Source organism: Dermochelys coriacea, chromosome 11 (genome assembly GCF_009764565.3).
Source record: "Dermochelys coriacea isolate rDerCor1 chromosome 11, rDerCor1.pri.v4, whole genome shotgun sequence".
In the NCBI taxonomy this organism is placed as follows: domain Eukaryota; kingdom Metazoa; phylum Chordata; order Testudines; family Dermochelyidae; genus Dermochelys; species Dermochelys coriacea.
The window spans coordinates 45557885-45981736 of NC_050078.2; the positions used below are offsets into that span (position 1 = coordinate 45557885).

Sequence of the window (423852 nt, forward strand, 5' to 3'; positions counted from 1 at the left end):
TACCCTCAGAAGTTCCCTGCATTTGGGAGACAGACAGATGTGTCCATAATGGGTTTGGTTTTTGTTGGTTTGGTTTGGTTTGGTGTTTTTTGGGGGTGTGTGGGGTGTGTCAGGGGAAGATTCCCACCATTGGTGTTGCCAGCGCAGTTCCAGTTGATAGCAATGGTGGAAGTACACATGTAGGCAAGGTTTCCATGGCCCCTGGTTTTTAAGAACTATATTTTGTAACCCTGCTCAGAACATTTGTAAATGTTATTTTGTTTAAAAGAGCAGCAGCTGCAGTAGTAGCTTTGTTTACATTAGGGTTCCCACCATTGCTTCCAATGGTGGAACTGCACTGATGGTAGCAAACTTTACATAAAACCTCCCTAGGATACATAGACAAGGGGTGTGTGTGTGCACGTTCACGCTAGTATGACAGGAAAGATCAGAAATAATTATGGAAAGGTCCCACTGTTTGCAAAAAAAAAAAAAAAAAAAATGTACCAGATATCTTAGAAATTTGTTGTCTCATAAAGCTACAGTATAAATCCATTTTCTTTATCTATGAATGGCCACTAAAGAAAATAGATTAAATTCAGTTTGTCTTATTTTCTCATCTTGCTGTTGAACTAGTAGTGCTGAAAAAATAATATTAAGTGTTTTCCTGTTGTCTGTCATGAAATAGTGTCACAGCTGTGCAATACTTGGATTAATTCCCTTGTGCATATATTATAACACTGGTGAAATAGTGGTGATCAGGGAAATAGTTGCTGCTGATTTATTCGTTCACCTTTTTTTGTATGTTTATGTAGCATAAAGTAATTTCACCTACTGCTTTGCTGAGCCTGGTCACTGTGCTACTTTTCCCCTACTCTGGATCAGACAGGAGACATAGATGTGTTTATGGATGGAATTAGCTTTACTGCCACCACCTGATATGGAAAACGGAATGCGTGGGATTTCTGCTGGTGTCAGCTGTGAAGGCTCATCAGTCTTTCATGGCTTGGTAGTAGCCTCCATATATGGGTGCATGTGTGAGTGAAGAAGGGCTTTAGTCTCTTTACAAAAGGTATGAAGTTATTAATCTCTTTGTCTCTGGGTTTCCACTCCTCCTCCTCTTCCCTTGCAGAGACACTTTAAAACCACTCACTGCGTTTGTTTGGCAACCACAATGAACACTCTTGGGTGTCCACCCAAAGGGAGAATGCTTTCTGAGTTTGTTTGAAAACAACTTTGATTCCAATCAGTCTTAGAGTGCCTCAGAGGCAAAAATAATTTAAAGCAAAGTTTAACATAGCCTGGCTACAATGATGCCAAGTCCCCTGATGCCAAGTCCCCTGGGGGCAGGAGATGAAGTAGAGGGACGTGCTTTTAAGACACATGTGCATTCATCTGAAAATGCAGGGGCTCTGCAAAAGTTCATTCAGTCTTTAAAAATGTTCATGTTTCAAAAATAATCACTGTATCTGTGGAAGGATAGTTCTGGAGTATGTGCGGGGCAGCACAGAGGAGCAGGAGTGAAGAGAGATTCATTAACTGACACAAAATTTTCTCCACTTTCAACTGGCTCTTTACAAAAACTTTTCCTTCACCCATCACTGTGTTTCCAGGGCTCGCCTTGTTTCCTATTGATCCAGACAGGTGCAGAAACTCTGTGATCTGCTAATACATCCGATGAAGTGAGCTGTAGCTCACGAAAGCTTATGCTCAAATAAATTTGTTAGTCTCTAAGGTGCCACAAGTACTCCTTTTCTTTTTGTGAATACAGACTAACACGGCTACTACTCTGAAACCTGCTAATACCCTGTAATTTGTGGCATGGAAGATTGTGAATCTTCTGTAGTTAATATTATTCCTAGGTGAGTAGTTTCACTAAATTATTCAGACCAGACTGGCTACTTAACTGAAAAGTAATATAAATTGTCAGAGGTTTTGGCACCTGGTAGATTCACTGTGAAGTAATTCCAGAAAGGTGTCTAATGCCTTAAGAACAACTGTGTTCAGTTCTGTTTGTATACGTGGGCATTTTAGTATACAAATGTCAATATGTGCCATATCTTAAATATGCTCTATGGATAGTGAATTCTGGGAAGCTTTTTTACAGAAAAGCATGTAGCTAACTTGTCCTAATGAAGGTTTTAATTATACTTGAGAATGTCTATTGTGCCACTTCAAAACAGGAATTGTGCCTTTTTAATGAATGTTGTACACAGGCATGTTACATTTGTAAGAATACAGGCATTTCAGTAAATTCAAGCAAATGACCTATTTAATGCTGTTTGATTTTTTTTTTAATTATGTACTGTATTGTAAGGGATCAACTTACAAAACGAACACATCTCTTACTCTTTAAAACAGAGAACGAAAAGCAGGTTTCAATAGACGTTAGCCCTAATATAATGTATATCTTCCTGTGTATTTCACCAAGCTGCAGAACTACTTTATGTAATCATCCTTAAAAGGACAATTTTGATATGAAATGTAGTGAGTTTCAAAAAAGGGAGTTAAAGGCAGTTGTGAGTGCTTCATCTGCCTCTGTGCCTCTGACAGTTTTTGAGGTTTTATGATCATATCCTCCTGTTTTTAAAAATGTTTGGGCTTCCATTTAGTCTGTGACAGACCCAATCAAAAACCAGGAGAAACTGACTAAAAAGTGGAGACCGTGAAACTGACTTTACACAGTGCTATCAATCTCATATTAAGTGGGGAAAAAGAGGATATTTTTCTTTAATCTTTTATTATAATTAATGGAGGTATTACTTACAGCAGTAGATGAACAAGTTTCATCCAGAATGTGATTAAGTTAACAGTGTTCCTTTGTTTTCCATTGATCATTTCCAGCATGAAAAACTAGATAGAGGAGTAGGTAAAATCATCTCCGGATGATGTACTTTTATTATAGGGGGAACTCTTTATTCTTTTTACAATAATAATAAAAAAGACATGAAACAGGATTTAGCCAATTGTGTATTTGCAATGTGGGCAAAGAGTGGTTTCATTCTCCCAGATAAGGAAATAGAGGAAGTCCTAATGTGCAATCTGAACTATGTGGTATTCTGTCTGATCATTAAGGCTACAATTTAGTCATGGGTATTTTTAGTAAAAGTCATGGACAGGTCATGGGCAATAAACAAAAATTCATGGCCCTTGACCTGTCCATGACTTATACTAAAAATACCTGTGACTAAATCTTGGAGGGGAGGTGCCTGGGGCTAGCAGCACCAGCTGCTGGGGATCATGGCTGCTCCAGTCGGCCGCCCAGGGACTGCTGCCGGGACCAGCGGACCGTGGCTGCTCCAGCCAGCTGCCAGGGATGGCTGAGTGGGGCATGGACTGCGGATGCTCCAGGGGCTGCCCAAGCAGTGGCTGGTGTGGCTGTCGGGGGGGCCGCTCCAGCAGCGGTTGGTGTTGTCGTCTCTGGGGCCATCTGAACCAGATTACGCACATGCTCAACTTTATACATTGAAATCAATGGGACTACTCACAGTGTTTAGTTAAGCATGTACGTAAGTCTGTTCAGGATTGGGCCTTACATTTTTTCAGTAAATATTGTTCTTCAAAATGTAGGGACACAACATTGACATTGCTAACAGTTCAAAATAAGGTAATCATAAGCTTCACAATACTTCATTTTTAATCCTCATGCACTGAAAAAAGTAACCCCTTGCATGTGTCTTCTCTTGTGCCACCTTTGATATAGCTAAAACCTTGAGCCTGCGGTTTGTTTTGTGCAGCTGGATCTCTGGCCCTGTTGGGAGCCCTATTGACTTCAGTGAGATTCCATGGCAGTGGATGTATTTACCTGCATGAGTCAGCTTTCAGGTTTGGGACCTAAAGTGGATATTTACTCTCCAGTTGTGCAAACAGCTATGTGCGCTTTATTTTATACACATAAGTAGTCTCATTGAAGTCAAAGGATCTACTCAGATGTATGAAGTGCAGCAGGGGTTACTCTTTGCAGTATCAGACTCTTGTGCTGTCCTCTCACCTTTGATGCTGTGTTGCATTTATGAAAATCACTCTGGAACTCGCGATGCTTTAGGAAACATTTAACTTTCTCTCACTGTAAATTTCAATTAAGAAAGAATTTTCTTTTGGAGGAAGTTTTTGGAAAATTAGATAAATTATTGACTTTATCAGTTCAGATCTCACCTTTCCAAGCCTGACTATAAAACCATGTACAATCCCTATTTCTACCCTCACCAACTTTTCCCGAGGACCCCACTACCTCAGAGTGGTTACTAGTGCTGCATGGCGGTGAAACAAGGAGACTCCGCTTAGCATTTTCCAATAATATTTTTGAGTTGCTAACATGGGGGTGGCTTATTTCAAATCTCATTGAGAGGCATGTTCCTCACTTCAGTCAAGGAACACCTTATAAACTAGAGAAAGTGCCTGCCCTCTCTTCTTTTAGACTCTAGCATATATAGTTGCTTTTGCGGTATATACGGCTCTTTCTGGCTGACTTCAAAGACTGAAGCCAGGGAAAGAGCTGTAAGAGACAACAGACCCTAAAGTAAGGGGGTGGTGTAAGTTCTCTGCCTTACGCTCGTGGAGTATATCTATGTTGGGGGTTGGCACTGGTATAGCTACCTGGTGTAGGCATGCTGGTGCAAAAATCCCTTATGCAGACCCTGTTAGGCTCTCCACATCTGCTGCAATAAATAACAGAAGCTCACAAAGTCCTAGAGGTTCAATAAGTTACCTGGACTGCAAAAGAAACCTCTGTTGTTCAATTTCCTCTGGAGGTCAGGAGGGGGATTCTATAACTGAGGGCATTTAAGTCTGAAATGAAGAATTTCAAAGTGGTGAGGTATATAGTATGCCCTGTATCCTTATCATCAGACCCATCTGAAGAGAGGTCTTACACCTTTTGTTAGGAAATGAAAGTGAACTTGGCTGTTCTGTAGTTTACATTGTGCTCTAAAATGTAACAAAAGGTACCATCTACTTCCTTCAGGCTGAGCCTGATTTACCTGCATATTCTGTTAGAAAACACAGATGTAAGTTCTAATTTTTTGAGGAAACATGATGCTCTTTTACCTGTTGCAATGTAATTGGATAATGCATGTATAGATGACTTGTTTAGCCTGCCAATGAATGTTGCTAATGCCTTACCACACAAAAAAAGGTGTATTTTTTGTTTTTATTTTTCCTCAGAGGCAAATCCAAACAATGCTAGATTTGGGAAACTGTTTACTGAAAAGCATTTTCTGATAGATCTCTGAAGAAGTGCAATTGTATAATTATTATTGTTCAGTGCATTCAGTTCATTGTCTCTTCATCACTCTGTACACTGCTGCTATTAGTGCTTGTTCTAATAAATCTCAATGTACACTGTTTAAGCTGCTGTAACCTCTGTGGTTTGATTTGTTAGTTCAAGATCGTTTGAGTATAATTCATAAAACCAAAAATCCTACATATATCTTTACACAGTTGTGTGAATTTATTGCTGAATGCTGGCGTGCAGTTTGGAGGATACAGTGTACAGATGGTTATACACCAGATTAAAAAATAATTCATATTTAGAGTTACGGAGTTGTGACAGGCATAACAGTCCTTTTGCCAGGAGCACTCTCCTTGATGACTTCCGAGTCTGTGCTAATTTTTCCCACTGCATAATAACTTTCATATAGGAAAACTATTCCCAGCATGCCTTTCTGAGGCTTGCACTTTAAATCTGGCAGAGTCAAACAACTGCAGCCTAAAGTAACTGATTTCACAATTGGCAATTGCTGGCTATATCTTTTTGTTACAGTTGATAAGTACCTGTTTGTGTCCGTTTCCCTCCCCCCACCCCATTGTCTTTTTTATGAATAAGGGGATTCTCAGAACATGGGTCTCAGGTTTTATGGGAGGGTGTAGGAAAGTTGGCATAAAAACATATTAGCTTTTGGCTTAGTTCTGCAGAGTAATCAAATGTACAGAATGGAATTGACCCATTACACTTAATTTTGGAATTGCACAATCCTTACAAATTGATCTAATTTTTAATAATGTAATTAAAACTGAGTCATAGTTTATAGAAAACAAAGAATTTGTTCCAGAGGAGGATTTAAGATATTTGAGCATTTCTTGGCATTGTGAAATGTACAGGAGTTCAAACAGGTTCCTGGCATGCTGCCCAGATGGAAACACCAGAGAATGACAGTTGCTTTTCCCAAGCTTGGCAATGCTGTTGCTATGCTGCAGAGCACATATCTAAAATCATCCAAATATATGCCTCATGCTTGTTTGTGTACGGAGATCTGTTCTCTGTTAAATCAATTACTTCACTGGAGTTACTCAAGATGTACAGTGGTTTAGCTGAGATCCCGGAATCTGGGCCTGAACATCTTATAGCAAAATGTATCCCGACTCAGTGACCACTATTCAGCAAAAATGTGCGTAAGCTAAGTGTAAAAAGTCACCTGTCATGTAGATTTAATTGACTGGACTTGGGGACGAGATTAGGGCAAGGAAGGACCTTGAAGCACTGCCATTAAACTGTTTCTGTGCTCTTGTAACATGATACCTAATTCAGCATGAGGACTACTTCTTACCTAACCATGTATGTTAATTTTATTTTTTAAATGTAAGGATGGCGCCTCCTTTAACCACAAACATAGGCACTGTGCTGCAATGAAGCAAGACAGGGCAGGGAAAGAATCGCAGGTTTTCATCCCGAGCCATCTGCAGTAGCTGCCCACGGGAAGCTGTTGGATGTTATAACACTGATTGCATACTTGCGATGTGTTCTGGTACACAGGAATTTTTGGATTGTTTGGGAGAGTAACCCAACACACCCAGACAAGGATTTGTACCTTAGATCCCTGTTACTGTTGTAATGTTTATTTAGTTTTGTAAACTTTAAAAGTAGCCATCATAGTCATATAGTATATGTTTAACCACTCTCAGTACTGTGCTCCTGCAAAAATATTTATCTATAGCTTTATTTTCCTTCAAAGCGATTACACAGTATTTTTCACACTCCATTAGCTAAACGTTGTCAAACTCCTAGAACCTTTGAATCTCTTAGCAATGCTAGGTCACTGGGATGCCATGCTTAACTCTTCAACAAATCTTATTCCCCAATTTCTTATTTATGGTACCAGCTCTTTATTAACAGTTCCCAGTTCCTTATTCAAAGGCCAAAATTATTTTAAAATACATCAATATAAGATTTTTTTAATTTCATCAAATTAATAGATTGAATGTGATAAACATGTAAATTATTAATTATTAATTAAATAATCAAATAAGGAGCTGGGGTTTGATTGACTGTATGTGACAAAATAAATTTTGGGTCACCCTAAGTGACATGGCCCCACAATCATCAGACTGTTCTGAGGGAGCTGGGACATACCACTCACTGACCCGAAGCTTCGTTCATGTGCAGTGTGCTGCCAGATACCACACCGCATCCCAATTTCATATTGTACTTTGAGTTTGAAGAAGGAGGTGGACCCAATAAGTTTTGGGTCACCCCAACTGATACATCTCTGCAACCGATGGACTGTTCTGAAGGAGCTGACACATGCCATTAACCGACTCAAAGCCTTGTACTTGAGCAGCATACTGCCATCCGTTACGCTCCCACCACTTTTCCATGCTGTACATAGAATTTGAATAAGGAGCTGGGATTTGATATGACTGTACATGACAAAATTAGTCTTGGGTCACCTCAAGTGACATATCCCCATAACTGCTAACTGTTCAGAAGGAGCTGGGACATGCCACTCACTGACCCAAAGTTTTGCTCTAGAGCAATATGCTGCCACATGTCATACACCTATCCTATTTCCATATTGTACATTGGGCTTGAATAAGGAACGGTTCAGACTAAATGTGTCTTTGGTCACCCTAAGTGAACGTCCCCAGGACCTCAGATTTTTCTGAGGAGCCAGGACATGCCAGTCGTTGATCCAAAGCTTTGTTCCTGCTCAATATACTCTGAGATATGACACCCCATCCCACTTCTATATTGTACATATTGCTTGAATTAGGAGCTAGGATTTGACAAAATGTAAGTGACAAAATGTTTCTGGTCACCCCAGGTGATACATCCCTGTGACTGTCAGGTTGTTCTGAAGGAGCTCCAATAAGTCACTCCCTGACCCAAAGCTTAGTTCCTGTGAAATATGCTGCCAAATATCACATTCCCACCACACTTCTGAATTGTACATGGAGTTTGATTAAGGAGCTGGGGTTTGACTGGCTGATAAAATATATATTGGGTCCCCCCAAGTGATATGTCCCTTGTCATTTTGTCATGAAGAGCTGAGGATATTCCACTCCCAGAGGTGAACCCATCTCTAGAGGAATGGAACAAAGTTACAGGAGCCATAACTGATGGGTGTCCTTGCGGTTTCAAACAAGCAGCAGCCAGGGAGGATTCTTTAACCATTCTAAGGAAGCAAACAGTCATAATTAGGGACTCCATATTAAGATGAATGAACAGAGAAGGGACACAAGGACAATAGGATAGTGTGCTGTCTTCGTGAAGTGAAGATATGAGATGTAACGGCAGGATTGGCAACTCTCCACTGATAGTGACACACATTGGAACCAATGATACAGCATCATGTGAAATACATATAGAAGACCTCAGGCTCCTTTGAACACAATGGAAAAAAAGGAAAATCCAAGCAATCTTCCCTGAACCTTACTGGCCCAATGAGCAGCAGAAGACTGAAAATATTGGAGGTGAACTGTTAGCTCTACAGCTCTTGAAGATTCTGTTTTTGTGGAACACTGGGCCACATTCCAGTGGGAGAGGGAGCTGTACAAATGGGATGGTCTGTATCTCACAAGTAAGGGAACAACCTTCTCAGTTGGAGACTAGCTGTAGCAGTTGAGAGGGCATTAAACTACCAGCATTAGGAAGGGTGTTAAGGAGGCAAATTTGCTACCAAACTCAAAATGTCATGAGTACTAATTGAACGGATGTGGCAAAAAAACACAAAAAGAAGACATTTTTCAGTTGCTTCTATACCAATGCTAGGAGTCTGAATAACAAATAAGAGGAATTAGAAATTCTCATTGCTAAAGATTGTTTTTATATAATTGCCATTGCTGAAACAACATGGGACAATTCACATGACTGGTTACAAACTGTTTAGGAAGAACAATGTGTGTAAAAGGTGTGAGAGTGGTGGCTCTCTACCTTAGACACCATTATCTGTTTTAGAGTTAATGATAACTCAGACCTACAGGAACTTGAATGCATATGGATCAATGTGCTAACAATGCCCAGGATGGGGTCTGGTGGGAGTTGTGATATTTGGCAGCATATTGCATGGGAACAAAGCTTTTGATCTGGGAGTGACTTATTACAGCACTTTCAGAACAGTCTGATGGACACAGGGGTGACCAGAGGCACATTTTCTCATGTCCAGACAGGCAAAACTCAGTTCCGTATGCAGTCACCATTTACAAAAAAGGAAATGAGATGGGGACATTACATTTGGCAGCATAGTGTGCAGGAAGGAAGCTTTGGGTTGGTGAATACCATGTCCTGGCTCCTTCAGAACAGTCGAGTGGCACGTTCCAGCTCCTCGCAGAATAGTCACAGAGATGGCCATTTTGGGCAATCTTAAACTTACTTTGTCTTGTACAGCCAGTCAAATCCCAGTTCCTAATTCAAGTGCTACATACAATATGAAAGTGGGGTAGGGTGTCATATCTCACAGTATATTGTGCTGGAACTAAGCTTCTGGTCAGTGAGTGGCATGGACCACTCAGAACAGTTTGACGGTCACAATCCAAGACACATTTTGTCATATGCAGTGAGTCAAAACCCAGTTTTTTATTCAAACTCTATGTATAATGTAGAAAATGGTGGCGGCATAACGGGTGGTAACATGCTGCTCAGGAACAAAGCTTCAGGTTGGTGAATGGTTTGTGTCAGCTTCTTCAGAACTATCCATCAGTTGTTGGGACAAGTCAGTTGGGGTGACCCAAAACTTATTTTGTCATGTATAGCCAGTGAAAGTCTACTGCCTTATTCAAACTCTATGTACAATATGGAAGTGGAGTGGAGGTGTGAATATGGCAGCATATTCTACAACAATAAAGTTTTGGGTCAGCCACTTATATGTCCCAGCTCCTTCAGAACAGTCTGTCACATTTTGTCTTGTGCCGTCAGTCAAAACCTAGCTTTACAAAATAGAAGTAGAGTAGGGGTGCAATATTTGGTGGCATATTGCACAGAAACGAAGCTACGGGTTGGGCAAGTGGCACATTCCAGCTCCTCGCAGAATAGTTTGATCACTAGGACGTATCAAATGGGATGACCCAAAACTTATTTGGTCACATACAGTCAGTTAAATCTTAGCTCCTTATTTATTTAATTAGTAAATAATCATTAACATTTTTATCACATTCAATCAAATTAAGTGGATGAAATTTAAAAAAAATTATCTTACATTGATTGATGTATTTTTAAATTATTTTTTGGCCTTTCAATAAGGAACTGGGAACCATGAAAAAGGAGCTGGCGCCACAAATAAGAAACTGGTAATAAGGAACCAACTTCAGCCTCGTAACTCTTCAGAAGTATTTATCCACAGTGGCTGCCATTGTATAACTGGCAGAAGACAGACTAAGCAACTGGATCCAAGCTCTAATCTTTGATTTCAAGGTAATTTGCTTGAAAGAGTGTACTTTTGGAGTTTGCATCAGGTATGTGGTTGCAGCTTTATTTCTGCCACAGATTGTGCCTTTTTTAATTCCTAACGTGCAGATTCTGTGTACACCTATTCTAAATTAAACTTTTAAATCTTGGTCAGTGAAGAAGTACCCATATATATCAGTATTGCAAAGACACTACACAAAGCATTAAGAATTACTTTTGGGTAACTGAAATGCCAGCTGCATGAGTTGTTTAGTATAATTTACAAGAACAGACTTGAACAAGATTTGTTGTGATAACACGTACAAAATTAAGTAGTATCTTTGTCTCAAGCACTTCCTTGATCTTAGTTACTGCATAATAAACTGGAGTTGCACCACCATTAGTAACAAGTATCTTTTTGACCTATTCCTACAATATGAGTCAGTTTATAAATTGAGATATTTGTCAGTATAATTGCCTGTGTCTCCAAACTGTAAAAAACTTCTGGCCAAGATGTTTGGGTATTCTGAGGTTAATGGAAACTGAGCATAAACATCACCCAAAAATTCTTTGGAAAAACTACAGTCTAGCGGGGAAGTATCACATGGTTTATATTTTGAACTGAATGTGGACAGTATGTTTTACTCAAAGTCTACTAAAAACCTCACATTTTTGGTCTTCAAAAATAATCTTTAATTTATACTGTGCTTTCTATCTCTGAATGCTTTAAAATGTTGATTACATAGTATTTATAGAATGCACTATGTGTAGTAGCAATTAACAGACAAGAAGACAAGTCCCATATCCTGAGTGTTGTGCGTTCATATAAAGGGTAGATTTATACAGTATTTATAATGGATTAATGGATGTTATAAGCATGTTACAGAAATGAATAATGTGTTATAGATAACTTCTGCAGATGATCTTAAAACTACCATAGCTGTTAATTAGCCTTAGTTATAAGCAATCGTTTGGACTAGTAAAACATCTATTAATTTATTAACCTGTTTTACACTAATTATAAATTATTCCTGAATATAAAGTGACCATGTTGCGTATAGGTATTGTGACGGGGCAAGGTCAGATGGCTATGGAAAAGTAGTGGGAGATAGATATATTAGTTCTAGGCTAAACAAATCCCTGGTACCAGGATAAGTGAAATGGCAGCTGCTCCAGGTCAATTAAGACACCTGGGGCCAATTAAGAACTTTCCAGAAGGCAGGGAGAAGGCTAGGTTGATGAGGACACCTGAAGCCAATCAGGGGCTGGCTGAAACTAGTTAAAAGCCTCCCAGTCAATCAGGTGGGTGTGCATGTCAGGAGCTGTGGGAGGAAGTTGTGCTGTTGGAGAGGCTGAGTAGTACACACCATATCGGGCACAAGGAAGGAGGCCCTGAGGTAAGGGTGAAGTGGAGCCTGAGGAAGTGAGGGCTGCTGTGGGGGAAGTAGCCCAGGGAATTGTAAATGTTATGTTTCTAAAAGGTCAGCTACCATAGCTGATACTATTAGGGTCCCTGGGCTGGAGCCCGGAGTAGAGGGTGGGCCCAGGCTCCCCCCACCTCTTTGCCCCCTGATTAATCACTGAGACTGGGAGACAACAGAGACTGTGCAAGGATGGATAACTTCTCCTCACCTCCCTCGCTGGCTTATGATGAAAATGGCTCAGTAGACTGTGACCCTTGTCTCTAGAGAGAGAAGGGTTACGTGGAGGGTCACAGTGAGCCTCCGAGGCTAGCGAAATCCGCCAGGAAATGCGGGACCCATGGAGGCAAGGACAGAGCTTTGTCACAGTATGTAATCACTCCTCAGCTATTCATAGGTGTGCACTTCTGGGGTGGAAGGCAGCAGCTCTTTAGCAGAACAGCAAAACTATTTAGAACAGAAAGTGATGCCTATCCTATCTGACTGAAACTACAGAGGCAATTTTAAATAGGTCAAATGTAGTTATCCAAGTAGAACTTGGTTAGGACACTGGCATTAACATCTCTATTCTTACAAAAATTGTGATGAACCTTCAATGACCACTAGATATTAGGACATCTGGTTACATCTCATCCAAAAATCTGCACACTCAGTGCATCCCATGCACTGGTTCAGTACTTTCTGATAGGCAGGAGTGTTACTATGGGTATAGCACCACAGCTTTCTAAAGCGGTTTCCCTTCCAGTTGCAGATCAAGTCAAACCATATTATGTTACCAAAATCTGAAGAACTTGCAGTCCAAGGTACTATGATGTAGACAACACTGCAGGCACTTTTTCTGCTTCTTCAGGCCGGAATGTTACACAGTTAGTTGGTAGAGTCACTAATTCACAGCTGTATCTCATCTTCTTCTGAGATCTTAATAATGGTCATAGCATCAATCACTTGTTCCAAGTGTACAAATAAAACTGTGATTACCAAGACACACTAGAAACCATAACTCTTCAGTATGAATATCATGGATTTGTCTACAAAGCTATTGCCTATTCTAAATTAGAAAAATCCATAATCTCAAAGGTGGGGACAAGACCTAAAATAGGTTGGAAATCAAGTTACAAATGGAGATACCTTTGATCAGAAGGAACAAAATAACTTAAAACTACACTATACAATTAAAACAGACAAACTTAGACTACTAACCTAATTCAGCAAAAGAAAAAAAAATCAGAACTGGAGTTAATTCTAATGAGTGATCAGAGTGAGTGTGCACCATGAGATATGAGGAATACCCAGGACCTCCCACTCCTGAGGAGTACTATAGTATCCCCGGTTGCTACAAATACAGAGGCCCTATTGAAAGATAAGTATTAATAAGTTGCACCTCCAGTTTCCTTCAGAACTGATAAAATGCCTAAATTCCACTGCTTCACCAGTTTTATTGTGTGGGATTTTAACACCAATACAAGAGAGAAAAACCTTTTTAAAAATAGGATTATTATAATAAAGCCACAAGTATTGGCAGGAGGATTCAAGTGCCTGAAAATATTTTATTTTTTTTAATTTATCGTATCAGGTTCATGAGTATCCCTGTAAGTCTTTCCTAAAATAGTCAATAGAGGAGAGGCTGGCATCAATGACAGAGGTCATGTAGAACAAGGACACACTTCACTCTTCATCTCTGGCATTTAAGTGGAACAGGTCTTGAAATAAGCTGCAAACCACAGACAACAAAATGATCCAGGTAGAATCACCAATATTATATTCTGTGGTTGGAACGTGCATCAGTGCCCTTACGTTCCCTGTGCCTAAGTGGAAGAAGCCATGAAACTATGTAATGGGAAAAAAAGGTTTGAACTCTAATGTAGTTATATTAGGTTCTGAATTAGCTCTTTGGATTTCCTACCACAGGAAGGTGGACATCTGATCTCAAAAGTTTTAGTCTGTGGGAGCAACTGGGAATTCAGAACAAAGATGCTCATTGGCCCAGGTCCTCAAAGGCATTTTGGTGCCTAACTCCCACTGCAATTACTGGAAGTTAAGAGCTTAATACCTTTGAGATCTGGGTCACAAGCTATTTGCACTAGGGCTGTCAATTAATTGTGATTAATTGCAGTTTTAATTGCACTGTTAAACAGTAGAATACCAATTGAAATGTATTAAATGTTTTTGGATCTTTTTCTACATTTTTAAATATATTGATTTCAATTACAACACAGAATACACAGTGTATAGTGCTCTCTTTATATTATTATTTTTATACAAATATTTGCACTGTAAAAATGATAAACAAAATAAATAGTATTTTTCAGTTCACCTCATCCAAGTACTGTAGTGCAATCTCTTTATAGTGAATGTGCAATTTACAAATGTAGATTTTTTTGTTACATAACTGGACTCAAAAACAAAGCAATGTAAAACTTTAGCGCCCACACGTCCACTCAGTCCTACTTCTTGTTCAGCCACGCTAAGAGAAACAAGTTTGTTTACATTTATGGGAGATAATGCTGCCTGATTCTTATTTACAACGTCACCTGGAAGTGAGAACAGATATTCGCATGGCAATTTTGTAGCCAGCATTGCAAGGTATTTATGTGCCAGATATGCTAAACACTTGTATGCCCCTTCATGCTTTGGCCACCATTCCAGAGGACATTCTTCCATGATGATGATGCTTGTTAAAAAAATGTGTTAATTATATTAGTGACTGAACTCCTTGGGGGAGAATTGTACGTCTCCTGCTCTGTTTTACCCGTATTCTGCCATATATTTCATGTTATAGCAGTCTTGGATTATGACCCAGCACATGTTGTTCATTTTAAGAACACTTTCACTGCAGATCTGACAAAACGCAAAGAAGGTATCAATGTGAGATTTCTAAAGATAGCTACAGCACTCAAACCAAGTTTTAAGAATCTGAAATGCGTTCCAAAATCTGAGAAGGACGAGGTGTGAAGCATGGTTTCAATAGTCTTAAAAGAGCAACACTCGGATGCAGAAACTACAGAACCCGAACCAACAAAAAAGAAAATCAACTTTCTGCTGGTGGCATCTGACTCACATGATGAAAAAGAACATGTGTCAGTCTGCACAGCTTTGGATTGTTATCAAGAAGAACCCGTCACCAGCATGGACGCATGTCTTCTGGAATGGTGGTTGAAGCATGAAGGTACATATAAATCTTTAGCGTGTCTGGCACATAAATATCTTGCGATGTTGGCTACAACAGTGCCACGTGAACACCTGTTCTTACTTTCAGGTGACATTGTAAACAAGAAGCGGGCAGCATTATCTCCTGCAAATTTAAACAAACTTGTTTGTTTAAGTGATTGGCTGAACAAGAAGTAGGACTGAGTGGACTTGTAGGCTCTAAGGTTTTACATTGTTTGTTTTTGTTTTTGAATGCAGTTTTTTTTGTACATAATTCCATGTTTGTAAGTTCAACTTTCATGATAGAGATTGCACTACAGTGCTTTATTAGGTGAACTGAAAAATACTATTTCTTGTTTTTTACAGTGCAAATATTTGTAATAAAAAATAAATACAAAGTGAGCACACTGTATATTTTGTATTCTGTGTTGTAATTGAATTCAATACTTGAAGATGTAGAAAACATCCAAACATGTTTAAATAAATGGTATTCTATTATTAACAGTGTGATTAATTGTGTAATTAATCATTACTTTTTTATTGCACAATTACAATTTTTTTTATCTCTTGACATCCCTAATTTGAACACATAAATGGCTTATTCCTTACACGGCTATGGATATATCTAGAACTCTGCACCCTTATATATAGATTTCTATTTACTGTAAATCCCATACTGCAAATAGTTGTATCTAATTTTCAAAACTGTAACTTTTCAGACCTGTGTTTTCAAATATGACAACACAATCTTAATTGAGATGTCACGTTTGACTTTTTGAGGTTTCTAGCTGCTAAAAAATATTTTAGTATCGTTTGACAGAGTGAATTGTCACATGGAGGGAACAAAACCTGGTAGCTATAGGTGGTCCAGCTGGATCCAATCAACCATAATCCTCTCAGAGGCTGCTGGGAATGGGAGGGCTCTGTGTCTTATACAAGGTAGACCCAGCTAGAGCGGGAGCATGTGTATATTTTTTGCTTCCTGAAGGATAGCTTTATTAAAGCTGGATGTGTGGAGCCTGATAAGTAGCCCAGGAAGGTTAGAGCAGAGCCTTGGAGCAGAGTGGAAGAGAGTACTGAAGAATGACAGACCCTTGGAAAGGAAGGTACTGTACCAAGAAAAGTTTGGGTACAGTCTGGGCCTGCCTCCCTTTAAAGACTTGAATGTTGGGGGAAAAGGTCTTAATTGCACTTGAGAAACATGGAACATGCAGCACTTTTGGAATCTGGGACCAGAAGTAAACCAAGTGTTAAACTCTGGTAAAAATAAGTACCAATACACCTGTGTTTTAGGTACTACTACATTCTCTGGCTTCCTTCCCTCTCCTATCCCTTCCCCCTCCTCCCCATTTCTGTGATAGTCAAGTCACCCTAGGCCAGCAGCCAATAATCTAATGATAGGTAGCTAAATGCTTAGTTGTAACAATCTGTAAATGATTTAGTTCTTTAGTGTAGATGGGCCTTTACTGTCCTGACCTTAATCTGATGGAAACAATTTTGCTTTATAATTTTTTTAAGCATATACAGGAGGCATCAGGAATTTAAATAAAAGCAAGCAATTTGTTTCTACCCTCTCCCTTGCGGTGGTGCTACTGTCTGTCTTACTGATAAATACTGTGTAGCCAGTGCCCTCATCTGGCCATTCAAGATACTGCATACTAAATTAAGACAGGTTTCAGAGTAGCAGCCTTGTTAGTATTTGCAAAAAGAAAAGGAGTACTTGTGGCACCTTAGAGACTAACAAATTTATTTGAGCATAAGCTTTCGTGAGCTACAGCTCACTTCATCGGATGCATGTTATGCTCAAATAAATTTGTTAGTCTCTAAGGTGCCACAAGTACTCCTTTTTTTAAAATGAAGACTATTGAGAAAAATGACTCGGGCCATTTCACACAATTTTGCCAGTGCCAGATCTATTAATGTAATCTCTTATCATTTTAAAAACTTATACTAGGAAGCACCTCAAGCGATAGTATTTTCAGTTCTGTGTGGATGCCCTCTGAATAGAAAGGCTGGTCTTTGTGGGAGTGCATATAAAATTGCCACCAGAATACTCTCTCATTGGTCTCCTGTTTTTTTTTCTTTTTCTTTTCAATGTCAATGATCTGGCTGGAGGAGGTAAGTATGGAAGAAGTAGAGGGGAACTAATGGTGTAGCTTATTTTCCCTCCCCACCAATCCAATAGATAGCCCTATTCCACAGCTGAGAGACATGGAAGGAGGGGTGGGAGGTGACTGGGCTCTGCCAGATAACCTACATCCAGAAGCCAAAGAGCCAACCAAGCAATTAACTTGCATAGACTCCTCCATACTATGCAACCTCCCTCCCCTGAAATAATTATAATAAAGCTGTAGCTTTTAATATATGGATTGCTGTGTAGCAGTCATGTTGTAACACAGAACATCTTGGTACGAGACTTACCCTCTTCTGCCTTATTATTATTATATGAGATGTTAAGCAAATGCAGGATCACAATCTGTTCTGAGACCCATGCAATACATAACAGCAAAGATGTTAGAAAAGCTCTAACAAAGTCTTCTTTCCTTGCTTTATAAGCCTAAAAAGAAGTGTATTGTATCAGCATGCATTAATTTCCAGCCAGAGTACCTGAAATAAGTGTATATATTTTTCCAATGAAATCTTTCAACCAAATTAGATTGCTGACTATTTGCTTCAATTAAAAACCAGTTTATTCATAAACAGGAAAATGTTTTAAAAATGAGGCTAAAATACAAGGCATATATTCTCTCCTTGTACTGAATAGCTGCATTCTGATTGCCTATCACTCTATTGTTACAGCTGGTTAAGTCTGCATTTATTGGTGTAACAAATGTATTCCCCAAATACAGGACTGTTAACATGTATCCCTAGTGCAGCCAACTTTCTATTGGCACAAAACTGAACACCCTAGCCCCTTGCCCGCACACTACATTCCCCCTCCCTCAGTGGCTCACTCTCCCCCACCCTCACTTTCACTGGGCTGGGGCAGGGAGTTGGGGTGTGGGAGAGGGTAAGGGCTCTAACTGGGGGGGTGGACTCTGGGGTGGGGCCAGAAATGAGGTGTGCAGGAGGGGCTCTGGGCTGGGGGAGGGGGTGCGGGCTGTGGCTGGGGATGAGGGGTTTGGGATGCGGGGGGGGGCTCCAGGCTGGAGCCGAGGGATTTGGAATAGGGCTGCAGGTTGGGGGGTGGGTGGGATGAGGGCTCTGGGCTGGGGCTGAGGGGTTTGGGGTGCAGGAGGGGGCCTGGGTTTGGGGGGGGCTTGGGTTTGAGACGTGGGCTTGCCTCCAGCGGCTTGTGGTCAGTGGCACAGCGGGGTGGGGGGCTAAAGCAGGCTTCCTGCCTATTCTGGGGCACTGTACTGCGCCCTGGAAGTGGGCAGCAGGTCCAGCTCCTAGGTGGAGGGGGGGCAGGAGTCTCCGTAGCACATGCTGCTCTCGCCCAGAGGCACTACCCCCCAGCTCCCATGCAGAGCCAGTGCTCAGGGCAGGGTCAGCGCACGGAGCCCCATGCCCCCCCGCCTAGAAGCTGGATCTGCTGGATGCTTCTGGGGCACAGCGCAGTGTCACCTGGCCACCCTATGTATCCAACTTCTTGGAATGTGTGACTGAACTAGTAAAATAAGATGAGAAATACCAGTTACAGGAGTTAACCTTAATTTATTAAAGAACAGCTAATGACATTTATAGATATCTTTATTAAAAAAGGGCAGTAATGTTTCTGTAGCCATTACATTGCTTTCAAGTGCCAATCTCAGATAATGGGTTTAAAAGGCCACCATTCACTCAATGAAGTAAAAATAAAATGGGAACTTTAATAAAACACCATGCCCATCTTTTAAAGCATATAATCAGATACATTTCCATTGGGTTATAAATAGCAACAGAATATGCTCTTCAAAGGCCTGCCCTTGCAAGGAACAGACAAGCCCCAATGCCCATTGAAAACTATGGTGTTTGGGGGTACTCATCACACTGTAGGACTGGTCTTCCTATCGCTACCATCTTTGATGTCTGTGTTCTCTAACTCTGGTATCAAATTTATAATTCTCCCTACAGGTTTCCCATAAGGGAGCGTTTATGCTTCAGTAAGTATGCAAGCAGTAATTTAATGTCCTCGCTGCTTTACAATACTGAGAGCTAAATAGTGTAAACCAATCCAAAATGAAAACTGTATGATAACTGACTCATTTCAAAGTAATGAATAATTAAAATTGTGTTTGTGGAGTGACTTAAAAATAGCCCAAAATAAATTTGAACTACATACATGAGAACATCCAACTTTGGAAATATCTTTTAAGTTAAATCTTTAGCAGAAGATTTTTTCTATTTCAAGTTTATTTTCTTCCAGCCATGATCTTTAAATACTGTAATGCATTGTGAGCAGCATCGTTGTGAGCATTGCCCCAAGAAATCCCAGTACCATGGCAAACTGTGACTGGATTGGTTGAGAGTTCAGCAAGACATTGGTACTGTCCATTCACACTCAGCTCCTCTGAAATCATATAAGCAAAAAATGATTAGCTCAACATTGTATAACTTATTGCACAACTTCCCTTATTTCCCCCAAATTTTTCCAAGTGACATGTATTAAAATCACTTATACAACCACACTGACCTTTAGTCACTCATTACACTGAATTAATTTCCAAAACACTTATCGATGGAAAGTTTATGAAGGATAGGACAGAATGTTGACTATACCCCTGAATGATCCATTCACCTTTCTGTTCCTGCTGTGCAGCATGTATAGTTATTTTGCTAGTAACGTTGGAAAGAATTATTGGAAATATTAACTGTGTAGGTGTCAAATATTTTGCAAAAGTCTAACTTTTAGAATAGCAGCTGTGCTAGATGCTTGTAAATTAGTTACTAGATTTCACTAAAATGTGAGCTAAGATTTTAATCAATCTTACCCTGCATTATCAAAGCTAACACTTTGGTACCATCATAATTTCTTATTAATCAGGACATCTCTATTTGGAGGTTAAGAACAGTATGTACATTGCCAAGTGTCTGTCTAGTCCCAACTGCATATATGTTTTTCACCTTAATAATGCAATAAAAAATGAGTAGTATTAGATACCATACAAGATTGTATCTGCTTTTCCTAGTTACAAGGCTGTGTCACAATTCAAGTGGTGGTAACACAAGGAAGGAAGGAAGAACATGAGATTTAAAAAGAGAAATAACAACCAGAATAACAGAATGGAAGGGAAAACTTACAATTCCAGCTAGATTGACCAAACTTCTGAAATCATAGTAAGTGGGGATGTGAAAGTCTTTGGCTCTTACATTCATAGCCATATATAGGGCTCAGTGTTTGTCGCGGAAGTCACAGATTCCGCTATCTCCATGACTTCTGCGGGGGCTAGTGTAGCTGACCCTGGGGCCCCCCAAACATGTGGCTCCAGAGCCAGCTGGTCAGGTGGCCATGGGGAAAGCTACCCCGGTCACTGCTAGAGTCACCCCGCAGCCAGACGCTGCAGCACTGGCCACTGCTCTGGCAGCCCCGGGCAGCTAACCCTGGGGACTGCTTGAGCAGTGGCTGGTGCAGCTGGCCCCAGGAACCGCCTGAGCAGTGGTCCCTGGGTGGCTGGTGCAGCCGCTGCTGGCAGTCCTTGGGCAGCTGGAATAGCTGCTTCCCTGGGCGGCCCCCAGCAGCGGAGCCCGGGCTGCCGGTGCAGCCACTACCAGAGGCAGTGCCCAGGCAGCTGGTGCAGTCACTCCTGGCAGCCCAGCAGCTGGTGCCATGCCTGCCCTCCCCCACGCCTCAGAAGCAGCCCCTCCAGATGTTCCCCTGCCCCAGCAGTAGTCCTGGCACCCCCCAGCAGTGACTCACTTAAGATTTAGTCACAGGTATTTTTAGTAAAATTCATGGACAGGTCACTGGCAATACACAAATTCATGGGCCCATGACCTGTCCATGAATTTTATTAAAAATACCTGTGACTAAATCATAGCTTTCGCTATAAATAATGGCAAAATGCCTCTGTAGTTATAGTAATTTAGGTTCCAATCACTCATGTGGGCAAACCATGATTTCAGTAGAGCTGCATGTGAATTATATATGAATTGCAGGATCAGAGTCTTAGGGCAAAGTTTTCCTTTATGCTGTATCAGAGCTCCCATTTAACATCACTGCATGTTTTGCTTAAGTGTGGCTCAGAGAGGAGGAATATATCATTCATGTATTACAATATTAACATACCTATATTCAAATATGTTATAACAAAACCTTGTTCTTCTGCAACTTCTCCAAGTAGTTGGACATATTCTATATTAGGAATACTGAGTGGACTTCTCTTCAGTAAGGTAATTTTTTCTTCTGATGAGTCCCTTAAGACATCCCATGTACATCCTAAATTATTTCCCTGAAAACATTTGAAGAGGGTTTAGATTTGTGTTTATATATTAATGCTGTTCAGCAACAAAAAAAAAAGCATGCAATATTCACTTTAATCTACAAAAACACAGAAAATACAAACTTCCACACAGCACATTTTAGATAGTGTGTCAGTGATTCCAAGCTTTTTTGTTCAACTGCCCCAATGATGGAATGGTGCCTGGCTGCCTGCTATCCTATTCCTTATGCTATGTTTTGGCCTAATTACAACTGTCTTTCTTTCTGCCTGTGTTCTCCATGTCTCCCATTCTTTATTTTTAATTTTTTCCCCTATATTTGCTCCTCTTCTCCCAACAAGCACACTTGGTGCCTTTTCCCTTTTTTCAGCCAACCTCAACTCTCCACTCCCTGTAAACTGGTCTGACCCTGTGTTCTATGCCTCTTGCATGGCTGCTTCCTCCACAGTGCCTGTTACAAGAAAGCGTGCAGAAAATACCATTGAACGAAGTGATGTGTATTGCTGCTTGGGGAAAGCAAAGCATATGCAGCTGCCAGCAGCGGCTGCCTGATGGCATCCTTGATGTCCTAGATATGCCATGCAAATTTAGTGTGAACAAACCTAGTATATCCCAGAAGGTACACTTTAATAGGCCACCATGTCTTGTCTTTTTATTATGTTTCCCAATCACTTCGTTGGGCAAATACTTACATTTCACCAGCATGCACTGTCAGTCTCAAGGTATTATAATTTTATTGTAGTAAGCAAACAGATTCAAAAACTTTAATCACTTATTTTACTTTTTGCACTTTATTTCCGCTCTCCCACTTTTTCAGATCCCTTCTCCAAGAACTCCCTTATGTTACTGGTCAAATAAAAATTATCCCTATTTGATATCCTTTTTCATAATGTCAAATGAGGGTATCTACCTATAACATAGCTCTTTTTCTTCTTCCCAAAATAGCAGGATGGGTTATTTGAAGCCAATTAATACGGGTAGCACAGAGAAAAATCCTACTTTTAATGGTGGCTGTCCTTATATAGTCTCTTCCACCAATGTCCTATTAATAATCTGATGCAAATTTGGATGATAGCCCAGAGCTTTTGGGTCCATCTAGAAATAGGAACATGGCATAAAACTTTGTGATTAATGAAAGTGTCTGATGATATTTTGTTAGTTTTGTCAATGTTTGAATTGTCTGACAGGATTTATGGCACTTATGCTGCTCTGCCCATTACTTACTAAGGAAATATTGATGCTATCTGGAGGAAACCTGTGGAATTTGGCAAGTAATTTTTCAGCAGCATTTCGCTTTGCTAGTTTCTTAGATGTCCCAGTCCCTGCATAAAGAAACAAAACCAAAGAGTATTAACAAGAGAAAAATGCATGGAGGTAGACTTAGTGGCTCAGAAGACTGATAATTCATCTGTAGGTTACTGTTTCAAATTTATCATAAACAGTAAGAAATAAGTTGTTACTATCTGACTGCTGTTTGAAGGCTTATGTGAAATAAACTGACTTCAATCCTGTTGCTAGTGGACTAGCATTGGGAGCACATTGCTGCAACACTGAGTTCCTGAATTACTACAGCTTGTTGATTATCCAATCTGTAGATAAGCAGAATTTGGTCTTTAGATGTGTTTGGGTTCCACAAATAGATTCACTATTATAAAACATTTTAAATAATATCTTGACCCAAACACTCTTGTAGCTTACTCTTACTCACATTTTCCTCTTTTGAAAGAATTGTAATACAACTGAAACATACTTAGTTAAGAGAACTGAAGCCTTCTATTAGTACTCAGAACAGGTAGAAGATTGAAATTGTACAAGTTTTCATTGTTTTTCCAGAATAACTCAGTTCTAAACTGAAAGGATCACCTCTTGTAGTGAAAGAACACTTCAGTCTATAAGTCCAGTTAATCCTGGGACACTCTCCTAAGACTGCCAATATTGGTGCTAGTTAATAATTGCAATGGTAATGGTTTTCTGATGGAGGATACCTGTTCACTAAAAACTACACTAAAATCAACTCACTTCATGTAGACCACCAAAGAGACATCAGATAGCAACATTTTCATCATTAGCCACCTGTTTAGGGGGTAAATGGGTGACCCAAATCATTGAGCAATCCACCTGACTTGAATTCAATCTGCAAGTCTCCCTGTAAATGCAATGTTGTTAACCACTGATGGTTACAGGTATTCAGGTTCCTAGAGAATTTGTCTGATCTAGTCTTATGAAGTACACTAAGGAAACAGGGTTTAGAATGTATTTATAATAATTTAAAGAGCAGGATTCTCCCGTAGACTCCAGTAAAAGAAAGTAAACCTCCAATTTCTCAGCTGTAAGATAACACATTAAGCATTTAAAAACTTAGGGCCAAATACAGTTATTTGCCTCTATCATTACTACTGAGCTTCAAAGCTGGAGGTTAATACCTGTTCTGAGGAGGAAGATTCAGTGTCTTGCACTAAGTATTTCAAACTGCTTCCTCTCCTCACCAACCCCTTCCCATAACTTCTCAAAGCCTAAATTCTATATCAGAATGTCACTAAACACAACCAGGGAATCCTCCCCTCCACCAAAAATTCCAAAACGATCTCATTTGGGGATGGGTTATTCACAGCTAACCAAATGCTGGTCACTAGGTTGGAAAGGCTGGTCAAGAATAACTTTACAGTTACAAATATAGAACTTGCTCAAGAGTTTACAAGGGGGTTAAGTACCAATGCAAAATTTTTGCAGGTTCTCCAACATACATAATGCATGAATGTCATTCAGCAAATACTTGTTGAAATAGAACTACTATGTATTTGCACAGTATGTTGCTAACTTCAAATGGAATATTTTACTTCAGTAAACTGGGAGGTATCATTCAACAATTTCTATTGCATTGAGAAATGTTTTAGATGCAACATTTAAATAGCTTGATTTAAAGTCTTATGTACAAACACTATTTAGGATATCAGTGCAATGTATTCGTGCAATCTCTTGCCAATTTTGAGATAAAAGGACAGAACTGTCATGCAGAATATCACTTATCCTAATATTTAAAAGCACTGCAAGTCTGTATTTTAAAATTTAACACCATAACTTCCAGCATTGTCAAGTTAAATAATGGAACACTTTTAAAAATGATCTTTTCCTTAATGTTAGAGAACTGAAAATGTATCCTCACTGTCCAAAGGTTAATAGCAAATATTTTAAGAGTGCCAATGATGCATTTTGTATGTCATGAATTTGCTTTAAAAAAGAACCAATAGGTACAATATTAAGATTTTTAAATGGGGGAGGAGGGGAGGGCAACGCTCACAATTCATTAGGGACTGCTATGGAAACTGACCACATTGTAAATTTGCTACATTTTGTGTTGATTTAAAAAAAAATATATATATATATATACCAGTTTCTACAAATGTTTCTATTCTGCAAGTCATTGTAAACTCTCGCTTGTGAGGAGGCCCCGACTCATGTGCAAGTGAATATTCAGGAAGTCTCCATCCCTTCTGAACAGCCAGTTCCTAGAGAAACAGAAGTTAGATCTGACTAATAAAAAAAAGATTCTGCTTTGTTCTGTCTCTAAACATCCCTTTCAAACAGCTACCATCTCGGCTTAGCAAAACTCATCAGTCCATTTTTCAAACACATTTACCACCATAACACTGAAAATACTTCAGTAATAGCTTGAAGAGCACAATATATTGATGTGGGAAAACACAAGGATATAAGTTACCTAAAAGGACACTTTTACCAGAAGTCAAAGTACTGTGTCCACATATCTATTCAGGGGACACCATCATAGGGCCTAATCACATCAGCCACACTGTCAGAGGCTTGTTCACCTGCACATCTACCAATGTGATATGTGCCAGCAATGCCCCTCTGCCATGTACATTGGTCAGACTGGACAGTCTCTACATAAAAGAATAAATGGACACAAATCAGACATTAAGAATTATAACATTAAAAAACCAGTTGGAGAACACTTCAATCTCTTTGGTCACTCGATTACAGACCTAAAAGTTGCAATTCTTCAACAAAAAAACTTCAAAAACAGACTCCAGCGAGAGACTGCTGAATTGGAATTCATTTGCAAACTGGATACAATTAACTTTAAGCTTGAATAGAAACTGGGAGTGGATGGGTCATTATACAAAGTAAAACTATTTCCCCTTGTTTCTTTCCACCCCCACTGTTCCTCAGACGTTCTTGTCAACTGCTGGAAATATCCCACCTTGATTATCACTACAAAAGGTTCCCCCCCCCGCTCTCCTGCTGGTAATAGCTCACCTTAAGTGATCACTCTTGTTACAGTGTGTATGGTAACACCCATTGTTTCATGTTCTCTATGTGTATAAATCTCCCCACTGTATTTTCCACTGAATGCATCTGATGAAGTGAGCTATAGCTCACGAAAGCTTATGCTCAAATTTGTTAGTCTCTAAGGTGCCACAAGTACTCCTTTTCTTTTTGCGAATACAGACTAACACGGCTGCTACTCTGAAACGTGTTCTGTTCTGGTATTTGCCAATACTAGCAGCACATGTAAAAAAAACCCCCCAAAACACTAGTAACACTAGTAAGTTACATTTTAAAGTTACATTTGTAGGGTGTCTGATCCTCAGCACTCATGCTTCCAGGATTTAGAGTGCCATGTAAGAGAGATGGACCTGGTCCTGTTCAGAAAAGTTAAAAACCAGCTCGAATCTCAGCTGTTTAGTCAAACTTGAAACTTTAAGCCTTGAATAAGTGCCAATTCCTCCTTTAATCATTCTGAGCTATTAAATTCAATTTATTTTTATTTCATATTTTTAATATGATTATCCAAATTATAGTACTGATTTGGCAAGGCCAGCCTGCTTAAAATAGAGAATCAATTAACAAAACTAGTGACAATGAACATATCACATCATGCAATACAGTACCAATAGCATTAAAATAAAAACATAGCTGCAGAGTAATAGTAGAAAAAAACACAATCCTATTCATGCGGTCAGTGAGTTTTTCTTTTTGACCTGGTAGTAAGACATGCCTTTCAACTAAAGTTTCTATGTTATATCTCTTGAAGAACAGAATGGTACATAAACTGAATATTTTTAAGCAGATGAAAGGGCTGTGAGTGTGTGTGAGAGAAAAACAACTTGACTACGTTTATTTGTCTTTAAAAATGTTTCATATGAAAATGCCAAACAAAGCAGACATGAAATAGTATTTAAATGGGCAGATTTCTGTACATAACATTCTGTTCCCCTTCTTCCATAAACACTCCAAATTTCAGAAATACAGAACACTTTAAATTCATTAGAACACATTAAAAATAATCCTCTAAATATGTTGTCTATGGGTCTCCTATTTCAACCAGCTTTGTGAACATTTTAAAGAAAATCTTATTGTACAGGAAGCCAAATTTTCATGTCTAAATCTGTTCACACCATGTTTTTATTTTGACAGTATTATGTGGATTTAAGCATACTTATAATAGTAAAGTTAGTTACATACACATTTCATATTCTCACTATAGCTGGCTCTCTACATGCTTTCCCACAGTGAACAAATTTAGTGGTTGCTCTTTTCTGACCTGTACTACTTGCTCTGGGCTGTCTATGCTGCTTTCTGTAACTACAAAAAAAAAAAAAAAAAAACAAAAAAAAAAAAAAAAAAAAACTTCAAAAAGAAGCTAGCTGCTAGTTTAGTGTCTAAGAACCAGAATACATTTTAAATTCAGGCTTATCCAATATTCATTGCTTGTAAGGAACACTTTTATACACATACCTGAACTATATAGCATGATGGTCTTAAAATGCAAAAAGGTTACATCTTACCTGTAATGTACCTATAGGATTGGTCTGATTTTGTGGTTGCTTTGGAGAATCTGGAACTATGGAGTCTGGCACTGAAAGACTAAAATAGTTTAACTTTTTTTTTTTTTAAACTGACAATTTTAAGTTAAAACTGCTTAAGAGGGATATAAATTAGGCACTAATCCATTAATAACCTATCTCACCCAATCCTCTAAACACTATTGCATATACTTAATTTTACACGTAAGCAGTACCACTGAAATCTTCGCATGATTAGTGTCCAAGGCTAAATCTCTATCTTCTCAGGTGTGGAAAATACTATATCGTAATTATTTGAGATTTAAAATTTTAAAGTCAGATACACCTGCTATTAATGTGTCCCCTGGCAACTTGTGGATATTTATTTTAAACATGTCTTTTTCTTTCCTCCATGGCTGTGTGTGTCGGAGCGGGGAGGGGAGGGGAACCACAGAAACAATGGATTGACCAGTTATACAGAGAAAATAGTAAAAACTGAATATATATGAGGTGCCTTTTATTATTATTATTATGCTATAATCATGTACTTTTTTTTGTTAAAGAATGTTTTTGATGTAAAAGCCACCTGGATAAGTGCTTCAAATTATACAGTACACTATCTTGCAACAGAAATAGCACCTGAAAAAATACATTAGCCCCATTTCATCTTAGACAGTTTCACTAGGAAAAGAATGAAATACAAGAATCCAGATTACAGAAAAGGTAACATTAGAAAGTTTGAGAGAGAGTCAGTTATTAGACTTAAATTAGAAAAGACTTTCCTCCAAAAAGAAAATGAAGTCTTCCAACTGCTGAATTGACAGTATTTATTTATTTTTTGGTCTTCAGAGCTTCTTTGAATGCCATAATTAGAACAGCAATGAAATTTGCAGTACAGTGCAGTACAATACAGCAACACCTAACTCACCCAATACTTGGATTTCCTTTCAAAACATTCAAGGCAGCTTCTGCAGCTCTGTGTTTTGCAATCTTCTTGCTATGGCCTTCACCTGTATTAAAATAGACAATCTGATATCCCTAAAGCATGAGAGGCTGAGGGAATCTAGGGTGGGTTATACAGTATCAGAGGGAGACATGAGGGTGAGGGGAGAAAAAGAGCAGAATTCTATATAACCAAAATAGAACACTCCTCCGGAATCTGGAATTGAACCCAGAAGTCCTGAGTTTCTGTATCCCTCGGTTGTCAGCAAATAGCCCTGAAACCCTCGGCATGGTGTTTCTCATCGCCCCCTAGTGGTAGTCCAGAGGATAACAGCATATTATTACATCAGTTGCTACATTACCTCAGGTTTCAGAGTAGCAGCTGTATTCGCAAAAAGAAAAGGAGTACTTGTGGCACCTTAGAGACTAACAAATTTATTTGAGCATAAGCTTTCGTGCATCGGATGCATCCGATGAAGTGAGCTGTAGCTCACAAAAGCTTATGCTCTAATTTGTTAGTCTCTAAGGTGCCACAAGTACTCCTTTTCTTTTTGCATTACCTCAAGTACTGTAGTCTGAACCCTCCTGATGAACTATGTGAAGACTATATGGTTCTATGTTACAGAACATCTTAAGTCTTTAAAAAAACCACCTAGTCTATGACCTTCCAAGAAATTACACTTAAACTTTAAGATTGCAAAGTCAAGTATTCGGAAGTCAGGAAACACCAGGATTAAGGTACTTTGTGCATCCTTAATTCAGTGATCATATACATATCCCCCCCCCCCCCCCCGCACAGAAACCCTGCCTCATTCAGTGCACTGCATGGATCTGCTTGGGGGATGAATCAGGACTGTGTAATAATGGAGGCTGTTTGTAGCAGAAGCTGGAAAGTGCATACCTATTGTGATTGCTGGGAGATGGCGGCCCTAAGCCTGCCCTCAGTTAAAGGCCCTGCCTCTTATCCGGGAGAAACTAGTGAATCTGGGCCCCAAGTGTATACTGGGGACAACAAATGAAAAAACAGGGATAGGAGTGAAGATCAAAGGGTGAAAATCCAGGAACTGGAAGGGGACACTGAGCAGAGAACCCCAGATAGTGCCCACTGCTCCTCAAAGGCATCTAAGGAGTCAGAGGACATTGCCCAGAGCAGTGGCTCTCAACCTTTCCAGACTACTGTACCCCTTTCAGGAATTTGATTTGTCTTGCATACCCCAACTTTCACCTCACTTAAACACTACTTGCTTACAAAAATCATACATAAAAATACACAAGTGTCACAGCACACTAGTACTGAAAAATTGCTAGTGCTTTTTATGTAGCCTGTTGTAAAACTAGGCAAATATCTAGATGAGTTGATGTACCCCCTGGAAGGCCTCTGTGTACCCCTAGTTTAGAACCACCAGCCCAGAGGAACTCTGCTTGAAGACATGACTTCACAAGGGACTGGAAATAGTCTCCACAGTTGCAGAGCCCTGTCCAGCTTCTTCCTCCTGGTATGATGGATGGCAGTCTTGCCAGTACCAGGAAGTTCATAAAGAGGTTTTGCAACTTTGTGGGGCAATGGATGGGGTGTGCAAGGATCAGGAAGTGTGGGGACAAGTGCAGCCAGAACCTCTGTAACAGAGGAGAGGTGCTGCAATCTGACATGCTATATGTAGATGTGTGCCAGGATCTCCCTATCACTGCAGACAGGACATGTGTCTGGGGAGTTCATGAACTGCACCATCTACACACCCATGCTTATGGCTTCATGGAGGAGCCACCAACTGATATCCCTGGTGGGCCATGGACCAGAATGGAGTATAGGCTGGACCACTAGGTTACCTCCTCTCCTCAGGTGGCAGCCAGTCCCACCACTTACTGTCGGGGAGGTAGGGTAGGGGTAGACATGAGGGCAATGAAATGGATAGTATGAAGCACAAGTACATACAGATATTTCATTGGTGTGGTTTGGAGGTGATACAGCTGAATGTCATTCAGCCAGCTCAGGTTGGGTGGGAGGCTCATGGGGCAAGGGTCTGATGTCTAATTCTGGAGGGCCAGAGGTGAGCAGTGGTTGGGGAGCACCTACCTACAGGATCCACTCCAGGAAAGAGAGAAGTGGAAGTTAAGGCTGCCCTCACCTCCTGGAGCATATGATGGAGGACACACAGAGTAGGCAATCCCTGGCTGTCTGAGCACAATGGGGTCCACTCAGTCCCTCTGATGATAGTCCAGGAGGTCTCTCATTCTGGTGCCACCAACCTCTTGGAAATTGTGCAGTGAATGAGGCAGGGGACTGCAAGAAGAGAGGAGATGATCTTCTGGTTATTCATGTTGAATGTCATCCCAGATAACTAGATTCTATTCCTGCCTCTGCCACACTATTCCTTCAGGTTGCTGGGCAAATCACTTAAACTAACATTTTCCAAAGGGAGCCACTAACTGTATGTTCCTCATTTTTGAGAGCCCAAACTGAGACTCCTGGGGCCAGATCTGCAGAAGTGCTGAGCACTCACAAATGAAGTCAGTAAGGACTGTGCTTTGAATATACAAAGTGTCAAAAATGCCTAGTACTCTGAAATATCAGGTCTTAGGCATCTCAAGTTGAGCATCTGAAATTAGTGGACACTCTTGAAATCTTGACCTTAAAACTTTTTGTGCCTCAGTTCTGCCATGTGTGAAAAGAGGATAATATGACCACCTAATTTCATATGAGTGTTCTGAAGATCAATTTATTGTCTGAGAAGCATTCAGTTACCATGGCAAAAGCATGATGTAAACACCCAAGAAGAAACTAACAACTTCTTATTTGGTGCATGGTTTAAATGGTATGTATTTAAGAGCTGGGGTCAAGTATTGACGAGGATACAGATAAATAATGAATAACTATGCTTTCACTGAAGTAGAGATCATATGGAAAGATATAATAGAGCATGTAATTTTCATAATGGCTGTGTACAAGGGGGCCAAATCAAAGATGCACAAGCATCTTTAAATGCATAATTAATTCTGGAATTTCCTTGGCTTTTGAGTGCTTGACATTACAACCATAATATTCTTTTAACGTAACTTTTTTGCACATAATAAATCTTTATGTAGTGTACTATCATGAAGTCAATAGATGTAGTTTAATCCAAACAGATTAATTTAAAATTTATAGTTTTTTGTGGTTAGGTTTTTCAGAATCCTCAAACTAGCATGCAGCTATTGGAGCATTTCCTATCAGCCTGTGAACAAGGTAATATTTATCTTTGCCTTTTTACTGAACTTTCTGAAAATATCAAATCAGAATTAACAGCCTAAAACTGCACTGTTTTAATATTTTAATGTTTTAACATATGAAACTCAAAGTTTAAAAGCTTGCAAGGTAGATAAAAATCATTGCTTTTTCAAAAAAAAAATTGGATTTTTTATTTAAATCATATTTTTTTGATAAAATGTTTTTTTCCTCAAAAACCTATCTAAAGATTAGATCCATTATAGCCCAAAGATATCTCAGCATGGAATATGGATTATAAATTCTAATTCTATAGTATGAGACAATATATTCATGTAATGTTTAAGAAAAGTTTTGTAAATGAGTTCCAGTAGTTCATGGATTAGGGACCCAATCTTATGGGGTTCCAGGGGCTTCTGTATAGATTATTTTGGGTATTCTTTCTATCTACCCAATGGGACTCAGTGCTCAGTCTAAAAGATGCCATCAGAGATGCTTAGTTTTGCAGTTGTCAAATTGTGGATTTGTGTCTCAAGAGATAAAATGCTTAACAGCAAAAATGTTTTTAAATAAATAAAATATAGAGGTGAGAAATAACAGCCCTCAACCCTATTGTCCCTCTGCAAATTTGTGTACACAGAGTCAATCCCTTATGTCTCTCTAAAAGTGAAAAGTTTCAAAAAGTTCAATGAATAGAAGATTGTTGGCGGCGGAATACATCTGGACAAAGAGAAGAAGTCTGGAGATAAATGCAAGAAGGGAGGGACAGAGCCATTGGCCATTATCTTTGAAAACTCATGGTGATCGGAGGAAGTCCCGGACAACTGGAAAAAGGCTAAGGCCTGTCAGCCTCACCTCAGTCCCTGGAAAAATCATGGAGCAGGTCCTCAAGGAATCAATTCTGAAGCACTTAGAGGAGAGGAAAGTGATCAGGAACAGTCAGCATGGATTCACCAAGGGCAAGTCATACCTGACTAACCTAATTGCCTTCTATGACAAGATAACTGGCTCTGTGGATGAGAGGAAAGCAGTGGACGTGTTGTTCCTTGACTTTAGCAAAGCTTTTGACATGGTCTCCCACGGTATTCTTGCCAGTAATTAAAGAAGTATGGGCTGGATGAATGGACTATCAGGTGGATAGAAAGTTGGCTAGATTGTCGGGCTCAACGGGTAGTGATCAATGGCTCCATGTCTAGTTGGCAGCCGGTATCAAGTGGAGAGCCCCAAGGGTCGGTTCTCGGGCCAGTTTTGTCCAATATCTTCATAAATGATCTGGAGGATGGTGTGGATTGCACCCTCACCAAGTTTGCAGATGACACTAAATTGGGAGGAGTGGTAGATACGCTGGAGGGTAGGGATAGGATACAGAGGGACTTAGACAAATTAGAGGATTGGGCCAAAAGAAATCGGATGAGGTTCAACAAGGACAAGTGCAGAGTCCTGCACTTAGGATGGAAGAATCCCATGCACTGCTACAGACTTGGGACCGAATGGCTAGGCAGCAGTTCTGCAGAAAAGGACCTAGGGGTTACAGTGGATGAGAAGCTGGATATGAGTCAACAGTGTGCTATTGTTGCCAAGAAGGCCAATGGCATTTTGGGATGTATTAGTAGGGGCATTGCCAGCAGATCGAGGGACGTGATCGTTCCCCTCTATTCGACATTGGTGAGGCCTCATCTGGAGTACTGTCCAGTTTTGCGCCCCACACTAAAAGAAGGATGTGGAAAAATATGGAAAGCGTCCAGTGGAGGGCAACAAAAATGATTAGGGGACTTATGAAGAGAGGCTGAGGGAACTAGGATTGTTTAGTCTGCGGAACAGAAGAATGAGGGGGGATTTGATAGCTGCTTTCAACTACCTGAAAGGGGGTTCCAAAGAGGATGGATCTAGACTGTTCTCAGTGGTAGCAGATGACAGAATGAGGAGTAATGGTCTCAAGTTGCAGTGGGGGAGGTTTAGGTTGGATATTAGGAAAATCTTTTTCACTAGGAGGGTGGTGAAACACTGGAATGCGTTCCCTAGGTAGGTGGTGGAATCTCCTTCCTTAGAAGTTTTTAAGGTCAGGCTTGACAAAGGCCTGGCTGGGATGATTTAGTTGGGGATTGGTCCTGCTTTGAGCAGGGGTTTGGACTAGATGACCTCCTGAGGTCCCTTCCAACCCTGATATTCTATGACAGGCAGTAGAAACGAAAGTGAAACTGTTTGAGCAGCATATTCCAGAAGTCTTGAGATCTTTCTCAGTGAAGCCTTCATTGATTTGAGATCTAGCATACTATTCTCTCACTAGAAGGGAAAACCTATAATGGCAGCAGACTGTAAAAGAGACCCAGTTTGGGGGATATTTTAATGAATTCCTCTACCTGTGGGTAAGACAGGCATGCGTGCAAAATGCAAACAGAGCAACAAATAAATGCACTGTCTGGTTGCCAGAATGAAACATCCTCAGAGGAAGCTGCGTTGAAGATGATGAAAGGAACATGTCTGAACATGCAGGATCTTCAGGTTGGTAAACTTTTTTATATTTCATGCTTTTTTCTTAAGGACTGCCAAAAATATAGTTGTTACTCCATGATACTATCATTTTAGATGCAGTTGTGATGAAAAATAAATAGCTGAAATAGATCTTCCTTTTAGAATTTCACCTTTAAAGTAGTACTGAGTGTCAGTGAATGCAATGAGTAATACTAAATGAGCAGTATGGGAATAATAATTAAATAACTGCATTGACTTATTTTGTTTAGGCAAATCCATCCTCAACATACAGGATTCTGAAGACTATCCACCTTCAAGATCACCATCATTTTCTGTAGTTTCAGAGTTATCTGCCAATGATAGTGTTTCAGTCACATCATGTATGTCACATAGCCACAGCATATCACCTGTAGCAAAAAGAAAAAACAACAACCCTTCATCATCCAGAAACAACCATAGATAAGTTTGTGATAAGACCCAGCAGATTACAAAAAGAGGTAACTGATGAAAAAAATTGCTTGGTTTGTTTATGCAACAAACTCTCCTTTCCCACACTTCATTAACCTGGTTCAGTCATACCACTCAACAGAGCAGATGTCACTGGCAAATTGCTGGATAAAGTGTATGAAAGAGAAATTGAGCAGTGTGAAAAAAGGTCTAGAGGGTGAAATTGTTAACCTGAGTCTTGATGGGTGGAGCAATGTCCACGATGATCCTGTTGTATGTGCTTGTGTGACAACAGAAGAAGGGAATGTCTTCCTCACAGAAACAATTGATACATCAGGAAATGCACGCACACAGAAGAATACTTACAAGAAATAACAGTAAAAGCTATAACAAACTGTGGGGAAAAAAATCCAAATGTCTAGTATGCAGCTTGGTCACAGACAATGCTGCAAATGTATCCAAAATGAGAAGAAATTATTTAGAAGAGAGTTCCAAGCTAATAACATATGGCTGCAGTGCTCATTTGATGCATCTCATTTATTTCAGTGTTCCAGAAATAAAGGCTAATGTTGTTGAAATTGCAAAATACTTCCGTAACAACCACTTTGCAGCAGCTGCTCTGAAAGAAGTGGGAGGAACCAAGCTAACTCTCCCACAAGACATGTGACGGAACTCAGTAGTGGACTGTTATGAGCACTATATCCAGAACTGGCCTAATCTGATGACACTTTGTGAACAAAATTGTGAAAAAAATAGATGACACTGTCACAGCCAAAGTTCTCAACACTGGGCTTAAGAGAAATGTTGAACACATGAGAGAGAAGGAACTGAGTGAGATCTTAAAGAGAGAAATATGCAATGACAGAGTTAAATTACAAGCATTAAAAAAATGAATGGGACAAGCACTATCTCCAGCTCATTTTCTTGCATATATGCTCAATACTTGGTACCAGGGTCAAATTTTAACTGCTGAAGAAGAGGAGTTGGCAATGAATGGACATCCAGCAATCATCTCTCCATAATGTCAGCTATAATAAACTTCATAGCTAAGGGTGAACCATTCAAGAAATATGTTTGCTGATGATGTTTTAAAGAAAGTCACACCAGTGAACTGGTGGAAGTCACTTAAGCACTTGGATTCAGAGACTGTTGAAGTGATAATCTCACTTTTAACAAAAGTAGCTTCTTCTGCCGTTGTAGAAAGACTATTTTCTTCTTTTGGACTAATTCATTCCAAACTGAAAAACGGTTTGGGACCTGAAAAAGCAGGAAAGTTTTTTGTTTTGTTTTGTGTTTTTTTTCCTTTTCCAGATTATGAACAAACAGGAAAATGAAGGTGAAGACAACCGAGTTAGCTGCAGAACCAATATTTTAAGTTTCTCATGTTGACCTGGCTGACATAGTCTATTTAATTTTTTTTAAATATTTCATTCAACTATTTTAGTTAAAAAATTTTAACAAAAACAAACCTGATTTTAAAAATCTTGAATGTTTAACTAAATTAAAAAATTCATATGCTTGTTTTGTTAAAATATTATGTTTGCTGTTGAATACATAACGTTGTTGTTTTAGTTAAATAAAACAACTTAAATGTCTGTCTGGTTATGTTCTCCTCCTAATACAGCATGGCAAGAAAATCCTCCAAATATTAATGATTAACCTTTTGAATTGGAGATAGTTGACCTCCCTGTGTCTTATCTTTGGTAAATGAAATAACCAAACAATCATTCATTTTCTGATATAGCTGTAAAACTAATCTGAAAAGTTTTCAAAATCAATCACTTTAAAAATGTATAGGGTGTACCTTCTAAAAATGAAACATCTATCTCTGAGTTGTGAAGAATATTTTATTAAGGTTATAACAACCAACAAGAATGCACTTTTATGTAGAAATCCATGATTAAATCGAGACTTCCTGAATAGTGATTTAAATCAAATCCACCCTGAAAGCTTGCCTTTTAGGCAAAGCTGTTAAAGTTTAGCAAGTACTGGAAGGAGCAAAAGCAAAGCATATTAACCAATTAAATAAATGAAATGGTCAAATCATAGAATTTTTTTTTGTATTTTTCTAATGAAAAACACATTGTAATACTTAAATTTTTTTTTCCTGAAACCACTGCCAACCACCATACCAAAGTGTAGTAACATTACAGACCTGTGCCCGTTATTTCACCTACTGTGACTTTAAAGGTGAAACTTGGAAGATGTACTTGTCCTTCAGCCTTCTCAAAGTTGTACTCAGGAGTGATACCAGCCTTCGTGCCATATTCATGTAACAACTGAATTGGTGTTTTCCCTGGTTTGGCAACAATCATTTCCTCCAAGCTACAAAGAAAAGAAGAAAATTTCCCGATGAATAATTTACAAAAGAAAATAATTTAGAAGGGAAAACTGTATTTAGAGCTGGTCAAAAAAAATCTGAATCCTATGATTTTTTTTTTCACTAAACTTTGAGGAAATAATTTTAATACTTGGCTCTTGTGGCACTTTTCATCCATAGATCTCAAAGCACTTTACAAAAAAGGACAAGCATTGTTACATTGGGATGGGGAGACCGAGTTATAGGGAAGCAAAGTACTTGTCCAAGGTCCTATGGTAGACCAGGATAGAACCCAAGTCTACTGAGTCCCAATGCAGCACCCTATTCTTTAGGCCAATATTATCTCCCAAATTTCCATTTTTTTAAAACCAGCTCTAGCTACTGTAAAAGGATAAAATTATATATTAAAAAGACCCCTACCTCCCACTAAAACTCAAATCTGATTGGGGCAAAAATAGTTTAACGAATTCTCAGTTTGGTGGGCCTTGTATCCATTCATATATGGGAAGTTTGTTTTGCAGTATAGGAGGAAACAAGAACTGAGATGCAGGTAGGGGGAAAAGTTATCCAGAGGTCTGAGCTTAAACTTGTTTCAGAATGCGCAGTAAGAGGCTCTAGGGATGGGCACTTGAGAACTAGAACAGCAAGAAAGGAAGAGTATTTTAGCTGCAGCAGAGAAAGGGAAAAGACTGCAGTGGTTCTGAAACCCTTTTCACACAGAAAGCCCTCTGCGTGCGACCCCTTATACTTAACGCTATTTTAAAGTGATATATGTATGTTTGTTAATATCACTTTTCACAGCAGACTTACTAGCGCAGACTTCACAGTGAACTTGCTAGCTAGCTGGGAGGCTGTGAAAAGTGATATTAATAAACATATAAATATCAGTTTTCACAGCAGACTTGCTAGCTAGCTGGGAGGCATATATTTGCGACCCCACATAACAACCTTGCAACCCCCTGAGGGGTCATGACCCCCAGTTTGAGAACTTTTGTGATTAGAGGAAAAACAGGTAGCTCAGACAGCCACAACGTGATCAAGCTAAGCTAAACTAAGGTATGTCTGTATTTAGCATTTGGGAAAGAGACAGAAAAGTTAATTTACAAGCTGTTGTGGAGGAAAAAGCAACAGGATTTGGCAAAAATTTTGTCTAAGGTAGAGGGGACAGCGTTAGAGGGATATGTTGAAAACAAAAAACCCTGCAGTTTCTCAGATTTACAAGACTTGCTATCTTAGTAACCAATAGGACTACAAGTATTTAAAACCAAGCACATGTATGAAGTTTTTGCATCAGGAGAACCTACATGATTTGCAAACTATTCAGAACTATCAGCTCTACATTGTAAAGCAAATTTAGTGCTCAAAGAGTACCTGATGGACAAATCAGGACACTAGTAACAGCACTATTATAGTATGAGTAGCGACAGTGCAAAATTCTCTACTAAGTGCCATCCTATGTACCTCAGCTCTCTTCTAAAGAGGCTGCCTAAAATGAGAAGCACACACAGACTCCTTGATGATTCAATATGCTGAAATTGCCAACAAGAATGGCATTTTGTCAACAAGAAACCAGATAGACTCCAATTAGTTTACATAGGTCTGTGAATGAATTTTGGTTGCTACTGAATTGCAGTGGATTCGAATCACTGACCACCTTGTGAAAGGCTCTTATTACCTCTGTTTCAAGACGTTTCTCATCGTCCATTCAAGTTATGAAACATCGAATTGATCTCACTAAGTGATGAAAGAAAAATTATTTTATGCTGAAAGCCTGCACTGACAATTGGAAGTGGTTTTCAGCTCTGCTGGAAGCTGCATGCTATGAAACCAGAATATAGATTAGATAACAAACACTTCAAATGCACGATCATTCTTAAACACAGCAATAAAGAAAAAGTTATATAATGTGATAGAAAACAATTTTTGTAGCAGATTTTTGTATGCAACTGTTCTATTGGCTGATAGGAATAGGGGAAACAAAATATTTGCAAAGTAATATTATATTACAAGTAATTAACACTTTCTTCTGATCACCAAGACAACTGGGAGTGGCTTCAGTTACAACATGGACAAGTGGTTGGATACGAAAGCACTTACTAATTCTCCACAGGAAAAAAACAATCATTGTTGAGGAGGATCTGAAGGTGACCATTCCATAGTGGGTGAAAGCTCAATCTATCTCAAACTCACCAGGTTCAAAAATTAACAGTATCTGAATAGCTCAGGGGTGGCCAATGTGTGGCTCCAGAGCCACATGCGACTCTTCAGAAGATAATATGTGGCTCCTGCTAGGAGCCAACTCTGCGGAAAAAATGGTGGGTGTTCAGGTGTACCAAAGGATAAATACCCCAACATCAGAGGTGCAGCTCTAAAATTAATCTCGATGTTTATCTCAACCTATCTTTGTGAGTCTGTTTTCTTGATGCTCAAACATGTGAAATCCAAGCACTGATCTGTTTTGACAGACAGCCACTTAAGAGAACTCCTATGTGTGAGCACAACTTCATACAAACCAAACTTCAAGGGAATTGTTTCAGAGTAGCAGCCGTGTTAGTCTGTATTCGCAAAAAGAAAAGGAGTACTTGTGGCACCTTAGAGATGAACAAATTTATTTGAGCATAAGCTTTTGTTAGCTACAGCTCACTTCATCGGATGCATTTGGTGGAAAAAACAGAGGGGAGATTGATATACACACAGAGAGAACATGAAACAATGGGTTTATCATACACACTGTAAGGAGAGTGATCACTTAAGATGAGCCATCACCAGCAGCGGGGGGGGGGGGGGGGGGGGGGGGGAGGAAAACCTTTCATGGTGACAAGCAAGGTAGGCTATTTCCAGCAGTTAACAAGAACAACTGAGGAACAGTGGGGGGGTGGGGTGGGGTGGGGGGGGAGAAATAACATGGGGAAAATAGTTTTACTTTGTGTAATGACTCATCCATTCCCAGTCTCTATTCAAGCCTAAGTTAATTGTATCCAGTTTGCAAATTAATTCCAATTCAGCAGTCTCTCCTTGGAATCTGTTTTTTGAAGTTTTTTTTTGTTGAAGGAGGATTGCCAGAAGTCCCACTAAGTAAAAGATTAAGTTATCATTAACTATACATTATAAATGTATCATAAATATACATTATGAACTTATATAATGATGTGTGTGTTTATACACACATACAATTGTTACATATTACTGTAGTTCTTTGGCAATGTACATTGGTAAATACTGGCTCCTTCTCAGGCTCAGGTTGGCCACCTCTGCGAAGCTTTTCTCCAACAAAAGCCTAGCTATTTCAGGAACTGGTGTTTTAGGCCAGGACTACTCACATGCCTAAAATCAAACATGTGCGTTTGTAGGATCATAGTACACAAACATTGTCCTTGTCAGGCTTGGAAAGTGGACTAGACTTCTTTTTCCCCCCTCCCTATATTATTTATTTATTTTGCTACACCACGAGGATGACAGAACATTATGCTGTTGGAAGTATCATGAAACAACGTGCCCTGGCACTGTTTGGAAGATGGGCTGTTGGACACCTAAATGCTTCTAAGAATCGGGAGCTTTCTTGCGGGGGTGGGGGGTGGGGGGGGCGATTACTGTCTCTCCACCTATAAGTCCACCACTTCTGGTTTGAACTGGACAGGGTCCATGAAGGCACTGGGCCTTGTTTAGCAGCTGTCACATTCGTCCATGAAGGCGGCTCCTTTTCAGGGATGCGGAGTCCTGCTTACAGCCGCGAACGGCGTTAACTTTACGCTGACATGCCGGAGAGGGATCGTCAACAGGGAGCTGAGTGTAGCGGCTACTGAGCCTGCCTCTAACGGCATCCCTCGACCTCCGAGGGTAAGGGACTGAGCCTTAGGGGCTGGCGGGCCGGCCGAGCGCGGGCCGGCGCAGCATCTACCCTGGCAGCCCCCCCGGGGGGGGGGGCCGAGGGGCTAAACTCAGGCCGAGGCTGCGCTGAGAGCAGGCGGGGGTAAAGGCCCCGCGCCGAAACCCGGCCGCAGGGCGGGCCGCTCTGTGGGGGCGGCCGGGCTCACGCTGGGCAATCCGCCGGCGGAGGGGAGCGGCCCGCCTAAGGCTGCGGCCTCCGGCAGGGACCAGCGTGTTCCCCGCGGCGAGGCGAGGCGACGGGCTGGGGCCGGGGCAGGGGCACGAGCCCGGCCGGTCCCACCCCCGCAGGCAGCGGTTGGCCGCGGCCGCTCGCGCACCTGTGGGGAGCGGGGAGAGGTGGCCCTAGTTACCCACAATGCCCCACTGGGCGCTGACCTGCGGGCCTCGTCCTCCGCCTCCGGGCTCTGCTGGGTCGCGGCCGGGAAGCTCTCCTGAGACATGGCCGGGCCGCCGGCCTCCTCCGCCTCCCCGCGAAGCGCGTCCCCCTAGTCGGCGTGTTGGGAGGGCGGGGACGCGCTGGCAGGGCGGGGCGGTGCTACCTGCCTTTCCTGCCGGGCAGAGCCCCCGCTTTCTGCCGCTGCGGTGCCCGGCACCGCGCCGGAGGACGACAGTCCTTCCTGCCCTCCCGCTCCGCGGAGTGCACGCGATGGGGCCGGCCCTCGCGGAGCGCACCCTGTGTGGCCTGGCCCGGCCCGGCCCGGCCCGGCCCGTGGTGCACAAACCCTTCCCTCTCCCCGCAGAAATCCCGGAGGGGAGAGTAATGCCCCCCCCCCGCAGTCCCCTACACACCCATGGGGCAGAGAGGGAAGCCCTACGTTCCCCCTCCCTCAAGCCTAACGTAGGCCCTTTCCCACTCATATATATGAACACGCTGAAAGCCTAGCAAAATCCCCTGTGCCCCTCTCTGATGTTACCCTGGGGCTGCTAATTTTGGTTGGATGTATTCCTGGGGACTTCATCACATGACACCTTTCATTCTTGGGGACTCCAGGCTAATCCTGGAGAGTTGGCAACCATAATTTACCCCTACATGCTATTGTAGTCATCTTTATCCAAAGAATACCTTGTAAGATATCACTTGGAAATTCATAACGTCCTGGTGAAATATGTCTGGCAACATTCTATGGGAAGTTCTAAGATTCCCCCATGTGGTTGTTATTAATTCAGGTTCCAAACCCCACCATCCTGCCTATACAGATATTGGCAGTGATGAGCTGCCAAAATCTTAACAACCAGTTCCCTCTTCACCCCACAAGGGGGTCGTGTGTCCCCCAGAACTCCTGCCCCTTCCAACCCCCTGCCCCATCTAGCCCTGTCCCCTGACCGCCGCTGGAACCGGGCAGGAGGGTCTCGTGGGCCACCGTAGTGGGTGCCCACCCCACCCCGCCCTGTCCCTAAGAGCCAGAGGGACCTGCCGGGGGGAGAGGTGAGGAGTCCCGGCAGGACTTACCTGGGGCGGCTCCCGGGAGGCATCCGGCAGGTCCCTTCGGCTGCTAGGGGTGGGGTAGCAAAGCTAGAGGGGGAGCAACTGACTCCATGGGTGCTCCAGGGCTGGAGCACCCACAGGAAAAATTTGGTGGGTGCATAGCACCAACCAGCAGCTCCCCGCTCGGCCTCAGCTCACCTCATCCCCACCTCTGCCTCCTCTCCTGAACGCACCGCCCCGCTCTGCTTCTCCACCCCCCACCCCCAGTTTCCCGCAAATCAGCTGTTTGCGCAGGGAGCAGGAGAGGGCTGAGAAGCAGGCAGCGGCTCCGTGCTCAGGCCCAGGGAGGCGGAGGCGAGCTGGGGCGGGGAGAGGTTCCCCTGCGCCCCCCCCACTTGGTTACCTGATGTGGCGTGGGCAGCCCGCCTCGTGCCCCCAGCCTCAACTCACCTCCACTCCGCCTCCGCGGACCTGAGCGTGAAGCCACTGCCTGCTTCTCAGCTCTCCCAGGCTTCCAGCGCGAACAGCTGATTTGCGGGAAGCGCTGGGGGAGGGGCGTTCGGGGCGGAGGCGGAGTGGAGGTGAGCTGGGGGTGGGGCGGGGAGCTGCCGGGGGGTGTTGTACACCCCCCAAATTTTCCCCATGGGTGCTCCAGCCCCGGAGCACCCATGGAGTCGGCGCCTAATGTGCCACTTTTGGCCGGTTGTTAAATTTAAAGCCCATTTGAGGGACAACCAGTTCTAAAAGGGCTTCTAAATTTAAAAACCGGCTCCAGCTCACCACTGGATACTGGCAAATAGGTCTGTCCTAAACAATGGACTGTGTGCTTGCTTTAATTTGCATTTAAGCAGTGAACAGAGTCATCAGGCAGGAAGGGAAGATGAAGTTCAAACAGGTGAAAAAACCATCAGGGAATATCTTTCCAGGTAAACTCTTTATCTCCTGGGTCTCAGCTGGAAATATGTTTCAAGAGGGGAACTGAAATTATTAAAAGGAGGGTCAAACACCTGAAGACACCCCTCTCTGTCTCTTTCCCTGCCATTTGCATTCACTGCACCTGAAGAAACAAAGGTTTCAGAGTAGCAGCCATGTTAGTCTGTATTCGCAAAAGGAAAAGGAGTACTTGTGGCACCTTAGAGACTAACACATTTATTAGAGCATAAGCTTTCGTGAGCTACAGCTCACTTCATCGGAGTGAGCTGTAGCTCACGAAAGCTTATGCTCTAATAAATTTGTTAGTCTCTAAGGTGCCACAAGTACTGCTTTTCTTTTTGAGGAAACAAAGACGCAGTTATTGGATACTCTAGGACAGGTGTCCTGCCCTAAAGAGTTTGGTCAGTGTAAGACTCCTGAACGCGTGTGATGAGAACTTTTTGCTTTGAATCTAATGTAGTTTGTTAAGTTAGGCACTAGTGAGCATTTTACCTTTATTTTTCTTGTAACCATTTTTTACTTTTATGGCTCATTAGCTTTTAAGTGAGTACAAGTATTTCTTTGTTGTCACGAAAGCTTATGCTCTAATACATTTGTTAGTCTCTAAGGTGCCACAAGTACTCCTTTTCTTTTTGCAAATAAACTTTTTGTATCTAATCCAGTGTGCTCAAGCTGAAATGTCTGGGTAACTCCATTTATGGTAACAAGTTGTATGTGTACTGTCCTGGGGGGCGGGGGAGCAGTGCAGTATAGGACATATGTTTCTGGAGGAAAATCTGGGATGGGGGCATGTGGGGGTCACCCTGCAGCATAACTAAGGCTGATAAGAGCCAAAGTGTGGTTGGCTGGCTGGCTGGCTGGCTGCAAGCAGCACACATACAGACATAACTGGGAGAGATTTCCATGCGGGTGGCTGTTTGTGAGCAGTCCAGGTTAAGGCTACAGTAGCAAGGCATTGTAAAAGGAACCCCAGGTTACAGGGAATGGGTGACGTAGCTACTCATTAGCCTGGATCGTATCCTGGTATGTCACATCCTCCTACCAAATGCTGACACACCCCAGTAATCTTCTTTCCCCGCCCCACAGACACACACAATTATCCATGAAGGAACGAACTGCTAAATTCCTCTTCCCTCATCCCAAGCTCACAGAACAAAATCCACACATAATCATGTGGGGAGAGGCAATAAAACACAAGAATATCCTTTCTGATACAGAAAATATTACACATATACCAAGTCCTCCTGACTCAAATGCACCAACCAGCCAGAAAAGACAGTAAACATCAGCAAAGTAGACTCTTTTAGAGGTGAGACCACATCACACTGAGCAAAATCTCTGCTTTCCTCACCCTAGGAAGAGACTAACATACAGTAAAATCCCCTAACTTTGGGTAAAGTCGTATCTACACATCAACTAAGGAAAACATTTAGAAAGGTTCGCACAATCTGAAGTTTATTTCTTCAGGGCTGAGCTCTTTAATAGAGTTATTATACAACCACAACTGAAAGGAATCTCCTCCAGCCCCCAATTGTGTAGCTCAGCAGGCCTGCTCAGGTGAATTCCTGTTGGTAAAATGCTTTGGGATCCAGCTGGATAATAGGCACATTAAACAGCAAATATATCATTGTCTTTGCAATCACAACAAAAAAAGATAACTGCAGAATTTAGTAGTCTTTTGATTCTAAAGCAATCATCTTATTTTCAAATAGTGGCATTATATTACTGAAGATTGAGCAATCATCTCTGTATCAGTTTACACAGTTAATTTATTATTCATTGTACTGGATTAGATGGCATAACAAAAGGAAGTTGGAAAACAATACACTGTAGAAGCTGGGTGGTGATGACCCTACTGATTCTCTTTTCCAAGTAAAATGTAACTAGGCTTTAAACAAAGCAGCTAGATTTTAAGTTTTGCCATGTGAGAATTCAATTACTAAAATATTTTAACATGGATATGAGGTTTGGAAGCTGCAGTTGATACAGGTTTTTTTATTATTATTAATGCCATATTATGTTTGCTGCTGCTACCAAAAACTTTGTTAAGCAGGTTGGGGATGGTGGGAGGTTAGTCCCTGTTCCTAGCCTCAGTGAGGCTGACAAATACCAACCTCTGAGTCTTGTTATTAAGAAGAGAAAATGTTTTCTTTCAAAAAAGTCTAAATTTGCTTCGACACCTTTCACCCTAAAAGATATTCTTCAGGGAGAGAAAGAAATTTCAGCTGGTAAGTTTTTTTGTTCTTCTTTAAGGCCTGAAAAATTAAGTTTTTGCAGTAAACATAGACTTGGTGTTATTTGACCTGGTGTTATTTTTAATTAGTATATGTAATATGATGGTGCATTAGTATAGTTAAGAGATAATTATCTTCATTAGTCATGCAATTAATGAGAAATGAAAAAATAAATTATAAACATAGTCAAACTTCTATTTTAAAAAAACTGCACAAATATGTTTACTAAATGGCTAAAATTCTGGAATAATTTTCAGGAATCCATTTTATTGACAAATCTTGATTATTTTTGTGCAAGTACATATTCAGCTGTGTGTGTTTAAAAAAGTATTATCACAAAAGACTCCTGGTAAATGATAGCCTAAGTTGTTTACAGTTATTTTAAGTTCCATTGTACTATACATATGTTTTCAATGCGCATCTCCATGAAGCTTCACTGTTGAATAGAAATAATGGCTCCAGTCCTGTAATTGATTCATGTGACCGACCTCTTGTACCAGTTAAATGGGGATCTGTTCAGGCACAGGGGCCCATGCAGATCTGACTGAAGAATTGGGCCATAATAATTTGTTTTTATAGTTTAGTCACATATTTCAGCAGTGTAACTACCTCTAGATATGTATAATTCCAATAAATCTTAAGGAGACTCTGTCATAAGTAGGAGGTTCAAAATTTAAACTCTAGGTCCAGTTGCACAAAAGTGTTGTGATGCTGAATGTCATAGTCCCTAGCTTATAGGTGGCTAGAAAATCATTCAAACTACCTGGGATCCACATAGACTGAATTAGGTGCCTAGGCTCCCTTTACAATGAATGTCGCAAGATAGGCACTTTAAGAATGCAGTCAACTAGATGGGGAGCTGCCTAAGCTAGCCAGTAGGAAAGACTGACAAGAGCTGTGTGATTTAAGCTGTTATGAAGACAGATTTCTAATTCCGGGCTGCAGAAAAGTGTCTATCTCTAGGTGCGTTCCACAACGGGGAACCCCCTCTCCTGGCATCAGGTGGCTTAGACGCCTAAGCCCTTTCTTGTAAGGGGGAATTAGGTAATTACTTCACTCCACACAGAAAGAGGTGGTGTCCACCTGGTAACTTTAACCCCCTGGTTAAAGCACTCATTTGGGATAAGGGAGATCCAGATTCAGTTCCTCCTGCTGCCAGATGGGGAGAGAGGATTTGAACAGAGACTTTCCCTTGTGTCAGGAGAACACTCTAACCGCTGAACCATGGGGCTCTCTCACTCTCTTCAATTGAAGCTGTTCCACTGTGTATAAATAATTAAAGAGTCACTGGAGCATGGTGACTGGATCCTGGGTCTCCCGGGCCCAGATGGGTGCCCTAACCACTGGGCTATGGAATTGTTCTTTCTCGCTCAGACACAATGACTCTTTAATGCAGTGAATGCACATGAAAGCAGAAAAATCCACTAAGGAAAAAGATTTCTATTTCAGGACTACACGGAGACTTGACACACACATAGGGTCAAATCCTTCTAGCCTTGCACCTATGAGAAAGTAAGATTACTTGTGTAAGTAAAAGTTGCAAAAGATTTCTTGTAAAATCTAGTTTTAAATAGATCAAACAAAACACTTTGACAGTGCCCTTTCAATAGGGGTTACATCTCATGAAGACAATGTGCTTTAATATGTAATTGAATTTCTACTTTTTGGATGACAAAGGTACTGGAAAATGTGACAAGCCACTTAGCATTGTGAGTGAAATATATGACACGCTTTTATTAAAAATAAAATTACAACAGAAGTGGCACTCAATGCTTTAAAATTCACTTTATGAAAAGTCTGTATCTTCCTTTGTCAACCAGTATCTTCTAATTTTTTCCACAAATAGAACAGAAATATATTGTGAATCACAAGGAGAGTATTAACTAAAAATGCCTATTAAGTTAGAATAGAGTTCAAACAAAAATGGATTCTTTAGTTCATATCAAGATCTACGTATATGCAAAATTTCAAGAAAGTCAGATGACATACTATGCATTTTGCTACTTCTCCAGAAGAAATTATAAAAGTAGACAATGAAATCAATGGGTGCTGATTCTTATCATGTGACACATGTATTAACCTTTTCTAACTGACTCCTTTTAGGTAATGGGGCCAGGAAATTAAGCCAGCTATGCTAGTAGTCATGTGTCTCACACATATATTACAGAAACGAAAAACAAATTCAGCTAAATTGCCACTATAAATATAACTAGAAACTCAGCACTTATTAAAATGATTTTTCTATAGGACTCTTCGTCCATGAGGATTGTGTTTACAAAAACAACAAAAAAATCACAGCGGGCATAAACCACCCTTGTACCGACCAAAGGCCCTATGTAGCACCACAGCCACTCTTAATGTCATGAGAATGGCAATGTGGTCTAGTATAGGGCATTACATTGGGTGTTAAGAGTTTAAATTCTGTTCCTGAATTTGCCATTGACGTACTATGTGATCTGGGACAAGTCACTTTATTTGTGCTTCAGTTTCTCCACTAATAAATTGGGGATAACACTTACTCACCTGTGTAAGGAGCTCTGATATCTGTGGATGAAAGGGTACTTTATGAGAATTGCGATAAGCATGATTGTTGTCTGAGACCCTTCTGCTGCTCTGAATTTCACCCCAAAAGAATAAAGTTTGTGTTTGATATTTTCAGAGTGATACCCCTGTTCTTTAGTTTAAGTTCGGTCCTGTAAAATTAGTAACAGTTTTGCGCTATGCCAGACTTGGTTTGAATCACTACTATAATTCTGAGCCATTTAATGTCGGTGTATTTCAGTATTATTCTGTTTATAACCTAATGGACTTCAATTTTATTTTCTGTATATGGGCATGAGACTCCCCCCCCCCCCCCAAAACACAGCAAGTATACTCTTTTCCTCAGGTGTTTCATCCTATCAGCTGTTGAATTATGAAGACAAATCAGATGTTTCACTCTATGGTAGACGAGGAAATCAGATGATGAGTGATGTTGGGGTCAAAATTGCTGGATCAGATTCTATTGCAGTAAAAGCTTCATTTGGTATAGTGACCAAACATGAGGTTGAAGTACCAACGTTACTTAAAGAACTTACTACTAGGTTAGTACTATAATTTTTATATACTTGACCCAAGTGATTCCATGGTTAGATTGTGTGAAATTACATTGAAATCCTGGGTGATTACTTTTTTTGGTTAGGCTTTGAGAGCTGTAAATCAACGAATAAGATTTGCGGTATGATCATTTAATAAGAACATAAGAATGGCCATACTGGTCAGACCAATGATCCATCCAGCCCAGTATTCTGTCTTCCGACAGTGGCCAGTGCCTGATGCTTCAGACGGAATGAACAGAACAGGGCAATTATCGACTGATCCATCCCCTGTTGTCCAGTCCCACCTACTGGCAGCCAGAGGTTTGGGGATTCCCTGAATATCTTGGTTAATAGTCATAGATGAGCCTGTCCTCCATGAATTTACCTAATTCTTTTTTGAATCCAGTTATACTTTTGGCCTTCACAACGTAGAGTTTCACAGGTTGACTGTGTTTTGTGTGCAGAAGTACTTCCTTTTGTTCGTTTTAAACCTGCTGCCTATTAATTTCATTGGATAACCTCTTGTCCTTGTGTTATGTGAAGGGGTAAATAACATTTCCCTCTTCACTTTTTCCATACAGTTCATGATTTTATAGACCTTTATCATATCCCCCTACTTAGTCGTCTCTTTTCCAAGCTGAACGGTCCCAGTCTTTTTAATCTCTCCTGATATGAAAATTCTTCCATACACCTAATCATTTTTGTTGCGCTTCTCTCTACCTTCTCAAATTCTATTTGATGGTGACCAGAACTGCATGTAGTACTGAAGGCATGAATGTACATTGAATTTATATAGTAGCATCATGATATTTTCTCTCTTATCTATTCCTTTCCCAATGGTTCCTATCATTCTGTTAGCTTTTTTGACTGCTGCTTCACATTGAAAGGATGTGTTTAGAGAACTACCCACAATGACTCCAAAATCATTTTCTTGAGTGGTAACAGGTAATTTATGTTTTCCAATGTGCACTGCTTTGCACTTATTAACACTGCCATTTTGTTGTTCAGTCACCCAGTTCAGTGAGATCCCTTTGTATTTTTTTGCAGTCAGCTTTGCACTTAACTATCTTGTGTAATTTTGTGATCATCTGCAAATTTTACTACCTCACTGTTCACCACCTTTTCCAGATCACTTATGAATATACTAAATATCCTTCTGTATAAGACCAGAAGGAACCATTGGTGATCATGTACACTGACTTCCTGCATAATGCAGGCTATAAGACTTCCATGAATTATATCCTGTTTGAACTAGAGCATATCTTTTTAGAAAAACATCCAGTCTTAATTTCAAAGTTTCCTGTGATACAGAATTCACTATATTCCTTGGTAAATTGTTCTAATGGTTAATTACCCCCACTGTTTTTTTAAGTGCTTTATTTTGAGCCTGAATTTGTGTCTCTTCAGCTTCCAGACATTAGATCTTGCTATGTCTTTGTCTGTTAGACTGAAGAGCCCTCTTGCAAATTTCTGTTTTCCCCATGTAGGTACTTATAGTCTGTGAGCAAGTCATCCCATAACTTTCTCTTTGATAAGCTAAATAAATTGAGTTCCTTGGGTCTATCGCTATAAATCATGTTTTCCAGTCTTCTAATTGTTCTCTTAACCCTCTCTAATTTTTCAACATCCTTCTTGAAGTGTGGACAACAGGACACAGTATTCCAATAGTGATTGCACAAGTGCCAAATACAGAGGTAATATAAATAAACTCCCTACTCATACTCAAGATTCCCCTGTTTATTTTTCCACGGTTCACATTAGCCCTTTTGGCCACAGTGTCACACTGCTGGGAGTTCATGTTCAGCTGATTATCCACCTTGACCCCTAAGTCTTTTTCAGAGCCTTCATTTCCCAGAATGAAGTCCCTGGTCCTGTAAGTATGGCCCCACATTCTTTATTCGTAGATGTATGAATTTGTAGATGTATGAATACGTTAGGCTGAATTGAAAGGCCTATTGTTTGCTTGCATCTAGCTTACCATATGATGCAGGTCACTTTGTATCAGTGACCTATCCTATTCAGTGTTTACCATTCCCCCAGTCTCTTCTGTCCTCTGCAAACATTTATCAGTAATGATTTTATGTTTTTTTCCAAGTCATTGATAAAAATGTTAAACAGCATAGGACCAGGAACCCCACTAAAAACACACCTGCTTGATGATGATCCCCTGTTCACAATTACATGTTGAGACTTATTCTTAACCAGTTTTAATCCATTTAATATATGTCATTATGAATTTTTTTTTCTAGTTTTCTAAACAAAATGTCCATGGTACCAAGCAGAGATGATGTGGGGAATGGACACGTGGAGTCATGTGCCCCCCCCCCCAGATTTTTCCAGGGTTTGATGGCTCTGCTTGGTCACATGGTGTGGCCAGGCCCCCTCCCTGTTCAGCAGCTGCTAGAGCCAGTGAGCTGGGAGCTGCTGCCATGGGGGGAGAGGCAGCGGTAAACAGCTTGGAGCTGCAGGGAGGGGCTGCTGAGGGTAAGAGGAGGGGCATGCCTGCGGGGGCATGACTCAAGCTGCTTGGGGGGTGAACCTTTAAATTGTGCCCCCCCACTCTCAGCAGGCACGAGTCGTTTCTGGTACCACGTCAATTACTTTACAGAAGTCCAAGTATATTACATCAATGCTATTACCTTTATCAACCAAACTTGTACTCTCAAAAAAGATATCCAGTTAATTTGACAAGATGTGTTTTCCATAAATCCTTGTTAATTGGCATTAATTATATTACTCTCCATTAATCCTTTATTAATCAAGTGCCATATCAGCTGTTCTTTTTAGTGCCCAGAATCCTTGTCAGGCTGACAGTCCTATAAATGCCCAGGTAAGTCCATCTATAATAACCCAGGTCTTCCTGTTTACCTTTTAAAAATATTGGCACATTAGCTTTTTTCCAGTCCTTTGGAACTTCCCTATGTTCCAGGACTAATTGAAAATCAATTTTAATGGTTTCAATAGCTCTTCAGCCAACTCTTTTAAACTCTTGGATGCAAGTTAGCCAACCTGCTGATTTTAAAAATGTCTAACTTTATTAGCTGCTGTTTAATTTGCTAATTATCTGTGGATTTTTTTCTCCTTTAATTTTAGAAAAATTAACTTTGATCACTGCCTAGTCCGACAATCAAGAGAAAGTAGAAAGGAGGTTCTGTGTGTGGTCATGGAAAGTATTAGAACAACACGGCAATGCTCATTGTCTGTGCATGCTGGTATGCGTGGGGAAACTATGAGGGTAAATATATTTGATAGACTTCTTTAAATAATAAAATGCATAGTAAGGACTTGTATTCTTATTGTAGGGACTTGTGACCAGATTTTAGTTGCATTTATACTGGTTTAAATCCAGAGCAATTCCAATGTAAGTCAATGGAATTGTACTGATGTAAATTAAATTAGACTCTGACCTTCTCTCTACTTTTCAGATCTAGAGAAAACTATGCCAGTATAAGATATTGGGGTAAAATCTTGGCTCCACTGAGGTCAATAGCAAAACTCCTACTGACTTCATTGGGGCCAGGATTTCACCCTACTCTATTAATTTAATATTGGAATAGGCCATATACCATAATTATGCTATGTGTGTGATGCTCTCCATATTGAATTTTTTTATTTTAATAAGCTATAATTAAAAATATTACTAGGAGAACTTGCTTGTCACACTGGTACACTTTTTCGTATTCTAAAGTCACCAGTCTTATGGGTAACAAGTACTGTTGTTTTGCTCACACAGGGCCTTATTTTTTTTTTAACACCTGAAAAACTGTTCATGTATATGCAGCTTTTGTGATATTTTATATAAGGGAGCATCTTACACTGGTGGTTTTACATAAATGCACAGATTCTACAATTAGAAAATTTGGTTGCAAGCCAGATTCTGCACGAGGCAGAAGAGGACAGATCACTTAAAAATAATGGAGAAAGAAGGAATTAGCTAGTTCTAATTTAATTCCCCCGTCATGCAATTTACCCTTTATTAATAGCTAATAGAAGTTATTAAAGTGTTTGTTTATAGTTATATAGGATTAGGGTGGTTAGATCGCCTTGTTTGCAGTGATTTGTCTTGGTTTTGAGGTACAGTCTTGTTCTAGTTGAAATCCCAGTCAGTGCTAGTGAAATCTGATACTTGTCCTAGATTCCTTAGAACTGGCTTTGTAGCCATTCTGTAAACTACCAGGGCATGGGCAGCCTACCTTGTGGATGGAACAAGACCTTGCCAGGTGGTTGTGGTGGCAGTTCAGGTGATAAGTGAAGATCCAGGGATCAAGCACCAGTCCAAGGGTGAAGCTAGAGTCAGAATTGAGGGGTCAAGCTGAAGCTGAGAACTGGAGTCAGAATCCTAAAACAAAGGGTAAGCTGGAATTGTAGTCCGGGACATAGCAAAGAGTTGGAACTAGGAGTTAGAAACCAGAATGGAACAGGGAGGTTGGGGATGAAGCAGGTATAGGCTGGAGCAAGAACAGAGTGGGAAGCAGGGCAGGGCTTGGAGCAAGAACTGGAAGCATAAGTAAGAACAGGGTAAGGACGGCTGTGGGTGTGGTATGCATTGAGCAGCCACCATGTGGTGGCTGCAAGGTTCAAGTAGCAGACCGTTGGCTCCTCTGCTCAATCAGGAAGTGCAACTGTTTGGAAGGGGCTCATTGGGCCTATTGTTGGGTTGCCTTGCGACCAGGCTGGGAGCCAGCTGTGTCCCTGGAACATCCATCATAATAACAGTAATAATAATACAGATATCCTCTACCTGCCCAGTCCCTGCTGTTGGGTTAATTGAGTCTGAAAGTACTGCTTCTAAAAGTTGCCAATTCCTCATTTAAAAATGGACCACCTACAGTGCTATAGATGAGAAGGTGCAATCTGGAATGAAATTACAAGGCAAACTCCTTAAGAAAACATCTGGCAGACAGAAAGGTGGAAGATTAGTGCTTAGGATCAGCACTACTAAGTTTGAGAACTGATTTTGATAGTGTTTGGATAGTGTAATATTTACAGTTACTTCTGTAAATTTGATTTGAAGACATTTTGATGTCAGTCTTACCTACTCACTTTCAGTTGGCACCAACTGCACTCTTCTTCACTCCCATACAAAGGAAATCATAGCCTAGGTGAAAAATATGATCAAAATTTCCTCCTGACTCCAGAAAGGGAGAACAGGGAAAAGAAGAGGGGTGAAAAGAAAAACAAAGTGGAAAAATAGAAAGCAAAACTAGAAAAATACACAGAGAAGAAAAGAGATGAGAAGTGAAAAACAAAATGAACAAAGACATAGGTCAGGGTGAAGATACAGAAAACAGCTGAGATAAAGGTGGAACGGGATGTGATGTGTATGTGTAGGGGAGGGGTGGCCAGGCATTGATTCATTGATCCAAGACATAGCTCTTGCTAAAAAACTTTAGGAACCACTCCCTTTTATTATCACTATGAACTTCCAGTAATTATCCACCCTATATTCCCTCTTTTATGTCTATCTTCTGCAACTCTGACTTCAGTGGCATTATTGCAAGGTTCAACACCTCTTGCATCCTGTTTGCTGGGCCCTGATACTGTTGAATTAAGTTTTTATATGCTTTGTGGCGTATAGTCCCAGACCATATAATATTTGAATTCCATTGGAGAATGCACTGAAGAATGGCAACACAAGATATTGGCCCTGTCATTGCTGTTTCATCCAAACTTGAGAGAGGCCCACTCTGACTCCTCCAAAGAAGAGCTGCTATTGGGAGGACAGAAGCAGGCCTCTTAGATCCTCAGGGCCAGCTCTACACTTTTTGCAGCTCCAAGCAGCGCACCAAATTGCCGCCTGAAGAAGGGAGCTTCTGCCAAATTGCTGCCGCGGGACTGTGAAGATACAAGCTGATGCCGAATTGCCGCGGCGGCGAAAAAACCCATGTCACATGGACTGCCGCCCCTTTAAGATTGCCGCCCCAGGCACCTGGAATGCTGGTGCCTGGAGCCTGCCCTGCAGATCCTTATCCAAAATCCAGTGGAGTCTATGGGACTCTTTCCATTAACTTCAGTGGTCTTTGGTTTGGACTCTTAGCTTCACCTCAAGTAGAAACTGTGACTGACTTGTCAAAGTAGGAGATATGATGATTGGACCTGGTTGCAGGAAGTCAGAAAGTTAAGGCTTGTTGGGAGTCTGGGTGACTGGAAGGATAAAGCTATGATATTGTCAGTGGTATGCATAGAGAAGGAATCTCAGAAAGTTTGGATAATAAGGTTTGCATATCATTAGGTTTGGATAATTAGGTTTGCATAATTCTACAAGTCCTTTGAGTTATGCTTATCACTAATTTATGTATCAGATATAAATGTCTAATTTTCCATGGCAAATTGATACTTTCTCTGTATCAAACATTACTGAAGTGCAGAAAAGAAAGGATGACATTAGTATACTGATTAGAACTGGGAACATTTCTTTGGAGGTGGAGTTTGATCTTCAACTTCAAAAGAGTCTTTCCATTGCTGAAATTTTCATACTGTATTTTAAAGCTATTACTCTTAATTTTCATTTCTGATCAAAACATTTTCTTGTAAATATTTTTTTCTTAATGCAATACATTTTTCCTTTTTAAAATCATAGTTTCATATTATTGAGGACCAAAATCACAAAGGACGAGACAAAGCTATTGTTTTTCCAGCTCACACAACTATTGCATTTAGTGTATTTGAACTTTATATTCACTTGGATGGTAATTTTGGTAAGTGATTTGTTTGTGCTATTATTATAATTGCTAATATAGTAATTTGATTCTTTAAAACATTGTTCTTGAACTGAGACTTGACATGTGTCAGCCCCAATCCTATAAATATTTATGCACATACTTAACTTTTATACATGTCAATTGTCTGACCTCATCAGAGCCTTAATCCACTTTTAATTCTTCGCTTTAATTCACAATTAATTCTTGCTAGGATAAATATAAAAGCCATTAAAAGGTCTGATTTATCCTGGAAATGCTTTCACAGAATTAACTATTTAAATGTAAGTTTTTGAAAAATGAAAATCACACTGTTAACAATGAAACATTAAAAAATGTATCTGCATATCAGTGTATGCCTTTGCTGGTTTGTAAGAAACTGAATATCTTAGGGCCATCTGATCCATTTCTCCATAAAAGAAGAATGTGGCATGGCAACCCCCATTCTAAAAGGCACATCTGTGAAATTGATAAAAACATTTTCCCTGCCTGGAACTTCTATTTCAGTTTGTCACAAACCAATGAAACACAGTCAGAGACTAGTCAAACACGGTCACCTCCAAATCTTTACAAAGTTTTAAAAAAACGAACAATTACCCAAAACAAAGTAAAGGAGTACTTGTGGCACCTTAGAGACTAACAAATTTATTTGAGCATAAGCTTTCGTGAGCTACAGCTCACTTCATCGGATGCATCTGATGAAGTGAGCTGTAGCTCACGAAAGCTTATGCTCAAATAAATTTGTTAGTCTCTAAGGTGCCACAAGTACTCCTTTTCTTTTTGCGAATACAGACTAACACGGCTGCTACTCTGAAACCAAAACAAAGTGATTGACCTGCCTAATACTCTCCCTGTCAGTGGAAAGGATGTGGTTTATAAATTCCGCTCATATGCCAGTGTGCTTTCTCCCAGCCCAGGACTTCAGTTAGATGGGAACCTTCAATCAGTCAAAGTATGGGGGTAATAATAGCCCATAATATAGTTTTAGGGCTTGATCCTGCACTCATTAAAGTTTAATGGCAAAACTCCCATTGACTTCAGAAGTGCAGGATCAGGACTTTAGTGACATATAATTTAGATTGTATTTAAAAAATATAACCAAAAAGATAGATAATACTCCATGAGGTAATTCTTATCTCTATATATGCAAATAACACTACTCACTTGTTAGAGACTCTGATTGGGGCCCCACATGCTTTGCAACACATTGGAGATACATTTTATGACAAGGGCACTCTGAATTTTGAAGCATAGTGACACATTTACATTTCTGTGACAACCTTATGTGCATTTAAAAAAACCCAAAGCAGTTATTGAATTAACTTTGAAAAACGATAATACAAGCAGTACAGAATTCCTCTGATATTCATTTTAATATTAAATTGAACATATAAATCCTAATTTTGGAATTATTTTCCATTTTACTTTGTTACTGCACAGTTGGGGATAGGTGCACTAGTTAGATGTTTTTACTAAAATGACCAATGAAATAGCAATATTGATATTTACGTTTTTACCATTAAGGTGCAGAGGTAATCCCCAATACAGATGAATGAGAGCTGTTAGGATTTCTCTTTAACATTCTTTGTAAATTTATTAAGATGATATACTTACTTCAAAACCTTTTCTTTACAATATTAGAGGCTAAAAATTAAGAATTTTATTTGTTTAATTTAAAAGTTTTACAGCTGATTATGTGGTAAATAACATGGTTGGGAATCACAGAAAACCATTCACAATTTCAGATTTTCCATTTTTGGTTTCAAATGGGTTTGTGACTCTGCTTTTACTCCAAACGTGAGGCAGTCTGTTAATGGAATGCTGACTGCCTTAGACATTTAACCTGGCCAGGAAACCGTAAGGACATGCCTCTTGTGAAGGTCACTATAAACCATCTAAATTAGTGAATAAAGTAATTACTACTTCATCTCATCTTCTTCTTTCTCTGTTTCATCTAATTTTTTGTGCTAACACTGTGTGCATGTTGTTTTACACCATCTTTCCTAGGAATTAAAAACCCAGTAGAATAACTAATAGAAAAGCTGAATTTAATTTTAAGCATTCTCTTAGTTTTATAATATGTGTTATATAACAGAAAACATTTTGTATTAAGCTGTGTTTTGAAATTGTGTAGCTTTTGAATTTCATCCTTCTGAAGGTTCTACTTTTTTCTTTAATACAGAGTTCTGTGTCACTCCGGTTTCAAAAGGAGGATTTGAAAAAGAGCAATCTGGATCATTTTCATTGAACAAATTAAGGAGGAATCTGTTCCACCAAAGTATGATGTTTGATATTTATGTCCAAATACACTAATCAAATGGATTAAGTACATGGGTTTTTTTCCTTTGACTTAGTAGGCAAGGTTAGAAGTTCAAAAGCATCTAATCAAACTAGAATTTCACTTTAAAATTTGCACCAAGATAATAGCTATTTTGGCTGTGATCAGATTTATTCAAAATAATTGTAAGGATTTTAAGATTTTAATGGAGAGAATCTGGCTTTAAATAATTATATTTTTAATTAATGTGAATATATAATGTTGTTTATCATGAAAACTTCTAATTGTATTCTTAAAATAAATGATATTGGTGATCATAAATACTAATTGTACAACTACAATATTTTAGCATGTAAATCTGTTCTATATTTTACAATTTAGAAAGTATTGCATAGTCGATCTCAAAGGATAATACATAAAGATAAGATAAAGTTGAGGTTGTAAATGTTATTAATGTGTTAATTAAAAATACTAGAAAATGCTCAGTAGGGCATAATCTTCAATTGACGGGAATTGGCCTTTGTCTATTTATAGGTTTTCTTTCTTATCTTCAAATAACATGAAAATACTCTAACAATGTTATATGTTGTGTACAATTAAAAACTGGATATTTACTATCCCTGGTAGTTAAATTTACTGTAGTATGAGCCTGACCCTGAACCACTGAAGTCAAGTGGAGTTTTCAGAGTAGCAACCGTGTTAGTCTGTATCCGCAAAAAGAAAAGGAGTATTTGTGACACCTTAGAGACTAACAAATTTGAGTGTAAGCTTTCGTGAGCTACAGCTCACTTCATTGGATGCATGCAAGGGAAAATACAGTAGGGGGATTTTATATACACAGAGAACATGAAACAATGGTTGTTACCATACACACTGTAAGAGAGTGATCAGGTAAGGTGAGCTATTACCAGCAGGAAAGGAAAAAAACTCTTTTGTAGTGATAATCAAGGTGGGCCATTTCCAGCAGTTGACAAGAACATGTAAGGAACAGTTGGAGGGGAGGGGGAGGAAATAAACATGGGGAAATAGTTTTACTTTGTGTAATGACACATCCACTCCCAGTCTTTATTCAAGCCTAAGTTAATTGTATCCAGTTTGCAAATTAATTCCAATTCAGCAGTCTCTCGCTGGAGTCTGTTTTTGAAGTTTTTTTTGTTGTAATATTGCCACTTTTAGGTCTGTAATCGAGTGACCAGAGAGACTGAAGTGTTCTCCGACTGGTTTTTGAATGTTATAATTCTTGACGTCTGATTTGCGTCCATTTATTCTTTTACGTAGAGACTGTCCGGTTTGGTCAATGTACATTGTAGAGGGGCATTGCGGGCACATGATGGCATATATCACATTGGTAGATGTGTAGGTGAATGAGCCTCTGATAGTGTGGCTGATGTGATTAGGCCCTATGAGGGTGTTCCCTGAATAGATATGTGGACACAGTTGGCAACAGGCTTTGTTGCAAGGATAGATTCCTGGGTTAGTGTTTTTGTTGTGTGGTGTGTGGTTGCTGGTGAGTATTTGCTTCAGGTTGGGGGGCTGTGTGTAAGCAAGGACTGGTCTGTCTCCCAAGATTTGTGAGAGTGATGGGTTGTCCTTCAGGATAGGTTGTAGATCCTTGATGATGCGCTGGAGAGGTTTTAGTTGGGGGCTGAAGGTAATGGCTAGTGGCGTTTTGTTATTTTGTTATTGTTGGGCCTGTCCTGTAGTAGGTAACTTCTGGGTACTCTTCTGGCTCTGTCAATCTGTTTCTTCACTTCAGCAGGTGGGTATTGTAGTTGTAAGAACGCTTGATAGAGATCTTGTTGGTGTTTGTCTCTGTCTGAGGGGTGGAAGCAAATGCGGTTGTATCGTAGACAATGGCTATAGACAATGGATCGTGTGGTGTGGTCTGGATGAAAGCTGGAGACATGTAGGTAAGTATAGCAGTCAGTAGGTTTCCGGTATAGGATGGTGTTTATGTGACCATAGCTTATTAGCACCGTAGTGTCCAGGAAGTGGATCTCTTGTGTGGACTGGTCCAGGCTGAGGTTGATGGTGGGATGAAAATTGTTGAAATCATGGTGGAATTCCTCAAGGGCTTCTTTTCCATGGGTCCAGATAATGAAGATGTCATCAGTGTAACGCAAGTAGAGTAGGGGCATTGGGGACAAGAGCTGAGGAAGCGTTGTTCTAAGTCAGCCATAAAAATGTTGGCATACTGTGGGGCCATGCGGGTATCCATCACAGTGCCGCTGATTTGAAGGTATACATTGTCCCCAAATGTGAAATAGGTGTGGATGAGGACAAAGTCACAAAGTTCAGCCACCAGGTTTGTCATGGCATTATCGTGGATACTGTTCCTGACGACTTGTAGTCCATCTTTGTGTGGAATGTTGATGCAGAGGACTTCTACATCGATAGTGGCTAGGATGATGTTTTCAGGAAGATCACCGACAGATAGTAGTTTCCTCAGGAAGTCAGTGGTGTCTCGAAGATAGCTAGGAGTGCTGGCAGTGTAGGGCCTGAGGAGGGAGTCTACATAGCCAGACAATCCTGCTGTCAAGGTGTCAATGCCTGAGATGATGGAGCGTCCAGGATTTCCAGGTTTATGGATCTTGGGTAGCAGACAGAATACCCCTGCTTGGGGTTCTAGGGGTATGTCTGTACGGATTTGCTCTTGTGCTTTTTCAGGGAGTTTCTTGAGCAGATGGTGTAGTTTCTTTTGGTAACCCTCAGTGGGATCAGAGGGTAATGGCTTGTACAGTGTGGTGTTGGAGAGCTGCCTTGCAGCCTCTTGTTCCCATTTTCAGTATTTCTTATTCTAAGAATGGGGAAAACCACAAAGACAAAAATAAAGATAAATGTGATGGTGCAGTAAACATCTGCTTCTAATGGTGCTCTTTATGTAGGAGACTTTACTCCACTTTTAGCCCTCCCCAGTGGTGCAAGTACGGTGGTACGGTCTGGTACGCCATACCAGTAAGATATTTATAGCTGGAACGGCATCCTGGAAAGACAGAGGAGGAGCCCGTCCCCAGCCCTTCCACACAGCTGCATCTCCTGAGTCCTCCTGCCTGGGGTCGGCGGACAGGACTGGGGGCGGTACAGCAGCTGCGCCGGAGGAGCTGCTGGTGTGCGCTGCCCAGCGGCCCCACGTTCTGCTCAGTTCCTGGGAACCGCAGCGGGGCAAGGAGTAGAATGTAGGGCCTCTGGGCAGCCTCATGCCAGCAGCTCCTCTGGCACGGCTTCTGTACCATACCCCTCCCCCCACCCTGTCCTCCGGTGGGGCTGCTGTACAGACCCCAGGCAGCAGGACTCAGGAGAGGTAGCTGCATGGAAGGGCTGGGGGTCAGGCTGTGGGCGGTACAGCAGCCGCGCCCGAGGAGCTGCTGGCGTGGGGCTGCCTGGTGGCCCCACGTTATACAGGGCGGGAGGGATAGCTCAGTGGTTTGAGCATTGGCCTGCTAAACCCAGGGTTGTCAGTTCAATCCTTGAGGGGGCCATTTAGGGATCTGGGGCAAAAATTGGGGATTGGTTCTGCTTTGAGCAGGGGGTTGGACTAGATGACCTCCTGAGATCCCTTCCAACCCTGATATTCTATGATTTATGATCTATTTTGCTGCTTTCGCCACTGTGGTTGTGGAGAGCCCCGATCTCCTGGGAACTGCAATGGCAAAAGGAGCAGAACGTGGGGCTGCTGGGTGGCCCTATGTCAGCAGCTCCTCCGGTGTGGCTGTACCACTCCCAGCCCTTCCACACAGCTGCGTCTCTTGAGTCCTCCTGCTTGGGTTCTGTACAGCAGAAGTCTCTGGCACAGCGGGAGGAGGGCAGAGCTCCCCCCACCCCCGGTAGTGTGGGATGGATGTGGATCATGGGGAGGGGATGGGGAGAGTGTGCGGGGGCCCCGGGCTGGAGGTGGGGTGGGGAATAGTCATTTGGGGGGGTCATGTGGGGCGGTCATGTGCCTCCTCCCCCACTTCGTGTCCCTCCCATGAGCGCAGCGTACCAGCAATAAATGTTTTCTACTTGCACCACTGCCTCTCCCTGATCCTGGGAGCTGCTGGAGGTCAAACCAACCAGTAGTGCAAGTTTGAGTAGCCTCAGTGCTGCCCTAACCTGCACCAATGGATAAAAGTCTCCAAAGAATCACTCTGCTGGTCAAGTTGTTTGGCGTGCTTCATACTCTTGGCGTGGAACATCACCTCTGCATAGGGAGACAGGAATAGCTGGTGTAGGGGATGGCTGTGCCCTCCTTATGACAACACAGAATTTCTCTACTCTAGGGCATTCCTTTCCTGCTGTCTTAAGATAGTTTTCAGTCCAGTTTCCCCTACAATGGTGCAAAGGGGATTTAAGAGAGGCTTGAAGATCAGGCTCATAATATGAAAGTCAGGAAATTAACATGTTAAACTCATATTTCAAAAAGTATAAACATCAGTCTGGAAATACTAAGTTCAGATTTCAATACTCTAACTTTATGTTTCTTCATTACTTATACACTGCTTATTGATGTAACAACTCCATTAGTTATAAAATGGAGAATCCCATGTTGGATATATGTATTAAAAGCATAATGGCCAATACTTCCAATCTTAGGTGCCTAAAATTAGGTTACTAAAATCTTATTTATACATCTAAATAAAAATGGTTTGATTTGCAAAGGTGCTGAGTACCTGCAGCTCCCATTCATAATGGAAATTACTTCACTTCTTTTTAGATACTGATGACAAATTTAGATTTGAGAATGGTAATAATCTTTTTTTGTTGTACTATCATATAATCTGCATTCACCTTTCTGGCCTGTATCAGGTTCAAGAGTTATCTCAAAGCTGTCTTGTGAAGGTGTTTAGAGTATTCAAGATCTGAGGCATGTATGCTCATGTTGAAAGTGGAAGAAAATGATCCCTGCTCTGTTGAACTGATGTGCTGACTGATCACTACTGGGAGGATAGAGTGATTGCAGTCCCATTCCTAAAGAGATTCTAAATCCTGCAGATGTACACAGACACTTTTTTTGCATGCTGGAATATTTATAAAATCCAAAGGCTACTGGGATCTGATGGGAGGTCTCTGCTCTTGCAGAGTTTATCAGTGAGTCTGCATACCATTGTAAATAGTGTCCTGAATTCCATGAACAGCTCAGATATATACCTACCAAATTTTCCAAAACTAATTAGGTGCTGGCCTTCCTTGAGGACACCAGAGTTAAAGTATATTTAGAGTGTTTGATGTCCATTTCTTTTTCCTACCCTCCTTTTCTCCTCCTCGTCCACCCTCCCCCCCAACAAAAAGTTAGAGAAACATTTCAAATGTGAATTATCATCAACTTTTCAAATGCTCAAAATGTTCATGAGATGTAGGGTTGTTATTTCACCAGTAACAACATTGTTCTCTGGCAAAGATATCTAAGAAATTTCTGCCATCCTTTGAAATAAAAGTGTCAAAATTAAGGTTTCAATGGAAAACCTAGTTACAACCATAAAATGGTGTCTCTAATATGGCTTCATAACTCAGCACTTATTTCCGTCAGTGGATTAACTGTATGATGTGTCATGGTGTGTTCATAATGTGATGACAAATTATTGCTATTTTGTGTGCATTCTTTTTCAGATAAAAGGGTAATGGATATCATTGCTAATTCAGATGCTTACTTGGAGGACCTTTTTACAGACTATTATGAAAAAGCTGCAAGCATGACTGATATCTCTACAAGCTATCTCAGAGAAGGGTCTCATATTCGGGTTAATTTACTTAATAACAACATCCCAAAAGGTCCTTGTGCCCTTTGTGGAATGGGAAAGTCTAAAAGAGAGACCGTCTATGGATGCCTAGAGTGTTCTTTTAATGGACAAAAGTATGTACGACTGCATGCTGTGCCCTGCTTTGATGTCTGGCACAAGAGAGTGAGATAAATGATCTATGAGCGTGACTGTTGTTATAGACTTCAGTGTAACTGTGCCACAAAATTTCCAAAATTGTTGAATATTAAGTGCAACAGACATTAAAAGTGCAAAATGTTTGGTTATGGTATTTCCTTTTTTATTGTAAAGTGATTTTTATTTTACAATAAAGAAAATTCTATTACTTAGTGCAGAAATGTCCCATATACAGCCCCTTCAAAAAATTTGCTACTTTTCTTCTTTATGGCACTTTCTCATTTTATCATTCATGATAAATAATATATACATGTTGAAATTGAATTCCAGAGTAGCAATCAGAATATAGTTTGGAATTTACTATAAAAGCGACTTATTCACATTTGGTCTGTCAAGATGTTATTTATTGCCTTAACTACACCAGAGTATGATGATAAAATGAGAACGTATTAATACTTTAGTGCTATCATGAATGTTTAATTGAAGTATCAGATTAAAAGCACATTTAAAAACTAGCTCAGTTTAAGGCTTCATTTACAAGAGGGAAAAGTTAAAAGGATTGCAGCTGGTGATTATGGATTCTATTTTAAGCTGTGAATTCGCCATATGTCTATTCTGATTATATTTGTAAGGACCACAAACAAGTCTACAGTTTGCACTTAGCTAACTCAGATCTGATTTTTTTTTTTTTTAAAGCCTTCAGACTTGCGGCTGACTTTAGTGGCTTTGACATAGTTGAAAAAAATAAAAGAAACAAAATTATATTGCATTGCAAAACTAGTGTACTGAATCCCACCTATTACATCTCAGGTCTAGTAGCTGTAGAGCCCAATATCACAAATTAAAAAGTAGTATGCAGTCAAGTTGTAGCTGTTGCAATCCCAGTATATTGGATAGACAAGGTGGGTAAGGAAATATCTTTTATTGGACGAACTTCTGTGATACTAAGAGTTTCTTTCCAAGATTTGAAGAAGAGCTCTGTGTGGCTCAAAAGCTTGTGTCTCTCTCTCATCCACAGAAGTTGGTCCAAATAAATAAAAAGTTTTCATAGTGGGGAATGCATGCAGCAGAGGCCACTGCAGTGTAGAATATTGAAATTTGGCAGTGCTAGGCTCTGCTAGAATGTGTTCCTGACCTGCCTGGCTCTCTTTTGATGCTGCAATTTTAAAGTGATGAAGATTAAAATTCTAACTCCCTCTATCATAATTAGAAGCTGTGTATATGTGACAGCCTTTCTGCTTCACTCTGTTGCTGCTAGTTTCAGCATGCACATGCTTTAGTGGAAGCTTACAATTAATGTGTAGTCTAATTATTACACATTCAAATAAAACACAGTGATGCTTGTCTCTTTAGAACTTAAATCCTGTCAAACTGACATTTTTGCATTTCTGTGTATGGTTGGCTGTAGATAAGGTGGTAACTTTTGATTGCCACACCTACTCAATTCCAAAATTCCAGGAATTGGTCTAGGCAGTAGTGACTGGAATCCTACAGATTTTGGGGCAAATCAGAAACCAAAAGTGGGAAAGTAGGGACCTAAGGAGCCAGTGCTGTCAATTTAGGATAGTTATAAGAAACTCTGCAGTTGTCTACAGATCAAGCAACTGGTTGATGGCATCTATTAATGCGTTCCAGCATAACCATATCACCCCATCTCCCCTCTGCCTAAAGAGTTTAACATGTTGACATACTGAGTGACTTATCTCCTAGACAAATAATAATGACAGGGGGAATGGGGTGTGTGCACACCACAGCTGGCATAAGGGCAGGGAGGATACAGAATCCCTGGTGTGGGGGCAAAATTGGGGATGCTGGTAGGAGGAAAGGGGGCACACACAACCCCTAGCATGTGGTAAGGGGACTAGGAGCAACCAGTGTTGTTGGCAATGGGGGGATGGGGGGGCAGGAAGGAATGCTCCCAGAGCCTCTGATATGTGACACCTGCCATAGAGGTGCACACACAACCCCTGGCAGAGGAGAAATTGGGGAAAGCTGCAGGGAGTCCCTCAACTAGAGAAGGATGGGAGTGTGGCATGCAGGGGATAGAATGGAAGAATGCAGTGAGCCCCTTGGGTGCACAAGAAGCTTGTCCTACAGAAGTTATGAAGGGTGCGACTAATAAATTAATGCTACAACGCATTAACTTGCATCTCTATGCTGGCTTGTCCAGAAGTGCTTGCACAATCCTGACACAGATTCCTCTTGCCCAGAGCTGGTGTAACCACTAGGGCACCAAGATTCGGTGACTGCCTAGGGCGAAGATTTGGGGGTGCCAACAAAATCACAAAATCAGGTCCAACAAAATCACAAAATTTTATATCTGAAATAAGGATTGTGTAAAACAGATTATGCCTTTTTATAATTTTATTTCTTTTGTAAAATATACCACAGTCTATTACTGAAATGTTACTGGTAAGATTTTTAACACTCATCTTAAAAGGTATAAAAATTTACCATAAAAAAAAATGTAAAGCGTCATGTGACGAAATGAAAGTTCATTTTAGAAATTCTTTAAATCTAGGGTACAGAAAGCAGCCAGGAGATTTTAGAAATAATTTGCTATAGTTCATCATGCTGATAGACATTGTACTCCCTTGCAGATATGAAGCCATCTCCGTCATGGTCATTCTTCTTAAATATATCGGCTAAAATAGAATCGTGAACTGATGCATCACGTTTTTTACCATCTCTTTCAAATTCCTCCTTCAAATAATGGCTTATCTAAAAGAAGAAAATGAAAACATTATACTAAACATTTTTGTGAACTCATCATGATATATACTAGCATATAGGCATTCATATCACAAATATAAAATGACATCAGCTAAAAGCTCTGACACTTGAAACACCAGAACAAAAGTACACTAAAAGGAGAAAAACATTAGGAACTATAACAAAAATAATGTACTGAAATGGTTATCTCCCTATTTTCTCAATATAAAGTAACAGTGCATAGTAAAACTCTTCAATGAATAGACACCTTCGAAGATATTTTCAATAGAAAACTGAGCTTGAGTGAAATGAGTTGATGTCTGACTAGTTCGTAGTGGGCAAATATCTCTATCATGAAACCATAATTGATTACTCTTGTTGGCTGTTGCAGCAGACAGGACAAGAATTTAGTGGGTGTAGAGTCTGAATTAACCTCTTAAATGTACTAATGGACCATACACATTTCAGTACACTCATTCCTCAAAAGTGGAGACTTTAGACACTGCCCGAGAGTGAAACAAATGTTGCATCCTTGTAAATCTGAGATGTAGCCCTGTACATAGCAAAGTGATAAGTAAAAGATGGAATCAGAGGCAGCTCATATAGGGATAATGCATGCTTTGGTTTATTGGTAGTGGTGTGTATATATGTGATCTATTCCAAGTCAGTTGACTCATGTTACCTCATCTCGAGAGAGTTTCTTGTCACTGTCCATGTCTATTTGAGTAAATGCTTCAACACTGCGTGGTCCTTTATTCACTGCATACAGTTCAATCTCAAATATCAATGTTGCATTAGGTGGAATCTTGCCTTGTGCTAAGAATATTAAAAAAAAGCATTGTAGGAGTCACACTGGTCAAAGCTCATGCTACTGGTACATACATTCATACAGCAGTATTTCTATTATCTATTAGGAATAGGTTAACAGTGTAATTTTCCAACTTGTGTGATACCTAAATAATATTCTGACCCCTGGCTTTAAATATTACACTATTAAGCCCCTCTGTGAGTCTCCTTCCTACCTCACTCTTGATCCAGAGCAATCCTTTCCCTCACTGAACCCAGGACAACTCTCCTTACCTTTGTCTTCAGGGAGTTATTGCCTAGTGGCCCGTTCTTTGGGTTTTGCAGCTACATGGGTCTCTATTCATCAGGTGTGCCCAAACCCAATTGTAAAGACCCCCATCCTGCAGCCAGAGCAAATGCTCTTGGCCACTGCTGTGCAAGCAGTAGAAAGCTGAGGGAGAGTCACTTAGGATTTTTTTAGCTCCTAAGGTCTCTAAGCTCATCTCACTATTAGAAGGTACAGGTGTGGGATAGGAGTGTTTCCTGCTTTTCCTCTTTCTACACAATTGGAGGAGGCAGCCTCCAGCTCTCTTAGAAGATGTTAATGGATTTGGGGGAAGGTAGCAGGCAGTTCCTCATAAACACTGAAATGCATGATGAGAGAGAAGGCCAGCTAGCCCACAGCAGAGTGCAGGAGAAATAGGGGGTCTTAGCCACCAGGAAGCCCACAGAAAACATCAAAGGTAATGGATTCAGGGGTCTTTTTCAGAGAAGGCGGTTGCTAGCAAAAAGGAAATGAGAGAGGGTTGCACTGGCAATCCTGATATTCAGAGACAAATGTTTTCAGGCACTATTTATAACATTCTATTTCTCTGAAACAAAATTAATATGTGGACAGATATTATTCACATTGTTCATCCCAAGTGTCCAGACATTTAAGTAAAAAATTTGAAAATATACCTCAAACTATTAAAAACCCTCCTTAGGAAGCCTTGCATTAAGAGAAGTTTTGAAACACAATAGTATGTACAAATGCTCCTTACAACACTTCTTTTGAAGTCCTGACAATTCCACATGCCAGGCTAAAGTAAGGTGTTTTTACTTTGTAATTTAAAAGCAACAGTCGGGTTTGAAAGGATTGTAGAAATGATGCAATGTTTACACACAGTCCTTCGTTGTTTGAAATGGAGACAAACCGGCAATAAAAGCAGCCAAGTTCTGCTAAAACATTTTGATATAACTGCATCAACTGTTAAGGAATTTACAAATAATAAAATATAATTTGAAATATGCAACTAATTAGGAGAGAGGCTACAGACACAGGCTCAAGAATTCAGAATCCATGCCATCTGATCAACACAGGAAAAATGGGCTATAGGAATAATCTGCTCAGTCCCTGAAGACAGACTGAAGGTAGGTTCTAATATTCCTGTGTCAAAGCATCTTCTGATATCAAAGATGTAGAGGAAATATTAAATGCAAAGATGGGTTACTGTATCATGCTTTCTAAAAGCAAGATACTGAAATGGTAGACAAATAACAAGAGTGGATCAATGAGGTCTAAAAAGTCAGCCAAAAACATGCATTTGACAAACCATGCAACATGCAGGTAATGTTTAAACACACAACTGGATCCTAATTTTATGCTGGCTTACTTAAAGCTAGTATGTAGGCTAGTCTATCATCAGAATTTATTTTTGAGTTTCTACATATCCTATTAGATCTGAAGATTAAAATGTAAATCGGCTTTCTTTAACAGGGGCAGGCAAACAAATTGGTATTACTGGTATTTCTTATTTGAGATCTCTATAATGAATAAAACGGTATTGAGAGTTTTCAGTTTTGACTACAAAACGTGTTTTGTTAAAAACTGTTTCAATTGTGTAAATGTCTGAAATATATTCCATATATTTGCAACAAGTTTATCTAACATTTATTAATATAAGATAACTAGGCAGACGTTGGTGCAAGTAATTTTAAGAATTATACATACCACAGAAAAAGACATGTAAAGACCTAAAGCGCCACATGCAGCCTGACTAAGTCAAGATTAGACAGTCATCTTCCCCAGCATGCAGGAATACGCTAAGACAGAGGACAACCATGTTGCAGGAAAAAGTCTTTCTTCAAGCACTGCCTAGAACAAACAGTTACATCTAAGGTTAGATTTTAATAATGCACTTTTTATTTTATATCGGTGTTTTTTCTTGTTGCTACAAGGCAAGATTTGTTCATTTCTTGTTATAAAATTCATTCCTGGTGTAACTCTACCGCCTTCAGTAGAATTACATCAAGGATGAAGTTGGCTCATGGAATTTTGACATGAATAAATGATCAAACTATGATCACAGAACAGCAGCAGCAAGTTTAGTCAATGTCCCATGTTCCCAGACAAACCTGGATTACAAAGAACTAAAATATGATATTGTCCATTCAGCTGAAATGTTTCACGATAAGATTTTAAGACTCGAGTCAGCCCATTAGTCTCATATATTGCATATCTAATTGTCATGCATTCAGATTAGGTTTCCTGTGCTCCATTCAGTGGGGTAGTGGTGACTACAATGATTATTATGCTGAGCTATTAAACTTCTCATTCAGTTAGTCCCAAGACAGTTGTTCAAACAAATAATGTTTCATCAAATTAATTCAGTGGTGTATTGTGAATCTCATATTGTTTTGATTGGGTGAAAATAAAAACAATTATATTAAAAGGCTAATCTGGCAGTACCCAAATCTTAGAAATTAAACATGAATGTAATGCAAAAGGAATAAGGATGTACATAAATAGGAGGAAATAATAATTAGTATAATATTTAATAATTTGTGCTGAACTCAAAAGGCCTTTCTCTTAACCACAAAAACAGATAACTAAATCCCTAAAATTTCTATTCAACGATAGCTTTCTGAAAATCTTATTTTTTTCTTTTGCTATCAGTGAACCATATTTATTTTCTCCCACAAAAGAAAGTTCTCCTCATAAAGTTGTATCTAAAGACCACTTAAAAATAACTATCAATTTACCCTTCCTGTTTGTCTGTTCCAATCCTAAATGAACTTTTGCAAAAATTTGTATATTTGGCTCTTCTGACTGCAAAAAGAGCTATTAGAGACTCTGGAAATCAAACAGGCATATAATCATAAGCACTGAAGTTATGACCTCTCCTTGCTGTTAGCATAGAACTCCTCATTCACGTGAAATAAACCACCCGTGAAAGCAGCATTGCAGTTGCTTGTGGAGTTATTGGTGGAGGGTGAGACTAACTGTATTGTGGTGCTGGAAATTAAAGAGCTGCAAGCATGTTGTGTCTGGAGTGCTGGGTTGAAGATCTGATTCCTTTTGATAGCTTTTCAATTGTGGTTTCTCTTTTCAAAAAATAAGTCATGTATTAGATTAGGTTGTAAGCAAACTGGATCAGGGACTGGCAGCACAATGGAGCCTCAGTCCTAAGAGGGTACTCTAGATGCTACCACAATACAAATAATAGCAACAAAAGGATGATCTCTCTATGTCCCATGGTATGCGCTGTTAGTAGTTGTGGTGCTCCTATCAGAGAAGTTCCTTGCTAGCAAACGGGAGAGCTTATTAGCATGGACCTGCGATTACAGGTTCAGTTCTGCCAATACTTACTCCTGTGAGTTGGCCTTATTCACATGAGCAACTCCATTACCCATGAACATAGTCCCAAGAAATGTAAGAACTTGTATGACTAAGAGTTTGCAGGATCAGGCCCTGTAATTGCAGCCATCAAAAAAACCTTCAATCGAAAAAGCTTGGATGATCAATACTCAAGTACATTTTTGACAACACTGTTTTCTGTCATTTATCTGAAAACATAAAGACAGAAGAAAAAACAGATATGAATTTTAATTTTTTTTACCATAGCCTTGCTTTCCATATGCTAATGATGGTGGAATTGTCACTTTCCGTTTTTCTCCAGGACACATATCCGTCAAAGCAATATCTAATCCTTTTATGACTTGTCCAACACCCAGAACAAACCACTTTGGGTGACCTTCATTTTGTGTCCGACTACAAAAACAATAAAAAGCTTTTAGTGAGTAGACAGCAACAAAATCAGTGTTCAAATGTATTTAAATGTTAAAGTGATTTTAAAAAAAATACAATGCCATCATTGGAAAGTGCGACATTATTTAGATAAATTTTTTTTAAAAGTCACAGTAAAGTGTATATTAAAAAGTAAACAACTGCCCATTTTTATTTATATTGAAGTATTAATAGTTTTTTCTGGTATAACTGGTTAAAAATCCTAAAGTGCATACACAGGAAAGCTCCCATTGACTTGTTAAAGAACAAGTAAAAATTGAGTGCTAAAACTGCATCTTTCTGCAGAAAGTAAAAGGCGGCACTGGGTGAGGAAAACTCTATTAATTTCCCTTAGCAGAATTTTTCTAAATCATACAACTGGGGGGAGAATGTCTTCTCTCTCTTCTTCTCCTCCCCCTGAAAACAAATACACAAAATGAGCTGCAAAGCAGTGGATTACAGAGGATATGCAGGATGACAGGCCATCCATCTGGTGGTTTTGTCCTCAACACTAGAGCTGACCAATCCTTCAGCTCCTAGACAATATGTCTCCATTGGAGCCTCACTGCCAAGTGTTCCCCTAGCATGCAGTGCCTCCCCTCTCACCTATTAAATCAAAAAAACAATGTGAAAAGAACATCGTTAAAACTGCAAAAACAAGCACTCAAACAAGCACTGCCAATAACTTGTAGTTTCAAGAATTTCCTAGATCTCCACCAAAACCTGTCAACACTACCCTATTTCAACCAGTAGTGGGCTTCCCCGGGCAACAAATTTTGTCCTAAACTGAGCATGCTGCTTCCACACTGGGCTCAGGGAAACAAATTCCAAGATTAGGAAAACTTTAATATCCTTTAAGTTTCGATTTTTGGGTGAATTAAACTATTTATTGGATCCAAAACTGTAGAAGTTAACATTTTTAACATACTTCAAAGTTATTTCAGAGCAATGAATGGTTAATGAAAGTAAAAGGTTGTTCCTTTTATTTGTTGAAGAATACAAACTAACGCATTGATCCGGCAAAGACTTATGCATGTGTGTACCCTCTTGACACGCTGTGAGCAAAGTTGCTCACGTGCATTGTGCCTCGTCTACACAAGAAAACTACACTATTTATGCCACTCTTAAATTGAAACCCACATAAGAGGGTGCCACTGATTTAGCTAAATCAATTTCTAACAAAATTTAGTTAAATCACTACAATTTTCTGCAAGGCCTGAGTCTTTGCAGAATTGGGGCTTAATTTGGCCTAAATATTATATAACGATATTTACAGCATTTGTGGTTTGAAAGTATAGCTCTAAATATACATTTATATAATTCTAAACTGCACTGTAATTTTGGGCACTGCATACAAGTTGCTCTCCTTCTGAAAAGATGCAGTATTGTCAGATCTGCTTGAACACAGACTTGAAAAGAAACAAAAGGCTAGATGTTTGCCTATTTTTTATTTGCAGAGGAGAGGCAAATCTGGTGAAGAATGGTATAAATAGCAGTTATTTACCTGCAATAAAACTTGGATCCATCACTGGCCAGGTAGCCATCATAATGTGCATTAAGCAGATCCCCCTTCTTGCTCTTCGGCTTGCATTCTTTGGGCACGTGCAAGACTTCTATTTTAACTTCCTCGGCAGTGGCATCCTCTTTCTTTTGTCCGTGCGTGTGGCTCGTAAGAAGACAAAAAGCGTGTAAGAAAAAAACCAGTTTGACTCCGAAAGTCATGCTTGCTAAACGGTCCCTCGCAGCCTTGCTCTGACTCAGGTTCCTAGCGCAGCCCCAGAGTAAGAGACTCCCGCCCCCCACCCTGGCTGCGTGGCATTGTTCGACGTCAGGCTGACCCTAACTGGGGCGGGGCCATCGTAACCCCCGGGCTTGCTGCACTGCGGCGGTCGGTGGGCTCGGCCGGGGCGCTACGGCCCGCCCACTTGCTCCTCCCCCACTGACAGCTTTCGATGCCGGAGGTCTGCAAAGTTTGTGCTCGGTGCGGGGCTGTCAGTCTCGTGCGCTTCCGGGGGATTGTGTCCAGGACCGACTCCTTTCCTGGAGGCCGCTTCCCTCCCAGGCAGAGTTTCAAGTGTCCCCTGGAGGAGCGGGACGCATTGCCACCTCCGGGGGGGGAGGGGGGTTTGCAGGGTGGGCGTGTTCCCGTTTCTCCGCTGGCGCTGGGGGGATTTGGCGGGCTGTACCACAAAGGGGCTCGCAGGCCCTTGGGGCGGGGTGTTTGTCGTGTGCCCCCCCCCCCCCCCGGAGGGCGGGTTGCGCGTTTCCACGTCGGCGGCCGCGGCATTTTCCTCCGTGTGCCTCGGCTCCGCTTCGTTTTCACTCCCCTCATCCGCAGCGGGCAGAAACTTGAAGCGCTGCCACCAATATCACAGCAGCGGGGAAGGGGGGGGGAAGGCCTCGGCTGAGAACTTGGCTGCCCCGCGGCGGGGCGCGTGTGTCTGGCCGAGGCAGGGCAGGCTCGCCCGGAGACGCGGCGCGGGCACGCCGGCTGGCTTAGCCAGCCCCTTTCCGGCAGGAAGTAAATGAAACGTCCGGGTCAATGGCAGCAAACGCGACGGCGGGGGGGGAGCGGGGAGCCGGAGGCAGCCGAGGAGCGGGGCGGGCACAGCCTGCGGGGAGCTGGACACCGGCGGTCCCCCCCCCCCCTCCCCCCGGACTGCCATGTGCATAGGACGTGAGGCGCTTTGGCGCGCCTGCTGCCCCTGTGCATAGCCCGCTGCGGGCAGCATCTGCAGGGCCAGCCGGATCCTGGGGCTGCGGTTGCTCTCGGCCCCCGAGCGGCGCGGCTCAGCCGTAAATGTCCATAGGCGGCTGCTGAGCGGGCGGGAAGGGGGAGTCTGTGCCCGCGCTGCCGCCCGTTCCCAGGAGGAGGATGCACGGAGCCTGGCCCTGAGCTATGGAAGGAGCCCTGTACAAGTGGACCAATTACCTGGCAGGTACGGGCAGGGCGGGGTGCTCCTGGCGCGCAGCATCTGGCACCGCGGGGAGGATGGCGATGGCGATGGCGGTGCCGGGCACGGGGGATCTCGGTGAGTGTCCGCTGAGGTTACGAAACCAGCTGGCGTGTGGAGCTGTTCGCCGCTGTTTGAATCGAGCCGGCTTGGGAAGAAACGGACGGTTTGAGCCTCTGAGGGCTGTTGGGGGTGGGGGGGGGTAGCGGAGAGCGGATTGTTGGTCTCCGTTCAGGAGCCTGTTGCTCCTGGACTCGGGGAATGCAGCTGCGGTGCAGCAAGGGGCGATGTCCGATTCTGTGAGTGAGTGGAAGACGTGACCCTCCAGAGCTGCTAATCTGCACCTTTCGCAAGAACTAAATTCACCCGCACCCACGTTTTCAACTCTTTCCTGGAGATTACTCGAGATTTGGGAGGTGCTGGGGTCTTTTTAAAATACTGTAGTTACTAAATCGCCTGCTATTTTAATTGAAGATAGGTTGCATTCTTACTCAGTATTTTGGAATGTACTTATATGGTCCCCTTTGCTGAATATAGCCCCCTGGTCAGTGTGTGCTAGTTGTCACTCTGTGTCTAAACTACAGAGGCTATGGTTCTGTTACAGCTCTTAGCTTGAAAGCCTGACTCTTAAACTGTAGAGGCTCAAGTTTAAAGCTCTGGGGAGTGGAGGATGATGGCCATCAGATGGCCACTTCACAATTCTGAAAGTATGTATCCTCACAAGACTCCTGTTAGGTGGGAAGGTAATGTTATCCTCAGTTTACAGAGAGCTCAAGGTCTCAAAGGAAATCTGGCAGAGCAAATATCACCTTTACCACTGGAGCATCCTTTCTCCCATAAGAAATAGCTATGATAAACCATTAATTGCATGCAAACATATTGTAAGATACAGTCATTGCACCTGTCACAGCGTGCCCCTTCCTGGACACATCTTGTTCAACACTGGTGTCTCTGGGTAGCTAGTACAGCCCTTTTACCCCTTGAGCTTTTTCTCGGCACTTGCCTGTGAATATTGGAACATCTTGGGTAATTTTCTTACCTCTGTTTTGAGGGTCCTGCAGATCTCTTCAAAACCCCATGACTGACTAGCCTCTGACTTCTGGACTTGAAAAACCACTAAACTTTTATTTAACCAGAGTAAACGTAAAATAAACATAACAATACTTCTAAGAACCTGGCTGTGCTTCCCTTGATTGCAGTTTGTCCGACCCTCTTTGTCCTCAGGAGCCAGCACTACCCTTCAAATTCAGCCTCCCCTCGCCAGTTCCAAACATGCAGTCTGGTGGAGCTTCTGTCAAGGAGTCCTAGGCTCTGTGTCTCTGTGCACCCAGCAGCATCTGTTCTTCTAGTCTTCATCCAAAAACATACCCTATCATACAGTGTGCTTATCGGCAATTATCCTATAATGTCTCATATCATATAATTTCAAGTTAACATAGTCCTTTCTCTGTGACAGTTGAGAAGGAAGGGGCTTGGTATTGCCTCTTGAAAATTGTCAGTCTTCCTGTAGTGAATGGATCTGACAAAAAATAGGATTATCAATCTGTTCAAAAAGTGATTGACAAGACATTAACTACAAAGAAAGGTGTCTATAATGGAATGGGTTCTGCAAATAACAATATTTCCTAACCTCATTATTACAAGCATTATTTTTGTGCTCATCACTGTTGTGTGGTATTTTTGGGAAATGGGTATTTTTGCGTGCTTTCGTGTTTAGCAGGTAAGACCTTTCCTGTATTGGCTAATTCTCCTAGTCTTGTAAGACTGAAGTTTGGAACAGTCCAGCCTCTGTGGCATAGCAGAGCTGAATTGAATGTGGACAGTGATGGTACACTAGGACCCAGAATGGAGACAATTAATGTGGTACATTATTTCAGTAAACTGCAGAGTTGCTGAACACTCACAGTTCTTGTTGATGTCAGTGGAAGGTCTGACTGCTCAGGCTTTGTGATCTCAGGCTGGATCTGGCCCTGTGGAAGTAAAGAGAATGCAAAGAAATGCCGCAGAAAAAAATCTTGCAGTGCCAGTACTGAAACAAGTACTGATGACTGGGAACCACTACTTTAGAGTACGAGAGGAAAGTAATTAATAGACGATTACAAGTTCCTGATCCATGATGGAACATGACTGTTCTCTTAACTTAGGACTTTCTATTTTGTATGTCCAGTCACAATTAATAAATTGAATGATTGTGAGCACAAGATGAACTGTAATTGTATAAATGTCTTAGTTCTGTTAAGACCAGTCTGATTAGGGAATCCAGAATAGGACAAATGCTAAGAAATTTGCTAAAAATCTTAAAACTGTTTATGAAGTTGGATTTCACCTCTGGATATATTGGAGTGGCATACATTTTGAGCCAGATGTATCAGTAGCATACAATGAAAATGAGTAAGTGGTAATATATTTCTGCTGGCTTTTCTAGGCATGTAACAATTCTGTAAAAGACATTTAATAAACAAAATAACTTATGCTATTCACATCATATAGGCTTGTTAGTTTTTTTTAAAAAATAACAAAACTCTTGTAGCCATAAATTGTGATGATATACCTTTGGCTATGGTAATTCTTCTACAGAATTAAAGAAAAGGCATTCTTACTTCTGGTTTGTACTGGGAACTTGCATCCTCATAGCTGTGAAAAATCCACACCCCTGAGAGACATAACTATACAGACCTAATCCCTGGTGTAGACAATGCTAGGTTGATGGAAGAATTCTTCTGTCAACCTAGCTACTGCCTCTTGGCTAGGTGGATTAACTACAGTGGTGGAAGAACCCCACCCCCACCCCATTACTGTAGTGAGTGCCTTTCATGAAGTGCGACAGTGGTGCAGCTGTAGCATTTTAAGTGTAGCCTCATTAACTAAAGAAGGCAATCTTAAGTCTGGCATTTCCTAACTTTTGTGGGCTTCACTTTGCAATGTTAATGTAGTGTTTTGGAGGTAATTATTTATTATTTGTATTGCAGTAATTTCTAGCTTCCCCAACAGTGATTAGGACCCCAATTTACAGTGGGTAGAATTTTCAGAAGTACTCGTGGGATTTATGAGCACAAGTCCTTTCAAATCTCTTTCAATGAGACTTTTCCCCCTAAGTTTCTTAGGCTCTGTTCAAAATCCTTCCCTGAATTTACACACAGGAAAAGACAGACTCTTCCCAGAAGAACTTCCAGCCTAAGGCACTGATTCAGTTAGATCGGTGTTGGCCTTCCGCGCAGATGAAGTTGCAGGATCTGGCTGTAGATGGACAAAAGGCATGAGAGAGGAAATATTATTATCAGCATTTTACAGCTGGGGAACCAAGGCTTAGAAGATTAAGTGACTTGTTCAAAGTCAGAAGGGCTGAGTCAGAAATTGAGTTCATATCTGAGTCACAGCCCAGTGCCTTAACAAGCCCATCTCCTATGCTTTCTTTAAAACTCTTTTTCAAACTGAAGTAATGAAAAAATCACTAAATAATGAATAACTTATTAATTGTTTCACTTCTGTTAGGGTATGTCTACAGTAGAAGTGTTACGGAGGCACAGCAGCTATGTCACGCTGTAATGTAGACACTTATTACAGTGATAGAAGGAGTTCTTCTGTCATTGTAGCAAATTCACCTCTCCGAGAGACAGTAGCTAGGTTGACAGAAAAATTCTTTCATCGACCAAGTGGTGTCTGGGGCTTACGTCGGTTTAATTAAATATTTTTCACAGCCTTGAGTGATTTAATAAAGCTGACCTAACTTTGTAGACCTAAGGTAGGGCCCATACTATAATATCTTTTTATAACACAGAGATCAGTTCTGAAAAGGTTCTGACATATCGTTCCAAATGACTCGCTATAGGCCTGTCTGTGTACACTTGCTTGCACCAAGCCTCAAGACTGCATTCTTCAATAGTCCAGTGCCAGCTCTGAGTTTTATCGCAAATCTCTTGATGTTTACTATTTATCTTAAATCTCTGTCTCCTGGAGTAAAGTGATTGCATTGGTTGTGGAGAAAAGCTTGAAAGTGTGAAACGTAAATGCTCAAAACTTTCGTGATATTTTGGGGCCTGACTTACGATTTTTGAACCCTTAGGGCTGGCAATACTATAGTTCTGAAAACAGTTCTATCTCTGGCACTAGTGAGTCAATTGGTTTTTAATTTGCGGTGCAGGAAGATCTGTGGCTGACAGCTTTTTGTCAGCAGTGGGTCCATACGTGTGTGCAGATGGGTTTTGTGGACCTCATCCTGTGGCCTTCACTTGTGTGAGTAGTTCCAGTGAAGTTAGTGGAACTAGGTAGCAGTTGGAGTACTGGGGAGTAAAGCCTTGTGTAAAATCACGGCAGTGTCCTGGTTAAATGTTTTAATTTCATGGAATATGCATGACCACCAGGTCCCACCTGCAACCCCGAGCTGCTGCAACTTTTCCAACAGTAGGGGCATAGAAGCAGGTATGCCTTCTTCCAGCTCCCTGCTGACTGAGGCCATGCCTGCTCCTGTGGGGGATTAGTGGACTAGTCCTATATTGAAGTGGAGTAGGGAGGTGGTGGACTAATCCCATCTCGGGGAGTGGAGGCAAGGTGATGTGAGTCATGTGATGTCTCACTATGTGATGACAGCCGATCCGGCCTAGGCCATTGCCTCTGCTTTCTGCCGTCCGGTAGGGGGTGGGGGCAACTCTGACAATATGCAGCAATTAGGAGCCCTGGCTTGCCCCAGCGGCCTCCGGCAGGCCTAGGGGAGATGCTGTAGGAGCTGTGGCCAATACCTGTTGCTTGAAGCCTAAGCAGGTGTGTGAAGCCCAACAGATATTTGGCTAATTTCATAATTTTCACACAGGCTGTGACATTGAGATTTATACAGGGCCTTACTGATGAGAGTAAAGGATGTAGGTGTCAGGCTGTATCAGAGAGAGAGTCAGTCAGTCTGTGTGCCTGTCCCAGGTTAAAAAAAAGATTAGTTTCCAGTGTTGATAGTTTTTTGACTTCCAGGACCACAAATATTTCCCAGATCAAAAAGAAGTGTTTAGCTTTGGCCAGAACTGGGTGTAGGGATTGAGTGGGTGGGATAAAACTATATAAATGAAAACGCTGAACAGTACAAAGTTTTTTTTAAAAGCTTTTGAAGTGCTGCGAAGCACTTACTAATGTTAGTGCAAACTTGTAACATAGCAAGAATGTTTGCGCTGAATTATTGTCAAAAATATATTGCAGCTGTCAGTTTATTTCTAGGGAGAAATGAAATGAACCTCTGTGTTCACCATTAGCAAACTCACTGAGTTTCTTTAATTTAGTTTCCCCTCTTCTTTTTCCCTTCATAGGATTCCCCTTGGAGACAGCCATTAGTACTGCAGCCTTTCACCATGAAAAAGGTTTCTTTTCTGCCAATACAGTGGAACTAATAGTCACCCTAGAACGGATCAGTGTAGGATCATATAAAATGCTTACTCAGCCTCTTGTTTAATTGTAGTGCCGCTGGCTTTTTTCTGCTGTCTTGTTATTCTGTTCCTTTCCTGTGCAGCTCTGCTTCAGTGAATTCAGATGTGTTTGGACAGCAAAGTTAAACTGTCAGAACCTGTGAAATGTCAGTGGGCTGGTTGCCTTGCTGCCTGTATACACGCTAATAGAGCGTGATGGAAGAGTGCAAAGGAAAGAAAACATGGAACTGGTTCTTCAAGTGTAGGAGGCTATCAGGATTATCTAACCATTTCCTTTTAAAACAATCACACCCCAGATTACCATTGTTAGCTGAATTGAACTATTGTGTAAGTTTGCACCCTACCCAAACCAAGTATCATTCTGTTCTATTTTTATCTTTAAAGATATGTCAAGCGTGACCTCAGTGTTCAGCATGACTTGAATTTATCACGCTAACACAAGCCTCTTTTGCACTCCCAGTACCATTAGTCCAGGTATGGAGTTCTAGAGATAGAGCCTGAATTTGAATCCTGTGCATAGTAGCAAACTATGCTACACTGAGCTGGCACCATAATCATGTTTTGGTTGGTTTACTTTCAGACTTTTCTTATTCTTTTTATGCTGTGTGCTTGACATCCTTCTCAAATATATGGGTGAGTGTACTTTGCTATATAGCTGGGGACCTTATGTGCACATCTTCCAATGAAAGAATAGTTAGGTTATTATCAAATGTGAAATAGCTATTTACAATCTTTATTCTCCATGATGAATGTATTTGATAGAGGTACTTTGTATTTTTAGTGAAATGTCAATGAATATAGTATGTGTCCCCTGTGGCCACTTTTTTTTTTTTTTTGAAGTAGTATTAGTCCGATTGTAGTTATAACCCCTTTTTCATGCACAAAAATAAAAATTACTTGGCAAGTTTCCTTAAGATGTAGTTCTTGTTTAATGGATACTGACAACTTGAAATCTATTCTATTTTTTAAAATATTTTATAATTACAGACAGTACATCTGTTCACAGAGTCCCACTGTTAAATTTGGGGCTTCACAATTTTTTTATGGTTCTTTCCTCCTTTATTGCTATTTGAGAGATCAACATAAACAGATGACAATTACTATTTCCCCTCTATTGTTAGTTAGTAAAACAGATTATACATAGTGCTGTCAAATGCACATATTTTTAAATCTTTCAGTTACGCCTTAGCTTCGAGCCAGTAGCTGCAATCACTTATGCAAGCTTGACAGACTACACATGGAACATTTACTTTTACTCAGCATGATGTCTGCCAGTGGCAGAGTCTTGGACAGCTTTTGAAAAATCTAGAACTCCAGGAATTCACAGTATTCTGAATGTAAAAGGGGAAACAAATCTCTGTGAAAGCATATGGAAAAATCAGTCATAGAGCTTTTTTGTGCCCATTTTTTGTTACTCCACTGAATATTTTTGTAGTCAAAAAGTATTAGATTGTATCTTGTTCTAAAGCTATTGAATTTCAGTTTCTTATTTGCAAGATATACTAAAAATATTTTATTACATTATTCAACCATGAAAGACCTCTGTGTACCCCCATGGGTCTGTGTACCACTGGTTGAGAGCATTGCCTTATAGTACTTATCAACACAATGTCTATTCTGTGGAAGACCTAAGTACTGTTTTTACAAATATATCTGGAAGGCCTCCAAATGTTTTGACTTCACATGGCTTTCCTATGGTTTGTACCAGAGCTTGTGCATCTGGCACGAGACTACTTCTCCCAACAAGAGTAACTGTTGGGCAGTGGACATGAGCTGTCAGTATATCACCCAGTATTGCTTTTGTCCCTGTTCTTAAACAGCCATTTGTCTATGCTAGTGCCAAAGGGACGGGCGTTAACTTATGTTTAAAAATCTATTGCAAATTCACAGTCCTGCTAACTTCATAAGCTGTGACTAGTCGCTGAAGAATATTTCTGTCTGCCTTCATGGTTGAGGCCAGTTTACTATAAGAGAAAACAATTTCTTGTTTGCTTGTTACTATCATAAATTTATAGTCATATTCAGCCCTGGTTTACTTATTTGCATTGCCAGTGACATCAAGGATCAAATATGGCCAGAATAATCATCTGTTACAAGGACCCTTCTTATCAACACAAGTCCATGCAGCAGATCATGGCTTTGTTGGCACTTCACATAGTTAAGAGAGAAATACAATGTTAGCCTCAAAAGCACTTGCAGAAAATGTGTTATGGGGATAAATTAGAAAGAGATTTTTTTTAACTGCATATTTCAATGTATATTAAACTGAAAACTGTTAAATTGCAACTGATCTAGATAACCATGATCGTCATCATTTGTGTGTGTGTGTGTGTATATATGTATGTATGTATTATTTTTTTTTGTTTGAAAGAGGTAATTACTTAGTTCTTTTTGGATATTCTTACAGATTAAAAGGATCAATCAAACATTCACTACAGTCAAAAGCTGTTATATAATATGAAGAGACCATGGGAGTATGTCCTTTCTGCTGCCTTTTCTCCTGCTTTAAACATTTGAAGTTTGGGGTGATGGGTTTTGTTTGTGAGTCATAAACTCATGATCTCTAGTCTCTCTTCCAATGCACCCTCTTTATCTTACTTTACATAGAAGGAGTAGTGTGACTGAATACACCCCTCATTTGCACCTATGCATTACTGTAATAATCTTTGTACCAAATATGCCTTGTGAAGTACCATCTGAAAACTAAAAATCATTGAATAAGAATGTCATGGTGAAATGTATGTAGTAACATTTTATGTAAAGTTATGAATTCCCCTTGTATGGTAGTGATGGCACGTGTTCAAACCCACATAGCCCTGTCTAGGCAGAAGCTGTTAAACATGTCTATCTAAACAAAGACATTTTATTTTTACCTCAGTTTACATATATGTAGTAAACAGGGTCCTTGGGATGGGAAGAGGGGGTAAACTCATTTCTCAGAGACAAAGGACAAGCTGACATCTCTAACGAAGTGTCATTAACAGAGCTGTCCCTTGAGTACAGTGAATCGGTGCTATCTCCCTGGGTCCCGTGCTTTGGGGGGCCTCGCGGGCAGGGAGGTGAGGCGGGTGGGCGAGTGGGGTGAGGAGGCAAATGGGGAGGCGAGCAGCGGGTGGGCGGGAGAGGGTGGGGAGGAGCCCTCCTACCGGAATCTCCCCCCCTCGCTGGTGGACCCTGCCGATCAGCACCTCCCCCTCCCTCCCAGCGCCTACCACGGATCAGATGTTCCACGGTGTTAGGAGGCGCTGGGGGGGCAAGGAGGGTGCATCACGCTTGGGGAAGGGGATGGAACTGGGTGGGGTGGGAAGAAGCAGGATGGTGTGGTGCCTGGAGGGGCTGGTGGGGAAGCACCCCTTAGCAGCTAGGGGCAAGTTTCTAATGTCCTAGGCCCCACACCCCCCTAGGGATGGCCCTGGTCATCAAAGTTGATTGGCAATCACTGGTCAAATGGCCCCTCTTTGGCAGCGAAGGGGAGCAGGAACAGATTGTCATTTTAGCAAGCAACAACATGGAATCTTTCATCATGAGATCCCCTGCCTCCGTTCTCACAGCTGGAAGGAACTTTATCTAGAGGTAACCCTCAGGAAAATGCTTTTTGAAGGGTGAATGGACATCTAAAAATGAGGGGGAAAAACAATCCGAGGTTATCTCCATCTCTCTATCCCTCTCTCTTTCACCTAAAAAGACAAAGAAACCAACCCTTTGACTTTGGGGGAGTCCCTGACCTGAGAATTTTGGCAGCAATGTTTCTGGGAACCTATGATAAGGATTTAACTTGAACCAAGTCGAGCTTGTTAAGTTCAGTTACTAGAAAGTGTTTTATCTCTTTTTCTCTTGTAACCATTTCTGACTTTAATACCTTATCCATGTACTCACTTAAAATCTATCTCTTTTTAGTTAGATTAACTTGTTTTTTTTCTAATCCAAACTAATCTAGTGTTGTGTTTTTAAATTGATCTGTTTGGTAATCCATTTAAAGTAGCAGGCTGTTAGATATTGACCCCTTGTAGGGGCTAGGGTGACCAGGTGTCTGTTTTTTGACCTGAACACTCGGTTGAAAAGGGACCCTGGTGGCTCCGGTCACCACCACTGACCGGGCTGTTAAAAGTCCTGTCGGTGGTGCTGTGGAGCTAGGCAAGCTAGTCCCTACCTGTCCTGTTACTGCACTGCACCCTGGAATTGGCCAGCAGGTCCAGCTCCTAGCCGGGGGGGCACGGGGCTCCGTGTGCTATCCCCGCCTAGAGCACCGGTTCCGCACTCCCATTGGCCGGGGACCGCGGCCAATGGGAGCTACGGGGGGAGTGCCTGTGGGCAAGAACAGCACATAGAGCTGCCTTCCACACCTCCGCCTAGAAGCTAGACTTGCTGCTGGCTGCTTCCAGGGTGCAATGGAGAGTCAGGACAGGCAGGAAGTCTGCATTAGACCCCGCACTGTGCTGCTGACTGGGAGCCGCCGGAGGTAAGCCTGGGGCCCCAACCCCTTGCCCCAGCCCTGAGCACCCCTGCAAACCCAGAGACTCCTTCTGCATCCCAAACGCCTCAATCCTGGCTCCACTTCTGAGCCCGCACCCCCAGCCAGAGCCTAAACCCGAACTTCCAGCCCAGGGCCCCCTCCCACACCTTGAACCCCTCATTTCTGGCCTCACTAGAGGGAACCGAACCAGGCCCCAGATGGTCCCTGAACAGTCCCACTATGAAGCAGACATCAAGATGGGGTAACTTTATCTTTGCACTTCCCCACTATCATTCCTGTGCTAAGCACCGAAATGGAGTAACACAGATCTGGGACCATCGTTTCTTCATGCTATCTCTTGCCGTCACCTATGAGGATATGTGCATTTCATCTGCGAGTTGGGATGGTCTCACGTTTGTCAAGCACACTCCCACTATGCTACAGTGCATCAAATAGACATACCACAGACTGGCCAGGCTATAATGAGTCTAATTGTTGTTCTTCCACCTGATTATTTGGGCTGTTGTCCTGGATCCCTATTGCTACTGTTAACTGCAAGCCTTGACCCAGGAGTCCTGGGATAATCTGTACACCAAAATGGCCTGTGCCTGTGCAGCAAGTCAGGGAGAGAATAAGATCATGTTTTTAAAGATGCAAATAATGTAGGTAATTTTAAAAGTTAAATTTTAATCCAGCACTTAGCCAAGCTATCCATATTTAGCTCTTTCAGTCTTTGTTCAAGTCAATTCCTTTTAGCCCCAAAACCATTCTTTCCCTGTCCAGAAGATGTGGCGCCCAGCACTGGGGCCTGCTTCTGCTCCCATTGAATCAATGATAAAACTCATTATGACTTTAATGGGAGCAGGATTGGTAGAGCTCTGCAAATCCATGGGTATCTGCTTTGTATCCACGGACCATTTTTGCGGATAGCAGCGCGGGTGCAGATACAAATTTTGCATCCACGCAGGGTTCTGACAGCAAGAGCCGGGCGGGCAGCTATCGGGAACCTCAGCACAGACCCTCCACCTGCCCATGGTGTGAGGGGTATGTGTTTGAGAGCAGTCGCTGGCCCTGGCCCTGCTCCCCACGCTCCCCACCCGGCTGAGGGTCCACATAGGGGCCTCGGAGCCTCAGCCCTGCCACGGTAAATAATGCCCTGCAAATCCGCAGACAATTTTTGCAGATCAGATGCAGATACATATTTTTGTATCTGTGCAGGGCTCTAAGAATCAGACCCCCTAGCTGAAGCTTGTCACAATCTAGTATGTGATTCAGATTCCTCCCTTCAAAGCCACTGCTACTGGATTGCTTCAGTTTGCTCTGTGGAATAATGCAGCCATCTATGCTATGCACTGCGCTGTCCTTTAGGTCAGTAGGTTCATGTACCACAGGTAGTGCCATTCTAATTTATAGATTACCAGAAGGTGGCTATTTAGTAGACTGGTAAAATGGTGCTAGCACTGTGAGACAGAGCGCATCACCTTTTCCTACTACCTGGTTCCCCAGTCCCAATCCTCTGTTGAACTGGTGTTCTTGTTGTGCTACACTGATTTATTATTTTGTTTTCAGTTATTTACAAAATATCGGCTGTTTTTGACATAGTTTGAAATGGGCCAATGTAGTAGGGTGAGTTTTATGCTAATTAGCACTAATGACTGGGGTATCTGTTGGGAAGTACAGAGTTGGCAAGTTAGCCTATAAAAAGAGCTTTAATAAAATCAAGTATGCTGTATCTGCATATAATTTACTTATTTATTTGATAACTCTAATTTAGCCCGAAATATTAGGATAATACTTCATAATGTACTAGTGCGTATAAGTACAGTAATGTATTTTGCAGAAGTAGTGAAGTTAGAGACCTAGTCTACATGTAAAATTTTTGCAAGCATATCTATGTTGGTTAGTAGTCTGAAAAAAGTAATCCCCAACCAAGGTCATTGTGCTGGCAAAAGCCTTAGTGTAAATGCAGTTATACCAGCAAAAAAGTCCTTCCTCCAGTGTGTCTTTTTCATTCATGGAACTGGTCTAAGCTATGCCAACAAAATAATTTTTTTTTTTTTTGGCTAATATAAGCTGCGTCTCCACTAGGAAGGCTTGCTAGTGTAGCTATGCTGGCAAACCCTTTCTAGTGTAGATAAGGTCTTAGTGTGTTCTCCATTACAGTGTTCTGATATTAAATCATTTTTGAGCAATGAGGTAGAAACCTCCTTTTTTTGTGTTTTGTGCATGAGAGTGTGTGTGTGTGAGAGAGAGAGAGAGAGAGAGAGAGAGAGAGAGTGTGCGGGATCTATAGATTAGGAAGTGTGAAATAGAGTGTGTAGTACTGTAGGGAGCAGAGACTGTAGCCTAATGGTTCATTATTTAGTTGATCTTAATCTTATTGAGGACCACTTGAAAGATGATGGTCTTCAAGAGGTCTGTGATTTACAAGTCTTCAAAATAGGATACTTTTTGGTAGCTAAATTTTAAAAAATCATTATTCTGTAAACTGGGAGATAATGTAAATGAGAATATTATTGCTAATGAAATATTGCCAAAAGAGTTAGTGTAAAATGCCTTTATAACAGTTTGTGTATACAGTACATCTGATCTTCAAAACAAAGATGCTTCTTTACTTCCTGTGAACATCACAGTATTATTTGCATCAGTTTAAATCCTGTTTCTCTTAATGGTTTAACAGACAAACAACTTTACTTTTGACTGAACTTGCATTTTCAATTAAACAGTTAGTATAACACTTTTCTCTCACATTTATGGTCTTCCTAGGTTGGCAGCCTCGCTGGTTTGTTTTAGACAATGGAATATTGTCCTACTATGATTCACAGGATGATGTTTGCAAAGGCAGTAAAGGAAGTATAAAGATGGCAGTATGTGAAATTAAAGGTAAGATTTAAATACGTTTTTATAAGAGGAAATTTAATTGGCAAAGGGATGAACAAGATGACTTAATACCACTTTTGCATCACTAATTTCTATGATGCTTTAAAAAAAGGTAAGGGGAAAAAATCACATCTAGACGTGTTTAGTCAGACATGCTTGCTACATCAACCACAATTACTGTAGTTACTGAACATGAACTCTGAAGCAAAATAATAATGAAAATGGTTATGACATTTACTGCTCCTTTATGAGGTTTAAAAACAGCCATATAAACCCTTGGGTATTAAAACCCTTGGGTATTTCTGTTTGTCTCGCCTTCATTTATGATATTTGAAATGTATCTGAAGCTGTTACCATAGCTACAGCTCTTCTTCCTCCCAAACTGAGAGGGAAGGAATGCTGAATGTTAGGAATTGTTTGCTGGGAGAGCCACAGCAGTGGTCTGGTGGGTGCCACGTTTAGGCTGAAAAGGGTAGTTTATCTTCCATTACTTTCTGCCTTTGGCCTTTTTTTCTGATGCACCTTTGTGGAGGTATTTGTGGTGTGGATACCTGACCACTAGAAAATGGACCGAGTCCATCTACTTCTCTTACGTAGGCTAGCAAGCAGTTATCGGATGGCAACAACTTTTGGTTACTACTCCCAGTGCCTAGATTGAAACCAGTGACCTAGAAGTGAAAGGCTTATGTCTCATTACTAATCTCTTGAAACATTCAGTACCCCTTTCTTGTCTCTTGTTCATTTTCTATAATATGGAGGAACAGTAATAGATAGATGCATGTAATTTGGGATTAATTCCATCTCTCATGTACCCAGAGCTGTCCAGTGCTAGGCCGGGGAGTACTGTGGTTGAGAAATATGCCTGGTACTCTGTGACACCCGGGGCGGATTAAAGATTGTAGTATTGAATACGATGGCTCTAAGTGGAATACTGCTCCGTCCTCATGGTTGAGAGGATGGTGACTTTGATACAGAACCCAGAAGATTGCATCAGAAAGGAAAGTGAGGTTGATTTTATCCTAGTCCTTCATAGATATTTGCCCACATCGCAAAAATCTTCAGGTTGGCATGATTGAATCAGGACTAGGCTAACAGTGGCGTTTCAAGTGAAGAATGTTTTGGCAGTGTTTTGAGGGAATTTTGCACAGTATCAGTACACACGGTGTCTGGCTCTAGGCATTACGTAGTCAGTTAGGTTCATGAATATCAAATTCATACAGTGTTTAAAATTGTTTTGAATAGCTTCCGTTTCTTACCAAATGCAATCTGTAATATGTAAATAACTTGAAACAATACGGTCTGAATTTGATAAGTAGTATCCTTACTGGTTTAGAGCATAAGCTTTCGTGAGCTACAGCTCACTTCATCGGATGCATTTGGTGGGAAAAAATTTTTTTTTTTTTTTCCCACCAAATGCATCCGATGAAGTGAGCTGTAGCTCACGAAAGCTTATGCTCTAATAAATTTGTTAGTCTCTAAGGTGCCACAAGTACTCCTTTTCTTTTTGCGAATACAGACTAACACGGCTGCTACTCTGAAACCTTACTGGTTTAGTTATCTTTTGCAAAATTAGTCTTTTTTTCCCCTCTTTATCATTAGTTCATCCAACAGACAACACAAGAATGGAGTTAATAATCCCAGGGGAACAGCATTTCTATATGAAAGCAGTTAATGCAGCTGAGAGGCAGAGATGGCTAGTAGCACTGGGTAGTTCTAAAGCCTGTTTGACAGACACCAGAACAAAAAAAGAAAAAGGTATTTATACCATTAAAGTGTATGAAATCTAATAACATTGTTTTTGATTAAGATGGTTCTTAATTTGTCCCATTCTAGTGGTTGAATTTAGTATTATTTATGTAAGATGTAAATCTAATTTACATATTGATCAATCTTAATTATGGATGTAATCCCTGCTGTGTGCATATAATAACTTCCGGTTTATATTTAAATTGGAATTTCCAAGGGGAACAGGAAAAGAACTGATCAGCCTTCGCTAAAGTTAGCACAAAGGAAGAATTATTGTTACTGTATTTCTCTGAGTAGTTCAGTTCCCTTTACACACGTACGTGTGTGTGTGTGTGTGTGTGTGTGTGTGTGTGTGTGTGTGTGTAAATATGAGCTCATTTTAATAAAATATAGTACTTCGATTGAAAGGTATCACTAAGCATTGTGAAATGGATGATCTTAAAAATCTCCCAGCTGGCAGCTCCCATCTGCTCCTCAGAATTATGAATTTTGCCAGTCTAATTAGCCCAGTGAGTGTCTCTCCAGTATGCTGGCAGCTTCTGACTGGAAGATGTTTGACTGACTATGCAAAGATATATCTGAGCAAGGAAAAAATATTTAAAATATTGCAAATGTATGGCATCAGGTAAGTCAAATCACTTTTATATTGTTCATGTGCAACTTGCTTGTGACTTCACTTACTACTCCTGAGTTTTATTACACTACTGGTTGTCAGAGTTTCTCCCTGTTTTGGGTTTCTATGTTATGTTCAGATTTGTCTTGTTAAAGATATTGGCCCTACCAGAATCATAGAAATGTTGGTATTTAAAAACTAAAGGTCAGATACACAGCTGGTGTAAGTCGGCGTTAACTCCATTGACTTCAAGAAACTGTCAGTTTGCACCAGGTGAGGATCAGCCCCTTTATCGACAATTATCTGACTTGCAGACGCGTTGGCTGGGATTTTGAACTGAAGTCCCTGGGCTACCTCCTTTAGGCCCCTTTGAAATGCCAGGTCATAAACTTGGGCAATAGTATGTGCTTACATACATTGTAGTAATGGTATTCCAAATCTCAAACCTGCCCAAGACAATGGTGAACCATCTGTGTATGAATCATATTCTTATCTCATGAAGAATATAGAAATCAGTCAGGTGCTTCTCTGCCCTGTGCTGCAGTTCTGTGAGTATTCAGCACTTGCCCATGTGACAGCCTGAATGGACAACCAAAGTTGTGGTGCAGTCACCCAGCCTCCTCTAGGAATGACACAAAGGTTTCCTTATGTCCTGTGTCTAAGCTTAAAAAACACTGGACCAAATCAGACTCGCTGCAAGAGCACAAGGAAATTACACAAGTTTCAGCTTTCATTGTCCTGCCTTCCACTTCTAAAAGCAAAGGGTGTGATTCAGCCCAGGCTTGTCTGCCCAGCGAATGTGATCAGAACAGCTCTGTTCATAGTGGCTATACGCCTTTAATTTTGCATCATTTAGGTTGTGTGTGTGCTACAGAATTTTTTGAATATATTTCCTTCAGCTGGACCAGCACAAGTGGGAACCCTAGTTTAAACAAGGCTGTGGCAGTTTCCAGCATTTTTACCACTGTTAGTTAAAACTTCTGAGCAGCAGATTTAACTGTCATGGTGAAAAACATAAAACCAGAAGCCACTGGAGGCTTGTATACACTAAACCTCCCATCTGCAATACCAAGAATTCAGCTCCAGTGAGAATGATATCCAGTAATTCTGTAGTGCAAAAAAGGCCTGTAAAGACAGAACAGGCCCTTCTTTAAATAGGCAGTCAGGGAGAACTGTCACAGCATTTATTAACACTGTTTACAATGCTAGGTTATACAGCATAGGAAATATGAAATTAACACACAACCTGCAGCAAACACAATGGGGGAAAAAAAGTATTTTGTTCCTGCTGCTGGAGAGCTCTTAGTTACGTAAAAGGCTAAAACTTAAACAATCTAGAGCTGCCACCCTCAAAATGCTGGTTGTAGCTGTTATAGAGTCACTTAGTTGCTGCTGTTCTGATTTCTCTCCATAATCCCCATTTCTGCCTCCCTAGTTTTTCTTGGTAAAGACTGGTAATCCTCTGTAGCCAGTCTGACAGATTTATAATTTGCAAGGTTCCTTGAGTAAGCAACCACTCTCCTCAGGTGCTTGTGGATATAGAGAAGCAGATCTCCTTCACCTGTTGAGGCCACAGACTTTGTCCATTGTGTTTTCCCTGGGATGGCACGGTAAATAAGAAAATATTTAACCTCTTGTTTGCCGGTTTCATACCTTTCTCCATGTTCCCTTCCAAATTTATGTGTACTTTGTGAAGCTATTCCCAACTCATTTAAGAATCCCTTCCTAGTCTTGAAAGGAATTTCAATCTGTGTAGAGACCTTGTATATGAAAAAAATAAAATTTGTTTGTAAAAATTGTGTAGATAAGTCTTATGCAGTGATTGGTGGGGTTTTTTATTATTTTATTCTTCTTGTAGAAATTAGTGAAACCAATGAATCTCTCAAAACCAAAATGTCCGAACTTCGCCTCTACTGTGATCTCTTAATGCAGCAAGTTCACACAATACAAGAATTTGTTCACCATGATGAGACAAGCTCATCTCCCAGCATTGAGGTATCAGATTTCTAAAATTGTACTGGAGAACCTGATTATTTAAATCCTCTTAAGTTATTGTTGTCACCTTATGCACCTTATCAGCAACTTAATGTTGGAAAATATTTACATCAGGTCAGTTTAATAGATGTTTAAAACTTGTCTATATTCAGATATACTGGGTTCAGAAGTAGGGTAATACAGTCCACAATAAATGATATTATGTAGATGCAATGCAGGATGACATCAGAGTGCATATTAACAGGCAAATATGTTGGTGAGTCATTCAGTTAAAAGACAGAAGCAAAGCTGGCTGGGTTGGTTGCACATGAATTCTCCTTGTCTAAGAACTCTACAATAGGCAATAATTGAAACATCCTGTTTCTTTATGCTTTGCTTCCTATATAAGTGATCTTTGCATTGCTAGAACCTCCCTTATCTTTGCAAACTAGAATCCCAGGTCTTGAAAACTGCTGCAAGTGCCCACTGCATTTGGGCATTCATAGGAAATCAATTTGCTCTTCTAATCCTATTTCATGACCAAATTCAGCCCTGGAATAGGTGGGCCACTTCACTGATGAGTGTAGGATTGTGCCCACTTACAGCAGCGCTGAATTTGACCCAGAGACTCCTTTCATTAGGAAAGATAATGGATCTAATGGGTGGGCCCCCTCTAACTTATTTCACTAAATAGAAAATAAACTGATGACTCCAGTAGAAGTGATGGTTGCTCAATCCTTCTGAAAGTTCAGCCCGTTGTATTTAGGAAGCAAGAAAAACATTTCAGTGTTTTGCTGTATTACCCCAACCTCCCAAAATAGTCTTCTGCTATTATATGTGTGTGTTCATTTTTCAATAAGGTTGATTCTAGCTACCATTAAAAAGAATAGTCACCAAACTTCTATTTTTTGAGTTTTTGGCCAGTTAACTGGGAAATCAGATGATTCGAAAGTAACATTTTCTGTCTTTTTACATTCTTGCTGATGTTTGTGCTATCATTCGTTTTCAGAACATGAACGAAGCCTCCTCCTTGCTCAGTGCCACATGTAACACATTTATTACAACACTTGAAGAATGTGTGAAGATAGCTAATGCCAAGTTTAAGCCAGAGATGTTTCAACTGCCTCATCCTGATCCCTTAGTTTCTCCTGTGTCACCTTCACCTATTCAAATGGTCTGGATGTTTTATAAGTGTAACATTTTAAAGTGGTGTTCTCTTGATTGGGAGGGTAGAAGAATATACACTATGTAGTCACGTGTAATCCTGACTCAACTGAAGACAACGGTTTTAGCCTTAAATGTAAATCACTACTGACATGTTCCCTAGTCTGTTTGCTTGCCAGCCTTCACATAAATTGTTCATCGTAGGAGTAATTCTCCCATGGATGATGACAATGCTAATCGTACACAAGTACTGGATTAACGCTCGGTGCTTTTCGGCATTCATACGAAAATTAAATTATCCTGTTACCTATACTGCAGGGTTATTTTTTTAAAACATTAAATACAGTAACTCCTCACTTAAAGTCGTCCAGTTAGCATTGTTTCGTTGTTACGTTGCTGATCAATTAGAAAACATGCTCATTTAAAGTTGTTTCAGAGTAGCAGCCGTGTTAGTCTGTATTCGCAAAAAGAAAAGGAGTACTTGTGGCACCTTAGAGACTAACAAATTTTGTGCAATGCTCCCTTATAACATTGTTTGGCAGCCGCCTGCTTTTTCCACTGCTTGCAGAAAGAGCAGCCCGTTGGAGCTAGCTGGTGGGGGCTTGGAACCAGGGTGGACCGGCAGCTCCCCTATCAGCTCTCCACTCCCCTAAGTTCCCTGTGCAGCAGCCTCCCAGCAGGGAGTTCAGCTGTCTCTCCCCTCGCTGCCATGTGCTGCTCCTGCCCTCTGCCTTGGAGCTGCTCCCAGGAGTCTCCTGCTTGCTGTATAAGGGAGCGGGGGAAGAAGGGAGGCTAATGTCAGGGTGTCCTCCCCCCCCACTCCTGCCCCCCTCTTATCCCATCTCCATAGAGCAGGGGAGAGACGGGACAGGGCTCAGGACGGAGCGAGCTTGCTGGCAGCAGGGGCTGTCTCAACTTGCTGATCTACTTAAAAAGGCAATGTACTTAGAGTGGGGTCAACATACTTAAAAGGGCAATGTACAGCGCGCACACACACACACACACACACACACACAGTCTCTGTCTGCCGTGCTGTCTCCCCTCCCTCCATTTGTGCTGCCTTGTGAGGCTACATTAACAACAATGTGTTAACCCTTGAGGGCTCAGCTATTCTAGTTCATCATTTAGCAGTAAGGCATTCCCTGGGAAATATCCCACCCTCTGACTTCACCACCTCAACCAAGCTTCACGGTCATCATTGCTGTATATGATACTCTTTTGCCTGGTGAAAAAAAATTCCCTGGAACCTATGTACATTAATTCTTATGGGGAAATTGGGTTCGCTTAACGTCGTTTCGCTTAAAGTCCCATTTTTCAGGAACATAACTACAACGTTAAGTGAGGAGTTACTGTATTCATTGTTCTCTTTTAATACTGTAACCTGGTTGCTCATCGAAACAGAGAACTTCTTTGTGGCTTACAAGTGGCTTTGTGGCTTGCAGCAAGTGCATTTCAGATTCCCAGTGTTAATATGTCTCTTTTTAAACAATGTCCTGGTTGATCAAATATGCCTTTAGCTGACAAGTTTGTTTTTGTTAAATAATGTACAAGATTAAAATACTTTATGGAATTCTTAATTTTTTATTTATTTTCCTGTTGAGGGTTGGGATAAGTGAGGCTCTGTCAAACTTTACTTCATATATATGGATTCTCAAATCTACTCTGTTCTAGGTTCCCCCCCCCCCCCCCCGATCTTTCCCTTTCATTTATTTGTTTCTGATGATCTCCTCCCTCTCCTCCCATCCACTCGAACAACTCTTATTGATCAATCTTTGGGTCAAATGATTCTCTTGGGCACATTTAGAGAGTTCCCATTGAAATCAGAGGGCACCCTGTGTGCATATCAAATGGCAAAATTTAGCTCTTGGATTAATCCTTCTGTATAATGTAGACTTGAACCTGACATTAGTTAAAAATGTTTTGAGGTTTCTGTGGATCCTACCAATGATCCAGTAGAAATTTGAGTAATTTTTGAGGCAAGAGAGAATGAGATGTATAGATCCCAGGTAATATTTTTGGGTAGTAAACTAGTTCTCTTTTATTAGTGCTTTAAAAATTTCTGCATTACTGGCAATCTGTCCTCTTTCAAATAGCTAAATAAGATTCCTTAATTGTGGTTGACTTCTGTTTTAAATAATAATTTTAAAAAATCACCTTCTCTCTCTGAGAAGCGTAAATAGAGTATATGGCTGTGTATAAGAATTTTATAAGTCTTGATAAAGAGATTACAACTTGTTTCTTTCATTTTCTAGATGAAACGCTCCATTAGCCATCCTGGTACATATAGTTCAGAGAGGTAAGAATACAAATTGCTGTTAAGTAGGCTAATTCACTTTCTGAAAGCACCTCACTGGACCAGTGTAGCAAGCCCCTCAGTAGGGAAATATCAGCTGAAGTCACTATACAGAGGATTTGCATGGTTGGCAAATGGTTTAAAATTTAGGAAGTAACAATCTAATATCAATAGTTTTGCAAATCCAAAATTAAGACAGATGTTGCAACTTACATACAAGTCAAAGATATACTAGTTAAGTTTGTTTCCATTTTTATTCTGAGTAATATTCCAAATTTGATATATTTTTAATTTAGTTTTAAAAAGAAATATAAAAATATCATCAAGGAGAGACTTCAACATTGGCAAAATAAATAAGTAAATCCAACTGTTGTTTGTTATAGATTTTTTCTAAATCATTATAATAGAAATATGTACATAATCTTTCTATGGTTTTTGATAAAATTGTATAATTTAAAATGACCATTATAACTTATCCAAGTTGTTTAATCAAGTCTTATGGCAAATAATGGAAGTATTATCTAAGGCCTTCATCCTGCAAATGCTTATGCATGTGAGTACCTTTATGCGAATAAGTAGTTTCAGTGGGACAAAAGTACTTGCATAAAGTTATTCATACACATTAGAGTTTGCAGGATCGGGGCCTGAAACACTAAGATTTTTGATGATTTCATTCTTGTACAATTTGAATTTGTTTCTTTTTGCAAGAATTATATTCTTATCACATTTTTCAGATTTCAAAATCTGTGCAGGCTAACCGTGTTCTGTTCACATGGAGTTCCTTTCAGTTTACTCCTCAGTATTGCTCTTTACTATCTTTAAGAGTACTATAAATACCAAAAGAGAGATCTTAAATTATAAGCTAATAGACTGGCAAGATGTTTTGTTATAAGTTTGTAAAACTAATAAATCCTATTTACTTTCAGTAGTCACGCCACAAAAGAACCAATTTCTTCACTCCACCGGTTATCCCAACGACGCAGAAGAACATACTCTGATACAGAATCCTATAATGATAATCCTCTTGAAGATACAGAGAGTAAGTTGGGAGAGAGACAGAGTGTGTGCTTCTGTTGAATTTGTTACCATACGTAACATAAGTGTTGTATTGCTAACACCAATGCAAAGAGAATACCTAAAATTACAATCTTTATATGTAATCAAAGCCATTGCATGAAACAATAAAATTGCTTGTAGGATTCCTATGTAATGAATTAAAAGTGCTGATGTATTCACTACGGTCCTGACTTTCCTACCCTTTACTCACCTCGACTGGTATCTTAGATCTGGCGTAGTCTCACTGAAATCCGTGGTACCATTTGTAAAGTAAGGTACTACCCGAGGTCAGTAAATCTGGCGGAACTTGGCTCTACATTGGGATTACATGAACAACAAACATTTGAACTACACATTTTCATATATAAACTAATATTTGGAAACCTGTGCAAATGTTGAACAGTTCTTTCCAATCTGACCATTATAGTGAGTCAGATTCTTGTTTCAGTTACATCAGGGCAGTCCCATCGAGTGGAGCTAATTTCCACTGCATGGAGTTACACTGGTAGAACATCCGATGCAGTGAGCTGTAGCTCACGAAAGCTTATGCTCTAATAAATTTGTTAGTCTCTAAGGTGCCACAAGTACTCCTTTTCTTTTTACTGGTAGAACTGAGAGGAGAATGTGATAACTAAGTGTATTAGTAAAGAACAGTTTATACCAGTGGCCTACCCACCCCATATACAGAGCAACATTCTTCTGAAACAACCCAGCATGGTCAGGTTTCAGAGTAGCAGCCGTGTTAGTCTGTATTCGCAAAAAGAAAAGGAGTACTTATGGCATCTTAGAGACTAACAAATTTATTTGAGCATAAGCTTTCGTGAGCTGCAGCTCATTTTATCGGATGCATTCAATGGAAAATGCATTGGGGAGATTTATATACACGGAGAACATGAAACAATGGGTGTTACTATACAGACTGTAACGAGAGTGATCACTTAAAGCGAGCTATTACCAGCAGGAGAGGCGAGGGCGGGGGGAGGACCTTTTGTAGTGATAATCAAGGTGGGCCATTTCCAGCAGTTGACAAGAATGTCTGAGGATGGTCAATACATCAAAACAACAATCTGGGACTATTATAGTCTGTATCAATGATCCCATGATAAGTAGATCCCATTGCGTAAATATGCTGAGATAAGATCTCTTTATGGTATTCCCATGAAACTCCCAATTGTTTTTACTCATTTCTGACTTTATCAGGAAGGCTGTGACCTGCTTTCTTCTTGATTAACTCTGGTTTGGTTTGGATCCTTTCAAGAGTGACCCAGTTCTGGGCCAGCCTCTCCTCTCTTGGAGGGTAACTTACCCCTTGTGCAGAAGGTCAATACAAGGTCTATGCACTGTTCATGTACCACTTAACTCCTAATTGGTGTTACACCTTGTGTTGTCTTTCTGAACAAAGGTGAATTCCACCCTTTGTGACCATGGTCTGGTTCCTCTTTCCATGGATGATTCAGTCTGTCTTCTCTCATGACAGCTGTGGTCAGATCAGTCATGTTATTTTGGGTAATCCCAGTCTTTTCTTGTTCCTTGTAGAACTGCTCCAATTTCTAGCTTTTGTACTAATGTAGTTTTTGTCTTTTGCCATGTTAGACAGAAGAATCCCTTTTCTGTCTTCCACTTTAAGGGCTCCAACTTCCTAGAGTTGATTCACTTCCTTCTTTTCCCCAGTAGGTGGCACCAAAAATAAACTTTGAGTAGGGGATTCTGTATCCCATCCATTTTATTAATGAACTGTTTACACCCTTTCAAGACCAGTTCTTGTTTGAAAAATGACTGGAAAAGGGCACTGTGGAGTTCCATGTTTATTCCGGCTCACTGATTCTGCATCTGATTTGCGCAGTTTAAAAGATAAAAATGTACTTTCTTACTGCCAACTACTGGTAAGATTTAAGCTACCACAAAGGATGGGGCTGGGGAAGGCTAAGCAAAGAGTGCTCCTGACGTTTTTCCAAACAGTGCATCTATATACAGAAATAAAAATTTCCTCTTAGCAGCCCACTTTTCTGTGATAGACAACCTCTGATACCTCTCCAGGTGCTACATAAATGCCAAAGTGGAACAGATGTTTCATTTGAAGTGGAGAACTTATCAGAGGCTCTATGATGTCTTCCAGTAACCTAAATATGCGTTAGTTATCTGGCATAACCTTGTTAAGTAGAGTGACATTTGAATAGTGTACTATTATTACCCTTCATTCTGACTGACATGGAAACAGCACTCTTTGTGCTCATCAGCTGCTTGAATATCTGATGGAAAAAGTGTCATTTTTCAAATGCAGAAACTAGTCTCTGACTGATTTGCCAAGTGTTTAAATCTATCATTAATGAGCCATCTACTGATCAGCTAGACAAACATCCCTTCTGGTATAATGTGCAGTAGACTGAGTTCTTTTAACAAAGCAAACACCTTTATTAATGTCTGAAGTGTCCCAATGGAGTTTTTCAGTGAAAAGATTATTGCTGCACTAATTCTTAACACACACTCTTTGTTGGCTTCTTTGACTGAATTTCTCTGTGCACCCCAGAGATTCTTCTCTTACAATATCTGAGTATTGCATAGTATGATTATCTGTAGTTCTCAGTAGCTTTTAACATTACTCATCCATTACCCCAGTTGTTGATATAGACGAGAATAATTCAATGCAGTCCCTAGAAAGCATGTAAATATTACGTCCCATAGTTTCAAAAAATGTTGTCTATGTGAAATTTTAGCAAGCAGAATGATTAATAGATTGAATTGGAGCACAGTTTAAATACAAATCAATATCTTAATAGGACATGCCCACTGTTCCAGAAGTGCTCTCAATGGACACTTGGCACCATCTACCATTCCTGAAGAAAACAGATCAGTTTCAAAGAAAAGATCTGAACTGGAAGAGACTCTTCCATCCTCTTTTTCCTGAAGAAACTACAGTATTCAACTTCCTATAAGTAGTGCTATGCAAAAGCTGCTGTATTTATATTATTGTTATAGGGAGTAGTTATTTCCCTTTTAAAAGGATTTTTCTGCACTTTATAGAATAATGTAAAAACTAACTTTGAAGTGTATTTTATCTTTATATAGTTTATTTGCAAGAGTATTTTCCTAATGACTTCACAGTTTGAATGTGCATTTTTTCGGAACAAATGATGGCTTAACAGATAGGCATCTGCATTTGTAAAAGTGTAGCTCTTTTCTAAAAAGTGTGATGGTTTTGATAGTTTAATAAACCTGCAGATTTAAAATCTGCAGAAGGTTTCAGATTTAGGGGGGCTGTGAGGGGGAATGTCACTTGTGCCATGGACCAATTGGTCATTTGTACAAAGTTAGGACCTGGTCTTGCAGTCCTTGTGCACTCACTGTTCTCCTTGAATGGGAATTTTGCTTGTGTAAGAAGTAAGGGATTGAATCCCTATTGGGTTAATATAACAGCTTGATGGTAATTTTAATATTGCCTTCCTTTAAAAGTACAAGGATATACATAATCTGGTCCTTATTTTTAACCAATGGAAAGTAGAAATATCTAGTGTATTTTTCTAAACAAATGTATAAAAATTAACTTATCTGCATATGAAGCATTTGTACCAAACATTGGGTATTTAACAATGTTTGTTTATTTATTTTTTGCACAAAAAAAATTTCTACTTACTTTCATTACTAAAGGTCTAAAGGCTTCAACATGTACACAAATTGTTGCTGAGGTGTGTAGCATCACTGAATAGCTAATGCAGCACTGTAAATTTACTCTGCTCATTTCAGCTGAGACATATTTTTAACAAAGTATTATTTTAGTGCTTGCTTCTAAAATAGACTGTTAAGCTGTTGTTGTAAGATATGAATATTTGTATTTCTACATACTTTATTTATGACGTATTTATACAAAAGGGGACTTCTGTTTATTATGACTCCTATATATCACTTCACTATGGCAAAAATGTAGAGCTAGAATCTGATCTCAATTACACTTGTGTAAACGTGCATTAGCTGTAAATTAGATCAGAATCTGCCCCTCTGATTACTGAATTAATAATATAGTATAGCAGTGCCTGCTATTACCTCTCTTTTATATAAGGTTGTTAGTGTTTGCATTGTAAACTCTTGTTTTTTGTGTTCACTTTGAGGCAAACTTGGTCTATAAGTCTTAGCCATAGAGTACTTTTTTAAAAAAAAAAGTCGCTGTTTTTAATTTACACAATTGGTTAATAAATATACTGGTTTTTGCATTCAATCATGCATCAAATTTTGTCTTATAATCGAACCTCCTTTTAATTTGACATTTATTGCCTAACTAGTCTGGTACATGTTAATAACATCTTGAACTTGTGTAGGCACAAGAAGGTGAATTAACAATCAAATGGAAGCTCTCCTTTTAAATTTCCTTGATTTTTGTTTGTTTAAATTTCACAAATATGAGGAGTAATTACATACCTAGGTCCTCAATCCTGCAAATGCTTAGGCACAACCCACTGAATTACACACGTGGGTAGTTTAAAGTTATGTGTGGGTATAAGGGTTTGCAGGATTAGAGTCTTAATTTGTCCTCAAATTACCAATTGAATGTAACTAGTCATTTTCACACAGAAATTAGGCACATAAATGATTTTTCTGAAAATTTGGGCTTTAATGTATGCTGTTACACCTCCACACTCTTGTAAATTTGTAAATATAAGTATTAAAAATATGAATGAAGTTACTTAGTAATTCGCATATTGCGTATTGTTGCCACAGTCTATCATGTTGATGAGAGCTAGTATATTTAACCTCAAATGCGGAGTTTTTCTAAACATTCATGCAAATCCACTCTGTTTTTTTTTTAATCCTTAATATTTGAGCATTTTTCTTCTATTTCATTGGGTTTTTAATTGTATCCAAAATTGTCCATGTTATAGGTCTAAAAATGAAATCTGAAGCCCAAATGGTCTTTGAGTTAAGATTGTAATAGAGGAAAAAAACCTCTAATACCACACTACTTCTATAGCTCTCTCATTTCTTTAACTTTTAATGAATGCCAAAAATTAAAGTAGAATTTATTTATGTTGCTCTGAATCTGAGACCATGCACTTTCGAATGAAGTTTGTGGCAGTTGTATTAGTTCTTATTTAAGAAAATATCCATAGGTGTTTCAATATTTTGGTTGTCATCTTTTCCCATTAATATTCTGGTGTTGGTTAGTGTGTTTTGTTTCCAGGAGTGGATGTCAAATCAGGGTAATCATGGTTCTGGGATTTTTTTTTTTTTTAAAAACATCTATTCTGAAACCTCATTGAATTATTAGCCAAGCTTTCATTTTACCAGTACATATGCACATATTAAGCACATAACCTGTTAGTTTCTGACCATCCTGTACAAGTGCATAAAAACAATTATTTGGACTCCATCATTGTACAAGCAGTGCAGCAAACATAGGCTGACCTACAAGACCTGTAAAATCAATTGACTCCCCTGGGACTTCTGCCACACATGAGAGGGCACTTTAATTGTAGAACTCCATAGCTCCTAAATGGCTGGATAGGTACCTAAATTTAATCACACTGGTACTGACCATCCCATGGGCCTTCTCATGTCATTAAAGCTGGAGGGACAGTTCAGTATAGACCCAATCCAACTCCCATTAAAATTGAGTCTTTTATCATTAATTTGGAGTAGCTCTGTTGACATCACTGAAAATGCCCATGTACTTAAAGCAGGGGTGAAAGTAACTTAAAGGATTTACCTGTAGGCTGGAGTCCTGAGTGGGGGCGGGGCTTTAAATCAAGATTTAAAGGACCTGGAGCTCCAGCAGCGACTGGGCGCCCTGGGCCCTTTAAATCACCATTGGAGCTACCAGCTGCGAAGACGGCTGGGCGCCCCAGAGCATGGGGGCAATTTAAAGGGCCCAGGGATCCAGCTGCCGCAGCAGAGCCTCAGGCCCTTTAAATTGCCACAGGACCCCCCCAGCCACCACCGCTACCCTGGGGCTCTGGCAGTGGGGCTCCAGTAGTGATTTAAAAGTCCCAGGGCTCCCAGCAGCTGCCGGATCCCTGTGCCCTTTAAATCGGCACTCAAGCCCTCCTGCTGGAGACCCAAGAGTAGTGGCGGTGGCCTGGGGCTCAGACAGCGACGTAAAGGGCCCCGGGCCCTTTACATCGCTGCCTGAGCCCTGCTGCTGGAGCCCCCGGAGTTGCGGTGGCAGCCGGGGACTCCAGCAGTGATTTTAAAGAGCCCCGGGCTCCTAGCCACCACTACCGCAGCAGAGCCCTGGCCCCTTTAAATCGCTTCCTGAGCCCTGAGGCTCCCGCCCGCCTCTGCTACCTGGGGGCTCTGGCAGCAGGGCTCCAGCTGCTGCCAGGAGTCCCAGGCCCTTTAAATTGCCGGCCTGGGGAAGCACAGAATCTGTGATGTCCAGAGACCTCAGTGACACTGGGGCACTGTAGCAGCCTAGCCGCCACTGGAGGATCCTTCCACAGCAGTCAAGCCTCTGCAGGGGGAGCATTCCAGCCACCGCGGGCAGAAGGGTCTGCAGCTCCCAGCCAGGGAAAGATGGAGCTGTAGCAGAGAGAGTACATTCCCCCTGCCCTCCCCGGGCCTAAGCTAGGTGAGCAGGTGCCTGAGCCCCTCTCCCTTTTCCTTGCCTGTGCCTCCACATGGAACTGGCCAAAGCATCCTCCCCTCCCCCCACACCGAGCTCTCCCAAATCGCTTTCACTCCTCCAACGGTGCTAAGCTGCCCCAAGCCCCCCACCCCACCCCTATTTGGCAAAACTGAGCATATGTCCCGTTTGCTCTTGCCAGCTGGAGATCAGTTAAACAAATGCACAGAAATCAGGAAGTTGGGCCCCTGCCCTGACCAGCCCTGGCCCCACTGCATTCCCCCATGCTGCCCCTAGGGGGGTGCTACTGTTTAGGGACCACTGCCCTCGCCGGTGGTTGATTAGAGCTGCCCAGGGCCCCCCATCTGCCCTGGGTATGGGAGAAAGGGTGCCCAAGTGCAGCCCCATGTTCCTGCCCCCAAGGGTGCACTACCTGGGGCAGGTGGAGGGTCCAGGGATCCCTACAACAGCCCCAGCTCCCTGGGAAGCTCTTACCACTGCCAGGCTTCTGGCCAGGCGGGGCTGGGGGAGGGCTTTGGGAGAAGAGGAGGCATGGGGGGGGAATGTTCTTTGTGCCACGGCCCCCAAAAAGACACTTCTGCTTGCCTCGCCCTCAAACGTAGACATCAAACTATGCCTATACTGCTTCTCCTGAGTCATCTGTTGCTCTAGGTCTAAAGGGTGAGTGCTAGGCCTGCTGACAATGAGTAGCAAACACGTGGGACAAATTCGGAGCCTGGGCTGGTGTGTGAGTATAAGTGGGGGGAAGAAGAACCAGCGCTGCAGAGGGTAGGCCTGAGCTGTGGGTAGGGAGACAGAATAAACAGCTTTAGTGGGGTATATAAGGCTTTAGATGGAGTACACTGAGATGGTGGGAGAAGCTGCGATCTGCTAGGCGGCTGCGTTGAGTGCAGGGAGGCTGGACTCGAATGAGGGTTTTTGCTGGATTGCGATTGGATGAGTGAAACCAGTAGGGCAAAACAAGACTGATGGGATGAGGAGCATGAAAGAAGCATTTTTAGATAAAGTTTCTCCCACCGTGTTGTTTTCCAGTCTGAAAGTTTCTCTCCTCACCCAGCAAAACACTTCCTTGTGATCACCGCCCCCCCAGCCCGGTCCTTCACAGTTTAATTACTGAAAATATGGCCACCTTGCAAAATGGGAGGTGAGCATAGTATGTCAGCCCACCCCCAACCCCCCCGATGTGATGGACAGCTCGCTAAGAGGCCTAATTTTCACTTGAGGCCAGGTCTTTAGCCTCCCCAACTGCTTGTTAAATTAGTGGGCCCAGAGCCAGCTAGCACAGCTCTCAGTGCACCTTGTGGAAAGCAAGCACTAGAGGAGGTTCCTATGGAGCCCTAGCTATAACTCTCCATTTTGGGGACGGGGTGTGTGTGCATGTGAGTGCTTCTACCAGCAGGTAGCACTTTAGCTGGCGCTAAGCCCATGAATCGCTTTACATGTCAAGACAGAGCTCTGGCAACCTAGCACCGCAGGGGTGGGGGTTAGGTTGGATTTTTCACACCGTGTGACCTACAAGGGTTGCCTTAGTATGGCCCTTTAGTTGCTGGATGACGGGGTGGCCAACCTGTGGCTCATGCGGCTCCAGAAGACACCTACTACAGGACAGGCCCAACAAAGAAAATAACAGAACGCCATTAGCCATCACCTTCAGCCCCCCAACTAAAAAAAAAAACCTCTCCAGCGTATCATCAAGGCTCTATAACCTATCCTGAAGGATGACCCATCACTCTCACAGATCTTGAGAGACAGGCTAGTCCTTGCTTACAGACAGCTCCCCAACCTGAAGCAAATACTCACCAGCAACCACGCACCACACAACAGAACCACTAACCCAGGAACCTATCCTTGCAACAAAGCCCATTGCCAACTGTGTCCACATATCTATTCAGGAGCTATCATCATAGGGCCTAATCACATCTACCAAGGTGATATATGCCATCATGGGCCAGCAATGCCCCTCTGCCATGTACATTGGTCAAACTGGACAGTCTCTATGTAAAAGAATGAATGGACACAAATCAGTTGTCAAGAATTATAACATTCAAAAACCAGTTGGAGAACGCTTCAATCTCTCTGGTCACGCGATTACAGACCTAAAAGGGGCAATTTCAACAAAAAAACAGACTCCAACGAGAGACTGCTGAATCGGAATTAATTTGCAAACTGGATACAATTAATTTAGGCTTGAATAGAGACTGGGAGTGGATGTGTCAAAGTAAAATTATTTCCCCATGTTTATCCCTCCCCCCCACTGTTCCTCAGACGTTCTTGTCAACTGCTGGAAATGGCCCACCTTGCTTATCGCCCCCCCGGCTGCTCTCCTGCTGGTAACACTTCACCTTAAGTGATCACTCTCTTTACAGTGTGTATGGTAACACCCATTGTTTCATGTTCTCTGTGTATATAAATCTCCCCACTGTATTTTTCACTGAATGCATCCGATGAAGTGAGCTGTAGCTCACGAAAGCTTATGCTCAAATAAATTTGTTAGTCTCTAAGGTGCCACAAGTCCTCCTTTTCTTTTTGCGAGCTACAGGCGACAACTTTCCAATGGGGGGTGCTCACACCTTTGCCACAGGCCCTGTCCCCAACTCTGCCTCCTTACCCTGAGCCTCCTGCAGGCCATGAAACTGCTGGTGGGCAGGAGACGCTGGGAGCAGAGGGGTGTAGGCGTATTTGACCATTGGTAAATTCTGGCTCAGGGTGGCCACCCCGGGCTAAATGAACATGCTATGCTGCTAGCCACCAGGTCGCATTGTTGCCCAGTTTTTACTTAGTTTTTGAGCAATGTACCGTCTTTGACACATGGGGAGGCTGTTGAAGGGGCATTTGCTCTCTGCCTTTATATGGCTAACTAGAGTCAATGCTTGAGGCTTAGGTGTTCCCTGGGAACCAGGCATTGGTGTTGAGGCCTGAAAGACAGGAATGTCTGTGTGAATACCACTGTTCAAGGTATATTAAGGAACCCCTCCTCCCCCATACCTGCATCTGTAATCTTTTTCCGCCCCAAAATAAGGCGGCTGAAAGCTGCTACTGTGACAGTGTAAGATATGGCTTCTCCCGCCCTCTGTCATAATCATATAATTGGCTAAATAAATTTGGAAACCAAGTGCACTGAAGAAAGCCCTTACCACCTATAGCGTTTTACCTCATCCTACCCTAGCAGATAAGCAAGGTGTGTTTAGAGAGGACCAAAGCAGGCCGGCCACACTGGGGGACTCTATCCTGGGAAGCAATGATTGAAAAAGATTTAGGAGGGGCATGGTGGATAATCAGCTGAACATGAACGTCCACTGTGGCCAAAAGCACTAATGCGATCCTGGAGAGGCATAAACGGGAATCTGGACTAAAAGCAGAGCAGTTATTGTGCTATAAGGCATGTTTTTCTAATCCTTTAATTATTCCCTAGTTCGCCTCTGAACTTTCTTTCTCAACAGCCCTCTTGAATTGTGGACAGCAGCCCAGGCCACATTAGTCGAGCAGTTGCACCAGTAGCAAATATAATTTATTTATCTTAATAAAGAGAAGGGTGACTTGAGGAAAATGTATTTAATAAGGGGCTCTTCAATTTAGTCGAGAAAGGTATAACATGATCCAGTGGCTGGAAGCTGAAGCTAGACAAATTCAGTCTGGAAATAAGGTGTAAATTTCTAGCAGTGAGAGTAATTAACCACTGGAATAATTTTCCAAAGGTCATGGTGGATTATTTTTTATGACAATATGCTCTAGGAATTATTTTGGGGAAGTTCTATAGCCTGTGTTATAAAGGAGGTCAGACTAGTTGATCACAGTGGTCCCTTCTGGCCTTGGAATCTGCAGCCTTGATCCCATCAATCTTCCCTACTTCATCTCTGTTAAAAGATGTGTGTGTGCTGGGAGGGATGGGTATAACTAATGAAGGAAAGTGGGCTATGATCAGAAAGAGAGAAGACTCTGAATTGTTTGTTTCCTCTCCTTTAAATCTATTTCTGGGGTTTAAATGTAAAGACCAAATGACAAGAAATCACACATTGTAAAGTGCAGGTAGCATGCTTTATTTCAAATGAACAATACTATCTCAAGGAGGTTCAACAAATACAGCTAACAATAAAATTGACTACTATGTTAAGAGAACTAAATCAAATTGAAGGTGAGGGCACTATTGTGGTCTTAGCAACAGTTTTTTGGATTTTTTTTAAAACTGTGGTTCATTGCTTAGTTGCTTGGAAATTACAATATGTAATAGATTTCTAATACTACCACACAAGCTCACATTCATTGCACCGCGGGAACCTCTGAGAGTCAGTACTGCTGCTGCACTTGAGTACCCAAACAACTTTGTTGAACAAGGGAATGGCCAGGTGATGTTACTACTTAAAAGCTATTCAGGTAGTCAATATGCCAGAAACAGTACTCAAACAGTGAGTGAACAAAGTGCTGGCCGCTTGCACTTTGCTCAAAATATTGTAAGTCAGTCCGGAAATAAAAATTAGTGTGACAATCAGAGTCAATGTAAAACATTAAAGTGCTGATTACAGGAGGGTAGATGCAAACATCACCAATGCCTTACACTTCTGATTCAACATATATATTTGTGCACGTATAAGTACGACGCACAGTATCATTTCTTAGGTGTATGCAGTCTTCAACAGGGAGCCTCTCCACCTGTTGAGGCATTCTTAGACATCAACACTGTGTTGAGGCACAAAAATTAGTTAAATGTTGAGCAGGGTATTCGTTTCCTTAGAAACTTTCTCCTACTAACCGTTAGTTCCAAAAATTACATTTTAAAAGTCATAAAATAAATGGTACAAAACTCCATAACCGTTAACTTCGGCTATATACAGTATGTACATGTCATTGAAAAATGTTAAAAATTCATAGGTCAAATAATAACTATAAGTCAATGTATATCTTTGAACTTTGTCTCATTCAGATAGGTACAAAAATATTTTTTTCCTATTTACAGATCAGATATTTCAGTCTATATGATACTTGTAAAAAGTCAAGTGTAAATAAAACAGATAAGCCCTCTAAATTGATCGAATATTAATAGTCACAGTGGCAGAATCAGTACCGAATTCATTTCCTAACTTCAGTGTATAAAGTCCGCCATCATTCTTCTGGACATCCGTGATGATAAGGGTGGTTAGATCTTCACTAGTTTCAATATGGAATCTGCCTTGCTGTTCCTGACTAGTAATTTTTTCCCCTTTGCAGTACCATGTTACTTCAGGAGCCGGTTCACCCGAAAAGGCACAGGATACTGTGAGAACCTTTCCTTCATCAGTGCTGATATCAGATGGAAGAGCTTCAATTTTGGGTGGTACTCCTTTGCAAAATGGGAAAGTAAGTTTCAAGTTAGTTATTTTCATTAAGAACTATCTCCCTGCAGCAGAGGTATTCTAAGTAGTACTCCCGGGTATTTGATATTCTAATTCTACCAGTAATTTTATTGCTCACCTCTCAAACCGGTTTGAATCATTCTACTAGCTGAACTCTCCAGTTGTGTCAGACTAGATTTTCCCATGATACGGCTGGAGCTCATCTCTACAAAGGATTCTTTCATGGAAGAGGCCATGCTTTGGGCAGACATGCTTGCGAATTTCATTTCAGTCATGCTGCTACTGCTGAACGAAGCCTCTTGTTTAGAAGCAGACATTTGAAATGATTGAGAAGAGAAACTTTCCTGCATGCTTGCATCACCACTTGTCCTCAATACTACCTCTTTTGGAGGTTCTTCAATTAGAGCTGTGGAGCAGAGCAAACATAAAAGGAAAAAGCTATGTCATCTCCTTAACTGGTGAAGTAATGTGATCCTATATTGACTTCATAGAAGGGAGAAAAGAGTAAGGGAGAAAGGAAAACTTCAATGGACTATAAAAATGTTGCCAATTACTTGATTCAATCATGGCTAAATCACTAATAATAATTTATATAATGAAACAGGAAGCAGACATTTTATTAGCCTATGACATGTATGAAGAAAGGAAAATTACAGCTGCAGCCAGAGATATAATTCTGCTGCTTTTTAAAGAAGTTTAGTATTTTTTTCTGGCAGTGGGTATTTTGATTTGTTTTTTGATTCCTTTTCAGACTAACCAGAAAATGCCACCCAAAATGTACCTAAAAAGAGCCATGGAACTCCTTGCTATTCCTTCAGTCTCTAGCTGCAGCTTTTACTTGCCAATTTTAAGACATATCATCAGAAAGCATTTCCTGTCAGATTTATCACTAGAATCATAGAGCAAGAGATTATGCATTTGCCTAGTTCATATCAGTAGAAATTCTGAAACATTTTCAGGTACTTTTAAATACTGTTTTATAATTTCTCTTTGTTTGACCTACATATTTTGGTTAAGTGAATTGTTCTGTAGTCATCTAACAAGTAGTAAATATCACAGCTGCTTTCTCTTTAACATAAGCACAAACATACATCAGCAGCAAAAATACAATAATCCCTTGATTCCAGGAATCAAGATATTCTTAAATTGCTAATATTTGAACTAAATTGTTCTGTTGGCAGTTCTATACATTTTTAATGGTAGAGTAATACACTTTTTTTTAAAAAGAACTACTTTGATGTTCAACGAAACGGTGATCACCAGCACCCAGAGGGTAATGGCAAGATCACAGTTAAGAATATTCACTGCTTGCTATTGACACTCATCTGGTAGGAAACTAAACACTCTTAAATAGGTGTTCAAATAGCATAAAAGATCCCTCATATTTGTAAAATATAAATTATATTGTACTTTGTATAAAAAAATAGAAATGTGTTAAAATGCGCAAGTCAACACCACTCTACAGATTTTGTTGCTTCTAATTCTACCAGGTGAGAGTTCTAGTCATTCAAAACAATAAGAATTAAACAACAAACTTACGGAGGACAGTCAGGGATGCTGTAGCAGAGCATTGTCCATGGTAATTTTTAGCTTTGACGGTGTATTTTCCACTGTCACTCACTGCAGCATTTAGAATATTAAGAGAATATATAGTATTGGAACGACTTACATTGATTTTGGATGACATAGCAATCTGAGGGGGAAAAAAGATTTTTGATTATGATCAACTTTAACAAGAATTTTTAATGCAATTTTTAAAGCTAATATGTAAGTGATTACTTACAGGTTGGTTATTCTTAAACCACTCAATTTCAGGAGAAGGATCCCCAGAGATTTCACAAGTCAACAATACATCTTGTCCTTCATCAATGTTTTGAGATTTGGGCTGTGTGATGAAGGCTGGTGCATTTGAGCGCTCAGTAGAAAAGGTCATATCAAACTGACATCTGACAATGCCTTCGTCAGTTTTACCTTCACAGGTAAGTATTCCTTCATCTTTATGACTTGCTTTTTTGATGGTTAGAGTGTGATCACTTCCAGATACACCATATCTGTAATCATCTGAGTTAGGTAGCTCTATTCCATTCAGCACCCATTTCACTTCAGATGCACCATCAATGTTAGCTTTCACAGTAACTTTCTGACCATCAGACACAGTCATTTTAGTGGAGGAAGCTTTAATTTCTGCATGTGATCTTTTGGCTTCTTCAGAAACTACTGACTTTTTAACAATTTCTTCTTGGACCACTGCTTTTTCTTGAGTTGTCACTGCTGATTTCTTCTGGGTAGAAATTTTAAGTGCCTCAGCCTCTTTCTCAACTGATTTAGACTTTTCAGTCATGCTTGACACTTGGGAATGGATACTTTTAAAAACTTGGCCAACAAATTGGAAGTTAGTTTTAGATACACCACCTTCCCCAGTGATTTCACAGGTATAGTCACCTCGATCAGACTCTGTAAGGTTATGGATTTTGAGTTCATAGGTGCCATCTGCTGAATAATGAAACATGAAATGGCTGTCTTCTTTCAATTTGTTGCCATCTTTATACCAGGATACTTCTCTGACACTTAAGATACTGCTTTCAGCTGCACAGGAAAACCTTACCTTATCTCCACAAGCTTCCACTTGCAGCTGCTGAGTTATCCTGGGAGGAGCAACAGTTGGTAACTGCACTTTCTCCGCTGGAGTTGTCCTGCCTTCTACTGCTGATTTAGTTTTTGCATGAGCAGTAGGTGGTTCAGGGGATTTTACACGTTTAGGTGATTTAACTGGCTCTGGAGACTTCACACGAGGCTCAGGAGATTTGACTTTTGGGGGTGATGCAACTGCTTTTTCAGGAACTTTTGCTCTTTGTACAGTCAAAGTAAAGTGTGCTTCCTGTCTTCCTTCAGAGTTTTCTACCACCAAAATGTAACTTCCTTCATCTGATGTCTGGACAGAAGAAATCTCAAAAGTAGATTTGTATTGTGTTCGTGTGATTTGGAAGCGCCTGGAAGAAACAATGGCTTGACCTGCACGTAACCATGTTACTATTGGTGTTGGTTCACCATCAATGTCACAAGAAAATCTTGCAGTCTCCCCTTCAGAGACAGTGATGGATCGTGGTTTTGTTAATATTGTTGCTGGAAGAGTGGTCTTAAACTTCTTGAGTGAAGCCCTTTCCTCCAATGTTTTTTCTTCAGCTGCAGTGATTTTCTTTTCAGCAGAAGCATAGCGTTTATATGACGAGAGTGAGTCTCTTGTCTCTGTCATTTCTGATTTGACCTCTCTTACTGAAGAACTCGCCTCTATTGCAGATGTTTTCTTAAAAGAGGAAACAGCATAAGCCTCTGTCTTTGTCAAGTCAGGAAAAACGGATCTTGGTACTTCCTCATCTTTGCGCTGGGAAGAGTAGGTAGTATAATCTCCTCCCGTAACATCTAATGTTGCATAGTCAGAACATTCTCCTTTGTAGTTTGTGCATACAACACGATATGTTCCACTGTCATCAATATGGCAGTCAAGAATCTCCAAGGTTAACACACCACTGGTATTAGTGAAGTGTATCTTACTGCTCTCTTGGATTTCAATACCATTATGGTACCATTTCACTTCAGCTGTTGGTTTTGACTGGACATTCAGAATGAACCTGGTATTATGATTGCATGGCACACGATGAGAGCGCATTCTCAGAGTGATGCGAGGAGTGTGGTCCAAAGTGAAAGGCTGCTGAGTCAGAACTTCGTATTTCCTTTCCATTGTTTTCTGAGTTTTCAAAGCAGCTTTCATGGAGTCATACCTGGAGAAGATATCAAATCTGGCCATCCTTTCGAATCGAGAGAGTGATCTTTCACTAGTCACCGGGCTTGGTGAGCGTGGCCGAGTTCTCTCTGGGGTAGGGGATCTCCTTTCAGTTTCTTCTGCAGGCCGTGAATGGGGCCGAATTAATTCAGATACTGGGCGCATTAATTCAATATAAGTTGGAGAAAGAGATCTTCTCCTCCTTAATAGCCTTGAGGGTGGTGAAAATTCCCTGTGAACATGTTCCACCATTTTTATTTCTTCTTCTTCTGATGTAATTTCTGTTATTTCTCTCTGTCTCCTCCTCACTCTGCTCTCTTCTTCCTGTGCCATACGCTCAAGCTCGCTCTTGTATTCAGAGAGTCGCTGAGTTGTGATAACTGGACGAAGCAATTCTTCATCCTCTCTCTCATCCATTATTCTCTGTCTTTGCTTTGGTGGCCTATAGACGGTCCTGTCATGGCGTTGACGAAGTTCTGCATAACTTGCTCCAGTTTCAGCTTTAGATGGAATGTGATAGGTTGAGTACCTCAGCTCTCTTTTTCTGGCTTCCTCTGTACTGATCTGCTCCCCTGCTGAAGAATAACGAAGGGCAGACAGCTCAAAACGTGGAGGGCTTCTGCTTGGTGGTGAAGCAGAAAAGCCTAATTCAAGCTCTTCTTCAAGACGCAGTCTTTCCTCTTCAATTCTCTTCATGGCTAAATAGTCATCAATAGGTAGGAGTAATTCCTCATCTGACAGGTCACTGAGTGATCGCCTTCTTGGTCTGTAATAAAGCTCATAATCAGGAGATAGTGTTCGGCGGCGTGCTGGTCTCACAGTTTCAAGGTCATCTTGTGACAGCTTTGGTATGCGCCATTTAGGTTTATACTGATCAGAAATGCGTGGGAGTGGCATTACATAGAACTGTTCCCATCTAGACAGGCGAATGCGCTTTGGTCGTTTCTGAGCAATTCTGTCCAGTTTTCCTGGCATTTCATACTGGTCTCGCAGCTTCTTGTACCACTTCATATCTGACATAGGCACAAACTGTTTAATGGTCTGATCTTCTTCAAGAGCAGTGCGTACATGCCTGCGAGGCTCTGGTATCTCATACGGCATGCGAAGTCTCCTTTCTTCCTTTATTTCTTCCTTCTCAATTTCATATACACCTTTAACAGTCTTAGTACTCACCGCTGGCTTATACAGGATGGCAGCTTCTCTTAGAGCTTCCTGTGCAGCTTGTGTTAGTGGAACAGTTTCAGTCCCAGAAAGGATTTCTGCCATTCTTAGTGTCTTGTCAATTTGTTTTTGTACATGCTTTTGCCGCTCTTCTTCTGTCTTGTACTCGTGCTTGACATATGTCAAGCGTTCTACTTTCAGATAAGCCTGACAACTTGCAGATCCAGCACTGTTTGTAGCAGTAACTCTATAATAACCACTGTCTTCTGGTAAAGTATCTCTGATGTGCAAAGCATAATAGTCCAAGCCTTCATACACAACTTCAATGTTGGGACCACATGACAGAGGTTGACCATCTTTCTCCCATTTCAGTGTTGGTTTTGGTACACCAGATATCCTTATCTCAAAGCACATACTTTGGCCTTCTTGGCACTCTGCATTTGCTAATAGTCTTTTGAACATTGGTCTTAATGTGGTGTCTGCTGGAGGTGGGTGTGGAATTACAGTCAGCTTAGCTTTGCAACTGTCTTCACCATATTTGTTGCGTGCCAAAACACTATACTCAGCATCATCGTCCTCAGTAAGTTTATGGATGGTAAGTTGATAAAGACCTTTGTCAGATTCAAAAGTATACTTCCTATCGTCATCACCTGGTTTGATTTTCTGACCTGATTTGAACCATGTTACTCGAGGTTCTGGGTGGACGGTTATAGTTACTCCAAACCTGACATTTTCACCAACATAGGCAGTGTGGTTATACAGAGGCAGAGTAAATTCTGGTGGCCTCTCTAGAAGTCTCATAGTATCCACTCGGCGTTTCACTTTCTTAACTGTTCTGTATCTATAATACTCAGAAACTTCTCTCACACCTTTCACAAATAGCTCTGCATAGGAACTATCTTCACCATAGTCATTTACTACCTTGCATCTATAGGTACCATCATCTGATTTAGTAATGTCTTTGACATACATGGTTGCCAGTCCTTCCTGGTAGCTGATTTCATACTTCCCATTGTTCTCCAGTGGCCTGATACCAAAGTACCAAGTCACTTGTGTGGACTGATCGTAATTTTCAATCTTACATGTGTATTTGGCATGCCCTCCTTCTTCTACGACAGCATGCGTTATCTGCCCAGAAATGGGGCCAATGTCAATTGATGCAACTTTTACTTTGGCAACTGTAACCCCTTTCTGAGATCTAATTGCACCACCACAGGAAATGCGAGCTACTGACACAACCATATTCCATTCTTTCTTCACCAAGGTCTGGTAGTACCGCCTATGTCTTAATGTTTTGATGACTTTAGTGCTGATCTTTTCTGTCCTCTGTTTCAGCCATGGATGACTAAGTGCTTCTGCTGCAGTCATACGACCTTTCCTTTCTTTTACTAGTAGGCGATCAACAAAGTCCATGGCCTCAATGCTTATATCTTTGAATGCTTCATCATCAAAGTTGTATTCAGCACTGATGATATTTTCAATAGTCTGTTGGTTTGTTTCAGCAATGAAAGGATTAATACCACTTAGAAGTATATATACCAGCGCACCAAGTGACCACATGTCAGTAGCTGTGCTGACCACATCATGTTGATGTACTTCAGGTCCATAATATTCAGGAGAAGTAAACTGAAGTCTAAAGTTGTCACCAGGCTTCAGCTGTCTAGCCTGACCAAACTCAATCATTTTAATTATGGAGCTTCTTCTTGTGAAGTAAATGATATTCTCTGGCCTGATATCAAAATGTCCAATGTTATGACTGTGTAAGAATTCAAGTGCTTCACAGACCTGGTGTACATAGTTTACTATTTCTCTTTCACTCAGTTCAAATGAGGTTGTACTAATTCTTTCAAAGATGTCAACTCCAGATATGAACTCAAAGATCATGACTAATTCTTCTAGGCTTTCAAATGATTCGTGAAGATACAAGATATTTCTATGCCTAGCAATGTTTAGGATGGAAATCTCTTTCTTTACTAAAACTTGGTCAGCTCCCTTTACTTTAACAAATTTGGCCAGGAAGGTCTTCTTGGAAACTGTTTCAACACAGCGGTGAACAATTCCAAAATGCCCACGCCCAAGCTCTTCAGCAATCATATATTTGTCATAGAGTTCCTTTGTGGAAGAGTGAGATGCTTTAACTGTGGTGACTTCTCTGGTCTCATCAACTTCTTCATCATAGTTCAGCATTCTTGTCTTATCTTCCTGTGTTATAATTGGCTCTGTAGGTTCAGAAGGCTGACTTTGCCCAAATTTATTTTCTGCAATTACACGGAACTGGTAGCTTGTCTTGCCAAATAGGTTTACCACAGTGTATCGGGTATCACGAGCTTGTGCAACACGAATCCATCTCTCTGCTGTAGTAGCACGTTTCTCAATGATGTAGTTTGTGACTCTGCTTCCACCATCAGCTGCTGGAGCAGTCCAGATCAAGTTAACTGAATCCCTTGAAATGTCACTTACTTTCAGACCCCTTGGTGGATCAGGTACATCAGCCACATCTAATTCAACTGTTTTTTGATCAATGCCAAATCTATTTTTAGCACAAACAATGTAGAAACCTGCATCTTTTCTGTCCACACCATTTGGAAAAACTAGAGAGGTGAATGATCTTGTAACAATAACTTGGTAGTGTCCATTGTTATCAATGAGATCTTGTCCTTTCTGCCATGTAATCACTGGATCCGGCTTGCCACTGAATGGAATCTTGATGCTGACCACTTCACCTCGGAGAGCGTGAACAGCTCCCATACCTTCAAGATTTTTGGGCAAGTGAATCTTAGCAGGAACTGTAGCAGAAAGAAAGAAAGATCCCATCAGTACAAACAATATTTTAACTAAAACACAGCAGGAGAATTCTAAACTTTGGAAAGTTAAATAAGAATTTGATTAAAGCATTGAAACACTTTATTCACCTTCAACATCCAAAGAGGCAGTGCCAGAGACAGATCCTCCCTGATTGGTAGCTCTAACTTGGTAGACAGTGGCATCATCATCTGTTGCATTTGTAATGACCAGCTGGTGATATCCACCTTTAAATTCTTGTATCTTAACCTTTTCACCATCTGGCAAGATCTCTTTACCCTGTCTAAACCATTTAACAATAGGCTTAGGTTGACCGGTGACTTTGCAAACAAATGTGGCAGTGGCTCTGAATTTCACATTCAAGTTTCTTAGTTCTTCCTTGAAATGTGGTGCTTGAATTGGTACATCAGATTTTGGAATGACTGGTTGTGATACTTCACTCCATTCACTTTCACCTCCTAGATTTTCACATTTTACACGGAATTCATATTCAAGGCCTTCAACAAGATTTTTCACAGAATAGACTGTTTCACGAATTTCTTCTGTTGTTACTGCAATCCATTTGTTTTGTTTCTTTTCACGTTTCTCGAGGTAGTAATTTCTGATCTTTGCACCTCCATCACTAGCTGGTGGTTTCCAGGACACAACACAGGAGTCCTTTGTAACTGCAGTTACTACAGGTTGACTAGGTTGCCCTGGTTTTTCTGTAAAGAATAAAAAGATTCAAAATGTTAAATGAAGTTAGCTTAGTAATTTGCAGATATATGTAAACTCATATTTTGGTGCACACTTACCAAATGGACTTTTGATAACAACAACTGATGAAATCTCTAGTGCTTTGCTAATGCCATATGTATTCTGAGCAGACACACGGAAATAATATCCTGCATTTTCAGTTAGGTTAACAATTCTGCACGTCGTGCTTGAAATGCTTGAAGATACCAGTTGCCACTCTGTGCCTTCCTTAGCTTCACGTTTCTCTACCACATAGTTTGTTATCAAAGCACCTCCATCATCCTCAGGTGGCTTCCAGCTGATTACCACAGAATTTTTCAGTAGGGCTTCCACAACAATTGGCCCTGTTGGTTGATCTGGTTTATCTATAAAAGGAAAACATAGTATTTTAGTTATCTGCCAGTAAATATTTTAGAGAATATTATTCAGAAGAATTATTGGAAATAGATTTAATACCTTGTATTTCTACATTAAGTACAGTGTCAACTGTTCCAAATATGTTGCTTAGTTGCACTTTATACTTTCCAGCATGGGTCTTATGCTGGACATTCTTAATGACAAGATGAGTATAATGCTCTGTGTTCTCAATAGTAACATTTTCTGAGTCTCTCAAAGGTTTCTTGTCATGGAACCAAGTGATAGCAGGTACAGGGCGACCAATGTACACAATATGGAGGCGAAGGGTGCCACCTACACCTGCATAATATTTCTCTTTCAGTGGGAAGCCAGGGTGGAACTGAGGAGGAGCCTGCAGGAGTAGCTTGCCACTAGTTTCAGTCTCTCCAACATCATTGGTAGCCATGCAAGTGTAGACACCTTCATCTTCTTGTTCTTCTGTTATTACAGTCAGTGTATGGGTGCGTCCATCTGATGACATTCTGTATTTTCGGCTTTGTACCAGTTCTTTGCCAAAACGATACCATTTAATGTCAGGAAGAGGTCTCCCAACAATCTGGCATGTCAACTGAGCTGCTTCCCCTAGTTTAGTTGTAACATCCTTCATTGCTTGTCTTATGCCTGGTGCTTCTCCAGCTGTAACATTGAAAGGTTAAAGGTAAGAAAATTATTAAATGTTCCTCCACTATTACTTTATCTATACACATCCTTCACATATACCTGTCACCAATTTACATTTAAACTTGCAGGCTTATTCTTTAAGACCATATAGTCAATATATAATGTTCATGAGCACAACATCATAGTTTACCAGGACATAAAATACCATTTAATCTGTCACATAAATTATAGTGACTAGGATAGTACATTTAAACTTACATGTTAATTTAGTCTTTACTGTCATAGCTGTTCTTCGAGGTCTGCTGACTCCAGTCTCATTTTCTGCAAAAACCCTGAATTCATATTCTGTTGCCTCTAGTAAACCTCCCACTGTGAATTGTCTGTCTTTGATACATTCTTTATTGCATTTTTTCCATGCACTCTCTCCAGACTGACGATATTCAATCCAGTATCCCAGGATATCTTTTCCACCATCACATTCAGGCCGTTCCCATTCTAAAGTAATGCTATCCTTAGATATAGAAGTGATCTCAATTTCTCCAGGTTGACTTGGTTTATCTATAAATTACAGAGTATGTACAAAAGTTAAATTTCACTTCTCTAAGAACTTCACTAAATTGCTCTCCAAAATGTCAACTAATTCAAAGAGTTTTCTTACCAAATGGATCTTTGCACACCACTGGTTCAGAAGCAGGGCTTGGTTCACTCTCACCAATGTCATTTTGGGCAATGATGCGGAACTGATATTCAGCATCTGGAACAAGTCCTGTGACTGTGAACATTGTAGTTGTGATTTGAGTCTTGTTATGCCTGACCCATTTCTCTGTAGATGTCTCTTTACGCTCAACATAGTAGCCAGTGACACGAGAACCACCATCATCTTTAGGTCTGGACCAGAATAAGCTAACAGAGCTCTTTGTGACGTCAAGCACTTCTGGTGGATTGTTTGGAGGCTCTGGAGGATCTGTTAAAATAACATAATAACCATGTATTTTTAAAGCTCTTTTGTGTGTGTGTGTGTGATTGTACTTTTACAAACATAAGAGATGATAATTAAAACAGGAAGTTGATTGTACAAAAATCTACTCACTCAAAGGCGTCTTTGGTACAACTGGTTCTTCAGATTTCAGGGACTTGCTAATACCAAACTGGTTTTCAGCAGAAACACGGAAGTGATACTCCACATTTTCTTTGAGCCCTTTCACGACTAATGATGTTCCCCTCACTCTGGAGTCAACAGTGTACCAGGCAGTCTTAGGTACTTCTCGCCTCTCAATGATGTAACCAATAATATCTGCCCCACCATCATCAGTAGGAGGTCTCCAGCTTACTCTGACTGAGCGAGTCTGTATGTCATCATACTCAAGTGGCCCTTCAGGTGGATTTGGAATGCCAATCACTCTGACCTGTATATAAACAGCCTTCTTTGCACATTTGTTTTCAAGTGCCAAATCATAGGTACCAGAATCTTCTCTTTCTGCATCTTTGATCACAAGTTCAGTGTGTGTCTCAGAAGTTGCTATCATTGCTCTCTTGCTGATGTCATGGCCTTCTTTAGTCCATTTGCATATCGGTATGGGTTTACCCTTAATTGGTACTGTAAGCCTGATAACTCCACCTTGTCTCACAAACAGACCTTCCTGGTATTTTTCAAGTTCACAATCAGGATATTCTGAAAATAAACCCAACATGTTATGTTACATCTATTTTACAGATATTCTGTTATGTCTGTTTTATGCAAAACAATTGCTTATGTCTATTTTCAGCAAGAACTAAGACCTAAATCATCTTACCAAGCATTTCTGTTACTTTGATTGTTCCTGGCACATCAGCAGGTTCTCCAGGCCCACCAGCATTACAAGCCATCACACGGAATCTATACTCTGCGCCTTGTGGTAGATGTGTCAAGGTGTATTCATGTATCTTGGTTGGAGTGGTATTACATTTGGTCCATTCAAACTGATCAACCTTTTGCATTTCAAGCAAGTAGCCAGTGACTTTAGAACCTCCTTCCTCTTCCGGTGGACTCCAGGCCAGGGACACTGATGTTCTTGTCGTATCAGTAACTCTTGGATTCTGAGGTTTACCTGGGGGAGCTGGAATAGAAGATCAGATAGCAGGTAAATATATTTTAAGATAGCTCTATGTTTAGTTTGAATATGAAAAAGGCAAAACAAAATGTTAACATGCACCATTTAATAAGTATTTAGTAATAGTGATGTTTACACAGGAAACTAATGAATAAAATAGATTTTTAAAATATTATTTGTATATTAATTTAATTAAAATATCTGCTGCAGTACATTAAGCTATCCAGATGAAAAAATTTAGTTTGTTAAACATAACAGCAGGTCTTAACAGTGACATTCCCCTCTGCCTCAAATGTTCTTTTCTCCATGCAGGCAATTATTTACCAATTGGATCCATCGCAACAGCAGGTTTGGAAGGACGGCTTGGTTTGCCTGTGCCTCTGGCATTGATAGCTGTGACACGGTGTTCATATTCTAATCCTTCAATCAGTCCAGTGGAGCGATAACGTGTCATAGTCACTGGAATTTTATTTACACGGACCCATCTATCTGCTCTGACTTCTTTGCGTTCCACAATATAACCAGAGATCTGTGAGCCACCATCATCTTCTGGTGGATGCCAGATAAGTGTCATGCCTTCGCGAGAGACATCTGACACTTGTAGAGTGTCAGGAGGACCAGGAAGACCTGTAACAAAAAGACACAGAATTAAGAAAGAAAATATGAGAATGCATTTACAAATGTAGCTTTCTGGGGACTAATCCATAATACATGCTACCTAGCACCTGTAGTGCTTTTCATCACCAGATCACAAAGCACTTCACAAAGGAGAAAGCTGAGGCTGAGAGGTGAAGCGATTTCCCTAAGCTCACCCAGCAGGCCAGTGCATACACCTGGGAGTAGAACCTAGTCTCCAGAGTCATAGTCCAATACTCTATCCAGAGCATGTATATTATGAATATACAGGGCAACATATTAGTTTTAGATGTGGCATTTTTCTCCACAAGTATAACATGATTAGTATACATGAGAGTAAAGCGTGTTATTTGGGCAAAGGAAATAATAGGATTTATTCTAGGGGATCTAGCCCTGTTGTATGAATACATAGGCCCATGTAAACTGTTCTCCATTTTTAAATGTAGAGAATTGGAGAAAATGTAGACTTACTGATTCTACTCTTGCATTCTATAATGTCAGACTGAAGGTATGATCCAATTCCAAAGCGGTTTGTAGCAGCCACACGGAACACATATTCAGAACTTTCAATTAGCCTAGTGAACTTAAAGGTTGTCCTTGTTACAGATTCGGAAACTGGTAGCCATCCAGGACGGTGTGCATCACGCTGCTCCACCACATAACCACTCAGTGCAGCTCCACCATCCAGCTCAGGTTGTTCCCAAGAGATGGTAACAGAAGTTGAATCAATATCATCAATTCTGATAGGTCCAGTAGGTGGTCCAGGTTTGTCTAGGAAAAATTAAAAAGGACATAAGTTACTGTTTTAAAAAAGAAGGTAGGTTGCCATTGTGATAAATTTCATGATGAAGGAAGAAGGATTGTGGACAATCATATCTTAATAATAAATCCTTACCAAGAATGATAACTTTTATAGTCTCAACAGCAGTTCCAGTTGTGTTCTTCAGTTCAAGTGTGTACTCCCCAGTGTCATGTATTGTGGTCTCACGCACACTTAATTTAGCTACTTTGGCTTCAGTTTCAATCTTGGTGCGTTCTGATTCTCTTAGCTTAGAACCAGCGAAGAACCAAGATACAGCTGGAGGTGGTCGGCCACCAATTGGAATAGCTAACTCTATGGGTCTGCCAGCTGAAACATGAACTGTCTTTTGAGTTATTCCAGCAAGATCAATTGTGGGTAACACTATTAAAAAAAACAAAACAAAACCTTTTTAATATCCATTTTATAAATAAAATATCACATATTTTGAGTAATCCTCAACCTGTCCTTTTAACTATTATACCTACCTTTTTGGTCTTGTACAGTTACTGCTGTGACAATCTCCCTTGGTTCCGACACACCTTTCTGATTTTGGGCTCTGACTCTGAACAAATACTGTTCACCTTCATTTAGTGAGATGATTGTGTGCTCATAGACTGTAGGCTTCAGTGTCACAACCTTCATCCACTTCTCTGTTCCAGCTTTGCTGGCCTCAATAACATAGCCAGTCAGTCTGCTGCCCCCATCATGTTGTGGTTTCTCCCATGCAAGAGTTACAGTTGATTTAGTGATGTCAACTACCTCCAGTTTCTGAGGCATCATAGGAACATCTGACACCAGTACTGCATCAGATGTTTCACAAGGTTCACCAATACCATAAATATTTTCTGGCAGCACTCTGAAATAGTACATAGCTCCTTCTATAAGTCCTGTAAGTCTATAAAATGTTTTGCTACATTTGGTAGTTACTGTCTTGTATGCTCTCATGGTAGCCTCACGTTTCTCAATTATATAATTGTTAACTGGTGCTCCACCATCAATAGTAGGAATATCCCAAGAAATTGTCACGGAATCTTTCGACACCTCTTTAACTCTCACTGTGGCAGATGGGCCAGGTGTATCTAAATGCAAAATCAAAATGGATTATTTCCTATTTGCTCTTTTCCTTATTTGGGTAATTACTGAATTTTGGCTAAGTAAAGACATCAGGATTTGGACTTCATAGATGAACTCATCCTTTAGAAACATATTTCCTTTTGATCTCTTCTTTCCCCCTCCTCCCCTACCTCACCCGCCATGGTCTTTTATCATTATTTTCTGGGTTCTACTTAAATTGCAAACTCCTTTCAACAAACACCTTTTTCCTTCTGTCTGTAAAACACCATGTTTAAGTACAGTGCAATATCAATATGTAATAGTAACAATACTCACCATATACTTTAACAACGACTGTTGCTGATTTCTTGCCTGATTGATTTTCAGCCTCAACCACATATTTGCCAGCATCATACCGATTAACTTTATCCACAATAAGCAGAGTATAGCTCTCTGTAGTGTCTATAATAGACCGATTTGCAAGGTCAACACCCTCTTTACTCCATGTAATTTCTGGAGGTGGTCTGCCAGATACAGACACCATTAGGCGCAAAGAACCACCAGCTCTGACACTGACAGTCTTCTTTAGATCATCAGCAAGTTCAAGGTTTGGTATTTCTGAAGGGGAGAGGGGAGAAATACAGAATGAATTCATCTTTGAATAGTTTTAAAGAAAAATATAACCTCTCCATAAAAAAATGTAGATTTTCAAATTACCTATTCTTTCTACAGGTTCGATTTCAGCTGATGATTCACTGAATTCACTCATACCATTCACATTTGTGGCAGCAACTCTGAAACGGTATTTCTGGCTTGTTTTAAGAGCAGTCACTGTGAATTCAGCATTCCTTAAGGTGGTGGTAGTGTGTGGTCTGTACCACTGTTCAGTGCCTTCTTCTTTCATTTCAAGAACATAGCCTAAGAGGTCAGCACCACCATCATACATGGGTTTTGTCCATGCCAAGCTTATGCTGTGCCTAGTAGTATCCACAACTCTTGGAGCAGAAGGAGGTGCAGGAGTGTCTTTGGAATAGAGGAACACACATTTCATATTATTGCAGGGAACATTTTACAGTTTAATAGACCTTGTTTAGTAAAAATATTCTAAATAATTAGTGATTAGAAATTTATCTGAAATTAACTATAATCACTTATTTTAAATTCATTGCAGTGCTGTTGATCATAATGAATTCACATATTCTTTTGGATCCCTTATTTGGAATGTCATTGTGGTTAATTATGAGGCATTATGTTTAATAAGTATTAAAATATATTTTGAATTTAACTACTTACATGATGGCTCCTTGCACAGGATAGATTGAGAAGCGTCACTCGGTTCACTGTTCCCAGCAGCATTCACTGCAGTGACACGGAACTGATATTCACTATGTTCCATTAGACCTGTAACTTTCAGTCTGGTATCATAAACAATGTAATCTCTGTTGACTCGTGTCCAGCGTAGACTTCTCTTTTCACGTTTGTCTACAAGATAGTTGCTAATCTCACTGCCACCATCTGATTCTGGTTGCAGCCACTGAATAATGATGTGCTCCTTACCAATACCCACTGCTTCAGGTGCACCGGGTTGTGACGGAATAGCTGTTGGTGTTCAAAAATATGAAAAAAATCAGATTTTTTTTCAAATATGAGAAAATTCCATAAATGCTGGAGCTAAAAGATGAAAGCACTTACTGAAAGAGTTTCTAGCAACAATGGCTTCTGTTTCAAGCGGAACTCCTGATCCATACTTATTGACAGCTCTCACACGGAAGATGTATTCATTATTTTTAATAAGTCTTATCACCACACATGATAATGTTTGGCATTCAGCCTCAATAATAACCCAGTTGAGCCTGCTGGTTTCACGTCTTTCTACAATGTAGTGGGTGATTTCTGCACCTCCATCTTCATGTGGAACATTCCATGCCAGAGTGCACTTCTCTTCAGTTATTCTGCTAATAGTGATTTTGCCTGCACATGGACCAGGTGAATCTGAGTAGGGGTGAACAAAGGTGTAATTATCAGTGAAAAGCTTCTCTCTCTTTTTTTGTAACTATAATTGTGAAATCTAATGAATGTTCACAGCAAACCATTATCTATGAAATACATACCAAGCACTTTGACAAGGACTGAAACTTTCTTTGTTCCACTGGCATTTTTAACTGTTAGTGTGTATTTTCCGCTATCACTTCTGTCACAATACTTGATAACTGCAATGGCCCGTTTGCTGGTGTACTGCAGAGAGATCTTTTCACACAGGTCCAATTCTTTGTCACCTTTGGACCAGAAGACCTTTGGTTCTGGTTTCCCACCAATGGCTGCATCAAGAACAAGATCAGATCCAGCCCTTATGGTCACAATTTCTCCTTGCAATCTGGCATCCAGCTCAGCCTTTGGTGGTGCTATCATAAGGAGATAAAAACATTAATATTATAGTATTAAAACTGCAAGCTATACAATATTTTAAATGACCCAGGAAAATGTTTCTTACAATATTCATCTTTGCAAGTGACAGCACCAGTAGATTCAGATCCTCTGCTGATTACACCAGCTGCATTCTTGGCTAATATACGGAATTCATATTCTTCTCCTTCACTAAGAGCTGTCACAGTAAAGCAATTTTCTGAGACAATGGTATAGTTGCATTTCAGCCAGCGTCCATCTCCAGCTTCGTTATATGGTTTGCGTTCTATAATATACCCAATAATTTTGCTGCTGCCATCATAAAGTGGCGGAGACCAACTCAATGACACTGTAGACCTTGTGACATCTGTTACCTCTGGTCTGCCTGGTGGATCTGAAAGAGGACAATGTAAAATGAAAAATCTAATTCCGTTGTTGCTTAAATAGTAAAGAACAAATATACTCTAAAAGATACACTTACCAACTGGGTTTTGAGCCACTACTGGTCTGGAAGCTTCACTAGCTTTGCTCACACCAGCAGCATTTAGGGCATAAACTCTGAATTGATATTCCAGACCTTCCACTAGTGCTGTGACTTTGTAGTTACATTCAAAGGATGGCACGTTGTTTTCCTTCACCCAAAGAATGGTATTGCGCTCTTTCTTTTCAATCCAGTATCCAGTGATTTTGCTGCCACCATCATGATATGGTTCCTCCCAGCGAATGGCCATGGCATTGGCAGACACAGAATAGATCTCTGGCCTGGTAGGTGGACTTGGTGGGACTGATTGTAAAAAGCAAGAGAAAAAAGTTAGATATTGCCACTAATTACATAAACCAGAAAAAATAATTTTTTAAAATATGTATGTGTGTATGTTTGTTTTTACCGAATGGATGCTCAGCAACTATTGGTGTGGATTCCACGGGCTTGCTGACACCAAATCTGTTTTCTGAACTGACCCGGAAAGCATATTCCATGTATTTAGTGAGATGAGTGACTTTGATCTGTGTACGTTTGACACTGGAATTTATCAGCTGCCATGCTGTTGTACCAGATTCCCGTTTCTCAACTATGTAGTTTGTAATATCAGTGCCACCATCATCTTCAGGTTCTTTCCATGACAATACACAGGATTCAGCAGAAATGGATGATATTTCAATAGGGCCAGTAACTGCACCTGGTCTTCCGATGACAACCACTGTGACAGCAAATGTTTTCACACCGGCTGTGTTCTCAAGTGTCAAATAATATTTGCCAGAGTCACCTCTCATGCTGTCCTTCACAATCAATGTAGTTCTATCCTTTGTTATCTTGATGGTCACTCTATCAGTTTCCTTGAGTCTCATTTCTTCAAGTTTCCATGTTACTTTTGGAGTTGGTCGCCCACTAATTGGTATATCAATAGCAAAGGTGCTTCCAGCTTTGCAAGTTATAAGTTGTCTTGTTATTCCACTAAGATCTGCTGTTGGTTCAATCTGTGGCTCTTTAATAATAACAGAAGAGAAAGCTTCTCTTGGCTCACTGTAGCCTGCATCATTCCTTGCCCTGACCCGGAACTCATATTCATTGTTCTCTAGAAGACCTTCAACTGTGAAAGTAAGTTGTTTAGTTTGACCAGCTTCAACCCAATAGTCAGATCCCTTTTGTTTCATCTCAAGAAGATATCCAGTGACACGGCTTCCACCATCATGGTCAGGTTTCAGCCAAGCTAATACTGCAGAAGATTTGGTAGTATCAATAATATCTAGTCTCTTTGGTGGAGCAGGCTCCTCGGTGGCTACAACTGGATCTGTTAATTCACAGGGTTCGCCTACACCATATTCATTTTCTGCTGAAACACGGTAGTAGAATGGCACACCTTCTGAAAGATCAGTGACCTTAAAGATTTGACGAATACATTTTGAACTCACTACCTGCCAACTACGACGGCTTGCTTCCCGCTTTTCCACAATATAGTGATGGATGCGGGCACCTCCATCCAAAACAGGAGCATCCCACATTAAAGTAATAGAACCCCTGGTCACATCCTTAAAGGTAATAGGACCTGGTGGGCCAGGAGTGTCCAGTACCTTGACAGTAAATGTAATAGATTTGCTACCACTGATGTTTTCTACAGTAAAGACGTATTTGCCAGCATCATTTCTATTGCAGTTCTCCACAGTCAATGTGCTGAATGAGTCAGTTATGTGAATGTCAGCACGCAGGTTAAGGTCTGAGTCTGCTTTAGACCATGTAGCAGTAGGAACAGGTTTGCCTAAAAAGGCAATAAACAGCCGAATAGTTGCACCTGCTCTGACAATGTGAGTCTGCTTGAAGTTTGCATCAATATCAATTTCAGGTGAAGACAGTCTGTCAGTTGCTTGGATTGTAGCAGGAACTTCACAGCTTTCTCCTTTGCCTGCACCATTGACAGCACTCACTCGGAATTTATAATGTTCACCTGCTTCTAAGTCGGTGACAGTATATTTGGTAGCAATACAAGTCTCTGCATTGACTTTATGCCACTCTCCTAAGTCAGCTTTGCACATTTCAATGATGTAGCCAATTATTTCCATGCCGCCGTCAAAAACTGGCTTGGTCCATTCCAAGCTTACACTTGTCTTTGACGTATCTGTCACTTTTACAACAGTAGGTGCACTTGGTGGGTTTACTGGCTCTCTACATTTAATCAGCCTTGAGACAGCACTTGGAGGTCCTACTCCTGCAGCGTTTTCAGCCATAACTTGGAATTCATATTCATTGCCTTCAGTCAGGCCAGTTACTCTGTATCTTGTCTCAGCAATAGCTCTCTTACTGGATACTTTGACCCAGCGGACACTCTTTTTTTCTCTTCTTTCCAGGATATACTGGTTGATTTCATTTCCACCATCGGATTTTGGCCTAGCCCATGTGAGTGTGATACTGTCTCCCGTTACATGGGTAGGCTCTGGCATACCTGGTGCATCAGGAACAGCTGCAAAATGAAAAACAGCTTAGAAAACATGCAACAAAAGTTGGTAATTGCGTAATTTGTTGAAGACATAAAGGAAACTTACTGTATGGTATTTGTGCTATAATTGGATCAGATTCTAGTGGCCTGCCAACACCAAACTTGTTAACTGCAGAGACACGGAACTGGTATTCATTGCCCTTTATTAATTTAAGTGCCGTGTAACTGGAGGCTTCACAGTTATCTTCAACTAATGCCCAGGCAATCCTACTGGTTTCACGTTTTTCAATCACATAGTGGGTAATGGCAGCACAGCCATCATTAGCTGGGGGCTCCCACCATAATGTCATCTTCTCTCCAGTAACATTTGTGAATCGTATTGGTCCACCAACTTTTCCTGGGGTATCTGTGATAATAAAGCATCAGAATTATAATTTACTTGTGCTGCCACTTACAATGTAAATATTTAAGAATAGCTTACTAAAAATATCTACAAAGTACCTTGTACTCTGATTGTAATATCTGCTTTTTTGGTGCCTGATGCATTCTTGGCTTCTACCGTGTATATACCACGATGGTCCCGAATGGCATCTCTAACAAAGATAGTGCTATATCCAATAACGTTCGTTATTTCAATATTCATCTTCTTTTCAATCTCCTTTCCATCCTTAAACCAAGTCACTTGAGGTACTGGACGGCCTTTGATAAGAACCTTAAGTCTAATGCTCTCTCCAGCCTTAACAGTAAGGCCTTCAAAGTGCTCAGCACCGAATTCAATTGTTGGAGGAACTAAGAAGAAAGATAAAATAAAGTATATACATTCAGTCATATTTATCAAGGTATTCATTCCTACTAAACAAACAATAATAAAGGCATATATAGACGCTCTCTTCTGATTAGAAAATTCAGAATTTTTAAAATGTAGGGATCAATATTATATTGTAAGATGTCCTATCTGTAATTTTATATCCTAAGAATTATTTTTTCTATGTTAATCCACTCGCCATCATATTAAACCATAGGTTAAAATATTAATTGAAATGTGTTGGTGCAACATGCTGAGCTATTTTAGCAATTTGCATTTCTAAATTCTGCATAGCAACAAAACCATTACCTAACCTAAGACAGACATATCTTTGCAGCTGCCACTTGTAAACCACAGAACCTCAAATTAAGGCCTTTGGCTCTATTTTAAAGTTATCTTTAGTCCCTGTATAATGACAGGTTTCAGAGTAGCAGCCATGTTAGTCTGTATTCGCAAAAAGAAAAGGAGTACCCGTGGCACCTTAGAGACTAACAAATATGCTCTAATAAATTTGTTAGTCTCTAAGGTGCCACGGGTACTCCTTTTCTTTTAGTCCCTGTAGTCAGACTTAATTACTGTGAACACCTGTAAGGCACCACAGCTGTTAGAAGCTCCTGCCTGACTCAAAAGGGAAGGGGAATTGCAAACCCCTATCCACAGTGGCTCAGCCAAACCTCTCAGGTTACTCAAACTCACCTTGTGATGTGATCTAATCCCAGTTTACACCCATTCTCAAATGTGTCAAAATGTTTTGGAGCAATAGCTAAAACAACATAATGTCTCTGCAATATTCTACTGCCAAAGTTGCAAGAAAGAAAAATAGCGAAACCATAACTAAACGTTAATACAGTAGCATAGACAGAGCAGGACCCCACTGTGAATTCCAAGATGCATTCAATAGCAGAGGAAGGCAAACTCCTCTTCATGATATGCTGAAGGAAAAACTCCTGTGTAGCCCCAAATGTAGCAACTGGTTAAATCCTATGGATCCCTGCTGGATGCTGGTCTTGCATCTAACTCTGCTCTACCTCTGCGTGGAGTGGGAGGGAGAGGTGGGGAAAGCCTGTTGCTCCTGGGAGGAGTGGAATACACTCCCTCTCTAGTCAGCAGCTCATATACCAATATAAGCTAAAAGGTGCCAGCTAGGATTTAGAACCTACCATATAAAAATGCAAGTGTAACATACTAAAATATTAATAAATAATGCTTACCACATTCATCTCTGGTCATGATATAGCCTGAAGATTGTGATGGTGGGCTGACTGTTCCAACAGCATTTCTTGCAATCACTCTGAACTCATATCGGTCACCTGGGCTAAGTCCTGTGACTGTATATTGGCATTCACTGATATCAATAAAATTGCATCTGAGCCAGCGGTCATCACTTCCTTGCCGTTTCTCGATGCTGTAGGCCACAATCTTACTGCCTCCATCATGCAGTGGTGCAGTCCATTTAAGGGTGACAGTTTCCCTGGTGATATCAATATAATCAGGAGTACCAGGTGGGTCTGAAAGGAAAATAATTGCATACAGGATTATTTTTATTATAAACTTTCATGATGGCTAACAATATATTACAATATATGCATTTTCTTAGTGAAGTGCTTGTTTACTCACCTACTGGAGACACAGCCAAGGTAAATTTGCTTGGCTCGCTAACTGGGCTTACACCAGCAGAATTTTCAGCATATGCACGGAATTGGTAATCCAGGCCCTCAATCAATCCAGTAATTCTGTATTCTTTACCAGATATTGGTGAAACATTAACTTTCTGCCACAAGATGCTGTTTCTTTCTTTCTTTTCAACATGGTATCCAGTAATTTCAGAACCTCCATCATAAACTGGAGCATCCCAAGATATTGTCATTCCATCAGCCGTTACATTGTACACAATAGGTTTGCCTGGTGGGCCTGGTGGTCTAAACTGATGTTTTGCTACAACATCTGTTGAGACAAGTGATGGGCTTATTCCATATCTGTTTTCAGCATGAATTCTAAACTGATATTCAGTGTCTTTAACTAGGTTAGGAACTTTGAAAGTTGTCCTAGCAACACTAGAACACACCATTTTCCAATTGGTTTGTGAAGTTTCTCTCTTCTCAATGCTGTAGCAGGTGATTTCTCCTCCTCCATTGTCTTCAGGAGCCTCCCATGACATAACAACACTGTCTGCTTTGATTTCATCTAGCCTTATGGGTCCTTTGGGTTTTGATGGAGGACCAAGAGTTATGACTGTGATTGTAAATGACTTTCTGCAAACTGAATTATCAAGAATTAAGGTGTATTTGCCACCATTCTCTTTTTTCACATTCTTGATACTTAAACTTATTTTGTTTTCAGTTTTCTTGAAGCGAACTTGTTCACTTTCTTTAAGAGGGATGCTGTCCTTGAGCCAGCTCATAGTTGGTCTGGGTTTACCTTTATATGGCAATTCAATGTGCATATTATGGCCAATTCTTACAGTAATTTGTCCTCCAAAGATATCAGAAAGGTCAGCTTCAGGTGTTATTACAAAGTCTTTTACTGTAATGGGTCCAACAGTAACAGCATCGCTCAATCCTTTTTCGTTTTTAGCAGATACTCTGAATTCCATGACAGAAAGCTCCTTAAGTTTTTCAACTTCAAATTCACATGTCTTACTTATGCCTGCATGTGACCATTCTTTTTCTTCAATCATTTTCTTTTCAATAACATAGTCTGATATAATGCTACCACCATCGAAGTCAGGTTTGCTCCACTGTAAGGTAACAGAAGTCTTTGTAGAATCTTTCATGGCCAGATCCTTTACAGGTCCAGGTACTTCCGCAGGTTTCACTGGTTCTGAAGTCTCACAAGGTTCTCCCAATCCATTTTCATTTTCCGCAAGAACTCGGAAGAAGAATGCAGTCTTCTCTGACAGGTTAGTTACCTTAAATGTTGTCTGAGAACACTTTGTTGTAATAGTAGACCAGGCTCTTTTGGTGGCATCTCTTTTTTCAATGACATAATTTGTTATTTCAGAACCACCATTAATGAGCGGTGGCTCCCATATAAGTGTAACAGTGCCACGAGAAACATGTTTAAGCTGCATTTTCTGGCAGGCTGATGGTGTATCAAGTACTTTAACATTCACAAATGAAGATTTTGGTTCACCAACTCCATTCTCGATTGTGAGCATGTATTTTCCCGTGTCATTCCGAGTAACTTGAGGAATAGTAAGTAATGTGGATGATTCTGTGTTCTGAATGTTGCATCTTTCATCAATTCCAAGATTCTTTTCACCTTTTCGCCATATGACAGTTGGAGGAGGTCTCCCTTTGAATGGAATCATTATCTGTACATCTTCACCTGCTTTAGCTACAATGGAGGTTCTGAGAGCAACATCGAGGTCAATCTCTGGCTCCTCTGCAGAAATAAATAATAATAAAATATGAATAATCTGGAAAACAAAATATAAAATTATTTGAAATACCAAAACCCTAAAAATGATAATTAAATCAATTAAAGGTACATACCAAGTATATCTTTAGCTTGCACATATTCTGTCATTTCAATAGGCTCTCCTTGCCCAGCACAATTTATAGCAGACACACGGAAATAATAATTGACTGCAGGTTGAAGTTGGGATACAACATACTCAGTTGTTCTCACTTCTCCTCTAGCACTGACTACAGACCATTCTTCTTGTTCTCCTTCTCTCTTTTCCACTGCATAGCTGGTAATTGCACTTCCTCCATCATAGGCAGGCTTAGTCCAGCCCAGGGTGACAGATGTCTTAGTAGTATCCACAACCTTTAGCTTAACTGGTGGCCCTGGTTTGTCTGTAAAAGATATTAAAATTCAATCATAACATTTATCCTCAGTTATTCCCAGACAATCCCATGAAAGTCCTCCCATTATAACTTTCTTGGCCCTTAAACAATGAGGTGTGTGTGTGTAAGTTATTTCTTACCAATAGGATCTGCAGCTTTGTAGAAGTCAGAAACTTCAGAGAATGGACCTTGTCCAGCTGCATTGACAGCACAAACTCGGAAATGATATTCACTGTTTTCAGTTAGTCCTGTTACTTTCTGTCTGGTGTCACGGATAGTTTCTTTAATAACCTTGAACCAATTTAGACTCTTCTTGTCACGTTTCTCAAGGTAATATCCACTTATTTCACTACCTCCATCTACAGTTGGCCTGTTCCAGACAACTGTCATTGAATGCTTGGTTATCATAGTGACCTCTGGTACACTAGGTGGTCCAGGTGTAACTGAAAGAAAAAAAAAAAGAGAAAAAATGACAGTAGTTCAATACCATTAAAACTAAAACATTCAGTACTATTCAGTTGTATTAGTTAATATACATGTTTCTCACCAAATGCATTTTTAGCTATAACTGGTTCAGATTCCAGTGGGTCACCAACTCCAAACTTGTTCACACCTCGCACACGGAACACATACTCATTTCCTTTGATGAGTTTTGTGGTAGTGATAACACATTCCTCTAGTTTTTCAGAAATTGAAGACCATACTACCCGACTTGTCTCACGTTTTTCAACAATGTAGTGTGTTACAGTTGCACCCCCATCATCTACTGGAGGTTCCCACATTATGGTAATCTTTTCTGCAGTGACTGTCTTGAATTGTATAGGCCCACCTGGAGGTCCTGGCTTGTCTGTTGAGGACAGGAGAAATGAGACATACTTACATACATATAAACTACATTTTAGTTTAATACAATAATACTATTATTCTAATTCAATACATACCAAGTATTTGCACTCTAATGTGAGCTGATGCTGAACCCATGGCATTCTTTAATTTTAATTCATAGTTTCCGCTGTTAAAACGAATTGCATCTTTGATGAGTATAGATGCAAAGTCTGTTGTGTTTTCAATAGACACTTGTGCACTGGTTTGTATCTCTTTGCCATTTTTGAACCATTCAATTGTAGGTATAGGCTTTCCTGAGATGCCAAGTTTCAGCTTAACTGCAGTACCTGCTTTATATTTCACCACATCTGTGTATTCTGGTTGTACATCAATTTCAGGTGCACCTTAAAAGAGGAACAAAAAAAAATAAAAATGGTATAAAGATTTGAAACCACTCAGAGGATTCAAAACCATACCAATATTTTTATTAAGCAATAATAATAGTGGTAATTAATATAAGGCATTGTATAATATACACTATGCAAATCTTGGCAGTGCCTAGATACTATGGTCATAGGTTTTAGATATGCAGATAGGAAAAAAAAGATAGGTCATAGCTATATGTCACATTTCAGTCCAAAAAATTCTCAAACTCTTTGCAAATTAAATAATACATTAATTACATCACTACTAAAAATCATCCACATCTCTGGGGGAGGACTGCAGGTAGGAGGACAAATGGTGCAGCAAACACTGCACAACATTTGGGGGAATGGACGTTTTAGCCAAGGACACTGGGGCAAACCTCTGCTCCTGTGAAAAGTGTCACAATCTTTAATGTCCACACACAGCACAAACAATCTCAATTTCTCAGGTCTTGTTCAAGTGGCCCAAACACAGTCAACTGTATAGAACTCAAGTTATCTACATTGGGAAGATGAAGGGTTCAATCAGCTCTGTTCAGATTGAATCTTTGTCCAGAGAGGCTAAAGAATGCAAACCCAGTGCTTAGAGCATTATGCTAGTCCTCCAGTTTTTAAACTCAGCTTCTTACAATTGTTTTCTAAAGACTAGGATTCAAGCACTAGTTATATGAAACAATTCTGACTTTAAGCCCTAAAGTATCACAAAATATTATTATGTAATTGCAAAACTCTTACCATATGTATCAACACACATGATAGGACCTAAAACATCTGATGGATTGCTAATGGAACCAACAGCATTCTTAGAACAGACACGGAATTCATACTGAGAATTTTGCGTTAGTCCAGATACAGTAAACTGAGTCTCAATGACATTGGTGAAACTGCCCTTTGTCCATCTGCCATTTGGAAGATCACGTTTCTCGACAATATAACCAGTGATCTTGCTACCGCCATCATAGGATGGTTTTGTCCAAGAAAGACTGACAGAAGTCTTGGAAATATCTGTGATACGAACATTTCTTGGGGGTTCTACAGTAAGAAAAAACAATACTATTAATAATTAAAAGCAGTACTAGCATTGTCTGTTGGCTTACTGTATAGGAAAGTGAAAACATTACTGAAAATGGTGATTTTCCCCCCTACAAAGTACATACCGCAAGCATCAATTGCAAGAACTGGGTCAGAAGGATGGCTTGCTTTTCCAATGCCAGCTGCATTTTCTGCATAAACCCTGAATTCATAGATAAGTCCAGTGCTGATGGTGGTGACTTTGAAGTGAGTTGTGCGAATAAGGGTCTTGTTAGCCTTCTGCCATAAAATACTGTTCCTATCTTTCATTTCCAAATGGTATCCAATGACTGCACTGCCTCCATTAGTGACTGGTTCATGCCATCCAACTGTGATGCTCTCTCGGGTGACATTGGTGACCCATGGTGTGGAAGGTTGTCCAGGTGTTGCTAGAGACATTAAAAGAAGCAGTTAATATATCATTTCAAAAAAATTAAAAGCAACAACAAAATGTTATGTGAGAAACTGACGACTTACTGTATGGGAGCTTAACAGTTACACATTGTGAATCAGTGTGGTCACTGATTCCAAAGCGGTTTTCAGCTTTGATACGGAATTGGTATTCTTCTCCTGTTGTTAGCTTCATGACTTTAATAATGCTTCTAGCAACTGTTGCAGACACCTCAGACCAAGCAGCAGTACTTGTTTCTCTTTTCAGTACAATATAGTTGGTAACTTGACTTCCACCATCATTATGCGGTGGCTGCCATTTGAGAGTTACGCTTTCTTCAGTGATATCACTAACAACAACAGGACCAACAGGAGGACCTGGTCTGTCTAGCACTACAATGTTAATGAATGATTTAGTGGTTCCACTGGAGTTGGCAGCAGTGATGTCATATCTACCAGCATCACCAGCCATACTTTCTTTAAGGTTAATGATGATACTTTCTGCTGTGGTTTCTGTATTAAACCTCATGGTTGCTTTCAATGGAACACCATCTCTGGCTAATGTCATCTTTGGCAATGGTTTTCCAGAAATTGGAATTTCAACCTTTAGGTTCGATCCCGCTCTAATGTACACAGTGTTATGTGGGAAGCCCTTCATATCAATCTCAGGAGATTCTGAAAAACAAAACATTTCCAAAACATTAAAAATGTGAGTTTTTAAAATTGGATATTTTTTTAATGTATGCAAACATTTCATCATGTGTTTTAATGTCAGCAGACATACCCAGTTGTTCTCTCACTGTAATAGGGAGCAGGAGTTCTTTAGGATCACTTAGACCAGCTTGATTTTCTGCAGACACTCTGAAGAAATAGTCAACATTCTCTTTGAGACCGTGGACAACATGATGAGTTGTCTTTACAACTGCACATTTAACCCATTTTTGCTGTCCTTTCTCAAGAGCTTCAATGAGGTAGCTCACAATTCTGCTTCCACCATCATGTTCTGGTTTCAGCCATGACAGAGAAATGCTGTCTTTAGTGACACCAGTTACTCCAAGCTTTTCTGGTGGGCTTGGTTTTTCTAAAATAAAAAAGATTCAACATAACAGGATAATTAATACAACATACATTTTCTTTTTACTTTGGCAAGAATGTCATTTGAATTGAGAAAAGTATATATTTTAATTGGAATCTATATGAATAGGTTTTTTATACTTAGATAATTGCAATATTTAAAGTATAAATTATTAATGGTTTTCTCTTATATTTGTAAAACCCTTAAGAACATCTTTGGTGCTGTATAAAAATTAACAACTTCAAAGTAATTATTACAACTAATAATTATTTTATGTTAAATATTTTAAGCATATATATGTAATTTATGCTCTAAGTATTTTTATTGTTGAAACAAACCTGTTATTTTAACTCCTTCTTTGGTCTCAGTGGGTACTCCAACACCAAATTCATTTTCTCCAGAGACTCTGAAGTAGTAAACAGCACCTTCTTGAAGACTGGTAACTTTGTAGGAAAGGCGATGGCAATTGTTCGTTACAGTGACCCAAGCCTTCTTGCTAGCCTCTCGTTTTTCAATGTAATAGTTCTTCACAAGAGCACCACCATCATTCTCAGGAACATCCCAGGATAACACTGCAGATTCTTTTGTTACATCTTTTACAGCAATATTAGATGGAGGTCCAGGGGAATCAAGAACTTTGACAACTAAGGTCAAGGTAGCTGTGCTCAGGGTATTTTGTAATGTTAATGCATATTTTCCAGAATCATTTCTTGTTGCTTTCTCAATGGTCAGTGAGGTACAATAATCTGAAGAATCAATAGATGCTCGTGTACGGAGATCTGTCTCTGGTTTATTCCACATTACATTTGGGACTGGTTTTCCCCTGAAAGGTACAGTCATTGTAAAAGATTCACCAGCCTTTACAATTAAAGTCTTTCGCATTTCACTATCAATATCAAAGGCAGGTTCTTCTTCTCTTTCCTTTGCTACCTGAGGTTCTGAGACATCACTTGGATCACTAGCACCAACTTTGTTGATAGATCTTACTCTGAAGACATATTCAGACCCTGATGTTAGCCCAATTACAGTGTACTCTGTGCCTCTTAAATTTTGAATAGCTATTGACCAGTCAGTTTCATCAGTTTTCTTGTATTCCACTGTGTACCCAGTAACTGGGGCACCTCCATCAAATAATGGCTTTGTCCATCCAATTGTTATATTTGATCTTGTTGAGTCCAGAATCTTAGGTTTAGATGGAGGAGATGGTATGAAAACTGGATCTTCTGCCCGAATCAATGGTGAAGTGTCACTTGGAAGACTGAAACCAGCAGCATTTTCTGCATAAACCCGATATTCATATTCACATCTGTCTCGAAGACCTAATGACTTAACTCTTAGATCATAAACTGGTTTTTTGTTTACACGGATCCATCGGAGGCTATTTTTCTCACGTCTTTCAATTATGTATCCAGAGATCTCATTTCCTCCATCACTGTCGGGCCTTGCCCAGCACAGGGTCATGGAATCCTTTGTCACATTGGTTATCTCTAAAGATTTAGGTGGATTTGGAACTGTAAATGGATCTAGGGCCTTGACTGCATAGCTCTCCAAAGCTTCACCAACACCATATTTGTTAACTCCCATCACTCTGAAGATATATTCATTTCCTCTAAGTAGTTTTGTTACTTTACAGGATGTTGTTCTAAGCTCTCCTTCACAAAGTGTCCATGCAATTCTACTGGTCTCACGTTTTTCTACAATATAATAATCAATATCTGCACCTCCATTTTCTTGGGGTGGTCCCCATGACAGGTGACACTTTTCAGCAGTAAGGCCAGTTATTTCTAATGGGCCTGCAGGTGGGCCGGGTCTATCAAGTACTTTGCAGTTAACAGCCAAAGATCTTGTTCCTGCAACATTTTGCAGTGTTAATACATACTGACCCGAATCCCGTCGAATGCAATCCTTCACAGTTATCGCAGTAGTGTGATCTGTTGAGACTATTTCAACTCTTGCTTTTTCCTCAATCTCTTTACCGTCCTTTGTCCATGAAATCACAGGTGAAGGTCGTCCTACAATATCAGCATTGATTTTAAGGACCTCTCCAGCTTTAACAACAACAACGTCCCTAAATTTGACATCCATCATAATTCTGGGAGCATCAACATCATCTTTTACAGTCACAGGTCCAGTTGATTCAGATGGATCACTAAAGAGTCCAGCAGCATTCTTTGCAATAACATGGAATTCATATCGCTGATCTTCTGTAAGTCCAGTCACATCAAAGAAAGTTTCTTGTATGTTTATGAAATTGCACTTTAGCCAACGGCCATCTGGTAGCTCTCTGCGCTCAATAATATATCCTGTAATTTTAGCTCCACCATCATATTCTGGTTTGGACCATGACAATGAGACACATGTTCTTGTAATATTAGTAACTTCTGGCTGACCAGGAGGATCACATGGATCTCTTGCAGCAGCTGGTTCACATGATTTACTGCATTTGCCTATTCCTGCAATATTTTCAGCATACACACGATATTCATACATTAGTCCTTCTTCAAGGCCAGTGACCTTCATTTGTGTATCACTTATGAGGCTTTTGTTTACTTTTGTCCAAAGAATGCTGCTTCTTTCTTTCCTTTCAAGATGATATCCAATTACTTTGCTACCTCCGTCATTGACTGGTTCCTGCCAAATTACAGTCATGAAAGTTTTAGTTGCATGTACTACTTGAGGAGTTCCAGGTGGACCGGGTGGCTTAAATGGATACTCTGCTACAACAGAGGGAAACTCAACATAGGTGCTCCTACCATAGCGGTTTTCAGCACACACACGGAATTGATATTCAGATCCTGTGGTTAGATGCACTACTTTAATCGATGTTCTTGCAACTGCTGCAGATACTACATCCCATATTGTTGTGGTAGTTTCTCGCTTCTCCACAATATAATTGCTAATATGGCAGCCACCATCATACACTGGAGGTTTCCAAGATAAAGTTACATTATCTGCGCTAACACTGTCAATATGTACATCAGATGGAGGTCCTGGTCTGTCAAGAACAATTACAGTGATAGAAAATGTTTTAGATCCAGCACTGTTGGAAATACATAATTCATAATTTCCAACATCTTCCTTTGAAGCTTCCTTGAAGGTCAGCAAAGTTGAAGTCTTTGATGTTTGAACATTTACCCTAGTTGTCTCTTTTAAAGTATGTCCATCTTTCCTCCAGCTAGCTGTTGGTGGAGGCCTACCTCTGATCGGCACATCAATCTTAAGATCATCTCCAGCTTTGACACTGAAAGTATTGAAAAGAAGTTCAGCAGAAGGCTGGATTTCAATATCTTTTGCAACTACTGGAACTCCAAGTTGTCTTGGATCACTCTTCCCTTTTTCATTAACAGCAATCACTCTGAAAGTGTATTCCTCTCCCTTACTTAAGCCTGTTATTGTTGCTTCTAGTGTCTTAACTTGGGTACAAGTGCTCCATTTTTCACTTCCTTTAGTTTGCATTTCCACTATATAACCAGTAATTTTACTGCCACCATCACTCTCTGGTTTCTCCCATGTAATTGTAGCAGTGTTGCGAGTCACATCTACAAGAGTTACTTTTCCAGGTGGATACGGTGGTTCAGAAACCTTAACTGGTTCAGCTGTTTCTGCTGGCAAACCAACCCCATATTCATTTGCTGCCAAGACATGGAAGTAGTAAATGCATCCTTCCTGTAGTTGATCAATTTTGAAGGTATTTTTAGTGCAGTTATTTGTAACAGTGGCATATGCCTTTCTAGTAGATTCTCGCTTTTCAATGATGTAGTTTGTAATTTTAGCTCCACCATCAATAAGTGGTGGCTCCCAGGCTAATGCTACTGAATCTCTCTTAACTTCTCTGATTGTCAAGTTAACCGGTGCACTGGGGGAATCAAGGACTCTGACATTAACAAAAGCTGATTTTTTGCCACTATTATTTTCTAAAGTCAGGTTGTATCTACCACTGTCAAATCTGTTTACATTATCAATGACCAGCATTGTATATGAACTGGTAACCTCAATCTGAGCTCGGTCACTAATGGTGCCTTCTGCTTTTTCCCATTTGACTTCAGGTTCTGGTCTTCCTTTGATGGTAACAAACAGACGTAATGTACCACTCGCACGTACAGTGACTACTTTTCTGAGATCCGCATCTAGTTCAATTTCAGGAGGTTCTATTTTGTCAGCTGCAATGACTGTACCAGGTATAGTTGCAGGTTCCCCGACTCCTTCAGAGTTAATGGCACAGATGCGGAAATTGTATTCATGGTTTTCTTTAAGTTTTGTTACAGTGAACTGTTTTCCTTGTAGTCCTGTTGGTGGTGTGCAAGTAATCCATTCATCAGCAGTAGCTTCTTTTACTTCCACAACATATCCCTTAATGGGAGCACCACCATCATAAATAGGCTTGTTCCATGCGAGGGACACTGATGATCTGGAAGTGTCTGTCACCTTTGGATTACTTGGTGGGCCTGGTGGATACAGTGCATCACGCGCACGATAGAAAATGGATGGTTCACTAGACTCACCTACACCAGCTGCATTTTCAGCAGAAACTCTGAATTCATAGAAATGCCCATCTGTAAGTCCAGTTACTCTGAACCGCAAGTCTGTTAGCCTTTTCTTATGGCACTTGGTCCATCGAATACCATCTTTGTCTCGCTTTTCAAGTATGTAACCTTCAATTTCGGCTCCACCATTGTCTGTTGGACGACCCCATGTTACAATCATAGAATCTTTTGTGATTGCTGAAACTTCTGGCACTGAAGGAGGACCTGGAGGTTTGTATGGATTACAAGCCACAACAGGCTCAGATTCCAGTGGTTCTCCAATTCCAAATTTGTTCACAGCCATTACACGGAAAATATATTCATTGCCTGGAAGGAGTTTGGTTACTTTGTGGTTAAGAGCTTGCACATCAGATGCCACTAGTGTCCAGGAAAGTCTGCTTGTCTCTCTCTTCTCAATGATGTAATGTGAGATGCTAGAACCGCCATCATGTAAAGGTGGGGCCCATGCCAAGTAACATTTTTCTGCAGTGACACCTGTAATCTTCAAAGGACCCTCTGGAGGTCCTGGCCTGTCAAGCACTTTTACTGTGATTGGTATAGATTTTGTACCCCCTACATTGCTGAGTTTAAGTGAGTAGTGACCTCCATCAATTCTTACACAGTCTTTGACCGTGAGAGTTGTTCTTCGAAGTGTAGATTTAATTTCCATTCTTGCAGTTGTTTCTTCAAGCTCTTTTCCATCTTTTGACCATGTAATGTCAGGAATAGGTTCACCATGGATATCAGCCTCAAGAACAAAGGTTTCTCCAGCATGAACAACAATGACATCTTTGTATTTTGGATCTAAAGATGCTCTTGGTGCTTCAATTTCGTCTCTAGCAGTAATTGGCCCTGTGCTTTCAGATGGTTCACTCAAGCTACCAGCTGCATTTCTTGCAATTACTCTAAATTCATATATTTGGTTTTCAACAAGACCAGTTACTGTAAATTCTGTTTCCAGTACATTTGTAAAGCTGGCTTTCATCCAACGACCTTCAGGTAGTTCTTTCTTTTCTACAATATATCCAGTTATTTTGCTACCACCATCGTACTCGGGTTTTTTCCAGTTTATTGTGACATAATTTCTTGTAATAACAATGGGATCTGGGCGGCCAGGTGGATCACATGGATCACGGGCAGCATACAGTTCAGATACTTTGCTAACTTTACCAATGCCAACAATGTTTTCAGCAGAAACTCTGAACTCATATTCAAGACCTTCTTCAAGGCCATCTGTTTTATATTTGGTGTCTGGAATGAGGGCCTTGTTCAACTTTGTCCAAAGAATGCTGTTTTTATCTTTACGCTCAAGATGGTAGCCAAGAACCTTGCTTCCTCCATCATTAACTGGTTCGTTCCACTGTACAATCATATGGTCTTTGGAAGCTGATGTAACAAATGGCGTTCCAGGTGCCCCAGGTTCTTTATATGGGTATTGCACAACAACTGCCTTAGAATCCAGTGGAGGGCTCTTTCCATATCTGTTTTCAGCACAAATTCTAAACTGGTATTCAGAACTTGTTTTAAGATTTGCCACTTTGATTGTTGTTCTTGCAACTGTTGCTGATACCATCTGCCAGGTGGTGGTGGTTGTGTCACGTTTCTCTACTATGTAATTGGTTATCTGGCAGCCTCCATTATAATCTGGTGTATCCCATGATAAGACAACAAAGTTTGCGCTAACTTCATCAAAGCGAACAGGTCCTCGTGGAGAGCCTGGCTTTTCAAGTACAATTATGCTCAGGTGCTCTGTAGCTGTGCCTGCTGTGTTTGATGCTGTTACTGTATATTTGCCAAAGTCATCCTTATTGCTTTCTTTAATATGTAAGATAGTGGATGTTGGTGTGTCATGAACATTTAACCTGGTTGTCTGTTTAAGTGACTGCTCATCTTTTGTCCAAATAATCTTAGGGGTGGGTCGGCCTATAAATGGTACTTCTATCTTAAGATCTTCTCCAGCCTGGACACTGTAAGTATTAAACATCAGCTTGAAACTTGGCTCAATTGTCAAATCTTTAGCTATCACAGGAATTGCAAGTGCTCTGGGATCACTTTTGCCTTTTTCATTGTAGGCTATCACACGGAACTGATATTCTTGATCTGAACTCAAACCGGGTACAACTGCACTGCACACTTTGGTCTCAGTGACAACACTCCATTTTTCTATTCCTTTAGGCTGCATTTCAACTATGTACCCCAAAATTCTGCTACCTCCATCATGTTCAGGTTTCTCCCACATAAGTGATGCACTTGTGTGAGTCACATCAGTGAGACTGACTTTCCCAGGAGGCAAAGGTGGCTCTGAGGCTTTCATAGCATCTATAGTTTCAGCTGGAATACCAATTCCAAATTCATTTTCAGCCATAACTCTGAAATAATAAGTTGCTCCTTCTGTAAGGTTTTCAACTTTAAAGCTTGTTTTGCCACATTTAGCACTCACATTTGCGTATGCCTTTCTGGTTGACTCACGTTTGTCAATCACGTAATTCTTTACTTTTGCACCACCATCATTAGCGGGTAGTTCCCAGGATAGTACTGCATAATTTTTCTTAACATCTTTTACTACTAAATTTTGTGGTGGTCCTGGTGTGTCAAGGACTTTTACTGTAACAAATGCAGATTTAGATCCACTGCTGTTCTCTAACTTAAGAATGTACTTTCCAGTATCATTTCTATCACAGTTATCGATGGATAGTTGTGTGTAGTTTATGCCTTTTTCAATTTGAACCTTATCTGTAAATTCACCTTCTTCCCGAGACCATGTGATTTCAGGTGTTGGTCGTCCTCTGAATGGTATGTGAATCCTAGCAGATCCACCAGCTCTAACCAATATTCCTTTCCTTAGTTCTGAATCAATATCAAGTTCAGGAGCTTCAAGCTTGTCTTCTGGTTTAACAGTTCCAGGAACTGATGCAGCCTCTCCTACACCAACTTTATTGAGGGCACACACTCGTACTTTATATTCCTGGTGTTCAATAAGTTTTCTAATTTCAAATCGAGTGACACGCAGCCCAGTCTGTGGAGTAGCTACTGTCCATTCTTCTTCCTCTGCTTTACAGAGCTCCACAATGTATCCTTGGATTTCACTACCACCATCATAAATAGGTTTACCCCAACCAAGTGTAATTGAATTTTTGGTGGTATCTACAACATGAGCATTAGTGGGTGGACCAGGTTTGAACACAGGGTCACAAGCTTTAAAATAAGGAGAAGCTTGGCTCGGTTCACTAATTCCAGCAGCATTTTCAGCAGATACTCTGAATTCATACTCATGATCTTCTGTTAGTCCAGTGACTCTTAATCGCAAATCTGTAATTCTGCGTTTATTACATTTTGTCCATCTGATGCCAGCTCTGTCTCTCTTTTCTACAATGTAACCAATAATTTCACTGCCTCCATCACTATCTGGCCTGCTCCAGCAGACAGTCATGGAATCCTTTGTGATGTTGGTAATTTCCAGTGCCTTTGGTGAACCAGGAACCACAAATGGATTTTTCATAAATACTGGAACAGATTCCAGAGGCTCACCAACACCATATTTGTTAACTGCCATTATACGGAAAATATACTCATTACTTTCCAAAAGTTTTGTTACTTTCAGCATTGTGGCTACAGCATCTGAAGCAACAACAGTCCAAGCAAGGCGGCTAGTTTCTCTCTTCTCAACAATGTAGTGAGAAATGTCACTACCACCGTCATGGAGTGGGGGATTCCATGACAATGAACATTTTTCAGAAGTAATTCCAGTAACCTGAATTGGGCCTTCTGGCGGACCTGGTCTGTCCAATACTTTTACATTTATGGGTACTGACTTTGTTCCTGCAGTGTTAGAGGCTTGTAAAATGTACTGTCCACCATCAACTCTAATGGCATCTTTTACAATAACTAATGCCTTGAAATCAGTGTTCTTTATCTCACATCTAGCAGTTTCTTCAAGTTCCTTATCTCCTTTGAACCACTTAATGGTAGGTAGTGGCTTTCCATAGACATCAGCCTCAAGTTTGAACATTTCTCCAGCATTTACAAAAATTGTATCTTTGTATTTTGGATCCATTGAGATTTTTGGAAGCTCAACTTCATCCTTTGCTGTTATTGGTCCTGTACTATCAGAGGGTTTGCTTATTGCACCTGCAGCATTCTTTGCGATAACTCTAAATTCATATCTTTGATCTTCAGTAAGCCCTGTTACAGTGAACTGAGTTTCAATGACATTTGTGAAGCTAGCTTTCATCCAGCGACCATCAGGCAAGTCACGTTTTTCTACAATATAACCAGTAATCTTGCTACCTCCATCATATTCTGGTTTGGTCCATTGTAGAGTAATTGAGCTTCTTTTAACAATTATGGCTTCTGGGCATCCTGGAGGATCACAGGGGTCTCGGGCTACATAGCACTCTGAAACTTTGCTTGCTTTTCCTACACCAACAATATTTTCTGCAGAAATCCTAAATTCATATTCAATGCTTTCTTCAAGGTTAGTTGTTTTATAATGCATGTCTTGGATAATGGTCTTATTTATTTTTGTCCATAAAATGCTGTTTCTTTCCTTTCTCTCAAGATGGTAACCCAAAACTTTACTTCCACCATCATTAATTGGTTCATGCCACTGTACAACCATAGAGTCTTTTGTTACTGTTGTCACAAATGGTGTGCCAGGAGGACCTGGTTCTTTATAGGGATACTGAGCTACAACTGGTTCAGATTCCAAGGCAAAGCTCTGTCCATACCTGTTTTCAGCAAATATTCTAAACTGATATTCTGAGCCAGTTTTCAGTTTAGTCACTTTTAGGGTAGTTCTTGCAACAGCAGCTGAAACCGTTTCCCATACAGTGGTTGTTGTATCTCTCTTATGAACAATGTAGTTGGTGATTTGGCAGCCACCTGTATACAGTGGAGGATTCCATGATACTGTAATGCTTTCAGCACTAATATCATCAAACTTTACAGGCCCTCTTGGAGGATCAGGCTTGTCTAGTGTTATAATTTCAACAGATGCAGACTTTTGTCCAATAACATTAGCAACTGTGATTCCGTATATGCCGCTGTCCTCTTTGTGTGTTTCTTTAATATTAAGTACAGTGAGATTAGGCAAATCATTAACGTTAACTCTTGTTGTCTGCTTTAACGGTTGGCCATCTTTTGTCCAAGTAACAGTTGGTGTAGGTCGACCAGAAATTGGTATTTCTACTTTTAGATCTTGTCCCACCTGGATACTGTAACTGTGGAATGCAGGTCTTACATCTGGTTCAATAACAAGGTCTTTGGCGACCACTGGAACTGCAAGAGATCGTGGATCGCTCTTGCCTTTTTCATTTACAGCTATTACTCTAAATAGATATTCTTCTCCTTGAGTTAGGTTAGTAATCAGTGCTTCAAGTGCTTTTACACATGCACATTCTGACCATTTGTCACTGCCCTTAACTTCCATCTCAACAATATATTGTAAGATTTTGCTACCACCATCATGTTCCGGCTTTGACCAGTTTAGCGATACACTATTTCTTGTGACATCATCAACTGTTATTTTCCCTGGAGGTTGAGGAACTTCAGCAACCTTAATTGGGTCAATGGTTTCTGCAGGAAGGCCAATTCCAAATTCATTCTCAGCAGTGACTCTGAAGTAGTAATTGCTGCCCTCCTGAAGTTGGTCTACTTTCCATGAGGTCTTGTGGCAATTTGTTGCAACAGCTGCATAGGCCTTTCTTGTTGCTTCACGCTTTTCAACAATATAATTTTTTATTTTAGCGCCACCATCCAGTAAAGGAGGTTCCCATGAAAATGAAACAGAGTCTTTGGTGATCTCCTTAATTTTTAGGTTAACAGGTGGACTTGGGGTATCCAGTACCCTTACACTGACAAAGGCAGACTTTATTCCACTACTGTTTTCTAAAGTAAGAATGTATTTTCCAGTATCAAATCTGTTAACATTGTCAAGAACAAGGGAAGTGAAGCTGCTAGTAATGTCAATAATAGCTGCCTCTCTGATCTCACCATCCATTTTATCCCATTTTACTTCAGGGGTTGGACGCCCTCTAATAGGAACAAATAATCTTAAGGAACCACCTGCCCTTACATTTACAATTTTCCTTAAGTCTAGGTCAAGATCAAGGTCTGGAGCTTCCAATTTTTCTTCAACAACAACAGAACCAGGAACATCAGCATGCTCTCCAACTCCAGCTTTATTAACAGCACAGATACGGAATTTATATTCATGTTTTTCTAATAAATTTTCTACTTCCATATTTGTTTTCTTGATTCCAGTTGGTGGGGTACAAATTGTCCAGTCACCAACACTTACATCACATTTTTCAACAATGTATCCCTGGATTTCACTGCCACCATCATAGATTGGTTTGCCCCATGAAAGGAAAACTGAAGATCTTGTCACATCTATCGCTTTGGGATTATTAGGTGGACCTGGCTTGTAAATAGGATCACAAGCCTTATAGTAAGTGGAAGGTAGGCTTGGTTCACTAAGACCAGCAGCATTTTCAGCTGAGACTCTGTACTCATACTCATGGTTCTCTATAAGTCCAGTCACCCTGTATCTCAGTTCACTGACCAAACGCTTGTTGCATCTTGTCCAGCGAATGCCTTCTTTATCTCGTTTTTCAAGAACATAGCCCAGAATTTCACTACCACCATCTGAGGCTGGCCTTTCCCATACAACAATCATTGAATCTTTGGTAATGGCTGAGACTTCTGGGGCATTTGGTGGAAGTGGAACAACAAATGGGTTCTTTGCAATTACTGGTTCAGATTCAAGAGGTTCACCAACACCATATTTATTTACAGCCATGATACGGAAGACATATTCATTTCCTTCCAAAAGTTTTGTAACTTTGCAACTAAGGGCTTGCACATTGGAGTCCACTACAGTCCAAACTAAGCGGCTGGTTTCTCTTCTTTCTACAATGTAGTGTGAAATATTACTACCACCATCCTGTAGTGGGGGTTTCCAAGCCAACACACATTTTTCAGCAGTAATTCCTGTTATATCAACAGGCCCTTCAGGTGGCCCAGGTCTATCAAGAACTTTGACATAAACAGAAGCTGTTTTTTCACCCGCAACATTCTTTGCCAGCAATACATAATGACCACTATTAACACGAATGGCTTCTTTTATACTGAGGCTTGTTGCAAAATCTGTGCTTTTTATTTCCAAATGAACCGTGTTTGCTAATTCTTGATCACCTTTTAGCCAGTGAATGGAAGGTAATGGTTTGCCATAAACATCAGCATCAATCTTGAATGACTCACCAGCATTTACTATAATTGCTTCTTTATATTTTGGATCCATACTTATACGAGGTGGCTCTACTTCATCTTTGACTGTGATTGCTCCTGAGCTTTCAGATGGTTCACTGAAAACACCTGCAGCATTTCTTGCTATGACACGGAACTCATACCTCTGATTTTCCACTAGGCCAGTTACTGCAAACTGAGTCTCAATGACATTTGTAAAGCTTGCTTTCATCCAGCGACCATCTGGTAACTCCTTCTTTTCAACAATGTAGCCTATGATTTTGCTTCCACCATCATATTCAGGTTTCTTCCACTGAAGGGTTACTGAGTTCCTTGTGACAATTATTGGTTCTGGACGACCTGGAGGATCACATGGGTCATGTGCTGTATAACATTCAGATACTTTACTTGCCTTTCCAATACCCACTATATTTTCTGCATAAACTCTGAACTCATATTCAAGTCCCTCTTCAAGGCCAGTTGTCTTAAATTTACTGTCAGGAATAGATGTTTTGTTTAGTTTAACCCAGAGGATGCTATTTCTTTCTTTGCGTTCCAAATGGTACCCAGTGATCTTGCTACCTCCATCATTGACTGGTTCATGCCACTGTACCACCATGCTATCTTTTGAGTGAGCTGATACAAAAGGTGTTCCAGGTGGACCAGGAACTTTGAATGGATATTGGGCTACAACAGACTCTGATGTGAGATATGTACTTTTTCCATATCTATTCTCAGCTGCAATTCTGAACTGATATTCACTTCCAGTCTTTAATCTACAGGCTTTTATTGTTGTTCTGGCAACAGTAGCTGACACAATTTGCCAGACAGTGGTAGAAGTGTCCCGTTTTTCTACAATATAATTGTTGATAGAGCTGCCACCATCATATATTGGTGGTTCCCAGGAAACGGTGATACTATCTGCTGTTACTTCATCTACCTTTACTGGTCCAGTTGGAGGCCCTGGTTTATCAAGGACAACAATATTAAGAGTTTCAGTAGCTTCACCTGCAGAATTTGTAAGTTTGACTAAATATGGTCCAACGTCATCTTTGCAGGCTTCTTTTATTGTTAGCAATGTGCTGTTTTCTGAACTTTCTGCATTTACTCTAGTAGTCTGTTTCAGTGGCACATTGTCTTTATGCCATAATACAGCTGGTTTGGGTCGACCAACAAATGGGACGTCAACTTTTAAGTCCTCTCCTGCTAGGACACTAAAAGTAGTGAACAACAATTTGAAAGCTGGTGGAATCACAAGATCTTTTGCAACAACAGGTATGCCCAGTTGTCGGGGATCGCTGACACCTTTTTCATTCTGAGCTGAAACACGGAAGGAATATTCCTCCCCTTGTATCAGTCCAGTTATAGTGGCTTCAGTAACTTTTACCGTAGCACAAATTGCCCACTTTTCACTGCCTTTGCTTTGCATTTCTACAATATAACCCAGAATTCTGCTACCTCCATCATGTTCAGGTTTTTCCCAGGACAAGGATACACTATTTTTTGTCACATCCAGCAAAGTTATCTTTCCTGGTGGCAGTGGTCTTTCTGACACTTTCACCGATTCTGGAGTTTCAACTGGAAGACCTATTCCATACTCATTTTCAGCTAGGACTCTGAAATAATAGTTGCAACCTTCCTGCAGGTTATCTACTTTCCAGCTGGTCTTGTGGCAATTGGCAATAACAGTTGAATAAGCTTTTCTTGTTGATTCTCGCTTTTCAACGATATAATTTTTTATTTTTGAACCTCCATCTATGAGAGGAGGCTCCCATGTGAGTGTAACAGATGATTTTGTGACTTCTTTTATTTTTAAATCTTGTGGTGCTCCAGGTGTATCAAGAACCCTGACATTTACAAATGCTGATTTACTCCCTGAACTATTTTCTATTGTCAATATATACTTGCCACTATCAAATCTGTTTACATTTCCAACAGTAAGTAGAGTATAAGAGCTTGTTGATTCAATGGTAGCTTTATCTAAAGACTCTCCATGTTCTCTTGTCCATTTCACTTCAGGTGCTGGTCTCCCTTTGATTGGGACAAAAAGTCTTAAAGTACAGCAGGCTCTGATATTGACAACTTTACGTAGTTCTGCATCCAGTTCAATCTCTGGAGGTAGCATTCTTTCTTCAGCCTTTGGTGATCCAGGAACAAGGGCAGGTTCTCCAATGCCTTCAGAGTTCATGGCATATATTCGGATTTTATACTCCTGGTTTTCTTTGAGATCCGTGATGGTAAAGGAAGTAGCCTTCAGTCCTGCTGATGGAGTTACAATTTTCCATTCATCTTCTTCAGGTAGTGCTATCTCAACCATATAACCTGTGATTTCTGAGCCACCATCATAAATTGGTTTATTCCAAGCTATTGTAATTGAGGACTTGCTAGTGTCTAAGACACGAGGATTACCTGGTGGACCAGGCTTAAACACAGTATCACAAGCTTTATAGAATTGACTGGTTGGACTTGGTTCACTAATTCCAGCAGCATTTTCAGCCATTATTCTATATTCATACTCATGACCCTCTGTCAGTCCAGATACTTTATAGCGTAAGTCCGTAACAACCCGTTTGTTACATTTCACCCAGCGTAGTCCAGCTCTGTCACGGCGTTCTACAATATAATTGGTTATTGGGCTTCCACCATCAGAATCAGGACGTCCCCAACAGACAATCATAGAATCTTTTGTAATTGCTGTAACTTCAGGTGTTTTGGGTGGATCAGGTGGCACATATGGATTTACTGCAAGAATAGGCTCTGATTCCAGGACCTCGCCAACCCCATATTTGTTAACAGCCATGACACGGAACACATATTCATTGCCTTTTAATAGGTTAGTGACCTTCTGTTTAGTTACTGGAACTTCTGAGGCCACGTTTGTCCATGCTAGTCTGCTGGTTTCTCGTTTTTCAACCACATAGTGGTCAATCTTTGCTCCTCCATCATCAAGTGGTGGTAACCATGAGAGTAGGCATTTTTCACTTGTAACCTCAGACACAGCCAAAGGCCCTTCGGGTGGACCAGGTCTATCAAGAACTTTAACATTGAAGATATGCTTTGCAAAGCCACCAGGATTAGAAGCAGTAAGTGTATATGCACCGCCATCTCTTCTGGCAGAATCTTTGTTGATCACAACAGTAGAGAAATCTGCCTTTTTTATTTCTAATTTTGCTGTGTCTTCTAGCTCTTTTTCATCTTTTGTCCATGTCAGGGTTGGTGTAGGTCGACCTGCAACATCAGCCTCAAGTCTGAAAACTTCACCTGCTTTCAGTACTAAAGTGTCCTTGTATTTGGCATCCACCATTATCCTTGGTGCTTCAATGTCATCTCTGCATGTTATTGCATCTGATGGCTCAGATGGCTGACTAACTGCACCAGCAGCATTTCTGGCAATCACACAGAATTCATAAGCAGCATCTTCTGTCAGACCACTTACAGTGAAATCTGTCTCTAGTATATTGCTAAAGTTAGCCTTTAGCCAACGACCATTAGGAAGGTCTCTCTTTTCAACAGTGTAACCAGTTATCTTAAAACCTCCATCATATTCTGGTTTAGTCCACTTAAGTGTTACTGCATGTCTTGTAACGTTGAGAGGTATTGGTTTACCAGGTGGATCGATAGGGTCCAGAGCAAACACTGGATCAGACGGTTTGCTTGGTTTACTTTTGCCAGCCATATTTTCTGCTATAACACGGAATTCATATGCAATGCCATCAGTAAGTCCACTTGATTTAAAGATATTGCCTACCACCAATGCTTTACTTACAATCTGCCAAAGAATGCTATTTCGTTCTTTTCTTTCAACATGATATCCCAAAATTGGACTTCCACCATCAGTAATAGGCTCGTTCCAGCTAATGGTCATTGACTCTTTTGTGACTGCAATCACCTGAGGAGTACCTGGAGGCCCAGGAACCTTAAATGGATAGTTGGCAATTACAGGCTCTGAAGAAATGGCTGGTCCCATTCCATATCTGTTTTGTGCTTTAACACGGAACTGATACTCAACTCCAGTAGTAAGATGAGTAGCTTTAAACATGGTACGTATAACAGTGGTTGCTAACTCAGTCCATGTGGTACTGTCAGTCTGACGCATTTCTACAACATAATTACTTATTGGTACCCCTCCATCATTCTGAGGAGGTTCCCATGAGAAAATTACAAAGTCAGATGAAACTTCATCAAATTTGATTGGTCCCGTAGGAGGGCCAGGAATATCATGAACCTGGACAGTGATCACATCACTAACTTCTCCAACAATATTTTTAGCTGATAGGGGATATCGGCCACTATCATTTCTTGTGCATTCATTGATGGTTAGTATGGTCGCAGTTGCAGTGTTTTCAGAGTTTACCCTTTGTGTCTGTTTAAGCAGCTGGTCTTCTTTTTTCCATGTCACAATTGGTCTTGGACGACCAAGCACAGGGATCTCAATTTTGATGTTGTCACCAGCTCTGGCAATTACTGATTTCTGGTAAATTCCACGGAGGTCAAATTCAGGAAGCATCACCTGCTCTTTAACAACAACTGGTCTGCTTTCTCTTGGATCACTTCTTCCAGCACTATTAACTGCCATGACCTGGAAAGTATATTCCTCATTTTCAGTTAGATTCTTCACGACATAGTCTAATGTTTTCACAGTTGTGATGTGTGTCCACTGAGTGGAACCTTTTTTCTGTGCTTCAATTATATAACCAGTGATCTTGCTACCACCATCATGTTCTGGCTTTGGCCAAGCCAGGCTAACTGTGCTCTTTGTTATATCCATAATATTGAGGCTCTCAGGTGGTGATGGTGCTTCAGAGGCTCTTACAGGTTCTGCAGTTTCAGCTGGTTCACCAATCCCGAACTCATTTTCAGCCAGCACTCTGAAGTAATATTCACATCCTTCAACCAAATTAGGAATCCTAAGGGAACATTTCTGGCAGTTGGTGGTGACAGTTGAATACGACTTTCGTGTTGCTTCCCGTTTTTCAACAATATAATTTGTTATACGTGAGCCACCATCTAATAGAGGCATATCCCAGTGCAGGATGATGCTGTCTTTAGTTATTTCCCTAGGCTTAAGATTTATTGGTGGTCCTGGTGTATCCAAGACTTTTACATTTACAAAGCCAGTTTTTTTACCAGCAGCATTTTCAAGGGTCATTACATATTTTCCAGCATCGTATCTATTACATTCTGTCATAATAAGTAGAGTAAAAGAGTCTGTATTTTCAATGTTGGCACGTGCTTTAAGTGGGATATCATCTTTCGTCCATGTAACTTCAGGAGTTGGACGACCTTTAATTGGCACAAATATCCGAATACTCAGTCCAGCTCTAACAACTAGTGTTCTTCTCAGCTCAGCATCTAATTCAAAATCAGGAACCATTTCCCGATCTTTGATTTCAACACTTGGAATCTGTGCTGGTTCACCAGCACCCACAGCATTGATGGCAATGATTCTAAAATTGTATTTGGCTCCTGGCTGGAGATTAGCAACAACAAATTCAGTGATTCTTAAAGCAGTTCCTGTCGTGTCTTTTACCCATTCTTCTTCTCCTTCCTTTTGATGCTCTACTGTGTAGCCAATGATGTCAAGTCCACCATCATAATGAGGCTTGCCCCATGTTAAAGAAGCACTGGTCTTTGTAGTATCAATCACTTGTGGGTTTGAAGGTGGACCTGGAGGATCTGAAGTAATGAAAAAAAGACAAAATCCCCACATTATATTAGACATGAGTTTTTATAGGAAGCCAAAATATTAATACTCTATGGTGAACTCTGCAGTAAAGACATGATACTAACATGCAGCATCTTTAATTAGTACTGGGTTTGAAGCATCACTTGGTGGTCCAACCCCTGCTCTATTTTCTGCACTGACGCGGAATTCATATTCATTTCCTTCTAGGAGTCCAGTCACTTTGCATCTAAGGTCTGAAACTGGTTTCTTCGTTACTCTGACCCATCTCAAACCTTTCTTTTCTTTCCTTTCCACGTAGTAGCCTGTGATCTCACTACCACCATCATCAATTGGCCTCTTCCAGGTAACAGCTGCACTATTTTTAGTTACATTTGTTACTTCTGGTTTTCCAGGAGGACCTGGAGGACCTAATAGGGAAAAAATACAGAGTTTTTGAAACATACGTGAGCCTTGAAATACTATAATGAGCACTTGGTTAAAATGTTAACCTTTTCTACTTACCAAATCTATCCACCATTTTAACTGGTTCTGACTGTACTGGTTCACCCTTGCCATACTGGTTCACAGCTGAGACACGGAAGATATATTCATTTCCTTGAATGAGCTTGCTAACAACATGCCTGCAAGTTTCAATATTTTCAGCAATTAAAGTCCACAGGAGTCGGCTAGTTTCTCTCTTTTCAAGTACATAAGACTTGATGGGTGATCCACCATCTTCTGCAGGAGCTGACCACGTAAGAGTAGCTTTTTCAGCTGAGACGTTGCTGACCTCAATAGGCCCAGGGGGTCCAGGTACATCTAAAACTTTCACCTGCACATGCTCCTGTTTAGTTCCAAAAGGATTGCTTGCAGTGATTGTGTATTCACCAGAATCTTTCCTGGCTGCATATTTGACATTAAGTGTGGAGGAAGTTGGAGTTGTTTCAATGTGTACTATATCTGAAGGCTTAAAGTCTTTTCCTGCTTTGGACCATGCTGAAGTTGGGAGTGGTTTGCCATGGATGCTAATAGCAGACATTGTAATGGTATCTCCTGCTTTAACAGTCAAGCCTTCTTTCAAAGTAGGATCAATAACAATAGTTGGTGCCTCTGTAAAAGAAAAGCACGTTTGTCAGAAAAGAGAGCAAGAGAGTATGTTTTAAACAATAATTTAACAAACCAACTGACTCCCCTATATTTTTGATAGGGTCTACGCACCATACTCATCCTTGCATATTATGGTTCCTGTAGGTTCTGATGGAGGACTGATAGCACCAGCAGTGTTCTTTGCTCTAATTCTGAACTCATACTTCCCACCTTCAAAAAGGTCAGTTACAGTAAATGCACAGTCTGGAACATTCACGTGATTAGCTTTTGTCCAAGTCTTTGAAGGCAAGTCACGTTTTTCAACTATGTAGCCAATTAACTTATGTCCACCATCATACTTCGGTTCTGTCCAAATGAGAGTTACTGAGTTCCTAGTTATAGTGATAACTTCAGGTTTCCCAGGAGGATCTTAAAAAGAATCAAAATTAAACAATAATAAAACAAATGCCAATATTTTTCAACCCACAGAATTTTCTTTTTTCTTCTGACGACTTACCAATGGGATCAAGTGCCACGATTGGTTCAGATGGCAGGCTTGGTTTACCTACTCCTGCCAGGTTGATTGCCATCACTCTGAATTCATATTCCAGACCTTCAGTTAACCCTGTTACTCTGAAGTCTTTCATCCTTAATGGAGTCTTGTTAGCTCTCTTCCACAGAAGGCTATTTCTTTCTTTAAATTCAAGGTGATAACCTACAAAGATGAATAGTAAAATGTAAAATAGCAGTTAATATTATAAAAATTTTCATTTTCACAGTTAACTGCCCATCATACTACTGCTGTATCTGTATGGAAGATTGGATCAGCTACTGTTGCAAGAACATTTAAAGATAGATTAAGGAATAGATATGAATGTAAATTACACATATATGCAGTTACATGATTTGTGAATGCAAATGCTAATTTATGCATGCAAATATGAATGTATATAGGTGCACCTATTGTCCCTTCCTTACAAGATTTGGCCATATGTGCATGAAACAGCTATAATGTCACAAGTCCTCTTTCTTTTTTTTTCCTAACTTTCACTGAATTTTAATTTTTTTATTATTATTTTAAAAACAAGCATATATATTAAAAGAATGAAAAAAGTATAATTTTAAAAATACATAAATAAGGGATACATTAAAACAAATAAAGTAATAGTTTTATTTTACTTTTCAATAAAAAGAGAGAAGAGCTAGAGGGAAAAATGGTGAGAAGGTTTTAAGGCAAATACCTGTGATTGGCGAGCCGCCAGTTTTCTTTGGGTCAGTCCAAGTCAGAGATGCAGAATCATGCCTAATATCAACAATTTTGGGTGGTGGAGGAGCATCTGGCACATCTGGAAAATATGTTAAAATAAATTAGCATAAAAAGGAAATATCAAGATTACATAATTTTTAATGAAAAAGATTATAATTTATGATTACCAAATGGATGTCTTGCAACCACAGGGTCAGATTTAAGGCCTTCACCTACTCCATATTTATTTTCAGCACTGATCCTGAAAGTATATTCATTTCCCTCATGAAGTCTTGAAACTCTAAATGTAGTTTTCTGGACAGCAGAAGCACATGTCACCCATTTATTGTTTATATTATCTCTCTTCTCTATGATATAATTAGTGATTTCTGAGCCACCATCATCTTTTGGAGGTCCCCATTTTAAGGTTATAGCATCAGCTGTGACTTCTTCAAATTTCACAGGTCCTGTTGGGATGCCAGGTTTGCCAACAACTTTTATGGAAATAGTGCCTTCCTTACTGCCAGCACTGTTCTTCAGAGTAATTGTGTATTTTCCAGCATCACCTTTTTGGCAGTCACGTACCAAAAGAGTAGTGTTAACTGCTGTAGACTCAAAGGCAACTCTTCCAGTCTCAGTGAGTACCTGGTCTTCACCTTTCTTCCATGTTACAGTTGGGGCAGGTTTTCCTTTAATTGGGATTTTAAGATGGAAACTACTACCTTCTTTAGCTAAATAGCACAAATCAGGTAGAGCTCTTAAATCAAGATCGGGTGCCACTGCAAAATAAAAAGGTATCAGTTATTCTTTTGAGCATAAAAACCTTAATTTTAAAATGTTAATTCAGTTCTAAACTAAACTGATATGTATCAATGCATGATGGACACTATATATAAAGCATCATATAATTTGGATAAATGAAAGAGAGTATTCATGAATTTGGACAAATACTTACCAACATCATCTCTTGCCACAACTGTAATCTCACTTGGAGTTCCATATCCAGCATCATTCTGTGCTCTTACTCTGAAAGTATACTCCTTCCCTTCCGTTAAGTCTTTCATTGAAAACTGGAGGTTCTTTGACCTCATAACTTCTTGCCATGAATCATCAGAAGTCATAATCTCAACACTGTATGCAATGATACGGCTTCCACCATCACTGATAGGCTTTTTCCAGGCTACACTGCAGGATGACTTTGTTACAGCCAAAGCTTTTAGGTCAACAACTGGGCCGGGTGTTTCTAGAAGGAATAAAAACATTGGTAAGTCTCAATTACAAATTAAAAACAAGCTCATTTTAAAAGTAAAGTAGGAAAACAATATTCAGTTTTCTCACCAGAAGCTTTAATAGCATCCCGAGTTTCACAGGGGTCACCAATGCCGTATTCATTTTCAGCGAGCACCCTGAAAAAGTATGATTTCCCTTCCTCTAAATTAGTTATCCTGAAACTTGTCTTTGGGCATTCCGTTGAAACTGTGGACCATGATTTTCTCTCTGCATCTCGTTTTTCAACAATATAGTTTGTGACTGGACTGCCACCATCAATTAAAGGAGGCTCCCAGGAAATAAAGGCAGAGTCCTTAGATGCTTCTTTTACAATCAGATTAATAGGAGGTCCGGGAGTATCTATATGAATGCAAAATAAATATTTGATTTAATAATCAAAATATAGAAAATATTAACTGGTATTACATTAATTTTAAAAATAACTAATACTTAAGATTAGTAATAATTCTGGCACTTACCAAGTACTTTCACAACCATGGTGTATGATTTTTTGCCACTGCTGTTCTCCAGAGTCAAGACATATTTTCCAGCATCATATTTGTTTACATTTTCACAGCGTAGGAAAGTGTCAAAATCAGTTGACTTGATATCTAGCCCTTTCCTGTCTCTTATGTTGGCATTCACTTTAGACCAACTAATCTTTGGAGGTGGACGTCCTCTTACTGGCACATAAATCCTCATTGTGACTCCAGCACGTAATATAAGTACTTTCCTCAGTTCTGCATCAAGATCTCCCTCAGGAGGAACTGCATTTGTAATAAAAGATGTATACATTATAAATTCAATATTTAAATATAGCACGAAAATTGCTGTGAGCAGAAGTCCCAGTTTACTGGCATTGTACTTGATTGGAAGGCCTGTTCCTGTGTCTCAGCTGGTGTTATTTAAACGGTGGTTTTGAGCTAGTTTCAAGATAATTGATAGACTGAACTTCTTCTGCAGTGCTTCCTCCTCCTCTCATCAACTACATCTCTTTTTTCCCCCCACCCATCATATGAATCAGTCCCTCTTCCTCCTTATCTTGAAAGGAACTTGTAACTCAGCTGCCTGTCCTGTACTTTTTTATCCTGCGCAAGTGTAACTATTTCTGGGTGGGTGCTACATTCTTGCTTCATTTAGTTGTGAATGATGAAGTAGCCTGAATGTCAATGGGGGACAAGAGCCCCATACAATTAAATTGGGCAAGATACCCCAGAAAACCACAAGGTCTTAGTATAGGCAGCTGGGCTCCAAATTCCTTGAAAGGTAGGAGATACTGAAGGCCTGAGGAAGAGGAGAGAGAGATCTGGATAGTCTGAATGAGGGCTGGGGGGAAAAGGGAAAAATCTTGAAGACCCAAGAAGGTGGGAGAATTACTGGTGGGGAGACAGGAAGAGCAGGCACTACCTGCCCTAAAAAATGATTCCAATCTCATTCCTCTTCAGTTGCCAATCCTCCCACACTCTGTAAAACAAGCTCTTTCAGGCTCCCAGCTACCATACCCTCCTGTGTTCTCTTGCTACAAGCTGTGACAAGCCCCTCCTTTAAGCTTCTAAATCTACTTCATAAATCTTCACTGAAAGCAGCAAGTTCATTTGTTTTCCAGAATACTTACTTAAAATGTCTTTGGCAAGGTGTTTGTCAGGTACATCACTTGGATCACTGTATCCAATCTTATTGACGGCATAAATACGGAACTGATATTCTGTATTTTCTGACAGTCCAGTTACCATGTAATGGGTATCCTGTAGGTTTTTCGGCAGATTGCATCTGACCCAGTTATCTGTGTCAGCTCTTTTTACTTCAACTAGATAACCAATAATGGGGCTTCCGCCATCATATGCTGGTTTACTCCAAGACAGGCTTATAGAATTACGGGTTGTGTCAACCACTTTTGGGAAGGCCGGAGGACCAGGAGGATCTGAGAATGAAAACAATAGGAAGTTACATAGAATACATTAAACAATAATACTGAGCAAAAGCATTTGGACATTTCAGAAGAAAATCAAAATAAATGTTTTTAACTTACACTGAGGATCACGAGCATATGCTGCCTTAGATGGTCCACTAGGTTTGCCTGGTCCAGCCTTATTCAGTGCTGTCACTCTGTACTCATACTCCGTTCCTTCTTGGAGTCCAGTGGCCTTTACAGTTCTTTCTATGACAGGCTTCCTGTTTACCTTTGTCCAGTTAACAGTTTTAGTTTCACGTTTTTCAAGTATGTATCCAGTCACAGGGGACCCACCATCATCAGCTGGTGGCTTCCAGCTAACAGTCATAAAATCCTTTGTTATATTACTAATTACAGGTGGATCGCAAGGCCCAGGTACATCTGTAAAGATTTATTGAAAATTATTTTCATATTCTTAAATGTGCATAAAAACAATTAATCACAAAACCACGCTGAGCAACAAGCTTACCATATGGATTTTTAGCAACTGTTGGCTCTGTGAAGATGGGATCTCCCACGCCGTATTTGTTTTCAGCACAAATGCGGAACTGATATTCGTGTCCTTCTATCAGTTTTTCTACACTGCAGCTCGTAATTGGTACATTGGCAGTGACTTGGGCCCAATTTGGTCTGCTTGTTTCACGCTTGTCAACAATATAGTTAGTAATTTCTGAACCTCCATCTTCAAGAGGAGGCTCCCAAGAAAGCATTGCACGATCTGCCCACATATTGGTGATTTTAACTGAGGCAGGAGGACCAGGCTTATCTGGAAAAATGAATGATCAATAGTTATATCTCTAGCTTTTACTATATTATCCAAGTTATAAATATGGACTAATAAATAATCTTTAACCTACCAAGTACTTTAAGCTTAATGGTTGCTGATCTGGAACCACTTGCATTTTCAGCAGTAATAGTATAGTCTCCTGTCTGCTTCCTGTTAACACTGAACATCTCCACAGTAGACAGGTTTCTTCTAGTGGTGATCTTAATGCCTTCAGCTGGTTTTAAAACTTCTCCTTCTTTCTTCCAAGTAATTATTGGCATAGGTTTTCCATACACATTAGCTTCAAGACAAACATTAGTTCCAGCTTTTACTGTAAGCAATGATTTCATAGATACAGCTAGTTCTATTCTGGGAGGAACTGAAAAGAAACAAAAAGAAGAGAGCTAACCAACCTAAAAGATTTAAACATATCATATGAATACCAGGTAAAAAAGCATGATTGAACATTATCAGAGTTTGCAAATACTTCTCAAGTATACATTCCTTACCATTTTCAGCCTGAATGGTCACTGGGTCAGAAGGCTCAGAAGGCCAGCTAATGTTAATTGCTGTCTTGGCAATTGCTCTAAACTGATATTGAGCATTTTCTTCCAAATCAGTAGCAATGTATTCTTCTTGAGGAATTTGATGTGGAGTAGAATTGCATCGTACCCACTTATCACCAGGCAGTTTGCAAGCTTCAACGAAGTAGCCAATAATTTTGCTTCCACCATCATGCTTTGGTCTTGTCCATACAAGTGACACAGTACTCTTAGTGACATCAATAACGTCAGGTTTACCAGGAGGATCTAAAAACAAACAAGACCATCATAAGTTTACCTTCATCAAAACATTTGTACATTTCAGAAAAATATTTTACAGTGGTGGATGGTATTCATAGCACATCCCTCTAAAAAAACACAAAAATGCTAGATCACACAATATGTAGATACAGTGTATTCATATTACGTATAAAACATCTAAAGAAATGGGAAAAGTGATGATTATAAAGTTGCAATTATTAAGTATTAAGTAAATGTATTACTACTAGTAATAAGTAAAATTAAATAACGTAAATTGACCATAAATATTAATGACATGTTACAAATCATTTAAATGTTTTGCTTACCAACTGGGGATCTTGCCGTAACAAAATCAGTTGGCTTGCTAGGTTTGCTTGCTCCAGCTTTGTTCAGGGCATAAATTCTGAAAGTATACTCGAGACCTTCAATTAGACCTGCACAAGGATACTCTGTAGAACGCACAAGTGTATCGTTAGCCTTCACCCACAGCAAACTATTTCTTTCTTTACGCTCTATGAGGTAACCAGTAATCGGACTGCCTCCATCACTGTCTGGCTTGTCCCAAGCCACAAAAATACAGTCCTTGTTGACCTTGGTAACACGCGCATTCTTTGGTTCACTTGGAACATCTGTGGAAAAACAAATTGGATAACATTATCTGTTCTTTTACTGTTAGAAGAATTAAAATCAGAGAAATGTCATCAATTAAAACTGACATACCAAATGGGAACCTTGCAACCATCTTGTCAGATGTGAGTGGCTCAGAAATGCCAAAACGATTTTCAGCACGAACACGGAACATATACTCTTGTCCAGGGGTCAGTTTTCCAACTCTGCAGCTTGTTTTTGTGACAGAAGCTACAGCTGTTATCCAGTCTCCCCGACTTACATCACACTTTTCAACCATATAGTTTGTAATGTTACTGCCACCATCTTCGAGAGGCATATGCCATGCAAGTGTGCAAGCATCCGCATCTATATCAGAAATGTCAAATGGAGGCTGTGGTGGACCTGGGGCATCTGCATAAAGATGTAAGGTGAACAATGTAAGAAAATAGTAGAGCATGAAATATCTTAAATCTAGCTGTGTAGAAAGTTAGGTTAAAAATGAAAGTTACCCATGACTACCACTCTGATTCTCTGAGTGGCAATACCCGAGCTGTTTTCTGCCGTAAGGGTATAGTAATTACTGTCTTTCCTCATCACATCCTTAATGATGAGAACAGAAGAGTTTTCTGCTTTATGTACAGCCAGACGACTGGATGTAAATACATCTTGTTCTCCTTTCATCCATTTACAGATTGGCTGAGGTTTCCCATAGACATATGCTTCAATTCTGAGTTTCTGCCCAGCTTTAATATTAACATGATCTGGCATCAGGATCTTAGGTGGCACTAAAAAAGACAAACAAACAAACAAATATTTGTAACTCCCTGTGAGAAATTATTTTATTTTGTCATTCAAGTGTCCTCTGCATGTCTGCTGGAGCCCTTAGGATTTTATAGATAGTATCCTTAGTCTCAATTCAGTAGGGATGTTTTAATAGTCTGAACTACAGATTTGAATGATGTAAACACCCCGAAACCAGATGCTCCATAGCTGTCAGTGTAAACGCTGACTTCTATCTTTATATTCTGATTTAGACTGTAAGTGAATATTTTTGTGTTCAGATTGTCTTCTCATATATTTGAACAGTGCCTAAGATACTAGCAGCACTTAAAAACCATTATCATCCTTTTAGCCAAGGGTAACTGGATGGCAATCTTTGGAGTATAGCTATGCCACTTAATCATCAGGACGGGTGACTGTGAAGTGACATGACACATTCTCTCTGACAGGGGTTGAGTATGCTGCTTTCCTGATGCCATCTTCAAATCATAGAAATGTAGAGCTGGAAAGGACCTCAAGAGAACACCTACTCTATCCCTCCACGCTGAGGCAGGACTAAGTATACCTAGTCCACCTCAACAGATGTTTGTGTAACTTGTTCTTAAAAACAGCTTAGACTTCCTGAGATGCAGGAGACTGGTGACTTAAAGTGTGATCTGCTACAGAAGTGCAGAAGAGATCATTTAAAAATTGATTTCCTAGGACTCCATCAACCAAAAACCTTGTTCATTTAATTATTAAAATAGATTTTAAATGGTATATATAGTAATAATAAGTTACTTACTGAGTTGTTCTTTAATTTCAAATATTCCTTCAGTTTCTCTTGGCAAACTTACTCCCACAGCATTTCTAGCTGCCACTCTAAATTGGTATTTCTTTCCTTCTTTCAGGCCAACTACAACAATGTTCAGATCTTTGACAATGGAATATTGTGTCCAGTGATCCTCAGGTTGTTGTTCTTCTTTGTAGCTAATAATGTATCCATCAATTTTAGAGCCTCCATCACGCAGTGGTGGCAACCAGCCTAAAGTTGCACTGTTCTTTGTAATTTCAGTAACTTCAAGTTTTCTTGGTGGATCAGGTTCACCTTAAGAAAAAACAAAGGAGATATATTAAAACATCATCACTTTACCTGGGCATGCTTTGGTAGAATTACTAAGAATTCTGACTGCTTAATTCCAAAAGGACTTTATTTAACAGAGACCTTTTTTTGATTTGGAAAACATGTTGCATTAGAAACTACCAGAGTGATTAAATTAATATAGAGTTACAATAAGTATTCAGGGTTTTAATTTTTATTCAGCAAACATATCTGCACAGGAATATTTATTCCACTGTCATTGAGAGGTTAGCAGCAATACAGAATTTAGACACATCCACATTCGTGAAAAATCAGAAGCTTACTGGAGATTAAAGCAAATAAAGATGCAAGAATAAAAGATCGACATTAAAAAATACTTACTTAGTGGATCTGATGCCAAGATTGGTTTTGGTGCTTCTGTTGGAACACCTGGACCATATTCATTGACAGCAGTTACTCTAAAGTAGTATTCATTTCCAGGTACAAGATTAGCTACTTTGAAACTAGTTTTCTTTACATCTGCAATGACTGTTGACCAGGTCTTTCTGTCAGCCTCACGCTTCTCCAGGATGTAGTGAGTTACTGGACTACCACCATCATTCTCAGGCGGTACCCATGAAAGCTGACATGACATTTTTGTGACATCTGAAACACTGAACTTGGCCACAGGTCCAGGAGTATCTATAATGAAACATTAATTCATAAATCAGTCCTCTCTTAAAAATCCTTATTGAATTACAATGAAAGTTTGGTTAATGACTTCCTATATATGTGGAATTAATATTAGCCATGTACAGTGATACTCAAATGATATTGTGATAGGAGCCATAAAAATCCCTGTAATAAATAATGAAAGTATAATAAAACTGATGTGTTTACAAATTGTTTATGGCAACTCACCAAGGACTCTGACATTCACAAATACGGCCTTTTCTCCAGCTGGGTTAACAACTGTCAAAGAATATTTTCCTGAATCATCACGTGTAGAATTGGGGATGACAAGGAAGGCCATAGTGTCAACCAGATCAACCTGTCCTTTTCTGACCACATTATCAATACCCACTCTCCTCCAGGTGACTTTAGGTGCTGGTCGCCCTCTAACAATGCCAAATAGTCTAATGGGACATCCTGCTCTGACTGTGACTAATTTTCTTAGGCTTGCATCCAAATCAATCTCAGGAGGTTCTGAAACAAACATTAAAGAAAAACAACAACAAAAGTTCAGAATGTGAAATAAAATCTAAATATAGCAAATAAATGATGCATGAATTCATAGATAAGATAGAAAAAAATCACCAAGTATTTCTTTAGGAGACACTGCTTCCTTCAGTTCAGCTGGTCGGCCAATGCCAACCTGGTTTTGGGCACAAACCCGGAACTCATATAGTTGTTCTTCATCCAGGCTGGTAACTGTAAATTCTGTATGAATAACTTGTGCAGTAACATTACATCGTTTCCATCCTACATCAGGAGCTGCACTTTCAACTTTTGGTCTCATTTCCACAACATATCCAATAATTGGTGCACCACCATCATAGACTGGTTTTCCCCATCCAAGAGTGATGGAACTCTTTGTGCTGTCAACCACCTTCAGATTAATTGGAGGACCAGGAGGTTCTGAAAGACACGATAAAAGGCAGGAATAAGAATACATCTAAGCAACTAACCAACCTGTTAATTTAATGTTTTATTTTAATAACAGTAAAATATATCACTACAGTACCTATTGGGTCTTTTGCCACTACCGGTCTCGATGGCAAGCTTGGTTCTCCAAGACCAATTTCATTTTCAGCCTTAACACGGAATTGGTATTCATGTCCTGGAATGAGATCTGTAACCTTCTTGCGTCTCTCTGGGATTGCACTCTTAGTAACAGGAACCCATCTTAATGCTCGTTTCTCTTTCTTCTCTAATATATATCCTGTAATTGATTTGCCACCATCATATTCTGGTGGGTTCCAAACTACAGTCATCTCATTTTTACTAACTTTAGTGACTTCGGGGGGATCAGGACGGCCAGGTCTGTCATACTTTGTTTTTGCAATAATTGGTTTTGTTTCTGTTGGAGGGCCAGTGCCCATCTTATTCTCTGCACGAACCCTGAAGATATACTCATTGCCTTCTATGAGGCGTGTCACATTTGCATGACTTGTTAGAACAGCAGCAGAGTATGTAGACCAAACCATACGCTTGCTCTCACATTTTTCTAAGATGTAGTTTTGTATTTCACAACCGCCATCATCTTCAGGTGGGTCCCAGTTGACAGTACATCTATCACTTGAAATGTCAGAGATCTTCAAATTTCTTACAGGACCAGGTTTATCCAAAACATTAACAGTAGCATAAGCTACAAAACTACCAGCTGCATTAGTTGCAGTAATCACATATTTACCACCATCACTACGCTTAGATTTTGTGAGAACAAATTTAGATGCATTAGAAGTTGTTTCAATTGTGACTCTTGGAGATTTGGTTAAATCTGTGGCATCTCTGTCCTTTGTCCATACCACTTCTGGTTGTGGCTTGCCTTTAAGTCCTGCCTCAAGTCTAATAGAGTCACCTGCTTTTACAGTTAGTACACCACTTAACTTCAAATCAAGGACTGGTTTCTGCAGTTCTTCCTTCACAACAACTTCACTTGTCTTCACCCAGTCACTTTCACCTCCCTCATTCTTGGTCTGAACTCTGAATTGATATATTTTATTTTCAATGCATTTATCAACCATGTAGTGTGTTTCCTTAATACTGCCCTTGTGCACCCTTTCCCATTCATCTGAATCCTTCAGTTTTCTTTCAATGTGGTAAGATAAATTGGGGCTTCCACCATCATAATCTGGTCTTCTCCATTTCAGATACACAAATGTCTTTCCTGTTTCTGCAATGTGAAGGTTTTCTGGTGGACCAGGCCTATCAACAGGATTAATGGCAAGGATAGGAGTCTTGGTCTCAATGACAGGGCCTGGCCCTACTTTGTTTTCTGCACAAACTCTGAAGAAGTATTCATGGTTTTCTATGAGATTTGCCTTTACTAATCGTTTGGTAACATTAGAAGAGAGAATTGACCATCCTTTCTGGTTTGGCTCACGATACTCTACTATGTAATTTGTAATTTCTGAGCCGCCGTTATCTACTGGGTTTTCCCAAGTGAGCATACAAGAATCTTTTGTAACATAGCTTATCTTCAAGTTCTGGCATGGTCCAGGTCTGTCAAGTACATTAACAAGGGCAAATGCTTGAGCATGTCCACTGCTGTTCTTTGCTGAAATGATGTATTTGCCATGATCGTCTCTTGTGGCTTCTTTCACCTGCAGTTCAATGCGAGGGAATTCATGAACCATCTCAACACGCTTATCTTGGACTAATACTTTGCCATCCTTAGACCATGTTATGTCAGGGTCTGGTCTGCCTTTCACTCTACCAGTAATACGGATTGTTTGGCCTACTCTGACGGTGATTAAGTCACGACAGGTCAGATCTAGATCTATTTCTGGAGGAGAATGAATATCCTTTACAAGAACAGTTTCTGGCAGTTCTCTGGGCTCTCCTTCTCCAACGATGTTAGCAGCTTTTATACGGAATCTATATTCATTTCCTTCAATTAGCCCAGGTACCCTGAAGGCACACTGTTGAATGAATTCATCTTTATTAATCCTATTCCACTGTGTAGTTCCAGTTTTCTGACATTCCACAACATATCCCAAAATAGGGCTGCCACCATCTTTGAGAGGCTTTGTCCACACCAGGTCAGCTGTTTCTCTTGTCTTGTCTTTTAATTTTGGATTAATGGGAGGTCCAGGTGGTCTAATAGGGCGTGAAACTTTTATTGGGTCAGAAACTGGGGATGGTTGGCTTATGCCAACCATGTTTTCTGCAAAAACTCGGAATTCATATGTGTTGCCCTCAAAAAGACCAGTGGCTCTGAACTTCAGTTGAAGCACTGGTGTCTTGTTGACTCGTACCCATTTGCCAGATATTTCCCGACGCTCAAGAATGTATCCAGTTATTGGACTTCCACCATCGGATTTTGGTAGGGTCCAAGACACTGTTGCAGCATTTTCTGTAATATCTGAAACCACTGGTTTACCAGGTGGGGATGGTGGCTCAAACATATGTTTAGCAACTGTTGGTGTTGAATCGAGGGGTGCACCAATGCCTATCTTATTCTCTGCACGGACACGGAAAATATATTCACAACCTTTCTGTAGACGTGGAACCTTAAGTTTTGTTTGATTGATTCCTGAACAGACCACTCCCCAAGATTCTTTCTTGGATTCTCGCTTCTCAACAATGTAGTTCAGCACAGGGCTTCCACCATCATCTTTAGGAGGACGCCATGAAATAATCATGTGTTCCGGTGTGACTTCAAGAATATTAATGGGGCCAGTGGGTGGACCAGGAACATCCAAAACAGTAAGATGAAGACCAACAGTTTTGCTGCCAGCTGCATTAGACACTGTGAGAAGATATTCTCCAGTATCTTTTCTTACACAGTCTTTAATGGTAAGTACTGTTGAATAATTGTCAGTATCAATTTTGTAGTTGCCTTCTGTTTTAATTTCATTGCCATCAGTTACCCATTTTGCAGTGGGTACAGGTACACCTCTCATGATTGCAGGAAGTCTGACTGTGCTACCAGCTTTAACAACAAGACCTTCCATTAACTTCACATCTAGTTCCACATATGGAGGTACTGGAATTAGAAAAAAATATAGAAATTACAATGTGATTTTTTCATGGCGAACACTAAAAGTAAGAAATGAAAGAAATCATACAAATTAAAAAGGTACCTAGTTTTTCTTGACACTCTATTGGTATAGTTGTATCTGGAAGACTAAGACCCGCGATATTCTGTGCTTTCACACGGAATTTGTAAGTCTTTCCTTGCTGTAGACCAGTAACAACACACTCTAGCATGGGTACAGTCTTGAACTTAATCCATTCCTCTGCACCTTCTTCTTGATACTCCACCAAATATCCATTGATTTCAGCACCACCATCACGATCTGGCCTATTCCAAACAAGGGAAATTTCTGTTTTGTCAACATCTACATGGTGCAGATTCTTTGGTGGCCCTGGAGGATCTTTTAAGAGCAAAAAACAAGAAGTGTAATAGGGTGAACAACCTATGCCCAGTCAACACACATACACTATATTGTATTTGTACTAACAAGATCAGTTAATCAAAGTTCAAAAAAGACTCAAAACAAAACAAAACTCATCAATTAAAAATACTTACATAGTGGGTCCATAGCCTTGATTGGCTTGAGACAGTCAACATATGGACCTCGCCCATACTGGTTCTCAGCAGCAACACGGAAGAGATACTGAGTGCCTTCCATAAGATGTTTAGCCAGATGACTGTGTTTCTTGGAGGATGATGAGATGGGTACCCACTGGGCAGCAGCTACATCTTTCTTTTCCACCACATAGTTGGTAATGACAGAACCACCATTGTCCTCTGGTTCCTTCCAAGTGAGATAGCAAGAATCTTTTCTAACTTCAGTTACTTGCAGATTTCTAGGTGGGCCGGGTTTATCTAATTTTTTTTAAAAGTACAGAATATTTATTTAATAAACAAAACTAATTTTACAAAATTTAGCACATTTCAATAGAAAGGAAGTTTTTACTAAAAGTACTGCTTGTCATTTACATTCCTTTTCTCATACAGCTCTTATATTATGTTGCTTTATTATTGATAATTTCTCCATTGAAATTATTCATTTGTTCTCTGCAGATCCAATTTCTTTGATCACCAATAAAATAATAAAAAGCATACAGTATAAACAAAGTCAAAAAATAATTACCTAGTACAATGACTTTTACTGAAACAGTCTTTGAACCAACTGGATTCTCAACAGTCAAAGAGTAAATTCCACCATCTTCATGGACAGTGTTACGAATTTCCAGCTTACTGCCAACTCCTGTAACCTCAATATCTGCTTTGGGGGAAACCTCTTGTCCTTCCTTCTTCCATGACACTTTTGGGAATGGAATTCCTTTAATTACAGCACTAAGTCTTAGTGTATTTCCAGCTTTTATGTGTTGCTCCCGTGCCATATTAGCATCAAGTATCAGCTCTGGAGGTTCTGGGAGAAAGTTTCCAGTTTTAGTAAACAAACACATTTTGACAATATCTTTTATTCATAAACTTATCTGAATTTATTTCACTTACCAAGCCTGTCCTTTACTTCTATTGGATCAGGAACATAAGCTGGTTCTGATTCACCTGCTGCATTGACTGCCATGACTCTGAACTTATAGGTCAAACCCTCAGTAAGACCAGTGACTTTGTATTTTGTTTCAGGGCAGGAGTCTGCTGTAAGATTGGCCTTCTTCCAATCTTCATCTCCAACTTTTTGATACTCAACGAGATAGCCAATGATCTTGCCTTTGCCATCATGACGTGGTGGTTGCCAAGACAAATCAACTGAGTTTTTTGTTTTATCCACTGCTTCAGGGTTAATAGGTGGACTTGGTTTGACTATTAAAAAAATCAGAAACCATTAAAACCTATCTGAAAAAGATTTTCAGGAACACACAGAATATGAATGGATTTTGTTTTATACTTTACCAATTGGATCTTTAGCGAAGACTGGCTTTGAAGGTGGGCTAGGATCACCAACACCAATTTCATTTGCTGCTGATACACGGAATTCATATTCACAGCCTTCAAGGAGATCAGGTACCCTGAACTGAGTTTCTGGGAAAATCGGATCTTTGGTGACTCTGGCCCATCGATTAGACATTGTTTCCTTCTTTTCCAAAATATAAGTAGTTATTGGCTTGCCTCCATCATGTGGTCTGTTCCAAATTACTAAGGCAGAATTTTTGGTAACATCTTTAATGATGGGTTGCTCTGGCGCAGAAGGAACACCTGAAGAAATAATATTTTTAAATGAATTTATAGTATAACAAGCATTCTGATGGTTAAATTATTAAAATAAAGTAGTAAATAAATGACATACTGAAGTGATCCTTGGCCTTCATTTCATCAGATACTAGGGGATCACTTATGCCGTAAAGATTTTCAGCATAAATTCGTACAACATACTCTTTTCCCTCAAGTAATTTAGGAATTTTGCATGTTGTTTTGACATTGGCAGATGTTACTGGCATCCAGAGATCCCTGTGTGCATCTTTCTTCTCAATAATATAATTTGTAATTTCACTGCCACCATCATCTAGTGGAGGTTTCCAGGAGATGATCATATGATCTTTATGAACTTCATCAAAAATAACTGGTCCTACTGGAGGCTGAGGGCGATCTGTTAAAAGAAACAATGAACAGAAAAAACCCAACAATACACAGATTGAACAGTGTCACTCTTCTACTGTAAATATAACTTGGAATAAATATAACTTGGAATAACCTAATTGTTATAAAAAAGAACTGGGAATCAGGACACCAATGTTCTATTCTTGGCTCTGCTGTTCTCTCACTATGTGATATTGAGCAAATCACTTTCCTTTAGTTTGCCCATCTGTAAAACGAGACTAATACCTATCGTATTGGGCTTAATTAATTAATGCTTACAAAGTGCTTTATCATCTTGCATTGAAATTTGCTAAAATAGTGCAAAATATTATTATTAGAGCATGTCAAATTATTCATTGTAAATAAACTTAAACCAGCAATTAACTGAATACTCAAAATGAATGAATAACATATCACAAATAATAAAGGAGTGAATTCACAGTATTTCTTCTATTTGATCAGTTCTAATTATTATTAAAAGCAAGACATTCTTATGGCTCAGTTACACTTACCAACAACAGTGACTTGACAAAGACCTTTTCTTGATCCTGAGCTGTTCTCTATTATCACACAATATTTGCCTGAATCTTCTCGGATAGATTTTAATATCCCCAAGCAAAGGGTTGTTGGAGTGGTCTGAATCTTTGTGCGCTTATCTTCTTTAACTGTAATTTCATCCTTTAACCAAGTCACCTTTGGCGCAGGCTTCCCTGAGTAACGTCCAGTCAGGCTGAAAGCTTCACCAACCCGAACAATTAGCTTGTCTCTACAATCAAGTTCAAGTGTTGGAGGAGCTAAAAGATATTATTGGGGAAAAGAAAGTTAAGCAGCAATATTAATAAAAAAATTATATACCCAAAAATGTACTTGTTTGTTTTCAAACTGAATTATGGAAAATAGACCCATACCAATTTCATCCTTGCATGTGATTGGTTTTGTGCAGAAAGATGGTTTTCCTTGTCCCACAATATTGCAAGCACTCACACGATATTCATAAGTGTCACCTTCTTTCAGTCCTTCAACAGTGTATTTCCGATCAAGCATTTTCTCCTTTGTAACCCTGTGGAATTTCTCTTTTCCAATGAGACGGCTGTCTAGGACATACATGGTTATGTCGGAACCTCCATTATATTTAGGTGGGTTCCAAGTCAATGTAACAGAATCCTTGGTAACGGCTTTTACCTCCAGATCTTCTGGACGCTCAGGTACAGCTGTAAATAAACGAACAATGTGGTGAATACATTTTTTTTGCCAATCTCCCTTCTATTACAATCATCTATAAAACAAAAATGTACTTACATATTGGTTCTCTGATGACAAGCTCTTTTGTTGTCTCAACGAATGGGCCCATGCCAATAACATTCTCAGGTGCAATTCGGAAAAAGTATGCCTTGCCTTCAATCAGTCCTTGAACAGTAGCATTCTGTCTTGTGACTGTATAGGTTACTGGGGTCCAAGCTTTACGGTCAGCTTCACGCTTTTCAATAATATAGTTGGTGATAGGAGAACCACCATCATCCTCTGGAGAAAACCATGTCAGTTTGCAAGAGTCGTTGGTTAGGTTCTCAGTAAGGAATGGAACACCAACTGGCCCTGGTACATCTAAGATGGAAAGAAAAAGTATATATTTAGTTTTATGTACTGGATTTTATGAAACCATATTTTTAGAACAAAATTGTATGCAAATTCTGAACTTCCGATTTACCTAACACATCAACAATAATAGTCTTCTTCCGTTCTCCACCTGCATTTTTGGCAAAAAGAGTGTAGAGGCCTTGGTGACTTCTCTTGCAGTTCTTAATAACCAGAGAAGAGCTGATGGCTGTTTCTTCAATTTTAGCTTCTTCCGGTAAAGCTCTTTCATCCCTGCTCCACGTGACTGTTGGAGGAGGCTTTCCTGAGACATAAGCTATGATCCGGATCACTCCCCCAGCATGAACAACAATTCTGTCCCTGACACTAGCATCCAAGTGAAGATCAGGGGGGACTGTAAGAAATAAATAAAATGATTCAATATATTTTCTGTTTGTTCACTTTGATTGGTAAAAATGTTAAAAATAAAAATTGTAAATACCAATTCTATCCTTCATTTCAATAACTTCTGTAACTTCACCGGGCTCTCCGATACCAGCAGCATTTATTGCTCTAACTCTAAATCTGTAGAAACTTCCTTCTTTTAATCCTGTCACAACAAACTTGGTTCCTCTTATTTCTCTATCTTTTCCCTGGAAAAAGATTATAACATCAGTCAATATCAGAAAATCACAAACACCACAAAGGAATTGGCTATTGGTGGCACTCATGTATATGAAACAACTGTTATGGTATAACTGTCTGACATCCACAAGTACAGCAAGCTCTAAATGCAGCAACACCAGCACTGTTCAAATACAGGGAATGGGCATTCCACAGAGAAGGCATTCAGCACATCCCTGGTGCATATGAGTGATATGCGGATTGAAGGGAACATTGTGAGGGGAATATAGGGTAATGGAAATGCAGGAGAGTGACTTGGAGATGTACTATTATGCAGATTCATCAGTTTGAAAAATTTCTCTAACTAGGGAGTCATAAAGGAGCCATAGCAGTTACAACAGAGTCCATGATCCAAGGCAGACGAATGGCTGCATAGGGTTGCTGTACACCAAAATGCCGGTTTGGAGGTGAAAAGAGGAAAAGTGGGAAAAAATCCCTTTCTCATGCTCCTTTCTGGATCTCTTGTGCATAGCCTGTTTACATGGATTTTATGCACAGGTTGGGGCAGCATTTGGCTTATATCAAATATGTGAAGAGGTGCAAAAGTAGGCAAACTGGACAAGCATGTATTTATGACCAAATTGCTGCTTGGGAATTAACTTCTGTTCTATATGCACCAGTGAGATTTTCAGAAATGTATTATTGGAAAAGCAGTAGGAAAACGTGGAGGCATTGTTTGCAAAATAACTAGGAATAATTTGACATTCCATTGGTTCCTTTACTTTTGTACCTAATATCCACTTTCACATGATCCTTCTGCACCTTTATTGATAACTATAAACATACTTTGCTGCACAGAACTGTGAAGTTTAGAGAACCTGCATTTAGGAAAATACTGAGGTATCTTAGACACCACAGTGTGGCAAATATTAACTTTTGAATTTGGCCATATATTTTAAAACTACGAAGATAATTATTGTACAAAGAAGACATGATAATTTGTCCCATATAGTTGGTATAATGAGAATATGTACAAATATAATTAGCGACAAATATTGTTTAAAGATAGAGGAAACCCAGATCCTATAATAGTATTTCACCTACCTTTTCCCATTCTTCCTTTCCTTCCTCTTTATATTCAACTATGTAACCAGTGATCTTAGAACCACCATCCTTTAATGGTGGAGCCCATTCCAGATCAACAGATGACTTTGTCCAGTCAGAAACTTTTGGAATCGGCGGACCAGGGGGGGCTGGAAAATAATATGATATCATTACATTATAACAATACATTTTTTCTTCTCAATGGAACATTTTCAATTTGAAAAATATAAATTTAACATATTTACCAATAGGGTCTCTAGCAATTGCTGGGTCAGATGGCATGCTTGGTGGACCAACACCAGCTACATTAATAGCCAATACACGGAACTGATATTCTGAACCTTCAATAAGACCAGTTACTTTGTAAGAAACACCTAGGGTCATAGGTTTGATAGGATCACGGTTAACCCTTGTCCATCTCTTTCCAGTGGTCTCTTTGCGCTCTAGCCAGTAACCTGTTACAGGAGAGCCTCCATCATATTCTGGTTCCTCCCAGTTGACAATCATGGAGTCATGTGTTATGCTGCTAACCGTTGGCTTGTCGCATGGTCCAGGAACACCTGGAAAAAAAGTTACACAAATATTGTAACAAAATGCTAAAATATAAAATGTCTGTGCCTCATTTAACTGTCAAGGTTAACATTCACTTGCCCTCTGTGTACCTTTCTGTGGCCAGCGTGTGTAGGAAAAGTTTGTAATATAGTCTTCTTTTCTCAGACCTAGCATTCCCTTTCTGTCAGACCAACAACTAAGAAGCTAACTTCCTTATTCTTTATTGTCTTTTTCCATAACTCAAGTTAAGAAAATAACTCTTCCATAATGGTAAGGTCAATATTATCCCAGATATAACTGTATGATCCAGTCCAGTTTCAATAAAACCAAATATAGTTGTATTTTAAGATATAGCAAAGAAAAGAGACAAAACATTAACATTTTAAACATTAACTACCTAACAGGATATCTATGGTAAAAATCTTTCAAACTATTCTAGAAATTTCAGATATGTGGGAGAGATAAAAGCAATTGGTAATTTACACTTTACCATAATAGATGAGCTGATTCTTTAGACTCTACATTGTCAAAGTCACTACAAAGCATGAAAACAACTAACATTTGAACACAATAACATACTTACTGAAAAGGTTTCTTGCTGTTTGTGGTTCACTATCAAGAGGCTCCCCAATGCCAAATTTATTTTGTGCCATGATGCGGAACACATATTCATGGCCTTCCAGCAATTTGGGCACAGTGAAGATGCATTCCTTTGGCTCATTGGTAACAGGTACCCATGTTCTTCTATTAGCTTCCCTTTTTTCAATAACATAGTTTGTAATCTTAGAACCACCATCATCTTTAGGAGGAAGCCAAGACAAGGTCATCTGATCAGTTGAAATGGATTCAAATTTAATGGGTCCCTCTGGTGGTCCAGGACGTCCTGAAAGTTAAATTTTAAGAATTATGAATGCATAATTAAAATACATTTAAAATAAAGTATCACATTCACAGAATCAACACATGCAATTGTACAAAACCCCTTGATATTTACCAAGAACATTCAGCCTCATCTCCTTTGAAGCAGTTCCCAGATTATTTACAGCAGTTAAAGTGTACAAGCCTGTATCTCTTCTGCGAGACTGTTGGATTAATAAGGTGCAAGTATCTTCGCTCACAACCTTATTGACATGTTGATCATACAGTACTGGTGTTTTGTCATCAGGTTTCTTTGGAGTAGCTTTAAACCATGTTAATGTGGGGAATGGCACACCTTTTATCTTGGCTATAATGTTAATATCTGTTCCCTCCTCAACCTCCATAAATTCTTTGAGTTCAATTGATGGTGGACCTAGTATGAAACACAAAAAACATAAATTGCCATTAAAAGGGATACAAAAGCAAATATACTTTTAAAATTGTATAATGAAATGTTCTGTTTTCCAGCATTGTTCAGTACTTACATGTTTGGTCTTTGACAACAATTGGGCCAACTGTAGCAGATGGTCTGCTGGGACCCGCTTCATTTACAGCTTTGACCCTGAATTCATATTCTTCACCTTCTTTCAGGTCCTCAACAGTAAACTTTGTTTCCTCTACATCACGTCTATTGCACTGTTTCCAAGACTCTTTCCCTTCCCCAGTACGATCCCAGCGAAGACACTCAATATTATAATGTGTAACAGGGGCACCACCATCATTCTTTGGAGGTTTCCATGTCAAGCTAACAGTGTTTTTAGTTACAAGACCAATCTTGAGTTTGATAGGTGGATCAGGAGGATCTTTAAAAATCAAATAAAAATTGGAATCAACCGACATTATAGTAGCATTTGGTTATCAAAGGAGATGTTCCATTTTGATTTAACTTACGGATTGGATTCCTGGCTGTGGTCCGTTGGATTGTGTCTGCAGGCGGCCCAATACCAAAGCGGTTTTCTGCACGTACACGGAAGAAATATTGTTGCCCGGCTATGAGATCAGGTACAATGAAGGAAGTGCTTCCACAGTCTGGATTAACTTTTGTCCAGGCCTTCCCTTCAACAGTCCTCTTCTCTATAACATAGCCTTTGATTCTGTCTCCACCATCATTGTCTGGCATCTTCCATGAAAGTTTGCAACTACATCTTGTTATATCACTCACTTTCAGATCTTTAGGTGGCCCTGGCACATCTGTTAGTATAAAAGCACAACAGAAGCAGTTTTAGATAAATACCTAGAAAACATGAAAAATGCTATATGAATACTCCAACATGTATATGACGTACCAAGGACATTAACTCTAACATTTACAGTTTTCTGTCCTGCTTTATTCTTTGCTGTAATACTGTATCTTCCAGAATGGCCTCTGTTACATTCTGGGATAGTAATTACTGAAGTAGTATTGGTTACTTCCAGCTGCAAATAAAAAGAGATATATATTGATTATAAATAATTACAACATGAAAAATTTAGCAATATAGAAACAATTTAATTTTTTTTACATTACCTGAGCATCTTCAGGTATATTATTGACTCCATCCTATAAATAAAGAAGAAAAAGTAAACATAACAGAGATTTCTTTAAATAGATAGCAACAGATTTAGAAAGTAATCAGTTCTTTTAATAACCTTTGTTGCCTTCTTGGCTTCTCCTTCAAATTCCCAAGATGTTTTTGGAACTGGACGCCCCTTTATAATGGCTGGGATTTTAATTGTTGTACCAGAACGAACAGAGAGAAAATCTTGTGCTCCAATATCAATAAAAACTTCTGGTTCCTCTGCAAAAAGATTTACAAATATAATTGTTAGATGAGTTATTGAAATTAAAATTCAGCCAGCTATGCACTAAAATCTCATGATACATTTCAAAGCATGCACAGTATACATCAGCACAGTGGTTCTTAACCTGCGGTGCACGCACCCCTGGGGGTGCGAGATGCCCTTTCTGGGGGTGTGAGACATGCCAGATTTTTTTAGAAGGTAAATCATCAAAAACACAAATTAAGCACAGGCATGTAAGTACAACTACTTTGTTTAATCAAACCTATGTATTTATTAACATTAGACATTTTTAACTATTACTGTAATATACAAACAAAAATATATCTAGAGTGGAAGAACTGACCTACTTCAACGATTTTTGATTAGGGGTGCAAGAACATATTTTGAGAACCAAAGGAGCGCAGGCTGCAGTAAAGGTTAAGAACCACTGCATCAGGAGGACCCCAATTGCTCTGTGGGACACTTGTTGCTGTTGCTTTTTCATTGGGCACAATGTAACCTTTATGTTTGGTTATAACGCTTGTCAGATTTCTGGTTAGTGATATCCTATTCAAGGTCACCAGGTCACTTTCTTAGATTTCCAGCTTCTTTGTTGATGTTCTTGAATAATTCTGTGTACTGGGCTAGGTCTACCATGGTGGGCCCTGCTGTTTGAACTTAGTCTTTACCCCTCTTTGTCTCCTAATGCACATGCACAGCAAACGGTAGGATTTATCTCTAAATATCTAAATTAATTCCAAGACTCTTACCTAGAATTTCCTTGACGGGTATTTCTGACGTTGGAAGACTTGGTTCAGAATCCCCAGCAGCATTTACAGCTTTCACTCTAAATCTGTACTTTCTAAGTTCTTTCAAGCTGGGTACAACACATTCGCAAGTAGGGAATAGTTTTTCTAGTTCATTCACCTTCTTCCAGTCAGTACTACCTTCTTCTTGCATTTCAACAATGTATCCTTTTATAGGACTGCCACCATCTTTTTGTGGCGGTTTCCATTTAAGAGATATAGTGGATTTGGTTCTATCTGTGACCTCTGGGCATGATGGTGCACCAGGTACAACTTGTAAGAAAATGCAAAAAGTTTTGGCTGGGAGTTAGTGTCTATGTATTTTCAATTTTACATTTTAAAATGCTGTTATGTCAGCAAAAGTAGTATTTTTCTATACATTTGTCAAAAAGAATGGTAGTAAAAATTGAGAATACTGCAAATATGTATATTTACAAACATGTTATGTGTATGACATACACCATATGTGAAATTGTTGTACATGTTTTGTATATTTACAACACATATAACAATTATACATACACTTAAAGCAAAAAATATAAACTTTATTCTACTGTAATAATATTTAACAACAAAGAAGAATAAATCACTGATTCTGAACTTGCTTACACCAGCTTAAACAGGAGTAGTCTATTGAAATCATTGGAGTTAAACTGATGTAAAAGTATGGCACGTGAGATCAAAATTAATGATCTGAACTAAAATAATTAATAGTTAATCAGAAAATCATTACACTGAAAATAGAATGGCATTATGTAGGCCCCAGTCCTGCAAACATTTCATGAGTCTAGTCCCACTGAATTCAACATCAATAAGGGTTACAGAATGTAGTTTTTATATATTATAACCTTTAAATCAACTCATAAAAACTGTATACTTACATATAGGATCTGCTGCTAAAGCAGGATCTGATGGTTCACTGGGAGGGCCAATTCCAGCAATATTTACAGCCATAGCTCTAAACTGGTATTCAACGCCTTCAATCAATCGCAAGACATTAAATTCCAGCCCTTTCATTACTGGTTTGGTTACTGGAGCTCTGTTAACACGTGACCAATAGACACCTCCGACTTCTCTCTTCTCCAACCAATACCCAGTGATTGGGGCTCCACCATTGTCCAAAGGAGGCTCCCAAGTCACCAGCATTGATGACCTAGTGCGATCTAAAACTTTTGGTTTTCCAGGAGGTCCAGGAAGGCCATATGGATCCTTAATGACCACTTTCTCTGAGAGGCACTCATCACTTGTCCCATATTTGTTTACTGCCCTGACTCTAAACTGGTATTCACCATTTGTTGCAAGTTTCCACACCTAAAAACCAAGATTTAAATAAATAAATAACTGTTTCCAAAATAAGCATATGTTAAATTTTCCCTCTTTTGATGCTGTTTAATTAAACTCTTCCTTAGTTATCCCAATGAATGGCTACAAGTACCTCTATATGCTGCACCACAGAGACTCATATATCATGCACACAGAGCCAAGAGTGAATGAGAAGGTCATAATGCTCTTGGTCTTTGAGGTAGGTGTAGACATCAATCCACTTATTTGTTCCTACCATTTGGGCTGTTTGCTCTTTAAGCAAGAGGGCAATATACTGGAGGGAAGCTGGAGGCTAGTGCTACTAAGAGGTACAGCAGCAGGTCAGAACAGCAGGATAAGCAAAAAACCTAACAAAATTGACCAAATTGCCAAGTGTTCACATACTTTTGTCAGTGTCTTAAGTTAGTGAGAATTACTCTGACATATATCAGTATGATTAAGTTTTAAAGGAGGGTGAGAATGAATCCTCACTGAGATGCTTATAACAATTCAAAAGCAAAACTGGAAAAACAATTAATAAAAAAACCACTGGATTTAAAATGTCTGTATAGTGATATTTTCAAAATGGGAGAACTTGTCAGCTACTGTATCTTTACTGGGTCACATGAAATTGTGATCACCCTTACTCTCTAAATACAAAATTATATTTCTGATATAAATTAACCTAGAAGACACAAAAGGGATACATCTCCTTAATTCAGATATTAACTTCTTTATAAAATAAATGACATAACTGAATATATTATTTTCTTTTTGGAATTTACGGAAAATACACAATGGCAATAGTGATTATCTAGAAATTCTGGTCATGGTCAGTGTACCAGCTGCTCAGATAACTATGTGTTCTGTAATTTTTCATTGTATTGATAATTCATTTTATTTCAGTATTGTACATGTGTTATTTTTGTTATTTAAGCATGTTGAATTACATAATAAAGACACTTTGTAAAGTACAGAAAAGTTTTCAGATAACTTACCCCAAATCGTCTGTCAACTACTGTGCTGGAAACCTCTTCCCATTCAGATTTCTTCCTACTGGCATCACGTTTTTCAATAACGTAATGAGTAATTTCACTGCCACCATTATCAAGGGGGACATCCCATGTCAAATAGCATGATTCTGCTTTAATGTCAGAAACGGCAAGATTTCTCGGTGGAGAAGGACGATCTAAATAAAAGCAATACAATATAATATTATGTTATGGAAAAGGCAAAAACATACTTGCTTTTGTCATTTCATTAAAATAAATCAGATCCTTACCATACACTTCAACATAAGCATTGCGATATGCTGTGCCGAGACGATTGGTAGCTGTGACTGTGTAAGTGCCTTTATCTTCCCTAAGTGCAGCAGGCATACTAAGTTCAGTTTTTGCTTCAAATCTAGAAATTTCTTGTTTGGTTATCTTAAGTGCATCTGATGGTTTGTCAATTACAACTTCATTTTTGGCCCATTCAATCTTTGGCATTGGTAGACCTGTGACATCAGCTGGAATATTAACTGGCTCTCCTGCCCTCACTTTGATAGTATCTCCTCTGACGGCCAGATGTAACGTGACAGTTGGAGGTACTGTAAAACAAAACAAAACAAAACAAAACAAAATGAAGGCGGTAACAAAAAGCAAAGAAACCAGCTAACAGAGTTTTGAAGGCTGTTGTACATGTTTCTAATAAACAGGTGTACCTTCATCATCTTGTATAACTACATTAAGTGGTAATGATGGTTCACTTTCACCAATAGCATTGACTGCTTTGACACGGAATTCATACATATGAAGCTCAGCAAGATTGTCTACAAGAAGAGATGTAGTTGGACAGAGTTGCTGGTTAACTCTTTCAAACACATTTGAGTCATGTCTTCTCTTATCAACGATGTATCCTATGACAGGACTGCCACCATCATTACGGGGAGGCTTCCAGTCAAGTGTAATGGTTGACTTTGTCCTCTCTGTGTACATGAACCTCTCAGGTGCTGTTGGAGGACCTATTATCACAAGTAATTCACAATGAAAAATGTAAGTCATACATACTTAAAGTTTTGTTTCATTTCTTATCCTATTCATTAAAATAGTTTGGCATTTTTAAAGCAGCATCTTTCATATGCAAGGTATCCAAATTATTATAATGTAGTGTGAAGTTTCTCTGATAGCGAAGTGACTATGTAGGCAACAGGGCAACAATTAGTGTCTCAAGAATAGTTTAAACACAGTCTTTGACAATGGGAGCTGCCTGACTGAAAGAAGAAGAGACAAAGTGGTTATCTCCTACTCCTTTTCAGAAATGGTCATGGTAATTTTACATAAGTGAGAGATCTAACTTCAACAATTACTCTGCTGAAGGTCTGAAGCCTTAACTCTGTAGCAGATAAGTATGAACACTAAAAAACCCCATTAATATGTCTATGTACGTTGAATATACAGTGTGCCATCTTCTCAGCATTAATTAAATAACTGTGCAGTGATCTAGATTTCCCTATATTTAATAATTGACATAAGCAAACAAATAGTTACTTTACCTAATGGGTCAACTGCAAGAATTGGTCCTATGTCAACAGGTGGACCACAGCCAAACTTATTCTTGGCAATAACACGAAACATATATTCCTGTCCTTCAACAAGACCTGTAATATCACACTTAGATCTCTCAGTGTCTATACACTGTCTCCAAGTATGCATTTTGGCATCTTTGCGTTCAACAAGGAAGCCAATGATATCACTTCCTCCATCATCTTCAGGATCAGACCAGTTAAGCAGACACATCTTTCTGTTCACAACTACAGGTTTTAGGTCAAGCACTGGCCCAGGAACATCTGAAAAAGAAAACATGTGGCATAAGAAAAAAACAAAGATTTCTTGTATCTAGGTATACTTAACAATTGGTTTCACAGCATGTAATATTTCTTACCAAAAACTTCTACTCTGGTTGCTGCAAATTTGGAACCACTCGCATTGGTTGCAGTAATCACATATCTTCCATGGTCTTTTCTCAATGCATTCTGAATAGTTAGTTCTGATCTGGTGCCAACATTTTCAATAACAACCCGCTCTTTGTCTAATTCACCTTCCTCCACAGTCCACACAATTGTAGGAGTAGGGCGCCCAGTTACAGTAGCAGGAATTTTAAGAGTTTTCCCAGCCATTATCTGAATGCCTGCTTTGACAGAAATATCCAATTCAACATGAGGAGGCTCTGCAGAAAAATAGCAATAATGCATTAGTTTAAGGGAGATAAAAGAGTCTAACATGCCATATTGGCTACTATATGTTAAATGACATTTGACATTTGCACAACAACAGTACCTTGAGGTTCTGAAACTGTTATAGGTTCAGTTTCACCAGGTGGTCCTTCCCCAGCTGCATTAACAGCGGTAACACGGAGTTTATAGTCAGCACCTTCTCTAATTTCTTTAACAGTGTATTTTCTAATCTTAATGGATTTCTCTGTGCAGCGTGACCATTCATTTATGCCCACCAGTTGTTTGTAAATGAAATAACCGATGATATCACCACCACCATTGAATGCTGGAGGTTCCCATTCTAGTTCAATAGCAGTTGAGCTTGTATCAACAACTCTTGGAATTGGTGGACCAGGTGGCACTAAAGAAATAAAAAGTGTAAATCAAAATTCATGGATACTTAACCTACCCTTGTCAGCCTTCAACCATTATCTTCTATTAAAATGCTTACATATTGGGTCCTGAGCAGTTTTTGGATCTGAAGGTGGACTAAATTTGCCAGGGCCAGCTGCATTTTCAGCACACACTCTAAAGATATAGTTAAGTCCTTCCAAAAGCCCATCGGCTCTTATTTCTAGGGTGTTCAGGAGGTTTCTGTTGACACGAGCCCAGTGAGTACTACTGATTTCACGTTTTTCAATCCAATAACCCAAGATGGGGCTACCGTTGTCTTTTGGTTCGTTCCATTTAACCAACATACTATTACTGGTAACATCCTCCACTTCAGGTTTATCAGGTGCATCCGGTGGAGCTAAAAAAATTAAAAAGAAAGAGAAAAATGCAATTTTGGCATCTATGATTTCTTATCCAGATCTCAAATTTAATTTTATGTGTGTAGTGAGGCATTATGGCCTAGTGGACTAAGCATGGGGAAATAACCTGTTCTAACTGCAGCTCTATCATTTTCTTACTGTGTGATTTTGGACAAGTCGGTTAAACTTACTGTGGTTTAGTTTACCAATCTGTAAAACAGAGATAAGAATAGGTTTCAGAGTAGCAGCCGTGTTAGTCTGTATTCGCAAAAAGAAAAGGAGTACTTGTGGCACCTTAGAGACTAACAAATTTATTAGAGCATAAGCTTTCGTGAGCTACAGCTCACTTCATCGGATGCAACCGATGCAATCCGATGAAGTGAGCTGTAGCTCACAAAAGCTTATGCTCTAATAAATTTGTTAGTCTCTAAGGTGCCACAAGTACTCCTTTCCTTTTAGAGATAAGAATGTGGATCTCCTTCACATGGGCTGTGATTAATCTGTTAATATTTTAAAGCGAAAAGTACTATATAAAAGAGTGCATTGTAATACATTTGGCCTTTGTCACTATCTTCAAGGTACTCAATCGATTGGGCCCAGGATATCTAAAAACTACGATAAAGACTGCGGTCAGCAACTCCTCAGGCACAATGGCTCCTCTTTCCAAAATAAGAATAAAGCTTGTCTGTGCTGGAGACAGAGCTCTCTGAGGGACTAATCTGAGATTGTAGTATGAACCCCTACAGGAACTAAGGACCAATACAAACCTCACTGCCCTCTGCTCCAAGCAGAAGGTGCAATTCTTCAACATTGCATTTTCTTACATAAACATACAGTAGCATGTACATTAAAAAAAACCTGAACCCCCAAACAACACCCTGCCAAAACAAAACACTATACTCCACATACAATTTTTCCCCTAACAGGGGGACAAGATAAAAAAAAATGAACCACATTTGACAGATGCTAGTTACATTGCTTATGCACTTCTGGAATGCATTCAGATACTAGTGATGTGGATGGTATAAAAACCCCATATAGAACAGAATTTCTCCAAAAGTATTGTGTTTAAATATCAACATAAGACTTACTGAATGGATCTTTGGCTACCAGTGGTTTGGAAACACATGGTGGTCCAGGTCCTAACCTATTTTCAGCTGTTACACGGAAAAGGTATTCCTTTCCTTCAATCAATTTTAACACGTGGTATTTGCAATGCCTGAGTGTTGAAGTGACAGTAACCCAGCCTATTTCAGCTTTTGAGTTGTCTTTCTTTTCCAGAACATAGTTCAGGATTTCACTTCCACCATCATCAAGAGGAGGCTCCCACTTGCAAACAACAGAATGTTTTCTAACATCTTCAAATGTAAAGTTGATAGGGGGTCCAGGCGTATCTATTTTTTAAAACAGCAGTAAAAATTATTAGTATCCTCTGGTGAGCATCTGCTCTGACATTTTAAACAATGAGCTGTTTAAGCACATACCTAATACGTTTACTTCACATGAGGCTTTTGCAACACCATGATCATTTTCAACTCTGATTGTAAATGTGCCATGGTCAGGTCTGAGTGAGTCACGAACGGCTAACAAGGACTCTCCAGGTATGTGGTTGTCAATATTCAAACGTTCTGGCAGTGAAAGGTAGAATGGCTCCTCTTCTTCAACTTCACCCTTCCTTCTCCTAGTAAACTTTGTTACTCTCTTTTTTATTTCCTGTGGCCTAATAGTTTCATTATTCCTTAACCATGTAATAGATGGGTACGGTGCTCCTGAAATATATGCTTCCAGTGCAATTTCATCACCTCGCCTCACCTCAAGGCCAGCCTGCAGATTAGCACTAAGGAAGACTTTTGGAGCCTCTGTAATAACAAGAAATGTATTTTTAAGTTGCATTTAGAAATGAAGTTAAAAGTAGTATTTTTTGGTAGGTTTAAGAATTGATGGTAGTAAGAAAAATAAGCAAATCATACCAATGGGATCAACAGCTTTCACTAATGGAGTGATACGAGAAGGTTCACTGACACCTGCAGCATTCTCTGCACGAGCACGGAATTGGTATTCCTTGCCCTCCTCAAGACCTTTTACTGTGTAGGTCAAAATAGGTACCAAAAATTCATTGCACCTTTCCCACTTGTCTTGACCCTTAGCAATCTTTTCTAAGATATAGCCCATAATCTTGCATCCTCCGTCATACAAAGGCGGCTTCCATGTAAGTGTTACTGACTTTGATGTTGTATTATAAATCTCAAGATCAACAGGTGGATCTGGACGCTCTGTAGAATAATAATAAAAATAGAATTTAAACAAATAGAAGATATAGAGAAATTATTTTAAAATCTATCTAGTCAATTATCCATTGATATAAGAACTTACGCTTTGGATCTTCAGCAATGACTGGGTTCCTTAATTCAATGTATTCACCTCCTCCAATTTTATTGACAGCCTTAACACGGAAGTAATATTCACCATTTGGTATAAGATCCTTGACATTCCATGAGAGTTTGTTCTCACCAGACATCACTGGAATATATGTTCTCCGACCAGCTTCTCTACGTTCCAGGACATAATGTAAGATGGGAGTGCCACCATCATACTCTGGAGGTTCCCAGGATATCTTACATGAATTTTTAGTCACTTCACTTGCTTTAATGTTTTTGCACTGTCCAGGCAGACCTGTTTCAAATAATAATTTTTATATAATTACCCTAACAACAACAAGAAACTAGGAAACTGCTTTAGTACAAATGTGAAACTACATTGTATTTTTTACTTCTGTTTTGCACAAAGCAGACCAAAAGAACAAATATTGGTTGCACAACATAGACATGAATTTATATTTCCTTATGGCAATAGACATGAAAGATTCATCTAACCTGTTGACTTAGTTTATTTGTTTTATTCTCCATACTAGTTGTCTTATTAAGGGATTACAGATCTATTAAAGTGTCAAAATTGATCTTTCTTTGAGATTTTATGCTTAATTAATATTTTAAATATAAATAGTTGGCAATACTGTACAGTTATAGTGCATATTTATATTTTTTTAGAATGGATATAAAGGATGAGATTCTGTGCTATGCCTCTGACAGACACCACATGCAACTTGTAGCCCAGGGGAATGGGGGCTATGATGGCTTTAAGTCACCTTTGTATCCTGGGCTCCAGGGCTATTCTGGGGAGTGGGAGGCCTCCAGTGCAAGTCAACAGCCTTGGGGGCAAGATTAAGTTTTGGCAATCTCAGTTAGTTTTCTTGGGGGCCAAAGTGCCACCTAGAGTCTCTGAAGTGTTCTGTGCTAGGGCCCCAACATATACCTCCCTCCACCAAATCCTTCCCCTGGGATGCTTCCTATATCATGGCTCACAACGGGTCCTTGAGATGTAACCTTATATCTGTCTCCTGAGTGCCTGCACCAGGGGAATCCTCCTTGGCCAGATATGGGACTTTCATTGTGATTTTATGCCATCAATGGCCCAAAACAGGGGTAAGCATCTCACCCAAAGAGTTTACCATCAAAAAAAGTTTTGTTACCTATGACTTTGACGTTGACTGAGCCAGTTGTTGAGCCCAGTTTGTTCTCCAGGGTGATAATGTAAACACCTGCATCAGCATGAACACTGTTTGTGACTTCAAGCAATGCAGATGTGTAATCGCTCTTCATTGTTGTTCTGTCCCCTGCTTTAACCTCCTTGCCACCTTTATGCCATGTAATGGTTGGTGATGGAACAGCTCGGAAGGGTACAGGGATGCTTAACTTCTTTCCTTCAATAACAACAATGTCTTGAGTCTTTAGGTCAATAGTAGGATTGCCTGTAAAAGTAACAGTATATTATTATTAAAAAGCTTCAAAATGCCCAAATCCTTTTGCATTTATTAATTACAAATAGTTTTAAAAATAAATATATTCTTACAGTCTGGATCTTTAACAACAACATTTTCTGAGATGTCTGATGGATCACTAGCTCCAATAGCATTGACAGCTCTGACTCTCAGCACATACTGCTTGTCAGGAACAATGCCCTCTTCCACTTTGTATTTCAAGTCTTTTACTGGACGAGAATTGATTCGCATCCATTTTTCTGTTCCTGCTTCACACAGCTCAACATTGTATCCAATAATAGGGCTACCACCATTTTTCTCTGGTGGTTTCCATGCAATGGAAATGTGCTTTCTGCTTGCATCTGTCACATGTAAATCGAGAGGAGGTGATGGAGGGCCTGCAAAAATGCAAATGTATTACAGTACTTTTTGCAATATCAGTCCATTAATATAGTATTTTGACTGCATATTTCATACTTTAATTATTATATTATGACTTACTTGTTGGGTCTTCAATAGCAAGGAGGTCAGTTGGTTCACTTGGATGACCACAACCAGCTTCATTTTCTGCACGGACCTGGAACTGTACCTCTGTACCTTCAATAACATCAGTCACTCTGAAATGACAGTCAGGTCCAGCTGTCTTGCCAGCTTTCACCCAGCGTGTGCCTAATTTTTCTTTCTTTTCAATAACATATCTATGTAAATAAGAAAACATACCATTAGAAATATGGAATCATAGGACATTCACAATTTCATACTAATTGAAAATAGATAAAGAGATATTAAAACAAAAACAAATAAAAACAGCATATCTGTATATCTACACATCACCTAGCGTGCAGCTAGTGCTGTACAAATCTGTAATCATCTTACCTTTGAATTGGTCTGCCACCGTCATTCTTAGGTGGTTCCCATTTTAGGTCAACATGTCTCTTTGTCACTTCAACCACTGCAAGAGCATATGGTGGTCCAGGAGTAGCTAAAAACAAAATATCCGTATTAGGAGAAAAGGAGTTCAAAAACTATGTCTTTGTATATACTAACTTCTAAACATGCAAATGTGAAAACTTACTGAAGGTGTCTTTAGCAAGAACTGAATCTTCAATTTCACAATAGTCACTTTGTCCAACTGCATTTTCGGCAGCCACACGGAACACATAGAGAGAGCCTTCAGTGAGTGGAGTCACTGTGTATTTGGTGTCTTTTACTGTTGTATCAACTGTTTGCCAGCCTTTCCGTCTCACATCTCTCTTTTCAACAATGTAGTTGGTAATTGGGGAGCCCCCATCTTTTTCTGGTACCGTCCATTTAAGATCTGCAGTGTTCTTAGTAATGTTAATAACCTCAAGCCATCGAGGTGGTGAAGGAGGGTCTGTAAAAATAGTAAAACAAAGAAAAAACAGTTTTATCTGTTTATCCTCTGAGCTGCATAGAAGACAGAGAATAACATGGGGCTTATTAAAAGGTTACATATTTACAGTGAATGCGGGATAGATTTCAATATTTTATAAGGTTACAAAAGTTTAATTGTTGTCTAAACATACAGGCACAGTTTAGACTGTTTTAGTTTATATTTTAAAATTGTAAAATATGTATTTTTAATAATATATTTTAAATGCTACTCACGCAGTCTCTCTTTGCATAGCACAGGGTCACTGGGCTCACTAGGCTCGCTCTCCCCAGCCTTGTTCACAGCTCTTATTCGGAATGAGTATTCTTGTTTCTCCATAAGCCCCTTGAGGAAATGTTCAGTCAAGGGAATGCCCTCAGCCACTCTTACCCATTCATCTGTTCCGGTTTTTAGTAACTCAATGACATAAGACTCAATCTTTGCACCTCCATCATGTTCTGGCTTTGTCCACTGCAGGAATAATGATGTTTTGGCAACATCTTTCACAGTTGGCTTGCCAGGGGGCCATGGAGGATCTAGACACAAATTAAATAATAATTTAGATTTTAGAACAAATTATTTCCTTGGTTTTATTTTAAATTAAATTGTGAAAGAAATATATTCATAATACCAATAGGATCCTTCACTAGGATTGGCTCGGTCTCCTTGCTTGGTTTTCCAGGTCCTGCAAGATTCTCTGCCAAAACACGGAACTTGTACTTCTTCTTGTTGGTAAGACCTTTAACTCTGTTAATTGGGAATAAAATATTTAGTAATAAAGCCAAACCCACACATTTATGCATGCTTAGCATTGTGTTTTTTAAGTCATTATACTGCTACATATGTTAAAAAAACCCAAATACCTAGCTACTGCTAAATATGTTATATTAAATGGGATTGATTTAAGATACTAAATGGTATACTGGCAATAGAATCATAGACATGTAGGACTGAAAGGGACCTCAAGAGGCATCAAATCTAATCCCCTGTGCTGAGGGAGGACCTAGTAAACCTAGACCATCCCTTACAGGTGTTTATCCAACCTGCTCTTATAAACCTCCAATGATGGGGATTCCACAACCTCCCTTGGAAGCCTATTCCAGAGTTTAACTACTCTTACAGTTAGAAAGTTTTTCCTAATATCCAACCTAAATTTTTCTTGCTGCAGATTAAGCCCATTATTACTTGTCCTACCTTAAATCGACACAGAGAACAATTGATCCTGGTCATATTTATAGTAGCCCTTAACATATTTGAAGACTGTCAGGTTTCCCCCACCTTCCCAGTCTTCTTTTCTCTGGACTAAAAATACCCAGATTTTTTAACCTTTCCTCATAGGTCAGTTTTCTAAACCTTTTTTTATTTTTGCTGCTCTCCTCTGGACTCTTTCCAATTTGTCTACATCTTTCCTAAAATGTGGCACCCAGAACTGGTCACAATACTCTGGCTGAGGCCTCACTAGTGCAGAGTAGAGTGGGACAATTACCTTCTGTGTCTTAGATACGACTTTCCTTTTAATACCCCCAGAATGATATTAGCCTCTTTCGCAGCTGCATCATACTGTTGAGTCATATTCAATTTGTGATCCACTATAATCCCCAGATCCTTTTCAGAAGTGCTACCACCTAGCCAGTTATTCCTCATTTTGTAGTTGTGCATTTGATTTTTCCTTCCTAAGTGTGGTACTGTACACTGTCTTTATTAAACTTCATCTTGTTGAATTCAGACCATTTCTCCAATTTGTCAAGGTCATTTTGAATTCTAATCCTGTCCTTCAAAGTAAGCCCCCAGCTTTGTATCTGCAAATTTTATAAGCGTACTTTCCACTTCATTATCCAAGTCACTAATGAAAATATTGAATAATACCGGACCCAGGACTGACCCCTGCAGAACCCCACTAGATACACCCTCTCAATTTGATGGTGAACTATTGATAACTACTCTTTGAATACAGTCTTTAAACCAGTTGTACATCTACCTTATAGTAATTTAATCTAGTCCCCATTTCCCAAGTTTACTTAGGAGAATGTCATGTATGACTGTGTCAAAACACTTACTAAAATCAAGATATATTACATCTACTGCTTCACTCCACCCCACTATCCACTAGTCCAGTAACCCTGTCAAAGAAGGAAATTCGGTTGGCTTGGGAGGATTTGTTCTTGCAAAATCCATGCTGGGTATTCCTTATAACCCTATTGTTCTCTATGTGTTTACAAATTGATCATTGATAATTTGTTCCAGTATCTTTCCAGGTATCGAAGTTAGGCTGATTCATTTATAATTCCTTGGGTTCTCTTTGTTTCCCTTTTTCAACATAAGTACTATCTTTGCCCTTCTCCAATCCTCTAGAACCTTCATGAGTTTTCAAAGATAATTGGTAATGGTTCTGAGATTGCTTCAGCTAGTTCCTTAAATACCCTAGGATGAATTTTGTCAAGTCCTGCCAACTTGAATACATCCAACTTTGCTAAATATTCTTTAACTTGTTTTTTTCCTATTTTGACTTACATTCTTTCCCCCTCAGTGTTTATTCATTGTATTGATTATCTGGTAACCATTAACCTTTTAAATAAAGACTCAAGCAAAATAGGTATTGAATACTTCAGCCTTCTTGAGTTAATATCTCTGCTTCCCTGCTAAGTACAGAATCTACACTTTCCTTTGTCTTTCTCTTGCTCCTAATGTATTTAAAGACCTGCTTCTTATTGCCTTTTATGTTCTTTGCTGGATGTAACTGATTTTGTGCATTAGCCTTTCTAATTTTGTCCCTACATGCTTTTGCTATTCTTCTGTACTCCTCCTTAGCAACAGCAGAATGTTATACTATCATACAGAAGACTAATGTTGGAGATCTGCCAAATGTTTTTGCTACCTGGATTGGAAGATTGTTAGCTACACACAAGTGTTGACAAAATGCCTGTGTCGTGACCTAATGCATGGAATGGAAATGATACCAACTTTGAGAATACTCATTGGCAATCACAGAGAGTGTCCAGGGATGCAGCAGAGAAAGTGACTATTCTATTCAGGGGGGAAAGGATAAAGAATATAAGACTCTTAGTCTTCCATAAAGAAATTCTTGATTAAAATTAGGTATCGAAAGAGAAAGCATGCCATCAGACATTAGTTTGTTCTACATTTAGAACAGCAAAAAAGAGAAAAAGAAAATGATATATGTTGAAAAGGTCAGTGCTACATTTATCTGTATTTATAGCCCTATTTACAAGCTAAATTGATAATAGTCATACTTGAATGCTGTATCTGTCACTGGTATCTTATTGCATCTTATCCATTTATCGTGATCAGGATCATATCTCTCAACCCAATAACCAGTGATTGGACTGCCACCATCTTCATCTGGTTCAGACCATGTTAAGGTCACAGAATCTTTTGTGACTTCAGAAGGTGTGACACCTGTCGGAGGCCCTGGTGGATCTGTACAAATTTATAAATATAAATTTAAACACACACACACACACACACACACACGTACGTATATTTATACATTTTCTGTAAAAGCACACAGTAAACTGAGCATCAAATTAATTAGCTTACCAAAGGAATATTTAGCAATGATGGGGCTGTGTTGAACTGGCTCCCCAACACCATACATGTTTTCAGCACTGACTCGGAAGATGTATTCTTTATGAGGGGTTAAGTTCGTTGCTTTGAAGTTTGTTCCCTTAATAGTTGATGACATCTTGTGCCATACTTCACTGTCAGTAGCTCTTCTCTCAACAACATAGTTTGTGATTTTAGATCCACCATCATCTCGAGGAGGATTCCATGTCAGGAAGCAGGATTCATTTGTAATATCAGATATATCAAATGCAGCTGGGGGACCTGGCTTATCTATTGATGACAGAGATGAATATTAATTTCTGATGCTTATATGGTTGGCTACATTTTTGTTGATTTAAAATAAATATAATAAACCTAATATACCTAAAACATTAACTTCAACAACAGCAGTAGCACGCCCACTGGAATTTACAGCTTCAATAATATAGGTACCGCTGTCACTTCTCTTGCTGTCTGTAATAGTGACTCTGGAATGCTTAGGTTTGGTTTCAATCGTAATTCTGTCGTCAGGTTTCAGGACTTTATCAGCCTTGGTCCAAGTAACCCGAGGCTCAGGCCTTCCTTTTATTGTAGCTGGTAGCTCTATTTTGGTTCCAGCTTTTACAGTCAGTCCAGCTAGAAGTTTCACATCTAGGAAAATTTCTGGGGCCTCTGATTTATGAAAAAATTAAAACATTGTTAAAAAAACAGCATTATGAAGAATGTCAGAAAGAATATAATAGATTTAATTCATTCATTTAAATAATTACCCTTTGTATCCACGGCCTGGATCTCGTCTGTTGGCTTGCTTGGTTTGCTTGCTCCATGTTTATTCAAAGCCTTAACCCGGTATGAGTACCATTCGCCTTCTTTAAGTTTTGGTACTTCCATTCTGTTAATTATAACACAATTCAGATATTTAAAAAGGCAAGAATTGAATATTTTATTTAATTTAAATGACAGTCCTTCTGATTTTAGTGCTTAAAATGCTTACTTTGTTTCAGCAACAGGTTCGCCACAGGGCTCCCACTTATCAGTACCACGTTGGCATTTTTCTACCAGATAACCCTTGATGCGTGAACCACCATCAGACTTAGGTGGATCCCATGTTAGGAAGATGCTTTTAGATGTTGGATCTCTCCATTTCACATTCTCTGGTGGATCAGGCACCGCTATAAAAACAAGAGACATAGAGGATCTTAGAAACCAATCAGAGAGACAGATTTTTTTCAAAAATTATATAAAAGCAAAAGCAGTAAAATAATAGAAACATAAAGATGAGTACTTACTTGTTGGTGCTGACATATTTACAGGTTCATCAATATATGCAGGCTCTCCCGGTCCACATTTGTTGCGTGCTGAAACTCTAAACAAATATTCTTTTCCTTGGATGAGGTCAGGTACAGTGAACTCTTGGTCAACAACATAATCCAGAACCTGAGAAAAAGAAATGTTTCTAATTTATTTCTAGAATTCCTTCCCAAAGCAGCAAATGACCAAACTTCTGCGGTACAAACAGAAACAATATAGGAAGTGACAACTAACTCTAATCACAAAAACAAAACAAAAAACTTACTTTGGTCCATGTTTTCCGGCTTATATCACGTTTTTCAATAAGATAGCCAGTCACTGGACTTCCTCCATCATTTTCTGGTGCTTCCCATGTCAATTGCACTGTGTTCCTGCTCATGTCTATCACTTTTAGTTCTCTTGGTGCACTTGGGCAAGCTGCAAGTGACGCATATTGCATTAATTCATCTTTCCATCAATAGTTTACCATATTTTCTATTCCATCTATTTATTAAAAGATTGGGGCTACTTAGACCCTCTCCCATAAATTATGAACTGTAGGATACTGAAAACTGTAAGACCACTGCAGATGGACTTCAGGAAAGATATTTTTGTTAGAATTATTGTTAAATATACCTCATTTGCTGAATGTTATATAGTTTCTCATAGTATAATAATCTAAAGATTTTTTGCAAGATATTGGTTAGAAGTTATTGCTATAATTTAAATACCCAAAAGGAGGTTTGTGCCTGCTTACCAATGACATTAACATCAATTTCTCCTGAAATAGATGACACAGGGTTTTCTAATTTCAAGGTATAAATGCCCTTGTCTGGACGTTCACTTGGAGTAATAACAAGTTCTGCAAAGGCTGCAGTAGTCACTATTTTCACACGATCAGCCTTTTCTAAGATTTTATCACCAACAGACCATGTTGCAGTTGGCACAGGGTAGCCCGTGATAGGAACACGGATCTTGAGTGGCTCTGGGACAATAACTTCCAGTCCATCTTTAAATGCACTTAAATCCATTGTTGGTCCAACTGAAAAAGGGGAAAAATTGATTCCATTAAATACTTTCAGACTTTTTGATTTTTATATTGTTGTTAATGATACAGCAATTGGCAGATTGCTACTTGATTCCACTTCCACCAGCAGCAGCCAGTTGGGAGCTACCTGGGCCTAGCTGCAGCAGCTCACTCCTGCCCTCTCTCTACCAGTGTGCACTTTAGAAACCCTTAAGATAGCTAGGTAGCTAAACAATAACAGGTGGGACGTTTAACTTCCATCGATAGTAAATGTTTAAATGTATTTTTAAAAGTTTTGGGCCCCATTCAGTAGGTGGCTAGTTAAAAGACTATCCTCCCTCTTCAACAAAACTGCTTATGCTGTTGTTCAATGGGTCTTCCAACAGTAGAGCTAGCCACCTGCAGAGATGGTTGTAGTAAAGAATTTATCTGGGTTAGAGGCCCTTGCTGTTGGCACTCAGTGCTGATATCATAGGTCTGTTGAAGCCATGCACAGTAGCATCCTGATTTTAGCACTGACAGCGAGTACTGTCATGATACCCTGAACAGATGCAGCTTTATGTCTTACCTGATTAACTAAACTAAAAAGAAAACTGCTTACCGTGAGTGTCATCTGCAGTCAGTGGCCCAATAGCCTCAGCTGGATCTGATACACCAGCTGCATTTTCTGCAGAGACTCTGTAGTAGTAACTGGCTCCTGGTTTCAATCCAGTTACCTAAAAAGGAACAAATAACCATTTGCAAATTAAAAATCATGTTAAAAATTGTGAACACAGTGACATTGCACTCCATATGTTTTATGGAAATATGCTAGTGAGTGTGAATATAATGTAACTGGAATATGCTTCATGCAAAAGGTCTCGTCAGGTATCATTACAAAACTTATAATCTACTGAGTGTGTTCATCCTATTTGTATGTATGTATCATTCTTGTATCTAAAACTAGAAATATGACGTATTACTCTGAAGTCCTATTGTAATTATGCGAAGTGTGGGCTATTAATGGTGGTTTAGAATCTTGATGGCTCCCATTGACTAGGACAATTGGTTGTAAATAGCTCTGTTTACTTGCCAACCTTCCTGCGTTTCTGTGAGTCAGGCCCGGATGAATGGAGGCTTGGGGTCTCACAGGATATGTGACCATGTCACCTGGTACTGGAATCCATCTTAATCTGGTGCTTTTCGATTTAGAAGGAGGGGTGGGGACCCAGAAAGACAAAAGATTCCCACCTTGTGCCAAAGCTATAAAAGGGGGTGGAACAGAACAACAGGGGCTGCCAGTCATGAGAAATCCTCTAGTTACCGCCTGAGCTGGAACTAACAAGGACTGTACCAGGGGAAAGGATTGGGCCCAGACTAGGAAGGTATCTAGTCTGTGAAAGAAGCTTATTGGAACATCTCCTAGGGTGAGATTTACCTGTAAACAGTTTCTTAATGTATTAGGCTTAGACTTGTGTGTTTTGTTTTATTTCGCTTGGCAACTTACTTTGTTTTGTCTGTTATTACTTGGAAACCACTTAAACCCTACTTTTTATACTTCTTAAAATCACTTTTGTTTATTAATTAACCCAGAGTACATGATTAATACCTGTAGGAGCAAACAGCTGTGCATATCTCTCTATCAGTGTTATAGAGGGCGGACAATTTATGTGTTTACCCTATATAAGCTTTATACAGAGTAAAATAAATTTATTTGGGGTTTGGATCCCATGGGGAGCTGAGTGTCTGGGTGCTGGAGACAGGAGTACTTCCTGAGCTGTTTTCAGTTAAGTCTGCAGCTTTGGGGGCATGGTTCAGACCCTGGGTCTGTGTTGCAGCAGGCTAGCATTTCAGGCTCAACAAGGCAGGTTTCTGGAGTCCCAAGCTGGCAAAGAAAATGGGCTCAGAGGTAGTTTCAGCACATCAGGCGACAGTCCCGAGGGGGTCTCTGTGACCGAACCTTTCACAAACACATACTGAATATTTCATTTAAGAATGAACCACCTTACCTTACAAGTAAGATTAGGAACAAGTCTTGTATTACAACGGATCCAGTTATCTGTTCCCTCTTCACGTCTTTCAATAATATAACCCATTATTGGACTTCCTCCATCTTTCAGAGGAGGCTCCCATGTAAGCTGCACGGATGACTTAGTTTGGTCTGAATGACTGAGGTTAATGGGAGGACTTGGTTTTTCTGAAAAGAATTTGAAGAACTTAGACATTATCAACTGGAAAAGGAAATTTGGTCTTTCTATATGTAAGTTGAACTCTATCATCCATTGATACCTTAAATATTATTTTAAAGCCTGCCCGGTAGTCTTACTAAATAATTTTTTTTAAAAAGAGGTTGATTCCTGTAGCAGGGTGGTCACCCGCTCCTGCCTTAAAAGGCTTAAAATAGCCCAGGGAGAGGGCTGTGGCAGGGAAGGAAAAGCGGGGCTGAGTGGGAGAAGCAGCCTCAGCTGGGGGCCACTCCCCAATCAGGCCACAGTTGGCTTAATCAGGGCCCAGCTGGCCCTTATAAGAGGGCAGTGGGCCAGAGCACAGAGAGTCTCCTCTAGCTATGGAGGGAGATGGGCCTGGCTGCTGGGGAGCATACCAGGGCACCTGAGGTGAAGCAGGGCTGGGGAAGGCCAGAGGACCTGGGAGGCTCCAGATTGGAAACACCCCAGGCTGCAGGCCTGGCAGATGGCCTAAGACAGGGTACTGCAGTTGCAACAGGGTAGACGAAGGCAGCAAGTCCAAACCCCCCTTGCTTATGATGACTGGCTTATACAGACTGCAGTTGGCCCCAGTGAAAGATGGTGACTGGCAGTAGCCCATAGGCTGAGGCAAGGTGGGGATCGGGGGGGTGTTCCCCAGGGAGGGGAGACTCAGATCTGTGGGGTATTGCCTGGAGGGGCAGCATCCCAAGTAAAAGGGCACTGGGGTCCAGTGACGGTGAGACACCAGCAGAAGGCACTCCGGAGCTGGTAAAAAGAGCTAATTCCCAGAGAGCCAGCAGGAGGCGCAGCTGGGTGAGTCTGTGCCCTGTTACAATTCCCAATTTCAGAGCAGAATTATTTGGAAGAAGCTCTGTCATTGTTCTTAAGAGTGACTAATTTACCGAATGATTGCAAAATATTGCTGGTGAATTCAAAGAAGAAAAGTAGGAAGAGCTAACTTGGCTTACACTACTTTCTCCCCACACATCTCACCCCTCTCTACTCCACTCCTGGTCTTTTCTGTACATATGCTGTACGAATGATCACAATTTCCTTATATTATAAAACAATCAACACTGCTAAGACTTTCATACTCACCAATTGGGTCCATAATTTTAACAGCTCGAGTAGCAGCACTGGGTTTGCCAACTCCAATCTGGTTTTGTGCTCTGACTCTGAAGTAGTATTCTTTGTTTTCCACAACATCAGTCATGGTAGCAGCTAATTCATGTGCTCCGGTGGTCATGGCTGGCTCCCACCTGATTGAACCTTTGTCACGCAATTCAACAATGTAGCCAGTTATTGGAGTGCCTCCATCGTACTCTGGTGGCTCCCAGGTAAGTGAGGCACCAAATCTGTTCACATCAGTAACTTCTACATTCAGAGGAGGACCAGGAACATCTGCATTTTATTTTTTGTGTGTGGGGGGGAAAGAACAATAATGTATGTTGGGAGAAAAAAATACAAAAACTAACTAAAAACATTATTTTGAGATATTTTTCAAAATTGTGGTTTACCAAATTTGCTCTTTGCTTCAACAGGGGTGTCCGTTTCCACTGGTTCCCCAGTGCCCACTCTGTTTTTAGCACTCACTCGGAAGAGGTACTCAACTCCTCCTCTCTGAAGTCCAGTAATGGTATATTCACAACTATCAGCATGGTCAGTGGCCAAAATCCAGGTTTTACGTTTGATATCACGTCTTTCAACGACATAGCCAATTATTTTACTTCCACCATCACTTTCTGGTTCCTCCCAGGCAAGGCTAACTTCACCATCATATGTTTCAGTGACTTCTAAGTTTCTAACTGGACCTGGAACATCTGAAATTTATGTGAAAAGTATTTTTAGTATACCTCATCTTTGTTTTTACTTTGACCTACAAAAAAAGAGTAAGTTGCAATAGGTTACAAATTGCACTGAGGTAGCTTATTCCTGCTTGAAATGAGGGTAAAACTGCACCATTGCAAATGATGGCATTTTCTTTCCTCATGTTCCATAAAGCTAAACTGCTATATTATAGCAATAGCTGTAAAAAGAGCAAAATGTAGACAAGGCCTTAATAAATGCAGAGCTTACCAATAACATCTACATTAATGTGTGCTTCAGCTTTGCCATGTTTGTTTTGGAGTATAACCTTGTATCTTCCTTTATCAGATTTCTTTGCTTCCAAAATTTTGAAGGTGGTGCTGTCAGCTGTTGTATCAATTGTGTGTGTTGGCAGGCTTTCATCCTCTTTTAACCACTCGGCTTCTGCTTTTGGGTAGGCATCATATGGAACAACCATGGTCAAAGGCTTCCCAACATCAACCACAAGGTTCTGGTCAGCAGTCTTGATTCTTGGGGCAGCTAAAGAAGACCAGTGAGGCAAATGAGTGTTTAATGTTTTCAAAACTATTTGATATACTTCTTGCATATTCAATACATATTCTAACTCAGAAAAGGTAATGGGAGTTGCATATGAATCTGAAACAAACTATTAATGTATTCATGGGGTTGCCCCAAAGGGACAAATTCATGCTGGCCAGTGTATATTGAGCACCTGATCCTGCACTGAAGTCAATGTGAGATTTACCACTGATTTCAATGGGCACAGGACGAAGACCTGGCTGAGTATAAGGGAGAAACTGTCCTGCATATATCTGGCTCACCCAAAACACAAAGAGGTCACTGCAGAGGCCTCCCCAATAACAACCACAGAAGAATATTACAGGAGGAGACTAAAGGCCACAAGGCAAAATCCATGTATTTTTGCATGGTACCCTGAAATGCACAAAGTAATAATAACAGCTAGTTCTAATATAGACATTTATTTAGTAGATCTCAAAACACTTTACAAAGGAGGTCAATATTATTATCCCCATTTTGCAGCTGGGGAAACTGAAGTACAGCTGTGAAATGACTTGCTTTAAGTCACCCAGTAGACCAGTGACAGAGCCTAAAATAGAACCAGGGCTCCTGAGTCCCAATACAGTTCTCTACGCATTTGGCCATACTGGGGTGTGCGTGTGTGTGTGTGTGTATATATATATATATATATATATATATATATATATATGTAAAAGTAGGGAGAAGGGGGCTGCTGTTGGACATTAACTGAATGCACTTTCATGGTCTGATGCTGCAAACTGGCACATAAGCAACTTTACTCAAGTGAGTAACCCCACTGAAGTGACTTTTTTTTTTAAAAGAACTGCAGCAGCACACTATGTATGTTCCAGATGGTCTTTACGACATGATTCTTTCTTTTCTTTGGGAAAAAAATGTGTACGTTTTTCATAAACAAATAGAAAATTCAGTTTGGCAATTTTCTTTTTTGACTGAATTATAATGCCAGTGATCATGGAAAAATTGTGTAATGAGATTCCAGATGGTCTCCACTTTACTACACATTCTAATCCAACCTTCTGAAAAGGTATATGAAATGTTACATATAACTAGTGACAATATCTTTATTAACTAATCTCAGATTTTATAAAATAAATACAATAAAGTAGATGACTTACCAGCCAATTCAAGTTTAGCTCTAGCTTCTTTATCTTTGGCAATAAATCTGTATTCGCCTTGGTCACGAGGCCTTATCTCGCATACCTGCAGCCTATGGACTTTTCCTTCACTCATCATCTGATGTTTGTCACCCTGGACTATAATCATGTTATTTCTTAACCACTTGACTTCCACTCCATCTTTATTCAACTCAGCCATGAAGATGACATCAGAGCCTGGAGCTTCATAAATATCTTGTGGCGGTCGGATGATCTCAATAGGGATTTCTGAAATAAATACCCATTAATTTGAAGAGTGTTTAATCTTTCTTCTGATTACTAAGAACTGGCAGAAACTCCTTTTTAATTTTACATTTACCTTCAACAAAAAGTCTTGCCCTTGATTTCCTGTCATCTACTCCACAGGAATATTCACATTCGTCCTCTAGTCTACAGTCTTTTATAATTAACCTGTGCAAATTTCCATCCTTCTCAAACAGATACCTTGATGGGGATAAGGGACGGTGAGAGAAATAAGTGAATTGAAACACAGAACAAACACCAAAACATGACAAACATATTCTGAAGTTTAACAAGAGAAGTGTGATAAAATGTGCATACTTTTTGCCTTCTCTGATTTCTCGTCCATTTTTGTACCATTTTACACTTGCTTTCTCTTTGGAAAGCTGGCAGGTAAAGACAGCATCATCAAATTCAGTGACAGTCTGGTCCTGTAGATGCTCAATGAAATCTGCAGGTGCCTCTGTGATAAGGAGCTCTGCAACAGATTTGTCTTGTCCAGCAGTGACTATGTATTCACCTTCATCTATAAACCCGCAGTCTTTAATGATAAGTGAGTGTTTGTATTTGTCAACTTTGTACAAAATGCGTCTGTCAAATGTAACTTCCTCTCCATTCTTTGTCCACTGAAGGGTTACATTGAGGCGATTGACTTTGCACCAGAATGTGACCGATTTCTTCTCCATTGTCTCAATATCTTCAAGAGGGACAACAATTCTGAGATCCTCCTCTGTTAAAATGAAAAATAAAATATGGTTCATTTACATCCTTATTTAAATAAGCAGTTGACATGATTAAATGTCTGTAACTTTTAAAATGCAAGTTACTTACCCAGTACTGTTAAGGCAGCAGAGCTCTTGACGTGTTCTCCTCTGGCATTTGATAGTGAGACAGTATAGGTGGCTTGATCTGCAAAGTGTGCATCTCTGATTCTGAGAGTGTAAACTAAATCTTTGTGGACCATGATGGATTTTGCACTATCGAATATTGGCTCCTCATTTTTGTACCATTTAGCTTTGGCACCTTCTGTGTTGACCTCACAGTTAAAGACAAGTTCTTCTCCCTCTTTAACTACTTGATCCTTAAGTGGAGTTATAATCCTGAGTTTTTCTGAAATTTTGAAAAAATATTGCATCTTTCATACTATAAAAGATTAAAATAAAATGTGCACACACACCTTACTAAAATAAACAGAAGCTTACCAATCACTTTTAAGTGTGCTGTTGCTTTGATTCCACCAACCATGATGGAATACTTTCCTTCGTCTCCTAAAATAGAGTCCTTAATGACAAGTAATCTCTTTTTGCCATCTGAAATGATGTCATACTTATCACCAGCCTCAAGTACCTTATTACCCCTCAGCCACTGTACTTCAAAGCCATCTTTGGATATTGAGCAGACAAATTCAGCTTTTTGTCCTTCTAGTACTTCAACATTTTGTGGTCGGGTAATAAATTCTGCTGCAATTTCTGTAAAAATAAATGTTAAACATATATTATTTTTTCTGTATAAACAGAGCAAAAGAAAATTGCATACCTTTGTCTACCTGATTTTTTTATGAAAAAATATTCCAGAGTAATTCTCTTACCATGTACTTTGAGTTTGCCAGTTGTGCGAGTACTTGGAAGCCTACAGCTGTATTCGCCAGCATCGTCAAGGCGAGCATTATGAATGACAAGAATTCTCTTTCGGCCATCAGCAATTTGTTCATATCTGCCACCTTCAGGTAATTCCTTATCTCCTTTAAACCAAGTTACTTCAGCACCAGGCTTAGAGACTTCACAAATGAATTTCACAGTGTCAGTTTCATTTACTTCGATATTGGGAAGATTTTTGGTGAAAACAGCTTCCTCCTCTATAATAAGAAATTTAGAAGCGTTCGATTAAAACAAAATGATCAAGCTATTCTTCTTTCACACTAAATATATTTAAGAGTAGATTTAATTTTACCTATAACTGTTAGGATGCCCGAGGTTCTAGCTGTTTTTGCTTCACATGCATATTCTGCTTCATCTTCAAATAGACATTTGTTGACCACAAGGATACGCTGGGCACCTTTGGAAATTATGTCATACTTTTTGCCCTTTCTTATTTCAATGCCATCCTTAAACCACCGTACCTGTTTTTAAAGCAAATTGATATTGTAGTACTGTTAGTTATGTTAACGCATTGCATCATTAATCTTAGCATTGTGTTACTTAACAATAACATAAGAGTGAGATTTTTTTTAAAAAAAACCAAAACCTCACATTACAGTGTTATTCAGATAATAAGAACATGATATTACAGACCATGACATTTGGGCGGGAAATTTCACATTCAAACCGAGCAATCTCTTTTTCTTTCACTTCAAGATCGGTAAGGGGCTTTGTAAAGTCAACACGAAGAGCTATAAGAAAAAAATATACATACATGTAAATATCTCAAAGTTGAGAATAATCATAGTTATGCAAGAATAAATCATTACAGATGATAGCATTATTAATAATCATATTAATATCAACAAAGAGGTTAAATTACACGACTTACGTTCCACATTCAAGAAGCAAGAGGTCTTGAAATCCTTAGCATCACAGGTATATGTTCTAGCATCATCTAGTGTGCAGCCATGTATAATCAGTTTTCTGACCCTGCCCTCAGCAATGATATCGTGCTTCTTTGTTTTGTGAATTTCATGTCCATTCTTGAACCATTTCACCTCTGCATTCTCTCTGGATACTTCACATTCCAGTACTGCAGTGGCTTCCTCCTCTACTGTCTGGTCCTCAAGTGATTTAGTAAATTCAACTGGGGGTTCTAAAAGAAGCATAGAAATTAGAGATGGAGAACACCATAATTTTAGCCATCCAGCAATCAATAAAGGATTATTCCCTACAATACATTCCTGAGTGCTATGTCTAATCTAGTTTTCAATTACTCTCAAGTGATGTGGCTCCTATAATTTCCACTGGGACAATAATCCACAAGGATAAAAGATTATGGTGTTGGAAAATTCTTCACTATATTCAGTTTATTTGTTCATTTTTTCAATTTTAGCCTATTACAGTTGTAAGAACATAGATGAGGATAAACAATTTCCTTATCTCCTTGGTGCTTACAGGTTTAGATACTTGTAAATCATTATCTCAAGCCCCTGTACCTTAATTAGTTTAGCCAAGCTGTATATATGTATTGTAGTTTTCATCTTTTCTTATAAGTAATTCCCTGCAATCATTGCAATTGTTTTTGTGTCTCTTCTCTGAATTACTCCAGTTTATCAACTCCTTTCCAGTACTGAGATAACTAGAATGGTATGCAGTATTTTAGGTATGATCTAACCAGTTTAATATAAAGATGTCCATAGACTTCCTAATCCATGATGGAATAATAATCACCAGACAGATATAATTATGCTAACCAGTTTACCTTTTACAGAAAGATTTGCTTGTGTTCTAAAATCCTTTGCAGTCAGTGAGACTTCTCCAGCATCTGTTAACTTGACATCTCTGAGAGTAAGCGAGTGTACTCTTCCTTCAGCACGTGTGACAACCTAATTAAATAAAAAAGCATTTTGTAAGTATCTACACGCGAACTATATGAAGACCCTTCAATTCAATATCATTTATTCTTTATTATTTTTATTGGGTACATATTTTGGACAATTTCCTCCTACATATGCATAGTGGATCAAGGACACTTTCAAGATTTTTGAGATATATGTATATTTCCCCGTCTTATCTACATAGGCACTGGTATTTAAGTACTCCCACATGTTCCAATGGGAGGAAGTATATGTCAAAATCTAAAGAAATTACATCATATATATATAATAATAACTTAAAAATATGTTTCAGAGTGGTAGCCGTATTTGTCTGTTTCAGCAAAAACAATGAGAAGTGCTTGTGGCACCTTAGAGACTAACATATTTATTTTGGCATAAGCTTTCGTGGGCTAAAACCCACTTCATCAGCTGCATGGAGTGGAAAATACAGTAGGCAGGTATAAATACATATGAAAACATGGGAGTTGCCTTACCAAGGTGGGGGGTCAGTGCTAACAAGCCAATTCAATTAAAGTGGAAGTGGCCTGTTCTCAACATTTGATAAGAAGGGTGAATACCAAGGGAGGGGGAACATCACTTTTGTAGTGCTAATGAGGCCAATGTAATCAAGGTGGCCCATTTCAAACAGTTGATAAGAAGGTGTGAGTATCAACAGAAGGAAATTAGTTTTTGTAGTGACCCATCCACTCCCAGTCTTTATTCAGGCCTAATTTAATGGTGTCCATTTGCAAATTTAATTCCAGTTCTGCAGTTTCTCGTTGGAATCTGTTTTTGAAGCTTTTTTGTTGAAGAATTGCCACTTTTAAGTCTGTTATTGAGTGTCCAGGGAGATTGAAGTGTTCTCCTACTGGTTTTTGAATATTATAATTCTTGATGTCTGATTTGTGTCCATTTATTCTTTTGCGTAGAGACTGTCTGGTTGGGCCAATGTACATGGCATATATATGCCACCATGTACCAGCAATGCCCCTCTGCCATATACACTGGCCAAACTGGGCATTCTCTACACAAAAGAATAAATGGACACAAAGTGTCTCCTAAAGAATTATTTTTAATTATTTGTAGAAAAGTACAAAGTCAAGCAATGGAAGTAGTTCTGGTAAGGTGAAGGCAAATGGGAAGTCTAAATTGAGAAGGAAAACAGAGGAGACTGAGTTGTTTCTGAGCATACTCATTATGCTCAAAATAAATATTTATGTCTTTGAAACATTTAGCTGAAAGAAGTTCAGATGAAGTAATAAATTTGGTTTGCCAAAATAGTTTAAGGTAAAGAATAGTCAAACCTCTAATCCCATTTTCTTGTAGAGTCAGTTTGACTCTTGGAAACAATGACAACAGCATTTAAAGAGGTTATTTTAGAGGAAGTGAAGAATCAAATAAACTTGGAGCACTTGAACGTTATTCCTGTGCAACCAAATATTTTGCTGAAGCCAATATGAGCTGTGAGTGTGTAGGGGAAATCAGAATTAAGGTATAAAATCTCATTAAGAAGTTGAAATGAGTCAAAGTGGCCCAAATGGACAAGAATAAGATGATATCCTCTAATGTTTAATACTGAAGTTTCAATATCTCTTACTATATTTTGCAAGTCAGTAATCATGATTAATCCACTTCATTGACTCAAATCCTTGCACATTTTTATTTCAAAATATTAAAGTGAATTTTACCTTGGTTTATTAAACCTCTAATCGGCAGAATTTCAGTTCTATTTACAGATTTTTAAGTATAGCAATATGGATGTCAATTCTGAGTTTGGTTAAACTGAGTAAAACTCAGAAAGAGCTCACTGAAAACCAAGAGTCCTCTTATTAATATACGAAAAAGCTATAGTAAAAATTAAACTAAACTTCAATTTGAATTAAAGAAACACCAACCAGCATTATTACAAATTCTGAAATTTCATTAACTTGTGTAATTCCTTAGACATTTACTTGAGTTTCCTTACAAGGCAGTTCCATTTCGCTAGAGATCTGAAGGCATTACACATAAAATGAATACCTAATAAAGAATGCATCCGAATAACTGCATCTTGTAATATACATTTTATATTATTTATAATCTATTCCCTACTGTTGGCAAACTTCAACTATTCAATTAACCACATTCCAGGCAGCTCAAATCTCAGCACTAAGAGCCAGCACTTGAAGAAGGGTTAAAAATAGCTAGTGAGAAATGCTTGGCAAGCAAACCTGCCTAGAAAGTTATCTGGAAAGCCTGATCAAATGCCTGAAATGGAATTTCAATCTTCTTAATCCCCATATATGCAGAACTGGACTGCAGCTCTGCATTCAGTGGAAAGAATCAGGAGCTTCATTTATTCATAAAACTCACTCAAACTGCAACACACCTTAGTAGGAACCATTTCATATCCCTTGTGGCTGCGATTGCCAACAATTCAGGCACAAAAAGCTTTACTCTTGTGGCCAGTGTTTTTGAGACCTTTTAACTTTTCTTTGTGTGATAAATACACATGCTATTTCAGATCCACTTTATTTACAGAAAAATACAAATTTATGTTTAAGTGAGAACACTTTATAACTGAAAATAGAAGCAGCACATTCCTGTGTCTTAATGCTTCTGCTGCTGGAAGGAGGGAGGTAAGACATAAAGGAGATGGGGGAGAGAGTGGGGAGGAAAGGAAGAAAGGGGGAAATTAGGATTGGAAGAAAGCACGTGGCAAGAAGTCTCTTTACCTTGTCACTGGGTTCCAGTTTCTGTCCACGCAAGAACCACTCCACTACGATTCCCTCATAGGAGAGCTCACAGTCAAAGGTGGCTGATTCACCAGCTGTCACTGTTACATCCTTGAGCGGTCTGAGCAGACCAATTACTCGTGCTTGGCAAGGGGGAGAAATCATCTTCATATTAGTCACTTCATTCAAGAGAGGGCTTCTGCCCACTAATCTCTACGGTGGCTTCTCTCAAGAGAGAGAGACATGGCAATGCAAAGCTATTTAAATTCCCTAACTAGAGGGGGCCACTTGGGGTTCTTAGGGGGAGGGTTGGGCACTGGAGATTCCCTGTTTGCAGAGCCTGTTTCTTTAAAATGAACAAGGTCAGCAGGAAATTGCTGTGCATCTGTCTCCCTGCCAAGCCCTGCATGCCTCTTGCTAGATAAGGCATGTGCCTTCCAAAATAGCGAGTGCTAGGATTGGAGGGAGAGACAAGTGGTCTCCAACCATGTGCTCTGTCCCTGTCCATCAAGAGCTTAGTTCTTTCCTCAAATGTTAGTGTGGTGGCATCCCAGCAATTAAAAGCAGAAATGTCAGTACAACAAAGCTTTTGCTTGTAATACTTCAGTTGCATAACAACTGATGATGCAAGACCACCCAGAAGCCTGAAAGTCAATGTCCTTTTTCTAACTATAAAAATTATATTTAAATAATTCTTAAACTAACAGGGATCAAGGTCATCGGTGTCACCAATACTTCAGAATCACTGTCCCTTCAAGGAGTGACCATGGGCTTGATGCAGTTTAGTGATTTAGCCACCCATTCCAAACAACCAGCTGTGTGATATAATGATTCAGTTAGTTTCATTTTAATTCATTTCTTCTAGTTTTAAAGACATGGCATTAACTATCTATTCATTCATATACTAATAAGATACTTACGTTTCACTCGAAGGTGAGCACTGGATTTGGCATTTGCTGCTTGGAAGTCCACTCCACCAGCTTGGTCCAAACGTACATTGTATAATACGAGGAAGTGCTTTTTGCCTTCCTCCTTAATTTCACACTCCTTCAAGAAGGAAAACAACAAAGCATAGAAGTAGTGAGCTGCATTTATAGAATTTCCGCAGACACCCAAAGGATTTACTGTGTGTAAAACACCACTCATGTGCAGAATATTTTTAGAGACATATGTAGCCTTGTTAACACCTTTCTCTCTATATTATTTCTAAAATATCCATAATGTCTAGGCAATAGATACTTTTGAAATCTGAACTGCTACTAAATTGCCTAGTACAGCCAACAATTCAAATGATGTGCTTGCTCATAAATCCACGTAAGGACTATTTCCATTAGCTCTGCTGAAGATATAAATTTATTCATGAACAATGCACTGCCAAAGTGGGATGTTGGGAAGAACTTAGATATAGTGAAGACACTGGCTTGTAAGCACTAGCAATAGCAGGTGTCTGACAAAGCTAATGAACATATCAGCGGTCTCTCATTACAAAAGATAGTCCTCATTTTAGATCCACATTTCTCTTTCTTGCAGACACACAAACTTACAACTATCTCACTTTTCCTATTGTTTGTTTATTTCCAACAGGACTGCTGAATTCAGAGTTGCCAACTCTTAGGTTTTTATAGTTAGTCTCTCAATATTTGGTGGGTTTTTTTTAAATCACCAAGAGTCATGCAAATATGTAAGACTTTCAGCCTCAGTTTTGTTTTTAAGAAGTAAGTTTCTAGCCTTACTGGTTGTGGAGAAAAACTAAAAAAATCTGAATCAAGTGCACCTAAAATCTCAAAAGTTAGAAGATAAGTTAAAAGAATATAAAATGTATTTTTTTATCTCACAGTTGTTATGAATCTCTATCCACACAGAAGTCTGGGCTTGATCAGCATTATGCTTACAGGTGATTGGTTCAGGGTTTCTCCTTTTAGTTTCCAGCTGGCGTGGATATCTTCCTCAGAGATTTCAGTATCAAAGCGGGCAGTCTCTGTCTCAATTACCTCCACACTGTGCAGGTGGCGTACAATCTTAATATCTCGCTCTGAGGGGTGAGAAAAACAAAGGAACATTTGATGCCATTAGCCTTCAACAGAAACTCACAAGAAGAGCTTTACAACATAGAAAAGGAGTACTTGTGGCACCTTAGAGACTAACAAATTTATTAGCGCATAAGCTTTAAGCTTATGCGCTAATACATTTGTTAGTCTCTAAGGTGCCACAAGTACTCCTTTTCTTTTTGCGAATACAGACTAACACGGCTACTACTCTGAAACCTTACAACAGAGAGGCACTGACAAAACCACTCCTACCTTCAATGTTGAGTTTGGCAGAGGTTTGGTCAGTGCCACAATCACAGGTGTATGTTCCAATGTCTTTCTTCAAAGCTTTCTTGAGGATTAGGATTCTCTTTTTGCCATCAGCCTTGATAACAACATTTTTTGATGGAGTTATTTCTTTGCCATCCTTCATCCATTTCACAGGAGCATCTGCTTTGCTAATTTCACATTGTAAAATCACTTCATCTCTCTCTACAGCAGTATAATCTTGAAGCTTTGCAGTAAAGTAAGGATCTCCCTCTGCAAGTACAAGTTGAGATAAGCATATGACAGTTTTAATTGTTTTAAAAGCACAAAAAGCACAGGTCTTTTTATAAAGTTTGTACCATCTTAGGCCATGCATGATACATAAGGCATATTCTTAAAGCTTTTTATTCCTGTCAAGTGTCTGAACAGAGGAATAACAACAATAAAAAGTATAACATTGTTATTTTTCTGAGTGTCCCAACATTTTGCTATATATTTATATTGGATGTGGTGGTTTGATTTCAAAAACCAGCAAAACCTATTAGCATAACTATTCAAAAATAGCACAGGACGAAGTACATTCAGAGTAATAATTGCTAACTTCACTGGAAAATATTGTGCAGGCTCTCCAAAGAATATAAAATGCTTAACAGCTCCAAAGCACTGTACATATATTAATTAACAAATCCTCACAACAGTTCTGAGAAGTTTTTAAATAATTAGTATTATCTTTGTAAACATAGAAATGGAGACACAAAGAGATTCAGGTGATTTGTCAAGAGCATACAGTGAGTTTGTGGCAGAGCAAGGATTTGTAAACAAGACTTTCTGATTCCCAATAGTGTGTTCTTTTTTCAGGAATACATATAATATCCAACATGTGAATTCATACTGAATAAAAGTAAGATACACTTACCAATAACTGTGAGTTTAGCTTCAGAAGATTTGCTCATAGCTTCTGCTCTGATCTGAGAAGTGTCATCAATAGAGAGATCTTTAAATGTGAGTGTATGGAATTTGCCATCGTCTTTCATTGAAACCACCTTACTGGTATGCAGTCGTTGGTCATTCTTGAACCAGGCAACAGGGATATTGTCATGAGACAGTTCTACAGTAAACTCTGCAGTCTCACGCTCCTTTGCTGTTACATCTTTGAGAGGAGTAATGAATTTCAGACGAATGCCTAAACAAACAATGTGTCTCATTAATGATTACATTTATGTAAAAAATAATTGAAAGACAACTATCAAGTGCATTATCCATAGAAACATCAAGTCAAACAAACCTTCAATGATCAGCTTGGCACTTGTTCTTTTATCTTCAGCTTCAAACATATATTTAGCTTCATCCTCAAATGCAACTGTCTTAATTACCAGGGCATGTCTTGTGCCCTCTGAGATAATTTCAAACTTCTCATCACCCGTGATCCCTTGTGTTCCTTTCAACCAACGGAAAGTCTTGGGTTCCCTAGACACCTCACATTCAAACTTGGCCTCATCCTTCTCAAAGACCTTGACATCACTGAGTGGAGTGATAAAGATGAGAGGTAGTTCTGAAATCAGAGCAGATCATTACAAGTTCAGAGATGCATTTATGCTGGCTTTTTTATTGGTAGATTTAATAAGAAAGTTTTGTAGGCTCGGAGAATGTTGCCACTATACCTTTCACTTTCAGATTAGCTGCACTTTTAGCATTTGCAGCCTGGAAGGACACTTCTCCAGTCATGTCCAGTTTGCAATTATAAAGGATAAGAACATGTTTCTTCCCATCTTCGATAATTTCACAGTTCTGGTTTGAAGGAGGAAATAAATATAATTTTTCTAAGCCATCAACCATCACATGTTACGATGGGGAATTTTTATTTTTAAAAATGTACATTGTGATTTTAAAAATAATGAAAGAGCCTTACAGGTGAAGGTGTTAAAGTTTCTCCCTTTAACTTCCATATGGGGTGGACATCGGGCTCAGAGATTTCAACCTCAAAACGAGCTGTTTCACCAACAAATACCTCCACTCCATACAGGGGGCGCTCCACTTTTATTATACGAGCTGGAAGCACAGAAACACAGGTCAACTTTGCTGTATTAAGCTATATGTTACAAGGTTTTCAGCTGGGGTCCAGTTGGGAAGGCGTGGCCACTTACGCTCAATGTTAACATTAGCTTTTGTCTTGTCAGTTCCACAGTCACACTCATAGTTGCCCTTATCACCATCTTCAATCTTCTTGATTTTTAGGATACGGCGCGTGCCCTCAGCCTTTATAGAGATTCTCTTGGAAGCTGTAAGCTCTTGACCATCTTTGTACCATTTCACTGGTACATCTTTGCTAAGTTCGCACTCCAGAATGACATCATCTTTCTCTATAGCAGAGTAGTCTTGTAATTTCATGGTGAAGTATGGATCGGCCTCTACAAATGGCATGTTGGTTGTGAAACAGTTAGTAAACTTGAAATCAATATATAATTGAAGGCATATTGAAAGGTAAAAAGTTATTAAAACAAATGTTTTGTCACTGTTCCTTTAAGAAATTGTTTATATTAAGTGGTGGTAATACTTTACCTAAGACTTGGAGCTTAGCACGAGTGTGCAAGCCCTTGACTTCAGCCTTTATCTCAGAGATATCATCAAGTGTCACTTCTCTCATTTCTAATTTGTGAGTCTTGCCTTCTGCATGAATCAGAACTGTTCTGCTTGTGTGGAGTTTTTTGTCATTTTTGAACCAGGTCACTAGCATATCTTTATGAGAAAGCTCGAACTCAAAGTGAGCCGTTTCCCCTTCTTTCACTGTTTGGTCTTTTAGAGGTGTGATGAACTTCAACCTGACACCTATAATGAAACATTGCTAGTCAGTACCTTAACATTAGGCTAGTGAAGTTCTAGAAGATGTGCTCTTTAATAATCTTCACATAGTCTCTGTGCATAATGAGATACTTGCCTTCCACAAACAATCTTGCTGTACTCTTCTTCCCTTCCACTTCAGCAGTGTATTCTCCTTCATCATCAAACTGTGAATCGTTGATTACAAGGATGTGTTTCTTTCCATCTGCAATGATATCGAATTTGTCTCCAACTTTGATGATGTCAGTGCCCTTAGACCATATAACATTGGCTTCCCGGGTGAGAACACATTCAAATCGAGCCTGACGCTTCTCAGGAACAGTGACATCTTTCAGAGGCACAGCAAAGTCCAGTTCGATTTCTAGAAACAAAACAGAATTAATTTTTTCAAGCACTCAGTGTGAACTTGGACTAAGTGATACTATATTCTATTTGCTAGTACAGTATACCTTTCACTGTCAGGATGGCTGTAGTAAGTGCATTGAGTGCTTGGTAGAGGATTTCACCAGCCTGTTCCAACTTGACTTTGTGTAAAGTTAGGAAGCGTTTTCCTCCTTCAGCTTTGATTTCACAAGTCTGGAAAAATTACGTTTTTAGTAAGGAAACTGGTATTCTAAATACACAATATTGGATTGTCTTCATAAAAAAACCACTCCAAATCTTGTTTTACACACACAGGGAATAGTTGCCTGTTAGAGAACAGTATTGCTACCAAATCAAAATGATTTTACTCTAAAGGAAATCTTAAAGTAAAATAAAATACATTTCCTTAATGCTCAACTCCTATTTTTAACTTAGGTGCCACTCTAGCAATTTACATGGGCCTGGATATTTTTGTTGTGATGTGAAGCCTTGCAAATTATTTTATGTTATTTGTTGTGAAACGTAGTTCCTTGAGGAGGACCACATTTTCAATCATCATAAAACTTAACCTCGCTAATTTCTGTGCTGGAGCACTGGATGATTGCAGAGACAATCAGACCAGCAAAAATTTTACAATGTGACTAACATAAGTTTGTGGAACTTGCTCACAGTATTCTCATTTTAAATGAACTGCATTTTTAAATGGGAGGATGCTTACAGGTGAGGGCCTCAGGATTTCTCCTTTCAGTTTCCATTCTCCAGGAACATCTTCCTCAGAAATTTCTGTGTCGAAGTTTGCTGTTTGTTTCTCATAAACTGTAACATCCTCCAATGGTTTAAGCAGCTCAACCTCACGCTCTGAGATGCACAAACAAACATGTGTAACATAGTCAATGAAAGTTTTGATACAACTTTACAGCAGTTCAAGTTTTGAATATTCTTGTTTTGAAAGGGTTGAAGATACTGGCATATACAATAATTAAATATAATATTCAGAAAACCTTCCTTACCACCAAGGGTCAGCTTAGCTGCATATCTGCGACCTTCAACTTCTACTGCATATTCACCAACATCTTCAGGTGCAGCATTCTTAATTTTGAGGTAAATGAGATTTCCTTCTTTCAAGATCTCTGTCTTTTCAGTTGGTTCAGCTGGAACTTCCTCATCTCCCTTGTACCATTTAAAATTTGGTGTCTCCTTGGCAAGATTGCAAACAAAGGTAGCTGTACCCTTTGGTTTCACATGCTGGTCTCTTATAGGTTTCACCAACCAGTCTCTTATCACTTCTGCATGAGAAAAAGTTAAATAAAAGTTAGGGTTCGTAGGCTATTAATACACATATGTGAGTTCATAAATGAGAGAAATAAGGGCTTCTCAAATTTAGGTTATTCCACTCTTTGAAAAGACAAAGCCTATAAAAAAGCTGACTTGCTAGTTTATATTGGTTTATAACTTGAAATGAGCACACATGGTTCACAGGAATCACTGCAATAATAGAAGTTGTCATATGCAACCAGAGTAGAACATTTCCCGAAGACTTGTTTGCAATTTATGGAGGGCAGATGGCTAGGAGCATCTATATTAGAATTGCCAAAAAACCAAAGACCCTCCAATAAATCATAGCAATTTAGCGGAGACCTGAGAGCAATCCATACATTTGCCAAAATTATCCACTAATATTCAGCAGATAAAATCCACCAAATGGGAGTCTACTTCTAACAATATTGATGAAATCTGGTTAATTCTGGCATAGTATTTCGAGCACTACTCCCCACTGATCCTGACTGGGAGTTCCACATGAGGATCAATATGACCCTAATCCTATAAATGGTAATTCTGATTCATCTCCCTTTGAATAGCAGCTTTTCCTATAACTTCAGTGGGAGTTAGGCCCTAAAATACCTTGTGAACATTTCAAAATGTGTTAAACAAAAGTGAAGAATAATGAACCCATTACCTAAGGAATAAAAATACGGTGAACACCCTTTTGTGCTCCTTTTCAGGTACCAATCAAGTCAAACTTTCCTTATTTTAAAGTACCCCAAACATGCACACAAATTCAAAGGAGAGAAATTAGAGTTTTATTCTGATTGCTTACCTATTACTTGAACAACAGAGTCACATTTGAGGTCAGTATCTTCCACTGTCACAGTATAAGTGCCAGCATCAGTGTCACCTGCATCCATGATGGTGAGGGCGCGTTGCAAACCAATAATATTCAGAGCGTACTTTCCAGGCTTGTCTTTTATGATCTTCCCATCCTTCCTCCACACCACATCTCTCTCTTTGTTCAGCTCACAGCTCAGATAAAATGGCTTCCCTTTGACCACTGTGACTTGTTCCTCAAGAGTTTTCACAAAACGCACTGGTATTTCTGGGGGAAGAGGGAACCATATTTTGATGCATTTTATTTTTTATACAGCATAGAGATGCACTGCATATAGAATGAAAATATGAAATGATCAATGGAAATTATGACAATTACTGAAAACTCGCATTATACAAACATATTTAAAGCTGTAAATTATAGCTATTCTTTAAGTTGTTGAAGAATCTGAAGCATATTCAGGGTGCAAGGAAATACCTTCAACAATGAGTTTAGCTGTCGAGGTCTTTTCTTTGTTTCCCAGACGTAGCACACAAGTGTACTCGCCGGAGTCTGAAAGCTGGACATCAATAATATGCAGCTTCCTGTCTTTGCCATCTGCAATAAACCTGTGCTTTGGGCTCTCTCGGATGTTATTTCCATCTTTCATCCAGCTGGTACTTGCAGTAGAGGGAGAGATAAGAACCTCAAAGATTGCAGAAGAGCCAATAGATTCAGCTTCTTTCAGCACTATGTCCTTCATTTCTTTAACAAACTTGAGAGGAACAGCTTTTAGTTGGTAGGTGAATGGTGGCTCTTCAGGAGGTTTTTCACCACCACTGCCTGGCCTTAGTTTCCTCCTCTCCAGTTCTGCAGGGGATGGTGTCTTCTTGGCTATAAGTCAGATGTAGAGATGAATAAACTCATCCCAATTTAGAGTTTTGCTTGTTTGCATGCTGTAGCAGCTGGGCTGAATGAGGTTCATGAGCCAGATGCTTAGTTGCCAGTTTGACAAAATTTATAGTGATGCAATTAGAGCACAAAAACTGCACAATCAAGCCTAGATTAAGCAGTCCACAATTCTACCTGGACCAGGTTAAAAGCTGGGGTGCCATGCAGTTTTTCATGCTCAAAGTTTCTACTGGATTAAAGCATCCATTCACTTTTGTTATGTCTAAAACACCCATACTGAGATTTGATATGCCCTCCTTTACAGTTTTCCTCTTTGATTACAATGTATTTACAGTAAAGCTTAATTTGCTTTGTCCAGAATGAGGCAGAACATAATCAGAATCATAAGTCTATATATTTAATCTGAATGGCAACATTTTAGAGATATTTTATTTAAAGTTTAATATTAATCTCTGTTCTAAATTTGTCCATCGTTTGAGTCAAATATGATAATATAAGCAAGGTTAAGTTTCATGTCTTGTGTTAGTGGATGAATCAGATGAATTTTTAAAGATGATTTCATTAAAAATGTAACTTCAGAAATAGGAACAGCCATTCCTATTAACAAATATTGTCTTGGCAAAAAAAAAAAGACAGTTTAGATGAAACTTTATCTAATCTTTGTTATTCTAAGTCATATTTGGGAAGTCTGCTGTCCAATAATTTATACCAGAGAAAGTTGAAAGCATTCATTATAATTAGGATTTTACACATGCAAACTTTGCACTGTTTGTATTTTATGATAATTTCTCTTACCTTTAATAGGAGTTTTAACCTTGCCAGGTTCCTCTTTTGATGCTTTTGGCTCTGCAGTAAAACAGCAATAGTATTAGCAATGTATTAAGTCTAGTTAAGTAGAAGTATGTATTAATATTAAGATAAAAATCTTTCTAAAAGTGACATTTTCTCTTTCTTCTGTCTCCATACATACATATACTCATACAGCAAGGAGAAGGGTGTAAACATATACATTTTTATACAACATATACTGTCAATAGTTAGACTGACATTGAATATTTTGAAATATAGCATCTAAAACTGCATATCCTGTGGTAGATATTTGCATCCAATGAAGTGAGCTGTAGCTCACGAAACCTTATGCTAAAATAAATTTGTTAGTCTCTAAGCTGCCACAAGTACTCCTTTTCTTTTTGAGAAGGAGTTTTAACTTTCTTAACTGGCATAATCCTTTTTCCTGCTTGCCATTTAAAGTTATCTGTTCCATCATTGATACTTCTGCATCTCTCTCCTCATATGGGTTTCAGGTTTCATGCATCTGATGAAGTGAGCTGTAGCTGTAGCAGTAGCTCACGAAAGCTTATGCTCAAATAAATTTGTTAGTCTCTAAGGTGCCACAAGTACTCCTTTTCTTTTTTTATATGGGTTTCAGTGGACTCTCTTTAGCCTGCAAAATTTTTTCCTTCTATTTTAATTTCTGCATCCTGTGGCTTGAGAATTGAATCTGTAAAGATTCTGTCAGCCTTTTTGTGGGAATCATCTCATCTTCAATGAATTTCCCAGTGCCCCCATCATTTCTCACTACTACCCCAGTATCCTCAGAGGAATCCAGGGAACCTTATTCTGCCATTTTACAGTCAAGATTTTTGTCAATCTCTTCTTTTTGAAAGGTATCTATTTTCTTTACTTGGTTGGTGGGAACCATGATTTCTTCAGCTGTAGGAACATCAGCTTTCTTGAAACTAAATTTCCCCACTTTCTGAGTTTTCTTGTTTATGTCATGAATTTACCCAAAGGGACTTTTTCAAACCTCTTCGGAGTGACATCTTTCTTCTCTCCCTCATTTGTTATCAGAGGTATTTCAGGTACTACTTCTTCAGTGGCTTCTGTAGTATCCGTCACATAATCTTTTATGGCAATTTCTTCAGGTTGCAAACTTATTTTATCTTTTTGGAACATCTCTCTTCTTCTGAATCAAGATTGGGGCATCTCCAGGGAGAGAAATTAATGCACTTCCCTTTTCTTTTTCATATGTAGGAATCTTTCCCCTGTCTTTGGATGGAATTCTAGACTCTTCAGGGAATCTTTCATTTTCATCCTTTCTATGAACCTCTAATTTAATTGTATTCCTCTTTTCTTCTCTGGCACTTCTTTCAATGTGTTCAGATGCTATAAAAATGGGCTTTGGTTTCTCATGGGGTGTTCTTATTTTAGCCTTTTCAAAGGCAACCTGACCTATTGCAGGCTCTCTCTCTCCTCATCTTTAACCGTAGGATTCTTCCTTGAAACTACAGTTATTAATTTTGGTTCAGCTTCTTGGGCAACCATCACAAATTGTTTAAGAACCTCTGGCTCTTGTTTATCTTCCTCTGGTTTTAATATTCTATCAACTGTTTCATCTGAAATGTTTAGCTCAAATGCTTCTTCTGCTCAAATATCCCTGCAGCTGCCTTTTGGCTCATGCTATCTTTTACATGCATGTGTTTCTCATCGGTAGCAGACACTTCCAACACAGGGGATTTAATCTTGCCTTTTTCCACAGGTGGCATTTGACCTTTACAACACAGAGTTCTAGTTATCTCAAGAGTTGGTGATGGGCTATGGAGTCTTTCACCTTTAGGTTGCCAGTTCAAATCCAACCCACACTAGCAGTAGCTGAAAATTGTTATTCTGTGATGATGCCTGGCAACCTATGGAGTTTTTGAATAGCTGTCCACATCACCAAACCAATATCAAAATGGACACTAATTGCATACTTCACAAGTGTTCAAGGATTGAATAAAGAGAATTAATTGTACTCTCATTTTAGAATGGGTCCCCTCTGGTTCATGGTTGGGACACAAAGTGATGGGGAAGATTGTGCTGCTGCTCTTTGTGCTATAGCAGTTCCATGGATGAAGCTCCTAAACTGTAAGCATGTCAGAAAGGGACAGACTGTTCAGATGTGGTTATACACAATGGGCCCCTGACTCTGGCTGAAGCCGCTGGATGCCACCTTATATGAATACTAAACAACAATAGTAGTGCCAGAGAGCTTCAGTGCTCTTGGCACCTTTGCCAGCACTCAGCAAATAGAAAACAAACCCCAAAACAGCGAACAAAACAACACAGTCATCCCTTCCCAATATGTACAACATAAATATATTTTTTGCAATACACATAATATAACAGCAATACAACACATACAGATGAATGTCTGAACATACAGAACAAATATCAAGAAATTAACAGAATACATACATTTAATTAGACAAGTTAAGTATGTCTCATCTCCCACACTGAAGAGCATAAACTAAACCCCAATTGTATAGCTTTGGGGCAGGAACTATCTTATTATGTGTGTGTGTCAGTGCCTAGAACAATGGGAGCCTGATCCCCCACATGGGGGGGGGGAAGGTTTAAGTATCTTGGAAATAATAAATGATAAGATCCCACAGCCCTTAGGTGTCATGTTGTCTTCAGTGAGTATAGTCACATGAGAAATGGCTGCAGGATGGTATTGCAAATTAGCAAACACTCTACAGAATCAATGTTAATACCTGCTTTCTTTCCTACCACTGGAATTGTCACTGGAGCAGCAACAGGGGCTGGCTCGGCTGGTGGTTTGGGAGATTTTAGAGCTGTAGAAAGAATTAAAATGTATTAATTAATTGATTCTAATGTATATGTTTGTTAAAATTATGCAGCACTTTCTCAAGTGCCCTATAAAGCATGCATTTACTAGATCCTCACTCACAACAAATATTCAGAAAATATCCTTCACTCCTGGTAGCATGAAAAGTTAGCTGAGATATTTGCTTAACACACTTTTAACTGGAACCCACTCAATGGTAAAAGGCAAGATGTACAGGGAAATGTGTGTACAGTTATTCATGTTGAGAGGACTCTTACCTACTGCGGGTTTTGGTTCAGGAAGTGGGATAGCTGCTGACTTAGGTTCTGGCACTTTAAACACACAATAACCAATAGGTCAGTATAAATATTTTATAACCGTATTTAAAAATACAGAAAAATCATAAAGGAGAAGTGCAAAATGTTAGTTAAACTTTAAAACACAGACAATTAATAGAAGACCAGCTTTTTTATTTTATTTTTTTAACTTGCAAAATCCACTGATGAAAGACAGCAGGGGCAAACACATATACAGCAAGATGCAGAGATCTCAATGGAAGAGAGTTTAATTCTTTAAGCACTGAAGAACTAAAGAGGAAATAAGACCCAGAAGAATGCAAAGAGGCTAAAAAAGGACAATTTTTATGGCTGAATGATATTAATGAATTAGTTTAGCCTATATAAAATGGTGTTTACTGATGGATGCAGTTTAGTTGCAGGAATAAGGAAAAGAGCACCACACATTTGGTACCTTTCTCTGGTTCAGGCTCAGGTTTCTCCTCTTTTTTTGTGACGGGTGGTATCTCAATTTTCTTCTTGGGAACTTCTGGCTCTTTAAAAATATTATTTTTATTTTGGAATATATGTTTAAATTCCTTGACTACCCAGATACATTAACTGAAGTAATTTTAATATTATTAGAGTGGTTTAATATGACATTAGAAATTTAGTCAAGTTCTGTATATGTGATTAAGATTTTCAGTTGACCTTAGGTTTAAGGTACATATATATCGTTAGCAATCACACTTAGATAAAACTAGAAACAGAAAACAGACAGTAGCACATGCAGTTACAAGACCATAACTGAAAGGATAACTGGATCAACTATGGTTTATGCTTTGTTACTTTTTAGTTTACATTATAAAACATTTTTAAAGTTCTCTTTTACATAAAATGAAGACTCAGAAAGAGAAATAGTCACCAAGGTTCACAATTCCAATCTGGACCTAGATTTTCCCAAAATTTGAGTATATTTTTAGTAGAAACTTAAACTTGGCATATTACAGGCGTGGAGGACATTTGCACAATTCTGATCTTGAATCCAGGTTTAGATACTAAGCCCAATAAATTGCTAATCAGAAGTAGGATTTCGGTTTGGGGCTCTCCATAATCAGAAGCAAATGAATGTGATCTTGACTTGTACCTTCAGGTTTCTTTTTCTTTTCTACTGGTTTAGGTTCTGGTTTAGTTTCTACTTTAGGTTCTTTCTCTGGTTTTGGTTTTTCCTCTTCAGGTGTTTTTCTAGGAACTTTGACAGAGAAATAATTTCAGTTTTTAAAGCCCTATCTGGATGAAGATGATGGTAATTAAGATAAAGATGTAAAAATTATCTGAACAGAGAATATATATGAAACACTCAGTATAGCATACAGGAATATAGCTTTTATGTAATTATTATGGTTATTATCATAAAGGCAATTTTACATTGTCACCTGGAGCAAAAAAATGCTTTAATTTAGAGTGGTCCATCTGCTGGAAAATGTATATTTTAACGTTCAGACTTAGAATAAAATTAGATCATTTGAATTAAAAAGCCACTGAATTTACACAGAACTATAATCCAAGGATATGTTAGAACTCAATATAATAATGAAGACTTGTAAGATCTTCAATTTGAATATATCTACACATCAAGTAAAACATCTGTTAATAATAAATTACATATCAAGATAATTTTAGTCTTGACCATAACAATGACATATTAGATCACAAATGTTTTATCAGTAACAGATGAAAGTTATTTATGGAGACATAAGAGAGAAGCTTTTAGGAATCCTTCATGACTTTTCTGGTATTCTGAATACATAATAGATTCAGCAACTGAAAGCCACACTACCAGTTAATTTTCAACATTTTTTGATGAAGTACCTAAACTACCCTGTAAATGTTTTTTACTGTATTTGATAATTTGAATTACAGTATTAATGCCAATATTTCTTGTGAGCACAAAAATAATGTACTATGAGTTATTTTTAAATGATTAATTAGAGTGGATAATTATGCACTAATATCTGAAATTACAAATGAATTTCAGGACCAAAATGGTCGATTCTGGACCAAACTCCAATTGACTTCAAAAAGAGCAGGTTTGAGCCCTCTACTTTGTTGTTACCTTTTGCAAGGTAAATTGTATATCTTATAGATCATATTTAGTCTACTTGTTTTTAGTCTACCATAAGTAAAAATATCTCTTATAATCATTACCTAAAGAACTAGAGACTTTTAAAAAATAATTATACATCTGAAATTCCACTTTGATTTCATTTAATATAAAACAGCAGGAAAGATAATTCAGTGGAGCTATTGGTTCCCCTCTGTATAGCATGCTAAAAAGCAAATGAGCATGAGTGCATTGGGAAAGCCACAGTCTTTGCATGAAAGGAGTGGCCAGTGTTGTCTGCCCTTCTGAGACCATGGAATGACCCCAATATGAACTCTGCATGGTCAGATATTCACAGGACTGGAAAAGAGTGCCAGACTGGAATAGGGAATAATTGATCAGGCCAGCTTCCCTCCAACACAGTGGATATCCAAGCAGAAGCCCCATTGGGGAAGGGCAATCAGTCATTGGTTGCTAGGTAGCCACCCACAACATGGCTCCTGAATTAGTGCTACTGGTAGAGGGAATGGGGTCCAGAGGACAGCATGAAGAGGAAGAGTCTCCCAGGGGATGTCCTGATATTCTCAGTGTTTTGCTCTGCTTTCCTTGTAGATCCTTTGGATCTACTGGATTTTCAACCTATTCCTCCTGCATGCGTCCACAAACTCCTTCACCAGGAAATGAGCCTCAGGCAGCATTTAGCTCATGTAATTTCCCACATAAGTTTCTCTGGGAGGGCATAATGCAGTCCTAGCGCAGTGTTACTTTGGAATACTTAGGGAATGGATTTGTGTGCTTATATCATGGCCAATTACGTACCTTTTTTAAGAACAACTTCTTCCTTTGGTGGAGGGGTAACTTCAGGAAGTATTCTGCGGCCTTTCTTTTCAACTCCGGGCACTTAAAAGAACATCATTTCAAAGTAAGTTCATAGCAGTAATAGCAGCCATCCAAATACACAAACCAAATGCTGCTTTACAATAGAACATTCAAAACAGAAGATAAAACAATTGAAATGGATGCAGATTGTTTTACTTAATCTTTTTTCCTGGAATATATGTATATGCTTGGATCCAAAACTAGTAAGAGATTTTCACAAAAATAACAAAATAAATGTACGAGTCTGAGAAACCCACAAAAGCTAAGAAATTCAAAGTTAAGGGTTAAAGGTAAAATTCTTCTCTCTGTCAACACAGATTTCATCCCTGATATTCTACTCTCCCTACAGTTGCAAGTCCTACTTACCTATCTACCTGGACTGTCTGTCTATGGTATTTATAAGATGCCTGTCACCTTAATTTCTAAGCTCTGAATAAACTTAGGAGGAAGAAAAAGAGCCCAATTTTTTTTCTCTTGCGCTCTCTTGCAGGGATTTCACTTTTGGCACTGTACCTTTTAATTTCTGTTTCGCTAACTTCTTTTTTGTGTAGTCCCCCTTTCTGAAATTAAATGCTATGGTGTTGGGCAGCTGTACAGTTTTCCCTGCCACAAGGATGTCAAATTTAATTATATTATGGTCACTATTACCAAGTGGTCCAGCTATATTCACATCTTGGAGCAGATCCTGTGCTCCACTTAGGACTAAGTCAAGAATTGCCTCTTCTCTTGTGGATTACAGGACTAGCTACTGCAAGAAGTAGTCATTTAAGGTGTCAAGAAACTTTATCTTTGCATCCTGCCCTGAGGTGACATGTACCCAGTCAATATAGGGATGTTGAAATCTCCCATAATTATTGAATTTTTTATTTTTATAGCCTCTCTAATCTCCTTGAGCATTTCACAGTCATCATCATCATCCTGGTCAGGTGGTCAGTAATATATCACTATTCTTATTACCAGAGCATGGAATCACTATTCATAGAGATTCTATGGTACAGTTTGGTTCAATTAAAATTTTTTACTTCATTTGATTCTAATTTTTCCCATATAGTGCCACTCCCCCACCAGCACGACGTGTTCGGTCCTTCTGATATATTTGTACCCTGGTATTACTGTGTTCCATTGATTATCCTCATTTCACCAAGCTTGTGTGATGCCTATTATCTCAATATTCTCATTTAATATGAGGCACTCTAGTTCATCCATCTTATTACTTAGATTTCAAGCATTTGTATATAAGCACTTTAAAAACGCGTCACTTTTTAGCTGGCTGCCATTACATGATGTAATTTAATGGGACTCTTTTTCATTTGACTGTTTCTCATCAGATCCTACCTGTATTTTATCATCTTCCACCCTCTCCTCCTTACTAGGACATAGAGAATCTTCATTAAAAGATCCTCCCCTAAGGGATGTCTGTGTCCAAAACACATGCTCCTCTGCACTTGTTGGCTTTCTTCCAGCCCTTAGTTTAAAAACTGTTCTACGACCTTTTAAATTTTAAGTGCAGCAATCTGGTTCCATTTTGGTTTAGGTGGAACCCATCCTTCCTGTATTGGCTCCCCCTTTCCCAAAAGATTTCCCAGTTTCTAATAAATCTAAACCCCTCCTCCCTACCATTGTCTCATCCATGCAGTGAGACCCTGCAGTTCTGCCTGTCTAACTGGCCCTGCGCGTGGAACTGGAAGCATTTCAGAGAATGCTACCATGGAGTTCCTGGACTTCAATCTCTTACATAGCAGCCTAAATTTGGCCTCCAGGACCTCTCTTCTACCCTTCCCTATGTCATTATACCACAACCACTGGCTCCTCCCCAGCACTACACACAAGTCTATCTAGAAGTCTCAAGAGATCTGCAACCTTCACACCAGGCAGGCAAGTACGGTTCTCCTGGTCATTGCAAACCCAGCTATCTATGTTTCTTATTTATTTCAACTGCAGTAGAGCTTTATACCCCAAATAGAGTAGTGTGGATCCCCATAATTGATCCCACTTTAATATCCTTCCCTAACACAGCTATCTAGCACATCCATCAGCTCCTGAATTACACAGTGGGAAAGGAAGGTGCAATTAAATCTAGCAAAATGAAAGACATTGAACACAGAACAACAAAGACAGATGACATCTGGACAACATCTTCCAAACATTTAAAAGAGAAGTTCTTAGGAGCATACTACAGAAGATGAATTTCAAGAACTACAATCTAGTGCCCACCAGAGACAGGAATGAGAAAATATGATTCCCCTCCCTCTCCGACCCGTATACTAGATACCTTTAGCAGGGGTGAGCTCCACTTTCTCTGGAGCCTCAACAGGTTTTTCAGGCACAACTTTCTTCCTTGGTGTGGGAGCTTTAAAGAAGACAGTTTGATTTTTACTACCTACATCCTTAGAATGAAACTAATTTAAAATGAGAAAAAGGAAAAATCCTTGTTCTAAAACCCACCAAACACCCCACCAACAAATAACAGATTAACGCTAGCAACATAACAAAAGAAAACAATGGACACAAACTACAGATTTCTTTCTAAGCAGCTGTTCCAAAGGTGTAATGGGATCTTTAATGACCACATTTGTATAACAGCTCCAGCAACATACTGGTGAATCTTGCCCATATGCTCAGGGTTTAGCTGATCGCCATATTTGGGGTCGGGAAGGAATTTTCCTCCAGGGCAGATTGGAAGAGGCCCTGGAGATTTTTCACCTTCCTTTGTAGCATGGGGCATGGGTCACTTGAGGGAGGATTCTCTGCTCCTTGAAGTCTTTAAACCATGATCTGAGGACTTCAATAGCTCAGACATAGGTGAGGTTTTTCGTAGGAATGGGTGGGTGAGATTGTGGCCTGCATTGTGCAGGAGGTCGGACTAGATGATCAGAATGGTCCCTTCTGACCTTAGTATCTATGAATCTATACTACCCCCGAGAACTATGCTGGGGATAAGAACATAAGAACAGCTATACTGGGTCAACCAAAGGTCCATCTAGCCCAGTATCTTGTCTTCTCACAGCAGCCAATGCCAGGTGCCCCAGAGGGAATGAACAGAACAGGTAATCACCAAGTGTTGCCCATTCCCAGCTTCTGGCAAGCAGAGGCTAGGGACACCATCCCTGCCCATCCTGTCAAATAGTCATAGATGGACCTATTTTCCATGAATTTATCTAGTTCTTTTTTGAATCCTGTTAGTGTTTTGGCCTTCACAACATCCTCTGGCAGAGTTCCACAGGTTGACTATGTGTTCTGTGGAAAAAATACTTCCTTTTGTTTGTTTTAAACCTGCTGCTTATTAATTTCCTTTGGTGACCCCTTTTTTCAGTGTGAAATAATGTACAAATATGTTATCATATTGTGCTAAGATCTTTTTCAAAGATTAGAACAATTTAAAACAAAGCAACTTTTTCATAAATTTCTTCATTTTAACTGAAAACCACACAAACTGACTGGACAGACATTTCTGAAAGCTAATAACAGATAAACTATTAGTAAGGACCATCATGAGACTGAAAACAACAGAAAGAAGCCCCGAGTTAGGCTAAAAGTAATATATTAAAAAGCCCACTTTTCAAGAGAAGCAAATTATAATTAAAATGTGTTATATTGAAGCATTCAGTAAAACTGTTAATACTGATTTCAGTAGCTTTTTATACCTTTCAGTTGAACTTTTTCCATCTTAAATTCCTCTTTTGGTGGAATAGGTACCCGTGGCTTTGGTTTTTCAGGAATCTTCTTTTCAGGTTCTGGCTCTTGAAATAATATTGTGGCAGATTTACAATACATCTACTATCATAAAGTCATATGAAGAACATATAATGTACCAAAACCTCCATTCTGCTTCCAGTGAAGTCAATGGCAAAACTCTCATTGATTTAAATGGAAGCATAAAAAGCCCTAAATAAATGTTTGTTGCTTGCACAAAACGTGAATGTCCAGTATGAATTATGAAAGCACACTACTAACACGGGAACAAAAATACATGAGGAAAACTGAATAACGGGAAGAATATTATAATTAAATTACAATGAATTGAGAATTTAGAACATATTCACACATACAATAACACAAGGAGAAAAACTGGGACTTAATACAAATACAACACAGTGGTGGAGAACTATGAAGCAAGATGTGCACAATTTTGAAATGAAGGTGTGCATTTGACTATGGCTACTGTATATACCTTCTGCTGGTAAAACCTCTTCTACTACAGAGAGCTCTTCTTCTACTGGAGAGTGCTCTTCTTCTGCTGGAGAGAGCTCTTCTATTTCTGAAGTAGAAGCAGGTTCTGGTTCTTCAGGCTCAATCTTCATGGTGACTTCAGGGACTTTAGAGAATATTGACAACTAGTATAAGACTTCCGTTTAAGACTCGGTCACATGAAGAATTATACAAATATCACAAAGATACATACGGCAGGAAAACTACTTCAACATATGCATTCACAGAGATACAGACAAACACACTTCGAACTAAGTACATGTACAATATTTGTTCCATGGTTAATTTGGCTGTTTACACATTTCTTTTTAAATTACTGGTGCATTCACGTCTTAGTGAGTGATCTGTGTGGGAGGGAAGATTTTGATCTCTAAATAATCCTGGATTAGTTATGGCTCTCAGAAGAATTTTGGTGCATATTTCTGCTTCTGAGCAGCAGCCCTGTTACTCTGTATCCGCAAAAAGAAAAGGAGTACTTGTGGCACCTTAGAGACTAACAAATTTATTTGAGCATAAGCTTTTGTGAGCTACAGCTCACGAAAGCTTATGCTCAAATAAATTTGTTAGTCTCTAAGGTGCCACAAGTACTCCTTTTCTTTTTTCTGCTTCTGTATAGTGACAGTTTTATGTAACATTACATTGGCAGGTGATTATTTGTTGTCGTCATTGGAAAAAAATGAAGAATTCTGAACTAGATAGTACACAAGAGCAAGAAATAACTTAATGTTTGCAAGACAAAGCAATAGCAAAAATGAGAATTGGAATGCTGCCAGCATACAATGTTGTTAATAATAGCTTTTATGAATGGATAGATTGTATCTTTATTGGGGGACCTTCTTTTTTTAGCCATCATTAAGAATGCTTTTTCTTCAATAACAACTTCCTTAGGTACATTTGCCACTTGAAAAATATTTAGTAATTTTTATTATGACTGATATTCCACTGTGACAAATGCAACTATCACAGTTGATACAGAAAATGCACAGGACATGTTTACTTCAAATTGCACAGAGTACAATTTACAAATCTCATAACATATTTTGTTCTATCCTTTTTCTATTAAATGCAGTGTTCAAGAGAACGACAGATTCCTCTTCATGACGATGTCGATGATTACCATGTACCTGTAGATGGTGGAGGTTCTGGCATTTTAGGTACAGCAACAGATATTTTCTCTTCTGGGGCAGATTCCTTTGGCACCTCAGGCACTTTAAAGGTATTAGTATCTTTTACTTGCATGAATATTAAGGATATGAACAAAACATTAAAAAGAACGATGAAACATAGGACACTGGGATATCAAACATTCAGATATTATAGTCTCTCTCTCTAACACACACATACACGTAAAATTTACATGACAAAGATTCTTCTTTATGATTATGTCAGTGATGATGTGTACCTTTAGCCGGTGCAAGTTCTGGTTTTTTAGGCACAGCAACAGGCACTTTTTCTTCTGGGACAGCTTTCTTGGGCACCTCAGGCACTTTAAAGATATTAGTTCTGTTTACTTTTATGATTGTTAAAGATGTGTATGAAACATTAAGGAGAAACATTACACAAAAGTCATGGATATCAAAATGCATTTACGATGTAACATTCAAACACTGATTAGCTACTTTCACAACAAACTTTCATACACGCTACAGTTCACATGAAGATGACACTTTACATACCTCAGACAGCTGATAACAGACAGGAAAAAGTATGTTAAAATACTGTTTGAGAAGAAGATGAAGAAGAAGAAAAGGTTCTATTACTGATCTGTACCTTTTGCTGGTGGAGGTTCTGGTTTCTTTGGCACAGCAGTAGATTCTGGTTTTTTAGGCACAGGTACTTTTTCTTCTGGGACAGTTTTCCTGGGCATCTCAGGCACTTTAAAGATATTGGTTCTGTTTACTTACATGAATATCAAGAATTGTACAAAACATTAAAGAGAATGATGAAACAGAAGATACTGGGATATTAACAACATTAATGATGGCATCCCTATTCATAGAACCTTTCTCTGTCACTCATTCACACACACACACACACACACACACACACACACACACACACACACACACAGTATCAATTACACAATGAGTACAAATTCCATAACTGAAAAAAGGACAGGACACAATATATTAAAGAATGTTCAAGAAAAGAGGACAAAGATTCTTCCTCATGATGTTGTTGATGATGACATGTACCTTTAGCTGTTGGCGGTGCTGGTTTCTTAGGCACACCAATAAGTTCGTTTTTTTTAGGCACAGGTACTTTTTCTTCTGGGACAGTTTTCCTGGGCATCTCAGGCACTTTAAAGACAATATTTCTGTTTACTTTTATAATGTTAAAGATATGTACAAAACAGTAAGAAGAACAAATAAACAAAAGTCATGAATATCAAAATGTATTTACGAAGCAACATTCAAATGCTGATTAGTCACTTAACATAACACAGACTTGCACACAGTACAGTTCACATGATGAATACACTTTACATATCTCAGATAGCTGATAACAGAAAGGAAAAAGGGTGTTAAAATACTGTTCAAGAAGAAAAAAGTAGTAATACTGATCTATCTGTACTTTTAGCTGGTGGAGGTTCTGTTTTATTAGGTGCAGTAATCGGTTCTTTCTCTTCTGGGACAGCTCTTTCCAGTATCTCAGGTATTTTAAAGATATTAGTTTGCTTTATATTATAGTATTCAACGTATGTACAAAACATTAAGAACAATGAAACATAGAAGATGAGATAGCAAAAACATTAGAGATTAAATATTCAAACTTTGATTAGTCACTCATACTCTGACACTCAGTACAATCTACTCAATAAGTACAATTTACAAATCTCAGATAGGAGAAAATGGACAACAATTAAGATGGTAACATAATGCTCAAGAAAATAAGACTAAGATTTTCTTCATGATGACATTGAGGATGACGTGTACCTTTAGCTGGGGAAGGTTCTGTTTTTTTAGGCACAGCAATAGGCATTTTCTCTTCTGGGACAGCTTTCTCGGGCACCTCAGGCACTTTAAAGATATGAGGATCTTTTACTTTTATGAATGTCATAGTTGTGTATTTTGCAGAGAAGACAAATAATGAAACATAAAATATGGACATATCCAAGACATTAATGAGGTCATGCTCAAACAAGGAGTCTCTCTCTCTCTCTCTGTCACACACACGGTACAACAAGGGTGTCAAAGGCATTTTGTAAAAAAGCTGAACTGCATTTTTAATTATGATACCTCTATCTGGGTATGAATTAAGGTACATCTACCCAGTCTATGCACAGCAGTACTCAGATTGGAAGGGACTGCTCAAATATCAATAGTGAAATCTGACCTTTCTGCTGTAAATAAACTTTTAGTTATCAGCATTCACTGTTTGAACAGTAATCTGTCTACACATTCCAGAGGGAGTGGGGGAATAGAGGAGGACATTCTACACTCCCTTATTTCTGCCCTTTCTTTCTATTCCTTCTCTATCTACCTCTGTCTCATTCTTTTCTTGTCTTTGGATGTCTCCTCTTTTCTTCCCACTGCATTTCCTTCCCTGTATAAACTTCCAGTTTCATTGCTATCCATTAGACTTCACTATCACCCTTTCCTCATTACATCCATTAAAATGAAAAATGCTACATTAATGTGTCATCATTATGCTTCAGAATTAATGCCGAGAGACTTCAACTATGTGTGTATGTGCGTGTGTAGAGGGAGGAGGAGAGGAGAAAGAGTTAATACCTCTCACATACTTTGCTTCAGGATATCAGCAGACTCACAAAGAGAGCACAGCAGAAGTTAAGGGTATGTCTACATTTCCCTGCAGTTTGGACTAGGGGGAGTAAGTAGCAGTGCGGACCAAAGTGCTGCACTGCAACTCCCCCATGTGGACACTGCAGATGTGAACTTAAAAGTCTTAAGGTCACATAGTGCAAACTCGGGACCTTTAAGTTTACGCCTGCAGCTTCAATATAGGGGAGTTACAGCTCAGAACTTTGGTACATACTTCTACTCTCATCCCCTAGTCTGAACTGTGGGGCAGTATAGACACACCCTTAAACTGAGTTCAAATTTGGCAAGTTTTTCTCATAACAATATTTTCACTTTTTAAAAACACAAAATCTTCTGGACAATCTGAATACGTGAAGCAGACCAGGAAAATATTTCCTGTGACCAGATACAGTAATGAGTCAAGTATTTGACACTCCAGCAGTACAATTCAAACAAGTAGAATTTTCAAATCTCAGGTGGCAGAAAATGGACAGGAAAAAGTATGTGAAAAGTAATGATGTTCAAGAAAATGAGACAAAGATTTTTGATGACCTGCACCTTTCGCTGGCGGAAGTTCTGTTTTTTTAGGCACAGCCAGAGGGACTTCCTTTTCTGGGACAGTTGTCTCAGGCATCTCAGGTACTTTAAAGATATTAGTTTGTTTCATTTTACAGTTATCAAAATGTGTGCAAAACATTAAAAAGAATGAAACATAGAAGACGGAGATATTAAAAACATTGATGATGCAATATTCAGGCTTTGATTACTCATTCACACTCTTATACTAAGCACTGTTTGCTTGGTGAGTACGCTTTACAGATCTCAGATAGGAAAAAGTGGACTAGATAAAATATTAAGATAAAGCTAAAGAAAATAAGACAAAGATTCTTCTTTAAGATGATATCCATGATAACATGTACCTCTAGCTGGTGGAGGTTCTGGTATTTTTGGTACAGCAACAGGTACTTTCTCTTCTGGGACAGCTTTCTTGGGCACCTCAGGCCCTTTAAATATATTAGTATCTTTTACTTTTATGAATGTCAAAGTTATTTATAAAACAATAAGATGAACAATGAAACAAAACAAGGAGGTATTCAAGACATTAACAAGTTCATATTCAAACCACATTTAGTCTCTCTCTCTCTCTCTCTCTCTCTCTCGCATACACACGCACGCACACAGAGCATAGCAAGGGTGTCAAACACATTGTGTGAGAAAGCTGAATTCCATTTTTATTTCTGATCCCTATGTCAAGGCACAGATATAAGAATTTATGCCTCTGTCTACACAATGGGTAACTCCCAAACGGAGGATGAACACAGATCAGCCATGGAATCTGACCTTTATGTAGTAACTAAATTCTTAATTATAATTATTCAGAGTTTTTTCAGTACTCTGTATTTACATTCAGCATCACATGGGGGAAAATAAATTTCCCTTTAGGATTATCACTATTTCTACCCTTTGTTTCTATTCTGTCCATCTACCTCTACCATTGTTCTGGTGAGTCTTCTCTTTTCTTCCACCTGTAATGCTTTCCTAATTCTTCCCTACTCATTGGGCTTCCCTCTCACCCCATTCCTCATTTCATCTGCTACAATGACCCCGATTAAATAATTAATTATTTTATTAAATAGCTACCATTGGGTTTTGGTGTTAATGCTCAAGTAAATGGAGGATGGGCAGGACAGAGTTGTTTACATCTCTCTGATCCATTACTTTAGACTGCCAGCAGACTCAGAAAGACAGTTTACATTGGATTCACATTTAGAAAGTTTTCTGCACAATTATACTTTTTTAAAAATATCAGGCCTTGAGTGTTTTGAATATGTAAACAACCATGACAAAAAATATCAAATGGCTAGTTATAGTCAGTGGACCAGATGTTTGACACCCCTGGATTACATCTCACACACTGAGTAGAATCAACAGATCTCAGATATCAGAAAATGGACTGGACAGTCAGCTAAAAATTAGGTTTAAGAGGACAAGCAAGACTAAGGCTCTTCCTTATGACTATTATTTGTATGAATTTCAAAGATATGATTGAAATTTTAAGAACATTAAGGAAACTTAAAACTCAGGGACATCAAAAACATTGATGATGTCAGATCTAAGCATCAATTCCTCTTTCATTTTCTCTCCATGAAATTTCCCCTGTGCATTGGTCTTCTTCTGGGGAGCTCTGTGCATGGCTGAATTTCATCCTCTTTCTATTCCCACCCCACACACATACCACAGCTTACACAACAAGAACAATTTACAAATCTCATAGCAGAAAGAGAACTGTATGTTCAAACAGTACTCCAGAAAATAAGATAAAGATTATTTATGATTTCATCAGTGATGACATGTACCTTTAGCTGGTGGAGGTTCTGGTTTCTCAGGCTCTTCAACTGGTACTTTGTCTTCAATAACAACTTTCTTTGGCACCTCAGGCACTTTAAATATTAATATTAATACCTTTCACTATGAGAAATTTCGCAAATACATTCAAAGTATTAAGAACAGAAAAACAACATAAAACACAGAGAGATCAACAATGTTAAAGAACCTACCATATTCCACAATCAGTTTGTCTCACTTACATGCAATAAGTAGGTTTTACAAATCTCAGCCAACAGCAAGAGACCAGAGAAAGGTCTTTGCTGTTGTCTTTAAATAATGTTCAGAAGAAAAAGACTATGATTTCCTGCTATTGTTTTTTTTTCCCAATAATGACATGTACCTTTAGCTGGTGGAGGTTCTGGTTTTTTAGTCACTGCAACTGGTATTTTCTCTTCTGGAACCACTTTCTTTGGTACCTCAGGCACTTTAAAAATATTAATTTATTTTTATGTTAAGAATGTCAAGTATACATACAAAGAGTTAAGAACAGAAAAGCTGCAATAAGAACACGAAACAGCATCAATGATGCCTGGCTTAAAAGTATGATCTTACAGTACACATAGTACATGTTACACTATTTTACTCCACTGTTGAATGAGAATGATTTAAGTATAAAGAGGAGAAGAGAATTCCCCCAAAACAAAAGGTATAAAATTGCAGATTACAGTGGGGAAAAAGATGGCTCAAAATTAATATTTAAAAAGTTACAACAGAAGGAACAAGATAAATTATTGCCATGATTTTATCAATGGCAATGTGTACCTTTAGCTGGTGGAGCTTCTGGTTTTTTAGACACAGCAACTGGTACTTTTTTCTCTTCAGGGACAGCTTTCTTGGGCACCTCAGGCACTTTAAAGAAAGAATATTTGTTTTAGTTATTATAAGGAATTTTACAGATACATATAAAATGTTAAGACTAAGAAGAAAATACAAATTATGGAGATCATCAATGAAGCCATCAATTTGACACACATTTATTGGTATTATCCTTCCTTCCACTAATATAAGCATATTTCACTGTTATACCCTGTACCCTTCAGTACTTGCTGGATTTTCTTCTCTTCCTTGGTTAAATTATTCTGTCATTTTAGATTGCCATTTGGCTATGGCTGACATTGTCCATTCCACATATCTGCCCTTTCTTCCTAACATTTCTTATCTCTACAACTTCTTTCCATCCACACATTGTGGGCCTCATCCTACCCTGACTGAAGCCACTTGGGCCTGGGTCATTCAGCATGTGCTTTGAGATTCTTTAATCCCCTTTTGATCTGACCCTGTACCTAACATCAGTATTTCAGAAACAGTTGTCACAGTCTTCCTGGAAACTTCTAATGTTTCTAATGCCTCAAGGACTGCCCTCTTGTCTATTTTGTTAGGCAAATATCCTTAACAACCATTAATACTGATGAGAATTATGGTTAAACAACAAAGAGATTAGAGCCCTCAAATGAATAGGTTTCTCACAATAAAAAAATAAATAAGGCATGGTGATGCTTACTTAACATATAACATTTGCAAGAACATGGCAAAGGTCATTTTCTTCCCCACCCCCTGTTGTTTTAGCTGTGACGAGATGTACCTTTGGCTGGTGGAGCTTCTGGTTTTTTAGGCACAGCAATGGGTACTTTCTCCTTTGGGACTTCCTTGGGCACCTCAGGCACTTTAAAGAAACAGCATTACTTTCTGTTACATTTCAAAATTTCCAGGGTATGCAAATTATTAAGAATAAGGAATAAAAGAGGAATCATAAAAGCATATCAGGAACATTAGTAGTGTCAAAGAGTGATTTGTTATACACACATGCAGTGTGTTACTTCTATTTAAGAAATCTTTAAATGAGAAAGAAAAAACAAACAAACCAGCAACCGTTAATTTCCAAGAGAAGAAGATATTTTTTCTTTATAACATCCCTACTGTTAATATGTACCTTTAGCTGGTGGAGGTTCTGGCTTTTTAGCAACTGGTATTTTCTCTTCTGGGACAGCTTTCTTGGGCACCTCAGGCACTTTAAAGATATTAGTGTCTTTTACTTTTATGAATTCCAAAGATACATATAAAATATTGTGAACAGAAAAGTAACAAAAAACAAGTGGACATGAAAGAACATTAAAGATGCTAAATATAAATACCAGTTGTTAACACAAACATTCTGTACAAATTACAAAGAGATGTTTTCATCACAAAATTTCCATTAGCCCATCATTCTTCTCGCCAAGGCATGGTTGCCAGAGCTATTCACAGGAACTTCAGTTGTTCTGAGTTAGCCAGTTGGTGGAACACCAAATTGGCAACTCTAGAGACTCTCAATTGATTGGAGGAATCATAGCAACTGGCCCAACGGTCTTCTGTTGCTCCCATGCAAATCAATAACCAAATATCCACTAATATCAATGTGAGCTTTATCAAATGGGATCTTTGCAATATTATGATCTGCTGGGTGTGGATGGATTTGATTGACCTTATGAAGGTATTTACAATGACTGTTGTTGGGTTACCATTAAAAACAACTAAATAGCAAATCCGTAAAATTGACGCACCCCTCAAAATACAACACAGGAAAATTTTTAATGAAGTTTTTGAGTTATGAGTCACAAACAAAACTGGACTCTAGATGAAAAAGGCCTTTGAAAATACATGTTTAAATAAATAAGAAATGCTGACATTAAAGAATCATTGTGTTTTCCATAACTCCCCTGACTTAATAGATTAAGTAGGGGACAATAACATACATGTTCTGACATGATATTGAAATATAAAAATGAAGAATTGTTAAATGGTAAGATTAAAAGATTTATTTGCTATATTAGAATGATTTGTAATTAAGGATAGTGAATGAGTATAGATAAGATGACAAACACTTAGCACAACACCTTGCTTGGCATAAATGGGGTTTTGCCAATTACTGTTTTACATAGAATTTCTGATTTGTTTAAAATGATATTATTGCTGGCACAATAAGTAACATGTTTTGTTGGAAGATATAAATCAGAGGTACACAAACATGTAATGATAGATAAAAACATCCTTCTTCTGGTAAGGCTAGGAACAGGGTGACACAGAACCCCATGACCTAGAAATTGCAAAACCAGCAGAAAAAATGCAGAAGTTGTGTAATTGAAGCTTGGGCATGCGTAACATATGATTTACATAAAAAAATAAAGGGTTTATGTGGTAAAAGCCAATTGGATAAAGGTTAAGTAATCTGGAATGTGGAAATGTATAAAAAAAATTCAAGGGAACAAGCCTCAAATTGGAGAAACACTGGACCAAAACTGAAAAACAGGAATGAATGACGAGACCAGGAGATCATGTTTAAAAAGGATGAATTCAAACTGGAGCAGGTACAGAGAAGGGCTACTAGGATGATCCGAGGAATGGAAAACTTGTCTTATGAAAGGAGACTTAAAGAGCTTGGCTAGTTTAGCCTAACTAAAAGAAGGTTGAGGGGAGATATGATTGCTCTCTATAAATATATCAGAGGGATAAATACAGGAGAGGGAGAGGAATTATTTCAGCTCAGCACCAATGTGGACACAAGAACAAATGGGTATAAACTGGCCACCAGGAAGTTAAGACTTGAAATCAGACGAAGGTTTTTAACCATCAGAGGAGTGAAGTTTTGGAATAGCCTTCCAAGGGAAGCAGTGGGGGCAAAAGATCTATCTGGCTTTAAGATTCTACTCGATAAGTTTATGGAGGAGATGGTATGATGGGATAATGGGATTTTGGTAAGTAATTGATCTTTAAATATTCAGGGTAAATAGGCCAAATCCCCTGAGATGGGATATTAGATGGATGGGATCTGAGTTACTATAGAAAATTCTTTCCTGGGTATCTGGCTGGTGAATCTTGCCCATATGCTCAGGGTTTAGCTGATTGCCATATTTGGGGTCGGGAAGGAATTTTCCTCCAGGGCAGATTGGAGAGGCCCTGGAGGTTTTTCGCCTTCCTCTGTAGCATGGGGCATGGTTGACTTGAGGGAGGCTTCTCTGCTCCTTGAAGTCTTTGAACCATGATTTAAGGACTTCAATAGCTCAGACATGGGTGAGGTATTTCATAGGAGTGGGTGGGTGAGATTCTGTGGCCTGCGCTGTGCAGGAGGTCGGACTAGATGATCAGAATGGTCCCTTCTGACCTTAGTATCTATGAATCTATGAATCTATGAATCAGAGGAGGTGACAACCATGATGGAAGTGGAAGAACTTCCTAGTGCTCTGGAATGTGGTAACTTGGGCCACTACTAATTCCATCTTGTCTGTTATTGTCTGCCATAAACATATGTTCAGACACTATAAGTGACAATAATTCTATCTAAAATAGTACAAATAAAGGGAAAAAATTGATTAAGCCTAAACTGACTTGTGACTCAGTTTCCCTATTTAAGCCCCAATACCTGTGATATTCATTTGGTGGGAGTATTTGCACGGTAAGGATTGCCTGTGTGTGGGCTTAGCTTATTTTTTATTGTTTATAGTATTTAATACAATTTCATCCCTTTCTTTTTCAGCCAGTTGTCTGACATCCTTTTCTATGTCTTGGAATGGGAGTTATACTTGCATATCTAGAGGAGTAGAAACTGGCAAATGAAAAGACTTTAATGACTACATGATGAGAAAAAAAGAAAGGACAGGACAAACTTCAGGAAAAATAATGATTACAGAAGAAAAAGAAAAGGTTATTTTTCTTCATGATTTCATTTATGATGCTTTATACCTTTGGCTGGTGGAGCTTCTGGCTTTTTCGGTACAGCAACAGGTACTTTCTCTTCTGGGACAGCTTTCTTGGACACCTCAGGCACTTTAAAGATATTCATTTATTTTAATTTAGGAATTTAGAAATTCCAAAGATGTATGCAAACAATTAAGAATAGTAAAGAAACATAAGAAAGGGACATACATAACATGAATGATGCCAAATCCTGACGATAGTTTGACACACAGAATTTACAAATTACCAAATGATTATAATTTATGAATAAAATTCTAGACAAAGAAGATTTTTTTTCTCCCAGCAAAACAAGACTCTTTATAAAAACTGCAATTTTATCAGTTAACATATACCTTTGGCTGGTGGAGGTTCTGTTTTTTTAGGCACAGCAAGGGGTTCTGGTTTTTTAGGTACAGCAGTTGGTTCTGTTTTTTTAGGCACAGCAATTTGCACTTTTTCTTCTGGGACAGCTTTCTTAGACACTTCAGGCACTTTAAAGATATTAGGTGGTTTTAAGAATTTATAACATATAAGGAACAGAGATGTAACATAAAACAAAGAGACAAATTGGTAAAACAAGCAAGGAGCAATTAGAATCAACACAATGACTGAACATATTGAACATGAATTAAACCATGTGCATTAATAATTGTATTTTTCTGGAATTCATTTCTTTGTAAATTCCTTGAAGAGGTGATGTACCTTTGGCTGGTGGAGATTCCTCTTTTCTAGGAACAGCAGCAGAAACTTTTTCTTCTGGGGGAATTTCCTCATAAACCTCAGGTACTTTAAAGATATTAGTTTTCTTTTAGAAGTTTCGTAATTACTTACAACATCTTAGAACAAAAAGACAACATGACAAACAACAAATGTAGGGCCCTATCTTGCAGTGGGATACACAAAGCTGCTCTCTACTGCTTTGCAGAAGTAGGCCAATTGCCAGTAGGTTACCCCATGAAACGAAGTCTATTGTCTGGCTATACCAAAAGAAGGACAGGAGACACCTGATATGGATTTAATCAGGCTGCAGCTTTACTATATAGATTTCTGGGACTACCCGGCAGATGAAGTGAACAGTGCAGGTAAATCCATGTTTATTCAAATAACTACCTGGGCTTCCACCCAGGTTATTTTCCATCCAGGTCCCCCAGCCAACCCATTGCTTGCACCTTACCATCCACCCTCCCTTGTAGAAGGGTTAAGGTGGGCTATAAGAAAGAGGGCTTGGCTCCCTGCCATACCAATCATAGGAGTCCCCAACTCTCCTCCCCCATTCTGTTCCTTTATCCAGCACCTCCTTTAAATCCTTTACCGGACATTTATTTGGTTACTGGATGCCTTCCCTATGGAGTACCTGCACTGGACATCTGCCCCACACTTACAAAATAAGTGGTGACATATAGCCTACCACTTTTTCTCATCACCAGAAAAGGTCCTCATTGACACCCACTGTGGAAAAGGCAAAAAAAAACCCAACCCCTCCACCACAGCAAACATGGTGGTGAGGGAAAAAATCCTCCCCTCTCCCCCCAAAAGGGAGCGACTAGCACAATGGCCACAGCAGGGTTTATATCAGACAGAACATTAATTACACATTAAAAGAGGTTAGAAAACAATAAATGAAGAGATTTTTCTTTCCTTGAAATTCCAGTCAAAGGTTCATGTACCTTTAAAAGGTGGAGCTTCTTCTTTGGGTGCAGCAATATGTACTTTCTTTTTGGGGACAGCTTTCTTTGGCATCTCAGGCACTTTAAAGATATTAGTTTGTTTAGGAATTTTAAAAATGTCTATATAGAGAATTAAACAAAATACACAGTTTTTATAAAATAACAAAAAGCTAATAGAACAAAAACCTAAATGAATGATATTGAACTATGAAGACTAATGACTCAAATTTTCTGGAATTCACTGCTTTATAATTCCAATGAAGAGTTGATGTACCCTTAGCTGGCAGAGTGTCTTCTTTCTTAGGGACAACTCTAGGTACTTTTTCTTGGGGGACAGTTCTTTCAGGAACCTCAGGCACTTAAAGATATTAGTTTTCCTTTAGACAATTCAAAATTCTTACAAAATCTTAAGACAAAAGCCAAACACAAACTACAAACTATGAACAAAAACAAAGGATACTAACAAAACACAATATTATCCAAAGTCCCTAGCATTCTGTAATACTGGAATTTTATTGTTGCAGAATCATAGAACCATAGGACAGGAGGGGACGTCGAGAGGTCATCTAGTCCAGTCCTCTGCACTCATGGCAGGATTAAGTATTATCTAGAACAGCCCTGAGAGGTGTTTGTTTAACCTGCTCTTAAAAAAATCCAGTGAGAGATTCCACAACCTCCCTAGGCAATTTATTCCAGTGCTTAATCACCCTGACTGTTAGGAAGTTTTTCCTAATGTCCAACCTAAACTGCCCTTGCTGCAATTTAAGCCAATTGCTTCTTGTCCTATCCTCTGACATTAAGGGGAACAATTTTTCTCCCTTCTCCTTGTCACAATCTTTTATGTACTTGAAAACTGTTATCCTGTCTCCTCTCAGTCGTCTCTTCTCCAGACTAAACAAACCCAATTTTTTCAATCTTTCCTCATAAGTCATGTTTTCTAGACCTTTAATCATTTTTGTTGCTCTTCTCTGGACTTTCTCCAATTTGTCCACATCCTTTCTGAAATGTGGTGCCCAGAATTGGACACAATATCCAGTTGAGGCCTAATCAGTGTGGAGTAGAGCAGAAGAATTACTTCTTGTGTTTTGCTTACAACACTCCTGCTAATACATACCAGAATGATGTTCGCTTTTTTTTACAGCAGTGTTAGACTGTTGACTCATATTTAGCTTGTCATGCACTATGAGCCCCAGATCCCTTTCCGCAGTACTCTTTCCTAGGCATTCATTTCCCATTTTCAGAGTAGCAGCCATGTTAGTCTGTATTCGCAAAAAGAAAAGAAGTACTTGTGGCACCTTAGAGACTAACAAATTTATTTGAGCATAAGCTTTCGTGAGCTACAGCTCACTTCATTGGATGCATCCGATGAAGTGAGCTGTAGCTCACAAAAGCTTATGCTCAAATAAATTTGTTAGTCTCTAAGGTGCCACAAGTACTCCTTTTCTATTTCCCATTTTGTAGGTGTACAACTGATTGTTCCTTCCTAAGTGGAGTACTTTGCATTTGTCCTTATTGAATTTCATCTTTTTTTTTCCAGACCATTTCTCCAGTTTGTCCACATCATTTTGAATTATAGTCCTATCCTCCAAAGCACTTGCAACCCCTCCCAGCTTGGTATCGTCCACAAACTTTATATGTACTTACTCTCTCTGCCATTATTCAAGTCATTGATGAAGGTATGGAATAGAGTCGGACCCAGCACAGATCCTAGGATCCCATTCAATATGCCCTTCCAGCTTGACTGTGAATACTGATAACTACTGTCTAGGAACAGTTTTCCAACCAGTTATGCACCCACTTGGAAATATATTACTATTACAGAATTTGTTTTTTAGGTCTGACACTGTATTAATCATTTATACAAAGCTTAAGGGTTTGTGGCAAAAATCAATTATACCAGAGAATGAACTTGTTGCAGTAGCTTGTGCCTCAGAATTGTATTACTATAGAGTCTACCTCTAAGCCAGTGCAGTAAACTGCGGCCTTGGATATCTCACACTGAACATTAAATCAACTTTAAAAGAGGCTAAAACAGAATATGGTGACAATATCTTTTCTTTCATTAAAATTTCAGCCTGAGCTTATGTACCTGTAATTGGTGGAGCTTCTTCTTTAGGTATGGCAGCAGGTATTGTCTTTTGCTGAACAGCTTTCTTCGGGACTGCAGGCACTTTAAAGATATTAGTTTCTTTTAAGAATTTATAAAATACAAAATGTAAAGAACAGAAGGGCAATGGAAGACACAGATGGACAAGACAATCAAGGAGTAGTTAGAATGAACACATGAATTATTTGCATGAAACCTGATATGGCTCATGAGGATGAACAACAAATATACTGGAGCTCTTTGCTTTATGAATTGCTTGAAGATGTGATATACCTTTAGTTGGTGGAACTTCCTGTTTTGTAGGAGCAACAGGAACTTTTTCTTCAGGAAGAATGTCTTCATAAACTTCAGGCTCTTTAAAGATATTAGTTCATTTTAGACATTTCAAAAATATTTGCAAAACAAAGATTAGAAAGACAATTTATAATGCAAACGTACAGACATGTAAAGCAACATAACTATCTGAACACATGCATAAATTAAGGAGACATTGTCAATTTAAATGGCACACTTCTATCTGATTTTTTTTAACCTACTGTTGCTGCAATACCAATTAAGATTACTAAAAAAAGATAGTGTGTGTGTGTGTGTGTGTGTATGTATGTATATAAGGTTATAAGGTATATATATTTTCCTTTGCTTTTCCAGTTAGTTTAGTTTTTATATTGGACAGCACTCTTTGTATAGTCAATTTCACAGTTTCTCCTGTGTAGTCAGTCAGTTATCCCCAGGAAAGCACAGAGCACTACTCAAGACAGCATTTAAGCAGCACCTACTCAAGTCCCATCAAAGTTAAACATTGCATAAATACTTTCCTAAATCAGAACCTGAGCCTATTTCTTTGTGGGTCTTTCCCAGAAAGTAACATGGCAGAGAAAAAGATTTTAAAAATAGAAAAATATGATTGGAAACAAAAAGGCATAGAGACTCAAGAGTGGTGATGGGGATGTATTTGAAACTAATTGTAAATCATTTTTCTTTAAATTTAAATTTGACAGTGTCCCTCTAATTATATTGAATATAGACTGCACCATGAAGCTGATTAACTAATTCTCTGTATTTCATTGCTTTATAACTCCAGTGAAGAGTTGATGTACCTTCATATGGAGGAGCTTCCTCTTTTCTAGGAATAACAGTAGGTACTTTTTCTTCGGGGACAACTCTTTCAGGAACCTCAGGCACTTTAAAGATATTAGCTTTCTTTTAAAACTCTCAAAATTATTTGCAAATAATTTTGAAACAAAAATCCAACATAAACAAAGATGACAAAGAATAACTAATAAAAAAAGTACTGCCAAAGTCTCCAGTACTCTGCAGTTCTGTAGGAACTGATATTATTCAATTACAGAATTAATACCACAGATTTGAATGACTTGAAGATTTTTAAAATATTTGCTTTCATTTTGTGTGGTCCCATATGGAATAGATTCCATTCACTCTTCTCCATTTGCATTTGCCCTCCTTTCTTCCCAAGATACAAGGGACTACCTTGAATTATTTCACCATGATATCTGTGGCACAACCAGTTTTAAATAAATATTGAAATGCCTTCTTTACAAATATTGTGTATATGTTATTCTCTAACATTTTCAATTTAAACAAAATTCACTTATATATTTATAGCACTAAAAAGTTGGGGACCCCTTCCCCCTTAATTTAAAAAAATAAAGTTCAGTTACTTTCCAGTTCACTTGTGTCATGTAAGTGAAGTGTGTGACTCCAAATTTCTTACTCCTCATTACAGAATCTAAGGTGCTGCAGGATCTTGGCTATATCACAAAGATCATCAATTGCACTTTAAAGGATGTTAGTTAGGAGTGAGATAAAGATGAAGTCTTTCCATAAAATTCCAGTCAAAGGTTCCTCTACCTTTCATTGGTGGAACTTGTATTTCAGGAGTAGGAGTGGGTAGTTTTTCTTCAGGGACAGCTCTCTTGGGTACGGCAGGCACTTTAACGACATTTTTTAACTTTTAGAACTTTTAAAGTTACTTAGAGGAAGTCAGAAAAAAAGAAGAACAAAACCCAGAAAGACACGCTTGTAAAACAAGCGAGAATTAAATGCTTCTTGCAGGACATTCATGCTAATGAAGATATGAGAGAACACTAGGTCTGTTAACTATAGTTTTCGTGTACCTTTAGCTGGTGGAGGCTCCTTCCTTTTAGGAACAGCCACAGTTATTTTCTCTTCCTGTACAGCTCTCTTATGTACTTCAGGCACTTTAAAGATATAGCATTTTTTTAGGAATCTTACATATACAACTTCATAAATCATTACGAACAAAAAGCGACGTGAGACACAGGATCATACTTAATTAGGACAAACAAAGAATTACTGAGACAAAATATATTTCTGTCTTATGCAACAAACAATGAAAGATCAAAGAGTAAGAGTTCATTGTTCCGTAATGACAACAAAGAATAGATGTACCTTTAGCTGGGGGAGCCACTTCTTTTTTAGGAACAGCAACAGGTACTTTTTCTTCTGGGACTGGTTTCTTACGCAGTGCAGGAACTTTAAAGACATTGCTTTCTTTTAGGAATTTTGAAATATTTATATTATTTAAGAATAAAGGTGACACAAGAAACCAAACATAAAACTTTAATTCAACAGAAAAATCACATAAATTAAAAGAACATGAGCACAGAGCATCCTACATCACATTTATTAACTTGTGTCCTGGCTGGCCATGCTTCTGCTTCCTGATTCTTGGTGTTCAATCTCCTTTCAATACACATGACTAACTCCTTATTGAATTAATTTCAAATTGGGATGGACTTTTAAATAGTCCTTTTAGATAGATTATGAAATATTGCATGAACTAAGAAGCTGTATCCTGCTATTGATATGCAAGCAAAACTCCCATTCAACTTTAGGAGGCAAATCCTACACTCTTAGTTTTGGCCTCAATTTGGCCCCATTAAAGTTAATTGAGAGACTCAGTGACTTCAATGAAAGCTGGATTCAAGCCCTAAATCCTTATCCAAAAATACCTCTCATTGACTTCAATAGGATAATTTGTATGAGTAAAGACTAGCAGATTTGGCACAAAGGGTGTTTTGTGCAAATATGGCCCTATAGTGAGAACAATATAGAGTTCTGGTCTACAGCAGAAAGTATGCTACCTTGCCAATTGCAGTACTATCAATGACCTTCTACTGTATTAGTAGAGCATGATATAGGGAACAGACTAAAAGTGAAATCCTGTTCCCATTGACTTCAATGGGGCCAGGTTTTCCCCCTAGAATTATAGCTATAGTTGAGAAAGATCATCACTGTTTTTGAAGATATGGGTAGAAACTGTTCATTCATTTGACATGAAAACGGGAGGGGAAAAAAGAGGCTTAACAGATTTGAGGTTATTCATCTGCAAGAAATAGCTGGGTGGACCCTTGTTTGAATAAATTCCCTACCATTTTCAATAGGTTATGTTTATAAATCTCAATAAATAAATAAAGTAATTCCATTCCTTATATGTCATACAAGGATCCAGAGGAAAATTGCCTTTTGAGAAAGGAGATGCAGGGCTTTGTGTTTTAAAAGAAATATTGTTGATTTGGTATCTTAATCCTAATTGTTACTCAATTGGCAAATAAAAACTCCAGTCTTAATGGTCAAATAATAGGAAGGACCTTCATTACTGGAAGCTGGGATTCTGGGGAGACAGAGGGCTTCAGTTTTAAATTTATCCAGTTGCTGATGTACCTTTAGCTGGTGGAGCTTCTTTTTTAGGAACAGCAACAGGTACTTTTTCTTCTGGCACAGCTCTCTTAGGCACTTCCGGCACTTTAAAGACATTTTATTAGGGATTTTTAAGTTACTTGCAAAGAAATAGGATTGATATAAGACATGAAGAGCAAAGATCACATATTTGTAGAATCACATCCTTATCACACACACAAAGATAGACGAGAACAATTACTGTGCTCAAAGTTATGTGAGCAACTGAAAGCTGAGGAAGATCCTTTTTCAGCAGGGTGGGGAATGATCATTGTCAAAGCACCATCTGCTTGGTATGGAAAATTTCAAATTATAATGATGGAAAGAAAGGTCCTAACTAAGTTTTAACTGCTCTATTGTTGAAAATTATTGTGGGGCAATATGTTTCTTAAAAGGAAATAATGCTGTCACCCATAATTATACTGGATGTAGATCATAGTTGAATTGCATCAGAAGGCTGCCATTTATGTAATGTGAAAATTGCTCTAGTTACAGTGAAACAAAGTTATCTTTGCTTTTGAAGGCTCAGTGGGAGTCTTTTCATCCTACTCCCAAATAGGTTTTCTGAGGGAGGGGAAATGGTTCTCAAGTTGATTATCACCACCAACTACAGACACAGAGAGGACTGAAGACAGGAAAAACACAGACTTGAGCACTGAAAGGAGGACTGAGCATGAGGGGGAAACTTGACACACATAGTTAAGAATGAAAAAATCATGAGCTGGTGTACCTATAGCTGGTGTGACCTCATAAGCCTCCTCATAGATCTCTTCAGCCTTCTTAACCTCCTCATGCTTCTCACAGATCTCTTCAGTCACCTGAACCTCCTCATATTTCTCATAGACCTCTTCAGGCTCTGGAACCTCCTCATATTCCTCAATCTCTTCAGGCTCCAGAACCTCCTCATAGATCTCTTCAGGCTCCGGAACCTCCTCATACTCGATCTCTTCGTGCTCTGGAACTTCAAACTCTTCTATAGCCTCATAGGTCTCATACTTCTCATACTCCTCATACTCATATTCATACTCCTTCACTGCAGGAACAGGCACTCTCTCTTCCCGGGTGGGTTTCTTAGGTACCTCAGGAACTTGGAAAATAATATTATTACTGTTACTACCTTTAAAGTATTGGAAGTGACTTGTACAGAGTCAGACAAAAAGAGTCAACAGAAAACTACATCTTATAAATATGACAACAAGAAGTTTTTATAAAAAGGAAGAGAGAGTCTATGAAAAGTGATCACATTCCAAAATATTTTAGGAACAAGTAAGAGGAATAGATATTTTGAAGAAATTCAGTAAGGCACATATGTCTCTACCTTTGGCTGGAGGAACTTCCTTTGGTTTAGGAACAGCAGCTGGCACTTTTTCTTCAGGAACAGATCTCTTACGTACCTCAGGGACTTTAAAGATATGGTTTTCTTTTAGGGATTTTAAATGGTTTAACAAAGCAATACAAATAAGAAAGCAAAACAAAACACAGTCTCACGATTTTATAGTGTAACAATTAATCTTTGAGACAAGAATACACAGAAATTTGACAGAACAGTCAGAAAATGCTAGTGTTAGAAAGAATAAGATCAACAATTTTAACAAATATGATAGCTGTCAAGAATGCATGTACCTTTCACAGCTGGAGGCTCCACTTTTTTAGGAGGAGCAACAGGTATCTTCTCTTCAGGAATAACTTTCTTAGACACCTTAGGCACTTTAAAGACATTATCTGGTTTTAGTATTTTTGTTACACAATATCAAAAACAATGTCCAAGCACATAAATTTACAGACAACAGAAATATAAACCTACAAACATATATCAAAACACAGAAGTAACACAAGGCACATATATTAAAATTCTTTGTACTCAGAAGTTGAACAATTCACATTAATTAGTGTCAGTGTTCATATTTTCATTATTAAACTATTGTACCTTTAACTGTTGGAGCCTCAACCTTTTTAGGAACAGGTACTTTCTCTTCAGGGACAGGTTTCTTAGGCACCTCTGGCACTTTAAAAGACATTTGATTTTTAAAATTTCATTTCAAGCAACACCAGAAAAAGAAAGAGGACATAAAATGCCAGGACACAGTGAAAGCAAGAACTGAACTAAAGAACATACTGTAAGTGTTTTTAAGCTGGAATCAGGTTACAAACAACAGACACTTTCTCTACAGGGACAGAGTTTTCAGGCAACTCAAAACACTTTGCAGATGTTATCTTATGTTAGCAATCTAAGAAACTGTATACATCAGAAACAGAAGGGCAACACAGACAAAAGAATATAAATGCATAGGACAAAATTATAACTGTATCTTGAAAGGCCTACTTCCAGTGAAGTCAATTTCAAAACTTCAGTGGATGAAGGCTCAGCCTCAGATTGGATGTTAGTGCGGTTATTGAAAATGTAAGGGAATAATAACACTGCTTATTCGCCTTGCAATTAATTCATGTACCTTTTGCTGGCGGAGGCTCCATTTTTTTAGGAATGTCTACAGATATTTTTTCTTCTGGGACAGATTTCTTTGGCACCTCAGGCACTTTAAAGATATTATTTCATTTAAGAATTTCATTTTCAAGCAACATCAGAAAGAAAAACACAATATAAAACACAAGGACACAAACTTGCACAACAATAACCACTGATATAAAGAATATTCTGTATGTGTATTTCATGGTAACGTTACAGTGGAATTGGGTTGTAAGGATCAGCTTAGGCAACTTTCCCACTGAGGGTTATCTACGACACATCACTACCAATCAAACACTATTAGCAACACATATTCACATATTACAAAAAGGGAGAACATAGAAACCCCTTTGGCATCTTATTTTGCATACTAAGAGCTACCAGTGTGTTTGCTTTCTAGTTCAGTTGTAAACCATTCTGCTGAATGGGCATAAAGTTCAACATCGTCGGGTGTTGTCTATACTCAGTTATCTTCATTTCTGTTTCTACACAGTTAGGATTTGAGTTCCTGTTACCAGATGTGTTTGTATCTTTTTTCTGTAGTAGATTTAGCAGTGCATGCTGTGAGATATTAGAATGTACTGCAGATCTCTCAGGCTAAGTATCGGAGACTCTTCAGGGCACAGATCATACCACATCCTTGCCCAAGGGAAAATCAAAGAGAATTCTACCAGATATTTTGTTTAAAAGACACATTATGCCACACAAACACTATGTGCAGGACACTGCTGCTTTGATTAGCATATAACAAGCCTCTTAGTTTTGTTCTTGGCAGATCATTATAATTGGAAACCAGTTGATCATTAAAGGTCTGATTCTGAGCCCATTGAAGTCAGTGCCAAAGCTCCAATTGATTTCAATGCTGCAGGATAAAGCCCTGTCTGAGCCCTACTGTTCCCTAACAATGAACACTGGCATATGGAAATAAGGATCTAAATTGTGATCATCACAACCAAATTCTACTGAAATGTCAATGTCCAAATGACAGAACACTCACTTCCATATACCCCAAAATGATGTACCTTTAGCTGGTGGAGCTTTCTTTACTTTAGGAACAGCAATAGATACTTTTTCTTCTGAGACAGCTTTCTTGGGCACCTCAGGCACTTTAAAGATATTTTGTTTGAACAAATTTAATTTTTAGTACAACATCAGAAACAGAAAACAGAAGATAGCAAACACTTAACACAACACATAAGAAGGGAATTACACAAATGTGCCTTAAATTTATTTGGGTGTGAAAGATTCAATGGAACAAAAAGCTGTATATTATACAAATGCACACACACACACACACACACACACATATACACATGTAAACAGTAAGTGTATACACACACACACACACTTTGAATATATATAATTACTCTCAGTTTGAAGGTGCTATACCTTTAGGTGGTGGAAGAGGTTCTGGTTTTTTAGGTGCAGGGATGGGTTCTGGTTTTTTAGGCCCAGCAACAGGAACTTCCTCTTCGGGAACAGCTTTTTTCGGGACAGCAGGCACTTTAAGAAATATTATTTTGATTTATGAATCATTGTTATCCTTTCCACAGCTCCAAAATAGAAAGACAACTTAAAACATAGGGTACAAATGTGTAAAGCAAAAACCAGTTTTCTAAATGCTGCATTATAGAAACATTCACAGTGTGGGGCTTGATCCTGAACCCACTGAAATCAATGAGTAGTTTTGCTATTGAGTTCTTTTGGAACAGGATCAGACCCCCTTACTTGTAATGTTCCATATGTGAGCAAGCAATGACAGAATTGCTTGGATGCATCACAAACTGATGTACCTTTAGCTGGCGCAGCCTCCACTTTTTTAGGCACTGGACTGGGCACTCTCTCTTCTGGGACAGCTTTCTTTGGCACCTCAGACACTTTAAAGATATTATTGCACTTTGAGAATTTAATTTTTGAACCGTAAGATACAGAACAGTGACATGAAACATAAGAGCACAGAATAACAATTCTCAAGAACAGAAATACGATTCTTATCATGATGCACTGAATGATGAAAAGGTGAGTAAAGAATGAAAGATCATGATGTACACATTGAATCACACACTGTTGTACCTTTGGCTGGTGGAGCTTCCTTTCTTTTGGGCACAGGAACAGGCACTTTTTCTTCTGGCACAGGTTTCTGTGGCATCTCTGGCACTTTAAAACATTATTTTGGTTGAGAATACCTCACAAATGCCATTCCAAACAGAAAAGCAAAAAGACATGCTCACAAAGATTTCAAATAAAGATATGCCTCCCGAAGAACAAGATAATAAATGTTTATATCAAACATACAACAAAAACACCCTATCACTCGTGGGCAAACACTTTTCAAATCACTTCATATCTTCATGAGCTTGGGCGATTAAATTAATAACTTTACTAGATACTAAAGATCATGGACTCAATAAAGACACTGGATTTATGGCTCATTACAACAATTTGTAACCCGCTAACCCTCCTTTGTCCTACAACTTCAGAGATGTTAATTGCTCACATCATCTTGAATGGTCTCCTGCAACATGTGTTAACTCCTTATGCTCAACTCCTTATGTTCTACCTTATATCTAGCTGTGACACACTGAGTACCTTTCCCAGACTTCAAGAAGAGCTCTGTGTAAGCAAAAAAGCTTGTCTCTTTCACCAACAAAAGTTGGTCGAATAAAGGATATTACGTCACCGACACCATATCTCTCATATCCTAGGACCAACATGGCTACAACTACGCAGCAAATATACAAGAAGTTAATTAAATATTAAACAAAGTTTGATAACTTCAGAGAAGAGGTGATGTACCTTTCACTGGAGGAGCTTCTTTTCTCTTGGGAACAGGTACTTTTTCCTCTGTGATAGGTCTCTTGGGCACCTCAGGCACTTTAAAAATACCATTTTTGTTTTAGGAATTTACTTACAAAACAACAGGAGTATAAAGTACAAGAACTCAATTGTAATGCAAGAAAGTTACTCCAGCACAAACAGGTACCACTCAACATCAATTTAATATTAAAAAGACAGGAAACAGCACAATAAAGGGATGTGTTTATTTGTAATGAGCCAAATCCTGCAGTTCTTACTCAGCCATTGATCTGGCAAGGCAAATTTATCTTAATGTCAATGTGGTTTTGCCTTATACAAGTCTGAGTAAAGACCACATGGTCTGGCCCTTAAAACTAGGTTATTATAGCTGGTCAGAAATGGTGGTGGTAATGAGGAAATTTGGGAAAAAAATCAATTTTTGGTCAAAATTAAAAAAATTGATGAAAAATGTCACTAGTTCTAATTATTATATCAAGTATCTTTCAGTTGTGATTCTTCTTTTCCTGGTACTAGTATTTTTTTCCTGAGACTACTTTCTTACACTTATTAGGCACTTAATAAATTAAATTTAAGATGCTGAATGGCCAGATTTAGAATATATATTAAAGGTTCCATTCTTTTTTTAGAAATTTTGAGTATATTGCTAGTACTCTCTACATGACAAGAAAACATGGGATTTTTATCAACTAACTTGCTCACAAACTGGAACTCTTAGCTAATTAGAAGCATCTACAAATGTAATGGTGAACAGCAGAATGTACCAGGACCGTTTTTTTCAACGACAAAGGATAAAATTCTTGCGCTATTGAAGGTCAGTGACAGTTTTCTCTTTGGAGCAAAGATTTCACCCAAAGAGTTTCTTTAAAAAAATTGTATTCAACAACTCTGAAACCTCAATACAAATTGAATGATGGGATACTTGGTAGACTGGAAGAAGTCACTGACCACCTCCTTGGGTAGGGTAACTGGCCATGTCGTACATTGATTTTCACACATGCTTAACTTTAAGAAAGAGAATAATCCCATTGGCTTGGTCTAGATTAGTAAACGAGGTCAAAATAACATGGAAGTTAACTCCAACATAACAATTTTTTCATGAGTAAAGGCAAGCAGCAACTTTTAGCTTCTTTTAGATGGTCAAGGTAGATATTAAGTAACCTCAGCCTCTTTTCCTAATCTAGACAAACCATATATTTGCTTTCAGAGAGCATAGGCTGACCTTGTTTTCACAAGGAAAAAGGCATATTTGTAAAATGTGTTTACTAACGTGTTGAAATCCTTGTGTAGACAATTCAAAGTGTAGTTTTAATATGTATTAGCTGATCAAAGTAAACCCTAAATTCACCTTTAGGGTGGAGCCACTATTGGTAAAATATAAAACAAGAATTTTGATAGTCCTTAACTTCCTTTTGAAATTCGGATTTCTCCTAAATCACACAGGCAGTTCTGGATTTTACCCTTTGTCTTTGTGTTATGATGTGAGGTGTTGGACATGGAGCTGGATGGGAAAAGGTTTTTCTGTCCTATGAGAAATGTTGAGATTTTGAAAAATTTCCCATCCCCAAATTAGGACAAAATGTTGAAATCTCAAAAATGTTGATGAACCAACAATTTTAAACAGATGAATTAGGTTGATTACAATGTTTAATGTCAATTTCAACCCCAAACCAGCATGAGATAAAACTGACTGGAACGTTCATTGCCTTATCTGATTACACAGACTCCTTATGCTCCTTATGCTACCAATTGATTATTTACAACATGGAATACTAATTATAGTTACAAAAAATTTTAATGAACAGTAAGTATTCAAACATGCAACACACTTTGTAACACACACCAATAATTAATTATCATAACAAAGGAAAAATAATGTATTGGAGTAATTAAAAGAAAATCATATTTGCAAAACAGAAGAGTTCTGTTCTTTTTTTATCCCAAAATTTCATTATACCTTTCACTGGTGTGGGAGCCTCTTCTTCATACTGGGGAACTTCCTCCTCCTCCTCTTTCTTGTATTGAGGAACTTCCTCTTCATATTGGGTAATATCCTCCTCCTCATAGTGGGTGACTTCCTCTTCATAGTGGGTAACTTTCTCTTCCTCCTCATAGTGGGTGACTTCCTCTTCATAGTGGGTGACCTCTTCCTCCTCATACTGGGGAACTTCAACATATATTTTTTCTTTTTGGACAACTGTCTTACGTTCTTCAGGCACTTTAAAAAGATATCAATTTAAAGAATATTAAAAGCCATCACAAAAATACTCATGAACAGTACTATAAAGCTATGAAGCATCATAATGTCAGAACTAAATCAAATCAAGAATGTTCAGTAAAAACACAAGGCAGAGTTCACGGCACATTTACAACACTGACATACAAAGAACGTATGTTCTAATACTACAGACCTACACTATAGTATCTAATGCTATAGCCAATGTACCTTTAGCTGGTGGCCTCTTCACTTTTTTAGTAATAGAAATCGGTAATTTTTCTTCTATGACTACTTTCTCAGGAACATCAGGCACTTTAACGATACAGAATATTTACATTTAAAAATTTTAAAAAACAATGTGTAGAAACACAAACACTAGAGACAAGAAGAAAGATATATAAAAAAGGATAACATATACGTGGCTCACATATCACCAAGGCAACTGTGCAGATTGACAATGGAAACATTAAACCATAGTTTTATACAACAACAACAACAAAAAGACATATCATGTCTCAACATATACATATGAGCAGATGCTCTTTGCTGTACCCACTTCTGCCAACCGTGCATTTATACACTTTCCAGGTCAGAGCTCTGGTACAAAATCCAATCAAATCCTGAGAAAATTCAGCCCCTCTGTGACCTCAGTGACTGTCCCCTTCCATATGAGGACAGCAGAGTCCTTCGCACAAATATGCCTCTGTGGCTCTCTTTGAGCTTCTCCAGTAAAATCCAGCAACAGTCCTCTGACAGCCACTTGAGACAAAGAATTTGTACAGAACAGATAAACATTCCAATCTCGTCATCCTCATGTAAGATGGGAGAGTGGGTACAAACAAGCCACTTACACAGATGGAAGTAGACAGTGATCTTGTGCTTGCAGTAAATTAGAAGTAACCCATGTCCAAATGTAGAAAATGACAAGATTTTAACTGTAAAGACTCCAAAAAGCTTATTATGTAGATTATGTTCAGTTTTGCAGATTCATCCAGGAGAGAGTGCACACTTTGTTGGTGGAGTCTTTTCTCTTTTTGAAAAAGTACTGGGTATTTTTTTTCTTCTGACTCTGAAATTGCTGGTTATTAGCATGTGAAGGTATCCAGGAAAAACTACAGTGTGCCCTGGCATTTGGATGATGTTTTAGGCACTCTGAGATAGCAAATAAGTTGGGAATTTTCTTCTTGGTAGATGGAGTCTATTTGGCAGTAATAAGTCTAAGTATTTCTACCTACATTCTGCAAGGAACAACCTAATCTTTGCTTGTAGCAGCAATTTGCTCTGAGGTCTAGTTCAAGCAAGTGGATGCTTTTTTTAGATGCCTGAAGCCACAGCCTGTGAAACTCCCACTTCTGGTAATAAGTGTTCTTTTTAGGGCTGTGTGAAATATGCCCAGTTTCTTTGTAACTTTCTGGCAGGGCTGGTGCATACATTTTCAGAGCCTCAAACTTTAATCTTAAGTGTCAGGTAAGTCTGAACCCATAAACTCAAGATGAAATTGATTGAGCCTGGCAACCTTCCTTGGTTTGGTTGCAAAATCAGCCACATTTGGCCCAAATTGTCCCGGCCCGGAGACTCTGCCCCAAGAAAGCTGTCCCACTCGCTGCACTTCTACTTGCCTTCTCAGGGAGGCCTGTAGACCTTGACCTCCTCTCCCTTTGGGCACAGCTGGCTCATTCTTTCTTCACAGGCTCTTCTTCGAACTGCTGGCTGGTCTTCTCCCCCATCCTGTTATTTGGGAGGCCAGCAAGGAGCCTTCTCATGCAATTCTCCCCTTCTCACAGCTCCAAGTGCAGGTGTCCTCTCCATCCTATCAGTTCTACTGCTGCAGTGAGGCCAAGTCTCACTGCTGTGGCTCTACAAGCCTTTTAATTCACCCAGGGCTGAAACACCCAGAGTGCTCAACAATGGGTTTCTCAATAGCTTGGAGCACTCTGGGTTGTCTCAGCCCCAGAGTGAGTGGCAGAACGCACAGGGCAAAAGAGGAAGGGCCAGAGGAGCCTTTCGTGTATCACTACTTCTGGATGTGCTTATTTCCCATAGGAGAGGTGGAAAGGAGGACAAACAGCACAGAAGAGGAGAGCACTTGCGTATTTAGTAGGGAGTTGGCCAGGAAGTTTCCCCTCCGAGGGCAGAGAAAGACTGGCGGCATACTGGTTGCATCCAAGAGAGGAGCTAATTAAATAACTTAGGCCATGTCTATGCTTACTGGGGATCAATGCTGCTGCTATCGACGTAGTGGGGATTAATTTAGTGGATCTAGTGAAGACCCACTAAATTGATAGTAGAGCGCTCTCTGGTCAACTCCAGTACTCCAGTTCCGCGAGAAGAGTAAGGTAAGTCGATGGGAGAGCATCTCCTATCGATGCAGTGTGGTGTAGACAGCCGGGTAAGATGACCTAAGTGATGTTGACTCCAGGTACATTATTGACATAGCATAACTTAGTAGCATAACTTAGGTCAAATTACCCTGGTAGTGTAGACATGGCCAAAGCTTCCCCCAGGAAAACAAAAGAAAGTCAGGAATCACAGGATGGAAGATTTAAGCCTCTCGAGAGCAGAGAAATTCAAAGGGCTTCACTTTCAGGAAAAACATTGGCCTGCCCCAGGTGTAATACAAACTTTTAATCTACACTCAGCTTGAAATCCTGAGTTTTGCTTGCAAAACAAAATAGATTAAAAAAAATGGTGGCAAAACAAAAAGATTTCATTCGGGCCTAAAACTCTTTTAGTTTAGTTCATACCTGTGTATGAAACCTCCTCCTCTGTGTGAAGAGAGATGGACATTTCCTCTGACAAAGCCCAGTGCTCTTCCGCTGTTGGTACATTAAAGATAGAGTCTAATTTTAGTATTGTTCCTCTGAAACAATATTTGGGGTAGAGGATATATATTCCCTATCCACTCAATGTGGTTGTTACAGAAATATGACATTTTAATTGCTTTCCTGCCACCTCTGACACCAGATAAAATGGAGGGAAATGCACCCCTACTGCTGCCCCTGTACCCCTTAAGGTTCCTAGGATTTTGTTGGAATGTCAGAATTCAAGAGAAGTTACTGTGGCAATAGGCAGTCAGACTGGAGGACCAACAGCCAGGCAATTATTTCTTTTATAATTTATTCCATGGATGTGGGTACCTTTTGCTGGTGGAGCTGCTTTTCTTTTTGGAACAGCAATGGACATTCTCTCCTCTGTGACAACTTTCTTTGGAACTTCGGGTACTTTAAAAATAGTAATTGTAAGAATACTAAATTGCAAAATTCAGACGCTCTCTGTTAATTTATGCTCATGTTAAAGAATTATGGATGAACAAGTAAAAAATAAATGTACATTTACAAAGTAAGCTTGTGTGTTTAAAAATAGACATGGACTTGAAACCAAACAAGAATTTAAGTTAACAAAGACAATAGGTCAACTTAAACTTTAATGCACAAATAGCTGGATGTGTATTTGGCTTGTGGAATATACTTTCTGAAGAGTAATACCAGGTTTTTTTTCTTCATGGTAAGCTCCCTATGAATTTCAGACATTTTAAATTATTGTGCTGTTTTAGTAACAGCAATAATATGATAAAAGCATAAAAGAAAAACAGAAAGAGACATGCACATAAAAAAGAATGACTAAAAGATATTTACATGATACATTAAGGGCTCTAGAATTTAATTGTTCAGTGTTGCTGGCACCTTCCAGTACATGTAATTTAACTACAAAATTTCACACACCGAAAAAAGATAAAAGAGAGGTTTTTAAGCCCAAAAGAAAATGAAAGAAGTTAAGGACACAAAGGCATCTTTGAAATAAAAATGCTGATGATGTGAAAAAGAGAAGAGACAGTGAGCTTCTGCATATGAATGATGCTCAATTTATCAAAAATTAGTGTGTACCCAAAACAACGATTGCAATTAATAACAGTTTTGAGTACACAAGAAATGCAGGGGATCAGCTGTTTTACATAATTTTCTGAATTTTTTGCAGGGCAGAAACCAAAATTCCTTTTAATTTATAACCAACTTAGTATAAACTGTTTGTTTTATTTTAATCAGACCATTCCCAGGTTCAAGGCCTGCTGGTTCCCACTGATTTCTGATATGTAGAAGCCTCTTGTGTCACCAGAAAAGAGCTGATTTACCTTTAGCTGGGGGAGCCACCACTTTTTTGTGAACCAGAATAGGTACTTTCTCTTCTGGCACAGCTTTCTTGGGAACTTCTGGCACTTTAAAGAGATTTTTTTACTTTTAGGAGATCTGAATTACACACAAACAGTAAAAACAATCAGGCAACAAAAATACAAGCACAGAGACCTGACATTTTTGTAAGTTAAATAAGGAAACAAAAGAATACACCAGAATCTACATTTTATGCAATGGAATTAAACTATTAGAGATACAAGACATTAACAACATACAAACATCTATTGCGTAGTTTGAAAAGCCAATGTACCTCTTTTTGGTGGAGCCTCCTCCTTTTCAGAGATGGCTACTTTTTCTTCTGTGATAATTTTCCTATGCACTTCAGTCACTTTAAAAATATCAAAACGTAGGAATATTTAATTGTAATATTTGGAAGGTGCTTTAACAATAAGCAGCTAGAAATAAATCTTTTTAATCTTAATTGATTTTTGAAAAAAGGAAATATACATGAAATTTCACTAAATACAAAATGAGACAGTAAAAGAAGAAGGAACAATTTACAAAAACAGTATAAAGGACACAAGTGATAGTTTATACACAATGAAGTATCAGACAGAGGTTACTGTCACTAAAACACAAAATATCTACATGAAAAACATTTGAAATGAACAAACAAACAAACATAAGGTGTAAGATAAAGCAACAGATAAAGACATCTAGAGAATTTTATTTTCATTAGTTTACCTTTGGTGAATTGAGGTTCTTCTATTTCAACAGCAACAGGAGGTATCCATTCTTCTGGTGTTTTTTTCTTAAGTACTTTAAAAATATTGTGTAATTTTAGAAAATTGCAATGATTTCAATACTAAACAGACTAAAAGAAAAAAGCAACATAGAAATCTCATTATGAATACAACTGGCAATGGACACAAACAGGCACATGTACGTGTGTAATGCTAAAAAATTAAAAGCATATAAACTACATTTTACTCAACAAGGTAAGAAGTTAAAGACTGAAATTGAAAGAAAGACATTTTTCCAAGTTATAGGAAGCAAATAACTGATGTACCTCTAGCTGGCGGGGCCTCTGCCTTTTTAGGAACAGGGACAGGCACTTTCTCCTCAGGAACAGCTTTCTTACGAACTTCAGGCACTTTAGAAAGAAGAGTTTTAAGAATATTGATCTCTAGTATTCTGAATATATTTTGTATGTAACATTAGTGTTTCCTTTGTTTAATAATAACCAAAGTGTTTATGTAAGGAAAAACAAATAATAGTATACAGAACACACAGTTGTAATGCAAACAGTCAGACTGTGATTTTTAAGAAACTCACATCTTTATTAACAGACACTAAAACCAAGCACATGAGAAGAGAAGACCTGTGTCATGTCTTTCAAGGTAAGGAAGAATCATTTTAATTAGTAACTTATACCTTTTGCTGGTGGAGCTTCCTTAATTTTAGGAGCAGCAGGAACTTTTGGTGGTGGGACAACTTCCTTAGGCTTCTCAGGCACTTAAAAATATTACAGTGTATAGTTTAAGAAATAGGAAAGGTATCAAAACAGTAAGGAAACACTTGGTTAATCAAAAGAGAAGTTTGTAACACACATGTAATAGGGACATACATCAAAAACAACAAAATCAGAAACACTGAGATGCAAAACAATTGACATTTGATATTTAAGAGTTGATGTACCTTTAGCAGGTGGGACTTCCACTTTTTTGGGAACAGGGACAGGTACTTCCTCCTCTACATAGAAAGGCTCTTCTTCAGTCACTTTAAAGATATTAATGTTAAAGATACAGAATTGATGTATTTGGCATATTTGATCTAGTCCTTGGTTAGTGTATCTATGGAATGCTTGATTTAGGAAATCTAATTAACCCAGTCTCACCTGCACTAGGAGTACTGCCTATCCCCAAAATAGTAGCAAGATCCAAACTGTGTAGCAATTTACTGATATCTGAGAACCAGGACATACAATAAACACAGGGGGTGTGGCTGTGTGAGTGTAAAATGGAGTCTTAGATGGAGAGACCAGTTGGTAGATTTGGGTTTGGGATGTAGACATTTATGTCAAGCAGTAGTCTTTTGTGGTGAGCCAAATCCTTTCTTATATTATAGTCTCTATAGTTGAATGTGTTTTAGAGAAACATTAGGTGGACGAAGGAAAGGTAGCTAATTTACTGGAAGGTTTGGCTCAGATTTCAAAACATGGTTTTCATTTGTCATATATTTTAAAGTCAGTGCTGTCATTTTCTAGGAACTCTGAACAAAAAGATTGGGGAAAAAAATCACATCAGGCTAATGTTAGCTTCTTTTTCATGATGCCTTCTCTTTTTGGACACAATCCTGCAAGGGCTGAGCTACTATAGGTATGAAGTGCCCTCAAAGACTGATCCAACTCCCCCTGAAGTCAATGGAATCACTGTCAATGACTTAAGTGGGAGATGGACCAGGCCTGAACACTCAATACTGCTAGGAGATGATCAGTGCTTTGCAGGGCTAGATATAATGCCCCCTCAAGTCAATTGAAAGTCTCCCATTGACCTGAGTGAGACACTAGGAACACATAAATCTCACTGGAATTTGTCATCTTGAGAATTCAGCTGGATACAGGCAGATTCAACATGTCACATGCAGAGGGAATTCAGGCAATGGCTTTTGCTTGTTGCTCTTTGCAGTGTTAAGTTACCTGTAGTTCAGATCCACCAGCATATTTTTAAAAGTTACAGGTGTCTCCATAAGTTTGCTCATTCTCACAAAACAACAAGCAAACAAGAATTTAAGTTAACAGAGACAACAGAGCAACTTAAACTTTAATGTACCAACAGCGGGATGTATATTTGGCATGCAGAATTTATACTTTTTGGAGAGTAGTAGCATGTTTCCTTTTCTTTTGGGTAAGCTCCCTAGGCACTTCACTTTATATTATTGTGCAGTTTTAGTAACAGCAAAGATATTTATAAAAGCATGAAAATAAAAACAGAAAGAGACATATGCACACAGAAAAAAAGAATGTCTAAAGAATATATACATGACACAGTAAGGACTCTAGAATTTGAATGTAAGATTTTTCAGCATTCCTGGCATTTTCCATTACATGTAATTTAATTAAAAATTTTACACAAAGAAAAAACATGAGACAGCATATTAAACCCACAAGAAAATGACAGATGTTAAGGGCACAAGACCATCTTTCAAAAAAATGCTGATGATCTGAAAAGACATTGATACTTTCTTTTCAGATGAGACAATGAGCTTCTTCATATGATTGATGCTCAGTTTATAAAAATTAGCGTGCAACCAAAACAACTATGTATTCATAGCAGTTTTGAATGCACAAGAAATGCAGGAGACTGACCGTTTTATATGATTTTCTGCATTTTTTTGCAGGGCAGAAACAATCAAAATTCTATTTAATTTATGATCAAGAAAGTATAAGCTTTTTTTAAAAAAAAAATCAAACAATTCACAGGTTCAAGGCCTGCTGGTTCCCACTGATTTTTGTTATGTAGAAGCCTCTTGTTTCACCAGAAAGAGCTGATGTACCTTTAGTTGGTGGAGCCACCACTTTTTTGTGGACCAGAATGGGCACTTTCTCTTCTGGCACAGCTTTCTTGGGAACTTCTGGCACTTTAAAGATATTGTTCATTTTTAGGAGTTTTAAATTACTCACAAATGGCAAAAATAATAGGCAACAAAAATACAAACACAGAGGCCTGACATTTGTGTAAGTCAAATAAGGAAATTAAAGCACACACCAGAATCTATATTTTCTGCAACATAATTAGACAGTTAGAGATACAAGACAAGATATAAATATATGTTACATGGCTTCAAAAGGCAATGTACCTCTCTTTGGTGGAGCTTCTTCCTTTTCAGTGACAGCTAGTTTTTCTTGGGTGATAATTTTCCTTTGTACTTCAGTCACTTTAAAAGTATTAAATATAGGAATAGTTAATTGTAATATGTGGAATGCACTTTAATAATAGGCAGCTAGAAATAAGTCTTTCTAATCTTGACTGATTTTTGTTGAAAGAAAATATACATAAAATTTCACTGAATACAAAAATGAGACTGAATGAAAAAATGAGTAAAAGAAGAAGGAACAATTTACAAGAACAGTACAAAGGACACAAGTGATAGGCTATACACAATGAAGATCCAGACAGAAGTTACTGTCACTAAAACACAAAATATCTACATGAAAAACATTTGAAACAAATAAACAACAAAATGTGTAAGATAAAGAAAAAGATAAAGACATCTAGAGAATATCAATTTTCATTAGTTTACCTTTGGTGAATTGAGGTTCTTCTATTTCAATAGCAACCGGGGGTATCCATTCTTCTGGTGGTTTTTTCTTAAGTACTTCAAAAATATTGTGTAATTTTAGAAAATTGGAATGATTTCAATACCAAAGAAACCAAAAGAAAAAGCAACACACAAATCTCAGTATGAATACACTGGCAATTGACACAAACAGGCACATATAGTTGTTTAATGCTAAAAAAATTAAAAGTATCTAAGCTATATTTTACTGATCAAGGTAAGAAGTTAAAGATTGAAATTGAAAGAAAGACATTTTTCCATGTTATAGGAAGCAAACAAATAATATACCTTTAGCTGGTGGGGCTTCCACTTTTTTAGGAGCAGGTACAGGTACTTCCTCCTCTATGTAGTAAGGCTCTTCTTCACTCACTTTAAAGATATTAATGTTAAGAATACAGAAGTGACATATTTGGTCTATTATTGCATATACTACCTTCACACGTAATGAAATGATTAAAAAAGAATAACCAACAAAGAGTACTGACACCCACAACACATATATTTGCTGCTTCGTTTTCCAGATTGTTTCCTTGATAACACTTGTCAACTTTCAGAAAAACTATGATGTGAAAAAGACAAATAGAGTCCTTGCTTAGTGTATCTATGGAATGCTTGATTTAGAAAATCTAATTCACCCAGTCTCCACCTGCACTAGGAGTACTGCCTATCCCCCAAATAGTAGCAAGATCCAAAGTGTGTAGTAATTTACTGATATCTGAGAACCAGGACATACAATAAACTCTAAGGGTGTGGCTGCTTAAGTGTGAAATGTAGTCTTAAAGTATATTTACAGTGCAAAACCCAAACAAACAAAACCTGTAGGAAGGAGTCTCAGGGCTTGGCTACACTTGCGAGTTAGAGTGCATTAAAGCAGCCCCAGGCACTCTAGCTCACTACCCATCTACACTGGCAAGGCATGTAGAGCACTCTGACTCCAAGGCTAGAGCGCTCCTGGTGCTCCACCTCGGCGAGAAGATTAACGCTATTGCGCCTTGGCTGAAACACTTGGGTGTCAGTGTGAACGAGGTGTTGCATTACTGAGCTCTGATCAGCCTCTGGAAACGTCCCATAATCCCCTTAAGTCAAGTGGCCACTCTTCCCATTGTTTTGAACTCGCTGTAGAAATGTGGATATGCCCTTTGAAAGCTCCGTTTCTGACAGCCGGCTGCTTATCTGCTCCGAGACAAAGCAACCATTAGTGTGGAATGCTGTGTGTGAGAGAGAGAGGCAGGGGGAAGAGAGGAGGTCTGCTGCTGTCTGAAATTACAAGACAGCATGCTGACATGCTCGCAGCCCCCCTGAAACCCACTCTCTCTCTCCCCACATACACACAACACACTCCCTGTCACATTCCACCACATCCCACCCCCATTTGAAAAGAATGTTGCAGCCACTTGCATGCTGGGATAGCTACCACAATGCACTGCTCTCTGTGGCCATTGCAAAAGCTGCTAATGTGGCCACGCTAGTGTGCTTGTAGCTGTCAGGGTGGACAGACTGCTGTGCTTTCCCTACTGCGCTCTCCAAAGGCTGGTTTAACTCAAAGCGCTCTACGTCTGCAAGTGTAGCCATGCCCTCAGAGTCAGGGTCAACAAACGTGGGTTCTCACTACAGGGCTTTAAAATAGCAGTTTAGATGTTCCTGCTTGGGCTGGAGTCCAGGCTCAGAAACCAGTGATGGGAGTGGGTCTCAAAGCCTGGGCTCCAACCTGAGCAGAATGTTTACACTTGTATTTTTAGTGCTGTAGCCTGACCCTCACAAACCAGAGTCAGTTGACCCAGACTTTGAAACTCACTGCCCTGGGTTTTTTTTTTTTTTTTTTTGCAGTGTTGATGTACAATGAGATAGTTTCTAGTTGCAACAGGGAAATGGGCAGACCACCTGGTAGAGTTAGGTTGGGGATATATGCATTTAATTCAAGCAGAAATATCTCTGCTGAGCCAAGTCTTTTCTTTTATTACAGCCTCTGCTGAATTTGTTTTAGAGAAATAGTGGCTGGACAAAGGAAAGGTGGCTAATTTGCTGGAAGTTTTTAGCTCAGATTTCAAAATATAATTTTCATTGTCATATAATTTAAAATTAGTGCTACCATTTTCTGCAAAGTCTTAACAAAAAGATTAGGAAGGAAATCACATCACAATAATGTAAGATACTATTTTTTAAGGTGCCTTCTGCCTCTGGACATGATTCTGCAAGGCGCTGAGCTACTGTAGGTATGAAGGGCCCTCAGAAACTGATTTAACTTCCCCAGTGTCAATCTCAATGACTTATTTGGGAACTGGGTCAGTCCAGAATACTCAGTACCTCCAGCAGTTGCTCAGCACTTTGCAGGGCTAGATATAATGCCCCCTCAAGTCAATTGAAAGTTTCCCATTGACCTCAGTGAGAACCTAGGAACTCATAGATCTCACTGGAATTTGTCATCTTGAGAATTCAGCTGGATACAGGCAGATTCAACATGTCACATGCAGAGGGAATTCAGGCAATGGCTTTGTACTTGCTGCTTTGTTACCTGTGTTACAGATCCACCATTATATTTTTGAAGGTTACAGGTGTCTCCGTAAGTTTGCTTATTCTCACAAAACAACAAGCAAACATGAATTTAAGTTAACAGAGACAGCAGAGCAACTTAAATTTTAATGCATCAATAGCTGGACATATATTTGTTTTGCAGAATTTATACTTTTGGAGTAGTAGTAGCATGTTTCCTTTTCTTTTGGGTAAACTCCCTAGGCACTTCAGACATTTTAAATTATTGTGTAGGTTTAGTGACAGCAACATGAAATCAAGAATGTTCAGTAAAAACACAAGGCAGAATTCACGGCACATTTACAGCACAGACATACAAAGAGCATTATATGTTGTATCAAATGCTATATCCAATGTACCTTTAGCTGGTGGCTTCTTCACTTTTTTAGTAATAGAAATTGGTAATATTTCTTCTATGACTACTGTCTCGGGAACATCAGGCACTTTAAAGATACAGAATATTTACATTTAAAAACTTTAAAAAACAATGTACAGAAGCATAAATTGTAGAGGCAAGAAGTAGAACACTAATACACAATGGTGTAATTCAATAATACAGAAGAAAAATATATAAAAAAGGGTAACATAATTATATGTGTCTCACAGATCACCAAGGCAACTGTAGATGGGTGAGGTATTATGGAAGCATTAGACCATAATTTAATACAACAACAACAAAAAGACATATCATGTTTCAACAAATACATATAAGCAGATGTTCTTTGCTGTACCCACTTCTCCCAACAGTGCATTTATACACATTCCAGGTCAGAGCTCTGGTACAAAATCCAATCAAATTCTGAGAAAATTCAGGCCCTCTGTGATTTTAGTGACTGCCCCTTTCCGTATGAGGAGAGCAGGGTCCTTCACACAAATGTGCCTCTGTGGTCTCTCCAGTAAATACAGCAAGAGCCCTCTGACAGCCACTTGAGACAAAGAATTTGTACAGAACAGATAAACAATCCCACCCCATCGTCCCACCGTAAGATGGGAGAGTGGGTACAAACAAGCCACTTACACAGATGGAAGTAGACAGTGATCTTGTGCTTGCAGTAAATTAGAAGTAACCCATGTCCAAATGTAGAAAATGACAAGATTTTAACTGTAAAGACTCCAAAAAGCTTATTATGTAGATTATGTTCAGTTTTGCAGATTCATCCAGGAGAGAGCGCACACTTTGTTGGTGGAGTTTCTTTTTGAAAAAGTACTGGGTATTTTTTTTTCTTCTGACTCTGAAATTGCTGGTTATTATGTGTGAAGTCATCCATTTGGATGATGTTTTAGGCACTCTCAGATAGCAAATAAGTTGGGAATTTTCTTCTTGGTACTGTAGATGGAATCTACTTGGCAGTAATAGGTCTAAGTATTTCTACCTACATTCTGCAAGGAACAACCTAATCTTTGCTTGTAGCAGCAATTTTGCTGTGAGGGTCTAGTTCAAGCAGATGGATGCTTTTTTTAGATGCCTGAAGCCACTGCTTGCAAATCTCCCTCTTCTGGTAACAAGTGTTCTTTTTAGGGCTGTGTGAAATATGCCCAGTTTCTTTGTAACTTTCTGGCAGGGCTGGTGCATACATTTTCAGAGCCTCAAACTTTAATCTTAAGTGTCAGGTAAGTCTGAACCCATAAACTCAAGATGAAATTGATTGAGCCTGGCAACTTTCATTGGTTTGATTACAAAACCAGACACATTTGGCCCAAATTGCCCCAGCCAGGAGACTCTGCTGCCCAAGAAAGCTCTGTCCGACTCACTGTACTTCTACTTGCCTTCTCAGGGAGGCCTGTAGACCTTGACCTCCTCTCCCTTTGGGCACAGCTGGCTCACTCTTCCTTCACAGGCTGTTCTCCAAACTGTTGAAACACCCAGAGTGCTCAACAATGGGGTTTCTCAATAGCTTGGAGCACTCTTGGTTGTCTCAGCCCCAGAGTGAGTTGAAGTACTCACAGGGCAAAAGAGGAAGGGCCAGAGGAGCCTTTCCTGTATCACTACTTCTGGATGTGCTGGCTTCCCATAGGAGAGGCGGAAAGGAGGACAGATAGCATAGAAGAGGAGAGCACTTGTGTATTTAGTAGGGAGATGGCCAGGAAGTTTCCCCTCAGAGGGCAGAGAAAGACAGGCGGCATAGTGGTTGCATCCAAGAGAGGAGCTAATTAAATAACCGAGGCCATCTCTACGCTTACTGGGGATCGATGCTGCTGCTATCGACGTAGTGGGGATTAATTTAGTGGATCTAGTGAAGACCCACTAAATTGACAGTAGAGCGCTCTCTGGTCAACTCCAGTACTCCAGCTCCGCGAGAAGAGTAAGGTAAGTCGACAGGAGAGCATCTCCTATCGATGCAGTGTGGTGTAGACAGCCGGGTAAGATGACCTAAGTGATGTTGACTCCAGGTACATTATTGACATAGCATAACTTAGTAGCATACCTTAGGTCAAATTACCCTGGTAGTGTAGACATGGCCAAAGCTTCCCCCAGGAAAACAAAAGAAAATCAGGAACCACAGGATGGAAGATTTAAGCCTCTCGAGAGCAGAGAAATTCAAAGGGCTTCACTTTCAGGAAAAAACATTGGCCTGCCCCAGGTGTAATACAAACTTTTAATCTACACTCAGCTTGAAATCCTGAGTTTTGCTTGCAAAACAAAATAGATTAAAAAAAATGGCAAAACAAAAAGATTTCATTCAGGCCTAAAACTCTTTTAGTTTAGTTCATACCTGTGTATGAAACCTCCTCCTCTGTGTGAAGAGAGATGGACATTTCCTCTGACAAAGCCCAGTGCTCTTCTGCTGTTGGTACATTAAAGATAGAGTCTAGTTTTAGTATTGTTCCTCTGAAACAATATTTGGGGTAGAGGATATACATTCCCTATCCACTCAATGTGGTTGTTACAGAAATATGACATTTTAATTGCTTTCCTGCCACCTCCGACACCAGATAAAATGGAGGGAAATGCACCCCTACTGCTGCCCCTGTACCCCTTAAGGTTCCTAGGATATTGCTGGAATGTCAGAATTCAAGAGAAGTTACTGTGGCAATAGGCAGTCAGACTGGAGGACCAACAGCCAGGCAATTATTTCTTTTATAATTTATTCTATGGATGTGGGTACCTTTTGCTGGTGGAGCTGCTTTTCTTTTTGGAACAGCAATGGACACTCTTTCTTCTGTGACAACTTTCTTTGGAACTTCTGGTACTTTAAAAATAGCAATTGCAAGAATAGAAAGAGACATATGTACTTTAAAAAGAATGACTAAAGCATATATACATGACACAGTAATAGAATTTGAATGTAAGATTCTTCAGCATTGCTGGCACTTTCCATTACATGTAATTTAACTACAACATTTCATAAACAATAAAAACATAAAAGATAACATTTTAAACACACAAGAAAATGACAGATGTTAAGGACACAAAGCATCTTTGAAAAAAATGCTGATGATCTGAAAAGACTGATACTTTTTATTTTTAAGAAGAGGTAGTGAGCTTCTGCATATCAGTGATACTCAGTTTATGAAAATTAGTGTGCACCCAAAACAACTATGCAATTCATAGCAGTTTTGAATACACAAGAAATGCAGGAGTGTGACTTTTTACATGATTTTCTGTATTTTTAGAGGTCAGAAATCAAAATTCCTTTTAATTCATAACAAAGTGAGTATAAACTGTTTTTTAAAATCAGATAATTCACAGGTTCAAGGCCTGCTGCGTTCCACTGATTTCCAATATGGAGAAACCCCCTGAATCTCCAGAAAGAGCGAAAGTAATTTTAGCTGGTAGAGCCACCACTTTTTTGTGGAGTGGAATGGGCACTTTCTCTTCCGGCACAGCTTTTTGGGAACTTCTGGCACTTTAAAGATATTGTTCATTTTTAGGAGTTTTGAATTACTCACAAATGGCAAAAATAATAGGCAACAAAAATACAAACACAGAGGCCTGACATTTGTGTAAGTCAAATAAGGAAATTAAAGCACACACCAGAATCTATATTTTCTGCAACATAATTAGACAGTTAGAGATACAAGACAAGATATAAATATATGTTGCATGGCTTCAAAAGGCAATGTACCTCTCTTTGGTGGAGCTTCCTCCTTTCAGTGACAGCTAGTTTTTCTTGGGTGATTAATTTTCCTTTGTACTTCAGTCACTTTAAAAGTATTAAATGTAGAATAGTTAATTGTAATATGTGGAATGCACTTTAATAATAGGCAGCTAGAAATAAGTCTTTCTAATCTTGACTGATTTTTGTTGAAAGAAATATACATAAAATTTCACTGAATACAAAATGAGACAGTAAAAGAAGAAGGAACAATTTACAAGAACAGTACAAAGGACACAAGTGATAGGCTATACACAATGAAGATCCAGACAGAAGTTACTGTCACTAAAACACAAAATATCTACATGAAAAACATTTGAAACAAATAAACAACAAAATGTGTAAGATAAAGAAAAAGATAAAGACATCTAGAGAATATCAATTTTCATTAGTTTACCTTTGGTGAATTGAGGTTCTTCTATTTCAATAGCAACCGGGGGTATCCATTCTTCTAATGGTTCTTTCTTAAGCACTTTAAAAATATTGTGTGATTTTAGGAAATTGAATGATTTCAATACCAGAGAAACCAAAAGAAAAAGCAACGCACAACCTCACTATGATTTCACTGACAATAGATAGGTGTTTCTGTGGGTTTGCTTGTTCTCATATGTAATGGAATTGTCTAAGGAAGTCTACAGAATGCCATTATAGATCTCTGAGTTGGTCAGTCAAACAACAACAGGAAAGGAGGAAAAATACTCTCAGAAACAAAATCTTCATAAAGACTGAGGGACAGAGGATCCTCTTGATATTTAAGATTAGATTGATGCTTTTCACCTATTTTCTGTAAGCAACCAACTCTGCTGTTCTGTAGTGGGTGGGGCTGAATGATCATAAGAAGTGGCAGAGCTGTTTAGTAGTGGCAAAATGTCATAATACATGAAATTTTACCAGCATTTAAACAAATGGTGTAATGAAAAATTTTGATCTACACACTGAGGGGAAACTTGATTTTTTTTTATAAAAAACAAAAAATTATTTCAAAAATAGCAAGATTCCGAGATAGTTTTCATTTTAGCCTACACTCCTGGAATTCGCAAAAAGAAAAGGAGTACTTGTGGCACCTTAGAGACTAACAAATTTATTAGAGCATAAGCTTTCGTGAGCTACAGCTCACTGTGAGCTGTAGCTCACGAAGCTTATGCTCTAATAAATTTGTTAGTCTCTAAGGTGCCACAAGTACTCCTTTTCTTTTTGCGAATACAGACTAACACGGCTGCTACTCTGACTCCTGGAATTGTGGTTGTACCTGTAACTGATGAAATCTCCTCTTCTCTGTGAACAGAAATGATTGCTTTCTCTTCCTCTTCTTCTATCCATTCTTCCAGTGTTGGCTCTTTAAAGACAGGTTCAGTTTTAATGTTTTTGTGGAACAATGGTTGTGGCAGAGGTATAACAATTCTGATAAAATCAATGCGACAACTACAGCCATACACAGGAAATAAGAAATGCTTTGTACGTGTATGTTTGCCTTGCACTAAATTCTGTTCTTTGCCCATGTGCTAGGGACAGGGGCAAATTACATCTACAGTAACTCTCAGCATTCAACTGTGTTTTCAGTGGAGTGCCACAGCTTTCCAAACGTCCCATCACAGCAGTTACAATGGAGGACCAGCAGTAAAGTAGTTAAATAATTCTTCTTACTCTTTTGTTGGGTGGTAAAGAAAGACTAGTACAAAATAAAAGGGCAGGTGATGTCCTGGACAAATAAACTGAGAAACCAGCATATTCTTTAGAACTCTGTCAGGGAAAAACTCAACTTGTGATGGGGCAAGAGGCCAATTTGCCTAGGTACAAGCAGAAAGGAACATGTTTACATGAACAAATACCATTCCATATATTCATATTTCATAGGGGTAACTTAGGTGTTGACTTTAGAAATTTTGGCCCTTTTGTTGTTATCTTAATAAAATGTGTTAACTATCCCAATCTGACTGACTATTCATTAATGGATTACACAAGTGGGGAATCTTGGCTTGGAACACTATGGGGGAGATCCTTAACTGGCATAAATTGTTATAACTCCATTGAAGTCAGTCTCCATTCAAGCTGAGAATCTGCCCCAGAATGGTAATGAATTATAGTGCAAAAGCAAGTCAGTGTTTCTCATCTGTAGCATAATGAATAGTTCTTTTATATGTGGGGAAGGAAGTGATGGATACAACCCTCATGTGTGTACCCATACCTCATGGGCCAGATCCCACAAGGTGCTTACTGTCCAATTATCCTTAACTTTCATTGTGTCTTCATTAGGAGTCTGATCCAAAGCCCACTGCAATCAATGAGAATATTTCCATCCACTTCAATGGGTTTCATATCAGGGACTAAAAGTACAAGGGCTGGGCACCCCACAGAAAGCTCTGAGCAACTGGGAAATTATGGGCTCTACACGTAAAAAGTTGTAATGCAAAACCTCACATATAACAACCAAGGCACATTTCTGTATTAGGAATCATGCCTTTAAACAACAGATTTGCACTCTAAGACAACAAGAACAATCTACAGAATTGATGTTTCTCACATGGATCACTGCTTGCAATATACTTTCAGATGGTGGGACATCACTCCTTTAGAGATTATAACAGATACTCTTTCTTCTGTAATATAGACTTTTTCTCTTAAAACTTCTTTCTGATGTACCTCAGGCAGTTTGAAAGGTACTAATATAAAATTTATGAATTTCTAATTGCAATGTGTAGATAATATCCCAGATTGCTATGACTAGGTTTTTGAAGATTTAAGAACACTGATGCTATATAACAAGAGCACAAATAGTATATGACACAGTACTACACAATACACACAAAATAAACTGATGATCCTCTGTCAATAACACAGTACACTAACGTATAACTCCCAACAGTAACATAAATACGGTAAGAGGTCAATAACAAAACAGAAGATAAGAACAGATGCTATTTAAGAATCAGCATGATCTGTCACTCAATCGGGAAGCATACCTTTAGCTGTGGGAGCCTCCACTCTTTTAGGAACAGCAACAGGTGATTTTTCTTCAGGGACACTCTCTTAGGCACTGCAGGCACTTTGAGATATTATGTCATTTTAGGACTTACAAAATGGAAAAAAGCAACACATACACAAATGGAGACTTTAACGAGGAGATTACATCCAGACACACATTTCCACAACACAATCAAAACACTAAAGAACAGTCTTTTACACAGTAAACTACAAGGTAATGTACCTTTCGCTGGTGGAGCCTCTTCTCTTTTAGGAACAGCAACTTCTTCTTTTGGGACAGGTCTTTTAGGCACCTCAGGCACTGCAAAAATATCAAATTTAGAATACTGAATGCTAGTTTTGAAAAGGATTACTGGGTACGATACTATAGAAGTGCATTCATCTGAGGAAGATAAGCCATTTAACACAAAAACTGTACACCTTAACATACAGAGATGGGTTACCAAAAGAAAAGGTGTCTTTGAAGAAATCAGGCCCAAACTCTGATATTTGGAATATGCACACAAGTATTTTAAGACTGCATTCTTTAAGTCAGGAAACTAGATTGTTGCTAGTAGCATTAAGTGGTGTTATAGAAACATACAGTTATGATGCACAAATAATCATTGTCATTGAAACACAAATCTATTTACATATACACTGTATGAAAGACATTTAAAACAGCAGCATTAAAGAGGTGCATATAGGATGCAATCTACTATTTGATATACTTCTAGCAGATGGAGGTACCACTTTATTGGGAATGGGAACTTGAACAGGTTTTGTAGGCATTTCAAGCACTTCAAGGATATTAAAAACAGATTTAAATAATCTTTCTAAAAAGATTTTGAGAACTACATAGACAAAGAACAGACAAACAACAGACTGCATATAAAAGTATATATAACATATTGTTAGATTTAGAAGTAAGCAAAAATTATTAAGACAAACATATTGTTAATGTTCACACTCAAAAGGTGATGTACCTTTAGCTGGAGGAGTTACTTCTTTCTTGGGAACAGCAACAGGTACTTTCTTCTCTGGGACAGGTTTCTTAGGCATTTCAGGCACTTTAAAGACATCATTGTCAAAACGGTGGTGTTTTAGTTTTTGGAACACTTATTCAGAGTACAGTGCTCAAAGAGTCCTTTATAGAACCCACACAGTTATCCAGAACAGCTAAGGATGTGAGTACTGCAGCACATGTCACAACGTGTAGCTATATAATATTAAGATATGTAGACAACTATTTATAAATTACTGACAGGTAGGCACAGTGCATTGTTATATTATTAATATAGCACTATACATTTCCATGGTAATTCACAGAAGTAAAAAAAAAAAAAAGGCCAGCCCCTTCGCCAAAGAGCATACAATTTAAATACAGATAGAGAAAGGAAAGGCTAAGAAAAGGAAGGACAAAGTTTAAAACAAATAAAGTGATTATGGGCTGTGTTCCAGCACAAATGATCCTTGAATAAATCAATGTAGTATGTAGCAGATAAAGATAACCCAAAAACAAAGCTGTATAGTTAATCCACAAATATATTTAAGACAACAACAAAAATAAGATAACAAAAAACAAAAAGATTTTGCTTTTCTCATGATAGCTGGAGTACCTTTAGCTGGTGGAGCTTCTACTTTTTTAGGGACAGGAACAGGTTCCTTCTTTTCTGGGACAGTTTTCTTTGGCACCTCAGGCACTTTAAAGATACAGAGTTGTGAACATTTAGGAGGTTACTAAATTATTTAGTAAAACACTGAAGACAAGTTTCAACATGTACATATACAAATACTAAGGAATCAAAAAAGTTTATCTATATTATTAAACATACATTATATATTTTGTGCATATCAAAGAACATACTAACTACTTATCATTTAAATAGTTAAGAATATGGCTTAGCTTGAGAGAGAGACTCATGTTTGTGTACTTGTATAAGAGCACATAACTTCTGAGGATGTAGCCATTAGTTGAAGAAATCTGAGCAAATCTGGCATTCTAATCTGTGGTTAGAGGATAGACACCTGAACACAGGTGCACAGATTTTATTTACCTTTAACTGGAGGAGCCTCCATCTTTTTGGGAACAGCAACAGGTATTTTTTCTTCTTTTCTCTTACGTGCCTCAGGAACTTTAAAGATATTAAATGGTAATGTTCATAGTAGTTCTGAAGTTATTTTAAGAATACTGTATGTGTATGCAAACTGTCTAAAATACATATATAAGCACATTCAGAAATTTGGAACATAATCTGAAGAGGTGAAGAGTACTCATAATTAATAGGATTATATTTTTAATAATTAAGAAATAAAGGTTAATAAATATATAAGATTTTAAAAATCTACCTTTAGCTGGGGGAGCCTCAGGAATTTCAACATGTACTCTTTCTTCTATGACAGTTCTCTCATGTACTTTTGGCTCTTTAAATAAAATCATTTTAATAATGTTGTCATGTTGTATTCAAAGTTTTTCTCTCAAAGAATATCAAAGCAATGGAACACAACAACGACAAAGAAGCAATGTAATATGAAACATAAATGTACAATGTGTTTAAAATACATAATTTGTCAAAAAAGTCTATAAAAAGAAACTAGTAAGATTGAATTGTTTTTTCATTTGGGTTTACAACTTTTTCATTTTGTACATACCTGTAACATAAGAATATTCTTCTTCTGCTTGAACAGAAACAGACATCTTTTCTTCTGAAATAGTCCACATTTCTACTGTCGGTACTTTAAAAATAGGATTTCATTTTAGCAGTGTTTTTCTGAACCCATATTTGTGGTAGACAATGTATCAGTCTTTATCAAATCAGTAAGTCAATTGTACATTTAAGTCTTAAAGCACAGAATTAGAGACTTATTATGTATGTGCTAAAATAGTAAACATGAAAGTAATAAACATGAATTTAGTATCTATTAGAGGTCAACGAGATAGACAGTGCAAAAAGCTCTTTAAAACAAAAGAGCATGTAGCCTTTTGTAAATATTACACAAAAGGAGCACATAGAAGTTGCTTTTCCAAAGAAATTGCAGGATGCTAAGACCATTCATCTTTAGATATAAGCCAGCAAGCAGAATACATGAAGGAAGAGCCACATCGCACAGCAATACCATGTACAGAATTTAAACATTTGAAAGCTACCCACAGAAACCATTTAACACAAAACCAAATTCTATGCTATGCTGTAACAGAACAAATTAAACATGATAGTATGCATGTTACATACTACTAATTAAACAATTAGAGTGGTCACTGAAGGGCAATGTGAAATTGGTACAAATACTAGACACATATATATCCACATGCAGCACAATGATACATGTGCTGGAAAGAATGGAATAGGTAATTGAGAGGTCAAGATCTGTACCTTTCTTTCTCATAACTTCCTCCTCCTCGACTGGCACCCGGGTAGGTTTTGGTGGCGGAACCTTCTTGGGAACTGCTGGCCCTTTAGAAATATGAATTGTTAGTCCCGTATGTAGTGAGAATAATATTACAGTAAGTTAATGTTTGCAGCACACTTTGAAAATGTAACAGACAAGACAAAAGTACTATGATCCAGCCCTACAGCTGTGCTAAGCTTGCACAGGACAGCACAAAATGATACAAGGACAGTGGTTATTTCTTTAGATCCCCTACCACAGTCCATATCTTATTAGGGGGTCATGAAATTTGTGACCACTGCTGCATGGATGGTCATGACCTCCTCATTCTGTTGAGTTTTAGAATCCAGGTGAAAACAACAAGGAGTCCTTGTGGCACCTTAGAGACTAAAATTTATTTGGGCTTAAACTTTCATGGGCTAGAACCCACTTTCATCATCCACGAAAGATTATGCCAAATAAATTTGTTAGTCTCTAAGGTGCCACAAGGATGCCTAGTTGTTTTTGCTGATACAGACTAACATGGCTACCACTCAGAATCCAGGCGAGTCACTCCCATTATAGAATGGAAAATGTTGAACTGGAGGGGCCCAGTCAGCAAGGAGCTGGGATGCATATGTATCCATAAGCCCAAACAATTGGTGAAGATACCCTGGTTGATAAACCAGTATGGAGAATTGGAGGTCAGACATGGGTGGGTAAGGGTGAAGGAGATACTCCTCTCCAAATGTAGTTTATCAGCACTCCCTGCCCTCAAGTATTAGGTGTTAGCTCTACAGGCTCATATGTTTCTCATAAACTGCTGCATTTATCTTCCTTTCACTACAGCTGGGCAAGGGTTGTTACCATCATTGTCTCAAAGATTGAAAATTGGTCAGATCTATGTTAAATGAAGAAAATTTGTTTCTGCAAACACATAAAGTGGCAATATTCCAACTACTTTCATGTCATAGTGGCGTTAAAATCATGCAGTAGGTAGCAGTACCTTTAGGCAGTCTGACTTCTTCCTCCTCAAGCCTTTGAGTGGGTACCTCAACATCTTCAGCTACAGGTTTCCTAACAACTGCAGGTGATTAAAAGACATTTCACAACATTTAGACAACCTGGCAAATGATCACTCAGATAAAAATTGGTCAGAGCTGGGAGCTGTAGCATTTAATGCAACTTTGATATGTTTTAATCTTTGCCAGGATTCCCTCTTGCACATCCACTCATATGGTTCACTGGTGATGGTGACCCCTGTTGAATGAGCCATACAGCTTGCTCCCAAACCTGGTGGATCTCCAGGGACCAACTTAGAGCCAGGGGGATCCTTATGAAGGACCTGGTGACTACCACTATTCCTAGTAGTACAGTTCCATTGCTCTGCCAAGGACTTCACCTGGCCACAGCTATTTGAGGACTGGTGCATGGGGAGAAAGGAAGATAACAAAACCTTTGCCTGAATGATGTTTGTCCAAGAATCTCTGCAGTATCCCTCAACCCTCCCAGTCTCTATTTTATTGCAAAGGAAAGACCCCAGTCTTCCTGAGCACCCTGACCTTATGCATTCTGCCAGAGGGGGGAGATAGGCATGCAGGGATCTGGGGGAGGATCCCACTGTCTAGATTTACATCAGCATGAGAGAGATCTGAAACTTGCTCAGTGTAACCATGACTCTGGTTATACAGATATGTCTCAGTCCTGTACTTTTATGTATGGTCACTTCTTTCTTTTCAGCTGTAATTGCTTGTGTTATATGCTCAGGCTTGGGCTTCTGAGGAACTCCAACCACTTTGATAAAAACAGCATCTCATTTAATGAAGAGGAAATACACACCCTGAAGTAGTACACCTTACCTCAGGGTGGGACAGGCCAACATTAGGTGATGATATAATATTTTACAAATAAAACACACAATTGTGAACATTCAACAGTTGTCATGGGGGATTCTGTTCATTTCCGGTTTTGTTGCTAACCCATTGACTTTAGGACAAAATTGTGTCTCGGCTACATACACATTTCTACCACTGAAATAACTGGGAGGCATGCTCTTGACATATATGACTCAATGCTCCAGAAAAGATTTGTGGAACATTCCACCCAAATCAGCCTTGTCTGGGGGAAATGCGGGGAAAATCCTCTCAAATAATTAAAAACATGTAACTGTCAAAATTATGGCTAGTTCATGGTGCATTTGAAAAGCTCCCAAACTTCAAACTCCACAAATTAATAATCACACTATAATGTGTCACCTTGAGCTATGTCCATATCATCCTAGCCCTGCTCGATGATAGGTCATGATTTGCCACTGATTTGCAATCATAACTCCCCTGTACTTTATTTGGGAAGTTCTACAGTACAGATTGACAGCACAATATTCCCCGAAGTATTGCAATAGAAAATCTCAAAATGTACCAATTGGGGAGAAAATAAAGAGAGATCAGGGCTTACTTCTGAACACAGGGGAAAAATACATAAAGAAACAATATAGATTAAATAAGGAATAACTGCTACTGTCAAACTCAAAATCCTGGAAGCTACTCTAAACCTTATACTACAAGACTAGTTGGGATAGGTCTCACAGACTGCAGCTGTAATGTACCTGGATAAATGGAAATACGTTACAGCTGACTTTAGATCCCTGACAAAGATAAATGTGGATGTACAGTAGGTGGGCTTGAGTCTTCCTTCCCTATATGCTCATTTCTCCTTTTATACAGGCAGCCACAAGCTGTTTGGTGCCTGATCTTGCTTTCATTGAAGTTAATGGCAATACTGCCATTAAATCAGCGGTGCAGGTTCAGTTCCATAGAAAGTAGAGGAGGGGGTGAAGAAGACCTGCCCCACCCCACTGCAGCATGTGAAGCTGTATACATACTGTATACACATGTATACACACTGGAAACCCCATGTATACTTGTTATGAAAGAGTCCCAAAATGAAAAAAAAGTTCTGTTTGTCCTTAAGAAATCCTGGTGGCTGCTGAAATGTTAGCTCTTGTACATCACGGCCTCTTTAATAGGTAATTAGAAGATAACAGGTCAAGAAAATGGCACAAAATACTAATTGTAATTTCAATATTTATGTTCCATTGTATTCGGCAGTAACATTTTTATACATCCCAAACCAAATGAATTATACTAAGCATGGCCAAGAGAGTAGAGAGATGGGGAAAGTGAAGGGGAAAAAGAGGAAAAAAGATTAATGAAATTCTAATATACCTTCTTCATGATAAACATGTTTTTCTTCGTAAGTTTCCCATTCCTCTTCCCCTTCTTCATAACCTTCTTCCCTTTCATAATATTCCTGTTCTCCTCCATAATCTTCTTCCCATTCTTCATAAGGTTCTTTTTGTTCTTCATAAATTTCTTCTTTTTGTTCATAACCCTCTTCTCTTTCTTCATATATTTCCTCCTTTTCATGAACTTCTTCCCTTCTAGCTACAGAAGTCACTTTGATCTCTTGTGGCTTCCTTGGCACTTTGGGAACTTTAAAAGATTGCTCATATTAAAATATGGAGTTTGCAAGGCATAATGGATGTATATAATATAAGAAATATACCTATTTATGGAATTCAAGTAGCATATTAAACATTTTTACACAGTAGTATTATATTGCTGTTTTATTGTTTTTTTACTACTCTTGATATTGTCCAAACTTGGTTTGTCTCATGCAGACACAGTTATTCAATTTACTAATAGGTTAGCTAAGTCAGAGCTATCGCCTCAATATGTAATTATGATATTATTATTTTGTGTTATAGGACCCATATTTCAATGGTAATTGTAACATATTTGTTCACTGGAAGACCACCACACTGAGTTCATTGTATGTCAACAGCAAGAGAAAGTTGGAAAAGAAAAAAAAATTCAAATTAGTATCATCAGCACATGCTGGTACCAGGGTGAAATCTGTCTAATGAAGTTAAGATGAATGAAAGAAAAATTATGAATCTGTATTCTTCTGATGCAGATTATCACAGGGTAGGAAAACTGAGTGGCCTGTTTCTCCACAATGGATTATCTTCTCAGTATACATGTTTTAAATACACTTCTTTTGTTGAAATAATATCCTGTCATTTTGGGGGCTGGAGCCAGGATGCTGGTTTCTTTACAACCTCTAAAACTGTAGAAACAGGTTATGTTTAGTGGTCTAATCTCTCCTTGATATGCACACATAGCTCCCATTCACACTATAAAGGCAGATATAGATGCATATTGAGGCAGTATATATCCTTGTCCAACCTCTAGATGGTAGGCACACTGTCCCAGATTTTCTCACCCATTGAAGTCAAGTGCAAAACTCTCATTAATTTAAAACGTAACAGGATCAGTTCTAATATTACCCTCAGAAAAAGCAGAAATGGAGCATGAAGAAATTAGCACCTTTCCTAAATTCTGCATTTAAGGCCCAATCCAACCCCCACTGAAGTCCTTAGTGCATTGTCGTAAACCCACTGAAGTCAAAGGGTGGAATACCATTGGGAGGTTTTTTTACAGGTTGCATACTGTCTACAAACTCATTTTTTCTAGATAGAAATAAATAACTAACATCTTGAGAATACGTTATTTTACTCAAAATGTTTTTATTCCTGACAAAGTTTAACAAAATAAAATGAAATAAAATAAAATAAAGTAATAATAATATTCACATAAATAAAAAATAATTTAAAGAGAGGTTTTTACATATGCCTAATCAAAGCTTCTGATAGCAATGTTTTGTAGATATATATGCTAGCATGATGAGAAAAACACTGAAAAGACTACTGATTCTAACTGATATAATCTACAAGATCAAGGCCTTTGGGGTGACTAAGCAAGAAGCTACAGTGTTCTCTACATCTTTTTAAAGCTACATCCCACAATTTCATAAAATGACACTATAAGAGAACAGTCACATGTTTACAGAGTAGCTTTTGTCTTTTTGCTTGTCTTTTTACTATGTTTTTATTATTTTTATCTTCAGAACTTAGATTCTTGTATGCTAGTTAATGCTCATTTTTTCAATCTTTATCTTGTATCACTAGGTTACAACCTTTAACTAGGATCACGTGAGAAATTACTTCTGCCTCGATAATCAGTGTTCCAGAACATATTTTTGAAATATCCTAATGAATGAGAATTTGGGCTTTAAATATGCATATTTATAACTTTAAAATAAAAAAGTCAAACACAAAAACCTCTCATTATTCCACATTAAATAAAATTACTTTCTTAAAAATACCTTTTAAAAAAATGTAAAAATCCATTTTACCTTTAGGTGGAGCAATTTCTTCAGGAGCTTTTGAAACCACCTTTTTGGAGACTTTCTTTACAAGAACTTTCTTGGTCTCTAAAAATATATATATATATATTTGCATTTAACAGCTACAGGAAAAAAGTTGGATTTAACATAGTGCATTCTGTTTGACAACATTTCCGGTTTTAAATCTATAAGTTTTTACCTTTCTTCTCTTCTGGTGGTGGAACAGCAAAAGGCAGCAAAACAGGAATAGGAATATCTTAGAAAAATAAAGAATATATTTTATTACAAATATTTCAATGCTACATTCTTAATAATATGTGAAAAAATCCCTAATATGCTTTGCATGCAGGCATATAAAATGACTATATTACAATTAAAAAATCAACAGTAACTTTTGGTGGGGGTTGGAGCAGTCAAGAGCAGTCATAGTACTTTTCATGGGTGGGAACTGCAAATCCATCCTAATGTAAGGGGGCTGTTGGCCTCCTACTGAAACTTAGTGCGGGTTTTTTTTTGTTGGCCCTCTTCCAATATCAGGAAAAGGGGGAAGGGCCAAAGAGAAATCAGGATCCTGAGACTGACAGTCCCCAAGGCCAGTGCTCTAAGTCTGCGAATTGACAGGGTAGGCAGGTCAATGAGGGAGTCTAGAGCCTGGGGCTCATCTTCCATATGAGCTGGAGCTGCCTGAGTGAAAGTAGGGCAGGGGCAGAGCTAAGGAGAAAGCAGCAGCCAGAGTGGAGCTGGGGAAAGAGCAGGAGTCCAGAGACAGAGAAGGCAGAGCTAGGCTGGAAGAGGAGCAGCAGCAGCCAGAGCTGGTCTGAGAGGCAGAGCAGCAGCACTGAGACAGAGTAGCCAGAGTTGGGGAACTGGAGCAGCCCAGAGCCGGGGAACTGGAGCAGTGGAGACCAGCCATGCCGACAGTGAGCCAGGCCTGAGCTACTTCAGGGAGCTGCAGGGCCAGAGCCGGGGAGTGAATGCCTTCTATTCCACAAGTAATACCGGAGCCAAGAGTGGTGAGCAGCTGGGGAGAGGGAGGTGAGGACCCTAGGCAGCGAAGGCCCAGTGGAGGGAGACATCACCAGGCAAGAGGGCCTTGGAGGCTGGACTCAAGGGGGGAGGGTAACGGGGCCCTGAACCACAGGAGGGCCAATGCTGTGGAGAAGGGTCCTGCCACCTATAGTTAGAGAGCGTGTAGCTTCCATCTGAGTAGGTGTTTTACCCACTGTATCACCATAGCACAGCCAGATCCTGAGCAGGAGGCCTGGGGCATGTGAAGAATAAGCTGTGAATTTTTCTTAAGTAGCTGAAACTGCTGTTTGTGGTATTCCCTATCCCCAAAGGGGGGGCCCCTTGTTCCTTTAACCTTTTCCATCCCCCCCCTTTTTTTTTACAGTTGCTGTTTAATAAGTTGTATTTGGTTTAAACTTAATGTAGCAATCAGTGGGTCAGGGAAGTGGCCAGTATAGAGAGAGTACCCTGAAGTGGGGACACCCTGACTCCTAAGTGACCCTGCCTTATCGGGGTTATGAGGACTGCTGCACAGGAGAGTAGAAGAGGAGTCCTCGAGGTCAGGCAGGCATCTGGGCAAAGGGAGTTAGAGCAAGGACACATCTTTTCTCTGTCTGATTCCCCCAGGGTAGTGCAAAAGACAGGAAAGTTCCCCATCATGGTGGGACCATTCCCTCACTCATACTTACTTGACCAGTCTACCCTGACAATCAGTGGGTGCTATTGCACACCCAGCACCAGAAGCAACAGTGCCATTGCCTCTCCCAGAAAACCCTGATCATTCAAGCTTTGCACAGAGAGGGGTGAATTTGAACACTGCTCAATCCTAGATTTTCTCTGAGGTCCTGAATCTCCAAAATTCCCACTGCACCTTTGCATAGAATCTAAAGAGAAATCCCATTATAAAAATCTAGTTATTCATCTTACCTTCAGTTGGTGCTTCAATTGGAACTGCAACTCTGGCATCAGGAACATCTGGAAAGTCAAAATATTTAGAAATGTATAAAGTAGAAATTCTGATGAACTTGTCCAATCCCTAGGACTGGGTCACAGTATTTTCTAAGGAATAATTTTAAACTACTCAAGAGATGGGACCTTCACCTCTTCCAATAGGAAACTGTTCTCCAGGCTGTTACTCCTCAGCATTAGGAAACATTCAGACAGTATCTCCTCTTTTCAGTTTCACCCATTATACCTGTTTATATCCTCTTGGACCACCTTGTGCAATTTTTCCTTCTCTTTTGATTTAACATCATAGAAATACATATGGATCATTATCATGTCCTCCTCCTGAGTCATAGTTTAGCCAAGTTACACACACCTAATTCTATTACCATTTTAATTGCATCACACCCTAAATCCTTATATTCTGGTGTGGTTTTTTTAAAATTAGATTCTAGTATTTAGATGGTTCTCTCTCTCTGATACACCCACCAACCCACACACACACACACACAGAAAGGAAGATTAGTAAGTATAATTAGAATGATCACTTTCCTCGTCTATGATATGTTGTTTGTCTATTTGATTGGTTGTTTTTTTACCTCTTCCCTAATCTTCACTATATTGCGTTGGAAGTCCATGCCCAATTAACTGTCCACTCTCAGCCCCAAGGAAAGGGGGGAAGTTGGCTTCCCATAATGTGCAAGAGGACCCCAGGCCCATAAATTCCTCACTAATTGTAGAGTCATCACAACATTCACAATTGCTGCCTATGGGAAAAATCCTCCTTTATAGATCTGGAAATTCCTTCTCAGCATATTAGCCTTGGTGTACTAAAACCAAATCCAGAAATAAGGGTTTCAAAAGCAAAAAATAAAGGAGGACACAAAATTAAATCAGTGCCAGATGATTCATAGACATGTTCTCAATTTTTTCTTTACCTGGTGGCTTCACTTCCAGTTTCATTTCTGCAAAAGAACAATAGATTTGTATTAAGAATGTTTTCGCTCTCCAGCACACTATTTCAGCTCTTGTACATAGCTACACTCTCAAACCTGTTTACTACATGCACTAACCTTTGGTTGTCAGATAGAGCTCTGCAGTGCTTCTTGCTTCACCCCTTGGTTCAAGACGAGCAATTACAGAATACACACCTGGAATACGAAAGCATTTTGATATATACCTCATGTTGATCATTAAAAAACACAAACAATGAGAAAAAACAGTGACAATGGAAACATCCTATTAAGGTTACCTTCATCTTGTGCAGTGACATTGTGAATAGTCATATAATGACAGCGACCTTCACTTCTAAAGCTGTATTTACGACTTTCCCTCAGTTCAATGGAGCCTTTGTACCATGTCACAACTGCATCATCAAATGAAACCTCACACTCAAAGGTTGCAGACTGGTGTTCACTCACCACTATATTCTGTATGCTCTTTGTGAACTGAATGGGCTCAGCTGGTTTGGAAACAAAACAAAAATATTATTAGTTATCCTTGTTGCAATAGACCTTTGTTTGTACAGTAACTCCTTGCTTAATGTTGTAGTTATGTTCCTGAAAAATGCGACTTTAAGCAAAATGATGTTAAGAGAATTCATTTTCCCCATAAGAATTAATATAAATTTGGGGGTTAGGTTCCAGAGAATTTTTTTTCCACCAGACAAAAGACTAGAGAGAGAGAGAGAGAGAGACATATATATATAGACGCACGCACGCGCACGCACACACACACAGAGTATACGTTTTAAACTAACAATTAATACTGTACACAGCAATGATGATTGTGAAGCTTGGTTGAGATGGTGAAGTCAGAGGGTGGAAGAGGGTGGGATATTTCCCAGGGAATGCCTTACTGCTAAATGATGGACAAGCAGTTGGCTGAGCCCTCAAGGGTTAACACATTGTTGTTAATGTAGCCTCACACTCTACAAGGCAGCACAATTGGAGAGAGGGAGACTGCATGTCGAACAGAGACAGACACACAGACACACACCCTTGTGTGTGTGAGAGAGAGATGGACATTGCCCCTTTAAGTATGCTGACCGCACTCTAAGTACATTGCCTTTTTAAGTAGATCAACAAATTGAGAGAGCAGCTGCTGCTAGCAAGCTCCCTCCATCTTGAGCCCTGTCGTGTTCCCCACTGCTCTATGGAGATGGGGTAAGCGGGGGGCAGAAGCAGGGGGGAGGGGGACACCGTCATTCCCACCCGCCCTGCACAGCAAGCAGGAGGCTCCTGGGAGCAGCTCCAAGGCAGAGGGCAGAAACCGTACATGGCAGTGGGGGGAGGGACAGCTGAACTGCCGGCAATTGATAGTCTGCTGGGCAGCTGCTGCACAGGGAATTTAGGGGAGTGGGGAGCTGATGGGCGGCTGCCAGTCCACCCTGGTTCCAAGCCCCCACCAGCTAGCTCCAATGGGCTGCTCTTTCTGCAAGCAGTGGACAAAGCAGGTGGCTGCTAAACAGCGTTATAAGGGAACATTGCACAACTTTAAATGAGCATGTTCCCTAATTGATCAACAATGTAACAACGAAACAACGTTAACAGGGGCGACTATAAGTGAGGACTTAATATATATAATTTCTTGTAATTCCATAAACAAACAACAGACACCTACTAGGATATTGAAAAAGGAAATGAAGAAAAAGGAAATACAAAGAAATGTATATTCATCATTCTATCTCCTGTGAAGTGCTCTATTTAGGAGTGAAGTTAAGAAGACACAAGAGTATTGCCACAAAGAGATTATTGTGAGAAGCATTCAAGAGAAGTCATTAAAGCAATTAAGAAAGATAAAGAATGCTTGGTGTATAGGCACATTGGAAGATTGAAATCTCAGGGAAATATAAACATCTCAGAAAGAGGAGACTAAACAGGATAAACATAACTCAGATCTAAGTGTTTCAGAGTAATGGGTTATATTAATTACACAGATAAAGTATTATTAGGTTATCCTGGCAGTGGTATCTCCTTCAAAGGAATGGATCAGCAGAATTTCCCATCAGGTCCATCTTCTGTTAACTGAGCATAAAGAAACTCTTTCAAGAAACCATAAAAAAAGAGATTTCCATCGGTTTACAAACCTTCAATGGTTAGATCAGCAGTTGTTTCTAGATTGTGAAGCTTGCAGGTATACTGTCCTTGGTCTTCTGTTCTAACATCTTTGATGATTAGTTTGTGTATTTTCTCTGAGACTTGTGTTGAGTATCTCCCTCCTATCTTAATGGCTTTTCCATTTCTATACCACTGAGATTTGGCATTTGGGATAGAGAACTGACAAATCAGGGTGCATGTGCGTCCTTCCTTGAAAGCAGTATCATGAAGATTCCATTCAACTGCAGGCGCTGTTAGCATGTTAAAATACATATTTTAGTAGATATCTAAGTGATAAATTAAAGAGTAAAATACTTTCAAATAGAAACTTTAAATGTACACTTACCAATCACAATTAGCTTTGCATTAGCAATATGTGGACCACAGACAACTCTGAAATTCCCCTGATCTGTAGGTTGGCAGTTTCTGATTCTGAGTATGTGCCGATCATCTTTAATTTTTATTTCATACTTGTTACTAGAATCCAATTTTTGAGTTCCTTTGTACCAGGAGAGTTTGATTTCTGGATAATTAATCTTAATTTCACATTCAAAGACAGCATCCTCATCTGCTAAAACGGTCTGGTTTTCAATATCCCTGATGAGAGTGATAGGCTGAAAAATATGAATTTAAAAGGTTAAGTCTTCATTCCAAGATCACACTTCCTATTATGTGATTAAATATTTTACTATCAAGTCAAAGCCATCATGTTACCTCTGTCTGTGTGACTCTTTGATGAATAAATGATACAAGTTCGTCAAATTCTTGGCCTCCTTTGCGAGCTCTCTCTGTGACCTCAATTTCCTGTGGAAAAGACATGACATGATTTAATATGCAGTAACACTATTGGGAAATAGTAGGATCCATGTGTTTATATCTGTCCCTCCCTCCCTGATAACAAATCTAGAGAGTCATGTGTCTCTCTAACTGAATCTTCTGCAAACCCATAGCTCACTTTAACCTCCTCACCAGCCCATCTTACAGGTTCCGTGTCACCAAGATCCTCTGGGCAAAGAGATGGGGACAGGACTTACTTGAACAGAAGGGTCACTGTTGGTAGCAACACTGCCTCACCCAGTGCTTGAGAACTGGAATCTGAATCTCTTAAGCATACAGCAATATCACAGCTAGGATATCAAGCCTGTTGCCAGAAACCATGTTACTCTTAACATTCCCAATGCCACAGTCTGACTAGGTCTTACCAATCTATGACTTTCTTCCTCTTGGCTTTGCTTTAGCAGCTCAAAGGCTTGCAGGAGGCCACGGAAATCTGTAATTCCGTACATGCGAGCATACTTCTCATATTCTTTGGGATCAACATTTTTGAGAAGTTCCATGATATTAATGGGCTTCTCTTCCTCCTCTTCCTTCTTTTTGGTTGGAGTGCTATTTAAGTAAGGAGAATAATTAGAAAACATGCACAATATTTCTTCTTTCTAAGAGAATCCTTTGGGAAACCAAGTCCGCTTAAAACCATTTGGTATAGAGCGAGCCTTCAGGTTAGTGCTGGAGGGGCTTTATCCGACAAACTATTAGGCACATAAGTGCTCGCTACTCATGACTTCAAGGGGATTCTTAGTGACTGAAAGACTATTGATATGAATAAGTCTTGGTAGGACCGAGGTCTATATATAATTGGTGTCAACCTGTTCAATATATTGTAAATACTAACTAATTGCCTCTGGATCAGAGATATAATTAAAGTATCCCCCACTGCAGAGACTACAGAGTGATCTAGAAAAGATTCTTATGCCTACCTCTTCAGTTTTGCTCTCAGATCTCCTTCAATTACTTCTTCCTTTCTTCGTTCTTCCACTTGAAGTTCAACGCTGGTCTCAATTTCACCATGTTCATTAAAAGCTACACATCTGTACATTCCAGAATCAGTTTTTGTTGCATCCTTTATTTCTAGTTTCGCTTCGTCTCCTCTCTGCTGGATGAAAATACGACCTCCTTGGTTGAGTTGTCTCCACTTTCCCTTAGTCCATTTAACATTTGGGATTGGATCACCTCCAACCTTAGCAAGAAACGTTGCAACACTTTCTATAGAAAAATACAAAATCAAGAAGCTCATCTTTCACATGTCTAAGACAGCAGGAGATATCATCGTACAACTGATACAACAAATAGAGAAGATGACATATTTTTGGAAGAATGAGCTTACTTTCCATAACTTTGAGATTCTGAGGCTCTGAGATAAAGTATAGCTTTCCGTCCACTGGTGCTTTCTTAGCTGCTGGTGCAGCTGCTGGTTTTTCTGGAAAATAGGTTTAAGGAATTAAGATTTTTCAATCCTCTGAATGGGAATATTTTTTATTGTAGCTGAATCCATTTACTAAAGCAGCATATGCAGTGCATGTATGAAAGAAAAAATGCCAAGTACTTTCCGATGACTTTCAATAAGTTATCATCTGATTTCCTAAGATGGAAGTAGACACTGTAAGGCTTATTCTTATCTCTGTCACACCGTGTAAAATTTACATGGAAATAAACATCATCAGAATCAGATTTTAAGATTTTCAAAAATGGATGACTTTAATTTAGGCTCTTAAATCCAAAGCTGAACAAATAAATAAGTAGCCTGATTTTCAAAAGTTCTCATCAGCTACTATCCAGCAGCTTCCACACAGGACTGTAACAAGGGGCTTCTCTTTGGTGTTCATTTCTTAAAGACCTGGCCTACAAGGTGTCTTAGTTTTATCATCAGCCTACAGCTAGAAGATTAAAGTGTCTGAGTGACTTCTAGGTCCACTGCTGCCTCTGTTCTAGGGGTGGTGTTACCTTAATATGTTAATTACTGTGAAGAGCTCAGATGCAATAGTGATGGGGATATAAATATTTGAGAGAGAGAGTCTCATCCCCAAACTGTATTAATTTCAGTTGAGTGAGGGGGCAGCGTGGGTTGAAGCTGAGATAGCCCAGCCCAATTAATTGCACTGCTGCCTCTGAGCTGGGCAAAGAATATGTTCTTCATGCGCTCCCCAGCCTTCTTCCTTACTGTACTATCTTTCTGGCTGGCTCACTCCAGACTTTTCTGTGTCTCATGGTGCCACATAGATATGGAGCACTCTCCCTGACAATATACCAAATTCCCTTAGTAATGTCCTACAAGACATGCCTAAGCCCCCATCTCCCCCATGGAGCATGCATGCTCTAGAGACTGAAGCCCACTCTGTCAGCTTGGTCTTGCCTCAAAGGCTTTATTTAGTCTGCAAAGTGTGACAGGGTCGGGACAGATGGCTAAAGGAGAGTGATAGAAGGAAGATATATCAGCCCCAGGTTGAGTAGGTCCCTTTTCCCTGGGTACGGTAATAGGGAAGGTTCCAGAACAATCAGGAACTTTCTGGAAACAATTAAGACAGACAGGCTGATTAGAACACCTGCAGCCAATCAAGAAGCTGCTAGAATCAATTAAGGCTGGCTAATCAGGGCACCTGAGTTTAAAAAGGAGCTCACTTCAGTTTGTGGCGCGCATGTGAGGAGCTGGGAGCAAGAGGCACTAGGAGCTGAGAGTGAGAAGGCGTACTGCTGGAGAACTGAGGAGTACAAGCATTATCAGACACCAGGAGGAAGGTCCTATGGTGAAGATAAAGGTGTTGGGAGGAGGCCATGGGGAAGTAGCTCAGGGAGTTGTAGCTGTTGCACAGCTGTTCCAGGAGGCACTCTAGATAGCTGCATTTCACAGGGCCCTGGGCTGGAACCCAGAGTAGAGGGCGGGCCCAGGTTCCCCCAAACCTCCCAACTCCTGATCAGACACAGGAGGAGTTGACCTGGACTGAGGCTTCCAAAAACGGCCAAACTGAGGGCTCCTGTGAATCTCTGAGGTGAGCAAATCTGCCAATAAGCACAAGACCCCCCAAGGTAAAGGAGGAACGTTGTCACAAAGGTTAAATTCTAAACCCTCAGGGTGGAGATCTACTGTTCATTTGACACAGGCCCTCTAATGTATACGTTGTATATTGATGGTGTTATATTAATTATCATTAAATATAATGCTACAATTAGGCCAGTATTTCAGATTATGTAATATTTTATGAAGTAACAAAAAAGAAAAGGAGTACTTGTGGCACCTTAGAGACTAACAAATTTATTTGAGCATAAGCTTTTGTGAGCTACACCTCACTTCATCGGATGCATTCCTGAAGTGAGGTGTAGCTCACGAAAGCTTATGCTCAAATAAATTTGTTAGTCTCTAAGGTGCCACAAGTACTCCTTTTCTTTTTTGTGAATACAGACTAACACGGCTGCTACTCTGAAACCTGAAGTAACAAAGACACTGGTTATATTCTATTTGATTATGAACCACTTAATTCATAGAAAACAAAGGTGTGATCATTGTAGTTTTGGTTTAAATTGCCATCATGAGCTGATTTTTCTCTTTTACTATACCTTTCACTGTCACTTTTGACTTGCAAGAGTCACTTCCAGCTACATTTGTAGCTTTGCACACATATTCGCCTGCATCAGTTTTAGTAACTGCTGTGAGTTCCAAAAGAGCTGTTCCATTAACAAAGCTAAAAGTGCATTTATCTGAAGCTTTTATTTCTCTCCCAGCCTTCAGCCATTGAATCCTGATTGGCTGTGATCCCTGGACGTGGCAGCTGAGATGCAAAATATCTCCTTCCGCTATTGTCACGGGTCTAAGAGGTTGGTCAAACACTGGTGGCTTTTTTGGTTCTGAAATTGGAAAATATTTTAGTAAATAATCAAGAAAGTTATGTGTGTTATGAGCATGAGAGAGAAACACAAGAAATAAATGAAATCTTGACTTTAACAAGTCAGTTATATGTACAAGAAAGAGAATGATAAGCAATGTGTGTTGATACATATAAGTCTGGTTTCTGAGAATACTAATACTACATAGTATTAGAAAAAAATAGCATGGAAAATGTACTTTTTCACAAGCATGCAAGAAGAGAGTTTTTCTGTATTCCATCTTCTTTCAAAGCAGTAGTTTAAATTTTTACTCATTCTTAAAGAATATTAAAACAACTAAAGCACCACTGCTATTCTTCAAATATTGCTTAAGCCCTTTTGTAAGTCCAAACAATACAATATACTACAAAAGTAATTATTGCTTCACTCATTTTACCACAGCAAACTGCCCTGGCTGTATTAATTTAGATATAGATTAATTTGTTCTGAACCTTTCAACAATGAAGGAAAAGCTGCATATCTTGCATAGCAAAACTGCCATTACATGAAAAGAAAATGAGTAGAGATTTGACAGATATTATGGGATCTCACATTTTTATATCACTAAATGTTCAGGCTGATCTGTTTTTACAATCTTAATTTATAGTTCACACCAGATAGAACTAGTTACATAAATCTTAAAGCAACATTAATCTGACTTTAACCTAGAAAGTCAAATTAACTACTTGCTTTTGTGGTTTAACTCAATCCCATCCTGGATGCCCTCAACAGCAAGAGTGAGGAACAGTGATGATGCATTTGGTGGAAAAGATACGAGATCAAATTTATTGACATTAATGTAGGCAAAAAGAAACCAGGATTACAGGTTTTAAGTTTCTACTGTCTGTTAAATGTATGTCTTGGGTGACATCACATAATAGCTCACAATATTGTTTAACATAATATAAAAGGCAAAATAATGGGAAGAGTAGAGGATCAATCCATCCTGATCTTATGCATTAGCAGATGAGTTTGGAAAATCAGGATTGCAAATACAAGAAGATAAAATGGCCTGAGGTATTTTTGGCCCCAACTAGAGATCAGCCACATGTAACTTGGCTACTCCTCAGTTTGGTTGTCCTATTTGTCAGGGACAGAAGGTTTATCCTATGGCTCTTGATGTGTGGAGGAGCTGAGCACCCACTATTCCAAATGAAATCACCAGGCAATGCAGGTTCTCAGCACCTTTGAAAACCAAGCCAGGGTGTCGGACCCACTAAAATATTTCTTTGCTTAGGGGTAGGCAATCATGCATTTGCAGAGCATGTGTGTCACAACTCTGCCCTCAGGTATGCATGAACAAAATAGTTAGTTTAAGTGAGAGTTGCACAGGTGTACATATAAGCCAAAATTAAACCATCTCATGCACATTTTACTTTGCTCATTCCATGCAGTTCCCTGCAAAACCCCAATGGAGGTTCAAATGAAATGTCAGCATAGGCTCATTTTTATGAATAATCTAGATGTTGCTGTTTAAAGTATGACACACATCATATTGCATGAGGGAAAAGAGGAAAAAAACAAAAGTACAAGAAAAAGACATGCAATGGAGTAGACAGTGTGTTTGTATTACACTTGTTAAGAGCTAGATAAATAATTCACAAAATACTTTTTAAACACATTAATTACTATGCTCAGAATGCATATTAAGGGTATGGACTTCCAAAGATATATGATAAATCTGGATTATGTATGCAAAATAGATTCCAAAGGACAGTATGCAAAAAGTAAAAAACAAACAAACAAAAAAACCCTGAAAGGCTCTGACTCTTGCATTAATAACTAAATATTTTCAGCTATTTTTGAGAAGTGTTGAGATTGTCCCAAAAAAAATCTGTCACACTTTAGTGAGCAAATATTCCAGGTGTAGTCTGGAATTTGGTTAATTATCAGGAATTATGTAAAAACGTAAATTATGTAAAAATGTAAAAAAGTTATGTTAAAAAAAGGTAAAACTTGGCATATTGCAAACCTCTAACCATTCATAGCATGCACAGTGTTGGGTTATTATTTGAACCAATATGTATCGATAGCAGCAAGGTTTGTGTAATACCATTCTCTAAATAAAATATAGAAAGCTACAGGAAAGCAGTCACTATTTTGTTGTATACTATTTGTACTGTATTCTAAGGTGAACGGAATAGAAACACTGTGCCCAAATTCTATCCAGAAATACAGAGCTCAGAGTTGTGCCTCTGTATCTAAAGCAGGAATTGGGGCCATTATATCATTGTGTAAACTGTACTGAATTTAATATTGTTCAAACACAATTATATATGGTCTAAAGATAAGACTCCTAGAGAGAATTATCTGATTAGCTACAGAAGGCATATTTTGACAGCTAACATGTTAATAAAGAAAACTAACACCACAGTGAGGCAAAATATGAAATTAACTAACCTTTAATAACAACGGAAGATGTACACAATACACTTCCTGCTTCATTGGACACTTTGCAGGTATATAAGCCAGCATCTGCCTGCCCTGTGCTCTTAATTTGCAGAAGTATGGTGTTGTTTAGGAATGATATTTCACAATTAGGACTCTGATAGATCTCTCGATTGTTTTTATACCAAGCAACGGTCAGAGGCTGAGAACCAGAAACACGGCCCTCAAGTTTAAGGATGTTCCCTTCTGTTTCTTCCATTATTTCAGATAGTTTCTTTGTAAAACTAGGTGGAATTTTTCGTTCTGCAAGAAATGAACATACTCCTTAAATTCTAAAAAAAAATTTTAAGATCAAATATTCAGTAGAAGACTTTTCAAGAAATACCTTTAATGACTATATGTTGTTAAAAAAAAGTTTGCATACACAAACAGTGGTTTTTTTTGGTTTTTGTTTTTAAAACAAAAAGTATGCAGAGAATACCATTCTTAGAACAGGAAAATACCACACTGTGTAAATGGATGTAGAGTTTTACTATTTAAAAAGAAATAAAAAAATTACTTGTACTGCTTTTAAGAAAAATGCCTTTTTTAAACAAAATCAGGACCCTATATATAAGTTACAAGGAGCAAAGCAGATTTTGTACAAACCATTTAAAATGAAAAAGTCTGTAAACTTTTAAAGAAAAGTAGACTAAAGAAAACATTATCTCCTCTCCACAATTCTCCCCACACTTTCTTTCAAAGACCTTTCAATTCCTCCTAATAGATACTTCAATACACATTTTCTAATCCATATATTGAAAATATGGTCTCAAACTTATCTAGCAACAAGATGACTTATTTATTTTAGATATAAAGGAATTCATACACATGGATCAGACAATACCTTTAATACTAAGTTGAGCTGTGCAAGAGTCCTTTCCAACTTCATTGCTAGCATGGCACGTATAGGTTCCAGAATCTGCATTGTCAATGTTCAGAACTGTCAAATAAGCTATGTTGTCTACATAACTAATCTGGTACTTTCGTCCAGTCCGTATCTCTTGGTTATTTTTTGCCCAAGTGACCTTAATTGGTTGTGTTCCTGATATGTGGCATTCAAAGTCAACACTTTCCCCAGCAAAAGCATCCACGGGTGCAACTGGGATGTCAAACAATGGAGGATTCTTCCCTTCTACAGGATGAAAGAAACAGAAAAACATGTATAGCTTTTAAAAGCTCAATTAGTTTAAGCCATATTGTTAAACAAATGTTGCACTTATTGTTTTAAATTAAGATGGAAATTTTAAAATGACCTGGTGACATTAAAGGGAAATTATTTAATAACGAACCAACCTGTAAGCACGAGCCTGGCACTGGAAGAAACGGTTCCAATAGCATTGGAAGCTGTACAAGTGTATTGCCCAGCAAGGCTCTTGTCAGTCTGCAAAAACTGGAGAGTTGCTACATTATTTAAGAAGGAAGTTTGCACATTGTAGCCATCTCGGATATGTACACCGTCTTTAGACCAGGATACTTCAATAGGTTCTGAGCCAGTTATGCCACAATCAAATGTAACTGGTAAGCCAATAGTTTCATGAATGTCTCTCAATGTTTGAGTAAATGAAGGAGGAAATTCACGCTCTGCAAGGAAAGTAGTATTACACAATGAAAGCTTTGGGAAGTTATCTAGCTTTGGTGAACACTCCAGTAAGCACTGCTTAAGAAGATACTCTATTGTGATTTAGTTTGGGTAGATTTACAAGAAGACACTGGACCATCCAGTTATTGTTTTTAACCAACTTGCCTAATATAAAACAGTAAGAGGCCCACAAAAGATCAAAAAGATTATATGCTAGACCATTTAGTTTGGGGATTGGTGTGAAGAGAGGACTCTGCCCAGGGATGCTAGTAAGAGTACGACCAGTTGAACCCTTCCTGTCTCATTGAAGTCCATGATCCAAAGTTGTAAATGAAGGCAGAACTTAGCCTTAATGTTTGATCAATAGTCTCACATTTTCTACATTGTAAAGAGCTAGAAGAATAACTCAGGACATGCCCTAAACTGAAAGGGAAGACACAGATGCCTCTGTGTATTAGAGAGAGCACAGGATAATTTCATGGGAATTTCTTTCCAGCCAGTCCTTTGCTACTGAAAGGTAATAAATGCTGCAGGGCCTCTTGACATGGGTAGTTTCTATCTGGCCGTGTAAAGGCACTGGATGTTTCTGAAAAAAGACTTATCTTTCCTGAAATAGCACACCCAAAGAAAGTAAACTTTTATACTTGATAACATGTAATATTCACCTTGAACAGAAACCAAAGCTGATGAAGAAGCCTCTCCAACACTATTTTCTGCTTTGCAGGTATACTTTCCACTATCACCACTATCCACCTGGCTGAAAACCAAAGTGGCAACGTTGTTCTTAAAGTACATTTTAGAGGTAGGAGTTGCTCTTAGTTTTGTATCGCCTTTGTACCATGATACAATAATTTCTGGTGTGCCAGCAACTTGGCATTGTAATGACGCAGAATCCCCAACTGTCACCTGAACAGGTTCCAAGCGTGTAACAAAATAAGGTTGTTCTAAAGAACAAAGACATATCATTAGTAACAAAATTTAAATACCACAATGACCATTAGTATAAAAAAGATTCTTTGTGGAATGAGGACACACCTAATACTGAGACTGCAGCATGACAATTATCTTGCCCAGAATCATTCTCAATGTGGCAAGTGTATTGTCCCTGATCTTCTATTTTACTACTGGGAACTTCCAGAATGGCAGATGTTTCTGTGGTGGTGATGCTGCATTTTGCAGAATGAACTACTTTGTATCCATTTTTCTTCCACAAGACTGCAATTGGTGGGGTACCAGAGTATGTGCATTCCAGAATTAATGGTTTTCCTTTCTCCACATTGAGATTATTCATTTTTTTCACAAATTTGGCTGGTTCTATAGTGAATGATATGAAGATAAATGTTAAAAGATGACACCAAGAGATTTTTTTAAAGAGGAATGTGTGAAATTTCCAGCCTGACAAACCTTTTACAAAGAGCTGTGTTGTGCAAGAAATTTTGCCAGCCTCATTAGTAACCAGACAGGTGTAGTCTCCACTTTGTAGTGGCTGTACATCAAACAGCTCCAGTTCTGCAACCAAATTTTCCAAGGAGATGTTGCATCTATGTCCCGGTACTAGTTCAACGCTACCTTTGAACCATTTAACATCCAGTGGAGCGGTGCCTTTTATGATACTGGTAAAAGTTATATTTGCCCCAGATAAAACTTGCAAGGGATCAGGTTTCTTCACAAAAGAAGGAGGTTCTAAAGACACACATAAAAGAGAAATGCACTTTGATGAAGCGTAAAATATTCCCTTACAAAATATTGGTGGTTAGAATCATGTGACAGAGCCAAAAACATAAATTGCCAGCAAAAAAAGTATTTTATATCTTAAACCTCCACCTTGTCCTAGATACTAACCTCTAACAGTCAAATATGCACTGCATTCATCAGATCCAGCTACGTTAGTAGCTGTGCATGAATAAGTTCCCATATCGGATTCCTCTAATGTGTTCACTTTCAAAGAGCAAGTATTGTCTGTAAGGGTCGTCTGATACTTGTCTCCACTAGCAATCTCATGTCCGTCATGGAACCAGGAAACAGAAATAGGTGGTGACCCAGATACTTTGCAATCCAGCACAACAGAAGAACCAGAGAGACCATTAACTTCTTTCAGTTTTCTTGTGAAAGAAGGTGGTATAATACGATCTGTATAGATAAAACACAGCTATAAATATTACAGCATTATAACTTAAAAGGGAGATGATTTCCAGGCATCTAGCAAAAACACCACACTTTCCTTTCGCACATCTGAATTGGTGTCAGGGAATACTAAGAAGCGTATAGTCAACCCCCTCCACCCCCCTCCCCCCCGCCTGCAAGGCCTGAGGTACTGAGAAAAGATAAGAATGGTTTGGAGGATAGTGTCTGAAGCTGTCGCTCACCCCTTCTGAGGGTCACCTCTCTCCTTTTATTTTTTCAATACTTCCTCATAAGGAGAAGAGCAGTACTGCACCATCTGGGACATGCAGACTCAATTGATGAGACTGAGCCCAAGCCACAACCTCATCTTTGTGATGGGTGAAAAATGGTTCAACCAACTCCCTGCCTCCATGATCTCCACAACACTAGCGGGCCCACGTAGGGTGCCTAAGGTCACATTAGCCATGAGCCCTCCCAGAGTGGCAGCAGCATGACATGACACCGAAGGAAGCAGCGTGTTGTGTAACACGTTTTAAAGAAATTGTAAGAATCAAAGATAATTCACAAATTAATCAACTAACCTGAAACACGCACTGAAGCTGTGCACCTGCTTTGACCAACACTGTTTTTCACCTCAAAAGTATACTCCCCACTGTCTTCTACTCTTGCATTGAGGATCTTAAGCCCAGACACTTTGTTGAAGAAGCTAATTTTGTATTTCTGATTAGTAGACAGCTCTTTCCCATTCTTAAACCATCTAGTAGTAAGCTCTGGTGTGCCGTCCACTGTGCATTCTAGAGTACAAGAGTCTCCAGAGGTGACTTTCATTGCGCCAGGCTTCTCTACAATGACTGCAGGTTCTGAAATGAGATGCAAATCTCAGCCATATTTGATGACAGGACAGGAGATGCAATCAGTTTGTTAAGTGAGGTTAAAATATCATTCTATATTGTTTTGTTTCCTTGTTACCAACCTAGAACTGACAAGGTAGCAAAGCACTCCTGAACTCCAGCATCATTTTTGATCTGACAGATGTATTTTCCAGCACTGGCTGGTTCCACATTTCCAATCCGTAGAGTTGCAATGTTTTCTGAATAGGAAATCCAAAGATTTTCGCTTTCTATAACAATTTCCCCTTTGTCTTTCAGCCACAGAACAGAAATGGGCTGGGATCCTTCTACTGTGGCCTGCAGCTTAACTGGGTCTCCAACTATAGCAGTGAAATCACTAAGCTTCTTCACAAAAATTGGTGGTGCTGGTGAAAAGAAGATACGTCATGTTAAAACCACAAGGAGAGTGTGGAGAATGAGTGGATGCTAGGAATATAACTGACGTATAAATCATTATACCAACCTTTTAGAGTTATAAAGCCAATGCAAGTGTCACTTCCCACATCATTTACAGCCTTACACTGATATTCACCTACATCTGCGGCATCCACGCTAAGGATGTGAATACTAGCAAGGTAGTTCTCAGACATGATTTTGTACTTCTTGCTACTTTTAATTTCTCTTTTGTCCTTATACCAGGAAATTTGGAATGGAGGAGTGCCCTGAAGTTCACACTCAAGATGGACATCTGAACCTTTCAAAGTCTCAACTGGATGGGGTTTCTTGCTGAAAGCAGGGGGTGCTATGAAAACAGAAATTTGGGTTTCTGTTAATTCAGTTCAGGACATAATAGAGAAAAGAACATTTAAACAGTAAATTGTATCACTATGTTTGACTGGTATGGAAGAGTAAAGTTCTGAGTCACAATAAGAGAAGATGGCTTTCATGTCATAGCACACTGCTAAGATATGTATCCTGCATTCTGAGACGTTTGTATTCACCTATCTGACTAAAGATAATATTTTTACTCTGTAACCGCAAGTAAAGTGGAGAAATCATAGACAGAAAGAGGTTCTGACCTTTCACTTTTAATGAGGTACTAGTGCTTGCACTACCCGCTGCATTGCGAGCTTCACAAATGTAGTCTCCACTGTCTTCCACACCGAGATTGTGCATTTCAATGACTGCCATGGAATCAATGAAGGACATTCTGTATTTTTCACCATCATGGATTTCAGTTTCATCTTTGTACCAAGTGACTTTGATTTCTGGAGAGCCGCCTATTTTGCATTCATATCTAGTAAACTCATGTTGTTTTACAACTCTAGAGGAGTCTAGCTTTGTTATAATGCTTGGTGGTTCTATAAAACCAAAGAAAAGAGTAAACATGACACACTAAATTGCACTGATCCATTAAAATGCTTAAATGAATGAACTATCTAATCAAAAGCACAGACTTTGGGGTGTGGTGAGTGGTAGAAATATCTACAAAATGTGAATTTACACTAGCCAGTGATGTACATGGTGGCAGCATGACAAAAATGAACACATCTCTTGAAAAAGAGAGTATTTTAGAAAACAATCAAGAAAGAAAATTGTGTTGTGAATGCAAACAAAGAAGATAAGAAATCTAAGACTTGTATTGAATATCTCCTTCCTATCGTAATGGCTTTTCCATTTCTATACACCACTGAGATTTGGCATTTGGGATAGAGAACTGACAAATCAGGGTGCATGTACGTCCTTCTTTGAAAGCAGAATCATGAAGATTCCGTTCAACTGCAGGGTCTGTTAGCAGGTTAAAATATATATTTTAGTAGGCATCAGATTAAACTAAGAGTGTAAATTACTTTCAAATAGAAACTTTTAATGTACACTTACCAATCACAGTTAGCTTTGCACTTGCAATATGTGGACCACAGACAACTCTGAAATTCCCCTGATCTGTAGGTTGGCAGTTTCTGATTCTGAGTATGTGCCGATCACCTTTAATTTTTATTTCATACTTGTTACTAGAATCCAATTTTTGAGTTCCTTTGTACCAGGAGAGTTTGATTTCTGGATAATTAATCTTAATTTCACATTCAAAGACAGCGTCCTCATCTGCTAAAACGGTCTGGTTTTCAATATCCCTGATGAGAGTGATAGGCTGAAAAATATGAATTTAAAAGGTTAAGTCTTTATTCCAAGATCACACTTCCTATTATGTAATTAAATACTTGACTATCAAGTCAAAGCCATCATGTCACCTCTGTCTGTGTGAGTCTTTGTTGAATAAATGATACAAGTTCGTCAAATTCCTGTTCTTCTTTGCGAGCTCTCTCTGTGACCTCAATTTCCTGTGGAAAGACATGACATGATTTAACATGCAGTAACACTATTGGGAAATAGCTAGGATCCATGTGTTTATATCTGACCCTCCCTCCCTGATAACAAATCTGGAGAGTCATGTGTCTCTCTAACTGAACCTTCTGCAAACCCATAGCTCACTTTAACCTCCTCACCAGCCCATCTTACAGGTTCCGTGTCACCAAGATCTTCTGGGCAAAGAGATGGGGATAGGATTTACTTGGACAGAAGGGTCAATGTTGGTAGCAAAACTGTCTCACCCAGTGCTTGAGCATGCTGGGAGTTCAGAGAGTGAGACAAGATAGAATTGGAATCTGAATCTCTTTTGCATACTGCAGTGTCACAGCTAGGATATCAAGCCTGTTGCCAGAAACCATGTTACTCTTAACATTCCTAATGCCACAGTCTGACTAGGTCTTACCAATCTATGACTTTCTTCCTCTTGGCTTTGCTTTAGCAGCTCAAAGGCTTGCAGGAGGCCACGGAAATCTGTAATTCCATACATGCGAGCATACTTCTCATATTCTTTAGGATCAACATTTTTGAGAAGTTCCATGATATCAATGGGCTTCTCTTCCTCCTCTTCCTTCTTTTTGGTTGGAGTGCTATTTAAGTAAGGAGAATAATTAGAAAACATGCACAATATTTCTTCTTTCTAAGAGAATCCTTTGGGAAACCAAGTCTGCTTAAAACCGTTTGGTATAGAGCGAGCCTTCAGGTTAGTGCTGGAGGGGCTTTATCCGACAAACTATTAGGCACATAAGTGCTCGCTACTCATGACTTCAAGGGGATTTTTAGTGACTGAAAGGCTACTGATATGAGTAAGTCTTGGTGGGATCAAGGCCTATATATAATTGGTGTCAACCTATTCAATATATTGTGAATACTAATAATTACATCTGGATCAGAGATAAAATTAAAGTATCCCCCACTGTAGAGACTACAGAGTGATCTAGAAAAGATTCTTATGCCTACCTCTTCAGTTTTGCTCTCATATCTCCTTCAATTACTTCTTGCTTTCGTTCTTCAACTTGTAGGTTGGCACTGCTCTCAATTTCACCATGTTCATTAAAAGCTACACATCTGTACATTCCAGAATCAGTTTTTGTTGCATCCTTTATTTCTAGTTTCGCTTCGTCTCCTCTCTGCTGGATGAAAATACGACCTCCTTGGTTGAGTTGTCTCCACTTTCCCTTAGTCCATTTAACATTTGGGATTGGATCACCTCCAACCTTAGCAAGAAACGTTGCAACACTTTCTATAGAAAAATACAAAATCAAGAAGCTCATCTTTCACATGTCTAAGACAGCAGGAGATATCATCGTACAACTGATACAACAAATAGAGAAGATGACATATTTTTGGAAGAATGAGCTTACTTTCCATAACTTTGAGATTCTGAGGCTCTGAGATAAAGTATAGCTTTCCGTCCACTGGTGCTTTCTTAGCTGCTGGTGCAGCTGCTGGTTTTTCTGGAAAATAGGTTTAAGGAATTAAGATTTTTCAATCCTCTGAATGGGAATATTTTTTATTGTAGCTGAATCCATTTACTAAAGCAGCATATGCAGTGCATGTATGAAAGAAAAAATGCCAAGTACTTTCCGATGACTTTCAATAAGTTATCATCTGATTTCCTAAGATGGAAGTAGACACTGTAAGGCTTATTCTTATCTCTGTCACACCGTGTAAAATTTACATGGAAATAAACATCATCAGAATCAGATTTTAAGATTTTCAAAAATGGATGACTTTAATTTAGGCTCTTAAATCCAAAGCTGAACAAATAAATAAGTAGCCTGATTTTCAAAAGTTCTCATCAGCTACTATCCAGCAGCTTCCACACAGGACTGTAACAAGGGGCTTCTCTTTGGTGTTCATTTCTTAAAGACCTGGCCTACAAGGTGTCTTAGTTTTATCATCAGCCTACAGCTAGAAGATTAAAGTGTCTGAGTGACTTCTAGGTCCACTGCTGCCTCTGTTCTAGGGGTGGTGTTACCTTAATATGTTAATTACTGTGAAGAGCTCAGATGCAATAGTGATGGGGATATAAATATTTGAGAGAGAGAGTCTCATCCCCAAACTGTATTAATTTCAGTTGAGTGAGGGGGCAGCGTGGGTTGAAGCTGAGATAGCCCAGCCCAATTAATTGCACTGCTGCCTCTGAGCTGGGCAAAGAATATGTTCTTCATGCGCTCCCCAGCCTTCTTCCTTACTGTACTATCTTTCTGGCTGGCTCACTCCAGACTTTTCTGTGTCTCATGGTGCCACATAGACATGGAGCACTCTCCCTGACAATATACCAAATTCCCTTAGAAATGTCCTACAAGACATGCCTAAACCCCCATCTTCCCCATGGAGCATGCATGCTCTAGAGACTGAAGCCCACTCTGTCAGCTTGGTCTTGCCTCAATGGCTTTGTTTTGTCTGCAAGGTTAAATTCTATACCCTCGGGGTGGGGATCTACTGTTCATTTGACACAGGCTGTTAGGATATAGATATTCAGGCCTGTCTGTAAAGGCCTATACTCTAAGAATTTAGGTGTATTCTTATCACTTAGCTAGTTATAGAGGTATAAAAGAAAGAATCAAAATCACTGTCTCCATTGTAAGGTCCTTCTCTTACTGTAACAGGCTGAGGCCCTGTGCTTAAGCTAAGGCCTTTGGCTAAGCAGCAGAGGCAGCCATAAGCTGGGAAGCGAATGGTCAGATCCTCACATTGCAACTAGTCACATTGAAATAAGGCCATCTGGGGGAGTTAGAAAGGTGATCTGATCTATCATCTCCAGAGAAAGGGAAGAGCCTAGAGGATGTTTAGTTTGATAGTTTTCTGTTCGGTAATAATTCACTTATCAATAGACACAGCTGGGAAACCCGTATGTCTTTATAGATGTAGTTGTGAAATCCTCACTTCTGTATTGTTTTGTCATTATAGTTCCCACTTTGCTATTGTTTATTTGCATGGTCTCTGTCTGGTTCTGTGATTGTTTCTGTCTGCTGTATAATTAAGTTTGCTGGGTGTAAACTAATTAAGGTGGTGGGATATAATTGGTTAAATAATCATGTTACAATATGTTAGGATTGGTTAGTTAAATTTCAGGAAAGTGATTGGTTAAGGTATAGCTAAGCAGAACTCAAGTTTTACTATATAGTCTGCAGTCAATCAGGAAGTAAGGGGGGTGGGAATGGGAACAGGGAATAGGGGTGGGGAAATTGGAATCATGTTTTGCTAAGGGGGGGAATGGGAACAGAGACACAGGTAAGGCTCTGTGGTGTCAGAGCTGGGAAGGGGGACACTAAGGAAGGAAACTGGAATCATGCTTGCTGGAAGTTCACCGCAATAAACATTGAATTGTTTGCACCTTTGGACTTCGGGTATTGTTGCTCTCTGTTCATGCGAGAAGGACCAGGGAAGTGAGAGGATGAAGGAATAAGCCCTCTAACACAGGCCTCCTAATGTATACGTTGTATATTTATGGTGTTATATACATTAATTATCGTTAAATATAATGCTACAATTAGGCCAGTATTTCAGATTATGTAATATTTTATGAAGTAACAAAGACACTGGTTATTTTCTATTTGATTATGACCCACTTAATTCACAGAAAACAAAGGTGTGATCATTGTAGTTTTGGTTTAAATTGCCATCACAAGAGCTGATTTTTCTCTTTTACTATACCTTTCACTGTCACTTTTGACTTGCAAGAGTCACTTCCAGCTACATTTGTAGCTTTGCACACATATTCGCCTGCATCAGTTTTAGTAACTGCTGTGAGTTCCAAAAGAGCTGTTTCATTAGCAAAGCTAAAAGTGCATTTATCTGAAGCTTTTATTTCTCTCCCAGCCTTCAGCCACTGAATCCTGATTGGCTGTGATCCCTGGACGTGGCAGCTGAGATGCAAAATATCTCCTTCCGCTATTGTCACGGGTCTAAGAGGTTGGTCAAATACTGGTGGCTTTTTTGGTTCTGGAATTGGAAAATATTTTAGTAAATAATCAAGAAAGAAATGTGTGTTAGGAACATGAGAGAGAAACACAAGAAATAAATGAAATCTTGACTCTAATAAGTCAGTCATATGTACAAATAAGAGAATGATAATCTATATGTGTTGACACATACAAGTCTGGTTTCTGAGAATACTAATGCTACATAGTATTAGAAAATAAAATAGTATGAAGAAAGTACTTTTTCACAAGCATGCAAGAAGAGAGCTTTATATATTCCATCTTCTATCAATATAGTAATTATTTGGCAATCATTCTTAAAGAATATTAAAATAACTAAAGCACAGGAGCTAAGACTTCAATCAAAGCAGATTTCAACAAAACTTAGAGTACTGGTCGGTATGGTCCAATGGGAAGAATATCCAAGGGAAAAAAGAGTTGAGGAGAAATGGCAGTTTCTCAGGGAGACAATATTGAAGGCACAACTTCAAACTATCCTGATGCGAAGGAAATATAGGAAGAATAGTAAGAGGCCAATATGGCTCCATTCAGAGTTCTTTAATGATCTGAAAATCAAAAAGGAATCATACAAAAAGTAGAAACCCAGACAAATTGCTAAAAGAATATCACAAACATATAGGAACAAAATCAGAAAGGCTAAGTCAAAAAATGAGTTACACCTAGGAAGAGATATCAGTTCAATAAGAGGAGAATAATTAATAATTTAGGATCAAGAGAAAGATAAAGGAAAGTGTCAATCTTTGAGAACTCCTGGAGGACTTGTGAGGTCCTAGAAGATTAGAGAAAGGCAAACATACTCCTTATCTTTAAAAAGGGACCAATGAGAACCTTGGGTATTTTAGACCTGTCAGCCTAACTTTGATACCTGGAAAGATAATAGAACAATTATTAAACAATCAATTTGTAAGCCCTTGTAAAATAATAGGGTTCTAAGGAATAGCCGGCATGGATTTTTAGGAACAAATCATGCCAATACCAGCCTAATTTCCTTCTTTGACAGAGTTACAGGCTAGTGGATGGGGAGAAGCAGTAGATGTGATACATCTTGATTTTAATAAGTCTTTTGATATAGTCACACATGATATTCTCCTAAGCAAACCAGGGAAATGTGGTCTAGATGCACTTACTATAAGGTGGGAGCACACCTTACTCAAGACCAAACTCAAGAAGTAGTTATCAATGGTTCACTGTCAAATGGGGAAGGCATATCTAGTGGGGCCAGCTGGGGTCAGTCCTGGGTCCAGTACTATTAAATATTTTCATTAATGACTTGGATAAAGGAGTGGAGAGTATGCTTATAAAATTTTCAAATGACACCAAGCTGGGGAGGAGTTGCAAACACTTTGAAGGACAAGATAAGAATTCAAAACAAACTTGACAATTTGGAGAAATGGTCTGAATTCAGCAAGATGACATTCAATAAAGACAAGTGCAAAGCACTTCAATTAAGAATGAAAAATCTCATATGCAACTACAAAATGGGAATTAACTGAGTAGATGATACTACTGCTAAAAGGGATCCGAGGATTATAGGGGATCATACATTAAATATGAGTCAACAATCTGATGCAGCTGCAAAAAAAACCTAATATTCTGGGGTTTATTAACAGGAGTGTCCTATGTAAAACCTGGGACCTAATTGTCCCATTCTATGGGACACTCGTGAGGCCTCAGCTAGAGTACTGTGTCCAGTTCTGGGCATCAGACTTTAGGAAAGATGTGGGCAAATTGGAGAGAGTGGGATGAGAGCAAGAAAAATAATAAAAGGTTTAGAAAACCTGACCTATGAGGAAATTTTTTTAAAAAATGGGCAAGTTTAGTCTTGAAAAAGAAGACTGAGGAAGAACCTGATAGTAATCTTCAAATATGCTCAGAGCTGTTATAAAGAGGACAGTGATCAATTGTTCTCCATGTCCACTGAGGGTAGAACAAGAAGTAATGGGCTTAATCTGCAGCAATGAATATTTAGGGTAGATATTAGGAGAAACTTTCTAACTATAAAAGTAGATAAGCTGTGGACTAGGCTTCCAAGGGAGGTTGTGGAATCTCCATCATTGGAGAGTTTTAAGAACAGACTGAACAAGTACCGGTCAGGGATGGTCAAGATTTACCTGTTCCTGCCACAGCACAGGGTGCTGGAATTGATGACGTCTCAAGGTCCCTTCCAGCCCTAAATTGCTATGATTCTATACTACAACAACAATTACTGCCCAATCCCAAGCTACCACAGCAAACTTCTCTCACTGTACAAATTTAGATATAGATATATTTGTTCTGATCCTTCCAACAATAAAAGGAAAAGCTGCACTCTTTGCATAGCAAAACTGACAGTACTTGAAAAGACGAGTAGATATTTGACGGATATAATGGAACATCATATATTTATAACATTAAAGATTTGGCCAGAACTCTTTTTCATTGTTAAAAACTTTAATTCTCATTTTTATGAGTAATCTATTCATTACTATTACTTTAACGTAGGACACATCAAATTACAGTATGGAAAAGAGAAAAGAAACACAAATGCCCAACACAGAGAAACACGTGCAATGGAGTAGGGAATGTATTTGCACTAGGTTTGCTAAAAGCTAAAGAAATTATTCAAAAAAATACATTCTAAGCAGTAAAATGCTAGGAATGCATATTAAGGATATGGACTTCCACAGACATCTAATTAATCAGAATTAGGCATACAAGATAAGCAAGAATAGATCCCAAAGGACAGTATAGAGAAAAAAAGACTAACTCTTGCATTAGTAGCTAAATGTTTTCAGCTATTTTTGAAAATGCTGACATTGTCCTGGAAAAATTGATCACATTTTAGTAAACAAATATTCTGAGTATGGTCTCGAATTTATATAATTGCCAGAACAATTTATGGCTTACTGTAAAGATATAGCCGTTCATAGCATGTACAGCCTCGGGTTATTATTTGCTACTAATATGTATTGATAGCAACAAGTTTTGTGTAATACGGTTCTAAAGGAAATGTAGATGTCTGCAGAAAATAATCACCATTTTGTATTATATTATTAGTTTTAAGTTGAAAGCAATAGATATATTGTGCTCAATTCTGTCCTGAGATACAAAACTCACATTTCAGAGTAGCAGCCGTGTTATTCTGTATCCACAAAAAGAAAATGAGTACTTGTGGCACCTTAAAGACTAACAAATTTATTTGAGCATAAGATTTCATGAGCTACAGCTCACTTCATCGGATTCATGTAGTGGAAAATACAGTGGGGAGATTTTATATACATAGAGAACATGAAACAATGGGTGTTACCATACACACTGTAACAAGAGTGATCAGGTAAGGTGAGCTATTACCAGCAGGAGAGCAGGGGTAGGGGGCGGGGGAAGCTTTTGTAGTAATAATCAAGGTGGGCCATTACCAGCAGTTGACAATAACGTGTGAGGAACAGTAACTCACATTGAAGCTCATGAGAGTTCTGCCTGAATATCTAAAGGAGAAGCAGCTGCCATTATCTCATTGTGTACGCTGTACAGAATTTAATATTGTTTCAACACAATTACACATGGCCTAAACATAAGACTCCTAGAATGAATTATTCGATTAGCTGTGGAAGACATATATTGCCAGCTAACATGCTGATAAAGAAAACTAACACCACAGTGAGACAAAACATGAAAATTAGCTAACCTTTAATAACAACGGAAGATGTACACAATACACTTCCTGCTTCATTGGACACTTTGCAGGTATATAAACCAGCATCTGCCTGCCCTGCTCTCTTAATTTGTAGAAGTATGGTGTTGTTTAGGAATGATATTTCACAGTTAGGATTCTGATAGATCTCTTGATTGTTTTTATACCAAGCAATGGTCAGAGGCTGAGAACCAGAAACATGGCCCTCAAGTTTAAGGATGTTCCCTTCTGTTTCTTCTACTGTTTCAGATAGTTTCTTTGTAAAACCAGGTGGAGTTTTTCGTTCTGCAAGAAATGAACATACTCCTTAAATTGTAAAATGAAATTTTAAGATAAAATATTCAGTAGAAGACTTCTGAAGAAATACCTTTCATGACTATATGTTGTAAAAAAACTGCGTATCTTTAAACAAGATTCTATTTTTTACAAAAAGTACACAGAGGGTAGCACTCTTAGAGCAGCAAAACATGACACTTTAAATGGATGTAGAGTTTTACTAGTTATAAAGTAATTAAAATATCACTTATCTTATACTGCTTTTAAGAAAAATGCCCTTAACAAATGAACAATTTATGTATAAACAAGGAACAAACTAGAATTTTCTATAAACCATTTAAGATGACAAAGTCTGTTAAGTTTTAAAGAAAAGAAGATTGAAGAAAACATTATCTTCACTCCTAATTTTCCCCTCACATTCCTTCTAATAGCATTAGATCTTTCCTGACAGAGATTTCAATACACATTTTCTAATCCATATATTAAAAAGATGGTCTCCAAATTATATAGCAACAAGATGACTTATTTCTTTCAGATATAAAGGAATTCAATGTGCACGTCATACACCAGAATCAGGCAATACCTTTAATACTAAGCTGAGCTGCGCACGAGTCCTTTCCAACTTCATTGCTAGCATGGCACGTATACATTCCAGAGTCTGAATTGTCAGCACTCAGAATTGTCAAATGGGCTATGTTTTCTACATAACTGATCTGGTATTTTCTTCCAGTCCGTATCTCTTGTTTATTTTTGGCCCAAGTGATCTTAATTGGTTGTGTTCCAGATATGTGGCATTCGAAGTCAGCACTATCCCCAGCAAAAGCATCCACGGGCACAATTGGGATGTCAAACAATGGAGGATTCTTCCCTTCTACAGGATGAAAGAAACAGAAAAACACATATAGCTTTTAAGAGCTCCATTAGTTTAAAGCATATTGTTAAATAAATTAATGTTGCACCTATAGTTTTAAGTTGAGATGGAAATGAAAAAATGACCTGGTGACGTTAAAGGGAAATTATTTCATAACCAACCAACCTGTAAGTACAAGCCTGGCAGTGGAAGAAGCAGTTCCAATAGCATTGGAAGCTGTACAAGTGTATTGCCCAGCAAGGCTTTTGTCAGTCTGCAAAAACTGGAGAGTTGCTACGTTATTTAAGAAGGAGGTTTGCACATTGTAGCCATCTCGGATATGTATGCCATCTTTAAACCAGGATACTTCAATAGGTTCTGAGCCAGTTATACCGCAATCAAATGTAACTGGTAAACCAATAGTTTCATGAATGTCTCTCAAAGTTCGTGTGAATGAAGGAGGAAGTTTACGCTCTGCAAGAAAAGTATTGAACAATGAAAGCTTTGGGAAGTTATCTAGCTTTGATGAATTCTCCAGTAAGCACTGAGTAAGAGGACACTGTATTGTGGTATAGATTGGGCAGATTTACAAGATACACTGGAAGATCCAGTCATTATTTTTAACCGACTTGCATAATAAAAAACAGTAAGAGGCCCACAAAGAATCAAGGAGATTATTTGTTAGATCATTTAGCTTGGGGGCTGGTGTGAAGGGACAGCTCTGCCAAGAGGTGGACTACCAGTCAATGTGGTTACAAAGTTATACATGAGGGCAGAAATTTGCCCTAACATTTGATTTATAATCTCACATTTTCTGCACTGGGAAGAGCTGGAAGAATAACCATATTCATGACTGCCCTATTCTGAAGGGGAAGAATCAGAAGCCTGTCTCCCTTAGAGAGAGTGCTGGTTAACTAAAGATTGGCATTAGGAATGAATTTCCAGCCAGACTTTCACTGGAGGAAGGTAATCAATGGTTAAGGGATTCTAGACAGGGGTGATCTCTAACTGGTCAGTTAGAAGAACAGAATGTTCCTAAGAAAATACTTTTCTTTACTGAAAAAAACAACCCTTTAGTTATACAACCTTTTAAATGTGTTAACATGAATTATTCACCTTGAGCAGAAAGCAAAGCTGATGAAGAAGCCTTTCCAACACTGTTTTCTGCTTTGCAGATATACTCCCCACTATCACCAATATCCACCTGGCTGAAAACCAAAGTGGCAACATTGTTCTTAAAGTACATTTTAGAGGTAGGAGTTGCTCTTAGTTTTGTATCGCCTTTGTACCATGATACAATAATTTCTGGTGTGCCAGCAACTTGGCATTGTAATGACGCAGAATCCCCAACTGTCACCTGAACAGGTTCCAAGCGTGTAACAAAATAAGGTTGTTCTAAAGAACAAAGACACATCATTAGTAACAAAATTTAAATACCACAATGACCATTAGTATAAAAAAGATTCTTTGTGGAATGAGGACACACCTAATACTGAGACTGCAGCATGACAATTATCTTGCCCAGAATCATTCTCAATGTGGCAAGTGTATTGTCCCTGATCTTCTATTTTACTACTGGGAACTTCCAGTATGGCAGAAGTTTCTGTAGTGGTGATGCTGCATTTGGCAGAATGAGTTACTTCAACTCCATTTTTCTTCCACAAGACTGCAATTGGTGGGGTACCAGAGTATGTGCATTCCAGAATTAATGGTTTTCCTTTCTCCACATTGAGATTATTCATTTTTTTCACAAATTTGGCTGGTTCTATAGTGAATGATATGAAGATAAATGTTAAAAGATGACACCAAGAGATTTTTTTAAAGAGGAATGTGTGAAATTTCCAGCCTGACAAACCTTTTACAAAGAGCTGTGTTGTGCAAGAAATTTTGCCAGCCTCATTAGTAACCAGACAGGTGTAGTCTCCACTTTGTAGTGGCTGTACATCAAACAGCTCCAGTTCTGCAACCACATTTTCCAAGGAGATGTTGCATCTGTGTCCTGGTACTAGTTCAATGCTACCTCTAAACCATTTAACATCCAGTGGAGGGGTGCCTTTAAGGATACTGGTAAAAGTTATATTTGCCCCAGATAAAACTTGCAAGGGATCAGGTTTCTTCATGAAAGAAGGAGGTTCTAAAGACAAACATAAAAGAGAAGTGCACTTTGATGGAGAGTAAAATATTTCCATACGAAACAAAGGTTACTAGACTCATATAAACAGACCCAAAAATGTAAGCAACCCACAAAGAAAGTAGTTTATATCTGGAAGCCCTGCCTTGTTCTAGATACTAACCTCTAACAGTCAAATATGCACTGCATTCATCAGATCCTGCTATATTAGTAGCTGTGCATGAATAATTTCCCATATCGGATTCCTCTAATGTGTTCACTTTCAAAGTGCAAGTATTGTCTGTGAGAGTCGTCTGATATTTGTCTCCACTAGTGACCTCAAGTCCGTCATGGAACCAGGAAACAGAAATAGGTGGTGACCCAGACACTTTGCAATCCAGGACAACATATGAACCCAAGAGACCACTGACTTCTTTCAGTTTTCTTGTGAAAGAAGGAGGTAAAATGCGATCTGTATAGGATAAAACACAGCTATTTATAACTCTATAACTTAAAAGAGAGATGGTTCCCAGGCATTTAGCAAAAACACGGCACTTTCCTCTAACACACCTACGTTTGCATGGGAGAATCCAAAGTAGGCCTACAGTTCAAAACATTGAAGCCTGAGGAACTGAGAGAATATAAGGATTGTAGGATACTCTCGAAATCTGTCAGCTCACCCCTTCTGAGGATCACCTTTCTCCTTTTATTTTTTCAATAATTCCTCATAAGGAGGACATCAGTACTGCATCATCTGGGATATGCAGACTCAGTTGATGAGACTGATCCCAAGAAACAGCTCATCTTTTTGATGGGTGTAAAATGTGATGCAGGCTTCAACCTACTCCCCCCCTCCATGATCTCTGCAACACCAGTGGGCCCACATAGGGTGCCTAAGGTCACATTAGCAGTGAGTCTTCCCAGAGTGGCAGCAGCATGACATGACACCGAAGGAAGCAATGTGTTGTGTAACCCATTTTAAAGAAATTGTAAGAATCAAATATAATCCACAAATTAATCAACTAACCTGAAACACGCACTGAAGCTGTGCACCTGTTTTGACCAACACTGTTTTTCACCTCAAAAGTATACTCCCCACTGTCTTCTACTCTTGCATTGAGGATCTTAAGCCCAGACACTTTGTTGAAGAAGCTAATTTTGTATTTCTGATTAGTAGACAGCTCTTTCCCATTCTTAAACCATCTAGTAGTAAGCTCCGGTGTGCCATCCACTGTGCATTCTAGAGTACAAGAGTCTCCAGAGGTGACTTTCATTGCGCCAGGCTTCTCTACAATGACTGCAGGTTCTGAAATGAGATGCAAATCTCAGCCATATTTGATGACAGGACAGGAGATGCAATCAGTTTGTTAAGTGAGGTTAAAATATCATTCTATATTGCTTTGTTTCCTTGTTACCAACCTAAAACTGACAGAGTGGCAAAGCACTCCTGAACTCCAGCATCATTTTTGATCTGACAGATGTATTTTCCAGCACTGGCTGGTTCTGCTTTTCCAATCCGTAGAGTTGCAGTGTTTTCTGAATAGGAAATCCAAAGATTTTCGCTTTCTCTAACGATTTCCCCTTTGTCTTTCAGCCACAGAACAGAAATGGGCTGGGCACCTTCTACTGTGGCCTGCAGCTCAACTGGGTCCCCAGCTACAGCAGTGAAATCACTGAGCTTCTTCACAAAAATTGGTGGTGCTGGTGAAAAGAAGATACGTCATGTTAAAAGCACAAGGCGAGTGCACGAGGAGTGTGACGAGATTGACACGATACTAGGAATATGTCTGATGTGTAAATCATTAAACAAACCTCTTAGCGTTATAGAGGAAATGCAAGTGTCACTTCCTACATCATTTACGGCCTTACAGTGATATTCGCCGACGTCTGAGTCACCCAGGCTAAGGATGTGAATACTAGCAAGGTAGTTCTCGGACATGATTTTGTACTTCTTGCTACTTTTAATTTCTCTTTTGTCCTTATACCAGGAGATTTGGAACGGAGGAGTGCCCCGAAGCTCACACTCAAGATGGACATCAGAACCTTTCAAAGTCTCAACTGGATGGGGTTTCTTGCTGAAAACAGGGGGTTCTATGAAAAGAAGAAGTTTGGGTTTCTGTTAATTCAGTTGGGGACATATCAGAGAAAAGAACATTTAAAAAGTAAACTTTATCACTCTGTTAGACTGATATGGAAGAGTAAAGACACAAGTCACAATAAGAGCCATGTCATAGAACCCTGGTAAAATCCATACCCTGCGTTCTCAGAAGGCAGCACTCGCCTATCTGACTGAAGAGAAGATTTATTAACCTCCTACGGCAGATTAAAAGAAGGAACCGACAAAATCGGGAGGAGCAGGGTTCTGACCTTTCACTTTCAATGAAGTACTGGTGTTTGCAGTGCCTGCTGCATTGCGAGCTTCACAAGTGTAGTCTCCACTGTCTTCCACACTGAGATTGCGCATTTCAATGACTGCCATGGACTCAACGAAGGACATTCTGTATTTTTCGCTGTCGTGGATTTCAGTTTCATCTTTGTACCAGATGACTTTGATTTCTGGAGAACCGCCTATTTTGCATTCATATCTAGTGGAATCATGCTGTTTCACAACTCTAGAGGAATCTAGCTTCTTAATAAACCGTGGTGGTTCTATGAAACCAAAGGACAAGAGTAAACAAGAGGATTCACTAAACTGCAGATTCATTAAAATGATGAAATCAGTGAAATATCTAACTGACAGCGTATTTTTTTGCATGGTGGGGGAAGAGTACAAACATCTACAGAATGTGAATTTACACTAGCCCGTGATATGTCTGGTAGCAGCATGACAAAAACAAACACATAGCATACATAACAAACAAAACCAGGGGAGTTTCTTTGTACGTCTTTGCCAGTGATCTGTGTAATATGTAGAATGATTTCCCGAGTTCCTTGCAAAGATTTGGACATATTTATTTTGCAGGAAGATTATTGTTTACTAAATTGCCATATATATAACTTACAAGAACATTTAGATATAAGAATTACCCTCAGCTACAATTCAGTAATTTATATATCATGTACCCAGACTTTCAAACAGCTACTGCACACAAAATATTAACTGGATTCACTGAAATATTCAACTCTTACTGTGGGTGACAGCGTCTTAAAATGCCAAATTTACATCAGAAATTTGCTCTTTGGAAGTTCCATACTAGATTTCAGCTGATTTGTGACTTTGACCGTGACAGAAATTTATATTGAATTCTGTCCATGTTATATGTATGGAAGAGAATTATATATTATATATATATATTTGCTATATTGTTTAGTGTATAGATCCCTGGTGTGTATGTATATGCTGTGTAGCTTAGTCCTAGCGTATATATATATATGGCTAAAGTCTGTTCCCTGATTGACCTTTTGGGCAAAAGTGTATGAATAAAGTGTTTATATATAAAGTCTGTGTTTAAGCTTTTTACATTTACCAATGTTTAGCACATGTGGCATGTAAATACCTTGCAACACTGGCTACAATAGTGCCATGTGAACATGTGTTCTCACTTTCATGTGACATTGTGAATAAGAAGCAGGCAGCATTATCTCCCTTAACTGTAAACAAACTTGTTTGTCTTAGTTATTGGCCAAACAAGACGTAGGACTGAGTGGACTTGTAGGCTCTGAAGTTTTACATTGTTTTGTTTTTGAGTTCAGTTATGTGAAAAAAATAATTCTACATTTGTAAGGTGGACTTTCACAATGAAGAGATAGCACTACATTATTCCTAAGACATGAACTGAAAAATACTATTTATTTTGTTTATCTTTTTTTACAGTGTAAATATTTGTAATAAAAATAATATAAAGTGAGCACTGCACACTCTGTATTCTGTGTTGTAATTGGAATCAATATATTTGAAAACATAGAAAAACATCCAAAATATTTATAATAAATTTAAATTGGTATTCTATTATTGTTTAACAGTGCCTTAAAACTGCAATTAATCAGGTCTATTTTTTAAAAACCAAGTTAATTTCTTATGTGTTAATCACTTGAGTTAACTGCAATTAATTAAGAGCCCTAACAAATAAACACATGTTAATACTATCTACAATTATCTTTAAGGGAAAAAAAGCACACACTTTTAAGAGACTTATCCTACACTCATTCTGTTTAAGGATCAATGGGAATTACAGAGCCATAACAACTGTTATAAACACAAAGGCCCTGCCCACATGAAGGAAACTGCAATGGTGAAAATCCCTAATGTACCGGTATAGTTTACACCAGCGTAGATTATTCTGATCATAAAATATAGAGATACATAGGTTGAAGAATCCACATACTATACTATGACCAGAGTGCTGGTGGAGAAAAAATGTGCGTGTCCCTAGCTACTGTCAGTTGCTCAAATGTTCATATTCTAATAGACTCTCGGTGTGGGAGAGGAGAATTTGCCTTTAGGAGGTAGAAGGATTTTGCTCAGCCATCGCGTCAGGGATCAAGATGCAATATGATTCAGTCATAAAATAACCATAAAGGTGAAAATTACTGCTGTCAAAATCCTGGACAATGTGTTTGCTCTACCTCATCTCATTGGGAAAACAAAAGGATCTCATTTTAAGTCGATTGAATGCTTTCAGTTTTGTACCGTTTCAAAGATAGAAGAAGAAGCTCGGCGTTGTTCTGTTTCTTTAACACGGTAAAACGCTTGGAAAGAAGACAACAAAGCATTGCATTTCTTAAATACCTTTCACATTTAGCTGGGCTGCGCAAGAATCCTTTCCAGCATTGTTGCTCGCAGAACAAGTGTATAGTCCAGAGTCTCCTTTGCCTACTTTTAGAACCGTCAAGCTGGCTGTATTTTCCACCAGGGTGATCTTGTAGTTGCCCCCAGGACGGATATCTCTGTTATCTTTTGCCCAAGTGACTTTTAGTGGAGCCGATCCGGTGACGTGGCATTTAAAGGAACCACTTGCTCCAAGAGTCACCTCAATAGGTTCAGGTTTCACATCAAAGACAGGAGGTCTCAGACGCTCTAAAATGGAAAGAAACAACATAACTCTCACAGCTGCTGCTTCACCGCCACGGAGTTGGATCGTTGGCATTACGCAACATCGCAGGGTCTTCTGTTTGTTTAAAGCCAATGGCCAGAACAAGATTTAGCAGCTACCAACCTGTGAGAAGGAGCTTGGCACTGGAAGAAGCAGTCCCAAGAGCATTGTGAGCTGAGCACGAGTATTGGCCGCAATGAGTCATGTCTGTCTGCAAGATCTGAAGAGTTGCTACGTTATTTAAGAACGTTGTTTGCACGTTATCATCATCGTGTAATAGCACCCCATCCTTGTGCCATGACACCTGAATAGGTTCCGAGCCATTTATGCGACAATCAAAGGTAACGGGAGAACCAACAGTCTCCTGAATGTCTTTTAGTTTTCTTGCAAAGGTCGGTGGAAACTTACGGTCTGCAAGAAAATAAGTAGGAAATAAGGCCTCCTGCCAACCTGGAGACAATTTGCATTTACGATAAGCTTGTTACTATAAAGAGTCATTACGGAAATATCTGAAATGAACCCATCACCTTTAACAGTGAGCAGAGCTGTGGAAGAAGCAAAGCCAACACTGTTTTCTGCTTTGCAGACGTATTCTCCAAGGTCACTGCTCTCCACCCGGCTGAAAACTAGCGTGGCCACATTATTTTTGAAGTACATTTTATAAGTAGGAGTCGATTTTAGTTTTGTATCTTCCTTGTACCAGGAGACTTTGATTTCCGGGGTCCCAGCAATTTGGCACTGAAAAGATGCGGGCTTCCCGATTGTCACCTCTACACGTTCCAAGTGTGTAACAAAATAAGGCGGTTCTAAAGCACAAATGATCGCAATCAGCATCACAGAAAAGAGAGCAAATCTTATAATGACCATTATTAATACAAGAGTGATTATGGAATCTGAGATAGCAACACACCTAGGATTGATATTTGGCCCTGGCAAATATCTGCTCCAGCATCATTGGCAACCTCGCATGTGTATTCCCCTTCATCATCTTTTGTACTGTTAGGAATTTCCAGTATGCCCGATTTTTCGGTAGTTGTTATACTACATCTCTGGGATTGTGTTATGTGGAAGCCATTCTTTTTCCATGTTACCAAAATAGGAGGAGTTCCTTTGTATGTGCTTTCCAGAAGTATGGATTTCCCTTGCTCTACACTGAAATCGCTTAATTTCTTCACAAAGGTTGCTGGCTCTACAAAATGGAAGGAAAAAGTCAAATAGAAGAGGGGGGAAATATTCACAAATGTTTGCGCGCACACACACACACATTAATAAGAATAAGAACAATAGCAGCAATCGAGACAGACCTTTTACAAAAAGATGAGTGGTACAAGACGCACTGCCAGCATCATTAGTGACTCGACAGGTGTAATCTCCGCTGTGGAATGGTTCTACTTCATACAATTCCAGTTCTGCAACGGTATCCTCCAAAGAGATGTTGCAGGTACTATCTGACACAAGTTCCCTGATGCCTCTAAACCAGTTAACTTTGAACGGAGCCGTTCCTTTTATGAGACTTGTGAATGTTACACTCATCCCAGGTAGAACTTCCACGGGATCGGGTGTCTTCGCAAATGAGGGTGGTTCTAGATATACATAAAGAAGTTAAGACACAGAAACAAATTAGTATGACCGTTACGTCTGAAGATGAAAACCAAATCAGAGTTTGGCTGAAGATTTATAGGCGGCCTGGAAGAAAATTGCGAAGGAAGAAATAGCAGCAAATGGAGGAAGCATTTTGCCTGCGGCACCTGGGCCATCTTTTACTGACCTTGTACGGTGAAAAAGGCACTGCATTCATCAGATCCAGCGGCATTTGCCGCGGCACAGGTGTAAGGTCCGGTATCTGATGAGTCCAGTGCGTTCAGTTTCAAACCACAGACGTCGTCTGAAAATGAGACTTCATATTTGTCTCCACTAACAATCTCATTTCCATCTTGGAACCAGGCGACTGAAATGGGCGGTGAGCCCGAAACTTTGCACTCCAGCAGCGCTGAGGAACCCAGCACCCCGCATGTTTCCTTTAACTTCCTTGTGAAAAAAGGAGGGACAATGCGATCTGCGAAGGAAAAGGCGACAAAACCACGGGTTGGCGGGTTGGTTGGTTGGTTTTTAATTAAAAAGGGAAAGATCTGTTAAAAGAGAAGACAGCACTAAATGACAACTAAGGTAGTAGCCAGCTAACCTGAAACATCAACCGAGGATGTACAGCTACTTTCACCAACTTCGTTTTTCACTTCAAATGTATACAGCCCCCTGTCTCCCGCGTCCGCAGAAAGAACTTTCAGTGCAGCTACTTTGTTGGAAAAGGTGATTTGATATTTGCGGCCGCTCTGTAGTTCTCTTCCATCCTTAAACCACTTTGTAATGAGTTCTGGTGTTCCACCCACTGTGCACTCTAATGTAAAAGAATTCCCAGCCGTAACTGACATCGGTTCTGGCTTCTCTAAAATTACTGCTGGTTCTGAAAGAAGAGAAAGCCGTCTAATCGGTTAAATCTCATGGTAAAGTCGAGAGAACAGAACAGGAAAATATTTAGTAAATAATCAAGAAAGAAACGTATATCATGAATATAAGAGAAAGGCAATAGATTAATAAATTCTTAACTCTAACAAGGAAGTTAAATCTACAAGAAAACAATGATCAGCAATTTATGTTAATACATACAGGTCTGGTTTCCGGGAATACCAATTGCACACAGTTTGGGGAAATAAAAATAGTACTAAAAGCATACTTTTTCACAAGCATGCACGAAGAAACCTAGACATATGCTATCTTCTCTCAATGCAGTATTATATTTGCACTCCTTCTTAAAGAGAATTAAAATTAAAGCACAACTGCCATTCTGCAAAAATTGTTTAAGTAGCTTTTAAAAGATCTAATATGCAATACACTACCAAAGCAATTAACTGCTAAACCCAATGCTACCACAGCACACCGCCCCAGCTGTGCAAATTTAGATAGAGATAGATTTGTTCTCATCCTTCCAAAAGTGAAGGAAAAGCTGCACATCTTGCATAGCAAAACTGCGACTCCATGAAAAGAAATTTAGTAGAGATTTGATGGATATTATGGGATGTCACATTTTTATCTCTCTAAAGATATAAAACCTGTTCTGTTTTTACAACCTTAATTCATAGTTCACAGCAGATGCCACTGTTTACATCATCAATCATCATCACAAATCTTAAAGCAACTTTTAGTCTGACTTGAACCATATGAAATGAATTTCTTGCTTTTGTGTTTCAACTGGAGTCTCGATCCCATCCTGGTTGCCCACGACAGCAAGAATGAGGGACAGAGAGGATGCGATTGGTGGAAAAGGCAAAAGAGTAAAGTTATTGACATTAATATAGGTAAAAAGAAACAAGTGTTAAATGTTTCAAATCCCTGCTGTGTTTTAAATGCAAGACTGGGGTCAAGAAGAGCACACCATAGGCATAATATAAAAGATAAAATAACGTGGAGCGTAGGTACTCAATCCATTTTTATGAATAATGTAGTCTTTACTATTACTTTAACATATGACACACGTCATATTACAGCAGGGGAAAGAGGAGAGAAAAACAAATGCTAAAGAAAGAGAAAGATATGCAATGAAGTAGACAATGTGTTTGCTCTAGGCGTGATAAGAGCTAGATTATGATAAATAATTAACAAAATATGTTCTAAGCATATTATATAATATGCTAGGAATGCCTGTTAAGGGTATCGACTTGCACAGACATATGGTTAATCAGAATTATGTATGCAATATAAGCAAGAATAGATCCAAAAGGATAATATGCAAAAAGTAATAAAATAATATAAAATAAAATAAAAACAGATTATGTGACTCTTGCATTAGTGGCTAAAGAATTTTCAGCTGGTTTTAAAAAAATGCTGACGTTGTCCTGGAAAAATCTGTCACACTTCAGTGAGCAAATATTGCCGGTGCGGTCCTGAAATTGTTAAATTGGCAGGAAAATTAATGGCTTATTGTCGAGATCTAGCTACTCATAACATGCACAGCGTCGGGTTATTATTCGCCATGAATACGTATTGAAAGCAGCAAGATTTGTATAAAACCATTCGAAAAACGAAATGTAGAATTCTGCAGGAAATATTAGTACGGCATTCTAATTAGTAGAAAGGAATAGACATATTGTGCTCAATTCTCTTCTGAGATACATAAGTCCCTGAGTATCTAAAGGAGAAATAGCTGCCGTTATCTCATTGTGTGTGCTGTACTGAATTTAATATTGTTCACACACAATTATATATGGCCTAAAAATAAGATTGATTGTGAGAAGTATTTGATTAGCTATGGAAGGCGCATATTGACAACTTACATGCTGATAAAAAAGCTAACACTACAGATAGGCAAAACATGAAATTAACTAACCTTTAATAACAACGGAAGAAGTACACAATACACTTCCTGCTTCATTGGACACTTTGCAGGTATATAAGCCAGCATCAGCCTGCCCTGCGCCCTTAATTTGCAGAAGTATGGTGTTGTTCAGGAAAGATATTTCACAATTAGGACTCTGATAGATCTCTTGATTGTTTTTATACCAAGCAACTGTCAGAGGCCGAGAACCAGAAACACGGCCCTCAAGTTTAAGGGTGTTCCCTTCCGTTTCTTCTACCGTTTCAGATAGTTTCTTTGTAAAACTAGGTGGAATTTTTCTTTCTGCAAGAAATGAACATACTCCTTAAATTGTAAAAATAAATTTTAAAATAAAAAATTAAATAAAAGTCTTTTCAAGAAATACTTTTATGACGATATGTTGTTTAAAAAACTGTTTAGATTTTAAAACGGGCTCTATTGTTTATAAAACGTACACAGAGGACACCACTCTTAGAACACCAAAACACCACACAGTGTAAATGGATGTGAAGTTTCACTAGTTAAGAAAAATGACCTTTTTTAAAGAAATCAGGACTTTTGGTATAAGCAACGAGAAACAAACCAGAATTTTGTATTAATCATTTCGGATGGCAAAGTCTGCAAAGTTGCAAAGAAAATAAGATTGAAGAAAACATCATGTCCACTCATCAATTCTCCCTACACTTTACTTCAAAAAACTTTCGGTCCCTCCTGATCAATGTTTTAAAATACACATTCCTAATCCACAGATGGAAAAGATGGTGTCAAATTTATATAGCAACAAGATGACTTATTTCTTTCAGATTTAAAGGAATTCAATGTGCACATCATACACCAGAATCAGGCAATACCTTTAATACTAAGCTGAGCTGCGCACGAGTCCTTTCCAACTTCATTGCTAGCATGGCACGTATACATTCCAGAGTCTGAATTGTCAGCACTCAGAATTGTCAAATGGGCTATGTTTTCTACATAACTGATCTGGTATTTTCCTCCAGTCCGTATCTCTTGTTTATTTTTGGCCCAAGTGATCTTAATTGGTTGTGTTCCAGATATGTGGCATTCGAAGTCAGCACTATCCCCAGCAAAAGCATCCACGGGCACAATTGGGATGTCAAACAATGGAGGATTCTTCCCTTCTACAGGGTGAAAGAAACAGAAAAACACGTATAGCTTTTAAGAGCTCCATTAGTTTAAAGCATATTGTTAAATAAATGTTGCACCTGTTTTTTAAAGTTGAGAATGGAAATGAAAAAAATGACCTGGTGACGTTAAAGGGAAATTATTTCATAACCAACCTGTAAGCACGAGCCTGGCAGTGGAAGAAGCAGTTCCGATAGCATTGGAAGCTGTACAAGTGTATTGCCCAGCAAGGCTTTTGTCAGTCTGCAAAAACTGGAGAGTTGCTACGTTATTTAAGAAGGAAGTTTGCACATTATAGCCATCGTGGATAGGTACGCCATCTTTAGACCAGGATACTTCAATAGGTTCTGAGCCAGTTATACCGCAATCAAATATAACTGGTAAACCAATAGTTTCATGAATGTCTCTCAAAGTTCGTGTGAATGAAGGAGGAAGTTTGCGCTCTGCAAGGAAAGAAGTATTGCACAATGAAAGTTTTGGGAAGTTATCCAGCTTTGGTGAATTCTCCAGTAAGCACTGATTAAGAGGACACTGTATTGTGGTATAGATTGGTCAGATTTACAGGATGATAATGTTAGATCCAGTCATTGTTTTCAACCAATTTGCCTAATATCAAACAGTAAAAGGCCCACAAAGAATCAAGGAGACTATTTGTTAGATCATTTCGCTTGGGGGTTGGAATCAAGAGAGAGCTCTGGACGACCGGTCAATCTGGTTTTAAAGTTTTGATTAATAGTCTCACATTTTCTACATTGGAAAGAGCTGGAAGAATGCCCTATTCTGAAGGGAAAGAATCAGAAGCCTGTATCCGTTAGAGAGAGCGCTGGTTAAAGCTGGTTAACTAAAGATTGGCATTGAGAATGACTTTCCAGCCAGACTTTCACAAGTGGAAGATAATCAATGCCTAGAGAGTTCTGGACAGGGGTGGTCTCTAGCTGGTCAGATAGAGGCACAGAGTGTCCCTAAGAACCTTTTAAATGTGTTAACATGAATTATTCACCTTGAACAGAAAGCAAAGCTGATGAAGAAGCTTCTCCAACACTGTTTTCTGCTTTGCAGATATACTCCCCACTATCACCGCTATCCACCTGGCCGAAAACCAAAGTGGCAACGTTGTTCTTAAAGTGCATTTTAGAGGTAGGAGTTGCTCTTAGTTTTGTATCGCCTTTGTACCATGATACAATAATTTCTGGTGTGCCAGCAACTTGGCATTGTAATGACGCAGAATCCCCAACTGTCACCTGAACAGGTTCCAAGCGTGTAACAAAATAAGGTGGTTCTAAAGAACAAAGACACATGATTAATTCCAAAATTTAAATATCACAATGACTAGTAGAATAAAAAGGACCTTTTGGGAATGAGGACACACCTAATACTGAGACGTCAGCTTGACAAAGATCTCTTCCAGAATCATTCTCAATGTGGCAAGTGTACTGTCCCTGATCTTCTATTTTACTACTGGGTGCTTCCAGTATGGCAGATGTTTCCGTGGTGATGATGCTGCATTTTTCAGAATGCACTACTTCGAATCCATTTTTCTTCCACAAGACTGCAATCGGAGGGGTACCAGAGTACGTGCATTCCAGGATTATTGGCTTTCCTTTCTCTACACTGAGATTATTCATTTTTTTCACAAATTTGGCTGGTTCTACAGTGAACATTATGAAGATAAAAGTTAAAAGTTGACACCAAGAGATTTTTTTAAAAGAAATGTATGTAATTGCAAGCCGGACAAACCTTTTACAAAGAGTTGTGTTGCGCAAGAAACTTTGCCAGCATCATTAATTACTAGACATGTGTAGTCTCCACTTTGGAGTGGCTGTACGTCAAACAGCTCCAGTTGTGCAACTGAATTTTCTAAGGAGATGTTGCATCTATGTCCCGGTACTAGCTCAACGCTACCTTTGAACCATTTAACATCCAGTGGAGGGGTGCCTTTTAGGATGCTGTTAAAAATTATATTTGCCCCAGATAAAACTTGCAGGGGATCAGGTTTCTTCACGAAAGAAGGAGCTTCTAAAGACACACATAAAAGAGAAGTGCACTTTGATGAAGAGTAAATATTCCCATACCAAACAAAGGTGATTAGACTCATATAAACAGACCCAAAAATGTAAGCAACCCACAAAGAAAGTAGTTTATATCTGGAAGCCTTGCCTTGTCCTAGATACTAACCTCTAACAGTCAAATATGCACTGCATTCATCGGATCCGGCTATATTATTAGCTGTGCATGAGTAAGTTCCCATATCAGATTCCTTTAGTACATTCACTTTCAAAGAGCAAGCATTGTCTGTAAGGGTTGTCTGATACTTGTCTCCACTGGTGAGCTCATATCCGTCATGGAACCAGGAAACAGAAATAGGTGGTGACCCATATACTTTACACTCCAGAACAACAGAGGAACCCAACAGACCATTGGTTTCTTTCAGTTTTCTTGTGAAAGAAGGCGGTATAATGCGATCTGTATAAGATAAAACACAGCTATAAATATTACAACAGTATAACTTAAAAGGGAGATGGTTTCTAGGCTTCTAGCAGAAACACCGCACTTTCCTCTGGCACACCTACGTTGGCTTGGGAGAATCCAAAACAGGCCTACAATTCAACCCACTGAGTCCTGAGGTACTGAGAGAAGATAAGAACGGGTTGAAGGCTACTCTCTTATGCTGTCGTTCACCCGCTCTGAGAGTCACCTCTCTCCTTTTATTTTTTCAATACTTCCTCATAAGGAGAAGAACAGTACTGCACCATCTGGGACATGCAGACTCAGTTGGTGAGACTGAGCCCAAGCAACAACCTCATCTTCGTGACGGGTGAAAAATGGTTCAACCAACTCCCTGCCTCCATGATCTCCACAACACTAGCGGGCCCAGGTGGGGTGCCTAAGATCACATTAGCCATGAGTCTTCCCAGAGTGGCAACAGCCTGACCTAACACCGAAGGAAGCAGCGTGTTCTGTAAGGCATTGTGATAAATAAATGGGGGGTCAGCTTCCTTTTATGGACACCCAGCTAGACAATTATCTATAAAATCCCTGTTAGTAGCTGTTCTCCCTTTACCTGTAAAGGGTTAACAAGTCCATAGGTAAAAGGAAGAGAGTGGGTACCTGACCAAAAGAGCCAATGGGAGGGCTAGAACTTTTTATAATTGGAAAGACTTCCCCTTTGTCTATCTGTGGTTGTTCTCTGGAGAGAGCAAGCTTTAAGCTAGGTATGAAAAATCATCAGCTCATACCTAGAACTTCTTATTTGAAACCCCAGATATGTAAGTAGATCAGGAAATGTTTATGAAACATGATTAGGTTTATTTCTTTTATTTTGTAAGGCTTGTGGGCTCCCCTGTGCTAACCCCAGGTGCTTTTGTTTTACTTGTAACCTTTAAACTGGACGCCAAGAAAGTTATTCTGATGCTTAATCTTTATAAGTGGTTCTTTTTAAATCTAGCAAAAAGCCTAAATTCCAAATGTGTTTTCTTCTTTTTTGTTTTCAATAAAATTTACCTTATTAAGAAAATAATTGATTTTTTTATGTACTAAGAGGTGTGCATAGGTTCTTTAATTAGCTGGTGGCAACAGCTGATTTCCTTTGTTTTCTTTATCAGTTCTTCCTGGGGTGAGAGAGGGGAAGGACTTGAGGGTACCCCACAGGGAGGAATTTCCAAGTGTGCCTTCCTGGGTCCCAAGGGGTTTTTTTTGCACTTGGGTGGTGGCAACATCTACCCATCCAAAGTCAGAGAGAAGCTGTGACCTTGGGAGTTTAATACAAGCCTGGAGTAGCCAGTATTAATTTTTAAAATCCTTGCGGGGCCCCCACCTTCTGCATTCCAAGTGCCAGAGTGGGGAATGATCAGCCTTTACGCCTTTTAAAGAAATTGTAAGAATCAAAGATAATTTACATATTAAATCAACTAACCTGAAACACGCACTGAAGCTGTGCACCTGCTCTGACCAACACTGTTTTTCACCTCAAAAGTATACTCCCCACTGTCTTCTACTACTGCATTCAGGATCTTAAGCCCAGACACTTTGTTGAAGAAGCTAATTTTGTATTTGTGATCAGTAGACAGCTCATTCCCATCCTTAAACCACCTAGTAGTAAGCTCCGGTGTGCCGTCCACTGTGCATTCTAGAGTACAAGAGTCTCCAGAGGTGACTTTCATTGCGCCGGGCTTCTCTACAATGACTGCAGGTTCTGAAATGAGATGTAAATCACAGCCATATTTGATGACAGGACAAGAGATGCAATCAGTTTGTTAAGTGAGGTTAAAATATCATTTTATATTATTTTGTTTCCTTGTTACCAACCTAAAATTGACAGAGTGGCAAAGCACTCCTGAACTCCAGCGTCATTTTTGATCTGACAGATGTATTTTCCAGCACTAGCTGGTTCCGCATTTCCAATCTGTAGAGTTGCAACGTTTTCTGAATAGGAAATCCAAAGATTTTCGCTTTCTCTAACGATTTCCCCTTTGTCTTTCAGCCACAGAACAGAAATGGGCTGGGCACCTTCTACTGTGGCCTGCAGCTCAACTGGGTCCCCAGCTACAGCAGTGAAATCACTGAGCTTCTTCACAAAAATTGGTGGTGCTGGTGAAGAGAAGATACGTCATGTTAAAAGCACAAGGCGAGTGCACGAGGAGTGTGACGAGATTGACACGATACTAGAAATATGTCTGATGTGTAAATCATTAAACAAACCTCTTAGCGTTATAGAGGAAATGCAAGTGTCACTTCCTACATCATTTACGGCCTTACAGTGATATTCGCCGACCTCTGAGTCACCCAGGCTAAGGATGTGAATACTAGCAAGGTAGTTCTCGGACATGATTTTGTACTTCTTGCTACTTTTAATTTCTCTTTTGTCCTTATACCAGGAGATTTGGAACGGAGGAGTGCCCCGAAGCTCACACTCAAGATGGACATCAGAACCTTTCAAAGTCTCAACTGGATGGGGTTTCTTGCTGAAAACAGGGGGTTCTATGAAAAGAAGAAGTTTGGGTTTCTGTTAATTCAGTTGGGGACATATCAGAGAAAAGAACATTTAAAAAGTAAACTTTATCACTCTGTTAGACTGATATGGAAGAGTAAAGACACAAGTCACAATAAGAGCCATGTCATAGAACCCTGGTAAAATCCATACCCTGCGTTCTCAGAAGGCAGCACTCGCCTATCTGACTGAAGAGAAGATTTATTAACCTCCTACGGCAGATTAAAAGAAGGAACCGACAAAATCGGGAGGAGCAGGGTTCTGACCTTTCACTTTCAATGAAGTACTGGTGTTTGCAGTGCCTGCTGCATTGCGAGCTTCACAAGTGTAGTCTCCACTGTCTTCCACACTGAGATTGCGCATTTCAATGACTGCCATGGACTCAACGAAGGACATTCTGTATTTTTCGCTGTCGTGGATTTCAGTTTCATCTTTGTACCAGATGACTTTGATTTCTGGAGAACCGCCTATTTTGCATTCATATCTAGTGGAATCATGCTGTTTCACAACTCTAGAGGAATCTAGCTTCTTAATAAACCGTGGTGGTTCTATGAAACCAAAGGACAAGAGTAAACAAGAGGATTCACTAAACTGCAGATTCATTAAAATGATGAAATCAGTGAAATATCTAACTGACAGCGTATTTTTTTGCATGGTGGGGGAAGAGTACAAACATCTACAGAATGTGAATTTACACTAGCCCGTGATATGTCTGGTAGCAGCATGACAAAAACAAACACATAGCATACATAACAAACAAAACCAGGGAAGTTTCTTTGTGCGTCTTTGCCAATGGTTTGTATATGTAGAATGATGTCCCAAGTTCCTTGGAGAGATTACTACATATTTATTTTACACAAAAATTATTGTTTATTGAATTGCCATATATGTAACTTACAATAGGTTATATATCATATAACCAGACTTTCAAACAGCTACCTCACGAAAAGTAGATATATATTGTCATGATTCACTGAAATATTCAACTCTTACTGTGGGTGACAGCGTCTTAAAATGCCAAATTTACAGCTGAAGTCTACTCTTTGGAAGTTCCATACTAGATTTCAGTTGATTTGTGACCTTGATCATGACTGAAATTTATATTGAATTCTGTCCACGTTATATGTACGGAAGGGAATTCTATATCCGCTTCTGCTATATTATTTAGTATATCGATACCTGGCGTGTATGTGTATGCTGTGTAGCTTAGTCCTAGCGTATATGTATATAGCCAACCTCGGTTTCTTGATCTTCCTTTCGGGCAAAAGTACATTAATTCTGTATAAAGCCTCTGTTTAAGCTTTTACATTTAGTTTATCTTATTTTACTTTTCTGCTATCGGTCTCTTTCTGCCGCTTTTGTACAAAACTGATTTGTAAGTAATGATTAACGCTATGAGGATAAGAAAATAAATGTGCAAGAGACTAGTGTTCGAAACAACTAAACTAACATATTATTAAGACAGGTATTTGCACTAAATGGCAATTGACCAAGATATGTATATATTATTAATTCTGATGCCATCCCTATATTGTTTAGGGAATTCAGCATGTATATCAAAGGCATATCTATTAATATAAATACATTTCAGCAATACATGTATTTAACCAATCTTTATTGCAAAATTTAGAGGGTGGTAATGTTTCTGTTCATGGTAGCTGTCTTAGCAAATGGAAATAAATAATGCGCTTTATCTGCAGAGTGTTTAACACTTGATGTAAAAGAAGAACATTATCAATATTAAGGACCTGAGTCAACAAAGGTCTAGCAAAGGTCAAGAATGTGAGTTTCACTGAATGCGCCTGTTTAAATTTAGACATTCTCTTGCGCTCCTGGTTGAACTGGGGCCTATATTTGCCACATAACAATACATTTTCCTGTATGATTGTTATTCATTCCTTGAAAATTATAAATCAAAATAATGTCATTGTGTGGTAGCTTTGATCACAGAGGAGTTTCGGTTACTCATTCTGCAACCAGATGTAAATTCACTAAAGTGCCTTCCAGATACACATTTTTAAGGCAGCAGATTAGAACTAATTACTTGTTAATAATATCTAAAATTATCTTTAAGGAAAAAAATACAACGTCCTTATGAAGACACACCAGAGTCTAAACTCATCCTGTCTAAGGATCAATGGGAAATACAGATCCAGAACATAAACCCAAAGGCCCTGCACACATGAAGGAAATCGCAGTGGTAAAAATCCCTAATGTACCGGTGTAGTTTACACCAGGGTAGATTAGTCCGATCATAAATGTAGAGATATGTAGCTTGAAGAAACCACATACTATACAGGTGAGCAGAGTGCTGGTGGGGAAAAAATGTTTCTACCCCAGGCTACTGTCAGCTGCTCAATTTTTCATATTGAGACTCTCGGTGTGGGAGAGGAGAATTTGCCTTTAGGCGGTAAAGGGATTTTGCTCAAGCCATGCGTCAGTGATCAAGATGCAATATAGTTCAATCCTAAAAAAATATCCAGGTGAAAATTAGGAAAACAAAGGATCTCATTTTAAGTCGATTGAATGCTTTCAGTTTTGTACCGTTTCAAAGATAGAAGAAGAAGCTCGGCGTTGTTCTGTTTCTTTAACACGGTAAAACGCTTGGAAAGAAGACAACAAAGCATTGCATTTCTTAAATACCTTTCACATTTAGCTGGGCTGCGCAAGAATCCTTTCCAGCATTGTTGCTCGCAGAACAAGTGTATAGTCCAGAGTCTCCTTTGCCTACTTTTAGAACCGTCAAGCTGGCTGTATTTTCCACCAGGGTGATCTTGTAGTTGCCCCCAGGACGGATATCTCTGTTATCTTTTGCCCAAGTGACTTTTAGTGGAGCCGATCCGGTGACGTGGCATTTAAAGGAACCACTTGCTCCAAGAGTCACCTCAATAGGTTCAGGTTTCACATCAAAGACAGGAGGTCTCAGACGCTCTAAAATGGAAAGAAACAACATAACTCTCACAGCTGCTGCTTCACCGCCACGGAGTTGGATCGTTTGGCATTACGCAACATCGCAGGGTCTTCTGTTTGTTTAAAGCCAATGGCCAGGACAAGATTTAGCAGCTACCAACCTGTGAGAAGGAGCTTGGCACTGGAAGAAGCAGTCCCAAGAGCATTGTGAGCTGAGCACGAGTATTGGCCGCAATGAGTCATGTCTGTCTGCAAGATCTGAAGAGTTGCTACGTTATTTAAGAACGTTGTTTGCACGTTATCATCATCGTGTAATAGCACCCCATCCTTGTGCCATGACACCTGAATAGGTTCCGAGCCATTTATGCGACAATCAAAGGTAACGGGAGAACCAACAGTCTCCTGAATGTCTTTTAGTTTTCTTGCAAAGGTCGGTGGAAACTTACGGTCTGCAAGAAAATAAGTAGGAAATAAGGCCTCCTGCCAACCTGGAGACAATTTGCATTTACGGTAAGCTTGTTACTATAAAGAGTCATTACGGAAATATCTGAAATGAACCCATCACCTTTAACAGTGAGCAGAGCTGTGGAAGAAGCAAAGCCAACACTGTTTTCTGCTTTGCAGACGTATTCTCCAAGGTCACTGCTCTCCACCTGGTTGAAAACTAGCGTGGCCACATTATTTTTGAAGTACATTTTATAAGCAGGGGTCGATCTTAATTTTGTATCTTCCTTGTACCAGGAGACTTTGATTTCCGGGGTCCCAGCAATTTGGCACTGAAAAGATGCGGACTCCCCGACTGTCACCTCTGCACGTTCCAAGTGTGTAACAAAATAAGGCGGTTCTAAAGCACAAATGATCGCAATCAGCATCACAGAAAAGAGAGCAAATCTTATAATGACCATTATTAATACAAGAGTGATTATGGAATCTGAGATAGCAACACACCTAGGATTGATATTTGGCCCTGGCAAATATCTGCTCCAGCATCATTGGCAACCTCGCATGTGTATTCCCCTTCATCATCTTTTGTACTGTTAGGAATTTCCAGTATGCCCGATTTTTCGGTAGTTGTTATACTACATCTCTGGGATTGTGTTATGTGGAAGCCATTCTTTTTCCATGTTACCAAAATAGGAGGAGTTCCTTTGTATGTGCTTTCCAGAAGTATGGATTTCCCTTGCTCTACACTGAAATCGCTTAATTTCTTCACAAAGGTTGCTGGCTCTACAAAATGGAAGGAAAAAGTCAAATAGAAGAGGGGGGAAATATTCACAAATGTTTGCGCGCACACACACACACATTAATAAGAATAAGAACAATAGCAGCAATCGAGACAGACCTTTTACAAAAAGATGAGTGGTACAAGACGCACTGCCAGCATCATTAGTGACTCGACAGGTGTAATCTCCGCTGTGGAATGGTTCTACTTCATACAATTCCAGTTCTGCAACGGTATCCTCCAAAGAGATGTTGCAGGTACTATCTGACACAAGTTCCCTGATGCCTCTAAACCAGTTAACTTTGAACGGAGCCGTTCCTTTTATGAGACTTGTGAATGTTACACTCATCCCAGGTAGAACTTCCACGGGATCGGGTGTCTTCGCAAATGAGGGTGGTTCTAGATATACATAAAGAAGTTAAGACACAGAAACAAATTAGTATGACCGTTACGTCTGAAGATGAAAACCAAATCAGAGTTTGGCTGAAGATTTATAGGCGGCCTGGAAGAAAATTGCGAAGGAAGAAATAGCAGCAAATGGAGGAAGCATTTTGCCTGCGGCACCTGGGCCATCTTTTACTGACCTTGTACGGTGAAAAAGGCACTGCATTCATCAGATCCAGCGGCATTTGCCGCGGCACAGGTGTAAGGTCCGGTATCTGATGAGTCCAGTGCGTTCAGTTTCAAACCACAGACGTCGTCTGAAAATGAGACTTCATATTTGTCTCCACTAACAATCTCATTTCCATCTTGGAACCAGGCGACTGAAATGGGCGGTGAGCCCGAAACTTTGCACTCCAGCAGCGCTGAGGAACCCAGCACCCCGCATGTTTCCTTTAACTTCCTTGTGAAAAAAGGAGGGACAATGCGATCTGCGAAGGAAAAGGCGACAAAACCACGGGTTGGCGGGTTGGTTGGTTGGTTTTTAATTAAAAAGGGAAAGATCTGTTAAAAGAGAAGACAGCACTAAATGACAACTAAGGTAGTAGCCAGCTAACCTGAAACATCAACCGAGGATGTACAGCTACTTTCACCAACTTCGTTTTTCACTTCAAATGTATACAGCCCCCTGTCTCCCGCGTCCGCAGAAAGAACTTTCAGTGCAGCTACTTTGTTGGAAAAGGTGATTTGATATTTGCGGCCGCTCTGTAGTTCTCTTCCATCCTTAAACCACTTTGTAATGAGTTCTGGTGTTCCACCCACTGTGCACTCTAATGTAAAAGAATTCCCAGCCGTAACTGACATCGGTTCTGGCTTCTCTAAAATTACTGCTGGTTCTGAAAGAAGAGAAAGCCGTCTAATCGGTTAAATCTCATGGTAAAGCCGAAAATTCATAATGAAATAGCAAAATTATCGAAAGCTGCTTTTGTGTCCGGGAAGTATGATTACACGGAGCACACGATTTTATTTTTTATTGTGGGCTAGAAGCTTTTACCAACCTAATACTTGTAAAAATGCCGAGCACTCCCTCATCCCGGCGTCATTTTTGATCTGGCAGATGTACTTTCCTACATTGGCTCCCTCTGTGGTTGCGAGCTCGAGAGTAGCAATATTATCCATAAAGGAAATCTGGACATTTTCGCTTTCTCTGATGATTTCGCCTTTATCCTTAAGCCACAGAACCGAAATAGGTTGAGAGCCTTCCACCACAGCCTGCAGGGCGGTCGGTTCCCCCACAAAGGCTACAGTATCACTTAACTTCTGAACAAATCTCGGAGGTTCTAATGATGGGAAGAGTCATAGTAAGTATGTTAGTCAGCTTTAGAGAGAAATAGCCGTAATGCCAAGAAAAGAAAACGTGAATGCTGCGTCTGCTCCTTTATACAAACCTTTGAATTTCACAGCGCAAACACAAGTGTCACTTCCCACCTCATTCATGGCTCTGCATTGGTACTCCCCAGTGTCTGAAGCTTCAAGGTTAAGAATGTGAACGCTGGCTGTGAAGTCTTTAGATGTAACTTTGAACTTCTTACTGCTTCTGACTTGCCTCCGGTCTTTGAACCAGGCTACTTCAAATGGTGGGGTTCCCGAAATTTCACACTGAATGATAACATCCGAACCTTTAAGTGTGTCTACTGGGGTAGGTTTCTTGCTAAAAACAGGAGGTTCTATAAAAAAAGAACAACATCAGAGCCTATAAGTGTGTCTGGATAGGTTTCTCGTTAACAACAGGAGCAAAGATATTCAGAAATAGGAGCCTAAAAAGTTATGCTCGTAAAGTCATATTTAGACCTCTAAATGTGGCCTAGCTTTCGAAAGTGCTGAGCAACTAACAATTCACATTGAGGTCATATCTATTTCTGCATCTGTAAATTCCTAGTATAGAAATTTGACACCTATGCAAATACTTTGAATTCAGAAATCCTATTCAGTTTCCCAAACAGAGGATGTTAATAAGGATGGGCTTGTCTTGGCCCGAACTTCAAGATACTTCACATTAGCCCGCCCTACGATCGGATCTATTAACTTTATCCACTGCAGCTTCCTCTCTTCTAGAATTTCTAGACCTCGCTGACAGTCCGCCTCTCCCAGCCACGCCTACGTTCTTTCCCATGCTGTCCTGATGCATGACACAGCTCCCCAAAATTGATAAATCCGCTACCCCGTGAATGCCTACTCACATTCCATTTCTGCCACGATACTCTCACAACTCTGACCGCTGACAGAGAGTAGGTAGAGAGCTGGCTACAAGGAATACCCAACTACTTTACACCAAAACAACGTGGTGGTCCTACTCCTGTTTTTTTCTCCTCCTTGTCCTATCATCTATCTGTTCATTCCATTCACCTGTTGCATCTTGTCAGCCAAGGATCGAAGGTCTTTATGGAAGGGACTGCCTCCTTACTGCGTGTTTATACAGACCCTTGCACTATGGGTCCCCGACTGGGTTCTCTAAATACTGCAGCTACTAATACCACCAATGTGTGATACACACAGTCATTTGGGTTAGGATGGGATCTTGCTCCAAGTGCTTTGCTATTTAGGTCGATGGAAGCAGGACTGAGCAATCTTTTGAAGCCGCTCTTTAGATGGATTTTGCTATTAAAAGGGTGCACAGTAGCTTAGGTAAAGGCGCTGCATAAGAATGGAAGGAAATAAGAAAAGAAACATGAAATAAAGGCTTCTAACCTTTTACTGTGACGACAGTACTGCAGCTTGCAGTACCAGCAGAATTGTGGGCTTCACAGATGTAATCGCCACTGTCTTCAACGTTAGCATCAGTAATGGTGAGAACTGCCACAGAGTCACTGAGTGACATCCTGTATTTCTCACTAGCGTGGATCTGAGTGTCGTTCCTGTACCACACAACTTTGATTTCGGGGGAGCCACTTATTTTGCATTCAAGTTGAACTGAATCCCCCTGTTTCACGAATCTTGAAGCTTCTAGTTTCTTAACAAACTTTGGCGCTTCTATAAACGAAATAAATAAATATAAACAGCAACGTTCACATTCATTTTTTCTCATTTGTCAAAATAATTGTGCAGAATAAGTGCCCTTGAGAGGATAAGAATTCTGTAACTTGCTAGACCACCATAGGAACAAAAGTAAATTAGGCTTGCCTTCCAATGATTAAAAGAAGGGAGAAGAAGATAAAAACAATATCTAGAGCTAAATTATGTTCCCAAGTGGAAATGCAGAAACACTCCACTGAGCCCAAAGGAAATGCCCCAAAGCATGAACGACATCTGTGGTGAAAATCCAGGCCCCAATGAAGTCAATGGGAATTTTGTCATTGGCTTCAGCGGGACCAAAATGTATGTGAATATAAGCGTGTAGGCTCTCCCTCTGTATACATATCTACACAATTTTAAACCTAAACATAATTCCATGCAGGTTTTGGTGTGAAGACCCTGGATGGTTCATACTCCAGTGTAGTTCACCCATCCATAAAAGGTAAGTGAAATATCCATTAAAGTTGAAGACTTAACTGGCGACCATTTACTGCCCTAAAATATAAAATAAAAATGACACTACCTTTTTTCCAATTTCTGTGTTTTATCAGTTTGCTATTTTATCTACAAAAATATTCCAAACATCGCTATATGAAAGTGTCACCATATTCTAGCTTAAAAAATGAAATCAATAATCAAAGAACTCCATCAAACTTAGAAAAAGAACACGGAAGATAACAGGTAAAACTACATGTAACATGTATAATGTCAAGAGGAATTAAGGGAGAAATTAACGCGTTTGCATATACACAAAGTTTACGCTCTCGCACATTGCAGCATGAAGAACAAGATGAAGACTTAAAATCTATGACATCCACAGTTTAACGTTTGTAGTTTGATAAGATCCTCTCAGTTTACCTCCAACATCTGAAGACACAGAGGGTATAAAAATAAAAAATCAACCACTTTTCTCTCAAGAAAACCACACTAATAAGGCCTATTTGAAACCAGTACCTTTAACACTAAGTTGGGCCGAGCAAAAGTTTTTTCCCACTTCGTTGATAGCTTGGCAAGTATACTGGCCAGAGTCTCCTTTGCCTGCTCTCAGAATTCTCAGGTGAGCTGTGTTTGCTATAAAGGTAATATTATAGTTTCCTCCTGTTCGGATCTCTCTGCCATCTTTTGCCCAGGTGACATTTATTGGTTGGGCTCCAGTAACATGACATTCAAAATCAGCACTTTCTCCAATAGGAACTTCCATGGATGCAGGTGTTATATCAAAGAAGGGAGGTTGCTTGGGTTCTAGAAATTAAAAGTAACAATAGAATACTGATTGCTTTGTATTCTCACTGAAAGAGTCATCAAACATTGTCGATATCACTCACGTACAAAGAACAAAAAATTAGACCGTGCTTTAAATATTAAAAGATTCAAGAGCAAACGAACCTGAGACTGTGAGCCTAGCGCTAGAGGTAGCAGTTCCAACAGCATTGGTAGCTGTGCAAGAATATTGTGCCGTGTGACTCATCTCAGTTTGAGACAGCTGGAGAATCGCTACATTATCTACGAATGAGCTTTGCACATTATGGTCATCTCTTAAAGGTACACCATTTTTATACCAAGTCACGCTAATAGGTTCTGAGCCATTTAGACGACAGGTAAATTTAACTGGTAAGCCAACTATTTGTTCAATGTCCTTTAATTTTCTTGCAAAGGAAGGTGGAAGTTTGCGCGCTGTAAAAAAAACCAAGTACATTATAAATATGCTTTGTGTAATATTTTTCTATACTTAAAGTTTTGCAAGACAGAGCTAAAAAAGAGTAGTTTTGAACAAGCTAACATAATAATCATCACCTTGAACTGTTAAGACGGCCTTTGTAATTGCAGTTCCTACACTGTTTTCTGCTTTGCAGGTATAGTCTCCACTGTCATTGTTATCCACTTTGTTAAAAACTAGAGTAGTAACATTGTCTTTAAAGAACATTTTATACTCAGGACTAGATCTTAGTTTTGTATCTCCTTTGTACCAAGACACTGTAATTTCTGGTGTTCCAGCAATTTGGCAATGTAAAGTTGTATAATCTCCAACTGACACTTCCAGAGGTCCCAAGTGTGTAACAAAATAAGGAGGTTCTAAAAAAACCAAATAGAATGAGTAAGGAACATTTATACCTTAGAAGAGACGCTCTGAAAAGAATGATGAAGAAAATTTAAATAACATGGTAACACACCTAATGTAGACACTAGTGCTTCACAAACATCCCCTCCCGCCTCGTTCTCAACATGGCAAGTGTATTCTCCTTCATCATCTTTTGTACTATTGAGAATTTCCAGAATGCAAGATTTCTCCGTTGTGACGATGCTGCATTTTTCAGACTGAGTTATAGTTTTGCCGTTCTTCTTCCATACAACCGAGATTGGGAGGCTACCAGTGTATGTGCTTTCCAGAACTATGGATTTTCCTGGCTCAACACAGTGATCGCTCAATTTCTTCACAAACACTGCTGGTTCTAATGAGCAATAAGAAGGAGAAAATATTGAGTGCAACTGTACGAAGATGTATATATTTTAGAGGAAAAAAAGAGAATTTTCAATCTGTACAAACCTTTTACTGAAAGATGTGCTGTACAGGATGCTTTTCCAGCATCGTTAGTCACTACGCAAGTATAATCTCCGCTTTGAAGCGGACCAACATCAAACAACTCCAGTTCTGCAACCGAATCTTCCAAATACATGTTACATTTATCCCCCGGCACCAGTTCATTGACCCCTCTAAACCAGTTCACCTTCAGTGGAGGGGTTCCTCTGATAACGCTTGTGAAAGTTACGCTTGTGCCTGGTAAAACATCCAAGGGTTCGGGCTTCTTCACAAAAGAGGGTGGTTCTAAATAAATATATATATATATTTTAAAAAATCAAGTTAATATCAAATAAACCTGATATTTACATGTACAATTTGAAGATGGAGAGCAAAACATTTGACGTTCGAATGAAAAGTTTCCCCCAAAACATACCCGGAAAAGAAGAGGCATTTCCAAGAAAGAAGGACTGTTATATGGGAGAAGATTTATGGCAAAGTGCTAATTGGCCATCACATACTGACCTTGTACGTTTAACACGGCTCTGCATTCATCAGACCCGGCTACATTAGTAGCTTTACAGGTGTAACTTCCCGTATCTGATGAGTTCAGTGAATTCAGTTGCAAAACACAGAGGTTATCTGAAAACGTGGTTTGATGTTTTTCTCCACTAACTATCTTATTTCCATCTTGAAACCAAGCGACTGAAATAGGTGGCGATCCAGATACTTTGCACTCCAGGAGCACCGAAGAACCCAGCACACCATTTGTTTCTTTTAATTTTCTTGTGAAAGAAGGCGGAATGATTCGATCTGTGTAAGAAAACGTAACAAATCCACAACGGTTTAAAAGGCAGGAACATTTCCTAAAGAAAAGCTTGGCGAAATGCAGAAGAAAAACCTATCGAACCAACCTAAAACATCAACTGAGGCTGTGCAGCTGCTTTTCCCAACATCGTTCTGCACGGCAAAAGTGTATAATCCGCTGTCTCCCTTTTCCGAATCGAGAATTTTAAGCGTAGATACTTTGTTGTGGACGGTAATTTTGTATTTGTGGCTGCTTGTCAGTTCTTTCCCATCCTTAAACCAGCCAACTGAAAGTTCGGGTGTTCCCGCCACTTTGCACTCTAAAGTGCAAACATCTCCCACCGTCACTCTCATTGGTTCCGCCTTCTCTACAATGATTGCCGGCTCTGGAAGGAGATGTGAGCAACAGTCATTGTAAACAACTCATTTTACTCGCTAGCTTTCTATACATTGTACCACCGCATTAGTACAAATAACTGTTTTGACTGCATTTAATACAAATTGAACCGCAGCCTATTGAGTCAGGGGAGTTTATGAAACTTCCTTTCTCCCACCGTTTGTCTGTCTGTCTTACACTGTAAGTTTGGGGGCAAGGACTATTTCTTACTATACTTCTGTTCAGCGCCCAACCCAATGAGGATCTGGGTTCGGGACTTTAGGCGCTGTCCTAATATAAATAAAATAAATAAATACAGAGGAAAAGAATAGTATGGACTCCACATCTAATCATATGTGTAAAACAAAGCGGTGACATTTTCTCCCCTCGGTTTCAGCAGTCTCTCCTTCTCTCTCTCGGAGCTCGAATGAGCAGAAGATAAGAGTTAAGAATGGTGCCAAATTATGAAGTGGTTTCTTGACCAGTAATAGTTGGGGACAAAGAGGAGGTCAGTTTCATTTCAGTTTTAAAAAGCACACTCAGAAAGGTGTGTTGACCCCATATGTCACCTAGCACCTTGAACTTTATAAAGAGGGCAGGGGATGCATAAATTGAGGATTACCTGGTCTGTTCATTCTCTCTGAAGCACTTGGCATTGGCCACTGTCAGAAGACAGGATACTGAGCTAGATGGACCTTTGGTCTGACCCAGTATGGCACTTAAAAGGATGCAGGTATCCTCCCAACCCCCACACTCCCCACCATCACCTTTGTTACCAACCTAGAACTGTTAAGGTAGCCATACACTCCCGAGTTCCAGCATCATTGCTGATCTGACAGATGTACTTTCCAGCGCTGCCTGGTTCTGCATTTGCCAGCTGTAGAGTTGCAACGTTGACCGCAAATGTAATCCTAGTGTTTTCATTTTCTCTAACTACATCTTCCTTGTCTTTAAGCCACTGGACAGAAATTGGCTGAGAGCCTTCCACTGTTGCTTGTAATTCTACTGGTTCACCAACCACAACTGAGATACTGTTTATTTTCGTCACGAATTTTGGTGGTTCTGAACAAGAAACATGTGATTGTAGTAAAGCTTTCCAGCATTCAGGTAAGAAACCATCAATAAGCGTCTTCTATGCGGGACCTGACACAGATTCTACTCAAATAAACTCACCTTTCAGTTTTACAGTGCAAATGCAAGAGTCACTCCCGACCTCGTTCTGTGCTTTGCATTGGTATTCGCCAATGTCTGAGGCGTCGACATTAAGAATGTGAATATTCGCATGGTAATTTTTGTATGTAACCTTATACTTTTTACTGCTGCGGATTTGTCTCTTATCTTTATACCATGTGACTTCGAATGGGGGCGTTCCAGAAATTTCACATTCAAGACTCACATCGGTACCTTTGAGCATGTCTACTGGGGAAGGCTTCCTGCTAAAAACAGGAGGTTCTACAAAAAGAAAAGCAGTTGGCATTGTTATAAAGTTATTTGGCTATATGTAACGAACATTAAAAGGATTCTTACCACAGTAGCAGCAAGATTATGTTTTATGGGGAAAATCTGTGTAATGGATTTGTATTCTCCGGATTTTCTGGGCACATACTGTAATGAGTTCTGTTTATTTTGGAGGCTGATAAGCAGACAGATACGTGCTTTTATAGCAACTCTTTTAGCGAATGTAAACAAAGGAAACAACAGTATTACAGAATAGGAGCTACTTCCGTATGGCTGAACGCCGAAACACCAAATACTGTTGTGTAAAATTAAAAATAATCAGATTTCTATTTATCGTCCTGAAAATTTCTGCGCCATGAGGCAGCAAATTTTAAGATTCTGAGAGCCAGGATGCAACTGAAGGAGTAATTTAGGAATAGCTTCCACATCCGTGAAGGATGGAGCAAGGGTTACATCTTTAAAAAGTCTTGCCCATGCCCCGATGAAATACGGTAGAACATGGCGAAAACTGAACAGGAAGAAAAAGGCTGCCCCAGAAAAAGTAACAAGCAATGTTCACTTGTGACGGTCTGAGTGGAGAATCACAGAAAATTAAGTACAAACTAGTACGAGGAAGAGTGATTTCTAACCTTTCACTATAACCTTAGTACTGCAGCTCGCCCTGCCAGCAGGATTGTAAGCTTCACATATGTAATCCCCACTGTCTTCAGTACTGAGATGGTTCATTTCAATCACCGCCACAGACTCACTGAAAGACATCCTGAATTTTTCACTGGCAATGATTTCATTGTCATTTCTGAACCATACCACTCGGATTTCTGGAGATCCACTTATTTTGCATTCAAATCGTGCTGCGTCACCGCGTTGTACTACTTTTGATGCTTCTAGCTTCTTAACAAACTTTGGAGGCTCTATGAAACCAAAAAAAGAAAGTGGAATAAATAGGGGAGAAAAAAAAGAGTGATTTCAGAATTAATATTGAAAGAGAGAGAGAGAGAGAGAGAGAGAGAGAGAGAGAGAGAAGAACAAATGAAAGAAATCCGATACTAAACATGAGTTAAGAGTTTCTAAAATCAAGAAAGCACAAAAAGAATTAGCTTGAGAATATTTATAAGAACAATATTTGGGATCGACAAAAGACAGACGAGAAGAGAGCAACATAAAACAAGTAAATGTGCACACCTGTTACCAGCAAGGTTGCAGTACAAGAATCGCTACCAACGTCATTGGAAACTTGGCAAGTATAGTGTCCACTCTTTGAAATATCCACCGAATAGAGAGTTAAGAAACCTGTTGACCCTTCTATCCCAACAAAACAATTAGCTCCAGATACAAGTTCCAAATCTTCTTTAAACCACTTTATTGCAAACGGAGGCGTTCCTTTCAACACAGCCTTAAACTCCACCATAGAATTCGGGACGGCTTGCTGGTTTTCAGGTTTTACTAGGAAGCTTGCTGGCTCTACAGTTTTCAAGGGAAAAAAATGTGTAGTTAAATCCTCGGAAGAAAGAATGTTTGAAAACCAAAGTGAACAATCAAGAACACTAAGAATTCTAAATACTCCAAGAAAATGATGCGTCACATAAAGAGCAAAAAAAATATGGTAACTTTTCGCAATATTATTCAAAGATGTAAGATGGCAATTATTTTTAAAAGATGTATTTTTCAATATCTACTACAGTTAATAGAAGACGTAAAGAGTTCCAAACCTTTCACAGTTAAGATGGCGCTGCAAGAGTCACTCCCAGCAACGTTAGTCACGCTACATGTGTAATTTGCAGTATCTGTCAACTCTAGATTAGAAACCTCCATTGATACGGTATTTTCATGGCATAGGCTCCTGTATTTTGCACTATCATGTATTTCTTTTCCATCCTTATACCATTTAGCAGTAATGGGGAGTGAGCCAGAAACCTTACACTCCATATGAACAGACGATCCCAGAACTTGATCTAGTTTCGTTAACTTTTTGGTAAACGATGGAGGGATTGTTTGATCTGCCCAACAAAATGGCAAAAACATAACAGTTAATATCGTTCACCTCCAATTGCCTCCCGGAATTTGTGAAGCTATTTTTTTTCCACAGAGAAACCAAATGCAATGAAGCAAAATACAAACCTAAAACTGTCAAAACAGCTTCACAGGTGCTGCTTCCAAAATCATTTTCAACCTTAAAAGCATAGGTACCACTGTCCTCCTTCATTACCGATTCAATCCTGAAACTGGCCACGTTACTGTCAAAGCTCATGGTGTAATATCTACTGGGCAGAAGTTGTTTGCCATCTTTAAACCATTTCATTTTGAGTTCTGGTGTTCCAGCCACAGTACATTCCAAAGTCACTGGGTCTTTTTCAGTCACTTTAACTGATTTAGTCTTTTCTATGATCTGAGCGGGTTCTGCAGTAAGAATTAAAGTGTAGATTCGTTATAGTTCCCTCTACCGGTGGGCCCGCGTCTTTTAAACTATTTCTACGAAATAGGCTTGAAAGTGCATAGCTCACAAACCTTGTACTAAGAGCAAGGCAAAGCATTTTTCAACTCCTGACTCATTCTTTGCCTGGCAGGTGTATCTCCCCCTGTGACCGATATCGATACGTTTTATTTTCAGTGTGGCCACATTGTCCTCGAAAGTAATATGGAAGTTCTCATCTTCCTCGATAATTTTTTCATCTTTTATCCACGACACTGATAAAGGGTGAGCACCCGCTACCGTGCATTGAAAAACAGCGGGACTTTTCAAAACGGTAGCGACGTTTTCTATCTTCTTTATGAAGGAAGGTGGTTCTGTGTTTTACAAAAAGAAGCCATGGCAAAATATATAGTTTTATCCTTGTTAAGCTACTAAAAAGTAGTTAAGAAACTGAATGTTTGGAGTTTCCCCCCCTATCGTGATAACTGAACTGACCTTTCAAACTGACTCTCGTGCTGCAAGAACAACTACCCCCATCATTGGATATAATGCACTGGTATTCCCCAGCATCTGAAAAATCGCAGTTGGTTACGACAAGGGTGAATACCGATTCCCGGTCGCTCATGGCGTATTTTTTGCTGCTGCGAATCTCCTTGTTATTCTTCAGCCATGTCACTTCAAATGGAGGAGTACCGGAGACTTCACATTCCAGCATGGCATCAAAACCCTTCACTACTTCAGCAGGTTTCAACTCCCTTATGAATGTGGGAGGTTCTATTAAAAAAAATCAGGAGGAAAATAACATAGCGGCTTAGTAAAACACAAAAAGAAAAAAAAACAACAACAAAACCCGCATGACTGCGCAGGAAAAAAAAAGAGGTGGGTGGGAAGACTAATAACTAACCTTTCACTTTCAGTTCAATGCTGCAGCTCTCACTACCTGCGTCGTTGTGAGCTTCACAAACATAAATCCCACTATCCTCTATTTTCGCACTGGCTACTTTGAAAGTGGCAAAACCGTCTACGAATGCAATGCCATATTTAGAGGGGTCAGTTACTTCATTCCCATCCATGTACCAAGTAACTTGGATTGCGGGCGTGCCTGCTACTTGGCATTCGAAACTGGTGGATTGTCCTTTTCTCAAAACTACTACGGGACTAGGCTTCTGAATAAACCTGGGTGGTTCTAAGTATGAACAAAAAGGCAAGACTTTATTTATTCAGTTTACATTCGAGAAATATTTTTTTCTAATAAAAAAGAAACAGAACCCAAGAGATTAAAAGGGCATAAAAATGCACACCTTTCACAAACAGGTTTGCTTTGCAAGTTGCTGTCCCAACATCATTGCTTATTTGACAGGTATAGTTCCCTGAATCAGAAGTCTTTGCTGAAAACAGCTCTAGCACACTTGACGTATTATCCTTCCAGACAGAGCGAGTGGCTCCTGAGAGAAGTTCTTTGCTGTCTTTAAACCACTTTATCTGCATAGGAGTGGTACCTTTCACAAAAGCTTTGAACAGAACTCTAGCATTGGGTATAACATCTTGTGACTGTGGTTTTTCAACAAAATATGGGGGTTCTACAAAGAGTAAAAGAGAGGAGAAAAGAGAAGGGTAGGAGAAGAATCATTTTATGATCAAAAAGTCCAAAATAATTAATTGAAGGTCTTGTTCTTGGGAAAGAATAAGAAGCTCAAACCTTTAACTGTTAAATATCCACTGCACTGGTTACTTCCTGCTTTATTTGTTGCCTCACAAGTATAAGATCCACTGTCTGAACCTTCCAGCTGGTTGATTTCCAGGAATGCAGTGTTATCATGGAAAGAATATTTGTATTTTTCACTAGCCTCTATCTCTTGGTCATCCTTGTGCCACTGGATACTTATAGGATGTGAACCAGACACTATGCACTCTAAGTGAATGAAAGAACCCTTAATGCTGTCCATTTTCTTTAGCTTTTTTGTGAACTTGGGCGGTATGATAAGATCTATCCAACACAGTAAAAACAAAGTGTTAGCTCATTTGGCCATACTGCTAGTTCTGGTATCAAAAAGTAAAGCACAAAGATATTTACCCCCCCCCCACCCCGAAGAGAGAGACAATACAAACCTAGCACATTCATGCTAGCGGTACAGCTGCTGCGTCCAACATCATTTTGAACCTCAAAAGTGTATTCTCCACTATCTTTCTTTTCCGTATGAACTATCTTTAAGACGGAGACTTGATCCGTAACGCTGATTTTATATTTCGGCCCCAAAGTCAACGCCTTTCCATCTTTGAACCATTTGGCTGCAATGTCTTTGGTGCCTGAAAATCTACATTGCAAGGTTGCTGGGTCTCCCTCAGTGACGTCAATTGACACGGCCTTGTCAGTTATTGTTGCGGGTTCTGTGATGAATAAAGGCATTTATACGTGTATGTCAAGTGTATTTTTAAATATTCATCGTACACATTAAAAATAAGATTGTTCGAATTCTCTGAAAACAGTCAGTGCTGGACCAACCTTTCACTGTTAGTAAAGCAGAGCATCTTTGAAGTCCCGCATCATTTTTAGCCTGACAGAAATATTTCCCGTCATGCTTTACTTCAATAGACCTGACAAGGAGCGTTGCCATGTTGTTCACAAACGTCATTTTGATATTGTTATCTTCAATGACGTCATCGTTATCTTTCAACCAAGACACTGTGATCGGCCAAGAACCCTTCACGGCGGCCTGAAACACAGCGCTGCCTCCTCTTAGAGAGCTAATGTTTTCAATCTTCTTCACAAATTGCGGGGGTTCTATCGGAAAAAAACCCAGACGCTTGGTAAGTTTCAGCTGGAGGGCAGAACGGTGTAAGGTAGAAGAACATACTTCAGCTCTATTTCCCCGACTGATACCAACCTTTTAGGGTCACCCCAGCGCTGCAGACGCAGCTTCCTACCGCATTAGTTACTCTGCACTGGTATTCACCAACATCTGAGGCATCAAACCTGAAAACGTGGAGGTTAATCAATGAATCCTCAATGCTTATTCTGTGCCTCCTACTGCTTCTCACGGGCTTGTTGTCCTTCAACCAAAACACTTCAAATGGAGGCGTACCCAACGCCTCGCACTCCAACGCAACATCAGAATCCTTCAATACTTCCATGGGTTCAAACTCCTTGCTAAAATAAGGTGACTCTATAGCGCAAGAGAGAGATTGTGGTTTGTATTAATTAAGCTTTGGAACCTTTTAATGATTCAACTAACTTGGAGCGGGAATTGGGAGCCGGGGAAATTTGACACAAACCTTGGACTGTGACAACACTACTGCAAATATCTTTGCCGGCATCATTTTTTGCCTCACAGATATATTCCCCACTGTCTTCAATCGCCACACCCATAAGTGTGAGGGTCACCTTGGAACCCACGAAGGACATCTTATATTTGGCACTTTCCTGAATTTCCCGGTCCCCTTTGAACCAGGTGATTTTTATTTGAGGGGTGCCAGTTACTTGACAATCTAATTGCGCGTAATCTCCTTTCTTTAACAGCTGTGATGGCTCTAGCTTCTCGACGAAGGTAGCAGGTTCTAAGGATTTAAGAGAGGCATTAAGAATACAGGAAGAGTGTAAAAGGCAACAATGGGCCAACTTCTCAGTTCACCGGCACCTTCAAGGCTGCGCCAGTGTGACTGAGCAGCCCAACAACCTAAAGATGTCAATAAAGAAAGGGAATGCAAACCTTTCACAAACAAGTTTGCACTGCACGCAACTGAACCAGCCACGTTGCTGACTTTGCAAATGTAGTCCCCTGAGTCAGACGGCTTTACTGCGTAGAGTTCCAAGTAACTCGCTAAAGCTTCAGTCATAATATAGCAGGCTCCGCGGGTTTCCAGCTCACTGGCACCCTTAAACCATTGTATTGTGAGTGGCGGTGTTCCTTTTAAGGAACTCTTCAAACGCACTGTCGATCCGGGTGCCACTTCTTGGGACTCTGGTTCTACAACGAAGCTGGGTGGCTCTAAATGGGCGTTTAAAAGAAATAATTGCAAAGAGTAAAAAGTGTGACCTGCGTGGAGGGGAGGAATGAATCATTAAATGACACATCAAGAAGAAAATACAAAACAATCCACCAAACCTTTTACAACCAAAGTGCTGCTGCTTTCTTTACTGCCCGCAGAGTTTGTGGCCCGGCAAGTGTAAATGCCAGAATCGTTCGTATCTAGATGTTTTATTGCCAAAGACGCAGAACCTTCCGCAAACACTACTGTGTATTTGGCACTGGTGGTTAGCTCGTCGTCATGCTTAAACCAGGAAACATTCATTGGAAGGGAGCCAGAGATTTTGCAGTCCAGGCGGCAGGAGGCGCTAACTACGCTGTCAACATTCCTCAATGGTTTAACAAAGAACGGAGCAATGGCTCGGTCTGTTCAGTACACAACAAAGAAAAAAAAAACAATACGTGCAATGAGCATTTCAAGGTGTAGCGTGATTTCTGCCCCTATCTGGGCTTTAAATCTGAACAGTGTTGTCCTTTGCAAAGAGCAAGATACCAACCTAACACAGTGAACTTGGTGGAGCACGAGCTGCGGCCAACATCGTTGGCAATCTCGAAAGTATACTCTCCACTGTCCTGCATTTCGGCGCTATAAAACTTTAGCTGGGCAACGTTATTTTTAAAACTGAATCTATACTTTTTACTGGATGCCAGCGGTTTGCCATCTTTGGACCATTTCGTTTTTAACTCTGGAGTGCCTGCAACAGTATATTCCAAAATTGCTGGGTCTCCTGCAGTCACCTCAATCAATTCAGGTTTCTCAGTAATTTGGGCAGGTTCTATAACAGAATTAAACAGTTGTTATTAGGGTCAAAATGGAATCGCTTTCCTTTATATGTAGAATGCTGCGAAGTTACACGGACCTTTGACTGCTAATTCTCCAAAACACGTTTGACTTCCTGCATCATTCTCCGCCACACATGTATACTTGCCACGAGAACTGATCTGGACACCCGTGATCTGCAGCATTGCAAGACCATTTTCAAAGGTCACTTTGACTTTGTTATCTTCTTTAATAATGTCTTTTCCCTTCATCCACGTTATAGAAATAGGAGCGGACCCTTTCACAACGGACTGTAAGGTAACCGTGTCTCCAACAAGTGCAGTAACATTTTCGACTTTCTTAATAAAAGATGGTGGTTCTAATCCGAAAGAAAAAAAACCTTACTTATTACTATATCTTTCCCAAGCCCTAGATGCTGCATATTAATTATTATTTTAAAAATCAACTTGCCTAGTACACAGCATCAATGCACTTGTTACTTAGCTACAGCAGAAGGGACATTTTGGGATGGGTGGGGGAATTGTATTTCCAAGCTGGATAAGCGAAGGGTTGAACACATCACTGGCCATAACGTGTTCAGGCACCATGTTGGTGAGGGTGAATGGTAACTGAATTTCTGTCACTTCTTGCAGCCTAGTATAAGAGTTTGCACTGGTAGCAATTCTAGTAAAATTTGCCTTCTGCTTTCCCTTCCAAATTCAGAAGCACAATGGCAGATACACACAAGATATAATGGTACATTAAAGAGAATAAGAAATTAGAGGGAAAAACAATTAAGAAACAAGTTTTTAAGAGACAAGATTTCTTCTACCTCTACAGTATGTTAAAAGAGAGTTTTCCTTTGCTCACTGACCTTTTAATATGAACGTTGCACCGCAGAAGCATTTACCAACTTCGTTAGCTACAACGCACTCATATTCACCAACATCTGCACTATTAAAGGAAGAGATCTCCAGAAAAACAAGAGATTTCTGAGAGATCAATCTGTATTTTTTACTGCTGCGAATCTGCTTCTTGTCTTTAAACCAGCTAATTTCGAATGGTCCAGTACCAGCAACCTCACATTGAAGTATAGCGTTTGTTCCTTTCACTATCTCTGCCGGTTCAAGTGTTTTGATGAAAGAAGGAGGTTCTATAAAAGTATTAAAGCATCAATAAAAAATTAGTTACTGACACCAAAACAGAAAGTCATTTCTCAAATAAAATTGCCAGTGAGTGTCAGAACAAACCTTTGACAACTATTTCACTGCTGCAGCTATCACTGCCAGCATCATTAACTGCTTCACAAGAGTAACTTCCACTGTCTTCAACTTTCACGTCGGAAATATCTAGCACAGCTATAGAGCTGATAAATGACATTCTGTACGTGTTACTCTCTCTAATTTCTTTGTTATTCTTGAACCAAGTAACTTGGATTTCAGGAGACCCTTTGATTTTGCACTGAAGATGTGCTGACTCTCCCGGTGTCAGTAAATAAGATGGATCCACCTTCTTCAAAAATGATGGTGGCTCTAAAGAAAGATTTCAAAAAGAAAGAAACCTGAAATTTGAAGCTCTGAAAGATCGATTAAACACATTAACATTTGGAGGTGCTAAGAGGAGTCTCAACCAAGCCACAGTACTAGTGATTCCTGTAAAAAAAATAAAACAAAAAAAATGCTTATTTAAACAAATTGAGATTACATGCTCCCCACCCCGGAATAAACTAAATAACTTCTGGGTGAACATACATGTTTATTTAAACGAACAAACAAAGAAAGATTAAAAAACCCAGGAATAAACTAAAGAATTTCTTGGTAAAAAGAAATATTAGGCGACACGGAATACACTGAGAGCTAAAAAAGGAATATTCATTAATAACAGACACAATAAGTTCAATAGAGACAGGAACGCGGAGTACATACAGTGTACTCTAAACAGAATCCTGAGAGCAAGACTGAGGAAGAACAGTTTACCTGTCACCCTATGCATTCTATCGCCTGTATTTCTAGCTTGTGTAAATTTAATAGCTATTTCAAGAAATATAACGTTCAAAGTACAGTAGATGAACAACTTTCTTACCTCTGATTGTGACAGTTGCAGAAGAGGAGCTGCTTCCAGCCTCATTCGAAACAGTGCACACATAATTTCCTGAATCTTTAAGTTTAGCCAGGGGGATTTCAAGTGATGCTATTTTGTCTTCAAAATAAATTTTATAATCTTTGCCTGGGGGTATTTTCTTCCCATCTTTATTCCACGCTACTGTTACTTTCCTATCTTCATCTATTTGGCACTCCAGACGTATCTTCTTGTTGACAGCAGACTGCACCGACTGTAACTCCTTAATGAAATGTGGCTTATCAATAATTACCATTTCCCCCTGGCAGGTGTCAGCTCCAAACTTGTTTGAGGCTTTGCAAGTGTAAACTCCTCGGTCGTTTATTGTAACATGTTTAATCTCTAAAATATGCTTATTATGAACGGTTGAAATCTTGTGGTGTTCTGAAGAAGAGATGGCAGCGCCGTCTCTCTGCCATACCGTGTCGATCACCGGAGTGCCTGACACTGTACATAGGAACCTGGCATTTTTACCCACAAAAGTAGTGATCGATTCGGGTCTGGTTAGAAAGGTTGGAGGAAACGCTTCTGCAAAAAGAAATGGTTTCATGGTTATATTGGGCTGACACCAAAGCCACTCTTGTCTCTATGTCTGCTAAGGGCAGAGAAAAGGAGAAGAGTAGTTTGTCTTCGGACACACTTTTCAAAATTGTTTAAACTAAGGGTTGAACAGTAAAGAAACTGAAAAGTGGGAAAAGAATGAAAACATTTTGACCGTCTGAACCGATATATAGCAATGACCAGTGTAGATCCAAAAACCAGTATTTCAATTAGCAAGACTGGCCAGAATGCCAAATGCTTGGGATTCCGTTATTAATTTATGCTGCGTTCATAATTTAACCAGTAATGACTGATCCAATAAGGAAAGGAAACCGAAAACCAAAAACCCGGTATATTTAAATCGCAGCAAAATATAGGGGGAAAACACCGAAGATATTATATGTTGTTTTTAACATGTTCATAAAATCCCGTATATTGAGATATGCCTGTAAACAGCTTTTATTCACGACAAGATCACTCTACCCAACCATTCAGTAATTACTGCCCAAGCACGGCGCTTGAAAGTTAAATAAAGCAGAGTACAACTAGAAAATGAATGAAGGTAAGCATATACTGAGCACTACATCGAAGAAACTGGATCCGATACAAATCTTCAAGACGACTGTTGTCATATATTAAAAATAATTTGAAATTCTTCTCCCAGCGCTGAAGACATTGAATTCTTGCTCGATAACTCAGAGACCACAGTGACTAATCAAATTAATTGGCATTTAAAAAAAAATGTATATCCACCTATAATTATTTTCTGGAGGTTTAATTATGTCTTCATCAAATAATATTATCGGTTTAAAGTGGATTTGTTTCCCCTTCCCCACCCCATGACGTCTCGAAATCCTTTGAATCGATTACCAACTGGGAGATGTTTTTTCCTTCGTTGGATGCAGAAAACAAGGGGAAAAAAACAAACAAAAATCCCTGACATTGGTGTTGCCAAAATTCAATTATTTGCTGTCTTCAGGCCTGTCAGATGAAAAGACTAGCTATCTGAGCCCGTGTGCAATATAACAACAACTCATCTTCCTAAAATAAGCATTTTAAAAAGATAAAGCAGTGAAACAATCGGAGGATGTTAATGCAAAAATAAAATGAGCATTAAGATGCCGTACTTACCAGTCACCGTTAAAATAGCTGTAGAGCTTACACTACCATACTGGTTGGAAGCTTTGCAACTGTATTCTCCACAGTCAACTACTTGAGGTCTTGGGATTTCCAGCGTGGACACGTATTTAGTGGTACGTATGGAGTACTTGTCGCCGTCATATATTTCTCGGCCAGCTCTGTACCACTGGAATCTTACATTAGGAGCAGTCTCTATCTCACAGCTAAACTTGGCCTGGTGGTTCACAGCTACTTCCTGCGACTCGAGTCTCCTCCTCAGTATGGGCGCAACTAGAATTGGAAGCACGAATTAATTCGAATACCCGCTCATCAGTATATGTACCCCAAATAACTGTTAATGAAGTGACCAACTGAAATTAGATGGGTGATTTACTAGCAATCCAAGGAAAGTGACTGTAAAGAAAACAAAATGACTGTCAAAAATGGAAGCAGACTATAAGCAGTGCTAAACCTAGTGAATGGACTACATTGCAATGCATAATGAAATCAGAAAAAGTGCTAAGAGGTGATACTACTAGACACATGCGTAACAATGTGATATAGAAATATACCACGTTGTACTGGAAGAGTGGAAAACGAAGAAGTGTGTGCTAAAAATGCTGCAATGATTATAAAGGCCTGTTGCAATGATGAGAAGGATAAAAACAAGAAAACCGGTCGCCGCTTTTTGGATAAGGGGATGAAAGTGTAGATGCATGCGCTGTTAAGAAATTCTGATGCAAGCAGAAGTATAGACGACACTATTACACGGGATTGGGTTTTTATCATTTATGAGACGAAAGCAAAAAGACAACTAACTGTATTACAGAAAAGTGAAAAAGTGCGAATTACTTTAGGGAAAAAAACCCGAATAATTGACAGAATGGCAAAAAGGACATGGGAAGTGGAGAAAGAATAGGGGAAAACTATGGTTAGTTGTGTGATTACATTCATGAAGTCTAATTACTTTTCATATCTGTATCGATATGGAGATACAGATATATATGTTCTATTTAATTAGAAAATTAGTGAATATTAGGAGGCAATATTTTATCCCCATAATCCAACCTCTTTTTACAACTGTGAGTTTCGCTGATGATGTTGTTTTTCCACCTTCATTCAGTGCCTCACAGGCATACTCTCCTTGATGCACTTCCTTGTGTACTTTGTTGATTACTAGTGTGTATGTGTCATGATCTTGTAAACACTTGAACTGTTTGCCTGAAGACACCAGTTTACCCTCAAAATACCAATTCAACTTTTTGACGTTTGTTATAATTGATATAAGACTTAAGCTATCACCTTCCTCGACAACAGTGTCTACAAGATTTCTGTGAATGACGGGATAATCTTCTCTAACTAGCCTGTCCTCTGGCTTCCCTGCCTGAGTTATGAGACCCTCTTCACCATCTTCCTCAGATATTTCTTCCTTTTTCTGTTTCATTGTCAGTGTCTGCGCTGGTTTCTCCAATGGCACAGCTGCCAAAGCAACGTCGGCAGTGACTGTGGTTGCACCGACATCTCTGATCTGACTTTTGACAGCAACGGTGCTGACTGCTCGAGCAGGCAAAAGCTGTTCCAGCTGCGCTTCAGATTCTGTGGTTATTTCAGCCTGCTGAGGCTCCAGCGCATCAGAAATAGGACTCGCGGATTCCCGATGCACTGGCTTATCAGCTACAGTAGCAGATGAGATTTCTGCGAAAGGTGCATGAGTGATAAACAAGTTCTGAGGCCCAGTTACTGACATAGCTCTTGGTTGTTCTTCGATCAAAATATGTTTTTCTTCGTAAATAATCGAATACAAAGCAGCCTTTAGTTCAGTTTTCAAACCAGCTGTCTGAGGGTATATTCCTTCTAGAGAGACCGTTATTTCTATGGGACTGGAACTCCCTGTGGTTATAAGGTAGGTACACATTGTATATTTAGGTTCCTTGTTGACTTTCACTGTCTTTACTTCAATATTTTTTATATCACCCAACCATTCGGAAGACAAGAGATGTTGTTCACTTCTCATTGCAGCTTTCAGAGCACTTCTGATCTGAGTCTTTATGTCTAAGCTACAGCCCTTGGGAACTTGAACAACAAACTGGTTTTCTTTGGAAAGGACTTCTCTTTCTTGGATTTCACGTACGCTCAGTGTCTCCTTTGGTTGCTTCTCTACCTTCACAGTTCCAGTTTCTGGCCTCGTTAGTTCGACTGCATATTCTTCCTTGAGAGGCAGCTTTTCTTCCAGCATTAATGGAAGCCTCACTGACTGTCCTTCTTGAATTCTTGCAGCAAGATCGTGTTCTGCGGCTTCTAACAAATTTGCACTCTCTAGTGGAACACTTCCTTTCTCGGTGCAAACAGATTCTGAAAGGAATCTGGGTTCAGATTTCACCTCACTGCTCACTGTCTGAATCGCCTCAAATGTTTCAACGTGACCCCGATCTAAGGCCCTGCTCTCAGTCACGCTCGATAGCTGCATAACTGTTTGAGAGTCTTCTTTTCTCAGGGCAGCTTTCTGCTCCTTTTCTGCCGCACTGATAATATGTTCTTTTGGCAGAGGTATATCCTCAGCCACAGTGGTAAGACAGGTCGGTAGCTGAGGTTCAACTGTAGCTGTGGGGTGTAATCCTTCGGTACTGCTCCGAAAAGCTTCCAGTTGTTCTGCAGATAACCCACTCTTCTCTTCTGTTGTTGCTGCCCGATTAAACATTTTTTCTTCTCTCTGGAAAGCCACGTGGGATACAGGTTTTTGAAAAGTCAGCATGTCTTCCTTAGGCAACACGTGCTCTGACTGGGCTGTCTGGAGATGGAGGGCGGAAGGGGGCTCTTTGACAGGCTGAATGCTAAGCGCCCCATCCAGGGCAGGAAACTGACTAGTGCTTTCATAAGAGAGGGGGGTTTGTTCTTCGGAGACTAAAGCGTGAAGCAACATTGGGGTTTTCCTAGAGACTGCTTGATCCTCGGGCAGCGCCACAAAACTAAAATGTTCTTCTCTAGGGAGTGTTGTTTGCCCATGTACCACCGGCAAATTCAATAGCTTTGCGCCTTCCTTGTGGGTTTCTACAGTTACTGTCCCGTCTAGTCCGGGGACTTGCTGCGCATGCTCACCCGCCAGCTGCTGCTTTTCTTCTGTAAGGAGAGCGGCTTTTACAACCCTCTCCTGCACCAGTGCACCCTTTTGCTGAGCTGCTGACGGGACATCAAAGGCGCCCTCTTTTAGAAGCATCCTTTGGGAATCAGTTATAGGCATGTGTAATTCCGCTGGCAATTCCAGTACCGGTTTCGCTTCCGCAGGTAAATCCAGGGCGTCTAGCTCCTTGGCATGAGCTTCGCCTATTTGCTGCTGTTCTACAGCTAAGGCCAGTTGAAATACCTTCTTCTCGCCTTCCACCATCGGGACACCCTTCTGGCGCGTCGGCGTTTCGAGCGCGAAGGAAGTTTCTTTAGGCAGCTCCTGGATGTCTTCAACTCTGGGGGTGTGTAATACCTGCGGGGGTTCGCGGATTGAGGTGCCTGCCGCAGCCTCTGCTCGCGGAAGAGGCACAGCTGTGCTAGCGGTCACTGCAAGTGGCTCTTCAGCCAGGGCAGAGAGAAAGGTAGATTTCTCTTCTCGGGCCGCCTGCAGAGCTATCCTCTCCGGAGGGTGAGTCTGCAGTTCTTTTTCTTTGCCCGCTTGGCGGCTTTCTTCTATTAGTGGCAAACGAACAGCGGGGCCCACGTGGAGTTCAGGACCAGGCAACTCAGCTTCTGGGGGGCTTTTAATTGGCTCAGTGCATTGCTCCAGCAGGCTCGGGTGCTCCCGAACCTCATTCGTAGTGAAAGCTGCGAGAGGAAGCAGCTTTGCTGAAGACAGCCCCGTTTCTGCAGCATGAGGAGCAACATCTAGGCTCTCCGCAGCCGTACGAGACTCCAGTACGGCAGCTTGCTGAATAAGAACCGGCTCCGGCTGCATGCTGGCGGCTGAGTGAGAAACCTCAAGCAATGAGTCCACCTCTTCGCTATGTACCGAGGGCCTGCCCTCTGTCCCGATTGTATACAGCACTTGCGGGTCCCGCTGCCCACCCTCGCTTGGCAATTTAACAGCATATAAACGAGACTCGGTAGTCTGCTCACTTACGGTTTCTTTGTCCGATTTCGTAAGACGTTTCTGAACGACTTTCTGTTCCTGATACCGAAACACAGCAGCGGTGTCCAGCGCAAGCAGTTCTGCAAAGCAAGTGGCTTCCCCCAGGGGATTTATGGCTTTACAGGTATATAACCCACCATCATCTCTCTGACATTGATGGACCGTTAATGAACCCGACCCGTCAGGATTATGAACCATAGTGTAGTCTACATTAGAGAAAATCTGGTGATTTCCCTTAAACCATTGCACCTCGGGTACAGGTTCTCCAAGCACTGTGTACTCAAATACAACAGGGAGACCTCGAACACCCTGAACAGGTTCCAGTTTCTTCACAAAGCAAGGGGGGTAGGGGTTTATTTTCTTTTCTAAGGTTTTCTCCACCTCTAGTTCTACAACCGATTTTTTGTAGACTTCTCCAGTCTCGTTTGGCTTCACCTTTAGATAGGCACTGCATGCAGTCTCTCCATACTTATTACTGGCGATGCAAGTGTACTCACCGTCATCTTCAGATTTTGTATAGAGAATAATAAGACTATAATCACTACCATCAAATACAAATTTGTGATCCGTGGAAGAGATTAACTCTACTCCGTTAAAAAACCACTGGATTTTAGGTTTTGGACTGCCAGTAACAGTAACTGAGAGTCTAGCTACATCTCCTAGACTTATTTCAACATTTGAAACCTGTTTGAGGAAAACTGGGACGCTGCCCTCCTCTGTTTTCATCTCTAATTTGCTGGAGTAAACTGAATTTTCAGGCATAAATTCAAGTGTTTTATCTCTATCAGACAATTGAAGGCCGCTGCTGTAACTTTCGGTTCTTTCTTCCTCAGTAGACACAACAACAGAACTAGAAAAGTCTGTATGGGAAAAAATTAATTATTTAGATTTACTAAAACGTTTTGCTGAAAACTTCTATTTAGTAATCACTAGAGAACATGAAAAAACCAGGTCTGTTAGTGTAGTTATTTTTTGTATACCTTGTAGCATTCTCAATACCATACAACAGCTTACCAATGAACCTGAACTCCTTTTTCTGTCATAACTCAAACTATATAATTCCACTAAACTGAGAGCCATATTATGCTATTAATTTTTATGGGGAGAATTGTTAAAAAGCTGATGGAACTATATGACCCAAATATTTTTGTACAATTCATTTAATTTAGAAAATATTAATATGAATATTTCAGTTAGTTATGCATGTTAACAAGAATCAAAGTTGTGCATGTATATGCATATTTTGCATATTACAGATTAATAAACAATTACATAAAATTTATGAAAAGAGTCTAATTAATCCACCCACTAAGAAACCTTATACTCTGGTCTCAATTCATTGGCTTAACTGGGAGCCATATGGGACACTGCCTTTGATTATTTCCTGTTAGGCCTAGATACTTCGGGAATACAATAAAGCTATGATGCTAGTGTCACGATTCCTTCAATATCTAGAGAGAAGGTTAACTTTGTTTCCTGGGTTTTGTGGATTAAAGAAGATCCCTCCTGTTAATTTAATGTCTATGTTATGTTGTACTTTGTTTTAGTGGTGGTTTAAAAAACGAGAGGAAGAAGAGCTTCAGAGACACCTGTGTTGCTCTTTGTGGACACAAAAGGCAGTAATGGAACCTTTGTTACAGTGAGGTTGTTTATCGGGAATATTTCCCTTCCCCCCACCCCAGCAGAATTTTCCAGCTAGTCAGAAACAGTGCAAAACTTCCACTGAATTCTGAGTAAGATCTGCAGTATTTGGCCCTAGAAAAATTTGGGATGTTTCAACAAAATCAAAAGCAGTTAGTAGAAAAATATCTCCTGGTTGTCTAATAATTAATTATATGTTCACAGTTTCATATGTGGTAAGTAAAAAAATCTGAGAAAATACTGCATTCCAACCACAAAGCAAAAAAGCAGCAATAAAATACTTCTTCAGATTCATTCATATCCCTGGAAGTTACTAATCTTTTCCCAAATCAAAAATAAAATAACATTTTAAAAATTGCAAAGGAGATGGATAGACTAAAAAAGTATTACAAGCATTAGAAAAACATTCATGCCGTTATTTAAATATTTTAATCTTTTAAAAAGGAGCTTATCCTGTATAATTTGTGAGTTTTTCTGTAAGAAGGGTGCTATAGTTCTGATGTACCATAAACTGCTATGGCCAGTATCTTGAAGGAAGCCAATTTTGCCACCTTTACTGTCATTGAAAATTACCTTAAATCCCATAGAAATCAAAGGGACTGTTCCCTTAGTAAGGTACTAGTCAATATGAATAAAGGTGGCTCTGTGAAGACTATAGTAGAATTTCAATCCACAGGATCAGCTACAGTGATAATCACAGGAAAGCTACAAATATATTTTGTCTATATTTACTTCCAAAGTGTATTCCTTTGGGAAAAAAGAAAAAATTACATTAAAAACATTTGAGAAGGCTTTGTGACTGTGTGTGTGTGTGTTGAAAACCACTGAACAAAATTGTAAACCCTGTAGATGATGGAAACTTCAAACCAGGGCGTGCTGCCATACCCTCAGCACTCCTAATTCCAGCACTCCTAGTTTTGCATAAAGGAATAGAATAGAATTCACGCAGTTTTGTGTGTTTCAGGATCGTAAATTTTACAGGAAATCCACAAAAACCGTGTTTAAAATACTTTACCAACACACAAATAGCAAATTACTAGAAACAACAAATGTAAATATTTACATATTTATTTCACAAATATCTTCTACATTAATATTTAAAATATAATATTGATTACAAGTAAACATCAGTTACCCTCTTTTTAAAATACCCTGTCTTTATGAATGAAAAAAGACATTTCACTTGACAATGAAATTACTATTTTTCTTAATTTCCATTTAAGATCTACCTTTAAAAGATATAGGGTCAAATACTGATTATAGTTACACCAGTAATTCCGGAATAACTTTACTGAAATCAAGAATAGCTCCGGATTTATGTTAGCGTAACTTAAGTCAGACCCTGCCACATAATATTTTTATTTTAGTGTCCCTAGCCAAAGTCATACAGTGCATGAAACTGACATTTTAAATAACACTTTTATTTTATATGTATTTATTTTACTGCTTGTATATATAAGCAATAAAAGTAGAGAGAGACTCTTGAGCTATAAAGTTCAGATCTGGATTTGAAATTTCTCAGAGTTTGGATGGTTTGGATCTAAGGTTTCAATTTGAGCCAATTTCTACCAAAAACGTATGCCAGATTAACATATTTAACACTTAGGATAATTGTTAACATTATATGTTGCTGGTAGAACGATGACTGACAGAAGAAAAACGAATCTCTGGAGACTTGGTTCTAATCTTAAAATGAAAATGTTCAGTGAAAGTCTCCTGCTTTCTTATTGCTGTGTATTTTTTTATTCACAGCACAGGACTACAGGGAAAGAGAGCTTTTATTCTTATCGTTTTATAGTTACATTCTGTCTGTCTGTTCCTATATAAAGTTTATTAAAGTCAACGGGGCCCATTCCTTTCAATAGGCTTTGGATCAGGCCTTTAACATCCTATTTAATCAATATATTTCATGCAAAATTCTCTAGGGACCTCTGCTGTCAAATAAATTAGTAAATGCTATGCATCTGTACAGGGAATGAATATGGGCAGAGCACAAAAGCATTCCTAGCCAGCTCAATGTTGGAACAAACACTCTCATTTCTCTTATCCTCCAGCATTTTCAACAGAAACTGGTTTAATGACAATGACACTTAATACTTAAATACATATGTACTTTAATGTGTACTCATATTTATTTTGTGGTCATCAGTGGTAATAATAATAATTTTACATAATATGTAGCAGGGTTTAGTTAAGGAAAGTGACACCATAATGGACTTCATCCACTTGGTTTCATTTCTGAAGGTGCCAACTCATCACTATTTGGCACCTGAACTGTGTAATGGTAAGTAAGGCTTTCCGAACTGCAGCACAGTCAGGCAATATAATTTTTCAATAATAATATCAAATATTTTATTGAATATATTCCAAATTTGTAATGTGTGACTCTCAAAAGGTTTGTAAATTTGGTTCAGCTAAGCACCAAAAGGTCTGATTCCCTTATGGACACCATCTAAGCAAACTGACTCTATAAAATGAGTTTGGAAATATCACAAAAATAGTTTGACTTGTGAGATTTCCAATACTTCCTGTTTCGTGTTGGACAGGAAATACCATGAGAACAACTAATCTCTCTCTTCAAGTATTTTGGTACTTCGATTTCTGGTCTAAACAGAATAAGGAAGCGCAGTGATTGATGCAATGGAGAATTTTTAAAAAAAGTTAATCAAAATTTTCCAAACCTCAAAAAAATTGATTTTTTTTTCTTTAAATCCAGGTCCTTTCACCTATTCCCATTTAAAATCTACATTAATGGCAGTGCTGATGGGAGAACTTTCCAAGGATGATTTTCCTTGTCTCTCTGTGAGAGAAGAGCCACATAGAATCACTGCCACAAACAGGCAAGCTTTAAAAATGAAAATATTTTATAAACACTTCAGTAAATCCTCATGTGTGGCACTTTGCCGATTTACTTTACTATCTTTGAGGGCATCACCAAAATATTGAAGGATTTCAGTTGAAGCATCACCACCTATTAGGAGATGTGTCTATTGAAACATCCTCATGTCTTCAATAATATTTGCAGATCAAATACTGCTGTTTGATTTAATGGAGATTTAATAAAAATGGATTTTTAAATTTTCCCATGTGCGCTATAGCTTTTTAAGACAAGTACCACTGGACCCAATTTTCTTGGGTACTTTAGGATTCTCTGAGAATGCTGAGTTCAGAATGAATCCCTACTAATGCAGTGACACTGAATAGCTTCTGTAGTGCCTAGAACAACATTTTGAGACATATAGAAACCATATAAGAATACATGTCAAACACAGAAATAAGAACATGCATGAAAACAATTGACTACACAAAAGCATTCTTTCTTTTAAGTTTAAAATAATCATGCCTCTTAAAACATTTTGAAAGTCGAGTGACAAAAATTAATAAGTAGCCTTAGCATTGTGTAAAGAGGAAGCAAAATAATAATTATTCATCTTCAAAACAACAGTTCAGGGTTGCTGAATTTAGGGTTTCATCTAAATTCACATGTATATATTTGTGTAACCAGAAAGCAGTCACATACATTATAGGGTTTTCCCTCTTTTTCTACAAATGAATTATTAAATATATTAAAATTTAAAAATAATTGTTTTGTTTTATCAGTGCGTACATTTTTCTGTAAGCTAAATAAGCTTAGGTCTGAACTGATCACTTCACCCTGAATTGACTCTTCCATCTAAATATTTTTTTTATCTTTCTTAGTCCAGACCCTAAAATATTTGATTGCATAAAAAATAATTAATCTAAAGGACAATAGCTGTGCTTATACTGAAAAAAAAGCTTCATATAGAGTCTGAATCCATTTGTTTCTGTCAGTTCAGTATTTAACATTATATGTTGCTGGTAGAACGATGACTGACAGAAGAAAAATTAATCTCTGAAGACTTGGTTCTAATCTTAAAATGAAAATGTTCAGTGAAAGTCTCCTGCTTTCTTACTGCTGTGTATTTTTTTATTCACAGCACAGGAGTACAGGGAAAGAGAGCTTTTATTCTTATCGTTTTATAGTTACATTCTGTCTGTTGATTTATTGAATGCCTCATCTTTTCCGCTAACTCTTAAAGGTACAGTACACAATATATTTATATCCATGCTTATTACAAATCCCGAAGTCCCTACTCAGTCTTTACTGCAGGAAAACTGTAACTGGATCTGTCTGATTCTGATCTCACTTGCATTGCTTTCGCAACAGAGTAACTCCATTGACTTCAGTGAAGTTATTCTTGGTTAACAATCAATCTCAGAATCAGGCCCATTGTTTTCAATGGCCATTTTTCCAGAATAAGGACGGTATAAAATAGAGATAAGGTGTGTGAGGTAATATCTTTTACTGAACCAACTTCTGCTGGTGAAAGAAACAAGCTTTCCATCTACACAGATCTCTTCTTCAGGTCTAGGAAAGGTGGAAAGGTTAAAAATTTGTAAGCACTTCAGGATTTGATTGAAAGGTGTACTGTGTTTAGACTAAAAGAAAAGGAGTACTTGTGGCACTTTAGCGACTAACAAATTTATTTGAGCATTTATTTGTAGCTCATGAAAGCTTATGCTCAAATAAATTTGTTAGTCTCTAAGGTGCCACAAGTACTCCTTTTCTTTTTGCGGATACAGACTAACACGGCTGCTGCTCCGATACCTGTGTTCAGACTGAAACATATGTCTAAAGTAGTACTCCATACACTTAAGTTACAAGAACACCGCAGATTTCATATTTCAAGGTGGTTGCTAGGCCCTTTTAACACAGAGATGATTGCACTTTTAAACAACACAAGTATATATACACATGCAGGAAACGGACAAAGGAGTTCTACATACGTGAATAACAACGATAAAAAGGATGTGCAGAATGTGCAAGGAATGAAATTCATCCCTGTGCAGAACGCCTGCACAAGCCTTCTGCACCGCTTAACTCTCTCACGTTCCTAAAATAGGGCATGTGGGTCTTCAGGGGTGTCTGCCCATTGTGAATTTCACTTCTCAATGAGCATTAAAATATAGGAAGTACCTAAAGTGAATGCTACATGTTTACAAACAGAATTTAGGGACAATGCAAACCTATTGTGTGTTTAATCCAAACATGTATTTGGAAATCAAACTTGGAAATTCAGCATATGTTTAACACAGCGCTTGTATCAGCAGTTCCTGCTCTGTTTGTAGCTACACATCTGTATTCTCCTTCATCGTTTTGGATTAAATTTCCAATAATTAGATTATGATAGCCCATCTGCCTTTCCTCCATACAGTACCTATCCCCTTCAAGGAGTATCCCATCTTTGTACCAATTGATACTTGGGTTTGGAGCGCCAACTACAAGGCACTGGAAACATGCAGAGGCACCTACCGATGAAGTGCAGTCAAAAATATGTTTGATAAACTTGGGGGGGGCTTCTGTGACTTGGAATTCAAAGGAACAACTATCTGAGCTCTCCCCTTTAAATTCTATCTCCTCTTCTTTGGATGGCTCAGCGAATACATCAAAATTAATATTGACACATTTCTCCCCTTCCTCTTCACACTCTTGTTCTGTGACAGCTACCAACTTGACAGCTTTCTGAGAATCATCAGTGGTGCGCTCAAATTCAAACTCCAGCTCTATTTCGGTCTGGTTGCCATTTGAAAGAGTACTGTCTACAAGCAAATCAAACTTCTGTGGCCTACCCATAGCGCTGCCTAGAACTATATCAGTCATTCCATCCCCACTCCTGCTAGAAAGGGGTCTCTGTGAATCTAGCACAACCAGAGAGCTTTTGCATATAGCTTCTCCAACACTATTCACTGCTTTGCACCAATATGTACCACTATCAGAATGACCTACATTCTGAATTTTAAGACTATGACTTCCTTTCTCAGCAGTCACAATGTAGCTCCTGACATCTGCGGTAATGCAGGTATGTTCTTTAAACCACTGTACTTGGGGAGTAGGGGAACCTGTCACTGTACATTCAAACACTGCCTCTGAATTTTCTAGAATTTCCAAATCAAAAAGGGGAGTGGTAAAGCGCGGGGGCATTTCAGTGACTTCAAAGTCAATTTTCACATCTTCATCTCCTTTTGCAGTCAAGCCAGTGGTTTGCTCCACCAGAGCGAAAGGGAGGACATCAAGAAAAACAATCATACATTTGTTGTCAGCTGTAAATTCCGGAATTGTGACTATTTTGACCTGCTTCTCGAATTCCTTAACCTCATTTTCATCCAACTCCACTTCCAGAAGTATTTCTTGAGGAGAAGGTGAGCTTGAATTTTTATTTTGTTCAAAGTCAAACTCTATAACATGCTGATGTGTTACTGGAGGAGGTAAGGCCAAAGACCTTCCATCTTGAGGCAAAACTTCTACTTGGGTGACACTTTTAGCTTCCCCTATGATGTTTACTGCATGGCACATATATTCTCCTTCTTCTGATTTCTGAACATTATGGATTTCCAAAATACATATATCACCCTCTTTCTCTATTCTGACTCTTTGATCTGGTTCAAGCAACGACTTATTTCGATACCATTTCACATCAGGAACAGGGAGGCCTATAACTTCAGCAATTAAACCCAATGAATTGTTTTCATAGATCTTCCTCTTGGGCAAGGGTTTGATAAATGCTGGAGGCATTTCATTTCCCTTTGGTTCCACTGTTTCACAAGGTGTGCCAAACATCTCTGAGCGCTGCTCTTTGTAAGGCGACTTCCTTTCTTGGAAAGGAGAAGGTAATGTTCCAGGTTCAGGATATTCACTGGTGGGGGTTGTGTAGCGCTCTCGTGGTGTGCTGTCCCTTACCAAATCTGAAGGGGACTTTCTGTTGAAGAATGGTTCCTCTGAAGGTGTTGAGTACCGTTCAGGTGTGCCAGCTGGCGTGTGGTAAGATTCAAAAGACATGGGAGATTCAAAATTCTCAACTGACGATGGTGGTGTATAGAATCGCTCAGATTCTGCCAATTCATCCCCGCTGTTGCTAGTGATTTCTATTGACATTTCTGATTCAGGAGAGAGTGGACGGGTCAGCAGCTCCTGCTGCTGGTTATAATAGTTGTAAACAGTGCTGAAAGTGACGTCTTCAACTTCCAAAGAACTGATAAATTCCTTCTGGTTAGAGGCCTGGAAAATGGTATCTTTGAAATCTGGAATCTCCTGCTGTCCAGCTGAGAGTAAATACTTTGAGAGAGACACACATGGCTCAGGTTCTGAAACTTGAGCAGCGTTCAGCTCTTGAAATTGCAAAACATTTTGTGGTAGGCCCCTTTCATCCAGATTTCCTTCAGCAGCATTTACAAGGTCTTTAGTCTGAAATGAAATTTCATTTTCAAGCTGATCTTCTAAATTACACTCTTGTTTCTCCAATGCAATTAATTCTTCTCTTGATTGCCTTTCCTGGACTATGGATTCTTCATTTCTTAACGAACGAAGGAATTGTGCAAAAGAAATGTCCCTGTCCTGTGTATCTGATTCCCGCTGAATAGCATGATGGTCTTCAGGAATTACTTTGGTATAACACACAGTTTCAGTTTTACTTCCATTAAAAGTAGACCTGCTTATTTCTTTCATTGTGGCTTGCTCTACCTGAAGAACATGTGTTTGTTCTTGATCCAGTTTACATGCAGTGGGTTCTTTCTCCTTTGCAGCTTTTTTCAAGTCTGTTATAAAGTTGTCTGCTTTGGAGTCTATTCTCTCTAGCAATTCCACACCCTCAGAAACATCTGTTTCTTGCACTACATTTTGAAAATATTGACTTACAGACATTTTGGATTCTGCAGAAGGCCTACGCTCAGTCTGCCCCAATATCAAGTCTTTAATTTGTTCCTTAAATGATTCTTCCACACAAACATTTTTCTCAAATTCATCAATTCCTTTTGCAGATGATCGTTGTTCACTAGAAAGAGGAATGTCAGCTAGGTCCCTTTTAAATATTTGCATTTCAGCCACTCCAGTTTCTGTTGACAGAGTCCGTTCTTGGACATAAACTCCCTCCAGTTGCACCTTGTAATTATGACAAAATTCTTCACTTAAAGACATTTCTTCTGCAAGTGCATCATTTCTTTGTAGATGGTTTATGGAGCTTTCAGTTTCTGTTTTCATGATCTCGGGAGATAACACTTGCTTTAAGGAACATATTTCTTCCGGTGATATGCTGCCAGTCTCTTTGGAAACAAATTCTTCTGAGAAAATCACTGCATGCTGTTTTAGATTAAATGCTAATCCCTGGATTTGGGGTTCTACTTTTTCTAGAGATAATTCCTGAGAATTATCATCCTTTCCCTTTATAGCTTCACTCTCTTTGGAAAACTCTTGACAGGAATAAATTCCTTGTCCTGTAGGTGATGTAGTTTTCTGTACATTTTCTTCCATGTGGCGTGTATCATGTTCCATTCGTTCAGAAGCAGAATGTTGATCTTTGAAATATGTTTCATTCTTCAGCAGCCTCTCTTGTTCTTGATCAAGATTTTGTATAGCAGAGTAAAGTTGTTTCAAATCAAATACAATATTGGCTGTATCAGGTTCAGAGGCCGGATATTGGCCTTTTAAATGTGTTTCTTCTTGTTGCCTCCTAATTTGTTCTTGAAAATTCTGATCTACATTTTCTATAACAGAAGGAGCTTGTTTTAAATCAAATAAAATGTTGTATGTTTCAGGTTCTATTTTTCCTAATGTTTGTTCATTCTGATAGGTTTCCTTCTGTTCTGTCTCTCCAAAGTCAGATAATTTTTTATCACGAAGAAAGACATTTTCCTCTATGCCATGCGCAAAGCTTCTGTAATCTTGTTCTTTTCCTACTATGGTTTTTTCTTGTTGCCCTAGGTGTTCTTCTTGCTGAATTACTTTATTTGGATCATAAAACCCAAGTTCTAATTCAGGTGTACCTTTGAATTCATCACTTATCGCATGTGAATAGGGCGCATCTTTCTCTTCTATGGTAGTTGAATCGCGAAATGTCCTATTTAAGTTGGTGTCACATATGTCCTTGTCAGACAGATCTCTATCTTCTTGTACCATCTTGGATATAGGACTGAAAAAACTATGATCCTCAGATTCTTTCCTCTTTGCACTCAGCTCCTGCTCAAAGACATGGATCTGATCAGTTACATTTGTAAATGGTGCATCTAAATTGTCACTGAAAGAACGTGCCACAGGTGGTGTTCCCAGAGTTCGCTCAAGAGCAGGACTCTCTTGCTCGGGCTCTAATTTCTCTGAAAAATGCCCTGCGCCCTTGACTTCCATTTCATTACCGTTACTAAACGATTTGCTTGGCGTGCTTCCGCTATCAAGATGGGGCAGGTCAGTAACACCATTGCTAAAGTTATATTCTTCGGGACCTGTTTTTTTCAAGTTCTGCTTCTTCTCAAAAGCAAAATCTTTATCCTTCACACTCTCTACTTCACCATCTGTGTCCTGACCTGCAGGAATTTCTATATTAATATATGTAGCTTTCTCAGTTTGGCTTTCAATGATCTTTTCAGGTTGGTTCTTAGATGTAAACTCGGTGGTTGTAATTTCCGTTTTTACTTCATCTGTTTTGTCAGGCTGATCGTTTAGCTCTTCAGAGAGTGGAACCTGGTTGAGATCTCCAAGAGAAGCGAGTACTTCAGCTTCTTTTATCTTTGACTCTACTTGTTCATTCCCGTTTATTTTCTCTTCTAGTTCATTCGGGAGCTGGAAATCTGGGCTTTCAATTATAGACTCATTCTCAGTGCGTGGAACCTGGTTTAAATTGCGAACGAAAGCAAATACTTTGGCTTCTATCTTTGACTCTAATTGTTCATTCACTTTTATCATCTCTTCTTTTTCAATCTGGTGCCGAAAATCTGGGCTTTCCGGTATTAACTGTTCATCAGGGAGTGGAACCTGGCTTAAATCACCAACAGAAGCAGGTACATTAGCTTCTTCTATCTTTGACTTCACTTGGTCTCTCACAAGTATTTCCTCTTCCTTTAGAATCGAGAGCTGAAAATGTGGGTTTTCAGATATTGATGGTTCTTCTGAGTGTGAAACCTGTCTTAAATCACTAACAAAAGTAAATAATTTGGCTTCGTCTATCTTTGACTCTACTTGTTCATTCACGTTTATTTTCTTTTCTACTTCACTCGGGAGCTGGAAATCTGGGCTTTCAATTATTGGCTCATCCTCAGTGTGTGGAACCTGGCTTAAAGCACCGACAGAAGCAGGTACATTAGCTTCTATCTTTGGCGTCACTTGTTCACTCACATTTATTTTCTCCTCTGTTAGAATCGAGAGCTGGAAATCTGGATTTTCAGATATTGATGGTTCTTCAGGGTGTGAAACCTGGCTTAAATCGCCAACAAAAGTGAATGTCGTGGCTTCTTCCATCTTTGACTCCACTTGTTCACTAACATTTACCGTTTCTTCTTTTTCAATCTGCTGCTGGAAATCTGGGGTTTCAGTTATTGGATGATCCTCAGTAACTATGGACTTTCTAACGTCACACACAAATCTCGGGAGTTTGGATTCTGTTTCTTTGGAGGATGTATTTTGTTCCTTTTCCGTGAGCTCTACCTGCCTCAGAGTAGTGAGGTTATGAAAATATTGACTTACTGAATACTCCCCATCATTAAGCTTGCCAGCAATATATCCAACTGAGGATTCATAAAGATTGTGCAACGGTTCCTTTGCAACTTCTTTCTGGATTTGTACACTCTGACCTTGAACTGTTTCTTCTTCAACATCACTAATGTGCTCTACATGGCTATAAAAGCTCTGCACACCAGACTCTACTGTAAGATTGGAAGCAGTTTCTATTACTCCTACTGTGTTCTCAGCAACACATTTGTATATGCCAGCATCTGACACAGAAACTTCATCAATATGTAACCTGTAACTACCATCCTCTTCCTCCTCAAATTGAAACTTCTCAGTAGGAGTTAAGATTTTGCCATTTCGAAACCAAGTTACAATCGGTTGAGGTTCACCAGATATTGAGCACTCCAGTACAACAGAATTCCCTTCTCTACAATTAATATATTTTTGTGTTTCTTTCATGATTTTTGGTGGTTCATTTACCGCAAAGGAAAATTTAAATTTATGTTTTACTGCCTGAGAAACTTGGTCCTGAGGTGGTAGCTCAGGTACAAATTCAGCAGGTTGAATTGTTTCCTTCACTTCTTCATCTTGTTCTAGAGTCGGAGTAGGAGCAGTTATTTTGATTTCTACAGGAAACGAAAGCCGGTCTGAGTCAGAAACACAAGGTAAGGGCAGTTTACCCTGAGGAACGCGAAGGGTGGCTCTACTTTCACTACTGAAAGCTGGTTGATTTTCTTTCATTTTGTCAAACAGAGAACTAAGTTCTTCTTCCTCTTCTGTGTTATCCTTTAACAGTTCAGCTTCATCGGTGGTGAATGGTTCAGCCTCAATCCTCTCTTTAATCTTCACTTTGAGCATGCCTGATGTTGTGGCAGTTCCGTATTCATTAAATATCACGCAGGTGATGGAGCCTTCATGCTGAGGGAGAACAGAGCGGAAAGTTAGGGTAGACCGGCTCCCTGTCGTGTGAATGGTATAGTTCTCCTGGTTACGAGATATGGATTTGTCATTGTTATACCAAGTGACAATAGGTTGCGGATGGCCACGGAAATGACAGCCAAATATGCAACTCTCTCCTTCCTTTGCTTCCCGAGATTCAATTTCATGAACAAACAAAGGGGGGCCCGGTTCCAGAAGCTTTAGAATAGGGCTCTCAGACCTGGCAGGCTTTTCCTTTATTTCACAGACTTCTACCAATACAGACTTTCTGATTTCTGCCGAATCTTCCAGTACTAACATTGCATTTTCTTCGCCCTTTTCTGTTTGGGTGCCTTCATAAGTATCAACAGGCTCATTGATGTTTATTGTGATTGTCTCGGACATCACATTCTCCAATTTCCTAGTTTCGCTTAATCCATCGCAGAGAAGCACATAGATGATAGATTCAGGGCTTTTCTTCTTGGCTGTCATTGCTTGGAACTCCTCCAGCTGTTCCTTTGGCTTGGTATCTATTCTTGATTCCTGTGGTTCCTTATGTGTACAACTATGGCCGATAGAGGTAGCTTTGGCACTTGGCTCTGGTTGCTCTACTGGAGGGTCTCCCAGAAACTGCTCTCTCTTTGGTTCTTTCAGTGTTATTACTGATTTTGTTTGGAATGCTTCTGCCTCCATGCTTCCTTCAGGAAGGTCCCGAGGACTCTGGGAGGGTATGGAAAGCCCCAGGATTCGTTCCATTCGCAGGTGAAAGTCCTCCGGCATCTTAACAGGCTCTGGTTTAGGATGATGCGCGGCACCCTCCTCACAGCTTGGCATTTTGGGTGAAGAGGTGCATGTATGGATTGGTTTTATTATCTGGAAGTCAGAGCGTATCGCCTCACTCTCAATGGCCCAATGGACTGGAGGGGTCCCTAGGTCTTTTCCACCTCTAAAGTCTGTGGTTCGCACCGATTCAAGGAGTGATTCAGTCTCTCTCTGTGACGGGCGCAGTTTCTTCTTTTCCAGCATGGTTCTTTTGGCCTCCCGCAGTCGTTGCAGCTTAATTTTTATTTCCTCATCAAGCAAAGCATCACGGCCATGATCCCTTCCCCTTGCGGTGCGTTTGCTACCTACCTGGTCTTTATCGTACGCGAACTCCTGTCTCCTTGCGACTGGGAGTTTTAGAAAGCTTATGGTTCGCACCATCCCCTTTGCGGGGGGCAAGTCTCTTAACATCTTCTCAGTCTCCTGCCATTTATCGAAAGGAGAGCCAGTGCACCGCAGGTAAACCTTCAGCTTATCTTCGTTCCTCTTCTGAGCCAGACATTCAATACTCTCATGGGTTCGTTTGGACTTTCTCAGGAAGTCTAAATATTTTGCATTTTGCTCCTCTCTCTGTGCAATTAGCAGCGAAGCGGTTGACTCAGCTGAACCCTCACTATTAATGGCAAACACTTTATAGCTCCCAGAATCCTTCTCCCGAACATCTCTAACCTCTAGGCTGGAGCTGTGAATATGCATATCACTCTCTGTCTTTATTATTCTACGCAGATCTTTAGGGATAGGCCTATTATTATGAAACCATGTCATTGCGGGGGTTGGACAGGCAACGAGTTTACACTGGAAAACTGCGGGATCCCCCTCTAAAACAGATTTAAACTTCAGCTTTTGAGTGAAAGAAGGTTTAAGAGTCTCAGACCAAGACGAGGTTCTACTTGCACATCTCTGCGCAGACACAAATCCATGGTCTAAGTAGTCTTCAGAATCGGAGAAAGCGTCTCTCGTCTCGCTTTGCTTTTCAAGACATACAGGCTCTTCCCTGAAGAACAGTTCTGTAAGAGAACAACATTACATTACAGCGTACTCTGTTGCTCCTCTCACACATTTGAAAAATGAAAAGAAATGAAATGGCAAGATATTAAATTAAATTGGGGGCATGCTACAGATTTCATCACAAATCCAGAAAAAAAATTCACTCACCATATTTGTTCGAATAAACGCAATGCCTTGCTCTGTTTTAAAGATTCTGACACGAAAATCGTTCGCTGTCTGTTCTTTCTTCAAACTGTGGACATTTCTTCTTGAACAAGCAAAAATGAATTTCAAAATAACATGTTCCTGGGGGTGTATGGTTTTGCTGCCCGAAAAGCTTTGTGTCTTTTGTTGGCAAAGAAGAAAATCTTACCTGACTTGCAGACAGTAGAATAAACGCCCTTTCTGATCCCTTTGATTATGGTAAAATGTTCAAACAATTGAGAAAAATATTTTGAAAAATATATAAAAATGTAGCTGTAAGTAATTAGCTAAAATGAAATGAGAAGGCGTTTATTCGAACTAATACAGCCACTAACTTCACAACGTTATGCAAAAAAAGCAAGCAACATGGACCACATATGCTATCTGCAAGCCAGTGTAAGAAATGTATAGTGACGAATTAATGTATGTACATGAAGTGCGAGGATACAATGGGAATGTGTAGCTTTCACATGTCTTAAATAACATTCATTTTCTATTATATTCCATCCTTTGAATAATTGTTAGGTTGCTTACTAGTTTAAAAATCATTTCATTAAGATTTTTATATCTTCGTTTTGATTTAAACCATCCCATGCACTAACAAGAGAGTTTAACAAATAAAAGCTCACGCAGTAAACAGCTGCATAGCATGAAGTAGAAGTTAAAAGTACAGCTGCATAATTATAAATGTAAAGTTTTAAACTGATTTTAAAACTTAACCTTGTAACGTGGGTAACCCTTAGCATATTAAAACAAAACATGCAGCATATTCAAATATGCTCCAAAGTGTGTTTTACTTTTCCTCTCATAGGCTGTATGTAAGCAAATAAAAGTTTCTAACGATTTACTATTTTTTTATGCTAAATCAGTGCTTCAGCGTAACATCCATTTGTGACTGTACCTTTCACTTCCATTTCAATCTGTTTTTTTATCTTCTCTTGAAGAACTTTTTCTGGAGCTAGAATAAAATAGAGATTATTGTGATCAATTAACGTATCAATTAATGGGTTGTGAGGTTGAAACTATGAATATCTGTTGCAAAAAATACACACACACATACATGAGTACATGCCAAAACAACTCAAACACCTGATAAATTTGACGAAACAGTGATCAGATGATTCAAGACATATATGTATTGTATACGTGTCTACAACTTTTTATTATTTTTGCCTGTAATTTACCATGCCTTTAACATGCCTGAAACACCAGGAGGCAAACATTCAACAATCCACAGACAAGTGACATTTTTCTTTCTTTACTGTTTCCCATGGGCTGAACGTACTTGAATGCAATGATGATATGCAGGAAGAATTTAGGTTTGGAAAGAACATGCAGTTGCCAACCTGTCACTTTCAGATGAGTGCTGCACTCGGCTTGTCCTGCAGAGTTAACTATTCTGCACTTGTATATACCCCTCTGATTCTGAACAATTTTGAGTAATTTTAAACTGCACAGTGGCCCATCGTGTTTTAAGGAACATAATGCAGACTCCTCAACTATTAGCTGATTGTACAGCCAAATCACACAAGGAGTAGGCACACCCTTTATTAGACAAAAGAGTGACACATCATCTCCTTCTTTTACAATAGTTTCTGGGAGCAGAGTTTCAAGAAATACTGGTACTTTGGCACCAGTTTCTATGCTCTCTTCGCATGGCACAACGTCAGGGTAGTAGTCTCTGTTCCTTTGTTTTTCAGTTCCTTGTGATCTTTGAGCTGAAGTGATTAACATGCTTGATGTTTCCTTTGAAGATTCTTCCTTAACTTCGGAGGTTGTTTGAATCTGAGACTCTTTGATTGTTTTAGTGCTTTTAGTATCTGAGTCAAGAGTAATTTTTGTTACTGCTTTGGCGTGTGCTTCTTTAGCTAGGTAAGAATAAAGTTAGGAAAAGCATTAGATTAGATGGTTGGCAGGAATAAAACACCCTTATACTTAGAGAAATAAAAATAAAGGGTTTAGTATGGAAAAGGAATGTTCAGCATGTTAGTGCTCAAACTAAAAATAAACTATGAAATATATGAGTTATGACACATTTAAGGGCTCTATTCATGCTCGGCTAAAAGAAGGTCCCAATTAAGTCAGTAGGATGTTTACCATTGACTTAAGTGGGACTAAGACTTGGTCTGTAATGACTAACACATGCAAGCCCATCTTTAATTTTAATTAGGGCTGTCAAACGATTAAAAATAATCACAATTAATCACAAGATTAAAAAAAGTGATTAATCTCAGTTTTAATCTTGCTGTTTAAATTTAAATTGGTATTCTATTGTTTTTGTAAATATTTTGGATGTTTTTCTACATTTTCAAATATATTGATTTCAATTACAACACAGAATACAAAGAGTACAGTGCTCAAGTCTAAGCATGAAGGGACATATGAATTTTTAGCATATCTGGCACATAAATACCTTGGCAATACAGTCTATAACAATGCCATAAAAACACCTATTCTCACTTTCAGGTGACATTGTAAATAAGAAGCCAGCAGTATTATCTTCTGTAAATGTAAACAAACTGTCTTAGCAATTGGCTGAACAAGAAGTAGGACTGAGTGGACTTGTAGACTCTAAAGTTTTACATTGTTTTGTTTTTGAGTGCAGTTATATGAAAAAATAATTCTACATTTGTAAATTGTACTTTCACGATAAAGCAAGTGCACTACACTACTTGTATGAGGTGAATTGAAAAATACTATTAATTTTGTTTACATTTTTCACAGTGCAAATATTTGAAATAAAATAATAATATAAAGTGAGCACTGTACACATTGTATTCTGTGTTGTAATTGAAATCAATATTTGAAAACATAGAAAAATCAAAAATATTTATAATAAATTTAAATTGGTATTCAATTATTTAACAGTGCAATTGAAACTGTGATTAATCATGACTTTTTAAAATCTAGTTAATTTATTTTTGCATTAATTGCTTATGATTGACAGCCCTAATTTAAATCAAAGCTATTTCCCTTTAATGTTGAAGGTAACTGCAGAAGATCATGTAGAGACAACACTTAACGAAGATCGACAGCAAAGAAAGGACTTAACTGGTGTGTAAGAGCCAGATAAATGGTGCATAGCAAATTACTTCATGGAAGAGCATGAGACAGTTTTACCTTATGTTCATGCTGCTGTTGCTCCTGCGTCATCTGAGTTAATAAAAGCAGCTATCACATTATCTAAGGTGAGCAGTGCAAAAAGAACAAGAGGCCCATTCTGGGTCTACAGGAGTCAAGGATATCAATGTCTATATTCCAAAGATGTTATTACATGTGCAGAAACTGCTGATATTTTAATGCACTGGAGTAATGGCAAGGGGGAAAGGAATTCTACAAATAAAAAACAATCCACAGCTATGGAGGAAGACTGTGTAGGTAATATAGTCTTGGGAAAGAGAGGCTCCTAAATCCAATAGACAAGCGACGATTTTATAGCACTGAGCACAACGAATAGACGTGTTCAGGAGTAAAAAAACAGACTTGTATTTAGGGTGTTTGAAGAAAACATGCAAATAAACTGCTTAAAATATTAACCCTTGCAAATATGTAGCACCTTTTGTTTCACTCAAGATGTAGTCAGATTGAATTATTGGCAGCATGTGGCCCTGTGCAAGCTGGAATGGCCTAGACTCTGTGTAATTTGCTCATCTAACGTTCCCCCCTTTCCTTTATTTAAAAATAACTCTTTCAAATTCCAACTTCAGAAATCTGCATAAATTGCAAAATTAAATTGGTTCCTTCTATCCTGTTCTTTGTTTTGGTCCAAGTGGACACTTCCCACCAAGTCAGTGTCTCACTGCATATCAGTGGCTTAAATTGATAAATTGATGAGTACAAATTCCATTTGGCTGCAACTTGAGCCATGATACACTTTTCAAGCAAGCTATAAAACTCCCTGCCTGGTGCTGCAAAAGTCATTAATGAATAGAGTCCTAAATGTGAAAAAGAACTTAAAATATAGCTTTCTAAATTAAATACTAGTGTTAGGAAATGTGAGTGAGCTATACGCAGAGATGATTAGGTTGAAATGAGGTAAGTCATAATGTTAAAAATTAAATAACCACCTTCTACTGTTAGTACAGCAGCAGTTGTCGTCTTTCCATGATCATTACACACAGTGCATCTGTACAGTCCTTGATCTAATAGTTGGACATTTGTAATTGTGAGTAATAGGACAGTTCCATTTTGTGATAGCTTCACTCGTTTTGACTCTTTTATCCTTTCACCTTCATGGGTCCACAGAACCTCTAAAAAGTGTTCGCTTTCTAAAGCACAAATGAACTGTGCGGTATCGCCACATTTCACAGTTTGGTCACGGAGTTTCAGGAGAATATTTGGGGAAGCCTCTCTCATTTCCTGAACAGAAGAAGTGGATACTTGCATTGTGCTTTGTGATGTTTGTGAAAGGACTGTTGTATGGAAGGTTTCTGTTTCTTTCACTGATGTAGCTTTCATGGTTAAACTTTCTGAGAGAGTTTCCAAAACCTGCACACCCAGTTGGTATGATGGTTCTTGCACTGTTTTAATTTCTTTTTTATAAGTCTGGGTCTCCTTCTTTGCAAAAGAGGAAGCAACATGAACTTCTGATATTGCCTGTGACTGGATAGACTCTTTTACATCTTTCCCAGAACTTTGCCTATCTATGGCTTGCACTGTGTAATCAAGTAACAAAAAAATAATAATATTAACAACTAACGTACTTTAATGGGCCAATTTAAGAACAAAATAAAATGGTATGGATAATGAGAATGAAAGATATCTTCATGGGAAAACTCAGCATGCCAGATGCATTATGCTCTTGACACAAAAGAAAATTTATTCACGTAGATGAATGGAAAATGACTTGTACTCATGCAGTTGATACACAGCTGATGTTCGTCTCTTCTTTTCACTGAAGCTGTCCATTCAAATATCAAATTATCTGTTATGATTCTGTTTAAGGATGTATTTTCTGTTAGCTTTTACAGCCCAGTGTAGAGTATATGAGACAATGGTGTGATTATCACCATCTCTCTGGTTTAAAGCGTGTACTTGCTTCGTTTAGTAAAATGTCTATATTTTCTATATATAGGACACAGTTTTGTGAGATTTTAAATTATATGACATTTTAAAGTAGAGGAAATGACAGTGGTTTATTGGTTACAGCTAATACTACCAACATTAGTGAACTAGCTGTTAACTAAAAGGTGTGAAAAGAGGAAAGGAGGTAATTAGTAACAGTGGTATACAACAAACTGAATCCCTTTGAACAAAAATGGGGCTTTACCTTCGGCTGTCACTGTAAGTGTAGCTGTGCAGGTTGCTTCTCCAGCACTATTTCCTGCTTTGCAAGAGTATTGGCCAGCGTGCTCTAAAAAAGCATCTACTATTATCAGCATAGCTGTGCCTGTAGGCTCATCAAAATGGAAAACTATATCTTTTGTTGGCAACATTAGCTGTTGGTTATGAAACCATTGGATTTCTGGTTTTGGCATGCCAGAGACCCTGGCTTGAAATCTGACTGATTCCCCGCTGCATACCCTGCAGCTTGAAATAGGCTGGATAAAGGTGGGCCTTTGGCCAACAGGTTCCTTCTTAAGTGAAACTGATGAAGAAACATGCCATTGGGACTTTGATGTAACTTCTTCAACCTTTTTAAATCCTGAAAAGAAGCATGCCAACTTTTAATTTCTTACCCTACGCTACAATCAAAGTTCTCTCTCTTGTCATTTTTTTTTGGCCTGACAGTTTTACAATATGAATCACTAATTCCATAGTTTATAAATTATGTTGCAAAAAAAATATTTCTGGTTAAACAATACTAAGAACCGCAAATAACAAACCCTCTAGACCATTTTCTGTTCTGAAATTTGTGATCAATATTTTCAGAATGCATAATAGTGCACATTTATTTTCTCATTTGCACAAATCTGGGGCATGCCCTTTTTTAAGATTTTCTAATGTTTCTTAAATGAAAACATTTTATCAATACCAAAACTCTTTAGAGATCTTTACAAGGCAAAGGCTTGTTAACGGAATAAAAATCTGTTTAATAGACTTAGGTTAGGGACAAGGATTCTACCTTGTTTGAGGCATGCTGGATGCTGCTAATGAAAATAATTGAAAGATGAAGTGCATGGAATGTTGAAAAACTGTGAAACAAACTTCGCTGTGCATAACCTATGTATTGGAGATGCAAGTGGATGTTGTGGACATTGTAAGATGATACTGATTAATTGAATTAAAGACATGACATGACATGACAGTGACTCACATATATTTATTAATGAATATTAGTATGGGCACACAATCAGTTTTAAAACATCATTTATTTTTTAATTGCACATTGTACCTTCCAACTTCAAGTTAGCAGTACTTGTCACTTGGCCTATAGAATTACTAGCAACAAAGGTATAAATTCCTTCATCTTCTGGATAGGCTTCTGAAATCTCCAACTGGCAAGTGTCTTCAAAATGAGTCATTCTAAAGAAACGGGATGGCTTGATCTCCTTATCTTTGCAATACCAAGAGATTTTCAGATCTGATCAAATAAAATAAAAAAAGAAATGTAAGATTAAGATACGTCTATAGGTAAATACTTTAAAAATACATAAAGTAGAAATTGCTTATATCACAGCTTTTTGAAGTTGAACATTCCTTGATAATGTATAATAAGGCTAGTTTAAAGACATGTAGTTTATTAGTTATTTTACATTTCTGGCTTGGTAGTATGTATGAGGGAAAACTTATTTTGTGACTGCGACATTCAGTGATTAACTGGAAATCTCGCTCTCTCTTTCTCCCTCTGGATACATTTGAAATAGCAGAGGTAGAGTAGGCTTTCAATGTTGTCAGAGAGTATGAAAAATGAAAGATCCCAGCAACTATATCTTGGCATCACATTTTAAGTAGAACTCTCCATTGAGAATTCATCTGTGAGGGTAGGTGAAGAAATATGGAAGGATCAGCTCAGATGCGGGAGCTCAGCTGATGGCTGTCGGAGCATGAGGGAGAGCAGAGGTGCTGTACATAAGAGGAGGGTAGCTTTGAGTCCGTGCCTAGGAGCGAGGCAAAGAGGTCTGGTGGCTGCTGGAGGTGACTGAGAAGGGGATGAGTTGGATACTGGCATAGGGAAGGAGCAAAGGAAGTTGTAGGGAGTCCATTTCCCTTTCATTTCCAAGCATGCCCCATTTTGCAGAATTTGATGCACACTAAGGCACATGTATATAGGTGGCTCTTTAGGGCTGCATCCACAGAATCCTGGATGATTTCACTATATTTTGTTTTTTTAAGAAGTGCTGCAGCTAATAATTATTATTATTAATGGAGAACTGATTTTATTTTATATTTGTCTTAAATCTCAAATTCTCATTTAAAACTGATCATCTAGTTGGCTACAAAATGGCTCAGCTGATCCAAACAATTCAAATAAATGACCATAGTAATCTGTTCTCTGAGGATGGAGTGCATGGCTTATTTTTCTACCTGAGTTCCGAGAAACCTCCAGTTTTTTATATCCCTAACTATCTAGACCATTGGTTCTCAAACTTTTGTACTGGTGACCCCTTTCACACAGCAAGCCTCTGAGTGTGACCCCCACCCCCTTATAAATTAAAAACACTTTTAAATATATTTAACACCATTATAAATACTGGAGGGAAAGCAGGGTTTGGGGTGAAGGCTCACAGCTTGCGACCCCCCAAGTACTAACCTCATGACCCCCTCAGGGGTCCCGCCCCCCAGTTTGAGAACCCCTGCTCTAGACCTTAAGGCCAGATCCTTAGATGGTGGAAATCATCATAGCTGAGGATCTGTTTTAGTTGTACTGGCCTGTGTGACGCTTATTAATGCCAGTCCTTAACTGACAAAAAAAAGTCACTGTTGAGTCCAGTGAGACACCTTCTTGTCTCATGCACGAAGCCTGCTGTTCTTTCCAGATATCATGAACTTTGCCAGCTTGGGAAAGAAGAGGTCAACACCAGTCACCAAACCTGGCAGTGAACTACATCACTAACCACACTGATCTGGCATATATAAATTATTTTAATTGTTTTTGCTGCTGTCGTAATAAAGATACAATGTTTTCGGGAAACAGTACTGTCGTGTACACAGTTTGAAAATATATTTTCAATGCTAGGATATTAGCTAAGCTAGTATAAAATATTTTCATGCTGTATTTTAGAAATATCCAAATTCATTCATATACAATACGAAAAGAATGGGAACTGCAAGGATAACACCCCATGTGCTATGCTGCAAAGGTACCTCATAGTCATCAACATGAAAATAGAGATAATGCACACACACACACAAAATTGTGTCATGCTTTGCATAGCTGTAATTAAGATGTTAATAGTTCCAGCATAACTATGTGTATTCTCTGAGTCTTAACACAATTTTTATCATGGAAGCAGATTTGTTTTCTAATCTTTTTCCAATTCAAGAATTGCTCTTTTAAGTGACAGGAATGCAAAAAGAGTAGATGCTACTCATTTCATGCACACTTTTGCATTTCTATAACCCAAAAATGATTTAAATCTGGACTTTGGTCTGCCTATAATCCAGGGGTTCTCAACCTTTTTCTTTCTGAGCTCCCCCCCCCCCATGCTATAAAAACTCCACAACCCACCAGTGCTACAATAACTGGTTTTCTGCATATAAAAGCCAGGGCTGGTGTTTGTGGGTAGCAAGCAGGGCAGTTGCATGAGGCCCCATGGCACAGAGGTCCCTGCAAAGCTAAGTTGCTCAGGCTTTGGCTTCAGCCCCAGGTGGCAGGGCTGGGAGCCCTAGGCTCCACCCCCACACAATGGGGCTTGAGCTTTGTTCCCTGGGCCCCAGCAAGTCTAACACTGCCCTGCTTGGTGGCCTCCCAAAACCTGCTCATGGCCCCCCATAAGGCCCTGGACCCCGGGTTGAGAACTACTGCTATAGTCTACTATAAACTCTTTGGGACAGGGACTGAATCTTATACTGTTTTATGCTAGGCACTAGGTATCTCTACAGTAATATGTGAATATTTTATTATTATTAATAATTCCCAAGACTATGTGGGGTAATAATAATAATACTGCAGTTTAATTTATCAAACTAGCTACTATGGTGTCATGGGCAAAAATTTTAGTTATAAGATGGTATTTATTTAATTAAAACATGGTAAATTTATATAAGGAAAGTCTATTTCAAATAAGTGTAAATTAAAAAAAAATCTCTGATGCTGGGATAAAACAAAAATGATAATTTTGATATAATATTTTTAGTTTAATGTTTCCATGAATGGCATTGAAAATGGTTCATTCTGGGGATATTAAGGGCTTTGAGGGTGAAAGTCAGGGCAGATTTTTGATCTGTATCTTTAAGATGGTGTGTCAGTAGGTGGCACCAGAAGCTTTGTTCATTGTTCATGCTCATTTATAGGATAATGCTTTCTCCAGCATTGCAGTTAGGGCTTCAAAGCTCTGCCATATCACTGCACTGACAGTTTTAAACGTCATATAGTAGTCAGTACTCTGAAAAGCATTAAAAAAGGTTCACATCTGATTAAAAATGTAAGAACTACTGAGCCCATGACCACCTATTAAAAAAATGCTTAGCATTAGGGGACTCATAAATTTCATGTCTGCTGGCATCTATGAGATAGTTTTTAAAATTGCTAGCTGTCAGTCAATTATACAGCCAACACTGTACTTTGTACATATATCTGATAGTTACACAATCCTCAGAAAGACTGATTTCAGCTCATGTGCTATTAGATTTGCTTTGAGTATTAGCTGAACAATTCTGATATAACAAAAATTGTATACAATTTCATTAAACTAACCTGTCCCTGTAACTCTGCACTGAAAACAAGCAGATTGTCCCTCAGAAGTAACAACATCTTGAAGTGGTGTTATAAGAGTAGGTGGATAAACTGGCACTTCTAGATCAGGAGAAACAACTTCTGGGACTAAAGAAAGAGACCAAAAGGTTAGACCACATAGAAGAGCACAAAATACTAACAATAACATTTCAAATACACTTCAAGGAATGTGGGAAACTTACCTTCCACTGAAAGCGAAGCTGAAGTAGTGGCAACTCCATAGTCATTCTTTGCTTCACACGTATAAACTGCTGCATCTTCAGGGAAAGTCTCAATCAATAATAGAGTGTATTCTTGTGCATCATGAAGAAACTTGCATTTAAAGCCTGCAGAAAGCTGCTGTTCATCTTTATACCAGGAAATTTTGGGCTGGGGTCTACCTGATATTACAGCACAAAAGCGGGCAGGTTTACCAGATTCCACGGTGGTGGGCTGAAGCTCCTGAATAATATGGGGTGATTCTGGAGCTGCAGATTTAAAAAAAAGGATCTAAATATGTGTTGCTTATTGAAATTATTAAAAATTTAGTAAGATCTCTTATTCTGCCAAACAAAAATACTATTGCCAAGTGGTCAGAATCCACAGTCCTCATTCATGCAAAGTTCCCAGTGACTGAAGATCCAGTTCAGTATTTCTCACACACAACTTGACTGGGGGATTTTCTTGGTCAAGCAATACTGAACTGGGGCTGGAATAAAGACGTCTCAAGAAAAATTGTTTTAGAACAAATAACTGTTTTAGTGTATAAGATTTTTTGAAAGATGAAATTGTAAAAAACATCTCTGAAAACTGTTAGGTTGATCCCTCCAATACTAAATATTTGAGATATCAAAGTTAAGGGACTACTGCTTTATTTACTTTACTTAAAAGTAAGAGGATTGACTGGCTTAGGTAGATGTAGATATAAAAAGTGCTATAACATTTTAATCAGTTATCCATTTCAATGGAAAGAGTGGACAGGAAGCAGTGATGTAGAACAAGCAGCCCCAACTGTTCCAGAGTTCTCTCTCTGAAATTATGCCAAGTTTACAGTATTATAATGCCAACAAGTTTTCACAGAGATACAGAAAACATAGGATAGGAAATGTAATAATGAGCAAAATGAATGTCCATGCCTACCATTAGAGGCACAAAGTGGGCGAGGTAATATTTTTGTCTCTGTCTCACCAACAGAATTTGGTCCAATAAAAGATATTTCCTCATCTACCTTCTCTAATATCCTGGGACCAAACACAGCTACAATAATATTGCAAACATACATACCGTTAACATAGAGAATAATAGAGCTTCTGTTTCTTCCTGCTACAAAGGTGTATTCCCCAGCATCATTGTATCTTGTTTCAGTGATGCTCATCTGGTGGATTCTTCTTTCCACAACATATTGATATCTTTCCTCAATCTGGAAATTGATCTCAATGCCATCCTTATACCAGTGAGCATCAACATCATCTTCGTTGACTTCAAATTCAACTACAGCTCGTTGTCTTTCAATGACCTTTTATCAAGTAGAATAAATATTACAAATAGCACCTGCCTTTACAGCTGCCCTCCTGCTTCACTAACTCTTAAGGGGGAAAAAAACTCAGGACCTCTGAATTCTGTCTCTGCAGCAGGACACAGGATGGCCTACCACTTAGTACACTGGCTCAAAGTAACTATATAGGCCTGAGAGCTGCAGATGTGGTCTCCTCCTCCCACTTATTAATGTCCTATTTGATCAATGAGAAGAAAGTTAACTGTCTGGTGAGAAGTATGTGTCTTTAGCATCCCTAAGGCCTATACCGTGGTGATGGGGTTGGCCCATCAGAACATGGTGGGAGGCCCTGACTGCATGACTACTGCTGGGTTTTTTTGGGGGTGGGGTGGGGATTATCTCAAATAGTTTAGGTACGCTCTTACCCCGGCTCAATATATCCCATTCATAAACTATTGCTCCTTCGAATGGTAAAACAACAGAACCATCAAGAATTTATTCCCTATGTATATACTATACCTGAACATCTTTATGGACACTTCTGATACGAATATCACGACCTTCCACAACTAAGTTAGCACTGGACATGTTTCCTCCTGCTACTACAGTGTACTGTCCAGCATCAGACATCTTTGTGGAAGGAATGAGGAGGCGATGGACAAATCTCTCCCTCTGAACTTTCACTCTAAAGACAACAGAAAGACAATGAACAAAGCTATTTTTCTGAAAAAATATATATGGAATACTAGGGTCTTGTTCTGGAAAAAAAGATTACCTGTCACCAAGCTGGAGTTCCTGGCCATCCTTCATCCACTGCACTGAAATGTCAGGTTCTGAGATTTCACATTCAAAAATGGCTCGTTTCTTCTCTACAACCTTAATGTCTTTAATGTGCTTCCTAAATTCAATGTGACGAGCTAGGGAAATACCATGGATATATGATGAACACTGTAAATATATATCAGGAGGGCCATTACCATTCCTTAAATATACAGACTATGAAAACAAATACCTTCCACATATAAAGTGGCCGAAGAAACAGCTTTCCCAGCAACAAAACTGTATTCTGCAGCATCACCAAAGTGGACATTCCTTATGGCAAGATAATGTGTAAGCTTTTTAGTTCTTATCTGGCACCTGTCAGTTGATTTTATCTCCACCCCATTCTTTAACCACTTGTATGTGATGCCTTCATAGTTGACAGTTACTTCAAATGTTATTTTATCTTTCTCTTCAGCATTGATGTCTTTCAACATGGATGTAATCAAGATAGCTAAAAGAAAAGAAATTGCAATATGATTTAAGAATGTGTCTTAACAGGAACCTGAATTGCTTCACAATCCCTTAATCAGATTGAATTTAAACTAAGGTCCTTCCCTCGTTGGTTTTGCAAATTATTATAAAATAAGCCATTAATTGAAAACTGGTTTCAGAGTAGCAGCCGTGTTAGTCTGTATTCGCAAAAAGAAAAGGAGTACTTGTGGCACCTTAGAGACTAACAAATTTATTAGAGCATAAGCTTTCGTGAGCTACAGCTCACTTCATCGGATGCATTTGGTGGAAAAAACAGAGGAGAGATTTATATACACACACACAGAGAACATGAAACAATGGGTTTATCATACACACTGTAAGGAGAAAGAAAAGGAGTACTTGTGGCACCTTAGAGACTAACAAATTTATTAGAGCATAAGCTTTCGTGAGCTACAGCTCACTTCATCCGATGAAGTGAGCTGTAGCTCACGAAAGCTTATGCTCTAATAAATTTGTTAGTCTCTAAGGTGCCACAAGTACTCCTTTTCTTTTTGCGAATACAGACTAACACGGCTGCTACTCTGAAAACTGTAAGGAGAGTGATCACTTAAGATAAGCCATCACCAACAGCAGGGGGGAAAGGAGGAAAACCTTTCATGGTGACAAGCAGGTAGGCTAATTCCAGCAGTTAACAAGAATATCAGAGGAACAGTGGGGGGTGGGGTGGGAGGCAGAAATACCATGGGGAAATAGTTTTACTTTGTGTAATGACTCATCCATTCCCAGTCTCTATTCAAGCCTAAGTTAATTGTATCCAGTTTGCAAATTAATTCCAATTCAGCAGTCTCTCGTTGGAGTCTGTTTTTGAAGCTTTTTTGTTGAAGTATAGCCACTTTTAGGTCTGTGATCGAGTGACCAGAGAGATTGAAGTGTTCTCCAACTGGTTTTTGAATGTTATAATTCTTGACGTCTGATTTGTGTCCATTCATTCTTTTACGTAGAGACTGTCCAGTTTGGCCAATGTACATGGCAGAGGGGCATTGCTGGCACATGATGGCATATATCACATTGGTAGATGCGCAGGTGAACGAGCCTCTGAGAGTGTGGCTGATGTGATTAGGCCCTATGATGGTATCCCCTGAATAGATATCTCGGGGCCTCTCCTTTTGCCCCTCCACCCCCACGAACATGATACAGTTCTGTGGTGACCTAGAATCCTATTTTCGACGTCTCAGACTCAAGGAATATTTCCAACACACCTCTGACCAACATATTAACCCACAGAGACCTTCCTGCCAACACTACAAAAAGAAGGATTCTGGGTGGACTCCTCCTGAAGGTCGAAACAGCAGCCTGGATTTCTACATAGACTGCTTCCGCCGACGTGCACGAGCTGAAATTGTGGAAAAGCAGCATCGCTTACCCCATAACCTCAGCCATGCAGAACACAGTGCCATCCACAGCCTCAGAAACAACTCTGACATCATAATCAAAAAGGCTGACAAAGGAGGTGCTGTCCTCATCATGAATAGGTCGGAGTATGAACAAGAGGCTACTAGGCAGCTCTCCAATACCACTTTCTACAAGCCATTACCCTCTGATCCCACTGAGAGTTACCAAAAGAAACTACAGCATTTGCTCAAGAAACTCCCTGAAAAAGCACAAGAACAAATCCGCACAGACACACCCCTGGAGCCCCGACCTGGGGTATTCTATCTGCTACCCAAGATCCATAAACCTGGAAATCCTGGACGCCCCATCATCTCAGGCATTGGCACCCTGACAGCAGGATTGTCTGGCTATGTAGACTCCCTCCTCAGGCCCTTCGTTACCAGCACTCCCAGCTATCTTCGAGACACCACCGATTTCCTGAGGAAACTACAGTCCATTGGTGATCTTCCTAAAAACACCATCCTAGCCACTATGGATGTAGAAGCCCTCTACACCAACATTCCACACAAAGATGGACTACAAGTCGTCAGGAACAGTATCCCCGATACTGTCACGGCTAACCTGGTGGCAGAACTTTGTGACTTTGTCCTGACCCATAACTATTTCACATTTGGTGACAATGTATACCTTCAAATCAGCGGCACTGCGATGGGTACCCGCATGGCCCCACAGTATGCCAACATTTTTATGGCTGACTTAGAACAACGCTTCCTCAGCTCTCGTCCCCTAATGCCCCTACTCTACTTGCGCTACATTGATGACATCTTCATCATCTGGACCCATGGAAAAGAAGCTCTTGAGGAATTCCACCATGATTTCAACAATTTCCATCCCACCATCAACCTCAGCCTGGACCAGTCCACACAAGAGATCCACTTCCTGGACACTACGGTGCTAATAAGCGATGGTCACATAAACACCACCCTATATCGGAAACCTACTGACCGCTATTCCTACTTACATGCCTCTAGCTTTCATCCAGATCATACCACTCGATCCATTGTCTACAGCCAAGCGCTACGATATAACCGCATTTGCTCCAACCCCTCAGACAGAGACAAACACCTACAAGATCTCTATCATGCATTCCTACAACTACAATACCCACCTGCTGAAGTGAAGAAACAGATTGACAGAGCCAGAAGAGTACCCAGAAGTCACCTACTACAGGACAGGCCCAACAAAGAAAACAACAGAACGCCACTAGCCATCACCTTCAGCCCCCAACTAAAACCTCTCCAACCAATCATCAAGAATCTACAACCTATCCTGAAGGACGAGCCATCGCTCTCTCAGATCTTGGGAGACAGACCAGTCCTTGCTTACAGACAGCCCCCCAATCTGAAGCAAATACTCACCAGCAACCACACACCACACAACAGAACCACTAACCCAGGAACCTATCCTTGCAACAAAGCCCGTTGCCAACTCTGTCCACATATCTATTCAGGGGATACCATCATAGGGCCTAATCACATCAGCCACACTCTCAGAGGCTCGTTCACCTGCGCATCTACCAATGTGATATATGCCATCATGTGCCAGCAATGCCCCTCTGCCATGTACATTGGCCAAACTGGACAGTCTCTACGTAAAAGAATGAATGGACACAAATCAGACGTCAAGAATTATAACATTCAAAAACCAGTTGGAGAACACTTCAATCTCTCTGGTCACTCGATCACAGACCTAAAAGTGGCTATACTTCAACAAAAAAGCTTCAAAAACAGACTCCAAGGAGAGACTGCTGAATTGGAATTAATTTGCAAACTGGATACAATTAACTTAGGCTTGAATAGAGACTGGGAATGGATGAGTCATTACACAAAGTAAAACTATTTCCCCATGGTATTTCTCCCTCCCACCCCACCCCCCACTGTTCCTCTGATATTCTTGTTAACTGCTGGAATTAGCCTACCTGCTTATCACCATGAAAGGTTTTCCTCCTTCCTCCCCTGCTGTTGGTGATGGCTTATCTTAAGTGATCACTCTCCTTACAGTGTGTATGATAAACCCATTGTTTCATGTTCTCTGTGTGTGTGTATATAAATCTCTCCTCTGTTTTTTCCACCAAATGCATCCGATGAAGTGAGCTGTAGCTCACGAAAGCTTATGCTCTAATAAATTTGTTAGTCTCTAAGGTGCCACAAGTACTCCTTTTAATTGAAAACTGAACATCTTGCATTTAGCACAAAAATTACCAAAAAGAGAGTTCAAAGTAGCAGCCGTGTTAGTCTGTATTCGCAAAAAGAAAAGGAGTACCGGTGGCAAAGGTGCCACCGGTACTCCTTTTCTTTTTGCAAAAAGAGAGTGGCCTTTTCAGCATTTTATTTGGAAGTTACTACTTTTTAATAAGTGTCTTTGTTTTTAATACATATTTTTGTGAAATTAGTATGGAAAAATAGATACAAAGTGACCTGAATAATCTTATTTTCTGGAACAAAAAAAAAGTTTAAAACTCAAAAACCAAACAAATGCCAAAAACAAACCATATCATTCTATAGTTGTATAGAGCCTTTCATTCAAGGATCTCAAAATAATTTAGAAAAGGGAATATTTCCATTTTATAGATGGTGAAACTGAGGCACAGAGCAGCTAAATGACTTGTGCAATGTCAAAGAGGCATTCTGTGTCAGAGTCAAGATTCGAGAAACAAATCTAGGAATAACATTTTCAAACGTTTCTAAATGATTTAAGAGACTAAGTCCCATTTTCAAAATGTGATCTAGCCACTTAGAAGCTTAAGCCTTAATAAAAATCAAAGGGACTTTGAGCTCATAAGTGCCTCAATCTCTTTTGAAAATGGGATTTAGGCTCCTTAGGTACTTCTTTTGAGAATTTTACCCCATGTCTCCTGATTCCCATATTTCCACTCTAACATGTAGATGAGATGGGTTTCAGTTTATATTGAACACAAAGAAGCTTTAATCATATATTAATATCATAACTATTTTGGTAATAGAAAACACTTTGGTTAATTTTTATTTTCACTTACGGTTTACTGTCAGAGTTGCACTGACTCTGTCATTCCCACAGACAAATGTATATTCTGCAGAATCTTCACTGCTTGTGTTAATGATATTGAGCTGATGGAGTTTCCCTTGAACCACTATTTTAAACTTTTGACTCATTTCAATTTCCACCCCATTTTTTAGCCATACAGCAGGTACATTGAAATGAGATACTTCACACTGAAAGGAGGCAGTTTTGGTCTCAGGAACCTCAATACTTTTCATGGTCTTTGTAATATGTACAGCTATGAAAAAGCAAGAGAATGAAAAAAAAATCAGATAGTATTGTCTTTTAAATTTTGTTTATAGAATTGGAAATGCAAAGAGTAACAGATCAACCTGTGTAAGGACCAGTTATAATACATGAACTAGTGTGGCATGAAATACTTACTTTCCACAAACAGCTTTGCTTTGCACTCCAGTTGTCCTACTACAGCTGTGTATTCTCCAGCATCAGAAGGAGATATATTCTGCAGCATCAGCTTGTGAACTTTCCTTTGAGAGATCATACTGTACTTGTCACTTGACTTAATCTCAACATTTTTGTGGAACCATTTGATCGGTACAGTATCATGGGAAACACTCAATTCAAAGGAAACAGTGGCATTTTCCAAAGCAGTCATATCCTTTGGCTTTTTGATTATCTTAACAGCTTAAGGAAGAGAATCACAACAGTTTACTCATACTTGTGATTTAAATTTTAAATCAGTCATTAGACTAATTGCTGAAATGATCACAAATTGACTTACTTTCAACGTGGAGTCTGGCATTGGCACCTAACCTTCCAAGCTTAAAACTGTAAACAGACTCATCAGTGATAACACAATTTTTCACTTGCAGTGTGTAAACATTTCCCTTCATTGTAATCTCATATTTGTCATCTGATTTAAGTTCAATGCCATTTTTGATCCACTGAACTCCTTTAACATCAGGGTGGGTAAGTTCCACAGAAAAAACTGCATCTTGTGTTTCTGTTACAGTTAGGTTCTTTAGTGTCTTCTTTATTTTAACAGCTAGAAAAACAATGACCAATAAAGCTGAAAAAGCAAACTGAAACTCAAAGAAAGTTAAACACGGTCATTTTACAAAACATGTTATGATCCTCTTTTATTTTAAGATCCAAAGACATACACTTTACACACATATCATGGTCACCAACGCCTCCCCCTCCCCTAGCCCCCCCCAAAACAAAACAGCATTTCCCAGCAGCTATCAGTATCTAAGATTAACATAGTTTTTCTATATTTAAAATGCTACTACACAATTGGCAAATGCTGACTTTTTAATGGCTTACAGCATACACCGAATATGGTTTTTATCAAAATATTACCGGTATGTTAAATTCTAACATGGAACATCCAAAAATTGTATCCATTTATTGCCTCAATTTTAAATACAAAAAAGACAGTTTATAATAATGATGATGTATATCAGACTTAGTTTTATTTTGTGTCTTAGGGCCTGAGCAAAAGGTGAATCAAGCCCTTAAAAGTATCAAATCAGAATAGAATTACTGACCTTCAACGTTCAATTTGGCAGATGTTTTTGAGGATGCAACTTTGTAGGTATATTCACCCATATCATCTAGCTTGCTGACTGGAATATTAAGTCTCCTCTTTAAACCATCTGATTCGCTTTGGAGGTGATCAGTCATAGATAATGGTTTACCATTCTTCAACCACTGGCCATCAGAATCAGGATTTGCCACTTCACATTCAAAAACAGCTTCTTGGGATTCAGCCACTGTTAGATCGGTTAGAGGCTTTGCAATGGCACCACCTTTTGGGAAGCAAAAGCACGAGTTATTTGTTCAGTGTTTCAGCTGTCTCATTAGATTATTTTTTCCCCTATACTGAAATGCAGCTTTGCTGAAATGCACCAGCTACACAGATTCTGAGGACAACATACTGCCTTCATTTGTGCATCATTCTACATTATGATCCCGATTTAACAAAGCATTTAAACAACACCTAAGAGCTGCTAGAAGTAAGATAAGATAGAGAAGGAGAGACAAACCTCAGGAAAAAGGAGAGAAAAGAAAAGAGTGGAGAAAGGTATAGCAAGAGCAAAATTGCCAGGTGCTGCTTCAAAATATGTAAATTGCTTATTACATTGGGCACATTTTTTAAAAATCAAAGTCAGACACTTTTTGGGATTTAAGCCTACTAACCTGCTACTATAAGCTTCCCAGATGTTTTCTTTTCTCCGGCGTAAAATATGTATTCACCTTCATCATCTTTCATCATGGTGACCACTGTCAATTTATATATTTTGCCACGTGCTTCGATTTTGTATTTAGGACTAGGCTTGAGCTCTTGGTCTTTGAAGTGCCATAAAACATCAATACCTGCATGAGATAGCTCAACCTCAAAGGACACATTCTGAGTTTCAGTGCATGTGATGTCATGAAGGCCTCTAATAATCTGAATTTCTGTAAAACAAGTTCATTAGAAATATTAGTCATGACCACTTTGTTATATTAGCAAGAAGTGTTTTAAGAAGTACTGTGCTTCTTTACAAATACCTACTTTCAACTGTAAGATTGCAACTGGTTTCAACTTTGCCAATCATCAGTTTGTATTGTCCTGCATCTGATGCATGGATCCTAGTAAGCACTAGCCTTTGTTTAGTGCCTTTGCAGACAGCTTGTATACGGTCATCAGGCTTTATCTGTTGATCGTTTAGGTACCATTTGGATGAAGACACATCAGGAACTGAAACTTTGCATTCCAAGACAGCTTTTGTTCCTTCAATAGTGTGAATATCTTTTAGTGGCACCACTATGTCCACACCTGGCAAGTCACAGAAATATTAATGTAAAAACCCCCTTAAATTAACAAGAAATAAAGCAAACAAATGACCACCCATGCCTTTGAAAAAACATTGGACTGGCTAACAATAGTCACTTACTATAAACAGACACTCGTCCAGTGGTTGAAAGATAAAGACTGGGAATATTAAAGGAGTAATTGCCACTATCTTCCTTTGTTACATCTTCAACTAACAACATATGTGACTGCTTGTCCAGCACAATGTGCACACGATCATTTGGCTGAATTTCGATACCATCCTTCATCCAGACACCTTCAACATTTTCTAGGGAGACTTTAACTTCAAGTTGCACAATATCACCCTCGCAGACTTTCTGATCAGTAAGTCCTTGAAGAATGGTCACAGGACGAGCTATGAAATATGAAAGAAAAATAAATTAATCCTCACAATAGATAAACAAAATAATTATTATTAAAGCTGTAGGAAAGAAGGGGTATGTGATTAGAAAGGCTTACGCTTCATCTTCAGTTTGCAACTTGTCTTTTTGCCATCTACAACAAAGCTGTACTCTCCTTGGTCTTCCTTACTAACATCTTTAACAGTGAGAATTTGGCGACCACGCCGGGACGTAATCATGTATTTACTATTGGATATGAGCTCCACATCGCCACGATACCATTTCCCCTCCACATCTTCAGGGGAAATCTCACATTCAAGCTCGCCTGAGAACGACTCTGGGACTTCAATATCCTCAAGTTCTTTAACAAACTCAATAACGGCACCTGCATTAGAACATAAATACATTCACAAATGATTTTTTAAAGAATGTTTATGAAACATTTCTTATAAAAATATTTGGTTTTAAAGAAGCAAACTTGCATCTAAATTAAATATTATTTTCAAACCCTGAACATAAAATAATTTTCAGGCTTTCGTGTTGCATTAAAAAAATTATAAACATAGTGTAAACATTTCTGCAATGTTCTATACAGCAAAATGCATGCTGCTATGTTCATTGGTGATAGCCGATTTCTTCCTGGAAGATTTTACTATAAAAACACTGAGTGATAATAAAGCTTTCATTCCTACCTTCAACAATAAGCTTAGCAGTTGTTTTTACAGTTTCATCTTCTACCAATGCACAGCTGTAGTCCTCAGCATCTAACATGTCAATCATTAGCACAGAAAGAAAGTGACCTTTTCTGTCAGAGTGCATCCTGTATTTGTCTCCAGAAAAAATTTCGATTCCATTTTTATACCATTTCACTTTGATAAAGGGTTCTGAGGTTTCACATTCAAAGGTTGCCATAGAATCTCTCTCTTTAGCAACAACATCTTGTAAATTTTGTGTGAAATTTATCAATTGTTTGGCTGCAAAATAAAAAATATTGAGAGTTGATAACCTGTGGACTACAAAGACAAACACATTTTGTTAATGAACAGGATACATTAAAGGGATTTACATATTACCTTGTACTAGCAAGAAAGCGTGGCTTGAAGTTTCACCAGCTATATTGATTGCTTTCACCATGATGCTGGCAGAGTCCTCAGCTGTTACATCTCTGATGACCAATTCACAAACATTATCTTCAGGCCAGTACCAATATATCCGATCAGACCGGTCAATCTGTATACCATTTCTGAACCACTGGCATTCAGGGTCTGGTTTCCCTACTACTCTAACACGGAAATGTGCATCACTACCTTGGGCTACTGTCTGGCTTTGAATTCGTTCAAGTATCTTAGGAGCCTCCATACTTGGACTAAGCTCAAGCCTCTCTGGTTTGATAGCTGGAATGGTGAGTTCGCCTTCAGCAAGAAGCACTTTTTTCTCTTCCTCCGTTAAGTCTTTGGTCCAGTGAAGAAGTTCCTCTTTTGTCTTTTTAAGCATTTCTTCATATGATTCATCTTTTTTACGAGACTTAAGCTCCACAGCAGTAATGGCTTCATAATAGCCCTCCTCTGTCCTACGCTTGAATTTACTGCGCAGCTCTTCAGTCTCTTCCGTTAGCTTCTCGTGAGTAATTCTTTCAGCCCTTTTTAGCTTCACCACCTCTTTGGTAGTTGTCTCAGAAGGCTTGTCTACTTTTTGTACTGCAAAGAGAAGTTTGCCAGGCTCTGTTGCTGCTGGCTCGTGCCTGGGTTCGGGTGCCCGGCGAAGGACAGACCTGAAATCTTCCCTCTGCTGGATCTCAAGTTTCACTTTGTGTTCCGTTACTCCCTCTGGATTTTCTGCCGTAACCTTCACTTCACCTGTATCGTATGATTTGCAGTCCACAATGTCCAGGTAGTAGATACCATCATAGCGGAGTCTAAACCTTTTGCTTTTACGAATGAGCTGCCCGTTGAGATACCAATTGACTTTGGGCTGTGGATAGCCAGTGACACGGCAGCGGAACCGTGCAGTTTCACCCTCCAGTACTCTTGCAGGCTCAGGGACCAAAACAATTTCTGGCATTTGCTTCTCTTTTTGATCCTCTGTTACTCCAGCAAGGGCCCCCTCATGGGCCATTCTTTCCATCTCTTCAATTCGCTGTAGTCCCTTCCTGCCTTCCGGCAACTGAGTTTCTTCCACAAGGCTTTTCTCATCTTTAACAATAAGGGTAGCTGATGTGTGGTCAGTACCGTATTTGTTACTTGCCCTGCAAGTGATCACTCCACTGTCTCTAGGATAGGCTACTCCATAATCCAGACTGCAGTATCCAAATTCATTAATCATACGGAGTCTATTGGCTGCCTCCAGGGGCTTGCCATCATGTAGCCAGTCGACTACCATAGTGGGGTCACCAATTGGTGTCAGTCTGCAGTCAAAATGAGCTGGTCCAAAGCGCTTGAGCCTTAATGAAGTGAGTTTCTTCTTAAAGAATGGCTTTTGTTGTTTTTCTTTGTCATAAAGGTCTCCCTCCTCCCATTGCTCTTGACCATAACGCAAATGGAGAGGCTCAAGCTCAGGTGCTGCAATCTCCTTTGCTCTGTATGTTCCCCTTGGAATGATTAATTTCCTTTCTGGTTCAGGTTCTGCAAATTCCACTTCAACATTTACCTTGCACCGTGTAGTGTCGCGCCCAGCTTTATTAATGGCAGTAGCAGTATACCATGCAGCATCATGCTTGACAGTGGACTCAATTTTAAGTGCAGCTTCTCCTTTAGTTCCCTCAATTCTGAAATATTAAAAAAATATACCTTATTTTCTCATATATCTCCTTCACAATTAGGTCCCATCCCTATAACCTTTAAGCAGGCAAACTTCTGGTGGAATCAAAAATAATACTTAATCATGGTAGTGCCTAACGACCAACCAAGAATGTGGCCTCATTGTGCAAGGCACTGTATAAACACAAAGTATCAATCTTTAGTGGTCTTGAAATCAGTATAAATTTCATCTACCAGAGGACTGTAGATACAGAACGCTAATGGAAGTTATTTTACAATTTGGTTTTAAGTTTTATTGAAACTTACATAATATACATGTACAGAAATATGCAAAAGGCAGGCCTGAGCCTGTAAGTTATTGCACACTTTTAGGGCCAGATCCAATCCTCATTGAAGTCAGTGGAAAGATTCCCATAGTCTTCAAAGGCCATGGGATCAGGCCCCTAGTTTCCATTGTTCTCACTCTCAATTCTCATCTATACATTTTTGGGGAGTTGGAGACACTCAGAAAACACTAGGAGGTACTTAGTACCTTGCAGGACCAGGCTTATTGAAATTTTTACTGTTTTTACACATCATCTTTTTAGGAAGCACTTACTTGATCTTTGGGTATTTATGAGGTACAATGATATCACTGTTCTTCAACCATACAATGTCAGGATTAGGGTTACCAGTAGCTTTCACTGACATTTTCAGTTTAGTACCTTCCTTGACACTAACATTCTTCAGCCTTTCTACAAAATGTGGTTTCACTAGATGTTCTTGAGCTGAAAGAGCAAGAAAAAAGTGATCCGACATAGAAATTGAAATAGCTGTTTCTATACATAATAATGATAAAGTTTTTTTCAAATGTTCAGAGTAAATACCTTCCACTGTCAAGGTCATAGAGATCGTAGTTTTGCCTGCCCTGTTCTGAGCAACTACAGTCCATTCACCAGAATCATCAGGACTAGCATAGACAATGATCATTGACTGTGTGCCATCTTCTTTAACTACTATTTTATGAGTATAGTCATTAACAACTTGTTGACCTGCAGAAACAGACAATTTTTTTTACACCTAGTACTGTTTCCCAACATGGAAAATACTATATTTTTTCTAAATAATTATATTATGAAAATAAATTGAGATACCATTATGAAACCAGTATGTTTCTGGCATGGGTCTGCCAACTACTTTTAGGTCAAATCTCGCCGTCTGCCCCTCTGCACATTTAAAGGAACTAGGTTTCAACACAAAAACTGGCTTATACAATCTCTCCAGTTGTCCTTCATCAGTTTCATCTAGTCTGCGAGCAGGAGAACGAGACGGAGAACTACGGGCTGGAGAACGACTTGGGGAACGAGGAGAAAGAGACCTGAGGGAGAGACAAAAAAGCTGTGCTGTAGCAATGATGCCTAGAACCAGGCTAAAGCAATACATAATTCATCTCCTGTGCCTAGTATTTTAAAACATGTTAAAATCAATTTACCTAGGGGAAAAGGTGAGGTAAAACTATTATTTGTAGTTTGTTTCCTGTTGTCTAACCAATATGAAGAATCTGTGCAATGTCAAATAATATTACAGTTCTCTATACTTACAGCAATATTTTTTTTTCACATACACACAGAGTATCTATCTATAACTGGATGAGCTCTCTGACCACTGAAATGTAGCAATCTCTGTGGTGAAAAGCAAAAGTTGTTTAACAATGCAGTGCACAATAGGAAAATTCCCAAGTGAGGAGCAATACATTATCTAAATTGAGAGGATTTAAATAGACAAGGCATGGTTACTAAGGTTGTAAAACCAGTACCTTGTTTAGACCTATCATCTAGAAGATGATACTTCCAGAATCACATTGCCCTGTAGCAATGGGGATTTGGTTTTACTGAGCCACAGAACAGAGTGCCACTTACTGAATCAACATCAGTACTTCCAACAGCATGGAAGTATGCCGGGACTGATGGTCTAAACTTGTTTAGCTTGGACTACATGATGGGATCACTGGACTCTGTTTATTTGTAGTGGACTGGAATGATCACAAGACTTGCATATTACTTTGTACTTACCGATATCTTTTCATAACATCTGGTGCTGGCATATAACCTGGAGCTCCAACTGGTGCAACAGGTTCAATGTATAGCTTTGCAGAGCAAATGGCATTTCCTTTAACATTGCTGGCAAAGACTGTATAAATTCCTTCATCTTCAGGCAACACAACAGGTAAATGTAGACTAGCGCTGCCATCTTGCAGAACTTCCATGTGGTAGTGCTCTCCATGCTTAATGCGTTTACCATCCTTGTACCACGCAATCTGCACAAATAGTAAAAATTGGAGTGAACCCTCATGGAGATTAGAATACAGTAATGTGTACCCATGTATGTTACTTAAGACTCTGCTTGGTCTTTCCCACTATTTTTCAACTATTGCACGGCCATAACCAACATGTAATTGGCAAACAATTTTACTTGAAATAAGTAAGAGTAAAAAACAGTTTTTTGCAGATATGAAAATCAGTATCCAATATAAAATACAGCATTATGATACATAAAGAATGAAACAGAAACAAGCCAGATTCACTACTATGTGACCACTTCTATGTGACGCATGAGTAGCGCAATACTTTGACATAGCGTATTGGTGAACCTAGCACATTTCCTTATCCAGAACTATTGTACAAATATACAAAATGGAAACTCAGCTTGATGGGAGAACAAAGGACTAAAAAGTGTACATTGTTTTTGGAATTTGTGGTTTTCTAGCTGAGTAGGATAAAGAAGGGGTTCTCTGACAGTAAGCTACCACATCTAGTAAGTTTCCACATATAGAAGCAGGCCTGTTTCATAGGTAGATATAATTAAAAACAATCTTTGTGTGATATATATTATACATTTATAGATGTTGGTATACCTTGGGTAATGGATATCCAGTCATCTTACAATGGAAAGTAACAGCCATTCCCTCAAAGATTCTATAATTCTTTAATCTTAAATCAAATCCTGCTTCAACTGTTTCAGATTCAGGAATATCAACCACCATCTCTTCTCTGTCTTCCTCCAGGAGTTCTTCTAGGGTGGTCTTAATAATTCTGTATTCAATTTCTTTGATAAGCCTTTCTTCAAAGGCAGAAATGTGGAATTCCTATACGAAAAGAAAACAGTTTTGTGATAGATTTTGTAGAACAGACTTTACAGAGTTTGTAGAATAACTGACTTCTTACATTTGTGAAACTAAATAAAAAAAGACTTGAACTGCTCCCATCACAATTTAAAATGACTGAAATACTTACCTGTTCATCTACAAAAGTCCGGATCTGCACAGTGTCTTTTGCCATTTTCTTCCTAATTAGAGCTTGTTCTTTTTCATATTCTTTTTCATAGTCAGCATATAAAGTAGCTGGGGCTACCTCAGCCACTTTAGGTTCTTGTACATATGCAGTCACCTGAGTTTGGTACATCATTTCTTGTTGCGATTTTATGTAGACCTCATAATCAGCTAGGAGTTAAGTACACATTAATTCTGGTAAGTCACTGTCCATTTTTACTGGCATAAATGTAGAAATAAGATGCAGAAGTTATCAGTTAGTAGGTATTATTTTAAACAGAGGTCAGATGGTTGTGGAACAAGTGCATATCCTGATGCTCTGTGAGAATCATTACAACAGATAGACACTCCACCCAGTCTTGATTAAAATGTCATAATTTATATGTGCATCCGATGAAGTGAGCTGTAGCTCACGAAAGCTTATGCTCTAATAAATTTGTTAGTCTCTAAGGTGCCACAAGTACTCCTTTTCTTTTTGCGAATACAGACTAACATGGCTGCTACTCTGAAACCTGTTCTAGGACAGGTTTTCTTAAGTACAGACCACTTCTAAAGAGAGAGCTCATCAGCTCTCAGCCTCCTAACCATACCTTCACACCTTCTCTCTGGGAACTATTGTATTTGATGAATATCTACGTGGATATCTAAATAGTCTAAATTAGTTTCTTTTTCTAAAGCACATATCCCAGCTCCTTAGTTAGTTTCCTTTCCCCAGAACCCCAATGCCAAACTTCAAAGATCATATACTGTGCAGAGCATTAAGAGCTCTGCAAGAGGAGAGGCTCCTGTAGTTAGATTCTAAACTCTGCATGAGCCAAAGGTTAAATATTCTCTCTCTCCTGCAGAAATCCTCAGTGCCACAGAAAAGTAGCTGTAGGCACTCTTCCTCCTGCAGAGCTCCCAGTATCTTCTCTTTCTCAGGGGTAAGGAGAGGAGTGTGGAAGGGAACTAGGCCTTTGTACCATTCCTTACCATCTGCTTCTATAGAAGTGAACACTTTGGGTGAAATCCTGGCCCCACTGGAATCAAAGGGAAGCCAGGATTTCACCCTGTGACCTGCAAGTGGTTCTGTACATCATCGTGGTTTGACAACTGCTGTGAAAGTGCCCATAGATTCAGGATTTCCTTTAGGAGACTCACTTAAAAGAAGAATGCCTCCATTTTGAAACTATTTAATGGCTCAGAAAGAAAAAGAAGCTACTGCAATACCTCATCGACCATTTTGACCAGTCTGTTTTTATTATATCAAACAGAGTGGCACCAATTTGCTAATCCTAAAGCAAGTTAAAGAAACTCCAGTCTTATTCTTCCATATTTTTACCACTGACTTTTTTGTTAATCCCTCCTCCCCCCCCACTATCCATGCACATACATATACCTTCTTCCAGTAAAGAGGCTGATGCAGAAGCTTCTCCATGCTTATTGCGAATAACAATAGTGTATTCTCCGGCGTCATCAGCAAAGGTCATCGAAATTTCAAGTCTGCATTCCCCAGTCTCTTTTTTGTAACTCACTTTGTGTCTTTAAGAACATAGAAAACACAAATTCTCCATAATTCTGATCAGCAGAACTCTTTGCTTATTTACTTTTTGAAAGATCTATGACTATTACTCCTTGAAAAAGCCAATGTTTTGATAATTTTTTAGGCCAATATCAACTCAGTGGAATAGTAGAACAGCATAAGAGAAATAACAATATTGCAACCAGAGCTTAATTATACCCTATACCTACAATAAAAATTGAACTCAGAGACAAAAGGCAGTACTGAAGTCTTGAGGATTCCATTATCATATACAGTATAACCTTCCCAATATCAGAATTTTTATATTCAGGGAGCTTTATGCCTGGAAACATCATTTCCATCATTTTCTATAGGTGATTATATCATGATATATTTCAAGAGTGCCAGAAAATGTACGCAGATGGGTCCTTCACTAAATATTTCCTCAATTCTACAGAACACTGCAGAGAAAATTCAAATCAAAGTCTCTCTCTCTCTATATATATAAATTAATGTGTATGTCGATTTTTAGCTCAACCTTGTATTTATAACTGCTTTTCTAGTTTTTTAAAATATACATTTTATAACCCACCAGAGCAAACATTGCATCCCATAACAGAGAAGAACAGCTGGATGGGTTCAAATACTTATATGTTCAGAAACTTCGGGCCATATTAATTCCTGATGACACCCCACTGAAATCAGTGGGGTTACACTAGGGATAGATTTAGTCCAAAGCGGATAACTGAATTCAAATATGTGTCAAATCTATGGAAGTATCATTTGCACATCAGAGAAAGAACAATGTTTAAGTAACTTATATACCTGTAGCCAGTAGTAAGAGGTACCCCAGCTTTTTTCCAGTAGATGTGTGGCTTTGGGTTGCCCCCAATTTGGCACTCAAAAATTACACTTCCACCTTCAACTAACTTCTGAATTATAGGTTTGGTTATAAAATAAGGAGCCGCAGCTTCTCCAAACACTTCTTGTTCTGCAATAGTGGTATCTACCATTACCACATCTTTTGACTCCAGATAGCTGGAAGAAGATTTCAAAGAAGGCAAATGAGCTGATACAGAAGGAAATCACAAATAAATAAAATGGAAGTAACTAATAATCACAGTATGAGCAGTCTGCTTAGAAAAGTAACATTACCGTTTCTCTTCTGTGACAGCCTTCACAGAAACGGCTTCTCGGCTCTCAATCTCCTCAGAAACTGTAAGAAAAGTATGATAATGTTGATGCCAAAATATTTTAAAAGTGGACAAAGCAGCTAGGAGGGAGGGTAGTTTTGCTGGCTGACTTTAAGGGTCAGGTACTTGCACTGGGGCAGTGAATCAGGAATCTTAGCTTATTCATAACTGGCACCCAGGTGACGTGGGGTGTCTTCCTCCTGGCCCCTTCAAACCAGCCTGGCTGTAACAGTCATAATCAATGTTCCTGAGCTATTTAGTACCCTTCACCCTTAATGTTTTTCTCTCTTGCATATTATTGGGCTGTGCCATTGTTGTTTCTGTGGTATTTGCCAATCTGATAGGACCTATATGGCCAATTGCCCTAGTGGGGCATGGGATGTTGGGTGTGCCGTAATGTTCCTTTGGTATGTGGGTTTTGAATAGTCTTGAATATAGCTCAGTAACAAAGCAAAGTCTCTCTCCCCCTCTCAGATACTTGTGATGATCCTTGAATATGCTCAGAGGGGCCCTTACCATTTATTCCTTCCATGCAAGATTGCATTTTTAGGACACTTACTAGTGCATGATGGTCTTGACCTAGAGGCTGAAATATTTGTCACTGATAGGAGTAGGGGGATCCCAGAATAGTAGGGAGATGGGGAACATGTCCATATCTTCCTCAAAATAGGCATCAACTGAGCCATTATCTGTAGTGATGGGATTAATGTGAAGGGTGGAAGGCCTACGTATCTCTGAATGAAAACAGGGATGGGGGATGTTGGAGGTAGTGTACAATACTAATGGATAATCCTTGATTTTTGCCCTAGGCAACACAAATCTTTTATTAGATGAAGAGACTAGGTGGGAGTTGCTGGCAGGTTTAGCAGCCCTGGAGGCTGCCATGGGTAAATCAAGACACCTGCAGCTGCCAGAAATACTAGCTCTTGGGTATAGAGAAGTTGTAATGAAGCCATTTTGACTGAGCAAACTGTTTGTATTCTTGTTGTGAGAAATCTACTTGCCCTGCACATGTAAGTGGCATGAAGTGCTAACAGTTCCAGCCGCATTGGTAGCGGTGCAAGTAAATCTTCCACTGTCTTCTGCAAAGGCTTCACGAATCACAAGGCGAGCAACTCCTGCTTTGAAGGTAATCTGGAAGTCTATGGAACTCTCAATCTGATAGTCTTCTCTGTACCATGACACAGTCGGGGCTGGATGGCCAGAGATGTAGCACTCCAAAGTGACAGATTCGCCTTCAATAACAGTCATGTTTTTCAGACCCTGTATCACACAAAAGTATTTATACAATGAATATGACTCTTCACTAGTAAATAAATAATTTCAACCGTACAATAAAACAGTCCTGAAACTTACAATTCAGCATCTATATCAAAATGTGGCACTGATGTGCAGTGCCCCAAATAAATCAGAGAGAAGAGACATTTTCAAACTACAGCTTTTGAAGCTGGTGTTGGGCTGTCTGAATATGTTACTCTTCACAGGGAAAATCTAGAGGGAACTTAATCTTTGTGAGATACTTGTGAGAATTCACTTGTTCAGTTCAGCAAAGATCATTCTGATAGGTCACAGAGGCTACAGAGACTGGCAACTAACTACAGACATGAGAGATGGTGTCAGAGCTCCAGAGTGCAACTGAATGTATTAAATACATGACAAAAAGGGGTGAAACAAAGCATATCTTAAAAGGAATGAAAGGCAAAACAATGTAACCTTTATCTATATTTTCACTACTTACAGAGACTAAGGTTGGTGGGGTAGCAGGGACTTCTGCTAGCTCAGGAACTCTAGCCATTTCTGTTACCTAGGACATTTAAAGCAGAGTTACTAAACATCCCACAAAGTGAAGGAAATAAATGGCAGACACACCATAATTGATGTAGGAAAATGTTTCCTTGCAGAGAGTGACTGCTGCTTGCTGTGACAAGGTGATGTTAGGATCTTAGAAATGCTTGTGCAAAACAAGTAGCACAACCTACGATAGACAAAGCTCAGTAGGAATATTTTAAAAGAATAAGCTTGTAATGGGGGGAACTGTAAACACATTGGATTACTTTCTATTGTTTCTAAGATGCAAATCAATCAAAATGATTTTGGAATTCACTTAATGACAAACCTTTGCTTCACCTTCTTGCATTAATTCAATGTGTTCTTCCCGTACCACACCACCTGTAATGCTCACACTTATGTCTCTTTTGGCCTCAACATCATAACGACTCTTATAGGCATCTGCTGCCTCTCCAAAGGGAAATTGTGGAGAGACAACCTTCTCTGCCATCACTCTGGTTTCAGGTGGCTTTACTTGTGGTGATTTCACAGGTCTGGTGATCTTTTGAACAGAAGTTGCTGATAACTCTTTTTCCAAAGTAGCCATAGCAGATCCTGCTATTGAAACCTAACCAATCCAAGAGAAAGAAACACAGTTTTGAGTAAGAGTTGTCTTACTCTTATTTTCAAAAGATGCACTATGTATTTCCCAAGCAAGTCAGTATGACAGATTACATAATAATCTTGTACTTCCTTATTCACATATTAGATAAGCTACATAAAGACACTTTCAACTCTCCTATGCTGTAAAATAACATAGTTTTAAAACTATATATACTTGTATGCAGACTTAAAGTTCTTTATAGCATTTGAAAGTGTTCTATTATATTGTGTTAGAATTATGTTCTTTAAATAGCAACATAGCTCTTAAAGGGAATGTGCTCTGTTGCTTTCTAGGCTTGAACTTAGATTTTCACTAAGGCATCACAGAACTAATTATATGCCAGGAAGTGATTAAAATATCTGAAGAGATTTCAAAGTGCAACCTTTATGCATAACTAAGTTGGATTGTGTCCCTAATTTAAAAAACAAAAATGAAAAAAACTCCTCAAACAGTAGAAAGGAAAAAGTAACATGAAATTAATACAAAAACACATGGTTTTTTATGAGGCCATAAAATGTAGTTTGGATTAGGGATGTAGAGCATGTTCATTCCTAAAGTGGTTTAGTATGCAGTAAAACAACTGCAAAGAAAAAAAAAAGTACTGCTACTGAAGTATTTCTTTAATGCGAGAAGTTGAGCACGAATCAGGATTTTTTCCTACCCTTTAGACAGGGTGAAGGTGTATGCCAGGCATGTAGCATTTTATTGTAAATACCACATGTTTTATCTGCATTCCAAATATATGAAATGGTTGGGGTTTTAAAAAAACCCCAGCAAAATCACTTTTTGGCAGGATTTCACAAATAAAGGGCATACATTTATTTGCACTATTATATTTTATTTACTAGGGAATAGGGCAACACAAATCAAAGATAGCACAACCTCTTCCCCCACTTGGGAGTAACACAGTATTGTATGGGGAGGGGGAAGGAGGGGGCATCAATATAGAAAAAATGAGGTATCAGTTATTTTGACTGAGCTTGCTGTTTGCCCAACACCCTTCCTCCACTTCTTACCTGGTAAGTATGATCTGGTTTAGGAACAGTAATTTTTGAAACTGTAAAATGAGGACTTGCTGTCCGGGGACGTGCGTGTTCCACAAGGACTGCTTTTTCAGTTCTGGTTTCATCTGTTCTTTTAATCTACATTAACCAAGAAAATGTTTGGTGAGTATGTTTGCTAGTCACCAAACTGCAAAATAAAAAGTTTTTTTTTAAATGAAAAAGACAGCCAGAGAAAGAGTGCAATGTAAACCAAGTCTAACCTGTGTTGATATATGCATTCCCATTTTTTCAGTGGTGGAAACTTTTGTTTCAGAAGGAACATGTACTGGTTTGGTGACAACATGACGTTCGGCTGGCACCTCAACAATGTGACCTGTCATAGTACGTTCTTTATATCCATATTCCAAAGCTGTCTGCTCAGCATAGCCTTCTTCATCATGCTCTAGCTCCCAGGGCTCTCTAACACGTGCCTGATCAACTGCAGCAACAACTGTAGCTACAGCTTCAGCCTTTTTGTAAACTCCAATCTAAAGATAACATTTACAGAATTCATACAAATACCCATAGTGATGACAAAGATTTGTATATCTGTCAAATACACAGTACATACATGTTAGAGAGAGACAGAAAATGTACATACATTATATAGTATGGAAAATATGCAAGACTGTATTTATCCACATGTGCATTTCATAGTCACTCGCTGTAAATATATATTTATACTGAATAGATATATATACACACTGTGCACATGCATATTTCTATATACAGTACACAATGTATATTAAATACGTTGCTGGCATATTTGTGACTATGATACGGTATGTATAATATTTAAAAAGCTGTAATTTCTGACAGCTGCACATAATTCTATATTAGACATTACTAAGAGAAATGGTCAAAGTATGTATATGATGTTTGACGAGCAAACACTGCATGGTCCATTCATGTACAATGAGCCTTAGAAAATATATAGCTGTAACTTCAATGCAAGGAAAAGTTATGCTAATGTATTTTACAAGGTCCTAAGAGGGAAGGATAATTGAAAGAGTGTTTTGGTAAAAGGGAAGTGGTGCTTTAGTGCCAGGATGTAATTTGTTTTTAACTTCCTGATCCATAATTGGTTTCACATTTGAGGTTAGTGTAATTTGTCCATTATCAAGCTCTGGCTTCGTCAGCAGCAGATATTTGAGTAGTGATTGCTGCTGTTTTTTCAGTATTATAATTTACCTGGATACAGTATATAGTAAAAAAGCATGTGAAAAAATTAACACTTTTAAATAATAAACTGCCTTCCTTCACCCAGTTTACATACAGCTTTAAAAATAGTTCACCACATGAAGTAATATCTCTAAGCTAGGTCAGACAGATTGTCTGCAAAAGTTTGTTTTTACTATTGATAAGGCTTTGCACTCTAAGGACTGTATTATTCAATGCTAGTGCTAACTTCAAAGGAAGTGCTTATGGCACTGTTGAATCTGGCCATAAATTCACACACCAAAGAACTGTGAACTCTGTACACACTGAACCCTTGGTGTGTATTTTATCTGATTTTGCTTTTTCCATTGAAAATTAATCAAAACATTTTGTAAACATACCAGTGATGTTTTCAATTAATTAATTACATTAAGAAAAAAGTGGGCCATATCCTGTAGTTCACAATTATGCTACTCTCTCACTGATGATAGGACTCAGCCCTATTACATTAGAATCCTCTTAACTGGCATAGACCCCAGTGGAAACAGAAACAAACAATGTTCCCCTTTATCAGAGGCTTATAAGAATATACTGGGTGGAACTGAATTGTTTTAAATGTATGCATTGTACGAAGAACAAAAACAATACAAATCCTGATAAAGTGAGATCAACTGGTCAATTAACCATAAAATTAAAGGGGGATAGCCTATATACTAAATGATTTCAGAGACAGAAATATACAGAAGCAAACACCAGTTCAATGTTATCTACTGAGACCAGGCTTTCAAAGACAATCATAGGTGGCTCCATTTAAAGTGATTTTTTATAAATGGATGGGCCATTAGTTAATTTTCTAGAATTATTGAGATTCATTACACTGAATCTGTTCCTTGTCAAATCACCCCAATCAAGCAAGCACATTAAGGGGAATGCAGTTGAGTGGATTCTAGTGTACACAAGTAGCTCTTAACTGATGGTGAAGCATAATGAGGCTTGCAGAGAAAGTAAGTTGGAACAGTGTATTTCACATCTGCAACAGCTGTATTCACCTGATCACGAATTAGATGCATTTGTTCTTGTTTGGTAGTAATTCCTTCTCTGACTCTTGGTATTGTTACTGGTTCCTTGGATTTATCAGTGGCAATTACTGTCGGAACTACAGCAATTTTTTCAGCTTCCTTTCTTATCTGATTGTTATGGCAGAAACAAAAAAGTTTCAATTACATGTGGTCTTATGAAAAAAAAAGAAGCATTGGAATGGGGGAAAGGGTTAAGGTTCTAGATCCCTGTACACTGCAGCCTCCGAGTGACTCTGTATTAGCTAGCTATTGATCGGCATTAGGATGTAACCACACTCATTTAAATAAAATATATTATTTTTAAAAAGTTAAAATGCTCTTTACTGCAAAGAAATCAAAGTCAGTCAAAAGAAACTATGGATATCTTATTAATGCCAACTATTAGGAGTGAAGGACAAAGTGGGAAGAACTAGATACTAATTCAGAGTTGACAAGTTTCTAGTTGGAGTAAGTTTTAGGAAAAAAACCCTGGAAATATATAGTTAGTATTTGTAGGGGAAGTATTAGTGTGCAAAGGGAGCATCACAGGAGAGTGAATATCACATTTATAACAGTTCTATTCACCTTTTCATCTGTTACTCGTATTTGTTCTTGTTTGGTAGCAACTTCTTCTCTAGTTCTCGATACTCTGACTGGTGCTTTAGGTTTATCGGTGGTAATTACTACCTTAGGCACAGAAGGTTTCACAGCTTCCTTTCTTATCTGGTTTTTATGATAAAAAAAGTTTCAATTATATTTGTTCTCAAACCAAATTACATGGCTCTTCAGGAAAGTGGCACAGGTTGATGGAATGTTATGTAGACAAGACAGTGGCACAGCTAGGAGTGGAAATTTGCGTGGGTCCCAACTTTTGGGTGGACAGGCAATGACAGACTGTGCTAGCTCAGCTTCTCCCCTGACGCCATGCCCTCTTCTTAGTCCTGGTGCCCCCAGACATAGGGCTTCACCTGCCGAGCTGAGCACGCGCATGGGGCGGCTCAGAAAATGGGAAGGCAGAGCTGTCAGAGCGTAGCTTTCTGAAGAGTGGGTGCATCACTCCGTTCTGGATTTCAGGTGTCTGAGTGATGTTCAAGGCTGCTGTGGCAGCACTACACCCCTGCTTAGATTTGGGTGGGCCTGGATGCTAAGTGGGGGATGCTAAATGGGGCCTGGATTACTAAGCTGAGGCCCACCCAAGCCCACCCATGGCTACATCCCTATGACAAGGGGAAAGGCAGGAAGATGAAAAGCCACTTATAGAGTGGAATGACTATTGTATGTAAGCCAACTTCTGTCCCATTTTACACACTTTGCAACCCAGTTAAATTCAGTAGAGTTACACTGTGGGAGAAAGAATCAGAGAAGAATTTGGTCCCCTATTGGTTACATTTAAGTGATCATCATTGTATCCTCCAGATATAAACTCCTTTTAGCAGCTGCATAGAAAGGAGTATTACTATGACCTAACATTTACTCTCATTAGTCAGTGAGGCTACTCAGTTAAATAAGGGCTACTCAATGTGAGTAAGGGCTCCAAAATCATCTGGTATTAGCTGTGAGACTGATCAGACAGTTTGTGATCCGGCAAAACTTCCAGCAATCCTGATTGGCTCAAACCTTTTATATAAGTGATTATTATTCTGATGGCTAACTGAATAAAAACTCTTTAAAAGGTTCTCTTAAAATCCATCTTCATACATCAAGTAAAGGTCACTAATCATCAAATGAGAATTATGAGCATGTTAGTAATGACAACCACAATACTTAAATAACTGATGTTAAGAGCTCAGTGTTGCAGTTCCTGAGTAGTCAGAACTCCTATTAAAGTCAGTGGGAGTTTTGCCTGGAACTGTAACACCAGGCCTCTTTATGGAACAGTTACTTTATAAATGTTTCTATTGTTGCAGCTCATAAAAAAACCAAAGACAAAATACATAAGGAGCATTTGATAGAGATTGTTACTGAAAAAGGGTGTATCGGTGAGCTACATCTATAACAGCCATATTCACCTTTTCATGAGTGATGTGAATTTGCTCTCGTTTTGTAGAAATTTCTTCTCTAGCTCTTGATACTTTTTCTTGTTCTTTGGCTTTATCAGCAGCAATTATTACCTTGGGTATAGGAGCTTTCTCTGGTTCCTTTCTTATCTGATTTTTACAGTAAAAAAAGTCTCAATTACACATAATCTCAAATGCAAATTACATGACTTATATAACATTGGAGAAGAGGCTGGTCTAGTGGAGGGAAAGGAGGTTAAATTTCACTGAAGGTCCTTGTAGAAGGAAGTGATTGTGAGTCATTCTGTTTGCACCCTGGAGTAACTGTATACAGGTGAATATCATTGTTACATGATGCCTACTCTTAGGAAAACTCCAGTGTTTTATATAGATTTTAAAAATTGATTAGACTGGCAACAGCAGCAACTGAACTTCTTTTATGAAATATACAGTGAGAAGAAAAATAAAATAATTTACTCCATAGACTCTGTCTTTTTCCTACTAATAGGCAATAAGTAACAGAAACTGGAACAGGAAGAAATTTATCTGCATTACAATCCATGGGGGAAAAGCCATGATTTTGAATGCATATTTTTTGGTAAATTTCACTCTATCCAGGAGGTTTAGATGAAAATACAGAACATGCTCCTCCCAGTGTAATGGCGGTTTTCTGATTTCCATCCCTCAGTATCGTAAAGCTAAATTACTCCTCCCCCTGCCCAGACTATTTCTCACCTTGAACCTTGATATTTCACTCTAGATTCCATCGTCAGGACTAGACTCAACCTTAACTTGGATTTAGACCCACCTACCCTCACAACTAGATTCCTTTTTACCCTCTCAGTTTGAAACCTGACCTCAGCACTTGATTGATCTACTTTCTGGAGAAGTAGTTTGGTCTGGATAAGCTATAAAGGATGGTGGACTGCAGAAATGTACCATTTCTATGGGAGGGAGGCATAAATTACTCTAACTTTGTATGAAACTCCTGGGGACCATCCAGAAATAGAATGAAGAAATACCAACAGGCCCTGATCCCGCAAACACTTGCACATTTGGTTAACTTTGCTCATTTGAATAACCCCACTGACTGTAATAGAGCTACTTATGAGTAAGGTTAAGCATATGCATATTTGGCTGCAGAATCAGGGCTTAAGTTAAAATAAATGTATCTGAAAATTAAAAACAAAACATATGCTGAAAGTTATCTGAAATTCAGTCACCAGTATTTTGTTTCACATTGTTTTCAGTGCAGAATGAGTTTCTTCTTAATGTATCTTGCCTCCTATTTGTTAACAGGAAAATGTCATGTGTATGGAATAAGCTCAGAAACAGCCACAGAAAAATGGAAAATCCAAGAAGAGGTGTGTGGGCCTTTTATTTTGTGGGGTTTTTTTTAAACAAACACGTTTGGGGTATTATCTAGCTATACAACAAATGGTAGGAAAACAATGGCATTTTTCCTGGAAGTCATTTTTTCAAAAATTTCACTTTTACCTATCTATAATATTCATAGACTACTAGCCACAGTAGTATCTAAGTATCTTATGCAAAATGGTCAGTCATCAAGAGAGAATTATAAGAATGCTAGTATTGAAAACCCTGGTAAGCGAGTGAGTTATATAGTGACACTTAGTATTGCTGGGCTTTTCAATTCATAAGTTACAAAAAGAAAAGGAAAGAAAAATATATACATAGTTTGTCTTTAAAGTAGAGTTCAACTGTGAATATTACATCTGTAACAACTGTATTCACCTTCTCATGAGTGATGTGTACTTCTTGTTTGGTAGCAATTCCTTCTCTAGTTCTTGATATTATTTCCTGTTCTTTGGATTTATCAGTAGTAACTACTACCATAGCTTCCTTTCTTATCTGATTTTTATAGGAGGGGAAAAACAATATATATCTTAAAATATATCTCAACACATAGTAAAGATCAGTTATCAAAAGAAAGTAGTATAAATTAAGGGGGAAATGATGGGGAATAGTTATTTAAGCTCAGCTGGGAAAATTCAAGTTAAATATTAGGAAATTTTTTTGTCAGTATAAGAACAACAATAGGTAATGGAATAAGCTGCCAAGGGACATTATGGGATCACTTTCACTGGAGTTAATAAAAACAAGATATGATACACATTCCTTAGGAATGGTATTAGAATAATTAAGTCAATTCAGTCATGATGTGAGGTGATAGATGAGATGACCACTAGCAGTCCCTTACAGTCCTTCTGTACCAATAATGCATGCTTATATGAAGCACGTAGTATCTTGTTAATTTTGCACTATGAAATACATGCTTTGTTTGCATGTAGGATCAGGGGGTAAGAAGGAAATTATATAAAAGCTGTGTTTTACTTCTACCTGCTCTTGAACAGGTTGAATGTGTACCGCAGTCATTGCTGTCCTTTTAGAAACCTGCTCTATAGGGCTTGGAACTGGTTCTCTCACTCTAGCCAGGTCAACCGCAGCCACTACAGTAGCAACAGCTGCTGTTTTATCAGTGTCCTGTAGGACCAAAATTAGTCACATCAGAAGATATTGTTTTATAGGTTGCATACATAGAATAAGCATATGACAAATACATGCACAGAATATTGCTGTCAAAGGTCTATTTAAACATTTCCAGTGGAACTCCCTAAACAGCTATTGTAAGCAAGTGTTTACATGCAGTCTCTCAAATTACATTTAGCAGCTCTCTCAGCATAAGCAATGTTCTTTCCAAATTTAAAGACTCTTTACCTCTTTAGCACCAGCAGCTATACCAGCAACAGCAACACCAGCAGCAGCACCACTGATGGCCACCTGGTCTTGGACACCATATCTTCCTTCCCATCTTTCTTCTGTCCTTATCTGGGTAGCGCTTGTAGTTACTCTAGTTTCCTGCATCCGTGCCTCGGCTGCAGAGACATAACCTTCCAGCTTCCAAGGAGGAACAACCTCAGCAGCAGTGGCTACTGTTGCCTGTGCTTTACGGATCAGTGCTGGAGATTTCACAGGCCTAATAGGTGAAGTGGAGAGTCTTCCAGCAGGAGATACTGACCTAATGAATACACGTAATATTACTGGTATTAAATTTAGCATCACATAATAAAATAACCACACAAGTAACTTCACACAGGATTGACATTCATTTCCTGTTTACGGTACCACCAATACCTGGACACTTAGCTAAATAAAAAACCAACAAAAACCAAAACAAACCAAATTTCCCCTTTCTTGTCCCTCTCCCCCTAATTAGAAAATTTCGATTTTTTTTTACCAAACTTTACTTACAAACTCCAGGGCTACAAGAAACCAACCAACTAATAGTGATAGGCTGCATGGCAGTTGGGAACGTTGGATTTATTTATTTAGAAAAGGAAAGCAAAACTTCTAGTTGATTTGTTACCTTCAAATTGTGTAAATGGTTAGATTGTGTGATCTGCTTACCATTCCTCTATTCTCTTCCTTCCTTCCTATTGTTTGTTACACTCAATTGTTCTCTCATTTGAAATTATGCTCCTCAAAACAGTCTTCCTATGTGTTTGTACAGCTCCCAATACAGTGGGGCCCTGATCCTGACTGGGTCTTTTGGATGCTATCACAATGTAAATAATAAATAGGAGAGGAGATCTCATTGTTTTATTATTTATTTACTGAACACCATCAATGTGCTTGACACTGCAAGAAGGAAAGGACTTGAGGAGCCTTCCTCCCCTTGTAGGTTTGTCAGATCCTCACATTATTGAAGGATTTTTAATGACTTAATTAGCTTTACAATGAAGACATTAAAGAGAACACCACAATGTATTTCACTCAAGAATGTACATTTAATATAAAAATACCAGAAATGGTAAGTTCACATTGGGTCAGAGACTATATTCTTTACGCAGATAATGGGAGTTTTGAGAAAGGACTATCGGATCAGGGGCATTATGTATTAAATTAGGCCCCAATTCTGCAATGAGCCCCACTGAATTCAGTGGAGTGTCATGTGGGGGCACAGAAGTCTGCCTTTGATCAGTTCATTTCAGGATTGGGGCCTACCTCCATTTCCTTTTACCAATTACAGTAGCATTAATTGGTATCTGCTGTTACAGTGATAAACAGAGCTTTTAGAAAGATTGACATTTTAAAAATTAATTGAGAATATTAATATGTAGTTATAAAGCACTTCCCAAGTTGCTATAACACCACAACTAAATACATCTTTCCCCCCACAAGATGAGTTCCTGTATATCAAATTTCTAGCACCATGCAAATGTTTTAACACTGCCACATTCTGAACCATTGCAGCATTAGTGGTGACCACCAGCAATATACTTTTATTTTTTACATTTATTTTCACATCTAATTTAGATGTAAATGTTATTTTTGAGTCAATAATGTATTTCAGGCACGTCTACCTAGAGTATAACATTTTTAGCACATTATGCCCTCTAGATGGCACTATTGTATTATCCTTGCATTTACGCAGGCGCTCATAGATTAATTATCCTTGTAAATTATTACATTGCTACCAATCCATTGCTCCTTCTTGCATATACCGCAATAGCTGTTGTCACTGTGTGAAATTCATCACAAAGCAGAGCTGGCAGAAGGGTTTAAATGGGGCCTCATTCAGCTCAGAGACATTTCGCTTTTCTGGCCCAGTGCTTGGTGCAGTGGGGAGCAGAGGCAGCAGAGCCAGAAGAGCTTAACAGCTCTTCATCAGTGCCTCAGTGAAAATGAATTCAGCTCTGCCACACCACAGCTGTGGACCCTGCACTTCAAATCACTCCCTTTCCCTCCTGAGGCCCTACACATATCAGAGCTAAACCCTCGTTTCCCCATAACCGTGCTCATTTTTCTTGCCTCCACAGCCTTAACTCTGGAATCATTACCCACATGTCCAAATATACCTATGTCCACAGATGTTCGCAGTCATTTTTCTATTGATCCTTCCATTCTGCATGCAACTCACCAAATGCCTTTGCTCTTTTCTTTTCCCAGACAGTAATTACCAAAGGCCAGATTCTGATTGAACTTAATCACGTATAGCTTGAGCAAAAAAAGTGTTACTCCAGCTTTGTGTGGTGGAACACAGTGCAGAATCTGACCCTATACATTTTCTAACAGATTTCCTAAACCCATCTCAGAGGATGGAGCATTTGTAGACAGCTGCCAAAAACCTCCTCCTGAACTTTGACAACTATACAAAACCAACAGTCAGAACAAGCCCACGTTCTTCCATTCTATGTTGTGCTTTCAGTTCACATCATCACCATTTCATTTTCTCATTTTATTGGTGGGAATGACTCACAATTCAATATTTCCTTGATAGTTAATATGATTTACCTGACTGGTGAAGGTGTTGGTGCTCTAACATGTCTTACAGGTGACAGTGACTGTCTAATGGGAGATGGTGACTGCTGTCGTGCCATTTGTACTTTTGCTACACTTATTGGTGGAGTTGGTGATTTTGATGTAGGTTTAGGAGGCATTCTTGGAGGTGCCTTGTGTGGGAGCTGTTGTCCAGTGGCACTCTCTATGGACATTTCAATAGTTGTAAGTGATCTGGCATCAAAGTGGGCTTCTATTTTCTATAATGAAAGAAAGAACAATGGTGAGACACTGCAATGCCAAGAATCAATATCTAAAGCTTTTAATACCATTAGCTTTGAAAAAATGTACCTTTTCAATTCTGGCTTGTCTTGTTTGCGAAATCTGAGCAGTCGAAACAATTGTCTTTGTCTTTTTAGCGGGTACTACTTCTTCCTCGCCTATCAGAAGGTATAACATGAATAGTCAGGAGAATTATATGTGGTAAAAACAATAATAGCTTTTTAGAAGGAACTAAACATGCAATGCCAATTGTACATCAGCATGTGTAAACACCAGAGAAAGAATTAATCAGCCGTCTGTTTTTCTTGCAGTATCTATAGGCAAATAATTGTGGAACCAGTTGATATAAGATTAGCCTTTTTGTGTAACTATGTAATTAGGCCAAAAAATTTAAAAGCATATTAATTATGCAAGACTTTGAATGCCTGCTTCAGAATCATTCCAATCTGGTGAGCAAAGAAAGGTTGTCTTGGATATAATGGCATTATGAGTATGATTGAAAGGGCTCCATTCAATCCAAAACTGCCTTCATAGCTACTGGGCTTATTCTCATCTGCACTCTCACCAAGGAGTCTACCCTCTCTTGTGAGGGGGTATTGCTTCCAAGAAATGGATGCATGATGCCAATTACAGTCTTATACAGATGACCAAACTTCTACTAATCCTTTCCCCATGATTAAAGTCTGTGACCTTACTTCAGCCTTCTATGGCTTGCACAGACTAGAAGGGCTCACATATTTTAGTCTGATCAGGGCCCTAAGTATATAATGTTGTTGTAGCAGGAATAGTAAAAGCCCTTGTATCTTTATTAGGTGAATTTTAAACTTTAATGTCTGGGTAGTTTTCAATTTAAAAATATACAGTAAATGAAGTCCAGACTCCTCTACATATGTGTATGTGAGGAATGAGCTGATCAAAAAGGGCAATTCTGCTGTGCCTCATTCTGGGCTGCTCCCATATTCTTGGAGTTCACACTCTGCAGATGCGTTGTGAGAACAGAGGCCTGAAGTTAGTGAGCACTGATTTGTGAATGTCAACATGAACATTCTACCATTCATTTGCTGTGTGTGTCTCACAAATTACTCTAGTGAGAGAAAGTTCTGATGCGGCACAGAAATGGGGCCACGTTAATGTTGCTCTTGCAGTATTAGCATATACCCATCTTACTGCAAAAATCAAATTGTGCCTTAATCTGATTTTGCAATGACAAATAATCATTTAGCAAATTTAAAACAGTCCTGTTCCTCCTAAAGTCAATAAGAGTTTTGCTCACTTAAGAACTGCAGAATGTGGCCCAACAGCAGTAGATAAAAGACCTTGGTTTTAAAATTTAATTTTTAAAAATTCTGCAAGAGCAAAACAAAACAACCTCTCACAAAAAAAACCCCCAAACAAACAAAAACAAAAACAAAAAATTACCCTTCTGTGATGCCTATACTGTACTTAGATAATTCAAAGAAATCCAACTGAGGGAATTGTTTTATGTTGAAAATGTACTTTTTGTTACCAGCCTGGAGCCTTTTATGATATGTTTCATCTTGGAACGAATTTTTACAACCAGTTTACAAACCCTTGAGAAATGGGTTATTAATGAAATTGCTGATCAACATTAATTGCAGCAGTGCCCTTTATACCACAACAAGAATGTACATGTTCTTATTTTCATGGCTTACAACCTCAACTCCATTACCTTGAACCAGCAATTCGGCTGTTGAAGTAGCTCGTCCTACGCTATTTGTGGCATTTACTGAATAGGTTCCGGAGTCTTCAGGATAAGCTTCTGCAATTATTAAACTGTAGAGGTCTCCTTCTTGTGAAATTTGAAAATCGAGGGAGCTTTGAATTTCTGCTCCATCCCGATAGAACTTCACCACAGGTGTAGGGATTCCAGTCACTCTAACATCAAGTCGAACTTGTTTTCCTTGCCTTATTGTTATGCTCTGTAGACGTTGTGTAAAGTTTGGTGGTGCTGTTTCAGCTACAATTTAATTAGAAAAATTAAAGTTCACTCAGTAAAGACAACTTCATAAGGCCTAAACAATTCCAATTCTAGAAGCATTCACAGCCTTTAAATTCTTTACAAATACCCTTTATATATAAACTACAATCTCCTTATTTATCTCCCAGTTGCTATTGATATAGAAGCGGGCCTTGCCTAACATTCAAATAAATTAAGACCTCCTTCCTGCAAACACATATACATGTTGTTAACTTTACTCACATGACTAAAACCCTGATCCAACAAACACTTACACACATACTTAACTTCATGTGAGTATTTCCATTGCTGTCAATGGGACTACTCACATGAGCAAAGTTGAACATGTGCATAAGAGTTCGCAGAATCAGTGCCTATATTGGTAAGAAAGGGCCAGATCCATTCTATATTCATGTGAGTACAGTGCCACTGAAGTTAATAAGTACCCTATCCTTCAAACCCTTGTTCACAGGAATAATCTTTACTAAGTATGACTAATTCCATTGAAGTTGGTGGTGCGACTTGTGTGAGTAAAGATTACTCTTGAATAAAGGCTTGTAGAGTTAGGACAGGCATCTGGAAGGACTATACTCGTAAGTGTTTGTACAGTCTGATTCATAGTTTATACTCCTGAAGACTGTTGTAATAGTAATATTTGAAAATTCACCATGAAGTGATGAAGAATCCTATCTACATCTATAAGGTATTTAAGCATATATTGAACTTTTTTTGAGAAAAAAAATCTAGCTCACTTTACGAGTAAGGAATTTAATTTGTTGTTGCTCTCTTGTATGGTGTTTCCATCTCATATTTTTGTGTTATTTTTATCCAAGTTTGGAATATATATATAATTTTTATTTTAGCTCCCTCACCTCTGGTGACAAGGGGAAGTGCCAATAGTTTGCTGTCCCTCCTTAACCATACTGTACCTGTGACAAGTAGCTCAACGGTACTAGTTGCTTGCCCAGATCTATTGGTGGCTTGTATGCTGTATCTTCCACTGTTGTCTGCTGTCACGGCGGGGATCACGAGTTTAGCGCGGCCATCGCTAAATGAGATCTGCACACCGGGCAGAGTTGCAGCGGAGATAACCTGGCCATCCCGAAACCAGCTCACCTCAGGAACTGGGGAACCTACAGAAAGCGGTAGATAAAGAAAGCAATTTCAGCATCACTATAGACCAAGAGCCCCAAAATACTTCTGCTAATTACAAATATGTATGGCAGTTTTCAACCATCTGAGGGAATTGCTGCATGTGCACAGGTCTGCAATTACACCAGTAGCATAAAATCACAACATTCAAGGCATTTCCCTGATGCAGATGTCTTGACAATACATAGGGTTTTAGTGTAATTCACAGGCTGCTAGATTAAGAAATTCCTCAAACAGTGTCCTGTGCCATTTGAAAGCCCTGTTAAGGGAATTGGCGTTAGTCTCATTTAAGAATTATATGAAAGATTGAGAAATTCATGGCGGTCAGCCTTTGATTTATTCACTAGTATAAAAAAATAAAGTACAGGTTCCTTGTAATGAAATTGTATAATCCAAGCTTTAGGCAACAAGAAGTAAATTGAAAATGCATTCTGAATTTCAGTATTTCCCCTAATATTAAATATTTATTAAATAAGCTACCACTGAAAGTAATTGTAGCAAAAAGTAAAATCAAGAGTTATCTTTATATCTTTCTGGAGAGGATGATAGCAAAGCCTCATAGAAGTGAATGAATGAGGGATTCATATAAACTAGCAGAGAGCAGCCACATTGTGTCAGATATTTTACTGTTCAAATATATTATGCTCTTAGGAGCAAATCCCTCAGGCAAAACTCCCACTTTCAGTATAGACTCCATGTACAGTCATAATTATCCTCCAATTTCAAATGGTAACTTAAACATGACAGGGAAAATCCTCTTCCAGTACTCAGACGGCCAAGAGGAATCCTTGTGAAGGGAGAAGAATCCTACCACCCATGTCACAGAGCAGGAGACAAGTGGCTCTGTGGGGCCTATTCCAGCAGAGAGGACTCTTTGTGGTTCCAGGAGACTCCTTTTCTAAGATGGAGGGACCCAAATATCTGTTAAGTAGTGGATTTCCCTCCTCACCTATGTCTCTCCATCCACACCTCCAGGTTTCCCCGAATCCCTTTTATGCACAGCCATGCAGAAGCCCCATAATGTTGGGTTCTGTGCATGGCAAGTTTGTGAAGTCATGTATGACATCTTCCAATAATGCCCAACTGCAGAAGTGGACAAGTTCCATTGCAAAAAAGCCCTTTATAGACTCAGGAGTTGGCCCTGAGGCTGCACTAATAGAGTTGCCCTACAGCTGCTACTACAGTCTCAAGAGTCTCTATCTTTGTGTGCGCCAAAGGCCCTAAGGCTGCAGAATTCTGCCTCCTAACACTTGCAAAGACTCCCTAAAGAACCCAGTTATTTATTTGAACTCTGTATGAGGCCAAGAATATGATGGTATGAGAATACACGCTGTGAGGGAGAAAGTTTTTGTTGGGAGTCTGCAATCACTCTAGAATTGTTTTGAAAAGTTGCAGATTTTGCTATTTCTCATGGCCAAAAAAATAAGCTGGACTTATTTTGTTTTATATTTATATATAAAAATCAAATAATTCAGACATTATATATAGAAAAGTATGTGACCAGTCTGGGAAAGACAGAGACTTTTCAAACCAAAAATAGAAACACCACATTTAGGTGCTTATAGTTTCATCGATGTAGCTAAGCAAATACCAAGGATTAGGGGGTCACTCAGTTTTCAAGGGACCAGTTTGAGACACTTTGGGTCTGAGTTTCACAAGCATAGAGCTTACCAAGAGTGAAGCTTGTAAATGCAGGCTTGCTGTTGCTCAGTATTTGGAAGGGAATAACCCAAATAAACTAACAGGAGTGCAAGCTAACTCTTTATTAATGAATGCAAAATCCAGACAATACTGTGGAAACAGACACATACACACAAGCAATTCACAGTATGGTTCACATGTATAATTTAGTTTATTTACTCTAGAGTTATAGGCTGCATCCCGTAGTGTTTATTAAGCACATTTTTAGTGTGCTCAGATTAATTGTGCTCTTCCTATTCAAACTAGAATGATACATAATATTTGACTTGTATATAAAATGGCTTTATTCAAAGGTAAAGACAAGGATTGAATTTAATATTCACAATGATTGATAAAAGAGACCACCATCCAGGTGACAGAAATAAAGTTACACTGTCTGTGATTTAGAAGGTCAGATTCCAGGAAATAAAATCTTCACAATTTGTTGTGCATTAGAAAAACAGAATACTGAATCACTGCCAGAACTGTCAGACCTGATGAGTGGCTTTGGGGAGGGAGGGATGTTCCAGTATCCCACAACATGAATAAGAGATAAGAAAATATTGGTTCACATAAGGTTTGGGCCTAAAATAAAAGAATGGTACATGCAGTTATAAAACTGATGTGTCTCTTATCAGTATTAAATTAAGTTGCACTCACAAATATTACAGGCTATTATAAATGAAAAGAAAATAGCTGAAATCATCCATTCATCAAGAACTTCAGCATCATAACTGGTTTCAATGATACATTTATCTATTTTACTTTTATGGTTAATGGATTTATTACAAGGGTGATTTTCCTCAGCATATCTATATAACTTCATATGAAACCTACATCAAACAAAAATTCCACCCTGTTACAGAGGGTTGGGATGGCTAACACTGGAGTCGTGGATCAAACCCTGAAAAGTGGGTACAAAATAATCCACAGATGTAAATGGGCATATGGAGGTGTTCAAATGTCCCATACCATCCTATGTTAATCAAAGGGTCCAAAATGCTGGTATAGGTCTGGGTGCAAAAGTATAATTGGCAGCCACACTTTGGAGTAAGTACATCTTAGACCAGGTCAATGATTATCAACCACAGCAAATGTCAAAGGTGGCTATGGTGCTGGACAGACAACATATCTGCCAGGGGTAATTGTACAACTTCAGATCATGGATGCTTTGTTTTATAGTATGTGGTAGTCACAGTGCAAACACCAACACCCTAATACACTTCCTTAACCATGCCATTCTGTGTCACTTCTCCTTAGTACTGAGCATGTGTTAAAGCTACTCCTGGAACAAGGCATTGGTTGCTCTGACACTTATTTTGATTGACTAATAGGGTTTGAGTGGGGCTTTGTACATTCTCTGTGTTCATGCTGACTCATTCACTATTTTTATCATATGTGAAGGTTTGATAATATGGTACTTCATTTAAAAATGAAGGTGCTTCTTTAAGTTGCCCCATGATCTTAGTTATGTTTGGACAATCTTACATTACCTCTAAACAGACTTTCCTACCATTTTGAGTGGGCACAGAAGCCCAAATTTGGTGCTTACAACCCATACGACTCCACCAAAATCATAGAGTCAAGGGGGTTGAATGGGGCGTAAGTCAACAGAAAATGAGCCAGTGTGCCAAGCACAAAAAAAATGGTCCCCTTTTGCTTTGGATCAGCAATGAACCTTCTGCTGTTTGGCCCTCACTCTGTCATGTCCCCATCAACTCTGTGCATACATCCCTAGATCTTTCACTAGCACAGTTTGCACTTTTATCCCTATTTCCTCCTTTGCTTTGTAAACTGGGGCCCAAGTCTGCTCCTATTGAAGTCAATGAAAATTTGACCACAGACTTAGGTGGTAGCAGAATTGGGCCTGTCCTTTGATCCATCATAATTCTGCACAGTATGTCTGCTGGAATCTGATAGCAGTCTCTGAAGTAGGCTAATCTATTGAAGAAATGGCATTATATTACTTGACCTTTTCAGGGCTGTCAAATTTGGATATATTCATGTACTGACAATCTTTACTCCATCACATTACAGGACTATCTAAAGCACCAGCAATTGTATGTTTGTCTCACATTTCCACAACATAAATAATTCAGGACCAAGAAATGAAGGTAGTCAGAAAGAAATAAGTCTTACCACTAACATGAGCCTCAAAGGTTGCGGCACTACCCTCCAGTGCCACAACACTTTGTAACGGCTGCGTAAACGTTGGTGCTTTTGTCGTCATCTTTATAGGCACTCTGAAAGAAAGAGGAAAACATAATTAGATGTCAAATGCCAAGCCCTTTAAAGTTCTTACTGTACATATTTCCTCTCCTTTCTTACTGTACTGCCACTTTTTTTTTTTGTACATGGTATGGAATGATTTATCCTTCTCAGCCTTAAACCATATTGGCCTGGCTATGCTTTAATATTGGAATTGTTGGAATATAACAATTTCACTTGTAGGGCCTGCTCCTGCTCCCACTGAAGACAATAATACAACTCCTATTGACTTCATTGGAGTGAGCTGTGGTCTAGTGGATTAAGCATGGCACCAGGAGACTGGGTCCTACTGTTGATTCTGCCCCTGATTCATTGTCTGACCTTGTGTAGGTCACTTAGCTTCTTTGCTTCAATCGCCCCATCTGTCATAAAGGGAAAATAATCCTTATTCATACAGGTCCAAAGTGTTCTGGGATGAACTGAAAGTGTTCTGTAAAACATCATTAGATTCACTGGGAACAGAATTAGGCTTTAATAGTAGCAGGTTAAAAGGAATGTGGATGTCTGCAATCTAGTTGGCCTTTAATAATTTAATAATGGCTGGAAGGCTTCCCTTTTTTAAGGTATACTGTAAGAAGTGAATAATTTAATCTTATGCAGAAGCATATTGGCATTAAAGATGCAGACAAAATTCAACTATTTCTCAGAAAGTAGCTCAGTGCAATCTGGAATACTGAGAAACAGCTACTTTTGAAACATGAGCTAGGGTATAAGATAGCCACTGACACGGATGACTTGAACAACTGCAGGCAGGTGTGAAATCTGAAGGAAAAAAAGTGTGTCCTCTCTTCCTATGCATAATAATTCTTTGTATAAAAGAAACACACTGAAAGCCATGGAAAAGCATATATATTAGAGATAATTTGTACTTTAATTTAAAAGGGCTTATTTTAATTGTATGTTGAATTTAAATGAATTAAGTTTGAATATTTCTAATGCTTACATACCCATCTCCTTAATAATAAGGTCACGCTGTTTTAAACTGAAGTTATAATTTCCTTGATTAAAAAACCACCATGTGAATATAATGTTATCATGATTTACCAGATAAGAGATATCTTGATAATCTTTTTTTAGGTGTCTGGACTTTGTAGTGATACATTCCTATATACTGTGAGGTGTGCATTTACTTTTGATTCTGCGTCTGATATTGCTACAGTACCAGACATAATTATATATTAAAAAAAAACAATAAACCTTTATTCAAATCTAACTATGGGCTGGCTCCTGTCATCCTTAACTGGGTTGAAAAATATCTTATGCTGAGGATCAGTCCCATTGAAATCAGTGCCTGGATCTTCAAAGGAGCCCAGACTTGTTTGGAGCCTGACTCCCATTCACTTTCAATGAGATAAGGGCACCTAACTCCTGTAGGCTCCTTTGAAAATCCTACACAGTGTGACTAAATGTGCAGCAATGTACTATTCAAGGGGCAGCGTCTGATGCTCTATTGGGTTGTGTGAAACTTTACATGAAAGGCACTATGTGTATTGTCTTTATGAGTTGTACTGATACTTTTTGTAACTTGGTGTATGGGGTGATTTTTTTGTTTCTGAAGTTTTTCAATTTGTGAAATAGTTTAAACAAATTAGGTACAACTGACATTTAATCTCCTGATGACACCAATTTCCAAAAATGTGCAAGGGCAAGACAGTACAAATTACTTTAACATATACTTATTCTTCTCATATCTACTTCAATTGTGGGTTAATGATTTGACAGTCATTTGAAAGAGAAATAATTTAGTATTTTAAATAAACAGTATAAAAAACTATACAGATTATTTCCAAACTCCAGAATATGTTGGGTATTATTTAATTAAGTATAATTGATGATGAATTCATTGAAAGTTTAAATCTCTCATTGGCTAGGCAAATTTCAATGATTAAGATTTTGAGCTTATAAGGCTTTTGTATAATTATGATTAAAAGGTATGCATCTGAAATATCAGGCTCCAAAAATAACTTCCCCAGCTATGACTGACAGCAGACAAGTGTTCCAGAGCTGCTGTGTAATTGATACCTTCGCAGTTGATTCCCTTAAAAAGTCATCAGTGCTTAGCTGATACCATATGCATTTTATCAGAGCTATTCTTGGAGCTTCTTGGTTTATCTGTGAGTAATATAACCTTGAACACTCCCAGCATACATAAAAAAGTTTGTAAGTTAACTGACATTTCCATATACATTTCAAAGCCTAATTTAAATATTTCTTTAATATCAAATGCACTTAAAGAACTATTAATTGAATTTTATCAAAACTCACATTCAGAAACATAAGACGACATTCTTGACAAAGAACCTTAATGTTCAGTGTTTATAGACTATATTTTTATTACATACACCATATGCCCATAAATATACATTTATATTGATGTGTTCTATCAAAACAATTAATGAGTGACAAAGAAATATAGTTATACTATTAAAAAATGCCACTAACCTGATTTCTCAAGAGTGCCTAAAAGGAGTGGGCTAAGCCCAGCGAAAGTTTCGTAAACGACGTCCTTATCCAGAGTAAGATTTTAGACAATCCCAATATGAGAATCGTTGAGCCTCTAATCATTGAAAACAAAACTACACAGTCTTGACAGTGTAGTTTTGCTTTTCTTTGCAATCCCTACACCCGAGGCGAGGCTGGGAATGCACGACTGCTCAGAAGTGCTCACATAGTTGTTTTACTTTATATACCCCTGATCTGCTGACAGCTCTGCATCATCACGTCAGTGCCACTTCTGATTGGTTTTCTAAAAAAAAGCATCATGGGAGATGCAATCATACACCACCTGTTGGTCTGATGGACAGTGCTAATTTTGGCAGCACAAAAGGGATTCACTGAGAAAATGAACCAGTATATTCAGAGTTTATTCTACTTTAAAGTTCAATCATTTTATTTGCAGTTGCTGATTAGTTACATCACAAACTTAAGAAAAAATTATGAGGAAGGATTTTTATTAAATAGCACAGAACACAGTCAGATCAATAGTGGTCCTATCCGTCAGATCCAACCTTACAGTCTCTTCCCCTACAATGACTAAGTAGCTACCAAATGCATCTGTCAATCATCAGGTCACATAAGTAAGTGGACCTCATACATGAGCCTTATATTGATTATTTATATGTATATTTTTAAATTACAAGTTGAAAGTTTGTGTTTGAAACCAGGTAGATATGACTTTTTTTGTTACAGTTAAAAATCTTTTTACTGCTAACTAGATATTTCTTTCAGTAGGACTTGTCAAAAGGAATGTCTGAAATGCAGGAACATGAATGTCAAGAAGACGCATACACAGCAGCAACTTTTGCAATGGTTTAAAACCCAGTCTTTAGCCCTCCCTCCTGACTGCCCTTATTAGGGGCCTGTGTAGGACTCATGCAGCCCCTGCACCAATGAGCTATGCCTTTCCCATATTGCTTGCTGAGAGGTCTTTGGCTGAGCCAGGCTCAGCTTTACCAGGCTGTGGGGCTAGCTGTGTCACCAGCTGCATTTGCCTCAAAATCAGAAGTCAGAGGCAGAAGGGGCCTTTGTGCTGTCTTCTGCAACTGGGAGAGCCACTGTTCTAAGATACCTGTGTGCACCTGTCTGTCAGGGTGTTAGTGCCTCCTTATGCAACCTTCATTTTCCTGTCTGACAATATGGTACCTAATTAAGCCCCTATTTAGCAAACCACTTAAGCACGTGCTTAACTGGCTCCTTGAGACTTCTCAGTCTTAAAGTTACATGTCTGCTTAAGTGCTTTGTTAGACAGGAACTGTAGGGTTGGCTTATGCCTCAAGGTACACAGTGAAAAAAGGCCATCTGTGCACAGATGCTCTTGCAAAAGGGTTGGGGAAGGGGGGTAGGCGGGAACCTCTTCTGTGGTACCGTCCCACCTCCTTAGACTCTGCAGAAGAATCTCTGCAGGCACAAAAACTCAAATGTGAGGAAGAGAGGCTGATGTGGGAGCAGGGCAGGAAGAGAAGGTAAACAAAGTTCCACCATGAACCTCACATGGAATACTTAGGGGAGCAAATACAAACAAGTTTTTCTATGCCAGCCCACTTCATGCTCAAGAAGCCCTCCTCCTCCCATGGCAGCCCCATAACTGTGGAGTGCATGGTCACATTGCCAGGGCGCTGAAGGAAAGGAAGCTTCTGAGGCACAATGTCTCTCCATGGATGGAGCACCCTGCAATATGCTGTTTTGAAGGGAGCAGGGAAGGGTACGTCACTTCCCCTTCATAAACTGAGCTGAAGAAAACTCTGTGAGGAGAATCTCAGAGTTTTACACCCATTCCTGGGGTGGTTTCCATAGAAGGGATTGATCTAGCCTTTAATTTACTTTTCTGGTTAAAAAGGTCATCTTTAAGGGCATTTTTGCTGCACGAGAGTCAGGGGAAAGGAGCAGCAGCAATTATTATAATCTCCCACATTGGTGCAGTGTCCACTTGACAGTGTTGGAAAACTGGTATCATACCCCATTCGTTAGCCTATGGTCTGGATAGGGTTAGTCTGAGAGAAAAGCTAGTCTATCCACATCAATTTACTATCATAACATGAGGCAGGCCTTGACTGCAGCTAGGATTTACATTTACATTTTTCATAGTGAAAGGAATTTACTCTACAATAACCACATTAGCAGGCAGTAAAATTTTCTCCAAAGTTGTGCAAGTGGTAAAACTGGTGAAAAATCATGTCTGCAATAGCATATTGACTTCAAATTTCTCTTAAAAAAAAAAAGTAAAAGTCACTGGTGTTATGGAGACATAAGTAAAATGAAGAGTGTAACATGAAAATCATAGGATTAAATTAATCATTTTTAAAATCTCAAAAAAGCGGACATTTTATTACCTTTCCAATATGTATACTTTGGTTAGGAGGTCAAATCTTACTATTTCTTCTAGAAAAGGGGGATGAAAATCCCACAAATGGCAACATTCCTTTAAACCAAGTCATGAAGTATCACAGAAAACTAAGGTTTTGTATCCTAACAAGCAAAAATGGAAAATGGTCTGTAAGTGTTAAACATCACTACATGTTTAAAGCTGCATTCACCAACTGCAACCTTTTTGCATATACATTGTGGTTTGTAACACAGGCACGGGATTCCTCCTGCATGAAGCTCATTGCAGGAGAAGGATGTTGGGGCAGATCCTCAGCTTGTACAAATTGGCTTAACTCCATTGTCCTTAATGCTATGGCAATTTACACTTGCTGAAGGTCTGACCACCGCCTTTTAAAAACAAACAAAAAAACATGGTCACGTGCAATTTCTTAGATAATGGTAGATAACTCTTATCCAGTCCTTTGCATCTTTAGATCACAAAGAACTTTACAAAAAGTCAGTATCTTCATCCCCATTTTCCAGATGAGGAAACTGAAGCACAGGGAAGGAAGTGACTTGTCCAAGGTCACCCAGCAGGCCAATGGCAAAACTGGGACTTGACACCAGGTTTTCCTTGTCCATTAAGCTACTTTGGCTCATAATATATCATATCATATATACAAGTTTCAACTCCCACAAAACCCTTAGACACATTAGCCCTTGGAGAAATGGGTATTACAATGCACATACTATTTCTCAAAATATACACTTGTCAGAAATAGAATGTGATCTTTAGTGTAATAAAATATTTTGGGCCTGATACTACAAATACTTTTGTATGTGAGTAACTTTACTCATGCAAATAGTCCTTTTGACTACAATGAGTGAAGGTACATAAGGGAAACAATTTCTTCAATGGGCCTGCACGTAGAAGTGTTGCAGGATCAAATCTTTAGTCATAAGAGCGTGAAACATTAACTTCACTGTTTCCTGACTTTTGAATGCTTCCCATACAGCTTTAACAGGCTTTTAATGTACTTTTAAAGTGGGGTTTCCCTAGTTTATTAAAAAAATTAAAAATGAGTAATATGCACCTATTTGCTTAACAGCAGTAGAGTGCACTGTACTGTAAAATATATGCAATCGATAGGACAGGAGCCCTGTGTTCTTTCCTGCTCCCCTTCCCACTACACATTCATTCACTAAGGCTTTGTCTACAATATGGAGACTATACTGGCATATCTATGCCAGCTGAGCCATGGAGCATAGACTCAGCCTACACCCAACAGAGGAGCTTTTCTTTTGGTGTAGGACCACCACCTCCTTGAATCACATTAGTTACATCAATGGAAGTTGTATCTATACTGAGGTTTTTGTTGACATAGCTATGTCAGTCAAGGGTATGTTTTTTCATACTTCTGACAGATGTAGCTGTTCCAATATAACTTTTCAGTGTAGGTCAAGCCTAAGTGTATGCAGAGAGGTAGAGCCACACCTCCTCCCCTACGTGCCTTTGTTTTCTTTACACACCTTCTCTCAATGTGAAAGAGTAGGTTGTGTATGAACTTTCTCTAACCCACACACCCTTTGCAGAGCCAACAGAACTTGACAAGCAAGCAGTTACTGGATCTCAGTCAATAAATCAAAGCACATGTACAAAGTGTTTTTCTAAACCCTTATAAAACTAACAAGCCAAAAATCAATTTTCACTGACATGACCTAGAGAATAAATCCCTGTTGAGTTGCTAGTTTTCTAAACTCTTCAAAACAAAACATTTTTATAATTCCCCTGCTTCAGCCTGGAAAATGGCTGAACTGCTCCCCTCCTCTCCCACAAACTTTCCAAAAATATTTTCTCCTGGACTGAAAACAAACATGCCAAGTTTCAGCCTGAAAGACAAAAAATGTATAAGCAACAGAAAACATTGGCAATGACATCTGTGCAACCATATCCACATAATACCTCTAATGAAACAGTAAGTATCTTTGGCCAGACTGATGGCTTGGGATGCTTGCGCTCCATTACACAACAATGTGAGAAAGCCAAGTTCCACACTAACCAACCTCAGGGCCCTTAATGGAACCTGGAAATATGACAAAGATAATGATAGGAACATGAATAGAATACACAGACTATGCTGATCTTCTCCTCGCATAGCACCTCCTAGGGATCAGCTATTGAGTGATAGGGTCTGTAGGAGGATGCCTATATTTACAGCTGAAAAGTTGATGCTGCTGTCAGGTGCTGGTGCTATCTGAGATGGTGGGATAAGATAAACAAGAACTGAGGCTTTGAATGAAGAAGATACCAACTAGGAATGAACCTTCCCATCTTTCTCCTAAAAACAGTCTTAGCTGTAGTGCTCTGTGTGTGTGTGTGTGTCAGGGTCATAAAATAGCGGGCAGATAGTCTCCATAATGTATTACATCTTTTCCATTTTTAATTTCTAGGATTCTATGAGTGATTTAGGTGTGCTTATTGTCAGAAAAGTAAGTATGTAAACAAAAGACACCTTAACAGATCTGTTCCCTGTATGCATTCACAGTTATATCTATTTGCCTTGCTGACAACAACAAATCATAGCAGTGTCACAAAACTATGGGAAAGTATGTTGGATTCTGTTTCATATATTATCTATAACATTGTTAATAAAAAATCCATAGCTGTAACTTAATCAACAGTCATGATGTTAAGCCAGATAAGGAGTAGGAGGGAAAACAAAAACAAAAAACAAAACAAAACACCCAAAAAGCAAAAACAGAGATTGACTTTCAAATCCCAAGCTGTGTCTGAAGGTCTGGGAGTTAAAAACAAACAAACAAAAAACCCCACTGTTTTTTCAATGAGCAAATTGACTATGGAATCAGGGACAAAAGACAATTAGACAAATAGACAAACCCCACAATTTCATGTTCACAGAATCACTTTTTCAGAGATTTAGTTATCCTGCAATTTCTAACACCACTTCTATAAACAGTCCAGCTGATAAGAGATATTACAGAACTAAAGTGTTTATCAATTTTAATTTTACAGTCTATGTGTGAGACATGTAATTAAATAGCTCATACTCCAATTCCCTGGGTTTAAAGGCTAATAAAAATGAAATATTTAACACCGGCCTTTAACCCACTGTCAATATCTTTGTGAATAAGATGTACAAGTGAAGTATTTACTGACTGAAGATGATTATAGGGGACTCACAGCATATAGGTTTTGTCTTTGTTGATTTTTATGTTCATGGTTTTAGACTGAGAGACAGCTACTAATGTGTTATTTGGGTCCCCATTCTGCAAGGGTGAAGTTCACCCCCATGCATAGAGGGCCAGAGAAAAGTCTTAAACTTCCAAAACAGGGCTACAGTGGGATTTAAGTGGTGCATAAGCCTAGCACTCACCTGGGCGCACAGGACATTCACTTAAAGTATCAATTTTCCAAACCTTTGCACCACAGATGTGCTTTACAAAATGCACATGGCACCAGCTATGTTGGCCAAACAACACACAGTACTATAGGAATAGGAGACTGTGTTGCATGAACTGTCTGCTGCATGGGGCTTTGAAAATTTGCATCAGAATAACCATTGAGGAACAGCTATTTTAGAGTCTGAAAGTCCTGCTGGTTCAACTCCTTCTCAAATTGATAACCAAACTATGGCTTTTACTGTTCCTCTTCCTCCAATACTTCCACTGCAGGTGTGAAGTGGCTTCTAGAATGTCTGCTGATCTGGTGGTAGTCTTGGAACTCTTTAAGGACAACTGTAGGAGCGTCTGCAATCCAAAGGAGGAAACCCAGTTTTCCAACATAAGTGAAAGTGACAGGTGGCCTGTCTATCACCAGGCACTATAATCCAAGTCTTGCAAACAACATGCATAAATGTATTAAGCTGCCTTAAAAAGTTTCATCTGCCCAGAGACCATCTTTGTAGCAATCCTGAGTAGGCCCCGCCTTCCAGTTGCCAGAAATGATTCCTTGTCCATGCTCAGGCTCCCTAGGAGCATTGCCAGAGACCTTGGGAACTAATCAACCCCCCACTCCAAGTTTTAAATACATAGGATTAGCCAGCCATAAGAGACAAAAATTTATTTCTATCATTCCCTGATTATAGAAGCCATTAACTCTTGCCTGTGTCAATGAAAATTGAAGAACTGAAGTCCTCCATTAGCTACTCAAGAGGAAAAGGGGGAAAACTCGCTCTTCTCTCCTTCA

At 39.1% G+C, this 423852-nt stretch overlaps 5 protein-coding genes and 3 long non-coding RNA genes across 17 annotated transcripts; 4 read left to right on the forward strand and 4 right to left on the reverse strand.

The window, feature by feature from the left end:
* The first annotated feature begins 13927 nt into the window (after positions 1 to 13927).
* LOC122458143 lies at positions 13928 to 29653 on the forward strand. The gene is made up of 3 exons (XR_006278024.1): positions 13928 to 13939; positions 16251 to 16255; positions 29542 to 29653. It is a non-coding gene; the product is annotated as an uncharacterized LOC122458143 (long non-coding RNA).
* Positions 18782 to 41208, reverse strand: PRKRA (protein activator of interferon induced protein kinase EIF2AK2). Of its 4 annotated transcripts, none has more exons than XM_043505407.1 (8): positions 40934 to 41208; positions 36527 to 36696; positions 28237 to 28318; positions 27312 to 27390; positions 24893 to 25010; positions 22729 to 22826; positions 21353 to 21515; positions 18782 to 19636 (listed from the first exon to the last, which is right to left on the reverse strand). In XM_043505407.1, exons 1-8 carry the CDS (start codon positions 41017 to 41019, stop codon positions 19479 to 19481), a joined length of 954 nt encoding a protein of 317 aa, XP_043361342.1. In that variant the 5' UTR covers positions 41020 to 41208; the 3' UTR covers positions 18782 to 19478. The 4 variants fall into 4 exon arrangements, with proteins under 4 accessions (XP_043361342.1, XP_038276836.1, XP_038276840.1 ...); XM_038420908.2 differs by having other exon boundaries at positions 40955 to 41207; XM_038420912.2 differs by lacking the exon at positions 40934 to 41208 and adding an exon at positions 30325 to 30531 and having other exon boundaries at positions 36549 to 36671.
* LOC122458142 lies at positions 34370 to 34852 on the forward strand. The gene is made up of 2 exons (XR_006278023.1): positions 34370 to 34421; positions 34691 to 34852. It is a non-coding gene; the product is annotated as an uncharacterized LOC122458142 (long non-coding RNA).
* On the forward strand, positions 40394 to 64293 carry PJVK (pejvakin). Of its 4 annotated transcripts, none has more exons than XM_038420898.2 (6): positions 40394 to 40528; positions 48060 to 48255; positions 51343 to 51484; positions 54830 to 54947; positions 57130 to 57225; positions 62812 to 64293. In XM_038420898.2, the coding sequence occupies exons 2-6, from the start codon at positions 48134 to 48136 to the stop codon at positions 63111 to 63113; spliced, it is 780 nt and encodes a 259-aa protein (XP_038276826.1). In that variant the 5' UTR covers positions 40394 to 40528; positions 48060 to 48133; the 3' UTR covers positions 63114 to 64293. The 4 variants fall into 4 exon arrangements, with proteins under 4 accessions (XP_038276826.1, XP_038276831.1, XP_038276825.1 ...); XM_038420897.2 differs by lacking the exon at positions 40394 to 40528 and adding an exon at positions 43745 to 45166; XM_038420903.2 differs by lacking the exon at positions 48060 to 48255 and having other exon boundaries at positions 40396 to 40528.
* A 1137-nt stretch (positions 64294 to 65430) lies between these two features.
* FKBP7 (FKBP prolyl isomerase 7) lies at positions 65431 to 73086 on the reverse strand. Its single transcript, XM_038420913.2, has 4 exons — positions 72128 to 73086; positions 70457 to 70608; positions 66472 to 66605; positions 65431 to 65798 (listed from the first exon to the last, which is right to left on the reverse strand). The coding sequence occupies exons 1-4, from the start codon at positions 72343 to 72345 to the stop codon at positions 65637 to 65639; spliced, it is 666 nt and encodes a 221-aa protein (XP_038276841.1). The 5' UTR covers positions 72346 to 73086; the 3' UTR covers positions 65431 to 65636.
* Positions 73087 to 73155: 69 nt separating this feature from the next.
* On the forward strand, positions 73156 to 99371 carry PLEKHA3 (pleckstrin homology domain containing A3). 4 transcript variants are annotated; one of them, XM_043505404.1, is made up of 9 exons: positions 73179 to 73562; positions 86202 to 86318; positions 87915 to 88070; positions 90201 to 90284; positions 90533 to 90669; positions 91658 to 91822; positions 94065 to 94108; positions 95032 to 95144; positions 97939 to 99371. In XM_043505404.1, the coding sequence occupies exons 1-9, from the start codon at positions 73523 to 73525 to the stop codon at positions 98064 to 98066; spliced, it is 984 nt and encodes a 327-aa protein (XP_043361339.1). In that variant the 5' UTR covers positions 73179 to 73522; the 3' UTR covers positions 98067 to 99371. The 4 variants fall into 4 exon arrangements, with proteins under 4 accessions (XP_038276834.1, XP_043361339.1, XP_043361340.1 ...); XM_043505405.1 differs by having other exon boundaries at positions 95035 to 95144; XM_038420906.2 differs by lacking the exon at positions 90201 to 90284 and having other exon boundaries at positions 73156 to 73562.
* A 6204-nt stretch (positions 99372 to 105575) lies between these two features.
* Positions 105576 to 417502, reverse strand: TTN (titin). The gene is made up of 300 exons (XM_043504858.1): positions 417285 to 417502; positions 414714 to 414817; positions 410672 to 410875; positions 409455 to 409742; positions 407834 to 407922; positions 407498 to 407742; positions 404921 to 405221; positions 404543 to 404686; positions 403937 to 404053; positions 402194 to 402331; positions 400770 to 400907; positions 400176 to 400313; positions 398190 to 398456; positions 397942 to 398067; positions 396611 to 396889; positions 396233 to 396298; positions 395499 to 395757; positions 394457 to 394517; positions 394127 to 394339; positions 393179 to 393321; positions 391766 to 391971; positions 391387 to 391617; positions 390545 to 390789; positions 389627 to 389850; positions 389360 to 389524; positions 389092 to 389260; positions 386811 to 388501; positions 386430 to 386711; positions 385856 to 386122; positions 385479 to 385751; positions 385097 to 385360; positions 384739 to 384999; positions 384087 to 384347; positions 383318 to 383581; positions 382960 to 383220; positions 382553 to 382813; positions 377864 to 378124; positions 377627 to 377768; positions 377371 to 377536; positions 376641 to 376872; positions 375560 to 375844; positions 375339 to 375464; positions 371874 to 372062; positions 366441 to 366497; positions 347409 to 351314; positions 346353 to 346631; positions 344646 to 345209; positions 343814 to 344095; positions 343438 to 343716; positions 342664 to 342942; positions 342301 to 342579; positions 341882 to 342169; positions 341486 to 341764; positions 341052 to 341333; positions 340664 to 340942; positions 340282 to 340560; positions 339888 to 340166; positions 339478 to 339765; positions 339080 to 339358; positions 338683 to 338964; positions 338274 to 338552; positions 337874 to 338152; positions 337487 to 337765; positions 337078 to 337365; positions 336551 to 336829; positions 335998 to 336279; positions 335084 to 335362; positions 334691 to 334972; positions 333642 to 333920; positions 333253 to 333540; positions 332755 to 333033; positions 332381 to 332659; positions 332004 to 332282; positions 331596 to 331883; positions 331164 to 331451; positions 330961 to 330972; positions 329886 to 330164; positions 328586 to 328864; positions 328196 to 328477; positions 327755 to 328033; positions 327341 to 327628; positions 326877 to 327155; positions 326483 to 326761; positions 326100 to 326378; positions 325696 to 325983; positions 325268 to 325555; positions 322891 to 323172; positions 322336 to 322614; positions 321943 to 322224; positions 321551 to 321829; positions 319813 to 320100; positions 319375 to 319653; positions 319007 to 319285; positions 318638 to 318916; positions 317793 to 318080; positions 317346 to 317633; positions 316507 to 316797; positions 299900 to 300187; positions 297601 to 297693; positions 297197 to 297479; positions 296643 to 296826; positions 296122 to 296211; positions 295754 to 296021; positions 282205 to 282465; positions 280369 to 280578; positions 280190 to 280267; positions 280055 to 280081; positions 279099 to 279146; positions 277363 to 277419; positions 277173 to 277250; positions 275141 to 275407; positions 272923 to 273000; positions 271922 to 272002; positions 271200 to 271283; positions 270897 to 270971; positions 270605 to 270682; positions 270167 to 270250; positions 269534 to 269617; positions 268792 to 268869; positions 258481 to 258558; positions 258178 to 258261; positions 256321 to 256401; positions 256057 to 256137; positions 255692 to 255775; positions 255367 to 255441; positions 254933 to 255010; positions 254622 to 254705; positions 253630 to 253713; positions 253237 to 253308; positions 250721 to 250804; positions 250232 to 250492; positions 248257 to 248334; positions 247534 to 247617; positions 246483 to 246566; positions 245447 to 245530; positions 244924 to 245001; positions 244620 to 244718; positions 244315 to 244416; positions 243727 to 244083; positions 242982 to 243062; positions 241707 to 241808; positions 241412 to 241495; positions 241146 to 241226; positions 240374 to 240457; positions 239550 to 239630; positions 239259 to 239357; positions 237170 to 237289; positions 236205 to 236288; positions 235856 to 235993; positions 235509 to 235592; positions 232723 to 232800; positions 232375 to 232455; positions 231555 to 231641; positions 231133 to 231216; positions 230762 to 230845; positions 224076 to 224171; positions 222704 to 222781; positions 220372 to 220452; positions 218596 to 218700; positions 217924 to 218004; positions 217452 to 217505; positions 217100 to 217180; positions 214359 to 214409; positions 213150 to 213545; positions 212664 to 212939; positions 211576 to 211851; positions 211284 to 211423; positions 210652 to 210778; positions 210300 to 210563; positions 209924 to 210190; positions 209509 to 209772; positions 209274 to 209413; positions 209026 to 209152; positions 208650 to 208916; positions 208281 to 208547; positions 207371 to 207637; positions 206963 to 207102; positions 205991 to 206117; positions 205071 to 205213; positions 202242 to 202365; positions 201366 to 201632; positions 201128 to 201225; positions 200787 to 200955; positions 200425 to 200691; positions 200039 to 200305; positions 199668 to 199946; positions 199158 to 199566; positions 198916 to 199040; positions 198558 to 198824; positions 197131 to 197400; positions 196572 to 196874; positions 196153 to 196455; positions 194857 to 195044; positions 193470 to 193584; positions 192599 to 192883; positions 192128 to 192279; positions 191841 to 191988; positions 191546 to 191723; positions 191322 to 191443; positions 190936 to 191223; positions 190546 to 190842; positions 190239 to 190425; positions 187619 to 187734; positions 187224 to 187523; positions 186670 to 186969; positions 186471 to 186576; positions 186096 to 186292; positions 185687 to 185992; positions 185307 to 185585; positions 184151 to 184450; positions 183748 to 184050; positions 183262 to 183636; positions 182869 to 183171; positions 181477 to 181776; positions 181090 to 181386; positions 180695 to 180979; positions 180306 to 180599; positions 179475 to 179774; positions 179052 to 179360; positions 178768 to 178958; positions 177349 to 177778; positions 176432 to 176740; positions 175530 to 175678; positions 175408 to 175440; positions 175187 to 175316; positions 174792 to 175091; positions 174386 to 174703; positions 173977 to 174273; positions 173566 to 173865; positions 172676 to 172990; positions 172431 to 172579; positions 171205 to 171355; positions 170836 to 171117; positions 170430 to 170732; positions 170039 to 170341; positions 169643 to 169924; positions 168841 to 169140; positions 168447 to 168749; positions 168048 to 168356; positions 167680 to 167961; positions 167112 to 167411; positions 166663 to 166956; positions 163599 to 166565; positions 163172 to 163492; positions 162776 to 163060; positions 162257 to 162556; positions 161579 to 161881; positions 160524 to 160799; positions 160126 to 160425; positions 159732 to 160034; positions 159112 to 159411; positions 158694 to 158981; positions 158306 to 158602; positions 157915 to 158217; positions 157501 to 157806; positions 156365 to 156652; positions 155955 to 156245; positions 155572 to 155859; positions 154805 to 155395; positions 154612 to 154716; positions 153888 to 154085; positions 153503 to 153799; positions 152807 to 153394; positions 152410 to 152712; positions 135190 to 152295; positions 134561 to 134857; positions 133864 to 134451; positions 133473 to 133775; positions 133051 to 133347; positions 132007 to 132294; positions 131613 to 131912; positions 131206 to 131508; positions 130769 to 131074; positions 128892 to 130658; positions 128486 to 128782; positions 126971 to 127258; positions 126576 to 126875; positions 124427 to 126493; positions 124021 to 124323; positions 123628 to 123933; positions 123248 to 123538; positions 122829 to 123128; positions 122430 to 122735; positions 121854 to 122159; positions 121473 to 121754; positions 120569 to 121162; positions 120177 to 120464; positions 119753 to 120052; positions 118970 to 119272; positions 118349 to 118651; positions 117646 to 118227; positions 117214 to 117519; positions 116814 to 117113; positions 115995 to 116570; positions 115598 to 115903; positions 114914 to 115507; positions 108843 to 114787; positions 108599 to 108752; positions 107178 to 107465; positions 105576 to 107046 (listed from the first exon to the last, which is right to left on the reverse strand). The coding sequence occupies exons 2-300, from the start codon at positions 414802 to 414804 to the stop codon at positions 106748 to 106750; spliced, it is 102264 nt and encodes a 34087-aa protein (XP_043360793.1). The 5' UTR covers positions 414805 to 414817; positions 417285 to 417502; the 3' UTR covers positions 105576 to 106747.
* On the reverse strand, positions 259251 to 264257 carry LOC122458144. Its single transcript, XR_006278025.1, has 3 exons — positions 264204 to 264257; positions 261849 to 261932; positions 259251 to 259329 (listed from the first exon to the last, which is right to left on the reverse strand). It is a non-coding gene; the product is annotated as an uncharacterized LOC122458144 (long non-coding RNA).
* Positions 417503 to 423852: the final 6350 nt, after the last annotated feature.

Coding starts and splice junctions, on each gene's coding strand:
- FKBP7 (XM_038420913.2), bottom strand. CDS start 72,345: ATGACTTTCGGAGTCAAACTGGTTTTTTTCTTACACGCTTTTTGTCTT. Junction 66,606..70,456: donor ATATGGAAAGCAAGGCTATG/GTAAAAAAAATT, acceptor TAATATTCTTAG/CACAAGGCAAGATTCCACCT. Junction 65,799..66,471: donor AGAAACTCTCTCGAGATGAG/GTAACATGAGTC, acceptor TTCTTCTTTTAG/ATAAGCCATTATTTGAAGGA.
- PJVK (XM_038420897.2), top strand. CDS start 44,956: ATGTTTGCTGCTGCTACCAAAAACTTTGTTAAGCAGGTTGGGGATGGT. Junction 54,948..57,129: donor TCACTTGGATGGTAATTTTG/GTAAGTGATTTG, acceptor TCTTTAATACAG/AGTTCTGTGTCACTCCGGTT. Junction 57,226..62,811: donor GAGGAATCTGTTCCACCAAA/GTATGATGTTTG, acceptor ATTCTTTTTCAG/ATAAAAGGGTAATGGATATC.
- PRKRA (XM_043505407.1), bottom strand. CDS start 41,019: ATGTCTCAGGAGAGCTTCCCGGCCGCGACCCAGCAGAGCCCGGAGGCG. Junction 27,391..28,236: donor AAAGGAAATCCAAGTATTGG/GTGAGTTAGGTG, acceptor AAACTATTTTAG/TCTTTCAGTGCCAGACTCCA. Junction 21,516..22,728: donor ATAGCATCAATATTTCCTTA/GTAAGTAATGGG, acceptor AAATGTTTTCAG/GGAAATAATTTAGGATGTAC.
- PLEKHA3 (XM_043505404.1), top strand. CDS start 73,523: ATGGAAGGAGCCCTGTACAAGTGGACCAATTACCTGGCAG. Junction 88,071..90,200: donor CAGAACAAAAAAAGAAAAAG/GTATTTATACCA, acceptor CACTCTCCTCAG/GTGCTTGTGGATATAGAGAA. Junction 90,670..91,657: donor GCTCATCTCCCAGCATTGAG/GTATCAGATTTC, acceptor ATTCGTTTTCAG/AACATGAACGAAGCCTCCTC.
- TTN (XM_043504858.1), bottom strand. CDS start 414,804: ATGACGACAAAAGCACCAACGTTTACGCAGCCGTTACAAAGTGTTGTG. Junction 213,546..214,358: donor GGTTAAAACTCCTATTAAAG/GTAAGAGAAATT, acceptor TCTGACTTATAG/CCAAGAAGACACCATCCCCT. Junction 190,843..190,935: donor TGTTGAAGTTAATGTTTTAG/GTATATTAGGTT, acceptor TGTCATCAATAG/ATAAGCCAGGTCCCCCAGCT.